We start from the raw sequence: 560826 nt of genomic DNA, 5'->3' as shown, positions 1-560826 counted from the left end.
TAGAAACCTTCATGGTTTACGAAATTTAAGAACCTTTTTAAGAAAGATAAAAGGATTGTAACGAGAGAGGGAGAAGTGCTTCCTCCACCGAAAATGGCAGCTACTTATATGGTAACAAAATATAGTTATCATACTCTTATTTGGCTGGATAATTGAGTAAAATATACTCAAAATGATGGAGTATTGGCATTTCCAGAAAATGGTTTGTTTCGCACAGCTATACTAAGCAATTTGTGAAACAAAATGATGAAACTTGAACCGAGACCTAGACCGACACTGTTTGACGCTCTAAGTGAATGGGAAGATGAGATGTATGAGGGATGGAAGTTACATTCATGGAAGAGTATGGGGTTTCAATCATGAAGACAGTATGAGACGATGGCGGTATGCTAATATGTCGGATGGAATGTTTCCTTCTAGAACAGGAGAAGAGGGGACAGGGAAAAGTGTACAGAGAAAAAGAAGCATCTAGTATCAGAAAAGTGTGGGTATGGAGCTAGTGATACAGATGATGAGTTGCTGGAGGACATAGTAAATAAAAGACCCCCTCCGTATCAACAGGTTTCTGCGGCACCGCTAATGGAAACTGTGATGAATCAAAACCCAGAACGATTTTCTGAAATAAATAGTCCATTTAATAGACAGAAAATACCACAGTCTGTAGAACCTAATATTCATAATGCGTCTGAACTAGCAAGAACAACAAAAGAATTGGCTGAAAAGATAAAAGAATTGACAAAGAATGTATAAGCTTTAACTGGGGCAGTAACTATGGGCCATATTATCAAGGAACGACGATAACATTATCGCCGCTTTAGCGGCAGGAAACTGCCACTAAAGCTGCGATAATGGGCTTGATCATATGCCCTTGTGAATTCCCATAGAAGCCCAGGTTCACACCAGAACCTGGGCTTCTATGGGAATTCACAAGGGCATATGATCAAGCCCATTATCGCCGCTTTAGCGGCAGTTTCCTGCCGCTAAAGCGGCGATAATGTTATCGCCGTTCCTTGATAATATGGCCCTATAGGTCCAGTAATACCAGTATTTGAAAATCAAAAGATAGGTGAACATTCCTTTCGATTCCCTTAAATTCCAGTATGCAAAAAGTATGAGAAAAGATTTATCCTGAAATCAGGGAGACTAAAGATTCGGTTGGATTAACTCCACCTATGGATTTGACAATGAATCAGAGTCCAATAAATAAAATTCCTATGGGAACTGAATCAGCAACCGAAACTCCAGAGAAGAGTGTGAGTAGGATAGAGTTAAATACAACCCCTGTGTGTCCAACTGCGGAAGAATTAAATGAGTGGGTCAAGAGTTTGCAAATAAAAGATACAGAACCTCAACCTTTAGATGTAGTTAGATTAAAGATTGACATGGAAGAATTGATTCTAGGGACTATTGGTACAGATCGGTTTAAAACATATCAGGATGATGAATTAATGTTTATTTGTAAAAGTATTACTTGGAGAGCTAGGAATTTGCATGAAAAAGTGGAAGAAACAGCAAATTAATTGGGAGTAGATTTTACAAAAGTTAGAGGATTACAGAAACCTTACAGAGTAGATTTTATTGAGAAAGATATATTAAATTTGAACACTTCAGGATGGTTAACACAGATAAAAGAACTAATGGTGTTACCAAGAAAATGGGGAGAAGTAGACAGATGGAGAAATAGGTGGATAAGGAGAAAAGAAAGTAAGGCTTATAAAGCAACATTAGCTTTCCCAGTTAGAGAAAAGGAACCAACAGTAGTAGAATGTCCTATGAGAGAAATTCCAGAAGGAGGTCATGTACATGTCCCATGGTCCAGACAGGATCATTGTCATTTACAAATGATTTTCCAAGACTGAGAGAAAAGCCTGCAGAATGGTACAGACAAGTGGAAAGGTTTGTAAATGTTTCAAAGGTATTGTGGGAAGATTTGAATGGATTATTTGAGATTGTTGTACCTGCTGATTTGTGGACAGAATGTAAAATCACAATTGATTGGTCTAAGGAAGAATATCCTAGAGACGCAAAAACAGGAGCCTCAGGTCCAGAAGTAATGAGAAAATATGAGCAGGCAATCACATTTCTGAAAAATAAGATTCCTCCGAAAGAAACAGATTGGGTAAACATCGATGGAACAACTCAGGAACTTAAGGAGTCTGTGCACGCTTATTATGAAAGGTTGCTTCTAGTTTTTAAACAGTACAGTGGATATAAGAATCTGAGTGAAAAAGACATGAGTCACTTTGAATATCGATTTGTGTATGGTCTGAGACCTGAGATGAGTGAAATGATTAAGCAGCATATGTTGTGTTGGCAGTCTAGTACAGTGGATGAGGTACTAAGGTATGCAAAATATTATAGTGATGACATTGAGGCCAGACAACGTAAGCTCAAAGGAAAGGCAATTTAGGCACAGGTGAAGGTTGCAGAACAGCAAGTAGCCCAGCTAATTACCAAATTAATGAAGCAGGGCAGACCAAAATGAAACCTAACATTGGTAAAGGAAAAGGTCATATAAATATAGAAGCTAAAAAGAAATGGCCATGTCATAATTGCAGAAAATTGGGGCATTGGAAAAACGAGTGTAAATTACCTACAAACGTTAACACCGATGAATAAATGGTGTAAGGGATTTCTGGGTTGGTGTCATAAGGAAAGGTTTTATAATAGCCGTGCTGTATCACCAGCTGTAACTCATTGTCAGGAACACAGCAGCAAACTGAGATGGAAGGCTGTGCTACACTCCATATTTGGAGTTTATCAGAGACAATGAAGGATATTGCATAGTTAGTGTAAGAAACTCTGGGTCAGATTTATCATTCTTTCATACAGCGCAATGCAGCATGCTACCGTGCTGCAGTGCGTAAAAGGAAAAGGACAGAAATGGTCTGTATTTACCATTATACCGCACATTTGTGTGCTTTCCTCGTGTTGACGCATTTCTGGGCACCTAGTGCCAACGCAGGCACCCTTGTGTCATTGTACAAGGATGCCTGCATTGTAGGCAGAATTGTTTTTGTGCAGCAAAGGAAACCTTACTGTACAAAAACAATCCCGGGAGGCATTTTCCGCTTTCTATGTGTGCTGCATCCTGCAGCACACATAGAAAGAGGAGAAACCGAGACGAAATAAAGATACTTCTCCTCGTTAGGCCTCGCATGGGAAGGCATAGCATTTGAACGCATTGCGAGGTGTCTTACTCATGATAAATGTGGGAATGTGGCAAAATCCATGGGTGGATGCGTGGGAACACCAATGCTCCACCCATGGCATGCCTCTCTGCCGCATAGTAACACAAGCCAGCGATTTGCACTGCTTTGCGCCACTCTAGATTTGTCAAGCCATTCAAGGCCATGCAAGGTGGCCTTGTGTGGCTTGATAAATCTCACTTAAGTTTAGTGTAGCCCCCTTGCGTGTTGAAAATCTTTGATAAATTTGGCCCTCTATCTCTGTACCATGTTCCCACCCATTTATGTTTCCTTCAGACATCTTTTATTTTGACCTCTACAGTGGGTGAAGCCTACCAATCCACCTGCTTGTAAAGCAGAACATATTCTAGATTTCATGCCTCGCTGGTCTCCTCTGTTGCAGGGCATGGATAGTGCTTTATAAAAATATGTGGATACATTTGATTTTTAAAGTTTAGAAAATGCTGCCAAAACCAAATGCACAGTATATCTGTAAAACTGGGATGAAAAGACCAGTAGTGAACTTAGATTTCAGCTACCAAAAGTATTTTAGCAATTCTGAAATATATAGTGCATTCTGCATATACCTAGCTATGGTTGATAGTGGTTCAGCACCCACAATGTTGATCAGATTACGTTCATCTCATATGCATTCATCACCTACATCATGTCACTTGTAACAATGAGATGGAAGGCTGTGCTACACTCCATATTTGGAGTTTATCAGAGACAATGAAGGATATTGCATAGTTAGTGTAAGAAACTCTGGGTCAGATTTATCATTCTTTCATACAGCGCAATGCAGCATGCTACCGTGCTGCAGTGCGTAAAAGGAAAAGGACAGAAATGGTCTGTATTTACCATTATACCGCACATTTGTGTGCTTTCCTCGTGTTGACGCATTTCTGGGCACCTAGTGCCAACGCAGGCACCCTTGTGTCATTGTACAAGGATGCCTGCATTGTAGGCAGAATTGTTTTTGTGCAGCAAAGGAAACCTTACTGTACAAAAACAATCCCGGGAGGCATTTTCCGCTTTCTATGTGTGCTGCATCCTGCAGCACACATAGAAAGAGGAGAAACCGAGACGAAATAAAGATACTTCTCCTCGTTAGGCCTCGCATGGGAAGGCATAGCATTTGAACGCATTGCGAGGTGTCTTACTCATGATAAATGTGGGAATGTGGCAAAATCCATTGGTGGATGCGTGGGAACACCAATGCTCCACCCATGGCATGCCTCCCTGCCGCATAGTAACACAAGCCAGCGATTTGCACTGCTTTGCGCCACTCTAGATTTGTCAAGCCATTCAAGGCCATGCAAGGTGGCCTTGTGTGGCTTGATAAATCTCACTTAAGTTTTGTGTAGCCCCCTTGCGTGTTGAAAATCTTTGATAAATTTGGCCCTCTATCTCTGTACCATGTTCCCACCCATTTATGTTTCCTTCAGACATCTTTTATTTTGACCTCTACAGTGGGTGAAGCCTACCAATCCACCTGCTTGTAAAGCAGAACATATTCTAGATTTCATGCCTCGCTGGTCTCCTCTGTTGCAGGGCATGGATAGTGCTTTATAAAAATATGTGGATACATTTGATTTTTAAAGTTTAGAAAATGCTGCCAAAACCAAATGCACAGTATATCTGTAAAACTGGGATGAAAAGACCAGTAGTGAACTTAGATTTCAGCTACCAAAAGTATTTTAGCAATTCTGAAATATATAGTGCATTCTGCATATACCTAGCTATGGTTGATAGTGGTTCAGCACCCACAATGTTGATCAGATTACGTTCATCTCATATGCATTCATCACCTACATCATGTCACTTGTAACAATGATTTTCATCAAAGCATAGCATATAATTGGCACATAAAGAGATGATGTCTGTGTTAATTTATTGTCTATTCATTTTCTTCTTAAAAGCATGCCCAATAATCAGTATTCATAGTAGCCAACATCCTACTCGGACTTCTTTAGGGCTCAAATATTACTGTAACAGTTCCTAAGTCATGAGAGACTAGTATCGCGTGGATGGTCCAGAATATTATCCTTCCTTTGAGGAAAAAGATTGAGTTTCTGTGCTCGATGTATGATATTGCGTGCTCGGCATCTGTTTGTAATGGGGGCTGTATTGCATTACAAATTTATGTTTGTATTCACCCCCACTTCATGTGTTGTCACTAGGAGGGAGAAGTCTCCTGTGCACTGTTAATGAGATTTATGACTTAACAAAATCTGTAGCATGTTTCCACAGTCGGAAGTGATGCCAGTGACACTCAGGGAAGTCATGCCCCCTGAGGGGATAACTAGCATGCTGACAGAATACTACTGGAGGCACAGAGGCCTAAGCTTTTGTAGATTTCTTCACTACCACACTGTGAGAAGTTGGCCTGCTATATAATGTTCACTAATTAAAGTTGGCATCTTCAGAGCTGTCAATGGCAACTGTACAGAGCAATGACAGGGTCACACCTACACAGTCATCTACGCATAGCGCGCTGGTCCCTGGTACAGAGAATACAAATAGCCAAGGTGCACTTATACTGTACTAGTTAAGTTAGGGAAACATCCTTTACCACGCAACCATTACAAGGCGGTATGGTTACATCGTGGTTTTTACAACGAAAGTCGTTACACCGACTTGCACTGGAGGGCGCTCTAGACTAAGGAATAGTGTGAATTACTATTCCAACACCTTCCCTACTGTAGACTGGAGTTGGAATAGTAATTCACACTATTCCTAAATCCAGCGCCCTCCAACGCAAGTCGATGTAACGACTTGCGTTGTCAAAACCACGATGTAACATACCGCGTTGTGATGGTACGCGTTGTACCATCATACATCCGTTAAGTTATGTCTACTAGCTTGGAAAATGTATGCTACTGCTGTTGGCCGCCACCGGGGAGAAGGTAAGGTGTTGGGGGCGGGTTAAATTCTTGGTAAAAATTTCTTATTGTTATGTAAAAACTATACAGTGCATTGCGATATACGAAATGTATTGCACCAGTATAACTGCTGTCTGATTTACATGGGAAGAACTACTGTTTGAGAATACTGGATGCCAAACAATATATATTTGACAAAATGTATATGCTATGACACAATGCAACCAATAAAAATGGGTTAAAAAAAAAAGTTGGCACCTTGCACTAGTCCAAACAACTCTTATGGTGATTTAGGAGGTCAAGGATAACCTTAGAAAGCTATCTATGTGGTAGCCGTGGAGAGCAGCCTTCAGGCTTAGTCTTGAAGGAATGTTAAGCAGCTTGTTTTACCAGAATGCACCCTTATAGTATTGGTTAAATAAAAGGAGAATTACACAGTAGTTATAAAAATATGTATTTATTATTATAACACACCTTAAATACCTCACAGTAACTGCTACACACAGATAAACACAAAGCACACAATACTGTAGCACAGAAACAATCGTAAAAAGCACTAATGCACAGTGGGCTCCTATGGAAGACCAAACCATACATTAAAATAGTGGCATAAGAACCACGACTTGAGTCAAGACAGTGTCTAGATGATGTAGAATCACTGCTACCCCAAGGAACCACCCAAAGTGAGTAAGTAGGGCCCCATGGAGGACGGGTGCAGTGTGAGAACACGACCGCATGCTAAGTACCATTCAATGGGAGAGCCATGCTTGCAGTTTGAACGTTTAAGGACCCTTCCTAGTGGATTACGAAGAAACCCTTTGGAGCTTAGAAGGTTGATGAGCCACCCCACCTGTGGAGCCTTCAAAGAAATGCCACTGCTGGAAAGAAGAAAAGTGTCCGGTAGAACCCACAAGTGGATTCTGGGAAACATCCTTTACCACGCAACCATTACAACGCGGTATGGTTACAGCGTGGTTTTTACAACGAAAGTCGTTACACCGACTTGCACTGGAGGGCGCTCTAGACTAAGGAATAGTGTGAATTACTATTCCAACACCTTCCCTACTGTATGTAGACTGGAGTTGGAATAGTAATTCACACTATTCCTAAATCCAGCGCCCTCCAACGCAAGTCGATGTAACGACTTGCGTCGTCAAAACCGCGATGTAACATACCGCGTTGTGATGGTACGCATTGTACCATCATACATCCGTGGATTCTTGATGGAAGGAACCTGAAATCAGAAGGGACAGAGTCTGAGTCACTCAGGGGTGACCAGGGGCTTGGTAGAAGAATGCCCAACGATGTCGGGTGCTTCAGGTGTGAAGATGGAGACCTTGATTCTACAGCTACAGGGACCAGGAGACGTCGAGGACAAACAGGAGGTGGATACAAGCATTCCTGGGACCGGTCCCAGGATGCTTGTATCCGGTTCAGGGAAGACCTGGCTTGGCAGTTTGGGCTGGACTGTTCTCATGGGGCACAGGTTCAAGACTGATTTGCATATAGCTGGGTCTGAACTGAGGTGGCGAAGTGAGCTAAAGAATGATGATGGATTCAACCCAGATCTGTGACTGGGGGTGAGTGTCTGAAAAGTTTTAGCGCTCCGTCCATCATCTCCTTGCGTTTGCTTTGTTCGCCCTAAGTTGGCAGGGTATGCCCAGATGTGGGTCACTTGCTCACTTTGCCACTGGATTCAAGCTAGCCTGGCTGATGAGGGCTGTTAGCCTGAAACCGGTCCCAGGATGCTTGTTTCTGGTTCGGGAAAGACCTGGCTTGGCAGTTCGGGCAGGACTGTTCCCATGAGGCACAGGGTCAAGACTGATTTGCATATAGCTGGGTCTGAACTGAGGTGGCGAAGTGAGCTAAAGAATGATGATGGACTCAACCCAGATCTGTGACTGGGGGTGAGTGTCTGAAAAGTTTCAGCGCTCCGTCCATCATCTTCTTGTGTTTGCTTTGATCCTCACCTTCTGCATTAAGTTGTGACAACACAGCCCCCAACTCAGATGCATCTGTTTGGACAATGAATTGTTTAGAATAGTCAAGACTTTGCTGAATGGGAACAGTGCACATGGCCTCCTTGAGATCATCAAATGCCTTCTGACAGCTAACTGTCCACTAAACTTTCCTGGGCATTCTTTTTGAAGTAAGATCATTCAAGGAGGTCACTAGAGACCCATATCCTTTTACAAATCTTCTGTAGTACCCAGTCAGGCCCAAGAAAGCTCTGACCTGAGTCTGGGTAGTGGGAGCAACCCAGTCCATGATGGTCTGGATTTTGCTCTGCAATGGTTGAACCTGGCCTCCACCCACAAGTTTGCCCAGGTACACAACCTTACTCTGCCCTATTTGCCACTTGGTGGCCTTGATAGACCTGCTTTCTGCAGAGCCTCTGAAACATTCTTCAGTTGGACCAGGTGATCCTCCCAGGTGGAACTAAAGACAGCTATATCATCAAGATACGCTGCACTATAGGCTTCCAGGCCTGTAAGAACTTTGTTCACCAACCTTTGGAATGTGGCAGGTGGATTCTTCAAACCAACGGTCATTACAATAAATTGATAATGCCTACTAGGAGTTGAAAAGGTTGTTTTTGGTTTGAGTTCCTCAGCTAGTCTGATTTGCCAATATCCAGCAGTGAGGTCAAATGTGCTCAAGAACTTGGCTGAGGTCAAAGTGTCAATGAGTCCATCTTCTCTAAGAATAGGGTGAGCATCAGTCCTATTGCCTGTATTGAGCCCCTTGTAGTCCACACAAAGCCTCATTTCTCTCTTACCACTCTGAGTATGAGGTTTGGGTATCAAGGCCACTGGACTAGCCCAAGGGCTATCTGAGGGTTCAATCACTCCCAAGTCCAGCATCTTTTGAACCTCAGTCCTGATGCAATCTCTGACATGGTCAGGCTGCCTGTAAATCTTATTTTTAACAGGTAAACTCTCACCTGCGTCCACTTCATAGGTACACCAAGTGGTCTGACTAGGAGTCAACGAGAACATGTGTCTGTATTGATTGAAGATCTTCCTAAAATCAATTTGCTGATTCTCAGTGAGGCTGTCTGCCAAGGCCACACCATCAACTGAGCCATCGTCAGGGTTCTGTGAGAGGAAGTCAGGGGATGGGTCACTCTCTTCCTCCTGTCCCTCATCAGTAGCCATTAACAAGCCCATGTCTGCCCTGTCCACATAGGGTTTGAGCCTGTTTATATGGAGCACTCTATGGAGGCTCCTGTCAGTTTCAAGGTCCACCAAGTAGGTGACCTCTCCCTTCTGCTCAAGAATTGCATGGGGTCCACTCCACTTGTCTTGGAGGACTGCTGGGGCCACAGGCTCCAACACCCATATTTTCTGTTCTAGCTAATAAACAGTCAGACCTGCCTTTTGGTCATTCCAAGCTTTTTTCAATTCCTGACTTGCCTCAAGGTTTTTGCTGGCCTTCTTCATGTACTCAGCCAATCTTGAGCGGAGACCAAGTCCATAGTACACTAAGGGGGATATTCTCAAGAACATGTGATAACTACCGCAAAAGTAGCTTAACGCAACTCTTCACATCGCAGTCTATCGCGGGAAAATAACTCTGTGTTACTGTGGTCTTCTCAACACGGCGGCACCATGCGATAGACCCACGACAACGCGTCAAATGAACGCTTTAAAATCAACATGATGCTGCAAAAATTCAAAACACGAATGTGAAAAAAGCGGCCGATTACACCAATCGCGATACAAAAATCAGCAAACACCAGCCACAGGCCTGCAATCCCCATGTTTTATTTCAACTTTTATAGTGCATTTTCCTGCATGTCACGACATGCAGGAAAATGCACTATAAAAGTTGAAAAAAACACATACAAAAGCCAAACAACAGCAAAGCACAATGGAGTCAGCCGGAGCAAGTGCAGAGGACAACCAGAATCCCACAAGCCCCCCGGAGGACCAGCCTGGGACTTCGGGGTCAGGGAAGGGCAAGGACAAGAAGAGTAGGAAGAAGCGGTTCAGTCCGCAGGAAAACAGAATCCTGATAACGGAGGTGATAGAACACCCTCAACTACTATTTGTCCCCTCCACTGTGTCACTGGCTACTAAAAATGGAATATGGCAGACCATCGTGGACAAGGTAAATGCAGTCTGAGTGCTGAAGAGGACAGTGGAAGAGGTCAAGAGGCGCTGGAATGATGTCAAGCGCAAAACCAAGGAGAAACTCGCAAACAACCAGAAGGCAATGCAGACTGGAGATGGGAGCCCAAGGAGGAGCTGGACGAGATTGAGGAAATGGTGTCCATAGTCATCAGTGGGGAGACGCTGGCAGGAGATGAGGGCGCGGACACCGCTCAACATGTCTGGACACAACAGAAACAGGGTGAGTAACGACTAGGGACTGGGGGGATGGGGGAAGATGGGCACAATGGCACACATGCACAAGTAAGCATAGCACATCTGTGGACAAACCAAGCCCCAGAACCCCATCTCCCACCAAGAGATCAATGCACCCAAGTATGCAACATCTCAGCACTGTGTAAGCACAGATGTCACAGGTACACTGCATGTAAGGGATAAGGGGCAGCCAAATCAGAGCTACAGGGGCAACTCCCCCAAAATACGGCACACACACATCACATTCAGAGCACATCAACATTGAAAACGATGTGGCGCAATCCGCAACACGTCCACAACAGGATAGAGGAAACAACTGGTGCCGCTTGTGTGCAGAAACTGGCTAATCACATATGGCATTGAAGGGAAAGGTGAGTTGACAATGTACAAGTACAAACACACATTTGTGATGTTGTCGAAATGTCCGCTGCCCCGCCTCATATAGGCAGCTCCCCACAAACAGTCACAATGTACATTTTCATTCAGTCTGAATGTAAACACGTACAATGCGTCAACATACATGTGAACACAATATTAAACTGCATCTCCCCTTCACATTGCAGAGGGAAATTCAACACCTCCTGCAGAGCAGTCCCAACCTCTCTGCTCTGATGATGAAGAGGACCACCGCACCTTCGACTCCAATGCCCTCAAACAGCTCGTGGAGAGTCTCTGCAGCCCACTTCCAGGAGCAGGGCAGCCCAGCTGCTACGAGGAGAACCCACCCCCTGTACAGAACACACAGCAGGCAGCACCCATCACCACAACTGCCTCCTACGACCCCAACGACGAACACATTGCCTTCCAACGCCGTGTGTTGGGGTGCCAGGAGAAGCTGGCTGAACAGGTGCAGGTGGGGTTCGACCGGTTAACAGACAAACTAGATGCCATACGTGGGTGTCTAAGTCCCATCAGGGACCACTCACAGGCCGTAACGGACACCCACAGTCTGCTCCATGGCCTCCAACTAACCATGGCTGACTGCGCCAAGAATGGCTGTCTAGTCAGAGTAGCTCCAGCGAGCTCGCCCGGGAATTGGGACTCATGCAGAGGCTCATGGAGAACATGGAGCAGACGTGTGCGGAGAGAGCAGCTGCCATGTCTGCACACCAGCCAGAGGTAGCTGGGTCCCTAAATGCCATAAAGACCCTCCTCATGGCATTGCTGCCACAAGGCCTGGTGCTGATGCATGCTGCTGCTACCACTCCATCCACATCTCCGGCCTCTGACGTGACAGTGCCACACAGTGCTGGAGACAGAACACCACCACCCACATGTGAGGCACATGAAACAGCAGAGGACGAAAATGTGGATGAATCTGCCCTTGTGGTCAGAAGGAAGCGGTAGCATTCATCTCAGCCATATGGCCTGTTTCTGCTTGGTTCTGCCCTCTGCATCATCACCTTCCACTGTCCCCCAATGCACTCTGTGACACTCACCTTGGACCTCGACATGGACTGCCATATTCTGTTTGGTCACCAATGACACAGCTATCAGACTGCGGACTGAACTCCTCCTCCACTGATGTACTTGTCATTTCCTGAAGGACTCTGGCTTGCCCTCCACGGGTTAACAATGTAAAGTGGGGTTTGCATGTCCCTGTACTGCACCAGCTGCCACACTTCACTGAATGTGTATTAAACATTTATTTTCATACCAATGTGTCATGTCTGCCTTTGTGCGCAGGGGTGGGCAAGCGATGATTGCGTGTGCTACTGTATGGACTCTGCCATTTATGTCTCTGGCAACTGTTTCAGATGAGTGTCAGGCCTCCGGAGGACAAAGAGGCGATAATGGGGGCAACGTTGGGGTCTTTCTGCCGCCCAAGACTGAATCGATGGGCAAAGAACAATTCATGGACAGAATTAAATATAAAGAGGAATTCCAAGATGGCGGCCGCGCTGGAAGCATAGCGGCAGTCTAGTCTTTCTCCCCACAGGTGTTCCGAGGTTAGGTGAGGCGCGCGCTCCAAGAGGAATGCGCACTTCACTGAGGTAATTCAGAGAGAGAGCAGTTCGAAGTTAGAGTTCCTGAGTAAAAATAAGAGAGCACCAGAAGAGTTAGTTAATAGCGTCAGAGCAACTAAATAGTTATCCAAGTCATAACCCTACACGATTCCGAGAGTATTACGGAAGAGAATTCCGATGTTTCACAGAGACAGAAAAGACAAAGAATTCACTCTTACCTTCGTGAGATTTTCCGAAGCATCTTCGGGGTCCTCGAGCAGATAGTCGGAGGTCTTTGGCGCCATCCTGTGACAGAACAAGAAGACCGAAGCTAAGTACTTTTGAGGGGCATGGGAATCAGAATGTAAAGTATATGACAGAAGAGAATGCATAGACGACGTACCTGATTATCCAAGTCATCAGTAAAACGCCCTGAGGAAATAAACAGACGTGTTAATATAGAGAGTAGAAATAAACAATATAATAAATATACTCACCCCAGTTCTCCTGAACAAGGAAACTAGAGAGAAGGAAAAGCAAGAGATATACAAGTTTAGCGCAAGAACAGTATAGAGTAAGAATGACACTACAAGAAGAATACATGGAAGAAGAGGACAGCTAGAAATAACCACTCTAGAAGTAAGCCCAAAATAATAAATTTCTAGTTAAAATAATATTCAAAAAGAGAAAAAGATAATGAGAAAGAATTAATAGAAGGTTGTTTTGTAGAGAAAAGAGTGCGAAGGAAGCATCCAGAATCGCAGAAAAAGAATGGAAAGAAATTACACTACACAACAAGACAGACATACAGAAGAGGGGCACAGAGCTTGAAACCCAGGGTAGGTGAAAACACCAAGAGAGAGAGAGAGAGAGTTTAGAAGCAGAAGGGAGCAAGGAAGTCATTGTGTCGTCTTCTTGTTTAAGGTTCTCACTAACAAGAGCTGACATCAACACTAAGAAGAAGCGGAGAAGAATAGTGAAGAGCCGGAGTTTCAGGACCAGTCTCTTCTTGGTTTATTATTTTATCCACTTCCCCCTTCCCCCTGCAGGGTAGTGCGTAGTCCAGGTGAATATTACTGGAACTCTGGTTGCCTTGTAGCGGGAGTTGGGAACTAGCATCTCTGTTCCTGTGCAAGCACTTCAGGCCAACGTTTTCTTGACCCTGACAGAGTGAAGTGCCCAAGTGGTATACTTGCACCCGGACAGAGATGGCAGAAGGAATAAACTTACAGACTTTGGGGGTAGTGTTAGAGACCATTCTAAAGGAGTTAGTGGCAGTAAGGGAGGAAAATCAAAACTTGAGGCAGGAGGTGATGAACTCGAGAAAAGAGACTGCAGAGTTAGTTCAACGAGTCAAGCAACCATTCGGCTCAGGGGGGGGACGCGTCAGGTCCATCCACTGAAGACCCAAATAGAATAACTACACAAGTAATCCATTCATTGTCCCCAGTCATACCGTTGGCTCCTCCTGAGCGTTTTAGTGGGGACCCACAAAAGGCACAGCTATTCATCACGCAGTGCTCTTTGCATTTCATGTGCCGCCCATCCATTTTCCCAGATGCGCAGTCTAGCGTGGCCTTTGTTCTATCGTACTTGAGTGGAGAAGCAGCGTCCTGGTCAATGCCTCTGGTCTACCGGGATGATCCTCTGTTACAAAACTATGAAAACTTCAAGCAAGAATTCCTTCGAATTTTCGACAGACGAAGAATATCTCAAGCAGTGGACAATGAATTATTGGACCTGAGACAGGGAAATCGAGATCTAGTAGCTTATCTGGCCCAATTCAATAAATTAGTCATGGAAACAGACTGGCCAGAAAGTAAAAGAGCTGCAGTTTTCTATAGAGGCTTAAGAGACGAACTTAAAGATGTGTTGGCACAAATACCAAATAGGCCCACAGGAATCTCAGAATTAGTGGACCTGGTCTTGGAAATAGACTTTCGTCAAGGAGAAAGAAGAGGAGAAAAAAGGAAGGACTACAGGCCAATAGCTCCAAGATTTGACCGGGTCCGGCCAGAAGGGAACAAGGCTGTGGAGGGACAAATGAATTCGGAACCCATGCAAATTGGAACGATAAGAGGTCCCTTAACCAAAGAAGAGAAAGACAAAAGAAGGGCAGGAAATCTATGTATGTATTGCGGCTCCAGTGGGCATTTTGTTAGGGGTTGTCCAAGAAAACCGAAGACCCCCTTTAAGCCGAAGGAAAACTCGCAGCACCACCTGTAGCGGGAGTTGGACCGGTGGATGCTAATCAGAAGTCAACTCCAAAAGAACATCAAGTGGCTAACACTCTACAGTCGTCAGCCCCACATCTAATTTTATCCATGGTACTTAAGTTCCCGCAGGAAACGTTGACAGAAGTTTCCGTAATGATAGATTCAGGAGCCACCGGAAACTTTTGTGATATAAAATTCGCTGCCAAGGTGGGGTTACGAGCTATCTTGAAAACCAAAAGTGAACCGGTTCGGGCAGTAGACGGGACGAATCTCTCATCTGGACCAATTGTGAGTCATACCGAACAGGTACAATTGATCCACTGTGATGGACACGAAGAAGCCATTCAATTCAATCTAATTGACGCACCACAGTTCCAACTTATCCTGGGCCTTCCATGGCTCACGGAACACAATCCAACAATAAACTGGAGCACAAGAACCATAGAGATGGATTCAGAATATTGTCGAAAAAATTGTTTTGAAAAGAAAAAGGGAACCAGAGAGTGTAATCCAGCTCAGGCCTTGGGCGCAGTGGAGATGACGGAAATGACTGTCTGTGCGATAGACTCCCAGGAGATTCCATCGGAATATGAAGATTTTGCCGACGTTTTTAACGAAACAGAAGCAGAACAATTGCCACCCCACCGGGTTTATGATTGTAAGATAGATTTGGAGCCAGGTTCTAATCTCCCCTGCAGCCGGGTATACGCCTTGACAGAAAAAGAACATCATCACTTGAAGGAATACTTGGATAAATATCTGGCGAATGAATTCATCCGTCCATCCCAGTCACCCGTATCTTCGCCTCTTTTCTTCGTGCCAAAGAAACAGGAGGGAGATCTCAGAACCTGTATAGACTATTGTGCAATCAATAAGATCACCAAAAAGAACCGATACCCACTACCACTAATTTCTGTTTTATTGGATCAGTTGAAGGATGCGCGGATCTATACAAAACTAGATCTCAGAGGAGCCTACCATCTTGTGAGGATACGCGAGGGGGATGAATGGAAGACGGCCTTCAGGACTCGATTTGGGCTGTTTGAATATCAAGTTATGCCTTACGGTCTGTGCAACGCCCCGGCTGCCTTCCAGCATTTCTTCAACGATGTTCTTAGTGAGTTTATTGATCAATGTGCAATAGTGTACATCGACGATATTTTAATCTACTCGTCAGACACTAGTCGACACCAAGAACAAGTAAGAGGAGTGCTACAGAAGCTTAGAGAAAACAAACTATTTGTAAAATTGGAGAAGTGTGCATTCGGGGTTTCCCAAGTGGAATTTTTGGGTTTTGTTCTATCTCCGGCTGGAATGAAAATGGACGAGCAGAAGGTGAAGGCCGTGGTAGATTGGAAATCCCCGGAGTGTGTCAAAGAAGTCCAGAGTTTCATCGGGTTCGCGAACTTCTATCGAAGATTTATAAGTGAATTTTCACGAAAAATATTACCCCTGACGCGTCTACTGGACGGAAGAAACAGAAAGGGCCTTTCAACTCCTAAAAAAAGACTTCACTACCGCACCGATACTCCTACACGCGGACCCTACTGAACCTTTTTACGTGGAAACGGACGCTTCAGATCTGGCAGTTGGAGGGGTATTATCCCAACGGCATAAGGTAACAGGTCAATTACATCCAGTCGCCTACAGATCACGAAAACTAACATCTGCAGAGATAAATTACACCATAACAGAGAAAGAGTTACTGGCAATCAAGGATGCGTTTAAAGAGTGGCGACACTATCTCATGGGGGCTCAGCATCAAGTGACAGTCTTCACCGACCACAGAAATTTGAAGTTTTTGAAGTCTGCCCGAACACTAACGCCAAGACAACTCCGTTGGTCATTGTACTTCGCGGACTACGATTTCGTGATTACCTATAGGCCAGGAGCCCAGAATGGGAAAGCTGACGCTCTATCCAGATTGGGAACAAATTACCAGAAGAATCAAATCAAAGATCAAACTATAATCCCGGGTGAAAAAATTATTGGAGCTACGATATCTTCTGATTTAAAGGAGCAGATCCTCAAACAAAAGAGCCCAGAGGAAATACAGGAATGGGTTGAGGAAGATGAAGGAAGAAAAGTTCAGCAACAGTTGCCTTATTTTAAGGAAGCTCTGTACTTGCCAACTCAGGAGTTACGGAATCAGGTGATGACTGAATGTCACGACAATCTTTTGGCAGGACACAAAGGAGAAACAAAGACAGAAGAGTTAATCAAGAGACATTATTGGTGGCCACATATGACCCGAGACATAGAGGAGTACGTTAGAACTTGTGAGATCTGCGCACAGGGAAAATCGGAACGGCAGGCCCCCAAGGGGTTGTTGCAACCTCTACCCACTCCACCATATCCATGGCATACGGTTACATTAGATTTAATAGTGGATTTACCTTCAAGTTTGGGTTATAACACTATTCTAGTGTTCGTAGATGCATTTTCTAAGATGGCACACTTTATGGCCCTGAAGGGAATTCCTACAGCCAAACAGTTAGCCCACCACTTTAGTACACAAATTGTAAAAATACATGGGGTCCCTAAAGTCATTATTTCTGATAGGGGAACACAATTTGTATCTCATTTTTGGAAGGCCTTTGTGGGTGGTTTGGGAATGGAAGCCAAGTACTCAACTAGCTATCATCCAGAGACAGACGGGCAAACAGAGAGAGCGAATCAGGAGTAGAGCAGTATTTGAGTTTGTTCCTTCTGAAGCAAGAAGGAGAGTGGTCAGAGTTGTTATGGGCGGCAGAGTTCGCACATAACAACGCCAAAAATGTCTCGACAGGCTATTCCCCATTTTATTTAAATTATGGAAGACACCCAAATGCAACTATTAGGCAAACGGATATTTCAGTTCCAGCAGTAAAAGATTTGGTGTCCCATCTGGATCAAGTCCATCAAACTGCTAAACAAAATTTAGAACAGGCAAAACAGAAATACAAACAACATGCAGATAAAAAGAGACAAGAGGGTCCTTCCCTAGAAAAAGGAGATAGAGTCTGGTTAAGCACAAAGAACCTTAGACTGAAAGGAAACAGGAAATTTCAGCCCAGATTCATAGGACCATATCTGATTGAAGAACAAACCTCACCAGTTAACTACCAGTTAAAATGACCTCCTAAGTTGAAGATTCATCCTGTTTTTCATGTTTCTTTGTTAAAAAAGGCATCAGCAGGCTTATGCAGTGAATTGACACCAAAACCCATTCAGTTAGAATCAGGGGTAGAGTATGAAGTGAAAGAAATTCTGGATTCCAAGGTGGTAAAGGGAAAGCTATACTACTTGATTGACTGGAGGGGCTATGGGCCTGAGGAGCGGTCTTGGGAACTAGAATCAGATGTTCATGCTCCTAGATTGGTGAAATCATTTCATCAAAGATTCCCAACCAAACCAGGAATGAGAGGACCTCCTTTGTTGGGGGGTACTGTCAGGCCTCCGGAGGACAAAGAGGCGATAATGGGGGCAACGTTGGGGTCTTTCTGCCGCCCAAGACTGAATCGATGGGCAAAGAACAATTCATGGACAGAATTAAATAGAAAGAGCAATTCCAAGATGGCGGCCGCGCTGGAAGCATAGCGGCAGTCTAGTCTTTCTCCCCACAGGTGTTCCGAGGTTAGGTGAGGCGCGCGCTCCAAGAGGAATGTGCACTACACTGAGGTAATTCAGAGAGAGAGCAGTTCGAAGTTAGAGTTCCTGAGTAAAAATAAGAGAGCACCAAAAGAGTTAGTTAATAGCGTCAGAGCAACTAAATAGTTATCCAAGTCAGAACCCTACACGATTTCGAGAGTATTACGGAAGAGAATTCCGATGTTTCACAGAGACAGAAAAGACGAAGAATTCACTCTTACCTTCGTGAGATTTTCCGAAGCATCTTCGGGGTCCTCGAGCAGATAGTCGGAGGTCTTTGGCGCCATCCTGTGACAGAACAAGAAGACCGAAGCTAAGTACTTTTGAGGGGCATGGGAGTCAGAATGTAAAGTATATGACAGAAGAGAATGCATAGACGACGTACCTGATTATCCAAGTCATCAGTAATACGCCCTGAGGAAATAAACAGACGTGTTAATATAGAGAGTAGAAATAAACAATATAATAAATATACTCACCCCAGTTCTCCTGAACAAGGAAACTAGAGAGAAGGAAAAGCAAGAGATATACAAGTTTAGCGCAAGAAGAGGACAGCTAGAAATAACCACTCTAGAAGTAAGCCCAAAATAATAAATTTCTAGTTAAAATAATATTCAAAAAGAGAAAAAGGTAATGAGAAAGAATTAATAGAAGGTTGTTTTGTAGAGAAAAGAGTGGGAAGGAAGCATCCAGAATCGCAGAAAAAGAATGGAAAGAAAGTACACTACACAACAAGACAGACATACAGAAGAGGGGCACAGAGCTTGAAACCCAGGGTAGGTGAAAACACCAAGAGAGAGAGAGAGAGAGAGAGAGTTTAGAAGCAGAAGGGAGCAAGGAAGTCATTGTGTCGTCTTCTTGTTTAAGGTTCTCACTAACAAGAGCTGACATCAACACTAAGAAGAAGCGGAGAAGAATAGTGAAGAGCCGGAGTTTCAGGACCAGTCTCTTCTTGGTTTATTATTTTATCCACTTCCCCCTTCCCCCTGCAGGGTAGTGCGGAGTCCAGCTGAATATTACTGGAACTCTGGTTGCCTTGTAGCGGGAGTTGGGAACTAGCATCTCTGTTCCTGTGCAAGCACTTAAGGCCAACGTTTTCTTGACCCTGACAATGAGGGACCTGGGAGTCTGCAGTGTGTACTGGCATGTGGTTGGAGACACACTGGTGGCAGCAGGTGAGCAGTGAGGCCTGGGTCCGCAGTGTCGGCACTCTCTCTCTCCCTCTTTCTCTCTCTCTCCCACTCTCTTTCGCTCTCCCTCACTCTCTCACTCCCTCTCTCTCCCTCTTTCTCTCTCCCTCTGTCCCCTCTCTTTCTCTCCCGCTCTCTCCCTCCCTCTCAATCGCCCTCTCTCCATCTCTCTCTCTTGCCCTCTATTTCTCTCTTCATCTCTCTCTCTTTTGCTCTCTCTCTCCGTACTTTGATGAGGGCATGACACACCTTCTTATCTAGGTTTTTGTCTTGCAGGCTGTGACTTACAGAATGTCCTGAAAAGACCCAACAGGACTCTTCCGAATTCTTGTTTTGGGTTTATTCTATAATAAACAGATTTTTGGGATATTCTGAGATGAATGTATGAATCTCCTTTTTCTGATCACACATGTATGTTAGGTGTTGTGATTGTGCGACTACAGGCGAATTGTGTGGTTCATGATTTTGTGGAGTTGATGTGCAAAATCTTTGTCCAAAGGGGCGGGGGCCTGGGTAGGGCCCCGGTGGGGGGTGGTGGCGGGCCTGGGGGTGGTGGCGGTGGGTGTTGTTGCCCTATTGGGGCTCCAGGCTGCATGTTCAGTTGCTCCGGGCCATCTCTTGTTGTTCATGTGTGGCTCTGGGCTAGGCTCCCTTGCCTGGTGCCGGTTCTCGTCCGACTTTACACCAATTCAGAGTAGGTGTTAGTTTCCTGCTGCTAACGCGCCTTATTGCCTGTTTTGTGGTCTTATCGCCGATGTGGCTGGTTGTTGAGAATGTTGCGGAGCGGTGTTGTAGTGACTTTTTGCTCGGAAACGCCTACTCTGCATCTCATTAGTGATAGTTGCCGGGGTCATCTGTGGCGATGTTTTTTGCGGCTACTATTGCAGGTAAACTGGTGATATGGGCTGTTAGCACCAGTTTGTGAATGGCTGCGCTAAAGTGCCAATAACTTGACGATATATCCTTGAGAATATGCCCCAATGTCTTGTTTGGGAGGTTAGAGAGGTAACTCCCATCCCTCCTTCACCAAACACAAGGGAACCCTAACTGGATGCCCAAACAAAAGTGCACAAGGTCTGTAACCAACCACCTTTTGTGGGACCTCTCTGTAGGCAAAGATAAGGCAGGGCAACAGGACATCCCATTTTCGCCTGAACTTTTCTGGGAGGCCCATGATCATGCCCTTTAGGGTTTTGTTGAACCTTTGAACCAACCCATTGCATTTTGGGTGATAGGGTGTGGTGAATTTGTAGTTCACTCCACACTCCTTCCACATTGCAGTAAAATAACTGGCCATGAAGTTCGTACCTCTGTCAGACAAAGACCTCCTTAGGGAAACCCACTCTGGAAAAAAAACTCCCAGGAGGGCCCTGGCCACCACAGGAGCTGTGGTGGTTCTAAGGGGTATTGCTTCTGGAGCCCTAATGTCATAGTCCACCACCACTTGTATTTAACTGTGCCCAGATGCAGTAGGAGGGTTCATGGGACCAATTATGTCAATCCCAACCCTCTTAAAGTGAACCCCCTCCACAGGTAGTGGTATGAGGGGGGCCTTTGTTGTGCCACCTGACTTACCACTGGCTTGACAGGTGGTATGGGAGCGACAACACTCCTTGGTATCCTCTGACATGTGAGGCCAGTGAAAGTAAGGGACACGCCTGTCCCAAGTCTTACTGTGGCCTAGTTGTCCTTCTATTGGAATGGCATGTGCCACAGTGACTAGGAAGCCCCTAAACTTCAAAGGTATGACCAACCTCCTCTTGGCACCAGGCTTGCGGTCTCTACCCTCTGAGTAAAGGAGTCCTTCATCCCAATATATCCTGTGGGATCCACTGACACTCCCAGCAGCCTCAGCAGCAGCTTTCTATATGAGGGGTTCAAGAGAGGGGCAGGTTTTCAGCTCCTGACTCAGTTCTGCCCTGGAAGGGCCCCTTACCCCCAAGAACTCAACCTGATCAGGTTCTAGTTCATCTGAGACAGTTCCTTCACAGGGACTGAGATCATCTCCCTCAAGAGATTGATCCTCTCTCTGAGTCTGGGGGAAAGATAGCCTTACCCCACCTGCTCCTTCTCTTGGAAGGCACCTGTTCCATTTTTTTCAGAATCCCGGGCCTGTTCAGTAGAAGTCAGTTTGGCCTGTAAACTGGTCACAGCAAACACATCTGCTGAGATGCCCAGCATTGCTGCATGAGTACTAAGTTCCACTTCAGCCCAGGCTGAAGTTTCCAGATCATTGCCCAACAGGCATTCTACTGGAATGTCTGAGCTAACCACAACATTCGTAGGGCCAGTTACCCCTCCCCAGCTGAAATTAACAACTTCCAAGGAATGATTGGTCTTGACATTGTTAGCATTGGTCAACTGGTACATCTCACCATGTATGATCTGGTCAGGGCCCGCAAGATCTTTTGCCACCATAGTGACACTTGCACCGGTGTACCTGTAGGCCTTGGCCTCCTTGCCATTAATCAAAGGCTACTGTCTGTATTTTCCCAGGTTACTGGGACTGACAAATAAGGTGACAATATCCATGCCACCATCACAGACCAGTACAGCCTAAGCTGGAGTTCTGACTAAGCCACAACCCATCTCAGAGCCCAAGGTCAACCCTACTAATCCCTTATTTCCTGTACCACCACTTGAAATTGTACTAGGCGGAGCAGTTGCGTTAGGGGCGGTGGTGGTTGGAGTTGAATCCTTGGCATTTGGACAATTGGCATATTTTGTCCAATGGGTCTTTTCTTTACATAAGTAACACCAAGGTTTCTTTTTGCCTTTCCCTTTGTTGGATTGTTGAAAACTTGTCATCTTTACACTTGTCCCCACCCTTATCTGAAGTTTTAGCATCTTGCTTCTTTTAGTCACCACCATGGTTCTGGCTTTTCTGCTTCACCATGTTTCTGACCCATTTATCTGCCTTCTTTCCCAATTCGTTGGGAGAAGTCAGATCCAAGTCAACCAGGTATTGATGCAACAACTGATTTTGCCAATTATTAAGGACGTGTTCCCTTATAATCAAATTGTACAATGCCTTGAAATAATTGACGTTGCTGTCAAGCAACCAGCTTTCCAGAGCCTTAATGGCACTATCCTCAAAGTCTACCTAGTCCTGATTCTGTGCCTTCTGTGTGTCTCTGAACATAATCCTGTATTGTTCAGTGGTTAAGCCAAACCCATCAATGAGGGCATTCTTCAGGACTGAATAATTTTCAGCATCCTCTTCTCTAACAGTGAGGAGATTATCTCTACCTTTGTCAACAAAGGAGAGCCACAAGATAGCTGGCCACTGCTCTTGAGGGACCCTCTGAACGGCTAGCTCCTCTCTAAGGCAATTATCCACTTATGGATGTCATCCCTAACATGGTAGGGAGGGACAATTTTGCTCAGGTTCCTATTGTCAAAAGAATGTTATTTAACTCTAGGGACACTGTTGCTGCCACCACTGGACCCTAGACCCAACTTTTTTCTAGCTCTCTGTACTTCTAACGACTCTTTATCAAGGGCCAATTGCTCTTGCCTGAACCCATGCCAAGCTTTCTCAAGTTCAAGAAATTGGTACTCACTTTCACAAGAGTGGTCCCTCTTGCTAGATACAGAGGTCCCTACAGACTTCTGAGTGATGAGATTCTGCAGAGACTCTGCACTCTTCCAGGAAGGGTGAAGAGGTGGCCAGTTTGGCCTTCTTCATCATCTCCCTGAAGATCTGAGTTGTCCAGGTGGGAATCATCTTGTTCCTCCTGGCCAGGGTTTGAGTCTAGGTCATAAAAGATGTCACCTCCTGACCTCTCTTCATTCCCTGCCCCACCCACTTTCTCCAGTTCAACTGACCCAGGGGTCTTCCTAAGGTCATCAAGAAGTAAGGCCTCTATGAGGCGTTGAGTGTTGGCATTTCTCCCTGTCTTCAGCTTTCTAGAGGCAAACAGGGCTTTCAATTCTTGGAATGAAAGTTCACTGTATCTAGAGGGTAGAGAGCCACTGACATCTCCTTTAAAAGACATACTAAGTGTGGTGAGGTGTTGCACCTACCTAACATAGAGGGAACTAAACTCTCTGAGGTTGGAGAAAGGGTGTGCTAGACCCTTGACTTACCCAACCCTAAGCTCAGTAGAACTTACTTATTCTAAGCTAGTATTATATGGACCTAGTGCTTAGTGGTTTTCAGTTAATCAGTACAAAGATTTATCTAGTAAAACAATGCAGGCTTGAATCCCAACCACTGCACACCAATGTAAGAAGTTGGACTGGAATATGATGTCCAGTAATTAAAGTGGGCTTCTTGCACCAGTCCAAACAATCCTTATGGTATTTTAAGAGGTCAAGGATAACCCTAGAAAGCTATCCAAGTGGTTGCTGTGGAGAGCAGCCTTTAGGTTTAGTCTTGAAGGAATGTTAAGCAGCTTGTTTTACCAGTATGCAACCTTGTAGTATTGGTTAAATGAAAGGAGAACCACACAGTAGTTATAAAAATATGTATTTATTATTATAAAACAACTTAAATACCTTACAGTATCTGCTACACGCAGAAAAACACAAAGCATACAATCCTGCAGCATAGAAACAAGCGTAAGTAGCACTAATACACAGTGGGCTCCCGGGGGAGACCAAACCATTTAGTAGAATAGTGGTAGAAGAACCACAACTCGAGTCAAGTCAGTGTCTAGAGGATGCAGAATCGCTGGGACCCCAAGGAACTACCCAAGGTGAGTAAGTAGAGACGCCACGGAGGACGGGTGCAGTGTCAGAACACGACCGCGTACTACGTACAATTCAATGGGAGAGTCACAGTTGCAGTTTTAGAATTTAAGGACGTTTCCCAGTGGATTACGAAGAAACCCTTTGGAACTGAGAAGGTTGGAGAGCCACCCCACCCGTGGATACCAAAGTACCAGAGTTACCATCCCAGAGAAGCCGAGTGTATAGGCTCGAATTGGCGTCATAAACAGCTGTCGTTCTCAATGGGAGCCTTCAAAGAAAGGCCACTACTGGAAAGAAGAAAAGTTTCCGGTGGCACCCACAGATGGATTCTTGATGGAAGGAACCTGAAAGCAGAGGGGACAGAGTGTGGGTCACTCAGGAGTGACCAGGGGCTCGGTAGACGGATGCCCACTGATGTCGGGTGCTGCAGGTGTGAAGATGGGGACCTTGGCTCTAGAGATGCAGGGACAAGGAGACCTCGAGGACAACCAGGAGCCGGATACGAGCCCGTCCCATGAAGGATGTCGAGTGCTGAGGGGTCGGTGTGCGGTGGGAGCACCATCAAGCCTTGGCAGTGGCAACCCACGAAGAAGGTCAAAGAAGGTTACGGACTGGCCCAGCAAGGACCAGGGGACTCACCACAGCAAGGGGAGTCAGGGTAGGCCTGGAGCAACCATGGGAGCCCAAGAAAAGCAGTATTGTCCCTCATGTGGACCCACAGTATGAAGGCGCAAGAGTCACAAGGGAACCTGTAGCAGTTTCACAAAGTAACAGCTTGTAGGGCACAGACTGTGAGGAGGCGGAAGTTCTTTGTATGAAATTTGTGCAGAGGTTGAGCTATTGATAGCCTAATGCAGTTAGTTGGGGAACGCCAACAAGGATATGCACTTGCAAAAATGCGTGGTGAACAGGGGTTCAGGTTATGCGGTCCCTGCAAGAGATACTGGCCTCAAACTTGGTGAGAGGGCAGCTTGACCTCAAGGAACATAGGAACCCACCTCCAGTGTTGCTGGAATTGGAGTCTACAGGAGCTCAGGTTCAGCAGACTGGTCAGTTGCATTACGATGCCTGCAAATGCAGGGGAGTGATTCCTTCACCCCAAGGGAGATACTTCAGTTGTCCTTGATGCTTCACAGGTCGTGCACGGATCCTGTATGGTGCACGGGCACAGCCGATGCTTTGGATGGAGAGGGAAACAAAGTTAGGCCCAGTCGAAGTCCAGCAAAGTCAAGACTGTCCAGACAGTCGAAGGTCAGTGGTTTCTTGTCCACATCGAATCTAGGGTCCTAAAGCCAGGTAAGCCCTTTTGTACCCATGAGAGAGGGTTGGACAGATTTGGGGGACACTCCCAGGGGAGGGTCAGGACAGTTGGGAGGTTACTCCCATGTCCTTTGTCCAGTTTCACGCCAGAGCAGGAGCCAACGGCTCCCAGGACTGGTTTGAAATGGAATATGCACAGGGACATCAAATGTGCTCCTCATGCAGACTTTCAGGCACTTTGGAAGTGCACCCACCCAGCCCCAATACACTAAATCCTGTCTGGGAGGTGGTCACACCTCCCTGTGACAGGATGCCTATTGTGCTGCCTTCCTCTGCTCGACCTTGGTTCAGCAGCAGGAGGGCAGAAATATGTCTCTGGTCGGCAGCAACCATTTTGTGCTCGCTCGAGAAGGCTGGTACCGGGAAGACCAGGGACCCCACGAAGCTCACTTCTGAAGGGTGGAATCCCACCTCCCACACCGGTTACCGGTGTGGAGGTATGATTCCAAGGTGTTTGATACCAAACATGACATGGTTTGTTGCAACCGTTTTCGAGATAGCATTTTAAGCGAGCATATAATGCACCTCAACCTATATGTCTGGATGACTCACCGACAACCCAAGTGAATGGTTTCCAAATGTTGCAGGGGTGTTCTTCTCATGCAGGTGCTCCCTCTCGCATAAAACCCAGAACACTGCCTTCAGGATTATCAAGGCCTGCTGTATAGGTGACCTATAGGTTTTAAGTGAAGTGACCTCTACATATAGTAAACCTATATCTTTTGTAAGTGGTACGTGCACTATCTTACACAGGCTGCAATGGCAGGCCTGTAGTTTCATTTTTCATGGACTCTCATAGGTGGCATAATACATGCTTCAGCCCATGGGAGGCCTCTGGGGTACCTATGCGATGGGTACATGTGTACCATATACTAGGGACTGACATGGGTGCCCCAGTATCCAATCTGGAGTGTACCTAAGTACATGGTATAACATTTTAGGGTGAAAGCAGATAAACTGGAGCCCTGATTAGCAGGATCGCAATCAGACTAGTCCAAAACAGTGTAACATCAAGAGAAAAGTAGGGGCAACCATAAGAAGCAGATCCTACTTTACTCATTTTCCTTTATACCATTATGACACATACTCCCTATGATATGTCACTGCATGCTCAGCACAATACCAAGGACAAAAGTTGTCTGAGGTGATAATATTTAGGGGAGTTTTTGCAACTAAGCTGGAAGGGGGTAATAGCTCTCCATAACTGATAATTGATCAATTAATCAATCAGTAGATTTGTAGCGCGCTACTTGTCACATGGGAGGGTATCCATGCGAATAGATTTTTCATACTAAGAACACAGGTGTAGTTTTGCTACACTAGAGCATGTACTCAGGACCTGACATGCATCACTTTGCTAATGAAACAGGTAGTGCAATGATTGGGAATTTGATTAGGATTGTCTAGGTTTCACCACAAATGACTGACTCTTTTATGTAAAACATCTTGGCTTGAAACACTCCAAGAAGAGGTTCAACTTGTAACAAAAGAAGAACTAAAACTTTCCTCATGAAAGTTGTCCACTGGTCTGCCTGAATCTCTGCAACAGCATTTTGCTTCAAACCTGTTGTTGGCTGTGACCTGCTGATCGACAGGGGTAAGGTTGGCAAATGTCCTTCCAGTGAAGACTGTATGTCACATTGGAACGTCTCTTTAGAATATTGAAGTTACAGATGACCAATTGATATGAGTAATGTGGACCTGCAATGTAAATTATGAGAATTCTCTTTCATCTGAAGAAAGTGAGCTGGTACCTAATGATCCTGGTCCTGAAGACCTGGTCCTGAAGACTTGTATTCAAGGTGGTACTGCTACCGGAATTTGATAATAACTTTCATGAGAGTGCAGAGTATGACCTGCAATCTCTCTAAAAACTTACTCAACATTTCACGGTTGCACCATTTTTCCCATTTAAAGCATTTCCATCACAATTTGTGGCTACTGTGGGACCAGCTGAATTTTGAGCCCAGCATCATGGAGCCCTTTTCTGATGCTGCCAAAGACATTACCCAAAGGCCTCCATAAAAGTCACTGGGTCAACATATCATTTGTTTTAGTAGAGCCCCTGCCTTCTCTGGTGGGCTCTTGGATTGTGTAGAGTTCCTGGCACCCTTCCAACAGCATTGTTCCAGTAACTAGCAGCACCAAACCTTTGGGGTGGGGATTTAAACTGTATACATATTGTAAAGCTCGACAGATCATCCCCTCCCCTACAAGGGGCGGTGAGCATGAGGTCAGCAGGCTGCATTGCCCCCTGGATATGAGATAGGCAGCTGCAATACATTCGGCACACCACGAACCCTACGACAGCCGAATACTCCTATTTTTCCTCCATTCACCAATTGCGCACCATAATTGATCTATTTCTCTGCAATTTGTCAATGACTCCCCACATTCAAGACACTGAGAGGCAGATTTACAAGCCCCTTGCGCCACTTTTGCGTCACCTTTAACATTGGAAAAGTGACGCAAAAGGGGCGCAAGTGGCTTGTAAATAAGCCCCTCACTATTTTTGCCCCACCCTCTCTCAGCATAGTCGATTAAAGATGCTATAGGATGCCCCATTAAGGGGCACTATAGGCACATACATAGAACACTATATCACAGGAGAATAAGTGCTCAGCGTCTGCCCGGAGGATGGGAAGGGACATATTTAAGACAGTGACCTGTGTGTCAAAACCACATACGACATGAAGGCCACACTCCATAACAAGATATGGCAACTAGAACACAAAGGGGCAGATTTACAAGCCCCTTGCGCCACTTTTGCGTCACTTATCCCATGTTAAAAGTGACGCAAGGGGCTTGTAAATCTGCCCCAAAGTGAGGGAGGTGGAGGCCCGAGCAGCAACGGCAGTGGGTGACGAACACGCCGTCATGGCTCTGAGGAAAGAAGGTGTGACCCTGGTAAACAGGCTGGGATGTTCGGACTGCAGGGAATACATTTGCTGTCAGGACGCTGAGGTGAAAAGGGCAGGGCACCTATTGGCCTGGCTCATATGAGTTACTAGAACCCAGGTGGGAGCCAGGCTGTCCCTGAAAGTGAGATGCTGAACACACAGCCGAACGTTGCATGGGTATTCTTGGATGGGTACAGAGCTTTGTACTTAGCTTCTGGCAGGACCGACGGAGCACTCTTGCAGGTCTATATGGATAGGCCACCCCATCCCACACATTGATCTGCCACCTCGGCTCACTCTAGATGTGCTGCTCACGATAGATGAGATACCCAGGGTGATAGACCAACCGGCATGTATTAAAACCCGGGGGTCGGTTGGATCATACCTATCAATCCAAGGTGCCCCGAACCTTCTACAGTTGTTTAATGATGCTAACGAGGTCGGGGTCCTCCCTGCCACTATGAGGTAGGCACTGATAGTAGTTCCCCCTCAACCAAGCCAGGACCCCCTTGATGGGTGCTCCTATAGACCCTTTTCCCTTCTAGATAAGGACTGTAAAATTCTTGGATAGGTGGTAGACAACAGATGGGCCTCAATCACAGCCACTCGGGTTGACCCAGACCAAAATGGATTAATCCCTGGCAGGAATACCTATTTGAACTTGAGGCTATAATTTTGCCTTATGGCGCAGACCCCCGAGATGGTCCTCCCCACACAGCAACGTCATTAGACAGTGCAAAAGCCACGACCCAAGCATTGCTGAACAGGCTAACACACTGCACTGCTCCCGGTGAACTGTATGCCATATTTCAGCCTGACCTCCAGGCCGAAGGATATTTCACAGCCTCTTCGGGATCACCTGTGGGACTTGGAGTCCATGGAACACGGCTCTTGACTTTAGGTGTTGTCTGTGTGTGTTTTGGCTAAGCCTTGTGATCTCTTAACTGTACACTTCAGCATTAGCCTGCTCTCTGAAGTCATTATGTTCCCTGCTGCCTGTAATTTCTTCCCATATACACAAACTTGCTGTTAGTGCTACTCCAGCTGCTGTTACCAGTGTCCTCCTCGAACCATATACTCAACCCTGTTGTAAGTATTACTCCAGCTGCTGTTACCAGTGTCCTCCTCGAACCATATACTCAAACTTGCTTTTAGTATTACTCCAGCTGCTGTTACCAGTGTCCTCCTCGAACCATATACTCAAACTTGCTGTTAGTATTGCTCCAGCTGCTGTTACCAGTGTCCTCCTCGAACCATATACTCAAACTTGCTGTTAGTATTACTCCAATCTAAGGAAAAAGTGGTAAGGAGGAAAAAATAGAACAATGTTTTTTGATCAAGGACACCTTTAATTATCCTTTCATATGTGTATATCTTCACAATTCCTTTTCATCGTGTTATCGCTGAGCATATATAAAAAAAACATGTATTTACAAAACAACACCTCTGAAATTATAACAAAACTAAGCTACTGTCCAACAGAAATAATTTCCAATCGTGGAACCACCTTTCAATAGTGTGGACTACCCAGAGGGCATATACATTGCATACGGGAATATATATCTCCACAAGTTCAAAAGCAATGCGAAACTGTTAAATCCACACGAATGTCAGTTATTTTATGGTCCCTCTGTACAACATAACTGTAGACGCGGTCGCGTTTCAGCCAATCAATTTCTTTTGGCCTCTTCAGTACAAGAAAAACAGCAGCGATCTACATAAAAAGAGACATACTCTAATAACATATAAATTACATAAACACCATTATTGTACTTGCCAGTATATACACAGGTCATTATCTCCAAACATAATCAACAGACCAAAAGTCCCACCACCGGGAGAGAAACACCGAATCTAGTGCAGAGCAAGTCCAAAATAAACTTCATTTCTTAAACTTTCCATATCGAAATGTGTGTGCATCTTAAGGCACTTCTTATCTCAGAGAAATATATAATACTTCCGGAGATTCTGCCCTCCAGTGTCATTTGAAATAGAGCTACTATTCTCAGGGGATCTATCGTTATTATCTCATTGAACCTATCCCCACTACAGGGTATGTATCTCGACTAACCTTCAATAGATCTCTCCGCTTGGCGTATTCAGCTTGAGGACACCGCGCTCGTAAGGAGTGGGGCGTATGGGGTTCCACCCCTATACCATCTATATCAAGAAATAATAATTATTTCAACTATATACCACTGTGTAGGTTAAAGGATCACAGTACCACCAAGGTTTACATACTTCATACCTTTATAGAATTTTCACTTGGCCCCTTACTCGTGTTCTCATTAAAGAACATACGTCCGCCGTGGTTTGCGCGCTAATTCATAAAGGAAACACAAACGCGGAGGTACAATGTCAGTTTAGAAATACTAGCGAAGTCCAGATATAACAAGCTAACTAACGTCTACTCGTCTCATTTACCTTGTGTCTACCTCTTCTCTTCGAAATCTGTTCCGCATATGTCGGTGCTTCCTCTCCTGCTCCGATAGTGAATTCAAAGACACAGGCTCTGTACCTTATTTCCTGGTGTCGAGAGTGACGAGGGACTAAACACCTCCACAACTAGAGGTGTAAAAAATCGGCCATATTGGAATGAAGTATTTATACAGGCCAACTGGTTTGTACGCTCCTCTCTCCCTTAGTGTGTACATCCAATACTTGTTATATGGTACTCTAGACGCCTAACGAAATATAACTAAAATAACAAAAATGTGAAAGGGAAAAAATAAAAATGATAACTAAACAGAATCAAGAAAATACAAATAAAGAAACTGAATAATATTCAAGCTGAAATCAATCAAACAAAAACCACCAAAATTATACCCGATATGTGGAAACACAGAGGAAGAGAACCTGTAGACATAAAGGCTCACAGTCTAACAACACATATTATTATGCACATATATACATATATACACAGTGTCTGTACATGCAGGGTATTTTCTGACCAAGGCTAATGTTTTTGCTCTCCCTAAACGTAAAGCTAAGTCCTCATCTCTGGGGATCTTACTGTATCAGGGCCCAAATTTCATCCTTATCGTTTAAACCGTCAATTGCTGTACGATATTTCTCAATCAACCGTGCCTCTTGGCGATTCAAGGTATTTTGCAAAATGGCTTTATTCAAAGGACGCATAACTGCCAAGACGGTCCACCTGAATTCATCCTCATCATGACCAAGTTCCAAAAAATGATGGACCAATGGGGCACCAGGAGTTTTACACCAAATACGTGATTTATGTTGCTGAATGCGTAATTTTACAGCTTGAGTTGTTTGGCCAATATAAGTTTTTTTACATGAACATTCGATTGAATAAATCACATTCTTTGATTTACAGTTTGAAAAAACCAGTTGGACATGTTTTTATCACCAATAGTTGTAAATTTGGAATCGTTTGTTTGAGGACAAACCCCACAGTTCTGACATCTGAAGTGTCCCTGCACTGGTGGCAGTCCCATCATGGTTCTTACGTCCTTTTTGGGCATTGTTGGTCTAGACGCCTTAACCAAATACTCTTTCAAATTCTTTCCTTTTTGGAAAGCAAACAGCGGTGTGCCCAACCCCAAATGCTCGACCAACCACCAATTTCTTTGGATGATCTGCCTCACTTTGTTTGCTTTAGGGTTATATGTAAGCACACAGGTAAGGTGATCATTCTTTTCTTTGCTTCTTGGTGTTAGTAGGGTTTCACGAGGTGTAAACCATGCTCGTTTAAGAGCATTCCTGACTAATTTCTTGGGGTACCCTCTGTTACATAGTTTGGTCCGCAATGTGGCCGCATTGTCAAAATAGTCGCTTTTGTTCGAACAATTGCGACGGATTCTAAGGAATTGCTCATATGGCAAATTATCCTTAAGATGCAGAGGATGTCCTGAGCTATATGCCAAAAGTGTATTTCTATCTGTGGGTTTTGTAAATAAACTCACTTCCAAAACCCCTTCGTTATTTTTGACCCAAACATCTAGAAAGTTGACTTGGATGTTACTTACACTTTTAGTAAATTTTAGGTCTTGTGTGCGTGTGTTGAGCCAATTGTGGAATGATTCTAGGTCTTCTTTGTTTCCATTCCATATCAGGAATATATCGTCGATGAATCTAACCCATCTCGCAATATGTGCAAAGAATGGGCCAGTCTCATTGAAGATAAAGAGGTTCTCAAATTGGTCCATGACCAAATTGGCTATCTCCAGGGCGAAGCTACAACCCATGGCTACGCCTTTTACTTGGAGGAACAGGTCTTCTTTGAAATTGAAAAAATTATTTTTAAGGCATATTTTGGCCAAGGAGATCAAAAAGTCAGTTGGAACTCCTCGAACCATATACTCAACCCTGCTGTTAGTATTACTCCAGCTGCTGTTACCGGTGTCCTCCTCGAACCATATACTCAACCCTGCTGTTAGTATTACTCCAGCTGCTGTTACCGGTGTCCTTCTCGAACCATATACTCAACCCTGCTGTTAGTATTACTCCAGCTGCTGTTACCAGTGTCCTCCTCGAACCATATACTCAAACTTGCTGTTAGTATTACTCCAGCTGCTGTTACCAGTGTCCTCCTCGAACCATATACTCAAACTTGCTGTTAGTATTACTCCAGCTGCTGTTACCGGTGTCCTCCTCGAACCATATACTCAACCCTGCTGTTAGTATTACTCCAGCTGCTGTTACCGGTGTCCTTCTCGAACCATATACTCAACCCTGCTGTTAGTATTACTCCAGCTGCTGTTACCAGTGTCCTCCTCGAACCATATACTCAAACTTGCTGTTAGTATTACTCCAGCTGCTGTTACCAGTGTCCTCCTCGAACCATATACTCAAACTTGCTGTTAGTATTACTCCAGCTGCTGTTACCAGTGTCCTCCTCGAACCATATACTCAAACTTGCTGTTAGTATTACTCCAGTTGCTGTTACCAGTGTCCTCCTCGAGCCATATACTCAAACTTGCTGTTAGTATTGCTCCAGCTGCTGTTACCAGTGTCCTCCTCGAACCATATACTCAAACTTGCTGTTAGTATTACACCAGCTGCTGTTACCAGTGTCCTCCCCGAACCATATACTCAAACTTGCTGTTAGTATTACTCCAGCTGCTATTACCAGTGTCCTCCTCGAACCATATACTCAAACTTGCAGTTAGTATTACTCCAGCTGCTGTTACCAGTGTCCTCCTCGAAACGTTGCTCTATTGTACACATTATGATTCTCCCCATGTTTAGGAGTACTGTTGGTTTTGAATGTGATAAAATAATAAATAGAGTCTTAAAAACTAAAACAAGGAAAAAGCCTTTCACAACTTGGGGTGGTCTTATCTACTGAAAGTGCTGGAGAAAATGGGACTGGAACGGACATTAGGTAATGGATAAGTTGACTTTATTCCAACCTGAAGGCCAAGTCTGCAAGAGACATGACATCTCGGACACATTTGATATAGGCAGAGTCACTAGACAGGGGTGTCCCCTATCTCTGCTAATGTTTTACCTCCTCATGGAGCCTCTTGTGGGCCTGTTTTGACAGAGATGCCAGAGTAGGGGATATTGAAAGGCAGCACCTGGGTGGTCATATCGCTATACGTGCAAGTCTACTTGAAGGAGGTACCGAGTGATCTGTCCCATGTGACAGAGATGTTGAATAAGTTTGGCGGGATCTCTAGGCTATCATGCTTGTTACAGGCGAATGACTGAGAGGGACAGCTGGTCATAGGCCATGAATGGTGATACTGCATCTTTAAATATTTGGGAGTCAACGTACAGTCACTGATGATGAACTCATTCAGGATAGCTTGGGCTCGATAGTGACGGGTGTGCACCACTCAGGAATACCCTCTCTCGCTCCATGATGGACAGTGCAGTGATTTCCAAGATGCTTGTTTTGCCTAGATTACTCAACCATCTTTCTGTGCTTCCAGTGGTCGTGCATAGGGTATTCTTCAAGGATAAGAATAGCATCCTATCTGACCTGATATGGGGCTCACATAGGAAGAGAGTGGCTTTGCATTAATTATGTAACCTCCTTAGACAGAGGGGGGCTAGGCGCTCCACATTATGTCCTCTATTATGTGGCGGCACGACTCTAGTGGCTTGTGAGGTGACTGTCACCCGTCCCTAATCCTGAAGGGACAAGTAAATTGTGGGAACTGGAGGGTCACTCAATTTTAGAATGGCTGCTAGATCACAAGGATTGCAACACCTCCATGAGTAAACTAACAAGGGTTGCAAAGTACTACTGACATAAGTATGTTCTTGTTAGAAATTTTACACCGGATACTCAATCACGGTAATAGCAGAAGAGCAGTCACTCTACTCTGTGGTACACTTTTGAGAGCTCATACATTGGACTACATTGGGTTTTGAAATAACCGGACTCTGAGAAACCTATTTAGGATCCCCTTGCACCGCCATAGCGTCATGTTTTGTGATGCTTCTGTGGGGCAAACCACAAAATCATATTTATGAGGCGATGCAAAGTCACATGGACAGAAGAAAAAGCCTCCAGGATTATTTTGTTCAGGAAGTTGCCCCTTTCTGCACAAAAGCAATCCTGCAAACAACACAGGCCCCCTTGCCTGTGTTGGTGCTAGTCTGCAGACAAACAGCACCAGCACAGGGGGAAAGGACAGGAATGAACTGTATCAGATAAATACCGTGCCTTCCTGCCCTTTCACTTTGACGTAGGGTAGCGCAGGAGTTGACTTGCTGCACTGCAATATGCCAAATCCCCATAAATCTGCCCCTAAGTGTGAGCCAGGAACTAACTGACATACAATGGAAGTCCTCCTTGGAATATGTTATAAAGGTATCAAGGAACCCTTGCCTCAAATATACACAATTTATCTACTTGTACCACACTTACTAACCCCCCACCCCAGCGGATCAATCGTATGTTCCCAGGGATAGTACCTAAAAGCCCTTGTTGTCTATTTTTGAAGCTGACACCCTTGGCATGGGTTTCCCCAAACTTTTGCTTTCAATCCTCCTGTTTTTGCCGGCTATTTATTTTTTTGCTGGGTTTAGGACTCTGCACACTTTACCGGTGCTAACCTGTGCTAACGTGCTTGTGCTCTCTCTATAAAATATTGTATAATTGACTTCCATGCAACTTGCACATTTAATTTACTTGTACGTCCCTAGTAACATGGGACTATATATAGCCAGGGCCTGTAAATTAAATGCCAGCAGCACCTATTGTGCCACCCACTTAAGTAGCCCTTTAAACATGTTCCGGTACGCCATTGCAGAGGCTGTGTGTGCAGTTTTAAGCTGCCATTCTGAACTGGAAAGATAAACCTTTTGCCTACATACTTGATACAAATAAGTCACTCTATGGTAGGCTCTGGACAGCCCAGAAGGTATGGTGCAGTGTATTCCAAAAGTTGGACATGTACTTTTAAGTTTTACTTGACCCTGTAGGGAAAAACTCATAAATTAATTTTCCACTATTGCGAGGCCTATCTCTTCCACATAGGATTAAATTGAGTTTCCTTATTTAACTCAATAAGTCATAACTTTCGATTGGAGCAGGTTGACAGGTTGAGCTTGGTGTCTATGGAATTGCAATTAAAAGCCCTCTTTAATTGTAAAGTCAGATTTGAAATCACACTTCTGAAAATGCCACTTTTAGAAAGTTGACCTTTTCCTGTCCCACTATTTTGTTTATGTTGCCTGTATCATTGGTCACATGACTAGGTGTAGTTGGCAGTTGGTCTTTGTGTATTGCTCTGAGACAGTGAGACAGGTGTTGGCAGGATGGTTCACTCTGAGTAAACGAGGGGGAGGAGCTATCACCTATGACACTTGCACATCAAAAGTCCCTGCCTCAGCACAAAGGGATTTGACACTTGTCTACTGTGCTGCTAAAAAAAACTGCACTCTGCTGGACTACTGTCCTGTTGGACTGCTGTACACTGGATTGCTGCCCTCATGCCCTCCTGCCTTGAGTGAGAAGGACGGGGCCTACAACTTATACCCAGGATAACCAGAGTAACTCCAAGGACTAGCCAGCCCTCTCCACACCTGGCCCCTCCCGAAGACATCTTGTCGCCAAGCAGTAGCAAGAGAGATTGACTGGGTTGAAGGAACGCTTCTGAGACAGTTCAAAAGTAGGTCAAGAGACTGCATGTTTCCATTATGTTTTGAGATATGTGGGTGAACTTCCTGAGTGGCTGCTAAACTCCCCTTGTTTAGGTCCACCTCCTAATTAAAACTTGCTAAATATCCACAACTGCTTCCCAAGGACCCAGACTAAGTGTGATTTTGGCCACGTGCTGCCTAGAATCCTGGGGGTGTATAGGACAGTCGGGGTGAACAGGAGGGTGGAGGGAGGCTGGGGCCACAGAGTTTGCAGGGGTTATCCATTGACCTGTTAGGTACCAGTAGCACCGCATTAGGATTCTGAGTGTGTATGTGTGCAAGAGCATTCCGTCAGACTGGGCTGATACCTGTCCCACTGTGTAGCAATGTGAGTGAGTGTGTATGTGTGTGAGTGGGAGTGATAGTCTGAGGACAGCCTGTGATTCACAACACTGGCTGTTGGTGCCACTGTATATGTTGATTTCATGCCAAAAGCACAATACATCCAACATTGGGTTTACCCACTTAGCTCCGGCCCACGGTGCTGCTAAAAAGCGTTCTGATTTTGTGTATATGCATATTCTTTTTATATCATTGTGACCCAGGGTGCTCCCCTATAACTGTATGGGATTGTATTATCAGAATTGTTAGGATGGCCTGGGGTGGACAGCGTGTTGCACTGCATAAGGCAGCTCTCTCTCTCTGTGGGGGGTGGGGGGGTAGATTAGGAAATGTCCACATTGTCCACAAAAGTGCCTGATGTCATGTTATAAGGATTGAATATGTGTGTTGAATGCAAATGTTATTTACATACATCCTGTGTGAAGTCTCTTTTGTTGCTCTCAGTGTATCCATTGTGGTTGACTACTGTGCGTTTTGTTTACTCATTACCACTGAGATAAGCTTGATTGTTCAATACCAAGTTACCCAAGGGTGAGCACAGGTTATACAGCAAGTGTAATCACCCACCCTTAACAGGAGCTGTAGGTTCTGCCTGACTGAAGACATCCTTCAGTCAACTATAAAATACTGGTTCCAACTGCTCCAGAATCGGTCCCTGTAGCTAGCCCGTGCTCCATTGTGGTCAGCCTCAACTTCTGGCTCTGTCACGTTCTGGCAAGACCAGATGTCCTCAGTTGGCGCTTTATGCTTTTAGGCAGTATTTTCACTTACGTTTTTAAAATTGTATATGTCTAGTTCTACTGACTAGATTTTATCATCTTGAGCTCAAATAAGAGGGTTGAGCACAGGTAATTTGGGGTTTCCTTGTGAATTTACCCAGAAAATTATAGCTGCTGCTTGAGTAGGGTTTCATCCCCCTCAACCAGTAACCCAATTTTCCACAGCCCCCCATTTAAGTAGCCCTTTAAACATGTCTCAGGCCTGTCATTGCAGCCAATATGTGTAGCTTTAAACTGCCATTTAAATCTGACAAAATAAACCTTATGCCAGGCCTAAACATTCCTTTTTAATACATACAAGTCACCCCTAGAGCAGGCCCTAAACTGCCCAGAGGACAGAATGCAGCGCATTTAAAAGCTTTGACATGTACTTTTAAATTGGTTTTTCACTACGGCAAGGCCTACCTCTCCTATAGGATAACATTGAGGTTGCCCTATTACTTTTAATAAGTGATAACCTTCAACTGTCCCAACTATTTCATGTCTGGGAGAAAGTAAAAATTGCAATTTAAACACCTATTTAATGTATAAGTCAGATTTGAAGTGACAGTTCTGAAAAGGTCATTTTTACAAAGTTGCCATTTTCTTGTTTTAACCATTTGCGCCAGGTATAATGTATGCAGGGTGGGTGCCACCCAGCAAAAAGCCTGGTAGAAGTGGTGCATGGAAATCTATAAGATTTCAGTATGCCACTTCTAGAACACTACTGCATCAACATCTAGACTGACACAGGCCTTTTCACATGGGGCTTGCCCCATGTGAAAGATCATTGCTGGAGTTGCGTCACACTTCTGACACAACTCTAGCAATGCGTCAGTTTTGGGCCAACAGATATGTCCGTAATACGGACGTATCTGTCATTCCTTGCAACATGATGAGTCATACAGTAAATATGACGCATCGATGGTGTCACAAGGAGGGCTCACTGAGAAGTGTTGCATCACTGCTTTGTTGAAGCAATGCAATAGTTCTCATAAGTAGGGTCCTTAGTGCCTGCAGCCTGTATCCTGGGTCACATGACTAGGAGTAGCTGGCAGTTGGTCTTTGTGTATTACTCCCAGACAGTGAGACAAAGGGGACAAGTGGTTGGTGAGATGGGCCATCTCTGTCAGGATGTGGAACGAGATTTCTCCATCGCAGGCGGTTGTGAAAGTTTGCAGTCAGAAAGCCGTTGCTTGAGTAGAAAATCTACTAGAGCAGCAGCAAAATCAACTCGAGAACCTGTACCTTTTGGAACTCTGTGTGGTACCGTTCATGCTGATTTTTCAGCACAGAATGAGATCTTGGTGCTAAATCACAGTGTGAGCAGCACAGCTTACCTATTTTCGCCAGTTTGCGAAGTTCTGCTGAATTTTACTGTTTTTTTTGTAACTCTGTGGAGTTCCACAAAGTGAAACTCCACGAATTCCACTCAGACCTGATCAAAATCCCCCTCTGCCCTGCTAATGCAGAACTCTCTAAGGGATCTCACCAAATGTGCAACTGCATAGGTAGGCACATGGCGTACCTTATCTATAGGGGCAGATCGGACTGCCAGATGGCACGTGGGGCTCCTATAATGATGCACTGGTGGCAAAATCAGATGAACGCCCACCTTGAACCCTAATAGTACGATAACTAGCATGCTCACTTGTGGGAGTAGGGTGGCAGTCACTCTCACCAGAATCGACAAACATGATGCTTACCAATATCTGTGGGGAAAAGGAACATTAAACAGGCATACCTAATTTGGCAGCAGGTGCCCGGAATCACAGGAGGCCGTCTGGGGCGCCACAGGGCGCGGGGGTGAGCGTGTCCTGTTAGAGGGGATAGGGTGGTCTGTGTCAACAGTCACACACCTGAGATGAGCAAAAGATGGGTTGTGTTTATTATCTCGCACCTGAGAGGAGCAGAGCGGGAGCTGAGTCACTGTAATATCCTCACACCTCAGAGCAGCAAAGGCGGGCTACATTTTATGTCTCACACCCAAGAGGAACACAACAGATCACACACGAGACGAGCACAGGCTAAGCCGACTGTGTTCAGTATGTCGCGTCTGAGAAGCGCATGCCAGACTCACTGTGAACGAGAGGGGAGGAATGGCTCAGCGAGTTAGACACTGGTCACTATCGCAAGCGGTGATCTACAGAGGCCTTCGATGCTTCCGAGGTTCTTATAAGCACAAGCTGCATTCCTCTTACGGACCTGTCCTCAAGGAGCTGCATTATCCGTACAGGTGCCCAAAGAGCGGTGCAGCCACTACAGTTCTCACAGGCGCTGGTGATGCATCTCCCTCCCAATCTCCACCCCCGCCCCGTCCCCACCAGGCACTCGAGGCGATGAATCACTCTTACAGAGAGCTTTAAGTGGGCCGCGCCTGCCGGTGCTCAGCTAAAGGTCTCCCTTGCCTTTCTACACGTACGTCTGGTGTACGAACTGCGCAGTACCGGCGTCATCCCGCGACACACCCACCATTTGCAGGCGACACAGTACCATGTCGCGACACAGAGTTTGGAAAGCTCTGCCCTAGGCCTTGTCCCTTCCCAAGTTGTTGTTCTTAAGTCTCTTTCTTAGTATATGGTCTGGTATGCCCCTAGGGCCCCAGCCATATTTGTGCTTAATTTATTGTGAAAAGTTGATTTGTGCATATGTTCTTGACTTCTAATCTCATAAAGAGATTAGTAGAGTGTGTCTAGTAATAAATACATATATATTTTATATATATACCTGTGTGGTGTCCTTTCATTTGGTAATTCAAGAGATTATAAAGTAAAACAAGCTGCTTTACATTCCTCTAAAGACTTAGTCTGAAGGCTGCTCTCCACAGCTACCACTAGGATAGCTTTCTTTAAAAGGTTGTCTTAAACCTATCTACCATAAGAGTCGAATTGTACTGGTGCAAGGTGGCCACTTTAACTAGTGACCAGCATATACCAGGCCAACTTCTCACACCGGTACCAGGAAGCTTGTTTCTGGGGGAAGACCTGGCTTGGCAGTTCGGGCTGAACTGTTTCCATTAGGTACAGGGTGAAGACTGATTTGCTGGGTCTGAACTGGGGGGGTGAAGTGAGCTAAAAAACGATGATGGATTCAACCCAGATCTGTGACTGGGGGTGAGTGTCTGAAAAGTTTCAGCTCTCTGTACTTCATCTGCTTGTGTTAGCAAAACTGCACTCAACAGCATTTCCCCTCCATGTGTATAATAAAATGCCTCTACAGACAAAACAGTAAATCACACTGACTATCCCTACGCTAACATTATAAGGCCTACTCCAGGTCAATATGTAATTCTGCAGTGTCTCCCATGCACAGCCCGCACATGTAACTGGCCAAGAGCCCCTTACCCCAGCCTCATCACAGAGGCCTTACCTTAAAAGACGGAAACTGTTAGTAAACACACACAGTCCATTTGTAATATGATTACCATGGGTGAGACACATGTAGTGAGACTCAACCACAGTAAAAAGTTCAAAGTCTCTGTGGTTTGTGTGAACTGTATAAATGTGTGTTTTAAGTAGAGTTGTTTAATTGTGCCTGTCACATCAATCTAGTGAAACTCCAGGGCCAATGATCCAGAATGTCCTTTTTTTTGTATCCATATTAAGTGTAGTTTTACAAGTAATCTATGAAAACACAACTGTGGCTTCCTAATCTGTTTCTAAAGTGTTTAATTTTTTGGCTTTTTCGAATGAACCTAGAAATGAATTTTCCTTATAATTTTGTGCATGTTTCTGCATGGAGTGAGTCATTTATCTTGGTTTATTTACATTAAAAAATACAAGTAAACATACCTCCATATTTGACAATCACTGTGGTAATGTGTGTGCTGAACATGACCTGTTGCAGGGAATGAAAAGGCCTGGTCCTGCGGGAAGGTTTTGTGCCAGTGTTTCCCAGAAGGGATGCTCACTCCCCTCGAAGCCCCACCTTCGCATCTAGTTTCTGTGAATGGATGCAAGTGACGCCCTTTCACCCAAAAGATCCGATTTCGCCTTGTGATCAGACTATTAGAGGCAAGACAAAGCCTGGCTGTTTTGTGTTCATCACGTGCTCTCCTGCTGATTTTCAGCTGCAACAAAAACAATTGCTCTTTCTGTGAGACTTTGTAAAAGAGAAAAAAAGAATGATAATCAAACATCCCATCAAAGGGAAGAAGGGAGTCTATTTCCATGCGTTAAAAGAACCCCCCAAGGTCGGCGCGCCTGTTCGGGGCGTCCACCTCTAACTCGGAATTTTTCCGATGTCATGCATGTGCTTCACACACAAGTCGAGAGCATTCGGAGGCAATCGATGCTCACCGTTCTAGACTGGCTCTGTCGAAGGTTCACGCATTAACTTGAAGAAACTCTGAGTAATATGTATGAACTTAGACGCAAAAAGAACAGGCGCTCGGATCTGGGCTGAGACATTGCACCAGATCATGATGCGGAGCCAGCACCAAACAATTTGCATCACAAAAGTGACGCAAACCAGCACAATTCTTTCGTTTACTTTCCTGTGCACAACTAGTTTTGCGCTGGAAATTTCCCTAATGTATGCAAAGTAGCGCAAAGCACGGCTTTGTGCTATTTAGTGTCAAGGGGGCGATAGATGATGCAACCACCCAGTCCTTGTGACACACAAATCACTAGGGCTCATTTATGAGCCCCTGCGTCACTTTTGCGCCGCCGGTGCGTCACTTTTTGTGACGCACCAGTGGCATAAAACATGCGCCATGTTGCGCCATATTTACAAAGTGACGCATCTAGGTAGATGCGTCACTTTGTAAACCCCTGCGCCACATTATACCTGCGCCAGGTATAATGTATGCAAGGGGGGCGTTTTGACGCAAAAAAGGGTCGTAGAAGTGACGCAGTGAAATCTACGAGATTTCACTGCGCCACTTCTAGTGTGCAAATGCGTCAATTTCTTGCGCCTGCCTCACAGCAGGCATAAGACTGACGCAGGCCCTTTCACATGGGGCTTGCCCCATGTGAAAGGACACATTTCTGGAGTTGCGTCACTTTTGTGACACACTCCAGCGATGCGTCACTTTTGCGCCTACAGATACGTCAGAAATACTGACGTATCTGTGACTCCTTGCGACATGATGCGTCATACTGTAAATATGACGCATCACTGGAGTCGCAGGGAGGGCGCAGTGAAAAGTGGCGCATCACTGTTTTCACGCAGTGATGCGTCACTTTTCATAAATGAGGCGCTATCTACCTAAAATGTGAGACAGGGTTTTGTGTAAAAAATTAACGCAATTTGATAGGAGGCATTAAAAGGAGAAGGGGCATATTGTCTACAAAAGGCGGTAATGATCGCCAGCGCAAGGTATCGGCATTTTTGTATCGCTTCTTTTCCTGGACACTTTTCGCACTCTTATTGACGTATTATGAACACATCGGTAAGATGCGATGGTGTCCGGGAAAGGAAGCGATAACTCCCGCTAACACGCGATAGGCATTCATGCGATAGCATGGGATCAGCGCGTTAGCAGGGCGTTAGCGTCAATAATATTTCAGCTAACATCATGGAGTGCCTGAAAACCCCCTGTATGACCCGATCAATGGATGAATGATGCAGCAGGAGCAACAGTGAATGTTAACATGCATGTAATGCTATGAAAGGCCGAATCAGGACACCATAGTGAGGGCCTGTGGTGTGATGCACCTTCTGGACATGAGTAGAAGCAATGGCTGTAGATGGCTAAAATGTACCTTCATACAAGCTAAGGGGCTAATAATGAAGCATGACCTGTACCTCTTTGGTGTTTGTGACTCCTCAGAAGGAGATCAGGGCTAGTCTCTCTTATGTACCTCCATGTACCACCATTTTTAGTAAGGTTTTTATCAGGTGTTAAATTCATGCGTTACTCGGGGCTTAACGCGACTTTAGTTATCGCGGGACATCTTTGGTGATAGAGCGAAGTGGTGATAGCGACTTTTACCATGTCATTTTTGTAAGGAACGCCTAACCTTGCATGTCATTAGCGATAATTATCGCTGGCATGCAAGGTGATAGGAAAACCGCCAGCTAACGCATGAAAGCTGGCGCTAATGCATGTTAGCGCAGGCCTGCTAAAAGGGCGATAATAATATAGCCGCTTTATCGGAAAAAAGCGCAGCTGAAGCGACGATAAGGCCCTTGCTAATATGCTCCTTTCTTTTTCGACTTTGCATGTGTGCTGTGCTTTACAGCTCACATACAAAGTAGGAAAATATTTAAAAGTTGTCTAGGCATAGTATTTTGTACAAACCTATGCTACACTCTCGCACATACCCTTGAGACTATCACGCAAAGGTGTGTGCGAGGCACTCAGCAGCAAAAGTTTGCGCTGGTATTAGGTGGAGGGGAGGAGTGTGCCATACTTCTGTATATATGGTACTCTCCTGCTCCCAGGCTGTCATGCAACGTAGCACAGCATTTTTGTCTGCTGCCATACATTAGGTGATGCTTTAATAAATCTGGCTAATTAGTTGTAAGAAATGCTATCTGAATTATCATGATTTTAAATATTTTATAAGGTACTGACGTAGAGTTTGGCGGAACCCAATGGACGACCGTATGGCAAATTTAGAGATGATTGTAGGTCCACCGGTCAGGTCCGTCATGGCAGTTCCTTACAAGGTACAGACATTTTGGTGGGTGGGTGCCATCTGTGTTGACAGTCATCCACCAAAAGTTTAACATTTTTTGTTTCTAAAAGCAAACTCACAAAGAGGGAGTTTGTTTTTCAAAACAAATGTTAATAACCTCCACGCCCTTGGAGTTTTCTCCGAGGCTGTGGTGGTCATCACTTTTTTTCTGTCCCTCAGTGCCATGTTTTTCCTGATGGTGATGGACATAAAAAAAAGACATCTACTACCCTAAACAGGATGGGCAGAGTAATGCCCTTCCCCACCATGAAGTGACCATTTGTAATGCAGTAGGGGCCTGTTTATTAGCGGTGTAGGTTGAAATTCCCATGTAGAATTCTGCGACACACAATTACATGTTGGCCAGTGTTCTTGCACCCAGATCTTCTGTGTGCATGCCCACAAGACCAGATTTTACCATCCATAAAATCTACCTGATTACATCACCCAGAACCATATCCTGGCACCTCTCAAGCCTCTGCTAAGGCTAAATAGAAATTTAATTTGAAGAGATATTATTGTTCTGATCCAAAACCTAAAATCTAATGAAAATATTCCAATTATTGTGAGCATCACAACTACAAAAGACCCCAAATGCATTTTTCATTATCTCACACATGACATCAAGGCATCACAAATAGTATCAGTGTTGGTATGTCATATAATTTCACCATTACCATTAAAGTAATCAATGACGTCGCATAAGTAACACAATACCTTTAGCTCATGGAATGGTGATTGGGCTCTTTCAGTCTCTGGCCTTTTGCTAAGTCTTCTGGTCAATGCTGGTGCCTCAAAAGCCTGCTGGACATAGAATACAGCCGGAATTATTCTGCACTGAGCAGAAGATGATGGCGTAAGGCGATGGCTCAAGAGCATATTTGTGATTTTTGGAGAGCTTTGTCTCTCAAGGAAGCTATCTTTAACAAGGATTTGTTCAGTTTTCCACATATGGGAGATAGTGCTGGACTATCATGTCATACAGTTCTTCTGAATTTGAACACATTGGACCCGATTATGAAATACTTTGTAATGAGCAGGTGTGACTTAACTTTGTAGTACTCCTGGCTTTTTCTAGAACTTCTGACTTACTCCTTGCTTACTTTTGGAATTCAGTAGGAAACGAAGAGTACTGTAATCAATTTAGTTTCTTAAAAGGCAGATTGACAGATAGACCATGGGATGTGTAGTGATGGAGTCTGAATATGCCAAATGGCCTCAGTTTGAGCCTGTCAGACAGGATGCTCCATCACAAATGTGTCAGATACCCCCACCCCTGGTATTACAAGTGCAGTGTATCCTATTACAAGTGCAGTATATCTTAATACAAGCAAAGTGTACACAATTACAAGTGCCATGTATACCATTGCAAGTGCAGTGCATCCTATTAAAAGTGCAGTGAATCCTATTGCAAGTGCACTTGTAATATGGTGGAGGGGATATCCACCAATGTTGATAGAGTACCCTGTCTTCTCAACTCTTAATAAGACCCAAAAGGTCTTCTATCGGAAGTAGATTGTTTTAAATGAGAATATTAAGGAGTTGCATAGTGTTAGATTTGGGGGTCTCTAGTTGGCATAGGTAGGTACCTGTGACATAGGGACCCTTGTGTCTAGTCAAGGTAAAGGGGTACACTCCTAAAATAACCCCTGCTCGCCCCCTTGGTAGCTTGGCATGAGCAGACAGGCTTATCTCAGAGGCAGTGTGTAAAGCATTTGTGAATACATACATTAATCGAGTGAGTCACAGATGTACACCACACCATCTTTATATAAAAAATAAGTATTCTTTATATAGATTTATCACAAGACCATAAACGACAAAAATCCATAATATTATTACTTTAAAATGGTAGAATTTTGCATAGTTCTCTTAAGATGGTAAATGCGACACTCAGAGTTCAATGTTCCTTAAGATGCGACACGCAGGGCAACGAAAGTGTTGCAAGGACGGTGATGCGTTGAAGATCCGGTGCAAATAAACAAAGATGGCGCTTTCTTCTTGATGCAACACACTTCCCGGTGATGCCGTGGCGCCTAATGCGACGTCGATCCTCTTCTCCGGTGATGCGAGATGATTTACACGATGCGAGCCGCGACAGGCCCTGCGACGCGCTTCCCAGTGATGCGGTGGCGTCTGCTGCGATATCAATCCTCTCCCCTGGCGATGCGAGTTGCTTCCACAATGATGCGAGCCGCGACAGGCCCTGCGACACTCTACCTGGTGATGCGGCGGCATCTGCTGCGACGTCGATCCTCTTCTCCTGCGATGAGCCGCGACAGGCCATGCAATACGCTTCCCAGAGATGCGGCAGCACTTGCTGCGACGTCGATCCTCTTCTCCTGGCGATGCGAGGCGCTTCGGTGGACCTGCATTGACTCAACAATTCTTCTGCGACGCGCTTCCAGGAGATGCGGCGGCGTCTGCTGCGACATCGATCCTCTTCTCCGGCGATGCGAGCCGCTTTATGTTGTGAAGCGGCAGCGGCAGTTCGGCGACACGCTTCTTGTTCTTGAGTCGTGCTTCCAGCTCCTTGCGCCACGCAAGTTCTTAAAAAGTCCAGCACAACTGCATGCACTTCAAAATAACTCTTGGGGAGCTGGTGGGTGAAGTGTGTTGGCCCTGAGACTTCAGCAGGAGGCAAGCTCTTTTCCAAGCCCTTGGAGATCCTTCACAAGTTGAATAAAAGTGCACACAAAGTCCTTTCTCCTTTCTTTGGCAGTCAGGCGTCCACTGCAGGCCAATCCCTCAAGCAGCACTTCAGCTTAGGGATAGTCTCTCCTCAGTTTCTTCTGGTTCCTCTCCTCAGCAATGGTTTCTTCTTGTTTCCCAAAATGATCTAAAGTTCATGGGTTTGGGTCCCAATATTTATACCGAGTTTCTCTTTGTTCTCTGAAGGCAGAGAGGCCTTTGCCTAGTCCAAACCAGTTCTGGTCAGTCCTGGAGCACTTTGTTTACATGACTCCTTCTTTCCTTTCAGAGTGCAGGGCAGAGACAACAGACGCACCACAGGAGGTGGAGCCAGCACTGTGGGGGGAAGGCACAGCCCTATTCAGGTCCCAGGCGCAACTCCTTCCAGCCATCTAGATGCAGATCTCTCTATTCAGCCCTGTGCTGACTCACCCTCCACCAGTCCCTGTCACTCAAACTCCAGACAAGGAATACACAGCCTAGCAGAGGCAGGTTTGGATGGCTAGACAAGAAAATACCTACTTTCTAAAAGAAGTATTTTCAAACACAGAATATTAAAACGAACTCCACTAAAAGATGTATTTTATCATTCTGAGTTCAGGCATACTAAATTCAAATTTCTACCATGTTCCCTGAGTCAGTTAGGATTATAAGATATAATAATCAAACTGCCGCAGTTTTCTGCCGCTAAAGCAGATATAATTTTAACACCGTGCTTGATAATATGCCCCACAATCCTTTTCAAGGTGAATTTGGTCTGGTCTCCAAGGTGACCCTATTTATTCCTTGGTGAGTTGAGTGAAGTTAACAATGATGGAGTGGACTCTATCCAAGTGACTCACGTCCCTCACCCATGACGCAAGGTATTTCCCACAGACAATGCTGCAAAGTAAGTTATAAAACTTGTTTTACTGAGCTCAGCATTAAGCATCTTTCTTTAAAAAATGCATACTTACAAAGATAGATGCCCAGAATGGCACTCCGCTAAAAACGATGATTGAACCCCATGTTACGGGAATGAGGAAGAGGAAGGATCCCAGAGAGATCTGCAGGATGCCAACCATGATCTGAATTGCCTACAGAGAAAATTAATGAAAAGAGTATAATACAAGATGGAGAAGGAAACCTGGAAGCAAGGATTCAATTCAGCAAGTACTGAGCTTTAGCATCCTCTACCTACCAACTTTAAACTTCTAATTAGCTCAGGCGCTGTTAAATCTAAACTTCAGAACTATTTATAATTGATAACTATCTTGAGTGTCAGTGCTGGTGACATCACATAGGTTATTGCTTTACCACACAAAGCATCTTGCTTTTAATATATCTCTTCTTCACAAACAATCTTTAGTCTACTCTTACTGTCACAACTTTACAAGAATTTGTAAATTATTAACCTCCCTGTATCTCTTGATTTGCACTGCTCCTCAATATTCCCCTGTTTAATGACTTTAAAGAGTTCCTTTTTTATCTATTCTGTTTATTTGTATACTTTTATTTGCTGTCAACAGTGCCACATTCATACTAACAACATTTGAAAACATCGACAATTTTGGTGCATTCTGCACTAAAATCTGCATGCCCTGGGAACTACCTGGCATTTGTCCCCAATAAATATTGGCAGATTTGACCCACTGATATATATCTGGGGATAGGGGTTAAATGGCAAAACTCATAATTTAAGTATGTGGGGTAACAGGAGTTATGCATATGTCAGAATATATTGCACCAGTCGCAATTAGAGCCAGTCAGTTGTAATGAGAAGGAGAAGGGCAGAGATAGGTACACATTTGTACTCTCAGATTCACCTTTTTAGTGCCTGATGGTTCAGTAGACTTGAACTGCTTTAAAATGTTGGATTGACTACTGAAGAGCCGGGTGATTTCAGATAATGCCCTTGGCGTTCACTTCTTTCCGGCACCAAATACTTGACTAGTACATCTGTTTGATGCCTCTACAAAGAGTGCCTTGGTGTGCACCAACCCTTCGGTCTTTGAATTTTCACACAGCACCTTTATCACTTCACTTTATCAAAATATTCATGTGACAGCATGTAGGAGAGTAGGGTATGCTATCCTATGGTCACCCCAAATTTTTGCTTTTTGCTTCACTGGTTTTTGACATATTGAGGCTGTGGGCCTGCCAATCAGACCCCCAGCCTGCTGTTCTCTCTACTAAATTTACACTATGCACCCTAGGTGCATAACCAATTGGAAGTGGATCACCCTGTGAGCCCCTGTACCAGTGTACACTAGGTACCCAGGGCATTGGTGTATCTAAGGCCTACCAGGGGCTGAAGCATGTATTGTGCCACCCCTGGCCTGGCCTAACAAATTTGACACAACTGGCTGATCACTCAGCTGGGGTAAGTTGGTGTAACCACCTCTTACTTAGGTGTAATATACCTATACCTAACCTTAAATGGAACACATGTTAACCTATAAGTCACTCCTATGGCAGGCCTTGACAATCCTGAAGGCAGAGTGCTTGGTTCCATGTGAGATGGTGCTCTGGCATGAGCTGAGCCTGTCTGCAGTGGTCAGAACCACTTCCTTCTACTGTTTCCAGATATCGTCATACCATACACTCTTAAGTGCATTATGAACCGCGCGGTTAAATGCTATCTTTGGTTTGGCTTTATCAAAACATGTCGAGTAAGGTGTCATATGAATTGGAATACTAACCCCTCGCCAATTCTGGCGACGGGGTTAGCATTCCACCCTTCTAGGGGGACACGACATGTACAGTACCTGAAACCCGGGTAAAATCAGACATAGCCTCAGCTCCACAAAATGGATGCTGCCACCACAGACACAAGTCTGCCCTCCTGCTGCTGGGAGTCCTTCCAGCTTGGGAGGTGTGGACAAAGGGTTTCCTGCCAGGGGAGGTGCGTGCACCACCCCAGACAGGATTTTGTGTATTGGTCAGGTAGGGCTTGAAAGAAACCAGACATGCCTGAGGCTCACAAGGAGCCTCGGTGCATATGCCAGTTCAATCCGGTCCTGGGGCACACCAGCCCCGGACCTGGGGCGAGCTGGACAAAGGATTGGGGGTGTAACCACCCCCCTTCCTGGTCCCACCCTTAGGGAGGGACCTAGCAGGTAGTCCGGCCCCTAGAATCCGCTTAAAGGTAGGAGCTGTGTCCTAAGACTTCAGACATCCTGGAATCAACTTAACCACAAGAAGAAGACGGGAACTTCGACGCTCTGCTGCACAGAGGACTGAAGGAAATCTCCCCTATGGTCAGGGAGTGACCATCTTGCTAACGCAAGCACCAACCAGCTATTGAACGTCTGCTTTGCCGCCGCCTCCTGCCGGAGCCCGAGCCCAGAGCCCAACAAGACCTGGACCTCCAGACCTCGCACCGCCCGATCCACAGTCCCTAAAAAGAAGGAACCCGTGGAGGCACCGAGATACGTGGAGCCAGCCATCTTGAAAGACCGATGACAAGCTGCAAGCGCAGTGACAGAGGCTCCCTCCAAGTTGTTCTTTGGGTCCTGAGAAGCCCAACCATCGAGCAGCATCTGCACCAAAGGTGAGCCCTCCAGCATCTCCACGATCTGCGTGGGGCCCCTGTGCACTTTGCATCTCGATGCGCCTGCCCGGTCCCTGGCCCGTTGGCTAGTGGCCATTTTGGTGACGAACTTTGAAATCAACGACACTGGTCTGGTTGCTCCAGACTGGCCCTAGCTGCTCTCCAAAAGAGCAGCCCCTCTGACCTTGCTGGTCAGAACAATCAGCTTTCATCTCTTTCCCCGACTCCTGCCTTTGCCAAGGCTTGTTGGCCTCTTTCGAGTCGCCGACACCGCCGACAGCGAGAGCCTGCGTGGGACAGCTCGTGAGCCGACTCCTGGACATCGTCGACCTTCAGGGACCACGTGGCTGCGGAGACAAGCTACCCTTCACCAACTGTTTGCACCCGACATCGCCTGGTACCTACCTGGTGCCACGCCGGTCACTGGCTAGTGACTGGGAACACTGTCCCCTCTGCTTTCAGGTCTTCTACAACTCCGATCCACTCTTGGATCCACCGCATCTCTTCTGGACCGACCGCCTTGTCATCAGGCTCCATTGTATCGATAGAAGAAACCCGACGCACTTCGAGACCTATGCACCCGCTTCCTGTGGGTGAGGTAAAGCTGGCACTCCGGTGCCCAAGTGTAGAGAATCATCTCTAGTGTCTGTGTTTTGAATCTTAAGATCATAGTCCATTCAGAAGACCCTTTCTGCAGTAACTTTGTAACTTTTACGCACCCATTGAAAACCTATGGGAGCCCGCGTGTAACTTTCCTCACTGCACACGCGACCCATGGACCTCCTGGTCACTAACTAAAGTTAGCTCCTTGTAGGCCCAGCGATTCTAGAGGCCCTAGGCCTTTTCACTTTCCTGTTCGTGGTACTTATACCACTATTTTAGTATATGGTTTGAGTGGCCACCAGGGCCCATCCATATAAAGTGCAACTTCTGTATATTATAACATTGTCTTGTTTAATGATTTGTGCTCCCGTGCTCATAAAGAGTCTAGGGGATACTTTGAGAAATAAATACATATTTATTTTCAATATATATCTGTGTGGTGTCCTTTCATTGGTATAAAGGGGGGTTGCATTTGGTAAAACAGCCTGCTTAACACGCTTTAACGAGTTTAGCCTCTAAGACTGCTTAGCCTACGCTACCACTAGGGCAGCTAGTCCGAAAAGGTTGACTTACAACCACACCATAAGGGTTGCTTGGCATGGTACAAGGTGGTCACTTTAACTAATGAACATCATATACCAGGCCAACTTCCCACATTGGTGAGCAGCGGTTGGATTTGAGCTTGCTGTGTTTTACCCCTGACACAGCGACCCCAGCGCTGAATCAGGAAACGCCCAAAGGCGGTAGCCACGCCCACTGCGAGGCCACGCCCACCCCCAGAGACTACAAATACGCTGAATACAAGCGGATTTGTTATTGACTTGTGTTATCCTCTGAGGCGGAAGCCGGAGGACTGTGTTTTCAACTGTTTTTAAAAACTGCACTGTTTTCACTTGTGTTAGAATTTTAAAGACCTCAGAGCTCACCTGCTTGGAAGCGCCGACTTGAACGCGCTCTCACAGCCCTCCTCGACCACCCCTGACACAGCGACCCCAGCGCTGAATCAGGAAACGCCCAAAGACGGTAGCCACGCCCACTGCGAGGCCACGCCCACCCCCAGAGACTACAAATATGCTGAATACAAGCGGATTTGTTATTGACTTGTGTTATCCTCTGAGGCGGAAGCTGGAGGACTGTGTTTTCAACTGTTTTTAAAAACTGCACTGTTTTCACTTGTGTTAGAATTTTAAAGACCTCAGAGCTCACCTGCTTGGAAGCGCCGACTTGAACGCGCTCTCACAGCCCTCCTCGACCACCCCTGACACAGCGACCCCAGCGCTGAATCAGGCAACGCCCAAAGGCGGTAGCCACGCCCACTGCGAGGCCACGCCCACCCCCAGAGACTACAAATGTGCCGGCCACACCAGCGCAGCGGACGAGCGCAGCGGGAGCGCCGTTTGCGCGCCGAAGGCGTGCCTAAGGCAAGCCCATCTGCGCCCGTCCGCGCACGGCCGGTCCTAGGGCCACAATCCCTGCCGGACACAGGTGCCCCTAAGGTAAGATACTCACGTCGGGAGTTACTAAGTCTCAGACCCCCCACCCCCTCTTGTGAATACACCCATGACCTATATGGACCTTTCATCCGCTGTACCCTCTGCAAGCCAGTCCAACGCAAATTACTTATAAAACCTCATAAGCCTGCTGCCTTGATACTGGCATCACTCAACTGCCGTTCGCTCCCTAAACATGCGACTCAGATCAACCACCTCATTGAAGACCAAAAGATCGATATCCTCTTCCTCACGGAAACATGGCTCGCCCCACATTTTGGGGCAGACATGGTGTTAGCAACCCCACCCGGCTTCCTCATTCAGTCCCTATCCCGCCCCCTGGGCCGAGGTGGCGGTGTTGCCATCATCCAACGGGACCACCTTCTTTGCAAATCTGAGGACGCGCAGATCCCTGACTCCGAAAGCTTGCAATTTACAATCAAGCTAGACCCGACCAACTCTCTGACAGGAGTCCTTGTCTACCGCCCTCCCGGGCATCCAGGCCGTTTCGCTAGCGCTCTCCTGGACACTGTAGCAACCCAGGCCCACTCCATATCAAATTTCCTGATAATAGGAGATCTAAACATCCATCTTGATGACCCCACTGACCAGACAGCAGCTGACCTGATCGCTGATCTGGCAGCACTTGACATCCACCTCCTTAATTCCGGACCCACTCACACCAAGTGTCACCTGCTGGATCCAGTGTTCACTAACACTCCATCGATGCAAGTGAAGGATACCTCCCCCTTACCCTGGACAGACCATTTCCTAATCTCCTTCCTAATACCAGGTTCTTTCAGGAAACCTCAAAAACCGCCCACCTACATCAGGGACAGGACCTGGTATACCTCTGACCTCCGACTCCTCCGTAAAAACTGTAAAAGAGCTGAACGGCTTTGGAGGAAAAACTGGCAGCACTCCAGCAAGGAAGCATATCACAAATCAGTCAGACTCTACAAAGAGGCCATCAGACACGCCAAAGCCTCCCACTATGACACGCGGATCACAGAATCTTCTAATTCAGCCAGGGAATCCTTCATAATTGTAAAGGAGCTGCTCAAAGTACCCAACTCCCCGTCCTCCAGTGTCCCCTCCGCGGACCGAAGTAATGACCTAGCCACGTACTTCAACGATAAAATCGCCCGTATTCTAATTTCCCTCCCCCCTCCCGGGTCCACCAGCCACTTGGACGATCCGACACCCCCCAGTCTAACCGAAAGTACTCCTCGTCCTCAACTTGAGACGTTCAGGCTAGTAACATGTCTTGAGGTCGAGCGAACCATGACCAAAATGAGAAGTGGTTCACCACTGGACGCGGCTCCCATCAGATTCCTCAAAACCGTGGCCCCTGTCATCGTTCCCACGGTCACGGAGCTCATTAATAGCTCACTTACCCAGGGATCTGTCCCTGCCAGCTGGAAGAGCGCGGTGGTAAAAGCCCTCCTAAAAAAACCACAGCTCGATCCAGCAGACATGGGAAACTATCGTCCAATTTCTCTCCTTCCGGCAATCAGCAAGATAGCGGAGAAACTGATTAACGGACAATTGTCCCAGTTCTTTGAAACAAACAACATCTTACGGGAATCCCAAACTGGTTTCCGCCCGGGCCATGGCACAGATACTGCCCTCCTCGCCGTCATCGAGGAGGCAAGGCGCATACTGGATTCAGGAGGGTCAGTGGCAGTGATCCTCCTGGATCTCAGTGCAGCCTTCGACACAGTCAACCACTGTGTCCTTCTCCATCGGCTCGCGGCAGCAGGGATCACCGGAACGGCACTCAGCTGGATAGAGTCCTTCCTCACCGGACGCACGTTCCAGGTATGGGACGGCAACTACCACTCAGCCACCCTCCCCCTCACAAGCGGGGTCCCTCAGGGATCTTCCCTGAGCCCAACGCTTTTTAACGCATATATGGCTCCCCTGGAAGACGTGGTGACACCATTTGACATAAAAATGGTAAGCTACGCTGATGACACTCAACTGGTCGTCTCTTTATCCCAACTAGTCGACCACCCAGAGAAACTGGCGAACTGCCTCACCCAAATACACAGCTGGATGAGTGACTCATCACTAAAATTAAATGGGTCTAAGACCGAAGTGATGCTCCTGGGAAAACAATGGGTAACCATCCCCCGAACAGTCTGGCCTGACGTATTCGGAGAAATCCCCTCCCCGAAGCGTGAAATCAAAACCCTTGGAGTATGGCTCGAACCCGAGCTCACCATGAGGACGCAAGCGGCCAAAACTGCGGGCACCTGTTTTGGGCTCATGCGCACTACCCGTAAGATTCTCCCATTACTACCACCTGCCTCAAGGAAACTCCTTATCCAGGGGCTAGTATTGTCCCGTCTAGACTACAGCAATATGGTCTACCTGGGTGCTCCAGAGGCCACCCTGACTAGACTACAGCGGACTCAGAACGCTGCGGCCCGTCTGCTCACGAACCTTCCTTCGAGAGTGTCAGCAAAACCAGCCCTCAAGGCCTTGCACTGGCTCCCTGTTCGCCAAAGGGTGGAATTCAAAGCCATGTGTACAACACACAAACTTATCAACGGATCTGGCCCTTCTATCCTCAGCAGCATGGTCACCCCCTACAAAGCATCCAGATCCCTCCGTTCAGACAGTGAGCACCTGGCCAACATCACCAAATTCAAAAGGACTCGCACCGGAGGCCGACGATTCTCGGTGCAAGCGGCCAGGAGATGGAATTCCCTCCCACGCACCCTCAGACTGGAAGCCAGCTACCTGGCCTTTCGCAAAAAACTGAAAACGCACCTATTCCCGAAATAATCGTTCCTCCTCCCTCCCTCTCCTTATAGGATAAACAATCTCCTTACAGCGCGGGGATGCCCTTGGGTCACCAGGCGCTATACAAATCGCTAAATAAATAATAAATAAATAAATTTTACCATTGTAATCTCTTGGTTACCAATTGAAAGATCACATAGGTACCCGTAGGTACATATAAAACAAGATAGATATACTTAAGTTCTACTGAACTTAGTTGTTGTAGAGCAAAGGGAGTAGCACACCCTGACTACAACTACTAGATAGGTGTAGTAGGTAAACCCAAGTGTAGGTAGATTGCAACACATACACCCACACTTAAGAGCAATGGAGGGGGCAGAGGGGTCCAAGGTACCCATCTCTGTCGAGAGTGACCCCCAGAGGGCACCAACTCTCTTTGCTACCCTAAATCAAAATGAGCTCAGGCAGTTGGCAAATATCGGGGGCCTTAAACAGCCCAAGAACCCTACTTCTGCTGAACTCAGAGAGCTTTTACAAGCTGATGAAGATCAGAAAGCTCTCAAGAAAGCCTCCCAGTTAGGCTCCTTAGGGACTGGAACAGGAGGCTCCCCTTCTGAAGATGCCACTGAGGTACCCCTTTCCAATAGTCACCCCTTAGATGAGATTCATACTACAGAGGATGAAAGTGATAGGGATACAGATGTTAGTGGGGATGAAGGGAGAACTAGCCCAGTGCCAAGTGTTATACGTGGCCCAGCTAACCTAAGGCTATTGGGGACTGACAATGGGATCATCCCATTGGATCTCCCTAGTGGACTTAACCAGGGGCTTGGGAGGCAAAGGAATCACTCAGGTGAATCTAATGCTTCTCATACCTCTAGAGGCTCTCAAGGTCACTCCAGGAGAAGGATGACCACCCCTCAGAGGAGGGAGCATGAGGCCAGAATGCAGAAAACCAGCTGAGGATAAGGAAGCAGGAGCTAGAGGTAGCCCTAATGGAAGAGAAACTGAACAAGGCTAGGCAACCTAAAGAGAGTGGGTCTATACCCACTGGTGGCAGCATTGTCCCTAAGGACAAAGATAGGGTCTTTGACAATAGGAACCTGTCCAAGGCTGTGCCCCCCTACAAAAGTGGGGATGACATCCACAAATCGATGACTGCTCCTGAGAGAGCCTGCAAAGTGCAGCAGGTTCCTGGAGACCAGTGGGCAGCAATCTTATGGCTCTCCTTTGAAGGAAGAGGCAGAGATAGACTCCTCACTGTTAGGGAGGAGGATGGCAGAAACTACAGAGCCCTGAAGAGTGTCCTAGTTGATGGGTTAACCACTGAACAGTACAGGTTAATGTTCAGAGACACCCAGAAGACACAGACTCAGGACTGGTCTGAATACATTGAATGTGCCACGAAGGCTTTGGAGGGTTGGGTGCTGGGAAGTAAGGTATCTGATTATACAGGATTGTACAATTTGATGATGAGAGAACAGATTTTAAATAACTGTCAGAACCAGCAACTGCATCAACACTTGGTTGACTCAGATCTGACCTCTCCCCAAGAATTGGGAAAGAAGGCAGACAAATGGGTCAGAACCAGGGTTAAGCAAAAGAACCAGAACCAGGGCCAAGGGGGTGATCATAAGAAAACAGACCAAAAGGGTGGAGATCAGAAATCTAAAGACCAGAAGTCTTCAACAGGGCCCCAAACTAGTACTAACGAGGGTGGGTCCCAGCCTAAAGGGAAGAAGAAAGAAGGTCCAAAGAAACCCTGGTGCAAATCTTGCAAGAATACAACTCACTGGACTAGTGATTGTAAGAAGGGTGGAGCCCCCAACACTGTTGCCCCTAAGGCACCTGCTCCCAGTACTACTGTTAGCAGTGTTGGTCCCCAAACAAAGGGTGTAGTGGGAATCACTATGGGAACTAAAGGAGATTCTGACTTAGACAGAACCCTGACACAGGCAGTCTTGATCTGTGATGGGGACATGGATTTGTCCCTGACTGTGAGCCCCAGTAACCTGGGCAAGTACAGACAGACTCCTTTGATAAATGAAAAAGTGGCTCAAGCCTACAGGGACACATGTGCCAGTGTCACTATGGTGACACCAGGCTTTGTGGACCCTGGACAGTACATACCAGGTGAGAACTACCTGGTGACCAATGCCAGCAATGCCACTACTTCACACAGTGTGGCAGTTGTTAACTTCTCATGGGGAGGGGTAACTGGCCTCAAAAGGGTTGTGGGTAGTGCAGACCTCCCAGTAGAATGTTTGTTGGGCAATGACCTAGAGAGTTCTCTATGGTCAGAAGTGGAGTACAGGACACATGCAGAGATGTTAGGTATATCACCACATGTCCTTGCTGTGACCAGGTCACAGGCCAAAAGGTGCCTTACTGAACCACAGGTCTTGGATCCTGGAACAATGGACCAAGCACCTACCAAGAAGAAGAACAGGAGGGTTAAGGCTGTGCCTTCCCCCTGCCTCAAGGTGATGATCAGCCTTCCCAGGAAGATGATCTAGAGCACCCTGAAGGAACTGTCCCTGAAGAGCTTGAACCTGATCAGGTTGAGTTTCTAGGGACAGGGGGACCTTCCAGGGCTGACTTGGGGCAGGCTCAGTTATCCTGTCCCTCTCTTGAACCCCTCAGACAGCTGGCTGCTGCTGAGGATGCTGGGAATGCCCAAGGTACCCATAAAGTGTATTGGGATGATGGGCTCCTTTATTCAGAGGCTAGAGACCCAAAACCTGGTGCAACCAGGAGGTTGGTTATACCTCTGCAATTTAGGGGCTTCCTTCTTACCTTGGCCCATGATATTCCCCTAGCAGGACACTTAGGCCAGAACAAGACTTGGGACAGACTTGTCCCTCACTTTCACTGGCCTCACATGAATGAAGATACCAAGGAGTTTTGTCGCTCCTGTGTGACCTGCCAAGCCAGTGGCAAATCAGGTGGCACAACAAAGGCCCCCCTAATACCACTACCTGTGGTGGGGGTCCCCTTTGAAAGAGTGGGAATAGATATAGTGGGTCCCATGGATCCTCCCACTGCATCTGGGCACAGATTTATACTGGTGGTAGTGGATCATGCCACCAGGTATCCAGAGGCAATTCCCCTTAGGACCACTACAGCACCTGTTGTGGCCAGGGCCCTGCTGGGAGTATTCTCCAGAGTGGGGTTTCCTAAGGAGGTGGTTTCTGACAGAGGTACCAACTTCATGTCAGGATACTTGACAGCTATGTGGAAGGAATGTGGTGTCAACTACAAGTTCACCACTCCTTATCACCCACAATGCAATGGGCTTGTTGAGAGATTCAACAAGACCCTAAAGGGTATGATCAAAGGATTACCTGAAAAGCTCAGGCGAAGATGGGATATCCTTCTACCCTGCCTTCTGTTTGCTTACAGAGAGGTCCCACAAAAGGGGGTTGGCTACAGCCCCTTTGAATTGTTGTTTGGGCACCCTGTAAGAGGCCCACTGTGTTTAGTGAAGGAAGGATGGGAGTTACCTCTCAAAAAGCCTAAACAAGACATAGTGGACTATGTACTTGGTCTCCGCTCCAGGATGGCTGAGTATATGGAGAAGGCATCCAAAAACCTTGAGGCAAGCCAGGCCTTACAGAAAGCTTGGCATGACCAAAAGGCTGTCTTGGTTGAGTTTCAGCCAGGACAGAAGGTATGGGTGTTGGAGCCAGTGGCCCCAGCATCACTCCAAGACAAATGGTCTGGACCCCATACAATCCTGGAAAAGAAGGGAGAGGTCACCTACTTGGTGGACCTAGGAACTCCCAGGAGTCCCCACAGGGTACTCCATGTTAACAGGTTAAAAGCATATGTTGACAGGGCAGACATGGGCTTGCTCATGGCTATAGATGAGGGACAGGAGGAAGAGAGTGACCCTCTCCCAGACCTGTTGTCTCAGAACCCTGAGGATGGTTCAGTTGAAGGAGTGACCCTTGGAGGCAACCTAACTGATCATCAGCAGATTGAATGTAGACAGGTTCTACAATCATTTCAACACATGTTTTCCTTGATACCTAGTCAAACTGACTGGTGTACCCATGTGGTGGACACTGGTGACAGTCTGCCTGTAAAGAACAAGCTTTACAGACAACCTGACCACGTCAGGGACTGTATAAAGGCTGAGGTACACAAAATGCTGGAATTAGGTGTCATTGAACCCTCAGAGAGCCCCTGGGCTAGCCCAGTGGTTCTCGTCCCCAAACCTCACACCAAAGATGGCAAGAGAGAGATGAGGTTCTGTGTGGATTACAGAGGACTCAATGCTGTCACCAGGACAGATGCACATCCTATTCCAAGGGCAGATGAGCTCATAGACAAACTAGCTTCTGCTAAGTTTTTGAGCACATTTGACTTGACAGCTGGCTATTGGCAAATCAGATTAGCTGAGGAGTCTAAGGCCAAAACAGCATTCTCAACCCCAGGTGGGCATTATCAATTTTTGGTGATGCCCTTTGGTCTGAAGAATGCACCTGCCACCTTCCAAAGGTTGGTGAATCAAGTCCTTACTGGGTTGGATGACTTTTGTGCAGCATATCTTGATGACATTGCTGTCTTTAGCTCCACCTGGGAGGATCACCTGATCCACCTGAAGAAGGTACTTGAGGCTCTGCAAAAGGCAGGCCTCACTATCAAGGCTACTAAGTGCCAGATAGGGCAGAGTAAGGTTGTGTATTTGGGCCACCTTGTAGGTGGAGGCCAAGTTCAACCACTGGAGAGTAAGATACAATCCATCAAGGACTGGTCTCCAACCACCCAGACTCAAGTTCGAGCTTTCTTGGGCTTGACTGGGTACTACAGGAAGTTTGTTAAGAACTATGGGTCCATTGTGACTCCTCTTAATGATCTGACATCCAAGAAGATGCCCAAAAAGGTTCAGTGGACAGTAAGCTGTCAAAAGGCATTTGATGACCTGAAGAAGGCCATGTGCTCTGCACCTATCCTGAAAAGTCCTGACTACTCCAACGAGTTTATTGTCCAAACAGATGCTTCTGAGTTGGGTGTGGGAGCTGTGCTGTCACAACTTAATGTAGATGGTCAAGACCAACCCATTGCTTTTATTAGCAGAAGGTTGACCCCCAGAGAGAAGAATTGGTCAGCTATTGAGAGGGAGGCCTTTGCTGTGGTGTGGGCCCTGAAGAAGCTGAGGCCATACTTGTTTGGCACTCACTTCAAGATTCAGACCGACCATAATCCCCTCTTGTGGCTAAATCAGATGAAGGGTGAAAACCCCAAACTGCTTAGGTGGTCCATTTCCCTACAGGGGATGGACTTTACAGTGGAGCACCGGCCAGGTACAGACCATGGGAATGCAGATGGTCTCTCCAGGTACTTCCACTTAGGACATGAAGACGAGACTGGTCAAGGCTAGTTTAATGTCCCTGCGTTTGGGGGGGGGGGTTGTGTAGGAGAGTAGGGTCTGCTATCCTATGGTCACCCCAAATTTTTGCTTTTTGCTTCACTGGTTTTTGACATATTGAGGCTGTGGGCCTGCCAATCAGACCCCCAGCCTGCTGTTCTCTCTACTAAATTTACACTATGCACCCTAGGTGCATAACCAATTGGAAGTGGATCACCCTGTGAGCCCCTGTACCAGTGTACACTAGGTACCCAGGGCATTGGTGTATCTAAGGCCTACCAGGGGCTGAAGCATGTATTGTGCCACCCCTGGCCTGGCCTAACAAATTTGACACAACTGGCTGATCACTCAGCTGGGGTAAGTTGGTGTAACCACCTCTTACTTAGGTGTAATATACCTATACCTAACCTTAAATGGGACACATGTTAACCTATAAGTCACTCCTATGGCAGGCCTTGACAATCCTGAAGGCAGAGTGCTTGGTTCCATGTGAGATGGTGCTCTGGCATGAGCTGAGCCTGTCTGCAGTGGTCGGAACCACTTCCTTCTACTGTTTCCAGATATCGTCATACCATATACTCTTAAGTGCATTATGAACCTCGCGGTTAAATGCTATCTTTGGTTTGGCTTTATCAAAACATGTCGAGTAAGGTGTCATACGAATTGGAATACTAACCCTTCGCCAATTCTGGCGACGGGGTTAGCATTCCACCCTTCTAGGGGGACACGACATGTACAGTACCTGAAACCCGGGTAAAATCAGACATAGCCTCAGCTCCACAAAATGGATGCTGCCACCACAGACACAAGTCTGCCCTCCTGCTGCTGGGACTCCTTCCAGCTTGGAAGGTGTGGACAAAGGGTTTCCTGCCAGGGGAGGTGCGTGCACCACCCCAGACAGGATTTTGTGTATTGGTCAGGTAGGGCTTGAAAGAAACCAGACATGCCTGAGGCTCACAAGGAGCCTCGGTGCATATGCCAGTTCAATCCGGTCCTGGGGCACACCAGCCCCGGACCTGGGGCGAGCTGGACAAAGGATTGGGGGTGTAACCACCCCCCTTCCTGGCCCCACCCTTAGGGAGGGACCTAGAAGGTAGTCCGGCCCCTAGAATCCGCTTAAAGGTAGGAGCTGTGTCCTAAGACTTCAGACATCCTGGAATCAACTTAACCACAAGAAGAAGACGGGAACTTCGACGCTCTGCTGCACAGAGGACTGAAGGAAATCTCCCCTATGGTCAGGGAGTGACCATCTTGCTAACGCAAGCACCAACCAGCTATTGAACGTCTGCTTTGCCGCCGCCTCCTGCCGGAGCCCGAGCCCAGAGCCCGACAAGACCTGGACCTCCAGACCTCTCACCGCCCGATATACAGTCCCTAAAAAGAAGGAACCCGTGGAGGCACCGAGATACGTGGAGCCAGCCATCTTGAAAGACCGACGACAAGCTGCAAGCGCAGCGACAAAGGCTCCCTCCAAGTTGTGCTTTGGGTCCTGAGAAGCCCAACCATCGAGCAGCATCTGCACCAAAGGTGAGCCCTCCAGCATCTCCACGATCTGCGTGGGGCCCCTCTGCACTTTGCATCTCGACGCGCCTGCCCGGTCCCTGGCCCGTTGGCTAGTGGCCATTTTGGCGACGAACTTTGAAATCAACGATGCTGGTCTGGTTGCTCCAGACTGGCCCTAGCTGCTCTCCAAAAGAGCAGCCCCTCTGACCTTGCTGGTCAGAACAATCAGCTTTCATCTCTTTCCCCGACTCCTGCCTTTGCCAAGGCTTGTTGGCCTCTTTCGAGTCGCCGACACCGCCGACAGCGAGAGCCTGCGTGGGACAGCTCGTGAGCCGACTCCTGGACGTCGTCGACCTTCAGGGACCACGTGGCTGCGGAGACAAGCTACCCTTCACCACCTGTTTGCACCCGACATCGCCTGGTACCTACCTGGTGCCACGCCGGTCACTCTTGGATCCACAGCATCCTTGTCATCAGGCTCCATCAGGCTCCATTGTATCGATAGAAGAAATCCGACGCACTTCGAGACCTATGCACCCGCTTCCTGTGGGTGAGGTAAAGCTGGCACTCCGGTGCCCAAGTGTAGAGAATCATCTCTAGTGTCTGTGTTTTGAATCTTAAGATCGTAGTCCATTCAGAAGACCCTTTCTGCAGTAACTTTGTAACTTTTACGCACCCATTGAAAACCTATGGGAGCCCGCGTGTAACTTTCCTCACTGCACACGCGACCCGTGGACCTCCTGGTCACTAACTAAAGTTAGCTCCTTGTAGGCCCAGCGATTCTAGAGGCCCTAGGCCTTTTCACTTTCCTGTTCGTGGTACTTATACCACTATTTTAGTATATGGTTTGAGTGGCCACCCGGGCCCATCCATATAAAGTGCAACTTCTGTATATTATAACAGTGTCTTGTTTAATGATTTGTGCTCCCGTGCTCATAAAGAGTCTAGGGGATACTTTGAGAAATAAATACATATATATTTTCAATATATATCTGTGTGGTGTCCTTTCATTGGTATAAAGGGGGGTTGCATTTGGTAAAACAGCCTGCTTAACACGCTTTAACGAGTTTAGCCTCTAAGACTGCTTAGCCTACGCTACCACTAGGGCAGCTAGTCCGAAAATTTTGACTTACAACCACACCATAAGGGTTGCTTGGCATGGTACAAGGTGGTCACTTTAACTAATGAACATCATATACCAGGCCAACTTCCCACACAGCACAAGACCACCAGGAAAATAGAGTCTTCACATCACTCATGTACAGATTTCTACTTTCTTCAGATGTTTTCTATTGAAAGGATCTACCTGCCCCTTTCTTTCAAAGCTCAAATTCTAGCCCTGCAGTGTCCATGTACCAAAATGTGGGGATTTGTAATGAGGGTCTTACTGTGAAAATCTCATGAGTAATAAAGTCTGAATTTCTATTACAACATTTAAGCCTGCTCTATTCCCTCCATAATGAGTTAGGGATTTGAATGATATTTTGTTTGCAATTGTTGGTGTCGGCCCTCACTAAAATCATATAGAGAATTTTCCATATATGTGTTAATAAATAGTTTTAGAACTGCCCATGGTAGATAAAGACAATCATATTTCAAGAGTGCCAGTACTTACTCCAAGTGTCTTTGGCTCTCCTCCAATGAACCTCTTTAGAAAATAAGGTCCCTGCCAAGGACTCACCCCCTGCTGAGCAGGGTTGAAGTTAGGATCAGGGATAGGTTGGGTTGCTACATACATGCTATTCCCAGCTGGTGCCGCCATAGTGAATTAGAAGCTGAGAACAAAAAGAAGATATGGTGAAATGTTATTACACTAAATATGAATAAACATGCCATTTCTCCAATGCAAGAGGTTCATACATTCCCTTTACCCATTTAAGAACTTCCCTCCGCCACAAACAATTTGTCAACAAGAATGTCGCATATTGTATTTTCTTTTTCTTCTGTTAACTTGGGGCACAACAAGTGGTGCGCGGGCCAATATTTTCTATATGCTGCAAAATCAAAAGGGCTGTGACCCCTTCTAAGCCTTGAACAGGAGTCCTGGAGTCTCCAGTTATTCAACTATCAGCTGTGCCCAGAAACAAGCTGAATTAGAAAAGAACTGGGAAGAACACAGGAATTCTGGTGTCTGCACTGAAGATTGATAGAATTCCGGCTCATAGATTATGTTATTGTCAGAAGGCCATCAGTGGCCGGGTTCTATACTGTATCCGATTTGTCAATCAGATGCCATTAAGGTGCTGAGTCTTAACTGGAAGTGCTTTGCAGAGTCTCTCAACCCCCAACAAGCTACTAAGGGGCATATTTCTGAGCCCCTTGTGCCTCTGTAGCATCACTTTTTGTGACACTCTGGTAAGGAAAACCACCAAATCATATTTATGAGTCCATGCAAAGTCACTTTATGTGGCTTTAAATGGTCCCGTAGATATGGAGTAAGGCAAGGCAGTGCAAGTTGCTGTGTTGCCCTACTCTGCTCTAGGGAGGTATTCCATGGATGTTGAGGTGTGTGTTCCCATGCAACACCCATGGATTTGGACACGTCCCTAGAGGTGAATTTTCTTCACTCCTTCTCAATTTTTCCTACTTCGATGTGTGCTGCATTTTGCAGTACACATAGAAAGAGGAAAAGTCCTCTTTCGGTCCCAGACGCTGCTTTCCTCAGCTAGTCACAGCGTACTCGCTATCACAGACACCCTTTTCGTTTTCTCCTACGTCCACGGGAGCTGGACCTCATTCCGGTGCGTTGCCGTTCCTCTGGCACCACAACACCGCGTGGCTGCTCTCAGCCTTCCCGCTGACCAGATTAGCCCCCATTACGGTTTCACCTCACAGTCCCCATCTGGACTGCTCGTGACTTAATTTTCACCCACCTCCTTTGTGTAGCCGGGACGGAAGTGCAACCGGTTAGGAGTGAAGCCCATATTCTGACTCCACCGTTCGGTCTTATAATTCAGACCCCTCTTCCATTTGAACAAATACTCATTCCCTTTACCAGCCGGGACGGAAGTACAACCGACAGAGAGATCCAAGGTCTCTTTTTCATTGCCTCTAGCCCTGAAGAAGTCTTGGGCTACTTCCCCAGACGAAATACGTGTTGGCTGGGCAACCGTTCAGGATTAAAATAAGAACACAATACTGTTTGTTCATCTTGATTTGTATTACAGTGTTGCACATGTAATGTTCTTTGAAGTTAATTCATGACACAGAGAACTTATTCTGGAATCAATATTGACGTGTGCACAGGCTTGCAGTAATTGTGTGTGACCTTTGGTCTATAGTTTAGGGGGTTCAGGGTTAACCCCATCCTAGTGGCACAGTCTCACGTACATTTCAGGAATAGAACACGCACACTCGTTGTAGGTGCCAATTCCTAACCACATACAGTCAAAACCCTGTCCTTTGTGCAGGAAGGTGCCCATTACTGTACAAAAACAATCCTTCTGACAACACAGGCACCCTTGCATCATGGTGCAAGGGTGCCTGCATTGGCTCTAGTCTACCAAAATGGCACCATCACAAAGGGAAAAGATAAATACAGTGCATTCCTGCCCTGCGCTACAATTCTTATAAATATGCCCCACAATGTTTGCAGATTGTGTAACCTGTGTGCACACAAACAGATGTTAACTGGACCGCCTCCTAGAAATCATCGGGTTCTGATGCAAAATAAAACTATGACTACCATTACCACCCTCTTTAAGTGTTCCTTTGATTCTGTCTTGCATCTATTACACATTGAAGTTCTGATATGTATCATGGACTCACTCACTCTGGTGAATATGGGAGCAAGGGTTCCCTCTGCACACTCTGATCTCACTCAAAGCTTCATGCTCTCTCAGCTGCATTAGTTTCACCCCTCTTTTGTGATAAATAGTACTCGCTACGCATATTCCTGTCTGTGAATCTGCAGTCCACTGCCATGTTGCTCCCTCATTCTGCTGTACATGTAGAAAGAGGAAAATGCCTGAAAGGATTGTTTTCATCTTGCAGAAAAGAGTTTAGCAGCCAGGAAGTGGGTAAAGACTTGTGACAATTTAACTAAAAGGGATCCCAGAATGCTTTGTCATACTTGTTGAAACAAGTGAGCAAGTGGTTTTCTCTTCTGAACAAAATGTATTCTTGAGTCCATTTGGAAATGTTGCTTAGTCCTATCCCTTGCCTTAAGTAATTGCACCTGAAGCTAAAGGGAATAACAAGAACTGCAGCTACTGTCAACCTCTTCTATCTGCACCAGCTTGAACCTGCACATGAAACTGAAGGTCCCCTGATGCTGTTGATGGCCTGAACCATGTAGGCAATCAGTAGGCAGCCACAAGCATCCCTGTTGAAATTGAATGCTGCATCAGTCTATTTAACTCTTCCATAAAAGGAGCCCAGTGGTGTTTGTTAACCACCTCCAGGTCCAAAAGATTTTTTTCTTAGTAAAAACCTTTTTATTGGGGCATGTTGATAATCATAGTAAGTCCACAATTATGAGAGAGGTACCCTTCTACCAAAAGGGACAGGATTTAACATTCATAAAAACAACAAATGAGCCCTCTTGTGATACCCACTCGTATTCTCACATCTATATACTCATCCACACAACTATCTAAACACTAAACCTTTTTTAATGCAAAAATGTCTCTATTATTCCATTAACTAGATCCTCAATACATACAATTATACTAAATTCAATGATGTGTAAAGTATCCAAAGAACTCATCAAAGAAGGTATATTAAAACATTATACACAGTGTATACAATATCTCATCACTTTAAAATACAGGCCTCTATATTTTTATAAGAACAATGTTAGTTCTTTTCAATATTTATACAATTTCAAAATACCATGATTCCCACAAAGAACATATTTCATTATTAGTTATCCCCTAATAATACAAAGCAAACAATATCACAAGTTGTCAATACAAAGCAAACAAATAATATCACAAGTTGTTGACGCAGCATTTCGGTGTTATGCAGATTGTTCACCCCACCTTCTTCAGGACAAAGTATTGAAAACCAATAAAATTGTCTAAAAAGCTAAAAACATGTTTCAGATATACGGGCCATAAAAAGCAGACAAAAGACCATCAACAGGCTCAGTGAATAACTCTCCTCCTTCCTCCTTTCTTTTCTTTGCATTCTCTCTAAATCAAATTATTATCACATCACAGATTTCTCTATATTGTACATATTATGTTGTATTGATTGATGCTGTAGACATTAAGGAAAGTATCCTTATGAAATCATATATTTAAAACTCTGGCTCTGGGTTCTCAAGATATCCATAATCACTCTACCATGAGCCCTTCTTTTTCTTATAAAAAACAATTACCTTGGCTGATGGTTGGTCAGAACACTGATTTCCCTGTATCATGTTGTTTGTTACAATACGTATCCTACCTATATCAAAGCTATTTGCAGTTTGCCTGTGAACCATAACAATTACAAGTTGACTGATAGGGTACAGGCTAGCATCAAGGAAGAAGTTTCCAAGATGTCAGCGTTAGGAGGGCTAGAGCCCACGAGCAGCCTTTGGGCTAGTCCAGTAGTCTTGTTTCTGAAAGCTGCTGCACCCAGTGCTATTCCTGAACCGCGGTTCTGTGTGGACTACCTTGGGCTCAATACCATCACTGGGTCTGACGGTGTACCCCATCCCCAGAGCTGATGAGCTCATTGATTGGTTGGGAGCTGCCAATTTTCTCAGCACGTTTGATCTAACATCTGGGTACTGGCAGATAGCGTTAACTGATGGGGCTGAAGAGAGGTCTTCAATTTCAACGCCAGTGAGGCACTACCAGTTCTGCGTCATGCAATTTGAGTTGAAGAATGCCTCTGCCACGTTTCAGAGACTGGCCAACCAGACACTGTCGCTTCATGAATGATATTACAGTGTTCAGCTCCAGCTGGGATGAACACTTGCCACTCCTCTGTGAAGTGTTGAAGGATCAGCAGAAGGCAAAACTTACAATCAAGACCAGTAAGTACCAGATAGGGCAGGGGTCTCTGGTGTACTTAGGGCACCAGGTAGGAAGCAGCCAGGTGTCACCCCTACAGCCTAAGATCGGCACCATACTGGCTTGCGAGCCCTTCAAGACCCAGACAGAGGTGAGAGCCTTCTTAGGTCTCACTGCTACTACAGAGGGTTTGTCAAGGGGAATGACACTATTGTTGCCACCTTGATAAAACTGTCTTCAAGGAAGCAGCCAAGGACGGTGATCTGGACGAATGCCTGTCAGACCACTTTTGATGCCCTAAACTCTGCCATGTGCATGGCGCCCATGCTCAAGGCAACCAATTTCTCCCAATAATTTGTTGTGCAGACAGATGCTTTAGAGCATGGTGTAGGTGCTGTTTTCTCAGATTTGAATGATGAGGACATGGACCAACTTGTAGCTTTTATCATTAGGAGGCTACTTCCCAGGGAACAGAGGTGGAATGGAATTGAGCGAGACGCTCTTGCTGTGGTCTGAGCATTGAAGAAGCTATGGCCCTACTTTTTTGGGACTAAGTTCTGGTTTCAGACAGACCACAGGCCCCTCAGATGGTGGATGCAGATGAGTGGTGAGAACCCAAAACTGTTGAGGTGGTCCATCTACCTACAGGGAATGGACTTTACAGTGGAACACTGCCCTGGTTCCGAACACACCAATGTTAATGGTCTGTCCATAATTTTCCGCCTTAGTGATGAGAACTCCAAAGAGGATGGGTAGTTCTCCCCACTTTTAAGCTGGATGGGACACGTGTTAGACTTGGCGTCCTTGGCATGGGTTCCCTTGACTTTTTTCCTCTGCCTCCTGTATTTTTGACGGTATGCTTGATTTTGTTTTTGCTGGCTTAGATGCTTTAGGCACTGTGCCACTGATGATCAGTGTCAAAGTGCAAGTGCTCCCTGTGTGATTTATTAATATGATTGGTTATGCATAACTGTGTGCACTCAGGGCCTGTAAATAAAATGCTACTAGAGGGCTTGCAGCACTGATTGTGCCACTCATATGAGTAGCCCTTTAAATGTATCTCAGACTTGCGACTGCATGGTCTGCGCATGCAGTCTTAAGCTGCCACGTCAACCTGGAAAGTGCATCCACTTGCCAGGCCCTCTCCTTCCCTTTTCTTACATGTAAGACACCCCTCAGGTAGGCCCAAGGTACCTCCATGGGCAGGGTGCAGTGTATGTGAAAGGTAGGACATGTGCTGATGTGCTTTATATGTCCTGATAGTGAAATACTGCCATTTTTGTTTATCACTAATGAAAAGCTATCTCTCCCATTGGCTAACATGGGAGTTGCTTTATAACACCTTACAAGTATAACTTTCCATTGGAACAAGATGGATATATTGAGTTTAGCCTCTCCCGAATAGGCTTTATCTCCTTTGCACAATGCTATCTTCACCCCCTGTAGTGAAGCTGGGCCAGAGAGCACAGAACTGGTTGGAACTGGGCGCAGAGAAACTTGCCACAAAGAGAACAAAGGGAGAATCGGGCATAACTATGAGACCTTAAACCTCAGAACTTTAGATCATTTCTGGACTCAAGAAGAACGTCTGACAAGTAGAAGAGTTTGAGAGCTGTAAGGAGTAGTACTGCCCCTGTACTGTGAGCTCTTTGCTGGGTTGGCCTGCAGTTGCTGCTTCTGCCAAGGAGAGGACAAATACTGGAAGTTTGCTGTGAACCTGCATGAAGAACAAACTCCAAGGGCTTGTCTGAGCTGGACTCCTGTTCTGAAGTCTCAGGGCCACAAAGACTTCACCTGCAATCCACTGACCAGCACCTGGACTCTTCTGTGGACACCTGCATTCTAAAGGGTGGTAATTCCAGTTCCTGGGCACTCATAATTGTGTGGTTGGTGCTGCAAAGCAAGAAAAGATCTCTGATGTCATCAGCAACGCTGCTAGTGACGCTGCGACCTGCACAGAGGCCGGGGTACAACTCACAAAGTTCTCAATGCACGACCCCGCCTGCACCGCAGCTCTGACGCCCTTCAATACATGTAGTTATTCAGATTTGTGAGGCCCGCGCTTGCACCGACGCCGTCACTGCCAGCGCCTGCATCCCGTTATCGCAGAGCCGATAACTGACAAGAAGGACTTCATGAACTCTTCGACTTCACACTGCCTTACCAGAACCGACAATTCCTCACCGCCGCTGTCTAACCTCAGCTGTCCTAGACTCGACACCTCGCCTCCTCACTGAATCGATGCCTCGCCTTCCCCATGGCATCTAGGAGCCAGTATCATCTCTGCAACCGACGCCTCACCTCCACGATGCCATGCACCGCCTAGCTTGTTAACAAGGTACTGCTGTTTGGGGATCACACCGTACTTTGGATTTGTGCCTGTCACAACGTTGTAATAGCACCAGGTGGAGCTATTTGTTTCTACAAGTGCTATTTTTTCAGTAACTGTTTTTAAAATGATATCTTACTTCTTAAACATTTATGTTGGGTTTTTGTCATTTTGGTCTTGTTTCAGATAAAGATTATTTATTTTTCTAAACTGCTGTGTGGCCCATTTGTGGTGTTTTCTCTGTGTTACAGTGAGTTTTGGTACAAATACTTTACACGTTGCCTTTGGGATAAGCCAAGCTACCAAGGGGGTGAGCAGAGCTTATCTAAAGTGTGTAACCCCCTTGCCCTGAATAGAAGCAAGAGTCCCTACTTGGACAAAGGTGCATACCTCTGCCAACTAGAGACCTCCACTTCTAACAATGTCAAAGATTGTCCACTATTTGCCAGGAGTTTGACATTATTTTGACAAAATGGTCATAATATGTCAAGGGAGCCATCATTATGCCAGAAAAACCCAAGAATATTGCTGAGAATGTCCACAGGATAGGCACCATTAACCAGGGTAATACCACACCATTCCTGATACCACCCAGGCCAACAAACTTCCACAACAATGTGCACACATCATAATAAGATATTGGGCCATATTTATTACCCTTGTGGCGCAGAGCAGCACAGCAAGTTACCTTGCTGCGCTAGCCTGCATCACAGGGAAAGGGCAGAATGCAGGACATATAGAAAGATTATTTGAAATAAAGATATGTTTCCTCGTTATGCCACACCTGAGGAGTCGTATCTTTTTGGCTCATTTCCAGGTTTACCGGGTTTGGTAAATCTGTGAATGCCTCAAAAACCATGGAAGTTGAATGGGAACACCCACACAATGCCCATGGAATGCCTTCCTTGCGCAGACTAATGCAACACATACAATTGCACTGTGTTGCATTATTCCATATTTTGTAAGCTATTCAAAGCCATGCAAAATGGCTTTAAAAATATGACTTTAGGTTTGCGTCACTCTTGCACCATCTTGCGTGGTACAAGAGTGACGCAAACCAGATCATAAATATGGCCCTCAGTTTCATATTCTGACACATGTGCACACACAAACGCATGCAGATGTTTACATGCTCTTCATCACCCAAGGGTTGGCTTTTACACCACTTATCATACTGGTAAAGCAGTGGTAAAAAAAGTGACACCCTGGTGGCGCAATGGGCTTGTCCATAAGCCCCAAAGACTGGAAGTAGGAACTAAAGAGAATTATAAGGAATAATGGGAGAACAAGTGTTAATGAGATATACTCTCTGAAAAGCTGTTAACTGTGGCATTATAAACCCTACATTGATCAGATACAGTGGCACCACACCACTGTGACACATGTCAACCCTAAAACCTCGAAAGTGCTACTAGTGGTAGACATGTGATTTAAAATGACCAGATACAAGCAAGAAGAAGACTCAGGGTTAAGGTAGAATATAGGAAGGGAGAATGATTTGGGGGAAAAAGAGCAGAGAGTGGTACAGTGATAAGGTGATGGAGACTAGTTGCAGAATGAAACCTGCCACAGCAATCCCAGTCAACAGGCTCTTTACTGACATCTTGAAGACACTCTGCTATGACGTTTTCTGATGTCTATTTTGTATTTGCTTCTTCTTGTAAAGGTTTTCTGCATCAGATCACTGGGTGCATTGTAAATGGCAGAGATTCATCTCTCCTGGACACACGTGGCTTCTTTCTAAGGCAGGTGAACACTGATATAAATGTATAAACTAGGCCATATTTGTATTATTAATGGTGCGATAAATGGGAAAGTGTTGACCATTGGAGCTGTAGCACATGAGGATAGAAAGTTTTGAAAAAAGTAACTGTAAGTCCTTAGAGATTGTTAAAAAGAAAACAGAGTGATGCAAACATACTAGAGATTAAAATTAGGCCAATGGATTTTCCCTCAATTTTAAGGATGTCTGAGATACTAGCCTCTTGAGAGCCCTCCCTAGCCAGGGGATGACAACGTTAGTGTCATCCAGGTCACTCCGAGGTTTATACTCTACAGAAACACATAAGCCTTAGCGAGATATAGTCCATCGACAAAGACACTAGTTATTCTCAGATGGTCTGAACTGTGAGGTAGCTAACAAATAGCTCCTACAATTCTTTACAGGATAACTTATCGCTTATTACTCTCACACACTACTGTTTTCTAGGGAATAATCACACGATTAGGAAGAACATTGTTGGCCTATTCCATTATCATTAAGCTATGTGAACATAACTCCAGTCCTGTAACCGGGTGAGTCTGTCTCAGCAGTGCTGTTCATACTGTCATTAAGTGCCTTGAAAACATGGGTCTCTTTCAAGGTGGCAGGCGACTTTTGAGACCACTCTAGGTTGAGGAGCTAATTTCACCAAAGGCGTTGTTTACTGTGCACTTATGTGCATTTTCTCAAATATAAATGTTCATGTTGAGAGGAGGAGCTTAGCGCGCATCCAAGATGGTCGCGTGAGCACAGGGCTCTCCGGACCCTCGCCACTCCTCGCCATTTATCCTGATGATATCCTGATTTCTTGGACGGGCTTTTAAAGGTGAACCTAGACTGAGTCCATAACTTCTTTCAGAATTTGAATCGGACTTGGGGGACCGAAATTACAGCATTTTGAACTTTCGAGGCCCATCTCGGGGCGGTGCCGGGGACTTGGTGAGCTGTGGATCCGGGACGTAGTTGAACAACAACGGCATTGGGACCTCACCAGTGGACGTACCCCCACTTTCAGTTTCACTTTTGGTTTCTGGCACGGTCTGCTTGAGGGTCTGTTCCGCTCTGCCGGAGACCAGTCCAGTCTGGTGTCATCACTGCTTTCTCCCTACGGAGTACTGAGTCAAGTCGTGACTTCCTCCGGACCCCGCGACCCAGCTTCTCGGCCGGCTGGTGCCCGGCCTACCGGCGGCCATTTTCACTCGGTCCTGCGGGCCCCTCCGGGGTGCATCTCCCACCATGACGGGCAGGGGTGAACCCGAGAAGCGGAAGACCAAGACGTCTCTTCGCGGGGGACAGTTCCAGACAAATGTTATGGACCGCTACACTCAAGCCAAGGGATCCCCAGGGCTCTCCAGCACTACCCCGGAGGATGTTAGAGACGGCCCATCTGTCCCTGTCGACTTGTCCCTGCAGGACATTATGGGCGCCATTACCGGTATGAAGGAGACCATCGGCCAGCAGTATGAGGCCCTGGCTCGTAAACTTGACACAGTCGCCATCGATGTCACTTTAATTAGGGCTGACCTGTCCAAAACTAACGAGAAGGTGAAGTCGTTGGATTTAGCGACCTCCAGCCTCGCGGCCGATGTGTCGGAACTTCGAACAGACCTTGGTGCACTGAAATCGGCTAACGACTTGATGTCCCATCGGTTGGATGACTTTGAGAACCTGGCAAGACGCAACAACATCCGCGTCATAGGTGTTCCGGAGAATCCCGAGACTCGGTCTGCTGACCTCCTGATCGAGGAGCTAATCCTCACCCATCTTGCCCCGTCTGGACTTAGCAAGTTTTTTGCTGTGGAGCGCGCACATCGTGTCCCGGGCGGTAAGCCTAGGCCTGGCGCTCCCCCGAGGCCTATCATCGCCAAACTTTTCCATTTTAGGGACCGTGATGCGATTTTGCAGGCCTCGAGGGTGCACGGCCCGGTGAAATTCGAGAACTCCTCAGTCAATTTTTTCCCGGACTTCACTCAACTCGTTCAGAGACAGAGGATGGGCTTTCAGGGGGTTAAGCGACATCTTCGGGACCTGGGCTTGAAGTATGCAATGCTTTTCCCTGCCAGGCTTCGAGTGGAACATGAGGAGCGGACCTTCTTCTTTGAACGACCGGACAATGTGAGTGACTGGTTGGATTCCCTGCCTGGTCGGGGCGATCGAGTGGGGCACTCTGGCGGTGCCGAGGGTGGCGAGCCTCTACAGAATTGACTTTTCGGTCCCTCACCTTGATACTCGGACATTACTCAGTTGGGTTCTACCTCTCTGGTATATTTTGTTTTATAGTAGCTCGCGCCTGGGTGGCGGGTGGTGGCTGGCCTTCCTCCTCCTCCGGGGTCTTTTTGTAGAATGGGATTGTTAGGGCGACAGGCACACTGCATTTTGGGGTGGTTTGACAGTCTGCAGGGGTGCAGGGAGGGGGGAGTTGTAATGGGTTTTGGTGGGGGTGTTTGTGTTTGGGGGTGTTCTTTTTTCTCTCAAGGCGGCATATTTGTTCTTTCTTTGTTTCCGGTGTCCTGCTTTCTGTGGGGAGACTCCTGCTACTTTTGTGGGGATGGGGGGTAGTGGGTTGAGGTTGCTAACTTGGAACGTCAATGGATTGGGGGATCGTATCAAACGGGGTGTTGTACTACAATATTTGCGTCGTCTGGCGCCTGATGTTGTACTCCTACAGGAAGCGCATTTGGTTGGCAATGTGTGTCATGCTATGAATAGGTGGGGATACCGACTGGTTGCACACTCCGGGTTCACCACCGGTTCCAGGGGGGTCGGTATTCTTCTTCGGTCTTCCCTCCCGCTAGAGATTGACAACGTCATACTTGACGACAGAGGGCGTTATGCCGCCCTCACTGGGAGGTGGGAGGGTAGGACCCTTTCTTTAGTCACGGTATATGTCCCCCCGGGCCTCCAGACCTCCACTTTCTCTGATGTTGGTCGGATGTTGCTGGAACTCCCGGATAGTCTTCTCCTCATGGGTGGTGACTTTAATTCTGTGCTATCCGGCGACCTGGATCATCATATCCCCAGGGCCCTTCCGTTTCCCAATCATGGCTTGGTGGGTTCTTGGACACTTTTGGGCTGGTGGATTGTTGGAGGTTGATGCACCCGACGCAGTGTCAGTACACCTTCCACTCCGGGGCGCATGGGAGTCTCTCCAGGCTTGATTACTTCCTTCTGCCCGCGGCCCAGGCCACCCATATTGGTGAGGTTCGACACTTGGCCCGGGGCATCTCAGATCACTCCCCTGTGTGGCTGCATTTCGATACGGGGATGCAGGCCGCGGGGCGGATCGCCCCCATTAACCCTTGGTATCTCCGTAGCCCTAAGACTCGCGATAGCCTCCTGAAGTCACTTCTTGGAGAACGAGGGGTCTGTCTCGTCCTCAGTGTCCTTGTGGGAGGCCTTTAAAACGGTCATACGGGGCCAGGCCCTCTCTTTAATAGCTGGGACCAAGAAAGCTAGGAATGGGGAGGTCGTGGGGCTTGAGGCTGAAATACTGGAGTTGGAGGCTGAACTAGACTCGGGTGTTACTCATGAGGGGCTTCATGCCCTTAGCTTGAAACAGTTTGAATACAAATCCCTTGTCACTGATGCCGCCAAGACATTGTACAGGGAACAGCAAGGTAGACTGTATGATGTCGGGGATAAGGCGGGTAAACTGATTGCTTGGCTTGATAAGAAGGAGAGAGTGAATCGCGTGGTCCCTGTGCTTCAGAACCCCGACGGGGTGCGTGTGACTGACCCTGGCAAGATTGTGGAGTGTTTTGCTGACCATTTTCGTGTGATTTACTCCCCGATGTCTGACAGAGATGTGGCTGACTCTTCTTCCCTGTTGAGGGATATTGCGCTGCCTTGCTTGTCTGAAGAGGATTGAGAATGCATGGATGTGTCGTTGTCAGCCGACGAGATTGCCGCCGCGATTCGTTCCCTTCATACTGGTAAGGCTATGGGCCCCAATGGCTTGCCCATTGAATTGTACAAATTATGCCCTGACAAAGTGGCGCCGTTTCTCCGCGATATGTTTTTGGAGTCGCGTGAGCTCGGTTCCCTCCCTGGTGACCAACGTCTGGCTACTGTAGTTGTGATTCCTAAGGAGGGCAAGCCTCGTGATCGTTGTGCCTCATACAGGCCCATTTCCTTATTAAACGCTGAACCGAAGATTCTTGCCAAGGTCCTTGCTAATCGCTTACTCGCTGTTATCTGTGACTTGATTCATCCGGATCAATCCGGTTTCATTCCCCACCGAAACACTGCTCTCAACCTGCGGCGTTTGCATGGCGTTCTCGCCAGGGCGGAGTTTCTTTCTGAGCCGGCCATCTTGGCTTCGTTGGACGCCACGATGGCCTTCGACACGATCGAATGGCCATACCTCTGGGCCACACTGGCGAAGTTCGGTTTCGGCGCGGGATTTATCAGTTGGGTGAGACTTTTATACACGGATCCGCTAGCTCAGGTTGTTGTCAATGGGAGGGTGTCCCAGCCCTTCGCTCTCGGGAGGGGCACTAGGCAGGGGTGTCCGTTGTCCCCCCTGCTCTTTGCTCTTGCTTTAGAACCGCTTGCAGCCTGGCTCCGATGGGAGCCGTCGATGAGGGGTATTCAGTGGGCCCCTGGCTTTGAGGATCGAGTCTCGTTGTACGCCGACGATATTCTTTTGTACCTCACCTCCCCGCGTGAATCCCTTAATGTCCTTTTTGACGTCCTCACTTCTTTCGGGAAAAACTCCGGGTTGACTATTAATTGGTCCAAATCTTGTGTGTATGTCATTTCCGGTGGCCTTCCCCCCCTGCCGAATAGGTTTCCCATCCAAATTTCGCGATCTGGTTTCAAGTACTTGGGGGTCTATGTATCGTTGGACCCGGCGGTCCGCCATGAGCATAATCTCCTTCCTCCTCTTCGGCGTTTGAAGTTGGATGTGGCCCGCTGGCGTAGGTTGCCGTTGTCGCCACTCGGTCGAGCTGCACTTTTCAAAATGATGTCACTGCCCCGATTTCTCTACGCACTCCAGAACTCCTTTGACATTATTCCGGCCGCTTATTTCCGGGAGGTAGAGGGTTTGCAGAGGAGACTTATTTGGGATGGTCGCGCTCGTAGAGCTCTCGCAAAACTGACTCTCCCCTGGTACGACGGGGGCATTGCGCTCCCGGATATCAGGAGGTATTATTGGGCCTCCCAGCTGTCCGCTATCAACCATGCTACTTACGCACCGGGTCCGAATCCGGCTTTCGCGATGGATAAATATCAGTTGCCTGGTGGCGACTTCAACAGAGCACTCTATTCTCGGGCGGCTGGGAGGAACCTAACGGGACCCACTAAGATTGCTGTACGTGTGTGGAGGGATGCTAATGTTGCCATGGGTTGGAATGGGCGCCTGACACGAGCGACCCCCTTGTTTGCGTCGGACGGATTGGGATGCCTCTGGACAACGAAAGGCTTTGAGAATTGGGATATGATTGGCATCAGCAGAGTGGGTGACCTCTGGGTAAAAGGTGCGGTCAAATCCTTTGCGGTGCTTCAGAGTGAGTATGAGTTGAGCGAGAGGGAGTTCTTCAGGTACGTACAGGTTCGCCACGCTCTGCTGTCGGCCTTTGGGGCAGGTACCACGATCCCCGCAGCTTCCCCACTCGAGGACCGTATACTTGATGGTCATCTGCCCGATAGTACGATTTCCTTAATTTATAAGAAGTTAATCAATAATCGGGCAGACCTCCTTGTGCGTCTTCGGGAGGCCTGGACCGGAGACGGGTTGGAGTTGGACGACGAGGACTGGCAGTCTGCACTGTCCTCCCCGAAGGAGGTCGCCATTCCGGCCCGTCTCCGTCTTGTCCAGCTAAAAATTCTTCACCGTGTGTATGTGACGGGTCCTAGGTTGGTTGTAATGGGTTTTTCTTCGGATGGGCTGTGTAAGCGCGGCTGTGGATTGAGTGCCACCTTCCTTCATATCCTCTGGGAGTGTCGCGAGGTCGCGGCTTATTGGCGTCGTGTGCATGCGGTGATGGCGGATGTCACTGGGGTCGCTCTGTTGCCTGAGGCTCGTCGATGTTTGCTGAATGTATGGGAGCCTAATGACTACAACGTTTCCCAGGCCCGGTGGGCGGCACTTGGGAACATGATTGCAAAGAGGGATATCGCGCAGCTTTGGGGTTCCCGACGGCCTCCCGCCGTGTCAGTATGGAAGGAGAATATGGATTGGTGTATGTTCAGGGAGAAGACGGTATATCTGGTTCGGGGCAAGCCTGGGGCGTGGGGTAAAATTTGGGGTCAATGGAACGCCTACCGAGGTAATATTTGCACGCCCCCTTTCGAAGCTACTTCTGACATTCCTCTGTCCCCCTGATCCTGGGGTTCCCGGAATACTGTACTTGTTATGCGGATAGTTCTGACTTCCCTGCTGCCTCCCCTCCCCCCCCGGGTTGATTTTAGTGACCTCCTGATTCTTTATCTGGTATGGTGGGGTCCCCCCGTCGGCGCTCGGCAGCATTTCGATTGTTTCTCGCCTTGAGTTTTGTTTTTTGTTTGTTTTCTTCAAAATTTTAAAATGTCTGTATCCTGTCTAACTTGTGAGTTGCCGAGAATAATTCTATATTCCTGCTGTGCCTTTGGAGACGAGTTGCTGCTCTGCGACGCTTTGTAATTGACTGGCGCAAACTAGCGGCCGGCCCTGGTGGTTGTAGGCCCATGTCTGTAATGTTGACTCTCTGCACAATAAAGTTTTTCCAAAATAAATAAATAAATAACTAAATGTTCATGTTAACTACCACCTAGGGGTATGTTTATCATTGACTGGTGTCACCATTATGCCATGCAAGGGGGTGCAAGGTTGACGACACTGCTGAGTCAAATTTATCAATCAACACAAGGCCATCTTGCATGGTCCTGCATGGCTTGATAAATCTAAAGTAACCTAACTCAGAACAAATCAATGCATTGCGTTACTCTGCCCAGGGGAGGTGTCCAGTGGTGGAGTGTGGGTGTACCCACGCATCCTCCCATGACTTTTGATGCATTCCCAGAGTTGCCAACACTGGTAAACCTGGGAATGTTTCAAAATGCTACATCTTCCCGGGGAAGGTGCAACAAGGAGAAATTTCTTTGTTTCTCAATCCTGCACCATACTTGGAAAGAGGAAAATGACTCAGAGGACTGTGGGCCAAGTGTCACTAAAAACCTAACTGCGATTGAATGTAGGGTAAAGTGAGGCAGCACATTTTTTAGCCAGAGGTCCACAAGACCCTTCCCCACGAGGCAGAGTGAAGAAAACACAGCGTTGGTACAATCCGCCAGGGGAACGGAGGACCCGCAACAACTTTTACCAATGGTAACATCAAATCACTCTCCTGAGCACTGTAGTGATGTAATTCCCATTTTCAACCTTTCCTCCCACTCCCTTACTACAGACGAATTATCCCTCCTCAAAAAAGGACTATCTTTCGTTCCCACAGTCCCACAAAACTTTATGGATCTACAGATAGAACTCCTTAGATTCTTCCACCGCATACGCCTCCAAGCCTTCTTCCAGCTACATCCCACACCAGAACACATTGCTAACACACCTTTTCGTCCCCCATCTACTTTCTTGCCATCTGCAGGCATGATACCCACCGAAATACTCACCTTTGAGAAAATGGTTTTAAAAGACCTTTCCTGCCTACAGAACAACAAAAGATTTATCCCTTTTAACATCACTCTCAAGGAAAAACAAGCAATCAGTTACCTCAAAACAAATGACACACTTGTAATCAAAAGTGCTGATAAAGGGGGCGGGATAGTGCTCCAAGAAAAAACAGCATATATAGCAGAAATTCAACGCCAACTAGAGAATAAGGAGCACTATATGAGGCTAGCTTCTAACCCCACAAAAGAGATACAGGGATTGATCCTCAAGACCACCTCAGAAGCACTCCATGCCAGCCTCCTCACAAAGAAAGAATTTAATTTTCTGAATGTAAAAACACCCCGTACTCCTGTTTTATACACACTCCCCAAAATCCATAAAAACACAACCAACCCCCCCGGCCGTCCAATTGTTTCGGCCTGTGGCTCAATCTTGGAACCACTCGGCTCCTACGTGGATTTCTTTATCAAAGATTTCATTCCCACCACCCAATGTTTTGTGAGAGACTCTATGGCAATGATCAATATAATTGAACATCATCCCTACAATCCCTTGTCAGAGACTCTGTGTACCATGGACGTGGAGTCTTTGTACAAGAATATACCACAGACGACTGCCCTCCTAGTGATACAAAAAACATTGGATTCACGCCCACGCCCACACGCTGTTCCAAGCACCTTAATCCTTCAACTCCTAGAACTATGTCTCACTCGGAATTTCTTTTTGTTCGATAGTACCTATTATCAACAAATCAAGGGCACATCTATGGGTGCTATTTTCGCTCCCAATTTGGCTGTGCTTTTCATGGACCAACTTCAAACCAATGTCATTCTGACTCCCACAAACCCCTTCTTTCAAGGCATTGTGTTTTGGCACAGATACATTGACGATATCTTCATCATTTGGAGAGAAGACGTTTGTGTTCTACGCCAATTCCTACACTGGATGAACAATAACTGCTCGGGACTATCCTTCACAATCACTACTGATAGTGAATCCATTGCGTTTCTGGATTTAACAATCTTTCATTCAGAAGGCGAGCTACTCACACGCCTATACCGTAAACCGACTGAGTGCAATACACTCCTTAACTACACCAGCAACCACCCCAGGGCCCTAAGAGACTCTCTGCCCTATTCCCAATTCTTGAGAATTAGGAGAAACTGTTCATGTAAGGCTGACTACTTCAGAGAAGCATCTGTTCTTACTTCCAAACTCAAGGACAGGGGATACCCCAAAAGACTGGTTAAAAATGCCTCTGAACGAGCCTGGTATTGCCCGAGAGGAGTCCTGTTGACTCCCAAACCCAAAAAAGAACTAAAAAGAATAGCATGTGTTACAACCTTTTCCCTTGTGTCCAACAAGTTGAGGAAAATGATACTACATCACTGGCCAATCCTGAATGCAGGTAGCCTCAATATTGACAGACCTCTATTTGCTTTCAAAAAGAGTAAAAACTTGAAAGACCAACTTGTCAGAGCTGCGCTTCCTGTTATTCCTAACGCTGCTACTCTCGATACAATCTGGGGTCTGTCCCCCATCATTGGTCACTCTAAATGCGGGGGTTGCAATGTTTGTATGTTCACTATTGAAGGAAAAAGCTTCACGATTCAAAATGTCACAGTGCATTGCCAATCATTTTCCAATTGTAATACTGCCAATGTGATCTATCTCATTCACTGTCTTTGCCGAAAAGTATACATTGGACAAACCACCCAAAGAGTCAAGACGAGAATATGTCAACACAGAAGCCGCATTCGTTGCAGGACACCCAATGCGCCCCTGGTGGACCACTTCATTGATGCAAATCACAACGAAGACGAGCTACGCTGGACAGTTCTGAAAGTCTTGAAATTGCCTCAAAGGGGGTGGGAATATGGCCCAATTGCTGAACAGAGAGGAATTAAAACTGATTATCCTCTGTGACTCGATACAAAAGGGGTTGAACAGAACCGAAGATTGGACAACTCTATTCTAAATGCCGGGTTGTTCTACCTCTCAAAGATTTTCCAAAAGCAGGCCTAGTTCTACTGACACTGCCTTAAACTGGCTGCATCTGTTACTGTAATTATTGTTTTCTTTATACTAACACTGTAAATATGTATTTAATATGAGCACACATTTATACAGTTAAATTGTCCTGTCAGTATTGAATATTTTAGCTTCACGGCACTCATAAACTGCTTTTCTCACTCGGCGCTATCACTTTAGTCTCCTCTTCACCTTTCAAAGAGACAGTTTGACAACTAGCCCAACCCAAAATGGCCCCCACACAAGCTCCAACTCTGGCGGCTTAGTCACGTTTCCATTTCCATTCTCGAGCTCCACGAGTCCCGCACAAATACAGCCGGCGCAGCTCCACTCCGTGTTACAGCCATCATGCCGTAATTCACGGAAGACCGGCCACTGCCACAACGAGACTCTCATGTGGTAAACTAGCGACAACTTAGGTCTCGCATTCGCTCGTTTTCCCTCGCATTTATAATTTCACACCCGATGTTTTCTTCCTCCCTAACAGCTCCTTTACCAATTATCAGCCATTCCTGCTGCTTGGATTAAGCTACAGCCACCGTGGGCTATACTAAAGAATACCGGTCACTTCACCCAAGGAACCTCCCTTGCGGTAAATTACCGTCCTTGCTTGGCGCGCGCATGACCCCTATTCCAGACGTAATTTAAACTAATGCCCCTTTCCGTTTTTTAGCTTTCATAGCGCAACAGCCCCTGCGGGCTTCCTTGATTCCCATTGTGTCCCAACTGACGCCGCGGACCTCCATCACGACTTCTCACCACCAGAGACTCCTGTCCAAGGTAATGGGACTCCTACGCTGAGGGTGACAACCAATTGCCTTGTCCCTTCAAGTTCCCCAGCCGCTCACTCCTTCTTTCCCTCCCTAGGCGCGTCCATACCACCACGTAACTGGGCATACCACGAGTCCTTACTCTCTTAAAGTGAGTTCATATTCTTCACATCGTCTTCCACTTTGTCACTATGCCCACACCTCCTTCGTGACCGCCACCTGTGCGCCGCCACTCCACGGTCGACACACCGCGCCACCCAGATTACTGGTTAGTTTCCCAAGCATCCGCCCCTTTGGGTTTACATCGTGCTCGTCGCGGCATGTCGTTTTAAACCACCATCACTTCAAATTTGTACTTGATATGCCTGAGTTTGAGTCAGTTTCTTATTGAATCAAATTTCCATGTTATTGAGACACTGATTCATAGCACTTGCATGAATGAAAGAAGCCTTCTCCTCAGATCCATAGACTCTCACCACAGCCACTTTTGACACTCACGCAAATCCACTGCATGACCCTGCTCAAGTATTGACTCACTTAAACCACGCAACTGGTATAGGATCCGCTCTACTTCCAATTGACTTTGACATGTTTTCGCCATCCTAATTGTTGGCCTTTATTGTTTTTTCCCCCCTTTCTTCCTTTTGTCATGATTGTACTCCACAGGCATTAAAACAGGCAACTGCTTATTGTTTAGTCCTGAAGATGATCCCACTGTATTAGGAGCTAGGGATCGAAACATCGACTTTCTAAACAGTACCGCAATGTACCCATTGTGTAAACTTCATTGTGGTCACTGTGGTTTTGAGCTTTTCGAAAATTGTATTATACTTTAAGCCACCATTTGCTCCAAAGTTTCTGCCTGATATAATATATTTTGTCTATGTATTTCTTTACCTTCTCTCTTTCAAAACTCGACACAGGATTGTGCCCTTTCCTTGTTTTCAATTTTTTTATTTCTTGTGACATTTATTCTAAATAAACGCTCCTTTGTCCGGCTGGACATTGGAAAACTATCCATAGTTCTCATTGCAGCCTATGTCGAAATTCTATTTTTATCTATCTTAAGCTAAGGACCTTTGTTCTTTGTCATTTGCATTACTCTGTGGCAGGGAGGCATTCCATGGGTGGAGCGTGGTTGTTCTAGGCATCCACCCATGGATTGTGACACATTTCCAGATTTACCAAAAGTGGTAGACCTGGGAATGCATCAGAGGCGTGTGCCTCCTCACCAGAGGAGCAAAAGGGGATATATCTTAATTATTCCTCGTTGCTTCCTCTTTCTAAGTGCGCTCCATTCTGTAGCACACATAGAAAGAGGAAATGCCTCTAAGGATTGTTAGGTGCCCCTTCCTAACCAAAAACAATCCTACCTACTATGCAGTCTCCACAGCGCAAGGGTGCCTGCGTTAGCATGAAGCAGCCAAAAGGGTGCCAGCATAAGGAAAGGACAGGAATGTGTCATATGTTGTCCTTTCACGCAGGACAGCACAGCAAGGTGCTTGCTGTGTTGTCTGAAAGTTTGATAAATGTGGCCCCTAGTACTGAGTAGCTTTGTTGGGACCCCACCACGTTTGAGCCCCTCCTTCACTGGTCACATTGCTCTCCTACTAGCAACCCATATTACACCCACACTGCACTGCTGATACTTTACAAAGCCAGTCCTAATCCTGTTTAGTGGGATACCTAGAGTAATGGTTGCAATATTTTTGTCATGAGGTACAAAAATGCATTACAGTGGGGATATACCTCAGAATTCCCGTTCTAAGTATGCACATATGAATGGCCGAAACTGCAATTGAAGTTGTACAGGTGAGTATGGTGAAATCCCAAGGGAATTAAAGGCGGGCAGAGGATCTGTTTACTACCGATCATGCTTTTGAGGGGTGCTTCTTACTCAATACTCCACAAACTTTACTGCCCACTTTACCATTATACTGCACTACCAATGCTTATGTTGAAAAAACACTGCTCTCATAGCTCATGCAGCACTCCCACTCCACTGCCTATGCTACTCTGACCACATGACATTTCTCACACTGCATTGATACTGCATGGCTCATGCAGATTAAGAAGACTGGAGTCACCTGGATTCACCACAGGCATCAAGGAGAAGTGTGGTGCAGTGGCAAGTGCAGCTGACTTGGGAGCACAGGGTTCATGGTTCGATCCCTGGCTCTGGTGGCAGCTCAGCACCCTGTGACTCTGGGCAATAGCTCACTTAATTTCCATTATGGACTCCAGTTCCTTGAGACCCGTAAGGTTGAGTAGTTCACGCTTTACAAATATGGATTTACATTTTTTTAACCTCACCCTTAAGGAACAAACTACCAAGAAACAAAGACATCCTGGTACCAGCTCTCTCTTCTAAAGAAAGTGAAACGGTTTCTGAGAGAAAGTGATTTAATAACTGCTGTTCAAGTCCTCATACTCTTGTATCTGGATGGTAACATCCTGCTCCATGGCCTCTCAGACTACATCCTACTCCTACATGCCAGCTCACACCATCTTCAAAACCAGTGCATCGTTTACAAAGCCATCACAACCAGCACCCTGCTTAAGTTGTAGGCAAACTCACAGCCAGGCCACCAGCAAACGTCAGACTAAGGGGCAGATTTATGAGGCTCTTGCGCCTCATTTACGCCGCCGTTGCGTCACTTATTATAAATGCGGCGTATCCATGATGGCGGAGCTGGGGCGCAAAATAACTGGCGCACCCCTGCTGATATGCAGGGATGCGTCAGTTATTATAAGTATGCCCCTAAGTTTCTATCTATTGTATTGTATTGATATTGCATTTACACATGCACTCAAGACTTGGAACAACATGTGTGCATGCATCAGGACCTTCTCAATTTATCCTGTACTGTGCCCTCTGCTTTTAGGGTAGATTTGCTCTACAGCGATCCCATATACATGCATACAGACACTGTGCTCACTGAGCTACCCACACTACACTGCTCACGTCACACACAGGCACAAGTGGAGACTGCACTCAGGATGTCACACTGCACAGCTCACACTGACTCCTTTAGCTGCATGCCCTCAGCCTTGCTCACAATGGACTTACACTGAACTCTCAGTGCATAAACTCCACTGCTAGCAAAGCAGTGCCCTGGCTGCAGTCACACCAAGCACCTGGGACTGTGCTCATACTACCCTCACATTGCACCACTCATGCCCACAGCTCACATTTTATTTATTTATTTAAACTTATAACGCGCAACAGCTACCCACAGTGGGTTTCCCGGCGCGAAGGGATAGACTCAAGAAGAAAGAGCAGACCTCTAAAAGCAGCATCATGAGACAGCTAAGTCAACATGCGAATCAATGAAAGAGTAATGCTTTCAGTTTTTTCCTGAAGATGAGAAAATATGTCACATTATTCTATTTCTTTGCCCCTGCTCACACTGTACTAAAGTAACTCACTCACTGCCTACTCACAATCATAATGTAATTGTCTCACTAGACACTACACTCACATTGCAGCACTCATACTACAGAGTTCACAGTGGATTCCACCACTGCACACACCACACTCGTGGTCTCATCACTCAGACACTTCACTGTCTCTATGAGCCTTCATTTGCAGCACCGCACTGGCGTTTCTATCTCTCCTCTGCTTTTATGCAGTGCACTGCTCTCCAACCCACACGCCCTTTAAAGCTCACTACGGACACTAACGATTTCACTGGCCCTGCCCGTTTCACAAAACCAGTATAAACAGCCCAACTGGCAAAATCCTGGGTTTGAAAAAGTTCGTTCAATGACACTAAAGAAAATGTCAGGAAACCAAACTTCACTGGGCAGGCGTTTAAAGAATACTGCCATGCACTAGAAGAAAACAAGCATTTACAATGCAACGGTCTCGGCATTGTTAAAGTTAGAGCTATTGGCATTGCTCATGACATTTTTGTTTATGTGGACTAACCTGCTGAACTGTTTTACAAATTATCACCAACTTGACATGAGAAGGGGAGCAAATCAGCATTTGGGGTTCGGGCACATGTATTAGTATGCTGTTCGGAGTCCACAATATAAGCTGTTTTAAGACAAACAATAGTGTGGCAGGTAATGCTGCCGGCGGTTTGTTCTAGCCGAGTCCTATAGAACGCGGAAATATTACCTCTACATCGTTATCTACTAATATTAACGAATTAATATTAAAGATTATATTAAATCGGCGTAATGCTTCTAAAGGCTCCATACACAGGCAACAGACATTAACTAGGGAACACGCCTTTTTCACTATAACCATAATTTTGTGGATTTCGTCATCAGAATGACTGGCTGTATGTGCTACTTGCTTGTAGGGCCAGAACAGGGCTCCACTGGCACAACATAATGCGCACAATAACTTGCAGCAAATGAAATAATCGAAAAACAAGGTCACTGGCAAATCTGTGAGACCTGAGCTTGATTGCTTATTCAGTATAAAATGATATGGCTCTACATTCATGTTCACAACTGCAAGCTCACTCCTGGAAGGCACATACACTTGTGTGTGAAAACCATGCGCCATTATCGGACTTCACTAAACAGCAGGTAAACTCACAATGTACCTGCGCTGATTGTGTAGAAAGGAAAATAATTTTTTCGTTACCACCACATAAGCACAAAGAATTGATGTGGAAGTGATGGCAGGTGATGTCACCAAAGGGAATGTGTTCCACAAAGAGGTTCTATGGGACATCTTTAACAATTATCGCAAAATATGAGGTTTCTATAATATCAAGAAGACCCGCCCTGTGGAAAACCTCTTCTTTTTTGACAGATACCCACGCAGAATTTATGGTTCCAATATACGGTCATTATCAACACACCGTTCTTTGCTGTTGTTACAGGTAAAAACGATGGTAAAATGTTTATCAATGGAGAAGGGTATTTTAGCTGATAAGAACACAATGTTTCCATTTGTATTTAGCTTAATTGTGTTTATGTACACCTCAAAATCGCTTTTTTCATTTGAAATATCTTGGCGTGTGTTTATTCTGTGTATTTCTCTTGATTTCATTTTTAGTGTGGAAGTCATATTTTCCATGTAGGACTGTCCCCTTTCTGTGCGTTGAGCTCTTCTTGTATTTTAGGGAGCAGAGGGAGCTCAGTGGGAATTTCTTTCGGCCGAATATCACACCAAAGCTGGGAAACTCCTGCGTTTGGTCACTGCTCTCACGCCAGAACAATAAATGTCTCTATTTTGAAAAATAGTGAGATAGCGAGTGTGTACTGGAACCATAAATAACAAAAATCAACTTCTATAAATGAGTCCATGCACAACAGCTAAGATTTCTTAACCCACTTCTTTCTGCAGAACAGGGGTGTAGCTGTCAATAGAGTACAGCACAGTGGTGCCGCCCAATGCTGTGAGGGTCCCAGTGCACCCCAACTGTGGGTGTCTTCTCTAACCATTGGAGGAATCGGACCCACTTTCTTGATGTCATACCCTCATCTAAAAGCATGGTTTAAAAAAAGGCTCAGCACACACTAGTCCACCGTTATCATGTTGAGTCCACAAAAGCAAGCTGTCTAGTATGTGTTAACCACAGGGAGCAACAAAAAAACAGTTATTCACCACAGAACAGAAACCACACCACTCCACAACAAGCATAGGCGAAGACTGAAGATGAGCACGGGAGAGTGCAGAGAAATGGAGCAGGGTGGCGTGCCCTCTTACCTGACTTTAGGACTAGTTTTAAGAAATGTACAAGGGTATTCAGGGGAGAACAGGAGAAACAGAAAGCAAACAATCAGACGGCGAAAGCAAAATGTTGCTGCATGTAACTCAAACGTTTCAAGCATTTATGTTATCCTCGAAATCACACTACTTCATTTAATTCCACACACGGTCTGTTTTTCAGTGCCCGGAATGCGGTAGGTGGGCGGATCACGAATCGTTGTGTGATGTGAGCATAACATGTGTATGTGAACTGTGCAGATGTAAAATGGACAAAGCAGCTGCAAAGTGGTATGACATTTTCGTAATCACAAGCATGGAAGCGATTAAAAGAAATCATTTCGAGCGGGAATGCAAAACCAACAAAAATGATAAACATTTCAAAACATTTCGACCAGCTCTGTATCGTTTGAGGTTCCCTTTAATGTATATCGTCTGCTTTCAGATCCCAGCTACCCAATTAGAACAGCATTTTCAAGGCACAATGCGCTTCTGGTGTACGAGCTGCTCAAATATCTATATGAGGCGCCCTCTTGCCTGGCGGAAGTTTCTACAAAGTTAAACATGCATTAAGGTACCGACGGGATCAACAAACGAAAGTGCAATACCTCGATCCTTGAAGAAAGGCACGTCCAGGCTGCCGTCTTCCTGATCTAATGCAACCTGTACAGAGGAGCCTGGCGTGTAAACCTCCCAGCTTTACCTTGTGGGAGGTGTCATTCAGAGGCAGACAATGTAAGTTTTTTTTTTAACAACTCATTAAGCCATAGGAACAAGCATTAACAAGCACACCACTGCCTAAGCACACCACTGCCTTTCTCCGAGGCGAAGCAGAAATGCCTCGGAGAAAGGCAGCGGCGGTTTCGGATTCGGGGGCGTGTTTTTCTTTTCTCTCCTCTTGCCATTGGCTGGAGGAGATAATCAGAAAAGTTGAAAAAAACACGCCCCCGAATCCGAAAAGGACGGGGCCTGTTCGGAGTGACGAAGCTCTTCTCCAATGACTGGCCAGCATTCAAGAGGCCAGCCAATGGAGAAGAGGGGAGAAGAGGGGCAGGTGCAAGCCCCTCTTCTCCAAAACATTAAATCTCCGACTTCCGGTTCTGCCTTCGGCAGACCGGATGGCCCTCGACCTAAAAAGGGCATTTTTTTGGAACAAAAAACGGAACTTAATCGGATTGTACCTTTAAAGAAAAGTGGGAAAAATTAAGCTTGATTGGACAGTCTGTGCAAAGAGGAACAACCATCTAGACCTTACAAGACTGACCCAATAAAGCAAAGGGTCTGCGACTTTCCCTGAGCCGGCCCTTCAACACGTATCACACTCAAGCACTATGTAGTAATTCACCAGGAACAGTTTGAGTTGGAGTTGATTTTATTGGAAAACTACACAGCTCTTGAACTGCCAACCACCTTCATCCTCAGCCAGTCTGCTATGACAATACACATAACATTCCACCAGTGACATCAGTAGATGACATCACATACACATCCAGCTGGCAGGAGATGAATGTTAATAAGTTTATCATTGAACATAGAATATAACATACCTCCTTTTCTCCTAAGAAAAGGAACAATAACATAACAACAAAACTCCTAAATTACAAAATTTAAACCTAAAGAACATAATGTACACAAAACCCGTAAAATGAAATATTCAATGCTTACACAAAGCATGTCGAATAATAACACATCTCCCTTTTCTCCAAAACAGATTAGAACATATTTTCTATAGTAACATGCAATGCAAAATACATTCAATCACGAAACCTGTGGGGAATAACTCGAACCCTCAAACTTTTCCTACTCTGACCCACAGAAGGCTCGACATGACTGTCCTCTTTACTTGTAAAATTTGCACTCTCTGATGTAGGACGAGATCTTGTTTTAATTAATCTGGATAAATTCCACCAATAACCCCCTTCAACCTGGGCAGCATTATTATAAATGCGAATAACTTTGACAGGATTACCGAATTTACAATGCCCCTTCTTGGTATGTAGAGGTTTCTTGATGCGTACAAAATCGCCCACAGACAGAGAAACAAATTTGACACCCCTTTTTTTGTCAAACCATGATTTTTCTTTACCCTGAGCCTTATCAGAATTGACTTTGACCTTTTCCATGATACCCTCCACATTACACAAAGATTCTACCCATTTACTCATCCAACCCGGTCTGAAACTGGTATTTGCCTTCCTACCTCTAAGTATCTCAAAAGGAGACACTTTTGTCGAGGAATGTGGAGTGGTCCTATAAAACCACAACATACTCACAAAGGACTTGTATACATCGTGATTCCCACTCACCGCCCATTTGATACACTCACCCACAACCCTGTTCATTCTCTCTACCAGACCATTCGTTTGTGGGTGGTAAAGCGAGCTCCTGAGATGTTTAATAGAACTGAGTTTTAGAAAAGACTGAAATTCATCACTCACAAATTGTGTCCCATTATCAGACACAAGATACTGTGGAAAACCTTCCCTTAAAAATATGTCTTTTAGGAACTTGACTACACTAGAAGAGGTAGCATCTCTGACCACTTTGATTTCTGGCCACTTTGATGTATAGTCCATGGCTACTAAAATGTACTTCAACCCTAATGGAAGAACCTCATAAGGACCCATAATGTCAATCCCTATTTTAACCCAAGGACCAGACGGACACTCAATCGGGTGCAAAGGAGGTGTGATTACTTTCATAGATTTCTCCGATGTTCGACACACAAGGCAGCTTTCAACCAATGTTGAAATTTCAACGTCCATACAAGGCAACCAAAAATCCTGACGGATTCGTCTTTTGGTGAGAGTGATTCCTAGATGACCCTCATGTGCCTCTTGGATAATCTTGGGCCTCAAAGAATGTGGTGGAATGAGTTTGTCACCTCTCATCAACAGACCATGTTCCACAGAGATCTCAGACTCAACCTTCCAATAAGCTTGAAGATTTTTGGGCAAAGATCTTTCCTTGGGACACCCAACTCTGGTAAGTCTGCATACCTCTTGCAGAAGAGAATCCTCTAATAATGCGCCCCTCCAATCAGATTCGGAACCAACAGCAAGAACCGGAATATCTAATGAAGCTACAAAACAATCTTCCTTATCTTCATCGTTCAAGTCTAGGAAGCTGGTTCCTTCACTATGTCCACTACTCTGAGGAAAGCGAGACAAAAAGTCTGCTCTGGTATTTTTCCCCCCAGCTATGTGGAAAACTTCAAATTGATACTGTAAGAGTTTGCTGACCATTCTGGTAATCCTAGGAGTGCAGCACTTACTCGGACCTGAAGACAAAATAGAAACTAAAGGCTTGTGATCCGTAAATAAGTAGAACTGTCTTCCCCAAACATATGGTCGATATTTGTCTATGGCCCACAAACAGGCCAACAATTCCTTCTCAATAACGGAATACTGTGTCTCAGCACTCCTGAGCACTCTAGAAGCAAACGCCACAGTATTTTCTACACTACCATCCTGTTGAGTAAGTATAGCTCCTAAACCTGCCAGACTAGCATCTACAGTTATGCAACTTGGAAGATTTGGATCAAAAGGAGTAAGAGCATCACTGTTTTTCAAAATACTCTTAACTTCCTTAAACGCCTGGTCACATCCTGTACACCACAGAAACTTTTTCGAACCCACAAGTAGACTGCTAATAGGTCTGACTATAGACGCGTAGTTTGGAATGAATCTCGAATAATACTCTAGAAGACCTAACACACTACTGCTCACCGAAGAAACAGGAGTGAGTTCACCATCCTTCCCGCATACACACCGTCTTACAAAATTCTGCATAAAATCCGTTCTACCAAATTCAATGGTTTTTTTTTGGTGTTGTTTTCTTTTCATAAAAATACCTATTGGCTTTGTCATTGCTCATTGTTTCAGGGACTTGAGCTCTTGTACTCACGTCGCCTGTTGCACCGGTTCTGCCTTGACAGGTAATTGTTTCGCCTCCTTCAGCTGCACATCTGCCCCTCCGCCTGGTGTCCCCTAGACTTGGCAGTGGGTGGCATCAGGATGTTTCAAAATAGGTGTAAGTGAGAACATGCACCGATTAACCTCCTGTAAACATTACACTAATGCCCACTGGGCAGGAAACTGATTTCATAAGCCTCGCTGGCGGCCACTCCCATTGTCATGAAGCACCACACCACTTGTACGGGGTTGGAGGCACTTGTCAGCAGCTTTATTTATACAACTGTATTGGCAGTTGTTGCCCCCTCCCCCCCATGTAGTTTATTTGGGGTCATAAATCACTCAGTCTGCTTGCAGGGCATACATCAATCACTGTCAGTGTAATTGTCATCAATGGCTAAGCGCTCACCTAAATCAAGACATAAAGCTAGTCAGGTTGTCATAAGTCACATCATTAGTGAACTAGACTGGATTACTCAAGGCTTGTTATAGTCATAAACCTTCTGGAGGGTTAGCAGGATCATTGGAGTCTTTGATCTGGAGTTTACTTCCTGTGTGTGTGTGTGGGGGGGGCTGGAGGGGGGAATCCCACAACCACTTCTTTTAGGCATTACTCCCTACCTTCTCCTGCTCGGGTGGTCCGCGTCCCGCGGGCCTGGGCTGGCAGTGCCATGGTTCTTGTGCCCCCATCTCTGACCACCTTACCTTGCAGTGAGACCTTCTACGGTAGGTAGCCTGGTCTGCCACCCCCACCCTGGTCAGGTGTGGCCTTTCAAGCCCCCCTTAAGCTCATCCCCCTTACAGCCATGCGATCCGTGGGCTTACGTCCTCGGCAGCCCCCCAGTAGGTTCGATGGCTGTCATTTGCACCCTGCCAGTGGCGTGACTGCCCGGAGGTTGGCCCAGAAAACCTCCGTCCCGGTGTCTGACAGGTGTACCCCATCGCATCTGAAGTATTCGGGGCACCTTAGGTTAATCAGGCCGTTCCTAATGGTTTCCCATTTGTTCTCCCTGCAAACCTTTGTGACTGCTTCGATGAGCTTTTTGCTAGGCTTGTCATGGGACCCGGTGGGCCAGGATCCCCTCCATCTGTTCCTGGGAATAATTGCCCACCATCTCAGAATGGAGCTGTCAAACTATCTGGCTGCTCTTAATGCGCCCCAGCAGCTGTCTCCTTCCAAGCTGGACCAGGTCACCCCCCTCCAGATGCATGACGAGCTGCTCCGGTTTGGCTGTTGATTGCACATTGTGTAGCTTCCCTAAGGTAGCCCCCAGCTGTTCTTATCGCATTCCTGACAACTCTATACATCTGATGTCTGCCCTGTCAGGCCTTGATTCCACCAAGCCTACGTCCTCCGACTGAAGACAAGGCCCAACTGCCTACACCATTGTGCGCTTGGCTCTGTAGTGTCGTGGCTCGGGGCCGTGGGTGGCCGACAACAAAGAGCCGGACGACACTTTCACAGTGGTGGCTAGTGGGTAACTAAACCACGCCCGGGGTCCCGGGCTATTTATTAACTCTGCACATGCTAGCCAGGCGTACCCCAGGCCAGTCTATTGTCTTATGCCTGAGGGGTTTCACCGGGGCCACCCCTCACTCAGTGCACAGCATGGGATGCCCAGTAGGCCACAACATTACATTCCTCCTTAACCAGGAGAACAGCAAACAAACTAAACCAAATATAGAGAAAAAGGAAACAGGGAAAACAGGGGAATCACAAACATCAGTCCTTGTCAGCAGGATACATATGGAACATTCTTACTTGATCTGCAGACATGGTGACTTCCTCTGCTTGGAGGCTGAGAGGAGGCTGTGAAGTCCCGGTACCTCTGGGATGGCTTCGGACAGGGCCGCAGGCTGTACTGACTCTGATTTCCTCTCGCAGAGGGGGTGGGCGATGACTCAGGAAAGCTGTCACTGTCTCCGGATGGCTGGTCGCTTCCAAGTTCCTTGTCTCGGGCCTCCTCCCGATCTCGGGTGCCCTGACCATCTTCTGTGGTGGAGGCAGTGGGTCGGCTGACTCCTTCCTGGGAGTCATAAGGGCTTTCCGGGTCAGCCATCCTTTGCTCGTCGGGTGGCAGAAACTCTTCGTCATCGTCATCTGGGACCCTCATGAAGAATGATACATTGCCGGTTATGCTTTTGTGTCCCCTCGAGGCCGTCACCATTGTACCTTTGACTTCGGTTACAGTCCAGGGGTCTAATTCAAAGGGCAGCTTGAACTTTCCTCCGGGGTGGATGTCCCTCATGAGCACACGGTCACCAATGGTGATCGGGCTCTCCTTCGCATGTCTCCTCTGGGATGCCTCGTGGTTAGCCTGCGTCTGCCTTGCAAATGATTGATTTGGGGGGTTCTGGGTCTCGGCCCACAATGGGTGATGTGGGATGGTGCTTGTCACCGCCCGACCGGAACACAGTCGGCTCGGTGAAATGCCAGTAGTGCAGTGAGGGGTGAGACGGTATTCTCGGAGAAACTGGTACAGCGCTTGTTCCAGGTTGTGTCCGTCGGCCAAAGCTAGTTGAATTGTCTTGTTCAGAGTCCGCATCAGGCGTTGTACTTCCCCGTTCGCTTGGGGCCTCCTTGGGGTTATCCGGCGGCGCTGGATCCGGTGGGAGGACGGGTACTCGAGTAGCTCTACACTGGTGAATGGCGGACCGTTGTCAGTATGGAGTTCTCCAACTAGGCCATGGGTGGCCATGATTATCTCCAGTTTGGGAATGACTTCTCCTGCCGACGTGTAGCGAGGAGAGCCGCCTACTGGGTCAGGCTTTCCGGTAGGGCGAGGCGCTGGCCTCTCAGGAGACAGCCGACTGCGGACACGGACAACTCTTGGTCCACTTGATGCAGGGCTTTCAAGGTGGCTTGGGCTTTCGCTGTGCGGAATTGTGTTGGGTTCTGTAACGGCTTCACGTCACCCGAGGTGAGTGCCCAGATGGCGATCTGGAGTCAGTCATCACCTCTTGTGGCCTGTATCACCTAATCCAACGAGATCGGGAGTGATCTGGACCGTTCGATGATCATCCGCACGTAGTCCTCTGTCGCTGCTGCTTCAGCAGCTTCTGGCCCGGTGACAGGCCGGGTATGCCTGGATAGGAAGTCCGCCGTGTTCTGGGTGCCTGGTGTGTACTCCACAGTGAATTGGAATTCTTGCAGCTGCAGTACCCATTTTTCAATCCGTGGTGGAGGGGGCGATGACGACCCTTGAAACAGTGGCTGTGAATGGATGCCCGTACAAGTAGATGTGGAAATGGCGGTACCCCCACAGGACCGCGATGGCTTCTGTCTTGATTTGAGAATAATGTTGTTCCATGGGCGTAAGTGTCCGGCTGGCGTAGGCGACTGGGGCCCATTCTCCACAGATCTGTTGCTGGGCTAAGACCACACCCAACCCTGTGGGGCTGGCATCCACTACCAGCTGGGACTTGTGCCTGGGGTCGAAGTACACTAGCGTAGTGTCAGCTGAGAGGGCTGCTTTCGTGTGGCGAAAGGTTTCTTCTTGTTCTGCTTCCCACACCCAGTGGCTAGTGGCTTTGGTGATGTCACAGAGGGGCCCTGTCAGGTCAGAGAGGTTCTTGATGAAGCACCCGCAGTAAGTCACCATGCCCAAGAAACTGCGGACACCGGACACTGACGTCGGAGCGGGGCATTTTGTATGTTCTTTACTTTGTATGGGTCTGGGCCAATGCCTTTGTCTGAAAACCGATAGTCAAAGAAACTAATGTCTCTCCTCAAGAACTCACATTTTTCATGGTGTAGGGTAAGCCCACTGTCCTGGAGGCAGGAGAACACAGCTTGGAGGCGCAGGAGATGTCCTTACAGCGTGGGAGCATGCACCAGAATGTCGTCGCTCACGTTGAGCACTCCTTCCAGCCTCTGGAGGGCATTCTTGTCAATGTTTTGAAACACCTCGACTGCGCTTGAGATTCTGAAGTTGAGGCGAGTGTAACGCCAAAGTCCTGCATGGGTGGGGAAGGTTGTGATTGGGAGAGAGTCTGGGTGGAGCGAAATCTGGTGGTACCCTGAGCGAAGGTCCATCTTAGAGAACCATTTGGAGCCGGCTAACTCCCCAACGATGTTGCCTACTGTTGGAGTCAGGGGGCGTTCACGTTTGATGGCGAGGTTCAGGACTCTCATATCCACAAAAATGCGGACCGCCTCCGGTCGCTTCGGTTTCTTCGCGACGACGATGGGGGACATCCACGGAGTGGGGCCTCTCACCCGTTCAATGATCACTGCCTTCTCCAGAAGGCGTAGTTCTGCTTCTACTTTAGGGCGGAGGTGGAAGGCAATCCTCTTGTGATGGAGGGCTATCAGGGCCATGGACTTATCGATGAGCAGCTGGACAGACGGGCCCTTTAGGCATCCAATTCCCTCGAACAGAGCTTTGAAACCATGCAGCAGGCAGTCCAGGTCGTGGGCGTGCACGGTCAACGCAAATTGGATCAGGTTGAGATCCTGCGCGGTGCGGCAGCTAAGCAAAAATCACGACCCTTCTTGCGACTCATAGACTTTGCCCTGCTGGCGCGTGGCATCATGAGAGAGATTGGCTTGAAATACGCAACACAGTTTGAGTGGGGAGTGGGTGCCCAAAGCGTAAACTTGCACTTTGGAATTGCGTAGCAATGGAGGGTTGGGCAGGCTCCTGTAGATGCTGGCGGCCATGAGGATGACGGTGGCTCCTGTGTCGATGAGTGCAGTCACAGCATGATCTTGCACGTTTACCTTACACATAGGCGTGGCGTGTTGGGTGGCTGAGAGAGCATTCAGCATTCTGACTACGTGGATAGCTGCAGCTTCAGCCTCATCGTCGTCCATTTCTCTGTCGAGGGCCATCGGGGGGCAGTTCAATTGCGCGAACACGCCGTGGCGGGCCATTCTGCCTCCTCCTCTGCGTCGCCAGTGTAGTGTTGTGGCTCAGGCCATGGGTGGCAGACAACAAAGAGCCGGACGACACTTTAACAGTGGTGGCTAGTGCAGGATGCGACCCTAAACATGCTTGAGCAGTCACTCGAGAACTCAGAATGGTCCCATAGAACCCCCAAGGGGTTTATCATCGACTGCGCCACTCTAGCCCTGAAACGGATTTTTTTTTAGTTCGAGGGTACCCTGTATTTACAAACGGGCGGTACTTCTATGGGTAGTACTTTCGCTCCTAGTGTGGCAGGACTCTATGTCTATGATTTTGAGAAGAAGTTCATCCTGACCACATCCAACCCCTGCTCTAGAAACATAATACTATGGCGCAGGTACATCGATGATGTACTCCTAGTATGGAATGGACCCCAGAATGTTCTAAATGAATTTTTCTTATGGATAAATACCTGCGATGACCATCTCAGATTTACTCACTGTAGTGACACCCAGTCCTTAGTCTTTCTGGACGTTGTGATCACTATAGAGAACGGGGCCCTTGAAACCCGCACACACTACAAACCGACTGCGAAAAACAATCTACTTAGGTTTGATAGCTTCCACCCTAGGCCCCTCAGGGAAAACCTCCCTTTCGGACAATATCTCAGAATTAGGAGAAACTGTAGCAAGAGCTCTGACTTCCACTCCCAAGCTAATGACCTGTCACTCAAATTGTCAGACAGAGGATATCCCGAAAAGATATTGGCAACTTGCAAAAAACGGGCTGCTAATCAGAACCGTGAGGCACTGTTGGAACCCAATCCGAAAAAAGTGACGGACACGCCTCTTACGTGTGTCACCACATACAGTACTATCTCTAACCAGGTCACAAGGACAATTAACAAACACTGGAACATCCTGAATACAGGCAATCTAAAATGGGAAAAACCCTTGTTCTCTTTCAAGAGAGCAAGGAGTATTAAAGATGCATTGGTACACACCAGACCAAAACAACCAGAAACACCAACAAGATGTACTGTCCTTAATTCATGGGGACTACCTAACATTACAGGTCATTTTCCATGCGGTGACTGTAGCGTGTGCCATCTCACCACACCACTAATGCAGTATATTTAATTACCTGCCCGTGTGAACTTCGTTACATAGGGATGACAACAAGGAAAGTGAAGCAGAGGATCTGTGAGCACAGGAGCACTATTAGATGCAAAAAACAAACCACGCGTCTAACAGAACACTTTCTTCAACACAATCATACACCCAACGGTATGCGTTGGACAATAATTGAAACTGTGACTGGTACTAACACACAGAAATATCTGTATGAAAAAGAACAACGCTGGATACACAGATTGTCCACCCACAAACATGGTATGAACGATTGCATACCTTGGAACTCTGTGCTGAACAAATAACCTCATTGTGCCATGTCATTTTAACTGAACTACTGTTTTCCTTTCTGTAGCATTCCTCCTACGTGTGGAAGGTCCTATTCCATGTAAATATATTTTTAATAATCACTCTTAACTCCTTTTATTTTCTCACCTATGACTAGCCATTCACCGGCAGAAATCGACCTGTCGCTTTAAGAATTGTCTCCTCACTCCAGGCCACGCCCACTAGTCATGTGACGTATAACCAGGAAGTGAGGAGTATTTAGTTGAAGCCTTGCTGCCCATTCAGTAACATCCGGGCGCCTGGGGGAAGCACCGCAGGTTTGTGGCAGGCAGTCGGTGAGCTGAGGTAAGAGTATGTAGGGAAGAGCTGGTGGCCACGCACACGTGAGGCACTTAGAGTTAAGTGTTCTGAGCATTGCCGCCCGTGTTTTGTGTTTCTTGTCCAACAGTAATGCAGCACCGTCTGTCTCCCTTATGAGCCCATGACACAATTCGAGTAAGAATCACGAGTGAGTCTTGAGTCGTTTCCTTTTTTCCACCGTGTTCTGTTTTTAAATAATTTCCTTAGCGCACGCATGTCACAAATAGAGTCTTTTTCACGTGCGTCTTTGTCCGCTCTATAGAATCACACATCAAGTATACTCACAATTGCTGTGTAGCTGTAAGACACCCATGATTTCCACAATGATTTAGTGTGTTGATGCTAGTTTCGCATAATATGGAACGAATGCTCGGTTCCAACAACCAAAGGTAATTACATGGGGCACATAACTCAGAATGAGGTGATTATATGCGCAAAAATGAGAGTTCACATGGAAAAGGGCACTGTTCATTCTAATTCTAAATAGATCATTTTTGAGGGGGAGGAGCCTAGCGCGCAACCAAGATGGCCGCGTAGGTGCGAGGCTCCCGAGGACCTCCGCAACCTCCTACGATTATCCTGAAATTATCCTGCCCTGGATGAGGGGACTATGTTGGTGAACCTGAGCTGAGGTGGCACCCGTTTCCCGCTTCCGAATCGGACCTCGGACACCGGAGTGAGCACCGATTGAGGTGTGCGGCCTGCCCCTCGCCGGACCCCGGATTTGCGCTGTGGGGTGATCCAGTGACAAAGTGAACAACAGCGGCAGGCAGGGCCTGGCGACTCGCGTGCCCCGCACTTTCGCTTTCGCACCACCTTGTCGTCTCTGCGAGGTTGGGTCGCGGAGCCCTTGGTGTTGGTGTGGTGTGGCCTTGCTGGGAGACCCTGCCTGCCTGCAGGCTGTGATCCACCCCGCTGCTCTGAGGGGGCCCCCCCGGAGCTCGTGCCTGCTTTCCTGCCCTACATGACGTGGCTGGTGCGACTGGGAGACTGGTGGCCATGGCCACTAAACAAGATGGAGACCGGGCAAAGACCAAATCGACCCGGCGTGGCGCCGTCCATCAGGCCAACAGTATGGACCGCTATACCCTCCAGAAGGGATCTCCCGATGGACCACGCAAGCCCCCTGAGAGACCTCCTGATGCCCCAGACCTGCCCGCAGATTTGACTCTGCGAGATGTTATGGGCGCCATTGCCGAGATGAAGGCCTCGGTGGGCCAGCGGTTTGATACACTGGCGCAGAAGATTGACTCGGTCCTCGTGGATGTTGGCCTGGTGAGGGCCGATCTTTCCAAAACCAACGACCGAGTAGAGTCTTTGGCCCACACCGCATCGGGCCTAACAACAGATGTGGCGGCCTTGCAAACAGAGGTGCGCCGGCTTAATCAGGCGACTGCGCTAATGGATCGACGCCTGGAGGACTCCGAGAGTCGGGCACGGAGGAACAACATCCGCATCATCGGGGTGCCCGAGGGACGCGAGGAGGCGGCGGCGGATCTCTTTGTGGAGGACCTGATTGCTACCCATCTCCAGCCACGGGGGCTGAGCAAATTCTTCGCTGTGGAGAGGGCCCACAGGGTTCCCGGGGGAAGGCCGAAGGTCGGAGCCCCCCCGAGACCTCTCATCGCCCGGATTTTCAATTTTCGGGATAGAGACGCTATCCTGCAAACCTCCACACTGCATGGACCGGTCAAGCTTGACAATATGGAGGTTAATTTTTATCCTGATTTCACCCCAGCGGTCCAGAAGCAGAGACTGAGCTTCCTAGGCGTCAAACGCCGTCTTCGGGACCTAAACCTCAAATACGCCATGCTTTTCCCGGCCAAGCTGCGTGTGGAGGTGGATGGTCGCACGCACTTCTTTGATTGTCCCGAGGCGGCCGGGGACTGGCTGGATACTCTGCCCGGGGATCGTGATCGGGGGGGGCGGCGGGCGGAGACGGCACGCTGGATCAGGACTGAGGGTCTAATATTGGGCCTCACTCTGGACGAAAATGATGCCACTTCTGATTCTGCGGTACAAAAGGGGGTGGTGATGGACGGAGCATCAGAACCAATCAAACACTCACACCCAGTCAACAGATCTGGGTTTGATCCATCACCGTTCTTTAGCCCACTCTGTCACCCCAGTTCAGACATGGCCATATGCAAATCAGTCTGACCCTGTGCCTCATGGGAACAGTCCAGCCCGAACTGCCAAGCCATGCCTTCCCTGGACCGGAAACAAGCTTCCTAGGACCGGTTTCTGGCATTTCAGCCGTCTTCAGCCAGGCTTGCTTGAATCCAGTGGCAAAGTGAGCAAGGGACTCACGTCTGAGCATACCCTGCCAACTTATGGCGAACAAAGCGGTACAAAAGGGGGTGGTGATGGACGGAGCATCAGAACCAATCAAACACTCACACCCAGTCAACAGATCTGGGTTTGATCCATCACCGTTCTTTAGCCCACTCTGTCACCCCAGTTCAGACATGGCCATATGCAAATCAGTCTGACCCTGTGCCTCATGGGAACAGTCCAGCCCGAACTGCCAAGCCATGCCTTCCCTGGACCGGAAACAAGCTTCCTAGGACCGGTTTCTGGCATTTCAGCCGTCTTCAGCCAGGCTTGCTTGAATCCAGTGGCAAAGTGAGCAAGGGACTCACGTCTGAGCATACCCTGCCAACTTATGGCGAACAAAGCGGTACAAAAGGGGGTGGTGATGGACGGAGCATCAGAACCAATCAAACACTCACACCCAGTCAACAGATCTGGGTTTGATCCATCACCGTTCTTTAGCCCACTCTGTCACCCCAGTTCAGACATGGCCATATGCAAATCAGTCTGACCCTGTGCCTCATGGGAACAGTCCAGCCCGAACTGCCAAGCCATGCCTTCCCTGGACCGGAAACAAGCTTCCTAGGACCGGTTTCTGGCATTTCAGCCGTCTTCAGCCAGGCTTGCTTGAATCCAGTGGCAAAGTGAGCAAGGGACTCACGTCTGAGCATACCCTGCCAACTTATGGCGAACAAAGCGGTACAAAAGGGGGTGGTGATGGACGGAGCATCAGAACCAATCAAACACTCACACCCAGTCAACAGATCTGGGTTTGATCCATCACCGTTCTTTAGCCCACTCTGTCACCCCAGTTCAGACATGGCCATATGCAAATCAGTCTGACCCTGTGCCTCATGGGAACAGTCCAGCCCGAACTGCAAAGCCATGCCTTTCCTGGACCGGAAACAAGCTTCCTAGGACCGGTTTCTGGCATTTCAGCCGTCTTCAGCCAGGCTTGCTTGAATCCAGTGGCAAAGTGAGCAAGGGACTCACGTCTGAGCATACCCTGCCAACTTATGGCGAACAAAGCGGTACAAAAGGGGGTGGTGATGGACGGAGCATCAGAACCAATCAAACACTCACACCCAGTCAACAGATCTGGGTTTGATCCATCACCGTTCTTTAGCCCACTCTGTCACCCCAGTTCAGACATGGCCATATGCAAATCAGTCTGACCCTGTGCCTCATGGGAACAGTCCAGCCCGAACTGCCAAGCCATGCCTTCCCTGGACCGGAAACAAGCTTCCTAGGACCGGTTTCTGGCATTTCAGCCGTCTTCAGCCAGGCTTGCTTGAATCCAGTGGCAAAGTGAGCAAGGGACTCACGTCTGAGCATACCCTGCCAACTTATGGTGAACAAAGCGGTACAAAACGATGGATTTAGGCCCAGATCTCTGTACTGGGGTGAATGTATGACATTGTTCTGCATTCTGTCCATCAATTGTTATTTTTGCATTTGTCACCCCGAGTGGGAAGGGTATGCTCAGACGTGAGTCCCTTGCTCTCCATGCCACTGGAATCAAGCTATCCTGGCTGACGAGGGCTGAAAGCCCGAAACCGGTCCTAGGATGCTTGTTTCCAGTCCAGGGAGGACCTGGCTTGGCAGTTCGGGCTGGACTGTTCCCATGGGGCACAGGGTCAAGACTAATTTGCATATGGCTGGGTTCAAACTGGAATGGCATGGTGAGCAAAAAAACGATGGATTTAGGCCCAGATCTCTGTACTGGGGTGAATGTATGACATTGTTCTGCATTCTGTCCATCAATTGTTATTTTTGCATTTGTCACCCCGAGTGGGAAGGGTATGCTCAGACGTGAGTCCCTTGCTCTCCATGCCACTGGAATCAAGCTATCCTGGCTGACGAGGGCTGAAAGCCCGAAACCGGTCCTAGGATGCTTGTTTCCAGTCCAGGGAGGACCTGGCTTGGCAGTTCGGGCTGGACTGTTCCCATGGGGCACAGGGTCAAGACTGATTTGCATATGGCTGGGTTCAAACTGGAATGGCATGGTGAGCAAAAAAACGATGGATCTAGGCCCAGATCTCTGTACTGGGGTGAATGTATGACATTGTTCTGCATTCTGTCCATCAATTGTTATTTTTGCATTTGTCACCCCGAGTGGGAAGGGTATGCTCAGACGTGAGTCCCTTGCTCTCCATGCCACTGGAATCAAGCTATCCTGGCTGACGAGGGCTGAAAGCCCGAAACCGGTCCTAGGATGCTTGTTTCCAGTCCAGGGAGGACCTGGCTTGGCAGTTCGGGCTGGACTGTTCCCATGGGGCACAGGGTCAAGACTGATTTGCATATGGCTGGGTTCAAACTGGAATGGCATGGTGAGCAAAAAAACGATGGATTTAGGCCCAGATCTCTGTACTGGGGTGAATGTATGACATTGTTCTGCATTCTGTCCATCAATTGTTATTTTTGCATTTGTCACCCCGAGTGGGAAGGGTATGCTCAGACGTGAGTCCCTTGCTCTCCATGCCACTGGAATCAAGCTATCCTGGCTGACGAGGGCTGAAAGCCCGAAACCGGTCCTAGGATGCTTGTTTCCAGTCCAGGGAGGACCTGGCTTGGCAGTTCGGGCTGGACTGTTCCCATGGGGCACAGGGTCAAGACTGATTTGCATATGGCTGGGTTCAAACTGGAATGGCATGGTGAGCAAAAAAACGATGGATTTAGGCCCAGATCTCTGTACTGGGGTGAATGTATGACATTGTTCTGCATTCTGTCCATCAATTGTTATTTTTACTTCTGATTCTGCGTCAGTTTTTTGTAAGTTCCCCTCCTATGGAGGTTGTGTTGGGTCTATTGGGGGTTCTCCCTCCTCCTCTAGGGGGTTTAGTTAGTCTAACTATATATGGGGCGACAGGCACACTGCACGTTGGGGGGGCTGTTTGGGCTCATGCAGGGGTGCAGGGAGGGGGGAGTTCTGTTGGGGTGGGTGGGTAGGGATGGGGTGTTGTTCGTTTTTATCACAAGGCAAACGTATTATTGTGTTAGTTCTAAAGTGCTCTCCGGGGTACGAATGATGGCTTCTGTATATGATGGGGGGTAGGGAACTAACTTTGTTGTCCTGGAATGTGAATGGACTGGGGGACAGGATCAAACGGGGTGTGGTCCTGCAGTTTTTGAAGCGAATCTCGCCTGATGTAGTCTTTCTGCAGGAGACACACCTCAACTCCTTCTGCGCCATGAATCGGCGTGGCTATCGCCTAGTCGCTCACTCGGGTTTCACGTCCGGCTCACGGGGTGTGGGCATCATGGTGAAGAACTCGCTCCCGTTGGAGATTGATGAGGTGCTCCACGATGATAGGGGACGTTATACGGTCTTGGTGGGAAGACTGGAGGGCAAAGTGGTTGTCTTTGTGTCAGTATACATCCCACCGGGGCTGCAGTCGACCACCTTTGCGGACCTTGGGCGCCTTCTCCTTGGCCTTCCGGGGGGGCTTTTAGTTGTGGGGGGGGATTTTAATGCGGTGGTATCTGGATCTTTGGATCGTCACCGCCCTAGGGACCTCCCCCGGGCACAGGCGTGGCTACCCGGCCTCTTGGATACATTTGGATTAGTGGACTGCTGGCGTTTAAAACACCCCACGCAGCTGCAGTACACTTTCCACTCGGGAGCCCATGGTAGTCTCTCACGACTAGACTATGTCCTTGTCCCGGCGGCCTATGTTGGGAGGGTGGGAGAGGTACGCCATTTGCCACGGGGTATTTCGGACCACTCCCCGCTCCTACTGCACTTTGATGTCTTTCCGAGGGGTGAGGGTAGGGTGGTCCCAATCAATCCTTGGTACCTGCGCGACCCCTCCATTCGCGCTGAATTGATTAAATCCCTTCAGCGATATTTTGATGAGAATGTGGGGTCTGTGCCTTCGGCCATACCGCTATGGGAGGCCTTCAAGACAGTACTCCGAGGGGAGGCCCTATCCCTTATTTCCCACGCCCGGAGGCGCGAGCGGGAGGAGGTGACCCGGATGGAGGCTGAAATAGCCGAGTTGGAGGGGAATTTAGAAGGTGGGGTGACGGATGCTGCATTACATGTCCTCCAACTCAAGCAAGCGGCCTACAGGGCCCTCGTCACGGAGGCGGCCAGGGGCCTCAGTAGAGAGCAACAGGGGCGACTGTATGATGTGGGTGATAAGGCTGGTAAACTTATAGCGTGGTTGGACAAAAAAGAGAGAGCGAATCGTGTGGTCCCGCTGATTGAGAAAACGGATGGTGTGTGTGTAACTGAGCCAGAAGAAATTGTCTCCTGCTTCGCGGATTATTTCCATGGGGTGTATTCCCCGGTGTCTCCCTGCTCGGAAGAGGATTCCCGTGCCCTGCTCAGTGATATCGCGCTGCCGTCCCTTTCCGGGGAGGACAGGGTGTCGTTGGACGCCGCTCCCACCTCCGACGAGATCGCCCTCGCCATACGCTCGGTCGCTTCCGGCAAGGCCATGGGTCCGAATGGTCTCCCTATCGAGTTGTACAAGTTGCGACCGGATACGCTGGCACCCCACCTCCGGGCTATGTTCCTGGTGGCACACTCGGTGGGCTCCCTCCCGCCGGACCAGCATCTGGCTACAATCGTGGTCATCCACAAGGAAGGGAGACCTCGGGACCGGGTTACATCCTATCGGCCCATTTCGCTACTGAATGCGGAGCCCAAGATTCTCGCCAAGGTACTGGCCAATCGGCTGGTCGGCGTGGTGGGCGATTTGGTTCATCAGGACCAGTCTGGCTTTATTCCCCATCGCAACACAGCCCTTAATCTGCAGCGTTTGCACGGTGTGCTCGCACGTGCCCCGTTCATACGGGAGCCGGCCATTTTGGCGTCCTTAGACGCCACCATGGCGTTTGACACGCTTGAATGGCCATATATCTGGGCGATGCTTGCGAAGTTTGGATTTGGCCCAGGGTTCATCAGTTGGGTAAAATTGCTGTATTCGGGCCCATTGGCGCAGGTGGTGGTGAACGGAAGAGTATCGGCTCCGTTCGAGCTGGGCCGGGGCACACGACAGGGCTGCCCCTTATCGCCGCTCCTCTTTGCACTTGCCTTGGAGCCCCTGGCGGAGTGGCTGCGGTGGGAGCCTTCCATCCGTGGTCTCCGCTGGACCCCTGAGTATGAGGACCGCGTATCCCTATACGCTGATGACATCCTCTTGTACCTAGCTTCCCCACGTAAATCACTCATAGTACTGGTTGATGTTCTGCATTCATTCGGTCGTAACTCCGGTCTGGTCATCAACTGGGCTAAATCGTGTGTGTATGTTCTCTCTGGGGAGGCTCCTATCCTCCCGCGGGGCTGTCCGATCCAGGTCGCCCCGCAGGGATTTAGGTACCTGGGTGTCTTCATTACTCTGGACCCGGAGGCTCGGTATGATCGGAACTTGCTTCCCCCCCTCCAGCGTCTGAAAGAGGATGTCGCGCGCTGGCGGCGTTTGCCGCTTTCGCCGCTCGGCCGGGCGGCATTGTTTAAAATGATTTCGTTGCCGCGTTTCCTATACGCGTTGCAGAACACTATGGACCTCGTCCCAGCGCGCTACTTCCGCGAAGTGGAGAGTTTGCAGCGCCGCCTGTTCTGGGACGGGAGGCCACGTATTGCCCTGGCTAAGCTGACGCTCCCCTGGTATGACGGGGGGATCGCCCTCCCGGATATTAAACAGTATTATTGGGCCTCCCAGCTAGCTGCGATTAATCAGGGCCTATATGGGCCCGCATAAAACCCGGCGTTTGAAATGGATAGGATGCTACTTCCAGGTGGTGACCATAATCGAGCGCTCTACTCTAGCGCGCCCGACGCTCGCCTAACGGGCCCCACGCGTGTCATGGTGCGAGTGTGGCACGCGGCCAATGCTGCAATGGGGTGGAAGGACCGTTTGACCCGGGCGTCACCACTATACGCATCTGAGCGGTTGGGCTCCTTGTGGACCTCGAAGGGCTTTGAGAAGTGGGATTTAATAGGCATCAGCAAAGTGGGGGATCTCTGGACGAGGGGAGGATTTAAAACGTTCGAGATGCTGCAGACGGAATTTCAGTTGCAGGGCAGCGAGTACTTTCGGTACTTGCAGGTCCGGCATGCGCTGGGCTCCGTCTTTCCGGACGTTGCCTCCATCCCGGAGTGTTCCCCCCTGGAGGATAGAGTGCTGGATGGACACGTCCCTGACAGCACGATCTCACTGATCTACAAAAAACTGATCAACGACCGCTCAGACTTGTTGACTGCCCTTCGTGAGGCTTGGGTAGCCGATGGGCTGGAGCTGGACGACGAGGACTGGATCTCCGCGGTGGCCTCCCCGAAAGAGGTGGCCATACCGGCTCGCCTTCGTTTCGTCCAGCTCAAGATACTCCACAGGGTCTACATGACGGGGCCAAAGCTCCTGCGTATGGGCTATGCTGAGGACGATTTGTGTAAGCGTGGGTGTGGTGCGCTGGGGACTTTTCTGCATATCTTGTGGGAGTGCCCGGAGGTGGAGGGGTGCTGGCGTGGTGTGCATGAGGTGCTGCGAGTGGTCACGCATGTGGCGCTGCTGCCCGAAGCGAGGAGATGCCTGTTGAATGTGTGGGAGCCTACCGATTACTCGGTGCCGCAGACGTGGTGGGTGACTCTGGGGTATATGGTTGCCAAGCGTGATATTGCCCAGCTGTGGGGATCCCAGAGGCCCCCGACTGTCTCGGCCTGGAAGGAACATATGGATTGGTGCATGTTTCGGGAAAAGGTGGTGTATGTGGCGAGAGGTAAGCCTGCGACATGGGTGAAAGTGTGGGGCCCCTGGAACGCCTACCGCGGGGGAATCTGTGCTCCACCGTTATTGCCCGATCAGTCGCCGGCCCCGTCCCCTTAGCCAACTCCTCCCCCCGGTACCTGGGCATTAGGTGTACCCAGCCCTAGTTCTGATCTCTCCCCCCCCCTCTTGAGATTCCTATGGATGGCTAGGATCCCCCCTCTAGGGGAGCACGTGTTGCTATTCCGATTGAGGATTGCCTTGTGGGTTTGTTTGTATTTGTTGTTCTTTAAGTTTAAAATGGAACCGTATAGTGGGGTCTGGATAGTGTGGCTCGCAACGATGTTACCTCTTGTGCATGCTCGGCCGCAGCACCATGTGTTTTATAAATGTATATCGTATGCTCCTTTTATTGCTAGCGGCCGGCCGGAAGGTTGTAGGCCCATATTTGTATATTTTTTTTAGTCTTGTAATAAACGGTTTCCCCAAAAATAAATAAATAAATAAATAAATAGATCATTTTCTGATTGCCCAGAACTGTATGTTCTTTTTTCAGGTTCATCTGTACACAGAGGACTCCCTGAACCCTTTTTACCACCTTCGCAAGTATATGTAGGTGGCACACAGACACTCCAGGGTTGGATGCACCTTAGTGCGTGTAGACCGCCCGGTGTGTCGATAGGTCCTGACGAAAACCTGTGATTACACTCAAAGGTTGAAAGATGTAGACCGTCAATATTTGGATAATACTTTAGGTCAAATTAACCCTACATTAGTATTACACTTCACCACTTTTTTAATCGTGACCCTGCTGCTCCACATTAAATTTGTTAGGGAGTACAGTAGGATTACTTTTAACTTTATTTCACTCACTCACACACGTCACTTACACGTACGGATATAATAACAAACCTGCTCCGCTGTAAACAGGCGTTGAAGCACACCCGAGTGGTATTCGACTGCTCGGGTGGACCCCGATGATGAAGCATGTCACCAACTAGGTTGGTGAGTGAGGGGTTTCATAAAAAAGAAATAATTTCTCTTTTTACTTCTCTGAGAACTCTCTAACAGACAGAAGGTCTTTACCTCCTCTCATCTAAGGATACCCCCTTCTTTGTTTATTTAGTGCATAACTAAACCACACCCGGGGTCCCGGGCTATTTATTAACTTTGCACACGCTGGCCGGGCGTACGCCGGGCCAGTCTATTGTCTTACGCCTGAGGGGGTTTCACCGGGGCTACGCCTCACTCAGTGCACAGCACGGGACTGCCCAGTAGGCCACAACATTAGAGGCTCCTGGTAAGACAAATATTTTGCTTTTGCTGCTTCCTGCCCCCTACACGTTTGATTCCAGGCATTGGGTAGGGGGTTGGTGTGTTAATACCTTCTATTGGACCCTGACGTAGCTCTTTAAGCCATGGAGCGCCACCTCCCTAAAACCTTGAAGCTCCCTGCTGTGACCTACAGCCACGCAGCTGTAGTCACTGCTCCTACGTGAACGAAATGTGTGCTGAAACATGCTGCTGACAACCCTGTTCCCTAACGCCTTCTACCGCCTTCAGCAGTGCCTGGAATTGGAATCTGCTCAGCCATTCCCCTCTTTGATGTCTAAAAAGGGGCCACTCCCCGGTGGAGCACATCGCCCATTGTTCATGCATCTACCACACTGGGCATAGGTTCCAGTCCGAAAGGCACTGCATCTTTATTGGTGTCGCCAATCAGATGGAAAAGGTTGCATCTGCCAATGCCCATAGCTCACTTGGAAAAGGGATCATCACTCGCTCTGCCACTGGGGCCAGCCTCCAGAATTAGTTCATCTGGAATTGAGAGACCGCATCTTCTTGAGCTTTATTGATTCCTTGCAAAAACAACAGTTGATGGACAGAATGCAGAACAATGTCTTACATTCACCTCAGTACAGAGATCTGGGCCTAAATCCATTGTTTTTTTGCTCACCATGCCGTTCCAGTTTGAACCCAGCCATATGCAAATCAGTCTTGACCCTGTGCCTCATGGGAACAGTCCAGCCCGAACTGCCAAGCCAGGTCCTCCCTGGACTGGAAACAAGCATCCTAGGACCGGTTTCGGGGTTTCACCCCTCTTCAGCCAGGATAGCTTGATTCCAGTGGTATGGAGAGCGCAGGACCCACGTCTGGGCATACCCTTCCCACTTGGGGTGACAAATGCAAAAACAACAGTTAATGTACAAAATGCAGAAAATTTCATACATTCACCCCAGTACAGAGATCTGGGCCTAAATCCATCGTTTTTTTGCTCACCATGCCATTCCAGTTTGAACCCAGCCATATGCAAATCAGTCTTGACCCTGTGCCTCATGGGAACAGTCCAGCCCGAACTGCCAAGCCAGGTCCTCCCTGGACTGGAAACAAGCATCCTAGGACCGGTTTCGGGGTTTCACCCCTCTTCAGCCAGGATAGCTTGATTCCAGTGGTATGGAGAGCGCAGGACCCACGTCTGGGCATACCCTTCCCACTTGGGGTGACAAATGCAAAAACAACAGTTGATGGACAGAATGCAGAACAATGTCATACATTCACCCCAGTACAGAGATTTGGGCCTAAATCCATCGTTTTTTGCTCACCATGTCGTTCCAGTTTGAACCCAGCCATATGCAAGTCAGTCTTGACCCTGTGCCTCATGGGAACAGTCCAGCCCGAACTGCCAAGCCAGGTCCTCCCAGGACTGGAAACAAGCATCCTAGGACCGGTTTTGGGGTTTCACCCCTCTGCAGCCAGGAGAGCTTGATTCCAGTGGCATGGAGAGCACGGGACCCACGTCTGGGCATACCCTTCCCACTTGGGGTGACAAATGCAAAAACAACAGTTGATGGACAGAATGCAGAACAATGTCATACATTCACCCCAGTACAGAGATCTGGGCCTAAATCCATCGTTTTTTTGCTCACCATGCCGTTCCAGGTTTGCATTGTCCAGCCTTCCGTCCATCAATTGTTTCTTTTGCATTTGTCACCCTAAGTGGGAAGGGTATGCCCAGACGTGGGTCCCGTGCTCACTATACCACTGGATTCAAGCTAGCCTGACTGAAGAAGGGTGATGCCCTGAATCCGGTCCCAGGATGCTTGTTTCTGGTCGAGTGAGGTCCTGGCTTGGCAGTTCGGGCTGGACTGTTCCCACAAGGAACAGGGTCAAGACTGATTTGCATATGGCTGTGTCCAAACTGGGGTGGTGTGGTGAGCAAAAGAATGATGGATTAAACCCAGATCTTTGTGACTGGGGGTGAATGTTTGCATTATCCAGCATTCCGTCCATCAATTGTTTCTTTTGCGTTTTTCACCCCAAGTGGGAAGGGTATGCCCAGACGTGGGTCCCTTGCTCACTACACCACTGGATTCAAGCTAGCCTGACTGAAAAAGGGTGATGCCCTGAAACCGATCCCAGGATGCTTGTTTCTGGTCCAGTGAGGTCCTGGCTTGGCAGTTCGGCTGGACTGTTCCCACAAGCAACAGGCTCAAGACTGATTTGCATATGGCTGTGTCCAAACTGGGGTGGTGTGGTGAGCAAAAGAATGATGGATTAAACCCAAATCTTTGTGACTGGGGGTGAATGTTTGCATTGTCCAGCATTCCGTACATCAATTGTTTCTTTTGCGGTTGTTATTGATTCCTTGAGCATACCTCACTTTTAGCTTAAGGTTGCTTGTTAGCTGTAGCTTTACCACATACCTTAGGAGCTTCGGCACCCACGGGCACCTGCCTGCACCACCTTTGATTGCATGTGCTACTGCTTAGTTGTCAGACCATAATGTTAGCTTCATGTCTTTCAGCCTTCACTGCAATACTGTCAATGCGACTATTATGGGGAATAGCTCAAAAATGTGATGTTCTTAGTCAGTCCCTCTGGGGCCCCTTCTTTGTGCACTAGCTGGCCCCTAGAATTGCCAGAAGCCCAAGCTGCCAGATGCGTCAGTGTACTTTACTATTCGCACTGTCAGACAAGCATACTTCCCTACATGTGAGCATTGCATTAAAGTCCCCTAGGAAGGACATCCAGGATTTGAGGTTCTGTTTCACCTTGAACCTAACCTTGTGTGGTGGAGCTTCTTTTTCAGCTCTCTTGTTAAGAAGTTGGGGCAACTCGCTAACACCCTCCCTGCCATGATCATTCTCACAATGAAATGTAACTTACATATGAGCTTCTGGATGGCCCTCTGCTTGCCTATCAGTTCCTTGATCCCTTTTGTTATGGTCTGCACCTTATCCTCTGGTATGCTTGACGTGCCAGTGATGGAAACTATTTATATGCAAACAGCATCCACCGTGGGACTATTTTTAGAAAAAATGATCAACCCTCTCCCATCCGTTTGGGGAAGCCACCATTCAATGTATTTACTTGTATACACGAAGTGGTATCTACACACTTTAATAGTCTTTCATACAAAAGGAAGTGTAATAAATTAACCAAAAATCACTGACAATAGTTTCTGTGGTTAGTTTTTTGTATTATTTTTTTCAAAGAATTATATATACATATCATATTATAGTTAATAACACAAGTGCAGGCAACTCCTGTGCTCCAGTGTTAGAAACAAATACAATTTATACACATAAGACACAAAAACAACATAAGGTTCACTGGTTCCCTGTATTTACAAAAGAAAAAGCAAATGTGTGTTTCACATCACAGCATGTGGACCAATTGATAAATAGAACAACCAAGTGAAGCAAATGTTGCCATTTCTACACCTGTTGAGTCATGGAATCTCCTCAGGACAATAGTCCTCTGACTTATTACCATAAATACGTAGCCACTGTTCAATGTCCAGTATGTGTTTCATTTTGGGAAAATGTGGCTAAAATCATCTGAGTTAAATACCACTAGTAAATCGTGAATTTGTCACATGGCCCATGGGGACATTGTTGTCTTCTCTAAGTTAGGATGATCACACTGCAGATTGTTCACTGCTTTGCACTCGTTACTACATGAGTTTATTTCGCAAATGCTTCTTTTGCTGTTTTCACACGAGAACCTATCACTGTGTTCACACTCTGCAGGTTTCTGGGATTTAGTCTGAACATTGTGAGCAAGGTTGAGCAACAATATCCCTTGTTATTCTGTTTTGGTCAGGCCCTAGCACCAAGACAAAACATACTGATGTAGCTGTTGTTTGGGAATATGTACTTTGGTCTTATTGGAATACACAAAGAGGTGGCAGACACTTGGAAAGGGACCTTTCCAGGGAGAAGAGCAAGACAGCACCTATGATGTAGATCTACCATCTATAGACTGAGGTACGGGATCTGCAGATAATGCCCAGAGATCTTCTGATATATAATAATTCTTCTTCTATATAAGGGGAGGGAGATTAGGCTACACTGTCGTTTTATAATGAGAGCTCCTTTCATGATTTACGGACTAATTGCTATGCTTACCATATTTGTGTTATGCATTTTCATGCTTATTGTGTCAAATAGACAGCATATTAGAGCACGTTGGTAAATAAATATTTTAAACTAGATTGTGTCTCTGTCAGATCTTATTGTGAACAAGTACAAGAGTGCGAGTGAAAGGATGTGTCTTGCAACCACGTTTCCTGAGAGAGTCGGGAGTGTTGTGTTCTGGGATGTCTAATCATTTGTCTCTCTGTGAGTGAGTAGGAGAGAAAGTGAGACACTATAGCTAGTCAGTCCGGGGCTCATGGGTACTAATGTGGTAGGATGACCAAGTCCCTATGCACTAAGGTCCCATAATCCTACGCATAGTTCTGTGTTTGTGCAGAATCCCTGCAACAATTTCAGTATCACCAACAATTCCAAAGTGCATGAGTCAATCTGCCTATCCGTGGTTCTGTACTTTTAGGTCATGGCGAATCGGACTCTGACTGGACATCTTTGAAATCGATTAGGTAGCGTAGAACATGATGTGCAACAATCCATCTCCGTTTGTTGTCCGTGATAAACGATCAGGCCGGATCTTTTTTCTCTGCCCATCTTGTGGGTTTTAACATAATTTCTGTGCAGAAAACATGGGCTTTAAACTGTTTCCATGTGGATGGATTTAAATTGTTCTATCCTCCAGCCACTTGCTCCTTGTCGGGCAGGGCTAAAAGAGGATTAGCCATTTTCATTTCTGTCATTTCATTAGCAGATATATTGTGAGCTAAGTTGGATTCCCCTCATCACCAACAGCTTATGTTCAGGGTGAAGTAAGGTTCTGATATTTTATACTCAACTATTATAATATTTGTACTGGTGCTCAGCAACTTGAAGTAGTAGATGGCATGCAGCATGATTTAGAAAGATACTTTCTGCAAAGTGATAACGAATATTTGTTAGAAATGGGGGTCTCTTGTTGGCAGAGGTAGGTACATTTGTCCAAGTTGGGACCCTTCTTCCCAGTCAGGGCAAGGGAATTACACTCCTAAAATACCACCTGCTCACCCCCATGGTAGCTTGGCACGAGCAGTCAGGCTTATCTCAGAAGGAGTGTGTAAAGCATTTGCACATAAACAACAGTAATACAGTGAATTCACTAGAAAAGACACCACACCAGTTTTAGAAAAATAAGCAATATTTTATCTGTCCAAACAAGACCAAAAATGTTAAAAATCCACCATACCGTTTTCAGAATTCTGAATAATCAAAAATAGACTTAAAATACAGTTCCTTGAATTCGATAGCTCTGTCCCGGGCTATCACGTCATCATGTACAACAAACCCAAACAGTCATGGCTGACCGTGGCATCGCGGGCCAGCTACGGTGTCGGAAAGACCTGCAAATCAGTACCTTTTAGAAATGTAGGGCGTCGGCGACCTCTTGTTGAGCCCCGAAGAGCCAGCGTCCGCAGGCGTCGGGTTCCAGAGGTTTGTGCAGGAGTCGTCGGGCCCTTGAAGTCACACGTGCTGCAGATCAAACTCCTCGCGGTTGAAGAAAGAAGCGCTGGCAGGCATCGGGACTGCGATGCAAAGTGCAGCGGTGGGGCGTGCGGTGCCCTCAGGTCACAGTGTAGGCAGCAACTTGAAGACGGTCGTCAAGTGGCATCAGTGAGATCAGCTCTGCAGTGCAAAGTGATGAGGTGCTTGTCGCGATGCTGGCAGGTCACAGTGCAAGTAGCAGCGTCGTAATTGTGGAAGTGCTGTCGTCGGCTGACGATCTGGAGTTGATGGTGCTGGCGTTGGTAGGCCAAGGCTGTGGTGCAGGATGAGGGTGGTGCGTTGTGTAGCTTATGGGCGGTGCCCCCACACCATGGTGCAAACAGCAGCATCAATGTCAGCGTGGAGCGTCGTAGTCAGTGATACAAGGTGGCTGGGATGAAGTGAGACAGTGCGGGGTGCGGTGCCCATAGGTTGCGATGCAAGCAGCAGCTCGGCAGAAGCATCAGGGGCGTTGTCGGTAAGACCAGGGTTATAGTGCGGTGGTGCCCTCTGTGGTGCCTTCAGGACACAGAGTCAGCAGCGGTGTCGTTGATGGCGTCGGGTTGCTTTTTCTTCTGTTACAGCACAAAACACACAGTCCCCAGTGTACAGCACAAAACACACAGTCCCCAGTGCTGGTAGCAGATGAACTTGAAGTCTTTGCTGTTCCTGAGACTACTTGAACAGGGGGCAAGTCCTACCTGAAGCCCATGGAGAAACTCACACAAAGAAGTTGCAGAAAGTTCAGTCCAGTCCTTTCACTGCCCACGAAAGAAGCAGCCACTGCAGGCCAACACAGCAAAGAACACAGCAAAGTGGCAGCCCCTCCTCACAGATTCTCCAGCTCTTCGTCTTGGCAGTCTTCTCAGTCCCAAAAGAGTTCTCTGAAGTCTTTTATCTCCCTGAGACTTCCAACAGATGGCAAGCTCTACTTCAAGCCCTTGGAGAAAACTCTAACAGCAGGATGATGAAATTACAATCCAGTCCTTTCCCTGCCCAAGACAGAAGCAGAAAGCAGTAGGCCAACCCAGAAGAGCACACAGCAAAGTGGCAATTGCTCCGGACAGCTTTTCCAGCTCCTCTTCCTGGCAGGTTCCTCAGTCCAGTAGTAATTTAAAGTTCTGGGGTCTGGCCCCAATATTTATACTCAGTTTCTCTTTGTTCTTCTGGGCAGAGAGTGTCTGTGCTCAGCCACAACCAGTTCTGTCCTCTCTGGTACAAATCTCCTCCCACCACTCTAAATGCAGACAAGGCCTATTCAAGTGCTAGTGAAAACCCATCCCACTACTCTGAATGCAGACCAGGTCTATTCAGCCCAGCCCTGCCTCATCCAGGAAAGACAGGACACACATCAACCCCCCAACCCAATGACATCCTGAGAGAATGTACATCCCCAGCCCCTGTGACTCCAAAGCCAGACAGTCAATCCACAAACCAGCAGAGGCACACAGGATGGCTAAGCAAGAAAATACCCACTTTCTAAAAGTGGTATTTTCAAACACACAATCTAAAAATAATCTTTACTAAAAGATGCATTTTTATATTCTGAGTTCAGAGATACTAAGCTCCATCTTTCTATTTTGTCCCATTGGGAAGTTATATTTATAAGAATGAAAAACGAAATGCACTGTATTTCACTATCAGGACATGTCACACACCTCAGTACATGTCCTATCTTTTCACATACACGGCACCCTGCCCATGGGCCTACCTTAGGGTTGTCTTACATGTAAGAAAAGGGAAGGTTAGGGTCTGGCAAGTGGGTGAACTTTCCAGGTCTACATGGTAGTACCAAACTGCATAATTGAATAAGGAGCACTCCTGTTTATGCTTAACTAAACTGCTTTTTAAAATGTTCAGAAAAGGGTGCTGAGGTACTAAATCCGCTGTCACTGTGGATGTGTAAACATGAAAAGATAAGGTGGGAGAACCCACTTTGTGCCTCGCACTGTTCACTGGTTGGGAAAATCTCCAAAAACACAGTTTCACAAATGAATGAACGAATTACTTCAAATCCTTAATAAGAAACGTAATGCAGTTATGTATTTAGTTATACAAGTGCAAGTACGGTTGTCAAATCATCATTTTAACATTGCTGTTGAGACAATTATGGGGTACATCATATTAATCATTCTTAATAGAGAGTACAGTAGTCATGAAACAATAACATTGAAAACAATAAAGCAATAATGCTGTTTTTCTCATATCGTTGGTAGAAGTGCCCAATGCATTACGGGATCTTAAATCCCTTCGTCAGGGGCAACCTAGAATAAATATGAAAAAGGTAAGTAATTCCTGCTGTATGTATAGGTGCTTATTAGATGCTGTGATGGTGTATTTTAGCATTGAGTGATGAAATTCATGCGTTGTTCAGGTTGATAACTGATGTGTATCTGTGCTGCCAGGATGGTGAATCAAATGTAGAAAAATTGTGAAAAACGCGACACCCAACGTGTTGGTGACTGTTGAAGTTAGTAACAAAAGAAGAAGTAGAGACAATGTAAGAGAACCAAGACTGACTGTGATTCGCTTGTAATGTGACTAAGATGCTGGATAAACAAGTAATACCAAAAGTGCAAATGTGAACAGGAATGGACAGCAGGGTAACTAGAAATGAAGCGAGATAACAGAAGATAATAAAATGGACCAGAACGGTCATGCGGACAATTGCTCAAAAAAGCTGTGCGGAAATATGACAATAAGTATAATAAAAATAAAGCCTAGGAGACATGATGCGTCTTGTACTGAAGGACGCTTGCCTTTAATCAAAAGGTGTGGAGATGGGACGCAACGCTTGCGGAGTAGGATTCCGTGAAAAAAAGAGACGCCGATGGTTGGTGGTCGAATGGAGATATGTAGGTCGTCGGGGAACAATAGCGTTCGCCTATGGAAGATATGCGGGTGGTTAACGCTGCACATAAAAACAAATTGTATCTACAAAAACGCGTCATTACCCTAGATGCGAGAGGCTTACCTAATGCAATAGTGCGAACGTACTCGTGGACGTGGTTGATGCCGTGGAGACCGGAACCATTCCAATAAGGAGCGCGGTGATAGGGTAAGACGCTCAGTTTAAATGCCGGAATGGATGAAAAAATCATGTGACTCACCAAGCGGAAACAAGGAAGAAATACTCTTGGCTGAAGTGGAATCGGATGGTACTATCGTGGAAAACTAAGATCGAAAAGGGTGAAGTTGAAAGTGAACATCCAGAAACTGATTAAATATAAATTGGATGAAAGAGATGAAGTATTGAAAAACCGAAGACTGAAAAAATTAGAACATGAAGATATATAAAGGGCAGAAAAAAGACTGCAGCTTTGTGGAGTAGTTCAGTGTGTATGTCCTGAATCGCCAACTGTAGTCTCAGCGATTCTGGGGGGTAATATAGAGAAAGGACGGGGTCCCGTTGTGGTAACTACCGAGAGGACCGGGGGCACTATCAATATAGCGGGGGAGGAACCGGGGAGGGCAGAGTTGGGTTCCAAGAATCTAAGGTTTAATAAAGGTCAGGAGTACTCGCCATGTTCCATTGTCAGCTGGAACATTGCTGGTTTAGCTGCTAAAGGCGATAATCCGGGTTGGGCTGAGTTTATTAGCTCTCATGACATTATATGCTTCCAAGAAACCTGGTGCTAGGAAAGTGTCAGCTATCCCGGCCATGTTTCATTTAATCTACCAGCCCTGACACCGTTATCCGGTAGACCGAAGGGAGGGCTCCTGGTTTTGGTTTCCGTTGACATCCCAATTGAAGTTAAAAGATACCTGATCGTTGGTGTCCATTCCCAGATCTTGTGGTTATCGGACAATCAGGGCTCTAATACTAATTTAATACATTTTTATAATAACGTCTTCGATAGCACGAGGCATAAATGGATGAATTAGGAGCTGCCCTAGACGATGTAATTACAGGGGACAATTTTGATTTTAATTTTATTTGGGTAGGGGATTTTAATATACCCACTTGTATTTTTTCGACCTTGGGGGTTTGTGGGGTTAAGAACCATTTTGAGGAAGATGATTTGCACTTCCCACATAATCTATACGGGGATTCCCTGAATAAACTATTGGCATCCATTGATATGGAAATTTTAGAAAACGCTAAGAGCGAACAGGGTGATACAATTCCTACATTCACGGGAAAGAACGCAAATCCAGTGATTGATCACATTTGCGTGTCATCTAATATTACTTCACTGTGCAAGCCACCTAAGGTCAGAGATTATATGTGAAGTGACCATAATTGTATCATCACTGTTATCACTTTGTGGAAGGATAGAGTTCTCCCTTCTGATCTTTTTGTGATGAACATCGAAGCCCATAGACCCAATGGTACAAGAATTAGATGGAAAGGAGAAAAAGCTGAAAGAGTTATTAAATCCATAGTTAAGGACTGTCAAGAAGAAATTCTTGCTATCCTTGAGAGCGACTGTAAGGCTGATGACATTGTGAAGGATTTTATATCTATTAATAAAGTCATTGAAAATAAATTTACTAAAACTGTCCCCGGGAAATTAGCACCCAGGAAAGGTTGGTTCGATCATGCCTGTACTGCAAAGCTATCAGAGCTTAAGCAGGGCTTGGCCGTTAGGCCAAGAGATATGAACGTTGTTAACCAACTCAGGCAGAAGTACAAGATAGAGGTTAAACGGCGCAAGAAGGAGTTACAGCAAGAGGCTTGGGACAAATTGACACAGGCAGCTGAGTCATCTAACTGTGCTCTATTTTGGGCAACAGTTAACTGCCCTTTTCTTAAAGATGATATGGTCCCAGAACTTACCTCTAATGTTAACAAGGCTACATGGGTAACTCATTTTTCCACCATTTTTAACACTAATATACCACCAGATGATAGTAGTGGACCTTGGTCCTCTATCCCGTTGGATGTTACCACCGCAGAGGTTATATTGAGTATTAATGCTAGCAAAGGGGGCAAGGCACCGGGACCGGATGGGGTCCCTATTGATGTTTATAAAGCTGTGCCTGAGATGTGGGACCTCTGCTAGCCAATGTATTTAATGCTGCTGTAAGCGATGGGGTGCCACCAACCTGGGAGGAATCTATTATAATTCCAATTTACAAAAAAGGTGATAGAGGGGATGTTAAGAACTACCGCCCTATCTCCCTACTAGATTACTCAAAATTATGAGTAGGGTTTTATTGGTAAGGCTGGAACAATGGGCAGAAGATAATGGTATTTTGGCTAGTACCCAATATGGTTTTAGGAAGGGGCGTGGAACCGTGGACCAGTGTTTAAATTTAAATCTCCTTATAGGGAAGTACACGCAGGCCAAAACGGGTTCCCTTTATCTCTGCTTTGCAGACTTAAGTAGTGCCTTCGATTTGGTTGATCATTTGATTCTTTGGGCCAAATTGTTAGAAATGGGTGCGCCAGAAGGAATTGTTTTCTTTCTTGCCCAATTATATACCAATCTCCGAACTAGTATACGATATGGTACTAATGGGGAGTGTACAACGAAGTTTAGGCTTCGCCGTGGGATCAGACAAGGATGTGTTCTTGCCCCACTTCTCTTTACACTTTTTATTAATGAGGTAGATGTTGTTTTAAAGGGGGTGAGCGCTGATGTTCCTAAAATTAATGGCCTTGACGTACCGGTACTGCTATATGCAGACGATGCCGTGTTACTGGCAAGGACCCCATTAGGGCTTCAACGTTTGATGGATAGTTTCTCTATTTTCATTGAGAATAGGAAACTACTCATCAATAAAACTAAAACTTTTATTATGGCTTGTGGGGCAGGGTCTAGGAGACTTCAATCCTATTTTTTAGACGGTCACAAGGTCCAACAAGTAGATAAATTCTGCTATTTGGGAATCATATTTGCAAAGGACAGTAGATGGTCCCATGAAACCACCAATGTGCGGACAAAAATGGCAAAAAGTGCCCATGGAGTTTTTAAATTTGCGGCTAAATTAGGGGTAAGACGTATATGAGACATGCTACAAATGTATCAAGCAAGTAGCGTGTCCACTGCCCTTTATGGAGCAGGGGTTTGGGGATATACCTCGAACAGTACTTTGCAAGTGGAGGAAAATCTTTTTCTCAAAAGGCTCCTGTGCTTGCCTAAGTCAGCCCCTAATGAATTAATCCATAGAGAGCTAGGGATCCACCATTTGTCCGATTTGATCGCCTTAAGGCCACTCATGCTGTGGCGATCTGTATGGTTGAAAGAAGAGACCTCTTTAAATAGAGCAGTTGTAACTGATTGTCTCTCCCTTGATAACTATCTCAACATCCCGTGGCTAAAATATGTTGTCTCCAGTTTCCGAGATATCTATGGTATAGATATTATTGTGGATTGGTATGCTGCCTCAGTTTTGTCAAAATCTGAGATGAAGAATATATTTATGACCTACCAGGGGGAGAAACGGAAGGAAAGCACTGGTCCACTAGTTACTCGTATATTTTATAACAAATTTGTGGATGGAGATGGCTATCAAATCTATCTCAGTAATGTAACCAGAGCATCTCACCGGTTTGTACTGACCAGATTAAGGTTGGGTATTGTACATAATCTGGTAGCCTTCCCCTCCTCTAAATTACATCCTGTTGGTCCCTGCCCCTGTGATGGCATCTCAGCACAAAGCCCTTTACACCTACTTTTGATATCTAAATTATACCATCATTTACGAACACATTTTTTAAAACCTATTTTTGTAAAATATGGTGTACGTACTGTGCACAATTCAATGAAACTGCTTTTTAATATGTATGAAGTAGACATTTGTTTTTTTACTGCTACCTACCTTCTTAAATGTATCCAAGTAAGGAAAAGCATGATGTTTTAATTATCCTGCCGGCTCAGTTGTATTATTGTAGCCTGTAATTATTCTATATGGTGATGTTATGTAGTTTACATGTACTTTTATGGTCATTTTTGCAATGTATCGAATAAAGCTTTATGACTGACTGACTGACTGCGGCTGTGTTGAGAAGAACAATTAGTTGAATGGTGAAGACAGTGGAACGAAGAGGACAATGAATAATAAAATGAGTGCTGTGTGATGCTGTGTGCAGTGCCAAGATCACAAGGAAAGAGATAAAATAAATTAAAATCTAAAGTGTGAGTGTGTACACAGTATTACCACAGAAAATACACGTGATTACCATTAAATTAGATCATTCAGTCTGGCACAAACAGTACAGTAGATTTAATTAGTGTTTCAGGCAGTACTGGAAAGGTGAATGAGTGGATCTAAAACTCACTAAGTAAGTCTACATTTTTAGGAAGATTAACATGAATCTCGTTGTATTAAAGAGGGGTTTATGGATCAGAGAGTCTGGTGGAAAGAAGTTTACAGAAAACAACTCATGTCAATCCGGTCATTAAGGCCAGATGGAATCATAGTGTTAAGAAATTTGATCCAGTAAATTTCTCTTTGAAGAAGTTTTTGTGTAGTATCTACTCCCGGTGAGGGTTTAACAGATTCGACAATCTGAAATCTGAGTTGTGATATGGCATGATGCGATTCATTCCAGTGAGTAGCTAGCGGAGAGGTGGTGCTCCAATTCCTGATTTTACTTTTATGTTCGGTGATTCTAACCTTGATTTTTCTTTCCGTTTTGCCTATGTAGGCTTTGCCGCAAGGGCATTTAATACAGTAGATGACGTTCATCGAATTGCAATCACATGAGTGTCTGATATTTATAGGTTTTCCAGAGGATGGATGAGTTAACACGTCACCACTGATGACATTGTTGCAGTGAATGCAATTGCTGCACTTCGATGTGCCTTTAAACTTCAAGGTAGACAGGATAGGGAAAGGGATTGATAGTAGTGTTTTTAAGTTTTTGCCCCGTGTGTATGCAAACAGTGGTTTGGTTGCAAATAAATTGTTGAAGTCATCTTCAGATGCTAGCATCTCCCATCTGGAGTTGATGATGTCTCGTATAGGTTTTGATGCTGTGGTGAATTTGGATACAAAAACTACGCGGTCTGATAATTGTTTGGCAGATTGTTGCAGTAACTCTTCTCTGTCAAGTTGTTGTGCTCGTGTGAGACAGTCTTGTAATACGTTGTCGGGATACCCCCCTTCTTTGAAGCGTTGTATATATTCCTGTTCTTTAGCCTTAGTGGTGTCGACTCTGAGTAGTTGAGAGTATGGGAGATTCCTTAATAGACTGTTTGGATGAAAACTGTTGTAGGATAATATGCTATTGCGATCTGTCGATTTCTGGAAGACCGAAGTCTCAAAATTGTAGTTGTCTATGGACTTAGTGATGAGAACGTCCAGAAAATGAATCTTTTGTTGTTGAATATTATAAGTGAATTCAATCCTGGGGTTGATTGTGTTGAGCTCGGTGATCATAGTCTCTAGTTGGGTACTGGTGCCTGTCCATAGTATAAAGATGTCGTCAATGTACCTGCAGTACATTAATACATGGCTCCACCACTTGGGATTGGACATGATATTTTCAGATTCGAAGAGGGCCATAAAGGTGTTCGCATATGCAGGTGCTCCTGAAAAGCCCATTGAAGTTCCAGTTAATTGCGCATAGAAATTTCCCTCCCATTCAAAGTAGCTGTGATGGAGGCAGAAATTTAAGATTTTCAAAATGAACAGTCTTTCAGCTTCGATGTCAGGTGTTTGGAGAAGTGCCCACTCTATGGCTTCAAGTTCAGCTTGATGTGGTATGGATGTGTATAGAGCCGTGACGTCAATGGTGCACATGATAATGTTGGTGAGGACCCTGTTGTTGATCGTGTTTAATTTCTGCAAGAAATGGGTGGTGTCTTTCACATATGAGGGCCACTTTTGGACAAATAGTTGCAGATAATGATCCACAAAGTTGCCTAAAGGTTCAAAGATTGATCCGCAGCCTGAGACTATGGGGCGAAAAGGTGAGTCCAGAGGATGTTTATGAATTTTTGGAATCATATAGAGTTTGGGTCGTCTGGCATTTTTGGTTGTTAAGAAAATTTTAGTTTGGTCAATAATCCAGTCTTGATCAATTGCTTCTTGGAGTATCTCAGAATGCATGTTTTCCAATTGAGTGGTGGGATCCTGGGTCAATTGCATGTAGGTGTTGGTATCTGAAACATGGTTGTTGACTTTAGTTATGTAATACTGGGTATCCATGAGTACTATTGCACCGCCTTTGTCCGCGGGTTTCATAATGATGTCTGGATTATTAGCAACATTTTTGATGAGTGCTCTATCTTGATGTGAAAGATTATTGTGTCTCAATTAATGAGTGAGACATCTTTAAGTTCCAATCGTTCAAATGAATCAAGAATTTTATGTGAAACAGGTGGGATGAACTTGCTGCGTGGTTTGAAATGGTTAGTGGGAACCGTAATTTTGTGGTCGTCAGAAGGAACAATGTTGGTGAAGAAGTGTTTCAGTCGTAATAGTCTCATAAATTTGTGAAGGTCTGCCTCAACGTTTAAAAAAGTAGTTTTGTTGGTGGGTACAAATGACATCCCTTTTGTGAGAATTGCTTTTTGTTGTTGGCTCAATTCATATGAAGAAATGTTGATAACTAGGTTACTGTCTTCCCACTCCGGAGTGATTTGCCTGTTTTTTCTTTTTCCTCACCTGGTTTGTCTGGAGGGCGATTGTGATCCATGATAAAAAAGACGCCTGAGCCAGGGTTGATGTTGATTCTCTGGATTCTGTAGGTATTCCTGAAGTTGATGCTTGTGAAGGTGCTGGTGTTCTTTTTGTTGATAGTTCTTGATCTGATACTGTACTTTCATCAGATGATGTTGTACCTTTTTTATCAAAGCGCCTTCTGGAATAAATGTCAGCCCAAACTGCACACACACACTGCAGTGGCAGGTCTGAGTTACATTTACAGGCTGCTCATGTGGGTAGCCCAATCAGTGCTGCAGGTCCACTAGCAGCATTTGATTTACAGTCCCTGGGCACACACAGAGCACTGTACAAGGGACTTACCAGTAAATCAAATATGCCAATCATGGAACCACCAATCCATAAAATAATTTATCTGGAGAGCATATGCACTTTAGCACTGAATAGCAGTGGTAAAGTGCCCAGAGCCCTAAAACCAACAAATACAGGTTCCAAACAGGAGGCCAAAAAGCAAAATGTCTGGGGGTTAACCTGCTGCAAAAAACACAAGTCTAACACTATTATGTCATATGGGCAGATGATTTTAATTACCATCCCTGCCGTCTAAGTGGGTTTGCAGCTTTGTGGATAATATGAGTGAGAGTCAACTTCATTTTGAGCACACAGTATATGGGAAAGCCCTGAGTGCTCTTTAACATGAGCCTCACTCAAGCTAACTCAATCAAATTCCCCCTCACTCCCTACTTTCACAGGCTGAGGGCTTACAAGCATAATCAACTTTATTTTAGTTTGAGATTTAATATAATTCTTTTTACATCAGATTATGAAGTGACTCTCTCATGTCTAAGTGGTTGTTGGCAATGGATATGGCCTAGGCAGCAATATGACATGTGTAGGGAATCTGGAAATGGGGAGAATTAATGGAACTTGCGTTAAATTGGCTAGCACAAATCCATCTGAATTCACAGTTGATTTAGTCATTAGTTTATCGGATTCTGGGCCTGTTTGCAGGAAGAAGGCATAGATTCTCTTGAAAGGATTTCATTCGAACGCATCTGCACCACTGCAAACAGAATGCTAACATGAGACAAACCATAGAAGTGGTGCTTGTCCAAAGGCTGGTTCAACTCAATAGGAAATGAGGCTAAAGAATAACTTACATGCTCAGCCTAGAAATAAAGGCTTGATTAGATGTTGTAGATCAAGGTTTAAGAAAGTGGTATAAGACGGGAAGAAGAAACTCAGAGAAGAAGCATACGAGAATTTTCTGCGAGCGAGTGGTACTGTAGATTCCAATTTATTTGGGGGTACCAATAATTCCCCTTTTTTAAGAGACCTGGGCACGGTACCAATGGTAGTGAGTGTGTCAGAAAACGATTGGATTGGATTTTACAAAATGCTTTTAACTTGGAATCTGATTTTTCTATTATTGTGAGATTGGACATTATTTTTAATCATGATTTAATAATAATTTTACAAATTAATTGACAAAGGAACGAGCAGTCCTTAAAGGTTTTTATTCAGGGAAATTTGCGGACTCAGATTTGGTTCCTACTAATATCTGCATGGCAAATCCTGATCTTTGGACCTCTTTATTTACTAATTTCTTTAGAGCAGTATGCAGTGGGGTACCCCCAGACTCATGTTTTAGTTCGGTTATCTTACCGATTTTAAAAAAAGAAAACAACATGGGTCCACACTGTTATTGGCCAATATCTGTACTTAATTCCTCACACAAATTATTTGGCAAAGTTATTTTGGGAAAATTGGAAGAATGGGCACAAGATAACTTAATTTTATCAGATCTATTATAGGGATTTAGGAAGGGTGTCGGCACTGCTGAACAGTGCCTGAACCTTGAACTCTTAATCAGCAAATTCACCAAGGCCATGAGTGGGCTTCTTCTTTTTGAGCTTTATGGACCTTAGCAGCGCATTCAATTGTGTCAATCGCACTAAACTGTGGTAGAAAATGAGAGTTTTTGAGGCAGAGACAGCAATCATTTCCCTGTTCAGTCACGATGATCCGAATGCTGCTTCTATGGTCCGCTTCGGGCCAAATGGGAATGCACCAAACCCTTTATGGTTGGAAGTGAGTCAGGTGGGGTGGTTTGCTGGCTCCTTTGATATTTACTTCCTGTATAAATGGTGTGGAGATGGCATTACTAAAAGAACTAGATTTGCCTAGAGTCGGTGTCCACCATCCCTATCTCACTTTTATATACAAAAAAATGCCTTTCTAATGGCAAAAATGGCTAATGTGCTACACAAATTGCTGGAGTCTTTTTCACAATATATTGGTAATTTATAACTGAATTTTAACCAAAATATAATATGGTTTGTGGTAAGGGGAGGCCAAAATAACAGAGTTTTAACTGTTTTTCTTATCTGGATATTCTTTTTGATAGCTTTGCCAATAGAGGACATCTCAAAACGTTAAAGGAACAGCAATTCATTAAACCCACAATGGCTGTGTTCCTCTTTGCCAAAAAAACGATGTATCAGCCAATTAGGGAAATTATGGCTCTATGTAGTAGGACATGTATTTCTGCAGCTGCTTATGGTGCAGGGGTCTGGTGCTATACCTCCTGCCAACAACTACAAAGAGCGGGGAATTCTTTTTTATGATGAATACTTGCAGCCCCCCACAGTATCCTCTCTAATATCTGTTATATAGAACTATGGGTGTTCTGTGCTGGAGACATAATTAACATGCGACTAGACAGACTAGATTTAACAAGGCACTTATAAATTGGATGTTTCTTGCTTTATTCTCCTTTGGAGATCCTATGGATGAATTATATTAGGGAATTGCATAGGAAAATCTGTCTATCAATTAAATATTCTGATTCAAAGTCTTCCTTAACAGTGCTGAAACTGGAAATAAAATATTGGCTAAAACAAATAAATGATAGAGAAAGTGATGGGAGAAAAATTGGTAAACCTGGAGTCATGCCCTACTTGTTATTGGGTTCAATTGAGGGGATTCAGACTTAACTAGGACAGGTACTCAACCAACAGCGTCATTTTGTCCTGATTCGCTTTAGGCTGAATGTTATCCTTTGCTTGAGGGCTTTTCGTAATAGGGGTGAATTGTTTCAGGATGGAAGAGTTTGCCACTGTGATGGGAACTCACTTCAGAGCACTACACACTTTTTAAAACTACTTGGGTATATTTCTTGAAACCTTTTTTTTTTTTTTTACAAACTTTTAATCAATTGAAGCCACCATCTTTATATTTGCAGTCTCTGGAAAAACTACCAATTTGTTTAGCTATTGTAAGCTTTTTTAATAGGGCTGTAAGGTATAAATACATGATATTGAGTGATTTTGTGGAAAGGAATCACTTTTTACTATGAACTCTGTCATGCAATTATTGTTATTCAGATTTGTAAAGCACGTGGTGTTGTGTAGTTCCCACTAATCTGTAGGATCTGCACGTTTGTAGACAACATAAACTTTGGGTGAGTTGCTGTGAGAAGTTGGCCTGGTATATGATGCTCACTAGTTAAAGTGATCACCTTGTACCATGCCAAGCAACCCTTATGGTGTGGTTGTAAGTCAACCTTTTCGGACTAGCTGCCCTAGTGGTAGCGTAGGCTAAGCAGTCTTTGAGGCTAAACTCGTGATGCGTGTTAAGCAGGCTGTTTTACCAATAGTAACCCCCTTTTATACCAATGAAAGGACACCACACAGATATATATTCAAAATATATATGTATTTATTTCTCAAAGTAACCCCTAGTCTCTTTATGAGCACAGGAGCACAAATCGTCAAACAAGATTATCACAGAATACACAGAAGTTGCACTTTATATGGATAGGCCCTGGTGGCCACTCGAACCATATACTAAAATAGTGGTATAAGTACCACGAACAGAAAAGGGAAAAGGCCTAGGGCCTCTAGAATCGCTGGGCCTACAAGGAGCTAACGTCAGTTAGTGACCAGGAGGTCCACGGGTGGCGTGTGCAGAGCAAATAGTCACACGCGTGCTCCCATAGGTTTCAATGGGTGCGTAAAAAGTACAAAGTTACTGCAAAAGGAATCTTCCGGATGACCTAGGAACTTAAGATTTGGAACACAGGCACTAGAGATGTAATACTACACTTGGGCACAGGTGTGCCAGCTTTACCTCACCCACAGGAAGCGGGTGCATAGGCCTCGAAGTGCGTCGGGTTTCTTCTATCTGTTCCGTGGGGCCTGTAGACAAAAGTGCTGCAGGCGGTCGGTCGGGAAGAGATGCAGTGGATCCAAGAGTGGATCGGAGATGTTGAAGACCTGTAAGCAGAGGGGACAGTGTTCACAGTCACTAGCCAGTGACCAGCGTGGCACCAGGTGGGTACCAGGCGATGTCGGGTGCAAACAGGTGATGAGGGGTAGCTTGTCTCCGCAGCCACGTGGTCCCTGAAGGTCGACGACGTCCAGGAGTCGGCTCACGAGCTGTCCCACGCAGGCTCTCGCTGTCGGCGGTGTCGGCGACTTGATCGAAGCAAACAAGCCTTGGCAAAAGCAATTGTAGAAGGATTCGGAAATCAGCTGTTGGTTCTGACCAGCAAGGTCAGAGGGATTGCTCCTTTGGAGGGGAGCAAGGGCCAGTCTGGAGCAACCAGACCAGCGGTGTTTGTCGTAGATTTCGTCGCCAAGATGGCCACTAGCCAGCGGGCCAGCAACCGGTTAGGCGCGTCGAGTGGCAAAATGCAGAAGAGCCCCACGCAGATCGTGGAGATGCTGGAGGGCTCACCTTTGGTGCAGATGCTGCTCGAGGGTTGGGCTTCTCAGGACCCAAAGCACAACTTGGAGGGAGCCTCGGTTGTTGCACTGGTCAGCTTGTCGTAGTCGTTCCAAGATGGCTGGCTCCACGTGTCTCGGTGCCTCCACGGGTCTCCTCTTTGCAGGGACTGTGGATCGGGCGGTGAGAGGTCTGGAGGTCCAGGTCTTGTCAGTCTCTGGGCTCGGGCTCCGGCGGGAGGCGGCGGCAAAGCAGACGTTGATTCGCTGGATGGTGCTTGCGTTAGCAAGGTGGTCACTCCCTGACCACAGGGGAGATTTTCTTCAGTCTTCTGTGCAGCAGAATGTCGAAGTTCCCGTCTTCTTCTTAGTTTCAAGTTGATTCCAGGATGTCTGAAGTCTTAGGACACAGCTCCTACCTTTATTCGGATTCTAGGGGCCGGACTACCTGCTAGGTCCCTCCCTATGGGTGGGACCAGGAAGGGGGGTGGTTACACCCCCAATCCTTTGTCCAGCTCGCCCCAGGCCCGGGACTGGTGTGCCCCAGGACCGGTTTGAACTGGCATATGCACCGAGGCTCCTTGTGAGCCACAGGCATGTCTGGTTTCTTTCAAGCCCTACCTGACCAATACACAAAATCCTGTCTGGGGTGGTGCACGCACCTCCCCTGGCAGGAAACCCTTTGTCCACACCTCCCAAGCTGGAAGGACTCCCAGCAGCAGGAGGGCAGACTTGTGTCTGTGGTGGCAGCATCCATTTTGTGGAGCTGAGGCTATGTCTGATTTTACCCGGGTTTCAGGCACTGTACATGTCGTGTCCCTCTAGAAGGGTGGAATGCTAACCCCGTCGCCAGAATTGGCGAGGGGTTAGTATTCCAATTCGTATGACACCTTACTCGACATGTTTTGATAAAGCCAAACCAAAGATAGCATTTAACCGCGAGGTTCATAATGCACTTAAGAGTATATGGTATGACGATATCTGGAAACAGTAGAAGGAAGTTGTTCCGACCACTGCAGACAGGCTCAGCTCATGCCAGAGCACCATCTCACATGGAACCAAGCACTCTGCCTTCAGGATTGTTAAGGCCTGCCATAGGAGTGACTTATAGGTTACCAGGTGTCCCATTTAAGTTTAGGTATAGGTATACTACACCTAAGTAAGAGGTGATTACACCAACTTACCCCAGCTGAGTGATCAGCCAGTTGTGTCAGATTGTTAGGCCAAGCCTGGGGTGGCATAATACATGCTTCAGCCCCTGGCAGGCCTTGGATACACCAATGCCCTGGGTACCTAGTGTACACTGGTACAGGGGCTGACAGGGTGATCCAACCAATTGGGTATGTACCTAGGGTACATGGAGTCCATTTTACAGAGAGAGCAGATAGCCTGAGAGCCTGAATGGCAGGATCTCAGGCCAACTAAGTCGAAAAACCAGCTAGACACTAGGCAAAAATTTGGGGGTAACCATAGTCAGATATCCACCTTCCTACACAACCCCCCCCCCAAACGAAGGGAGATAAGGCTGACCTTGACCAGGTAAGCCTATATTGCCCAAGTGGCCATATAAGGAGGAACCAGCACTGGCATGGTTACCCCCTGTCTCATGGTCCACTAAGCAATCCCTCACCCTAAGGGTATCAGAGGGTCTCCACCATAGGGAATCTCTACCTTTGGTGTGTCTTGGCAAAGTAAAAGGCTGGTGTTGAGATGGAGTACTGAAGTGAGTGTCCTCAAAGTGAGGCCTCAGCTTCCTCCAATCATCCTCCACCATGGATGCCTTTCTTTCCTTAACTGAGTTGCACTGTGCTCTCAGGGTCAGCCTCTGGCTACCTAAAGCTGGAGGCTGGGTCCCTTTTGTGGGCTTACTGGAGGGACAGGTCAGGTCTGGGGCCCTAAGGTCCCATGTTTGCCTGTGCCCAACAGAATCCCTCTGGGGGAGGTCCCTAACTACCTGTAAAGGAGATCCCTCAGGAATGTTTTTACCCATCACCTGACTAGGGCTACTAGCCAGGCAATCCTCATTCTTTTGATGGGGGGGTTCTTGTGGACAGGGGCCCTCTGGGGGTCCACTGGCCTCCCTGACCTCTGCAGCCCCGGGCTGACTGAGGCAGGGTAGAGAGAGGCAGGCTACCTGCACCAGACTGGGTCCCACCTTGGAAGGGGCCACTGACATCAGAGGCTCTGCCAGGCCAGGCCTGGCTACCTCTGGGGCAGTTCCTTCACAAGGGGTGAGGTCAGATCCCTGAGGAGGCTGACCTTTTCCTAATGTCTGGGGAGAGGGAGACTTTTCTTCCTCCCCACTACTCTCAGTTTGTGTGGAGTGATCCATTGTTTCAGGCTTCACTACACCTATGTCAGTCTGAGTATAGGCTGAGACCATTACAGCCTTGCCAACCTTTTCAGGGTGGCACTCAGTTTGTGTTTGAGCTGTGACTGTCACAGCTCTGCCAGTCTCTACAGGGAAGTCTGTCTGTGCCTGGGCTGTGGCTACCACTACCCTTCCAACCTTTTCAGGGAGGAAATCTATTTGGACAGGGGTTGTGAATGGCACAACCCCCCTACCCTTTTGTGACAGGCCTACCATTTTAGAATGGGTGTCTTGTTCAACTCCAGCCCAAGCTGAGAGTTCTAAGTCATTCCCCAGTAAGCAGTCTACAGGCAAGGTTGGGGACACTGCTACCCTTTTAGGGCCAGTGACCCCTCCCCAGCTGAGACATACCTCTGCCATGGGATGACTGTTCTGTTTGCCATCAATGTTAGTCACCTGGTAGGAGAAACCAGGCAAAAGCTGCTCAGAGGGAACTAGCCAATGGGCCACCATTGTGATGCTAGCTCCAGTGTCTCTGTAGGCCTCAGCTTTTGTACCATTGATGTAGGGCTCCTGTCTGTACCTACCCAAAGTGTTGGGACAGGCAGTGAAGTTGGCAAACCCCATGCCACCATCACATACAAGAGTGGTTGCTGTAGGGGAATTGGCTAAGCCAGGGTCCCCCTGTGTTCCCCAAGTAAACCCACCCAGATTTCTGGGGGCACTCCCACCACCTGGGGGATTACTGCTGACAGTAATAGGTGGTGTGACAGGAGTAATTGGAGGAACAGTTTTGTTTTTAGCCCTTGGGCAACCGCTGTCAGTTTTCCAATGCCCAGGAGTTTTACACTCATGGCAGTAGGGCTTTTTAGCTGTGGAAGAGGAGGGAGCTTGGGACCCGCCACCCTGTGTGGAGTTTTGGGGCCCTGAGGAAGGTTTCTCTTTTTCTTTATCCCCACCCTTCTCTTGAGGCTTGGTGGTATCTTTCTTTTGGTCACCACCCTGGTTTTTAGGCCTGATCCTGGTCCTGACCCATTTATCTGCCCTCTTTCCCAATTCTTGGGGAGAGGTCAAATCTGAGTCTACCAGGTGTTGATGGAGAAGCTGGTTTTGACAATTACTTAAAATCTGCTCTCTCATCATCAAATTGTACAATCCTGTATAATCAGACACCTTACTTCCCAGCAACCAACCCTCCAAAGCCTTAGTGGCACATTCCACATATTCAGACCAGTCCTGAGTCTGTGTCTTCTGGGTGTCTCTGAACATTAACCTGTACTGTTCAGTGGTTAAGCCTAACCCATCAACTAGGACACTCTTCAGGACTCTGTAATTTCTGACATCCTCTTCTCTAACAGTGAGGAGTCTATCTCTGCCTCTCCCCTCAAAGGAGAGCCATAAGATTGCTGCCCACTGGTCTTCAGGAACCTGCTGCACTTTGCAGGCTCTCTCAAGAGCAGTCATCCATTTGTGGATGTCATCCCCACTTTTGTAGGGGGGCACAATCTTGGACAGGTTCCTATTGTCAAAGACCCTATCTTTGTCCCTAGGGACATTGCTGCCACCAGTGGGTATAGACCCACTCTCTCTATGCTGTCTAGCCTTGCTCAGTTTCTCTTCCATCAGGGCTACTTCTAGCTCCTGCTTCCTGATCCTCAGCTGGGCTTCCTGCATTCTGGCCTCGTGTTCCCTCCTCTGAGGGGTGGTCATCCTTTTCCTGGAGTGACCTTGAGAGCCTCTAGAGCCATGAGAAGCATTGGAGTCACCTGAGCGATTCCTTTGCCTCCCAAGCCCGGTGTTAAGTCCACTGGGGAGATCCAATGGGGGGAACCCATTGTCAGTCCCCAATAGCCTTAGTTTAGCTGGGCCAAGTATAATACTTGGCACTGGGCTAGTTCTCCCTTCATCATCACTACTTTCTGTATCCTCACCACTTTCCTCCCCTGTAGTATGGTTCTCATCTAAGGGATGGCTATTGGAACTGGGTACCTCTGTAGTATCTTCAGAAGGGGGGCCTCCTGTTCCTGACCCTAAGGGGGCTAACTGGGAAGCTTTCTTGAGTGCTCTCTGATTCTCATCATTCTGTAAGAGCTCTCTGAGCTCAGCAGAGTTTGGGTTCTTGGGCTGTTTAAGGCCTCTAAGAGTTGCCAAATGCCTGAGCTCATTCTGATTAAGGGTAGCAAAGCTGGATGGTGCCCTCTGGGGGTCACTCTCAACAGAGATGGGTACAGTGGACCCCTCTGCCCCGGCCATTGCTCTTAAGTGTGGGTGGATGTGTTGCAATCTACCTACACTTGGGTTTACCTACTAAACCTATCTAGTAGTTGTAGTCAGGGTGTGCTACTCCCTTTGCTCTACAACAACTAAGTTCAGTAGAACTTATGTATATCTAATCTTGTTTTATATGTACCTACAGGTACCTATGTGATCTTTCAATTGGTAGCCAAGAGATTACAATGGTAAAACACAGCAAGCTCAAATCCAACCGCTGCTCACCAATGTGAGAAGTTGGCCTGGTATATGATGCTCACTAGTTAAAGTGATCACCTTGTACCATGCCAAGCAACCCTTATGGTGTGGTTGTAAGTCAACCTTTTCGGACTAGCTGCCCTAGTGGTAGCGTAGGCTAAGCAGTCTTTGAGGCTAAACTCGTGATGCGTGTTAAGCAGGCTGTTTTACCAATAGTAACCCCCTTTTATACCAATGAAAGGACACCACACAGATATATATTCAAAATATATATGTATTTATTTCTCAAAGTAACCCCTAGTCTCTTTATGAGCACAGGAGCACAAATCGTCAAACAAGATTATCACAGAATACACAGAAGTTGCACTTTATATGGATAGGCCCTGGTGGCCACTCGAACCATATACTAAAATAGTGGTATAAGTACCACGAACAGAAAAGGGAAAAGGCCTAGGGCCTCTAGAATCGCTGGGCCTACAAGGAGCTAACGTCAGTTAGTGACCAGGAGGTCCACGGGTGGCGTGTGCAGAGCAAATAGTCACACGCGTGCTCCCATAGGTTTCAATGGGTGCGTAAAAAGTACAAAGTTACTGCAAAAGGAATCTTCCGGATGACCTAGGAACTTAAGATTTGGAACACAGGCACTAGAGATGTAATACTACACTTGGGCACAGGTGTGCCAGCTTTACCTCACCCACAGGAAGCGGGTGCATAGGCCTCGAAGTGCGTCGGGTTTCTTCTATCTGTTCCGTGGGGCCTGTAGACAAAAGTGCTGCAGGCGGTCGGTCGGGAAGAGATGCAGTGGATCCAAGAGTGGATCGGAGATGTTGAAGACCTGTAAGCAGAGGGGACAGTGTTCACAGTCACTAGCCAGTGACCAGCGTGGCACCAGGTGGGTACCAGGCGATGTCGGGTGCAAACAGGTGATGAGGGGTAGCTTGTCTCCGCAGCCACGTGGTCCCTGAAGGTCGACGACGTCCAGGAGTCGGCTCACGAGCTGTCCCACGCAGGCTCTCGCTGTCGGCGGTGTCGGCGACTTGATCGAAGCAAACAAGCCTTGGCAAAAGCAATTGTAGAAGGATTCGGAAATCAGCTGTTGGTTCTGACCAGCAAGGTCAGAGGGATTGCTCCTTTGGAGGGGAGCAAGGGCCAGTCTGGAGCAACCAGACCAGCGGTGTTTGTCGTAGATTTCGTCGCCAAGATGGCCACTAGCCAGCGGGCCAGCAACCGGTTAGGCGCGTCGAGTGGCAAAATGCAGAAGGGCCCCACGCAGATCGTGGAGATGCTGGAGGGCTCACCTTTGGTGCAGATGCTGCTCGAGGGTTGGGCTTCTCAGGACCCAAAGCACAACTTGGAGGGAGCCTCGGTTGTTGCACTGGTCAGCTTGTCGTAGTCGTTCCAAGATGGCTGGCTCCACGTGTCTCGGTGCCTCCACGGGTCTCCTCTTTGCAGGGACTGTGGATCGGGCGGTGAGAGGTCTGGAGGTCCAGGTCTTGTCAGTCTCTGGGCTCGGGCTCCGGCGGGAGGCGGCGGCAAAGCAGACGTTGATTCGCTGGATGGTGCTTGCGTTAGCAAGGTGGTCACTCCCTGACCACAGGGGAGATTTTCTTCAGTCTTCTGTGCAGCAGAATGTCGAAGTTCCCGTCTTCTTCTTAGTTTCAAGTTGATTCCAGGATGTCTGAAGTCTTAGGACACAGCTCCTACCTTTATTCGGATTCTAGGGGCCGGACTACCTGCTAGGTCCCTCCCTATGGGTGGGACCAGGAAGGGGGGTGGTTACACCCCCAATCCTTTGTCCAGCTCGCCCCAGGCCCGGGACTGGTGTGCCCCAGGACCGGTTTGAACTGGCATATGCACCGAGGCTCCTTGTGAGCCACAGGCATGTCTGGTTTCTTTCAAGCCCTACCTGACCAATACACAAAATCCTGTCTGGGGTGGTGCACGCACCTCCCCTGGCAGGAAACCCTTTGTCCACACCTCCCAAGCTGGAAGGACTCCCAGCAGCAGGAGGGCAGACTTGTGTCTGTGGTGGCAGCATCCATTTTGTGGAGCTGAGGCTATGTCTGATTTTACCCGGGTTTCAGGCACTGTACATGTCGTGTCCCTCTAGAAGGGTGGAATGCTAACCCCGTCGCCAGAATTGGCGAGGGGTTAGTATTCCAATTCGTATGACACCTTACTCGACATGTTTTGATAAAGCCAAACCAAAGATAGCATTTAACCGCGAGGTTCATAATGCACTTAAGAGTATATGGTATGACGATATCTGGAAACAGTAGAAGGAAGTTGTTCCGACCACTGCAGACAGGCTCAGCTCATGCCAGAGCACCATCTCACATGGAACCAAGCACTCTGCCTTCAGGATTGTTAAGGCCTGCCATAGGAGTGACTTATAGGTTACCAGGTGTCCCATTTAAGTTTAGGTATAGGTATACTACACCTAAGTAAGAGGTGATTACACCAACTTACCCCAGCTGAGTGATCAGCCAGTTGTGTCAGATTGTTAGGCCAAGCCTGGGGTGGCATAATACATGCTTCAGCCCCTGGCAGGCCTTGGATACACCAATGCCCTGGGTACCTAGTGTACACTGGTACAGGGGCTGACAGGGTGATCCAACCAATTGGGTATGTACCTAGGGTACATGGAGTCCATTTTACAGAGAGAGCAGATAGCCTGAGAGCCTGAATGGCAGGATCTCAGGCCAACTAAGTCGAAAAACCAGCTAGACACTAGGCAAAAATTTGGGGGTAACCATAGTCAGATATCCACCTTCCTACAGTTGCCTTGACAGATTCCATGTACCCCCATAGTATATGTTAGCCTAGAGATCAGCTAGCTCACCGTGCCACTATAAGACCCCCTAATCTAAACAGGGAGCAATCACCCTGGTCATGGTTACAGATGTTGATATCAGTTGCTCAGTCACATTTGCGCTCTTGTTCTCAGAGAAGTATACAGAGAGTACATAATGGGACGTTTTTCAATATATGTACTGAACCAATGTCATTCTTGCATAGAGTACAAGTGCTGCGATGATCAATAGACAGAAGCATATGAAAGTGATTACAAGCACCAAAATAGTAAATAGAAGGTATAGTTCTACCATGGTGCTAAAACCAGTGTATATATGCAGCCATATAAAACAATATAGGAACCAGGCGTACTCCTGTTATACAGTCCCTACCCTATGTGCATCTAGGGTTTGTGTGTGTGAGTGTATAGCCAAGAATTCCCCAAAAGGGATGATCCAACTCCATTACCTGGTGGGACAGCACGTAGGATCCCGTCTTGGTCATGAACTGGACACCCCTCAGAGATGTTTGGCAGATGCTTGGTGAAGCCTCAGCATACAGGGACCTCTCAGTGTCAGCAAAAGTGTCTCCTCTCACTAACCTTCGAAAATGCCTATTTATTTATAATAAAAAGCATCCCTTCTATGTATAGACAGATTAGCATTGTTATGAGTTTGTAGATAACGCTGTTGTTCCATGGATAAAGATAAAACGACATTGTACAGCTTGTTCAAAGGACTTGTACTCGGTGTTCGAGGCATCATGATAATGTTGCGCGAAGCTCAATGTGTAAGCAAAGCAGTTTCAGAGAAACTAATCCAAAATTGTCACACACGCAAATATGTGCATACGGTTACCGTAAGATTTTATTGTGCAGAAAGAGGGCAGTGTAAGAAAATGTGCAGCGTTGCTGCATGGGCCTAAATCAAGTACTTCACAGTGGCTACCCTAAGGCTTCCCAGTGCTGGAGAGAAATTAGCAGAACACCAAGGGGGAATGAATGAAGGAAGTAATTAATTTGGGAATCTAAGCTCATTGTTTAGGCATCTTAACTTTATTGGCAACGAGTTCCAAAGTTTAGGCATGAAGTGTGAAAAATACCTTTCATCCCACCTGGATTTTTTAATTCTCTGCACTTTCTGGAGCCGTCCTGTGGCGGACCTTAGATTCCTTGAGGGCAGGTAGGGGGTCAGAAGTGTATTGTATACAAAGACCTTAGGCAGCCTAATATTTCAATTCAAATATACTTATAATATTATTACATGAGATAACCAAGCAATACAGACAAAATCGACCAATACATTTTATTATCAAAAATATAAATTACAAAATCATGACAACGATGATGAATCTATTGACCGTGTTCTATCCTGTGGGTAAACTAGATCATTATATCCCATCATAATTACTTAATATTGTCCAGGAATACATGTCAATAGTCATGAAGACTATATTTCTACGATAATAGGAAAAAAAAAACACAACACAAAGTTGGCTTAGATCGTGGCTAGTTCTTGGTGAGATCGTGTCTATGTGCATTTCATCAACTCATGCACCTTCATCAGGAAAGCTACAGATGTAACCAAATGTACTATAGGAAGAGATCAGCTCCCAACTAATGGGACAGAACCCACAAAAAGCTTTGATGAGGCTCCTGACAAAGGAACGACTGTCTATGACTAATGGAAATATGTGTCCTCAGATGATTAGATGGACTACTCAAGAGATTATTTTCCTTTTTTTCTCGCCTCTTTTTCTTTCCTTCTGGGTTATTTAGATGTCTATATTTATGCTCCACGTATTCAGATGAATTTAGAAAGAATAATTATTCTCAATATTCTGATAAAGCTCAACTCTCATAGGAAAGGCGTGCTTCGTCAAGTTAGGCAGCAATGAGTGTATCAGAAGTGTCCTGATCAAGGGGGAGCCTTTAAAGTTAAGCCCTCTATGTGCCAAGCAGAGTGTTTTGAATGTTATCCTCTCTTAAATAGGAAGCCAATGTAGCTAGATCATGGCCTCCTTAACAGAGGAGGATTTAGGGATCTTGTATAGGGTCCTCGCAGCTGCATTTTGGACCACCTGTAGCCTCTTTATGACATATTTTGGGGAACCTACATAAAGTGAGTTTCCGTAGTCCAACCGGGATAAAACCAAGGATCGGTCCACAATTCTTCTCTACGCATTCGGGATGAGATCTAATATCATACATTACATTCTGAGAGTAATGAAGCAGGTAGCTACAACCTTTTTTGCCTGTTCATCCATGGAAATGGACTTATATCGCCACATTCTTTTTATGAGGGAGATGGGGAGGAGAGTTGTTCAAACAATCTGGCCAATCAATTGCCAGTTGAGGGGCCAAATCTATCCCCAATGATCATTAGCTCCATTTGGACACTTGTTCCAGGCAGGGGGACAACTGGTATTGCAGTGGCATCCTCCCAGGTGAGAGAGATACAACCAGTTCAGTTTTATCAGAGTAAGAGACTATTAATTGTCCGAATTCCTGCACAATAGCCACCAAAGTGTGCATATACACGTTAAGAGGTGTAAGACTGAGGGCAAAGCCCTGCGGCAGCCCATACTTCAATAGCAGGAGATCAGGGAAGCAGGAGTTCTCACATATTTGAAAGGATCTATCCTTTAGAAATGAAGTAAGCGATATATGCGCAGGATTCTGAATTCCTGCTTCAAACGGTCTATTAGTGAGTATCACTAGGTCAACTGAATCATACGTTGAACTTAAATGCAATTTGTTGCATGTTTTCATGTGGAATCGTGTATGGTTTGTTATAGACTGAATAAAGATTAAAATGAATGAAAAGATAGAGACCAGCAGTGGTGACTGCCTTTACGGGGCTATTTATAACCCTGGGCTTAAAACTCCGCTCCGCTCTGCTCGCTGAGTTTGCGGATTTTTGGCGACTCTGCATTCCGCATAGAACGTGGGGTTGCCGGAAAACTCCGCACTCCGCAACGGAGCAGAGTTTTTTTTTGTGTTTGCATGCCCAAAATGCTTTTTGACACGATTGGGAGCAAATTACCGGGTGCCTGCGATCGCCGATGACATTTCCCATCCATTCGCAAGTGCCACAAGATTTGGTAGCCACCCGCACGGTCCCGCGAGTGTTTGTAATCACGCACACGTCGTTCGGGCGTGCCTTCAGACTTCCTGCGGAAGTTTTGTGAGGAACGCGATCCCGAACATGCAGAATCTGCAATCTGGAGCCGGTTCTCTCCCGAACAGCATCAAAACCTTCTAGAAATGATGATTTGGTTTAAAAAAATCTCCTCAGATTGACATTTGGCTGTACTTTTTTGTGTAATGAGTCTTTTCTTTTTTTACTTTTTTTTAAGAGGAAGGAAGTGCCCTAGAGTCTCCAACTTCCTGTTCCAGTCCAGCAGGCTCCTACCAGTGCATTTTCCATCTCCTGTTCACTTATCGTTTGGATTTGTAGCTGGAAGGATCACTCTTTATGTCTGCTGCATCATATATATAATTGGATTTGAGGACTTTCAATTTGAGATTTCACAAGCAAGTTTGACAATTGGTGTTGTTTGTTTGATTGGGGCATTGCACCTACATTTGTTTGTACTTTACATAATTTTTTTACATTCATTGTGGTGGGTGGCCTGCAGTGTCAGTAGGGGCCTAGTTGTTTCTTTGTATGTAATTTTTCTTCTTTTATAAAGGAAACATGTTGCACAGTTCACTACATTTTCTCCAACTTTTGAAATCAATTTGCAATATTTATTTAATTCAGTAGTAAGCCAATAGGCCTTTCATCCAGTAGGCACAGAGCTCCTGATGGGTGCATGAAACAACTGTTTTTGTGGGGTCTGATGAATTTAAACATCATTTAGGGCATGGATGGCACTAGATTGAAATGCAAAATGTGTTTTTTTGTTATTTCACTTTTTTCATGTGTGTTAAAGAAATGCCTTTATTGGATGTGTGTGGTTGTTGTGCAAGTTGCAAACCTCTTTTAGCCCTGTGGATTATCGTTTTGGCATTGTTGCATTAAAGCAGTGCTGTTTAGCATACCTCTTTTGTCTGGCCAGTGTGTGAGTGTGTTTGTAATAGTGGGCCAGCATTTGCCTTGGCTGAGCATCCCCATGTGGCCAGCGGCCATTTTGTAAAGTCTGTGTCCATATAGGACTGCTTGAGTTCATTGTTTTCCAGGCCTCCTGCTTGGTGTGAGTGACCATGTGGCTGGTGGCCATTTTGTGGTAGTAGTTAGTGTGCTTTTGCCATAGGCCTGCAAGTCTTTCCATTGTTCCTCTTGGCTTATTGCTTCCATCCATTGTCAGCTGCAGCTCCCTGAATGCTGCATCCCACATGATGCACAATGCCAAACCGGGTCCATTACATTTGTATTTTTGTTGTTGTGCTTCTTTCCTATCCTTCCTGAGTGTATGGTACATTACAGAACACCAACCATGTTAGCCATTGTTGTTGTCAAAGTCTCACAAATGGCTACAGTTTTATGTTCTTTTAATAACTGAGGAAATAAACGTAATATACCGCGTTTCACTGATGTTCTTCTTGCTTATTTGCTTTTAGGTGCCCCAAAGAGGAGGAAACAACATCGCCCATTGTACTGCCAGACAGAAGACCTGCTACGCATGATGTCACATGGTGTGTGACCACAGACATCTCTTCAACTTGTGCCACTGTGTGCCGCTGACATCTTCAAGATGGCCCCAAAGAAAGGTGGCAGGTCCAGTACCCAAAAAGTTGCCAGTGAGAAGAAGGCACTGCTCCTTACCAAGTCCGGTATGTCACCCAAGATCTTTTTTGGGAAACCAAAAATTGCGCCTGCACCAGCAGTGTCCGGGGAGCAAGCTGGGAGCAGCACCCCCGCATCAATGAACCCACCCCACTAACCTAGGCCCACGCCCATGTCTGTCTCAGAGGCAGCCAGTCTAATCACGAGTCTAACGCAGACAAGCAAAGATGTTGAAATTGATTTATCGTTATCTCAAAATAGTACCCGATCAATGCAGAAAGCTCAGATAAGTGGGCAATAACAGCCGCAACCACCCCCAATAGTAGTTGTTCCACCCGAAGTAGGGGCAGTTCAGGAGATCAAGCTTCCTGCAGAGGTAGAAGAAGAGCAAGCCATTTTGTCTTCCAGATCCCCAGCAAGGAAAAGAAGGGTTAGTCCATCAACTTCTTCTGAAAGCCCCCCTTAGCCATGGTCATTGGGGGGCAGGACGGAAGAGAAAATGTAGAAGTAAAAAATAAAGTCAGGAGAAGAAGTAGGGAAATAAAAAGAATAGAAAAAGCAAGTAATAGAAAAACAGTACAAAAAACACAGTAAAAGCAGAAATAAAATGCAAAATATACACTTAGGAAGAGAGAGGGATAGATAAAAAATATAAAGATCAGAAAAAAACTTTTAGAAACAAAGGATTGGCAAGATTTACGAGGATTCAAAAACAGGCCCCAGAACCATACAAAGAGTGGAAAAACAAGATAGCCGTGCACATTGGAGACCGCGTGGTGAAGTTCACGCTATATTAACCCCGAACACGCAATCCGTGTTGCCGAACATCAGAAACGTGTCTCAAGCATGTACGAGCATGCGGAACAAGCAACTCCACCCGGGCTTAGTTATTTGGACTTTGGTGGAATGGGATTACCACTACAAATCAGTGGTGGTTCTGTCCCACCAAGATAGAGGGTTCCCCGCTCCATGGAAAGATGTTGAGGAACTGCTGGGTTACTGTCTGCAAAGCCTCAGCCCTTTCTGTTGGTGGAAACCCTAAATCTGGTATCCTGTCTATTGCTGGGCCACAGGTCATAGTGACAGCTACACGCCCTATTTAGGGTGGGCCAGCGGACACTAGATTTACCTGACCAGACTGCAATTGGAAACATGCCCGTCCCAGCCAGGGAAATTGCTCAATGGCCACAACCTGTCGGGAGAAATGTACTAGCATATCAGAGCCATTCATTTTTGTTTTTCAGAAACAAACAACATACTGTGCAGTTCCAACAAACATGACACTTACTCAAGCATTGCAGAGCAGTTGCAACAAACATTGCACTCACTCAATAAATTACACAGCCTGTACTACTCCTGCTGCACCAACTGTTGCAGTGAAGGCTTTAGTGATCCCTGTCAGGCAGGTGGGTCCTCAGCAGGTCTAGTGAGCGTCATAGACTTCATTACCCTTGCGGTCGGACGGCCCTAACGCCAAGCTCTAAATGAGCCATTTACTATGCTAAATTGACACTGCCAGTTTTAGGTTACCTATAATTGTTTCTTCATTAAGAAGACCACCTGCACTTCCCAGCTAAAATGTTGGACTTTTAATAGCTTCCATATTCTGTCCTTGCTCAGTTCTTTCGAGCCCATTCTATTATTGCTGAGGAGCAAATGGTGTTTAAGTTGTGCTATTGCATTTCATTTGAATAAAGCACTTTGACATCTCTGTGACATTAACTCTTTCATTATGACACTGTTGATAATTAAACTAACTGCACCAACACCTCCTTTCGATGCCAACCCTGTGCTGCTACAGTAAGGTTGTATAGTCAGCCGAGTAGGATTCAATCTGATTTGAGGAACACCGGTAATTACTTTCAGTGCCACACTTGTTGATAAACTCATTGTGGATTTATTTGCCTCTTTTCCCCTCCTGTTCTACCCCTGCAAACAGGGAAAAGGATAGATTGTTTACAAAGAGAGAATGCTTAGAAACAAGTTTTGTCATTTCAATTTATTTTGAGCGGTGGAGTGCCTCATGTTCAATTACCTTTATTGAGTGGAAAATGCATAATTGTTGGTAATTGTATATATCCTTTGGAACAGAATGTGTTTTATTCCTCCTTACGTGTTGCACATTTTTTAGACTTTATAATTACTGCTGGTGGTGTGCCCCAAAACCCTCCCTTTCTCAATGAGACAGGGGGTTCCAATTTGCGGTTGTTGTTTTGGGTTAAGCTACCTTGATCATAGTTTATTCTAATTTTTGAAGAAAATGATCTCTAAGCAAGCAAAACATTTTATTATATAATTTTGGGAGGGGGGTATTGGAAAGTTTCCTTTAGCCACTGCAGGAGGAGGCTGGTGGAGAAACAACGGATGATTTTCATCCCACTTTCAAATGTCATAGGAACATTGTGGAGCTAGAATTGTCTTCAAAAAGTCCAGATTGTGCGAGAATGCTAGCTAAACATTAGAAAGTTTTAAATAACATAGGGGCATATTATCAAGACAGGCGATAAAATTATCGCCGCTTTAGCGGCAGAAAACTGCCACTAAAACGGCGATAATGGGCTTGATAATATGCTCTATGGAATTCGAATTGAAGCCCATGTTAGAAGTGAAGGACATCTAACATGGGCTTCAATTGGAATTCCATAGAGCATATTATCAAGCCCATTATCGCCGTTTTAGCGGCAGTTTTCTGCCGCTAAAGCACGGATAATTTTATCGCCTGGCTTGATAATATGCCCCTCAGTTGTTCTCAGAGGGCTATCCAACATGTGCTTTCAAAGCACTATGTAATTCTCTTCTTAGAACTCCAATGGTCAGATACACTAATAACCCTTGTATTCAGGAATGCCTCTAGCACACAATCCAGATTAAAAGGATGCAAGTGCAGTAGCTGATGGCATTGAACATTCAGCAGACTCTGTCATTAAACAGGTGCTCATTAAACTGCAGGTTTTATTAATCGGCGATAGTACGAAGCACGCTCCAGGGACATGCATTCAGGAAGGATCCTCAGCTGCACCTAGAATGACAGATGCTCTTTCTAAGATTAAATGTTACCACTGGAGCACCAAAGAGCACATTGCATACAGGTCTGCTGGTGATGAAAACACCTCTACAAGCAGGGAAAGAGTTAAACTAGGGCATTTTTCCTCACGTTTGCAAGACGATAAGGAAGGTGAACATGACTGAAGCCTTAGAAGACATTGTAAATAAAGGAATATGCTACTTACCAGTATGCATCTGTTCTTGGCATGTAGAGCTGCAGAGTTGTACACTTAGCATAGATCGCCATCTGGTGTTGGGCCCGGATGTTTGCAGTTTGTTTTTCTTCTTGGACAGTCTTTGGAAGTCACGAGTTCGGTGACTCCTCCTTCGGTCCGTACTGCGCATGGGCTTCGGCTCCATCCTCAGATTGTTTTTCGCCAACAGGGAAATGATGGAGCGTAGTAATAACAGTGAGAAACTCATGTGTTGTATCTAAATAAGATGTACTGGAACGGATACAGGTAGCCGGGGAGGCGGGTGGGCGTGTACAACTCTGCAGCTCTACATGCCAAGAACAGATGCATACTGGTAAGTAGCATATTCCGTTCGAGGCATATGAGCTGCAGATTGTATATAGCAGTACCCAACCTTAGCGGCGACCACCGGTATCCGTTGCAGCTGTTTGAAAAAGTGTCTTTAGTACAGCCTGGCCCACCCTAGCTTGCTGCTTGGAATGCACATCTACACAGTAGTGTTTTGTGAAGGTGTGCGGTGTAGACCATGTGGCTGCTTTGCAGATGTCATCTAAGGGTATGTTCCCTAGAAAAGCCATAGAAGCCCCTAACTTTCTTGTAGAGTGGGCTTTAGGAGGAACAGATAATGTTCTCTTTGCCTTTTGATAGCAAATTTGTATGTATTTTACAATCCACCTAGCTATCCCTGATTTAGAAATGGGGTTGCCTTTATGTGGTGGAGAGAAGGAAACGAACAATTGTTTAGTCTTCCTGAAGGGTTGCGTTCTTTGTATGTAGTATAGCAACGCCCTTTTCACATCAAGTGTGTGTAAGGCCCTTTCTGCAACAGATTGGGGTTGCGAAAAGAAAACAGGTAATTCCACTGATTGATTGAGGTGGAAGGGGGAAATGACTTTGGGCAGAAACTTCGGATTTGTGCGAAGTATGACCTTGCTGTGATGCATTTGTATGTAGGGTTCCTGTATGGTGAACGCTTGTATTTCACCAACCCTTCTAAGGGAAGTGATAGCTACAAGGAAAGCTGTTTTCCAGGTGAGAAACTGTAGCTCACATTTGTGCATTGGTTCGAAGGGCGGACCCATTAGTCGTGTAAGAACTAAATTTAGATTCCATACAGGGGAAGGTGGTGCCCTGGGAGGAATTACGCGTTTAAGGCCTTCCATGAAGGCTTTAATAGCGGGCACTCTGAAGAGTGATAAATGCTGTCTGTTTTGTAGATAAGCAGCGATCGCTGCTAGGTGTAGGCGTATGGATGAATATGCCAAGTTACACCTGTGAAGATGGAGCAGATAGCATATGATGTGCTGTATGGATGCATCTAGAGGGTTGATTGTATTGTTATGGCAGTAAATTACAAATCTTTTCCACTTTGCGGCATAGCATGCTCTAGTGGTAGGACGTCTGGCTTCCATGATGATGTTCATGCAATCAGGGGGAAGGTTAAGGTATCCGAATTCAAGGATTTCAGGAGCCAGATCGCCAGGTTGAGCTGAGCTGGGTCCGGGTGCCTGATTTCTCCATGGTTCTGGGTTAGGAGGCATGGGGATAGATGCAGTTTTTGATGTGGTACCACTGACAGTTGTAGTAGCGTGGTGTACCACGGCTGCCTGGCCCACGTCGGAGCTACCAGAATGAGTGTGAGGGAGTGCTGTTGTAGCTTCCTGACCACTAATGGAATTAGTGGGAGAGGTGGAAAGGCGTATGCAAATCTGCCTGACCAGTTCATCCATATCGCATTGCCCTTGGACAATGGGTGTGGGTATCTGGCGGCGAAGCTTGGGCATTTTTTGTTTTCGTGGGTGGCGAAGAGGTCTATCTGAGGATGCCCCCACTGTTGGAAGAATGGGTGAAGAACTTGTGGATGCAGTTCCCATTCGTGTATTTGTTGCGTTTGTCTGCTGAGCAGATCTGCCATGGTGTTTTGTACGCCTGGAACGTGCTGTGCCAGGAGAAAGATGTTTTGAGGAATTGCCCATCTCCATATGCTCTGGGCTAAGCGGGAGAGCTGGGGAGAGTGTCCCCCCCCCTGTTTTTGGATATAATACATTGCAGTCATATTGTCTGTGCGAATGAGGACTGCTTTGCCCGAAATCTGTTTTTGGAAAGATTTTAGGGCTAGAAAGATCGCCAAGAGCTCCAGATGGTTGATGTGGAGCGATTTTTGCTGTGGCGTCCATAGACCTTGCATGGTGAGGTGTAGAAGGTGCGCTCCCCAGCCGGAGAGCGATGCGTCCGCTGTTAGAGTCACCTGAGGAACCGGGTCCAGGAACGGCCGCCCTTTGGAAAGGTTTGTGGTGTTCCACCACTGCAGAGAGTGATGTGTGCGGCCGTCCACCAACACCAGATCCGTCAGCTGACCCTGGGCCTGGTTCCACTGTTGTGCTAGGCACTCTTGAAGTGGACGCATGTGGAGTCTTGCATGGGGCACTATGAAAATGCAAGACGCCATCATTCCTATGAGCTTCATAAACACTCTTGCTGGAAGAGAGTGTTGAGGAAGGAATGTTTTGCGTAAGGCTTGAATGCTTGTGATTCTGGCTGAGTTTGGATAGGCAATACCCTTGGAGGTGTCTATAGTGGCCCCGAGATATTGCTTTGTGTGAGATGGTATGAGGTGGGACTTTTGGTAGTTCACCGTGAAGCCTAGCTGGTGGAGCAGTTGGATGGTGCTGTTTGTATGCTGCACACATTGGTCGTAGGACGCGGCTTTTATCAGCCAGTCGTCTAGGTAAGGGAAGACGTGAATATGTTGACGTCTGAGGTGTGCTGCTACTACTGCTAGGCATTTGGTAAACACCCGTGGTGCGGTGGTGACCCCGAAGGGGAGAACCGTGAATTGGTAATGTTGCCCGTCCACCACGAACCTGAGGTATTTCCTGTGAGAGGGGTGTATTGGAATGTGAAAGTATGCGTCTTTCAGATCCAAGGTTGTGAGAAAGTCTCCCTGGCAGAGGAGTGGGAGGACTTGCTGTAGGGTGACCATGTGAAAATGGTCTGAATGTATGTAGGCATTTAGAGGCCGGAGGTCGAGAATGGGTCTGAGGGTCCCGTCTTTCTTTGGTATTAAGAAATATAGGGAGTAGACCCCTAGATTTCGTTGATTGACGGGGACCTGCTCTATAGCGTGTTTTTGGAGGAGTGAGAGTACCTCTTGTTTGAGCAGTGTGGAATGTTCTTGAGACATTGGACGGTGCCTTGGTGGGATATTGGGTGGGGTAGATGTTAGTTCGAGACAGTACCCTGACCGAATGATTTGGGTCACCCATTTGTCCGATGTTATGGACTCCCATGTGTGGATAAAGTTTTGCAGTCTGCCCCCGACCGGAGTGGGATGGTCTGGGGGGAGCGGAGGGGAGTCATTGTGCGGGTGAGGTGGCAGAACGGGTGTTGTTAGTTTTGCCCCTGCCCTTATTGTTGTTGCCTCTGTAACCGCCCCTTTGATTGCCCTTTGAAAAGGTATTTTGAGGAGGGGACTTGTAGGAGGTAGAGGCGTTATCGGTGGAGGAGCCTCTGCCTGTGCCACGAAAGGACGAGCGTCGAAAGGAACGTTTAGAGGCTTGTGTTTGGAGTGCCCCCATAGACTTTGCTGTGTCTGTGTCCTTTTTCATCTTTTCCAACGCTTCGTCTACCTTTGGCCCAAAGAGAGTTTGCTGGTCAAAGGGGTGGTTGAGTATGGATGCCTGGACTTCAGGCTTGAACCCTGAGATCCTGAGCCAGGCATGGCGACGAAGCAGGACACTTGTATTTATGGCTCTAGAAGCAGTGTCGGCTGCATCGAGGGCACATTTAATGGAGGTGTTTGTAATTAGTTTACCCTCCTGTATCAGGTCATGAGCCTTGCGCTTGTGTTTTTCTGGAAGGTGCTGCATAAGAGCCTCTAGTTCGTCATAGTGTGCTCTGTCATATCGCGCAAGCAGTGCTTGTGTGTTTGCAATGCGCCGCATGTTTGCAGCTTGGGAGGCGGTGCGTTTACCAGACGCGTCCAGAAGTTTAGATTCCTTGTCTGGCGGTGGGGCTTCTCCTGAGGATTGGGAGTTAGCCCGCTTTCTAGCTGTGGAGACAACTAGGGAATCTAGGGGAGCAGGGCCCTTAATGTATGCAGGGTCTGTGGGTGCCGCTTTGTACTTCTTCTCTATTCTAGGGTTCAGTACTCTGGCCCTGACAGGGTCTTTGAACACCTCTGTAGCGTGCTTGGTGACACCCTTAAGCATGGGTAAAATAGAAGTGGATTTGTCTTGTATGTCAAATGTATCCAGTAGGAAGTCTTCTTCCACTGGTTCACTGTGCATGTCCACCCCATGGTAGTGTGCTGCTCTCTGCACTAAATGATGAAACCCTAAGGAGTCCTCTGGAGGAGACGGCCTGGATGGGTATAGGTCGTCCTGAGGTATATCTGGTATATCAGGGTTATTGTAATCCTCCCATGGGTCTGGGGTCCCTGGTGGAGTGGGATCCATTGGGGCGTCCGCCGGGTAATTGTCCGGGTCCCCGTCATCCGGATCTGGGGATGGGGCCGGATCGTAGTGAGGTGGAGGTGGCGGAGACCTGGGAGGGGGAGGGGGTGGAGGTGGTGGAGGAGGTAGGGGAGGCGGTAGTGGGGAGGGCACTCTGAGGGGTGAAGTAGCAGAGTCCTTCCTTTTGGGTGGTGGAGGAGGAGCCGGAGTATCAAGGCGTCTTTTCTTGATAATTAAAGTCAATAGTCCAGTCTTTGGATCTTTGGACAGAGTCTTTTGTAGAGGGTCTGGTGTAAACAGAGCCAGTGGCGTCGAATCGTCCGTCGGCACCGGTGATTTCGGAGCCGAGGGCTTCGATGGTTTGTGTGCGCCATGCTTTTTTGGGGCCTCCTGTTTTTTCGGCGTCGAAGGAGTTTTCGGCGTCGGAGCGTCGGTGCCGACAGATTTATGTTTGTGTTTGGTCGGCACCGAGAGTCCAGGCTTCGGCACCGGTGGCTTCGGAGTCGAGCTGGATATTGCTTTCTTCGGTGCCGGATGCTGTTTTTCGGCACCGGGCGTCGGCTGGCTCGATCCCGAGCTGCCGTGAGACTTTGGGTGCTTCGACACCGAGCCCGAAGGTGGGGTGATCGAAGCTTTGGTCTTGGTTTTGCCCAGGCCGGCAGGCGAGGGAGTAACCTGAGTCTCTTTGGTTTTGGGCGCGGGGGTGGGAGGGGGCATAGTACTCACGGCCCGCTGCGCCGGTGTGATGTCCTCCACGTCGGAGTCGTCGGCTTCGGAAGCGCTGACGACATCTTCTTCCTGCTCGGTGTGTGTTTGCCCCGAAGCTTCGGCGCCGTCTCCGAAGATGTCCGGTGGAGCTGCAGACGATGAGTGCGCCATGGTGCGTCGAGCTTTTCGATCCCGGATGGTTTTCTTCGATCGAAAAGACTTACAGGCGGGGCAGTCTCTGGCCTCGTGTTCTGGAGAGAGGCAAAGATTACACACCTGATGGAGGTCGGTGTGGGGAAATTTAGACCCACATTTTGGGCACTTTTTGAACGGAGTCCTTTCCATCGGCCGGGACCGGAGTCGAGGAGGGCCCGAAGGCCGGTGCCGATGTACGGGATGGAGAAAAGTGCCGCTTCGAGAGATGAAGATGATGATGAAGAAACTCGAAGATACGAGGATTTTCCGTCGAGGCTGGAACCGTAGAAGTTCGAAGCCGGAGCACGAAGTATCACATCCGAGCCCGATGGCGGAAAAAAACAATCTGAGGATGGAGCCGAAGCCCATGCGCAGTACGGACCGAAGGAGGAGTCACCGAACTCGTGACTTCCAAAGACTGTCCAAGAAGAAAAACAAACTGCAAACATCCGGGCCCAACACCACATGGCGATCTATGCTAAGTGTACAATCTGCAGCTCATATGCCTCGAACATAATGTTTCAGTTTAGGATTGATATTTAAAATATAACCCTCTTAATGCATGAAATTACTCTGGATGGACAGGCAATATTTGCTCTTGCTGATTTTTGTTGCTGTTATGCCCTTGTATTAGTGAACTGATTAAACACACTCTAAGAAGGGGATTCTTATCTTGAAAACATGGGATTTGTGCAAAAGCCCACTCTATTAAAGGGACTTTTTGTGGTCTGTCTCTCTTTGTAAAGAAAGGGATACATTTGGCCAAGTGAATTTCACAAAGAAGGCTACAATTATCTTGGATGGAGGCACTGAAAGACGTTGGGTATAAAACTTTCTGAATATTTTTGCAATCAAGATATTGTACTTTAAATGACATTGGTCTTAGTTACCCAGCTGCGTTTGTTGAAACACTAAGGTATTTGAAGGATTTTGAACACTGTATAAAGTTGCAGAGTGGAGTTCTCCACACACTCAAGAAGCTCTTGGAGGCTAGGCTAAAAAAGTTGAGCATGGCTTTGAGGAAATATGAATTTTGTGATCAGTTATGTCCCCTATCGTAGACCCCAACGGCTCCATGTGCATGCTATAAGTACATGTATGTTCCCTCCAGTTCCAGTTATGAAGACGCAAATACATGTGCGTCCACCGTCAACATGTCCTCTTTCAGATCCGTCATGAATGGGTCAGATATTCCATTCCTAAGTATGAAAGGCCACCGACTTTATGTGGTTCACTTTCCACATTTTACAGATTCAGGCGAGTAGGCCCTGAATTCTGCCATCAAGCCTTTTCCTGCCTTCTGCCTCTGAAAGCTCCAGTCCGAGCCTGCATCTGTATCCCTGAACTTTGTCCTACTCCCTGCGCGGCTAACGGTGCCTGATCCAGCCTGTTGCCTGCCAAAAACTGTATTTCACCTTCAAGATTATCTGCTCCGCTCCTCATCCGATGCATTCCTGTCTAGTAGTTTAGGTAAACATTCTTCCAGCTACCGTGCAAAGGGCCAGGCATCACTGTCCTCATGCAAGTAATTCATAGCCCCTGTTACCATGGAAGATTCCTGCCCCCTCGCATTTCATGTAGACACTTAGACGCTTGTACACGCACTAACAGTCAGTATAGAATAGATTCCGTCCTAGAGACCTTTCCTTTTGTATAATACAGTTCTTTAAACATAAGATATTAGATATGATTTGGGATTAGGTTGACATGACCCCTCAGACTTCTGTCTCCACATGTAGAGCTAAATGTCAAGTCCCCTTCACCCTCTAGTTGCACATCACTCACACGTCATGCGGCTGCGCGCGCATCTCTGCCAAGTATTTTCTGCTGACATTACAGGATTCTCTTATGGATCCACCCACCTGTGACATCATGTTTAATGACGTATTTAGTTACGCCTATGTTTACGCCTTTTTTCATTACCTATGTGTATCATTATCTGTGTTATCAGCTGTTACGCCTCTTGCATCTGTCTTAATGTAATACTTTTCATATAAATATCATTACTTGTCAATAATGTATTGCCTGCCCTTCCTGAACCTTCGTGGTGATGGAATTTGAAGCCTACAGTTCGAACTGTAATTCCTTTGTAGAGGAATAAAGCCTTTTAGAACCTCTAATACCACGGATTCTGCCTCTTATATTTACTGAGTTATTCTTACTAGACTTTACCGCATAAAAAATAGTACCGGTAATGAAATATTTACCACAGCTTGAGAACATAGATTTGAGAGCACAGCAAGTCTGACCCTATTTGCCTTCAAAATTAAATCTGGTGGGGAAAGGTTTTGTATATGTGTGGATGTGAGAAATATGTACTGTTACATTTGCGTGGATTGCCACCCGCTGCCAACAAGAAGCAAATGTTGAGTATGATAGGTAATATATGGAGTTTCAGTGTGAATAGTTTATCTTCAACGTCTCCCCAAGTAGGGTTACATCTGGAATTAAAGCTCCTTGTCTCCTTTATCACCCTTTTGGGATCACTTAATGTTCTGTGAAAGTTGGTGTTAAAGGCAGCTGTGTTCCAGTGCATTACGCAGAAGATTGAAGCTGGTGTTAAAGGCAGCTGTCTTCCAGTGCATTACGCAGAAGGTTGAAGAAGGCCTCCGAAACTGGCTATGCTTCCAGGACAGCGTCTTCCTTTGTTGGGTTGATACAGCACAATTTTCTATACCTTTGGGCTCTGGTGTAGTTGTCAAACAGACCGCGTCATGTGTTGCGTGGACATTTAGATATCAGCTGAATGTGCATTCTTTGAGCTAACATCAGTACATCAAAGTCACATTAAAGTGAAACCCATTTGGTTCTGCAAAAACGACAGAGAGGATGGTTTCCAAACCATGAAGGTTTATTAGCAGATCATTCAAATGTACAGATCTTGGCATTCAGTTAATAAATTGTCAGTTTAAGCATATGGTAACATAAACCATTTAAAGAGTACAAAATGCAAAGCAAAGAAAATAACAGTTCCATAACGTAACTTCCCTAAATAAGGCATTTAAGGATGGCAAAAGGGAAATCCTAAGCCGAAGGTGTCAGTCTGAAGTAAATCAAATATAGGTTCAGGGCATTCAAGAGTTTAACTCAAGCACCGAGAATATGGTAACTCGTCGGAGTTAGTCAAAGGTCTTCCCTTGTCAAAGTCAGGACAGGGTCTCCTAAAACTATTCTAAGACATCTTCTTGAAACAGATAAACTCCCCTCGTACCTATCATCGAACGCAAACTGCAGCTTCGGATGTATCAGTGGTCAGGACTGCATGCACAGGAGGTACCTTCTCATCCACCCACATGGTGTAAATGACAACTAACTTTCAATTCAAATTATCCATGCTACCATTCTCTAAAAAAACAATAAGCTCCTCATTAGCTAAGCCTGTTATTTCCTTGCTCCTGCATTGAGAAGGAACATGTTTAAGCACATTTCCAATTCAACATTATGTTTAACAGTGAAAGGCCTTTGAACTGTAGGACTTACTTGCAGTAAGGCCAACGTTAAGAATACACTTTTAGCTAACATGAATATACTATAAACTGATGATTATACTTCGATTAAACAAAGTGTGGCTATTTAAATGTATTTGGCCACACATGAACATATGGATTAACATGTGATTAATAAAGATTATGAAGCATTCTATTTCCGCTGTTCCAGGGGTCATGATGAGCAGAATCAATAGTCATAAAGGGTATCCTTTTCCAAACCTATACCTTTAGCATCCTTGGGCTCCTTAATGCTTTTGGAATTTTATACCAATTGTAGATCTCTCCACATTTACCCTGCAAAGCCTCCCTTATGCCTCCGAGCATCTCACATGTCCAGGTGACCTGGAAGAAGACCACGGCAAGTCTTGCGTAATGTGTTCACTCATATGGAATTATTGCTTCTGGAGCTACCTAGAAGCGTCTCTTGCCTGATGACATCAGAGCCTACTCGGGGTATTAGCACTTCAGAGAATGATGAGTAGGAGGCCTGTGACACAACTTTATCTAAACTTCTGTGATTGTAAGTCACTACATAACAAGGAGTATTCAGTGAGATGGTGAAGCCAGTGCATGTGAACATTTGAGAAAGATGTTAGACTAGGTACTATTTCATTTTTTCCACTACTGAATTTTGTAATATCCCTTACCAATGACACAGGATTGAGGAGGCCCTCACATAGTTATTGTCTCTGGTCAGGGAGTGTTTTTTCACAAGAGAGCTTGAATTGGTGGCTATTTTGGAAGGCTTTTTGGGAGGTGGACATAGGCTGTTCTACAAGTAATTTACTCATAAATTAGGTTGTTCTGAGTGGGGTGACACTTTCTTTTTAATACAACGTTGAGGTCTGGATATACTGCTTTCGAAAAGTATAATTCGATGTATAGAGAAATGTCCTTCTATGGTGTCTTGGTAGAAGGGTTATGGCATGGGGAAGTTAAGTATTTTTCTTAGGGAGGAAATCTGAGAAGGTTATAAATTGGATTTCATTCTCAAATATATCAACCCTTATGCACACTAGGTTCATATGTCCATGCAGGTAGCAAATTGCAACTCTATGTGGTATATCATCATTTGTAAGTATATTTTTTCAAGGACAAGGTATGGAAAATAACTCCTCCTAGCGCATCCCCACCTAAACATATTCGCAAATCCTCCAGGTTGCCTCTGTCAGCATACTTTAATCAATGCTTCCTTCTCTTTATGGCTCTGTTCGGCTTGGAGTACCATCACCAGGACAGTTCATGTAGTGAGGTAGCCGTGTAGTCATTTCAGGTGCTGTTGGTAATATTTGCACTTGAGCCTCTCCAGTCGGTGATACTGTGTATGGCACTGGCATTCCTGCTGGCTGTCCCGCTGTGTTCCCAAAAGGCACTGGGTAGTTGTGCTGCACTGCAAGCATTGGCTGCCAAAACAAGACATTGTTATAAATGTGCATACATATTCTAAGTGTCATCATTATCAGCATCATACAACAAATCACCAACTTGTTACAGCCATGGACCCAACATCAAAATTCTAAGCATAACTTCCATGCACTGCAATGAATTTGCAAACGCGGCACGCCCCACGCAGGCTCGGCAAGGCCGGGCGGGACTCCAGGCATATAGAGCCTTCTGCTTCGAACATTGTGGGTTACCATTTTTCCCATTCACTGTCATGAGGTACTGCTTTCTTTCTCACCAGTTGCTGAAAGTGAGTTCTTTCCTGTACGAAGACCAGTTGGCACTTATCAAATTCTGTGTGTCTCAACATGTGTCAGAGATTTTATTGTTATGAAATGTGGTGACAGCCCTCTCAATGAATACTCTGCTACCATTATTACGGCTCTGCAGTAAGAGAGTTCTTCCCACACTAAGGGCCTCATGTAGGAAGCCAAATACCGGTCGGTAACGGCCGAAATCCGGTAAATATCCCGTTACCGACCGGTATTTAGGCATTTGCTATGTAGGGGGCTGATTTCTGGATTCGGTATTTACCGAATCGGAAATTAAGAAATCGGTAAAATACCGATTCGGTAAATACCGAATCCAGAAATCAGATGTAAGGAGCACTCTAAAGAGTGAAAATTAGTATTAGAAATTCGTTATTTACCACCAAATACAGGTTTGTGATAAATAACGAATACCTTGCAAAACGCAATATTTTGCAGATTTAAGAGTGCCATGTGGCAGACATACATGCCCTTAGGGCATGTATGTGCGCCACATGTGCACAAATGCGAGATTCAGGGGTGCAACAGGTCGTCAATGTGACACCCTGCCACCCTTGAATATGCTCCCCCCATTACCGAATCGGTATTTACCGAATCGGTAATAAGGCATACCTTCCCATTGATTCCTATGGGCCTCCAGGCCCATAGGAATCAATGGGAAGGTATGCCTCATTACCGAATCGGTAAATACCAATTCATAATTACTGATTTTTTCCGATTCGGTAAACTTTACCGAATCATTACCTACATCACATTTACCGATTCATAAATACCGAATATTTATGAATCGGTAAATGTGAGGCTACCTACATATGGCCCTAAGTGCGCAGGCATTCAACAAACTCTTTGTGTTTTTTAACATCTGTCAGTGATTTTACTGTTATGCAATTTGGTCAGATGGCATTCTCAATGAATAACTCGCTGCTACTACTCACTGCACTGCACTTTATGAGATAGTTTCCCCAACATTAAATTTGGGTTTTATTTCCCGAACCCAGTGTGTTTTTAAATTGTGTTAAATGGCCCATGTAGTAGGTATATCGGTCAGACTATACCCTTTATTCAATGAATGGATGTTTTCACCCAATTTCGCATCAGCAGCTAGGCGCGGGCCAGGTGCCCTCCTGCTGTGATCGCCCTTTAACTGATGATTGTCCTATTTGTCAGTATTTTTATTCGAACTCTTCCGCTTTACCATGTCACTGCTGCTCATCTGCATTTTTCTGCACTAGCATTTTGTCCTATTCTGTTAATACAAAACAATACCAATATGACTGTTTTTAGATTACTAAAATGTTATAATCCGCGTGTTTTTCTTTATGAATAAAAATAAAGACATTTCGGTTTCTGTGCATGTTTTTTTTTTTAATTGTCATGGTTTTAATTGACTGCACAAAACACATTTTTTTATTACGGTATTCGCAAACACTTATCTTGCACTCTTAAATCCATGCCCAATTGTACACTGTGTACAGTTCAGGTAAATTGAAATGCCTACGCATGGTTGTAATTTAGAATTCACAAACATGTTACAGTAATATTTCAGGAGTATGCTTGGTATGCTAGAATTGCATATTTGCAGGAGTACTGTGGGAATCTTTGTGAATTACTCACATTTGTATTTCTTTATCCAAGTTCAAAGATTTTAAATCAATGAATTAAGATTACAAATATCTTTTAGAATCAGACAGTATTCCCATACACCTGTCCTGTCTCTCACATTATCAAACGCAATCCTCACTCCCTGTGCTGGCTGAGAGGGAAAGAATTCTTGTAAGTAGTCAGTGGAACCAGGCAAAGAGGATAGATTGACCCAAACACCATTGACTTGAGTTTGCCATGGGATGAATCGCCAGTGGTGGAGCATAGAGAGGATTAAGTGCTCACCCATTGACTTAAAGACCTTGGCAACTAACAGTTTTAGTGGGCTGGTGGAGGCAGGAAAGTGACTCAGCTGGCAGCCTTTTCCCCCAACATTTAGGTCTAGCATTAGCCAAGACCTTTTGATGTTAGTAAAATTCAATATAACAAACACGTAGACGGGACTGTCAAACAGCACTAAACATAGCACAATACACCACAGCACCAACACAAAGAGCTCAACCTAATACTTCAGCAACACAACAAACAACAAAAAGAGCACAAACCAAATAGCACAATACAAAATGCATCAATATAATTCTTCAGCACAGCAGCACAACATGTAAACACAGTGATGCAATACACAAACGCAAGCCAACAACACAAAAAACAACAAAGGAACACAAGACATCAACACAATGATATTGTACACCAACAAATAAATAAACAGAACCCATCAACAATACAAAAAACTAAAAAACAGACTAACATTTCAACACAATGCAACAACACATCAGCACAACCACACTGCTGTATTAGTGTATTGTGTTACACTACATAAGTGTGTTGATTTTTGTTTTTGTACCTTTGTTTGTTGTTTTTGTGCATTCAAGTTGTGTTGTCACAACCAGAAAATACAAGTCACCCCTGGCTGTCATGACGCACACCATTTACTTCTGGCTTTGCTGAGGCTTTCCAAGATAGGCTTCAGTGGTAGTTTACTTAAGAGACGTTTTCAGGCATGGGCTAAGTGGACTTTTACCAAAGCCCCCGCCTTCCAAGGAACCCCTGAGAAGCTAAATTCTCTCTTCTATCTCTCTATCACAAACTCTCTCACTCTCTCTACCTTGCGTTACCTCTGATTGTGGTCTATCTCTACCCAGTGTCATTTTTGGGGCACTGGACAAGACAGATTTCAACTGTTTTAGTATGATCTGGTTTCTAAAATTTGAACATATATTCAGTTTTGTTTGTCATCATGCAAACTTAAAATAGAGGGAAATGGGCAATACAATTTAAAGTCGTTCTGAACAGGGGCCCCCAAAATATGTCTTGCCCAGGACCACCAACATCTTTAGGGTTACTGGTTCTGGGGACTGGGTTGCTTTCAGTTTTGATTTTCAGGTTCAGATGAAGGATCACTAAAGGCATTGCACATATGGGGGGATGCTCTGTGCGGACAGCAGTTGGAAGGAAACACACAGATAACACTAAGGGCGAGCTGTATCATTAGACTGCTCACAGACACTGGTCACAGTTTGCGACCAGTATTTTTTAAATCTGAATTTTGTGAACCAACCTATATTTTAATAGGTTGGTTTGTAAAATTCTAAATCATAGTGGGTTGCAATCCGACCTGACTAATTACTATTCATTAGCTAGTTTACAAATTGCGATTCACTTCAATTAGAAACAATCACAGGGCCTACAAGGATCAGTTCCGCCATATCTGTGTCTGCATTTAAATTAATAAACACTTTTCTAAAGCATACTAAATTCCTTAAAGGAAACCGGACTGCGGAAAAAAAGTTTTATTTTTATAATAGAGTTGGAACACTGCCTACTCTCCCAGAAACCTCTTCCACAAGTCATAAAGGGGAAGTGGTGTAAAGGGCACCCCGTCCCTTTTGCAAATGAGTTACCACCCCAACTTTGGAATAATAACTTTTCATTGGATTGTGACTGTAATTCTGGCCACCAAACATAGATACATCGGTCACAGAAACACACCCTTGGAAATTTCCGAATTAGTATCCAGTCACAATTCCATTATAACAGTCTATTGATGTTTGACTGGTAAAATGACATTGAAATATAGGAAACCAGATTCATAGCGGTTCAGGCAATAAAGAATGTTAATTCATATGTACCTGAATGCTAGGGGGATATTATCAAGGACGGTGTTAATCGCTGGTTTAGCGGCAGAAAACTGCCGCTAAAACGGCGATAATGGGCTTGATAATATGCCGCGGAGAATTCCCATAGAAGCCCATGTTCACAACAGAACCTGGGCTTCTATGGGAATTCTCCGCGGCATATTATCAAGCCCATTATCGCCGTTTTAGCGGCAGTTTTCTGCCGCTAAAGCGGCGATAATTTTTAAAGCCGTCCTTGATAATATGCCCCTAGATGACTTGACTAATGTAATATACTTTCCTCACATGGACTAGTCAAGGAATGGGCAACCCAACTACATGCTGTAGGATATATTCATATGTAAACAGACATGAGTGCATATGGTTGTGCTCGAGGACTTGCATCTTTCTAACTGCTAAAGCATTGAACGGGACAATTCATATGTACCACTTACTCATCATTACAAGAGGGAGAATGATAAGGATAGAAGCAGGGATCAAATATTTGATAAACAGATAGCATATGGATCCAGAGGGTAAAGTTGTACTTGCTGAGGGACATCTTCATGGTATGTGCATGCCCCAAATGTTATGCAATCAAACTCCGAGGAAACCTTACAGTGAGGCCCGCAAATCATCAGCATATAACTAAAATCAGGGGCGGCCTTAGGCATGTGCAAGCTGTGCACCTGCACAGGGCCGCCAAATACCAGGGGCCGCCACGAGGAATCGGATACAATACATATTCGTGGCGGCCCCTGGCAGGGATTTGGCGGCCTCCGGCTAAGCCGAAGGCCGCCAAATCCCTGCCAGGGCCCCCTACCTACGCTCCCTGCACAGGGCCACCATGAGCCTAGAGCCGCCCCTGCTAAAATCTTACGGATGTCTGGAGGTTATTGCCCCCACTAAACAGGAGTTATTCATTCTAATGGCAACTACTTCCTAGCATAGATTTATTCTAGTGTACGACACACCTTTGAGGTGACATTGTCACGTCGTCATCATCATGATGAAAATCTTCATTCGATTGTAAATAGAATGATAAAAGAACATAAAACCATAAATACATGCATATGTCAATTTGAAAGATTTAAAAATGATAAAAACAGAAATAAAATACAAATAAATCAGACACTGAGGCCAAAACAAAATTAATTCAGCCGAGAGCGCCTAGATCTTACAGCAGCAGCACACAAAAAACTTGAAACCGCAGAAAGAACGAGCACGTTAGGCAGCAGCTGCAGATACATACGCATCTGGCGAGCTTGGACAAAGTCCACAGCTTTCAAAGTGGGAAGAAGGAAATGCTTCCTGGGGACACACAAATATTTACACAACAATACGAAATGTGGGGTATCCTGTGGAGACTCATTTTCGCAGCCACAGGGCCCTAAGGTGCCTGAACTGGACCAGCCACTCAGGGAGGCCAGAAGCTGATGAAACAAATTGAACCTAACTAGAGCCACCACATAGCTGTCCCTTTCTTTGGGTAACAGGCAAAGGTATGGCTCCATACCCTGTACAGATTATATTAATAGATGCTCCTGGACCATAGGTTTACCAATTTCTAGCTGGTCATGTTGCATAGAGGCACATTCAATAAACAAATCCATTAGCCTTTAGTTCTCCAACGGGCACCAGAATGATGATTGTAAAACATATCCGCCCTCCCTTGGCTAGTCAAAGCCACCTTCACATACACTATCCAGTGGATTTTATACATGAGATCAAGAGTTAGACAATCCAACAAGTTCAACCTATTGAGCTGTAAGTCTTCCCCACTCCATATCTTAACCCATCAAAGCAGGGGCCTAAGAGCTATAAGATCGTTGATGTATCTAAGACCCAGCTCCTTGTGAACCATGAATGCCGGGTACTTTGTGGGACCCGCAGGATGCATCTCAGAAACATATTATCTGCCATTTGGATCTTATCCAACCATCTGAAGCCCCAAACGTTGCTGCCCTATAGCACCCTAGGAGTACAGTTAAACTGAAAAAACTTAACTAAAGTAACCGGTGACCACGAGCCCAGCCTCTGAGCGACGCTGGCCACCACCCCTGTGGTCTTGGCCATTGAGCTGGAACAGCCTCAACCAGGGTGTTCCAGCTCAAGATTACACCAAATAATACCCCCACATAGAGGAAGGCCTTGGCTAAAGTATGGTTCCCCACCCTGACAGTTTTAGAACATGTAGAGCGGGGGCCAGATACCAGGACATATGACTTGGAAAAGTTAACTGCCAAGTCCAAGCTATCCATATATCTGTCCAGCAAAGACTGCAATCCCACCGCTGTGCGAGCCATAAGTCCCGCATCGACGGCATACAACAAGACCAGCAATGAGCTTGTTCCTACCCTAGGGCAATCTAACTGTGCTACTGTGCTAACGCAAGAACTCATTCCAAACCACTAATATAAAAGGGTAAATAAAAATGGCGCAAGTATGGAGCCCTGACAAACCCCCCTACTGGTAACAAAAATCTCCAAAAGCTCCACCCCTGAGAGCACCTCACGGCAGCAGAAGTGCTGGCATGGAGATTTGAGAAGAGAGATATAATTTCTGGGTCCAACCCCATCAAAAGGAACAAATTCTACAGCTTACTATGGTTTACCCCGTGGAATGCAAATGTACGGCAGATAAATGCTAAATGAAGCGAGCCGGACTGGGCAACAGTATACTTATTTATAAGTAGATATAAATGAACACACTAGTCAACAGTCGACCTGCCCAGCCGGAAACCATATTGGGCCTCAGAAAGTCATTGTTCTTGTCTGCCCACCACAAAAGCCAATTTAACAAAGTCCTCCTAAGTACTTTTACAACGGCATCTGTAAGCCATATTGGGCGACCTTCTTTTAAAAATTGAGACAATGATGGCCGACAACCACGAAAGTGGAACTCCCTCTCTTTCCTTAGCATTTAGAACCAGGGTTAAAACTGGCCCCCAGACATCAATGCTGTCGGGAAATAGATCATGGAGTGTACCATCAGGGCCTGGGGCTTTGTTACAGGACAGGGCCAGAATACCCTGGCAAACTTCCTCAAGAGTAAAGATCACATTATCTCTCTCCAGCGTGAGGCATGTCTGACTCACCCCACCATCTAGAAACCCAACATTGTAAAAGCCCTTAAAATGTTACACCCACTACTGCTCCAACATATGACGGCACAATGCAGGACCTGAAGACTCAGTAAAACGGGGCTTGTTGATCACCCGCCAGAGGAGAGTACTGTCTTTCAATTGACAAAACTTCGCTGGATCCTCCCATGCCGTTTTAAGTAATTTGTGTGCTAATCTTGAGAGCCGTCTTGTAATCTCTCTGGCATTTAGCAGCATGCTTCTTATTTCTAGAGGAGTGTTTAAGAGTGGCTTTCAAAAGGAGAAGACACTTCGAGCGAATTTGGTCAAACCATCTAGGGTGATCAGATTTAGACTTAAACGCTGGAACCGTAACCAAGGCCGAGATCTTCTGAGCGATCCCGGGCAATGCATTTAAAATCTACGCATCCCAGACACCCACATCAGTAAAAATCTCCTGCCGACACTCAGTAGAGAGTGACAGGTTAAATGCGTTTGGGTCCAAGTGACCCTCTTAGCCGTCTGCCTTGATCAGAAATGGTAGGCCCACCCTGTATCGCTAGTGCTGGCTTAAACCCGTCCCTTGAGATGAACAAAAACAAAGGAGCTGAAACAAAACTAGAATTCTATCATTGACTCACAGCCCTCCCTTTAAATATTGCGGTGAAAAGGGGATTAATTGAGTTTGACTGCTTTTATAAAGGAGACTGTGGGTATGTAAAAAAGTGTTAAGTGCACTGCCTTTTGGTGTATATGCAGTATGGAGTCCCTCCTCAATCATGACTCTTGAGCTCACATCGCCAGGATCTAGAGGGCTAATACACAGATGAAAGTTGAAGTCACCTACTAGCACAAGCTTCTCTCGCCGCATGCCCGCTCCTCCAAAGAGTTAAAGGCCGGGCATAAGCTACGAAGATTAGATATCTCACATGACGATGACTTTGCGTTATAATAGTTAATCAGGACAATCGGTGTAGAGCCCGGAACTTGCAGTTTGAGGTCCTGAAACAGGTGTGAATCCCACTTTAAGAATTTGATATAACCATAGACCTCCAATGTCACAAAAATGACGAACCACCCTTTGCCCTCCCAGATGCAGATGCCACTGCTGGAACAAAATAGGTTTTATATCCTTCGAGGAAGAAACAATGACCTACTTCTCAAGCTTCATGTAGACAAATCACCTGGTATGTATTACCAAACTGCACCCAGTAGTTATCATTGAACTTTGTTGACAAATCCACAAGCTTCCAAGACAACAACCCCAAATCATCAGCATTACAGGAATGAATATGCTGATCAGGGGCCAAGGGCGCAGCCAATGCTAGGGATTTCTCGCCTTTAGGGAGTCTGTCACAAGACTGAAGATGGCTCAAGGGCACAAATCTGTTTAGAACGACCAGGACGCGGTAGACCACTTTTGTTGAATTACATGGGGTATTACATACAATATCTGGCTGTTAAAAAATACCCACGAGGGGGGCACCTTGATGTCCGTCGGTTTGGGTGACTTATGAATACCAACCTTGGTTACGAGGCGCACTCCTATATGGGGACTGTTAAAATTAGTCACTATGCAGTGCCCTGCCCATCTCTTGGCAACTGGTCCTAGCCATCCCACCCTCCAAACCATAATGATAGAATCATAAATTTCCATGCCTAGTTTAGCATGAGCCCTGAACCAATGTTCCTCAAAGGATTCTGGAATTGGGCTATTAAGAAGAAAGACATTCCCTAGTAATACTACATATGGTATTAGTTAATCACCACCCCAGGTCGGGAGGTAGAAGGTTGAGTGACTTTAGAGGGGCATGAGTCTCTGAGAGAGGGACTGGGGGTTCACTTTATATGAGACACAGCTGACGATAACCTAAATGATTGCAACAATAAAGCGGCAACTTGCTCCAGGCTCACTTCGGGGCATTGAAGTCTTACTGCATTGCTAGATGCGGGGCCTCCTCCAACTGGATGTTCTGGATGGAATCCTTATACAAGAAATCTAGAGCTATTAACTGAACCCCTAACTGTGCAATGCTCACTTCAATTCATTCCAATCTTGAGGAAATAGAATCTAACTGCAATATCTCTGTGCGACTGATGACCTCTAGCTCATTTCCTGCCCCAGAGGAGCCTGACCCGCAGGTTGGGGGTAAGTAAAACGCTCAGTCTGAACCCCAGCAGTAGTTAAAATAACTTGATTTGTAAACAAAACTGCGTCTTCTGCGCTTACACCTAAGACTAATGATTGGGCTAGCAACGGTGTCAGACCCCTGGGCGCCACCCTCACTAATAACACCTCCTGATATTACACAAGGCTATTCCTGAGGCACTCCCTCACTTTGACCCTGTATGTGAGCAGCCAACAAGGTACACGAGTCGAGAGATTTAGTTGGGGTCTCCACATGGCTACATGCGGCAGGGGAAAGCAAAGGAAAATCCTCCCTTGTCATGGACAACATTCTCTCCGCTAATTCTTTCTCTTTTAATACCACAAACCCCTCAATGGTTGTTGCTCGAGGAGCCGACGGGGAAAACTTAAGAGCAGAGGTACCCGCCTTCAAAAAACTTGGAGATATTTGAAGCAAATCCTGCTAGCACCTATTTAAGGTTAAAAAAAAAAAGCAGCTGTCCCTCCAACAATAATAGGATGTCATATAAGTCCAGCAAATTATCAATAGATGTCCAATAAGCAACTTCTTCTTCCGGGCCAGGCACACAGCCAAGCATAAGGGAGGCAGAGCAGGAAAACTCACAGTCCCTATTCGTGAGGACCAGATCACGTCAAACCAATATTTCCCACCGTATCAGGCCCCTCAGGAAAGCACAGGCAGCAGCTGCACCTCCTGGTGCATTGTGGGGTGGATGTTGAAGTTCACAAAGGGTCCTTGGCGGATCTGAGGGTTTGTCCCCCACACAGAATACCACAACAATATTCACATGCCTACTTTATTAATGCATCTCAAGTAGGTTAAGCACAGGACATGCATGCATTCCAAAATTTGGTGGCTACAGACAGAATGATTCTGCTGGGGTCATTTCGGGGTATACTAATGGAGAGGGTTGGACATTGTTATCTTAGAAAAGCAGGATCCACAGGGAAAGCAGTACTTGGTGTTCAGAATGTAGTTTGAGTCCATTTATAGCATGAGGAAAATTCTAAATTAGGAATTTACTTACCCAGAGAAGACTACTGCCACATTAGAAAAAAACTAAAGTATGTAAAATGGGTACGATGGATTGGACCTGGCTGAATGAAGTATGTGAAGATAGTAGAACAACTTAGGCTATTTTGCTACTGCAAGTTCATAGATAAGATAGTGAGGGTAATAGGGTTTGTTATCTCTCCCCATGTTAATACAGGCAAAGGCAATTATAGACCAGTAGTTTACTTGCAATAAATAGATAAATGACACACTATTGAGTTACTACGAACACCTATACACATTTTGATCTCAGACCCTAACCAGTTACACAGAAAGGTTATGTCCAATCAGAGAATTTAGTCAAATTAACAAGGCCACAGGTAGAGGGACTGGATGCCCCATTCACAGTACTGAAATTAGGAAATGCAATTAGAAGATTAGAATTCCCCATGCTAGGAATGAGATGGTCCTTGCAGGATCAGTGGATGCTAAAATTGCTGGAGGAGTAACAGGCAGCAGACATATGTAGAAGTTTACCTCCTACCACTAAGTAGGCGATAGTAGTAGCCTACTGCCAAATAATGGGGACATTATCAATGTAAAGGTTTATCAACATGTATCTATGTTTAGTCCATGTTCAAAATAAATAGTAAGATATTGGGCCAGGTCCTGGTTTACAGTATCTCAAAAGTAATGCCTGGTCTGGTATACCTGGGTCAAACTGGGCTTGCCCTAAATAGAATTTGCCTCCCAAACTTTAGGAGACTATTCCATGTGCTGCTCAGCTCATAAGGCCTGACCAAACCTGGCTGCGATGTGGAAAAGGCTTTTGATATATTTAGCTTGGACCGCTTGTTTACAGTTTGGCAGAAAATGGATTTTGGTACAAAATTAGTTTATTGTTTGGGGTGGGCAGTAATAATAACATTAAGTCATCAGGCTGAGACCAAAAAGTCACTAATTTATTCTGCGTTCACCCTCTTGGTAGCAATGGCACAGAAGAGATATGCATAACATCAATGTGTAAAGTATTTATGCAGTACCAAAACAGTGATAAAGTCAAAATACCAAACAATAAAAATGGCAATCTGAATTAGTAAAATAGAGTACATTTTTATTATGAGAATGTCGCCATTTTGACGAAAATACAATATGAAGAACCAGAGATGTGACTTATTAAAGATTTAAGGTAAAACAGCGCAAAAAATCTTTAAGCACTAATGATAGTCTTTTTATACAATAGACTAGGACTTAAGCATGATTTCAGGCCACCCTCGATGGAGAGGGGGGTCAGATACACCAAGCAGATTCTCGGGGTCAAACATAAGTCTCCCAGGACCTCTGGGACAGGCAAAACTCACTCCAGCAGATGCCACCAGCAGGGACCAGACCAGATTCAGTTACTACTGGTCAACTGCTAACTTCAGTAAAAAGGCCTCTTGCAGCTAGTTATGTCTTTGTAGACACACAGAAGATCTGCCAACTAACCCTTTGAGTACACCTATGTGTCCTGGGTACAAAAGAGAGCAGGTCCAGTCCTTTGCCTATGTCTATGTAACAGATTTATAAAGAGCGACTGTTACTCCAAAGAGTGTCCTGGCGCTACTGCAGAACGACCATCAGCAATAAGAAAGACGGACACAACTAGGGGCAAGAGAAAAGCCAGGTTTTAATTTTTTTCCGGAACACAGGTGTCACCTTAATGCACCTGAGAGTCAATGGCGGCTTGTTCCAGAGAGAGGGGCCGGCGAAGGAGAGCAATCTGCTCCCTGCCCTTGCCTTTCTAATATGAGGTACTATAGCTAAAAAAAGATTTGCAGAACTGAGGTTTATTTGGGAGTATAGAACTTAATTCTGTCTTGTAGATAGCATGGGCAGTTTTGTGGAGTGCTCTCTGGGTAACGAGCAGTATCTTAAAAGTGAACTTCTTCCAGATCGGGAGCCAAAGAAGGTACGTGCTGCTGCATTCTGGACTAACTGCAGCCTATCGATCAGGTATTTGGGCAATCCTATTTACAGACTGTTCCCGAAGTCAAGCCATGAGATTATCAAGGCTTGCGTCACTTGTTGTCTAGCCTTAAAAGATAGGAGATAGAAACATTTTCTAAGTACACGTAGGAGAGCAAAACCGGTGCCCACCACCGAATTAACTTGGGAACAAAATAACAGTTGCCTATCAAATTTGAAGCCCAGGTTTTTTTACCACCTGACTTTGAAATATTGGGATGGGGGCATCCTCAGGCCAGAAAGTCTCCCACGGTGTCTCGGCCCATGAGCCAAAAAAGAGGAGCTAGATCTTCCCGGCATCACATTTAAGTTGGTTACTGGATAGCCAACTAAACGTTGCAGTGAGACAGTTACAAATGTTCTCACCTGGGAAAGCCTCGCTCTTCCCCCAGGAAAAAGGAGTAGGGTGTCATCTGCATATGACACAATTTGTGCCCCAAAGTATTCTACCAAGGAGGCCAAGGGAGTGAGATAGACATCCAATAGAGTTGGACTCAGCACTGAGCCCTGTGGCAGTCCAAACCTTAGCTTACGGAAGGTGGCAGAAAAAGGGTTGCACCATACCTCTTGTCCTCATTCCTCCAAAAACTAAGCAAGTTACTGCCAAGCCAGCCCTCTAATTCCCATTGAAAGTATATGATCTGAAAGGATGGGGTGAGAGATAGTGTCGAACACTTTCGGTAGGTCGAGAAAAACCAGCAGGGCTCTGTCACCCTTGTCCAGACTGAGGCGGATGGAATCAAGCACTTCCAGTAAAGCTGACTCATTGCTATAGTTGGGCCGGAAGCCAGATTGGCCAGCATGATTCAAGTTGTTGTTTTCTAAGTACGCGGAAATCTGTTGGTTAACATGTTTCTCTCGTACTTTTGTTGGAGCTGGGAGGAGAGCGATAGGTTCGTAGTTGGTTGGGTCATTAGGGCCCGGGTGAGATTTTTTTTTAAGCGGTAGAATTTTTGCCTGTTTCCATGCTCTGGGCATCGTAGCTACTGAAAGGGAAGAATTAAATGAGTAATGTACCAGCTGGGTAATAATGACAGCCACACAGAAGATCTGCCAACTAACCCTTGGAGTACACCTCTGTGTCCTGTGTACAAGAGAGAGCAGGTCCAGTCCTTCAGTGCTCCTCTAACGTTACAGCAAGAAGGGTCCATTCCTTTTCTGCCCTTCCACAAATCCAGAAAGTTTGTGTTCCAAGGAGGGTTCCCTGGGGTTCCACATTCATGCTTTGCAAGAGCCAGTGGTTGAGGGTGACTTCTGAACCCTTTTTAACTAATGGGCTAAAAGTTCCAATGGGTAACCCTGCCCACTTTTTCAACAGTTCATACCCTACTGCAATCAACCTGACAGTCCACCTTACTCCTAAAGACCAAGATGGAGACAGCCTTCCTCTCTTGCGCGGAGCCCATGTATCCATTCCAATGTCTAGCCAGGAATATCAGCAGTCCTCTCCCCTGTGCCCACTCCAAATTGGTTCTGGTGGGAGATTCCTTCCCGCTCGTTTCGGAGACAGCATGGCTAGTGTGGGCCTGGGGAACAAAGGCTTTCCCTTCCTCTTGTCTATCTTTACACTGAACTATGAATGGGCAACTTCACCTCAGTTTCTATCAAGTTAATGAACTTCCTGGGCCCACTGCAATTGTCCTTCCTGAGCTGATAAGTCTCATATGCCCCATCCATCCTGGCCTGGCCTAAGCCACTTTCCTGTTCTGGAAGCAGTTTTCACACAGCATCATGGTCAAGTACTGGTTGGGCTGCTGCTATCAGGCTAATGCAAATTAGGCTCCAGTGGCTTAGGGTTGGAAAAGGTGACTTTTTAAAACTTGGTTTCCCTTAATATTTGTTTATTAAATATAAAAAATAGACTTTGAATGACTACTCCAGCCATATCAAAATTTTATACTCAAATAATGACATTTTGTAGGGTCCAGGTACTGCCCTGCCAGTGACAATAGCTTTTATAGCTAGTCACTAGGGAACATGGCAGCTTTAATTTCGCACATATTCAACTTTTAAATAGCAGCCACCCTATATTGTGGACAACAAGGTCAATTTATGGGTGACTAATTACTATTTAAATGCAGGATTTATGACCTGTTAATAAGGGTTATTTTGGCATGTTTGACAGCTGGATTTAAAGTTGCTGCAGTTAGGCCATACATTGTAGGCCTGAAGCGATATTCTACAAGCTAATCCTGTGGATGGTTCAATAGGTAGTGCAATCCACAAGCGGCATTTCACTTGAAGAAACAAGTGCATTTTTTACAACATATATTAGGGACTTATAGGCAAGCTAAATATGCAATCACAGGTAAGCCAACTTAACTATATTTGAAAAGGAGTACTCTTTTTTAGAATGGGTAAAGAACACAGAGTTCTAATGCCAGCAAAAATAGGGTCCAGAATATACAAAAAATTCTAAGGCGACCATAAGGAAAAGGAAGATTTACTTCAGTACAGAGAAAGTTAAAAGGATTATGCTATTATACACTGAAAAGACAATCCAATTGAGAAGTGAACAGACTCTGACTCCTTCCCAGTGAAGAGAGGAACTCACCAGGGATGCCCCCTTTTCCCTCTCTTCTTTGGTTTAAGAAATATGATACTGATAATGCACCAAAAAGGGGCCAGCTGAGACATAAGGCTTCCTGGTTTCACACTTTCAATTTATTTGTACACTTATTGCACACTTTTTAATGTTACAGATGTATTCAAAGATATAAGAGATGTACTTAAATAATTAGATTTGGTGAACAGTCAGGACTGCAGGTCAACAAGAATACATCTTTGTTAGAAATGACGCTTTTTTCAGGGTCAACTCAAAACCTTTTGCCTTCCTCCTCCTATTTTAGCTGGATTTTTTTTGTTGGGGCTTCAGGAATCTGTTCACTTGATCACTGCATGTGCTCTATCCTCTAAACATGATAATATTGACTTAGTCCTAATTGGCTTACTTAATTTACTTATATGTCCCTAGTACAATGAACTCCCTGTGCCCAGGACCTGTAAATTCAATGCCACCAGTAGGCCTGTAGCACTGATTGAGCCATCCGCTTAAGTAGCCCTTCAAACATGTCTCAGGCCTGCCATTGCATAGCCTGTGTGCTCAATTTAGCCTGTCTTTTCCACCTGACATAATAAACCTATTGCCAGGTTCAAACAGTCCTTTTTAATACATTTAAGCGACCCCTAAGGTAGGCCCTGGATAACCCAGAGTGTAATTTCCAATTAGATATGAATGGTTCAAGTTTGGTGTCTCCGGAATACTCATGCTAAAGACCACTCAGAGCTTCCCCATTTACCGCTCAAAGTGAAGTTGACTATCACTCATATTATCCACAAAGCTGCAAACCCGCTTGGATGGGAGGAGGCAGGGATGACGATTAAAATCACCTACCGATATCTTTAAAAATTATATACCCTCTTCATTTAGCATGTTTTGATTAATAAAATTAATTAATTAATAGTAATTATATTAATAGTTTGCTGTGTGTACTGATCAACATTACTAAAATAAGAAATACACGTGGGAATTGCATCTGCATGGCCTAATTAATGTCGTAAACTCATTTTCGTATGCATATTAATAATAGACAATCAGAAATTGCATGGTTATATGTTGCTTTCGTGATGTATTTGTGATGTGTGCTTTATTAATGTAAATGTAACTTGCATTAAGTGTTGCCTCTGCTAGATAAATACATACACATATGGGTATTAGTAAGGGGATAACAGAATAATAGTCATTTTATGTATTAATTACATTTTTGTGTTTCTTTGCTTAAGTTGACCATTTGGTGGCCACAAAATGGCTGACGTCCCTGTTAGACGAGAACAATTCCATTGTAAGCATCTCTGGGTGAAGTGCGCATGCGTCGCCAATCAGCTGCCGCAACCTTTCTACGACCCGACTCAACTGGGCCAGCCAAGGTCGCTCTGGGCTTTCGGCCAGCAGCACTGAAAGAAACAATGAAAAGATACTATTGCATGGATTGGAACTATATCTAAAGACACATTATATGTATGGGAAAGAAGTCGAACTTTTCCCAACGGACCAATCGGAACTGTTCAAAATATAAATTGTTACACTTTGGAATGTAAATTCACTATAAAAATGGTAGACTAGGGAGGATAGATCAGATGACGATTCGGTCAAGACCCTTCAGAAGATTTGCGATTTCCTGACGTTATGCTGACGGAGAGGACGGTGACACTGCAGGACAGCTGTTTCCAAAGACTCTGACAGTATGAACTGATGACCAAGATTCTGACTTAGAGGGCGACTTTTAGACAGAATAGGTAAATATGATGTTCTATTTGTTTGATTAAAACCCAGAGACTAAAATTTCAATTATTTAGATAAAATTTATTAATCATTACAAGAATTGTGTTGGGTCATTATTATTGAGCAAATGTATTTATGTAAATAATGTTATACATTTCGGTATTATTTCAAATCAGCAGCTAGTAGATCCATGGCCTATACATGGAAGGAGACTTAAAGGTGAAACTTAGAACTTTATGAATAGGGTTATGTGAGTATTCTCTTCCATATCAGCGAGTGGAACAATCACCTCTTTGAAACAGGTTATTAGATGAGTGTATGTTGGTGTTATGGGCCCCACCAGCGAATGTAGTGAATGAGTGTGATCTATGATCTGTGACGAAGGGAGGGATTTTGCATTCCGCGCTGCAACAGTTTTCTTGGTAGCAGAGATATGGTTTACTACTGTTTTGGTTTGGTGAAACATTGCTTGTAAATAGCTTATTGATTTTTATTGATTGGTATTGATTTATGTACTAACACTCTATGTTGAGTTGCGTCGAGTTATATGTTGTTTGCACGGCTTCTGGGATGTAGGAAGTCGGAAGTTTGCAACAGTTCCGTAGTAGAGCAGAGGTAAGCGCTGCTCTCGGGAAAGACGGAATTGTTGGTGCCCTGTAGGTACACTGGGGAAACGTGTGACAAGTGAAGTTGCACGGCGCATTGTCTGGGTTCGATTCAGTGGCATCGTCGTATGTTGCCATTAGAAAATTCTCGGTGTGAGAGAAGTGTGTATGCGAAGGTTACCTGTGAAATTTTGGTCATTAAGTACCAGGAAACCAATTGGCATACCGATAACGCTGGTCACTGAAAAGGTAGCAGGTATTCTCTGAGCTTGTTAGAAGGACAAAGTAGAGGGAAGCGCTGCTTTGTTAACGTGTGTCATAATTCTGTAGCAGGACAGACTATTCGCTGTTCTCGGGAAAGACAGGATTCTGTGCGTATGTACTACATTTTCTGTATGAACGAGTGTGAATGTAAAGGCATTCGGGTTGATTGCGAAACTCTAGACTTATTTTCTTAAATACCAGAGAAACAATTGGCTAATGCTTGCTAGAAGGGTGAAGTAGAGGGTTGTGCTACTTTATCAACGGAAGTAACGATTCCGTAGTAGGGCAGAGGTAAGTGCTGCTCTCAGGAAAGACGGAATTCTTGTGAGAAAGGTCTATTGCTATTCTTTGGTTAGCGGAGCAGACAATGGAGATGTTTTAGTGTTGTTACTAATAAATTGTAAAGTTGCAAAAAGAGTTCATTGAGCGGACTTGTAAAGGAGGGGTAGACAGGAGAAGAGCTGCCGCAGCGGCTGCTGACGTCAGAACGATCGCGCTGGGATTGGATAGTGGATCAGAAGTGTAGAACGCTCCAGATTGGTGTGTTAGTGTAAAGCCGCGCTAGGAGTGGAGAAATACAGGGTGACATAAACGCTTTTCATTGGTGCATTGGTGTGAGTCGCGCTGGGATTAGAGGACAGAGACAGTGACGTAGACTCTCCTGATTGGTGCACTAGTGTGAGTCGCGCTGTGAGTGGACAGAGTAGCGGTACAGTTGTAGAGAGAATAGCGATACACAGAAACCAAGAATATGTATTACCAACCGCCAGAGAAGAAAAAGTCGTGGTTTGGTAAAATGAAAAAGTGGTTTAAGAAAGACAAATAGGTCAAGACTAGGGAAGGACAGTTACTTCCTCCACCGAAACCCCCCGCATCTTTGATGATTGCGAAATATGGGTACCATACTTGTATTTGGTTAGACAATTGGGTAAAATATACCAAGGACGATGGAGTCTTGGCATTTCCAGAACATGGTTCCTTTAATTTAGCGGTTTTAAGGAATCTGCGTGACAAAATGACAGATTTAGAACCAAGACCTAGACCGACACAGTTTGAGGCATTGACGGAATGGGAAGACGAAATGCATGAACGAGAGAGACAAAGGAGTGGTAGGGGGTATAGACATCTATTTGGTAGACCATATGGACATGAAACGCATGAGGATCGAATGAAAAGATGGCGGAATGCAAGTATGACTGACGGTGTGTTTCCTGTAAGAACGGTAGGAGAGAATGAAGGAAGAAAATGTGTGGAAAAAAGGAATAATGTGGAATCAAGAGGTTATGGAGCGAATGAATCAGATGATGACGTGCTGGATGATGTGTTTTATAAAAATCCACCACCATACCGTCCAGACCCAGAGATATTGACACCAAGAGCCCCAATGAGAGAAACATTACGAATTATCAAGACTGAGACTATGTCACCAGATTTAGAAAAAAGAAACTCTATCAGAGAAGTAGAAAGGAAATCGGAAAATAGAATAGATAGCGAAAAATCAGCAGAATTGGCCAAAACAACTTTAGAATTGACAAAGAAAATAAGAGAATTAACTAAGAATTTAGAAGCTGTAACAGTTCCTGTGACTATAGGTCCAGTAATGCCCATTTTTTAGAAGCAAAAGGATGGCGAACATTGCTTGACGGTACCATACCGGAACAATAATGTGATTGAGAGTCCAGAACGGAGTCAAATTGAGAATCCATGGGGACCGACAGTAAATATGTTTGAACCACATGTTTCAAATAATCCCTTTATAAATCAGAATTATGCTGAAAGGAGTAGAACGACAGTGGAAACTTTGTTGGAACCCCAGAGAAATCCAGAGCAGAGTAATGTAGAAAATTCGGTAGGACCTTCTGTGGAAGAATTGAGTGAATGGTTAAGAGGGTTGCAGAGACCAGATAAAGATTCTCAGTTAATAGATGTGGCTAAATTACGGATGGTATTGGAAGAATTGATTGTAGGAACTATTCCGGTAGAAAAGTTAAAGTTTTATCAGGATGAAGAGCTGTTACTCCAAGCAAGAGTGTGACATGGAGAGCGAGGAATTTGCATGAAAGATTAGGAGAAGTTGCGAATGAAATGGCAATAGATATTGAAAAAGTAAAAGCGTTGCAGAAACCCTATCGAGTGGATTTTACTGAAAGAGACATTGAAAATCTGAACACCACAGGACAGATAGGTCAAATTAAGCACATAATCATTGTATTATGAAAATGGGGAGACGTGGATAAATGGAGAAGTAAATGGTATGGAAAACGTAATGATGCCCCAGAAAGGACAGATTCGCCATTTCCTGTTAGAGAAAAAGAAAAGGTAGTGGCTGAATTCCCAATGAGGGAGATTCCAGGAGGAGGATATGTACATGTCCCATGGACAAGACAGGACATTTTGTCATTTACGAATGATTTCCCTCGACTACGCAAAAAGCCCGTCGAGTGGTACAGGCAGGTAGACAGATTTGTAAAATTGTCCAAAGTACTGTGGATAGACTTGAATAGTCTGTTCGATATAATAGTACCGGCAGATTTATGGTCTGAGTGCAAGTTGATGATCAACTGGCCCACTCAGGAGTACCCTAGAGATCCTAAGACAGGAGCCCCAGATCCTGAAGTAATGAAAAAGTATGAACAGGTTATGGTATTTTTGAAAAACAAAGTGCCCCCTAAAGAGACAGATTGGGTAAAGATCGATCGGACGCATCAGGAAGCAAAGGAATCGGTACATGCATACTATGAGAGACTAATTCAAGCTTTTAAGCAGTTCAGTGGAGACGAGAACCTGAGTGATAAGGATTTGAGTCATTTCGTATACAGATTTGTATATGGTTTACGCCCAGAAATTGGTGACATGATAAAACAGCATACAGTTGATTGGCAGAATAAGAAAATAGATGAAGTATTGAGACATGCTAAATATTTGAGTGACGAAATTGAGGCTAAACAGCGAAAATTAAAAGAAAAGGCAATGTGGGCACAAGTAAAGGTAGCTGAAAGACAGGAAGCTCAGTTGGTTGAACAAGCAAATAACCCAGGAAATAAACCGAGATTTGGCCCAGGAAAAAGGAAAGGTAATATAGAAGAGGCTAAAAAGAAATTCCCATGCCATAATTGCGGTAGGTTAGGGCATTGGAAATCCGAGTGTAAATATCCGCCAAATACTAATAATGAAAATGCATCATTGAATCCGCAGGTGCAGAATGAGGTGAGTGGTCAACTGCAGCAACAGCAGTAGGTGGTTACTTCACAGAATCAGGTGCCAAAACCACCGGAGATAATTGAAGGGGTTACTCCAATAATTGAGAAAATGGTCCAGCAAGGTATTTTGAGAGAAGTTATGAGTAGTTCATGTAATTCACTAATAATGGGACTGAAAAAGCCTAATGGGAAATTTAGGATAGTGCAAGATTTGAGAAAAGTAAACAAAATCGTGGTATCATGCTGTCCCATTGTACCAAACCCATCAGTGATTTTGTACCAGATTCCCCATGATGCGGAATGGTATACAGTGATTGATTTATGTCATGCATTCTTTTCTATCCCTTTGCATCACGACAGTGAGCCAATTTTTGCATTTCGGTTTGGAGAGCGGATTTTGGCATGGTGCCGAATCCCACAGGGGTATACAGAGAGCCCCTCAATATTTAATCAGTTGTTGAAGAAATCTTTGGAAAGTCTGCAAATGCCTGAAAGTTCAGAACTAGTGCAATATATCGATCTGAATCATTTGGCAGACGGAGGATTGAAAGTGTCACCAGCAAAATTACAATATTGCAAGAAAGATGTACAGTATTTGGGACTTAAAATCGAGAAAGGACTGAGAAAAATAACAATAGACAGAATCAGAATTATAAAAGGAATGAGAGCCCCTATGACCCAAAGAGAGGTGAGAATGTTTCTGGGAATGGTGGGGTACTGCCGTCAGTGGATTAGTAACTTTTCCCTGATTGCAAAACCCTTGGTACGACTAACAAGGAGTGATGTAAAAGATCCCCTTGAATTGAACAAGGAAGAATTGGCAGCATTCAAACAATTGAAAGAGGGCCTATGTGAAGCACCAGCACTGGGCATGCCTGACTATGAGAAAGAATTTGAGTTGTATTGCAGTGAGAGAAATGGATGTGCACTCTCTGTGTTGATTCAGAAGCATGGAAGATTGAGGGGACCAATCGCATATTATTCCTCAATGCTTGACCCAGTGGCTGCAGCTTTACCTGGGTGTCTGAAAGCAGTGGCTGCAACATGTCGAAGTTTGGAGCAGAGTGAAGGTATTGTGATGGGGTATCCATTGAAAGTGTTTGTACCTCATGATGTGGCGATTCTTTTAACAAGGAGTCGTACTCAGTATATGACACACAGTCGGCTGACTAAGTATGAGAAGGTCATATTAGGTGCAACGAATGTGAGCCTTGCGAGATGTGTGAATGTGAATCCTGAACTCGTTGCTCTGACTAAAGCATGTAAGATTGGGAAAAGCGTGAGAGTGACTGTGATGACTGACAGCCAGTATGGCTTCGGGGTCGTCCATGATTTTAGCCAGCTTTGGCTACAAAGAGGTTTCCTGACCTCAAGTGGAACCCCTATAAAGAATGCTGAAGTGGTTGGGAAGTTGATTGAGGCGATACAGCTGCCTAAACAATTGGCTGTGGTAAAATGTGCTGCCCATAGTCAAGGTAGTGATTACATCATTACTGGAAATAGGTATGCGAATGACATGGCACAGTATTGTGCACGGAACCAGAATTCGGTTAATCGGGCCAAGGAAAGAGAAATGTTTTCTTGCTCAATAATGTTTACTAATGTTGTGGGAACTTGGGAAGAAGTGAGACAATTACAGGAAGAGTCAGGAGATGAAGAAATGAAACAGTGGATTAAAGCAGGGTGTGCACCAAGAGAAAAGGACCGTGTGTGGGTCTATAGAGATGGAAGACCAGTGATGCCTGATACCATGATGTCTACCATGGCACGGATGTATCATGGCCAGGGACATATAGGGAGAGACGCCATGATAAGGTCTTTTAAGCAGACCTGGTACAATCCAAAATTTAGACTGATAGCAGAAAGCCTATGTCAAAGATGCTTAATATGTCAGCAATACAATCCTGGAAGAAAGACAGTGGTAAGTCTAGGAACCATAGGCCGAGAAGGTGGACCTTTTACAAGAATGTAGGTTGATTTCATTGAAATGCCTCTATATAACAGACTGAGGCATGTTCTGGTTGTGGTTTGCCTATTCTCCAGGTGGGTGGAAGCATTCCCAACAAGAAGAAATGATGGGATGACAGTGCCAAAGCTACTTCTAAGAGAATTCATCCCTAGGTTTGGGTTCCCAGTGACTCTTCAATCAGACAGAGGAGGACATTTTCATAATGAGATTGTAAAATTGATTAGTGAAGCATTGAATGTACAACAGAAACTACATTGTGCCTACCGACCAGAGGCTTCTGGTGTGGTTGAACAGATGAATGGTACAATCAAAAACAGAATTGGGAAAATGTGTTTAGCCACTGGTATGAAATGGCCTGATGTCTTGCCTCTTGTTTTAATGACCATTAGAGCAACACCAGACAGAACCACAGGGTTAAGTCCTCATGAAATAGTTATGGGACGAGCGATGAGGCATGTTTACATTACAGTCAACAAGCTGATGACTATAACTGATGACATGGTGTTGGAGTACTGTAAAGGCCTGGCTGACGTAGTTCATTCTGTGTTTCATCAGGTTGGAGCGGATGCCACCACCCTTGAGAGGAAGCCAGCCCATGATCTGAGCCCAGGAGACTGGGTGAGGATAAAAGTCCACAGAAGAAGGAATTGTCTGGTTCCAAGGTGGGGAAAACAAAGACAAGTCATTCTGACCACAGCAACAGCTGTGAAGTGTGCTGGAGTGAAAAATTGGATCCATGCCAGCCATACTTTGAGGATACCAAATCCAGTTGATGGTACTATGACGAATCAGAGTCAAGTACTGAATCAGATAACGAAGAGCCAAAAACACAAGAAAATCCTGAAAGGGGGAAAAAAGAACCTGATCAAATATTGGTCCCCAGAAGTATCTCTCTGAGAAGACGATTGCAGATTTCTGATATAAGTTCAGATCCTGAAGACGAACAAAGAGGACAAGGTCCCAGAAAGGAAATTAAAAAGAAAAAAGAAGACAATGAAAAAGCAGTAAGAGAAATTTGAGAAAAAGAGGTTTCAGATGAAAGACCAAGAGAAATTCCACCTGAAACAATAGATCAAAGTGAAATAGGGACAGGTACAGAGAGAGAGGGTCAGATTGCGGAAGACCCCCGAGGAGGTGTAGGGAACTGCAACATCCAGCTAGGTGAAGGGATAAGTAGCCAGCGGGAAGATTGCGTGCCGGAGACCCGAGGAGGGACAGAAGTAGGGAAAACAGTGGTGGTAAAAGAAATTGTCGAAAAGGAAAAGCAAGTTGAGACAGAATCTGAAGAGAGTGAAAATGAGATACCAGAGGGACGAGTTCTAAGAAAAAGAGCTTGGAGAGAGGAAAAGAATAACAAAGAAAGCAAACAGAAAAGAGTCAAAAAGGACAAAGTGTGGCCAAACAAAATTAAAAGATTGAGATATCGGCTGACACGAGTGAAATTACCAAGCGTAGATCAGGTGAATGAAGTGACAAGTCAGGAAAAATCAAACGAAGAAGAAACAACTCAAGATAAGGAAGAGGGAAAAAGAACAAGGAAACCTAACCAGAAGTATAAGTCACCGGAATGGATGTACGTGGCACTGCCTGAAACAGAAGAAGAGGTAGATAGTCAAGGAAATCCAGAGGAGACTGTACTGAAAGTGGTTGAAGAAGAGGAAGAAGCAGGAATCCTGAGAGTTATCTTGCCCGACATCGGAGAAGAGGAAACGGAAGATCAGGAAATTCTGTATTTGGATGAACAGAAAGAAGTGAAAAATGATGAAATGCCAAACTGAGAAAAAGTAGAAAACAACTGATGAAGAAGTAACAATTGAATCAAACGATAGATATTGCTAGAACTAAGTTGGGCCTTAGAGGCCTAAAATTAGAGAACTAATTCCGGAATAAAAGAGGCTAAGTCAAAAGACACAGTCTAGATTAACAAGATGGCTAACAAAGACAGTAGTAAAAGTAGATGTACATTCATGAAGAGATGGTGTAAAATGTGTTGTTGTTGTTGTACAGGATTATTAATGCTTCTATGGAGTATACTTGCTCTGCTGATTTCTTTTAAGGTCACTATAGATACACTAGAAGAACATACGGAAAACATTACTAACATAAAGAAGATTCCAAAGGTAGTTCCGACTAGAATAGATAATAATTATGTACATAAGGATAGGTCTATTAATGATTTTTCGAATAATGTGTTTTCAAAGTTGTATGAATATGTAAAGACCATGGACGTAAGGGACTGCTACGTATGCATGCAGTTACCTGCATCTGTGTCAGAGGGAGTGACTTATCATCATCTTCCAGTAACGTATGGAATAGCATGTAGTATGATTGCTAGTTTATGTTATGAGACAGGTAAATTAGAATATTATTTTTCAGATGTAGATAACATTTTTGCACAAGTACCCGCTAATAACAAACTAAATAAAGTGAGACCTGCTAAGGTATTAGGTGAATTTTTCTTAGAAACTAAAGAACTATCATTAGAATATATATTTAAAAATAATTTAACTTGCAGTTTGAAGAAAGAGGAAAAGACATTCCTAGACATGGTCGAGGAAAGGAGATTGAAAATGCGAGAGAAGGCAACTGGAGAAAAAGGAAAGAAAACAGTCTGGGTTGTAGAAATGGAAAAACATATGAAAGGAGAGTCTAATCCAACATTGGCTCTAGATTAGCCTCAGAAAGGGAAATTGTGTATAAGAAGGAATCAAACGGCGTATGACAATCATTTTCTAGGGAATAGTGAGTGCCATGATACATACCGAATCATGGGAGGATGAGGATTTAAAGGTGGAAGATATCCAGTCTTTCCTGGACTTTATTTTATCTGTGGGAACAGGGCATATTATCGTTTGCCAGACCATTGGTATGGTACATGTTACGTAGGCCTGGTTTTTCCAAAAATCTTTCACATGGACAGAGGTCAAGATGGTGTACATAGTTTAGGTAATCATTTAGTGCGTAGTAGAAGAGAATCTTGGGCAGAAATTGTAGGTGACATTTTTGGAGCATTGATACCAGCAGTGGGAATATCTCTGAATGCGAACAATATTAGAAGATTATCAACAGTAGTGGATCGCTTGTCAACAAGCACCGCTGGAGGATTTTTATTGGTTAATACCGAAATGGTTGCCATGCGTGCTATGGTAATGCAAAATCGACTTGCACTTGATATCTTATTGGCAAAAGAGGGTGGAGTCTGTGGAATGCTGAAAGTTCAACATTGTTGCACTTACATTCCAGATGAAAGCAAAGATCTGAAAGTTTATATGAAAAATATTACTGAATTGCATGACGAAATTGTACCACTGGAGGTTGAAGGGGTTTGGGAAAAGATTGGGAAGAAAATAGTTGTTATTAAAAACTTCTTAATTAAAATAGGTAGTACATTTATAGGCAAAATATTATTTCCATTAACATGTGTGATTTTTGTGCTATGAATATTAAGATTAGGTTGTATGTGTTGTAAAAACAAGAAAACTAAGAATAAAATAAAAAGAGAAAAACGTAAAAGAAAAGCGAAAGATCCAGATGGAGATTTAGAAGAAATAGCTCTAGAAGAGTGGAAGGAAAGCATGTATAAAAAGGCAAAAAGAGATGAAGAAGAAACTGAATTATGAATAAGAGCAAGAATACATTTTGAATTTCTGTAAAAGGGGTAAATAAATTTAGTGTTGTTGTGGTGATAAAATCACCAAAGGGGGATTGCTGGAGTGTGGTTTTCTTTAAAAATTATATACCCTCTGCATTTTTCATGTTTTGATTAATAAAACTAATTAATTAATAGTAATTATATTAATAGTTTGCTGTGTGTACTGATCAACATTACTAAAATAAGAAATACACGTGGGAATTGCATCTGCATGGCCTAATTAATGTCGTAAACTAATTTTCGTATGCATATTAATAATAGACAATCAGAAATTGCATGATATATGTTGCTTTTGTGATGTATTTGTGATGTGTGCTTTATTAATGTGAATGTAACTTGCATTAAGTGTTGCCTCTGCTAGATAAATACATACACATGTGGGTATTAGTAAGGGGATAACAGAATAATAGTCATTTTATGTATTAATTACATTTTTGTGTTTCTTTGCTTAAGTTGACCATTTGGTGGCCACAAAATGGCTGACGTCCCTGTTAGACGAGAACAATTCCATTGTAAGCATCTCTGGGTGAAGTGCGCATGCGTCACCAATCAGCTGCCGCAACCTTTCTACGACCCCGACTCAACTGGGCCAGCCAAGGTCGCTCTGGGCTTTCGGCCAGCAGCACTGAAAGAAACAATGAAAAGATACTATTGCGTGGATTGGAACTATATCTAAAGACACATTATATGTATGGGAAAGAAGTCGAACTTTCCCCAACGGACCAATCGGAACTGTTCATAATATAAATTGTTACACTTTGGAATGTAAATTCACTATAAAAATGGTAGACTAGGGAGGATAGATCAGATGACGATTCGGTCAAGACACTTCAGAAGAATTGCGATTTCCTGACGTTATGCTGACGTTGAGGATGGTGACACTGCAGGACAGCTGTTTCCAAAGACTCTGACAGTATGAACTGATGACCAAGATTCTGACTTAGAGGGCGACTTTTAGACAGAATAGGTAAATATGATGTTCTATTTGTTTGATTAAAACCCAGAGACTAAAATTTCAATTATTTAGATAACATTTATTAATCATTACAAGAATTGTGTTGGGTCATTATTATTGAGCAAATGTGTTTATGTAAATAATGTTATAGATTTCGTTATTATTTCAAATCAGCAGCTAGTAGATCCATGGCCTATATATGGAAGGAGTACTAAAGGTGAAACGTAGAACTTTATGAATAGGGTTATGTGAGTACTCTCTTCCATTACAGTGAGTGGAACAATCACCTCTTTGAAACAGGTTATTAGATGAGTGTATATTGGTGTTATGGGCCCCACCAGCGAATGTAGTGAATGAGTGTGATCTATGATCTGTGACGAAGGGAGGGATTTTACATTCCGCGCTGCAACAATATCACATAATAGTCTTTATCACTTTGCAGAAAACATCTTTCTAAATTATGCTGCATACCATGTACTACTTCAAGTTGCTGAGCACCAGCACAATTATTGTTGCAAACGGCCCTTTCTGCAGGGTCAACCTCAAAGGTTTTGCCTTTCTCCTCCCCTTTTTGCTGAACTCCTGTTTGTTGGCTTTAGGGCTGCTGACCAGTGCTAAAGTGCTTCCGCTCACTCCCCTAAACATGGTTTGATTTGCACATACCTAACTGGCATGTTTCACACGAGTGAGGCACCATTTTTATCAGGAGACCTGGGGGAATGCTGGGTGGTGGAAAATTTGTTTCAGCGCGGTTGATGCCACAACTTTCCCACACAAACATGTGTGGAAAAAGTAATTTTTTTCAGCTAAAATTGAGGTTTGCAGGGGATTCTGGGTAAGGAAACGTTGGGGGATCCACGCAAGCCATACCTCCCTGGAATCCCCAGGGTGTCTAGTTTTCAGAAAAGTGTGGGTTTTGTAGTTTTTCCTCGATGGCCTCCGAGCACGGGGCCAAAAACCCAGGTGACCACCCCCTTGAGAAACCAGGTCGTTTTGAGAAAGGCAATGTCGCCTCAATACGTTTTGGGCCCTTGCCTGTCACGGGTACTTGGGCCTTCCACACAAGTGAGGCAAAATTTTTATCGAGAAACCCGGGGGAACGCTGGGTAGTAGGAAATTTGTGTCAGCCCGGTGATGCCACAACTTTCCCACACAAAAATGTGTGGAAAAAGTGATTTTTTCAGCTAAATTTGAGGTTTGCAGGGGATTCTGGGTAAGGATACGTTGAGGGATCCATGCAAGCCATACCTCCCTGGAATCCCCTGGGTATCTAGTTTTCAGAAATGTGTGGGTTTGGTAGGTTTCCCTAGATGGCCGCCGAGCACGGAGCCAAAAACCCAGGTGACCCCCCCTTGCGAAACCAGGTCGTTTTGAGATAGGCAATTTAGATGTCACCTCAATACGTTTTGGGCCCTTGCCTCTCTCGGGTACTTGGGCCTCACACACGAGTAAGGCACCATTTTTACCGGGAGACCCAGGGGGAACCCTGGGTGGTAGTAAATTTGTGTCAGCCCGGTGATGCCACAACTTTCCCACACAAAAATGTGCGGAAAAAGTGATTTTTACAGCTAATTTGAGGTTTGCAGGGTATTCTGGGTAAGAAAACGTTGGGGGATCCATGCAAGCCATACCTCCCTGGAATTCCCCGAGTGTCTAGTTTTCAGAAATGTGTGGGTTTGGTAGGTTTCCCTAGATGGCCGCCGAGTACGGGGCCAAAAACCCAGTTGACCCCCTTGCGAAACTAGTTCTTTTTGAGTCAGGCAATTTTGATATCGACTCAAAAAGTATTGGCCCTTGTCTGACACGTGTACTTGGGCCTCCCACACGAGTGAGGCACGATTTTTATTGGGTGATGCGGGGGAACGCTGGGCGGTAGGAAATTTGTGTCAGCCCGGTGATACCACAACTTTCCCACAGGAAAAATGTGTGGAGAAAGGGATTTTTTTTCAGTTTCGGTTTCACTGAAATGACATCAGCGCGACGTGCGCGATGATCATCATTTCAGGGAAACCAGGGGGGTTGACTCTGGAGCTGGGGAAGCTCTTCCCCAGCTCCCGAGGCTCTTAGCATGTAAAGGGAATCCCTCTGGCGCCCGCACCAGAGGGATTTCCGGGGCCATGTGTTATGACGGTCGGGAGCTGTCATGAGCACACGCCCACCGTGTCTCATGGCGGCTCCCGGTCATCATGAGCACGGAAGGGGTTAAGATAGGTTCTTCATGGTCCATGGGGTAGGGTGCTGTGTAAGGGAAAAGTTGTACATATACTTTTAGGTTGTAGATGACATGGTAGTGAAAAATTCCCAAACTCGTTTTTTCACTACTGTGAGGCCCACCCATCTCCGAGGATAACATTGGGGATTCCTAATTCCAGTAAGTAGACTGTAGTTCCTAATTGAGAGGAGGTGGATCTCTCATGTTTAGTACCTATGGAACTGCAATGATAAATCCTCTTTAATGGTAAAGTCAGATTTTTCTTTACAAGTTTAAAAATTCAACTTTTATAAAGTTGCAAAAAGAACAATTGATGGACAGAATGCTGAACACTCTAATACATTCACCCCAGTACAGAGATCTGGGTCTAAATCCATCATTTGTATACTCCCCATGCCATTTCAGTTTAGACCCAGCAATTTGCAAATCAGTCTTGACCCTGTTCCCTATGGGAACAGTCTAGCCCGAACTGCCAAGCCAGGTCGTCCCTGGACTGGAAACAAGCATCCTAGGACAGGTTTTGTGGTTTCTTTTTGCAGAAAGATGGCATTTATTTTACTGTGTGCACCTGCAGCCTGTCCCTGATACACATTTGGGGAGGGTGACAGCTGGACTTTGTGTATTACCCCTAGAGCCACACAAAATAGGATCTTAGGTGTGACTTGATCCTGGGAGGACGAGTGGGAGGAGCTGGATCCAGCCCCACTTACTCATGAATGGGCTATGTCCTGTCCCCACACAAATGTCTGCATTCCCTCTGTAGTTAGTCAGCAGCCGGGGCTTGCTGGGCAGAGCATCTGTGCACCCAAAAGGCATGCCTTTAGAAGTTTCTCCCTCACTTAGAAGGCACCACTGGGTATAAGAAATGGACCACAGAGATCACCACTTCAGTACACTTCTGCATCTATGGATACTCTTCCAGGAAAAAGAACTGCTGTGCGCTGAAGTAATGCTACTCTGCTGGACTGCACTTTGCTGCACTCCTGCTTTACTGTGCTTATCTGCTGCCTTCTGCCCTCTTGCCTGGGTGAGAAGGACTGGACCTGCATCTCTTGACTCCAGAACCCAGAGTGACGTCAAGGTCTAGTTGACTGGCCTCCAGATCTGTAGCCTCAGAGACTTAACAGGCTTCCAACTCCTGCACCTGGACTCTGTCCTCTGTGGCACTTATTTACAAGCCAATTGGGCCGCCAGTGCGTCACTTTTATTGATGCACCAGCAGCGCAATGGGCTTCCCTAGATTTACACGGCCACGTAAAGTCACCCTGCATGACTTTTCATGCCCTTGTAAATATTTTTCCCCTTCATGCATAACTCTGCATGAAAGGGGCATTCCATGGGTGTTGCTTTGGGTGTTCCAATGCAACATCCATGGAACGTGATGCATTCCCAGATTTACAACATTTTGTATACTTGGGAATGAGTCAGAATCCTAGGCCTCTCAAGGGAAGGTGTAAGGAGGAACAACGAGGAGAAATACTTTTATTTCTCCTCATTTTTTCCTCTTTCCATGCTTGCTGCCTTTTGCAGCATGCATAGAAAGAGGAAAAAACCTTTAGTGATAGGTGTCCCTTCCTGCACAAAAACAATCATCCCCAGAACAAAATGAAGCAAGGGTGTCTGTGCTGGGGTACAGCTGCTGTTTGTGCACTGGCGCAGGTGAGAAGAACAGAAATGCACCATATGTTGTAGATACAGCACACTCCTGCCCTTATATTTTGAGTCAAAATATTGTAAATGAGGCCCTGTATCCTGCCAAATGGTGTCACCCCAGTCCTGGACCCTTGCAATTGGGTCTAAGATGCTTGCCAGTGGAACCCACACATCTTTTCTGCTGAGCGTTGCATTCCCAAGCAGAACCGACACATCTTTTCGGTTCAACCCACATCTTGGGACTGACATATCCCTGTCAGAACCACCAGTGTGCAATGCTTTCCCCAGCGCAGCTCCTTGCATTTCTAGTCACCGGCCAAGTAGCTTCAATGCTCAAGGGAATCTACCCATCGCCTCAGCTGCACATTGTATCCCTGACACCGACTTCGCATCACAAGCCCCTTCAACAGGATCCCTAATATCGACACATCAGGGTCTCGCACCGCACCCTCACCACATCTTGGAACCAATGCATTACCTCGGCTGCATGCCGCATCTTCGACACAGATGCACGCAACGCTCCGCAACCAGGATTTAAGGTAGTCTGTTCAGCTGGCCTAACTGAATCCTTGTAGCTGGCCTGCTCTCCGTCGCGGTCAACCTGTACTTGTGACTTTGTCCCGGTATGGTGTGACCAGATATCCCCAATAGTGCTTTGTGCTTTTTAGCGCTATTTTTCACTATAACCTTTAAAAATCAATATCTCCTGGCCTACTTATTGGATTTTTGTCATTTTGGTCTTGATTTATTTATTAAAGTCAGATCTATTCTCTAATCTGGTATGGCATCTTCTTGTGTGGTGTTTTCAATGTTTTACAGTTTAAAGTGTTGCATAAATATATTAAACACTGCCTCTAGGTTAAGCCTGACTGATCTGTGCCAAGCTACAAGAGAATGAGCACAGGATAATTTAGGATTTGCCCGCACCTTATCCTTACTAGGATTGTGGTTGCAGCTTTACCAGGACTCAAATCCCAGTCAGCCAGTAAATCAATTTCTAACAATTTAGCTTGCTCCAAATCTGAACACCCAATGCATTACAATCCCAGTGTTCCCCTGATGCTGCATTTCAGTGAGATGGGGCAATGTTTAGGTATTTGGGCAATCAAATATATCATGATATATTAAATTCCATAAAAGTAGATTCGACTTTGCATCAAAAGCTCTGGGTAGTTGAACTGTTCCGCCCAGGTAACTACCCAGTAATGCCCTCCTGACACAAAGCAATACAATGAAATGTGCACATTTCCAGAGTCAAACATATTTTGGGCTGGAAAGTAAATAAGGGGAGCCACTTTGCATCACTGTACTTTGGTGCAGGAGCTTCATATATCTGCCAAGCAACATAACACTAATGTCACCTTTAGTAAACACATATGGAGCACCCATTTGTGAATGTGCGATACCAGCTGCAATTGATTTTGAGTGAAGAATCCAAGGAAAAACATTTGTCTGCAACAATTCTGTGGTCCCAGATAACAAGGTTGTTGGGGATACTGCCCAGCCTGATCACGAGATCTGTGATGCTCAGTACAAGATTAGCTGGTTGAGTAACACCTGACATGGGTTTACTTGGTGAGATTCCACACCCCGTAAACCCGGTTAATGCCAGGGTCGGCTGGACACCATCTTAAGGCAACAGAACTGCCCAATCCCTTCCCAATCCCTGCCCAACCCCAGCCCTGCATGTAGGAGCATACACTACTCCTCCATACACCTCAGGAGTACAGCCAGATCACCAAATCCACCACCACCCTCGCCTCCTAATTGCAACCAGTTGGGGCTCCACAGACCCAGTAATTCTAGAGCAGTGACAGTTCGATGCGGGACGTGGCACTCCTGTGCACAGTGTTTCAAATCACTGCTTAAATGGGCATGGTACTTGAAAGATGCTGCACTGGGAGTGGATTTAATAATTTTTAATTTCAATGCAGTGACATATTTGTAAACGATATTTAGGTGAAAATATTTATGCCAAACTATATTTGTATCACTCTTCTGAAATACAACCAGTCAAATGAACCACAATTTGCTTGGCGTGTCTATAGATGAGTCCTCTGACCTCTTGTCTCACATGAGTCTCTCTGCTCTCATGCTTTTCTGTGGTCTTTCTGTATCACCTCCCCACCTGGGGGATAACATCTGGGTGATAACAAATACTGACCACAAAGATACATAAAATTTGACTGGAAGCCCCGCCATCAGCAGATCCAAGAACATCAAGGCTGCTCGTAAAAGCGTGCAGACAGCATCACGTAACACCCATCCTTTCCAAACCTCATCAACTAGCAGTTCACCCGACAGTTTTTAAGTACTTGTGTCTGATCCATAGGCCCGTTGTAGGAGAGTAGGGTCTGCTATCCTATGGTCACCCCAAATCTTTGCTTTTTGCTTCACTGGTTTTTGACATATTGAGGCTGTGGGCCTGCCAATCAGACCCCCAGCCTGCTGTTCTCTCTACTAAATTAAAACTATGCACCCTAGGTGCATAACCAATTGGAAGTGGATCACCCTGTCAGCCCCTGTACCAGTGTACACTAGGTACCCAGGGCATTGGTGTATCTAAGGCCTGCCAGGGGCTGAAGCATGTATTATGCCACCCCAGGCTTGGCCTAACAAATTTGACACAACTGGCTGATCACTCAGCTGGGGTAAGTTGGTGTAACCACCTGTTACTTAGGTATAGTATACCTATACCTAACCTTAAATGGGACACATGTTAACCTATAAGTCACTCCTATGGTAGGCCTTAACAATCCTGAAGGCAGAGTGCTTGGTTCCATGTGAGATGGTGCTCTGGCATGAGCTGAGCCTGTCTACAGTGGTCGGAACAACTTCCTTCTACTGTTTCCAGATATCGTCATACCATATACTCTTAAGTGCATTATGAACCTCGCGGTTAAATGCTAACTTTGGTTTGGCTTTATCAAAACATGTCGAGTAAGGTGTCATACGAATTGGAATACTAATCCCTCGCCAATTCTGGCGACGGGGTTAGCATTCCACCCTTCTAGAGGGACACGACATGTACAGTACCTGAAACCCGGGTAAAATCAGACATAGCCTCAGCTCCACAAAATGGATGCTGCCACCACAGACACAAGTCTGCCCTCCTGCCGCTGGGAGTCCTTCCAGCTTGGGAGGTGTGGACAAAGGGTTTCCTGCCAGGGGAGGTGCGTGCACCACCCCAGACAGGATTTTGTGTATTGGTCAGGTAGGGCTTGAAAGAAACCAGACATGCCTGAGGCTCACAAGGAGCCTCGGTGCATATGCCAGTTCAATCCGGTCCTGGGGCACACCAGTCCCGGGCCTGGGGCGAGCTGGACAAAGGATTGGGGGTGTAACCACCCCCCTTCCTGGTCCCACCCTTAGGGAGGGACCTAGCAGGTAGTCCGGCCCCTAGAATCCGCTTAAAGGTAGGAGCTGTGTCCTAAGACTTCAGACATCCTGGAATCAACTTGAAACTAAGAAGAAGACGGGAACTTCGACGCTCTGCCGCACAGAGGACTGAAGCCAATCTCCCCTGTGGTCAGGGAGTGACCACCTTGCTAACGCAAGCACCATCCAGCGAATCAACGTCTGCTTTGCTGCCGCCTCCCGCCGGAGCCCGAGCCCGAGCCCAGAGACTGACAAGACCTGGACCTCCAGACCTCTCACCGCCCGATCCACAGTCCCTGAGAAGAGGAGACCCGTCGAGGCACCGAGACACGTGGAGCCAGCCATCTTGAAAAGACCACGACAAGCTGCAAGCGCAACAACCGAGGCTCCCTCCAAGTTGTGCTTTAGGATCTGAGAAGCCCAACACCCGAGCAGCATCTGCACCAAAGGTGAGCCCTCCAGCATCTCCACGATCTGCGTGGGGCCCTTCTGCATTTTGCCACTCAACGCGCCTAACCGGTTGCTGGCCCGCTGGCTAGTGGCCATCTTGGCGACGAACTTCAAAAACTACACCGCTGGTCTGGTTGCTCCAGACTGGCCCTTGCTCCCCTCCAAAGGAGCAATCCCTCTGACCTTGCTGGTCAGAGCCATCAGCTTATTTCGTTTTCCACAACAATTGCTTTTGCCAAGGCTTGTTTGCTTCGATCAAGTCGCCGACACCGCCGACAGCGAGAGCCTGCGTGGGACAGCTCGTGAACCGACTCCTGGACGTCGTCGATCTTCAGGGACCACGTGGCTGCAGAGACAAGCTACACCTTCCTTCCTGTTTGCACCCGACATCGCCTGGTACCCACCTGGTGCCACGCTGGTCACTGGCTAGTGACTGTGAACACTGTCCCCTCTGCTTACAGGTCTTCTACAACTCCGATCCACCCTTGGATCCACCGCATCCCTTCCGGACCGACCGCCTGCAGCATCTTTGTCCACAGGCTCCATTGAACAGATAGAAGAAACCCGACGCACTTCGACACCTACGCACCCGCTTCCTGTGGGTGAGGTAAAGCTGGCACTCCGGTGCCCAAGTGTAGAGTATCATCTCTAGTGTCTGTGTTTCCAATCTTGAGTTCATAGTCCATCCGGAAGATTCCTTTTGCAGTAACTTTGTACTTTTTACGCACCCATTGAAAACCTATGGGAGCTCGCGTGTGACTATTTGCTCTGCACACGCAACCCGTGGACCTCCTGGTCACTAACTGAAGTTAGCTCCTCGTAGGCCCAGCGATTCTAGATGCCCTAGGCCTTTTCCCTTTTCTGTTCGTGGTACTTATACCACTATTTTAGTATATGGTTTGAGCGGCCACCAGGGCCTATCCATATAAAGTGCAACTTCTGTGTATTCTACTGTAATCTTGTTTGACGATTTGTGCTCCTGTGCTCATAAAGAGACTAGGGGTTACTTTGAGAAATAAATACATATATATTTTGAATATATATCTGTGTGGTGTCCTTTCATTGGTATAAAAGGGGGTTGCATTTGGTAAAACAGCTTGCTTAACACGTTTCACAAGTTTAGCCTCAAAGACTGCTTAGCCTACGCTACCACTAGGGCAGCTAGTCCGAAAAGGTTGACTTACAACCACACCATAAGGGTTGCTTGGCATGGTACAAGGTGGTCACTTTAACTAGTGAACATCATATACCAGGCCAACTTCTCACATTGGTGAGCAGCGGTTGGATTTGAGCTTGCTGTGTTTTACCATTGTAATCTCTTGGTTACCAATTGAAAGATCACATAGGTACCTATAGGTACATATAAAACAAGATTAGATATACTTAAGTTCTACTGAACTTAGTTGTTGTAGAGCAAAGGGAGTAGCACACCCTGACTACAACTACTAGATAGGTTTAGTAGGTAAACCCAAGTGTAGGTAGATTGCAACACATCCACCCACACTTAAGAGCAATGGCTGGGGCAGAGGGGTCCAATGCACCCATCTCTGTTGAGAGTGACCCCCAGAGGGCACCATCCATCTTTGCTACCCTTAATCAAAATGAGCTCAGGCAGTTGGCAAATATCAGGGGCCTTAAACAGCCCAAGAATCCTACTTCTGCTGAACTCAGGGAGCTTTTACAGGCTGATGAAGATCAGAAAGCTCTCAGGAAAGCCTCCCAGTTAGGCCCCTTAGGGACAGGAACAGGAGGCCCCCCTTCTGAAGATGCTACTGAGGTACCCCTTTCCAATGGTCCTCCCTTAGAGGAGAATCATACTACAGAGGAAGAAAGTGGTGGGGATACAGAAGGTAGTGTGGATGAAGGGAGAACTAGCCCAGTGCCAAGTGTTATACGTGGCCCAGCTAACTTAAGGCTATTAGGGACTGACAATGGGATCATCCCATTGGATCCCCCCAGTGGACGTAACCAGGGGTCTGGGAGGCAAAGGAATCACTCAGGTGAATCTAATGCTTCTCATACCTCTAGAGGCTCTCAAGGTCACTCCAGGAGAAGGAGGACCACCCCTCAGAGGAGGGAGCATGAGGCCAGAATGCAGGAAGCCCAGCTGAGGATCAGGAAGCAGGAGCTAGAAGTAGCCCTGATGGAAGAGAAACTGAACAAGGCTAGGCAACCTAGAGAGAGTCGGTCTATACCCACTGGTGGCAGCATTGTCCCTAAGAAACAGCTTTTGTATGGGGAGAGCACTCCTTTGTTATGGTAAGATAATCAGTAATTATCAATTTTGAGAAGACAGTGGTGCATCAGTTCTGTAGGAGTTTGTCCTCTCCTACTGTAATCAAGACGGGGTATTGACAGGTTGAGAACCTGTATATAACTGAGCACTGTTCACAAAGTGTCCTTCCTGACACTGGTTAGTATGAAACTTTTGTTTTTAATTTTCAGCGTAAATCATAGTTTACTTTGAACTTTTATACATGGTTATCAGATGTGACAGTTTTCAAAAAATATAACAGTTTGTCCCAATACAAATTAATATCATTTGTACAAGAATAACATTGATACAATCAATTATCCACATGTTACCAAATTGTATATGCTGGACATGTTGCAATAACATAAAAATTTATACACAGCAGAAAGATTTTGTAAATGCCCAATGCATTTCGGAACCAGCCGGTTCCTTCGTCAGGGGCCAATCTGAAAAATAAACCGAACCATATTTCTAGTTAGGATCATGTGGTGGGGGCTCAGTCTCAATAACTCTGATACAAGACAGACGTGTTTAGCAACAAGTTACCTGTTTGACTGTGTGATTGGATGTTCACTGGGTGTAAAAAAAGTATATGTCTAAAAGAATGAGAGAGTAGACCGGATTGTATTAATGCCAGTAATCAGAACTAAGGTCCTAATACAATAGAGCGGAAATCGGTGTCAAGTTACAAAAGGTCTATTCATACCTTGTGTAAGGTCATTGACTGTGAAGCTGTGGAGAGAATGACAGTACCGTATGTAAACTGATAGCGAGTCAAATGAATACAAGTGAATACAACTCTAAGTGAACACTCTTTAAAATAACACGCGAAGGAAACTTGCCGTTACGGGGATGATGGTTTGTTCATACCTTAATAACAGTATTCGACTGAGAAACTGTGGAAAAAATAATAGTACCGCGTATAAGCTTTCAATAGGGCTTAGCGTGCTTAGTATTCAGATGTACACGCACAAAGACGTTGCCGTTAAGGTTAGAGCTTAAATCTTACCTTCGCAGATTCGATAGTAGGCTGCGTGAAGACAAAAGAGAAAAAAGAAACCGAATTTTGTGAATAAGAGAGCGGAAATGTTAGCACGCTGCAACAATGGTCTAAGATTTCAGAAAGTGCGTCGTAGAAGTCTCACCTTAGAATGTTTCGTAAACGGAATAGCAGACGTCTCGGAAATACCAGTGAACGGGTTGAAAACGCCTGGATGGCATACATTTATATAGGTGGAGCTTAATCAGAACTAACACCGGAAGTCACCGGTACTGACAACGGACTCGGTGTGCTCAAATAAGATCTAAGAAGCTGGTGTGCTGAAGGTTTGTGCAGGGGCCATGTTGGAACGGAGGCATAACGCGATATGTAAGGAGAAAGAAACAAAGTGCAGGGAAAATCGTGAAGAACGCAGACTCTCAAGGCTAAAATAAGTCCCCAAATAATAAAAGAAATGAATGGTAAATACAACCAAGGTGATAGCTAGAGGTTTTAAAAAACGTGTGAGATGAAATCTGCATAGATGCGCTCGAATCCGAAGGGATAGATCTTTCGAACTCATAGACTCATAGAAAAATGTAAACAGGAGAGTAGTGTACAATCGAGTTCGCGCACGGAAGTTTAGGTGTGCATCAGACTGCGTTTGTAGAATGTTATCAGTTTCTAAAACTACTACGTGGTGCTTGATGGCCTTAGTTGATCTGTGCGGTGATATGACACAAAATTGAAAGAAATGCAGTTGCAGGGTTTAAGGACGAATCTAGCAAATATAATGTTCAACCTTAAGGAATGTTAATTGGTTAAGGAAATGTTTATAATCAGAGAAAACATGACATATCCATCCGGTCATTAAGACCGGTCGGGGCCAGAGTGTCCAGATTTTTGATCCAGAAGACTTCCCTTTGGAGAAGTCTGAGGTGATTATTAGTGCCTTGTTGTAACTCCACATGTTCAATGATCTGGAATCTTAATTGAGATATGGAGTGGTGAGCTTCACGCCAGTGGGTTGCCAGAGGAGAATTTTTACTTTGAGTTCTAATACGGCTTTTGTGTTCTGTTAGGCGTATTTTCATTTTGCGTTCGGTTTTTCCAATATATAATTTGCCGCAGGGGCATTTGATCCCATAAATGATATTGGAAGTATTGCAATCACTTGTGTGTCGTAATGCAATGTCCTTACCGGTGGTGGGATGTTTTAGGATGTTACCTGCAATGATGTTGTTGCAGTGTTGGCAGTTATGGCATTTCATGGTGCCTTTCTGGATGCGGGCAGATTGAGATTGTGGCTTAGTAGACGATAGTATTTCACGGAGGTTTTGACCTCTAGTGTATGCATGCATTGGTGGCTCGCTGAAGATATTGTTAAATTCAGCTTCATTTGTTAGTAGTTCCCAACGTTTATTAATGATCTTCTTGATAGTTGTGGAACAAGTAGAGTATCTGGATATGAAGACCAACTTCGTTTTGTTGTCGCTACTTGTTGGTGTCAATAAGTCTTCCCGTGTTTTGGTCAATGCTCGTTGTGCACAAGAGTCAATGATGGTTGAAGGGTACCCACGCTCATGGTATTTTTCTTTCTGTTCATCAATCTTCGTCATACTATCGCCCGTGTTAGAGCAGATCCGTTTAATACGGATGAACTGGGAGTAAGGTAAGTTGTGGATAAGGTTGCTGGGATGAAAACTTGAGAAATGTAGGGCATTGTTGCGGTCAGTAGGTTTAGTATAAATCGTGGTCGAGAGCCCTGGACCATCGAGGTTTTTGTTGATAGTGACATCAAGGAATTGGATAGTTTGTGTTTCAATCCTGTGAGTAAATTGTATCCTAGGATTATGAGAATTCAAAGTCGATATCATTTCTTCCAAGAGTTGTTGGGAGTTAGTCCAAACCAAAAAGATGTCATCAATGTATCGGCTGTAGGTGTAGATATTTGTCCACCATTGTGGTGTGTCCATGATGTGTTCTTGTTCAAACATCGCCATGAAAATATTGGCATAGGAAGGAGCTCCTGGAAAGCCCATAGAAGTTCCCGAGAGTTGGGCATAAAATTGTTCATTCCATTTGAAATAACTGTGGTGAAGGCAAAAGTGTAACAGTTGCAAGATGAACACCTTCTCTGTATTAATGTCTTCACGTTGGAGTAAGGCCCATTCTACTGCCTCCAAACCCAAGGAGTGGGAGATAGAGGTGTAGAGAGCCACCACATCAATGGTGCACAGTAACCATGTTGGTTGAATATTGAGTTGAATTTGCTGGAGTTTCTTGAGAAACTCCGTAGTGTCCTTGGTGTATGACCACCAGTTTTGCACAAATCTCTGTAAGTAATGATCCAAGTATTTACCTACGGCATCAAAAATTGAACCGCATCCAGAGACAATGGGTCTGAAAGGAGGTTGGTGAAGGTTTTTGTGTATCTTCGGTAACATATAAAGATGTGGTCTGCGTGGATTTGGTGTGGTAAGGTACTGTCTGATTTGTTCATCGATTCATCCAAGATCGTAGGCTTTTTGCAATATTCCTTGCAAAATGATTTCCAATTGTGATGTAGGGTCAGTTTGTAGGAGTAAGTATGTGGATTGATCATTCACATGGATGTTAACCTGTGTTGAGTAGAATTCAGTGTCCATAATGACAATTGCTCCCCCTTTGTCAGCGGGTTGAATGGTGATGTCCGGATTTCTAGCAAGGGTTCTCAATGTAATCCTTTCATTGTTTGTTAGGTTCCAGTGTGTTTTGGGACGTAATCTTAGGTTTTTAATGTCTTTCTTAATGAGAATCTCAAATGTATCCAACATCTTGTGTGACACAGGCGCTTGAAAAGTGCTTCGTGGTTTGAATTTCGTAATCTGATTAGTAGGTGGAATTGAATCTGAGATTGCTACATTCGAGAAGTAATGGCGTAGACGTAGCGTCCGCATAAATTTGTATAGTGCGACGTCAATGTCCAGTTGGTTAGCATGAGAGGTTGGAACAAAGGACAAGCCTTTGTTTAGAACGGCTTTTTGGTGAGGTGAAATGTCAACAGAAGAGATGTTTATAATCAGGGAATGTTCTTCCCGCTGCGTAGCGATTTGCCTCCCCTTTCCTCGCCTGATCTTATGGCTGCGCTTTGGGTTTCTGGTTGTAATACTGGAGGTATTCCCTGGTCCGGGACCTGGGATAAAAAAGACACCGTGTTGGTTCTAACAACTTGTTCCATGGTATCCTTGGTTGATGTGGATAAATTCGATGAGGTCGCGGACTGTACAGGTACTCTGGATGTAGAGATGTCTTTATCAGAGACCAAGCTTTCCTCAGATGAATGGGTTGTTTGCTTGCGAGGTTCAAATCTCTTTCGTGCGTATATTTCGGCCCAGGTGTAAACCTCATTTAACTTGTAATCAATGGTGTCTCTTTTATACTTCCTGAGTTTACCTTCTTGTAGTTCTCTACTGTACTTGTCTAATTTGATGTTGAGCCCTTCAAGATTTATTTTCCAAGTGTCTTGTTCTAACCTATTTTGGAGTTCGTTTTTCAATGTATAAATTTCTTGTTCCAGATCCTTTATGGTTTTGGAAAGTTCCTCAATGATTAGCAGAATCAAATCCAGAGAGCACTTATTCAGGATTGAGAACCATTTGTCCATGAAAGTGGGATTTAGGTGAAAGCGGAATAACATTGGTCTGATGGAGAGCCTTAATCCTCTGGGAATCCGTTTGGCCTTATGATATTGTACGAGTGTGGAAGCGTGAAGTTGTTGGTTTAGCTGACGTCTGGTTAGATATTCGAGCTGTTTGAGTTGTTGCGAGATTGAGCCACTGTGTGTGTCCATGTTTCTTACTTCCTGTATTAAAGAATAAATTTCCGATGCTTGGTCTGTGGTGTAAACCAACGTAGTGGCTCTGTTTTCTGTTATGTTCGTGATCGAATCAAACGACATTTTCAGATTAGGTTGGGTGCTTTCTCCTCGGTGGACAAATAGGTCTGGTGAAACAGCTTTTGTATGGGGAGAGCACTCCTTTGTTATGGTAAGATAATCAGTAATTATCAATTTTGAGAAGACAGTGGTGCATCAGTTCTGTAGGAGTTTGTCCTCTCCTACTGTAATCAAGACGGGGTATTGACAGGTTGAGAACCTGTATATAACTGAGCACTGTTCACAAAGTGTCCTTCCTGACACTGGTTAGTATGAAACTTTTGTTTTTAATTTTCAGCGTAAATCATAGTTTACTTTGAACTTTTATACATGGTTATCAGATGTGACAGTTTTAAAAAAATATAACAGTTTGTCCCAATACAAATTAATATCATTTGTACAAGAATAACATTGATACAATCAATTATCCACATGTTACCAAATTGTATATGCTGGACATGTTGCAATAACATAAAAATGTATACACAGCAGAAAGATTTTGTAAATGCCCAATGCATTTCGGAACCAGCCGGTTCCTTCGTCAGGGGCCAATCTGAAAAATAAACCGAACCATATTTCTAGTTAGGATCATGTGGTGGGGGCTCAGTCTCAATAACTCTGATACAAGACAGACGTGTTTAGCAACAAGTTACCTGTTTGACTGTGTGATTGGATGTTCACTGGGTGTAAAAAAAGTATATGTCTAAAAGAATGAGAGAGTAGACCGGATTGTATTAATGCCAGTAATCAGAACTAAGGTCCTAATACAATAGAGCGGAAATCGGTGTCAAGTTACAAAAGGTCTATTCATACCTTGTGTAAGGTCATCGACTGTGAAGCTGTGGAGAGAATGACAGTACCGTATGTAAACTGATAGCGAGTCAAATGAATACAAGTGAATACAACTCTAAGTGAACACTCTTTAAAATAACACGCGAAGGAAACTTGCCGTTACGGGGATGATGGTTTGTTCATACCTTAATAACAGTATTCGACTGAGAAACTGTGGAAAAAATAATAGTACCGCGTATAAGCTTTCAATAGGGCTTAGCGTGCTTAGTATTCAGATGTACACGCACAAAGACGTTGCCGTTAAGGTTAGAGCTTAAATCTTACCTTCGCAGATTCGATAGTAGGCTGCGTGAAGACAAAAGAGAAAAAAGAAACCGAATTTTGTGAATAAGAGAGCGGAAATGTTAGCACGCTGCAACAATGGTCTAAGATTTCAGAAAGTGCGTCGTAGAAGTCTCACCTTAGAATGTTTCGTAAACGGAATAGCAGACGTCTCGGAAATACCAGTGAACGGGTTGAAAACGCCTGGATGGCATACATTTATATAGGTGGAGCTTAATCAGAACTAACACCGGAAGTCACCGGTACTGACAACGGACTCGGTGTGCTCAAATAAGATCTAAGAAGCTGGTGTGCTGAAGGTTTGTGCAGGGGCCATGTTGGAACGGAGGCATAACGCGATATGTAAGGAGAAAGAAACAAAGTGCAGGGAAAATCGTGAAGAACGCAGACTCTCAAGGCTAAAATAAGTCCCCAAATAATAAAAGAAATGAATGGTAAATACAACCAAGGTGATAGCTAGAGGTTTTAAAAAACGTGTGAGATGAAATCTGCATAGATGCGCTCGAATCCGAAGGGATAGATCTTTCGAACTCATAGACTCATAGAAAAATGTAAACAGGAGAGTAGTGTACAATCGAGTTCGCGCACGGAAGTTTAGGTGTGCATCAGACTGCGTTTGTAGAATGTTATCAGTTTCTAAAACTACTACGTGGTGCTTGATGGCCTTAGTTGAAATACTATCGTCTACTAAGCCACAATCTCAATCTGCCCGCATCCAGAAAGGCACCATGAAATGCCATAACTGCCAACACTGCAACAACATCATTGCAGGTAACATCCTAAAACATCCCACCACCGGTAAGGACATTGCATTACGACACACAAGTGATTGCAATACTTCCAATATCATTTATGGGATCAAATGCCCCTGCGGCAAATTATATATTGGAAAAACCGAACGCAAAATGAAAATACGCCTAACAGAACACAAAAGCCGTATTAGAACTCAAAGTAAAAATTCTCCTCTGGCAACCCACTGGCGTGAAGCTCACCACTCCATATCTCAATTAAGATTCCAGATCATTGAACATGTGGAGTTACAACAAGGCACTAATAATCACCTCAGACTTCTCCAAAGGGAAGTCTTCTGGATCAAAAATCTGGACACTCTGGCCCCGACCGGTCTTAATGACCGGATGGATATGTCATGTTTTCTCTGATTATAAACATTTCCTTAACCAATTAACATTCCTTAAGGTTGAACATTATATTTGCTAGATTCGTCCTTAAACCCTGCAACTGCATTTCTTTCAATTTTGTGTCATATCACCGCACAGATCAACTAAGGCCATCAAGCACCACGTAGTAGTTTTAGAAACTGATAACATTCTACAAACGCAGTCTGATGCACACCTAAACTTCCGTGCGCGAACTCGATTGTACACTACTCTCCTGTTTACATTTTTCTATGAGTCTATGAGTTCGAAAGATCTATCCCTTCGGATTCGAGCGCATCTATGCAGATTTCATCTCACACGTTTTTTAAAACCTCTAGCTATCACCTTGGTTGTATTTACCATTCATTTCTTTTATTATTTGGGGACTTATTTTAGCCTTGAGAGTCTGCGTTCTTCACGATTTTCCCTGCACTTTGTTTCTTTCTCCTTACATATCGCGTTATGCCTCCGTTCCAACATGGCCCCTGCACAAACCTTCAGCACACCAGCTTCTTAGATCTTATTTGAGCACACCGAGTCCGTTGTCAGTACCGGTGACTTCCGGTGTTAGTTCTGATTAAGCTCCACCTATATAAATGTATGCCATCCAGGCGTTTTCAACCCGTTCACTGGTATTTCCGAGACGTCTGCTATTCCGTTTACGAAACATTCTAAGGTGAGACTTCTACGACGCACTTTCTGAAATCTTAGACCATTGTTGCAGCGTGCTAACATTTCCGCTCTCTTATTCACAAAATTCGGTTTCTTTTTTCTCTTTTGTCTTCACGCAGCCTACTATCGAATCTGCGAAGGTAAGATTTAAGCTCTAACCTTAACGGCAACGTCTTTGTGCGTGTACATCTGAATACTAAGCACGCTAAGCCCTATTGAAAGCTTATACGCGGTACTATTATTTTTTCCACAGTTTCTCAGTCGAATACTGTTATTAAGGTATGAACAAACCATCATCCCCGTAACGGCAAGTTTCCTTCGCGTGTTATTTCAAAGAGTGTTCACTTAGAGTTGTATTCACTTGTATTCATTTGACTCGCTATCAGTTTACATACGGTACTGTCATTCTCTCCACAGCTTCACAGTCGATGACCTTACACAAGGTATGAATAGACCTTTTGTAACTTGACACCGATTTCCGCTCTATTGTATTAGGACCTTAGTTCTGATTACTGGCATTAATACAATCCGGTCTACTCTCTCATTCTTTTAGACATATACTTTTTTTACACCCAGTGAACATCCAATCACACAGTCAAACAGGTAACTTGTTGCTAAACACGTCTGTCTTGTATCAGAGTTATTGAGACTGAGCCCCCACCACATGATCCTAACTAGAAATATGGTTCGGTTTATTTTTCAGATTGGCCCCTGACGAAGGAACCGGCTGGTTCCGAAATGCATTGGGCATTTACAAAATCTTTCTGCTGTGTATAAATTTTTATGTTATTGCAACATGTCCAGTATATACAATTTGGTAACATGTGGATAATTGATTGTATCAATGTTATTCTTGTACAAATGATATTAATTTGTATTGGGACAAACTGTTATATTTTTTGAAAACTGTCACATCTGATAACCATGTATAAAAGTTCAAAGTAAACTATGATTTACGCTGAAAATTAAAAACAAAAGTTTCATACTAACCAGTGTCAGGAAGGACACTTTGTGAACAGTGCTCAGTTATATACAGGTTCTCAACCTGTCAATACCCCGTCTTGATTACAGTAGGAGAGGACAAACTCCTACAGAACTGATGCACCACTGTCTTCTCAAAATTGATAATTACTGATTATCTTACCATAACAAAGGAGTGCTCTCCCCATACAAAAGCTGTTTCACCAGACCTATTTGTCCACCGAGGAGAAAGCACCCAACCTAATCTGAAAATGTCGTTTGATTCGATCACGAACATAACAGAAAACAGAGCCACTACGTTGGTTTACACCACAGACCAAGCATCGGAAATTTATTCTTTAATACAGGAAGTAAGAAACATGGACACACACAGTGGCTCAATCTCGCAACAACTCAAACAGCTCGAATATCTAACCAGACGTCAGCTAAACCAACAACTTCACGCTTCCACACTCGTACAATATCATAAGGCCAAACGGATTCCCAGAGGATTAAGGCTCTCCATCAGACCAATGTTATTCCGCTTTCACCTAAATCCCACTTTCATGGACAAATGGTTCTCAATCCTGAATAAGTGCTCTCTGGATTTGATTCTGCTAATCATTGAGGAACTTTCCAAAACCATAAAGGATCTGGAACAAGAAATTTATACATTGAAAAACGAACTCCAAAATAGGTTAGAACAAGACACTTGGAAAATAAATCTTGAAGGGCTCAACATCAAATTAGACAAGTACAGTAGAGAACTACAAGAAGGTAAACTCAGGAAGTATAAAAGAGACACCATTGATTACAAGTTAAATGAGGTTTACACCTGGGCCGAAATATACGCACGAAAGAGATTTGAACCTCGCAAGCAAACAACCCATTCATCTGAGGAAAGCTTGGTCTCTGATAAAGACATCTCTACATCCAGAGTACCTGTACAGTCCGCGACCTCATCGAATTTATCCACATCAACCAAGGATACCATGGAACAAGTTGTTAGAACCAACACGGTGTCTTTTTTATCCCAGGTCCCGGACCAGGGAATACCTCCAGTATTACAACCAGAAACCCAAAGCGCAGCCATAAGATCAGGCGAGGAAAGGGGAGGCAAATCGCTACGCAGCGGGAAGAACATTCCCTGATTATAAACATCTCTTCTGTTGACATTTCACCTCACCAAAAAGCCGTTCTAAACAAAGGCTTGTCCTTTGTTCCAACCTCTCATGCTAACCAACTGGACATTGACGTCGCACTATACAAATTTATGCGGACGCTACGTCTACGCCATTACTTCTCGAATGTAGCAATCTCAGATTCAATTCCACCTACTAATCAGATTACGAAATTCAAACCACGAAGCACTTTTCAAGCGCCTGTGTCACACAAGATGTTGGATACATTTGAGATTCTCATTAAGAAAGACATTAAAAACCTAAGATTACGTCCCAAAACACACTGGAACCTAACAAACAATGAAAGGATTACATTGAGAACCCTTGCTAGAAATCCGGACATCACCATTCAACCCGCTGACAAAGGGGGAGCAATTGTCATTATGGACACTGAATTCTACTCAACACAGGTTAACATCCATGTGAATGATCAATCCACATACTTACTCCTACAAACTGACCCTACATCACAATTGGAAATCATTTTGCAAGGAATATTGCAAAAAGCCTACGATCTTGGATGGATCGATGAACAAATCAGACAGTACCTTACCACACCAAATCCACGCAGACCACATCTTTATATGTTACCGAAGATACACAAAAACCTTCACCAACCTCCTTTCAGACCCATTGTCTCTGGATGCGGTTCAATTTTTGATGCCGTAGGTAAATACTTGGATCATTACTTACAGAGATTTGTGCAAAACTGGTGGTCATACACCAAGGACACTACGGAGTTTCTCAAGAAACTCCAGCAAATTCAACTCAATATTCAACCAACATGGTTACTGTGCACCATTGATGTGGTGGCTCTCTACACCTCTATCCCCCACTCCTTGGGTTTGGAGGCAGTAGAATGGGCCTTACTCCAACGTGAAGACATTAATACAGAGAAGGTGTTCATCTTGCAACTGTTACACTTTTGCCTTCACCACAGTTATTTCAAATGGAATGAACAATTTTATGCCCAACTCTCGGGAACTTCTATGGGCTTTCCAGGAGCTCCTTCCTATGCCAATATTTTCATGGCGATGTTTGAACAAGAACACATCATGGACACACCACAATGGTGGACAAATATCTACACCTACAGCCGATACATTGATGACATCTTTTTGGTTTGGACTAACTCCCAACAACTCTTGGAAGAAATGATATCGACTTTGAATTCTCATAATCCTAGGATACAATTTACTCACAGGATTGAAACACAAACTATCCAATTCCTTGATGTCACTATCAACAAAAACCTCGATGGTCCAGGGCTCTCGACCACGATTTATACTAAACCTACTGACCGCAACAATGCCCTACATTTCTCAAGTTTTCATCCCAGCAACCTTATCCACAACTTACCTTACTCCCAGTTCATCCGTATTAAACGGATCTGCTCTAACACGGACGATAGTATGACGAAGATTGATGAACAGAAAGAAAAATACCATGAGCGTGGGTACCCTTCAACCATCATTGACTCTTGTGCACAACGAGCATTGACCAAAACACGGGAAGACTTATTGACACCAACAAGTAGCGACAACAAAACGAAGTTGGTCTTCATATCCAGATACTCTACTTGTTCCACAACTATCAAGAAGATCATTAATAAACGTTGGGAACTACTAACAAATGAAGCTGAATTTAACAATATCTTCAGCGAGCCACCAATGCATGCATACACTAGAGGTCAAAACCTCCGTGAAATACTATCGTCTACTAAGCCACAATCTCAATCTGCCCGCATCCAGAAAGGCACCATGAAATGCCATAACTGCCAACACTGCAACAACATCATTGCAGGTAACATCCTAAAACATCCCACCACCGGTAAGGACATTGCATTACGACACACAAGTGATTGCAATACTTCCAATATCATTTATGGGATCAAATGCCCCTGCGGCAAATTATATATTGGAAAAACCGAACGCAAAATGAAAATACGCCTAACAGAACACAAAAGCCGTATTAGAACTCAAAGTAAAAATTCTCCTCTGGCAACCCACTGGCGTGAAGCTCACCACTCCATATCTCAATTAAGATTCCAGATCATTGAACATGTGGAGTTACAACAAGGCACTAATAATCACCTCAGACTTCTCCAAAGGGAAGTCTTCTGGATCAAAAATCTGGACACTCTGGCCCCGACCGGTCGTAATGACCGGATGGATATGTCATGTTTTCTCTGATTATAAACATTTCCTTAACCAATTAACATTCCTTAAGGTTGAACATTATATTTGCTAGATTCGTCCTTAAACCCTGCAACTGCATTTCTTTCAATTTTGTGTCATATCACCGCACAGATAAACTAAGGCCATCAAGCACCACGTAGTAGTTTTAGAAACTGATAACATTCTACAAACGCAGTCTGATGCACACCTAAACTTCCGTGCGCGAACTCGATTGTACACTACTCTCCTGTTTACATTTTTCTATGAGTCTATGAGTTCGAAAGATCTATCCCTTCGGATTCGAGCGCATCTATGCAGATTTCATCTCACACGTTTTTTAAAACCTCTAGCTATCACCTTGGTTGTATTTACCATTCATTTCTTTTATTATTTGGGGACTTATTTTAGCCTTGAGAGTCTGCGTTCTTCACGATTTTCCCTGCACTTTGTTTCTTTCTCCTTACATATCGCGTTATGCCTCCGTTCCAACATGGCCCCTGCACAAACCTTCAGCACACCAGCTTCTTAGATCTTATTTGAGCACACCGAGTCCGTTGTCAGTACCGGTGACTTCCGGTGTTAGTTCTGATTAAGCTCCACCTATATAAATGTATGCCATCCAGGCGTTTTCAACCCGTTCACTGGTATTTCCGAGACGTCTGCTATTCCGTTTACGAAACATTCTAAGGTGAGACTTCTACGACGCACTTTCTGAAATCTTAGACCATTGTTGCAGCGTGCTAACATTTCCGCTCTCTTATTCACAAAATTCGGTTTCTTTTTTCTCTTTTGTCTTCACGCAGCCTACTATCGAATCTGCGAAGGTAAGATTTAAGCTCTAACCTTAACGGCAACGTCTTTGTGCGTGTACATCTGAATACTAAGCACGCTAAGCCCTATTGAAAGCTTATACGCGGTACTATTATTTTTTCCACAGTTTCTCAGTCGAATACTGTTATTAAGGTATGAACAAACCATCATCCCCGTAACGGCAAGTTTCCTTCGCGTGTTATTTTAAAGAGTGTTCACTTAGAGTTGTATTCACTTGTATTCATTTGACTCGCTATCAGTTTACATACGGTACTGTCATTCTCTCCACAGCTTCACAGTCGATGACCTTACACAAGGTATGAATAGACCTTTTGTAACTTGACACCGATTTCCGCTCTATTGTATTAGGACCTTAGTTCTGATTACTGGCATTAATACAATCCGGTCTACTCTCTCATTCTTTTAGACATATACTTTTTTTACACCCAGTGAACATCCAATCACACAGTCAAACAGGTAACTTGTTGCTAAACACGTCTGTCTTGTATCAGAGTTATTGAGACTGAGCCCCCACCACATGATCCTAACTAGAAATATGGTTCGGTTTATTTTTCAGATTGGCCCCTGACGAAGGAACCGGCTGGTTCCGAAATGCATTGGGCATTTACAAAATCTTTCTGCTGTGTATAAATTTTTATGTTATTGCAACATGTCCAGCATATACAATTTGGTAACATGTGGATAATTGATTGTATCAATGTTATTCTTGTACAAATGATATTAATTTGTATTGGGACAAACTGTTATATTTTTTGAAAACTGTCACATCTGATAACCATGTATAAAAGTTCAAAGTAAACTATGATTTACGCTGAAAATTAAAAACAAAAGTTTCATACTAACCAGTGTCAGGAAGGACACTTTGTGAACAGTGCTCAGTTATATACAGGTTCTCAACCTGTCAATACCCCAGCATTGTCCCTAAGGACAAAGATAGGGTCTTTGATAATAGGAACCTGTCCAAGGTTGTGCCCCCCTACAAAAGTGGGGATGACATCCACAAATGGATGACTGCTCTTGAGAGAGCCTGCAAAGTGCAGCAGGTCCCTGAAGACCAGTGGGCAGCAATCTTATGGCTCTCCTTTGAGGGGAGAGGCAGAGATAGACTCCTCACTGTTAGAGAAGAGGATGTCAGAAATTACAGAGTCCTGAAGAGTGTCCTGGTTGATGGGTTAGGCTTAACCACTGAACAGTACAGGTTAATGTTCAGAGACACCCAAAAGACACAGACTCAGGACTGGTCTGAATATGTTGAATGTGCCACTAAGGCTTTGGAGGGTTGGTTGCTGGGAAGTAAGGTATCTGATTTTACAGGATTGTATAATTTGATGATGAGAGAACAGATTTTAAATAACTGTCAAAACCAGCAACTGCATCAACACTTGGTTGACTCTGATCTGACCTCTCCCCAAGAATTGGGAAAGAAGGCAGACAAATGGGTCAGAACCAGGGTTAAGCAAAAGAACCAGAACCAGGGCCAAGGGGGTGATCAGAAGAAAACAGACCAAAAGGGTGGAGATCAGAAACCTAAAGACCAGAAGTCTTCAACAGGGCCCCAAAGTACTGCTAAGGAGGGTGGGTCCCAACAGTCCAAAAAGAAGAAAGAAGGTCAAAAGAAACCCTGGTGCAATCATTGCAAGAATACAACTCACTGGACTAGTGATTGCAAAAAGGGTGGAGCCCCCAACACTGTTGCCCCTAAGGCACCTGCTCCCAGTACTACCGTTAGCAGTGTTGGTCCCCAGACAAAGGGTGTAGTGGGAATCACTATGGGAACTGAAGGAGATTCTGACTTAGACATAACCCTGACACAGGCAGTCCTGATCTGTGATGGGGACATTGATTTGTCCCTGACTGTGAGCCCCAGTAACCTGGGCAAGTACAGACAGACTCCTTTAATTAATGAAAAAGTGGCTCAAGCCTACAGGGACACATGTGCCAGTGTCACTATGGTGACACCAGGCTTTGTGGATCCTGGACAGTACATACCAGGTGAGAATTACCTGGTGACCAATGCCAGCAATGCCACTACTTCACATAGTGTGGCAGTTGTTAACTTCTCATGGGGAGGGGTAACTGGCCTCAAAAGGGTTGTGGTTAGTGCAGACCTCCCAGTAGAATGTTTGTTGGGCAATGACCTAGAGAGTTCTCTATGGTCTGAAGTGGAGTACAGGACACATGCAGAGATGTTAGGTATATCACCACATGTCCTTGCTGTGACCAGGTCACAGGCCAAAAAGTGCCTTACTGAACCACAGGTCTTGGATCCTGGAACAATGGACCAAGCACCTACCAAGAAGAAGAACAGGAGGGTAAAGGCTGTGCCTTCCCCCCTGCCTCAGAGTGATGATCAACCTTCCCAGGAAGCTGATCTAGAGAACCCTGAAGGAACTGTCCCTGAAGAGCTTGAACCTGATCAGGTTGAGTTTCTGGGGACAGGGGGACCTTCCAGGGCTGACTTGAGGCAGGCTCAGTTATCCTGTCCCTCTCTTGAACCCCTCAGACAGCTGGCTGCTGCTGAGGCTGCTGGGAATGCTCAAGGTACCCATAAAGTGTATTGGGATGATGGGCTCCTTTATTCAGAGGCTAGAGACCCCAAGCCTGGTGCAACCAGGAGGTTGGTTATACCTCTGCAATTTAGGGGCATCCTTCTTACCTTGGCCCATGATATTCCTTTAGCAGGACACTTAGGCCAGAACAAGACTTGGGACAGGCTTGTCCCTCACTTTCACTGGCCTCACATGAATGACGATACCAAGGAGTTTTGTCGCTCCTGTGTGACCTGCCAAGCCAGTGGCAAATCAGTTGGCACAACAAAGGCCCCCCTAATACCACTACCTGTGGTGGGGGTCCCCTTTGAAAGAGTGGGAATAGACATAGTGGGTCCCATGGATCCTCCCACTGCATCTGGGCACAGATTTATACTGGTGGTAGTGGATCATGCCACCAGGTATCCAGAGGCAATTCCCCTTAGGACCACTACAGCACCTGTTGTGGCCAGGGCCCTGCTGGAAGTATTCTCCAGAGTGGGGTTTCCTAAGGAGGTAGTATCTGACAGAGGTACCAACTTCATGTCAGGATACTTGACAGCTATGTGGAAGGAATGTGGTGTCAACTACAAGTTCACCACTCCTTATCACCCACAATGCAATGGGCTTGTTGAGAGATTCAACAAGACCCTAAAGGGTATGATCAAAGGATTACCTGAAAAGCTCAGGCGAAGATGGGACATCCTTCTACCCTGCCTTCTGTTTGCTTACAGAGAGGTCCCACAAAAAGGAGTTGGCTACAGCCCCTTTGAATTGTTGTTTGGGCACCCTGTGAGAGGCCCACTGTGTTTAGTGAAGGAAGGATGGGAGTTACCTCTCAAAAAGCCTAAGCAAGACATAGTGGACTATGTACTTGGTCTCCGCTCCAGGATGGCTGAGTATATGGAGAAGGCATCCAAAAACCTTGAGGCAAGCCAGGCCTTACAGAAAGCTTGGCATGCCCAAAAGGCTGTCTTGGTTGAGTTTCAGCCAGGACAGAAGGTATGGGTGTTGGAGCCAGTGGCCCCAGCAGCACTCCAAGACAAACGGTCTGGACCCCATACAATCCTGGAAAAGAAGGGAGAGGTCACTTACTTGGTAGACCTAGGAACTCCCAGGAGTCCCCACAGGGTACTCCATGTTAACAGGTTAAAAGCATATGTTGACAGGGCAGACATGGGCTTGCTCATGGCTACAGATGAGGGACAGGAAGAAGAGAGTGACCCTCTCCCAGACCTGTTGTCTCAGAACCCTGAAGATGGCTCAGTTGAAGGAGTGACCCTTGGAGGCAACCTCACTGCCCATCAGCAGACTGAATGTAGACAAGTTCTACAATCATTCCAACATCTGTTTTCCCTAATACCTAGCCAAACTGACTGGTGTACCCATGTGGTGGACACTGGTGACAGTCTGCCTGTAAAGAACAAACTTTACAGACAACCTGACCACGTCAGGGACTGTATAAAGGCTGAGGTACATAAAATGCTGGAATTAGGTGTCATTGAACCCTCAGAGAGCCCCTGGGCTAGCCCAGTGGTTCTGGTCCCCAAACCTCACACCAAAGATGGCAAGAGAGAGATGAGGTTCTGTGTGGACTACAGGGGTCTCAATGCTGTCACCAGGACAGATGCACACCCTATTCCAAGGGCAGATGAGCTCATAGACAAACTAGCTTCTGCTAAGTTTTTGAGCACATTTGACTTGACAGCTGGCTATTGGCAAATCAGATTAGCTGAGGAGTCCAAGGCCAAAACAGCATTCTCAACCCCAGGTGGGCATTATCAATTTGTGGTGATGCCCTTTGGTCTGAAGAATGCACCTGCCACCTTCCAAAGGCTGGTGAACCAAGTCCTTACTGGGTTGGATGACTTTTGTGCAGCTTATCTTGATGACATTGCTGTCTTTAGCTCCACCTGGGAGGATCACCTGATCCACCTGAAGAAGGCTCTTGAGGCTCTGCAAAGGGCAGGCCTCACTATCAAGGCTACTAAGTGCCAGATAGGGCAGAGTAAGGTTGTGTATTTGGGCCACCTTGTAGGTGGAGGCCAAGTTCAACCACTGGAGAGTAAGATACAATCCATCAAGGACTGGTCCCCTCCAACCACCCAGACTCAAGTTCGAGCTTTCTTGGGCTTGACTGGGTACTACAGGAAGTTTGTTAAGAACTATGGGTCCATTGTGACTCCTCTTAATGATCTGACATCCAAGAAGATGCCCAAAAAGGTTCAGTGGACAGTAAGCTGTCAAAAGGCATTTGATGACCTGAAGGAGGCCATGTGCTCTGCACCTATCCTGAAAAGTCCTGACTACTCCAAAGAGTTTATTGTCCAAACAGATGCTTCTGAGTTGGGTGTGGGAGCTGTGCTGTCACAACTTAATGTAGATGGTCAAGACCAACCCATTGCTTTTATTAGCAGAAGGTTGACCCCCAGAGAGAAGAATTGGTCAGCTATTGAGAGGGAGGCCTTTGCTGTGGTGTGGGCCCTGAAGAAGCTGAGGCCATACTTGTTTGGCACTCACTTCAAGATTCAGACCGACCATAAGCCCCTCTTGTGGCTAAATCAGATGAAGGGTGAGAACCCCAAACTGCTTAGGTGGTCCATTTCCCTACAGGGTATGGACTTTACAGTGGACGGTGCCAGGTACTGACCATGGGAATGCAGATGGTCTCTCCAGGTACTTCCACTTAGGACATGAAGACGAGACTGGTCAAGGCTAGTTTAATGTCCCTGCGTTTGGGGGGGGGGGGGGTTGTGTAGGAGAGTAGGGTCTGCTATCCTATGGTCACCCCAAATTTTTGCTTTTTGCTTCACTGGTTTTTGACATATTGAGGCTGTGGGCCTGCCAATCAGACCCCCAGCCTGCTGTTCTCTCTACTAAATTAAAACTATGCACCCTAGGTGCATAACCAATTGGAAGTGTACACCCTGTCAGCCCCTGTACCAGTGTACACTAGGTACCCAGGGCATTGGTGTATCTAAGGCCTGGCAGGGGCTGAAGCATGTATTATGCCACCCCAGGCTTGGCCTAACAAATTTGACACAACTGGCTGATCACTCAGCTGGGGTAAGTTGGTGTAACCACCTCTTACTTAGGTATAGTATACCTATACCTAACCTTAAATGGGACACATGTTAACCTATAAGTCACTCCTATGGCAGGCCTTAACAATCCTGAAGGCAGAGTGCTTGGTTCCATGTGAGATGGTGCTCTGGCATGAGCTGAGCCTGTCTACAGAGGTCGGAACAACTTCCTTCTACTGTTTCCAGATATCGTCATACCATATACTCTTAAGTGCATTATGAACCTCGCGGTTAAATGCTAACTTTGGTTTGGCTTTATCAAAACATGTCAAGTAAGGTGTCATACGAATTGGAATACTAACCCCTCGCCAATTCTGGCGACGGGGTTAGCATTCCACCCTTCTAGAGGGACACGACATGTACAGTACCTGAAACCCGGGTAAAATCAGACATAGCCTCAGCTCCACAAAATGGATGCTGCCACCACAGACACAAGTCTGCCCTCCTGCCGCTGGGAGTCCTTCCAGCTTGGGAGGTGTGGACAAAGGGTTTCCTGCCAGGGGAGGTGCGTGCACCACCCCAGACATTGGTCAGGTAGGGCTTGAAAGAAACCAGACATGCCTGAGGCTCACAAGGAGCCTCGGTGCATATGCCAGTTCAATCCGGTCCTGGGGCACACCAGTCCCGGGCCTGGGGCGAGCTGGACAAAGGATTGGGGGTGTAACCACCCCCCTTCCTGGTCCCACCCTTAGGGAGGGACCTAGCAGGTAGTCCGGCCCCTAGAATCCGCTTAAAGGTAGGAGCTGTGTCCTAAGACTTCAGACATCCTGGAATCAACTTGAAACTAAGAAGAAGACGGGAACTTCGACGCTCTGCCGCACAGAGGACTGAAGCCAATCTCCCCTGTGGTCAGGGAGGGACCACCTTGCTAACGCAAGCACCATCCAGCGAATCAACGTCTGCTTTGCCGCCGCCTCCCGCCGGAGCCCGAGCCCAGAGACTGACAAGACCTGGACCTCCAGACCTCTCACCGCCCGATCCACAGTCCCTGAGAAGAGGAGACCCGTGGAGGCACCGAAACACGTGGAGCCAGCCATCTTGAAAAGACCACGACAAGCTGCAAGCGCAACAACCGAGGCTCCCTCCAAGTTGTGCTTTGGGATCTGAGAAGCCCAACACCCGAGCAGCATCTGCACCAAAGGTGAGCCCTCCAGCATCTCCACGATCTGCGTGGGGCCCTTCTGCATTTTGCCACTCGACGCGCCTAACCGGTTGCTGGCCCGCTGGCTAGTGGCCATCTTGGCGACGAACTTCAAAAACTACACCGCTGGTCTGGTTGCTCCAGACTGGCCCTTGCTCCCCTCCAAAGGAGCAATCCCTCTGACCTTGCTGGTCAGAGCCATCAGCTTATTTCGTTTTCCACAACAATTGCTTTTGCCAAGGCTTGTTTGCTTCGATCAAGTCGCCGACACCGCCGACAGCGAGAGCCTGCATGGGACAGCTCGTGAACCGACTCCTGGACGTCGTCGACCTTCAGGGACCATGTGGCTGCAGAGACAAGCTACACCTTCCTTCCTGTTTGCACCCGACATCGCCTGGTACCCACCTGGTGCCACGCTGGTCACTGGCTAGTGACTGTGAACACTGTCCCCTCTGCTTACAGGTCTTCTACAACTCCGATCCACCCTTGGATCCACCGCATCCCTTCCGGACCGACCGCCTGCAGCATCTTTGTCCACAGGCTCCATTGAACAGATAGAAGAAACCCGACGCACTTCGACACCTACGCACCCGCTTCCTGTGGGTGAGGTGAAGCTGGCACTCCGGTGCCCAAGTGTAGAGTATCATCTCTAGTGTCTGTGTTTCCAATCTTGAGTTCATAGTCCATCCGGAAGATTCCTTTTGCAGTAACTTTGTACTTTTTACGCACCCATTGAAAACCTATGGGAGCTCGCGTGTGACTATTTGCTCTGCACACGCAACCCGTGGACCTCCTGGTCACTAACTGAAGTTAGCTCCTCGTAGGCCCAGCGATTCTAGAGGCCCTAGGCCTTTTCCCTTTTCTGTTCGTGGTACTTATACCACTATTTTAGTATATGGTTTGAGCGGCCACCAGGGCCTATCCATATAAAGTGCAACTTCTGTGTATTCTACTGTAATCTTGTTTGACGATTTTTGCTCCTGTGCTCATAAAGAGACTAGGGGTTACTTTGAGAAATAAATACATATATATTTTGAATATATATCTGTGTGGTGTCCTTTCATTGGTATAAAAGGGGGTTGCATTTGGTAAAACAGCTTGCTTAACACGTTTCACGAGTTTAGCCTCAAAGACTGCTTAGCCTACGCTACCACTAGGGCAGCTAGTCCGAAAAGGTTGACTTACAACCACACCATAAGGGTTGCTTGGCATGGTACAAGGTGGTCACTTTAACTAGTGAACATCATATACCAGGCCAACTTCTCACATCCGTCTTTTCTTGCTCCAAACTTAGGGGCATATCATCAAGAGCTTTATCTCCGCTTTTCTGGCTTTAAAAGCCAGAAAAGCGGAGATAAAACCAACGCCCTATCAGCAAGATGGTGTTAACATGCGTACGCCTACCTTTGTATCTCTAATGAGATGCAAAGTGGGCATTCCTGACATACACTACATGTCAGGAGAGCAATAACGCGTCTTTGCGCTATCAGCAAAGATGCCCTTGCATTTTAGCAGACGTTAGTTTTTGGAGAAAACTGCTGTTTACTCCAAAAACTAACATCTGCTAAAATCCTGACTAAGCCACCCCTAACATTGGGGGTGGATTATGCTGATACGACCACAGGGTCGTCTCAGCAAGGTTATTGCCCTTTTGCAGGGAACATCGCTGGGAAACCAGCGATGTTCCCTGCAAAACAGTGATAACATCGCTATATCCGGAATTTTTATCGCCCTGGAGCAGCACGTTGATGATAACGCACTACCAGGGCGATAAAAAGCAGAGATAGCCAGAGATAAATAAATTATCGCTAAGCACGGCCAGCGATATTTATCGCTGGCCGTTGCTGATATGGCCCTACGTGCCCTAATTTCCTTATTCTTGTGATATCATCATAAGAACAACTTTTAAGTACTACAAACTTCTGCTATTTTAGAATGAGTAGTAGAGGACTCTTAGACCAGAAACCTAAACTAATACTACCCAAAAACCATAGAAATGTCTTCCACCTTTAACCCTTCAACCAAAACTGAAAACCTGGGGGCATATTAACAAGGAACAGGGAAAATGAACGCTAAGTGCGCTTAGTGTTAACTTTTTTTAACGCCCGCTTTCGCTGGATAATATTGCCTGGTTATCGCGTTATTAATAACGCTAACCGCCTAGGCGATAAAAAATCCAGCGATAGCGGCATTTTGGGAGGTTATCGCTGGTAATGCAGCAATAAAACCACAAGGATAGGGATATCCTTGTTGATAGCCCATGGTGGATTTAGCCATGTAATCCACCTCCCATTGGATTACATGGCTAACTCTGAAAATTAGCAGACGTAAAAAAGCAGCGTTAACCGTGGTTAGCGCTGCTTTTTTTGTCTCTAACAGGGTTAGCGTGAAGCTTGATAATAGAAATGTCGCTTAGCGACATTTCTCCTATTATTTTGCTCTGGAACGCCACTTTGCACTCATTAGAGATGCAAAGGGAAGCATAGTGAAAAAGGGTGCTAACATGCGATTTTGCATGTTAGCACCCTGTTGTCGATAGGGAGATATTTTTATCTCCGCTTCTTTGGCTTTTAAAGCCAAAAAAGCGGAGATAAAGCCCTTGTTAATATGCCCCCTGGATATTTAATGGACTCTCCGTCCCATACATATCATGCTTTCACGTAACCATGAAAGGACGCCGCATATAGCAATAGTGAGTTATTCAAATCTTTTTAACATTTAACAGAAGTTACTTTAGAGACAATAGTGTTCTTCTAGAAAAAGATCTACTTTTCTTTTGGACATTTTTATATGGGAAAATGACAAAACATTCATGGATATTTAGAAAGCAAAGATTGTGTCCTCAGAGGATACATGTTACCTGAGCTTCCATTGTGTTGCCAGTGCAACAGATCAACTTGCAGCCATAGACAGAGGTGGAAAGGGTCAGGCAGAACTCCAGTAGTGAGAGAATGAGCAGTACGGCAACAATGGGTTGTCTGGCACTCTAAAATGTAATAAAAAATTCGAATTATGACATACAAACCACAAAGGAACTCACATCACTTTTGACTATCATGGCCCATGGTAGTGACCTGTGAATTTTTTTAACATGAAATACATTAGGGCTCGTGTGTATGAAGCCTGTCATTGTCCTTGTGTCATGCAAGGCGAAGCAAGGACAACGCAAAGGCTTCAGTATTATGTACAAAGCCACACAAAGTCTGATTTGTGTGGCCATGCGTGGCTTTGTAAAGAAATGTAATGCAAGGCAGCTGCTTGCGCTCCGTTGAGTTACATTTCAACCAGGGAGGAGTTTCATGGGTGGAGCGTGGGCATTCCCCCATGAATGTTGTAAACCTAGGAATGCGTGAAAATGCTGTGCCTTCCCAGGTGAGGCTTAAAGAGGAGAAAAAAGCTTATTTCTCCTCGTTATTTCCTCTTTCCCCATGTGCTGCATTCTGCAGTACACATAGAAAGAGGAAAACCTTCCTGCACAAAACAATCCTGTCTATATGCAGGCACACTTGCACCATGTCGCAAAGGTCCTTACATTAGCACTAGGCTGCATACAGTGTGCCAGCTCTAGGAGGCAAAAGAACTGCACCATATCATAGCAAACACGGCACATTTCTGCTGCCTCCTTATCACGCAACAACGCACAGCAATTTTCCTTGCTGCCCTGCGTTGCATTAAAAATGAGTAAATCTGTCCCAGGACTTCAGCGACATTTATTCATGATCAGCAATGTTCTCATTTGTTTCAAGGTGGCTTTGAAGCATTATGTGATTTCATATTGTATTGAATATGAAAGGGACAGAACGAGATAGGCTTCATTAGGTGCAGCTGATGCAGCAGAATGAACAGGGTTCTAAAAGCTTTCCTTACTCCCTTTTGGAGCTTCCCCTTGGCATCTGGCTGTCTCAGTTTGAACTTTCAAGCTTTATAGAACTTTTTATTAAAATGTAATAGTCTTCCTAGATTGCTTCTTGAAGTGGAAGGCCCGCTGCATCTCTTACTGATGAAATGTCTAGGTCATAAGTCCTGCCTGAGACATCAAACAAGGTTCTTGTTTATGGTAATATTAGCCATTAAATGTTTCACAACAATGGACATATGTTTCTCTGGGATTAGCCTGCTATGGCCAAAATAAAGGCCCCACCTTCATGTGGTCAGGGTATATTTAGTAAATACCCCAGCCGTCCTTTTCCAGCAGCAACCCCTTCAAGGGCCTTCCTACAGTGGGGACCTTGTCTATAGTTTGCAGTCACATATGTTATGTAGAACTGCAGCATCTTATACTCTTATACCCTTAATACGTACATACATTGTTAAGTTAGCATAACCACGTTAGATGTTAGAAAGCCATCTTGCTGCTTTTGCGCACAACACTGCATCTACATGTTATTGTTTAAACAAACTGCTGACTCGCGCTTTGCCTCACATGAGAGCAATCCGTTGTTACCATCCCGAGCTCTGCGCAGCGACCTTGGTCTGTACATGGTGTAACAAACAGTTTGGGTCGTTAGACAATGCATGTTTTCCACTCCAGGTTGATCGACCCACTATTTAGCCATAACACACAGGCAGCTGCGAATACCTGAAAGTTGGTGCTTTTAATATTGCAGACATCATGTTTAATATTCAGACCGAAGACGAGCCTTCCTGCGAGAAGACTTCTGATGCTCCTGTGATGTGATTTCACTAAGCTGATCTTTGAGGTATGGGGTCCCCTGTTCAAGCCTTAGAGACCTTTTATTAGCATAATAATAATATTAGCTTCTTAGTTAAGGGAAGGTGGTAGTATCCACTGTCATTTATAACATGATCACTCCCTTTATATTCTATGGTATTGTAACGATGCTGATGGTTTTGATTATAATCATTTGTCTGCTTGTATTAGCCAAAGTACTGCATCTTAGGACACGTGGTCTATAAAAATAAACTCTTTTTATTTTCACCGTGTCTCTGTTTATTCTTGTTGTGGACTGATGTGAGAATAATATACGAACAGGTATTTCTGATTCCCACCATTCCTGAGAGTACACTGAGTCACTTGTTCTGGGTTGTCTTTTCATTGGGACTGCCGAGCTAAATCTCGGATAACGAATGGGACACTTATGCTAGCCGGATACTGGGTTCTGGGGTGAGTTTCTGGTACACCACAATTCACTGAGGTCCTGGGGTTCTACGCATAGTTCTGTGTATAAGCAGAATCCCTGCAACAATACAGTTTCAATGAACTTGTTGCTGATTCAGTGCTAGGGGGCGAGGGCAATCCCAGGTAGTGTAATCACGTGGAATTACCAAAAAAGTCTGGGAGGTTATGCAGAATTATGCAAGAATAGTAATTCTGCATTTATCACTACCTACTCCGCACAAATCCGCTCTCTTGCCTCCAAAATGGATGTGGGTATGCGTTTTGCTCTAAGAAAATAGTGCTAAATGCAACAGAACATAAACAGAAGCGCAAGCACTCGTGCATGCTTAATGTGCTCTTGTGGTAGGTTTCCCCCCCCCCAAATTACTCTCAATTACGTGAGCAGGTGTAATCATGTTATCTTTAAAAATTATGCATCAAAGAATAACGCAAAATTAACGAAATTACAATGCTGAAGGCCTATTCAGTGCATGTATCGGGGCAATTTAAATTTTCTGTATGGAGTAATTCTTAAGAATAAATAGCATTTCTAGCCCTCGGCATTGAAAACAAAGTATTCATTGTGAGCCTTCACACAATATATACAAAATATAAAAAAAAAGAAAAAGAAATCAGTAGAAGACCTAAATTGCATTTTTGCTGCTTAAGAATACATGATTTTTGTATATTTATAGTTCAAAGTGGACCAACTTAAAGTAGAGGACAATCTGTAAGTGGCCCCAATTGTCTTTTTTCATAATAAAGGCCTCTGAATTAGATGGGATTCTGAAGACCTGAAGAATTTCTTGGCATCTGTTGTTTCTGAAAACATATGCACACTTAATAAGTGGCTACCTTGTTTCTGATAACATATGCACACTTAATAAGCGTCTATCTGTTGATATCCCCCCTGTTCTATAATAGAGGGTTTTGGTACTGTCTGACTTTCAGTCTCCAAGCTGTTAACTTCAAAACACAGTCCATCCAGCCCTTCACCACAGTGATATTTTAATGCTGCCTGCTTTAAAGCACACAAACAGCTCAAAGTAGCCTCAAAGGGGGCCTCCAAAGATGTGGGAAATATTAGAATATTTCGCAAGGCCTACAAAGTTTCTCTGAGAGATAGGAAAGCTATATTAGGAGCTTTTGCCTGGCCCAATTTGACAGCTGTAGGGACCTCTAGAGATGCAAGACTTTTTGGTAGGTCGTTAATCGTCCATTTTTTACAAAAGGTCCTCCCCCTAAGACAGATTGTCTAATTACGGCTAGGTACTGGGTTAAGTACTTAATTCTTCCACATACGTTGTAGGCAACAGGACAATAAGGTTCTCCCTGCTAAAGACATGGAATTGGCCTTCTAGTTTAGCCACACCATCAGTGTTAAGGATGTTATCAAAGTCCCTATCATCAGCCATGTGAAAAAGCATCAGGCCCAGAGGAAGTCCCTCCGGACCTGTTTAAAACAAATATTGATTTATGGGCCTCTCTGCCCTCTGATCACTTATGTTTTTAGAGCTGCGATTACTGGTCTTTTACCCTCCACATGGAAAGAAGGTATAATGGTCCCCATTTTGGAAAAGGGAGACAGGAACAACCCAGCCAGTGTTTGCCCAATATCATTACTGGATTCCACAGTGAAGATTCAGTGCAGGGTTCTCTTAGCAGGATTGGAGGAGTGCGCCAGCTCAAATAATATTCCTTCTGAGGTGCAAAATAGTTTAAGACAAGGCTCAGCTCAGGCACTGTTGAACAATGTTTGAATCTCTCCCAATTAACTGCAAGTACACCAGACACAAAAGATGCTCTACATTTAGCATTTATGGACTTGTCATGTGCAATCAACACAGTTAATCATTCCAAATTATGGGTGAATCTTGAGAATACTGAGGTGAAAGCTGCTTTAATTATCCTATTACCCCACCTTTATTGGTATACCTTGGCTAAGATTCACTTTGGACCGAGGGGAGAATGCACACAATCCATCTGTTGTGATCAGGGAGTTTGCCAGGGCTGTATTCTAGCCCCCCCCCTTTTTTTTAACTATATAAATAGCCAGGAAGATCATCTGTTACAGAAGAAACTAGATTTCCTGAAGATGGGTGATCAGTTTATTCCAACCCTCTTATATGTGGATGAGGCCGTCCTTATGGCCAGGACGGCAAGCAGCTTGTGGAGAGCAGTTGCTGCCTTTTTAGGTCGAGCCTGAGCCAGCGCGCAAGTGCTGCTCTGGCGATGATCTGTTGTAGAGCAGTACGGGAGAGAAGCTCCGCCCACTCCCCCGCCCATATTTTTCATTGGCTTGTGTCTTTGTCCTTTGTAAATGCTTGCTTCGGATTCCTAAATAAGCTTGTTAGTCCCTCCTTAGTACGGCCATGTCTTCATTTGTAACCTTTGTTTTAACAAAGAAGGGGAGTGTGAGGATTTTTACTGAGGTCCAGCATACATGTCCTGTCAGATCTTATGCAATAAAGGTATGAAGTTCCTCAAGAAGGTGGTGCCATCAGTGATGGTAGGGAGGGCGGAAACTGACATTGGAGAAGGAAAGGAGGGGATCCCGCTGTCAGAACTGGGGTCCTCACACACCCAGCAAGCTAGGTGTCATGCTTCATTAGTTGGACCTGCTCCTCATTGAGTCGGCAATGCAATACCCAACGGGCACCCTTAAAGGTGCTCTTTATTGGAGATCTTTTGTTCCTTGCCGTATAATGAAGTGGGGGTGTGTGGCCCGTGAAGTGTAGATACAGTGAAGTGTGGTAGTTGAAAACAAGTAGGATAATCCAAATGACAATTTTATTCAGGTCGGTTATCCCCTTGACTAAAAATGTGGGCAGTGGCAGCTTTCCTGGCAGCTAGGTTCAGTACAAGCTATGCTCATCTCCTAAGGTCAACATGTTTCTTGCCCAATGGCTCTAATAATCTGTGGCAATTCTTCAGGACCTACTCTATGTGAAGTGAATCTATCTACACTCAGTGGTGGGGCTTGATTGGCTACCTACCACATATGGACACTATGATAAATATTCAATAGTGTGGTTCAGTAACCTCCCATAGCTAGGAATAGCACCTCAATCGGTGTGCGGCAATTCAATTGGACACCTAGTGGCATGGTGCCCCTTTTGTCTGGGATACGCGGTCGATTTACCTACCCTCCTCGCCCATTCTTTTTTATGTCCTCATGAAGGGTTGCCCAGAGTTGTTCCTCTAAGGTTCTGTTTGCTTCCCACTTAAGTTTTTTTAATGAGGCTTTTAGTTCAGAGAGTTGATACAGCCTCCTTTTGTTGTTATGGTCTTGCTGTACTGTTCTCCTTAACCTGGAGATTAAATGTTTTGTTTCTTTAATTTTCACTCTATATAATTGAGGAAGGGTGCCCAGCTTGTTTGTCCTTGTGCGCAGTTTAGATTTTGTTGCGTATTGCCCCAAGGTGGTAGTGAACTGCACCCATTTCGCTGCTTCATTAGGGCCTATGCGCTCCATGTTGTGTTGTTTTGCCAGACCGGTCAAAAGTTCGCCCATTGCGGTCGAATACTTGATCTTTTTGACATTTTTGGTATAAATGGACCCTTTAGGAGCTGTCGAACGCTCGTAAGTTGGCTTAGCAAGGTCCATAATGATTTCCTGAGGGCAGTGATCGCTATCTGCTTGGGTCCCAATCTGGTAGGATATTACGGATTGGAAGAGTGGAAGTGTGTAGAAGAGTAGGATCTGCACTTATGTTGCCCCACTTTTTTTCTGATGTATACACTGGTTTCTGGCTATAGTCTGGCAGGGATCCTGCTAATCAGGGCCCCAGCCTCTCTGTTCTCTCTAAACAACTTGGAGTGCATTTTAGATGCACTAGTGATTGGATACTGTGGTACCTTATGAGCCCCTAGTATATGGTACCTTAGGTACCAAGGGCATAGATACTTCACAGGCCTACCAGGGGCTGAAGCATGTATTATGCCACTCCTGGGAAGCAGACTAAATCTGACACGACAGATCTGCTACTGCAGCCTGGATGAGGTAGTGTTAGCACTCCTCACTGAGGTATAGCTTCCCTATATCTCACCTTACACACATATATAAGCCTATGAGTCACCCCTAAGGCAGGCCCTATCAATCCTGAGGGCAGGGTGCTTGATTTCCATGTGAGGGGGTGCCTCTGCCTGAGCAGGGCCCCTCTGCAGCTGGCAGAGTCTATTCTCTGTGGCTGTTTGTGGATGCGGTTAAACCATATACTCTTAAGTGCATTATAACCTCACGGTTAATGCTAACTCTGGGATGGCTGCATCAAAATATGTCGTGTTTGGTGTCAAACGCTTTGGAATCATACCCCCACACCAGTAACTGGTGTGGGAGTATGATCCCACCCTTCTAGAGGGATAGCCATGTACCTATAGTGGAAACACGGTAGAATCCTGAAAGAGCCCTGGCATCACAAAATGGATGCCACCAGCACAGACACTGGGCTGCCCTCCTGCTGCTGACCGAAACTCGCAGCGGAGGAGGCCCAACAATAGGCATCCTGTCACAGGGAGGTGTCACCACCTTCCAGACAGGATTTAGTTTATTGGGGCTGGGTGGGTGCACTCCTAGAGTGCTTTGAAGTCCTGCACTGGGGGAGCAGTAGGCTCCTCTGTGCATATGCCAGCTCAAACCGGTTCAGGGGCTACCTGCCCCTGCTCTGGCGCGAAACTGGACAAAGGGAAATGGGTGTAACCACCCACCCCCCTGACCCTACCATAGGAGTGGTCATAGGAGCTAGTCCCTCCCTTTCTTTTAGTATAAGATAGGGAACCCTTGCCATTGCAAACTAGATATCCCTGGACGACGCTCTGAAGAAGAATCCTGGACCTTCGACGTTCCACTACCTTTGGAAGACTGAAGAATCTCACTTGGAGTCAAGGAGTGACTCACCTGCCTGGCAGGTACCAAAAACTTTGAATCTACGGTCGCAAACATTCCCGTTCCTGCCGGAGTCCGAAGTCCCTGCAGCCCCAGAAATGGCTTTCCTGACTTCTCAATGGTCATCGTGAATCCCCAACAAAGCTGAGGCAAGTGGACCCCACGAGTGATGAGGAACAGCAATACCCGGGTAACGTGCACTAGTGTCGAGTGCAACCCCTTCACGACGTTCTACGAACTTGTGCATTGGACTGCCTCCAGCAGGATTTCCACCAAAAATCAGAGGCCTACCTAGTCCCTAGTGGCCGTCGGCTCCTGTGAAGTGAATCCTCCCGAGGGGTCTTCGCGATCCCTTGCGGCTGGCTTGTGGGTACAGAACCAAAGGGCTCCCCTGGTTGCTCCAGGCCTGCCCTGACTTACCCTTGCTGGGTGAGTCCCTCAGACTTGCTCGTCTGCACCGCTGGCTTTCTTCACTTTCCACAAGACTTGCTGTTGCCAAGGCTTGTTGGCTCCAATCCGGTTGCAGACACCTCAGTAAGCTGCAGACTTTGTGGGACATGCCGAATCCAGCTCCTGGTTGTCGTTGACGCCTCCTGGACCTCGTGGCTGAAGAGTCAAGACACCCGTGATCACCTGAAATCACCCGATGACTGTGGGCATCCATCTTCCTGGACCCGGGTCACTGGCAAGTGTGGCTACCTACCACATATGGACACTATGATAAATATTCAATAGTGTGGTTCAGTAACCTCCCATAGCTAGGAATAGCACCTCAATCAGTGGGCGGCAATTCTATTGGACACCTAGTGGCATGGTGTCCCTTTTGTCTGGGATACGCGGTCGATTTACCTATCCTCCTCGTCGTCACTGGAACTTCTCCAATGTCAGTTTCCACCTTCCCTACCATCACTGATGATGGTGGACTGGTCACCTGACTCTCCCCTTTTTACTAGGCACCTCCTTCTTGAGGAACTGCATACCTTTATTGCGTAGGTTCACTTGTAACCTTCCATGGCTACTAGCTCCTTCACTTGTTTATTACACAGTAAGTGTACTATTTTCTTTATTGAGATTCTCCTACATTAAGCATGACAACGTGCTTTGCTTACATTCAGCGGGCCATGCCCGCTTTCACTTTTGAAGCAGCCAGGACAATGGTGGCGTTTGTTTGTAATGCCATAGGTTTCACATTTAAATACAAGACCTATAGCATTGCAAATATGTGTTTAACGCTGTGTGCCCTCCAGTTAGTTTTCAAGGCATTCCCACCGGCGCAGCACAACATAAAAAATTTTCTCATCAAATAGCAATCAGCAATTTTCCCAGAGCACAAATTGTTTTTTCCTTGCATCTTTTTATCAATTGCTTTTCACAGCTTGAAATCGCATTACAACTTCATAAACCCCCTTGTGTAGAAGAGTAGGATCTGCACTTATGTTGTCCCCTCTTTTTTTCTGATGCATACACTGGTTTCTGGCTATAGTCTGGCGGGGATCCTGCTAATCAGGGCCCCAGCCTCTCTGTTCTCTCTAAACAACTTGGAGTGCATATTAGATGCACTAGAGATTGGATACTGTGGTACCTTATGAGCCCCTAGTATATGGTACCTTAGTTACCAAGGGCATAGACACTTCACTGGCCTACCAAGGGCTGAAGCATGAATAATGCATCCTGGGAAGCAGACTAAATCTGACATGACAGGCCTGCTACTGCAGCCTGGGTGAGGTAGTGTTAGCACTCCTCACTGAGGTATAGCTTCCCTATATCTCACCTTACACACACATATAAACCTATCAGTCACCCCTAAGGCAGGCCCTATCAATCCTGAGGGCAGGGTGCTTGGTTTCCATGTGAGGGGGTGCCTCTGCCTGAGCAGGGCCCCTCTGCAGCTGGCAGAGTCTATTCTCTGTGGCTGTTTGTGGATGCGGTTAAACCATATACTCTTAAGTGCATTATACCCTCGCGGTTAATGCTAACTCTGGGATGGCTGCATCAAAACATGTCGTGTTTGGTGCCAAACGCTTTGGAATCATACCCCCACACCAGTAACTGGTATGGGAGTATGATCCCACCCTTCTAGAGGGATAGCCATGTACCTACTGTGGAAATACGGTAGAATCCTGAAAGAGCCCTGGCATCACAAAATGGATGCCACCAGCACAGACACTGGGCTGCCCTCCTGCTGCTGACCGAAACTCGCAGTGGAGGAGGCCCAACAATAGGCATCCTGTCACAGGGAGGTGTCACCACCTTCCAGACAGGATTTAGTGTATTGGGGCTGGGTGGGTGCACTCCTAGAGTGCTTTGAAGTCCTGCACTGGGGGAGCAGTAGGCTCCTCTGTGCATATGCCAGCTCAAACCGGTTCAGGGGCTACCTGCCGCTGCTCTGGTGCGAAACTGGACAAAGGGAAGTGGGTGTAACCACCCACTTCCCTGACCCTCCCATAGGAGTGGTCATAGAGCTTGTCCCTCCCTTTCTTTTAGTATAAGATAGGGAACCCTTGCCATTGCAAACTAGATATCCCTGGACGACGCTCTGAAGAAGAATCCTGGACCTTCGACATTCCACTACCTTTGGAAGACTGAATAATCCCCCTTGGAGTCAAGGAGTGACTCCCCTGCTTGGCAGGTACCAAAAACTTTGAATCTATGGTCGCAAACTTTCCCATTCCTGCCGAAGTCCGAAGTCCCTGCAGCCCCAGAAGTGGATTTTCTGACTTCTCAATGGTCATCGTGAGTCCCCAGCAAAGCTGAGGCAAGTGTACCCCGAGAGTGATGAGGAACAGCAATACCCGGGTACCGTGCACTAGTGTCAAGTGCAACCCCTTCACGACATTCTGCGAACTTGTGCATTGGACCACGTGTGGTCCAAGCCTCCAGCAGGATTTCCTCCAAAAATCAGAGGCCTACCTTGTCTCGAGTGGCCGTGGGCTCCTGTGAAGTGAATCCTCCCGAGACGTCTTCGCGATCCCTTGCGGCTGGCTTGTGGGTCCCTTGAAGACTTTTCTACAGAACCAAAGGGCTCCCCTGGTTGCTACAGGCCTGCCCTGACTTACCCTTGCTGGGTGAGTCCCTCAGACCTTGCTGATCTGCACCGCTGACTTTCTTCACTTTCCACGAGACTTGCTGTTGCCAAGGCTTGTTGGCTCCAATCCGGTTGCCTACACCTCAGCAAGCTGCAGACTTTGTGGGACACACCGAATCCAGCTCCTGGTTGTTGTTGACGCCTCCTAGACCTCGTGGCTGAAGAGTCAAGACACCTGTGATCACCTAAAATCACCCGACGACTGTGGGCATCCACTTCCTGGGCCCGGGTCACTGACAAGTGACTTTGAACACTGTCTCCTCTGCTTTCAGGTCTTCTTTCTTCTGAATCCAGCCTTGGATTCCACCGGACACTTCTTCTGTCTTCACAAGCAGCAAGTCTTCTTTGGCTCCCATTAAAAATGACGCCGCGACCCGACACCAATAGACACCTATCCACCAGGCTTCCCTGGGTGAGGTAACTCGTGCACTCCGGTGCTCCTGTGTGTGTTGGCACTAGAACTACTTTCCCTGTAAGTGACTTGCTTGTAGACTCTCCCGAAGTATCCTAAAACTTTAAAATTCCAACCGCCACTTGCTCCATTGAAGTCTATTGGGATCCGCGGCTGTGTTCTCACACTGCATGCGTCTCCCGTGGGTCCTTTACTTACCTGCCTTGGGTGGATTAGTGAGGCCCCAGCGCTTCTGAAGGCCCCAGGCCTTCTCCCTTCCCAAGTCGTTCTTCTTATACCTCTTTTTTAGTATATGGTCTGGTACGCCCCTAGGGCCCCAGCCATATAAGTGCTCAATTTGTTGTGAAACATTGATTTGTGCATATGTTCCTGACTTCTAATGTCATAAAAGATTAGTAGAGTGTGTCTAGAAATAAATACATATATATTTTATATATATACCTGTGTGGTGTCTTTTCATTTGGTAATTCAAGAGATTATAAGGTAAAACAAGCTGCTTTACATTCCTCAGAGACTTAGCCTGAAGGCTGCTCTCCACAGCTACTACTAGGATAAGTGGCCATTTTAACTAGTGACCAGCATATACCAGGCCAACTTCTCACACCTTGTTTGTCTGAAATAACCACACACGCTGCTGCCCAGTGACAGCCTCACTCGAGGGATTCTACCAGCTGGGTGCGGTGGCTCAATTGCGCAAACACTTGCGTGGCTGAAGAAGGTAGCTGAAACATGCCATTATAATCACAGCAAAAGCAGAAAATTCTGATTTTACAACTGCCTCATGCAGCGTAAACGTTATTTCTGTGATAAAACTAGTCCTGGGCTAAAATTCCTTTCCGCTTGCGAAATATTGCGATAATTTGACTTTTTCGCGTTCCGCAGAGAGCGTGAAAATGTCAAAATTTCCGCAATCCGCATTTTACCGAAAATGTTTTGCGCTATAAAATAATACATTCTCGCGTGCGCGCGATCGCCTTACCTGAATTCCCGCGTTCGCTGACAAGTTTTCCCGATCCGGTCGCGTTCTCCACAAGATGTTGGATTGTTGGTAGCCATTTGCGCTGTCTAGCGACAGTTCGCGCCCGCAGTAACGTCATTCGTCGCGCGATCACGTCTTTCTTCTCGCGATCATGCACCGCAAGACAAGTGAAAACAAGATGGCCGCGTCCATGAGCAACCGCATGGGTAAGTTGGCGAGCCACGACCACGCAGAAAATACCGTGAACGGGCGGGAAAAAAACTTCTGCATCTTCGCGATATTTCCGCGTGTTTGCGGAGATTTTTAAAATGTTCGTGATAATTTGCCAAAGTGAATTTCGCAAATTCCGCCCACCCCTAGATAAAACTAGCTTGACTGCGCATTGAGGGGCCCCATTGGGAAGAAGGCGCTGTGTCGCGATAATTTGGGTCAAGCGCTCCTTTGCTGGCAAGATGAGCTTACCCAGCTATCTCCTGGCACTAGCAGCCCTCACAGCAGGCGATGGAGAGCACTGTGGCCCGTTTACCAGTGGGTTGATAACACGGCAGGTAATGATGCAGGCAATACGCGGAATATTACGAACAGCAGGCGGTAATTCTGCCCCTCCTCCTGGCCACTGTCAATTTTCAAGTCTACCATGGGGAATGACATGGAAAAGTTGCATTGATCTTCCATTTTGAATTCTAGCCAAATTTTATGGACATCATTATACCAACTTTTTTTCAATTGGATATATCGCCAGATATATTGTTCGATTATCGCCCTATTTGGAACTAATGTTAATCCACAGACTCTTGAGTGGCAGGGACCTCTATGGCCACTTTGATTATTACCTTTTGGGGGGCGGGGTTCAAATTCTTCTTACCTTTAGCTCTAGAGGTCACTGCACCTCAGTGACTGAAAGTGATCAAGGGTAAATACGTGTGAAAGAATGGTGGCTACCTACACGGGATGCGCATTCCTCCACAGGCCGCAGAGGTTTTAGGAGCACAGGACAGACTGGCACTGCAGATGCAGGGCCACTTCTTCTTCTTAATGCACATTTCTTTCTTCTCTGGTCAGGATCACAGATTACCGCAGACATTTGATCTAGAACTGAGTTGAACAGGAAGTGGGATTGTTTGCGGGTGTGAGCCGAGAAGCAAGATTCGTACTTACTAGTTGCAAGAAGTTTACCGCTTTATGTTACTGGAAACGCAGAGTGACATCCTGTTCTCCGGCCCTCACTTCCAGTGACATTTAGACTTATCTCCAGGTGCGCATTATTTCCGCGTGATGCTTACTTGCACTGGAGAGCAATTCTACACCACTATGTATGTGTGTGTGGCTCTGTGTGGGTGGCTTTTTTTGTAGGTGGCTCTATGCGTGGTGGCTCTGTCTGTGTGTGGGTAACTGTGTGTGTGTGTGTGTAGGTGGCTATGTGAGTGGCTGTGTGTGTGTGGGTGGCTTTGTGTGTGTGGCTCTGTGTGTGGGTGCAAATGCAATATGTCTCTAAGCTATTGACATTGTAAATAACAATGCCGTTTCTTTAAATGTTTTAAAAACAAAAACATAAACAAAAATAATGTCATGAGCAATGCCAATAGCTCTAACTTTAACAATGCCGAGACCATTGCATTGTAAATGCTTGTTCCACCTGGAGACTGAGCTGCCTCATTGACTGCTGGGTTTATCGCATCTGTGCTCCCTCAGCCGACTTGTGAGTGTATTGTAGCCGGAGACTGCTGGCGCCCTTCGCTGTTGCACTGATGGAGGCCTCAGATGCTGCGTTAGCCTCGAGTCGGCACAATGTTGTCTCTGGACGACTGCGAGGGAAACCCTAGACGCTACAATGTGCTGCCGGGGAATTAAATCTTTTCACTCCGACGCGCTATATAAAGGTCTCATGTGGAAAGACTTTACATCAAGGGTGACTATGTCAACAAAGGCCCACTGTCCGTGGACTCTGTGCTTCCCATTCCCAACTTACAAACATATCACTGCACCAGCTGGAGCACAATTAAACAGAATAAACCAGCCCAAAAAAAAAGTAGCAATTGCACACCATGGCATTATGGGTATGCAAATCAGCACAGGAACGGCTGTTTCGTTCTCCACATTGCAGTATGCGACCTGTAGGAAGTGAAGCCAACATTACAAGTGTAGTGGGAAAAAAAGGACAATTTTGCAGTGAATCTCGCGTTTATTCAGACAGTTAAATAAGTCTCGGCACACTTTCTTTGAGATTTTCAGGGCAGGCGCAAAGTACAATTAAGTGTCAAAGTTACATTCTGTTCGTTTTTCACAAGTAGACGTCCTCCACTGGTATTCATTCACCTTGACCCATCCCCGAGATGACTGAGCTGCCTTCAGTGACTGCTGGGTTCCAGCAGCTGCCAGGATTGCTGTGGGAATTTAACCCAGTTACCCGCCAGCAACTGGAAACCCTAGATTGAAATGCTTCTACTGACTTCTGGGTTCTAGCGGCTACTAGCAGCGATGGAAATGTCACCCATTTTCCCCGGGTAACTCGAGAATGAGCTGCCTCCACCCACTGCAGGATTGTAGCAGCTACCAGCAGCTGTGGAGGTATCACCCAGTTACACGTGGGTACCCGGTAATGAGCTGTCTCCACCGAATGCTGAGTTCCAGCAGCTCTCAGCAGCTGTGGACATATCACCCAGTTACCCCAATGAGCTGCTCCTCAGACTTTACTCACCCCGAGACTAGCGGCTACTGGGGCTGAATGGCTTCAATGCACTGCAGGCAGAATGGAAACAACAGGAGATCACAGCACCGCCGTGCATAAATGCCTCATCTGGAAAGCCGCGGTATATGAACCCCTCATCTAGAAAGACCTGAAAGTCAGAGTGACCTTGAGAATAAAGGCCCACTGCCCACCACTCTCTACTTGTCCACTCTCAGCTCACAAACATATAACTGCTGCAGCAAACAGACGCTTAAAAAGAAGAAAGCAAACCAAAGCGGTAATTGTTGCCCATGGCATTATGGCTATGCAAATGAGGCAAGGACCAGGCTGCGTTCTCCACACGGCAGTCTCCCACCAGCAAGAAATGAAGCCGATTATAAGACGGCAGTCAAACTATTTAGAAATATTGCAATCATTCCAGCTTTCAGGAAAGCAGTACATTTCACAATTGAAAATAAAGTGCCGTTTTTTGAGAGAATGTACAAGTGCTCTTTGAGTGTAAAGGTCGATCCATCTGGGAGACAGAAGTTCTCCTGAAGGTGCTCGCCCGTCACCAAAGAGGTCGGCGTGATCTGTTCTGTGTTGCCGACCAGCAGACCCCTCAGAAGCTCATTGTCGCCCACATCTGTAGATTTCAAAGAGTTGCCTGCCAACAGAGTCTGTGACAGAGCACAAGGTCTGCAGGGCTTGCGCCACATCTCTTATGACTTTAATCACAGAGCACAACATCTCCAGTTCCTGCAAGATGGTCTCCAGTGCACTCTGGGGGGCGCTGGGCATTATTTGGGTGTGGGGTTCATTTTCCCTCCTGAAAGGGGCGGGCTCTTTGTGAGGGCGGCTGCGCACCCTCCTGCCCTGTCTCTTCCGCATGGTTAGAAGTGTAGCTCCTCACAGGTTACACCGTACAACGCAGCTCTAGGCGCTGCTTGGGCGGGGGGAGTTCTCTGCAGACTGCTGTTCCGATGACAGCCAGTTGAGGCCGGTGATTCACTCGGAGGCAGTTCTCGGTACTTCCCACAGCTACAACAGTAGTTGTGTGATTGTGTTAATAGCTGTTCTTTTCCTTCAGCAGGTCTAAGTGAGGTGCTTGGGACTCACTGGGCGCCTTCCTCAATCATATGAGGTGCGGCCATTTTAAACGCCAAGTGTGGTGAGATTAATCTCATAGGGGGTCAATCCTGTGTAGGTTTGCGCTTGGGTGGCAAGGGAAGTGTCCTTACAGCTCTCTGGGGAGCTGTGAGGTACCTTCCCCCGGTGTGCCCTCACCGTTCAAAAGCTGCCCCCCCCAAATCCAAGCAGGTGTGAATGCTGACTCTGCCCGGAGCGCTCACGTGCTCTTCATTGCTCTTTAAAAGGAGTTCTCTCCTGGAGTGAGACTGAAGCTCTTGCTTTTGAGACTGATCAATGCCGATTTTTATCGGAATGACCTTCCGCGACTGAGCGGCCTCCGGCGGCTGCTGGGTTTGTTGTGTTATTACCATCTGAGACAGAGCTGCCTCGGGGAGCTTCTGCGTTTATTGTAGCAGGAGACTGAGTTAGGGGGCGGAGGGACGGAAAGGCTCTCTCATGGATGGGCTTCACCAGACGGCGAGCCATCCGCGGAAAGGCGGGACCGTCCAAGTTGGAGGGACCGTGTTTAGACCGAGAAGCACCGAGGGAGCCGAGAACAGGGGGAGTGGTGGACGGGGATGACGCCATGAACACCACCGCCTTTCTCCGAGGTCAAGCAGAAATGCCTCGGAGAAACGCAGCGGCATTTTCGGATTCGGGGGCGTGTTTTTCTTTCCCTCCTCTTGCCATTGGCTGGAATGTTTACATTCCAGAGGAGAGAAAGAAAGTAAAAAACACGCCCCCGAATCCGAAAAAGACGGGGCTTAAATGGACAGACGCCCCTCTCCTCCAATGGCTGGCCTCCGTTTAGGAAGCCAGCCAATGGAGAAGAGGGACGGGTTCAAGCCCCATAGCTAAAAACGTTAAATCTCACGAGCGAGACTGCGCAAGCGCAGCCTTCGCTAGCCGAGACCTAAAAAGCGCTAAATAGCATTGTGCGATACGCAAGTGGTGATTAACAAGGCGGCAGAAGTGTGTGTCACCTGGCCTCAGGCCGGGCGGAATATCAGTGAATAATAGAGGAACTTCAAAAGTGCAGCGCTATCAGCTTACCACCTTGGCAATGCCGAAGGACATAACAAAGCGCTTGTGAGTGATGGCTCCATGTTTTTTTTGGGTGGGGACCTGTGAGGTGTCTCATGCAAGGTCAAGGACACTGGTGCAGTCACGTGGGGCACAGGAATCTTCCTTGTGATCGAGGACTGCGGCTGTTGAGCCAGAGCTCGATTTTCCGTTGTGAGGCTCTGGCGATTGTAATACTTGAAAGCCCGTGATCTCCATCAAACCCTGCATACAGTCTCCTTTTTACAGCCAACTGCTGCCATCACTTCTCATACAGCGAGAACATATTATGGATGGTTTCCATCGGACGTCTTAGCCATCAGTAGTGGATATGTAATCCAGTTGTTCACCATTCTTAGATCACAACAGTAAAAAAGTTATTGTCTCCTTTGTGTTGTTACCAAGAAAAGCACTTTCTTTCTTGACCGCCGCCACCCGCACCTAGGGGCGTGGCACCCTTAGTGGCATCTCGGGCGGGAGCTGGTCTGTTTTCTCTTTCCTGTAGGTGGACGAAAGTAAGGGGGCTGGGCCCTGCTGATGTCATACAAGGGTCCAGTAGTCCCTCACACGCCACGGCAGCTATAAAAGCAGCGGGAGAGGCCGGGAAACCCTCTTTGTCCCTACCAACAGCTCCAGAGGTGGCAGACCAGAAGCAAATTAGCAGGGATTCAGGGTTCCAGTTTCTATGTGTGCTAACGCTAGTTAGTGGTCTGGCCGCAGTTTTGGGGGTTAGGGAGGGGGCCTCATAGCGTAGTCAGATTTTGATGGCTTAGGAAGGAGAGGGCAGACCGGCTGTCTCCCAAGATGTAACTGGGGGCGCTGCGCCACTGGGTGCAGTTGGCGCCGGTCAGAAACTATGCAGTATAAACAGCCATGGGAGTGCACTGGTCTTATTTCAAGATGAAAGTATATGTATCGATACTCGTTGCGTCAACCCGGTATTTCGCAAAGCCATACAAGAATTAATAATATGAAAAATATTTATTCTTACAAGGTGTGCTTGACTATTCACTCTGTTATCAACAGGCATCATTTACACTTCTAGTCCTATAGAGAAGGGTAGGAACACTACAGAGGCTGGAATATATTGTTCTAGACAAAAATATCACGAAAGAAGGCAAGAAGTGTATACAGACTTTCAAATGTGTCAGCTACTTCTTTCCGAAGCTGGGTAATGTTTTACATTCCGGTGGCGTGTGATCACCTGTGATTTACCAAAAATGAGCTGGTCTCTTTAAGATCTATTTCTCCCATTGACAGGCCTGACCATCACCTCATACTGTTTAATATTGACTCACATGTCAGGAACCAACAAATACGACGGCCGTTGACCTGTGGAAATATGGATTTTTATGATCAGTTATGTCCCCTATCTTGGACCCCAACGGTTTCATGTATAAATCACAAGTACATGTATGTTCCCTCCAGTTCCAGTTTTGAAGACGCAAACACATGTGCGTCCACCGTCAACATGTCCTCTTTCAGATCCGCCATGAATGGGCCGGATATTCTATTCCTAAGTATGAAAGGCCACCGGCTTTATATGGTTCATTTATCCCATTTTACAGTCCAGGCGAGTAGGCCCTGATTCTGCCATTAAGCCTTTTCCTGCCTTCTGCCTCTGAAAGCTCCAGTCTGAGCTCGCATCTGTATCCATGAACTTTGTCCTACTCCCTGCGCGGCTAACGGTGCCTGACTCGGCCTGTCGGCCTATCTGCCTGCCAAAAACTATATTTCACCTTCAAGATTATCTGCTCTGCTCCGCTCCTCATCCAATGCATTCCTGTCTAGCAGTTTAAGTAAACATTCCTCTAGCTACCGTGCAAAAGGGCCCGGCTTCTCTGTCTTTATGCAAGTAATTCATAGCCCTGTTACTATGGAAGATTTCTGCCCTCGCATCTAGTGTAGACACTTAGACGCTTGTACACGCACTAACAGTCAGTATAGTCAGTATAGAATAAGATTCTATCCTAAGAGACCTCTCTTTTTGGATAACACAGTTCTTTAAACATAGGATGTAAGATATGATTTAGGATTAGGTTGACATAACCCCAGACTTCTGTCTCCACATGTAGAGCTAAATGTCAAGTCCCATTCACCCCCTAGTTGCACGTCAATCGCACGTCATGCTGCTGCGCGCGCATCTCTGCCAAGTATTTTGCTGACATTGCGAAATTCTTTCATGAAACCACCCATTTGTGACATCATACCTAATGACGTTCTTTAGTTACGCCTAGTTACACCCATTTTAGTTACGCATGTATGCCTTTATCTCTGTTATCAACTGTTACGCCTCCTGCATCTGTTTCACTGTAATGCCTCTTCTATAAAAATGATTACCTGTCAATAAAGTATTGTCCTTCACTTCCTGAACCTTCGTGGTGATGGAATATGAAGCCCACAAATTCGAATTGTGTTTTGGAATAAAGCCCGTTCCGAACCTCTAATACCACGGATTCTGCCTCTTATTTTATTGAGCTATTCTTATTAATTTTCCGCATCAAATTAAGTACCGGTAATTAAATTATTTACCACATATATGGCGCCCGAATAGGGACACTTTCTCATCTCACGCGCCGGAGGTGCGTTGCAGGCCCGGTCTCCTGCCACAGCTGGACGGACAACAACGCGTACCCACAGGATTTCCTGTATCTCCCTCCTGCCGAGCGGGGGTAACTGAGGCTGCGATCAACACCCAGACGAGGCGGTGAGAAGTGCGAAGTATCCCGACCAGAGCCTAGCTGAGAGAGCAAGATCCGAGGTATACAGAGGCCAACCAGGTTCCGAAGTTCCGAAGTTTCGAGTCGAGTCCAGTCTGGTCCAAGTCCAGTTCAGTTCAGTGGCCTTCCGTTCCGAGCTACCCGGTGAGTACCATTGCCGGGGAGGCGTTCTGACGTGCACATAGGTTGTGCCGGTCAAGACGGGTTTGGGTACACAAATCCGGTCTGCACTGTTTCAGCAGTGTATCTGTACTGTTTAGCAGTATATCAAGTATGTCTAGTATATAATTCAGAATTACCTAGTTAGTGCCGAGTATTATGCTTAGTGACTAGTTCCCTAAATGGCCATCATTGTTGTTCATTAAATGTTAAATGTTAAAATGTTTTAAATACGTTCTGCATATTGTGGTGTGAATGACTGTTCATTATTGTGTTTTGTTGTATTAAACGTGTTCAAAATTAGGTATCAGATTAGTTCTCAATATGCCGCTCTTTTCGAGATTAAGACAGATCAAAACTAGAAAAGGGGTACTCGAAGAAGCTGTTCCCATTCCTCCTAGGGACACTCCAGGGTACTTCATGTATCATAAACATGGCCTAGACGCCATATTATTTCTTGATTTATGGGTAGACTACACCAAGGAATTACCAGAAAGTCAGAGGTGGCCCGCAGCTGGGACCTGGGATGCAGATTGCATCATGAAAGTAGAGGAAGAATTATGGAAAAAGAAAGCTAGACAATCACAGAAAGATGCCATTGAATTATGGCGTAAAGAATCATATAGACGTACAGAAAAAGCACTCAGACAGGAAGAGAAAAGTAAGGAGAATTCAAATAAAGTCCGAGAAAATCTATTAATTGAAGAAGGTACCCGAGCAAAATCAGAACAAGCAGACAGACAAAGAAATGCCCTTATGAATGGTATGTATCCTCTTCTGGCCGAAGGGTTACCTAAGGCTACTCCGGAGATACCAAAAGACTTGCCACCTCCATTGTTTCCGATAAAAGCACATCCCAAAGGGCATCCCAGAACCGCAGAAGATGTTTTCCTTTCCTCTTATTTAGACGACGCAGCTCCCGAGTATGCTAATACTGCACCACATAGACCGCCTGCCGAGGGGGTTCAACGCCAAGACCCTCCGTCTGTACCTCCGCAACAACAAACTCCGACACAAGTTCCGGCAAGCACATCTGTTTCTACAGCTGTACCCACACCTATGGTTGCTATATCACGTTCAACGAATCCTTTCACATCCAGCACCCCAGGCGGTGCTGCAGGAGGTACAGCAAACATTTTTTCCACGCCACCCAGAGTAAATAAACTTTCCTTTCAAGAGTTAGCCCACCAACGTACGCCCAAACTAGTAACTCCCGACATGCTTAAGGAACTTCTAGTAGATTGTAGATATGATCCTGTGCCCGGCAAAGAGGACGAAATGCTGCTGGCATCATTACGTATCCGACGAGCTGCAATATATTTAGGGAGGCTACCAGGAATGACTACACATTTAGAAAATATATATCACTTTGTCCAGTCAGGGCGAGATTCTGAGAGTATTAATAGAGCCATGGAGTACCAGAAAGTGGAGATACAGGGGGAACTGTTACGTTTCCTCATAAATTGTGTGATCAGAGATCAAGACCGACCAGGGGTAAACCCAGAAGAAATGCGAATTCTTACCACATGGAGTCGGAATATATCAGAGGGGAGACATAATAAACTATTAAGTATAGTAGCTATGTGCCGAAAGATCCGCAAAGAAGTAGAACGAATACACGAAGAAAGATTAGCGGTAGACCAGCCTGAACAAAACGAGGAGGAGGAAGAATTAGAACTGCCCACAGGACAGTTAGAAACCATGGCCTATGTAGGTAGAGGGAGATCTTGTAATAATACTAGATGCTTTACTGATCCAATACGTCCAGATAATAATAGAAATTTCCAAACACCTATAATAAATATAAGGTCCCCCGAACATTCGTTCCAAGCCGCTGACAAATTACTCCGAGAACGGAGGGGTTATCATATACTCGATTCTATGGACGAACAAGAATTAGCCAGGTCAGCCGTTCACTGGGTTGACAGTCCCGGAAAATATAGTGATGATACACTAGCACATACGTTTTTGAACCTCACCCCAGATGAACAGCGTTTAGCTGGTATCTACATGATTCAACAACTCCTTATATTATATAAAAGCCAACACTCCGATCCTGGTCCCCTACCTGATATATTGACTGAATTACTCACGAATAAATGGAGAGGTTCAGGTACTGAGTTAATTAGAGAAATACTGGAATCCAGAAAGCAGTACATTCTTTTTGTATGCCCCGAACATGTCTCACTGCCCATCAAGGAAAGAACGACGTATTATATGGATAGACAGAATCCCTTACGCGAAGTCCACCCGATAAAAGGTGATGACAATCAGTTTAAACGTGTGTTTGTATACACACCCATATCTAAAATGGAACTATTAGAAATGAAGAAAGTGGTACCCAGTCATGACAAAGACCCAGCGGGTTTCCACCGTGAAATTAAAGACATGTTGCTCATGGGAGAGTATACCTATCCCGACATTATGAAAATATTAAAGGTATTAATGCCTGCGGGCATTTACGAAAAACTCAAAGAAAAGGATTGGGAGGTGGGAGACCAAAAGATAGATTGGACAGCATTAGAAAACGAAGAAACAGCTCGAGGTCCAGGTTTAGGGCTCGGGGAAAAGACCAGAATACTACCAGGTTTATTAGTACAGGTACTGCCACGTTTATTAACTACGAAAAAGGAAGACTGGGGTACAATCTCAGCCTGTAAACAAAAGCAAGATGAAGACACTAGTGATTTTTATGCCCGATTCGAAAAATGTTTTGGTATAAATAGTGGAATAAAAGCAAGTAGCGAATCGTATCCACATCTGTTTGTGACAAAATTAGTTGAAAATGCCTTGCCCCAAGTTAAGAATAGAGTATTGAAATTCGAGAGTACCTGGCAAGGTAACACTCCGTCACAAATGTTACAAATGCTACAGTACCATCACAATAGAATTAGAGAGGAACAAGAACATGAACAAAGACGCATGAAAGACACGAAAATGAAAATGCTAGTTTCCCAGACAGTTCCAGCTGACGGTCATAAAAAGGGTATGACACAGTCCAGTGTTTCAGCAGGTCCTGTAAAAGGGACATGCAACTATTGTAAACAGCCAGGTCATTATGTACACGATTGTCCAGTTTTAAAACATAATATCGCCATAGGTAATACAAAAGAAAGACCACGGCCACTTAGACAGGATCAGAACCAACAAGGAGCCCCGCAGCATGCACAGTCCATGCCGGCTCCGCAACAATCTATGCCAGCTCCACCAAACCAGCCTATTGCTGCCACACAAACAACGACACAACAGATGTACCAGACCGCACAGTATGACTATCCTGATTATCAACGATACTCATGAAACAGCCTAGGGAGGGAAGTTGGCTTACCCCTTATCGAGGTCCCTGTAGATCAAGAAGGACCTTATGTACACAGTGAATTATTAGGCCAAGATAGAAAATTTTTACTTGATACAGGGGCAAGCCGAACAACCATAAAACGTAGTGAAGTTCCAGGGGCACCCCTCTCAGGCTCACAGAATATTTCCCTTGGTTTTTCAGGAAAACCTATCATTAACGAAGTATCACAGCCTCTTCCCCTTACGATTGGTCCTTTGACACGAACTACAGATTTATTGCTTACTAAATCATGTCCAGAAAACCTGTTAGGTATAAAAACATTGAAAGCTCTAGGAGCTATAATATGTTGTTCTCCGGAAGGAGTAAGATTGTTTTTACGTGATTTCAAAGGGCACTACGTGTCCCGAGACATGGATCACCGACTGCAGACTTTACCCACACATTTATGGGCACAAGGCCCTACAGATGTTGGTTGCATGAACATTACACCATATCGAGTCACACTAAAGACAGGAGTGGTACTACCACGAATGCGACAATACAAGTTACCCCCAGATGCTGTAGTGGCTTTACTGCAAATCATTGACGAGCTTATTACCCAAGGAGTGGTTGTGGAAACCGACTCCAATGTATGTAATTCCCCGATAATTCCGATTCTTAAACGAACTGATCCAAAGGCCCCGCCAGTATATCGATTGGTTATTGATCTGCGCGAAGTAAATAAATGTATTGTACCACAATACCCCGTAGTCCCAGACATTTCTTCATTACTGACAGCCATTGATTCCGAAGCAACATTCTTTACTGTAATTGATCTCAAGAATGCCTTTTTCAGCGTCCCTATAGATCCGGAAAGCCAATACTTGTTCGGATTTAGTTTAAATGGACGAAGCTTTAAATTCACACGCGCACCTCAAGGATTCACAGAAAGCCCCAGCATCTATAGCCAAGCACTGAAACGAGAACTTGACAGTATCCACATGCCAGTCAACACTGCCCTGCTTCAATATGTCGATGATCTGCTGATCACCGCTAGAAGCGAACCTGAATGTGAAAAAGCCTCACTGACGGTTTTACAATTTTTGGCCGAAAAGGGGCGCAAGGTGTCCCCTTCTAAGCTGCAATTCTGTGTTCAGCGAGTTGTTTACCTTGGTCACTCGCTGTCCAAGGAGGGAAGGCAGCTTACACCCGATCGCATCCAGTTAATTGCTAACATGCCAATACCCAAGACACAAAAGGAGGTGCGGGCTTTTATAGGCCTCACTTCATATTGTAGGCAGTGGATCCCTCAGTATGCATTTCTAGCAAAACCACTCATTCAGTTGACAACACAGGAGGCAGCCACATCGAATGTCCTCCCTTGGACTCAGGAACATACACAAGCTTTTGAAAGCCTAAAGAAAGCTTTATGTCAAGCACCTGTTTTAGCAACACCATGTTACAATAAACAGTTTACACTCTTTGTTACAGAACGCGAAGGTACTGCCTTGTCAGTACTCACTCAGGAACAAGCAGGATCACACAAACCATGTGCTTATTTTTCTAGTACATTAGATCCCGTAGCTCAGGCTCTGCCTGCGTGCCTGAAATCAGTGGCAGCGACAGCTTTAGCAATCGGACAAAGCGATGCCATAGTGTTATTTATTTATTTAAGTAGCTTATAAAGCGCGCAGCTACCCCCGGAGGGGTGTCCCGGCGCTAATACAGAAACTCAGAAAGAAGGGAGTAGTCAAGCCGATTGCAAGACGGGAATCATAAACTGGAGAACAGCCATGTTTTTAGTTTACTACGGAAGATGGATTCAGACGGGCAGAGCCTGAGGTCGAGTGGGAGACAGTTCCATAGCTTAGCAGTAATTACGCTGAACCTTCTACCACCCATTCTGGAACGTCGAAAGCGAGGTGCAGTCAGAAGGCGTAAGTGGTTAGATCTCAGAGATCTAACAGATTGAGATATTGCTACTCGCTTTTTCAGGTATCCAGGTCCAAGGCCGTTGATAGCTCGAAAGGCGAGGGTGAGGATCTTAAATTGAATGCGGCTTGCAATGGGGAGCCAGTGAAGCTCTTTGCAATAGGAGGCAACCGATTGACGGTAGGGGATGTTTCCGATCAGTCTGGCTGCCGCATTCTGAACGATCTGAAGACGAGCGATCAGATATTGAGGGGCACCCGCGTATAAGCTGTTGGCGTAGTCTAGATGAGAAGTGATGAGGGCCTGAGTGATCGTTCAACGGGCATCCAGGGGAAGGTAGGGAAGGATCTTTTTAATCATGCGAAGCTTCATGAAGCAGGCAGAGGTGACCTTATTGATTTGCGCTTTGCAAGAAAGTGTATCGTCGAATTGAAAGCCCAGGTTGCGTGCAGATTGAACAGGGGTAGGCGCAGGGTTAAGTGCTGTAGGCCACCACAGGCTAGAGGATATTGGAGTTTTCTGGTTGAAAAACAAGACTTCCGTCTTGTCAGCATTAAGTCTAAGGTGGTTGATGGTCATCCAGGCACAGATGTTATCCAGACAATGGCGGAAGTTGACAAAGGTGGAGTCCGAGTGGTCTCTAAAGGAGAATATCAACTGAGTATCATCAGCATAAGAGACCACTCTGACTCCACAAGACTCCACCACTGCGGCCAAGGGTGCGAGGTAAACGTTAAAAAACAGAGGGCTCAGGGCAGAGCCCTGCGGGACACCACACAACAGGGGTTTACCCTCTGATTTGAAAGGCCTGAGCACCACCTTCTGAGTTCTGCCAGTGAGGAAAGACTCAATCCAGGCGAGAGCGGAGCCACCGATTCCGACCTGCTTTAAACGGTTTAATAGGATGGTATGTGAAACCGTATCAAAAGCGGCGGATAGGTCGAGGAGGACCAGCATGGCCTCCTCGCCCCTATCCACACACTCACGGATAGTCTCAGCCACTTCCAAGAGAGCAGTCTCAGTACTGAAACCTGCTCTGAAGCCAGATTGGGAGTCGTGTAGTAAAGAGTTTTTTTCTAGATATTCTGTTAGTTGCAGCTGCACAGCCTTTTCCAAAATTTTAGCGGGTTTGGGGAGGAGGGAGATGGGGCGAAAGTTAGAAAATTTTGTAGGATCGGCATCAGGCTTTTTCAGAATGGGGACCAGCAGAGCTTCCTTCCACGTAGTTGGAAAGATGCCATGGTGGAGGGAGGCATTCCAGATAGAGAGAAACGGATAAACCAATGAAGGGGCCAGGTCACTCATGGTCTTAGCGGGAATAATGTCGGAAGGAGAACCAGATCTGCACTGGGTAAGTAACCTAAGTGCGGTCTCAGGAGTCAGCTCATTGTAAGACTGTAAGGAGGCAGAGTCCGGGGCCATCACAGGGGGGACCAGGGGGGATTCCTCAATAGGAAACGAAGTTCTAATTTTATCAATTTTCTCAAGGAAATAGTCAGACAGTCCATCACATAGTGCCTGGCTAGAAGGGTTCTGTGCGGCCCTAGCGGGGGGATTTACAAATTCTTTGACGATATTAAAAAGGGTTTTAGAAGAGTTCTTAGCGTTGGAAATTTGTAGTGAGAAATAGTCTCTCATGGTAACTTTTTTTAATTTGAGAAATTTTTTCAAAGCAATTTTGTAGATTGTTTTAGATTCAGGGTCATATTTCTGCCGCCACTTGCGTTCAAGTAGTTTGCAGCGGCTTTTTTCCTCACGGAGAGTTAGAGAGAACCAAGGAGCAGAGGGGCGTGTTCTGGCAGAAGTGATGGGTTTGAGAGGGGCAATGGAATCGATGGCGAGGAGCAGTGCGGAATTGAGTCTGGACACATTTTCATCAATGTCACTAGGCAGAAGGTCCGGCTGATAGTTGAATAAAGGGTCAAAGGTTGCACAGGAAACTTTATGCCACTTTCTTCCCAGCACTTTCCTGACGACAGTAGGAGTGGGTCTCAGATTTAGCTCTAGGTCAAAAGGGACAAGATGGTGATCAGACCAGGTGAGAGGAAGGGAGGGAAGGACTGTGATATTCGAGAAATTAGCGAAGATAAGGTCAAGTGTATGCCCAGCTATGTGTGTGGGGCCCTTGACTAACTGAAGCAAGTTCAGGCTCTGCATCGATTCCAGCAGGTTGTTAGCTTTCGAGCAGAGAGAGTTGTCCACGTGGAGGTTGAAGTCTCCAAGCACCAGAAACCGTTGGTGCTTAAGGGAGAGATCAGCCACCAGGTGGATAAATGCCGTTAAAGAGAGAGACGAGGCAGTAGGAGGGTTATAGACTAGAGTACCCGCCAAAACTACTGCCGCGGTATCCGAGATAGTGAAGTACATAGCTTCAATCATCCCAATATTCGTCATTTTGGTAATAGACAGATTGAAGTGGGATTTAAGGATAATGGCAAGACCACCTCCTGGTTTGTCCCCTTCACGATTAATGCCCTTTAAGAGATAGCCCGGCGGGGTAGCCAGGTGAATATCGGGGGTAGAGGTATCTCTAAGCCAGGACTCGGTAAGAAACAAAATATCCCAGGCGTCCGAGACTATTGATGTCCAGATCTCGTTGGAATGGCGGGGCAAGGAACGGCAGTTGATCAAACCTGCTTTCAGCGTCAAAGGGTGGAACAGGCGTTTCGGCAGGCTGAGGCAGGGAGAGGGACGAAGGCTCCAAGGCGGGAGAGTGTAATTACATTGAGGGCAGTGGAAAGGGGCATCCTCCAGGTGACCAGGACTACAGCGTGAGGTGGACAGACAAGTAGCGGGTTTTAAAAGGAGGAGCTGGGGTCTGGTCCAGCAAGTGCGACCAGACACTGCCTGACAACCAGGGGGACTGGCCCTAGGCACGGGCCAGGCGCGGACGGGCGCAGACGGGCTTGCCTTAGGCGCGCCTTCGGCGCGCAAACGGCGCTCCCGCTGCGCTCGTCCGCTGCGCTTGCGTGGGAAGCACATTTAAGGAAAGAGGAGGTGGGCGTGGCCTCGCGTTTGAGCAGCGATGGCGGCCGTGAGTTATTTCACCCGGTAAACAGCGCTGAGATCCGCTGTTTGTGGGGAGCCTGCTTGGCGGGGATAGCAGGGAAAAGCTCTGGGTGAGTGCACAGTTAAAAATAAAGTTTAAAAAAACACAAGTCGCACAATTTAAAACACGAGCGAAAATACCTCCGGCTTCCGCCTCAGAGGTCTAAAGTTTCCCTAAAGTGTTAGGACATCCATTGACAGTACAAGTACCACACGCAGTAGAGGTTCTCTTGAACCGAACGCAAACACAACACTTGACTATAGCAAGACTCACCGGTTACGAATTAACATTGTTTCAGCCACACATAGAAATCAGACGTTGTAGTACATTAAATCCTGCCACACTGTTACCAGTAAACGGAACAGACCCACTAGCTCATGATTGTATTGAAGTTATTACTATCACGACGAAACCCAGACAAGACTTGACAGACGTCCCATTGTCAGACCCAGACCTGACGTTGTATGTAGATGGTTCATGTATGAGAACAAGTACAGGAGAGTTAGTGGCCGCGTATGCAGTCACAACAGATACTGAAGTCATTGAAACAAATTGCATAAATACCTTGTCAGCTCAAGCAGCAGAGCTCATCGCTCTGACACAAGCCTGTATTCAAGCTACGAATAAGAAAGTCAACATATACACTGATTCACGTTATGCATTCGGAGTTGTACATGACTTCGGCGTGCTGTGGCGAGAGAGAGGTTATTTAACTTCTCACGGTGCTCACATTCAGCACGGACCCCTCATTCATGCCTTATTAGATGCAATACATCTACCCACTGCAATATCAATTATGAAATGTAAAGCTCATACGAAAGTTACTGATATCATTTCCCAAGGCAATGATCTAGCTGACAGAACAGCTAAACAGACTGCTCAAACTCACACATCTGACATGACAAAGACAATAGTTCCGACACCAACACATTGCATGATGGTTAAGGATCCCGCTCTTGACGTAATTGACATACAGACACATGCTACACCAGATGAAATAAAGAAATGGACTGAATTAGGAGGGATCCAAACGGATCAAGGATGGATGACGAAGGAAAAATCTGTATGGTTCCTTCCTGATTCTATGGTTCAAGTTATCATTAATACAATACATAGTCCAGCGCACCTAGGAGAAAAAGCTATGCTAGACAGCATTCAACACATTTGGTTCAACAAACATTTACGAGCAGCAGCTAAACAAAAAGTTCGTACCTGTATGATCTGTTGTCAGTTCAACCCAGGTAAAAGCATTCCCGTAGAACAGGGTGGATTTCAGCCTCCTGAGCACCCTTTTGAAGTCCTCCAGATGGATTATATCCAGATGGAACGATGTCGAGGATTCAAATATGTTCTTGTAGTTGTCTGTGCTCTTTCCCGTTGGACAGAAGCATACCCGGTCTCAGATTACACTGCCCCGACTACTGCCAAACAGTTGGTTCGAGAATTCTTCCCACGGTACGGTTTACCACGTGTTGTCTACTCAGATAACGGCCAGCCGTTCTCATCCGAACTAATGAAACACGTTTCACTTTTGTTAGGCTATCAATGGAGATTTCACTGTGTCCGACACCCCGAGGCAGCAGGTCTCGTGGAACGACATAATCAAACTCTGAAAATTAGATTGTCCAAAATATGTAGGGAGAAAGGTGTCGATTGGGTAGTAGCCTTACCAGTTGCACTCTTTTATATGAGAATGGTAGCACACTCTCGAACAGGGCTATCCCCTTATGAGGTGATCTTCGGTAGACCACCAAATATGTGGGGGACGCCTATACCACGCAAAATAACTGATGTTGACTGTAATATGCTGACAGATTACCTGGCTTCCTTGATGTCTGCACTACAATCTTGTCGTTCACAGGTAGCTGCAGCCTTTCCCGACAACACCGAGGTGAAAACCCATGACGTAGTTCCCGGGGACCTGGTGTTAGTGCGGAATTTTGACCGGAAGACTCAGCTGGATCCTAGGTGGAAATCGCCTCAACTTGTACTGCTCACCACGAGGACAGCCGTGAAGATCGAAGGTCGCAAAGGTTGGATACATTCAAGTCATATCAAGAAATTTCATGGACTACCGTCTGATGTAAACGATACACCTCGCGTGTCTTCACCGATTGACTCAAAGCTTCCTTTGGTTGAACTAAGCGATAAGGAACTATACAAACTAAAATTACGGTCTAAAAAGTCAGACAATTTGATTGTTTAAGTCCTCTCCAAGGTGAATCGGTCGAATTTGTCTCTGACATGTATCCCCTAGACCTGAATAGAGAAAGAAACGGAAAAATGCAGATGAAAAAACATGCGTACTGTAAATCACTGCGTAGTCATTGCACAGTGACGTTATTAATTTTGTTTTTCTTAAGTCTTTTAATAATAGCTGCAAGTATATTGTTGCACATATATTATCCTATTTCTAAACATGTTTACAATGTTACTGCTGAACATTCTTTTAGTGAATTACCCCCGCATGAGTTGTCCTATAGATTTGCGCTGCGCAATAACACTTTTATTAGTATGTTACATCATTCCCATCAGACTAGCAATGCTACAAATTGTTGGATATGTGGCCGACTCCCTCCCTATCAGAACTATAAGGGAATTCTGCCTCTCTTTCCATATCCGTTCACACACAATGGTTCCTGTGGGGCATGGTTTAGTTTAATTAATTCCCTAGATTCGAATTCTGCAGTTTATCAAGATAACTGGGTTTGGGGAAATCTGAACTTAGTTTTGCTTAAATTCTGCTACCCTAACAAGGAGGGACTTCCCAAAAGAACAGGAACTGATCTAGAAAATGAAGTATACGGATTAGGTAATTTCACGCTTAATCTCATGATCCTGAATGTTGAATCCGAAGCTGCACCAATTTTGCCTGCTATGTCAGTATTTCCAGTTAAAGGTGAATTGTGTGTAAGAAAGAATGGTTCCATACATATGGGCCATAGTAAGTGCACCACTGTAATAGAATTCAGTGATCAAGGCAAGTCTACATTTAGAGCTTCTCGCCATTCCTACTTTATATGTGGTCAGACTGCATATATACGTTTGCCTCTAGATTGGGATGGTACCTGTTACATCGGATTCCTTTTGCCACCTGTTTTCCTAGCTCCTCCTGATTATCATAGAAATACTCATTTAGTACACAATAGACAGCAGAGAGATCTCCCAATCGTCGATTACACTGAAACAGCATGGGAAAAATACACAGATTTCAATAAAGGTTTCTTTCCTTATATAGGTACAGTCACTAATAGTAAGCTGATACGTAGATTAACCAGAACCCTTGAAGCAGTAGTGAACGAAACTATTTCCGCCTTAGGCAATTTAACAGAAGAGCAGTCTGCTATGCGGATTGTTGTGCTTCAAAATCGTCTTGTCCTTGACGTCATCCTGGCCGATAGGGGCGGAGCTTGTAGGGTCATCGGATCAAGTTGTTGCATTTTCATACCAGAAAATTTGCCGTCTGTATATAAAGCCATAACTCGCCTTCATAAGATTGTAAGCCAGATACACCAGAATCCAGGCACCTGGACTTGGTCCGGTTGGTTTTGGAGTGTACTGTCAGCCTGGGGATGGAGGGTCCTATCCTTCCTAGGTATTGGCTTTCTCATATTATTCAGTTGCTGCTTATGCCTACAATGTGGACCAGCGATTTGTGGTCTGTGTGCCACATCGTGTATTCCACCACCAAGTTTTTATTCATCCCGGAAGAAGAAAGAAGAACAAATGATGTTATATGAACAGATCAACGGATTGATGAAGATTGATATCTCTTAAGGGCAAGTAGGGGACAAGGAGGGAATGTGGAAATATGGATTTTTATGATCAGTTATGTCCCCTATCTTGGACCCCAACGGTTTCATGTATAAATCACAAGTACATGTATGTTCCCTCCAGTTCCAGTTTTGAAGACGCAAACACATGTGCGTCCACCGTCAACATGTCCTCTTTCAGATCCGCCATGAATGGGCCGGATATTCTATTCCTAAGTATGAAAGGCCACCGGCTTTATATGGTTCATTTATCCCATTTTACAGTCCAGGCGAGTAGGCCCTGATTCTGCCATTAAGCCTTTTCCTGCCTTCTGCCTCTGAAAGCTCCAGTCTGAGCTCGCATCTGTATCCATGAACTTTGTCCTACTCCCTGCGCGGCTAACGGTGCCTGACTCGGCCTGTCGGCCTATCTGCCTGCCAAAAACTATATTTCACCTTCAAGATTATCTGCTCTGCTCCGCTCCTCATCCAATGCATTCCTGTCTAGCAGTTTAAGTAAACATTCCTCTAGCTACCGTGCAAAAGGGCCCGGCTTCTCTGTCTTTATGCAAGTAATTCATAGCCCTGTTACTATGGAAGATTTCTGCCCTCGCATCTAGTGTAGACACTTAGACGCTTGTACACGCACTAACAGTCAGTATAGTCAGTATAGAATAAGATTCTATCCTAAGAGACCTCTCTTTTTGGATAACACAGTTCTTTAAACATAGGATGTAAGATATGATTTAGGATTAGGTTGACATAACCCCAGACTTCTGTCTCCACATGTAGAGCTAAATGTCAAGTCCCATTCACCCCCTAGTTGCACGTCAATCGCACGTCATGCTGCTGCGCGCGCATCTCTGCCAAGTATTTTGCTGACATTGCGAAATTCTTTCATGAAACCACCCATTTGTGACATCATACCTAATGACGTTCTTTAGTTACGCCTAGTTACACCCATTTTAGTTACGCATGTATGCCTTTATCTCTGTTATCAACTGTTACGCCTCCTGCATCTGTTTCACTGTAATGCCTCTTCTATAAAAATGATTACCTGTCAATAAAGTATTGTCCTTCACTTCCTGAACCTTCGTGGTGATGGAATATGAAGCCCACAAATTCGAATTGTGTTTTGGAATAAAGCCCGTTCCGAACCTCTAATACCACGGATTCTGCCTCTTATTTTATTGAGCTATTCTTATTAATTTTCCGCATCAAATTAAGTACCGGTAATTAAATTATTTACCACAGACCTCACAGCCCACTTTAATTCCACAATGAGAGAGGTGTTAGATCAAGTAGCACCATTCAAAGTCAAACATTTGAGATCTACCAAATCTAAATCTTGATTCAATGTGGATCTTAATAACGAAAGAAGGCAACTCAGACAAGCAGAACGGACTTAGAGACTAAACCCTTCGACTCTTCACCTAGCACAACTTCGATCAAACCGATCAGCATATAAAAACCAGATTTTTAGAGAAAAGAGCACTTTCTTAAGTAGCCAACTAGACCAGGCGAAGAAAAGACGTAGAGAACTCTTCAACATTGTCAAAAGTCAAACAAACAGCACACCCCCACAAGAAATAACAGCCATCAGTGATCGATGCGAAGAAATCGCCAGCTTCTTCACAGATAAAGTCACACAAATTGAGCAATCCTTCATCCAAACCTCAAATCCTCCCTCCCTTGCAACCTGCCCCCTTTTAACCACCCCTGACCAAACAGATCGAAATCTTACCACGGACAACCAGACCCGCTTCAAACTGAAAAATGACGCGAAATGGTCGAACTTCGAACCCATGTCGGAAATCGAAGTCTTCAATATAATTGCAAGCTTAAAGCCTTCTTCCCACACTATGGACCCCCTCCCATCCACAATAGTAAAAAAACTCAACCACATGATTGCCCCTTTCTGGACAAAAATCATCAACTCCTCTCTCACATCAGGTTGTGTCCCAGACTTCCTTCAGCTAGGACAAATCACACCTATACTCAAGAAACCTGGGGCTGACTCCAACGAGCTCAACAACCTCAGAACTATCTCCAACCTTCCGTTCCTAGCTAAAACATTGGAGAAGTGCATTCTCCAACAACTTAACAAACAAACATATTGACGACTTCTACTTCCTCAACACCTTTCAGTCGGGTTTCAGGAAAGGTTGTAGCACCGAAACAGCAATGCTCACTATTGCAGATGATATCCACAGAGCCTTAGATGAAGGTGAAGCCTGCCTCCTCATCCTTATTGACTTATCAGCGGCATTTGACACATTAAACCATCGAGCTTTACTTGAGATCCCGAAGAGCCGATGTGGCATTAATGGCACAGTACTAGAATGGTTCTCTTCCTTCCTTCAGCACCGTTCGCAACAGATTAAAATCAACTCCTGCCTCTCTGTACCAACACGAGTCAAACTTAGAGTCCCGCAAGGATCGATCCTCTCACCATCCCTCTTCAATCTCTTCATGGACCCCCTTGCAATTATTTTAAAACAAGCAGGGGTTCATTACCACCTATATGCTGATGACACACAAATATACCACAAAATCAAATCGCCCAGTGACGTTCGACACCTCAATGTCACGCTAACCAAGATCCAAACCTGGTTTAATGCAAACCACTTAAAACTGAACCCTGACAAAACTAAATTAATACTGTTCTCTCCGAAAAGTAACCACCAACCAATTCATGTCTGGCTCAAGGAGCCTGATACTCTAAACTGCTCCCTCATCCTATCCGACTCAGTAAAGTCACCAGGCATTACCCTGGACAAGAACTTGTCAATGAAGGACCACATCAAGAACTATGCAAAAAGTGCGCTTTACTCTCTAAAACACCTCAAGAAAATTAAACCTTTCATTCCTCAAGATGATCTCAATACAATTGTACAATCCCTGCTCCTTTCTAAACTGGACTATGGAACGCTATCCTAACAGGGTCACCAAAAGCTCACCTAGCCCCACTAAGCTCAGTCCTTAACATGGCAGCGCGATTCATAACACACTCAACTGCCTTCCCATGGAAGGTAGATGTATTTACAAACTGGCCTGCATCACACACAAGGCCCTTCACACCCAATCCCCAAACTACCTAAACAACAAACTAGTAAAAGCAAGAAAATCCAGAACTCTGAGAAGCGCCAACTCTTTTCTTCTCATCCCTCCGAAACGGAAAAATGAAAACAACCCAGTGTCGGTCCTTCTCTGGACACGTACCCAGGATGTGGAACGCACTCCCTATTGCCCTAAGATGCAACCCCTCCTTCTCTTGCTTCAAGAAGGACCTGAAACCCTTTCTCCTCAACCAATACTTTACTGACCAAGGCAACCTTCCTAGGCATCAATAACCTAATGGACTCCCCACTCACTTTGACTTTCAAGGATGGTTGTTTTCTAACTTTGTCAGCCACCTGCGTCCTTCTCCCCTCACTGGATACATAAGTATTATGTTTTTGCTTTTATCTTTATGCATCTCATGTCCTGCGATGTTATGCAATCTTTTCTTTTCCTTTGTGTATGTAAAGTGCTCTGATTCTCACAATTCTAGCTAGCGCTATATAACACTTTATAAATAAATACAAATACAAATAAATACCCACTAGGGGGCACCAAAAGACCGATTGCACTGTGGTTGCAAATGTTTGCAATCTGGAAGTGGAGGTTTGCTTTTAGAAGACGAGAAATGCCTGCACTTGTTCAAAAATGCACTTTTACCGAGGGCCAACTCGGATTCAGAACTTAGTGAATAGGCATGTGAGGGGATGGACCGGAGGATGGAGGGCTGCCGCTGTGGTCCTGGATGGGGTGCTTATACCTTCAGTAGAGATACTGTACCTGACACTGATGATTGTGCTGTTTTTGATGTGGACTGATATTATGTATACTGATATAATGATTCTCACGCTATGCTATGTCACAGATTGTTCTTTCTGCTCCAAGAAAACCAAGAAAAAGTTTATTAAAAAAAATGCACTTTTAAGGAAAAGTAGCATATATAACTCTCAAATACGGATTTCATCATAGAAAGGGAAGCGCCTTCTTATAATTTTACAAGAGGGTATAGTAGGGGTCGCTCACTTCTTAAAGTGGGTAGACATCTGCAAGTTTGATGCATTCATTTTGAAGGCTGAAGGGGTGAGGAGCATGTATTCTATATTTGCTAACGATAGTTTAGCAGATTACAATTACAAATAGGCAACACTTGTGAATGGGGCTCTTTAAACTCTGGTGCCATTATGGACGGTTTAGAGGCCTCAGATGGAAAAGGACATTCTGACTAACACTAAACGTGCCCATTATCTAGGCAATTCAAATTTTCCATTAAAATGTCAACAGAAATTCATGTAAAATATTCTATTGAAAACCCCCAGAGCCCACGGTGAGTCAGTGATAAAGACGTTTGACCACAAACAGCATTTTCTGTCTGAAACCACAAAACTTTCTCTTGGAGTTACCGAGCAGGAACCTCCATTAGAATAGCAATGACACGGTCACATCCCGCTGGGACAGGCTGATTTTATTTTCAGGAGGAAAGCCGTTCCTGCACACATGGCCTGTTAGGCAGGGCCGGACTGGGAACCAAAACCGCTTTCCGAGGGGTTGGGGGTGCAGCCGAGGGACGATTTTCGTCCGATTCTGTTACAGGCAGTGGTCGAAGTGGGGGAAAAAAAGTAGGGGAACTGTGGGCGGAGAATCAGAGGGTGGGAGTAACCCTAGAATTGGATCAGTGGGCGGAGTCAGAGGTGTAGCCAGAATGCGCAACCATCCCCATTTTTTGTATTTTTTGGGCAGTTCACTGCCCAGTTTGATTCAACCAATGGATCCACATGATTATTTAAGGTTTAATATGAGTTACTGACATTAAAATACATTCACAAAGTGGGATATGCTTCTAATCACAGAATGTCTCAAATACGATTAAATGTGGAAGCACAAGCCATATGTCTCCGAGCCATGGAGTTTCTCTCATCAGCACTTCCCCCTTTTTCCACAAGAGCAGTTCAAACATGAATGGCAAAATATCCTAGTTTGCAAATATTTTCTATATAATTATGGCTCTGCCATTTTGGCCACATAATACAAGATCTGCTGAATAATCTGACAATTTTAACTAATAAATTGTTTGTAGCTCAAACGTATCAAAAGTTAATAAAAAATGTGACTTGTGTTGCTGTGGAGTGGACGACCCATCGCAAGGGTTGACTGATCACCTTACTCACTGCTGCATTTGTATGTTACACTGGTACTAATAAGGCAAAATCTTTCCAGAGACTGTTAGCATTTCTACACATGTCAAAATAATAAAATATCAGAAAATATACTGAATTACACGGCAGCCTTTTTTTATGCATAATTTAGTCAACACTGTGGCATAACTTTGTTGCATAATTAATTCCAGTGGCCCCACAGCAGACATCACATGTTAAAAGTGCTTGTGAATGAAGCAGAGAGACTGTGAAGTTTGCAAACTTAGGGCCCCATTAGGATGGCGGGCGGACACTCTAGCGGTGCTGGGACCGTCCACCAGCGGTGTGGCGGTCCGGCACCAATGGTTAGGATGCAACCGCCAACCTGGCTGTCGCATTCCGCATCTTTTACATTGCGGCAGGTGCTGCTGTAGGCAGCACCCGCTGCAATGCCAAAGAGGCGTGTTGTGCATTGTCATGCACAACGTGCCTGCCACCTTGTGCATGGCAATGGAGGGAGGTACCATGGGTACCCCAGTGCACCGTCGAACCCCTCACCCTCGGAGTCCCGCAACGGGCCCCCAAAGCCAGTCTCCGCCTGCCTTTTTGAGGTGGAGAATCTGCCGCAAAAAGGAAGATGGAGAGGCCCATGGTAATCACTACAGCGGTGCCTGTACGGCACCGCCGCAATGATTGCCTGGTTCCGGGTTTCGTAAGGCGGGTGGAAAAGTAACGCCTTGCGGAACCGTGGCAGTCGGTCTTTCCAGACGGCGTTGGGTAAATCACCTGTTGATGGCGTGCGGATCGCCACCGCCAGGCCGGTGGTGGCGATCCGCATGCCATCATAATCACCCCCTTAGTTTGGTGTGCGCGAAAATCCTGCATTGCCAATCTCTAGTGAGTTGCAGCTACTACTGCTGAAACAAGGCCAACGGAGGTACCTATGGGTGAGGCGGACTGACCTCAAGGGAAAGGCCGGCCTTAGCACTGGTGGCACCCTGTGCATTAATGTTTGTTAGTGCCCCCCAATGACCACCTCCGCCATGGATTCCCGCACTACCACCCTTCAACAGTGCCTCTCAAGTCTCCATGACCACACTCTCTCTCAGAAGCATTTGATTTGATTTACAGCACCACTCATACCAGTGTAGGGTGTCAAAGCACTTTACATCACACACATTATACAGAGACAATCAATATGTGTGTATATCACTCTATAGAAAATGTTACATAAGACTAAAGATACAAGGTGTAGGAGTCACATGACAACCATACTAGTAGGCCGTATAGTTTAATAGTGATTGGTCTGGAGAAACACAAACTCAGAATTTAAAATGTATTACCGTGGTTGGGTGTTCTCTTCAGGGGCGTAACACAGACCCCCGCGGTGCGGGGGGCCCCTAAGCTCCAAGGGGCCCCCTCGGCACTGCACTCTGGCCGGAGAGCTCCAGATTAAGCCCGGAGGGGGTCCCTCTACGTACCGTGCAGGGAGGCCCCCTCACATTTCGTTACGCCAGTGGTTCTCTTTAATAATTAGAATTGATTTCTATCCAAAAGAACACTTTTTGCAACATTAGGATAATCAAAGGCTGGGGGAAAAATATAACGCTCTAATTTATACCTTGCAGTTTGTATGCAGCTCTAAGATGACAGTTAATAGCTCACTGTTCTATGTTAGGATATGAACTTATAAACTGCAAGTAACAAAAGGATCTCTCTGACAAAAGCAGCAACCCACTGACCTACTTACATTATGTGCACTTTGTCATCTGCATGGGACATGTTCTTTGCAGCAAGCACATTATCCCTCGTGCTGCCTTTTCTTGAGTCAAAACTTACACTAGACAAAACTCTGATCTCTCTCTAGGAAGAACATTAATCACCAAAGTCATCATGACATTTTTATTGTTGCCGAAAAATGCTTGAGGCCGGGAAGGAGGCAGCAAGCGCTTTCAAAACCATAATATACTTGCAAACATGATGCCTCCACCCAAAGTCAGCACCATGTGCGGTCACAACGGTCGCACCGCCCTAGAGCTGTTGCTCTAGGGTTTGCTGCTTCATAGGCCTGCCCGCAAGACTGGAGGTGAACTTCAGTATGGATTGTGGTGGACAAGCCTGGAAGGTTAACCTACACTCACCACACTAGGATCCACCAGCTGGTGCTAAGAAACGAGGGCTTGTAAGGCCTTGCGGGTCCTTCTAATGTCTAGCATGGGAATGTGTTCCCTCAAGAGAGTGGTCTGATGGACTGGTTATGAAGGCTGAACCTGGTTCGCCAGTTCTAAATTCAGCAGCTCGGGCTATAGTGCCACATCATCTTCCTCACTGAACACCATACTGACCCACTGAGTAAGACTCACACTGCCTTCAACTATAACCCAATTGTGCCCCGCTATAAACACCTGACTGCAGCTCAATTTAATTTACGCACTAGAGAAGAGCAATATGCTGCTTCCTACAAAAAGAAGTAACAACATCCTGGAAAAAGCAAACACTCGTAGGGAATGCAAAATTTAGCAAACCATGTGAAATGTAAGCAGGAGGCAACATGGTTACCTTAACGCTTTTACACTCACTATTCAGAAATCAGTGAGTGCTTTTGCCTGAAAAGTTAAGGACAGGACTACAGGGCCCAAAATGGACCCATTTCAATGTCCATTGCTTATATCCTTACAAAACGTTAGCAGTATGGTAAAAAGACCACATCCCTGGACGCAGAGTCACAGTACACATGTTTTCTAATCCACGCAATTACAGTACCTCCAGGATTGGTGCACTAGTTCCAAGCCTGGGAAAAACTGACAAGAAAACAAAAGTAGCGCTTCACTGGCAAACTCTGTAAAAGTGGCGCTAATGTGTTTGGGTGTGAATAAAATCAATCTGACCATTTTGCTGTCTTACTTTATTTAGGTAGTTATTTATTTTTCATATTTTTAACCTTTTATTCCTGATGCTGCACTTTTGAATTAAAATGTCAGAAAATTACCGCATTTCTTTTTTGGATCCATTTCACAGGGGAGCAAATAAACGAAAGGAGAGGAAAGGGAGTGAGAACCGCTTCTTGAAGTCACTGTTTTCAGTAAGAGAGGAACTGCGAAACTGTAAGAGAGGGAAGAAGAAAAGAGTGGGGGAAGGGAGCAGCTGAAGCGGCAGAGCAGAAGTGGACACTGTCCTTGTCTTCTCTGGGCAAGAATGGGAAAGACAGAATCCTGTTACTTTCATGCCGCCCCACCCATCCCATACGCGAGGAATGCCGGGCTTTATTTATTTATTTTTATTTATTTAGTGCATTTTTATAAAGCGCGGACATTACCCAAAGGTGTCAGAGCGCTGTACAATAGAGCTAGTTACGTTACAAGAGAAAAGTGGTACAGAATATAACATTACACAGACTAAAAATGAAGGGTACACAAACACAAAATCCAACACAGCACACAGGGGTGAGGGATGTACAGGAAAAAATACAAATTTCCACGACGAGCGAACTTCCAAGAGGGGCCTGAGAATAAAGGGTACACAAACACAAAATCCAACACAGCACGCAGGGGTGAGGGATGCACAGGAAAAAATACAAATTTACAATGAAGAGCGAATTTCCAAGAGGGGCCGGAGTATGAAAGTATTAGTTCTCAAAGTGTCTTTGGAAGAGAAGAGTTTTGAGTTCAGCTTTGAAGATCCGGGTAGAGGAGGTGGCACGGAGCAATGGGGGAAGTGAGTTCCATATTCTCACCGCATTGCCTGAGAAGGATTGCACCATCGATCTTTCCCTTTTGAAAACGGGGGGCTCAAGCAGAAGCTTTTCCGCTTTACGAGAGGGATGAGAGTCTCCGGACTATTTCAATTTATTTGCCAGGTAACGAGGGGAGGACATGTGCAAGGCTTTGTGTGTAATGCAGGCAGTTTTGTAAATAGATCTTGCCTCAATCGGAAGCCCTCGAAGAGAGGACAGGATAAGAGTGATGTGGTCGCTTCGTTTAGACCCTGAAATGAAGCGAGCTGCTGAATGGAGGATGGATTTGAGAGGGGAGAGGTGGGATTTGGGTAGGCCCGTCAGAAGAGAATTGCAATAATCCAATCTTGAGTGAACCAGCGATTGTACCAAGGTTTTTAAGTCATTCTCCGGGAAGAACCGACGGACCCTCATAGAAGGCGCAACTGGTACCGTGCGTTCTTGGCAATAGAGCTGATGTGGGAGATTAAGTTGAGTCTTTTGTCAAGAATGACACCTAGAGATTTAGCGCTGTCGACAATGATGGGTTTGTTGTTGAGCAGGTTCAGCTGATCCATCCACGATTGAACAGGAGGAGGTGAGAGAGGTCAAAAGGAGGAGGAATTCAGTTTTGGCGGGATTTAGAATGAGTAGGTGAGCTAACATCCAGTTGTGGATGGAGTTGAGAGTAGAGTCGAGTAAAGAGAGATAGTGTGCGGAAGACACCTTGAGGTAGATTTGAGTGTCATCTGCATAAAGATGGTAATGGATCCCAGATTTGCTTAGGAGGTTCCCTAATGGATCCAGGTAGAGATTAAACAGAGTGGGTGCCAGGATAGAGCCTTGAGGGACACCTTGACCTACAGCCAATGGAGATGAAAGACTGTTCGCTATCTTAATCATTTGGGATCTGTCTGAGAGGAAAGAGGCAAACCATTTAAGCACTGTGCCATCCAATCCCATTCTCTGTTGTAGAGTGTTGAGGAGGGTGCTGTGATTACCAGTGTCAAAGGCTGCAGAGAGGTCAAGAAGAATCAGAAGACAGGATTCCCCGGAGTCGAGTATATGCAACGCATCATCAATCACTTGCAGCAGGGCTGTTTCAGTGCTGCAATTTTGGATGAAGCCAGATTGGAAAACATCGAGGAGATTATTGTCCATAATATGTAGGGAAAGTTGTTTCGCAACACATTTTTCAGTGATTTTCGAAAGAAAAGGGAGGTTGGTGATAGGGCAGAAGTTGTTGAGGTCGGTTGCATCAGCGGAGGTTTTTTTTAGAAGAGGGGTAACCTGTCCTGATTTAAGGGCAACAGGGAGGGAGCCTTGACTGAGGAAGAGATTAACTAGCCCGTTCCAGTAAGAGAGAGTATGGGTGTAGAAATCAATGGCGATGATGCTAGGGATGGGGTCAGAGGACTGGTTGGATGGTTTGGTTTCAAGGATGCATTTGAGGAGGTCATCTTCCGAGATGACGTCAAAGTATTGCCAGGTGACTAAGGATTTCTGCTCCTCGAAGGGGGTGGGGTGGGCGACTTGATCCACCAGTGCTTTGACCTTTTCATCAAAGAAAATGGCGAAGTCGGCTGTTTTCTTTGTGGAGTCCTCGGGCTTAGTAGTTAGGGGAGAACAGTTTGGTTTTTGATGAGGTCAAAGAGTTTTTTGGGTCTGTTTTTGGCTGAGTCAAAGAGGGATCTGAAATGGGATGCTTTTCATGGAAGATGTGGTTGTGGTATTTGGATCTTTCTGAACGTAGCTGAGAGAGATTGAAGGTAGAAGATTTTCTCCAATGTTTCTCCAGGATTCTAAGGTTTTTCCTTTCATTGTAGAGAGCTTTATTGAACCAAGGTGCTGAGGGGGTGTGTCTTTTCCTTTTGCTTTGGAGTGGAGCGACATTGTCGATTACAACTGCTAGGACTGAGAGGCACTGAGTGGTGAGAGCATTGACATCCACGTTAGGGTCAAGTCTAGGAAGTGACCGCATAGCAGAGTCACAAAAAGTGTCAACATCAATGTTTTTCAGTGTTGCGGAACCAGGTAGTAGTTCTTTTAGGTTGGCCGAGAGTTATAACATGCGAAAGATGAAAATGGAAGGGAACGAGGAAGTGGTCAGACCAGCCTACATGGATGGGGGGAGCAGTAGTCAGCAGGTCTGCTTTGGATATTACAAGATCCAGAATTGAGCCCTTGGAATGAGTGGTTTCAGAGCAATGTTGGAAGAGATCATTGGCTGAGACAAAGGTGGCAAGCTTGTTGGCAGCCAAGTCTTCAAAAGAGCCCCAATGGAGATTAAAGTCACTCAGGAAGATCTGTCTGTCACTTTGAGAAAATTGGTCACTGATGAAGTCAGTGAGTTCCTCCACAAAGGAAGAGCAGTTACCGGGCGGGTGGTAGATGGCATGGAATCTAAAAGGTGAGCCATGATGTATTTGAAGTTCTAGGGATAGGCATTCGAATGTACGGAAAAGGGTGGTAGTGAGGGCTTTCATTTGAAGAGAATTCCTGAAGATGATGGCGACACCGCCCCCAATTTTGTCTGATCTGTCATTTCTGAGGATAGAGTAGTCAGTGGGTATCAGAAGATCAAATAAAGTATGAGAGGAGTCATTAAACCAGGTCTCAGTGAGGAAGAACATGTCAAGATTCTGGAGGGTGATAATGTCAGAAATTTCCAATTTGTGTTTGATTGCAGATCTGCAGTTGTGTAGCAAGCAGTGCAGCTCTGACACAACTGTTTTAGTGATGGGGGTGTTAGGGCTGTTAAGGGAGATAGGGATAAGATTCTTGAATGAGGGTGCCCGGTAAGAGGGAGGCTGGTAGGTTCTGACAGAGGAGATGGTCTGAATAGTGCACTGCGTAGAGTTAATGGGAGATGAAGGTAGAGGGGGAGTGACGCTGGTGGTCTTGTAGCTGGCTAGTTAGTTGGAGATGTCTGTGGAGGACAGACTGTGGTTTGTTTTTTTGGGGCGCGGGAGCACGGAACTCCCGGGAAGGGGGACATCTTAGCGCTTAAAAGTGAGATGGCCACTACAAGCTGGGAAATGGAAGAGATGAGATAATCAAGTTTATTTTATCTGTACTTTATCTGTTGGCCATGGAGATTTCTTGTGTCCTGTGACGCATTTTCAAAATAAAGTAGGGGAACGGGATCTTTGGAATTAAAGAAGTAGAGGCACGCCGTGCCCTGCCGATCCCGCCAACTTCGACCACTGGTTACAGGGACGATTTTGCAGCTATGCTGCAAAAACGGCCCTGTAACAAAAACGGACCCAGGGGCACAAAACCGGCCCCCACCCATGCGGCGCACCAGGGGATTGCCCGGTGCCCGCTACGGCCAGTTGGCCCTGCTGTTAGGTGGGGAATAAAGCACGTTTGGTTTTGGGCGGTATCCGTAGTGCTATCAAACCTTCACTAGGGGGAGGGAATTTCCGTCTCTGCATTTTTCTGTATCAAACCAGGCGCACCAATTGTTCCATCTCTCTTGTGTTTAATGGGGGTGCATTCTTTTGTCTGGTAGAACTTGACCATATTCAGAGGAAAGCATCAATTATGTGTGGAGATTAACACAAGCTAATTAATGTATTTTTCACTTTTCTGTTGCACCAAACACAGGTGTTTTTTTCAAGTTTCCGGCTACTGTCCTTATCAAACAGATTAATGCAGATTGTTCTTACTTCTGGTCTATGTTTGCTGGTGGCTGATGGATGGAAGCGGGGTGATGGGGCGAGGGCCGGATCCCCCTCGGGCAATCGGGCGTTCGCAGCACGGGTTCTTAGGCTGGCTGCACCAACTCCAAGCACGAAAAGGATATGGTACAAATGGCCCACGAGGCTGATGGTGAAATTGCGGATCCCGTGCCAAGTCCTGGCGTCGACTCAACGCCAAGTGGTTAGCATGTGACATGCAGACGGGCAGAGGTTTCGCATTCATTTTATGAATATGGGGGTCAATAATTTTGGGACCGGATCATTTCCTTTACCTACAGATGCTAGGAAAATCACACAGACGAAAGCAAGAGGGCATGTGGTAATGGAAAGGTTTGGTTGTTAAATTATAATGACGTAGCAAAAAGGAGCTAAAGGGGAAAAGTACAAGACTGGGTCATCCCCCACTCAAAACAGTTTTCCAACAAAAAAGACCCAATCTATTAAGTACAGAAATAATTTGAACACTGTGTAACAGAAGGAATCAAGAGGTATCAAATTAACCTCTTCAAAACCACCCCCAACTATCTAGATTTGTGGGGTGGATTCCCAATTTACCAGGATCTGTACTGGTTTATAAAAAATTTTGCAAGAACCCTAGACCAATATAGCAGTCTCTATGTTCAAAAAAATCAATATGTGAAAAAAACAGTTCAGTCACAGGGATATAACACCCCACACCGTGAATATCAGTGAGAAAAAATATGTGTAGAACAAGGAAGCACCTCACGTGCGCAACACCTTAGCGGGCTGACACTGGTTAGATCATCACCAGTACTGCCACGTTTCTCATCATAGGTTGCCACCTTGTTCAAAGGAAACTGGGTAACTCAACCAAAAAAAATTCAAGAAAATCAAAAAAGGTGAAAATATGTGAACATCACACACCATAGTCCTGAATTAAAATTGAAATTGATAAAGAGCCATGGCCACCATAATTTTTATTCTTTGCTCATGGGTCTATTCAAAGATAAAAAGTGCTGTATTTTAACAGACAAGAAGCCAGTAAGCCGACATGTTTCATTGCCTTACTTTTACGGCAATTTCTTCAGGGCAATAGGACTTCATTCACCTTATCAGCACACTTGCAATGAACTATTAGTGACCGTTGTCAGCTAAGGTTTTTCATACCAGCTCGACAGCGTGTCAAACAGGTACTGTACATTTTGCAGTGATCCTGTATTTCGCAAGCCCTCTTAAACTTTGGGCATTCGCACAATAATCACATCCCGAGCTTCGTCTCAGCCGCCTGAGACGAAGCTCGGGACGTGATTATTGTGCGAAGGATATCAGGGTCAACATTCTCAGCTGCGAACCTTTGCAGCATTATAAGGTATTTGCAAATCTGGGGGATTAGGTTCTTACTTTAATCAGTGTAACATGAAAGTCACATATTGGGGTCCCGGGGGCCAAAGTTTTATCCTAAAACAAAAGGGGTGATTTAAACTCAATTTTCTGTTGTGCAATTATAGAAGTGTATTCCGCACAGTAAGTGGGGTTTTCATTCACAATGTAATATAAATGCCTCTAGTAGATGGCAGCACATAAGTAGTAATTTTATGGGTGATTAAGGTTCTACATCCCTTGAAGGGGCAGTGCAGGCTGTGCTCACAAATTTAGGGGAGCTCCACGACATGAGGCGATATACCTGGTCTTCACCAGCGGGGCGGTTGCCTTTCGGTTGGATCCTAGGTAAACTGGGCCTGCCACTCGTCTTTTAGTGCTCTCTAAATGGGCAAACAGATTAACTGGCAAGGTGCTCTGCTGTAATCAGCGGGTGAATTGAAATGCATATTCGGCAAGAGATATACATGGCACCACTAGGTGCGGCACCACAAGATGGAATACCACCCTTTCATGGCTGTGGGGTAGCCTCCTTTTAATAGATAGGGGCTGAGGCGGTGAGTCACATGCTATAGGGGGGCGTATGGTCCAGCGCAGCAAACAAATAAATTGGATACCGCGGCGATCTGCGCTGCAATCAGGACAGGCACTGAACATCTTCCTTCTTTATTCTCTATGATGTCGATGGGAATTTACGCTTAGCAGGAAGGGATTTATCAGGCCTCCAGGCACATGGATATATTATGGTTAAGAGATGCCTGTTGTTTCAGAGACCCCTAGGGCACGAATCGTGGTTGGGGTTGGCTACGCTGAGGTAGGTGTTGGGCACTAGCAACCGTTATTACCAGGCCAGAGGCTGTACCTGAGGCCATAGCCTGTTCAACCTGTGATAGCCAGGCCTCAACCACAAATGGCGGATGGGGCACACAGTTTGCCGTAAGTGGCTTTACCTGCATAGCATATTGCGTGACACTCCTCGTTGGGTCCCTATCATTTCTTGTAATGTTGACCTGTATGGGCAGGGCTATAATCAAACGGCTGTGGACCTCATACAGAGCGTGATGTATGCCAACAATACTCAGGTGCCACCCAGCGACGGGCAGGATCACAGGGGCTGGATCCTCATTCCACACTGTCAGGCATAATCTGATCCGGATAACCAATAGGGAGTTATAGTAGCCAGATGGAGTGCATCTGTCCAACGAAGGGCTCGAGCTGTTTATGAAAACCATTCCAGGGCCCATTGAAGTACGGTTGGGTGGTCAAGCGGTAGGAGGGGGAGGGCGAGAGCACCAGTGACCTCCTCGCCCTGTGGCCGTGTCCCGGGCAAGAAAATGGAGTGGACTCCTTTTTTGGCATGGACTGTGTGACCCTGGAACAGGGAGAGCATTCAATGGAGGCTCTGGGCTGGCGGGAGGGGGGACTGACCTGCTGATGGTCCTGGACTCTCCTGCCCTACCTGAGATGCCTGTGTATGTAGTAAGACCTTGGGGGGTGTCCGGTGTTCAGGAACCCCGGTGGTGGCAAGGCGTTAAGCGGTGCCCTGGTGGTAAGTGCCTCAGGGATGGAGGACTGGAAAGTTACTGCTGATAAAACAGTGCAAGTTGAGGCCTGCTGGCACAGCAAGCACAGAGGGATTGATTCATGACCGGAGTGCGTGTCTTGATATCCTGATGACTAAGGCCATGTCTGGAATGTAAACACAAATCTGTTGCTAGAATAAGTCTACCTATTCGGGGCTACAATATCTGTGATTTGGTTTAGCTATGCCTGAATAAAATGACCCAGTGTTTTGACAATGAACACATTAAAGAATAATACTTTAAGGTGCAATAAAAGACTACGCTATGATGACCAACTACATGCCTGATGTCTCTATGTGGTGCCAGATGATGGGGAGGGTAAAGTTGTTGTCTCACTGGGGCGATTCGCACGATGTATGCACACTATGACTCTGGTCTCCAGGGGCGCGAGCCAAGTTGGGGAATGGTAAATGACAGCTGCATATCGCTTGCCACTTTCTGCCTTTTTTGTGTCACCACAGACCCAAGGAAGGAGAAGGAATGTGGGTGCCACTGTGGCCCCACGCCATATCCCCCCTCAGGCCTAGGTCTAGCTGGGAAATGCAACCAGCTCTGCAAAGCATTTTCTCACTTTGAGAGCAGCTTCAGTAGAGCGGAAGAGGTGTTGCAGAGGATGGGGGGTTTGGGTGGCTGGATACCAGGTACTTTATACACAGTTGGCATGCAGGAAAGCATCACATGTTAGTGGAGGATGAAGAGAGTATGCCGGGAAAGTTGTTTTCTTTTAGTGAGAAACACTCTTGAGGGCAATGTGGGCGGATGACAGTGAGACAGGGATTTTTAGGTTGAGCCTGGACAGCAGCTCCCCCCCTCCCTGCTCACCCCTCCCCTCCCATAGTGAAATGTCACGGGAGCGGACCCATAAATCCCCTGTGGATTAAGAGTCAAAGATATGTGGGAGCAGCAGGGCTCCAACGAGGTGTCACTTATCAGCTTGTGTTTCCGAAGGAATATATTAATGTGGAAAGAAAAACAAGTAGTATATAGGGGGAAATGGGGTGCAAAGTATCAAAGTCCGACAATGCCCATGAGTGGGAGGCTCTGTACTGGATATGTAGAGTGCATCTCCGGGCCGCGTGCACCAAGCATTAGTGTGCACCGAGAAGCGCTTGTTCCAACGAGGCGCTGTTGTGACAAAAGGTAAAAACAAAGTCAGGATATATTGTGTTCTGTTTCCGGCACTGCATGACATGTGAGGTGATAATACACACATATGACATGGAAAGCAGCCGAGAAATGATACCTTGTTGCACGCTGTTGTTTCACACCTCCCCTCAGACAGCATGAGCAGAGAGACATTGCTGCCAAGGTTTCAGATTGCTTGTGTGTGACATTTTCATAACTTCACTTTAATTCTGAGTGACATTTAGCAATTATGAGTGACACTTTGTCGCAAGCAAAATGAAGACGAGCGAAACATAAACATCAGAAATTACATGTATTTTTCGAAAATAAATTGATTGCTTCAGGTGACATTCGCCATCTTGAAACGGTAAATATAAACAAGCATTTGCAATGCAATAGGTCTTGCATTTATGCATGTTTAAGCTGTTGGCATTGTAAATGACAATGTCTTTTATTTATGTTATGGGTTTTGAAACATAAATAAAACGCTTTGTCATTTACACTGCCAATAGGTTAAACTCGTGTAAATGCGAGACCTATTGCATTGCAAATGCTTGTTTCATCTAGTGTTGAGTTGCAATTTTAAGTTACTCATGTAAAAATCACCCAATACAGATTTTACCTGAATAGGTTACGACTGGCTTCCTTCCATTTTCTCCTAGCCTTACTGCAGCAAGGTCAATGGTTTGACAATCTTCCTGCCCGCCTCTGTGATAAACAATCCCGCCAAAGCGCTTTGCACTTTATGCTTTTTTGTTCCCTCTATAAATCAGTGCAAAGTGTTTTTTAATTCCTCTTTTAAAACCACTCTGTTTTACTTCACCTAAAAAGGGCTTTATATATTTACAACAATTAGGTGTTCCCGATGTATGCTGCGCTTTGATCACTTATATTAGATAGTAGCTAATTATCAGTAAGAGATATTCCTAATTAGATTTTGTTCAGTACTATTTACAGTTTTTAACTCCTGTATTAGAAAATATCAAGACAAATTGTACATCTAGTTCTAGCAAGTATATCAATTAGGTATAGTGAGAATTTTACTCTTTTTATGTCAATGATTTTACTAATTGCAATTGACTGTAATGATCGTGTGGTATTGTTATTAAAATGTTGATCTTCTATGGCTGAAATCGCGGAATAAAATATATATGACTGACTGACTGAGATAGTCTCAGATAACATTATTGTTATATCGAGTTAATAACTTTATTCCATGTCTGCAAAATTATTATGAAGCTTGGAATGTTCTTATTGGTGAGCTTTCCGTTACTATCGGGGAGTTGTATTTGGTGCTCATTGTATTGCTATATCATGCACTTATCTCACAAATCTCAAAATTAAGCAGATCTTCCTTAGGGAATGCATCACTCATAGAAATAGGAAGTAACAAGGAGAAATAAACAGAGTTCTTCTTGTTATGCCATTATCAGGTTGGTGTACCATTTTGGTGCAATGCAAGGCTTAATGATTTCTGTAAATTTGGGATTGCATCAAATTCCATGGGTGGATGCATTGCAATGCCCATGCTACATCCATGTAAGGCCTATCATTACGAAATGTAATACAACACAGCGCAAGTCAATGAGTTGCGTCTCATTTCTTCACAGAGTCATGCATGGCCCAAATGTCACCTTGAACGGTTTTGTAAATCTTGCTTTAGCCTTCACATTGCCTTGCGTGTCTAGAATGAAACAAAACTGGATCATGGTGGAGTGGGATGGGAAACTCTAGAGAGGTTTTTGTGGCTCGAGGTCCGTTGTCCTAATTTAGTTTGTGTTTAGGAAATTCAATTATTTGTGTGTCTTTTTAGGGGCGGAGCTTGCCTGGTCTCAAGATGGCCTAGCGATATGCAAGCTCCGCTAAGCCATCAAATTTATCTGCCAGGAATCCTGTCATCGGAGCAGCTAAGCGCATATCTGCTATTACCCTAAAGAGCACTTGGGGTGTGATATCCATCGGTGTGCCCGTCATGCTCCTCCGATAAGCTGGAAGACTTGGAGGTGGAGCAGACGCACGGGGCCTGTCGAGGCCCAGCTGGGAGGCCTAACACTGACAACGACGATGCGGGACAGCCTGCCATGGCCTGGTGACCTGAGACCTTGCTTTCCCTTTGTGAGGTGAGCCACTTGGGCCCCTCGCCAGACTGCAGATTGGGCACCGTCCGCCCCGCAGCGACTGCATTGAGCGCGGGCTTGAGGCCCGAGTAACACAGTGAGGCCTTGCATACCTGTTGGGCGGCGGCCTGGAGCCCTGAAGTCGAAGCCTTATACCCATGGTGATGTGGAGCAGGTCTGACGCCCTGACAGTGATCAGTAGAGTCGCACTCCTGGATAGCTGGTGGCAAAGTGGGACACCTGTAAACAGCCTGGAGGGTGTGACGAGGCCTGATCCAGACTTAGATCCCCACTGGGAGTCCCCTGCAAGTTGACTGGGTGCTTATGAATGCTGAGACCTGACTGTCATAGCAGCCACTCTTATGAAGATAGCGATTTGGACCCTGCAGCGCTGGTTCTCCTGGCTGTGTACGGGGCCGTGAGGTGGGGGCCTGGCGAGATCGGAGGTGACCGGTGAGTGTGCGCACTAATTGCAGTGTTGCGGCAAGGAGACACAAATGGACTGTGTATTGGCATAGGGGGGGATCATTATACGACGCCCTGACACTAGAAGGGAGTCTGGAACGCACCTATTCTCCAATTGGCCACTATAGACTGCTGTACGATGCTGGTGGCCTATTAGTTGCCCTTCCCCCCTTTGCTAGATCAGGTAGAGGGCCTGCACCCTTCGATTTTGGCCCAATAAAGGACTCCCATCCGGGCTTGGAGCTTGTCCTGAGGAGCAGGGAGAATCGATCTGTGGCACCCTAACTTACGAGGCTTGAAGATGACAAGGCCGGTGGCACTGTGGCATCTGCGGAGGGGCTTTGCCTATATAGTACCTGGGTAAAGTCGAAAAATTGCAATTCAGCTGCAGTTCGATCAGCGCAAGTCACAGCAGAAGGAGACATGCGCTGACCAGACTCTTGAAAAAACAAATGATACTGCTGAGGACACTGCAGGTGACATTCACCAAATCCCAACAGCAGTGCAGAAAAGCCTGACCACCACAGATGGCAAAATTGACTCACTAGCCAATCATATGGATCCCATGACTGAGCGAATTGAAAAACAAGCAGAGCGCCTGGATTTGGCAGAGAGAAGGGTGTGGGAGGTATGAGAGGCTCAGTCGAAGACAGATAATGGCCAGAAGCAGGTGGGGCTGCTCATTAGCATCCTACAGGATGAGGCAGAGGACCTGGAGGCTAGATCAAGGAGATGCAATATCCGCATCATGGGCCTACTGGAATCCAATACTATGGGCAACATGGAGGTGTTTGTGGAGAAGCTTCTGGTATCACTACTTGGCCGTGATATGTGTTCTGCTATGTTTGTGGTGGAGCGTGTCCATCGTTCCATCGGTCTCTTGGCCCGAAGCCCCCGCCTTATGCTCCGCCGCTTCCCATAATTGCTAAAATATTGAATTATAGGGATAAGGACGCAATGCTGAGGCAGGCCTGAGAGAAATGGAATCTTCAGCTTGAAGGCTCCTCGATATCGCTTTTCCCAGACTTCTCCATGAGGGTGTAGGAGGCGCAACGGCAGTTTGCTCCTCTGAAAAGGCGGCTACGAGAGCACAAATTGGATTATGAAATGCTGTACCCTTCAAGATTAAGAGTCATCGTGGATGGTAAATCAAAGATCGTTACGGATCCTGAGACCCTACAGAAGGCACTCAAGAAGTACACTAAAACTGAAGTGTGGCGCAAGGACTCGGAGAGGCTGGCCGTGGCGACTCCCGGCTACCTGGAAGAGCAAGACTAACATGGTGACTCTCTGGTACTTTATCATTTCTCTGAAGGGCTATGTTGAAAAGGGATTGGACTCTGTAGCTCACTGATTGGGACATACATTTGCCTGTTATCGGGGACTCATGGAGATATAGCTGCTTCCATGCTAGGGGCACTGTCGGAGCTTAGTGGAACTGATATAGAGTCATTAGGTTCGCCGTTGTCTGTCGCTGTGGCACCCTGGTCTGGCTGGTAAATAAGGTAGATGGTGGCAGAAGGCTACCACTAGTTCTTATGTGTCCAGTTAAGTGTTTTTTGATGGATGTACATATTATGAACAGATGGCAATGTCTTAATTCTATCTCTGTGGGGTTCTTAGCAGCGAGCTGGTAACATCCGCCCCGGTGTGTTACCCACTGTATGGCGCCATGCCAGAAAAGTTCTTTAATTGAATCTATCACTTTGTTAAATTATTTTCCATTTCGGGGGCAGGGAGGAATTTTGTCCATGCCAAGTTGGGGATAGCATAGGGGGGAGAGCTATAATGTTTTGTTTTGTGATCACAATGTGTATATGGTACTTTCACATTTCTCGAGCGATACACCAGTGAAGCAGAGGGTTTTGGGGCAACGTGGTTGATAAATACAGAGCAATCTTAGCGAAGGTAACTTACTATGGCGCAAAGATAGGGCAGGAGAGTACGGTTCCTAACATGAAACATCAGGGGTCTAAATGATTTTAGGAAAATGCGAAAAGTGATTGCTTATCTTACCAGACATGACATTGATATTGCACTCCTGCAGAAACCCCATTTGCCCTCCGACAGTAAAATGCTGACGTGCAGACGGTTACATTGTCCTTTCTGTGCGGCATGGTTCACAACACATGCCGGGGGGTGCTCACTTGGGTCCACCCTAGATCAGGGATAACGTTGGAAGCGAATGAGACAGAACCTGGGCCAGATGTGTCATTTCTAGATGTTGAGGGCAGGGAATGGATCTGCTTTTCCCTAATATTTATGGACCTAACTACGATAATCCACAATTTTATCATGATATGCTGGAGCGGCTGCGAGGGGACAACACACTGCCACAAATTTGGTGGGGTTTCCTTAACTGTGTGCTAGACACGGCATTGGACTGTTCCGGGGGCCCTGCTCAGTGCCCCTCGGCTGCTGCCAGAGCTATCTTTGATTCGGCTGTTCAGCTTGACATGCTGGACTTATGGCGGATGCGTTCTCCAGGGGCAGGAGGTTTCACACGCTACTCAGTGCATGATCTCCACACCCGAATCCACTGATGGTTTATCTCTATATCCTCAGATATGCACTTGCGTGATTCACCCCTGCTCTTACTCTGACCATTCCCCTATTGTGTTGGACATTGCAAGTCCACAGATGAGGCCTGCCCCTCTCACATGGTGCTTTCCGCCATATTCGCTGCTGGATAGCGTCTTTAGGTCCAAGATGTCTGAGGCCATAGAACATGTTTTGGAAACAAATATATGTTATCTACGTCAGTTCTCCATGGTGTGGGAGACTTTCAAGGTCTACATACCTGGGAAAGCCATGTCCAAACACTCTGGGGTCCTCCGATCTCTTAGAAGGAGACTTACTGGCCTTGAGGAGCGATTGACTGAACTAGAGTGAGAAGTCTGGTCAGGGGAGGATGACCAGGTTGAGGATGAATTAAAAGAAACTCTGGAGGAATATCGCAAAACCACGGATGAAGAGGTTAAACATATGGGGAAATATGCAGTCACCCGAACATACGGGGGCGGGTGAGCGGCCTGGTTCTGTCTTAGCGGCCCTGTTGAGAGATCGAAGGGAGTCGGCTGGTGTGACTGAATTGCGTGTAGCGAGTGGTGAGCTACTGAGGGATCCAACTGATATCGCTAACAGGTTCAACCAGTATAACTCAGACCTCTACAGCTCTAGAGCAGCAGCTGATAAGGCAGCGATTCAAGAATACTTTGAGCATATCATGTTGCCGTGGTTGACTGTCGAGCACAAAGAATACTTAATGAGGAGTTAGATGCTAATGACGTACTTGCGGCACTAAATGCAATGCCGGCGGGCAGAAAATGTGGGGCAAGACACCCTGACGGTCACCTTTTGTAAGCTGTTTAAGGAGTTACTCATCCCCCACTTAATTACACTGTTCCGAGGAGATGGGGGAGGAGGGGAAGATGGTCCCCTCTATGAAAGAAGCCTTAATAGTTACACTATTAAAGCCAGGAAAACCCCCTAGTGAATGCTCATCTTTTAGGCCTTTGTCTCTTCTAAATATAGACACCAAACTGTTTGCTAAAATTTTAGCTAACTGTGTAGCTCCTCTGGTGCCGCTGTTGGTGGGGCCTAAACAGGCAGGGTTTGTGCCAGGGCGTAACTTGACTTACAATCTTCTAACTGTGTTTGGAGCAATACAGCACATAAAGGAAGAGTTCAAAGCTGCTGAGGTCTTTCTGGATGCTGAAAAGGCCTTTGATTCTGTCGAGTGAGCCTTCATGTGGCTTGTACTGATGTGGCTGGGTGTGGGGGACGTCTTCCTACAGCTAGTGGGTGTCCTATACCATTCCCCGACTGCCAGGATCGGAGTTTGGGATACTGTCACTGCCCCAATCAAGATCTCAAGAGGTACTTGCCAGGGCTGCCACTTATAACCTTTGCTATACGTACTAGTGGCGGTGACTTTGGCATGTGCGCTCAGAGAGTACCATAGACACAGAGGGGTACGCTTTCCGGGATACAACCTCATAGTATCAACCTATGCCAACGATATGCTCTTGTACATCAGGGAACCAGAGTCCAATTTGTCCCCTGTGCTGTGGGAGGTAGTAAGATATGGTGAACTATCTGGGCTTAAAAGCAATTGGACTAAGTCAACTATTTTCCCATTGACCCCGGCCATGGAACCCATCGAGTTAGAATACCCGCTATTGTGGACCTCTGAGCCGGTGCGCTATTTGGGCGTGAAAGTTCACACGAGTTGGTCTTCAGCAAGAATTATGGGAAAGCAGTTGTTAAATTAGAAGAAGAGGTGGAACGCTGGATCCGATCGCCCTTGTCCCTATTGAGTCGTATTTCGCTGATGAAAATGGTAGTGTTACCAAGGTTTCCATTCCTGATTCTAAACGCACCGATGGTGCTCCCTGCGCACTTCTTTAGAGTCATTAGATCATTACGGGGAAAGTTAGCCTGGGCCGGGAAACACACACATGCTAAGTGGGGCACACTCACACTACCCTCCTCTATGGGGGGCCCCAGATTTAGAATTGTATTATCGGGCTCCACAAAGTTCACACACTTACCGCTGGGTTCACAGGCAAGCTGGTTTATCACACTTGCAGATAGAGAAGGTAGTGGCAGCACCCACTCCCCTCCCGACGCTGTTGTTTCGGGCTCAATTTAGGCAGGCTGGTATTTTAGATTCTGTCAATGCTAACACTCATGCATGGCAGTGCCTGTTGAAGAGGTAGCCAGGCATTATCCTGTATTCACCCTTGACCCCGGTTGAGTGGTGCAATTGGTTTCCGGTGTGCAAGGAAAGGGAAGTAACCCACGCACTAGCAACAATTAATATTACAAAAATTGGGAATCTGTTCTCGGAAGGCAAGGATCATGGATGGACTGAGATTGAGGCTGAGGGACACGATTTCACACCACTCGCCCAATTTCATTACTACAGGGTGAGACATGCACTTCGGGGTGTTCTTTTGGATGATGTATTAGAGCCCCCGAAGGTAGCCTCCTTCTCTTACCTACTGCGCACTGACTCCCCCACTAAGATTGTCTCCAGCATCTACAACATAACACAGGTCTAACATACGAATTATCACAATAAGGCTAGGCTGGAATGGCAAAATGAGATTGGGGAGGCTCTTGATGACACCACTTGGCGCTATTGCCTTATTCATTTTAAGTCCCTCAGTAGAATTTATTATACGCCTGTCAGGTTGCATCAATATGGTCTTCGTGACACTGTGAACTGTGAGCGATATAGTACCAATTCATCAGGATTTCTGCATATTGCCTGGTTGTGCCCTGTGATCACTAACTACTGGAGATTAATATTTTATACGCTGAGTGAAATCACTGGTCTGTCGCTGTCACCGGACCCACTACTGGTGCTACTGGGCAATTCAAAGCAAGTGCCAAAAGATGCTCGTCGATTAGTAGATATGGGGCTGCTGCTTGCAAATCGCAGAGTTGCGATGCAATGGGCCCGAGGGCCAGCCCCCACTGTTACTCACTGGTCTAGGGACATGGTGTATTGTAATACGCAGTCGGAACTGTACAGTGAATTACTTCCTCCCCAGGGCCGTAAATGCTTTTGGGGTCTGTATTGGAGCTACTTGGCCAGAAGAGAGGCGAACAAGTCCAGACAAGAGGACCCGGCTTGTGGTGGTGGGCTGAGGCAGGGTCTTGCTCAGTTGATTGAATTTTATATTACAATGTTATTCGATGCACGCGTTGATGCTCTGCTACAGCCAGGCCCCACGGGTGGTGGATTAAGCATCATTAGCTGTAAAAAAGTATCGGTATAAGTTTCTGTAGGTGTATATACAACCCCTCTATCTGTACTGATTATATGCCTCACTCTCACTTTAAGATTGTTAACATTGCCCAATAGTGATGTACCACTGTGATCGATTATGTTTTCTTTTTCTACTTTTTTGTTTTCCTTCTTATTATTTTATTTTACTGTTTATATTAAACTTTCAATTTAAAGAAAAAAAATGTCTGTCTTTCTTCCAATGTCCTGGGAGATAGTCTGAAGGTTTTAGCGGAGGATTGAAAATTGCTGTTGGCCCTCTGCCTTCTGATAATTACCCTTCTCCAAATGCATGTGTGTGATGGCACTCCTGGTCTTTCTCATCATACCCTTATGAAAGTTGAGGAAATACCAGTCTGTCAGTTTGAACGTCATCGATGTCCGCACACCCATTGGGTTTTGCAACAAAGCCTCTTCAATTGGCAGGATTTCCTCATCTTTTTATTGCTGCATACAATTGAGAAATCTTCTTCACATTCATTCGTACACTTTGTATATTTCCATGCATTATGAAACTGCAAGCCAGGTCAATGTCACCAGAGACAGACTAGACATATTGTATAGCCAAGAATAAATTATATTCTGTGCCGCATGTTTTACAAATAAATAGGAAACAATATAAAGCCTGTGACTGGAAAAGATTTAGCTCAGTGGTGAATAGTACAGGAGAGGAAATCCAAGGCAGATGGCCAGGATATCGAAACAAGATAAAATGACATATAATAAAATTTAAAATCATTCACATAGTCAGTGGATATCCTGAAATTCCTGCCTGAATCCAGCCTCCCTGGAACCTCTTCGGACAATTCTGGTTTAGAGAACTACACGCCACATGTTTCTAAAATGTAGAGTTACCGTTGAATGTTCCTGAGAGAGCTGATATATAGCACTCTTGTAAACTGAGTAAAACTGTATCTGTAGAATATCTGCATTGCTTGTCTTTTTATATAAATGCTGGCTAGCATTTCAGTCTCCCTTACAGTTGTGAAATTCACCTATTATTTGTAAAGGTTCCAAATAGGCGGTCCCAATGTATATCTAGCACCAAAAATCCTTAAAATATCCCTGTTTTTTAGGTTGAGCTAGACAGTGCATGAACTGTCTCTTCGAGACCTGCTGTAATCTGTCTGTGTACTTCTAGTCGATCCCCCTTCTTGGTAATGTTTTTCATTTGTCTAAGTCAGTGTCCTTTAAAAATACTTGCTCGCCAGTTGTCAGTCTGGCCTCTTTGTCCCTCCTTTCTCTCTTCTGTTCCTCCCACAGAGCCGGGACTTAGTACTGTCTCATTCCACTATGGTTCATTATTTGTTCTTTGGGGGACTATTCTTTAGTGGTTTCCTGCTCCATTACTGTTTGCCTGTGTTTAGCTTCAGCACCCGAGCTGCTTACATTCAAATATATCATTCTTCCTCCAACCTCCTTTTAATGCCACAGTTGTATTACTGCTGCCTTTTTTACTGTTGTCTCCCCCACCGTGGCTCCTGCTCAGTTCCTTGTATTTTTTTATTAGGCGTTTTACACTTTTCGATCTCCACCATTACTTGGGCTTTTTCAGGAGGATATTTGCTTGGTTTGGGCATCCTTTTTTTGGGAATTGGGCTTGTTTTTCTGGTTTGGCCTGCAAAGGGTTTACATCCGCCCCCCCCCCCCCTTACCTGCCTTTTCATTGGTTCTTGTGCGGCCACGTACTTTTCCTCCAGTGCTATTGGCAGCAGCATATTTTCCTGCATTTACCAAAGCCTGTTTAATTTACCTTTAATTTACATTACCCTGTCTCCCTGTTTTTTTATGTACATTTATAGAATTATATAGTAATTATATAGCGTGGGCATGGGGGTGATTACATGATTTGCCCAGATTCACAAAATGTTGAGCTGCCGCTGATGCTCGAACACTGACCCCCTGTTCCCGAGTCAGCTTTGAGGCAGCCCTCATTGGAGGAGGGGCTGGGGTAGAGGCGGGGCTGCTTTTGAGGGCTTGTTCTGGTCAGTGTTGGTCTCCTTTGCTCTCGGAGATCCCATGCGCTTTCCTTCAAGGATCGGAGCCATAACTGCTCCATTTTATTTTTTGTTTTAGAACAACGAAGGCACCAGCCTCACTGAGAGCTTTCCCAAGGGGAGCAGAAAAATTCAGGTCCAAATGTAGCCTTCATTCCCAAAGGCTGCTCTGCATGCCTTTTGCTCCGTTGTTGCCCCTCCGGCTCTGCGGGGGCACCCAACGGAGGAGGGGGTAGGGTAGAGCCGTGCCTGCTCTGCAGGCTTGTTTTTTGTCCTCCCTGATTAAGACGAAACAGACAGTGTATTCAAAGATGCCCCAGAGGTGCTCAGATTACAGACAAGAAAGGGATGCAGAGATGAGTACATTCCTTTATTTGGTAGTGAAAAGTACTTTTTAGGTCTCGCCTCAGCCAGTGCATGCGCTGATCTGGCGAGTCATTTAGTGAGTGGGCTTTAGAAATGCCACCATGCTTTTGCTGGCCTAGAACGTGCGGCTACGTGCATTCACGCGCATTCCTCGCATCGCTCGATCTGGCTTTCCTTTCGCTTAAGCGCGCGCTTCAACCCTCCTCCCCCTCCCCCACCACAGAGCGCGTCTCGCGACCGGACCCTTTCACCTTACCGAGCTGTCCCCAGTGCACCTTGGCTTTGCTTGCAGTCCTGTTGCTCAATCTGTGCTAGGTGCCCCGTGGGTCGTGTCGCCCTACTTGGGTTTCTCCCATGTGTTCTCTGAGGCAGGTCTTTATTGTAAGGGGCTTGGTCACGTCACTATGCCCAGCTGTCCCCGTCCATCTCCTCTACTTCCTTTGATGCCCCTGTTTGACTTGGACTCTGCTAGCAGTATTGTGAGGGCTGCAAATTCTTAACTCTGCAGCAGTTTACTATTTCGCTGTAAATTGGTTCTATATTGTGCACACTCACAAAGGTATTGGTGTGCTTTACAAGCGGATTAAACAACCGCCGCGGGCCGGGAGACGCAAGAGCACTTTAATTGCCTTCACCGGGCCCAGAGTCCGTCGACGTCACCACCAAGCCGCGATGGGATTGGCGCCACCTTTGAGGGTTACCCCGGCAATGAGGGGGCTTGTTTTTCATGGCCACAGATCCAGGAAGAGCCACGTACCCTGTGAGCAGCTGAAAAAAGCAGAAATGAAACCGAAACCACCAGCCGGGGCTGTAAAATCACACGACAGCCAGTCATCGGCAAGCAGTCCGGAGCTTCCTTCTTCGCGGTGAGTCTATCAGAATCCGTGTGTGTCTGCCCCGTATACACCGAAGATTTTAGAATCAAATCGACACACACACACACCATTAAATATACAAAATACACAAGCGCGCTCACACATACACTAAAAAACCAAGAGTGCACATACTTTTCATGACAGTGCGTTACAATAGTTTACAGTGGGCTAACAGGAACACACCACACAGGCCGAGCAATATATGTCACCACAGCAAACATTTTCCACCCCCAGTGACACTGTGAAACACGAGCACAAAATAGCATACACACATCTAACCCACCATACAAGTACGACTGTCTGCACAATTTTCATGGCAAGTACCTGCAAACAATAACAGATTGGATCCAAGCAACATACATACCACATTATAGCGTTGCTATGTGTGCGTGCACACACAACCACCTGACATAGTGCTTAAATAGATTTTTTGTGTTCAAGTGGGTATGAAGCGCTGGAACTAAGATTTGTCTGAAGGGGGCACTGTGACGGGACACCTCCAATGTAGCAGGTGGGTGTTGGACAGGATCTTTTCTAAGGGAGAGGGGCATAACATTTGAGTTTATTTTTGGAAGTAAGGGCAGTATATTGTCACCGAGTTTATTAGAAAAGTGAGCACGACACTCGGCTGTGTCTGTGTGAAAAAAGGGACACTACACATTAATTGTATGTTTGTCATTGAAGAAGCAAAGTTTTTAATTTTTTAAATAATGACAGGCATCTCTCCTAAACAAGCATTGGCATAGCCAATAGGTCTCGCCTTTGGTACCTTATAAGTGTTTACCCATGCAACAGTTCATGTTGTTGCACCAAGGATATTGTGCTGCATAACTAAATACTTATAAGGTCCCAAAAGCGAGACCTATTGACTATGCCAATGCTTGTTAAGCAGATGTGTTACCTTTCTCTTTTCTGAGCGAAGTCTTACGCCATCACTACACTTTTCCAGTTGGCGAGCCTCAGAGTAATCCAGGATGGGTGCCTACAAATATATGCAGGCGCTATGGAGGAAGAAGCAGTCATGTGGTTCCTCCTTCATGTTCGCTGCTGGCAGCATTGCCAGCTGTCCGCTCTCCACCGGGTACCCCGTACCAACCGCCCAGACATGGCTCACAGGGCAGGTTACAAGGACACACAGGGTACGTGATTCTATGTTTGTTCCCATGTTCATGGAAAATATACTCTTTCTAGCCACCTTTCACTTTGTGTTAGAGCATTGAAGAGATTTCATGTCGCTGTACTTGGGATAGGTTAAAGCAAGGTTAAACTGAATGACCAACAAAAGGTTTTTACTGCAAGCAGTTTTCAGCTGCATAATCCAGGCCGAGGTTTGTTGTCAAAGTAATGAACGTAGGTACTGGGTTCACAAGGACTCATTGTTATAATTTTAGTTCAACAGAAATTATATAGGACAGTAAGAATGACTTTTTAAACCCGGTGCTATTAGCGTGGAACTAGACGTATGAGTTTGTGCAGAGTTATTAAACAGTAACATTCCCAATCTTCCTCACATGTATAGGAACAATTGAATAAAATGCAAATATCAGCGCTCAGACTGTCACTCCTGTTGGATACTTAGACTGAAATATAAAACTGAGCCGCCAAAAGCTGAGCCACCAAAAACTGAGCCACCAAAAACTGAGCCGCCAAAGCACCCAAAGAATTTGGGCCCCTTGTATGCCAAGTGATGGAGAGGTTAGGGGCAGAGTCACTGGATTCATGTACAATATCAATGTTTACAGTGACATTAGTTTTAGAAATACTTTGCAATTAAGGTACAGTAAAAATTAAGATCAGGGTACAGTGAATTATTTGATGTTAATCGTAAATGAAATGTTCCTCAACATAGCTTCAACGTTGGGGCTTTCTTTTGTCATCGAGCTCTCCACTTTGGAATTTAGACCAGCGTTAATTTAACAATTAAGCCGCTCGCATAACTGTCTAGAGTGCTGAACACTTAACACTGTGGTAAGTGTGGGACCTGAGGGGGATTGATGTACCCTACCTACTCGGAGTACATATTTTGATGTCCGATTGTTTTTTTTATGAATGGATACCTCTCCGTTCACACTATTGCCTGAGTCGCGTACAATGATGGTGACAATAGGTTGGTTGTCAAGCTCAGCAGTGTGTTCTTGTCGGGGCTTACATGGAACCCCTGCTGTGTGTCTAGTTCTTCATCGTTGAACGGTTGTCTATTACCTGGCTGGTTGTGCAGACACTCCATTGTCCACTACTTTTCTCTATGCGTAGATCTGATTGACGTTCTGTCAACTGTACTTGCATGCTTATGAGGCTCCTGTTCTCATATTGGGGGCATCCCTTGGTGACCTTTTAATATTAAGTCACATATTTATTTTAGGCCAGTTTGCCTTAAGGGGGTGTGAGTTTTTCCCTCCAGTGTGAACTTGTTTATTGTTAACCAGATCATTCGTGGATGGCTCTTGTCTTTGTGGGGCCCAATTTGTTCGGACGTATTGCAGCAGTGCTGCGTGTAAGAGATATAGGTGGTCCGGAGCTCCGGTTTCTCGCACAAAATTATCGTGGTCCATTAATAACCCGTCTCCGAAAAGGTCCGCCACCGTGCTGACCACCACATCCAGCCAAGGCGCCAACCTGCGCGACGTCAAGCATCCACCTTGTAAAGGTATACCGAGCAGAGGTATGTTCCCGGCGTACGCAGGAGATGCTCCAGTGTACTGCAGGGCTGCCCTCCAACAGCGCAACGCCGTGCGCAAAAGGGGGGGGAGATCCCGCGGGATCCTACTGTGCGGCAGCAAGAGGGTGTGAAGAGCCCCTCGCTCAACATACTGTTCAGTCATCTCTATTTCCTGTAGGTTATGCCCTGCTATCCAGAAGGCCAGCCACTGCAATTGACTGGCATAGAAATAAGCTCTGAGATCAGGCACGATCAGGCACTCCCAGGCCGCCTCCAGAGGTGCTGCGTTGTAACTTCTTAAGGCTAATTCTCCGTCTACCTGTCCCCCAAATAAGGTCAATTAGTAGTGTATTCATCAATTTAAAATTGGTGCCCGGGAGCATAAGTGGTATGTTTGTAAAATAATAAAGCAGCCTCGGGAGGACCACCACTTTTGCTATTGCCGCCCTGCCTGCAACTGACAGTGGCAGAGCAGTCCAAAAGGTAATGCTAGATCGTAAGGCTCTAAGGGCTCTGTTCAGGTTGCCCTCTATCATGTCTGCCTGGGACCGATAAACTTGGATGCCTAGATACTTAAACGTGTGAGTTGCCACCTTGAACCGTAGCGTACCAAACAAGAAGTCCCGTAAGGGCGCCTGTTCCTTAAAGTAAAATACCTTTGATTTCGTTGGGTTGATAGCTAGCCCCGACAACTGCTCAAAGCGTAGAAACATCACTGCCATGGCATCCACAGGGGTACGGAGGTCGCGCAAGTATAATACAATGTCATCTGCATACGCCGATATCAAGTGCGTGGTACGTCCCACCCTGATCCCCATATCCCCTAATTCCGCCCTAATCTTCAATGCCATAGGCTCTAGTGCTAATATAAAAATAAGCGGCGACAGCGGGCACCCCTGTCTCGTTCCCCTACGTATCTGGTATTCTGCCGATATGTGCCCTCTTCGCGCTCTAGCCGTAGGGGCGTTGTAAAGGAGGCGGATCCACCGGACGTACTCTTCTGGCAATCCGAATCTTCCTAGGGCCTTGAATATGTAGTCCCATTTAATGGAGTCGAACGCTTGTCGCATATCAAGTGAAGGGGGGTCGTCCCTTAACAATTTTGCTAGCAGGGTCCCTGCCTTGTCCGCCTCTGCATGGCACAATTGCGTGTACCTTTGATGGTCTGTGACCTGGAGTGATTCCCGTAGTTCAGCATGTCTAATTCTAGCCTCCTGCAGGGGTGCCCGCTTGTCGGCGCTCTGCACAGCTTCCTGCTCCAACTTATTGAGCCTTTCTTCTACCTCTGTAAGGGATTTATGAACCTCTTGCCACGCACCCACCGTCACCCCCAATTACCTTCCCGCGGATCCCCGTTTTAAAGGCGTCCCACTCGATTAATCTAGTAGATGCCGTGTTACTATTTTCAGTAAAATAATGCTAGATAGTGTCTAATATAGCAGAGCGAAGAGTCTTCTAGCATTTGAGGCCACAACCGCCATGTTGGCACTGGGGTGGGTATCCTCCCCCACTCGATCGCCACTTCCAGTGGATTATGATCAGAAAAAGATTTCGCCAATTAAGTAGTATCCGACACCTGCATCGCAATGTTATTTGAACAGTACATCCTATCAATTCTCGTGTGTAGCATGTGCACTGGGGAATTGAAGGAGTATTCCCTATGGGTTGGGTGTCTCATCCTCCAAACATCGCACAACCCCTATCCCTCCGCCCATCCACACAGTGCACTCGCCTGTTTGCAGACCCCTGTCCCATGTAGGGGTGGATGCGACCTATCAAGTGCCACATTCATCACAGCGTTGCTGTCCCCACCGATTATCCATGGGTGACCCTCCCATCCAGCTAATGCAACCGACAGCGCACCCAGGAACCTCTCCTGCTGTGAGTTTGGCGTATATATAGAGCCCAGAACTACTGGTCTGCCATCCAGGGTACCCCGCACCAAGATGTACCTCCCCTGCTGGTCCACTCTTTGCTCCACCGGCGTAAAGGGCACTCCATGCCTGACCCATATTGTGGCGCCTCTCGCAAATCCTGAACATGTGGTAGAAAAAACCTGCCCTTCCATTTTTTACGAAGTTTCCCAACCTCCAGCTCAACCATATGAGACTCCTGTAGGTAGACTATCTGCGCCTTGCACCTCAACAGCTGTGCGTGTATTCTATGGCGTTTCTGAACTGAGCTCAGTGCCCGGACATTCCACGTTATTATGGTGTATTTATTCTGCATGTGTATCGCTTATCCAAGTTTGGCCACCTCATGGTCGCCCTAACTTGCATACTGCCGTGCCAACCAAAGAGAATGCACAACCCAGGACCAGTTCCCACCCCAGTAATACCCAATACTCGGTCCGATTGGAAAACTAAACCGAACCACCCAACTAAACAAAAAACATAGAAACCAAAATACCATTCAAACGAGGCTTTTGCATATTGGGGTACGTGGCCAAACCTACCCATCCAACGCATACGCCGACTCTGGGGTGCCACAGTAGTAACGCATCCCCCGGGCCGTGTATACAACAAATACAATGCCGTTAAAACAACTATGATAATAAGGATCTAGCAACCATGTACGTTACTGTTCTGTTTGGGTCCGGGTTCACAGCACAGTCCAACCCACTAAGGGATCAGTCCGTCCGCCGTCTGCGGAGTCACCGAAGGAAACAGGGCCACACTCCCATCAGAGTCCGATCTCTGAGTGTCTACCTCCGAGGCAGTCAGATCCCCAATCCCTGTCGTGCCTCGGAAGGAGGAAACCGCAAGTATCGCCGTCTCCTTGTCCTTCTGCATCTGTTGGGACGTTGGGCGAAGCTGCATATCTCTTCTGCGCAGCCTGTGCGAGTTGTGTTGTCCTGTCGACCAACCATCCCGTGTTGTGGAAGTCGAGGTCTGTGAGGCTGTCCTTACGGCTCCATCACCTCCAGCCACTCCCCCGCGTCACCAGGGCTTTCAAAGAAATAAGTCTTTCGTTCGTGAATGATCCGTAACCGCACCGGGAAGAGAAGGGCGTACTGTAAATCCAATTCCCGCAGCTTCTTTTTAACTGCCTGGAAGGAGCGCTGCTTCATTACCATCTTTGTGTAGTCTGGGTACAACGAGACCATAGTGTTCTCAAATCTAATTTGGGGCATGTCTCTCGATTTCTGCAACAACGCATCCCGATCCCTGTAATTGAGCAATTTAATTATGAGTGGTCTTGGCGGAGCCCCCGGTTTCGGACGGCCCGAAGGAATCCTGTGTGCTCGCTCAATGCAGAAATGATCGGAAATACCCTCAAAGGTGAGGTGTTCCTTTAGCCATCCCTCCATGTATCGGACAGCGTCGGCCCCCTCGCTTCTCTCCGGCATACCAATGACGCGGATATTATTCCTTCGCGCCCTCCCTTCCGCATCCTCCACGCGCTCCATCAAGGTGGCGACCTGGGTCTGTAGCTGTTTGATATGGGTGTTGTTTTGGGTCTGCTGGGGGGAGAGGACACCCAGCTCCACAACATGGTCCATCACCTTGTCGGCGAGCTTAGTGTGATCAGCTCGGAGTAGCGACAGGCCGGTTGTGAGGGCGCCAATTTGAGTTTCTATAGCTTTCCTCGAGTCTCTCACTTCCTGTAAGATTAAGTTCAGTTTGTCCACCGTATCCACTGCGTTGGTAGGTGGTATACAGCTGGCCTGCGGGGAAGCGCCCATGGATGCTGCTGTGTCTGGGACACGGTCAGTGCCCGCCTCACTTTCCTGTTGTTTGCCCTTCACTCGCCCCATCACGAAACTACCAGGGGCCGTGTCCCTGGCCACCGTGGGGAATCCGCGCCCACTGTCGCCGTTGGGCTATTCTCATGTGCTGCCTGCTGTGTTCACCAGGCCCCTTACTATGCAGCTGCCCCAGCCAGCCCCGCCGTCGGTCTCCAGAGTAATTATTAGCGCTGGCTCAAGCTTGTTGACCCCTGGTCCTCTGTTCGATGCCCAATGCCGGGCACCCCGACGGCAGCCGCGTGACATGGTGTAGGTGTGCAGGTCTATGCCCTCCCAGGGAGGCTGGGGGCGAAGTCGTCCAGGCTTCCTGTATGGCCTTCTCTCTATGGCCTCACCCAGTGTGCTATGCCCCCATCAGCTCTGTAGCGCAGTACACTCTCTCCACATTCTCTGTGCAGGCCTTTACCTGCCGCTGGCATCAGTGCTGCCCCATTGACTCGTCCATACAGCGTGTCAGGATCTCCTCTCCTGCTGACCCTTGGCAGTGTCACTCTGCCGCTATCCGCCTTTGTTCTCCGGGTTATTTACTCCTCCGGACTGTGCCGGATACAGCAACACCTGTAGGCCGCGCCGCATCCCCGGCACTCGCGTTGTCGATATCCCACGTCGCGCTTCTCCAGACCTCCGGCGCTCGCTCCCCAGGTCGCGCCGCACCACCCGTTTCATTCCGGGTCCTTGTGCATGACCCCAACGGGGCCCCACCGATCCACTCCGGACTCTCCCCTGTTCCGATGGTCTCGGGGCCACCTGCGCTCTTTCGCAGCCCCGCGATCTCACCGGCTCGGCTCGCTCTGACTCTCCACCGCTCCGTAGGCCCCTCAGCATCCGATCGCTCCACTCCACAGCGGGGGCCTCGCGGGAGCCCTAAGACGGCTCCGATGATCGGCACTAGTGCTGTATCGTGGCGCCCGGTCCCTGGTTGCAGGTAGCACCTCGGGGAACGGCTATTACCAGGATAATAGCTGCCCAGTGTAACGCCCTGAACGTCTCAGGATCGTTTAACAGACACGATAATGAGGACGCAACCACTTGTGAAGGGTTAGTTATTTTAATGAAGGCAAAAATAATACAAAGAATAAACAAAAGTTATAGTCACTGGAATCCTCCAGGCTAAGTACGTTACCAGCCCACCGCACGGATGATCCTAACCGTCCTCTGCATATACGCCGATCCCGGCGTATGCCAACAGAGGGCAGAAATGAAATGGCCGACAATGCCAATCGGTAGGCTGTGAGGGGCACGAAGAGTGTTGGGGAGAATCGAGGAGTCAGGGAAACACCCAGCCGGGGTCTCTACCTGAAGGGAGCAGCCGCTCAACCTCTTCCTCAGACTGCACCGGGACGCGGAGTCACCTCCTGGTGATGCGTCACCGATACCCCAATCAAAAGCAAGAAGCTTGAACCGAGAGCAGCCGCTCGATCGATCCTGTGGACTTCCGAGTCTGTAACGCGGCAAACACCTCCTGGTGTGCGTTACAGCTGGCAGTCCCTGTATCTCTGGTCGGGCTGGGAGTTACGACTCCAACCAGCAAAAGCGCCACTGCGCTTTGACTCAGCCGAGTCAAAAAGCGAAGCTCAATGGTTGACCGGTAGAGCTTCCGGGTCCTTCACAGGTGATGATGGGGCAAGACACGGCCCAGGGAGTAACGACTCGACCTACCTCCGTTCTTGCCTTACTGGAGCACCACTCCGGAACACTGCTCTTCACGAAGCAGGTACGTCGGTGTAAACACAATATCCGACAGCGTTGTACCTCCCGGTTCCTCCCTTTATAGGGCGTGTTTTCCTTGAGTTATGTAACAGCTCTCCTGTTTACATAAGGGCGTGTTTTCCTTGAGGTATGTAACAGCTCTCCTGTTTACATAAGGGCGTGTTTTCCTTGAGTTATGTAACAGCTCTCCTGTTTACATAAGGGCGTGTTTTCCTTGAGTTATGTAACAGCTCTCCTGTTTACATAACCTCTCAACCGCTAAGCATCCTGGGGGATGTAGTCCGTTTTCGCTGGTTACCGTTTTCTTCCCCTCGAAAGACAGGAATTCTTGACACCCAGGTCCGGAGCTTCCCTAAGAGTCGACCGCCATGTTTGGCAGTTGGCCACGCCCCCCCAGATTGCTGCATTCATTTGCATAGAAAAATGCATTTTGATATGTTTGAATGCTTTTTTTTCCCAGTCATGGCTGTTTTCCTTTGAAAGAACCCTACTTTTTCCCTGAATAGTTTGAGGTGTCACCACAATGCCCAGTTAATTACTCCTGTACATAGACTCTGCTACTTAGGCCCTCGTTGCATTGCATGAGGCCAATAATTTGTCACTGGCTCCATCAGTAGTTGAGCTCTGCTCAGTTACCCTGGATTCCTCATGTTTCCTCTGGAGAGTTGAGAGTTCAGTGACAAAAAACAACTGAAATTTCCTAGATGAAACTGCGGGAGAGGGTCAGGAATTGCCAGGGAGATTCGAACCCTACATTACTTTTTTTTATAACAGCCTCCCCATAATTCTCAAGGGGTGCGACCTGGACTAACAGGAACCCTTGTATTGTTACCTCTGGGGGTGCTAAATTAACATTCCTACATCCATGGACCTCTTGATGAGGCCTTTAGTGATTTTCTTGTTCACCAGTGGTTGGTGCATCAGCCATACCCCACCAGCTGTATAACCTTTGAAAGGTTTTAGCAAGAACCATAGCAGGCCTGAAATGGCTTTCATTTATGTTAATTGACATTCATCCTCTTCATCGCTTTTGCAAGACTTGCCTACACACTTAGGATTTATATCCATCCAATAAATAAACATAATTCACTAAATGAAGCATTACGTTGAGTTCACATCTTGTTTGTCAAGTATCCATGCTGCATTCCTAGCGCTGTCTATCCTTTTGAACATCATTTGTGTGTTTTCTGACAATGCCAATATTCTTAAACGTGTTGTGTTAATGCACAGGGGTAAATACAAATGTCAATCTATCTGTATTCTTTTACTGTATGACCATCCATTTACCGTTTGTGTTGCTCTTTTAGGTGCATATAGAGGATTCATTTTCAACACGGTAGGTCATTTGTAAATGAGCAGCACCACCTAAGCATCAGCGCAGCATTACCTCAGCATCACTCAGCATCAGAGCAGCACCACCACCTGAGCATCACTCAGCACCACCACAGCATCACTCAGCACCACCTAAGTACCACCTCAGCATCAGAGCAGCACCATCTCAGCATCAGCACAGCACCAACTCAGCATCACTCATCACCACCTGAGTACCAGCTCAGCACCACCACCTCTGCATCACTCAGCACCATAACAGATTCACTCAGCAGCAGCACAGCATCACTCAGTGCCACCTCAGCACCAGCGCAGCATCTCCTCAACATCACTCAACACCACCACATCACCACCTCATTATAAGTACAGTGCACCACCACCAGTGCAAAACCAGCTCAGCACTAGCACAGCACCACCTCAACATCAGCACATCACCGTCTCAGCATCAGCACAGCGCCACCTCCGTATCATTGCACCACCACCTGCACAGCCCCACCTCAGTACCACTCAGTATCACCTGAGCACTACCTCAGCATCAGCACAGCACCATCTCACCCTCAGCACAACACCACCACCAGTGCAGCACCAGCACAGCACCACCATAACATTAGCACAGCACCATATCCGCATCAGCACAGCACCATCTCAACATCAGCGCTGCAGCACGTGCTCATCAGTGCACCAATTCCAGCGCAACCCATTCTCAGTCCCATCACAGTCCCATCTCTGAACCAGCAAAGCCCCACCTCAGCAGCAATTCAGCACCAACGCAGCACCACCTCAGCACAATACCAATTCAGCACCACCTGAACACCAGTGCAGTACCACCACCTCAGCATCACTCAGCTTCATTAATCATCACCTGAGCCATCACCTCTGCACCAGCACACCACCACCTCAGCATTGTTCTGAACCTCCTCAGTCTGCCCTCAAAATCTGGTATCTGTTGATTCTCCCCTAGTGTCTGTCTGCTGCTCGTGTTGTGCTTCAGGTACTATTTCTCAACCTCCACCTTTCCGTTGCTTATGCCTCTCCAGCCCCCATAACAAAAAAAAATGATAGCAGACAATCATTATAGCAGGCAGGAAAAAGTTGCCAGCATCCAAGGACAAAAAAACTAGAAGAAATGTTTTATGTTAATTCCTTTTTAATTGGATCTTTCAGTTGTACATAATGTCTTCTTGGTTATATATAAGGTAACAAAAAAGCTTATAGCACTTTTTAAATTCTAACCTTTCAACATGCTGCACGGCAGTCACAATGCTCTACAACATAGCTTAAAGACATTGGCAAAGACTCCTGACACTTTCAGTGTAACTTCATATTACTTTGTGCCTACAAGACCCAAAATAGTTAAGCAGCCATGACTACCTGTAAAGCACACCAGACATGTAACTATTGCAGGCCATGTATCTTACTATGTGGGGGTTACCAGCCGACTGAATTTCACTGCACAAGTTCTTCAGTTGCTGACTTTCGTTTTATGTTTTGCTTTCAGGTGTACAATAAATTGGTTCAATTAAAATGAACCAGTGTTAGAGTTCCAACAATACACTAATCTTTTAACTGAAAGTATTAATTACTCAGATGACATCACCCACCATCACATTTTTCTAAAACACCAGACGATTTTGTAGAAAACCTTTTTTTCTCTTACCGTCCAAACTCAAAATCAACACTCAGAATAAATATTTGGTAAAATGCCTAAATAATGTAATAATACTGAAATAGATGTTGCCAAATTGTCCAGAATTACTTTTTATTTCTTACCATATTTTTCAAACCTGCAGCATACTTTGGCCCTCCATGGACCGTATAATTCCAAAGGCCCCGACTATAAACAAACCTTACATATGCAACCAACAGACCTCCAGTAATCTATATATGGACTTTCTTCAGCCATCCAACAGAAGTACGTACCCAACTAGAACACCAAACACTATTGTTTACAAACTCGCAAACTAAAAGGTCACAGCAGACAACATGCTCTAGACAGAACCCCTTCACCATACAACAACATCAACGCCATATAGTTAGAAACGTGTTTCCAAATAAATAGCTCCTCATGAACCTCACCAACACACACCTTCAAAACACACATTTAAGCATAACTTTACACACACATCTTACTCTAGCACTTAGCAAAGTACCTGTTATAGCACTATATTCACATACATTTTTTTTTCTGCAGCCCTGCATTGTAATTCGAAAAGGAATATGCTACTTACCAGTATGCATCTGTTCTTGGCATGTAGAGCTGCAGAGCCACACATTTAGGATAAGATCGCCATCTGGTGTTGGGCTCGGATGATTGCAGGTTGTTGTCTTCGGAAGAAGCCTTTTGGTCACGAGATAGGTGACTCCTCCCCTGGACAACAGTGCGCATGGGCATCCACTCCATCCTCAGATTGTTTTTCGCCATGATGGGAAATGATGGAGTGTATAAGAATAAAGAAAAGGATGTCCATGTGTAATGTCTAATTAAGACAATGCTGGAACAGATACAGGTCCCGGGGAGGTGGGTGGGCGTGTGTGGCTCTGCAGCTCTACATGCCAAGAACAGATGCATACTGGTAAGTAGCATATTCCGTTCGAGGCATATGAGCTGCAGATTACACACTTAGGATAGACTATACAGCAGTGTCTCCCCTAGCGGTGGTCACCTGTATCTGTTGCAGCAGTTTGGAATAAAGTTTTTAGGACAGCTTGACCTACAGAAGCTTGTTGTTTGGATTGCACATCCACACAGTAATGTTTAGTGAAGGTGTGTGTTGTAGACCATGTGGCTGCCTTACAAATATCTTCTAAGGGAATGTTTCCTAAGAATGCCATGGAAGCCCCTATTTTGCGTGTGGAGTGCGCTCTAGGGGGAACTGTAAGAGTGCGTTTAGCTTTTTGGTAACATACTTGGATACATTTAACTATCCACCTGGCTATCCCTGATTTTGAAATGGGGTTGCCTTTATGTGGTGGAGAGAAAGCAACAAACAGTTGTTTGGTTTTGCGAAAAGGTTTGGGTCTGTCGATGTAATAAAGTAAGGCTCTTTTAACATCTAAGGTATGAAGAGCTCTTTCAGCTACTGAGTCTGTATTTGGGAAGAAGACTGGTAGCTCGACTGATTGGTTAAGATGGAATGGAGAAATGACTTTTGGTAGGAATTTTGGGTTTGTTCTAAGAACCACTTTGTTACGATGTAGTTGTAAGAATGGTTCTTGTATAGTTAAAGCCTGGATCTCACTTACCCTTCGCAGGGATGTGATTGCAATAAGGAAAGCCACTTTCCATGTAAGGAACTGTAGTTCGCATTTATGCATAGGTTCAAATGGGGGACCCATGAGCCTAGTTAGAACAATATTTAGATTCCACACTGGAGAAGGTGGTAATCTGGGAGGAATAATCCTTTTAAGACCTTCCATGAAGGCGTTGATCTCTGGCACTTTAAATAGTGACAAGTGTTGTCGATTTTGTAAGTAGGCTGCTAGCGCTGCTAGGTGTAGACGTATGGATGAATACGCTAAATTGCATCTTTGCAAGTGTAGTAAATAGCAAATTATGTTTTGGATGGAAGCATCCAGTGGGCGTATATGATTGTTAGTGCAGTGAATAGCAAATCTTTTCCATTTTGCAGCATAACATGCTCTAGTAGTAGGTCTTCTGAATTCTTTTATAATATTCATGCAGTCTGGTGGTAGGTTGAGGTAACCGAACTCTAAGACTTCAGGAGCCAGATCGCCAAGTTCAGTTGTTGTGGATCTGGGTGTCTGATTTCTCCATGGTTCTGCGTTAATAAGGCCGGGGAGAGGCGCAGTTTTTGATGTGGAACTAGAGAGAGTTCCAGAAGTGTTGTGAACCAGGGTTGACGTGCCCAAGTGGGAGCTACTAGTATCAGTTTGAGAGACTGTTATTTGAGCTTGCGTACCACAAAAGGAATGAGTGGGAGAGGCGGAAAAGCGTACGCAAATCTGCCTGACCAGTTCATCCCTATCGCATTGCCCTTGGACTGTGGGTGGGGAAACCTGGCAGCGAAGGTTGGGCATTTTGCGTTTTGGTGTGTGGCGAACAGGTCTATGTCTGGTTGGCCCCATTTTTGGAAGAATGGGAGTAGGACTTGTGGGTGTAATTCCCATTCGTGGATTTGTTGGGTCTGTCGACTTAGCAAATCGGCAATCTGGTTCTGAACCCCTGGAAGGTGTTCCGCTAACAGGTAGATGTTTTGGGGAATTGCCCATCTCCAAATGTTCTGTGCGAGTTGGGATAGTTGGAGAGAGTGTGTCCCCCCCTGTTTTTGTACGTAATACATGGTTGTGATGTTGTCTGTCCGAATGAGGACAGTTTTGTTCCTTAGATGTAATTGAAAAGATTTCAATGCTAGGAACACTGCCAGAAGCTCTAGGTGATTGATATGGAGCAGTTTTTGTTGAGTGGACCATTTGCCCTGAGTGGTGTGTTGTAGGAGATGGGCTCCCCACCCTGTGAGAGATGCATCTGTTGTCAGCACTACTTGTGGAAGAGGCTCTAAGAACGGTCGTCCTTTGGACAGGTTGATGGTGTTCCACCATTTCAGTGAGCGAAGTGAGCGACTGTCCACCAATACCAGATCGGTAAGTTGTCCGTGAGCCTGGTTCCACTGTCGTTACTAGACATTCTTGCAAGGGACGCATTTGAAGTCGTGCATGGAAGAGAGTGTTGGGATTGAAATTTTAAGATGAGATTTTGTATGTTGGCTATCCTGGCTGTGCTGGGATAAGCTATGGCCTTGGAGGTATTTATGGTGGCTCCTAGGTATTGATGTGTGTGGGAGGGTTGTAGTTGAGATTTGGGATAGTTGATGGTGAATCCCAAGTTGTGTAAGGTTTGAATAGTTTGGTGAGTGCGGAGAACGCATTTGTCGAAAGTATTCGCTTTTATGAGCCAATCGTCGAGATATGGGAAGACATGGATTTGTTACCTCCTGAGATGCGCTGCTACTACTGCTAGGCATTTGGTGAATACCCTGGGAGCAGTTGTTACTCCGAATGGGAGGACAGTAAACTGATAGTGTTGTCCAAAAAAAAAGAGAACAGGACGACCGACCAGGGTCCAGCTCAACCAGAACACATGTATTGTTAACAATCAAAAAAAATGTTGGTGCAAAGCCACTTCCTGCATCCGTCATCCGAAGGTGCAAAGCGAGTCAAAATGTAAATCCAAAGATGGAAGGTGCACTCATTAGAATTAGACACAGTCAGTCAAATAGTCCAAATAGTATAAGGTTTCTTTCTTTTTATTCTGAAGATTTTAGCACGAACAGTGCACAGCCAACGCGTTTCGTTCCATGCAGGAACTTCATCAGGGCTGCAATATTCACAAACAAGGAGACAACATTTACAAACATATATATACGACAATCATAAAAACAAACATATAGTATATGACTACTCAGTCTTGAGAGGCAGATGGCACATAAAAACCACACAAATATAAAAACTTTTTGACACATAAATATATGTACATACAGGAAATTTCACAAAGACATTCATTGTTGGAGCACATAATTTAAAACACAATCCAGCCATATTTGTACTCAGTTTTTGTAAAGATAGGGCAATATTCATATGGTTTGTTCAATAAACAGAAGAAAGAAAAAATGATGGGGAAAAAGTAGTGATAGGGAAGAGAGAGGAGAAAATAAAGAGGTAAAAAACTAAGTTGAGACAGATATCAGGGAGAAGTACAGTAAACGAAGAAATATGTAGAGTATTCAGATCTAGTACATCATCTGATGGAAAGACAATTTGTTTAGTCCAATTCAGTCTCATACCAAATTAATATTATAGTTCTAGTCTAATGATGAATAAGAAAAGACATCCTCTAAGTTGGCCCATTGTTACAGTCAAGAAAGGTTGAGTGAACACTCCATGAGCCGCGTAGCATGCAACATAGTCAAAAAGAGATGACCAGAAAAAACGATAGTGATTGCGATTATTATCTCACCTATTTAAGAAGCAAAACTAATATCCAAACACAGTGTGTGTAATCCTTTAAAACTCGTTTCATCTCAAAGAAGAAAAGGCCATAAGAAAAGTTTTATATTCCTATGCTAAGACAAGACAAAAAGGATTATAAATCAGAAACCAAATTTTAAAACAAACAGAAATTCGTGAATCAGAGACACAAAGGGTAAAAAACTTTAGATACATTGCTATACTCATGATGGCAAATTTTTTGACCAGAGAAAATGTTCTTATAACTCAAACAATCTTACTCAACTGTGTGTCTTAGCTTGAACAACATAAACTGATCAATGTAATCAAACCTTTAACAATGACAAATCTTAGGTACTTCCTGTGAGCAGGGTGCATGGGGATGTGAAAATATGCATCCTTGAGGTCTAATGTGGCAAGGAAATCGTCTTGTTGAAGTAGTTGGAGCACTTGTTGAAGAGTGATCATATGGAAGTGATCTGAGTGTATGTACTGATTTAGGAGTCTGAGGTCGAGTATGGGCCTTAACGTCCCGTCCTTTTTGGGGATTAGGAAGTATAGAGAGCATACTCCTGTGCCCTGATGTTGGAGTGGAACTGGTTCTATTGCATGTTTTTGAAGCAAGGACAGAATTTCTTGCTTGAGTAGTGTAAGATGGTGTGGCGACATTGGACTGTGTTTGGGTGGTATGTGTGTGGGGGGGTATTTGTGAGTTCTAGGCAGTAACCAAACTGGATAATTTGTCTTACCCACTTGTCTGTTGTAATGGAATTCCAGACAGGTAGGAACTGTTTGAGTCTTCCCCCGACTGGAGTGGAATGGTCTGGGGGGAGTGGAGGCAAGTCACTGTTTAGTGGCTGGAGAGGTACGGGTGTTGGTATTGCCCCGACCTCGTCCCTTGGTGTTGTTTCCCCCATATCCTCCTCTAAAATATCCTCTGTTGGGAGATATTTGCGTGGAGGTTTTGAAAGTGGAGGAGGTGTCTGTTCCAGTATTTCTGGAGGCTCCTCTATAGAAGGAGCGTCGAAAGGAGCCACATGGTTGTGGAGATTGTAATGTAATGCTCCCATTGATTTAGCAGTCTCGGTGTATCCACTGCTGGTCCAAATAGTTGCTCTTGGTTGAATGGTTGGCCAAGTATTGTTGTTTGTACTTCTGGCTTAAAGCCTGAAATACGTAGCCATGCATGGCGTCTAAGAAGTATGCTTGTGTTGATTGCCCTAGAAGCAGTGTCCGCGGCGTCTAGTGCACATTTAATTGATGCATTAGATATAAGTTTTCCCTCCTGTATGAGGTCATTGGCCTGGGCTTTGTATTGATCTGGTAGGTGTTGTAAAAGATCTTCTAACTGATCATAATGAGCCCTATCATAGCGGGCTAATAGGGCTTGTGTGTTGGCAATACGCCAATGGTTAGCTGCTTGTGCTGCAAATCTTTTGCCCGAGGATTCTAATAGCTTGGACTCTTTGTCTGGGGGCGGTGTGTCTCCTGTTGTTTGGGAGTTAGCCCGCTTTCTTGCGTTTGAAACTACTAAAGAGTCTAGAGGGAGCTGTGCTTTAATGTAAGCGGGATCTTGCGGGGCAGGTCTATATTTCTTTTCAATTCGAGGGTTAAATACCCTAGCTCTTACGGGCTCTTTAAAAACCTCTATGGCGTGTTTTATGACTCCCTTAATCATGGGCAAGATTTGAACTGATTTTTGAGACTGTTCAAATGTGTCTAAAAGAAAGTCTTCTTCGGGTACATCTGAATGCATGGGGACGTCATGGTAAAGTGCTGCCCTGTTTACCAGCTTCCCAAACCCCAGGTGGTCATCTGGAGGTGAGGGTTTTTTAGGGGTATGCAGTAGGATCAGGAAAATCAGGTAGAGGGTAAGCCCAGTCGTCTAAGGGTACCGTATCCGGATTTGTGAAAGGATCATTAGGATCATTAAGGTCATCCGGATCACCTCCTCCCCCTAAGACATCATCATCATCCTGTGGAGGTGGTGTATGTGAAGGAGATGGTAGAGGAAAAGGAGGTGGGGACAGGGGGGGTGGGGTGACAGGTGGTATAGGAGAGGAAGGACGAATGGGTGAGGAGGCTGACTCCTTCTTCTTTACGGGAGCTGGAGAAGGTGTTGTGTCCAGCTTTCTTTTCTTGTATGGCACAGCGGTGACATGTCCAGTTTTCCAGTTTTTGGATTGATATAAATCCTTTTCTGCGTTGGATCAGGGTGAAAAAGTTCTTCATCGTCCGCAAGTGGCCTTGGCGTCGATTTTTTCGGTTCCGATCCATGTTTTGGATGATCGGTAGAGTTTTTTTGGACTTTAGACAGTTGTTTTGGTACCGATGATGGTTTCGGTGCCGATGATGGTTTCGGTGCCGGTGGAGATTTTGGTGCCGAAGAACGCTTGAGAGCTTTGGATGCCGGCTTATCAATAGGCCTCGATGGTTTCGGTATCGAGGGTATCGGAGCCTGCTTCGGTGCCGAGAGGTCTTGTGTCTTCGGTGCTGAAGGTACTGTGGGTACAATAACATGTGGTTTGCTCGAGCCTGAGCCACCTGTAGGCTTATATTTCTTCGGAGCCGAGCCCGAGGGCGGGGCTTCTGAAGTTTGTTTACGGTCGCAACTGGGGCCAGCTGGCGAAGTCTTGACCAATGCCTTTTGCCTTTTTTGGGGGGGTTGGGGTAGGGGCATTGGTACTCACGCGTTGCACCGGAGTAATGGGGTCATCGGAGTCGTCTGCTTCGGATATAATTTGGAGTTCCTCGGAATCTTCTTCCGGGACATCGGGCCCTGATCAAAGATGTCCTCTGGTTCTGGAGCCGGTCTGGCCATGATATGGCGTCGAGCTCTTCGATCCCGGATAGTTTTCTTGGATCGGAATGCGGCGCAGGCTGGACAGCTGGATTTGTTGTGTTCTGGTGAGAGGCACAGGTTGCAGACCTCGTGGTGGTCACTGTGGGGGAACTTTGCTCCACATTGGGGGCATTTTTCAGGTGTCCTTTCCATGAGCCGTATCCGGACAAATGCACTACACACTACACAATTCCACAACTAACAATTCCGATACATCCCACATAATTCCACTACACAACACATACATCCACTACACTCCAAACCAAAGTACAGAAGTAAAAGACATTCAGGCACATGCATCAACGTCAAAACCGGTCGCAAACGGGCAGATTCTCAGAATCTGCCCCTTTGCAACCGGTATTTTTGCATGTGGGATACATCATCCCAAATGCAAAAATCGCAATTTAAGGAATCTCAAAATAGCGATTCCTTAAATTGCGATTGCATTTAAGGAATCTCAAATTGTGATTCCTTAAATGCAATGCATTAAAGTGTAAAAAATAGCGATTTCGCTATTAGCGGGAGCAACTTACCATGAAGCTGGACTTCATGGTAATTTGCTAAAACTTAGAAAAATGCCATTTGTTGCATTGTTCAAAGTTTAATGTTGCGCACACACATGCCCTTAGAACATGTGTGTGAGCAACATATGTGCACAGTTAAATTTCAGGGGTGCAATAGGGTGTCATTTTGATACCCTAGCACCCTTGAAATTGCGTGAGCAAGTTGCGAGTACCTATTGGTACTCGCAAATTGCTCACGCAATCTCCAATTCATTCCTATGGGCCTGGAGGCCCATAGGAATGAATGGGAAGCCATTCATTAATTGCGACTCGCAATTTGTTAGTCGCAATTAATGAATGTTAAGGAATCGCTATTTTAATAGCAAATCCTACATGCATAGCCTTTTTCGAGTCCTTAATTGCGATTCCTTAATATTCGCAATTAAGGACTCGCAAAAGCTTTTCTTGATGCATGTGCCAGATTGTCATTTACAATGCCAATAGCTCTAACTCTAAAATTGCAAGACCTATTGCATTGCAAATGCTTGTTTTTTCGATGTAGGCTCACAACATTGTGGTTTTCTCAGGTGCTTGATCGAACAGCTGCGATGCACACATTGTGGAATACGGCTTCATGTGCCATTTGATGACCGTCTTCATCAATTACCACTGTCTTTGCCACAGTCTACATAGTGATGTGTCTCCATTCAGGATAAATGCTTGCTAATGCTGCGTGTGCACACTGTGAGAAGTTGGCCTGATATGTAGTGCTCACTATTCTAGTGATCACTGTGTATCATTCCAAACAACCCTTATTGATGATTGGTTGTAAGTCAACCTTATAGACCAGCTATCCTAGTAGCGTGGATACGAGCAGTCTTAGGCTAAACTCTAGAGGGCGTGTTAAGCCAGCTGTTTACCATCACATATACCCCTTGAACACCAAGTGAAAGGACACCACACAAGTTGTTATGAAAATAAAGGGTATTTATTTATAACAAGACTACCCTGGCTCTTTATGAGTCAGGGAGCTAAGCACAATACAAAACTCTTAGGAAAATACTTCTGGTTGCACAATTTACACAAATGCCCGAGGGCACGAAACCATTACACTGCAAGTGGAAGGGGAGAGGTTAGAAAGTCTAAAGTTACTGATTCCGGAGTGATCCGGTCAGTGGGACTAAACGAAAAAGGAACTGAACACTTGTAAAGCGAACCTGCGGTGGAGCACCGAGATGCTCGAGTTACCTAGCCCAGAGGCTGCGGCTGTGGAAGGTTCGGCAAGATGTCGGAAGTCCTCGTTGTAGTCTCAGGAGCCTGAAAGAAGAGTTGCTGGCAGGCGACCAGTGTCGATGTTCAGCGAGATCCAAGCCTGGATCGGTGATGAAGGAAACCTGAAAGCAGAGGGGACTCAGTTCTCAACCGCTAGCCAGCGATCGTGTGGGCACCAGGAGGGTACCGGCTGAAGTCACCTCGACCAGGTGAGTGGATGACGTCGGACTCGGCTGTTCCTCGGACCAGGAGGCGCGGCGGCGACCAAGATGGAGGGCGAGCTGTCCCACGAAGGTGTCTGCTGTCGATGATGCTAGGCCCAGGAATGGGGCAGCGGATCTTGGCAGTGGCAAACCCACGCGGTGGAGTCAAGCTGGCGTCGGGAGTGGACCAGGAGGGTCCGTGGTACTCCTCTGTTAAAGGGGAGCAAGAGCCAGTCTGGAGCAACCAGACTAGTGATGAAAACAATCGTGGTGCGTCGTGAAGAGGGCCACAAGCCGGTCGGCAAGTGGTCGAACAACGCTGTGAACAGCAAGGAGCGGAAGGACCCCCACGCAGATCTCGTGGATGCTGGGGAGGCAGACTTTGGTGCTGGAGCTGCTCAAGGTTAGGGCTTCTCAAACCCTAGGTGCACTCACTCGAGGGTCCCTCGGTGGGCGTGCTAGATAAGCGTCGTGCAGGTTCTGAAGATGGCCGGTCCCGCAAGTCTCGTCACACCTACGACTCTCAGCTGGGCTGATGAGGTAGGTAAAAGGTCGGAGATGGCAGGGAACTCGGTTCTCGTCGAGCTGGGCAGTCTTGATCCGTAGGAGAGACTTACAGCAAACCGCAAGCGCTTAGGTGGTGCCTGCTGGTGCAGGGTGGCTACTCCTTAGCCACAAGGGAGAGTCTTCAGAAATAGTCAAGAGTTCCTTTCGTGGAAAGTAGTTCAAGATTCAGAATTATCCAATTTGGGAAGGGGACTCGCTCCTACCTTTATTCTAAGAAAAGGGGCTGGCCCGTGACTAGGTTCTACCTATGGGTGGAGCCAGGAGTGGGGTGGTTACACCCCTATCCTTTGTCCGGCTTCGCCCCAGCTCAGGGGCTGGTGTGGCCCCGAAACTGGTTTGAGCCGGGCTATGCACAGTGAGCACCGGGGTGCCACTTGCAATCACCTTCCTTTCAGCCCTGCCTACCTGGGATACACAAACCCTGTCTGGGATGGTGCTAACACCGCCCTCGACAGGAAACCCTTTGTCCAAGCTCCCCTCGCTGGAAGGTCTCCCAGCAGCAGGAGGTCAGACTTGTGTCTGGTGGCAGCATCCATTTTGTGATGCTGAGGCTTGAGTCAACTTTAACCGGGGTTCAAGGTTACTTCCATGTCGTGCCCCTCTAAAAGGGGGGAATGCTAACCCCGTCGCCAGAACTGGTGAGGGGTTCGTATTCCAAATCGTATGACACCTTACTCGACATGTGTAGGTGATGCGATGCCAAAGTTAGCAAATAACCGCGAGGGTTATAATGCATTTAAAAGTGGTTGGCCCGCGTCACCGTGGAACGGCTATTAGGACTTGGTTCCGCAAGCCGTCGACAGGCTCAGCTCGCGCCAGAGCACTGTCCCACATGATTCCCTGCACTCTGCCTTCAGGATTGATAAGGCCTGCCATAGGAGTGACTGATAGGAATCCATGTGTCCATTTTAGGGTTAGGTGTAGGTATACTACACCTACAGCAACGGGTGATTACACCACGTTGCCCCAGCTGTCGTGCAGCCAGTTGTGTCAGATTTGGGCGGCCATTCCAGGGGTGGCATAACACATGCTGCAGCCCCTGGTAGGCCCTGGGTACACCGATGCCCTGGATACCTGTGGTATGCTGAGACAGGGACTGACAAGGCGGCCCAGTTCCAATTGGTGGATGCACCTAGTGTACATGTGTGTTAATTTCGAGAGAGAACAGCTAGGCTGTGGGTCTGATTGGCAGGCCCACAGCCGGGGAAAGTCGTAAACCAATGAAGCAAAAGCAAAAAATCTGGGTGATCATAGGATTGCAGACCCTACTCTCCTACACACACAATTCAATATTCAACATTCCTTGGTGCTTAATCATCATTGAGATATACATGGGTTGTAAGAAAAGATGTTCATACTTTCAAATTGATGGAACTCATTTGTTTATATCTGCTGAAAGACTAAGCATGCCATTTACTTTGTGTTTTACTGATTACTGATAACACACAATTTTGGCATTTATAGTGTTAATAACTAGAGTTATATTCCCAGCTATTTGTGATGTTAAATTTGATCCATGTGTCAAGTTGGGGTTCTATAATGGTGAATCTTTGTATGAAGTGTCCTAAACCCGAAAACATTTCTACAAGTGAAAGTCTCTGATGGGTAAACACATAGGGACTCATTTTAGTTGTGCAGACAGTCAGCCAGCCCACTACCTCAGTGGAGGCTATAGCCTCTGCTTCCCTGGTAGCAGATTGCCCACCCAATTTAGGGATCTTCGGAATCCTGATTTAGATTTTGAAGCCTACAGTGGAACACACAGTGCAGTGTCTGAACTGTAGGAGATGGAATTTCCAAACAGGCAACCCTGTTGTTGTGATCCTGAAGAGTGTTTCTGTGTTGGGGTTGGTTTTTAAAACACGCAATCTTTGACCCCCTGTGGCGAGAGCCTTCTCACTACACGTTGAGGTCGCTGGTTTATGTCCTCAGCCCGGGACCGCGTCACATGGCAGTCCCAGGCATAAACACTTAGGATAGTTATCCTGCCCATAATACGTCCAGCTGCATGTCACTATGCCCTGCAGCCCAGTGCCAGACAGGGGGAACAACCTTTGCAACGCAACTTTTACACCGCACTACCATTACAACGAAACGTTTACAACGCATGCGATGTTACAACGCATGCTTTTACAACGCAAGTCTTTACATCGACTTGCACTAGATGGCGTGCTAACATTAGAAATAGTGTCGTTTACTATCCAAACACCTTCCCTACTGTAACGTGGACTGGAGTTAGAATAGTAAATTACACATTTCTAATGTCAGCACGCCATCTAGTGTATGTCGATGTAAAGACTTGCGTTGTAAAAGCATGCGTTGTAACATCGCATGCGTTGTAAAACTTTCGTTGTAACAGCATGCGTTGTAAAAGCATGCGTTGTAACGTCATACATCCGCCAGACAAGCCATCAGGTCAAGGCTTTGCACCAGCAGGCTCAACTGAGCTAGTTGGTGCAAACTCTCCTCTTCCCTCAATTCTAAATGGGGTAGAAGAACTGCAAGTTTTTTTCTGATACTCCACACCCGTCTAGCTCTGAATGAACCAGCATATCATTAATTTACTATGTTGAATTTGGAAACAATCAATAATAAAACACGATGATGTACGAACAAACAAGCTTAAGGAAGCCACAGTCATTATAGGAATATCTGACTTTGAGATGGTTTACTTACACAAAATCCATATGGGCAGTAAATGGGTGAATCAATGCCTAGGTCGATTGAAGCAATAATTATTTCGATGCCAGCGAAGATGGTGCTGACAATATTCATCCCCAAACAGGCTCTTATCTGTAATGAAAGGATGATGATTAGAATGGAAAGAATTGAGGTATCTCTAATAGGGAAGCTTGTTGCACTGAGAAACCGAACATGCAACTTCTGAAAGACTTCAAGCCCCCCCTGGAGCCATGTCTCACCATGGTCTTTGGACCAGTTGACCCGATTGAATTTATTTTAATACTAGCTTAACGTGGGCTTCGAGGTAGAATTGCAGATTGGTTTGCCACTTTTCTGTTTGGTTGTACATTAGAATCTCATGTTCAGAACTGTAGTCTGAGATAAATATAATGGCTTAAGTATTGCTTATGAGAGAGCAGTTTAGAAAATAATAAGACAATAATATAGTATATAATAAAAGTGCAGAATTAACATATAAGCGTTAATGAAAATAATGTGTGTACATGTATGAAAATGCAGTGAACAGTCATACTTACTCGTAATGCGCCTCAAATGGCTTAAGTACCCCTGCTTGAACAACTGACTTGTCTAAAGATGCTAAAGCACGCATACATTGTTTAATTCTTGACCTCTCTGGGAACATGCTTTTTTAATAAATATTAGTTGCGCAAATGTTTTTATATATTTCTGCAGGATGTTTCTATTTGATTTGTACAAAGATCACCGGTTTATTGTAAAACGCATTATACCCGAGGGTGTCAAACCAGAGGCTAATGAAGAGCCAGTACCAGAGAGACGACCACAACTAGCATCACAGAGAGGGGGAAAGCCAGGGTGTCACCTGCTTGCGGAAGGCGGCGTGGGAGGAAAGACTAACAGTATGGGTGCAAAGAATACTCCATAACTTGGCAGCAGATCGCCCCCCAAGCCTGGCTGTGCTACATCTTGGTATCTCCACCTTCCCGAGAGAGGCAGACCTTAGCTGTCTCTGAGGGGTGTACCAGAGGAAAGCTGTTTGCAGGAGCATTGGCCCTGATGCAGTATGAACTAGACAAAGAGCTTTGAAAATCACCCGCTTCCTGTCCAGCAGCCAGTGCAGGGAGTGAATGCCCTCTCTGAATGCCAAGCGTTTGGGAATATCCAGGGCAAGCCAAGGAGCCCCATTCTGGATAGTCTGAAGTTTATTAAGCATGGATATGTTAATATTAAAGTACAGAGAATTGCAGCAGTCAATGCGAGAAGTAATAACTGCAACTCTGAGCTCAGTTAGAATGGAAGAACAGACCTTTCTAAGAGTTTTGAGAATGTAAAATCAAGAGCTCACAGTCCCTTGAGCCATAATGTTAAAGGAAAGAGAGCTGTAAAAAACCCCTCACATTTTATGCCTCTGTAACAGGTAGAGGTAATGGGCGGCAAGACTCTGGCCACCACAATTCAGGCCTTACCAACAATTGCTCTCTCAAAAGCAAGATTTCTGTCTTATCGGCATTCAGTTTAAGCCAATTCTCTTTCATCCAGTTATTAATTTTGATCATACAGTGTTTAAACCTCGCAGCCACCTCCAGAATATCATTGGATATGGATACAATAATTAGTGTGTCATCCAGATATGAAAGTACACTGAAGCCGAAAGACCTAATCAACATCTCCAATGGGGCCAAATACAAGTTGAACAGTGTCGGTCTGAGAGAGGCACCCCAGAGGGTAGCTGGAAAGAGCTTGCCCTAAATTGACCACAAATCACAATATGAGATCTGTTAGTGAGAACGGACTCCAACAGGGTCAGAGCGGTGTCCCTCAACCCTGCCTGGCGAAGTCTGTAAACAAAGGGGGAGGGGGCACTGTGTCAAGCGCACAATAAAGATCCAGGAGCACCAAGATGGCAGCTCCTCCCTGATCAACTCAGCAACAAAAGAGATCCGTTGCTGCCAACAGTGCAGATTTTGTTCTATGGCCACCGCAAAACCCGTTCTGTGAAGGACCCAAGAGGTCCTGGAATGCCATAAATACTACCAGTTTCTGATTTGGAAGTTTTTCCAATATCTTGGCTAGTTCAGGTCGAATAGAGATAGGGCGTAGATTACTGAGATCTTCAGGATTACTGTAGCATTGATTTTTAAGAAGGACCACTATATGCTCTTTCCAGGATTGATGGAAAATGCCTGTTGAAATAATTTGATTGTAGACTTTCTCAAGAGAGAAAGCGATCTAGGAGGGCACGGATCCTCCGGAGAGCCAGATCTTAAATGTAGAAGAAGCTCCTGATTTGAGTAATGAAGAGTGCATAAATAAAGGTACAGCATTGAAAATCTTTTATCTTACTTGTTTTTCCAATGAATGCTGGATATGAAATGGGTTTTTTTCTTTTTGTCAATTCAAATGTTTCGATTTCTACATAGATCATTGTGAGCTAACGTACAAACCTCATATTTTAGAAGGCCAAAAGTATTGTTTAATACATTGGATAGTCGACCAGAAAAAGAGCCACATGAACTCAGAATCGCTACAATTTAGTTGCAAACTTAACATTGCTGCCTGTGAACTATTATATTCCAGTGAGAAGACGAGGAGTATCGTGTTCATAGGAGAGCATCAAACACTGGTTGGCTGATGGGGGATAGAAGGAGCAACATGGTGCAAAGCTTCAGAAGGTGGTGTATATATTAGTCCGTGTTCCTAGAGTAGGTTGTTACATATTTTCCAGACCCTTTTTTTCCAGATCCATCTTTACCCAGACCTAATGACACTTTGAGACTTTACTGAGTTTCTTGAACCTCTCTTCATGGGAAGTTCTGCTTTGCTATATTTCTGTTCTATATGAACTGAGTTAAATGTTGAAGGGTTTTGCTTTTCTCGTACTCTCTCAAACTAGAACTCTATATGGATTCTGACTGACTCCTTTCTCCCATATTCTTAGACTATAATAGGGATATTTTGCTATATAAAACAGGCTTAATGCATTTTTATTCAATTGTTAATATTGAAAAATACAATGTTGATGTACACCATGATATATGTAAGTATAAAAACGAATTTGCATCTCTGTCGTTGAATTCACCTGATATGACCTTCTCCTCAATCCAGAGTCAGAAATACATGGTCAGGCAGGCCCTGCGACTGAGGCCCCACGCAACTGATTGACAGATCAAGCATGACCTGGAAAACCCATATACATTCCACAGATAGGCAGCAACACTGCAATGGTCTCAGGAGATTAGCCCCAATAAAATATGTTTGGCCATAGGGGCATGAGTTTCCAAATATACCATAAAGTCACGTGTCACACTAAGCTTCGAACACACAGCCAGTCAGAGCACAACATGTACATTTCAGGCAGTGATCACGTGCTCCCCATGCAGGACATCTGGGCACCTACCCACTGGCCCTGCATTGTGTCCACGCAAGGTTGAGGCCCACCTGCGCTACTTATCAAGCCACAAGATTTATCGCCCTCTGACTAGGCCCGGATTTCTTCCTCCCAAGGAATGTATAAATCGTTTTATTACACTTCATGTAATGTATTTTGAGTTTATTTTATTTTAAAGGTTTTATAGAGTGCTCGCTAGACCCGGAGGCCTCAGAGCACTTTACATGAGTATTAAGACAGTCACGGCAAAAGACAATATTTCAAAAGCATGAATTAACAGGTTAACATAGGAGATATAGCTTGTGTTTACACAGATCTGATTAACAGATAGATAGAGATACATACCTATAAAAAGATGGATATGGGAGGACATATGTTTTATGAGATGGAGATAGGCATAAAGGGCTACAGGAAGTAAGTAGTTGGACATGATTAGGCAGGTGGGAGACAGGTGGGGGAAGGGGGTAATTTAGATGGGGAGGGAGTATGGGAGGGGGTGGGAAGGACTGAAAGAAGGAGCAGAGGAGAGCAGTGGGGGAGGGAGCAAATAGAGCAAGTGGAATTTAGAGGAAGGGGATGGGGAGACAGTAGTAGGGAGCCTAGATGGTGGAGGGGGAATACGGGGCGTAGGATTATGACCCCCAATATTTGTTGAGGAGGTGTGTTTGAGGTCTTTTTTAAATCTGATGTAGGAAGGGTTACATCGCAGGTCTTTGGAGAGGGCATTCTAGATGTTTGGGGCATTTCCAGAGAAGGAGCGAGATTGTGTGTTTTTCTTTTTTAGCAGGGGTGGGACGAGGAGGAGAGCGTTGGTGCTTCTTATAAGCCGAGAGCAGCCCGCTTTGCTGAGTTTATTGGAGAGGTACAGCGGGGTGTTTTGATCGAGGGCTTTGTGTGTAATGCAAGCAGTCTTGTAGGCGGATCTGCCTTCGATGTGAAGCCGTTTAACAGATTTAAGGACTGGCGAGATGTGGTCGAAACGTTTGCCGTCGGTGATGAGCCTGGCTGCAAGGTTAAGCACAGATTTGAGTGGAGCTAGGTGGATTTTAGGGATTTCAGTGACGATGGCGTTTCCGTAATCAATTTGCGAAATGACCATTGATTGGACTACTAGTTTAAAGTCATCGGTTGTAATAAAGGGTTTAATTTTCTTAAAATTATGGAGAGTGAAGAGGGCTCCTTTACCCGAATTGTTTATATGGAAGGTGAGGGTAAGATTATTATAGATGGAGATACCAAGAGATTTTACTGAATTGGACAGGGAGATTGAACAGTTGAGGGCATTGAGGTAAGGGATCCAAGTTTGGATTTTCTTAAGATAACGGAGAGTGAAGAGGGCTCCTTTAGCCGAAATTTCTATTTGGACGTTGAGGGTAAGATTATTATCGATGGAGATACCAAGAGATTTTATTGAGTTGGACAAGGAGATTGAACACTTGAGGGCATTGAGGTCAGGGATCCAAGTTTGGATGGGGAGAAGTTTGTTTTTAGGGGAGAAGAGAATGATTTCAGTTTGTTTATGATTGAGTTTGAGATGATTTGAATGGAACCAGGATTGGATCTTAGTCAGGTTGTTGTTAAGGTGTAGGACATCCTAGTGGGATTTAATCTTTTAGTAGAGTTGGGTGTTATCGGTATTGAGGTGGTAGTTGATTCCAGATTGTTTTAGAATGAGGGTGAGGGGTTCCATTAAGAGGTTGAAGGGAGAGAGAATAGATCCCTGGGGGACCCCAAGGGAGACCGGAGTGGGGTTAGATTGAATATGCTACTTACCAGTATGCATCTGTTCTTGGCATGTAGGGCTGCTGACATTCATATCTGTGCATAGATCGCCGCCTAGTGTTGGGTCCGGATGTTTGCACGTTGTTGTCCTGGAAGAGTCTTCGAAGTATCCTGGGATAGGTGACTCCTCCCCTGGACTACAGTGCGCATGGGCATCCTCTCCATCCTCAGATTGTTTTTCGCCATTGTGGCAGTGATGGAGTAGATACAGAAAGTGATGACCATGCTTACAGTAATTCTGAGAGCTGCAGCTGCTACAGGCGCCGGGGAGGAGGGAGGGTGATATGAATGTCAGCAGCCCTACATGCCAAGAACAGATGCATACTGGTAAGTAGCATATTCAGTTCGAGGCATGTGGGCTGCTGAATTCATATCTGTGCATAGAATGTATAGCAGTGCCCTCTATTAGCGGCGGCTACCAGTGCCAGCTGCAGCGGTCTGAAAAAGAGTTTTGAGAACAGCCTGTCCTACAGCTGCCAGCTGTTTTGATTGCACATCTACACAATAGTGTTTGGTAAATGTGTGTGTAGTGGACCAGGTGGCTGCTCTACATATGTCATGCAGGGGAATGTTTCCTAGAAAAGCCATGGAGGCCCCTAACTTACGTGTTGAGTGGGCTCGTGGGGAATAGTTAATGTGCGTTTTGCCTTTTGATAACAAATTTGAATACACTTAACTATCCATCTGGCTATCCCTGCTTTGGAGATGGCGTTACCTTTGTGGTGTGGGGCAAAGGCAACGAACAGTTGTTTTGTCTTCCTAAAGGGTTTAGTCCTGTCGATGTAGTACATGAGGGCCCTCCTTACATCTAGTGTATGGAGTGCTCTTTCCGCGACAGTTTGTGGGTTTTGGAAGAAAACGGGCAGTTCAATAGTTTGATTCATGTGGAACTGCGATATTACCTTGGGCATGAATTTGGGGTTGGTACGTAGTACGACCCTGTTGGCGTGAACCTGTATAAATGGCTCTTGAACTGTTAGTGCCTGGAGTTCACTAACTCTTCTTAAAGAAGTGATCGCTACCAGGAAAGCTACTTTCCAGGTGAGGAATTGAATCTCGCATGAGTGGAGAGGTTCAAAGGGTGGACCCATCAGGCGTGTGAGGACCAGGTTGAGGTTCCACATTGGAGCCGGTGGGTGGCTTGGTGGAATGACTCGTTTGAGTCCTTCCAAGAATGCTTTGATGGCAGGCACTCTGAATAGTGAGAGGTGCTGCCTGGTTTGCAGATAGGCTGATATTGCGGTCAAATGGACACGTATAGAGGTGTACGCCAGATTGCATCGGTATAGGTGTAAGAGGTAACAAATGATGTTTTGGATGGATGCGTCCAGCGGGTTAATGTCATTATTACTGCAATAAATGACAAACCTTTTCCATTTGGCTGCATAGCAAGCTCTTGTAGTGGGTCTCCTGGCCTCCTTGATGATGTCCATACAGTCAGGTGGCAGGTTGAGGTAGCCAAACTCTAGGACTTCAGGAGCCAGATTGCCAGGTTCAGCTGTTGCGGATCTGGGTGCTGAATCTCTCCATGGTTCTGCGTCAAATGCGCGGGTTTGATCCGCAGCCTTTGATGCGGCACCACGGAAAGTTCGAGGAAGGTGGTGTACCATGGCTGGCGTGCCCACGTAGGAGCAACTAGGACGAGTGTCAGGGAGTGTTGTCTGAGTTTGCGAGCCACCAGCGGTATCAACGGCGCTGGGGGAAAAGCGTACGCAAATCTGCCGGACCAGTTCATCCATATCGCATTGCCCTGCGACTGCGGATGTGGGAACCTGGCGGCAAAGCTTTGGCATTTTGCGTTTTCGCTTGTGGCGAAGAGGTCTATCTCTGGATGACCCCACTGCTGGAAGTACGGTTGGAGTACTGAAGGGTGTAGCTCCCACTCGTGCATCTGGTGGCTGTGTCTGCTGAGCAGATCCGCCATCTGGTTGTCCTTGCCCGGGAGGTGCTCTGCCATGAGGAACATGTTCCTCTGAATGGCCCACTTCCACATGCTCTGAGCCAGATGAGACAACTGTGGAGAGTGTGTTCCTCCCTGCTTCTGTATGTAGTACATGGCAGTCATGTTGTCCGTTCGGATCAACATGACTTTGTTGCACAGATGTACTTTGAATGCCTTCATGGCCAGGAAGATTGCCATCAGTTCCAGAAGGTTGATGTGCATCTTCTTCTGTTGTGTCGTCCATAGTCCCTGCACTGTGTAGTGGAGTAGATGAGCTCCCCATCCCTGGAGAGACGCGTCCGCTGTCAGTACTATTTGGGGAACAGGCTCTTGGAACGGTCGGCCCTTGCAAAGGTTTTGTGGATTCCACCAATGCAGAGAGTTGTATGCCCGACCGCTCACCAACACTAGGTCTTTCAACTGTCCTTGAGCTTGATTCCACTGACGTGCTAAGCACTCCTGAAGCGGGCGCATATGTAATCTCGCGTGGGGGACTATGAAGATGCAGGAGGCCATCATGCCTATCAACTGCATGAACACTCGCGCTGGAAGTAAGTGTTGGGGTTTGAACCTGGAGATCAGCATTTGCATGCTGTTGATCCTCACTAAATTTGGCTGAGCTGTGGCCGCCAGAGTGTCTATAGTCGCACCTAGGTACTGTTGTACGTGTGCGGGCTGGAGATGGGATTTCGGGTAATTTAGTGAGAATCCCAGACTGTGAAGGAGGTGAATGGTGCGGGACATGTGTTTGGCACATTGCTGGGCTGATTGTGCTTGAACGAGCCAGTCGTCCAGGTAGGGGTAGACGTGTACATGCTGCCTCCGTAGATGTGCCGACACAGTAGCTAGGCACTTCGTGAAAACCCTGGGTGCTGTCGTCACGCCGAAGGGAAGGACTTTGAATTGGTAGTGCTGCCCCTGAACAGTGAACCTGAGGTATTTTTTGTGTGAGGGGTGAATGGGTATGTGGAAATACGCATCCTTGAGGTCCAGCGTGGCTAGGAAGTCTCCCTGCTTGAAAAGCGGAAGGACTTGCTGGAGAGTGAGCATGTGAAAGTGCTCGGAAAGAATGTACCGGTTCAGGGGTCTTAGGTCTAATATAGGTCTGAGTGACCCGTCCTTTTTCGGTATTAAAAAGTAGAGGGAGTACACTCCCGTACCCTGCTCGTGGACGGGTACGACCTCTATAGCGCCTTTTAGAAGCATACTTTGCACCTCCTGCTGTAAGAGCGTTAAGTGCTCTGAGGACATAGGACGGTTTCTTGGAGGTATTGTGGGTGGAGTGGAGGTTAGCTCTAGACAGTAACCGTATTTGACAATATCTTTGACCCACCTGTCCGTGGTGATGGAGTTCCACGTGGACAGGTGTTATGTGGTCGGGAGGAAGGGAGAGGGCGTCACTGCTTGTTCTTGGGGGAGGATCTGGTGTTGCCGTAGCCGCGTCCTCTTCCCTTTGTACTGGAGCCACGATATCCACCCCGGGTGTTTTTATCGTAGGTGGTTTGTGTATTGCCCTTGTTGTATGTCTGCTGTGACCCCTGTCCTCTACCTGCTCCTCTATTTCCGGGGCGACGAAAGGAGCTACTCCGAAAGGACTGAGTCTGGAGAGCCCCCATGGACTTTGCGGTGTCCGTGTCCTTTTTTATTTTCTCAAGGGTGGTGTCAACCTCCGGTCCGAATAAATAGTCGGGGTTGACAGGCTGGTTGAGTATATTATTTTGCACCTCAGGTTTGAATCCGGAGATTCGCAACCAGGCATGTCGTCGCAGCATGACGCTTGTGTTTATGGCCCTGGCAGCCGTGTCTGCGGCATCTAGTGCACACTTGATGGAAGCATTTGTGAGTAGCTGTCCCTCTCTGATAAGAATTTCTGCACCTTCTTTGAACGGGTCAGGGAGATGTTGGAGTCAGGGAGATGTTGGAGATGTTGGAGTAGTTGCTCCAATGTGTCATAGTGCGCTCTATCGTAGCGAGCGAGGAGCGCTTGAGTGTTGGCTATGCGCCATATGTTGGCAGCCTGGGCGGCAACTCGCTTGCCAGAGGTCTCTAACACCTTGGACTCTTTGTCCGGGGGAGGAGCGCCACCTGTCGTTTGCGAGTGTGCCCTCTTGCGAGCATTCGCTACGACAATGGAGTCTAGTGGTAATTGGCCTCTGATGTAAGTAGGGTCCCCAGGCGCCGATCTGTATTTCTTATCGATCCTGGGGTTTATCACCCGTGCCCTGGTGGGTTCTTTGAAGATGTCCTTGGCTGGTTTGAGGACCCCTTTCAACATGGGCAGAGTTTTTACATGCCTTTCTGAGGATGCGAAGGTGTCTATAAGAAAGTCGTCCTCGACGGTGTCAGAGTGAAGCTGCACTCCATGATTATTCGCAGCACGTTCAATAAGAGCGTTGAACGCTGCAGTGTCCTCTGTGGGAGATGTTTTCGCCCCATAGAGTTGTGGGTCCTGTGCATCTAGAGGTGCACCTGGGTCTACAGGGTCGCCCCAAGTTTGATCAGGGTCCTGTTGGTCATCAGGGTCTATGTCTCCGTGGTAGGGGACTTGGTCACCCATGTAGTCCTCCCACGCATCCGTGTTGGAGTGTGTGGGAGAGAATGAGTGTGGATCCTGGTAGGGCGAGTTGAAAGATTCGCAAAGGACAGGTTCTGAGTCCACAGGCAGCTTTCTTTTTAATGGGATCCGGAAAGGGTCCAAAGGTGGCTCCGAAGTTATCCTCCGTAAATGGATAACCATCCTGCCGGTGTTGGCGTCGATGAGATGTGACGGAGACGTCTCAGCAGGTGTAATCGTGGTGTGGGTGACCCGTGTCCTGAGTTGGAACATTTTCGGGACCGTGGATGGAGGCAGGCCAAAAGTAATGTTGGCCGGCGCCGAAGAGGCTGCTGGAGCTTTTATTGGGCCGGAGCCCGACGCCTGGAGGACCGATTTTGTTTTGCTGCTTTGTGCTGCAACAGGTCGCACTTGGAGCGCCTTTGAGGCTTTAGCGCCGACCAGGTCTGTAGAGGCGGCCGTGGACTTTTTCGGCGCCGGTGGGTCATCGAGTCGAGGGGCCGTCGACGTCTTCGATGCATGAGGCTTTGGTGTTGCCGTGGAAGCGATGTGAGACGCAGCAGGCAGTGTGACCTTTGGTGTCGGAGTCGATGGCGTCGGCGCCGGGAGCCGAGCAGGTTTGGTGGCACCGAAGGCCTTTTTCTGTATGCCGACTCCGACGTCGGCCGCTTCAAGTTCGGCACCGAAGTCTCGCTTGGTGCGCTCGGTGCCGACGCGTTTCGCTGGCGTCGAAGGTGTGGAAGGCCTCGATCCGACCAGCGCCACTTTTGGTTTCGGTTTCAATTGAACCAGTGCAGCTTTCGGTTTCGAAGAAGGGAAACCAGCCGGTTTAGGTAATAATGCCTGCCGCTGACTGTCCGAGGCCGGGCCGGAGGGCGGGGCCGAAGAACTGCGGGATAGGTCTCGGGTAAGGCCCGAAGGCGATCCCTCGACCGGAGCCATAGACTGTGGCACTGGGCTCTCTTCAGTCTGAACGGGTAGGCCTTGCTCGTCATTGGAGCTACTCTCTTCGGCCCCTAAGGCCTCATCGTAGTCTCCTACCTCGGTGTCGTCTTCATCTCTGCGAAAGAGTGATTAGTCGACGTCGTCCGATCCGGAGTCGTGTTCGGAAACGGGACTGGAGGGTAGGATCTCCAATTCTTCGACATCTTCGGTCTCTGCGTCGAAGATGTCTGCCGGGGCCGGTGCCGCGTGCTGCGCTTCGAGTCTCGCCGCTCGTCGATTCCGTAGAGTCTTCTTGGAACGGAACCGGGCACAGGCCATGCATGTAGATTCGTCGTGATCCGGCGAAAGGCATTTGTTGCACACCGGATGGACGTCGATGTGGGGATATTTCGCATTGCATACCGGACACCTCTTGAATGGTGTCCTCGATTCCATCGTCGATGGGTAGGCAAGATGCGAAAAGTCGGTTCTGAAAGTTAGTAAACTAACAAAGGTAGTATCGAAACCGATCGAAAAAACAGTACCGACGCGAACTAAAGGCCTTTTGGCCTCGACAAAGTTTTTCCTAACTTGAGTTAAGATAGCACATCCGAACCCAATGGCGGAAAAAAACAATCTGAGGATGCCCATGCGCACTGTAGTCCTGGGGAGGAGTCACCTATCCCAGGATACTTCGAAGACTCTTTCAGGACAACAACGTGCAAACATCCGGACCAAACACTAGGCGGCGATCTATGCACAGATATGAATTCAGCAGCCCACATGCCTCGAACAGACAGTTGTGGATTTTGATTTGCTGTGTTCGGTTTTGGAGATAGGAGACAAACTATTTATGGACATGCCCACTGAGACCAAAGCGATCCCGGAGTACATTAAGTAGGGCAGAGTGGATAACTGTGTCAAATGCTGCAGAGAGATCAAGGAGGATAAGTAGGCAGGTCTTGCCATTATCAAGGGAGAGGTGAATGTCAACAACTATGTTTAGCATGGCAGTTTCGGTACTGCAGCCTTTCCTGAAGCCTGATTGTAAGGGGTCCAGTAATTTAACATTTTCGATGTGTTTGTCTAATTGGAGCAGGGCACATTTTTCAAGGGCTTTGGAAAGATGGGAGAGGTTAGAGATGGGGCCGAGATTCTTTAGGTCATTAGGGTCGGCATTAGGGTTTTTAATGGTGGGAGTGATTTGTCCAAGTTGAAGGGAGATAGGGACACACCCCATGGTAAGGGAGGTGTTAATGATGGTAGTCCAAGATGGGGCAATGATGTGCTTTAGGTCTTGGACAAGGTTAGAAGGGAGGGGGTCTTTAGTTTGGTGATGATGTTAAAGACATCAAGTTCAGTTACAGGGTGGAAATTATGCCATGAGGCATTGTTTTTTGTTTGTGAGTTAGAGTGGTAGGTTTCGAGAGCTGTAGTTGTGGGTAAGTGTGGGGAGTAGTCAAGGGGGGATATAGTAGTGGGTAAGGATGCGGAGTAGTTAGGGGAAGGTGTAGTAGCAGGCAAATGTGAGGCCTAATCAGGGGAGGTGGAGAGTAAGGTATGAGCTTTTGGTTTGATGTCAGTAGTATGCTGGGAGTTAGTTGGGATCTGAGTTAAAAGGAAGGATTGATCTATATTGGCTATTTTTTCCGTGAAAAAGTTGGCCATTTCTATGCATCTAGCAGTTGAGGCCGTTGGGATGGGAGGGGCGGTAGAAGTTTGGTTAGGAACAATGTTGAACAGTTCTCTGGGTCTATTTTTGGCCCGATCAAGTTCTGTACGGAAAAGGATGCCTTTTCATTAAAGATATGTTTCTTGAATGTAGATCTAGCTAATCTGAGGAGTGCCAGATGTGAGGGAGAAGGATGCTGTCTCCATGTTCTTTCCATCAGTCTTAGTGAGCGTATTTCTTTGTTGAGCTTTGTGTTAAACCATGATTTGGATGGGATATTTCTTTGATTTTTTTAGTTTAACCGGAGCCATTTGGTCTAAGTCCACAGTGACATTTTTATTAAAGTGTTCGGTAAGCTCATTTACGTTTTGGGAGAGAGGAGTGAGAAGAAGTTGAGCTTGGAGTTTAGACTCCAGTTCTCCAGGGGGGATAAGATTCAGATTTCTGGTCCATTTCATAGGTTTAATGTTTTTAGTGGGGGGGTGGGGCTCAGGTAGCGATGGTGAACAGTATGAGGTGGTGGTCAGACCAGTCGATGGGGATGATGTTGGACAGGAGGGCCAAATCAGTATTGGTAATAATGGCGTCAAGAATGGCTCCTTTGGTGTGAGTTGGGGACTAGCACAGTTGTTCGAGGTCATTAATCTCAAGAAGATTGGTAAGGAGGGTGATAGTGGGATCATCTATATCGTTCCAGTGGAGGTTAAGCTTTCCAAGGAAGAGATTTTTAGAGTTAGATATTGAGGATTGTGTCAGAAGGTCAGAAAGCTCCTCAGCGACAAATTGGGTGGGAAACCTGAACTTTTAGTTCAGCTTCAAGGTATTCGAAGGTAGAGGGAGCAGAGTTTTTAACAAGGGAGAGCTGAAGTTCAATTTTGAAAATTATGGCTAAACCACCCCCTATTCTGTTGAGTCCGTATTTTCTGATGATAGAGTATCCGGGAGGGGAGAGTAAGTCAAGAATGCTCGTTAAGTGGTCATTGAGCCAGGTTTCCATGAGGAAGGCGATGTCAATGGCTTCACTTAGTATGCTGTCAGAAATTTCAGTCGCATGTCCGACAGCAGAACGACAGTTAACAAGCATGCAGGTGAGGGGTTTAGGGTTGCTTTTGGGGGGTGGGCAGGAGTGGATAGTGGTGAGTTTAGGTGGGGGTCTAGGGGAGACGGGAGAGGAGGGAATTCTACTAGTCCCAAGAATAATGGGGATGTTAAAGTAGGGGAGGGGAGGATTGTTAATTAAAGAACTAGGGTGGTAAGAGTTGCATAGTTCAATAAGGTCGGTATGGGAGAGATGGCTCGAGGTACGGCGAGGCCTATGAATACGACATCGGAGAAAAGTAGTTTTCCAATGTTTGTAGGTAGTGAGGTTTTTGAGGCCACTGTATGGGGAAATTGACCGATTGAGGAGAGTTCTTGAGCTGAGGGAATTAAAATCCTCTCTATGTCGAGTGAGTTCCAACGTCAATGTGGAGAGTGGAGAGATTGTGTTCAATGTTGCGTAGAGTCTGGGTTATTAAAGTAAGGGGAACACAGTTGGGGGGGCAGAGGGGGATAGGGAATGTTCTGCGTTTATCTCGAAGGAAGTCTGTCTTGTGGAGGGTGTGAGAAGTCAGTAGGGGGGTATGAGTAGTGCTAAGGCTGTCGGGCGTGAGAAGTGGCATGGTGGGGGAAGGAGATTTATTGCCTCAGGTGATGTTGTTTGAGATGGTAAACAGGAGTGAGGAGTGTGAAGAGAGATCCCATCAAGGTTCAGGGGTGGAGTGTAATTTATAGAGGGAGATAAGGGGTTCAGATAATGGGGCCAGCAGGGACATAGTGGGGGATTAAGGGTGGGGGGTAGGGATTTGAGGTGGAGGGGCAGGGAGGAAAGAAGGGGATTATAAGTAGTATTAAGATTTGGAGGGGACTGGTCGTAAGAGTGCGTGTGGGTTTGGAGGAGGGGGTGTGCAGTTGAGATGTCAGGAAGAGGGAGGGTTATGGGGGAGAGAATGATTGGATGTCGGTGTTTGGAAGATGGCATTAGCTATTGGGATGTCTGGGGAGAGAATGGGGTAGGAGGTAAGGGAGAGAATGAAAGGACGTTGTGTGGTTGGGTAGATGGTGGGTTAGGAATAGTTTTGCATAGTTGGAGAGACAAGGTGTTGAAATGGTGTTCCAAGATGTATCAAATGACGGCCGAAACCAATGTGCTTTGAGATAGTCTTCAGACCCCTACCCTCTTGCCTGATCTCCTGGCTGCTGTGTTAAATTAAACCAACTGTTCTTGTTTTGCCAAACCCCTCTTCTGTTTAATTTTTTCAAGGTAAATTCATATTCGAGCAACACAATTTATTGCTTATTGATTGATTATTGACTTCTAATTAGATTCTAATGACTAAACCGGATGTATTTTTCTTGTGATCTAATAAAGATGATTTACTAAAACATTTTGATTAATAAAACACTCCTACCAGAGTCTCTTTCTTGACTGAAAATAAATTAATGATTGTGATTATGATTTATGTGATGTTCAGCTCTCCTCTTCTCTAAAACGTTGGCAAAGATCCATAGCATTGAAAGGAAACAGCGGAGTGGTTAGACCTGATGCTGGTGAACCATGACTTTTATTGCCTCTACTTCCTTGCTACAACACTAACTGAAATATTTTCCTATTGGGTGTTTTTTATTTTTAACTCCAATGCGGCAATATTTTTGTAAATAATATTTAGAGTACTATTGGGGTCCTCACTCATGCTGGGAGGGGAGCAATGGCTCACATGGAAGAAATGGTTCAGTTGTGCACTTGAGTTGAGGCTGCCCCAGCAAGTTTGTGAAAATCTGGGGGTGCTGGTAAGATCTTTATGGACTGGACATCAACAACACCAACACCTTCATGCAATGATTAATAGGTTGGAGGATACTATGTCTGGATTACTGCACCCACAATGATACTGTTACAAAGTATGTTGCATTGCACTTATGCAGGGACTGTGCCTCATGTGTGTTGAGATCCTAAGCGACATCATTTTCAAGATATGACCACTGCCCCCAGACTTAGGAGATATGTTCTGCGTGGATCTTCTAACTGTCCGTTGTTCAAAGGTGGTTCTAGAACTTGTCCTGTAATGTGCTCACTGTTTGATACAAAATTAAATAAATACAGTAAAAAACATTGCTTGGGGCGTGGTCTCGCCAGGAATGGAGTGAGACGTGCATTGCTTCGTCTCCGGGCCGCCGCCGCGTCAATTTGCCTTCTTAAAGCGGCTCCGCGGCAGCGACGGAGCTCTGATCGACGCCCGAGTGGGGCTGAAGGCGAGGGGCACCCGGTGAGGGGCTCAGAGGTGTTGGCGGTACCAGAGGGCGCGGGACTCGGAGGTGGAGAAGGCCCGGAGATCGCTGTCCTGCCCGCCATTTTGCCCGCCGAACACCAACAGCCTATGGCGCCCGATATCTGAGGAGGGGGAGAGGTCGGAGGCCCGGAGGGCCGGGCGAATTGCAGTGAGCGGCCCTATTCTAGCCTCGGAACTACCTTGTGGTGCAGCGGGCTCCAGACCGCCTGGGATACAGGTCTCGGGGTCTCCGGGGGCGGAGCCGCGGAGTGGCGGTCGCCATCTTCCTCCGGACTGGCCTTCCTTCCCGACTGACAGCCGGCTTGTGGCGCGGATTGGAGAGGCGGCGGACAGTGGCGCGACGGCCGGGCCCGCAGAGACAGCACACGCAGGGGTGAGACGGGGGCAGGGGCCCGCGAGGAGAGCCGAGCCGTGGACTCCGGAGGGGAGCTGCTCACCCGGAATAGCCAACCGCTGCTGAGGAGGGCTGCCACTTTTTGAGGCGGGAGCGGAGGACGGGGTAGGCCCCTAGGAGAGTCCGGTGAGGTGACGGGCCCGTATCTCCGGGAGCCCCCTGCTGGATCGCTGGTGATTCCTGGGACCCTTGAGGTCTCTGGGGCCTCGCACGAAGGTCGGCCGCCTGGCCTGCGCCGCCTCCGGGGATTGATGGTTCGAGGCAAGAACCGGAGCCGGGCCCTGGGAGCGTCCTCGGGGGCGTGAGTAGAGGCCCTGAGTCTCGCTGGGAGCCTGCATCTGCCCCGAGCTGGCTGGGAGCCGTGTCCTGGAGCTCCCGCCTGTGCCCCTGTGATCGCTGGGGGCCTGCTGCGCTCCCGCCGGAGCCCTGGGTCGGCGCTGGGGACCCGAGGAGTGACCGGCAGCTGCTGATCTGTCCGCGCTGGGCCTCGTGGCTGGCTCGAAGGGGGCAGGAGCCCGTGGACGACCGACGACGGAGCCCTGCAACGACGGCTAGCGCACAGTGAGTTGTTCCGGGGGGTGACCTACAGACCCCTAGACTGTTGACCGCCTTGCCGATACCGGGGTGTCCCGCGGGGGGTCTCCGCGCCCACTGGGGAGGGGCCTGGACGGCCGGAGGAATCTGTGGGTCCCCTGATTAGACTTAAACGGGAGCCGAGACACTGGTGCTGACCTCGGGGCTTGGGGACTGCCCACACGCGGCTCACTGCGGGGACCCCACCGCCTAGGAAGTGTGTAGACGGGGCCTGTGGAGGGGCCCCTGGGAGCGAGAGGTTGCCGATCCGGGGTTTCTGACCTACTGCCCGCTTCGGCGCGCTCGGCGGTGTTTGCCTGGGGGCGGCCTGCCAGCCGGGGGAACTGGCCTGCCTGGCGCGGTCTGACACAGGCCGGTGTACAGCATGACTCGCACGAAGCCTGGGAAGGAACCCCCGGCGACCAAGGACACCTCAGTCGCCGACCTATGGGGGAAGTCGGGCACTAACTCGTCAGGAGGGGGAACCCCGGTGGAACCGGTCACGCAGTCCTTCATGGCAACATTCATGCAGGAACTCAAGACTGAGATTGGGTCCCTTCGCACGGAAGTCCAGGCCTGCGTCAAGGACCTTCGGAAGGAGGTAGGAGATCTGGGAGATCGCGTAGATGATATGGAAAAAACTCTGGACGCCCGCACGGAGGATCAGGAACACCTTTGGCAGCGATTGGCGACCCTGGAGGAGCAGCATGTCGAGCTCCAGATCAAACAGGAAGATTTGGAAAATAGGGGGCGCCGAAACAACATTCGCATCAGGGGTGTTCCGATTGGGGCCAAAGGGGAGGATATAATGACATTTGTGGCGGACTTGCTTCAGGAGATCCGCGGGGATGACGATGCTTCGCCGCCAGCTCTAGACCGAGCGCATAGGGTAGCAGGACCGCCTGGGAGACCTGGACTCATCCCTGACATTCTGACGAGGGTCCACTTCTTTGTGGAGAAGGAAGCGATACTCAAAGCAGCCAGAGACAAGCCTGAAATTCGCTATAAAGGCGCGCCGGTTCAACTGTTCCAGGACCTGGCCTCTACGACCCTCAGACGTCGCAGGGACTTTCGGCCCATTACGGATAAGCTGCGAGAGCTTAATATACGCTACCAGTGGGGCCACCCCTTCGCCCTCATCTTCCAGTGGGAATCCAAGCGCCGAGTGCTCCGCTCCTACCGGGAGGCGGCCCAGCTGCTCCAGATCCCGGACTCCCCTTCGGCCAGTCCGGCGCGGCGCAGTGCTGCTGATCGTGGGGCTCCTCGGGGACCGCAGTGGTCCACGGTGCGTCGATCCCGGCGCCCCTCCTCTCCAGCTGGCAGCAGATCATCAAGGGACAAGCAGGACATTATCAAGCACATCAAATCCTTGGAGGGCGGCTCGCCGCTTATGGGCTCACAGGTCTCGCCCCTCAAATGAGACTCCCTGGGGTGCTCAACTCCTGATTTGGCCTGCTCTCCGGCATGACACGACGTCCCTACAGGAGAGGCGGTGGCCCGGAGCGGGCTTTTGGTTCTGTGATCTATTGGCCGGGCGATGACAAACCCCCACGCCTATCCATGGGAGAGTAACATCTCTGGGACAGCTTGTGCCGCGAGGCCTGGCTACTCCTTAGACTGGATTAGGACATGTTGGCCAGGTTGGCCGGTTAAGACTGGATGTGGTTTTCTTTGGTTTTCCCCTTCCCTCCTTTCTCTCCTTCCTTGGTACCCCTGTGGCGGGGGGGGGGCGGCCAGGCGGGGGTATGAGAGGGATGCGGCATGCCGGGGGGTTCTGGGACTATGAATACTGAGCCGTGCTGGAAGGTCCTCTCCCTTAATGTGAAGGGGCTTAACTCGCCCAATAAGCGTCGCCAAGTGTGGCGTTACCTCTTGCTCCAGAAACCTGACCTCATTTTCTTACAGGAGACCCACCTTCTTAAGGCTGACAAGGCCCGTATGGCTCACCCTCGATACCCCCGACAGTTCTGGGCCTCGGCTACTACCAAGACGGCGGGGGTGGCCATCCTCTGCAGGGCGGGAATTACCCCGGGGGGTTCTAAGGTGCTACGGGACAGCGAAGGTAGATTCTTGAGGGTCGAGGTCATGAGGGGACATCGCACTCTCACCCTATGTAACCTCTATGCTCCCAACCAGGGCCAAGATTCTTTTCTACGCAGGCTGATCAGGGATCATTTAGAGCAGATTGACACTGATCTCATAGTTGGGGGGACTTCAACTTGGTGTGGGATGCGGGGCTGGATCGCTGCGGGGGCACCTTTCATGGGGTGGGGGCCATGTCTGCGGCAGTGAAGAGTTCCCTCAGTGCCCTCAATTTAGTGGATGTTTGGCGCTACCATTCCCCAGGCCTGCGAGACTACACGTATTATTCGCATGCGCATCGCTCCTACTCTCGTATAGACCTGCTGTTGGTCTCGCACTCCCTGCTTAAAGACACCATAACGGCAACACACTCCAGCATCTCTATCTCTGACCACGCCCACGTGGAACTGAGTCTCCGCGAGCGCTGCACTGGTCCCCCGCGTCCGAATCGGTGGAGGTTTCCAGACCACGTACTCCGGGACCCGGTAGACAGGGAGGAAGTACAGGCCGCTATCCTAGCTTACTTTGCGGACAACGACCTACCAGGGACTCCCCTTCCCCTTTTGTGGGATGCCTTTAAAGCCACCATAAGGGGCACCCTCACCGCTATTGCGGCCGCGAGAGCACGGGAGTCTCGCCTGTACGAGCACAAGCTCGAGAGGGAGGTCAAACTGCTGGAGAAGATGGATCAAGAAAGTCCGACGATGACACGCAAACGCCGCCTGGCTATCCTTCGCGGCCAGCTCTGCGCACACAGGACGAACAAGGCGGAGCGCGCCTTATTGGCGCTCAAGCAGCGTTACTATGCGGGCGGGGACAAGGTGGGAGCCGTGCTGGCACGACGCCTACGTACGCGGGCGGCCAAGGCTCACATCGCTAAGTTGCAACGGGTGGACGGCTCCTGGGCCACCACAGAGTCGGCCAAGCTCCAAATGTTCCACGACTTCTACGCGGCACTCTACACCGCTGACACCCCAGCACCGGATTTGATAGCCTCTGCCATGGGGGACTGTGTCTGGGACTCGTTAAGTGAGCACCAGTCGGGCCTCCTCGAGGCTCCCATCACGTCGGAGGAAATGGCTGGCGCCTTGCGGGATCTTCCACTGGGTAAAGCGCCAGGCCCGGATGGGTTACCGGTATCCTTCTACTGTGCCTACTGGCCGCAACTCCAACCGTATCTTCTTCGCCTTTTCAACTCGTTTGATGAGGCAACGGGCCCGTCGACAGATATGGCTATGGCCGAAATCGCTCTTATCCCGAAACCCGGGAAAGATCATACTCTCTGCTCCTCCTATCGGCCTATTGCACTGTTAAACACTGACCTCAAGTTGTACACTAAACTGTTGGCAAAACGGCTCAGTGTCCACATGCCCAATCTCATCGAGCCGGACCAGGTGGGGTTCATCCAACACCGCCAGGGGGCCGACAATGTGCGCCGCATAGCGCACATCGTCGGAAAAGCCAAATACTGGGGGATACCGGCGTGCTTGCTCTCGCTTGATGCGGAGAAAGCGTTCGACCGGGTTGACTGGCTGTTCCTCCGGGAGGTTCTACGGCGAGTGGGTCTGGGCCCGAAGATGGTGGCGCGCATTATGGCCCCCTACATCTCGCCAGTGGCTAGGGTACGAGTGAACGGTCAGCTTACGCAGGCCTTTCCCATCTGTAGGGGTACCCGGCAGGGCTGCCCCCTGTCCCCCCTACTGTTCGCCCTGGTGGTGGAACCCCTGGCCATCATGATACGCCGGTCCCCCGATATCCATGGTATCTCCCTTCGAGGGATGGAGCATAAGATTGCCCTCTTCGCAGACGACCTCCTTCTCACCCTATCAGATCCGCTGCATTCCCTGCCGGCGGTCCACTTGCTGCTTCAAGAGTTTGAACGGGCGTCCGGGCTCAAAATCAACCATGCGAAATCTTGGGCCCTCAATTTAACGATCCCAGATGGGGATCTCGTGGCGCTCCGGTCCTGTGTTCCCTATCAATGGGCGACCGAGTCGGTGCGCTACCTCGGCCTGAATCTGACCCCGGACCTGGCCACTTGGACGCAGGCCAATTGGCAGGAGTATAAATGTTCGGTCCAGACGGACCTGCGTGCGTGGAAAGCCCTGCCGCTATCTTGGCTGGGTAGACTCAACACGGTGAAGATGTCCATCCTCCCAAAGATCTTGTACCTCTTCCAAACGCTACCGACGCCGATCCCAGAACACCAGATTCAAGGGCTCCAACGCGAGCTGGTAGCGTTTATATGGGGTGGGAAGAAACCGCGTTTCTCTAACACGCTCCTGATGCTCCCCCGTGACAGGGGTGGCCTCGCGTGCCCGAATCTTCTTGAATACTATTGGGCATCGCATCTTCGTTACGTCTTGGAATGGGGGGCGTGGGAGAGCGAAAAGGTGTGGTTCCACATGGATCGGACAGTCACCTGCCGCCCTTTGTGGGACCATGCCTGGCTGCCTCGGGAGATGCGCCATCGCAGCGCTTATCTGGCTGTCCCCACTCGAACGGTCCTGGAGATATGGGACAAGGTGGCGGTTCGCAGGGGTCTCACCTCCTTCCCATCTCCGCACACCCCAATTGCTCGCAATCCGCAGTTCCCCCCTGCATGTCGTCCGCCCTTCTTTGCCAATTGGACGGAGACTGGCTGTAGAACGATCGGGGACCTCTTCACAGGGGGGGGCTTTAAGTCTTTCGCGCAATGCCAGCACGAATTTGGGCTCTCGGAGAACGACAAGTTCCAGTACATCCAGCTCCGACACTGGATCCAGGGCTCATCCCTGTCGCAGGCGGCTACATGGTCCTACACACCGTTCGAACAACTAGCACGGACATTCGGCACATATAAGGGGCTGATCTCGCGTATCTACCAAATGTTGCAACACGCACAGCGGCCGGCTCCCCATCTATACCAGTTGAGGTGGCAGACCGTCTCTGGCTCGGGTGCCACCCCCTCTCAATGGGTGAGGCTGTGGAGGGACATCCCTAAAATTCTACGCAGCATCCCTCAGCAGGAGTCAGCCTATAAGGTGATGACTCAATGGTATTATACCCCGGTTCGGCTCCAGAAGATGTTCCCTAAGACGTCTCCTCTCTGTTGGCGATGCACGCAGGCGCCGGGAGATTTTATACACATTTGGTGGACCTGTCCCCTCCTAGCGATCTTTTGGAAGGAGATACTCAGTCATATCAAACGGGTGTTGGGGTACCCCCTACCTGCGGATCCGCTGGTGGTTGTTCTGGGCCTCAGGCCAGTGGCTGTGAGAGCTATGACGGGGCGGGATCGGCACCTTAGCCTCCACATGTTGGGCGCCGCCAGGCAGACGGTGGCGCTATACTGGAAAAAGGCTGAGACGCCCTCCATAAACGTTTGGTTTACCCGCTTGTGGCAGGTGGTGGCAATGGAGCTGCTCACAGCCCGTCTTCAATCCCGTGAGACTCAATATGGGAAACTCTGGAAGCCCCTGGTAGATCATTTAGGGCGGTTGGAGCATGCTCGGATGCAACCGCCGCGGCTGCGAGCCTTGAGGTTTTTTGAGGACGCTGTTTGCCCGGCGGATCCAGGAAGTTTTTGGGGGTTGTCTGAGGACGGAATGGGGGGCCTGATGCTGCCCCCCACCCCCATGGAGAGGGGGCCCCGAACCTGCAAACCCGGGATCTAGCGGCCTCAGCCGATTAGCCTAGTGGTAGCGTTACTGACTCTTTCGCCTTCCGTCCTCCCTCGCCCCCCCCCTCCGCCTAGTCGGTGCCCTCCCTACCCTCCCACTGTTGTCTCACTTTCCCCCTCAGTTAGTTGACCACCTTATGGACACTCCTGGCATCAGGGACTGCCCCCGGGGCCCCGTGCATCACCTCATTACTGCCGCATCTGAAATGCCTGGGGGCTGGCTTTACGTAGACGTGGCTTGCCTGATAGCGGCTCTGCTTCCCCGTACCTTTTAGGTCCCTAGGGTTTGATGCAGGGCATTCAGGGACCAACGCCCCGGTCTTTGCATACCGGCTGTGTGAGCATGGGTTGTTTGCTGCGAGGCGGGAATGGTGGGGCACTCGCCCGGGGTTGGACAGCTTGGACAAAACTTTGCTTCACAGGCCGGGGCCTCGGCGCATTTAATGCCATTATATATGAAACTTAGAAACCAAGAGGGAGTTCCAGATTTCAACACTCTGCAGGAACCTGCCCCCCCTGTAAGGGTTGCTACTGCTGTCGGGTTTTGAATGGCGGGAGCGGGGGTCCCTTTACATGATGGAACTGCATGTGTGCTTGTGCTTAAGACATGGCATGTAATCTTGATCTTCCGGGCCTTCGCCCTTGGTTGTTTGAAGAAGGTTGCTGCCGGCCCTTGTGGTTGTAGGCGAACAAGCTGTGTATTGAAGCCGGAGTGTTCCATTCCATTTAATAAAACAAAAAGTTGTTTAAAAAAAAAAAAAAAAAAAAACATTGCTTGTTCCAGACAATATTCTGGCAAGGATATTTGAGTACATATCTTTATATCTGGTTATATTAAATTCCTTGGTGGTGTAATATATCAACAGCAGTTTTTAATGGCAACATGGCATCCCCAGGGCAACATGGCACACCGGGGCACGAGTGCCAAGGTAATGACCCCTCCAACCACTGATACCTAGAAAACGTATCTGAGTGTCTCATCCTTCGTGGATGCCCAATGTCACTGTTCCCTTGAATACTGACTGTAAGAGCGCTCCAACAAGTAAGATCTTTTAAAGGTGAGCTCTTTTCTTCCTAGATGGAGTAAACTCATCATTGTTCTCTTTTTCCAGAGATGAGATGTAATTCATAAAATATTCCTTCCAGTCTGGACATTTTAGCAAAGGATCACCAGGTCATGGAAGCAAGGGAACAGATGGGGTAAGACTACTATTTTGGGCACACATAGACAAAGTAGTGCACAGTGCAAGCAAAAAAATATATAATGCACTAGTTCTCCTCAATGTATACCCTCTTACAACTAGAGTACACTGAGATACCACATCAGCCTATGGAACGTGCAAGTTAACTTGTGAATAGCTCTCTGTCTGCCACTTCACAACCACTACTTACCTCACAGTTGCTATGCAATGGAATATATTGTTGAGGAAATTCTGCACCTACACAGAACTATGCACAGGAAAACGGGACCTCGGTTTATAGGGGTGTACCAACTTACTACCTTAGTGCCCAAAATCCCAAAAGCAAGACATACTCTTTCACTCGCTCACTTGTACTTGTCCACAACAAGATTAGGCAGAGTCACTGTAGTAGTTCTAAAAGTTTTTTTTAACTATCATGCTCTACAATACAGATTACGAGCCACTACCAGAAGCAAAATGCATAAACTCAAAACAATTAGCATTGTTACAATTCCATATAGCACAAAGAGTGAAGTCATTATATAAAGACAGTGGAGTGGAAAAAAGGGCTAAAAGGCCTAACCACCCTCCCCCTGACTGGAAGATGTTTATTAGAAAAAGGAATATCTCTCTGCTTTGACAGCAGACCCCATACCTTAAAGCCTAGCTGCAAGCTTTACATCATAGGAACATCCCCATAATATCAAAGCACGAGTCTCCAGCATTGCAGCTGTGTTTAGCGTGTTATGTCTAGGTGCTAGGGACTGACCAGAACAGAATAACAAGGGGCATTGTTTATCGACCTTGCACATCATGTTCAGACTAAACTCCAGGAACTTCAGCAAAGAACGCAAAAAGCAGACAGTTTTCATGTTAATGGCGCAAACAGCGTCTTGCAAAAATTAAGTCATTTAGTAACGTGCGCAAAAGCAGCATCATGGGAGCCAAGCTCATGCTAACTTAGCAATGTCGACAATGACCCAAAGGGCCACATAACACCCTCCCCCTGGTAAGTCTATAAGACATAGAGAAAGGATGGAAACAGAGTTCAAAAAGCCAAGCAGACCAAAAACGTATAAAAAAACCAAATTGGAAAAAATTGAAGTGTGGCGTCTCCGGGAAAATGCTATGATGAAGAAGTTGGTAAGTCTATCAACGTACATGAACTGAAGAATGCAATTGCCTCCAGAAGAGCATCTCTATCGTTAGTATAAAAATGGGTTGCCATCCACTGAAGCAGACTGAAGGAACAAACGTGCTCCTTGTTATCCGATGCTTCCAAAAGCATCATCAGACAACTTGAGTGATATTCTATGAAACTCTGATGTAAGAGTTTCTGCGCAGTCGCACAGATATCCCATTTAGCCAACACTCCAAGTGCTGCTGCACGTGCCATAAAGCCATCCGCAGATCAACTGGACAAAATCCAGGACTGGACATGACGCATTGGAGAGACATAAATCCATAGACCAATAAAAGGGGCATTGTCGGCAGTAGAACACTGGTTGCACGCAAGTAAAGTAGGCAAAGTGAAAAGTTAATCCATAACTCAAGCTAAGCGTCACTAACGGCAGGCATCCAAAAACGTGTTGAATCCAATCACGGTACAGTTGCAATTGGCCTGGTCTGTGCAGGACCACAAGAGGAGCGGCCATTGCACAGCAGGAGCAGAAGAAGCAGGATTCAACGAGCTAAAGCTAGTGATAAAGGGAATCCACTGACGACGCTGGAAAAAATGGAATGATTAAAACCCGGTATTACTCAAAAAATCGTCTAAAAATGAAGTCACAAGGCCAGCTCCCACTTGCTTAAAAAAATGTGCAAGGTCTTCAGTGTCAGACGCATCAAATATCTGATGTACAAGCTCCCCAAAGTGGAGTGGGAGGTTAGTATTCAGAAGTGACTGAATCTCACTAGATGTTCAAGCCACCTGTAATTTGAAGGTCTCCCGGGCCGAAGTGAGAGACACTTCTTGTTGGAACAAACCTGCTTAATTTGTTGAAATCTGTTTTCAAAGTAGGAATGGAAGGCCAAATAGAACTATCTAGACTCCCATGTGGGGGCGGAAAAAGCACATTGCTACAACAAGTAACGCGCTGTGAAACAGTTACCAAATACGGGACACCTGCCCATAAACCACAGCAATCCTGGTTGTTCAAAATAAGATAGCTACCATTAGTAAGCAGGGTAACTGATGGCACTGGAGTCCCTTTCAAACAACAAGCAAGATTAGGTGCTGATACATTATACACGCCGTGCAATTTAACATGTTTACAAACTAGGGAATGTCCTACTGTGGAATCGCAGTCCTCCCCTGTTAGGAAGACCTCCTTATCATCCCGTTGGCATTTGTAAGTAAAAGGTAGGGACCATAATTCATGCAAAAAGTCACTCCCCAAGGGTTCGAAGCGGCCAACTGGAAAATGTTGCATGCAAGATTTAAATTGAAACAGTGAGAATGGCAGGGAGATAACTTCATGAATTAACCAAACAGCAGAATCCGTTTCCGCCACAGAGAATGGCAAGGGTTCCAATTGTTCAATGTGTAATAGCATGTATGTAGCATCCTTCATTGACATAAAACGCTGTTTATCAGTCAAATTCAATGGTAAAAATAAAGCAGAAGCATTCGAATAATCCCAAGGGACTTTTTTCCCATTTTAAGGGTCTGTAATGTCCATGCAAACTGCATAACTGGTCGTAATTTTATTTGACCATGATATAACACGGACACATAATTCTGAACAATATCAATAACAGAAGAAACAATGTTGTCTAATGTATAGATGCGTGATTAAAGCGTACTGATGCTATTGTTGACCATGTCTAGAACCTTTTCTAAGTTTTAGAAACAAAAGGTTGCTTCTACCTGCGAAAGTTTCCAAATTTCATTGTAAGCTGCATATAGAAATCTCTTAGCTCTGGGAACCCAGGGTCCCAAGAGAAAATCTGCCAAATTAATGTCACTCGACAAGAGTGACAGGTATTGCTTTACTGATGATAGGGTAGAATGCTCCAACCACTGCTGGCATAATTTACCCACCGAGTAAGTGGTAACCAAATGTGAACATGCATGACATGGGTCCGGTCTAGTTTTGGTGAAACCAGGTGTTAGATTATAAAAACGCAATTGACATGAGATGGACTAGGGATCTGATAAGAGTGGGCTAATGCAGAATTAGTCTGAATGAAAAAAGTCAGGAGGGATGACAAACTTGAGGAAGACGCAAGGGGTTGGTGCCTCATGATTATAGATCTAACCAAAGAAAAAGACCCTCCAGAGAGGGAGGTGGTCTCATTACACTCTACTCAGGAAAGGAATGCTACATCGACTATAACCGAGGTCCCCTTTGAGCCAGATAACAGCTTAGATGAGTGAGGTATGCGATAGGACAGATGACTTTCCAGCCCCCAGATGAACATAGCATCCCATGACCGGGTTAAGTTCTTAGTCACTGTTATTCACGGTTGAAAATGTGACAATGACATATGCGATTTGTGTGATACTGATCAGAGTTAAGAAAAGAAATGACCAATAGTCTATGTTAAGTGATCATAGATCCTGGTTGATTGTAAACAAGAACACTGTACCTGTTGTAATATGCTTGTTTCGAAATGTACTGTTATCACGCAAATGACAATAAAAACATTATTAAAAAAAAAAAAACGAAATTGAAATGCATTTGAATTAGTTTGCCACACCAACCAACCGGATGAATCAATCCCTGAGATGTTAAATGTGTCATTCTGGAACAAAGCTCGCAATGCATCAATGGTATAATTTGTGCTAGCACGCCAATTGTCATTTTTCGCTAAAGACAGAATGGAAGGGATATATATATTTTTTTTACTGTAGCCATACCCAAGCATGTGGTTTGAAAAACAGTATTGTTTAAAAATAATCTTTGAACATGGAGTATACAGGCACAATGTAGTGCCTCAGTTCCCTGAACCTGCCGGTGTTTTGTACCCCAGATTGATTTTAAATCAATGGTCTCTTTCCAGTGATCATAACCCTGTGTGGCTAATTTAGTGTTGAATGAATTGGAATAAATCAATTTAGTATGGGTTAGTATAAATTTGGATTGCGAAGACAATTGTAATTTAAAGAAATATGAGTGTAATTATAAACCGGCCTCAAAGTGTTTGTTTTATATAGAAAATGATGCCCATAGTGTTGATAACAAAAGAGATAGGCATAATTGGCATAATTTAAGTACAAATCTTCAGCATCAAAAGCATCATAATACTTCAAATCAGAAAATAATGAATTTACTGCTTGCACATCCCAATCATCAGAATGTATGTTCCATGTTACCACCTCTCCTAATGAGACGCAAAACACGTATGGCACCCTGAGCACTTTCGTCGGGCCGTGGACTTCGAAGGCTACTTTATCCCAAATGATGCCATCTGCAACCGGGAATGTTCACATGAGTCTAATCACGTTTCATGATGTGGGGTGATGTTTGTGGGGCCAGAGTTCCATCGACCAAGTTCACAGCAGAGCGTTCTGGCAAATAATGACCATTGATGAGTAAGAAGAACACTGTTACAGATCCAATCGACATGAAGAGGAAAATTAGAATAAGCACCAAGCAGGTGTAGGTCCATGGAGGGACCAAGTACGTCTTCTTGAACCAAGAGATGAAAATACTTAATTTAGACGGTGGTGCTGCCAAAGTAGAAGACGAGGAGGATGAGTCATAAGAGAAGCTGGCGTTGTCTCCAAAATACCCGTTGTCACCTCCGGTATCAAAGGCGGGTGAGAGGTACCAGCATCATGTTGTCGATGATCGCTCGGCACTTCCCTGTTAGATTCGTCAGTGGGATACGTATACTCGACATCTGTGTTGGAAGAGGTAGGAAGCAAAACAGGAGAAAAGTCAACAGCAGTTTCTATCTCAGCCTCACTGACACTCTTTGTATTCATAGGGGTGGAGGGGACCGAATTCAAAGAAATAGCTTTGCACGAAACTGCAGGTGTGACACTATTCAGAATCTGCCAGACGGTGTAGCTTGACATTGTCCACTGAGATGTATCTGTTGTCTTTGGGACCAGGTAAAGGTGGTAAAATGACTGTACAAGTGCCCTTCAATCCAAGTACCGGAATCAGTGCACGATAAGAGGGACCAAATTATTTCTTGTTCTCCAACTTTTCTCATACCAGATCTCCAATTTTCAGAAGCCAGCCGGCAACTGGAATCAGCAGTGCTGGATTGTCGGATGAGGGTGAATGTTCAGTTGCGTAGCTGTCATGGTCTTTTGTAAATCCTGTAACACAGTATAATGATTATCTACGTAAAATGTTGCGGCAGCCACAACAAGGTCTAGACCATCAAAGTCTGGCATAAACATTTTGATGCCAAAGAGCATTTTGTATGGGGTCCGCCCACCCAGAGATCTTCTAGGGAGATTATTGAGTGCACGTTGAACACCATACAAAGGAGCCAGCCAGTTTCTGCCAGTACCTAAGACTCTAGCTGTCAAGGATTGCTTTAAGCCACGGTTCATTTGTCCCACAATTGAATTGCCCTCAGGCATGTATGGAGACGAAAACTGCACAAGCACCCCCATTGACTTCAACGCGTCCTTGTATGCCTTAGAGGCGAACGCTGGACCTTTGTCCAAATGGAAGGTGCCACAGGCAAACATCCCGACAAAGACACGCAAATCCTTGATGATATTTCGAGTGTCAGCACTGCATTGTGGCCAAAACCAAAGTTATCTTGGACACAAATCAACTGCAACTAAAATGTATTTAGTTGCAGTATCAGAAGAGAACGGACCACAGTGATCAAGATATACACAGGTTGATTAGAAATACATAGCTGTGTTTGTGGTGGGCGTGACACCATGGATGGTTTGATTTGTTGACAAATTTCGCAAGAAAGCACGTAAGCACGGGTCTGTTTATATAAACCACACCACCAATAACGTTGCTGTAAAATCGAGACTCACGCAGACACCTCGGCATGTGCAGAAGCAATGCCCTCATGTGCGGCCCTGATCAAAGGAGGTCAGCAGTCCATTATGGGAATCAGCCGATCCCCAACAGAAGGAATAGAAGTGTAAGGAACCTGTTCAGGAGATACATGATGAGAGTATTTCAAAGGGAAACCCTGAGGATAAGCGGTTCCCTCCCTCGTAGCAGCCACTGCTGCCAGAATATCATTATCTATTTTAGTCATGGACCTTGTAACTGCTGGTATGGAACACATGGCTACTGCAGATTTTGTCGCTTCATCAGCCAAAGAATTACCAAGAGCATGTGCTCCCATACGCTGATGGCCAAGAGTATGGATAACCTGTGTGAGGGGCAGATGCTGTTTAAGCTCTGCCACTCGAACCCAAAGCGTTTTATGCTTAATTGTGCTGCCTTTAGAGTCTCAATAGTCATTTTGAGTTTGAAAGAATAAGTTGTCATTAAAAGATTGAACACATTAGTAAGAATCGCATGCAATAAGAGTATTCACATCAGGATCAGCAAACTCGAGAGCAAGAATAAGAGCGCGCTGCTCCACCAATTGTGCCGTACAGTCCCCAAGCTCTTGAGTATGCACGATGGAAGACTTAAACTCTCCATCGAAAATGGAGCCAGACACAATTGTGCAAGCTGCTGAATAAGCATGCTTGGAACCGTTGGCCAGTTGAGCTGAGCCATGCAAGGACAACGGAGGAGGATGAACATGTTCATACTGTAAAAACTCCTGTGTCTGAAGTGCCGGGTCAAAGATAAATCTGACATCAGATGATGTCAAAGACGTAGCCCATTGTATTCAACAGGGATGTAATGCTTTAGAGTTAGGTACACTTGCCTTACTCATGGCCTCCAAAGCAGGGAAGGGCATGACCAAAACAATGCGTTTACCTTGCGCCTATGAGCGTTCCTTCAGAATTAATTATGGTTCGGTAAGAACTGGTTTAGCTACCTCAAAGCAGTCCATTTCCAGATGGATTGTTTCCTGTATTCAGCTTTGTTACCAAAAAGCTAATAAAACATTAGGGGGTAAGCCTACGGCACATTCGACTAGAGGCAAGGCGGCTACTACCGCTTTGCTTAAGAATGTTCCCATTGCGGACATTTGTAAGGCTGCCACCTGGAAGTCAGTCCATACGTTTACAAAGCATTACTGCCTGGATTCTGATGCTAGGGCAGATGCGCAGGTTGGACAGGCTTCGCTGAGGAATTTGTTTGCACAGTGATTTGTTGGTGGTTGGTCTTACTCCACCGCTTCTTGTTGGTTGGGATGGGCTTGCCATTCTATTCATAGATTATGACTATACACAGAGATCCCCTACTACAGAAGGAGTAGTTTCTTACCTGTAACTCCAGTTCTGTAGTAGGGGTATCTCTGTTATAGTCATAAGCGACCCTCCCTCCTCCCCGGTGGAGTAACCTGACAGTATCAGGCCTGTTGTTAGACACCTTCAAAAAGAACTGAAAGTAACTTGTGTTGGCTGTGCATCCTGGGATACCGGGGGTCTCTGGAGAGTTTCTTAAAGGCACGGTATCCCTTTAGCAGACACATAATGACAGCCTATAGGGCTTGTCTGTCCACCCCTTCCTCTCTATTGTTTAAAGGGATTTTGGTGAAGGGAGTGTGTGATAATAAAGGAACATGTCAAATGTGAATAAAAATGACATTTCAACTTTATTTTGGCTTTTGTGTTCACTTCAGAGGAAGTGCTGGCCAGTGCAGCCTTGTTGTGATTAGGCTGTATTATTTTGTCTGTCTCTTAAGTGTCTTTGCAGGTTTGCAAATGCGGGACAGCTTAAGAGATATTTTTGATTGCTCCGGGGTCCCCGCACATGGGCGGGGATTATTCATAGATTATGACTATACACAGAGATCCCCTACTACAGAACCCTCCATCCATCCAACGTTAATCCATTCAACTATCCATACATCTATTTATCTATCCGTCCTTCCCTCCATCCATTCATCAGTCATCTGTCCGTCCCTCCATCCATCTATACATCCATCCATTCATCGATACGTCCATTCATCCATCCTTCCTTCCCTCCATCTCTCTCCCTTCCCTCTCTACCTCCTGCCTCTCTCATCTCTCTCTACCACCCCCTCCTCATACTCTCTCTTTCCACCATCTCTCTCTCCCCTTCTCTCCTCCCTATCCCCCCTATACCCCCTGAAGCCCCCTGCCTGCTTCAGTTACCCCCCAGGAGCTGGAAGAGACAGCCTCCTAGGGCTCTGGCCGGGGCCCCTCGGGGACCTGCCCTGCATGTTGGATGTGTGCTGTACAGTTCAGCAGACATGCAATGAGAGAAAAAAAAAATTCAAACATCTCTTCTTGCTGTACAGTTCAGCAGACATGCAATGAGAGAAAAAAAAATTCAAACATCTCTTCTTGTTATGCCTGATTTAAGGAGTCATTATTTTGTTTGGTGCCAAGCCATGCCTACTAATGTTCGTAGATAAGGCTTTGCATTAAGAATCATAAGCGGTAGTAGAGTGGGGACACCATGTGGGGTGCCCCCTTAGCGCAAAGTAGTAATAAGAGCTATTTGTGTTACTTTACAGGCTAGTTTCCGGGTCAAATAAAGTTTTGTGAACAGTTTATCAACACTGTGCTTCTGTTTGTGTCACTATTTGTGGCTCTGAACTGGGGTAAAGTGTTTATTAATCTGTCCTGCGTCACCGTTTACAGAGCGAACACAAGTCGCTGAAACCAGCACCGCCAGCAGGATACTATGCCCGCCGACCCCCCGAGGAAGCCCGCAAATAGGGAACTGAAGTTATAGGTGCCACCTGACCCATAACTAATAGAGAAGATTGGCAAGTCAATATCCTACCTTTTTAGACTGCTAAAGTTAACAACCTCAAAATACGGTAGGTCCATAAGAAAGCCCCCTATATATATACCCCCTGGGTATATATATGGGGCTGAAACATGTCGACCACTCACATGGACGAATGAGTGCGTTAGACCAGTAATTTGTCTTCATACGCACCACACTGTTTTTAATTCCCTACATTCCAAACTGAATAGATTATTTGAATTTGGCTATGCAGGTGATTTTAATTCACCTCACTTGTGCACCATTTATCACTGATCACTACAGTTTTACCAGTGGGTCTACCTTCAGGTGGAGGATAGCATGCCAAAAAAATCCAATGATGATGCTGTCAGGTTTATAATTTCGCAGACAACCAAGATATACCACCCTACCACCTATGTACATGAATGAGGGTTTTTAAGACGGCCAGAATACCTGACCCTGGTTACACAGGTACAAGTGATCCATTCTCCATTGATTATTGATTAATCTGTCACCACATATGAAAGCAGCAGCCGTAGAATGCACCGCGCCATCGTGCTGTTTGTCGTTTCATGGAAATCAAACTAGGCCTGTGGTGTTATTCAACAACCAATAACAAAACAAAACAATGTGTCCACTATGTTCATGCAAAACAGGACAAGGATAAGGAAGGATGAGAGAGGGCAGGAGCGAGGCTCCCAGGCACATGTTCATGTTTACCTTTGTTCCTACGTAGAAGTCATCCACGGATTGGGTGCCCATGAACTCCAGCTGGAAGTGTGTTTGTGTGTCAATTCCTGCTGGCATTACCAGCTTGCCAGTGGCATCAATCACCCTCACCCCCTCAGGGGTACCAGGCAGCAGGCTGGGTCCGACCTCCTTCACCAGGCCTTCCTCAATGTAGACATCCACAAACTGTGAGCTGTCATCGTTCACTACTCTCCCGCCTCGGATTAAAATCCTGTCCTGGGCAGCCACTGCTGGGCCTCCTGTGGCTTCTGGTTGGTGCAATAATCCAGCTGCAGAGGGAAAGTCTCGGAAGACCCACGCGCAAGCCCACTAAGCGTCTCGCACACGCAGCAGGTGCGGGGCTGGAACGCGGCAACAAAAGAGACACTACTCAGTTTGCAGATCGGGTGCCGACTGACTACCTCGCGGTCATGCTCCCTTTTATTAACTGCGTAAGTACAACATATCCGGCGTAAGCCACGACAGTCAGCTAGACCGCTGATTCATTACATTACATCTCAACTTAGTCCTTTTCTCTTTGGCTGGGGACCCATTGTCCCCTTACCTGGCATGCAAAGTCTTTCAGGCGGGAGCTCGGCCTTGGATTCTCTCTCAGTCCATACCGGGGGTGACAGCCTCGGGTTGTGGACTGGGACCCCAGCACCCAGGATGTTGATGATGCTTCAGGGGTTCCTCCAGTCAAAGTTCAAAAAGTACTTTATTCGGTTAAAAAACAGTAACCATAAAAGCATCAATAATACATATACAATTAAGAAGAAGAAATAGTTCAATACATAGTTATTATTACAAGTGAAAATGTCAGGATTTCTATATCGAATTTTTTAAAAATTATCTGTCCATTGATTTACGTAGTTTAAAAACATTTTTAAAAAATTCTATCAATGAAATAACTATAAATACAGTGTCCATTCTTTGCAATACTAAAAATGCTGGGCGACATCTGTTTACCTTCAACTCTTTAAGAAGTGGGACTATAAATTTCCTGCGGGGCAGGGTATAGAATCTACAAAAGAACAGTACATGAATATCAGATTGCGTGGATAATTCGTCACATGGGCATAAACACAATTCATTAGACCAAGAGTTCATTACTGGGAATGTTAGTAATCTAAAAACAATATTAAACCTAAAACGTGTAAGGCAGAACCTGTCATAGGATGGCATGGAAAGGCGTAAGTATGGTTGTAGACTAGCGCCATTTAATATCAACTGGTGGGAACACACTGTCTTTTTGTTTTTTTCCACACACAGTCTTTTTTCCCTAAGATGTTCCATACAGGCTTTTTTCAATGATTTTCTTGTGATGTGTACCATGGATAGTGGATCCTCAAAATATTGTTGAAAGCACATTTCTATTAAGGAGGTCTTCACATAATTTAACCATTTAAATGTATTTACATTTTCAAGTGATAACACATCCCGAAGTGTGGCACGATTTATAACACACTCAATAGCAGTCCAGACCCTATGCCATAGTAATATGGGCTGAATTCTTATTATGTCTGAAATGTACGGCTGCCCCAATTCCTCATGGCAATTAACGGTTGAAGTGCTATCGGGCACAGACAGCATGTACCGCATAAATTTATTTTCAATTATTTGGATAGCATCAATATTTGCATACCCCCAGAGTCCTGCTCCATAGACAGCCACCGATATACATGTTGCGTTATAAACAGTTAAAATTTCCCTAAAAGGCTTTTTTCCCAGTTTCTGTATGAAACTCTTTAAGGCCATTATTGTCTTTGAGAACAAAAGAGTTCTTGCCTTGATCGCGTTTGTCCATGAACCAGTCTCATGAAATAGGATGCCTAAATAAGAGAAGGCAGGCGTATTTTCTAAACTAACGTTATTTATTAAAATAGTTTTCATCTTGTTTTTAGATCGTGTTCCACAGTTCATGGTGAAAGTTTTACTACAGTTGATTTTTAAATCCAGAGTGTTCATGAACTTATTGAAGGATGTTAATAGGTTTTGGAGGGCATTCGGTGTTCGCGCCATTAAAACAGCGTCGTCCGCATAAAGGAGCGTAGGGATACGCCTATTACCAACAACCGGGACATCCCTGCCCTCCTGCAGTAGACGGTCTTCCAGCCCATTTATGTAAATCAGGAATAGGAAGGGGGCCAGGACACATCCCTGGCGTACTCCACGCCCTATCCCAAAAGGTCTACTGCATTCCCCCCCTTTTCCATAACGAACAGTTGCTGTAGCCCCTGAATACAACTCCTTCAAAAAACAAAGAATCGAATCGTCCACGCCCAACCTTTGCATCAATTTCCATAATTTGCTATGAGACACGCAATCAAAAGCAGAAGTTAGATCGACAAATACAAGGTATAAGCGCTCTTTTTTTATCGTTATATACTTCTGCTGAATTAAAAATAGGTTTAGGCATTGCTCTATAGTTCCTAAACCCCTTTGAAAACCAAACTGAAGGTCACTTATTACCCCGTTGTCCTCCGCCCAGTTTTGCAGTTTAACTAAAATAACTCTACCCAGGATTTTTATAGTTGAATCAAGTAGGGATATTGGCCTGTAACATGCGCAATTTTGTCTGTCTCCCTTTTTATAGATGGGAACAATAATGGATGTAAACCATGACGGGCTTAGGCCCTTGGCCAATGCTGCGTTAAAAAGCTGAACCAGAATGGGGCCCCAGAGGTCAGTGTTAGCTTTATACAGGTCGGCTGGGATCCCATCCGGTCCTGGTGCTTTTCCACCCTTTGTGGCTTTTAAGCTCAATAAAACTTCAGGCAGCGTAACCACTATTTTTTCACGGACCCCCCCTTTCTCACTAGAATCCTCCGATGGTATAACCGATACATTTTGTATATTTATCTCGTTCTCGCATAAAGACTGGGAAACCTTTTGTGGGGACTGTTCTAGGCACATATATAGGGTGGAAAAATGTGTAACCCAGTCATCCTCATTTATAGCAATTTCTATGCGAGCCTTAGTATTATCAAAAAGAAGGGGGGCATTAACCACCCTCCAAAATGCCGATAAATCTTTAGCCTGTGAGGCATCGCATAGTTGTTCCCAGGCCAAATTCTTTATGTTTTTCTTTCTTTCTTGGAGTGCAAGATTATAACGGTTCCTTAAATCTCTTATTTGGGTGGGGTTCCGTGGTTCCCGGTGTATAGCGTGTTTAAGCTCAGTCAGGGCTTTAGTACATGCATTATCGAACCATCTTCTACCATTTTTGAGTCTTTTTCTAGAAGCCACCCTCAAGTTTTCTTTAATGGTGGCTGCTATGATATAAAAATGTTCAATTATATTATCACTCTTTGAGTTTTCATCTAAACAGACTCTAAAACTATCTGTGCATATATCAACTAGTTTAGCTAAGAATTCATTCGGGACCACCTTGCTCCACTTGAGGGAATACCCATTTTGTCTCCCCATCAGCACATCCGGGGCTACCTGTCTCTGCAAGCTATTTTGTTGGCATGCTGAGAATGGGATATCGATTTCAAGGACTTGTGGGTAATGATCGCTCAGTGGTAATTCAAGAATCTTATAGTTAGAGTCCCTAAAACCAGAGGTATTTGAACAGATAATAAAATCAATGGTGGTCGATGCACCCCTCCCAATAAAGGTTGGGACAAAAGGTGTTGGGCGCGTGGCCAGTTCGTTAGCATATCCCAAATCGCAGTTGAACAGTATTTCGTTCAGCGAATCACCTGTTAGAGTATGGTCAAAATGCGTAAGGTTAATGTCTTGCTCTAACATCAAACCACAGAAACCTTTTTGACCCTTTTTGCAAAGATGACAATTAAAATCCCCCCCCCATAAAACCATTACTTCTCTTGTCTTACTGACTATCTCCCCTTGTAGATCCTCATTTAGGCTTTTCATAATCTTCTGAACAGCAGTGCATGGGATATTATTATAAAAATTAATAATGACCAAGCTGATCCCCGATTTGGTATCTATAACTACTTTATGATAGAAACTACAGTTTTGATAAAAACGGACCCTCTCATATGTTAAGGTGTTTGAAAGGTAGGTGATTATACCACCTTTCGGTCTCCCATATGTCCCTCCTACTGCAGGAGTACAGTAAGTTTTATAGCCAGTTAGATGTATTGGGTCTATGGTCCAAGTTTCTTGCACGGCCATAATATCCATGCTATCCGTGGCCGTTTTCCATGATGGGTTAGAAATTCTATTCTTTAAACCTGCCACGTTCCAGAACATCACAGAACAATTTTTGTTTTGGCTAAATATTATTGCGTCGTCTATGGGTGCATAACCTCTATCCGTCTTAGCTATTTCAACTATGGGTTCGCCCATAAGTTCTTTTCTATCATTAGTTAAGTTTTGATTACTATAATAGGGTAATCCCTTTTTACATTTTATGTCCCCATGCACCATAGGTTTAATCAGACTATTCGATTCTTGGTTTAGTGGTATAATCTTATCAGACTCATTACCATTAATCAGGTCAAAATTTTCCTTGGAAATACTGAACGCTAATAGGTTTGAAGTAGTATTTACAGATGACGACAAGTCGGGAAATTCTTCAATCCCTAGGCGTCAGTCAACCATATCCAGTGGACTGAATCTATTATAGCATGGGAGGGAGGAAGGAGCAAACTGTGTCATTTGCCAATTTCCCCAGTGTTGCAAGCCTCCCTTTTGATTTCTCCCAGCTCTTCGCTGTACTAATGTCCAGTGGTCTTCTTCCCTCCATCCTTGCCTTTTATAGGTTGGATCTCCGTAATATGTCCTCCCTTCCCTAGCACAGTTTTCATTCCTAATCCCACTCCATCTATCCTCTAGTTGTTCAATTGGAGTATAAAAATAAGATAAGGATCTTGCTGTGATCGACAAATCCTGATTCCTGGGGGACCCCTGACAGATATAGTCTACTGTTTGCGGGTCTTCAAAAGTTATAACCACACAATCGCCCTTTAGTTTCTTTCTATTATAGCCTACCCATGGAACCCTCTGGACCATTAAGATTCTACTGGCCAGACTTGAAGGTATAGGGTAATTAAAGTTTAACCAGTGAATCACCTTATTTCTGAGTGCTTCAAAGGGTTCCATGATATGGGGAGCCAATTCAGGGACCCCAGTTAATACTATCACGTAGGGACTTGCATCTGGGGGCAAATTTATAATTCTGCGCTTTCCAATTTTCTCCTGTTGTATTTTAACTGAATTAGGAGTGAGTGCAGGAGGCGGAATTGTAATAGGTGTGGTTACTTCAGGAACAGGGATTAGTGTGGGAGTATTTATGCACACTGCGGTGCCATTTGTATTTAATATAGGTTGAGATGAGGGATTCATAGGAGTGCCTTTCTTCCCTTCCAGCCGGGTATCTTTTAAAATCGTCAATTTATCCACCAATATGGTCTCATTATTGGCCTTTTTTTCCAGGGTAGGAGGATGAGTCTTTATATCCTTCTGCAATGTTTGAAGTAGCCTTTCTATACCAAATAGCCTATCTTGTATAGGGGCGAGTAAAGATTTTATTAATGTTGTCAAGGTATATATCATAGAATCCTCCCTATCTGCATGTCCATCTATACCATTAGTTATCATGCTCTCATGAAGGATATCAACTAATGATTCATCTGATATAGTAACATCCATCATGGGCAGGGAGACTTTCTTTTGGTTAACTGCTTCATTTTCAAGACTATTCCCAATTTCTCTTATCATAGGATCTTTCCTACCACCCTTCTCAGACACTTTTACTTTCATCTTAGCTTTTTTGCAGGTTGAGTTTTTATTTTTAGTACACTTTTTTGGGATTGCTCCCTGCTTTTTTCCCGTATGAGTTGGGTTTGCGATCTCAATCGCAGTATCCGAGTGAGCCGCTGGTATAGATTCTCCCGGGGGATTAGATGGATCAAGACCCATAATGGTAGAGTTTTGAGAAGGAGAATCAGTATCAACACTGTTATGTAATTGCGGATGTACTTGTAGTACAGAAGAAACAAGCAGAGTATTTTCAGGGCTACGTGCCATAGCTATGTTACCCATCGATGATCTCCTGGCAAGGGCTAGGTCTTGGGATACCCTTCTCTCCATTAGTACTATCCCTTGATCTATTAGGGTATTAGTACGTACAATGAAATCATCTAATGTTCCCGTCAGCTTGTTTCCCCCCGTCACGATTTTACTTCTGGTCTCCCTCATACTCATGCTGTACAGGCTATATGTAAGACAGGATTATCCTGACTAATACGAAATACAATACCCAAAATGTCTAGTACGCATATATCAGGATCAAAATCAATTATGTAGAACTTATGTATTGAATATAACAATTAAAAAAAAAAGAAATCATATGGGGAATACATCAGCAAAATTCCACCACAACTAACCAAGGTGCACAATATATATTGTGTGCCAAACTGTCAATTGCCGGTCCTTACTCTATGGCCCGTCCCGTCCTCTTCCGTCCACTGAGGGCCACAGAGGGCCCACCCTTTGCCCGGGCTTAGCCCGGCGTGTCCCGCGCGCGTCCCGCGACGCGGGGGAAGACCTCTCAACTTTAAACGCCTCCTGGCGCGAAAAGGGATCCCCCGATGACGGCTTCCTGCCGCAAAGGTTTGTGGGTAGTGTAGTTTAGATCTCCCTCCCTCCCTCACTGCGGCCGCGCTGCTGGAAATGGACGCGGCAGCGGGGAGAGACCTTCGGCGGGACCAGAGCGGGACCCGAGCTATCAGCAATCAGGTATGATTCCTCAGAACAATGTCAAACAAGCGCCCACTCCACCGGGGAAGACCTCTCAACTTTAAACGCCTCCTGGCGCGAAAAGGGATCCCCCGATGACGGCTTCCTGCCGCAAAGGTTTGTGGGTAGTGTAGTTTAGATCTCCCTCCCTCCCTCACTGCGGCCGCGCTGCTGGAAATGGACGCGGCAGCGGGGAGAGACCTTCGGCGGGACCAGAGCGGGACCCGAGCTATCAGCAATCAGGTATGATTCCTCAGAACAATGTCAAACAAGGTTCCTCCAGTCATCACTTCACCCGGTGTCACAAGCGGTGGTTGTGCCGGCATGCCCTCGTGGAGTTCCTCATGCTCTGCTCCGCTGTTCTCCCACACATTCGGGACGCTGCTTGCTTTCTCACCAGATGGAGGCTCTGGTACCTTCTTGAACCAATGAGATGTTCCGTGTCACTTTTTCTCCTCCTTTTTCAGCAGTTATCATGGTTCCCTTGACACTGACTACTGACCAGTGGCCCGGCTCATATCAGGTTCAAAATGTACCTCCGGGTCTCCTGTCTTTCATTATGACTGTGTCCCCCCTGTTCACCCTCTGGGGTGTCGCTCTTCTTGTCCAGCTGGCTGCAAGGTTCTGTCTTTCTCTTTGCCCGAGAGCATCTTCCTCACTGTAGGGTGTTGGGGCCCAGCCAGGACATGTACGCAGGATATCGCAACAAATTCCATTGAACATAAGTGCCCATGGTGTTTGGCGCATGGTGCTGTGGGGGGAGCTTCAGTATTCTCGGAGGAACAGCTGTAGGTGCCGCTCAGGGTCTGCTTTCTTGGCCACAGCAATTGAGAGTCCTCATTAATCTTTCGATCTCCCGGTTGGCCTTTGGCCACTGTGGGGTGATACGGCGATACCTTATTCCACGATGCTGCATGAACATTGCAAAGATCTTTTCAAGTACTGGGGCAATCTGGGAGAAGGCGGTGGAACTGACGACTTCAACAAAGGGATTATTTGGATTAGCTGTCGATCATGGCTATGGTCGTCCAACCATCGGGAAAACTCCTAAAGTCTAGGCTCACCTTCTCCCACGGGGCCTTTCCGTGTTCTTCCATCTGGATGGGTGCCGGTCTTTCTGAAGCACTGGTCAATTGACAGGCGGGCATTTTTTTACCGCTTCCTCAACTCTGGCCTCCAGCCCTGGGAATCAGACTTTCTCTCTCATCCGGGCTTTCATACTTTTGATCCCCTGGTGTCCTCCATGGGCCACCTGAGTTGCCTGTTGTTATAGGGCTGCCGGGATGACAATATGGGACCCTCTGAGCAGGATTTCCCCTTGGATCACACTTAACTCGTTCCGGATCTTCCACATCTTCATTAAGTACTCTTTCTCGGGACTGGCCCAGCTGTTGGCAGACTGCAGGAAGTGGTGCCAGTGTCCCCCCTGGACAGAAGTGTGGACCTTGGTGATCACAGGATCTCTCTCCGCTGCAACGGCTAAATCTTCTAGCGTTAGGCTTTTGGGCACGTGATGGTAGAAATCATGTTTAGGTGGGCTTCCAGTGCTTTTACCTCTGTTTCTTCTCCTTGTTCGTCTTGTGGAGCTGGGTGTCTTGAGAGAAAATCAGCTGGATCATTGGTGCCTGGCCGGTAGGCCACTTCCATCTCATATTGTTGGAGCCCTATGGCCCACTGCTCAATACTCAGGGGTGGGTGTGGTGCTGACCCCCTGAACAGTGGCACCAGCAGCTGGTGATCTGTGCTGACCCTGAATGGTTAGCCGCAGATGTATAAATGAAAATGGCAGCACGCCCACCGGATGGCTAGGGCCTCTCTCAATCTGCGCGTAACACCTCTCCGTGGGTAAAAGCGCCTTGCTGGCGAAGGCTAAGGCCGCCCACCTTCCTGGCTCTTGTTCCTGAGTGAGAACTGCCCTGAAGCCTACAGGGCTGGCGTCGTCCAGTATCTCCGTCTGTTTGGTGAGGTCGAAGTACACTAACGTGGTATGGTCGAGGAGGGTGTTCTTGATCGTTTGGAACGCCGTTTCTTCCAAAGTCCCCCACTTCCACATGGAATCTGCTTGTGTGAGGTTACGGAGTGGCTCCGCAATGATGGCCAGGTCAGGGATGAACCGGCACAGTATGTGGCCATCCCAAGGAAGCTTTGTACCTGCGACACGGTCAGCGGGGCTGGTGCGTCTTTAACTGCCTGGGATTTACGCGGGTCCACTTGGATTCCCTCTTGGTTGAACAGGTATCCAAAAAACTCTATCTGCTTTTGGAAAAACAGGCATTTTTCTCTGTGTAAGGTGACGCAATGTTCTTGGAGTCATTTCAGCGTAGCTCTCAGGTGTCTGTAATGCTCGTCCGCGGTTTCTGAGTGGATAAGGATATCATCACTCATGTTCAGGACTCCTGGCAGGCCTGTCAGGATCTCCCTTACAGCATCTTGGAACACCTCGGCAGCTGATGATATTCCAAAGTTGAAGCGTTTGTATCTTCGCAGCCCTAAGTGGGAACTGAACATGGTTATGTTATGACTCTCTTTCGCTAGTACTAGCTGATGATATCCTCCATTCAGGTCCAACTTGGAAAACCAACGGGACCCGTTGAGGTCAGCCACGATGTCCTCCATTGTCGGCGTGATGTGGCGTTCGCATCGGATGGCCTTGTTAGGGAGGCGCATATCGATACACAGCCTGATTTTCCCTGGCTATCGAGGTTTTTCGGAGATCACCATGGGGGACACCCATTGTGTGGGCCCAGAAACCTTCTCAATGACCCCTTGGTCTTCCAGCATTTGTAGTTCTTGCTCCACGAGTGGTCTGAGGTGGAAACAGATCCGCCTGTGGCATAGTGCTGTCGGGGTGACAGACGGGTCAATGTGCAGCTTAATTGGGGCCTTTTTGATCCGTCTCAGGCCTTCGAACAAGTCTGTGAATTAACTTAACAATTCTTTGGTCTGGTTCACCCAACTCTAGATCTTCTGCAGCGTGACTGCTAAGTAGGGTGTCAGCCTCCTGGTTGATGACATGGATGTCGGTGGTGATTTCGTAGTCTTCTGTAGGCATGGGCGTTGAAGTCCGCTCCGTTCGCCGAGTTTGCGGACTTTTCTGCACTCGGCACTCCGCGGAGCTCGCGAAGTACAAGAAAACCCCAATTCCCGTAGTGCAGCACAGTTTTTTCCTTGCTCGCGAACGGTAAGTTCGCGAGCACGAGCTGCTGCTCAGGTAGAATTTCCAACTGAGCGGCAGAAAGACCAGTGCGAACAGCAGTTTGCACTACACTCCGCCACTTGTGGAACTTCTCCGAGTTTTTTTTGTAACTTCGCGAAGTTCCGCGTAGCAAAACTCCGCGAACTGTGCCTAGGCTTAGTCTTCTGACCGTATTGGCACGGTCATCTTGCTTCAAAGTGACAAGGGTGAGTCACTGCTGTATGCAAAGATCTTCGAAATGGAAGGCTTGAGTTCTGGTTTGGTTCTTAATCGATTATACTGTTGAATGCCCATGACTTTGACTGATGCGCCAGTGTCATTCATCGTGCTTACTTCGGACCCAGCGATTCTCACTGTGAATGAGGGCTGTGGCCTCCTTCTTTTCTTGAGCGCTTGTGTGAAAGAGACTAGGTACATCTCTCCTTCTTTATCCTCTGTGGATGAGTCTTCTGCTTGGTAGGCAGCTCGCTCATTCTGTCTTCCTCCTTGGGAGGATGCAAGGGAAGCACTGGATAGTTGTCGCACAAGTTTTGGCAGGGGCTTTGCTCCTCTGCTGTCCTTACGCGGGGTCTTCCTTCTTCACAGGGATGCGAAATGATTTGAGATGCTGCGATTAGTGCATGTCTTTCCCTGGGCAGGGCATGCGTGGGGTGGGTGCTCCTCATCCCCGCAGTACCTGCACTGGCCTCTTGGGGTCTTGGTCTGGCGGTCTCTTGGCCTGCTTTCCCTGCCTTGTGTCTTGATGGATTCGGCCCGCTTCATTTTGATGGTCGCTCTATTCTCGGTTGTGTGCGTCAGTGCCAAGTCCATCTCGTCTGCGCGGGCAGCTGAGAGGTTGTGTGTCTGAGCCATGACTAGTATGTCATTTAGGGGTATGTTTGGCTGCTGCAGTATAATACCACGTAGCACCTTGCTGCGTATTCCTTGGATGAGCTGAGCCCTGATTTCTTCTGCCGCTCTGTCATCAACCAGGTGTGTGCTAGCCAGCTTCCTCAGTCTCGCGTGAAAAGCATTGCTGGATTTGCCTTCTCTTTGCCTGGCTTGCCGTAATTTGAACTGCTTAAAATCGGGGTTCAAAATGTACGTTTAGTGCAGCCACTGCCGCGTTGTAGTCAATTGGGGTTCCAGTGTTTGGGAGATGGTTAAAAAGCAACTATACTTCTTCCCCTGCATAGTGGAGCAGGAGTGATCGTCTCGCTGCCCCATCTGTTTCCCTGGTGGCTATGAAGTAGTTCTCAAGACGTCCGCGCCACGTCTTAAACCTTGGGGATGCCATGGTGGGGTCAGCCGCTTCGCTGAATGGGGGTACCACGCCTGTGGAAGCATGCTGTGTGACAATCTGCACTGGGGCTCGGTTTTCGTCTGGGTTTTCCGCCATTGTGTCTTGGGGTCGTGTCTTGGCACTATGTGGTGTGGGGTCTGCAGAGTTTGAACCGCGCCATTCGTGTTCTTATCCTACAGAGTTGACCGCTGTGGCCCTGGTGGGCTATGCAGGAACACTTCGTCGTCAGTGCTGTCGCCTGCCATGTGTCTATGGCCTTTTCCTATCTTTTCCCCCTTTTCCTCTCTCAGGCACCTTGGTTCGCCACGTCTCTGTGGTCTCCTTTTATTAACTGCGCTCCGCCCGCCGATCTGAGCGCGTAAGTTCAACATATCCGGCGTAGGCTGGGACAGTCAGCTAGACCACTGACTCATTACACCCAAGATGTACTTGATATTAAGAAGCAGGGTAGACAAATAGCAGAACACAGGTTATACTGTCTGTTTTTTTGTTCCAGGTCACTGAAGTGTCACTCTGCAGATAAACTAAGTTTGTGCCAGGCTAGCAGGTCCATAGTAATGGAGAGTGTCCCTGTCCACACTGGTGCAGCTCCTCTATGACAGAGGTGGCCGTCTCTGGACCTTGCTCCTGCCCTTCACCAAGAATGTTTATGTGATACACTTAACAGCGCGGCCCTCTTTAATGATTAGCAAGAGACGCACATGCTAGGTGCGTCATGCCATATGCCCCCCTTGCTCATTCTACAGAACACGCCGTGTCTCACAGCCGTGAATAGAGCTGGGACTCTCCGAATAGCGGCCGTTCCTCTCGCCACATAAATCAAACTAAAAGATGGCTTGCAGCCCTGTGCATGCTTCACAAGCACTAGCGCAGCAGACGTTTTGTCAGGCTATCTACTTTTGATGGGACAGTAAAGTACTCATAGCAAATGTTTGAGATAGCCCTGTTAGTATCCCCATTTCCGACTGTCTCACCAAGAGTAAGATTACCAAATGACTCCATGGAATCAGGGGCACGATTTTACAGTCTTGGCTGTCCACTGCTGACCGACAGCATCATGGGATTTGTATTTCTTGTTCAAGTCAACTAAAACAACGGGACGAACAGCAAACCTAAAACAAGCATTTGCAATGCAATAGGACTCGCATTTACGCGAGACCTATTGCATATTGCATTACGGACAATGAACGGGAAGGTGGGGGCACGGGCACGGACAACGGGAGTGCTGGCGAGGGGAGAAGGGGGCACAAAGGAGAGCTCACAGTCCATGTATGATGTAACACTCGAAGAAAAGGGGCCAGTAGCCATGGGAGGGGACAAATGACGACATAGCCGTCATAAGGAGGGACTAACAAGCCTCAAAATGAATCAGAAGACAGCATTTACTGAGGACAAAGCCACAAGCCAACGGGCAGAGAGTGGGCGGAGCTTCCATGAAGTTTCCACTCCGTACTCAATACTGCATGGCTTGTAAAGCGAGCAGCACATGCGCGCTGCCGCTATAGGCTCGCCCTAAATAGCACCGTCCCGAGGGTCAGTATTAGATTAGGATATTGCACTTCAAATGCATAAAAGGTGTGACTAATAGGGAGAGTCCAAAGGATTCAGGTATTTGAGCAGCTTCTTGTGAGCTAGCTTTGACAAGGTCATTGTGGTGGAGATTAAAGTTTGAACATGTCTGATGCTCAGAGGCCAGAGCCATTTGTTCAATTAAATTAATTACCTGGTTAAATATGGTAGTGCTGGGAGATGGTGAGTGGGAGTTCACTCCAAAAATCATGGTAGATGAAAAAAGTGGTTGGACCCTTACCCGAGACCCTTATCTGAATAACCTTAGCCTTTTAACAGCCCAGTTCCATTAGCTGAAGTCCAGAGTCACTGAAGGGCCAGATAACGTTACCTAGAATTTAAGCATCTTGTCATACCAGATGAACAGATTTGGCAAGAACAAGAACAGACAGGATTTCAACACATTTGGCATATCAGCGGCACAGATTTGTAGCAAAAACCCTAATATATGGATTGGTGGGGTATGGCCAATCAAAATGGCCAACAGGACGTGCTGTTAGGAAGCTCCGTCTCCCCGCTACAGAAACCTGTAACATCCTGCTGCAATAAGCCTACTTTCTAGATTCCTGTCTGTGCTGCGTCTCCCCTACACTCACTGACTCCATGGGGGGAGCCCTCGATGACCTACCTCTGCAATTGATGGGCCAAAGCTGCCCGCGAGGACGGTGACCGGCGTTGTCTGGGGCCTATCTCGGGTCTGGAGATTCTGTGCTGCCTTGACGTACTGGGCCCACCGAGGGGGAGCCAGAGATCTTGAGAGGTGGGTCTGCCCAGAGACTGCGTGTCTCTGTAGGCACACTCTGCTGGTGACTGTGGGAGCCTGGGCTGGGCCAGTGGCCCCTGGCCCACCCAAAGACTTCCTAACCCAGGGCATGCCCAGAGGCCCCAGAACTGTGTCTTTCCCGGTCTCTCCCTGTGGGCTCTCCCGCCAATGTGCCTTTTCCACCTATGCAGTTACAGGGTGACCTGAAAGGCCAGACCTTAAGAAGCGTTCGGAGGCCTTGAGAGCACGGTGCCCAAACAACGCTTCAGCCCACTCTATGCCACGGGATAAAAAGATTAACCCAGCGGCAAGATTAGGAGCGTGGCCAACTCATCTGCTGGTGGGTGTGGGGGGCCCTGATTGCGACGAGCCAATTGTTGAGCCCTGGTGGCCCTGATTGTGGTGGATTGGTACCTGTAAGGGGGCTCTAAAGACGAAAGCTTGGAGGGCCACTGCAGGAGGGGCCCACACACTCTAAGGCAGTGGGAGTTTGCTTGGTAGGGCCACACAACAGTCGGCTGCAGGAGGCAGTGGAGGCAGCACCTGCACGTGGCACACGTTCAGTCCTGGTAGGTCTTCCCCTCAGGATGACAGGTGCGGGGTGCCCTGTGGTGTGCAGGCCACTGGCCAGCTGGGGGGCATAGACAGTGGGTAAAGGCCTTGGACTATTGACCACTGGGAAACTGCTGGAACAGTAGGGCCACTGACATGGCCAGGATGTATGGCAACAGGGCCCTAGGTGGACCTTTGACACCTAATCTCCTTTCTTCTGCTGACATTAATCTGAGGCGGCAGGTGGGGACTGCTGCACTACTGCTGTACCAGTGGGCTGGTGCTCTGGTTCGTAGCTGTTGTGTAGTCTCTGGTGTAGCTTCCCGGTGGTCACTGTTCATGGGGACTATGGTGCTTCAATTGATATGACCTTGGGGCATAATCGACTGCTTCCACTCCTTGACCTACCTATGATTCTGATCAATTGTGGTGCCCAGTTGGGTAGGCCCAGGGGGACTTTCATCCTGGACTGCGGTAGGGGCACGGTGCTGGGCACCTACAATATGGGGAAAAACAGACCACAGAGTCAGTAACAGGGGAATACTATTACTCAATATACTTCTCCTCACCATGCCACCCACAGACTCCCTCGTCAGGAATGCCCTTGCACCCCAGAGCGCTCACCGGAGCTTCAGGAGGAACCCTCATGTGCTGCCCTTCTGGAGGTGATACAAGGCTCGAGAGCAGCTCTTGATATATAAAATTGCCGCGGGTGTCTATTGAAGTGAATTTACTATAGGCAGATCTCTGCAAGGTGGCGGACGTGGTGGAGAGCGGAGAACCTAATATCACTACTCTGCAGGCAGAGGTGTGTCAGCTCAAACAGCAGGTCTCCCAGCTGACGGTTGTTTCCAGTACCTTGGCGAGCCTGGTCGAGGATGCATAGGGACAATCACGATGCAACATGGCGCGCCTGTTGCGCTTCCCAGAGAGGGTTGAGGGATAGATGGTGAAGCGATTTCTGGACCAATGGGTGAGGCACACTTTATGCCCCAAAGATTTGTCTGATTTCTTTGTTATAGAAACAGCACACAGGGCGCAGGTGCATTTTTCCCCCCTGGCACCCACCTGGGTTCATTCATCGCTAGCATCTTGAACTACAGGGACAGAGACAATACCTTGAGGGCTCCCAGAGAGGAGCCTGTTCCACAGTCTGGAAATTGTAACACTGCAATTTACCCTGACTATACACAAAGGGTCCAGGATCTATGCCTTTCCTTGAGGTGAAAAGGTTGCATGTCATGGAACTCAGGTACATGGTTCTTTACATGGCTAAACTTTGTGTCATTGCAGAAGGGAGGTCACATTTCTTTGAGCAGTCAGAAGAAAGCTGGTCCTGGCAGGATATGTCGGATGGACTTTGCGTGCGCATCCTGAGCAAAGCGGATCTCTTCTACATCCATGGTGGATGACGTGGACACAGGCGCCTCCGCTCCTGTGGCAGCAAACAGATGATGGCGGGGCCATCAAAGGCATCATGGTCTGGGATGATGGCAGCATTGATGCTGCTGAACCAGAGACCCAACAGGTGCCAGAGAAACTGCTGAGACCAGAGACCCTTATAGGTACCAGAGAAACTGCTGAGTGGGGCCACATCAGATGGTGTAGTTTCGGATGCTCATTCTCAATCAGGTGATATATTTCATGATACAGTGCCTCCCTGATGGAACTTTGCTGTTCTTCGGGTCGCAGGGGGGATGTCTTGCCAGCTGCTCTTCCATGTACCAGGGGCGGAGTCTTGATGGCTACTGCTAACAAGGTTTAAGTGCGGGGCCTATGTGTGAATGTAAACCTAATGCTGCAGGGGATGATTCAGCCCCAGCATCTTACCGTCCCCCTTGTGGGGCCTGGGAGCTGCATATGCGTAGCTGTTGGTCTAAGGTGACTGTTCTCTGCTCGTATTGTTTGTCTCCTTACATGTGCATGGGGAAGTGTGACTGCAGCTTTAGCAGGAAGGGGAGGGGTGGGTCCTTTATATGTTGTATTGATCCTGGAGTGGTTGGCTAGCGATGCTGTACGTCCTGACATATCAATCTCTTTGGGCTTGTATGAAGTTGTGGTTTATTCCTACTTGTGTGGAGTGGGGGAGAGGGGTTCATTGACTGCATGTTCTGTTTTGTTGTCCAATCAGTTTGTTGCCATCGTGTTAAGGGAAGGGGGTACTGTTATAATCCGTTTTAGGAGACCGTATATAAGGTTCCCTGAAACATACCCTTATTTAGGCACAATTCGCATTGCCCATATATAGCCATAGAATCCCAGTCCTTATTTAGGCATTAGCCATGCTACCCAAATACAGGCTTAGTCAAATATATCCGTCCACCCTAATGTCACAACGAGATCTTAGAATTCAGACCCTTAAGCTGTTGGGAGTTTCCCTAGCCCAGGATTATTGATTTCTCCAAGAACTCATTTATTATGCATGAACCGCTATTTCCTTAGGGTTCATTCCTGACGTCTTCCCTGTCCGACCTTACGTCAATGCTAACATTCCAAAGCACCCTCCAGGTATAAATATACCTTCCCTTGCTCAAACAAGTACGGAGATGGTAGCTGAGATCCGGTAACGGAGGAGACGTAAGGAACTCATATCCCGGCCTGACAAACTGACCAAGACGCTGTCATCCCTGCTCGCATTGAATCCAGCTTCCAGTGTTCTGACTCCCTTCGTGGGGAGTTAAAGTTTGAGGGACCAGGAAAGAGATTCCCACCTCTCTCATTCTAAGGTATGGAGCTGACTAGAACCTAGAGAGACTCTTGGCATACTAGACTCTTGGCATACTAGACCGCCTATAGAATACAGCACCTACGTCTTACCTTGCACTACACTTAGGTCAGGTACACTGGGGTAGAACTAGATAGAGAAGCTTCTTATGAGTATCCATATTTTAGCTTGTGTTATTTATGTATATGAATATGTGTCATAGCTAAAAGACAATGCTATTGCAGTATTATTTCTTTCTACTGCTTACACTGTACATAATATACCTCGCATACTGTCTTATGATTGTAACAGCACTATCTCTTACACGAGAAACAAGACTGTTCAATAATGAATATGCTACTTACCAGTATGCATCTGTTCTTGGCATGTAGGGCTGCTGACATTCATATCTGTGCATAGATCGCCGCCTAGTGTTGGGTCCGGATGTTTGCACGTTGTTGTCCTGGAAGAGTCTTCGAAGTATCCTTGGATAGGTGACTCCTCCCCTGGACTACAGTGCGCATGGGCATCCTCTCCATCCTCAGATTGTTTTTCGCCATTGTGGCAGTGATGGAGTAGATACAGAAAGTGATGACCATGCTTGCAGTAATTCTGAGAGCTGCAGCTGCGACAGGCGCCGGGGAGGAGGGAGGGCGATATGAATGTCAGCAGCCCTACATGCCAAGAACAGATGCATACTGGTAAGTAGCATATTCAGTTCGAGGCATGTGGGCTGCTGAATTCATATCTGTGCATAGAATACATAGCAGTGCCCTCTATTAGCGGCGGCTACCCGTGCCAGCTGCAGCGGTCTGAAAAAGTGTTTTGAGAACAGCCTGTCCTACAGCTGCCTGCTGTTTTGACTGCACATCTACGCAATAGTGTTTTGTAAATGTGTGTGTAGTGGACCATGTGGCTGCTCTGCATATATCATGCAGGGGAATATTTCCTAGGAAGGCCATGGAAGCCCCCAACTTACGTGTTGAGTGGGCTCGTGGTGGAATAGTTAATGTGCGTTTTGCCTTTTGATAACAGATTTGAATACACTTAACTATCCATCTGGCTATCCCTGCTTTGGAGATGGCGTTACCTTTGTGGTGTGGGGCAAAGGCAACGAACAGTTGTTTTGTCTTCCTGAATGGTTTAGTCCTGTCGATGTAGTACATGAGGGCCCTCCGTACATCTAGTGTATGTAGTGCCCTTTCTGCAACAGTTTGTGGGTTTTGGAAGAAAACGGGCAGTTCAATAGTCTGGTTCATGTGGAACTGCGATATTACCTTGGGCATGAACTTGGGGTTGGTACGTAGTACGACCCTGTTAGCGTGAACCTCAATAAATGGCTCTTGAACGGTTAGTGCCTGGAGTTCACTAACTCTTCTGAGGGAAGTGATCGCTACTAGGAAGGCCACTTTCCAGGTAAGGAATTGAATCTCGCATGAGTGTAGAGGTTCAAAGGGTGGACCCATCCGGCGTGTGAGGACCAAGTTGAGGTTCCACATTGGAGCCGGTGGGTGACTAGGTGGAATGACTCGTTTGAGCCCTTCCAAGAATGCTTTGATGGCAGGCACTCTGAATAGAGAGAGGTGCTGCCTGGTTTGCAGATAGGCTGATATTGCGGTCAAATGGACACGTATAGAGGTGTACGCCAGATTGCATCGATATAGGTGTAAGAGATAACAGATGATGTTTTGGATGGATGCGTCCAGCGGGTTGATGTCATTATTTCCGCAATAAATGACGAACCTTTTCCATTTGGCTGCATAGCAAGCTCTGGTAGTGGGTCTCCTGGCCTCCTTGATGATGTCCATACAGTCAGGTGGCAGGTTGAGATAGCCAAACTCTAGGACTTCAGGAGCCAGATCGCCAGATTCAGCTGTTGCGGATCTGGGTGCTGAACCTCTCCATGGTTCTGCGTCAAATGCGCGGGTTTGATCCGCAGCCTTTGATGCGGCACCACGGAAAGTTCGAGGAAGGTGGTGTACCACGGCTGGCGTGCCCACGTGGGAGCAACTAGGACGAGTGTCAGGGAGTGTTGTCGGAGTTTGCGGGCCACTAGCGGTATCAATGGCGCTGGGGGAAAAGCGTACGCAAATCTGCCGGACCAGTTCATCCATATCGCATTGCCCTGCGACTGCGGATGTGGGAATCTGGCGGCGAAGCTTGGGCATTTTGCGTTTTCGCTTGTCGCGAATAGGTCTATCTCCGGATGACCCCACTGCTGAAAGTACGGTTGGAGTACTGATGGGTGTAACTCCCACTCGTGCATTTGGTGGCTGTGTCTGCTGAGCAGATCCGCCATCTGGTTGTCCTTGCCAGGGAGGTGTTCCGCCATGAGGAACATGTTCCTTTGAATGGCCCACTTCCACATGCTCTGAGCCAGATGAGACAACTGTGGAGAGTGTGTGCCTCCCTGTTTCTGTATGTAGTACATTGCGGTCATGTTGTCCGTCCGGATCAACACGACCTTGTTGCATAGATGTACTTTGAACGCCTTCATGGCTAGGAAGATTGCCATCAATTCCAGAAGGTTGATGTGCAACTTCTTTTGTTGTGTTGTCCATAGTCCTTGCACTGTGTAGTGGAGTACATGAGCTCCCCATCCCTGGAGAGACGCGTCCGCTGTCAGTACTATTTGTGGGACAGGCTCTTGGAACGGTCGGCCCTTGCAAAGGTTTTGTGGATTCCACCAATGCAGAGAGTTGTATGCCCGACCGCTCACCAACACTAGGTCCTTTAACTGTCCTTGAGCCTGATTCCACTGACGTGCTAGGCACTCCTGAAGTGGGCGCATATGTAATCTCGCGTGCGGGACTATGAAGATGCAGGAGGCCATCATGCCTATCAACTGCATGAACACTCGCGCTGGAAGTGAGTGATTGGGTTTGAATTTGGAGATCAGCAGTTGTATGCTGTCGATCCTCACTAAATTTGGCTGAGCTGTGGCCGCCAGAGTGTCTATAGTCGCACCTAGGTACTGTTGTACGTGTGCGGGCTGGAGATGGGACTTTGGATAATTCAGTGAGAATCCCAGACTGTGAAGAAGGTGAATGGTGCGGGACATGTGGCTTGCACATTGCTGGGCTGACTTCGCTTGAACGAGCCAGTCGTCTAGGTAGGGGTAGACGTGTATATGCTGCCTCCGTAGATGTGCTGCCACCGTAGCTAGGCACTTCGTGAAAACCCTGGGCGCTGTTGTCACGCCGAAGGGAAGGACTTTGAACTGATAGTGCTGCCCCTGAACAGTGAACCTGAGGTATTTTTTGTGTGAGGGGTGGATGGGTATGTGAAAGTACGCATCCTTGAGGTCCAGTGTGGCTAGGAAGTCTCCCTGCTTGAGAAGCGGAAGGACTTGCTGTAGAGTGAGCATATGAAAGTGCTCTGAAAGAATGTACTGGTTCAGGGGTCTCAGGTCCAATATAGGTCTGAGCGACCCGTCCTTTTTTGGAATTAAGAAGTAGAGGGAGTACACTCCCGCACCCTGCTCGTGGATGGGTACGACCTCTATAGCGCCTTTTAGAAGCATACTTTGCACTTCTTGCTGTAAGAGCGTTAAGTGCTCTGAGGACATAGGACGGCTTCTTGGTGGTATTGTGGGTGGAGTGGAGGTTAACTCCAGACAGTAACCGTATTTTATAATATCTTTGACCCACCTGTCCGTGGTGATGGAATTCCACGTGGACAGGAACCTTTGTAGCCTTCCCCCGACAGGTGTTATGTGGTCGGGAGGAAGGGAGAGGGCGTCACTGCTTGTTCTTGGGGGAGGACCTGGTGTTGCCGTAGCCGCGTCCTCTGCCCTTTGTGCTGGAGCCACGATATCCACCTCGGGTGTTTTTATCATAGGTGGTCTGTGTATTGCCTTTGTTATATGTTTGTTGTGACCCCTGTCCTCTACCTGCTCCCTTGTTTCCGGGGCGACGAAAGGAGCCGCTCCGAAAGGACTGAGTTTGTAGTGCGCCCATGGACTTTGCAGTGTCCGTATCCTTTTTTATCTTTTCGAGGGTGGTGTCAACCTCTGGCCCGAATAAATAGTCGGGGTTGACGGGCTGGTTCAGTATATTGTTTTGTACCTCAGGCTTGAATCCTGAGATCCGTAGCCAGGCATGTCGTCGCAACATGACGCTTGTGTTTATGGCTCTGGCAGCCGTGTCTGCAACATCTAGTGCGCATTTGATGGAAGCGTTCGTTAGTAGCTGTCCTTCTCTGATGAGCATTTCTGCGCCTTCCTTGAACTGGTCAGGGAGATGTTGGAATATTTGCTCAAGTGTGTCATAGTGCGCTCTATCATAGCGAGCAAGGAGCGCCTGAGTGTTGGCTATGCGCCATATGTTGGCAGCTTGGGCGGCAACTCGCTTGCCAGAGGTTTCTAACACCTTGGACTCTTTGTCCGGGGGAGGAGCGTCACCTGTTGTTTGCGAGTGTGCCCTCTTGCGTGCATTCGCTACGACGATGGAGTCGAGTGGTAATTGTCCTCTGATGTAAGTAGGATCCCCAGGTGCTGATCTGTATTTTTTATCAATCCTGGGGTTTATCACTCGTGCCCTGGTGGGTTCTTTGAAAATGTCCTTGGCTGGTTTGAGGACCCCCTTCAACATTGGCAGAGTCTTTACATGTCTTTCTGAGGATGCAAAGGTGTCCATTAGAAAGTCATCTTCGACGGTATCAGAGTGAAGCTGCACCCCATGGTTATTGGCAGCACGTTCGATAAGAGCATTGAACGCTGCAGTATCCTCCGTAGATGTCTTTGCCCCATAGAGTTGTGGATCCTGTGCATCGAGAGGTGCACTGGGGTCTGCAGGGTCGCCCCAAGTTTGATCAGGGTCCTGCTGGTCATCAGGGTCCGTGTCTACATGGTAGGGGACTTGGTCAGCCATGTAGTCCTCCAATGCGTCTGTATCGGAGCGTGTGGGGGAGAACCGGTGTGGATCCTGGTAGGATGAATGGAAGGGTTCATAAAGGAGAGGTTCCGATTCTGCAGGCAACTTCCTTTTTAGTGGGATCCTGAAAGGGTCCAATGGCGGCTCCGAAGTTATCCTTCGGTCCTGGAGAATCATTCTGCCAGTGCCGGCGTCGATGATACGTGCTGGAGACGTCTCAGCAGGTGTGACCGTAGGTTGGGTGACCCGTGTCCTGAGTTGGAACATTTTTGGGATTGTTGACGGAGGCAAGCCGAAGGTAATGTTGGTCGGCACCGAAGAGGCTGCGGGAGCTCCGACCGAACCGGAGCCCGACGTGTCCTGGAGGACAGGTGTGGTTTTGCTGCCTTGCGTCACACCAGGTCGTACTTGGGGCGCCTTCGAGGCTTTGGCACCGGCCAGGCTCGTAGAGGCGGCCGTAGATTTTTTTCGGTGCCGGCGGGTCATCGAGTCGGGGTGAAGAGATCACCGCCGAAGTCTTCGATACCTGAGGCTTAGGTGTCGTCGAGGGAGCGATGTGAGACACAGCAGGCGGTACGGCCCTTGGTGTCGTCGGTGCCGGTAGCCGAGCAGGTTTGTCGGTGCCGATGGCTTTTTTCCGTTTGTCGACTCCAACGTCGCCCGCCTCAAGTTCGGCACCGAAGTCCCTCTTGGTGCGGTCGGTGCAGACGCGGTGCGCTGGCGTCGAAGGCCTCGATCCGACCAGCGCTACTTTCAGTTTCGGTTTCGGTGGAACCTGAGCAGCTTTCGGTTTCGGTTTTGTGATAGGGAAACCAGCCTGTTTATGTAGTAATGGCTGCCGCTGAACGTCCGAGGCCGGGCCCGAGGGCGGGGCCGAAGAACTGCGGGATGGGTCTCGGGTAAGGCCCGAAGGCGATCCCTCGACCGGAGCCATAGGCTGTGGCACTGGTGTTTGAACGGTTTGAACAGGTAGGCCTTGTTCATCATTGGAGCTACTTTCTTCGGCCCCGAAGGCCTCCTCGTCGTCTCCTACCTCGGTGTCGTCTTCACCTCTGTGGAAGAGTGACTCGTCTTCCTCGTCCGATCCGGGTTCGTGTTCGGAAACGGGACTGGAGGGCAAGACTTCCAATTCCTCGACGTCCTCGGCCTCGCCGAAGATGTCTGTCGGGGCCGGTGCCGCGTGCTGCGCCTCGAGTCTCGCCGCTCGTCGATTCCGCAGAGTCTTCTTCGAGCGGAACCGGGCACAGGCCATGCATGTTGATTCGTCGTGGTCCGGCGAAAGGCATTTGTTGCACACCGGATGGACGTCGATGTGTGGGTACTTCGCATTGCATACCGGACACCTTTTGAATGGCGTCCTGGATTCCATCGTCGAAGTCGTCGATGGACAGGTAAATGCGAAAGCAGTCGGTGCTGAAAGTTAGTAAACTAACAAATTCTATCGAAACCCGATCGATAAACAGTACCGACGCGAACTAAAGGCCTTTTGGCCTCGAAAAAATATTTTCCTAACTTGAGCTAAGATAGCACATCCGAACCCAATGGCGGAAAAAAACAATCTGAGGATGGAGAGGATGCCCATGCGCACTGTAGTCCAGGGGAGGAGTCACCTATCCAAGGATACTTCGAAGACTCTTCCAGGACAACAACGTGCAAACATCCGGACCCAACACTAGGCGGCGATCTATGCACAGATATGAATTCAGCAGCCCACATGCCTCGAACATCCTTTTATTGAAACGCCCCTCTACTATTTCTGTGTAACTCTGAAGAAACTAAGCAGGCACGATTGACTGAGTGAAACTGTTATCTATTGTTTCCACAATTCTGAGAACTGTTCCGATTCTAAAGGGAAACAAAGTTGTCATGTTTATGCGGTTCCCATAAACTACTCCCTTCTTGCTTGCAAGGAGTTTCTAGTGGCCTCTGAGTTAGCTGGTACAAGTATATTAAGTTTAATATACTCGATAGCGGCATACTGACCTCAGTCCTATGCCAAACCTATAGTGTATATTATTCCAATGCTCAGAGCCTATTAGGGAAATAGGAACTACACTACAGTACCATTTGGCCTGTGGGCTTTGTGCAATAATGATTGAGCCCAAATCTTTTAAGCTCCTATCATGAAATGTACAGGGGCTGGGGTCTTATCAGAAAAGGTGTAGGGTTCTTTGCTTTTTTAAGAGACGCAAGGTGGACATTGCTTGCTTGCAGGAGACCCATCTCTCGGATGGGGAGGCCACTAAGTGAAATTCATTTTTCCATATTAAAGAATGCTGAATACTCAACTTTTGAATAACTCGGTATCGAACCTAAAGGCAAAGGCCCCTCCTATGAAATTTCACATCATCTACCACCCTCCTGATGACCGCACCCCCTTTGCTGAAGAGTTATCTGACTGACTAACTCGGTTCTCCTTAACTTACACAAAAGACTTGTTTTTTGGAGACTTCTACATACACTGGAACAATGCAGAAGACTCCACAGTCAGCCGCCTCATGAACCTCCTGGAACGACCTAAAACAACTCTGCAATAAACCAACACACATCAAAGGTGCTACGCTGGGCGCGATTATCACCAACAATAAATTGGTCTCCCTCAATGCCATCTTACATTCATCCAATTGAAAAATAACGCCAATTGGTTGGTCTTCAAACCCATGACAGAACTTGAAGTTTTCAATATTATTGCGAAATTAAAGCCCACTTCTCACACTAAAGATCCCCTCCCTGCAAAAATAGTACATAACCTAAACCACGTCATCACCCCGTGTTGGAATAAAATCATCAATACTTCTCTTGCCTCGGGTTGTGTACCGGATTCCTTACAACTAGGTCAAATCACACCCATTCTCAAAAATCCTAGGGCAGACCCAAATGATCTCAACAATCTTAGACCTATCTCCAACCTCCCGTTCCTAGCCAAAATGATGGAAAAATGATTCATACAACAACTCAACCGGTATATCCAGGATTTCAGCCTACTTGACTCCTTCCAATCAGGTTTCAGGAAAGGCTAAAGCACAGAAAATTGCCATGCTCAATATCGCAGATGACAGATCCCTAGATGAAGGCGATGCATGCATACTCATCCTACTTTACTTATCAGCGGCATTTGACACTGAATCACCCAGCCTTACTGGAATCACTGAAGATACGATCCGGTTTCAAAGGCACAGTTTTAAAATGGTTCACTTCTTACCTTCAACACCGATCACAACAAATCAGAATCAAGTCTTGCCTCTCTAAACCCTCACCTGTCTCTCTTAGCTTCCCCTAGGGTTCACTCCTCTCCCCTTCACTTTTCAATCTCTTCATGGAACCCCTCACTATCATTCTGAAGAAAGCAGGTAACAAATTTCACCTCTATGCTGAAAACATCCAACTCTACTACAAAATCAAAATACCCAGTGGCATCCTACATCTCAACATCACACTGAGTAATATACAATATTTAACTCCAACCATCTAAAATTAAACCCCACTAAAATAGAAATAATTCTGTTCTCCCCCCAAAGTAACCACTTTCCAATCTATGACTGGATCAGTGCCCTGAAGGCTCTAAATTGTTCTCTCACTCTTACCAACTCGGCTAAATCCTTAGGCTTCACCCTGGACAATAACTTGTCGAAGATGGATCACATCAAAAGCTCAGCCAAAGGAGCGATTTACACACTAAGGGCCTTATGTAGGTGGCCTAACATTTACCACTGCATAAATACCGAATTTTACCGATTCGGTATTTATGAAGTGGTAAATGCTATGTAGGTAATCAGTCGGTAAAAATTACCGAATCGGAATTGGTCGGTAATTTAGAATCGGTATTTACCGATTCGGTAATAGTAACTGGCTTCCCATTGATTCCTATGGGCCAGGAGGCCCATAGGAATCAATGGGAAGCCAATTACCATTACCGAATCGGTAAATACCGATTCGGTAATGGGGGGAGCACAATCAAGGGTGGCAGGGTGTCACAGTGACACCCTGTTGCACCCCTGATTCCTGCATGTGTGCACATGTGGCACACATACATGCCCTAAGGGCATGTATGTCTGCCACATTGCACACTTCTAAGTGCCAAAAAATGCTTTTTCTAAGCCATTCGTCATTTACCACCAACTTTTAGTTGGTGGTAAATAACGAATCCAAACAACACCCACACACTCCCCCTACATCTCATTTCAGGATTCGGTATTTACCGAATCGGTAAAATTACCGATTCGGTAATTTTACCGATTCGGTAAATTACCGAATCCTGAAATGTTCCCCCTACAAACCAAAAGCCTGAATACCGGTCAGTAACGGGATTTTTACCGAAAATCGGCCGTTACCGACCGGTATTAGGCTACCTACATATGGCCCTAAAACACCTAAACAAAAAATCAAACCATTCATTCCCTCAAAGGATTTCAAATGGGTCGTTCAATCTCTGGTCCTGTCTAAAGTTAACTACAGGAATGCTATCCTCACAGGGACCATGAAAACACACCTCGCTCCCCTGAGATCAGTATCAAACATGGCTGCACGGCTCATAACAGATATTAAACGTTATGAACAGATCACTCCTGCACTTAAAACCCTCCACTGGCTTCACATCGAAGGAAGATGTAATTACAAGACTGCCTGTATCACCTACAAAGCCATCCTTTCACACACCCCTAACTATTTAGATAACAAACTCACAAAAGCAGGAAGAACCAGATCACTGAGAAGCTCCAACACACTTCTTTTCATTCCTCCCAAACTAAAAAAGAAATCAATCCAGGCTTGCTGTTTCTTGGGTAACGCTTCCAGCAAATGGAACTCTCTCCCGAGGGACGTACGATGCAACCCCTCCTCTACTGGCTTCAAAAGAGACCTGAAACGCCATCTCAACAAATACTAGAACACATGAGCAAATCTTGAACTCGGTTCTATCAGTCTCTCTCATTCAAAATATGCGATTTGTCTACAATCAGTAACCGCCCCGAACTTCTGTCAGTGTACATATTGTGTTTTTTTGTATTCCATCCTCATTTCCTAATATTTTTTTCTCATGTGTATATATTGTTATTTGTACTTGAACCTAAGATTGCCACACATCATACACTCAGTGACTGGCCTATTGACTCTCGATTCTTTAAAGCGCTCTGATACCTTCGGGTCTAGCTATCGCTATATAAAACCTATATAGATAAAAAGGTGTCAGGTCTATCATGCCAATTATTTGAATTTCTCATGAGATGTTCTTATATTGGTTGGCAACAGGGGTTCCCTTTGCCCTTTCATACATGGAGGCAGGCATGAAGGGTCGTTATCTGCTGATACAGGGGAGACTCTATGGAGTGGGCGTTGCCATTGTCAATAAGTATGGGCCCAACTTTGAAGAGGAGACCATTATCTGAAGGTGCCAACCGTAGACTCTCAGGTTCTGTGGGCAGGGGACTTTAACTGCATATTGGATATTACCCTTGACAGGCATACCCCACGTCATAATACTAAACCTAGGATGACTTCCGCTCTCCGGGAGGTCACTGATCACTTAGGACTCTGCAATATCTGTAGGGTTTTCCATCTCGCATCCAGGGAATTTACTTGTTACTGCCCGACAGACAGTATCCGCAGCAGACTTGATCGTATTCTGCTAACCGCTTTACTGGGCTGTAGCATCCTTGCAGTGTCCCACCTATCCCAGTTCTTGTCTGATCATGCCCGTGTTTGTTGTGATATTGAATTGGGGGAGGGCAGTGCTCGATCACCATTGGCCTGGAGGTTGCCTCTGGGGGCCCTACAGGATCCAGAAGGCAAGCAGGTTCTGGCAGCCTTTCTGGTGGATTTCTTCAAGATTGACTGGTCTACGATGCATCTTTGATCAATTCCGGGGCCCTACAGGATCCAGAAGGCAAGCAGGTTCGGGCTGCCTTTCTGGTGGATTTCCTCAAGATTAACTGGTCTACGATGCATCTTTGATCAACTGAGTTGGAAGCAATGAAAGCTGTGATCCGGGAGTGTTGTATAGGCTTCTGTGAGGTCAGATATACTCTGCAGGCCGAACTCATTCAAAGAGAGGATGAGCTGGCGCTTGTTCAACGCCTACCACCGGCAGGGATGGCTGGGCTGTGAGAGTACTTACTGGCTCAGCAGCAGGTCACTGTTGTGAAGGATAGGCTGGGTAATTCCACCCTAAAATTATATTGCCAGATTATCTATAGGGAGGGGAACAGTTGGGGTTGGTTGTTGGTCTGGATTCTTTGGCGGGAGGCTCCTCGCTTCCCCATACTTCACCTTAAGTCACCATGTGGCAGAGACATTTATGCACAAGGAGGCATAGTAGATGTCCTTAAATCTCTTTTAGAGCAGGTGTATCATTATCTGCTTCTACCTGAACTGGACCTCATTGATGCTTTCCTGGCCTTCTTTCAGCTTCTGCGGCTGGGGGCCCGCAGGTCACGATTTGGACGTAAATCTCACCATGGAAGAAATCCGGAGGGCCAATGAGCAACTGCCTAGAGGGAAGGGGCCGGGCAGTGATGGTTTCTCCTCCAAGTTTTATCAGACTTTTATCCTCATTTTTACTCAACGATTATTGGAGGTATACTTGGAGGCTAGGGACTCTGAGGTGCTCCCTCTGTCTGTGCGGGAAGTCTGCATCTCTATGATGCTGAAGCCCAGTTCAGAGGCGTCAGCCCCATCCGCCTAATGGCTGCTTACAATGAATAATACACATAACAAGGTGCTTTGCAAAGCACTTGCCCTTTTATTGCCTCAGGTGATTATGCAATTAATTCACGACGACCAATGCTATTTCATACCCGGTTGTAGTACCACCATGAACTTACAGTGGCTAATGCATGTACTACATGAGGTGAAGGGTAGAGAGGAGTAATTGGCTGTTGTCTCCATTGACATTGTCAAAGTTTTTGACACAGGTGATTGGCACTACCTTATAAGGGTGTTAGGCAATGGGGTTAGGTGTGCACTTTGGTGTGTGGGTGCGTCTCTTGTATATGGGTCCCATGAGTAGGGTACAAGTGAGTAAGTTATGCTCTGATCCATGGGAAGTTGGCAGGGGCACATGACAGGAATGTCCATTGTCACCCCCTCCATTTTGCTATAGCACTGTTGCCACTGGCCATTCAGATTCAACAGGTCATATCTGAGTGGGGGATTAACCACCTGGTGTCCCTGTACGCTTACGACATGCTTTCCTATCTCTCTGGCACGCTTTTGTATCTCTTGGAGCCTTGGCAATAACTTCTTATTCTGTTGACCCATCTGGATGTGTTTGGGGAGCTATCGGATCTTACTATTAATCATAGGAAAACACTGGTGTTTCCTCTAGGACCCTGGTCGCTCGTCAACCGGCCACGTTGTCGGTCCTCCCCCTCCGTTGGGAGACTGATAAATTCCGGTACCTAGGAGTGATGGAGGCCCATACGCTACAGATACTCTTTTAATATAATTTTGGGAGGGTTACAGAGGGCCTTCATTCATCCGTGCAGGTTTGGAACTCCCTCCCTCCTTTCATCATGGGTCAGGTGGCTGTATCCAAGATGGTGTTTTTCACCATGATATCTATACTGCAAGCACACATTTGTTTGATACACTAACTCACGTGGTGTTTCAGAGGCAGCATTCCCTCCTAACCTTGCTGATGTAGGCATGGGGACGGGGTAGAGTAGCAAAGGACTTTTTGTTCCAGCTGCTGAAGTGGGGAGAGGAAAGGGGGGGGGGGGGCATTTGGCGATTCGCATTCTGGAACAATAATATCTGGCCTCCCCGATCCAACAAGCTGCACACCGGCTTGTGGAGGAGGGAAACTGAGCAAAATCTCCATTTAAGGACACGTCGAGGGGCTCCTTCCAGATCCTACTTCTGATGACAGGGTCAGAATGTGACACCAGTGCCGTACCTCATTAGGCCAACAGCCTGACTGTATGGGTAGTCCTGGGGAGGAACCCTCTTGCTACGGAGTTTGTTTGGGGGATTTGATGGCTCTGAAGTACTGATGGGTCTGTGGATGTCTCTGCCTGGTGGGAGGATGGTTGCAAGACACTGGCGAACTTCTTCCCCAATTAAGAATTCATCACGTTTGAGGTGGCACAGGATAGTTTCTATCTATGCTAATATTGTGCCCATTATCAGGGAAATATAGCCTACATTCCCTGCAGCCCCTAGCACGTCACTCAGTTTTTAGGGCCTGTTAGAATTGGGCGGGGGTCGACACCTGGTCTCTCCTATATGAAGCTATGACAGCTGTTCAGTTACGAGTTGCGTGTCCTGCCCTGGCGGCCCGAGAGAGTGACCTAGAGATACCACTCAAGGATGACCAATGGGCAAGAATGTGTGCATTAGTGAAATCTGGATCAAGCAATCCCAGATTTAGGCTTATACATTTTCATTTCTTACACCGCACGTATGTCATGCCAGTGCTTCTACATAAAATGGACATCCGTAAGCCGGTAAGCTGTGTTAGATGTCAGGCCCCCAAGGCCTCATTATTGCATTTAACATGGGCCTGCCCAGAGGTGTATTCCTTTTGGTTGAAAGTACTGGCTCGGTTGAGGACATTGATGCAGATACCTGTTCCTACAGACCCTGCTGTTTGCCTGTTGAGTGACATCTTTCGTCAGAAGGGCCAGAAAGATAAGGCTGAGAAAGACCTAGGAGTGTGGGTGGAACTCCTGGGCAGCTACATGGATTCTGAGGGCTCTTGACTGTAATCCTTAATGGACAATCAGGGGTCTACCACCACAGATGAGGACTGATTGTTTCAATGAGATGTGATGATTTATGATTAAGCCTCTGGGGCCACTCAGGTATTTTATACTCTGTACATAAAAGTATGTTATTTGGGCATGATACTACTATGGTTTTGTTTCATATATTTGTAGTAACTGACTCCAGGCTTGTTGTAGTATTTCAGGAGTAGTTATTGTACAAGTTACATGTCCAGATGTTCAGTTGTGGACTAGCCCCACCCGGAGCAGCCAGCATGCTGCTTAGCCCTTCTCCAACTGTAGTCTCTGACACCCAGCATTCCATATTACATTATTCTATGAGGAACTCACAGGCAGAGCATGAACACATTGAAACCAGGATACAACAATATGTTGTACAGGCCAACCCTATCTGTGACATGGTGGAAGATGGCTGTTATTTCCATAACTGTTGTTTTTCTCTTCAGTGAAAACAATAAAAAATATAATTAAAAAATATGCCAATTGGTCGGTCAACAGATGCCATAAGTGGACAGAAGCTGGGCGTTGTATGTCCTTGTCTAGTCAAGATGCCTACCCAACCATCTCCAGGAAGTTGGAGAATCAATTATATAAATGTCCATAAGAAAATGTTATGTTTATTCTCAGGTCAGTTTACCAGGATGGAGATCATATTATTCGGCCGTCTATCCCCCACTAAAAGGAGCCCCTGGTCTGCAAATTATTGGGGGTTTTCCATGTGTCTCAAATGCAAGTCCGGCCACTAGCACCCCATTATTGAATAACAAGCTGTTGCTTCTCAGCTAGGTTCATGATATATAAAAACATTGCATACATAAACAGAGATAATGCTGATAGGAAGTTAAGAATGACAGTGAATTGTATTCTAATTCTTAGTTTGATAGTCGTCTTTCAAGGTAACATTCTGGAGGGATTTGTGATGATCTAATTTGTGAGGAAGACTAGAATGAGAAAATGAACAGTATTTTTATGGCTAGAAGGCACAGTTGAAATGTGATGTGTTGTAGATCTTCTGTCAGACAAAAAAAGATCCGAGATCGTGGATCAGGGAACCTAGCTAGTAGGGAAAAGGAGGGGTCTACTTGACGAGTAAGATGCACCTCAAATGAAGAAAAGAAAATACTTTTCTTGAGTCCCCTCACTCACCAAAGGTTTCCCCTAGGTGACATGCTTCATCATTGGGGCCATCCCAAGCATCTACTGCTTGGGGCGTGCTGCGACAGTTACGTAGGAGCACTGAATTGTAAAGACTATGTGTAGTGCAGTGAAGGGGGAGTGCTGTGGGTGGGTTGATTTAAAAATTACCTAGCTAGTGAGCGTAAATGAGTTTATTCTTGCTCCTAGTTGGTAACGGATAAAAAGGGGTTTAATAAAAGGGAAGAATTAGGTAATAATGTGCTAATAGTCCCTGATATTGGAAGTCAACACGTTTCGAGGTTATCCCCTAAACCTCTTCTTCAGGACCACATGGGGACCAGCCCCATGTGTACCACTCTGTGCACAACCTGTAATAAAGTGAAAAAATAAGAAAGGGAAAATAATAAACGCGCACCTCAGTGTCAGCGTAAATGAATTACATACGGTTAAACTGAACACGTAGTATCTAGAAGAATACAAAAAACATACATGTTAATATGCTGCCTGCCCATCATTGTCGTGGGCAGGTCAAATGTTGTTCATCTTGGATCAAAATAAACCGTAGGTGATGGCGCTCTTGACTGTAACTTAGAATAGGTGTTAAAATCCAGTGCAGTCTGGTAAACGTGTGTCTCTAAAGGATGAAACCACATATGTAAAAGCAGAAACATAAAACACTTCTGATGGGACATCCGACATAACAAACATGACATAAAACATATATTAAGGCGTATAGACCTACTTAGTAGTTAATCAAAATTAGCCTCATGGTCTGCCTGGGTGGAGGAGCCTGAATAACCCTCGGGGAGAGTAAGGGTTAAGACAACCGGAGTCGGAATGGCGTTTAAACACCCTGCAAAATGGAGAAAGTCTGGAAAATAGTGAAAAAACAGCCTGGTCGAGCTCCCGGTAGCAGGGGAGTCAGGACGCGGGAGAAAAGAACTTACTTGACTCGGCTTCCCTCGGTCTAATTGACCTACTGATTCCCATCGGCGGACCGCATCTTAGCGTGTCTTGGGATCCAGTGGTCTAAATAGTGTGTGAGGCGGCTGGAAAAAGCATTGTCGTGAGAAAAAAGGCTATGCCGCGTATAACGTTAGGTTTGCGGCGGCCATCTTGAGTGTCCTTATTGACGAGTAGGGTCTGAAAACTTCGGGACGGGAGTGAAAGAAAAGAAAAGAAAATACTTTTGAAGCGTACATGTGTGCTATGAGGATATTATTTAAGAGGTATATCGAAAAAATGTCGAAAGAAAAAGAAAGGAAATATAAAGAAATATTTAAGAGAAAAACGCGGGTCTCGAACCCTGCAGTTGGGGGATATGTCTCTCTTGTCAAGCGATCACAATAATACGGAGGCCATTTTAGGCTAGTCAAAGGTGAAAAATAGTCCACGAAATGGCCCAATCTTCTGTGAGCATTGGCATATTATAAAAATTTTGCTGGAAGGAAAACAAGTTACTAATTAAAGAAAAGAGTTAAGATTAGGGGAAACAAATATATTAAAAAATATTAATAAAGGAGAAAAATACAGAAGAAAAATACAGGAGAAAAATAGGCAAAAATGGGTAAAATTTTGTAAAAATTATTGGGAAGAAAACCAAAGGAAAAACAGGTTGATTCCAAGATATATTCATGAGATAGAACCAGTTTATCTGACAAATTGACCCCACGGGATGTTGTCATTTAGTCCTTTGGTATCAGTGCGTAGTTTAAAGACCCAACGTTGTTCTTTTTCCAGCAGTTTATGTTCAAGGTTGTCACATGGTTTTATATGCTCCAGGACCACCCACCTCACATCGTTAGCTGTGTGTTGCATGTCGTTAAAATGTGCTGTCATTCTGGTACTTGCTCTGTGGCATCTGATGTTACTGCGGTGTTCACAAATCCTTGTGCTCACCTTCCTAGTTGTCATTCATTTCATAGACTAGACCCACCGTGTTACATGTCATGAAATTTCTTAGTTCCCATGTCGTGCCCATATTAAATTGGACCGTTTTAGTGGTGGTGGTCAGATGACATACACTGCAGTTTCGACATGGGTGATGGCCTATAGGTAGATTGCTTATGTCTCAGGTTAGACCTTCGGTGTATATGTAGTAGAAGGTCACGTAGATTCTTGCCTCTCCTATGAGAAAACATGGGTGTTGGGATATCCAGGTTGCCGCTGTTAAGGATCTTCCAATGTTTCTTCACCATTTTAGGGACTTTGTCCGACGCTGTGCTAAAGGTGGTGATGCAGATGGGTCTCCTTTCTCTTTCCGTTTCCTGTTTCTCATAAGTCTCTAGGAGAGCATCTCTGTTGTTATTTTTTGCTCTTTTCCTTGCTTTATTGATGATGTGGGAGGGATATTTTCTGTCTTTCCATTTCCTTGCCAGCTCTCTAGCCTGTTCCTCATAGTCATTAGTTTCCGTACAGTTTCTTCTTAATCTCAGGAATTGGTCAAATGGTAGGTTTTCTTTGAGGTGTCTCGGATGGAAACTGTCGTAGAGTAGAAGACAGTTCTTCACAGTAGGTTTGAAATGAGTTGTAGTTTTTAGGTGTCCCTCCGCGGCATAGATGTTGAGGTCTAGGAAGGTAAGGTCAGACCTACTCATTGTGTGTGTGAATTTTAATAAGGGTCTTGTGTGTTCAACATTTCTAAAAACAGGTTGGCCTCGCTTTCATTGCCATTCCATATCACTAAGATATCATCTATGTACCTCTTCCATTCGACGATCTTGGGCCGCAAAGTAATGTTGTCCGAAAGGATCTTGTGTTCTTCCATGTGGTAGACATACAAACCCGCTACACTAGGAGCGAAGGTGCTGCCCATACTGATCCCGTGTTGTTGTTGGAAGATAGTATCTTCGAAACAGAAAAAGTTTTCTGTGAGGGCCCATTTGCAGCACTCTAAAACCATATGTCGAGGTGTGTAGTAAGGCCAGGATGCTCCATACAGAATGTCTTCTAGGATGTCCAAAGTTGCTTTAAGTGGCAGGCTTGTGTAGAGGCTCTCTACATCAAGGCCAATGAGAATGTTGTTAGTAGGGTCAAAAGGTAAGTCTTTTAGGAGGGACAGTACTGCTTTCGTGTCTTTGAGGTAGGTGTTGGTATTTTGAATGAGCGGCCGTAGGAACGCATCCGCAAATTTAGACAGTGGTTACAGGATGGAACCAATACCTGAGACGATGGGACGTCCGGGGGGTTTTCTAATCGCTTATAGATCTTTGGTAGTGTGTAGTCTGAGGCATTCAGAACGGTATGCATCTGTGCTTTGTATAACGATGCCCCCACCTTTATCTGCTGGTATAATGATGATTTCTCCATTGTCAGCCAAAGATTTTAGCGCCTCTTGTTCTGTTTTAGTAGTGTTGTGGAAAACTTTAGGTGTTCTTGGATCCAAATCTCCTGCTTCTCTTAGAACCGCTTTTTCAAAAGCCAGTAGTTCTACTAGTAAAGCGGTGGAGGGTGGTGTGAAGGTTGACTTCGGGTGTAGGTTCGTGTCACCTCTAGGAGTATCTATTGGTGGTTTATTTTCAAAGTAAACTTCTAGTTTAAGTTTTCTTATGAACTCGCTTAGTTCGCAGCTGAGTAGGAACTTGTCCAGGGATGGGGTGGGTACAAAACCCAACCCTTTCTCTAGGACGTCGAGTTGGTATTTAGACATGGTGGTCCCTGATAGGTTAACCACTAGACTTGATTGTTGCTGGTGCTCAGTAGATTCGGAGGGCCCATGCTCCTCGTGTGACTTCGAGTGGGCTCCAAAGGTTGAGCCCAATGAACTTGTTGTCCTCTCCTTGTTTTTCCCCTCTGTGGTCCCTGGCCTCGTCCTAAAAAAGGACCCTGAGGTCCTGGGTATTCCGCCGATGGGAATCAGTAGGTCAATTAGACGGAGGGAAGCCGAGTCAAGTAAGTTCTTTTCTCCCGCGTCCTGACTGCCCCGCTACTGGGAGCTCGACCATTCCGTTTTTTCACTATTTTCCAGACTTTCTCCATTTTACAGGGTGTTTAAACGCCATTCCGACTCCGGTTTACTTAACCCTTACTCTCTCCGAAGGTTATTCAGGCTCCTCCACCCAGGCAGACCATGAGGCTAATTTTGATTAACTACTAAGTAGGTCTATACGCCTTAATATATGTTTTATGTCATGTTTGTTATGTCGGATGTCCCATCACAAGTGTTTTATGTTTCTGCTTTTACATATGTGGTTTCTTCCTTTAGAGACACACGTTTACCAGACTGCACTGGATTTTAACACCTATTCTAAGTTACAGTCAAGAGCACCATCACCTACGGTTTATTTTGATCCAAGATGAACAACATTTGACCTGCCCACGACAATGATGGGCAGGCAGCATATTAACATGTATGTTTTTTGTATTCTTCTAGATACTACGTGTTCAGTTTAACCGTATGTAATTCATTTACGCTGACACTGAGGTGTGCGTTTATTATTTTCCCTTTCTTATTTTTTCACTTTATTACAGTGGTACACATGGGGCTGGTCCCCATGTGGTCCTGATGAAGAGGTTTAGGGTATAACCTCGAAACATGTTGACTTCCAATTTCAGGGACTATTAGCCCATTATTACCTAATTATTCCCTTTTATTAAACCCCTTTTTATCCTTTACCAACTAGGAGCAAGAATAAACTCATTTACGCTCACTAGCTAGGTAATTTTTAAATCAACCCACCCAAACCACTCCCACTTCACTGCACTACACATAGTCTTTACAATTCAGTTCTCCTACGTAACTGTCGCAAGTCGCAGCACGCCCCAAGCAGTAGATGCTTGGGATGGCCCCAATGATGAAGCATGTCACCTAGGGGAAACCTTTGGTGAGTGAGGAGACTCAAGATAAGTATTTTCTTTTCTTCATTTGAGGTGCGTCTTACTCATCAAGTAGACCCCTCCCTCTCCCTACCAGCTAGGTTCCCTGATTCACGACCATGGATCTTTTTTTGTCTTAAGTATACCAAGGAGGACGAACCTAGCTATATCCTCCTCTCCCCCCTCTTTGTTTTGATGTAGTTCTTCTGTCTTCATGGGCGAATTTGTGATTTAGTGCAGTGCTTTGTCTCATAGGGAATCAATTGTTTTGGGGAGAAAGAGTTAAAATATCAAGTCATACCATTTCTGTGAAATTGGACACAATGGACCTGATTCCCAAAGATACTGGAACAAGCAGGTGTGACTTAGCGGTGTAGCACTCCTGGCTTCACTTCACCTTCAGGGTTGTGTACACAAGCAGGCATGCCTGTGTTGTGCTCCTGCTCATCTGCGTACTGTGTTATGTTATTTGAGGTAGATACGAGCATGAACCGCGTTTCACGCTCGTGTCCGCTTTCAGATAATGCGGTCAGGGGTTAGTCTTGCGGGGGTGCATGGATGTATCTTTTGGATAGAAGCAGTGGTTATATATTTATGGTGGTGAATGACAGTTGTCTTGCGGAAACTGGACTTACCCCGGTTAACATGTTCTGCTGCATAAAATTGACTTTTACTATTACTGGAGCCGTCCTTCACTGAAGTTCTTAAGCTTTGCTACACTGGCGAAGACTACTTTTATTATTTTCTTGTCGTTTTTGCTTTTGCTTATCTTTACAAATAACAATGACCGTGGCAATTGGCATATGGCATAGCGGTGACCACTTTATTTGTTTTCTGAGATTGTTTTTTTGTTTCTTCTTTTTGATTATTTTTAAAGTGAAATTGAACGTTTGGTAGGATCTAGTAACATAATGGCAGTTATTTTGCCACCTCCGTCTTTTTTGACAGCACTGGAGGGCCACCAATGGATGGGGAGACTTGGGAAGGGGTATTTTTAGCTTATGTGAAGGGCTTTAGAAGGGGAAGACTGTAAACCGGAGAGAAAATATCCCCATTAAAGTATTGTTTCGGGGGGATTGGGATAACCTACGTTGGAAAATCCTTGAAATATTGGTGTGTATCAATATGCATCCAAAAAGAACAATTGATGGACAGAATGCAGAACAATGTCATACTTTCACCCCAGTACAGAGATCTGGGCCTAAATCCATCGTTTTTTTGCTCACCATGCCATTCCAGTTTGAACCCAGCCATATGCAAATCAGTCTTGACCCTGCGCCCAATGGGAGCAGTCCAGCCCGAACTGCCAGGCCGGGTCCTCCCTGGACTGAAATCAAGCATCCTAGGACTGGTTTTGGGGTTTCACCCCTCATTAGCAAGGATAGCTTGACTCCAGTGGCATGGAGAGCACGGGACCCACGTCTGAGCATACCCGTCCCACTCGGAGTGACAAATGCAAAAAGAACAATTGATGGACAGAATGTAGAACAATGTCATACATTCACCCCAGGACAGAGATAGGGGCCGAAATCCTTCGTTTTTTTGCTCACCATGCCATTCCAGTTTGAACCCAGCCATATGCAAATCAGTCTTGACCCTGTGCCGCATGGGAACAGTCCAGCCGGAACTGGGGTATTTTTAGCTTATGTGGTGTATTTAGAAATGAAAGACTGTAAACCAGAGAGAAAATATCCCTATTAAAGTATTGTTTTGGGGGGATTGGGTTAACCTACGTTGGAAAATCCTGGAAATATTGATTTTTATCAATATGCATCCAAAAAGAACAATTGATGGACAGAATGCAGAACAATGTCATACTTTCCCCCCCAGTACAGAGATCTGGGCCTAAATCCATCGTTTGTTTGCTCACCATGCCATTCCAGTTTGAACCCAGCCATATGCAAATCAGTCTTGACCCTGCGCCCAATGGGAGCAGTCCAGCCCGAACTGCCAGGCCGGGTCATCCCTGGACTGAAATCAAGCATCCTAGGACCAGTTTTGGGGTTTCACCCCTCATTAGCAAAGATAGCTTGACTCCAGTGGCATGGAGAGTACGGGACCAACGTCTGAGCATACCCGTCCCACTCGGAGTGACAAATGCAAAAAGAACAATTGATGGACAGAATGTAGAACAATGTCATACATTCACCCCAGTACAGAGATCGGGGTCTAAATCCATCGTTTATTTGCTCACCATGCCATTCCAGTTTGAACCCAGCCATATGCAAATCAGTCTTGACCCTGTGCCGCATGGGAACAGTCCAGCCTGAACTGGGGTATTTTTAGCTTATGTGGTGTATTTAGAAATGGAAGACTGTAAACCAGAGAGAAAATATCCCTATTTAAGTATTGTTTTGGGGGGATTGGGCTAAAAGAATTCAGGAATCTGACTACGTTGGAAAATCCTGGGAAAATTGATGTGTATCAATATGCATTCAAACAGTTATCGTTAAGATATAGTAAGAAAAGAAATGTGGTAATGGAAAGATTCATATTTTATTCTAGATAACAGCAGCCTGAAGACTCAATTGACAGTTATGTGCCCACACTCAGGTCTTTGGCTGTAACTTGTGATTTTGAGCATTTTACATATGAAAGAAGTCTTAAGAGACCAAATACTCATTACAAATATGTCATTATGTCATTATACACTGCCTTTGAAATAGCTTAGGCCATCTAACGTTCTGAAAAGTTTGTACATGAGATAAAAAGGAGTGAGAAGAGTGAAGTACACTTTGTAGCAGAAGAGGGAGATAAAGTCAAGAACACTTTTAATCAGAAGAATGAGGTAACAAAAAAGCCTATGTGGCAGACTAAGCTGCAAAGAAATGAGGGGAAAGAAATTTTGCTTCATGTCTTAGATGTGGTTGTGGTTTCAATTTGGGAAATTCGAAATTTGTGCCCGGCTTTAAAAAGAAATTGTTCCAGATGCAACAAAGGGGTCATTTGGCAAACGTGTGCAGATCAGCTCACCGGAGAGTGAAAGTTATACAAAGCCAGGCTGAATGGCAGTCGGTTTTGGAATACAGTGATCAGGAGGTAAACACTGTTTTGAACATTCATGGTGAGAGGGGTGTAACAAAATGTCCCTTTTGCACTTTTAGCATTTATGGTGCAAGTACGAGTGTGCTGGTGGATTCTTTCACCTGGTATACTATAACTGCACATAATACTGTCAAGGTGAAATGGCCCATTAAAATCTTGTTGGGCCTGATGTTTCTCCAGAAGGATATACAGGTCTCAAGATTTAACAAATTGATTATTTTTGGGAAAATATAGAATTTACAGGAAGCCAAATGTTTGGGAAGGTTTATGTTGCAAAAGATTGTCAGTCTTTATTGGGGTGGCCACATCAGAAAGATCTTGACATCAAACTGGACCCAAAGGCGGATCCTCCTGACTACACTTGAGGGATTTCTTCGGAAGTTACATGTAATGGCAAACATAGTAATGAGGTGGAATTCATACAGAAATTGAAATACAAGTTTCCTGAGCTTTTTGCCAATGAACTGGGAATGTATAAGGGGTTTACACTTCATATTAGGCCACAGGACAGAGTTGAACCTGGTCGCCATAGAGAAAGAAATGCCTCATTGTCGTACATAAGTAAACTGTTACAGGATAAGTGTAAGACGAAAATTATTGAGCCTGTTGAACCTACTCCATGACTTACTCAGGTTGTTATTTTGGTCAAATCCAATGGTGAACTCCGCCTCTGAATTGATCTGCACAGTCTCAATAATGCTTTTTGGTTTGATGCTCATCCTCTTCCTAATCTACAAGAGATGGTATCTACGTTGGCTGTGGTACAGGTGTTTTCATGTATTGATTTAGCCAGTGCATATCATCAGGTGTTGTTGCATGAAGAATCCAAAAACTTGACTGCGTTCATCACTCTTAAGGGTTTGTTTCGGTTCTGCAGAATGCCTTTTGATTTAGCAAGTGCTGCTTCGGTATTCGAAAGTTTAATGAAAGAACCCCGGATGATCCTACTGGAGCAGTGGCTTTCCAGGATGATATATTGATATATTGGTATTTGGGAAAGATGTAGAAGAACATGACAGTGACTTAAAGAATATTTTGTCTGCTTTAACATCCAAGAGGTTGACTTTACGCTCAGATAAATGTAGATTTAGGACATTGCATCAGCAGAACTGGTATTAAACCAAAAAAAGTAAAGTAGAAACATTAGCAAGGATCCAGAACCTACATGTAAGGAACAGTTGGTGGCTTTTCTGGGATTAACGGAGTTTTATGCATAATTGATCCAAAATGATGCTGCTATTGTGGATCCTTTAAGAAGTTTACTAAAAAAATGCTAAACTTGAATGAACCAAGGTTATGTCTACTGTTTTTGACACCTTGAAAACCCTTATTGTGAATGCATCTTGCTTAAAATCCTTTTCATTTGGAAGCATTGCAGTATAATGGTTGATGCTAGCAATAGTGGCTTAGGTGGAGTGCTGATGGAGGAGGACATGGACATGAATGCATTGTGGCATATGCGTCTAGAGTGTTCCGTGAAGCACAGAAAAAGTATTTGGTGATTGAAAGATAGCTATTAGCTTGTGTGTGGGGTGCTAAACATTTTAGGTTTTATTGTGTGGTACAAGGTTCACTATTAAAACTGTTCATAAACCTCTTGTGCACATATTAGCACCTGTGGCGGTCATATCATGTCTGCTGGGTTAGCCAGATTAGCTTCAAAATTAAAAAAAATTCAGTACAAGATAGAATACGTCCCTGGTAAAAAACAATGAACATGCTGATAGCATGTCCAGATTACCTTCACCTGTTGAAGGCCATGATAAGTATGAGGTAGATGAATTTGAAGTGGCGTTCACATCGGAGGATATTCATTTACTTTGTTCTGAATTTCCAGTTGTGGAGGAGAACAGGTGATATGACAAAATGGGGAAAAGATAGTGAACTTACCAAGGTGAAACAATTTATTTTGGAGGATTGGCCTAAGGAGAGGAAAATTGCCTGTGAATTAATGAATTCTTTTCAAGGTACGTGAGGAACTGGCAGTGGGAAATAATATAATTGCACAGGTTGACAAGTGTGTTCCTCCTTTTAGCCTAAGGAGAGCTATTGTTGATATTTCTCATGACAGGCATTTTGGTATTTCAGCTACGAGAAGTCATATTAAAGTAAATTTTTGGTGGCCGAGCATTGACTCTTTTGTGGAGCATCAAGTGAGATTATGTGATGAATGTGCTAATAGTGACAAATCAGCCAAAGCCTTAATATCTGTTCCTCAACCTGTAGAGTTGCCCATAGCACCTTGACGCAATATAGGGTTAGATATCATTGGTCCATTTGCTGTCTTACCTGGACAGGAGTCTTATGGTATTGTTCTGATAGATTACTTCTCTAAATGGCCAGATATCAAGATGTGAGGGATGTTACTTATGAAGTGGTCATAGCGTTTTTGGATGAGATATTTTGTAGAGAGGGCATTCCCCAGGAACTCATGTCTGACAATGGGTCCCTGTTTGTCAGTTAACAGATGGAGAACAGATGGAGAAGTACTTCCAAGAGTGTGGTGTGGTTCACAAGAAAATTGCTGTTTTCCACCCAGAGGAAAATGGGCAAGTGGAAAGGTTCAATCATTTAGTTAAAGAAGCCATCCAATTGGCTGTAAAAGGTGGTTTGAACTGGAAGAATTCTTTGCAGTCTATGTTGTTGACTTACAGAACCTCGCCCTATCCTGTTACTTTTCTGTTGGCGACTCCTTTTGAATTGTTAAGGGGATGTAAACCTAGCACTAATTTGGTCCCATGGTGATTAAGAGACAAGAAATCGTGTTGTGATCTTGCTGAAGTAGATTTCAAAGAAATTTGTGAGAAAATGGAAGTGTATGAAAGGAAAATGAAAGAGGATCTCAAGGAAAAAAGGGTGTGCCTGGGAAACAAGTTGTGTATGTGGGTGACATGGTGCGGTTAAGGAAAGGTATAATGATGGGTAAGGGATTTGCTGAATGGTCGGATCCTGTGCGTGTCATTCAGGTCTTTAGGAATGCCGTACGTGTTGAGGGTGGTACCGTGTGGAATCTCAGAAGTGTGTTGCTATTTATAGTTGAAATCACATGATCTGATGACTGTGCTACAAATGTGTTTCTTGATGTACCAGAAAATTATGGTTTTGGGAATTCACGCTGTGATCTGGTATTTCATGGTCATTTGGTAGTGACCAGTGGCAGTACCAGGGGTTCAAGGTGAAGACGTCCTCCTGTAAAATGTAAAGACTTTGTACTTATGTATAAAAAAAAAAGGAAAACAAATGTAAAGGGAGAAGATGGGTTGTATACAAGCTTGCGGAATTCCTATGTCATGCTCGTGCTCAGCATATTAGTATTTGAGGTAGACACCAGTGTGAACCACGTTTTACGCTCGTGCCACTTTGAGATAATGCGGTGGGTGGGTTGGTATTGTAGGGGAGGTTTGGAGACATATTTTGGATATAAGCAGGGCTATATATTTATGGTGATCAATGACAGCTGTGATTCATAAACTGGACTTACTCCTGCTAATATGTCCTGCTGCATAATGATGGACTTTTACTATTACAGGAGCCGTCCTTCACTGAAGTTATTAAGCTATGCTACATTCTGACTTACTCCTGGCTTACTCTTGGAATTCAGTAGGAAGTAAAGAGTACTGTAATCAATTTTGTTTCCAAAAAGGCAGATTGACAGATAGACCCTGGGATGTGCAGTGATGGAGTCGGAATATGACAAATGCCCTTAGTGCCATTTTGGCAGACATAATGCTCCATCACAAATGTGGCAGATATCCTGTCCTTCCGTAGTGCAGTGTATCCTTTGGCACTTTCAATATGGCTCTGGGAAATCCACCAGTTTTGATGGAGTATCCTGTCTGCTGAACTCTAAATATTGCCCAAAATGTAATCTGCGGGAAAGTAGATTTTTTAAATGAGAATATTGAAGTGTTGCTTACGGATCGCGGTTGCATTCTCTTGCAAAATGCAACAACGTTACTCTGCTGTTGAATGAAAGCCTTATATGTGCATTTGCAACAGTGCACAATAGTACATGCACACAAAGTACCTGAAGCGGGGAATCTCCAGCCACAGATTTTACTCATCCATTACTGAGCAAAGGAGGGAATAAACTTTGTTGACTGTAGTGCTGCATCCAGTCTCTTCCTAAATCTGTACCTAAGACACTTGCAAATGACTAGGGGAAACCATTTACATTTCTGCAAAATGTCCATGTGTATCCAGGAAACCCACATCTTTACTGAGGGCAAGGTCTAGTACATAATTTAACTCACCAGGCTCAGGGTGCCATTTCTCTCTGTGGCAACAGACAATGCTCCAGAGATGATATACTATAAAGAAGAGAAAATAATTTGCATTCATTATCAACAATCGCGTGTCATTGATTGAATTGCAACAAAGCATTTATAAGAAATAGGAACAAATACACACCACTCTACAACTAGATTTTACTTATTTGTACTCTGGCTAGGAGTTGCAGCAGAAGAGCCCAAAATAAGAGCCTCTCAGAATGATGAATAAGGTCTTCAGAAAATTGACAACATGTTTGTATGCTCTGACTGAATTCACTGTGATCACTAATAATACAGTATTATTATATTAAAGTAAAATATGAAAAAGATTTAATTCTTCACCCTCCCTCTATATAATGACTAACATGAACATGTGTTATTTCAGCTCCATTGCGCCAATCATAATGAATGAATTAATTAATTGAGTTTGTAAAGTGCGCAATACCCAAGGGTGTCTTAGGCTAGGCTGAACAAGACAAAAGGAAAGAAACAGCAACCGGGAAGGTGAGTCATCGGGCGTTAGGACTAAGTCGGGGGAACAGCCAGGTCTTCAGCTGCTTTCTGAACAGCTGCAGGCTTTGTTGGGAGCGGAGGGCCAGCGGGAGGGAATTCCATAACCCTGAAATGTCAATGTCCTCCCGCCCCATTTTAATTGCTTAATTCTCGGAATCTGACCCTTGTGTTCTGTGCTGGATCTCAACATTCTACTGGGACAATACCATGTAAATAGCTCCTGAAAATAAAGGGGGCCATTGCCGTGAAGTGCCTTATGCATTAGGCACAAGTTTTTTGAACGAAATTCTCCTCTCCACAGGGAGTCAGTGCAGGCCATGTAGTAGATGCGCCACAGATTTGAACTTAGGGATGTTCAAAAGTGTTGTAGCCACCGCATTTTGGAGAGACTGCAGTTTTTTTATCAAATATTTTGGAATGCCTAGATAGAGTGTATTACAATAATCTAACTTCGACCCTCATAGGGCCAACATTACGATCTTCTGTCTATTTTTTTCAGAACCCTAAGCAAATAGTAGCCCCCGGAGGTCACTGCATTGATCTGAGCACTGAAGCATAGCTTGGTATCAAAGATGACTCCAAGATTTTTTAGCCTTCAGAACTGGCTTCAGTAGATCTCCCAACTCCTGGGGCCACCACGCCCCATTCCAGAAGGAGGTTTCATTCCCGAATAGCAATACCTATGTCTACCCAGAATTAAGCTTTAGACAATTTTCCTCCATCCAGCCTGCCACTGCGGTCATGCAGCTGCAGAAGTTGTAAGCGTCATTCTCAACCTGGGATGTTACCGACACCACAATCTGTGTGTCGTCAGCGTAAGACAGTATGGACAAGCCAAAGCTCACGATAAACTGAACTCGAGGGGTAACGTAAACATTAAAAAGCATTGGACTGAGTGCTGATCCCTGTGGGACCCCACATGGGAGAGAGAAGGGGCAAGATTTAACCCCACACAACTCAACCCACTGTTGGCTGTTTTCTAGAAAGGAGGTCAACAGCGACAGTGCTGTACCCCTAAAGCCCAGCGCATGCAAGCATTTACTCAGGAGCACATTGTGGACCGTGTCAAAGGCGGCAGAGAGATCGAGCAGAATTCATGCCGCTCTGCCGCCCTTATCCACTCTCCCTCTAATTTCCTCCGCCGCCGCCGCCACCAGTGCCGACTCGGTGCAATGTTGGACTCGGAACCCATGCTGGGCAGGGTCCAACAATCGATGGCATCCAGAAAGGTCTGCAGTTCTGCGTTCATGGCCTTCTCCAGGACCTTAGCTGGCAACGGGAGATAGGTCTGTAACTGTCCACTGACCTAGGGTCCAGAGAGGGCTTTTTCACAAGAGGGAGAATTGAGGCCTTCTTCCAGATGTCAGGATAAATCCCATTACTTAGAACGTGATTCAGAAGGTCATTAATTGGTCCCACCACCTGACTAGACAACTTATTAATTATCCCCGTGGGGCACAGATCGGTGGGAGCACCCGACTTAATAGAGCTCATCAGGCTGATGGTTTTCTCCTGCATAAGTGGAGAGAATTCCGCGAAAATGGGGGAGACTTCCTAATCGCTGACTAATTCAGAGACCCAGGACCCTTCCGAGTTCCAAATGAGGCTGGCACTGGGAGGCTGCTGCGAAAAAGCTTGAAAGATGGATTTGACCTTAGATTGAAAGTGAACCGCCAGCTTATCGCAGAAGGCTTCGTCCATCTCAAAAACCTTATTGTTACTCCAGTGTGATAGATCATTAACTGTTTTAAACGGTTCCCTGGAGGAATTCCCAGCTGTTCTAATGTTCCCTGAGACAAATTTGGTCTTTTCCGCTTTGATAAGCTCTTTGTACCCTGCAAGGATCTTTTTTCTACCTAGCTTTTTTCCCGGGAAGTAATCTATTCTCCAAAGACGCTCTTCCTGTCTACAGCTCAGTTGTGCCTACTTCAGTTTAGGGGAAAACCATGGCGCCGAGGGACGGTTCCTGTGGGTTTTTATTGTTCTCATAGGTACTATTTTGCTGCATGCAGTCTCCAGCCATTGAGCAAGGCTGATGGCAGCTTTGTTATTATCCTTGACAAGGTCTAGTGTGGAATTAGAGAGAGCCTCCTGTAGTGCCTCTATGTTCGCACTTTTCCAAGGCCGGAACTTAATCGCTTTGGCTGAGTTGCCCCGTTCCCCTCCCTTCCACTGGGTCAAGATGGAAAAGAAAAGAGCTGAATGATCCGTCCAGGGAAGTGGAAGGGTCTTACATAAAAGTTTTAATCTCCAGTTAACTAAATACTTGAAAGAATGACTGACCAGAAATGCACAACACTGTATAAACTGTCAAGAAGTCAATAACCAAGGTCCTTAGCAGCATCAACAAGAGTGAGGTGCTTTTCAACACTGAAATACATGTTATGTTATATGTTATGTTATGTTATATATTAAAAAGCAGTATAATAAATTCATAATTTGTCTAGCAGAAATCTAACTCATTGACTGTAATAAAATATCTTTAAAAATAATATCCATACCTGTGATAATTTTGCTCATACCATAGGCTTGTTAGGTTGCCATTTGGAGAAATAGCAGTCTAGAGAATGAGAGCTGAGCATATGGCTTTAGTTTTCCAGTCATAAATTAGTGTTTCATAGTTCCAGTGTTTTCAAACACAGAGTCTGGAATTACATATGCTTAGTCCTTCCATATGGGATTTTGTCCACTACCCAGAATTATGTACTAGCATGTCCACATTCATGAATGAGGTTCATCCCCACTCATGATTTTGTCACCTTGTGTGCAAGAACATACCCAATGTGGAGAGACAGTAATACCCTTGAGGTTTGTCTTGCCTCCTTAGAGAATGTGATAAACTGGGTTACTTGTTGACTGGGGTGTGAGCCCTGGTGAAGCAGCAACCACAACTCTAGTCAGGGTGAGGCACAAGCAAGCCACTAATTAACCTGAGCTCAACTCCCTGGTAGTTTGGCACCGAGCAGACAGACCTAACTTAGAGGCAATGTGCAAAGTATTTGTGCAACACTTCAAACAGTGGAACAGTGAAAACACCACACAAAAAGATCCTACACCAGGTTAAAAAAAATAGAGCCAAATTTAATAAATAAAACAAGACCAAAATTTCAAACATCCAATAAGTACACTGGAGTTATGAATTGTTAAAGAATAAAGTGTAAAATAGCACCTAAAAGCACAAAGCGCCAAATGCAGTTATCTGGTCGTGCTGGACTGGGTCAACGTCCGGCCAGGTCCAAACGTGAATGTCATTCTGGTCCTAAGAAATCAGGTCCTAAGAAATCAGAGCTTTGAAACAAACAACACAATCCTTATCTAAGTGAATTTGGTCTGGTCCCCAAGGTGCCCATATTTATCCCTAGGTGGTTGGGTGAAGTTACCAATGTTATCAATTCTGACTTCGGGTGGACACTATCCATGTGACTCATGACCCTCACCCATGACGCAAGGTATTTCCCACAGACACTGCTGCAAAAAAAGTTATAAAACTGCCCAGAGTTATGTGCCTTTCTTTAAAAAAATCATACTTACAAAGATAGATGTCCAGAATGGCATTCCGATAAGAGTGGAGACTGCACCAAATGTTAGGGGAAGGGCGCAGAGGAAGGCTCCCAGAAAGATCTGCAGGATACCAATCACGATCTGAATTGCCTACAGTGAAGATGAATGAAGTGCGTAAGTTATAAGCATGAGAAGGAAAGTCGAAAAGGAAGCAAAGATTCAATTCAGCATCTATAGCATTTCTACCAACTCAATGACCTAATTAGCCCAGCCACTACTGATTCTACACTCCAAAACTATTATCGTAGAGAATTCCCATAGAAGCCCATGTTCTGGTGTGTACATGGACTTCTATTGGAATTCTCCAGGGCATATTATCAAGCCCATTGCCCATGTTCTGGTGTGTACATGGACTTCTATTGGAATTCTCCAGGGCATATTATCAAGCCCATTAACGCTGCTTTAGCGGCAGTTTTCTGCCGATAAAGTGGCGATAATTTTAACGCCGGACCTTGATAATGTGCCCCAAAGTAGCTTGCTTTTAATACATCTGTCCTTCACAAGCACTCTTTCATCTACTCTTACTGGCAAAAACTTTACAAGAATTTGTAAACTATTAACCTCCCTGTATCTCTTAATTTGTGCTGCTCTTAAATATTTTCACTGTGTAATGACTAAAGATTTCCTATTTCTTTTCAATCTATTCTGTTTGTTATTTTACTTTTCTCTGCTTTCATCAATGTCACATTCATCTTGAAATACATAAAAAATCATGAGAGTTTTGGTGCTTGCTGCCCAAAAATCCAAATGTCCTGGGATCTACCTGCCATTTTCCCCCATTAAATATTGGCAGATTTGGCCTACTGACATTTATCTAGGAATGTGGTTTGAATGGCAAAACTCATAATTTCAGTATGTGCAGTAACAGGAGTGACACATACATCAGAACATATTACACCAGTCATAATTAGGACCTTAATCAGTTGTAGTGATAGAGATGGTGAGGCTGGCTGAGAAATTTGTATTATCAGATTCACTTTTTAGTGCCAGAAGTTTCAGTAGGCTTGAACTGCTGTAAGTGGTGGATTGACTACTGAAGAGCAGGATGGGTGACCTATTTTAGGTAATGCCCTTTGCGTTCACTTCCTTCGGCCACCAAATTCTTGCCTAACATGACTGTTTGATGCCTCTACATTGGTTACCTTGTTATGCGCCAACCCTTGTTGCTCCAATTTTTGAGTGACTTTGGCCTTTGCATTTCTACACATCAACTATATCACTTCTTTTAAGCAAAGTTTCCATGTAAGAATAACAAGACCACCTAGACTATAGAGTCATCACTTCACTTATCTACCGACTTATACTTTCTTCTGATGTTTTCTTTTCAAAGGGCTTTCCTACCCTCATTCTTTCAATGCTCACCTTCTATCGGCATCTATGCTTGGTCCTTTATGCTAGCATTTTAACCTCAATGCAATACACTCAGGAGCATATTTACGAGAGAAGTGGCGGAGCGTAGCATTAGCCTCCTTGGCTTAACCCCTTCAGTGCCCGCCCCTTTCCCCGCCCTGTGCCGGCCGTTGCATTAGCGGGTGGGGTCTATGACGAGCTGGACTCGTCATGGGCACAGCGCAACCGCGGCCCATGACGAGTCCAGCTCGTCATGGGCACTGAAGGGGTTAATGCCACACTCCAGCACATCTGAAACACAGAGCTGCATGATATTCACAAGAATATGGTGCAGCCCTGAGTTTTCCCCTGCACTGGTGCTAATTTAGCTGCCTATCGCCAACGCAGGCACCCTTGCACCATTTTGCAAGGGTGTCTGCATTGCAGGGGAATGACTGTTTATGTGCAGGAAGGTGTACCTTCCCTCACATAAACTTTCAGTAATGGCGCTTTGTAACTTCTGTGTGTGCTGCTTAATGCCGCACACATAGAAGCTGCAAAACTTATTTTTTTTTCCAATTATTGTTTATGTGCAGGAAGGGACACCCTCCTCACATAAACAATCAATGGTGTTTTGCTTTTTCCATGTGTGCTGCACCACACAGCACACATGGAAACAGAAAAACTAGGAGAAATAAAGCATTGCTCCTCATTTCGCCTGTTTAAGGCCAGGTTTTCCCTGGTCTTCAGTTTGGCGCTGCCTCCTATTAACGCCACCCTTGTAAATAGGGAGCAGCATCAAAATCAATGGGTGTTGCGGTGAAACGCCCAAGACAACAACCATTGTCCTTCCCTTTCATGCTAAGTGTAGTGTGGAAGGGTGCCTTGTTTACAAGGCAGTGTTAAGCCACGTTAACTGACATAATGCTGCCTTGTAAATAAGGCAAACCCCATATCGCCACCGCAACGTCTGAAAAAGTGGGATTGTGGTGGCACTAGAGGCTTGTAAATATGCCCCTCAGTTTCATCCTTTGCTTCACTTACATTCGAAACTCCTTTGCTCCATTGTGCAACAAACTATAGGCTTTACATTCACCACCTTGTTCCACCAACATCCTTCCCTGATTATGGATAAACATTTCTCCAGAAAGGAGGGAAAACATACAGGATTGGGCCTGACATTCCCAGGTCCAGATGTTTTACACATTCTGGGGTAAACAACTTACAAGGATAGGACCAAGAATCTGAGATTCCAGCCCTGCAGTATGCCTGTACCTAAATGAGGGGATTTGTAATGAGGGTCTTACCATGAACATCACATCAACCTGTGTCCCTGGATTTCTACTTAAAAATTTCCTTTCCATCCTTCTCTATCCCCTCCTTAATGAGTTAAGGATTTCAATGATATTTTCTGTGAAATGCTTGATGTCTGTCTGGGCTAAAATCATACAGAGCATTTTTCATATATGTGTTATTAAATATTTCTAGAACTGGCCATGCTAGATGAAGACAATCATATTTGAAGAGCCCCAGTACTTACTCCAAGTGTCTTCGGTTCTCCTTCATTGAACCTCTTTAGAATGTGACTCGCCGCCGGCTGAGCAGGGTTGAAGTTAGCATAGGGGATATACTGGGTCACCACATACATGCCATTCCCAGCTGGCGCCGCCATCGCGATTAAGAAGCTGTCAACAAAAGGCTAAGATATGGTGAAATGTTAATATACTAAATACACATAAACATGCCATTTACCCAATCACAAGAGGTTCATATATTCACTTTACCCTTTGAGGATCTCACTCCAGTCAATTTGTGAACAAGATTACCCTATATTGCATTTTCTTTTTTTTTTTTTTGTGTTGGCTAGGAGCCCAGTAAGTGGAGCGAGGTACAATATTTTCTAGATGCTGCAAAATTCAAAGGACGGTCACCCCTTCAAAGCGCAGGAGTCCCCAGTTATTGAACTAACAGCTGTGCCAAGAAAGAAGCTGTGTTAGAGAAGGACTGGAGGGAACGCATGGATTCTGGAGTCTACACTGAAGACTCATCGATCATGTGATTGTGAGTGGGCCATTAGTTGCCGGGGACTATACTGTGTCCAGTTTGTCAATCCAGATGCTATTAGTCTGCTAAACCATATCACCACCTACTAACCAGCACACGGTGTAACCTGTATGCCACAAACAGATGTTACCTGATTGCCTCCTAGAAACCGTGGGGTTCTGGTGCAAAATAAAACCATAACTAACATTACCAACCTCTTGAAGTGTTTCTTTGATTCTGTCCTGCATCTATTACTAACTGAGGATCTGAAACCCATCATTGACTCATTCTGGTAAATAGAGAGCACATAAGGATCTCACTCAGAGACTTTGTTCAGGAGACCTCAGCTTTCCTGCTCTCGTCTCCTGTGGTCGCCAGCTCTGCTTTGACACCCTCTGGTTTCACTTGCTTCGGGGGCACATCTGTCACTGAACCTGGTGACCGCAGGCTCTACAGTGGGTGAAAACAGGATGTTTCGACATAGATGTAAGCGAGACAATAATGTGGCAGTGTGGCAATATTTACCGCTACTGTGATGCCGACATCTTGAAAATAAACATTGGCAAACTCAATAGTTATATCTAGTAACTGAAAACATCTGCATGCTTTAGTCCGTGGTGTCACACATTCATGCATGCGCTGTTCTTCATGCTGGCATTCATCCTTGTACTCTTTCATCAATTAATTTACCCATTAACTCATTCTTGCATTCATTCACTTGCCCATCAACAATACAACACCCACAAACTCACAAGTCATTGAAGAGACACGTTTAGCTTTCAGACAGACCTACTGACTTTTCTGCTAGTGTGTGAGGATCGTGAGAAAGCTTCCCGTAGTGTATGGCTGCTAGTCTGAGGGATGGCAGAGAGCGTCAAGTAGTGTGTGACTGCTAGTATATGAGGGTTGTGATACAGCTTCCAGTAGTGTGTGACTGCTAGTGTGCGAGGGTTGTGAGAGTGTTTCCAGTAGTGTAACTGCTATTCTTGGGGGGAACGAGTGCTTCCAGTAGTGTGTGACTGCTAGTCTGAGGTGGCGGGAGGCAGCTTTAGTGTGTGACTGCTCGTCTGGGGTGGGAGACAACTTCCAGTAGTGTGTGACTACTAGTGTATGAGGGTTGTGAGAGAGCTTCCAGTAGAGTGCGACTGCTAGTGTGTGAGGGTTGTGAGAGAGCTTCCAGGGGTGTGTGACTGCTAGTCTGGGGGTGGGAGACAGTGTATGACTGCTAGTGTGTGAGGGTTGTGAGAGAGCATCCAGTACTGTGCGACTGCTAGTGTGTGAGGGTTGTGAGAGAGCTCCCAGTAGTGTGCGGCTGCTGTGTGTGCAGGTTGTGAGAGAGCTTCCAGTAGTGTGCGACTGCTAGTCTGTGAGGGTTGTGAGAGAGCTTCCAGTAGTGTGCGACTGCTAGTGTGTGAGGGTTGTGAGAGAGCTTCCAGTAGTGTGCGACTGCTAGTGTGTGAGGGTTGTGAGAGCTTCCAGTAATGTGCGACTGCTAGTCTGTGAGGGTTGTGAGAGAGTTTCCAGCAGTGTGCGACTGCTAGTGTGTGAGGGTTGTGAGAGAGCTTCCAGTAGTGTGCGACTGCTAGTCTGTGAGAGTTGTGAGAGAGCTTCCAGTAATGTGCGACTGCTAGTATGTGAGGGTTGTGAGAGAGCTTCCAGTACTGTGCGACTGCTAGTGTGTGAAGGTTGAGAGAGAGCTTCCAGTACTGTGCGACTGCTAGTGTGTGCGTGTTGTGGGAGAGCTTCAAGTACTGTGCGACTGCTAGTGTGTGAGGGTTGTGAGAGAGCTACCGTTACTGTCATGCCGACATCTTGAAAATAAACAACTCATTCTTGCATTCATTCACTTGCCCATCAACAATGCAACACCCACAAACTCACAAGTCATTGAAGAGACACTTTTAGCTTTCAGACAGACCTACTGACTTTTCTGCTACTGTGTGAGGATCGTGAGAAAGCTTCCCGTAGTGTATGGCTGCTAGTCTGAGGGATGGCAGAGAGCTTCAAGTAGTGTGTGACTGCTAGTATATGAGGGTTGTGATACAGCTTACAGAAGTGTCTGACTGCTAGTGTGCGAGGGTTGTGAGAGAGCTTCCAGTAGTGTGCGACTGCTAGTGTGTGAGGGTTGTGAGAGAGCTTCCAGTAGTGTGCGACTGCTAGTGTGTGAGGGTTGTGAGAGAGCTTCCAGTAGTGTGTGACTGCTAGTCTGGGGGTGGGAGACAGTGTGTGACTGCTAGTGTGTGAGAGAGCTTCCAGTACTGTGCGACTGCTAGTGTGTGAGGGTTGTGAGAGAGCTTCCAGTAGTGTGCGACTGCTAGTCTGTGAGGGTTGTGAGAGAGCTTCCAGTAGTGTGCGACTGCTAGTGTGTGAGGGTTGAGAGAGAGCTTCCAGTACTGTGCGACTGCTGTGTGTGCAGGTTGTGAGAGAGCTTCCAGTACTGTGTGACTGCTAGTGTGTGAGGGTTGTGAGAGAGCTTCCAGTACTGTGTGACTGCTAGTCTGGCAGATACGAGTGCTTCTGGTAATGTATGGCCATACGCCTGTGAGGAGTGTCAGCGTGCTTTCAGTATTTTGCTACAAAAGTTATACTTGAACAGTTCTCCTAGTCTTTCTATTGAGACCAGGGTTGAATGCATGCCGTGACTCACTCTTGAAATAACACTGCAGCAAGTCTTCTGAAGCCGAGTGCTCGTCCTCTGATTGTGAGCCTTGATGGTCGACTCCATCATAAGATTGAACGGGTACTGATGTCCCAGATTGTCCAATTATTCCCTTTTGAGAACCCTTACACCGTGACAACAGGCTGGTCACTTCGATCCACATCACCTCAGCATGGATGACTGACTCCCATAACATGTGCTCAACCAGCTGTGTTTACTAGTCTCACCAAGCACTGGTTCCATCAGTGACCAGGTTCTCGGCTCCGTCCCAATGGCCCCTTAGTGATCGCGGACACTTGTCTACTATTCCAGGGATCTGGCTCCAGCCTCATTTGAACACCTTCCCAGAGGATCAAGCAGCTGCCACTGCTCTCCCTGAGTGCACATGTCCATATGCACCAAGGCTGAAGCCCATATGGCTCCAGTGCACCGGTGCAGCTAGGTGGCCTCATGCATGCAGTGAAGAGCATTGTTCTGATGCATTACACAAACCAGCATAGTGTACATAAAATAGAGGGCCGGTGGCTTTGGGGGAAACCCAGAATTCTTAGTGTGATCACCAGCAGAGGAGAGACAGAGAGAACGCTGCAGAGGCTCATCTGTTTGTTTACTGCAGCAGGCCCCACCCACCAGACCACTACCTTTCCTGACACAATGGCCATCTGCCGCCCACCAAGAGCCCGTAAAGAAGATCAAGAATGAGGGAGGGCAAAAGCCTCTCTCTTTATACGTCTTTTTATAAATGGTAACTGACTGACCGTGCCCTGGGCTCTGCTAACCAGGCCCAGGGCCAGTGCTCTGGTGAAAAAGGGTATATGGTAATTTAGTATAATTACAATTGGCAATTATAGACCCTGTAAGTCCCTAGTAGTTAATAAGGCAAGGTGGATTCAAACTGCCTATAAGTCCCTCGTATATAATGGAGCCGAGCTGTTTAGAAGGTCAGCAGATTTCCTTCTTGAAGTGTACACTGTGTTGCCTGCTGATATTTTAAAATGCAGCCTTGCTTTGCAGACTGTCTTTAAAAAGTTAATTGTATGCATATTCAATTTTGCTGGTATAAGTACTTACCAAGTGGTAATCTACCTTATTTTTACTTATAAGTAACCACTAATGTCTCTGCTAGGTGCCCCAGAGATGGAGTTGCCTTGTGACTATAAGTAGGGGCATTATAAAAGATTATTTAAATGCCCTGGTGAGAAAATAACTTGCAATTCCGTTTTCCCCATTGTAGATTATTAGCTCCATAGGGTAACATTGGAAAAAATTGTTGTTCGAAAGGGACTAAACATGTTATTCAAAAAATTGAAAGATTGGTAATAATAAATCCAACAACTTCCCACTGTTGAATTTATCATAACTAGTACAGAAAAGAAGTTATAGAACTTTCCTTTCTGTGATCCAAAAACCAGCCTTCATGTAGTCTTCTCTGATTGATCAGCCTTAACAGGCTTAGCTAGAGTGATTTGATGAGGTGATAAGTGGCCACATAGGGCGGAGGTTATCTGATGGAGAGAGCTCTGCAGCTGGAAAGAAAAGGCCAGGCCAGGGCTGAATAAATCAAACAAGGCTTCAAAGAGAAAGCAAGATAGTAAGGAATGCCAGGCCTACCACCCCCTTCCTGTAACCCAATCCAGAAGGCAGGCCTGGAAATGGACTTTGCAGAAGAGGAAGTGTTAATTGAAATGAGTTTCCCCAGTGGGTTAGCTTAGCCAGATCTTACTCCAAAGGAGAGAAAATCTCCATCATGAATTTTAAAGTGGAATACTTTTATGGGACAAGCATATGCCCCACTTTGGAGAGAGCAGTCATGCTTTTGGGTGGCACCGTGCACCTCATTGAACAGGGGTGCCCCCCCTGCTTGTTGCGCAGATCATTGAATAAATATGTGAGAGCTGTATAGCAACTCAGTTTTGATTTTGCTGCCTGAAACTATAAGAAGGAGTGCCCTGCTGGAACCCTTGTCTGCACAACACAGGATTGCTCCCTGAAGGACTGCTTCTGTTGCACACTTGGAACTACAGCCCTGAGTACTTTGCCTTGCTTCAAAAAGGATTAGGGAGTGGACTCCCTGAAAGCAACAGGTTAACAGATCTTGCCTGCACCTTTTCCTCCAAGACATCCCCAGCCTGGAGTGAATCCAGTGACTTTGAAAGGTTTGGCCAGGTGCATTGTGGGAATTGTGGTCCAAGGATCATCTCAGAGTTTCTAGACTCTTGGATTTGTGTTTTGGACACTTTGAACCCTCAAGGGGAACTGTAGGAAGAGGTTCCGGATGTTTCGAGAAGTTAGCCACAACTTTTGAAAAAAGTCCTGAAGAGGAGCCTCACAAGATGTCGAGAGAAAATTATCCTGAAAAGTTTCTAAGTCCTAACGTTACATTTTGACCAGGGCCTCCCACTTAGTGTATCTGACCATGGCTCTATGGACGTTGGCCTCAAACCTTGAGGTTGTCCCGGTGCAGTATGACCAGATGTCCCAGTTTGGCCTATATTTTATTAGGCACTGTAAAGTGGTAAAAAAAATTCAATTCCTTATCTCCGCTTCCCTACATTGGATTGTTGTCATTTTAGTGTCCTGTTAAAGATATACATATTTCCTATTATTATAAGTTGGTATGGGATTTTTATTGTGTTTTGTGTCTTGTTTATTTAATGCATTTGTGAATTTAAATACTTTACATAGCCTGCCTGCTTGCAGCCAGCTACTAAGGTCTGAGCCAGGGGCTAATGTAGTGGGACCTTATCTGGACCTTTTATTGCGTGGGAATCCTTATTGCTAGTGGTAGGTGCATACTAACCCCTGCCAATAACACACCTTCCAACATAGTTTATTTTACTTAGGACATTTATTCCTTGCTTTTAAAACTGCCTGGCCCACATACCCCCACCTCTGCCATCTTAGCTTGCACCCTAATTGGTCAACTCACCGCTCTTTGCGGGTCCTTCGCCCTCTCTCGAGGTGGCCATCTTTGTTGAGGGGAAGCAGCGCGCAGTCAGTCCTTTCTCTACCTTGCTGGTTCAGCATATAGGTAGCCATGCCAACGCGCCGCGGTTACGCGCTGCGGGGACGCCGAACTGACGCCGGAGTTACGCCAGAGTTGAGCCCGTCTGTGCCCGTCCGGGCCCGGACGGGCCTAGGGCCTGCCATCATGCCCGACTCTGTGGCGCCATTTACTACTAGGCTTCGATATGGGAGGGACGCCCTATTGACTTTGCGTCCGCCCCACCCTATTAGTTGTAGCTTTGCACAGATGGGAACTATTCCGTTTCTACCGTGTAGAGCCTGCCCCTCCGGCCACAATTCAGTGGCTGTGAAATCTGTTCTTTCCATGGCTTTATTAAATTGCCGGTCCTTGCCGAGCCATGCCACTGAAATTAACTCACTTCTCCTAGACCACGAGTTGGATGTGTTGTATCTTACTGAGACCTGGCTCTCCCCCAGCTCTGGTCCTGACATGGTCAGAGCACTCCCCCCGGGCTTTCACATGGTCCATCTTGATAGACCTAAAGGGAGGGGAGGAGGAATCGCAGTTCTCTACAGAGACACGCTTGTTTGTAAGATTCAGAATGGAGGGGTGTCTGATTGTGAGAGCTTACAGTTCTCCCTTCGGTTGTCACCTACAGTGTCTTTGGTAGGTTTGCTGATTTACCGTCCTCCTGGACCCTTGGGTAGCTTCCCTAACTCCCTTCTTGAAACTACTGCACTCCTTGCCTCTTCAACTACCAACTTTGTTGTCCTCGGGGATTTTAATATCCATCTAGAGGACCCCACCAATGCCGCGGGAGTTGATTTGCTCGATGATTTTAAATCTTTCGGAATTAATCTGGCCAACTCGGGCATGACCCATGAGAAGGGCCACCTGCTTGATCCCATACTTTCCAACTTGGACCATCTTATTCCATCTCCGGCCCTTGCCCTGCCTTGGACAGACCACTTTTTGGTGTCCGCGACATGGCAATTTGATAGCCCAACTGCGGTGGTCCCACGGGTTCACACCCTGGAGAGAGCCTGGTCGAGGCTCCCAGTTGACACCTGGGTGGCACACCTGGAGGCTACGCAGCCCCCTCTGGGAGCTAACCCAATAGTTGCTGATGCGAATCTTCATTCCTGGCTCGTGGATTCTTTGGACACTCTCCTACCCAAAAAGAAACAACTTACGAGGGGGAAGAGAATGGGCTCTGCACCTTGGTATTCGCCAGAACTGAGAACCTTGAGGAAGGGTTGCAAGAGGCTAGAGCGGTCCTGGAGGAGAGACTGGAGTGAGGCGAGTCGTAAAGAATATCGTGCGGCCCTGAGCAGGTATAAATCCGCTATTCGGGTGGCAAAATCAGGATTCTTTGAAGAGCGTATAGGCTCGGCGGCCAACTCTTCTAAAGAGTCATTCAGGGTTATTAAGGAGCTACTGAATGCCCCCGATCCTCAGGTTTTCCACGAGGACCCTCGCAAAAAATGTATAGAACTGGCCTCGTTTTTTAAAAGCAAAATTGACAATATATTGGCTTCCCTTCCCCGGCTAGGTGAGGTATCTTCCTTGGAGGATAATGTCACCTCCCAACTTAAGTTGCAATCGGTGGAGCTGGCCTCCTTTGGTCCGGTTACTAAGGAGGAAGTTTTGGCGGTTCTGAGGTCTATGAAGAGCGGCTCCCCGAAAGACCCAGTACCTATTAAATATCTTAAACAGGTGTCATCTACAATCGGTGGCCCTGTGACGGACCTGATAAACCTGTCTCTCGTCCAGGGGGTAGTGCCCCCCAGTTGGAAAGGGGCGGTGGTTAAGGCCCTTTTGAAAAAACCTAACCTTGACCCCGCCGATCTCGCTAACTTTCGGCCTATTTCCTTGCTGCCGGGTATCAGTAAGGTGGCTGAGAAGCTGGTGAACAGCCGCCTTTCGGACTTCTTGGAAACCAATTCCCTCCTGGGCGACTCCCAAACGGGTTTTCGCCCCGGTCAGGGGACTGACACCGCCTTGCTGGCGGTCGTGGAGAATGCGAGGAGCATGCTGGATTCGGGGGGTTCAGTGGCAGTGATCCTCCTGGATCTCAGCGCTGCTTTTGACACCGTGGACCATCAGGTGCTTCTCCAACGGCTGTCGGGGGTGGGGATTACGGGTCTGGCCCTCAAATGGTTCGCTTCCTTCCTGGAAGGTCGCTCATTTGAGGTATGGGAAGGCCAGGAAAAATCATCTTCATCCCCTCTCCAGTGTGGTGTGCCACAGGGCTCTTCATTGAGCCCTACTTTATTTAACGTTTACATGGCCCCCCTGGAGAGTGTGGTACTGCCGCTGGGTATTAAAATCATCAGTTATGCTGATGATACTCAGCTGGTGGTAGGCCTTTCCCAGTCGGCGCACCATCCCGACCGGCTGCACACGTGTCTTGAAAAGATCTACACGTGGATGTGCAGCTCAGCCCTAAAGTTAAATGGCTCCAAGACGGAATTGATGCTGCTGGGGAACTCCTCTCCATCTCTGTCCCCCAGCAGCTGGCCAGACTGTCTGGGACCGGTACCCCCCCCCAAGTTGGAGATCAAGAGCCTGGGGGTATGGCTGGAGCAGGACCTATCTTTTAAAACCCATGCCAAAAAGACTGCTGGCGTGTGCTTTGGCCTGCTCCGCTCAGCCCAGAAGATTCTGCCTCTGCTCCCAGTGGCCACTCGTAGGCTTCTCATCCAGGGACTTATCATCTCGCGGCTGGATTTCAGCAATGCGCTTTTCCTGGGTGCTCCCGATTATACCCTGAATAAACTGCAGCAAGTGCAGAACGCGGCTGCTAGGCTTCTGACGGGTCTCCCTAGGCGTCAATCCGCTCGTCCGGCATTGAGGGCACTGCACTGGCTCCCGGTGAGGGACAGGGTGAAATTCAAGTCACTTTGCATCGCCCACAAAGTTTTGCATGGGGTAGGTCCTCCTATTTTGGAGGAGATGGTCCAGCCTTACAAGGCCCCTCGTTCTCTCCGCTCTGACTATCAACATCTCCTTCAGGTCGGCAGGGTGAAAAAGGCAAGAACCGGTGGCAGAAGGTTTTCAATAAATGTGGCCTCTTTGTGGAATTCATTGCCCCTACAACTGCGCTCGGAAGCTAGTCTTCTTCGGTTTCGTAAACTTTTAAAAACTTTTCTGTTTCTCGTGTAATCCCTGCATTCTTGTAGTAGTGCTATGTGCCGGTAAGCGCTGGGATGCCTATTGGTAACCAGGCGCTATATAAAACTCAGAATAATAATAATAATAATAGTGGCACAAACAAAGCAGTCTCCAGCCAGACTTAATAAGGGCGAGCTCATCTCTCTGATCAAACAATGATTATTGCACCAGCTCTTATACAATGTGAGTGGCTTACAAAAGTGACTAAGAAAATGGAATTAGTTGAGCCTTTCGAAATATGCTTGGGTTCAAACAGTAGTGTGGAAGATTATAGTAATGTTATAGCAGTTGAGATCATCTTGCAGAGAAGATAAAAAATGCCCTACTTTATCTTTAATTTACTAATCAGGAAGTGTAAAATGAGCAGTGGTAATATGGCTACAGTGGTTTCCACAATGCTTTGTCATACTTGTGGAAAGTAAACATCCTTTACCACGCAGTCAAAACAAAGACCAGCATTTACAACGAAGTCAATACCCCAACCTTGGCCGTTACCATGTATTACTTTACCATGCAAGTCGTTACAATGACTTGCTATAAGGGGCGCATTGTTGGGCTGGTGTTAGAAGTCCAAGACCTTCCATATTGTTGCGCAGACTGGAGTTGGAAAAGTAATGCATACTATTCCAAAGTACAGCGCCCCCTTAAGCAAGTTGTTGAAACGACTAGCGTGGTCAAGTAACGCATGGTAATGTCGCAGTCGGGGTAATGACTGCGGTGAAAAGGCATGCTGGATAAATGCATTTGGGGTTCCGTCATACAACCTTGTGGAAAGAATGGAGCATGTGGTTTGCTTGTCTGAACAAAATGTTTCCTTGGATAATGTTGCTTTACACTATCACCCTGTATCACTATTTTAACACCAATTTGTCTCATCAAAAAATGTGTTTTTAGTAAATCATTTTTAAAGACAGAATAAGTTAGAGAAAGGTTTAGAAAAGTACATAAAAACAGTGAGAGGGACGGACAAAGTGTAGTGACGTATGAGAAGGTGTAAAGCTATATCCAATCAGAATAATAAATCATGAAGGTATACAACTATATCTGTGCTGGAATTTGTTCTAAATGTAATAGCACATGAATACATAGGTCGAGAACATGTGGACATGACAAAAATAGCTCCTTTTTTTGATGATTCATAGAAAGAACTGAGCTGCTTGTAGCACAAGATGTGGAATTGACTCTATTTCACTATTTTGGACTGCACTAGAATGAGAAAAAAGTTTTTTTGAATTTTAAAATATCTTGCTTCTTCCTAGAGAGAGGTTTTACTTCATCAGTGGTGAAATGGGGTACCCTCCATGGACACCTGAACTGAGGATTGTGTTTCAATAACTCACTTGGAGAAGGAGTCTTAGGTAGCAAAACAGAACACCATAAACTCCAACATTTCTTAGACTATTCTGGAGATTATGTCTCAACAAAGAGCAAAAAATACAATAAAAGGGCAGAAATGCACCGTATCTAAAAGATAAGGTGCATGTCCATCCTTTTCCCCTGTAGTGGTGAACAATGGGCTGCCATGTTCTAATTCATGCACCCTTGCGCCATGGTGCAAGGGTGTCTGCGTTGCAGGCCGGATTGTTTTTGTAAACACCTTCCTGTACAAAAACAATCATGTGAGGTGTTTTTCTCTTTCTATGTCTTCTGTTGAATTCAGCACACAAAGGGAAAAAAATGAGGAGAAATAAAGGTATTTCTCCTCGTTGCACATCCCGTAATCCTCCCCTCGGGAGGTTTAGGAATCTAATGCATTCCCAGGATTACAAAACCTTGTAAATCTGGGACTGCGTAATGTTTGATGGATGTTGCATGGGAACACCCACAGCAACACCCATGGAATGCCCCTTTCATGAAGAGTAATGCATGAAAGCAGAGGCATAATTGCAAGGCCATGAAAAGCCACGCCAGGTGGCTATAAGCAGCCTTTTAAATATGGGCAGGCACACTGAGGTGCTGGTGTGTCCAAAAAAGTGACCGACCGGCGGCACCATGGGCTTATAAATAAGCCCCTTTTTTATAGTTATGACCTGGGCTAACCTGGACCTGTCCCTCTTTGTCATCTCCAAAATCTGCAGGAAAATCAGTGACGAATTAAAAGTAAATGGAAAATAAATAAGCAAATTGGTGCAAAACCGAAAAAAACTAGCTTAACCGCCCCACCTAAAGAAAAACAAAAACAATCGCACATGCATCGATGTAAATCACATTTCTTATGCTAATTAAATTGTTCTTTAGATCAGTACCCAGTAAAAAAGATAAATGTACAACTAGTTGGCAGAAAACCGAAGTGGCATAGATAGCCCATTGATACCAATGGAAATGCACCAAAGTATATTACACATCCAAAGATCTCAAATATTAATAAAAGTCTATCTGTCAAAGAGGAAACAAGTGATTCACAGATGATGCTTTTGCCTGTAACAATCTCTGCTGACATTTGCCAGGCAAGTGCGTCAAAGTTGAATTTGCATTATCATATTGACTTGTCTCATGGCTGCTTGCGTGTATCTCGTGGTGCTATACAATGTATGCAGTGGTTCTTACCCTGGGGTCAGCGGATTCCTTGAAATTTGCAATACATTCTAGAGAACGTGACTGTTTAGGAAATTAAAAACTATTAGCAGACAAGTAAACTATGGGCCTCATTTACAATATTTTGATATACGGCAGCGCAGCAAGCCTTCCTCCTACACTGCCGTGTGTCGAAAGAAAAGGGCAGGAATGCACGATATGTACAAGATACAGTGCATTCTTGTCCTTTTCCCCTGCGCTGGCCACAATGGGCTGTAAGGCGCCAATGCAGGCACCCTTTTGCCATGGTGGAGGGGTATCTGCATTCTAGGGGTGATTGCTTTGTGCAGGGACATCTTCCAGCCCAAAAACAAACACAAGATGTGTTTTCCTCTTTCCACGTGAGCTGTAAAATGCTGCACACACAGAAAAAGGAAAAGTGAGGAGAAATAAAGGTATTTCTGCTCATTGTGCCTCCCTCACGTCTCCTGTGCGGGGGCGTAGGAATCTGACACATTCCCAGGTTTACAAAACCATGTAAATCTGGGAAGGCGTCAGATTCCATGGAGGTTGCGTGGCAACACTCACAGTAACAACCATGGAACACCCCATTCACACAGAGTAATGCATGAAAGGGGGCCATAATTACAAGGCCTGAAAAAAGGGTGGCTTTACGTAGCTTTGTAAATATGGGCAGGCACACTGCGCCGCTAGTGTGTCAAAAAAGGTGAGACTTGTAAATAAGCCCCTATGCACAAAAAAGCAGAATTGAATATTGAAAGTTAGAGGCTGAAAAAAGACTTAGTAGCCTTAGCTTGATTCATGTGAGCAGCATAAGTAAGACAAACAGAATCTAGAGTGATGGATTGGCATGGCTGAAGCACTGGTGTGCACTGAGAAAAACATAGCACGAAAAAGAGGCAAAAAAGGCAAAGAGACATGCATATAGTTTAATCTTTAAGAAATAAAACCATTTTGAATAGTTCTAACATTCCATGGAAATTAAAATTCCAATTGTAAAAAATGTCTTTAGGAGTAATATGAAATAAATTCACATTTGGCGTTTTCTTTATGTATACTACTTTTTATATTCTTATGGATTGTTTTGAGATTACACATTGTAGAAATTGCTAAAGCCGAAGTACTCCGAGGTCAAAAGTTTGATGTACAGTGTTGCTGAATTTCATCATTCTGAAATTACTTTTTTGTCATTTTGAAAATATGTTTCAATAAGTTACTAATTCTTGCTACTGCTGGATTTCACCTGATGTGCATCAGAGCGATTTATGAAAAATGGACTGATGTTCTCGAGTTGATGTTTAGGAACCGTTTCCTGTACCCACCCCATTAGTACTGTTAAATCCGTTTATTCTCCAAGCCATGTATCTATTGGAAGTGCAGAGCACAGGACCTTCAAACAGCTTCACCTCAACCAAATTGAGCAAGCCAATCAGAGTGTTTTTTTCATAAACCAGTTTGCATGATACACAAATAAAACAAAAAGTTATTTAACAATCCATAACTTGAACATGTGGCCAATAGGGGCTCTGTACGCCCTGAATTTTGTGAGTGCTGACTTGTGTGTACCCGTTCACGATCATTTTCATTTCCATAATTGAGGCAATACCACCGCATACAGAACTATAAGTACCACTTGTGTACTGTAACCACTGACAGTGGTAATATCACCACTTTACCTTTCTTTAAAGGTAGCTTATGATTAGGGCTCCCTGTTTTATGGTATTTATTTTTTTAACATTTCCATCTGTATTTATCCATATTTATTTTTGGGCCATCTTATTGGTATTTATCCATATTTATTTTGTGTTTTACGAATATATGGAGTCTTACAATTGTATATTTCCACATGTATTTAACTGATAAACATGCACTCATACTTTGCTGCCTGTCGTGTTTTAGTAAATTAAGCCGCCAAGTATAGCAAAACACTACACCTACAGGTAAATATCAGCATTATAATACAAATATATGTTAACATACGCCTGCATTTATGGAAATCTCAATCTGTTTTTGATTTCCCATGCCATCTATCTTCTCAGCTGTTGTCCTGGAAATTACGAAGAACAGTATGGAGAGTCACGAAGAAGAAGCACAATTTTCCATATTTTTCCGCTTTTAAAAATAAATACAGACAGGAAACACATTGGTTTCTGTCTGTATTTATCTGTAAAAATCAGTAAAAACGGAAAACTGGGAGCCTTACTTATGATACAACATTGCCCGTTACAGCATCCACAACCTCCCCCAACAGAAGCAGGAGACTCCATCCCCCGTCACACTGTGCGGCTGTCGCCGCCGATGTTGCTGTCTGTGCCAGGAGGCACTTATAATCAACGAGGGACTCCCGCAGCATGGGTGCCCATTACAGCCGCCACAACCTTCCCCAACAGGAGCAGGGGACTCCATCGCCCATCACGCTTTGCGGCCATCGCTGCAGACGTCGCTGTCCGCACCAGGAGGCACTTATAATCAACGAGGGACTCCCGCAGCGCGGGTGCCCATTACAGCCACCAAAACCTTCCCCGACAGGAGCAGGGGACTCCATCCCCTGTCACGCTTTGCGGCCATCGCTGCCGACGTTGCTGTCCGTGCCAGGAGGTGCTTATAATCAGCGAGGGGCTCCTGCAGCACTAGTGCCCGTTACAGCCACCACAACCTCCCCCAACAGGAGGGCAGGCCTGTTAGCGCCCATCAGAGCCCGGAGGAGGCTGAGCCATCCCTCTGAGACCTGCCACTGGAGTCATTTGGGCTTGACTTTGAGTCATTGTTTGAGCCGAGGTTAGTGCTTCTTTTCCCTGCGAGCGCATACATTGCTATCAAGCTTCCGTCGCCTTCTTTTACTATCTTCTTTCCCTTTGTGGCCAATTCAAGCCCTGTTTAGTTTTGGCTCCTGCTGATATTCTCTCCTCCTTAATGGGCTGTTATCTATACTTGCAGTAAGCAGAGGGGCAGAACAAGAGCACCAGACCTAAAGGAGATCCGATATACCCTAATGTGCTATACATAAACTGTTAGAAATGGGGGTCTCTAGTTGGCAATGGCTGGCCACTGTCCAAGTAGGGACCCTTCTTCCTAAGTCAGAGTAAGCGGGCTACACCCTTTGATAACTCCTGCTCAACCCTGTGGTAACGTAACACGAGCAGCTAGGCCTATCTCAGAGGCAGTGTGTGAAGCATTTATGACCATACACAGTAACACAGTGAAGAACACTACAAAGGGACACCACACAAGTAGTTATAAAAAATAAGTATCTTTATATATAGACTTAACACAAGACCAATAACAGTAAAAAGCCACAGTACTAGAAAATAGGGTTACTCTTAAAATGCTGCAAAAATAGTTCAAAGTGTGCAAAGAGGAGTTCAGTTCAAGGCAGTGGTCTCTGCGACCCTTTTACTCACAAACTACCTGGATTCTGTGGCAAAGCAACCAAAATGTCGCTAAGGAGTTGTAGCGATGATTTTCCTCACGCGTGACCAGCGATGCGTTGAATCCTTGCCGCAAGGGAGGATGATGCGCTGATCTGTGTGCAGGACAGAGCGACAAACTTCTACACGCTAAGCCAGCGATGCGTTGAAATCCTTGCCGCGAAGGGAGGATGATGCATCGAGCCTGTTGCATGTGCGATCTTGTTACGATGAAAAGAAATGGTGCCCCGCGAGGGAGTGACGATCCTGATCCGATGCGATGAAAATGGCGAACGCTCGGCATCTGAGCTGCGATGTCGTGAAGCGAAGAACTCGATGCGATGATCTTTGGTTAGCGAGCGCTTGGAGGCCCGCAAACATGTGATGCGATGATCTCCGGTAGCAAGCACTCAGCGTCAGCAGCGCGATGATTTTCCTTACGCTCTTCAGATGCGGTGGCTCGCTAACGGGCGTTAGCGATGATTTTCATGACTCTCTTCTCCACAGTAGAACTAGAGGCCCTGGAACTCACAGGAGCCTCACCTGCAGATAGAAATCCTCGCTGAGAGGAAACAGGAGGCTGGTGGTGGAGTCTGATGTGCCTGAGACTCCATCAGGAGGCTAGCTCTCTTCTAGCCCTTGGGTGATTGCTGTAGCAAGATAAAATAAAAGTTCCTTCAAAGTCCTTTTCCTCTTCTTCCCAGTCCAGTAGTAACCACTACAGGCCAGTCCAAGAGACAGCACACAAGCACAAGGACAGTCCTCTCCTGCAGATTCCATCAGTTACACGGATAGAGGTTCTTCTTGTAGACCAGGAGCATCAAAAATTGTAGGGGTTTCAGCATAGATATTTATACCCCAAAAGTCTTTGTTCTCAGAAGCAACAAGTCACTGAACCCAGCCAGAACCAGTTCTGCCCAGCCCTGGAGCACTTTGTTTACCAGGCTGCATCCTTCCTTTCAGAAAGAGGGACTCTGCCATCAGACGCACAGTGGGAGGTGGAGCCAGCATTCACCTTGCCAGGCACAGCCCTATTCAGGACCAGGAGCTACCCCTCCCCATACTCCAATGCAGATCTCTCTATTCAACCTAGGTCTGACTCAGCCTGCCCTGTCCCTCCAAAACCAGACAGCCAATACACATAACAGCAGAGCACACTGGAAGGCTTAGGAAAGAAAATACCTACTTTTTAAAAGTGGTATCTTCAAACACAGAATATAAAAATAAACTTCACTAAAAGATGTATTTTAATATTCTGAGCTCAGGCATACTAAATTCGATTTTCTACCATGTTCGGTGGGTCAGTTAGGACTATAGAATGTAATAGCCAAACCTTCCATTCTGGCCTATGGAGAACAGGTTGCCTTACAGTAGTGAAAAACGAAATTGGGTGTAATTCACTACCAGGACATGCTACACACATCAGAACATGTCCTACCTTACACATAGAATGCACCCTACAATAGGGGTGGCTTACATGATGCCAAGAGAAGGTTCAGGGACTGGGAAGTGGGTGCACTTCACAGCCACAATGGCAGTTCTGGACTGCACGCAGACTCTGCAGTGGCAGGTCTGAGACACACTTTACAAGCTGCTTCTGTGGGTGGCGCAAACCAGCGCTGCAGGCCCACCAGCAGCATTTGGTTTACCAGCCCTGGGCACACACAGGCCACACTACTAGGGACTAACAGGCAAACCAAATAAGCCAATCATAGATCTACCACTTCACATGTCATCTTTACACAGGGAGCATTCGCGCTGTGGCACTGAATGGCAGTGGCACAGCGCCCAGAGCATCTATTACCAGCAAAAACAGAGGAGACAACAGCGAAAAATGGAAGGGAGACCCAAGCCAATGGTGCCAGGTCTAACACACGTCCCCTCCAGCTGAAATGTGGGGAGAATTACCCATCCCCTTGTAAGTTCTCATCACTAAGGCGGAAAAATCTGGACAGACCATCAGCATTAGCGTGTTCTGTACCAGGGTGATGTTCCACCGTGAAGTCTATACCCTGTAGGAAAATGGACCACCTCAACAACTTGGGATTCTCACCCCTCATCTGCATCAACCATCTGAGGGGCCTGTGGTCTGTCTGAACCCGGAAGTGAGTCCCAAACAGGTATGGTCTCAGCTTCTTCAGTGCCCAGACCACAGCAAATGCCTCACGCTCAATTGCACTCCACCTCTGTTCCCGTGGAAGTAGCCTCCTACTGATGAAGGCTACAGGTTGGTCTAGTCCCTCCTCATTCATCTGTGACAGAACAGCCCCCACCGCATGCTCTGAAGCGTCTGTCTGGACAATAAATTCCTTAGCAAAATTGGGTGCCTGGAGTATGGGTGCTGTACACATGGCAGTCTTGAGGGCATCAAAAGCTTTCTGACAGGTGTCAATCCAGTTCACAATCTTTGGCAGCTTCTTGGAAGTCAGCTCAGTCAAGGGTGCAACAATGTTGCCATACCCCTTAACAAACCTCCTGTAGTAACCCGTGAGTCCTAAGAAGGCCCTCACCTGGGTCTGGGTCCTTGGGGGCTCCCCAGCAGGATGGTTTCAATCTTGGGCTGCAGGGGTGCCACCTGGCCACTCCCCACCTGGTGTCCCAAGTACACCACAGAACCCTGCACAATCTGGCACTTACTGGCCTTGATTGTGAGGCCTGCTCTGCGCAGCGCCATCAACACTTCCCAGAGGTGGTGCAAGTGGTCCTCCCAGGAGGAACTAAACACTGCAATGTCATCCAGGTAGGCGGCACTGAAATCCTCCAGCCCAGCCAACATCTGGTTGACCAACCTCTGAAAGGTGGCTGGGGAATTCTTCATCCCAAAGAGCATCACACGGAACTGGTAGTGCCCATCTGGTGTGGAGAATGCTGACCTCTACTTTGCCCCATCAGTTAAGGCGATCTGCCAGTACCCAGACGTTAGATCAAACGTGCTGAGGTACCGGGCAGCCCCTAACCGATCTATGAGCTCATCAGCTCTGGGGATGGGGTGCGCGTCGGTCCTCGTGAATGAATTGAGACCTCGGTAGTCCACACAGAACCTAAGTTCCGGAGTGTCACCAGGCGCTGCAGCTTTTGGTACCAAGACCACAGGGCTGGACCAAGGGCTGCTAGAGGACTCAATCATCCCTAGGGCAAACATTTTGGAGACCTCCTCCTTAATATAGGCCCTGACCCTGTTAGTCACCCTGTAAGCCTTGTGCTTGACAGGAGGACTGTCCCCGGTGTCTACCTCATGGATGCACCAATCAGTGACACCAGGCACCAGGGAAAACAATTCAGAAAATTGCCCCAGCAGCTGGTGACAATCTCTCTGCTGCCCAGGGGTCAGTGTGGTGGAGAGGACCACACCTTCCACTGACCCATCCTTCTCTCCTGCACACAGGTCAGGAAGAGGCTCACTCTCCTCCTCCATTCCAGCATCTGTGGCAAGAAGCATGTCCACTTCAGACCTCTCAAAGTGGGGCTTCAGGCGGTTCACATGCAGGACCAGCTGGGGGTTCCTGGGAGACTTACAGTCCACCAAGTAGGTAACTGGACTTTTGCGCTCCACCAACTCAAATGGACCAGTTCACTTATCTTGGAGTGCACAAGGCTCCACTGGGGCCAGTACGCAAACCTTCTGACCAGGTTGAAACTCGACCAGAGAGGCATTCTGGTCGTGCCATTTTTCCTTCCCTTCCTGGCTGGCTTGCAGATTTGTCTCAGCAATTTTTCTGAAACGCCGAGTCTTGTTCCTGAAGGCCAACATGTAGCTAAATACATCTTGGGGAGGTTTCCTGGGAGATTGCTCCCAGCCTTCCTTGACCAGACTAAGAGGCCCTCTTACCGGATGGCCATAGAGCAGTTCAAAGGGACTGAACCCTAAGGACTTCTGTGGCACCTCACGGTATGCAAACAACAGGCATGGCAAGAGGACGTCCCACTTACACCTCAGGGGCTCTTCTAGGCCCATGATCATGCCCTTCAAGGTCCGGTTGAACCTTTCAACCAGACCGTTACCTTGGGGGTGGTAAGGAGTGGTGAACTTGTAAGGTACCCCACACTCCTTCCACAGAGACTTCATATACTGGGAGATGAAGTTGGTCCCCCTGTCGCTCACCACCTCTCTGGGGAACCCCACACAGGAGAAGATCCCCATCAGTGCACGTCCCACCACGGGGGCCGTCACTGTCCTGAGCGGGATGGCTTCAGGATACCGGGTGGCATGGTCCACCAAGACCAGAATGTACTTGTTGCCCATAGCTGTCTTGGGGTCCAGAGGCCCCAAAATTTCAATGCCCACTCGCTCGAATGGGGTACTAACAACTGGAAAGGGCTGGAGTGGGGCCTTGATCTTCCCCCCACTCTTCCCACTTGTCTGGCAAGTCTCACAGGTTCTGCAATAAGTATCTGAGCCCTTGCGCATCTGGCGCCAATAAAATTGGGTTGCCAGCCTCTCAAAGGTCTTGGTCTGCCCCAGATGTCCTGCCAATGGAATGTCATGAGCCAACCCCAGTAGGAAGGCTCTGAAGCACTCGGGTACCACCAGCACACGGCTCGCTATACAAGAGACTGTTCTCCCAATAAATCAGATGTGAACCAGACATGTCTCCTGCTGCCTGGGCTGCAGCCTGTCGCTGCATACCCTCAAGAGAAGGGCAAACTCTTTGCTGCTCACAAAACTCCTCCCTGGTGGGCCCTCCTTCTTGCTGCCACTGGGTCAGCTCAGGCAGGTCCCCCAGGTTGGCACTCTGCTCCCCAGTAGGCTCCAGGGCATCCCCCTCAGGGTCTGCTCCCTCCTGGGCCGTGGGAACCAAGGGGGCTGGCTTCCCGCGCCCCCTGCCTCTTCTCTCTAAGGCAGGGACCTGGGCCATTCTCTCAGGCTCCAGGTCTTTCTCAACACCCTCTTTGGCTGCCATGGACCGAGTGGTAGCACACGCCCACTCAGGCAGACCCAACATTTCCAAGTGAGATTTCCTCTCCACCGTAGCCCACGGGGAGTTCTCTAAATCATTGCCCAACAGACAGTCTACAGGCATGGCGGGCCTCACAGCCACCTGAAGAGTTCCTGAGATCCCCCCCCCCAACTCAAAGGGAACCTGAGACACCTCACATTGGCTCTCTGAGTTGTCTGCGGACACTACTGGGTAGAATGCATGGGGAACAACCTGCTCTTTGGACACCAACCGGGAGCTGACAGCAGTTACACTGGCTCCCGTGTCCCTTAGAGCCCCCACTCTATGGCCATTGATGGTCATGCACTGCCTGTACTTTTTAGTGTTATCAGGCAGTGCAGGCTTAGGGACCATCTCAAAGTCTCCTAGTGAGACAAGGGTCAATTCTACGGGTTCCCACCCACCTTGGGCACCCATCTCCTCCCCTCCCAGGGCTACACTAGCAAGCTGGTGGGGTGGTGCACGGGGTGGTGCAGGAGCATCCCTTTGGGGACACTGTGGATCAAAGTATCTGTGGCCCACTTGACCACACTTAAAACAAGTAAGGGGCCCCCTCTGAACAGGCCTACCTGTCGGGGGGCAATGGCTTCTTATCTTGGGGAGGCTGGGACACCACTGCTTGGTTCCCTTGGGAATTACTTTGGGGCCCTCTGTGGAACTTCTTTTGATTTATCCCTGTCCCCCCCACCTCTCTGCTGGGGACCCTGCCCACCTTTGGCGAAGTCTCCCACTGGACCCTTGCGAACCCGGGTGCTCACCCAGCGGTCCGTCTCCTCAGCAAGCTTCCTAGGGTTAGTTAGCTTCCAATCTATCAGATGATGACGTAGCTCAGGAAAACAATTACTAGAGAAATGCTCCCATGCAATCAAATCATACAGTTGCTCAAAAGTTGCTACTTTACTACCTTTTACCCAGCGCTCCATTGCTCTGCCAAAAAAAGACACATATTCAACCCACGTCGTACCCTCTAAATTCTTGCAGGTTCTAAATCTCTGCCTATACATCTCAGGGGTCAAACCATAGCGAGTACTCAAAGCTTCTTTCATGTGGGCATAAACCATCTTACTTTCTGGGGGCAGGTCCAACAAGGTATCCCTCCCCTCACTCACAAAGCGTCCCCACATCCCCACTCCCCAATCCTTCTCAGGGACCCAGTGGGACACCATAGCTAATTCATAAGCGGCAAACCATTGTCCAATATCTTCACTCTTATGGAAATCCTTAATAACCTCTTTGGGTATATACACTCTACTCTCAGTATGCACTACTGGTATGCTGCCACCAGAGGGGGAGATCTCTATACTCTTTGCTTTAATCTCCAACTCCCTCAAAATTCTCTCATGCTCAAGTTTCACTTTCATCATTTCAAATTCTAGCTTCTTATTCTCTAGGTCCCTCTGACCATCCATTTTAAGCTTAGCCATCTCCATATTATGCCGCCTATCTCACTCTCTGTCCTCCATCTCTTCTGGAGTCAGACCCCTTGTGGACACACTAGTGCCCGGGCTGGAAACTGCTTTATCTCCTACCAAATCTACCACTTCATCCTGCTGCTCTCCGGCATTCTCTCCCCCCTCCACATGCTCTTCCATATTCCTAGGGGCATCCCTGGCTTCTAACCAGGCCTTCAGCGCCTTGTAATACTTTTCCCTTCTAGTGAGACCTGTGAAAGGGACTGTGAAGCGTTTGCAAAAATATTTGAGCTGCTTGGCACTGTAGGTTTCTAATTTCTCTTCTTCCCAGGAGAGATCCTCAGAGGCATTGGATCTGGGCTTGCCCATTGTAGCAATAACTGGCAATAATAATCAAAAATAGAATCAAAACCTCAAAACACGTACGTGGTTATGTTAAGCTCTGCACTCACTAGTAGTGTACACTATAATTACTGTATGCGAAAATAAATGCAAGTCCAGATCCTTACCGCTGACCACCAATGTTAGAAATGGGGGTCTCTAGTTGGCAATGGCTGGCCACTGTCTAAGTAGGGACCCTGCTTCCTAAGTCAGAGTAAGCGGGCTACACCCTTTGTTAACCCCTGCTCAACCCTGTGGTAACGTATCACGAACAGCTAGGCCTATCTCAGAGGCAGTGTGTGAAGCATTTATGACCATACACAGTAACACAGTGAAGAACACTACAAAGGGACACCACACAAGTTGTTATAAAAAATAAGTATCTTTATATATAGACTTAACACAAGACCAATAACAGTAAAAAGCCACAGTACTAGAAAATAGGGTTACTCTTAAAATGCAGCAAAAATAGTTCAAAGTGTGCAAAGAGGAGTTCAGTCCAAGGCAGTGGTCTCTGCGACCCTTTTACTCACAAACTACCTGGATTCTGTAGCAAAGCAACCAAAATGTCTCTAAGGAGTTGTAGCAATGATTTTCCTCCTGCGTGACCAGCGATGAGTTGAATCCTTGCCGCAAGGGAGGATGATGCGCTGATCTGTGTGCAGGACAAAGCGACAAACTTCTACACACTAAGCCGGCGATGCGTTGAAATCCTTGCCGCGAAGGGAGGATGATGCGCCGAGCCTGTTGCGTGTGCGAACTTGTTGCGATGAAACGAAATGGCGCCCCGCGAGGGAACGACGATCCTGATCCGATGAAAATGGCGAACGCTCGGCGTCTGAGCTGCGATGTCGTGAAGCGATGAACTTGATGCGATCATCTTTGGTTAGCGAGCGAGGCCCGCAAACATGCGATGCGATAATCTTTGGGTTAGCGAGCGTTTGGCAGCCCGCAAACGTGTGATGCGAGGATCTCCGGTAGCCAGCACTCAGCGGCAGCAGCGCAATGATTTTCCTTACGCTCTTCAGCTGCGGCGGCTTGCTAACGGGCGTTAGCGACGATTTTCAGCACTCTCTTCTCCACAGTAGAACTACAGGCCCTGGAACTCACAGGAGCCTCACCTGCAGATAGAAATCCTCACTGGGAGGAAACAGGAGGCTGGTGGTGGAGTTTGATGTGCCTGAGACTCCAGCAGGAGGCTAGCTCTCTAGCCCTTGGGCGATTGCTGTAGCAAGATAAAATAAAAGTTCCTTCAAAGTCCTATTCCGTCCAGTAGTAACCACTACCAATTCACATGTCATCTTTACACAGGGAGCATTCACGCTGTGGCAGTGAATGGCAGTGGCACAGCGCCCAGAGCATCTATTACTAGCAAAAACAGAGGAGACAAAAACGAAAAATGGAAGGGAGACCCACGCCAATGGTGCCAGGTCTAACATAAACATAATAATGGTGAAGCGAACCTGTGTTGAAAAAAGTAAATGCCACTTCCGCAAACCTCATCAACATTGCAACCAACTTCTATTGATGGGATGCTTCAGAGGGCTATAGGTGTAGTGGCCACCAAAATTGAACTGACCGAAAGGTGGTTATTGTTAACCCCAGACATAGACTTTCCCTTCATAGATCTTGATGCCTCACATACCTCACCAGCCCCGGCCATCAACTCTTTTAAAGCTCTGCCAAGGGGTCATGCAACAGCCTGTAAAACATCTAACATTGAGCCGCGTTCGGGGGTTGTTCCCCCAGGCCCTGCTAAAAAAGGTAAATCTAAACCAGCTGTAAGATCTGGGGTAAAAAGCAAGAAGCGTGTAGAAGAGACATCGGACACTGGAGACATTGGGGAGGGTAGGATAGCTGGTTGGTCACCGATAGCCATAGAGCACCCGGCATGGGTGACAAACCTGGTGGTGGATTTACAGGTCCAAGTTAGGGCTATTGTGAAGGATGAGCTCAGTTCTTTGATAGCACGGGAGGACAAGCTGGCAACATTGTTTGAGGCCTGGGTAGGCAATCCAGAAGCAACAACAAGGGGGACAGAGAATGCCAGTTGCCAGGTAATGCAAGCTGCTTCGCCCAGTATTGGATTGTACCCCGCACCCACTAACAAATTGATTCCCATTATAGCCCCAAATCATTTTAATCAAGGGGCCATAAACAGAAGTAGGGCTAATCCGACAGTGCCGATAGCACATGACAAAACGTGCAGATAGCACATGACAAATGTCCCAGTCACTGGGTGGGGGAGGGGCTCTTCCCATGTACAGAAGCCAGCAAAGAGTCCAGCCCTGCCATCTATCAATCTTCCACCTGCCTCAACCCTGTACCTCATTGTTCTAACAGGAGTACCGGAGCTCAAAAGGGGGCAAAGGGAAGCACATCATGAGCTGAATAATAAATATATTTTTTGGCTGGCCAAGCAGAGTCAATTTTCTAATAAAGATGCAGGCGAGATTCTCTTGACACGCAGGGTTGGTTGGGTTGGTTGTAAACTGAAAGATGTGCAAGGGAATTGCATTGTGATCAACTTTAGAAGCCCATTGGTCACCCAAGTTCTCCTAGACAGGAACCATCACAGGCAGGTTGGGGGTATAAGGTCTCTTCCGCTGGGTTATTTTTATCCTTTAGGGTGAGCCCAGCAAACTAGAAAGCGGAATGGACAGGAGGTAGGGATGTGGAACCAGAACCATCAATCTATTTGCTTGTGTCAGGATCAGCCCAGACCGTTATGTTTTTACCTTATCACTAGCAAACAGATTTGGGGCACTAGAGTCAGTTGATGGAATTGAACCTGCGTGGCACCAGATTGAGAAATTCCACCTTCAGAGGGCGCCCCAGGGAAGAGTTATACAACAAGGGGAGTTCCTTCAACAGAGTGTGACACTCAGGCGGGTCGTGGACCATGGGAAGGTGTGCACTGACGAAATTAAAGGAGTTGATAGGGATAATTACCATAGGGCTACCATAAGTCGAGATTCACCAAAACCACCCCATGAGATAGTGCAGGCCTTTAACCCATCCATATTGGCAGCTCCACAATCCCCATTCCCCGCACCTGACAAAAGTGTTGCTAGTATTGGTTTGAGGATAATGGGGATGAAGATGACCAGTCTTTTCCAGTAAGCATCTGCTTCACTAGTGACAGCTAGCCAGCTCATAAACCTAGACAACTGTTCGGGCCCACCCAGGTTGCGGGTATTATCTTGGAACGTTGCTGGACTCATCACCAAACTGGATAACCCAGAGTTGGGGTTTTTTATAGATCAACATGAGCTCTGCATGTTCCAGGAAACTTTAGCTAGGGAGGACCTGCATAGATTAGGTTATGCATCATTTAGTGCAGCCGCCACCTTTGGGGGCGAGGGAAGCCCTTCAGGGGAACTCTGTGTAGCAAAACAGATGGAGCCATCCTCAAGTGATATCCTAAATATTTTTTTGACTTTTCCCTCAAGGGTCAGAATTGCCCTGGTTAATGTTTATTCCAGACCGGTTGGCTACAGTCAAGAGTCAATGACTCTGGAGATCAGTGAGCCACTTTTCTATCCACAATCCCCAACAACATTTTTATGATTCTTGGTGGTGATTTTAATTGCAAGTTCGAGCCCTTGGATGGCTTGAACAGAGGTAACCCCAGTGAAAAAGATCTACACTGGGCCATCCCAGAGGCCAATAGTCCGTCAACCAGGGCTTGGACTCCACTGGTGCTTCAGATGAATTCCCTTACATTGAAACACACACTAAGGGTATGTAATGGTCTAACAAAATCTGACTCACCGGAGAACTCACCAGAGAACTACACCTTTAATAGAATAGGACATGCCTCCATCCTAGATTATATCCAGGTAGATACAAAATCATGTAATAGGTTGATAGATTTTAAGATTATGCCCCGCCACAATAGTGACGACAATGCTCTGATTTTAGAGATACAAAAGGGAGTGGTGAGAAACAAAAGGGGGTGGTGATGGACAGAGCATCAGAACCAATCAAACACTCACACCCAGTCAACAGATCTAGGTTTGATCCATCACCGTTCTTTAGCCCACTCTGCCACCCCAGTTCAGACATGGCCATATGCAAATCAGTCTGACCCTGTGCCTCATGGGAACAGTCCAGCCCGAACTGCCAAGCCATGCCTTCCCTGGACCGGAAACAAGCTTCCTAGGACCGGTTTCTGGCATTTCAGCCGTCTTCAGCCAGGCTTGCTTGAATCCAGTGGCAAAGTGAGCAAGAGACTCAACGTCTGAGCATACCCTGCCAACTTATGGCAAACAAAGCGGTACAAAAGGGGGTGGTGATGGACGGAGCATCAGAACCAATCAAACACTCACACCCAGTCAACAGATCTGGGTTTGATCCATCACCGTTCTTTAGCCCACTCTGCCACCCCAGTTCAGACATGGCTATATGCAAATCAGTCTGACCCTGTGCCTCATGGGAACAATCCAGCCCGAACTGCCAAGCCATGCCTTCCCTGGACCGGAAACAAGCTTCCTAGACCGGTTTCTGGCATTTCAGCCGTCTTCAGCCAGGCTTGCTTGAATCCAGTGGCAAAGTGAGCAAGGGACTCACGTCTGAGCATACCCTGCCACCTTATGGCGAACAAAGCGGTACAAAAGGGGGTGGTGATGGACAGAGCATCAGAACCAATCAAACACTCACACTGTCCTCTCTATATCAAACCATCATTCAGTTCCTTGTGGATGCAAATCAATCTATTCTGGCTAATGGTACCTTTATCTCTCTTTCAAAAGAGAATTGAAAAGTTGCTGAGAAATATAAAGTATTAACAACTACTATGGCCAATATTTTTTACCCCAATAAAAGAATAAGGGAACACAAACAACCCTGACACCCCTGGTACAGCAATAGCTGCCGCATGGCTAAGTCAGTTCTTATCCCTGCCATTAAAGCTAAGGATAGGCTGCTAATTAGAGTAAAAAGGACGGCCTACAAAAGCACCACGGATGAGGCAAAAAAAAGGTGGGAATGGGATATCCTGAGAAGTGCCCTATGTACCCATGATATGAGGACCTTTTGGAATGAGGTAAACACGGGCTACTCCAAAGGCAAACAGGCAATATCACCCAATATAGGGTCGGATGTGTGGAAGGTTCATTATGAGTCCCTTTATTCAAGGGTGGAGGAAGAGGATAGTGTAATAAGAAATGCATTTTCCACACGACAGATAAATTGCACTGAGGCCCCCATGATAACCATCAAGGAGGTAACTGAAACCCTGACCAAATCAGCACCATCTAAAGCACCAGGGCTAGATAGTGAACCTACTATCTGGCCCCCTATTTGTGAAGCTTGTTTAACGCCATCCTACAAGGAATGGCAACTCCCGCTACCTGGGCTGGTGTGGAAATTTTACCAATCTATAAACAGGGTTTACCACTCCTTCCTTTCACCCCTTCCATGCTCATGACGGCCGGGAGCCGTCATGAGACACGGTGGGCATGTGCTCATGACGGCTCCCAGCCGTCGTGACACATGGCCCCGGGAATCCTTCTGGTGCGGGCACCAGAGGGATTCCCTTTACACCCTAAGAGCCTCGGGAGCTGGGGAAGAGCTTCCCCAGCTCTCGAGGCCCCCCCCTGGTTTCGCTAAAATGATGATCGGCGCGCACGTCGTGCTGACATCAATTCAGTGAAACCAAAACTGAGACCCGGGAGAATGCTGGGTGGTAGGAAATTTGTGTCAACCCGGTGATGCCACAACTTTCCCACACAAAAATGTATGAAAAAAGTGATTTTTTCAGCTAAATTGTTAGGTTTGCAGGGGATTCTGGGTAAGGAAACGTTGGGGGATCCACGCCAGCCATACCACCCTGGAATCCCCTGGGTGTCTAGTTTACATTTTTTTATAGGTTTGCTAGGTTTCCCTAGGTGCTGGCAGAGCAAGGGTTAAAAAACTACAGCTAGGCTAATTTTTCACTGTGAAATTTTGGAGTGTCCACATTGCGTTTTGCACCGTTTCCTGTCGCGGGAACTAGGCCTACCCACACAAGTGAGGTACCATTTTTCTCAGAAGACTTTGGGTATCGCAGGGTGGGTGGAATTTTGTGGATCCACGCAGATTCCAGAACTTTCCACCACAGAAACATGAGGAAAATGTTTTTTTTAAAATTTGTTTTAGGTTTGCAAGGGATTCCGGGTAACAGAACCTGGAGGGAGCCAGTCAAGTCACCCCATCCTGGATTCCCCTGGGTGTCCAGTTTTCCAAAATGTATAGGTTTGCTAGGTTTCCCTAGGTGCCGGCAGAGCAAGGGTTCAAAAACTACAGCTAGGCACTTTTCCAAAAAAGGGCAATTTTTCACTGTGAAATTGTGTTGTGTCCACGTTGCGTTTTGTGCCGTTTCATGTCGCAGGCACTAGGCCTACCCACGCAAGTGAGGTACCATTTCCCTCGTAAGACTTTGGGGAACGCGGGTGGGTGGAAATTTGTGGATCCACGCAGATTCCAGAACTTTCCACCACAGAAATGTGAGGAAAATTTGTTTTTTTGGACAATTTTTTAGGTTTGCAAGGGATTCTGGGTAACAGAACCTGGTGGAACCAGTCAAGTCACCCTATCCTGGATTGCCCTTGGTGTCTAGTTTTTAAAAATGTATAGGTTTGCTAGGTTTCCCTAGGTGCCGGCAGAGCAAGGGTTAAAAAACTACAGCTAGGCACTTTTCCAAAAAAGGGTCATTTTTCACTGTTAAATTGTGGTATGTCCACGTTGCATTTTGCGCCGTTTCCTGTCGCAGGCACTATGCCGACCCACACAAGTAAGGTACCATTTTTCTCGGAAGACTTTGGGGAACGCGGGGTGGGTGGAAGTTTGTGGATCCACGCAAATTCCAGAAGTTTCCACCACAGAAATGTGATAAAATGTGTTTTTTTGACTTTTGTTTAGGTTTGCAAGGGATTCAGGGTAACAGAACCTGATGAGAGCCCGTCAAGTCACCCCATCCTGAATTGCCCTGGGCGTCTAGTTTTAAAAAATGTATAGGTTTTCTAGGTTTCCATAGGTGCCGGCAGAGCTAGGGTTAATAAACTACAACTAGGCACTTTGCAAAAAAAGGTAATTTTTCATTGTGAAAATATGGTGTGTTCACGTTGCTTTTTGAGCCGTTTCCTGTCGTGGGCACCTTGCCTACCCACACAAGTGAGGTACCATTTTTATCGGGAGACTTAGGGTAATTCAGTTTTGTAAAGCAACTGCTATTACCTATTGACTTTCGATGCATTTCTGCCTTTCAAATGAAAGCCAATGTGTAAAAAAAGTTATTTTGAAAAATGATCGATAATTCTCATGCTAGTATGAGTATTCCAAATTTTGAAAACGTGCAAATATCTACTGTTTCTAAACTCTATATTTTGTTCCCATTTCAGAAATACATTTGTGTCTTTCATACCGATTTTTCCATGTATACATTTTCCCAGAATAATTGCTATATACCCGGTACATAATAAAAAAACATTGCTAGTTGATGCACAGTTTTTGGCTCTGGGTTCGTCGGGTTCTTGGTGAACCTACAAGTCCTATATATCCCCACAACCAGTAAGGTCCAGCGGATGTAACGGTATATTGCTTTCAAAGAGCTGTCATAATTAAAAGAAGTTACAGGTAAAAACGTTGACACAAAAGGCTGTTTTTTTCAACTAATTTTCAATTTTTCCTATATTTAACTGTTAGTTTCTATAAAGAAACCTTGAAGGATCTACACAAATGACCCCTTGCTGAATTCAGAAGTTTGTCTACTCTTCAAAAATGTATAGCTTTCCAGGATCCATTATTGCTTTCATACCCATATCTACCATTAACTGGAAGGAGGATGAAAGCACAAAAAATAGCAAAAATAGGCTATGTCCCAGAAAAATGCCAAACCTGTGTACAAAATTTTGGTTTTCTGACAAAAGTCTATCATTCCCTAAAAGCTGGGAAAATTGTGATTTTAGCCCCACAACCCCTTTTTTGATACCATTTGTAGGGAAAAACTCAGACGCTTTCATTTGCAGCACTTGTTTCCCATTTTTCCCAAAGAAAACAAAATGTAGCTGTATTTTGGCTAATTTCTGGGTCCCCTCTAGGGGAATACACAAACCCTGGGTACCTTTAGATTCCCCAGGATGTTTGACGAAAAGGACGCAAATTTAGCGTGGATACCTTATGTGGTCAAAAAGTTACAGGGGCCTAAGAGCAAACTACCCCAAATAGCCAAAAAAAAGCCTTAGCACAGGGGGGGAAAGGCCTAGCAGTGAAGGGGTTAAACTATAGACCTATAAGCATAATCAATGTTAGCCAAAAAATATTTGCCCGCGTGCTGTTGGAACGACTCCAGAGCTGGATGGAGGAGCACAATGTCCTTAGCCCATTTCAAGACAGGTTTAGAGAGAAGATGTCCACAACAGAACACATTTTTAGGCTCCAACTTTTACACTGGACAGCGGTGTGTATAGAGGGTGGCAGTCTCTATTTAATATTTGTGCACTTAAAATCCACGTTTGATCTGGTGCCGAGAGACAAACTTTTGGCAACTTTAATGGCTCTGGGGGCCCCAGCCTATCTTTGCCACCTGTTGAAACGACTTCATGAAGGCAATTTCGCCCAAATCAGGTTTGGTAAACATGGAGAACTCACTGCCCCATACCCATAGGCAGAGGTGTTCGACAAGGCTGTTTTCTTTTCCTGACCCTTTTCTGTCTTTTTATAAATGGATTGGTTGAGGCTTTGATTGCAGGGCAGGACATAGATGCCCCTAAGTTGGGGAGTCGAAAAGTACCGACCACGATGTTCGCCGATGACACTCTCTTTCTTTTAAAAACCCCTATGGGCATACAGAGGGCCCTTGACAATTTTGACACTTTTTGTAAGAATAGGGGGCTTGAGATTAATATACAGAAAACTAAATATATGGTGTTTAATGCAGGTAATAGCACTCGGCAAAATCCTTGTTTAGAAGGCAGACCCCTGGAGAGGGTGTCCGTATTTGAGTACCTTGGAATTACGCTTACGGAAAAAATGGACTAGGGTGCCCAAATTAACCCAGTTTAAAATTAGCCCAGACAACAGGGGGCCTGACAAAGGTATTTAGGAATTCCACCCACAAACCCATCGGCTCGGTGGTTGAAATATACAAAGTACAAACTCGGGGTGCTGCCCTGTATGGGGCTGAAATCTGGGGCCATCGTCCATCTGGCAATATAGTAAATATTGAGAACACCTTTGCCAGGCAGCTTTTTGGTCTTCCCCTTAGCTCCCCCTTATACCACTTTGTTTGGACCTTGGGGTCAGACCAATTGCAGACGATCTCACCCTCAGACCCCTCTTATTCTGGCGGCGTCTGTGGATTACCCCACAACTGGTGGAATACAGGGAAGAGCTGAGAGAGGTGTTGAGCTTACAGGTTGCGGGTAAACTACAGTGGTTGGCTTTTATCAGGGACACATTTGTGGCTATGGAAAGGGGAAATCTGTGCTATAATGCAGGAGTAGCCTGCCCTATGATTTCTAGAAAGGATTTGATAGGGAGCTATAGGGAGTACAAACTTGCACGTCTTCAGGGGAGCTCTACAACTGGCACAGTGACCAAAAGGTTTTTAGAAATTAAGGATCAGTACAGACTGCAGCCCGTACTGGATGATATCCAACCAGCCCTTGCAAAGAAGTTAGGCCTGCAGTTTAGGTATAGGGTACTCCCGCAGTGTGTTTTTACAAACAAATTGGCAGGTTCACCCATTTTTGGTTGTCCAGCTTGTAGCAACACAGCAGAGACGGAATATCACGTAATGTTTTTCTGTCCAGGCTATAAGAAAGCGAGACACCGATGGCTGATACAGTTATGTAGAAACCTGGGAACTAAGCACTGCACAGAGGTTTTTAGGATACTGAAATAAGACACTTACTTGCCCTAAGATATTTTCAGTATCACGCTTTTTATTTTCTATGTGGTGTGTACGTAGAGCGCTCCTGAAGCATAGCCCATACATTCTGGTTGATCACCCTATAATATTTTTAATTGGATCTGGAATATGTTTAACCTGTACATAATTTTTATGATTTTTAACAAGTATTTTCTAATATAACATGATGTATCCTTGGTCTCATGAATATTTTATATCTGTGAAAACGTTTTAATCTGTCCAGGAAATAATGGCCCTGATGTCAGCAATTTGAACTCTGATTTCTGGATAAGTGCGCATGCTCATGCAGTTAGCTCACATGATGTAACATGTACATAATGCACATGCACTTTTTGTAAGCAATCACAATGGAGTGCTATGGTGCTCGAGCTTGTACCTATGTGGATTGCTTTGTGAATTTCTCTTCTTGTTATTGCTATTGTTTTACACATGTATTGCATACGCACTTTAATGAGTCTTGTATTGGCAGGTCAATCCCAGGTCATTGGACTTGGGCATGTGTCATTATAGATTGTTTTTATGGAATATTAATGTGATGCACATGCACTTTTGTGAGCAACTTTGGCCCTCTTTTAGATGGCCAGACTCCCTTTCTATTACTCTCTCTTTTAATGAAATGTATTGTATTTGCAGATGTACTTTTATGGTTAAAACGACCAAAATAAAGTTTTCTTGATGATGATGATAACAACATTTCCCAAAATACTCTTTGCTAAAATTTCTTTCCAAAATAACCTTGACCCCAAAACACTCTTGACCAGTTTTACCAATCGATTTCATGGCAGACATAAGCCTGAAGTTTGAAATAAAATGTTTTTAATGTGATATACCGGTTTCATAAATTAGATTTACTAAAAGGAAGCTTGTGTAAGGGCTTGTGGTATTCTGGTGGTATTCAAGATACTAGAGGGCATATATATGGAGAGTTTGTGTCACGTTTGCACCATCAATGTGGTGCATGCACAACTCAAACCCTAAAATACGATTTATCAAGCCATACAAGGCCACTTAGCATGGCCTTGAGTGGCTTGATAAATCAGGAGCAATGCAATGCAACACAAATGGCTGTGTTGCGTTATCCTGCGCTGGGAAGGTATTCCATGGATTTTGATGCATTCACAGATTTACCATTGCTGGTAAGACCTGGGAATGCGCCAAATTGCTATGCCTTCCCAGGTGAGGCCTAACGAGGAGAAATGTCTCCATTTCTCCTTGTTACTTCCTTGTTCTATGTGTGCTGCAATTTGCAGCACACATAGAGGAATATGCCTCATGGGATTGTTTTTGTGCCAGAATGTGCCCCTCTCTGCACATAAACAAGCCTGCATGCAAAGTAGGAACCCTTGTACCATGGTGCTAGGGTGCCTGCTTTGGCGCTAGGCAACCCATTGTGAGCTAGCGCTGGGAAAGGACAGGAATGAGCTGTATTGTAACAAATACAACGACCCCTGCCCATTTTGTTTAATGCAGCTGTGTTGCACGACAACTCCACCAAGAGTCCCCTGCCTGGAGTGCATCCAATGGACTTTTAAGGGCTTGGGCCATGTGCATTGTGGGAATTGTGGTCCCAAATTTTCAAGGACCATCTTGGAGCTTCTAGACTCTTGGATTTTGTTTTTTGGACCCTCGAGAGGAACTTCGTGATGAAGTTCCAAATGTATGGAGAAGTTTAGAGCAAATGCAAAGAAAAAAAACTCCATAAGGTGACTAAGTGCCAGAAAGTGTTTATTCTTTAAAAATTCATATCTCCTGTTCACTGCTTAGGATTTTTGTCGTTTTGGTGTCATTTTAAGGATAAAATTATTTCCTATTGTTATAAATTGGTGTGGGATTTTTATTGTGTGTTGTATCTTATTTAGTTACTAAATTGGTGTTTTTAAATGCTTTACATACCTGTCTCCTAAGTTAAGTCTGCCTGCTCGCACCCAAGCTACCCTGGGCTGAGCATGGGAATAATTTATTGAGACCTGTACTGAACCCTAGACTGTGTTAGTGTCCTTATTGGCAGGTATATGTGACGTTACAATGCATGTAAACAAAACTTCCCTTTTCCTTTAACTCTAGAGGGAAAAGATCAGTATCTTCAACCCCAATTATCTGTCCAGTTATATCTGGATCACCCTGGAACCTTTAAGAACAAGCTTTTACAAGGTGTAATCTTACCAAGTTACCAAATTTATATTTTGATTTGTACACAATGCCCCGTAGTTAAAAACAAAAAAGGATAAGAAGAAATTGCACAAATATGCGAGATTTTGAACAACATGCTAAAGTTATAACTAGGAAATTCACGGACAGAGGCTACCCCAGACAAATGGTAAAAAAGCATACAAACAGGCCAAATATTATAATAGGGATAGTCTCTTCGAGCCCAAATCGCGAAATGATAAAGCCAAGCAACAACTTGTTTGTGTCACGAACTTTACAAACATAAGTAATAAAATTAAAAATCTTATAAATAGAAATTGGAATTTACTTAATAACTCAAGCTCAATTCCCCTGTCCAAACCTATCTTTGCATTCAGAAGAAACAAAACAATAATAAATCATTTAGTACACACATATTCACAAACCAGAAATAGTAATCAACTCAGCACCATTGATGGTTCATCACCAACAGGAAACTTCCCATGTGGTTCCTGCAAAAACTGTACTTCCATCATAAAGGGAACCCTAATCACATATAATGGAATATTCCATCATCAGAAGAAGATGGTAAACTGTAGAACAAAAAACGTCATTTACTTAATAATATGCCCTTGTGAGAAAGGATATATTGGAGAAACCTCAAGAGAAATACGAGTGAGGCTTAATGAACATAAATCTGCCATTCGACCAAAGCGGCAAAATGCACCCTTGGTAGAACATTGACAAGATAAAAAACACCATATAGATGATCTAAAATGGTGTAACATTGAGGCAGTAACATTAAACATCAGAGGAGGTGACTTAACAGCAAAACGTAAAAAGAGAGGGCAGTATTATATGTCGAAATTTGATACATACAAATGTGGGTTGAACAGTAGGGAAGAATGGGAGAGAATCCTTTAAACATCTATCAGATTCTCTGCTCAGCTGTTAATTTGGTAAAATGGTTACTTTGGACAATAATTATGTAGTCTCAAAGTTTTAAGAAATATAACTAAATAAGTGAAATCAACAATAACGGGTAATCAGAGACGAATTATTGTTGAATGATAAACTTTACTTGTCATATTTATTAATTATAAATAGCGACGGTCTGGGATATTACCGCATTGATATATGGTTCGTGTTTTTTGAACATCGTATAACATAGTGCAAGAGTTATAACAGCATAAATGAATCAGATGTTTTTTGACAAATAATCCATGACTGTGATAACATTTGTATGACACATACACCAGGCAAACCTACTAAAAGATAGCCGCAGAAGTGAGTAATTTGTTAATATGACGCAACGGTAATTGAAAAGAGGTTGGGACATATGGCTCAAGCTCTTGTAGTTTTTAGAGCAATAAATTAGACACATCTAAAGATGGCCACCGCGTTAAGGTAATAACTCAAGCGTGGTATAGGGAGGACTAGATTCTGACATACACATTAAAAGATGTCCGCTGATGTAAAGAACACGGTACATAGAAGTACACACATGCGCCCTGAGTTCTTCAAATTTATGAAATTAGACCCGTTCGAAGATGTCAGCCACGTAGAAAGGTAAAGCGCAACATGAAAAGTTTGTTTAAAGAAAAAAACTGGAATTGCTCACAATAAAAACAGAAAATTGGAAGTCACTTACAGAAAAGAGACTAATCCCCGAATGAACCCGATAATTTAGACATCTTATAACAAGACACGAGGGACAACGGAAACCAAAGCGGTAAAAATAGGGATGAAACTCTTGATTTGTATTTAAATAAATAATCAATATCGAGAAGATCAAAATTAAAAGAATGTTGAGTTTATAAATGAAAGCGTATGAATCAAGAAACTAAATGTAATAAGCGAATTAGAGTACTCCTTTGAACTAAAGGACACTACAAGATGGCTGCCAAATTGACAGCAAGATCATAGAGGTCTGCTTGGTGGCTCAGGAACATGTGATTCCAATTAGGCAGTTAGGAACCAATTACCCTGGGGATAAAAGAGAACAGCAAGGAAGCTAACATTCAGATCCAGTCTGGAAAGGGAGCAAGACGGATGCATGCTCCAACCACCTCTTGTCCAAAGGAAAGGGACTGCAGTTTAGGAACAGTAGGAGGTGGTCTCTCTTTAGCACATTCTTAACTAAATCATGTCCTAACTTGTAACTAATGGTCTAGAGTAACATTAAATAAGGACAAAACAGCACAACTTAGAAGCAGTGACAAGAGAAAGGTACTTTATTTAATTTTTGCTAAGATCTGGCTACAATAGGATGATGAACAAAAGTAGCAATTGAACATATATTAAGAATGTATTTCTTTAAAAAAAAATCTTTAAGGCATCATAATTAACTACTGGTGCAAGAGGAACAGAAAAAGTGTCCAGAAATAACATCGAATCAAGAAACCCTTTCCCCCGAAAAATGTTTTGCAAAGGTAAGGGTGGAAATCATTAAGAATATACATAAAAAAAGGGGTTTTGATAAAGAAACACAATTGTCAAGCTCTACATTTATACTGATTTAACTTCCTCACAGTATATTTGAAGAGATTGATGATGTAAGCAAGACAGTGAGAAGTAAATGAAATTGGATGAGAAAGACATACTTATCACTAAGGTACATTCCACTAAAAATATCAAATCAGTGTTGAGAATGAGTAAATAAATTATAAATACCCTTGGAAAAAGACTTTCTATAAAGGGTTATCAATAAATTGACGAGCCATAAGCTGGAATTAGATATAAAGGAGGGGTATGGTTTCCCCCACATTTTTTATTTAAAATCAAAAAAAATGTATACATCAGAGGCCAAGAACGCAAATAGGAATATTCAAGTAAAATAAAAGAAATTTCCTCTTTCTTGCAGTATTGACCTGTATCTTTCTATCGAGTGATTCTGAAGAATTAATTCTTCTATTGAAGCCAATTAAGAAAGGCCTATATAGAATTCATTAAGGTATGTCATGATATTTACTGATATTCGTTGTGTTCTCACACTATAGTTAAAGAAGGGAAAGGATTACTATATTCCAGCCTAAGGACTTATCTGCAAGTTACCAAATACAATAAGGATAAATGTAATGCAAATAAAGCATTGCTAATGTTATTTTTGTTGAATAATGTAGAGGCTTTCAGCCTAAAAAGAAATTAGGCCTTATGTATATATGTTTGATGAATAAAGTGACGAATGCATGACAGGATCCCAGGACTAGTAACATGTAGAAATGTCCCTTTCTCTCTTGCAATTATACAGCCTAAGATGTCATAAATACAACAAGACTATTTTTATTAAAACAATTGGAAAGATTTTATAAATGTATAAAAGCATAGAAATAGACGTTGAATAAGAAAGGTGTAAGCAATTACATCAGATAGAGCACACTGCCCTGAGAATAATGCTTAAGTTGTTAAATTTAAAGAAAATGTAAGAAAATAAAGGAATGTATCTATAGATTGGTTATTGATACAATGTTTATATTTTTATATAGACTGTTTTTTAATCTTGAAAAATTATGGTCCTGAAGAAGGTGACGATGTTTTCTAACACCGAAACGCCACGTCGACAGTTTCTTCTTAATTTTCTTAATTTTATTATGTACAATGTATGTTTTTAATAAAAAGCGATGAATAATGTTTTTAATAACTTGTGCTAAAATATTTTGGTGAAATATTATGCTGATTAATAAAATAGATAAATAGAACATTCCTTTTGAACTTGTTTTGTTTTTAACTACGGGGCATTGTAAACAACTAGGATAATTAACATTACATCAGGAATACCTGCAACAAGCCCATGAGCCAGAACCACCATAATGCAATGAATAGCCATAATTATGTCAAGATCAACCACACTATGTCAATTATAGAGACACAAGATGCCAACAATGGGTCTTTATTATGCCAGGCATAGACAAATATTTGACAAGCAAGGCCTCAATACAGCATGAATGGGTCACTAATAATTGTATGTACTTAATACTTTATTCGACTCTTATTGAATCATAAAAGTTTGCATCACAAAGAAAATGCAATACAGTGCACAGTGAAATGTTGATTCTAGGAGTGAATCCATTAAATACAGGAAACATGTATTACTTACTACGAATTTTTCGAGCACTTAAAATGTAATTCAACACGGCATACATTACTTCTGGACTTCCCAAGTCATATAGATGGACTAAAGGCTGCTCATGGGAACCAAGAATTGAAACAAAGGACGAAGAAACTGCCTTCTCAGTGTAATATACAATGTGCAGAGTAGGACAAAGTTCTTTGTGTATTGGCCTGCAAAACCATCACATGGACAGGGAGGGAGTGATAGCAATCAGGAGCCCTGTACTGGAAAAGCTGCCAAAAAGAGTACAATTTGGTCATCAGAAAATGTTGTCTTTCATTTGAGATTATCTGAAAAAAAAGTGCTGTTTTTGCACTTATATGCAAATAAAGTGCTGATTTTACACTTATCTGCAAATAAAGTGATGGTTTTGCACTTATCTGCAAATAAAGTGCTGATGTTGCACTATTAAACAAGGGAGAGACAGAATGTTGCAAGAATGCTCAGAACTTTCCAAGTATAGCCCATTATTATGGAGAGCTCATAATATGCCAAAGATGGGCCACCATTTGCCAGAAATAGACATAATGTTGAAAACATGGTCATAATATGTCAATGATGAGCCATCATTATGCCAGAGATCGCCAGACTTTAGTTGAGAAGGCCCACAACATGGAACAGGTAGCCAGGGTAATAAGCCTACCGTAACTGATGCCACCCAGACCAACAAACGTCCGCAACCATACACACACTTCATAAGAGTGTGCTCGCTATTCATTCACTAAGAACTACTTTCTTATACTAACTCATGTACACACACATAAACGCATGCAGACATATACATGCTCTTCATCACACAAGAGTTGGTTGGTGTTTACACCACCCTTCATTGTGGCAAAGCTCTGGCTGTTTTGTTCGAGCCTAGCAGCGCAGCGCACATGCGCTGCACGCTCTGCGAGGCATGCAGTAGTAGAGTATGCTGTGTAAGCCTCGCCCACTCTCCGTCCATACTTTTTATTGGCTTGGGTCGTTGTCCTTGGTAAATGCTGGCTTCCCATTCATTGTGTGGCTTGTTAGTCCCTCCTTGTTACCGCAGTGTCTCCATTTGTTACCGCCCATGAGGACTCGATCTTTTACTATGTCCTACCTCGGGAGCTTTCATTACCAGTTCCAAGAACGATTTACTTCATTAAGGGACACAGCAGACACGGGGTGCCAGTTTTGTTAATGGCGGCTGCTTCCTAAACTAATTTGCATTTCGTTTTGAGTTTTTTTTGTTTATTTCAAACTTTAATACGGAGCGGGGGGCCTGCTTCAGAGACACCGCGCTCAGTTTATTATCTTTTTTTCTCCCCCCGCCCGCACTCCGTTGTCTGTGCCTTCTCGCCCCTCCTTTCCCCGCCCGCACTCCGCTGTCCGAGACATTACTGCCGTATTTTGTTTGTAATGTGACACGCATTTTGCCTGTTTTTAAAGATGACTGATCTAGTCATAACGCCATGCCACCTTCTATCATAGAGCGAGAAATCAAAAGACACACAATTGATGGAAGTAATGCAGAACAAATCAAAACATTCACCACCAGTCTAGAGATCTGGGTTAAATCCATCATTCGTTTGCTCACCATGCCACCCCAGTTTAGACCTGGCCATATGCAAATCAGTCTTGACCCTGTGCCTCATGGGAACAGTCCAGCCCAACTGCTAAGCCAGGTCCTCCCTGGACTGGAAACAAGCATCCTAGGACCGGTTTCAGGGTCTCACCCCTCTTCAGCCAGGATAGCTTGACTCCAGTGGAGTAATGAGCACGGGACCCACGTCTAGGCATACCCTTCAAACATAGGGCGAACAGCTTGGTATATTCTCCGGATTTAGTAATACATTTTCTTGGAGAAAATAATATCTCAAAATTGTCTGACCAACAAATTTCGTCTTTGGAAGCAGATATTACATGGGAGGAAATAGAAGCAGCACTGCTCTCTCTGGCTATGGGAAAAGCTATGGGACCTGATGGCCTGCCTCTCGAGTTTTTTAGGACTTTTAGAAATATCCTGCAGGAAGATTTGTTGACCACATTTCAGGAAGCTCAGAGGGGGCATCCACCATCTTCTTGGAACCAATCTATCCTGATGACATTTCTTAAAAAGGATAAACCACCCCTGAACCCAGCGTCATTCAGACCAATATCCCTGATAAATGCCGACAGTAAAGTTTTTTCTAAAATATTGGCCACTCGCATATCAACAGTGATATCATCTATTGTGTCACGATGGCAACATGGGTTTATCCCCAATAGGGATACGGCGGACCATGTCCGAAGAGTCATCGCTATGATGGACTGGGCACAAGCAACTAACACGCCACTGGGAGTCACCCTGTTGGATGCTGAAAAGGCATTCGACAGGGTGGCCTGGCCGTATCTTTGGGATATTCTGGCTTTGAAAGGCTTTGGGCCAAAAATGATTGTTGCATTAAAAGCTTTATATCAATCACCAACATCATCTGTAAAACTTGGATCTAACATCTCTAGGCCGTTTGGTATTTTTCGGGGCACCCGTCAAGGTTGCCCATCATCTCCATTACTGTTTTCTATGTATATTGATATTTATCTCAATAAGTTAAATCAAGAGAGGGCAATAAAACCAGTGGATGTAGCAGGTATCTCATATAGGGCATTGGCTTATGCCGATGATGTAGTTGTCCTTACTACAGATATTATAAGCGCATTGCCTAAAGTTGAAGAGATAGCAGTCGAGTTCGGAACTTTCTCGGGCTATAGGCTAAATTCCTCAAAGACTCAGGTTTTATTTGTTGGCCAGAACCCACCTACACATCTCAACATAGTCTCCATTGCAACCTATTTTGGAATTAAAATTACTACCCCGATTTCTGATATTCCTAAACTTAATTTTAGCCCTATCGTTAAAAAAGCTAATACAACACTGGAACATATTGATCATTTACATCTTTCTTTGCATGGCAGAAACAATGTTTTAAAAATGTTAATCCTTCCTCGGTTTTTGTATCTTTTTCGAACAATACCTTTGGAGTTTCCTATAGAATTTTTCAAACAAATGGAAAGCATGGCTGGGAGATTTTTATGGGGATATAGACGTCATCGAAGAGCCTTTAAAAAACTAATTCTCCCAAAGGCCAGAGGAGGTTGGAATACTCCACATTTTTTATTTTATTATCTAGCTTCTATACTCCAATTTATTAATCCCCTAATTATTGGCTCTAAAGCTCCACTTAATGATGCACATTCCCCTTCCATATATGAATTTTTTTGGGGGGTCGAAGCTCGTGGCTGTCTTCTGAAGAATATTGAACCCAGTTACTTTAAGAAAATTAAATTTAAGACTGTAACTGCTGCATATCGGGCATGGAGAATTATAAAAAGATATGTGGAGATCCCAAAAATTACGATATATACTCCTCTTATATCCAAACATATCTTTCCATTTATCTTTAGGGATCGTATCATGAAAAAAGGAGTAACTTAGGAATTAACTATCTAGGTGATCTATGGGATAATCATGATATGATTTCTTTTCAAACTCTTCAAATTAAATTTAATGTTCCAAAATCTGATTATTTTAAATATTTTCAGTTGCATAGTTATCTTAAAACTCTATCACCTGGTGAGTGTTCAGGGTTAAAGAAAATATCCTTGATTGAATCTCTATATATTAAAAGAAGGATTGGCTTTTTTATAATCAATTAATTGAACTCTGTAAGGATGATATCCCTATTGGATCGTTGGGCACATAAATTGGGTATGACAAATGTGTTGGTGGAAGACTCCATTTATATGGCCAATGCTATCCTATTGACAGGCAGATCACGCACCCAGCATTATATGGTTATATTCGATCTATATCATACTCCGGAAAAACTTTTTAAATGGGGTGCAACATCTGGGACGGCCTGTAAGAGAGGCTTACTTGAAGCAGCTGACGCATGTCATATGTTTTTTCATTGTCCATGTCTTTCGTTGATAATTACTGAAATACAAACATTTATGTCTAAAATCTTTGATAGCAATATTATATTAACTGCAGAATTGGTACTTATAGGGATCTCATCTGACAATATGGATGTTGACAGGAAAAAGTTGATCTTTATTTGCATGTCTCTTTTTCGTGCCTGTATTACTCAGGATTGGATAAACCCAGATCCTCCGCTATTTTATACATGGAGGGCACGTCTTTTGGCAAAATACAATTTGGAACATGCTATCTATGCGGTGAAAAGTTGTAAAAAAAGACTCCAGGGTGAAAAAATATGGGCCCCGGTATTGCAATGGATTCAGGGAGAATTGGCTGTTTAAAAAAAAAAAAAAAATTCTGGTGATTGATATGATTTTTTTCTATGCTCCTCTGGACAATGCATTATATTGATATATGTTCTGATTATTTTTTTATATTCATAATAATTTTATTCTGTTTCTGATTTGCTTGCAATAAAACTTATAAAATCCTTAAAAAAAAAAAAAAAGAAAAGGAAACAAGCATCCTAGGACCGGTTTCGGGGTTTCACCCCTCTTCAGCCAGGATAGCTTGATTCCAGTGGCACAGTGAGCCCAGGACCCACGATGGATTTAGGCCCAGATCTCTGTACTGGGGTGAATGTATGACATTGTGCTGCATTCTGTCCATCAACTGTTGTTTTTGCATTTGTCACCCCGAATGGGGTGGGTATGCTCAGACGTGAGTCCCGTGCTCTCCATGCCACTGGAATCAAGCTATCCTGGCTGAAGAGGGGTGAAACCCCGAAACCGGTCCTAGGATGCTTGGTTCCAGTCCCGGGAGGACCTGGCTTGGCAGTTCGGGCTGGACTGATCCCATGAGGCACAGGGTCAAGACTGATTTGCATATGGCTGGGTTCAAACTGGAATGGCATGGTGAGCAAAAAAACGATGGATTTAGGCCCATATCTCTGTACTGGGGTGAATGTATGACATTTTTTTGCATTCTGTCCATCAACTGTTGTTTTTGCATTTGTCACCCCGAGTGGGGCGGGTATGCTCAGACGTGAGTCCCGTGCTTTCCATGCCACTGGAATCAAGCTATCCTGGCTGAAGAGGAGTGAAACCCTGAAACCGGTCCTAGGATGCTTGGTTCCAGGCCAGGGAGGACCTGGCTTGGCAGTTCGGGCTGGACTGTTCCCATGAGGTACAGGGTCAAGACTGATTTGCATATGGTTGGGTTCAAACTGTAATGGCATGGTGAGCAAAAAAACGATGGATTTAGGCCCAGATCTCTGTACTGGGGTGAATGTATGACATTGTTCTGCATTCTGTCCATCAACTGTTGTTTTTACCTTCTATTATAGACAAAATTCCAGTCCTCCAAAACTGGGCCGAGCCACCACTTGCACAAGCGCACAGTTTGATGAGGTAAGCACTCCAGTGCACTTAGCACTCTAATTTGCACTTGCACATCTTTGACTAATCAGCTGATTCCTTTTAACTTCACCTCCTGGAATGGTGCTAGAGCAGGCGCCAGCGAGTCGAACTGCAGAACGGTCCACTACGGCAATTTACAGTAAGCAGACACGTCACTGGCTTCAAGTGAGTAATTGCACCATTTTTTCCCCATTATTGATTTCCCCATGCTCATAGTTCCATTTACATTTCATTTGCATGTAGTTTATTGGATTGCGGCATATGCATATTAAAAAAATGTGATGACTTATTTTGTTTGATATGTTTTCAGTGGTTTGAAGGTATGTGTGTCCTTTTTGCTCCACCCAAAAGGCAAAACAAATGTAATTTTACACAAATCTCACAATATCAGTAGTGCAAACCACATAACCAGTGCAAACAAGCATTGCATTTGGAATGCAATAGGTCTCGCATTTACGCGAGTTTGAGCTATTGGCATTCTAAATGACAATGACTTATTTATATTTAAAAAACCAAAACATAAATAAAACACATTGTCATTTACAATGCCAATAGCTCCAACTCGTGTAAATGCGAGACCTATTGCATTGCAAATGCTTGTTTTTAGGAGGCACACTGCACCTAGAAGGATGGCTGAGGCGGTGCTGTTTCAGAGGCAGATATTAGCTAATCCAAGCTCTGAGGTTACCTAATGCCGTGTAATATCTGGTATCCCCCTCGTAGCGTGTATCCCCCGCTCTTCGGCACCTCTGGGAATCGAAACTCATCTCTGGCAGGTTCAGACAGAAGCAGCAGATCACTGCTCTGGCGGAGCTAGGGGATACACGATTCAACAGGATGCCAAACTCAGCTCTGGCAATAAATCGCCTGGAACTTGCCTATTATTGCAGCTGGTCTTTGCTGAACGAGTAGGGACAGCCAGAAAGCGCAATAATTACAAAGAATGAAACAATTTAATTAAAATACATTGTGAAAGCAAGAAAAATATTTGCTGGAGCGAATGATTCATAAGAAATAAACAGGAGGGGAGAGATGAAAGAGAAGGGGTAAAATAATTGGAAAACCAGAATCAAAACGTTTAAAAGATTAAAGGCTGAAGGTAAAAATAGGCAATGAAAAAAAAAAGTATAAAAATGGGGAAATAAAGGGGCAGATTTACAAGCCCCTTGCGCCATTTTTGCATCACTTTTAACATGGAAAAAGTGACGTAAAAGTGTTTGAGACCCGGATAGAGATTCTCACCTCGCTCATTCTAAAGGTATGGAGCCGACTAGAACCTAGAGGGACTCTTGGCATACTAAACTTAGTATATACCATACTATAGAAAACAGCACCTACTTCTTGCCGCGCACCACACTTAGGTTAGGTACACGAGGGTAGGACTATTTAGAAGCATCAGACGAGTATTCACTTTTTAGCCTGTGTTATTTATGTATGTATATATGAATACATGTCATAGCTAAAAGACAATGCTATTGCAGTATTATATCTTCTTACTGCTTACGCTGTGCGTATTATATCTTGATTTCTGTCTAATGATTGTAACAGCTCATATCTCTTACACGAGAAACAAGACTGTTCAGTAAAACCTTTTATTGAAACGCCCGTCTATCTATTTCTGTGTAACTCTGGAGAAACTAAGCACGCATGATTGACTAAGTGAAACTGATTCTATTGTTTACACGATTCTGAGATGCATTCCTGATTCTAAGGGAAACAAAGTTGTCATGTTTATGCGGTTGTCAGAAACGAATCCCTTCTTAGTCATTTGAGAAGTTTCTAGTGACCTCTGATTTAGCTGGCACACAAAGTAATTCAGTTTAATGTACTTGATAGGAGCATACTGACCTGAGTCCTATGCGAAAACTATAGTGTATATTATTCCAATGCGCAGAGCCTATAAGGGAAATAGGAACTACACTACATGGCTCCCAACGTTTGGTAAGGCACTAATTTAATGCTAGGTACTGAAGTAACTCAGTCATGCTTTTCTCAGAGACCCCTACTCATAATACTCCATAAGACGTCTGGAGTGGGTAGGGATAATATCTGCCATAGCTGAGTAGGATGAGAATCCTATGTATTAGCTGTTTGGTTTATTCAATGTTGAAGGATACAGTGTTCCAAAATATTGTGCATCTTATCTTTGTTTCCTTGAAACTTGTTCTGCATTTTTCAAAAATCAATGTCCCAAAACGGGGATAATACAGAAGCTGCGGCTGACCAAGTCGTATCAGCTTTTAATACTACAGGTTTCAATGAAACCAATGAGGGTATTATAAACATCCATCCAAATTCAAGGAGAGCCATCACTCTAAAATTTATAAAACATGGCCTAACACCAAGAGGTCGTAGAGCAGTTTTTGTGATAGAGGCCCATGAGTCTTTTCAAACAGAGGTATTCTATTCATGGATTACATTCCCAGAATCAAATCCAGTAACAAAAATGTTTCTTTTCTTCAAAGAAGATGAACCACCTGAGGAAAACATTCCCTTCGAGGATATTGGAATTCCACTCACATACCAGGAGCATCAACTCTGGTTTAAAGGCACCCTAAAACATTACAATCACATAACCAGGCTCGGTCCACTAGGTAGACCAGGAGCAACATGGCTGATTTTAGCCGGCTACATACCTCATCCTGACATTGAGGCAATGTCAGATGAGGAGATTACTTAATCAAATATAAAAAATGATAGAATTACACAATTAAACAACAACTGTCTGAGGGTCATGAAAAAGGCTCAGTTAAAAACAATCCTACATCTTCTAAAAAGTAGTGGGAAAACAAAAAACAATTTTAGAAAGAGAAACGTTCTCAATTCCGAGGTAGGTCTCCTCAAAAGGAGCCCTCTGAAAGGAGGTATAACCTCAGGAATAGGGATAATTTAAAAAAACCTGATAGGTATCGAGATACTGATACACGTTCCTCTCGTACCTTTCAGGCATCTTCACAGACATCCGAAAGAAGAGGACGGTCAGATCACAAAGAAGAACGTGTGAAGTCCAGAGACGATCAACACATTCAGAAAAACAAACCAAAACCTCAATTCACTAAGAAAAAGGTAGCAGTTATGAAGATCAGACATGCCGAAAATCCTGAGGACACAACTCAAGAACGGAGAATGGGCTCAGACAATGCTGGACAGTGCAGCAGAAGTAACAATAGCTCGCCAGAACCTGAAGGAACTTCTGGAGACAGTGGACTTGAATGAGTACATAACAGTTGAAACTGTAGACACCAGGGTAAATTATCCACAAAAGTTATATGAAATAACACTCTGGATGGAGGGAGACATACCAAGAAAAGTGAGAGCACTCTTTTGGGAGAAACTTTCAAGGGGTTATGATATACTTCTAGTAGAAAAAGACTGGCCACCGGAATTTGTCAGGGAGTGCCCACGTGGCGAAGACATCATCATGCCAGCCTTCTTCAACCATGTTCCTATACATTTAAAATATACTTGCCAGGAAATGGGCAGTAGCCCAGGCCCCTGCGTTATACAAAAATCATGTAGGATGGGATGATGACTCACCTCACCATAAAATCCAATTAAAATGTCAACCTAATGTGCAAAGGCAGTACCCAATTAAGCAAGAAGCTAAAAACAGGTCAGGGTGATCTTAGACCAACTTGAATACCAAGGGGTGATTGAAACATGCACCTCATCAATGAACAATCCTTTGTTTCCTGTTTCCAAACCTGACAACACATATCGTCTAGTTTTGGATTACAGACACCTGAACACTTGTTCTAAGACATTTGCAGTGCAAAATGCACACAGCACAGCATTAATGAACAACATTGTGCGTAAAAAATATAAAACCACATTGGATATTTCAAATGGTTTCTTTTGTCAAAACATAGCACCTAAAAGTAGGTACTTGACAGCTTTCTCAATAATGGGGACCCAGCGTCACTTCTGTCGACTCCCACAAGGGTTCAAGAACAGCCAGGGGTTATTCTCAGCAAGAGTAACAGAGTTACTACAACTTTATGATGACGAGGCATTGTCATATGGCGATGATATCTATCTGACAGACGATGACCTGGATAGGGACTTGAACAGGGTGATTACCATTATACTGGGCTTCGCCTCTGAGGGCTACAAATTTAATTACAAGAAATCAAGAATTGCCCATCTAAATGTCCTTTTCCTAGGATATGAAATTTCAAGTGAAGGCAAAAGCCTGGCAGCGATTTTTTAGAAAAATGTGCACTGCTCCAACCTCCAAAAACGCTGTAAGATTTACAGTAGATTCTAGGTTTTCCTGAATTTTGGAAGAACTTACATTCTAAATTACGCAGAAAGGGTTAAACCTTTCTACGAACGAATCAAACCTGATTTCAAAATCAAAGATTGGACACAGGAAACAAAGAAATCCTACGTTCACTACAAGCTGACTTGTTAGCAACAAACCACTTACAAACACGCGTAAATACATGCAATTTAGTGATCCGAATAATTTCGTGTCAATGCGGACTCACCTACTTAACTTTCAATGAAGGTGAAAAAGTAGCAAATGCATACAAATCACATTTGTACACACAAGCGGAAATGCGATTCACTTCGACAGAGAAAATTCTGACAGCAGTTAAAACAGCTGTAGCAAAAGAAAGAGCTCTAGCTCAGGGAAAACGCATTATTGTCGTGACTCCAGTACCAGCCTTAGAGGCAGTAACAAAAGCGAGCATTCCGAATGCACAAGCTTTACATCCAAGATGGATACAATGGGTTAATTCTCTTGCTGCAACAGATGTTGAATATGTTTTTGATCCTTATTTAAAAACACAAGCATTCCTACAATACGAAAAAGAATGTCCTCTGCCTATTGAGATTCTCCCTCTGGAACAGTATGAATTCATAATTTATACTGACGGATCAGCACAACCCGCTACGGAGAGTAAACAAGCTTACAGTGCAGCCTGCCTGATCGTTAAAGGTCGTATGCACAATGGTCAATTCCGACCGATGGTCACTAAAACACTATCTCTAGAAGATTGTACAGCTCAGCGAGATGAACTACAAGCATTCAATTTGGCACTTGAAAATACGGATCGTGAATTCCCCACACTATATTATAGTGTGCGATTCTTTTTACTGTGTTCAATCATATAATGAATATTTACAGAATTGGCTTCAAAATGGTTTCAAAGATGCAAAAGGTGGCACAATCAAGCATAAAACGCTTTGGAAACAAGTACTTCAGTTGCGAAACGGACTACAAAACATGCAGGTGTTTCCACCACAGTATCGTTATTAAAACAGAGATATTGGTGGCCTGGCATTAGGAAACGGACCAAAAACTATGTTTTGGAATGTGAAATATGCCAGAAGATGAAAGTCTCAACAGTGAAACATCCTGCGCAGACAACCCCTGTTAATCTCGGATAAACCATTAGAGTGTGTTTACCTGGATCACTGCGGTCCATTGCATAGGGATGGTAACTATAAATATATCATGGTCGCAGTGGATTCGTGTTCAAGGTTTCTATGGATGTGGCCTCAGTGCTCGGCTGACGCTCGAACTGTTATAAAAGATTTGCGAGTCTTTATCGGTACATACGCAATTGGCACACTACATTCTGACCAGGGCCCTGCATTTAGCTCTCGGGCTCATGGGCGATGCATTGCAGTACTCCTCTCCATTCCATCCTGAGGTAAATTCGGTTGTGGAAAGGAAAAATTGGTACATAAAGCGGTCTATAACAGCTAGGGTATTAGGTTTGGGTGATGGGTGGGTCAAACATCTTTATGGGGTCCAACGCTCATTAAACAATTTGCCAAGAAGTTCTCTAGGGGGGTCACTCCATATGAGGTCCTATTTGGGACAAGAATGTGGGTTCCTGATCTCAAATGTAAAGGCACAGTGGTGGAAAATAAACCATTTGATATCAAAGATCGTTTGACTGTTTACAGGACTTGAATGAACTAAGATCGAAACAAAGCAACGTTTTCCAGAAGTCAACCACCTCTGGGTATAATCCAGCCATCCCAACAAGGCCTGTCTGGATCCCTAAGCTTGGGCATCTAGTTAGAGAAAAGATCGCGGACAAGAAGGAATTTGGGCCTTCTTACAGACAACCGGTACCTGTCCTAGCAATCCACAGATCAAGAACAGTACTTCTGCCGCCCCTTGCTGGTAAAAAGGAGAAAAGATTTGAGTCCATCGACCTCATCAAACCACACTATGTGGCCGATACTAAACAGTAGGCCATGTGGACTCCGACCACGTAGCAGACGCACTCCTCTAGCTATTATCCAAGAGGTTCAAACTGAAAGACTCATCACCATTGAGAATCCAACAGTAAAAAATGAAGGACTAACCAACAATGCCATAAACTACATGCAAATGAAATGTAAATGGAACTATGAGCATGGGGAAATCAATAAGGGGGAAAAATGGTGCACGTCACTTGAAGCCAGTGACGTGTCTACCTACTGTAGATTGCGTATTATATCTTGCTTTCTGTCTAATGATTGTAACAGCTCATATCTCTTACACGAGAAACAAGACTGTTCAATAAAACCTTTTATTGAAATGCCCGTCTATCTATTTCTGTGTAACTCTGGAGAAACAAAGCATGCACGATTGACTGAGTGAAACTGTTATCTATTGTTTCCACGATTCTGAGACGCCTTCCGATTCTAAGGGAAACAAAGTTGTCATGTTTATGCGGTTGTCAGAAACTAATTCCTTCTTGTTTATTCGAGAAGTTTCTAGTGACCTCTGAGTTAGCTGGCACACAAAGTAATTAAGTTTAATGTACTCGATAGGAGCATACTGACCTTAGTCCTATGCGAAAACTATAGTGTATATTATTCTAATGCACAGAGCCTATAAGGAAAATAGGAACTACACTACAGGGCAGCATTACCATCTTTTTGTTCTGAGTACTGCAACATTTCTGAGTGAGACTTCTCAGCAGTAGCTTCCCAGTATCTCTCTAGTTCTTACTCGATTGCAAGAACAAACAAATGATATCACATTCTGAATGTTTAATGTATTGCTGTAGTTAATGGGCTAGGTGAAACTCCTTATGCTTTCACCAAACAACCCGACCCATACATTCACTGAAGGGCTGAAGGGAATGGAAAATTAGCCTCAGAAATCAGAAGTATAACTATACCCAAAGCATGCTCCAGAAACAGACTTTTATGTCTTACACAGATGCAGCATATAGTTTCAGGTGTTCAGTATGTATTGCATCAAAAAGCACTTCTGCCAAACTTGTGATGCTGTACCTTCCTGGTCCGACCACCGCCCCTGCTGATCCTGAACAAATGGTGCTTCGAGGCCATGCACGTTGCCTGCTCCAGCTTCGTCAGGCCCAGTTTCACCTGCTGCTGCAGCGGCCTAGACCCCGTGGACTTGTTTCTGCTTTCAATGGCCTCTAGCAGCCGCCAGCCCGAATTCAGCAGCTCGACCAGCCTCAGGGACAGAAGGAAGGCGAAAATTGGATTATTTGGACCAGCGCAGCACCCGTACAGTGTAACCCTAAGGGTGCCATATTATTTAAGGTCCTATCAACACTGAAGGTCATCAGCGTAGGATGAGCAATTTTGGTTAAGGGCTCATAAACTGCGTTCTCGTGGTTAAGGGCTCGCAAACGTAATACTTGAGCAGCAACACAAAACACTCAATAGTGAAAGAAACGAGATGCCTCTTAGCAGAGGCACCATCATATGGAGGACAGACTTTGAGCATTTACATTCACAGCATCCAGGCGAGCCCCCACTTCTTTATTCTCACCACTGACTGATGAGAGAAGCGGGAATGGGAGAGACTGTGAGTGAGAAGGATACAGGGGTTGGAGGCACTAAGTACGAGCTGCAGTTTACATTTGTTGTGCACATGCACAGTGATAAAGCGCGGCATGCCGTACTGCAACAACTAGAAACAAGCATTTGCAATGCAACAGGTCCCGCATTTGTTAAAGTTAGAGCTCTTGTCATTGATATGGACCGTGTTTTTTACTTTTAGTTTTTTTATTTCCATGCTCTGTTCTGTTCCTTGCATATAGTCAGATGGCCATGGAGGCACTGTGAGGAAGAGCAAAGGAGGGGGCAGGATAGAAGAGATCCTAGGATGTGAGAGCAGAACTTTGAGAGATGAGAAACGCTTGGGTGGGCGTTTAGGGAGGTGGCTTGGTGAAGGGTTAATCTGCAAAGCGGGCGGTTGTTGGGGGACAGAACAGGAGCCCTCGGAAAACAGCGCTGTGCCTACAGAAATGCTCACCCAGTATTGTCTAAAGCTGCACTGGCGTAATATGACTCACAACACCTGACTGGCTGTTGGCTCAACAGAGTTGACATGTTACAGTAGACTGTGCCGTAGACTAGAGGGTGGTCCTTATGCATCGATAAAAAATTAAATATAAAAACACACAAATTATTTAGCATAAATATATCAATGTTGAACGTTAGCAGAGCTACAACAGTAGGTAATTATCTCAAGCAGCAGTACGGGCACCGACCACAAGACCTCGAATTCCCTGCCCATCCCCCAATGAGTGGTCTTTCTGAAAACCTCGGGGCTGTGGAAATTCTGACTTTCACATTTAGAAGCTCAAGATGTCAAGTGACGTATTTGAGAGTGACACAAATGAAGCGGAAGCTAGTTTCAGAAGTTATTTCAGCCACATAAAATGAAGAGTATTAGCAAGACCGAAGGAACCGGACAGATTGAGAAGGTACATCAAAAGACTAGTTAGGTGGGGAGGAGTCTGAGATTTCAGGATGAATCCTCTTGCATGATTGTGATGGTGGTGTGTGGGCAGTCATGAGTCTATTCCTATGCAGTTTACACAGTGTTACTGGTTTATTGTTTGGGGAGAGGATGTAGCCTTACTGCCAGAGCAGTTGATCTTGAAGCTGGGAAACTGGGTTCTAGTTTTGGCAATGACGCTCGGCATCCAGTGAGTCTGGACGAATCACTTACTCTCCCCGTGGCTAACAAAAACTGAATGTATCCTTGTGCAACGAAACAGGTGCTTATGTAACGCGCTTTGATATATTCGGGTCTAGTTTGCGCTATATAAAATGCTTAACACAAAATGTTAAAAAAAAAAAAATCTTTAAAACAGACTGCGTACAACAAGGGTGCAGGTTTTTTTTGGGGGGGGGGGGTAGGTGTGCCTGTGTTTTGGCCCAGTCCAACCCTAACAGGGTGCTGCCACGTCTAGAGTCAGCAGAAAGCAGGACAGGCACAGAAGCCAGTGCAATGAAACAGCCAATAAAAATCAGTAATGCACCCCAGGAGATGCAGCTTCGGTTACAGTCACCTCGTCTCATGGCCCAGAAATGGCCAAAAGCCCAGTCTGTGGGTGAAATTAAGCAGAGTGTGCGCTGGAAGCCATGGATGGGGTAGGGAGGGGGGAACAATGGCACACAGAGGAAGTGTCTGCGGATTTATTTTATTGACACGGTGCCCGCTTCATGAACCATAAAATGCGGCCTCCAGGGGGGAAGGTGTGGGTGCAGGGGTGGGGAGCATATTTAAAAGCTATTGCGCGACGTTCATAAAGCGGGTGCCGTGCTCAGTAAAACAAGACAGCAAAGCATTTGGCAAGCTGCGTATACCTGTGCAGCCACCATTGTTACTGCTTAAAGAAAAGTAAAGAAATGGGGAGAAAAACATGTGGCCTAGTTTGGCGGGCTGCAAATAGTAAAAAGGCGCCGCTGCTATTATTACATCTGAGGCGCGCCGCGCTGGTTGAAAAAAAAACTAAAGCTTTGGGGGAGAGCGTGTCAGAAAGCTGTTTAGGAAAATAGTGCTCGGAGGCTATAATTAAAACATGCCGAGTGACGCCACACTTCAAGTTCATAGCTGCTAAAGAATGATCCATTTCAGTTGTACTTCATTGAAGTTATTTTCATAAATCTACATATCAATCATTGAGGGGAGCTTTAAGGTGCATGGTATATATGGAGTGGGGCTATGATTCCAACATGTTTGATACCAAACACGGCAGGGTTTGTTACAGCCAGTTTAGAGATGGTCATCGCGTAATGTCTCATGGCCACCCTATATATCATAATGGCTGACACACTTACAACCCGGGAGAATAGACTCCGAAGGTTGTAGGGGTGTGCTGCTCATGCAGGGGCACCCTCACACTTAGAACCGAGTACCCTGCCTTCAGGATTGAAAGGCATTCTTAGTGGTGACTTATAGGTTTTAAGTGCAGTGACCTCAGATAAAGGGAAACCTATATCTGTCGTAAGTAGTGCTAGCACCAGCTTACCCAGGCTGCAGTGACAGGCCTGTAGTCATATTTTGATTTTGAGTGGTCTCCCATGGGTGGCATAATACATGCTTGAGTCCATGGGGACCCCTGGTGTACCTATGCACTGAGATCCTCAGTACCATATACCATATACCAGGACTTATGAGGGTACTCTAGTAGCCAATCTGGGATGTACCTAAGTACTCACCATAACCAATTTAGGAGAGAAAGCACGGATACTGGAGTCCTGTCAGACTAGTCAGAAACAGCATAACACCAGGCAAAAAGTGGGGGTAACCATGAGAGCAGATCCAACTTTCCTACAGATACCAACTAATATAGGCCATACGGGCCATTATATTTGGTATACACCAAAGGAACCAGGTATGAAAGCTTCTTGAATTATATCAAAAGTGCAAAACAAGGGTGTAAACACCTAACAAATAAAAGGCCGTTTAAACTGGTCAGTGGCTAAAAGGTAACCTTTAAAAAGTGGGGACTAAGATATTTCAATGCATGAGCAATTTTGTTTGAAATACCCGTACAAAAAGATGTTGGGAAACACAAAGGGGCTGATTACTAGTTTGGCTGTGCTGACCAGGCTATCCTCCAACACAGCACTATCTAAGCCGCACAAGGACCCCCCGCCTGATTGATTACAAGTTGAAATTGTGTAAGGCGGACGGTCGTTTGCCTTTCCCATGGCGGTGTCTGTAAAACAGGAACCACAAAAAAATTTTCAGCAAGACATGGGTGATGATGTCCATGACGTGCTGGAACTTTGGGGGAATACAGACAGAGGGACATATGTCGTGCCACCTTGATTGTCTCCCCACGGTGGGGAGACATGGGCCCCCTTTGTATCTGTACCCCCAAACGTTTCCATTATATGGCTGGCGGTGCAGGAACTCGTAATATGCTCAGCGGGACTGCACCAGTCCCGCTGAGAATATTACATTGTGGCAGAGCTCCGCCACCACCAGGGAACAACTGTTCCCTGGCTCAGCCGATGGTCCCCTGCCGCAACAACTTTTGAAGTCGTTATGCGGTGGACAAACCACCGCCAATGCGAGTGCGGCTGCCTCACGATCGCAGCATTCGTAATCAGGCCCAAAGATTGGTACACATTGTTAGTAAAAAAATGTTGTGTTCACTTAACCAATATGGACATGTCATGTTACTAGCCCATTTTGATTTTTTTTCAAAATATGAAAAACAAAATGCTATAGAACAAGGGGAGAATGTTATGTAACCAGTAGCACACTAGATTGGTGGTTGGTACCCGGCACGCTAACCAAACCCAGTAAAGGGAGAACCCACTACCAAAACTGAATAACATATTTAGGCTAAGAATATTTTTCCGTTTTTTTAATTTGAAAGTTTTACCCTTGAATTTGGCCCTTCACTCGGCACCTGAAGCAACTGCCTAGTACACTGATGTCTATGGCTATAAACCTGGACAGTCACTTTTTTGTGTTAAAGTGAAGTTTACACTGCATCTGTTCGAATGTCTGGATTCTCTGTGTGTTGTTGACCATTGAACTACACACAGCACTTTTAGTATTCCCAAGCCAGCTAGTTTTAACTACAAGAGCGCTTTGCTGCAATATACTGTCAATCTTAAAAGAGAAACTGACAACTCTCATAATATAGAACGACTTGACACTAAGGTTACTATTCTGAAACAGCCAAGTGTTAGCACGTGAAAAGCTATTAGTGTATATTGTCCTAAATTCATTTGTAACAATTATGCTTCTTTTTAATAATCATTGTAGGAAATTATGATTTTTTGTGTGGCGTCCCTCCAGATTTTTTCCATATCTGCTTTGCTGGCTTTTCAACTTTATGCAATGTACCACTGCTAGTTGAGTTCCTTATTTGAACATTTACCTTGCATGGATGTCTCAACTATATGGTGTAGAAAGTTAACACAGGGTCCGGAAATTTAATGGCAGTAGAGGAGTGCAGTACCTATAGTCTCATCAACTACAACAGCAGGGCAAACATGGTTTCAGGCCCACCTTGTGTATCCTGACTACTTGACTGCAAAACCTACTGTGCATTCATTCAACATAACTTTTATTGATAGGTAGAAACATTTCCTTCAAATATCAAAAAGTCACCCCTAAGTAGGCCTTGTAGCCCACAAGGCAGCGTGCATGCTATATAAAAGTTGGACAGTAGAAATATAAAGTTAACAATAATGTACGTAAAATGTTGGGTATAGGTAGGTTATGCTTTTATACGCAGATAGTTAACAATCCCAACCTCCCGGAAATCTTCGGAGATTCATGCAAGGACAGATGGGTACGGGCGGGGATTTTGCAGCTTGGCTGTTTTTATTCAGCTACAGGGTTTAACTCTTTTGATGAATTAAAAAATGACTATATATTAGACCAAAGAGATTTTCTCAAATCCCTCCAGGTCAGGGATTTTCTGGGGAAAAAGGGAGGATCTAAATTTCAAAGAGTCAAAACCATGGAAATCTTAATTAAAAACAGAACAGGATCTAAAGAGACTTTATGCCCACAATGCGCATTGTACGAAGCAGACATAGTGCATGTTTGCATCATGTAGCATGTTACAAAAGTTAATCACTGATATATCAGACTTTTTATCGGAGATCCTAAGTACAAGAATAGAAATTTCAGTTGAAGAGATAATCTAATATACGGCCGGAATAAGCCAATCAGGAAACATGCAGGGATTGATTTTTCTGTCTATGGCCGTCCTAAGGATCTGTATCGCATAAGCATGGATGGATCCAAACCCTCCGGCGTTTCAACAATGGCAGACCCGATTATTGGCGACATGTAGTTTAGAAATAGCGATATATAAAAGAAAAGGGCGTAGTAAACGCAAAAGGGGGTTGAAAATATGGGATCCTTTGATCAAGTGGATGAAAAAGTACAACGGGACAGGATAGGAACTTGCTTGTTTTTTTAGATCCAATGATGAAAACAACGGTGATGCTACTACACAAGCTTGCTATCTGTTACTATTGTATTAGATTAATTTTGCATTTTTTGTACTATTACACCAATGAAGTTTGTATTGCTATCCCATCTTCACAAATTGTCTGAGAGGGGCGGGGGGGGGGGGAGCGGGAAGGGGATAGATATTGTATGGCAAAAAAGCTAATAAAGAGTATTTAAAAAAGAAAGAAATATAAAGTTAACATGCCCTTATAGTTACTAGCATCCAAAAACTATTTTCACTGTTCGAAAACTCTTGCTATCCCAAAGAAAAACACTGGAAAGCAATAGTAAAAATAAATGTTGGGATCTCCGGTTAGGGTCCAGCTACAAAAATAATGAAACAACTATTTTTTATTAGTTATTAAAATCCCAACTCAATGGTGTGATGTCATATTTTTTATGAATATTAGGGGAAGGTATATTTTAGAAAGTTACATTTTCCCTGGTTTAAGCTGTTTGGGGCTAATTTGCATTCACTTGTAAGCAGTGGCACAGCCAGGAATCATTTGTGATGAATGGTAAGAAAACTGATCATAGGGCAGGTACAATGGCTTGGGAGTTGGAAAGTGGTTATTTCCTCCCCTGGCATGAAGACCAGTGGGGCGGGCCCAGGAACTTAGTATACTTCGAAGGGGTGTCTCCTGCAAAAGGCAAATGTTTGGTGATACCTTGAAAGGCCCCGGCTTTTGTACTCCTAATCAGGCTGGGCCCAAACGCAGTGGCAGGAAAGCTACCTCCAGAAATGGTGTAGGGTGACCTCAGAGAAGGTTAGTGTTTATTTCCCTTGTCATACATCTTGGTGGGCACACAGGCTCTGCATAAAGAGAAAAAGATTTCCCTCATCTTGGATTTTGAGAGTGAGGGGGCACTGAGGGATTGTTTACAGAAGGCCAAACAGGAAAAGTTTCAAAAGCAGACAGGGTTACCCCTAGGAACTTTACCCGTTCACTTTGAGAGTAATCAGGAGCAATATACTAGTTTTATGCCAGGCATAAATATGGCACCTCCAGACACCCTTTTATCACACTTTATGGACCTGTGGAAGAAGAGAAGAGGATTGGACCTGCTCTCGGTAACCAGAGGGGACTTTTGAAGGATTGGGCCTGCTTCCCCTTGTAACCAGGACAAAAAAGTAGACGCCAAGTGTCAGTTTGCTGACCTGTGTAGCTACAGGGCCACAAAAAGCTGCAAGATGACTTTTCCTTGAAGTGTCCAGCTGCCCAGTAACAACTGGACCTGACTTGGAACCTGCTGATGGCCTCTCTTGGAGTGATTCTTGACTCCCAAGTACTGTTCCTCAGGTCCTTTAAACCTGGGCTGTGTCTTACTGCACTGCCCGTTCTATCCACCCAAGGCAGGGTCTCGCTTGTTTGAAGAAAGAGGATTCGCCCACTTGGAGCTTCTCCACAGCAGCATATCAGTCGACCCTGTGCAATAAAGTACCCGGCCTCATGGAACACATTGTCGGATACAACCTGGTGGCTTGACCCACTGAAGGATTTTGACTTCGATTTCACAGAGTCCCAAGGTAAAACTCTACTGTGACCATTGACTATCATTGGTGCGTAATCGTTCTCAGTGCTATTATCACTTTAACCTTTAAACATTATTATCTTTGGTACCCCTTAATTTGGTTTGGGATTTTTATTGCTTGGTGTTTTGACTGTATTAGTGTTCTGGCAGTGGAGAAATATGCCACACTTTGCCCTAAGTTAAGCCTGTCTGCTCTATACCATTGCTATCAGGGAGTGGAGCTTAGGTTAATTAGTGACTTTGAAGGCTCATGCTGTCTCAAGTTGTGATTATTCCTTGGGTTGGGTAGTCGTCCACCCCAAATAATAATCCTATTTCTTGCAATCATGGAAGAAATGCATATTTTTGAAGGATTTCTTTGTGTGCTTCTTGTTTTAGGTGTATAAACCTAAATACCTCGATAGAAATAAATAATCAATTGTATTGCTCTGTAGGTCGAGCCTAGGCAATGTGCATGTGCTTTCTGGAAGGCCTGTTGTATTGGAAAAGGAGTTTTCTTCCACCTGCTGCTTACCATTGGTTCAGTCCTGTGTTGCTTATCTTTGTTGCCTCCTCAGTAGTAAACGCAATGATACCCCTCTTCAGTTTTTCACAGAGCAGCACCGCTTAACTACAGTTTCCTTCTACGTGCATTCTTCATCTGTTGTTGGCAAGACTTCTTTTTTCTAATTGTTGCAGCACGGCACACCGCGCTTTATCACTGTGCATGTGTGCAACAAATGTATACTGCAGCTCATATGTAGTGCCTCCGACACCTGCATCTTTCTTACTCCCAGTCTCTCCCATTACCACTGCTTCTCTCATCAGTCAATGGTGAGAATAAAGGAGTGGGGGCCCACCTGGACGCTGTGAATGTAAATGCAAGAAGTCTGCCTTCCATATGATGGTGCCTCTGCTGAGGTATCTCGTTTCTTTTGCCATTGAGTGTTTTATGTTGCTGCCGCAGTATTACGTTTGCGAGACCTTAACCACGATAACACAGTTTGCGAGCCCTTAACCAAGATGGCTCATCCTACGCTGATCACCTTCAGTGTTGATATTACCTTAACCAATATGGCGCTTTTAGGGTGACACTGTGCGGGTGCTGCACTGGTCCAAATAATCCAGTTTTCGCCTTCCTTCTGTCTTCGAGGCAGGCCGAGCTGCTGAAGTCGGGCTGGCGGCTGCTGGATGCTGCGGAACGGTACAAAAGGGGGTGGTGATGGACGGAGCATCGGAACCAATCAAACACTCACACCCAGTCAACAGATCTGGGTTTGATCCATCACCGTTCTTTAGCCCACTCTGCCACCCCAGTTCAGACATGGCCATATGCAAATCAGTCTGACCCTGTGCCTCATGGGAACAGTCCAGCCCGAACCGCCAAGCCATGCCTTCCCTGGACCGGAAACAAGCTTCCTAGGACCGGTTTCTGGCATTTCAGCCGTCTTCAGCCAGGCTTGCTTGAATCCAGTGGCAAAGTGAGCAAGGGACTCACGTCTGAGCATACCCTGCCAACTTATGGCGAACAAAGCGGTACAAAAGGGGGTGGTGATGGACGGAGCATCAGAACCAATCAAACACTCACACCCAGTCAACAGATCTGGGTTTGATCCATCACCGTTCTTTAGCCCACTCTGCCACCCCAGTTCAGACATGGCCATATGCAAATCAGTCTGACCCTGTGCCTCATGGGAACAGTCCAGCCCGAACTGCCAAGCCATGCCTTCCCTGGACCGGAAACAAGCTTCCTAGGACCGGTTTCTGGCATTTCAGCCGTCTTCAGCCAGGCTTGCTTGAATCCAGTGGCAAAGTGAGCAAGGGACTCACGTCTGAGCATACCCTGCCAACTTATGGCGAACAAAGCGGTACAAAAGGGGGTGGTGATGGACGGAGCATCAGAACCAATCAAACACTCACACCCAGTCAACAGATCTGGGTTTGATCCATCACCGTTCTTTAGCCCACTCTGCCACCCCAGTTCAGACATGGCCATATGCAAATCAGTCTGACCCTGTGCCTCATGGGAACAGTCCAGCCCGAACTGCCAAGCCATGCCTTCCCTGGACCGGAAACAAGCTTCCTAGGACCGGTTTCTGGCATTTCAGCCGTCTTCAGCCAGGCTTGCTTGAATCCAGTGGCAAAGTGAGCAAGGAAAGCAGCAACGAGCCCACGAGTTCCAGGCCACTGCAGCAGCAGGTGAAACTGGGCCTGGTGAAGCTAGAGCAGGCGACGCACATGGCCTCGGAGCTCCATTTGTTCAGGTAGGGCAGGTACAGCATCACAAGTTTGACAGAAGTGCTTTTTAATGCAATAGATACTAAACACCTGAAAATATATGCTGCATCTTTGTAAGGCATAAAAGGCTGTTTCTGGAGCATGCTTTGGGTATAGTTATACTTCTGAGGTCGGAGGATAGACTACTGTTTTATCAGTACGCAGTGTAGACTTATTTTTTCTCCGTAGCGGTTCAGTGTATTGGTTGGTCGTTTGTTGAAAGCATACGGAGTTTCACCAAGCCCATCAACTAAAGCAGTACATTAAACATTCAGAGAGTGATATCATTTGTTTGTTCCTGCATTCGAGTAAGCACTAGAGAGATACTGGGAAGCTGCTGCTATGAAGGCTCACTCAGTAATGTTGCAGTACTCAGAACAAAAAGACGGTAATGTTGCCCCTGTTGTACCAGTCTTGCCATCCCTTCCTTGCCCTCACATGGTTACAAGTTGCAAGGCTTCAGAATCATGTAGCAAGCCTTTCGTGTGCATCACATGCATCAGAGAGTTTACAAAAATACCTAGATTTGATAGTCTCAATGCCACAGAGTGACAAATTAAGGTTCATCAACAGAACAGGACGTTGTCAATGTGTCCTTGCAACTCTCAGAACACCACATGAAAGTGCTATAAATGGGACCAGTCATCACACTTTTCCTTCATCAGTCATAATTAATAACTGTCTCCTGTAAGGTTTAACCCCTTGAGTGCCCATGACGAGATGGTCTCGTCATGGGCCGCGGTTGCGCTGTGCCCATGACGAGACTATCTCGTCATGAACCCCGCCCGCTAATTCAACGCCCGGCACAGGGCGGGGAAAGGGCGGGGCACACAAGGGGTTAATGGGACACAGCATTTAAGATTTGAATTGGTTAAGCCTGCGTCCAAATGTAATAGTGTGTTGGAAGTCTACAGATTAGGCAGGCATCCAAGCATCTGACAAGGAAGCATAGTTTCAGGGTAAGGGCATAAAACCACCATCAACTCCTGACTTGTAAATGGGATTTAATGTTTGCTGCGATCTGGACCATCATGTAACCTGATATATCGTCCAGTCTTGATCAAACATCCAATAAAGTGCTAACGTTTCCTTTTTAGGAATATTTTTCCTATGTATCCATCTTGTTGTTTCCATACCAACTATCTGTAACTATTCAACCAATGCATCACCTACCATCTTTTCAGTCATCCGACCACACAGACATCCACCCATGTACTAGCTATCCATCCATTCAAGCATTCATACAAACAGTTATCATTCCACCAACCCATCCAACTCAACTGCACCTCTGCTTCTAAAATGCTCACATTAGCTGGATGGTAACCACATAATTCACCAACACGCCACATAAACCCACTCCACTCCATAAAACATAAATATATTCATTTACAACGCCAATAGCTCTAGCTCTCATATTCTAAATTTTCACGCCACTGTAAACAAAAATAAGTTTTAAAAAATTGTCATTTACAACGCCAATAGCTTTAACATTAACAAATGCGAGGCTGAATGCATTGAAAATGCTTGGTTAATTAGCATGGACACAAAAATATAGGGCAGACTGGCAAAATGCCAACTATGATGTATGAGTCTAACAAAACATGCACTGTTATTCAACTTACTATGCAAGTTACATGTTTGTCATTAACACCTTGTAACATTTTCATTATACCAAAATCAAAACACTTTATTTCCCCGTTTTTAATCTTTGCTTTTTTTCATTGCTTTTTTTTTACCTTCACCCTTTATTCTTTTGTCCAATTTGATTTTGGTTTTAACATTATTTTACCCCTGCCTTTGTTTCTATTCTCTTTCATTCTCTCACCTTGTACTTATTTCTTATTAATTATTCGCTCCAGCTAATAATTTTCTTGCTTTCACAATGTCTTTCATCTTTTTAAATATTGCGCTTTATGTCTCTCTCAACTCTTGCAGCAATGACTGGCTGCAATGTTAGACAAGTTCCAGGCGATTTATTGCCAGAGCTGAGTTTGGAATCCTGATGAATCGTGTATCCCCTAACTCAGCCCTAGCAGTGATCAGCTGCTTCTGTCTGAACCTGCCCAGGCGGTGTTTCGATTCCCAGAGGTGCCAAGAGCAGGGGATACAGGCTATGATAGTTTCGATTCCGAGAGCTGACGAAGAGCAGGGAATACACAATAAGATGGGGATACCAGGTATTACACAGCAGGGCATCAGAAGCTGCTGAAACTGTGGTGAGACTCCTCCAGTCACCCCTCTGCCTGGGGAACCGGGTTCAAGTCTCAGCAACGACGCTCAGTATCCTGTGTTTCTAGGCAAATCAACTAGGGGCCCATTAGGATGGCAGGCGGACTTCAGTCTGCCCGCCATCCTTGCGGTGCTGGGACTGTCCGCCAGACGTGTGGCGGTCCTGCACCGCTGATTAGGATGCGACCGCCACCCTGGCAGTCGCATTCCGCATATATGACATTGCGGCGGGTGCTGCCTAGAGCAGCACCAGACGCAATGCCAAATTTACATGTGGTGCATGGGAAAGCATCCCCCATCCTCCCTGGGGGCTCGCAATGAGCCGCCAAAGCACATCCCTGCCAGCCTTTCCATGGCAGCATCGCCGCCATGGAAAGGCCTTTTAAACCATGCATCATAATATGGATGGTGGTGCCTTCTAGGCACCGCTACCATGTTATGCCCCAGCTCCGCCCGGCCAGCAATCGGAACGATTGCCGACCGGCGGAAAAGCGGCAGACGCACTTTGCATCCTCCACGATAACCCCGCCATAATAGTATGGCGGGGGTAAATTAAGTTGAGATGGCGGCGATCCGCCCGCCATCCTAATGACACCCCTAATCTCCCCGTGCCTAACAAAAAATGGATGTGTCCTTCTGTAACAAAACTGGTGCTCATGTAAAGCGCTCTGATACCTGATATCTTCGGGTCTAGTTTGCGCTATATAAAACACACACAAAAAATGAGGTGCAAATAAAGTCACGTTGGGAAAATGGATCCAGTATGTAAGAGTATTCAGGGGTGAGATATAGGCCGCGGCAAGGAGAGGGCCCACCATTTGGCAGTGCCGAAGGCCAGGGCCTTCATATATCCATGAGATGGTTTTACTGGCTGCTCATTGCAGCACTTACCTCACAGACAGACACAATCTCAGGGATCTTGCACCACATTGTGCACGCGGAGCAAAGCTGTGTTGGATTACAACACTGGGTGTGCTGTAGCAGGCAGGTGGGAAGGTCTGTTCCAGGGGAAAGTGACTGGTCCTGACCCAACTCTACCTGTTTTTCATTGGTTGGAGACTTCTGGAAATCTGCTGGCTTGGCTGTATCCCAGTCACCTGCTGCTAGTGCCCTCCAGCAATCTGCTGAGAAACCACTGCATATCCAGCCGTTGCAAAGCATACTTGTATTGCTAAGACCACTCTGTTGTGAAACACCATTGAAAATATGTCTGTGTCATCGGAATGTCACGACTACCAAACAAAAACAAAATACATGTTCGATTGAGAAACCGACACAGAATTATTTTGGTGTTATATTTGAAAAGAATAATAGAAAAAGAGAAGGAAACAAAGACTGGAAGCAGTATATAAGGAGATTTTCTGGTATAATGGGAGAGAAAACGGTAATGGAGTGTACTCACTTAAAAGTGAAAACCATTGTGTTACTAAGCACTACATTGATGAGACATAGTGGATCCATACCACTGTGGCACATGTCACTGGGAAAAACTAAAACCTCAAAAGTGCTACTAAACATAGGCACCGTTTCGTCATCGATGTTTTTGTGCAGGAAGGCGCGGCTATCGAGGCGGAGTGACTGGTACAGCCCTGCGGGCGTCCACGAGCTCCGGCACTTCATGGTGGGAGGGGGGACTGGCCTGGGAGACCCCTGGGAGTGGAGGGAGGAGGTCGGGCAGGGCAGCAAAGGCTGCCAAGGAGGAGTAAGAATCGATGAGGCATTGCCGCCTTATTAAGGGCGAGGTTGCGTTTGTACCTTGTGGGGGGTGGCGGGGAGCTCAATGCGAAGCGGGAGGGGTGGAAGCAAAAGGAGCTTCAAGGAGCACGCCACAGCAGACAAAACAAAAGAAAGGCGCCTCTGCTTCATGCTAGGGTGATACTGCCACACACATAACGCACACCCAAGAGCCATCTCTTATAAGCACACAATTGACACTGAACTGGACAGGTTCTTTCAATGCAAACGCAAAAACTGCGATTTCACTGGCCGTGCCTGTTACAGAAAACTAGTAAAAGCAGCTCTTCTATTGGCAAAATCCTTTGTTCAAAAAAGTTCAGCCAATGACACTGAAGAAAATGTCAGAGAACCAAACTTCACTGGGCAGGCTTTTAAAGAATATTGGGGCATATTATCAAAAGCAGCGTTAACATTATCGCCGGTTTAGTGGCAGAAAACTGCAGCTAAAGCGGCGATAATGGGCTTGATATATGCCCTGGAGAATTCCCATAGAAGCCCATGTTCTGGTGTCAACATGGGCTTCTATGGGAATTCTCCAGGGCATATTATCAAGCCCATTATCGCCGCTTTAGCGGCAGTTTCTTGCCACTAAACCGGTGATAATGTTAACGCTGTTCTTGATAATATGCCCCATTGTCATGTACTAGAAGAAAAAGTGCATTTCATGGGATGTGCCCCTTATGGGAGAACAATTCACAAAGAAACAGTAGTGAGGGTGTTCTCCCCCTTTCTGTCTCTCTCTATTTCTCTTTCTCTATCTCACACACACACACACACTATCTTACATGTTTTTGTTTGTTTATTTACAAAAATACCTACTGGCTTTGTCATTGCTCATTGTTTAAGAGACGTCAACTCTTGTACTCACATCTCCTGTGGCCACCGGCTCTGCCTTGACACCCTCTTGTTTCACCTCCTTCAGCTGCACATCTGTCTGCTCCACTGAGCCTGGTTTCCGCACACTCTGCAGTGGGTGAAAACAGGATGCTTCAACATAGGTGTAGGCAAGAGCATGTACTGCTCAACCTCCTGTAACCGTATTAATTTTTGATGTGGCAGGAAGCTGATTTTATCGTGGCAGCTAACGACATTTGAAAGTGATGGGGCGTAAAAGTTGGGTATGACTGTTATGTAGCGAGCCCAGCGACCAAGCTTAATGGGCAAACATGGGCACCATGGGGATCTTCCTCCAGAGTAAAAATTCAAAAAAAGTTTGGCAAATGGTGTCTTTTAAAGCAAATTAATTTAGTGAGAAAGTATGGTTTATGAAGCAGTGGGAACGTATAGCCTTGAAATATTAAACACATTAAAAACTGTCTCATGTATTACTGCATTAATATGTTCAACAGTTACTGTATAATGTGCAAATTGAATAGCACAGCAACTTCATGCCCTTTAAAGTGTGTGCTTGCCCAGTGTCCTGCACTGCATGTGGCATCGACCTTGGAAGAAAATGCTCTAACAAGGCTGTGGGAAGCACCCACAGCTGCTGGCTGCAATCAGTCATATAGAAAAATGTGCAGACAGGTCTTTACGTGGGATAAAAATAGTGGGGGCTCGCTAAAAGGCAACATGTTAAATACATTTCTCTGATTTCCATAGTGTGCCACACAGTATTTTGGCCTCTTTCTGAGATGTTATAACATTCAGACATATAACATACCGTTGGCTTTGTCAATGGGTGTATAAGATAAATGAGTAACAACAAAGATTCGTTAGAAATAATTAACATTGGAAATGCTTCAACTCTGAAATTGTGAGACTGTGAATTAAATTATTGAGGACTGTGGAAGGAGTATTGGCCTTCAGCTATCTGCGCTTTATGTTAGATATGTATGCCCTTTTCCTCTGCACATCACGTTGATCTGCACATGTTCAACCTCGTCTCTTACCTAACCAGCACCTTCTTTTCCTTCTCTCCCAAATGCACTTCCTTGCATCTCCCTCACTCTACCACCCACCAACATAGACTGCACTCACTCACTCACTCACTCACTCACTCACTCACATGTAAGCACTTTATTTTCTCTTACCTTTGCCTTGTAAATATTTTGACATCTGTGTACCCACTTCAAACACATTTACACAGAATTTCAATGGCAACTGGAATACATGACCATTGTTCTGTGTGTTCTGCAGAGAGCCCAACACACCGACCGGCACTTTACTTTGTCTTCAGCATCAGCATCAGTACTCTCAATCAAATATGGAGCGCTGGGCCTCAAGCAGGGATGCACTCTCTGATGCCCGAAACCATGATGCTGACAGAATCACTGGCCTGCAGTGGATGTCATCATAGATTACAATGGCAATGAAGGGCTTTAGAAAGGTAAGCCCTGCATTGTGTGCCATAGTGCATAAAGTTGATTTACTGCCTGGCTTCCATTTACTGTTGTAAAGAGAGGTGGGGCAGGCTGCCTGGGACAGACATCCCAGGCTTAAATACATCGATTTGTTTGGAGATATGATTGTGTTTGAGCACATATGAAGGGCCCTTGAGCACTGACCCCTGAGCTGCATCATGAGTTTGTATTCTTTAGCCCTTGCTAAAATGATTCTGATATTTTTATCTGTCCCTAATGTTTGTTACTTCACATATCTTGTTCTTTTCCTTTAGCCTAGGCGTACTTATCCAAACTCAAATTGCTGCAAAGTTCTTGCAGAATAAGTAAATACCAAAGAAGAACCTGGTTAGTGCATTAACCTGAGGTCCATGTAAAGGGCCGTAATCACTGGAGTATTGAACAATGGGGAGAGAATGAAGGTCATAGTCAATGTGATGGGGGCACGGCAGTGGCTGTTGAATAACCAGGTTCCACGGTTCAAGATTGTTGGACGCTATCAAGAATGGATGGAAATCTAAGAGAGTTTGCTGGTTCCCAATGTTGAGTGAAGGTGTCCCCTGTGGCAGTTGGAGGGGCTTGGAACCCAAAAATGGTGCTGATGGGTGACACTCTCTTCAGACAGATCAGCAAAACCAAGTAGGGGATGTGTTTGATTGTAGCATTTATATCATGCAAGTGTTAAACTGGTGACTTCTAGAAGATTACAGAGCATTTCCTGTCAATTGGAAGGCTTTCTCTGTAGGCGACAGGTGCAAGAAAGGTTAAGCAAGCAAACACGTTAGGCACTGGAACATTGTTAATAGCAGGTTGTCTTTGGCAGAAAACTGGGGCAAGAAATGGAAGCTTCCAATTAGATGTCAGGGCAGTTTAATAAATAGGCAACACGCCTGTACATCAGGCAACCTTGAGATCAGCAGGAAACAGACTTTTAACTAATCACATCATATGTTTGGGCAGTTGAACAAATAAACAACAAACAAGCATATTAGGCAGCCTTGAGGTAAGCAGGAAACAGAGGTAATCATAATTTTGCCACTCATTGTTTTGTCATTTTGATGAAATTTTAATAAGATAATGAAATGTAATAAGGATCAATTAATGTCTTCAATTTGATCTTCTTGTTTTAGATTATTAATGTTTTTATGATTAAAATTAATTTTTTGACATATATAAATTGTTCTTTAACTCATTTTTGTATGTTATTTGGTTTATTGTGTTTTCACATATTGTCCTAGGAATTATATTCTCTATTGTTGCCTTGCCCTGTCCTAGGAATTATAGGGGGTCCTTGATATTCACATGAAAAGGGACTTTTGAAACATAAAACATATAGTAATTTTGAAAAGAGAATGAAACCACATATCTGAGCATATTGAAAATAGTTACCCATTGATATACAATTATTAGTCATCTACAGCGCAAGCAGGTTCTATTAAAGACACCAATACTAGTGATTGGCCTTTACATTGCTTGGCACAAGTGAAAAATGAGAGGGCAAATGGCAAAATAGTACAATCATAAAAATTCTATTTGTGGCATTGGTTTGAAACCTAATATAAATATATTGGCAAGTGGGTCAGTCATTTTGGTCACTTAGGAGTCCAGGAAAGTCTGCTACTTTATCAAAATAGCCAACTAGTTTATTGTAATATGAAACAAACAGTTCTGGTTCAATTCCAGAAAAATTATTATGGGCAAAGGTGGTGTCACAGTTTTCCCTAGAATCCCATTGGCTGCTAAGTTTCAGACCTGGTGTTTTTTATTGGAAGAATTGATGCCCTACAAGGAAGTCAACATAGAAATCATTCTCAGACATCAGAGAATCAATCACCATCTCTAAACCAAACAAGTGAACCATATGTTTAGTACTACACAGTAGTGAGCATACTGTGAACCAATCTTATGTACACTAGTCCCCATTAACTGATAGTATGAAAACTGGTAGGGCTGATCACAAAGTTAACTTCCCTAACATATAATGGTTTGAAATTAAAAAATATTGAAAAACAAAATAATATTTTTTGCACGTTTCAAACATTAAAATGCATTTATTTATATGTTAACTAACATAAGTAATTTAATTTGATCAAACATAATTTACTATGGGGTTTTATTTTAAGACCTTATTTTCTATGTGAGGGGGCTTCGTGGTAGCATTGGTTGTCCATGTGTGGTGCTGGATTTTTTTCAGCTCTGAACTGGAGAACCATTGCTGATCTGTCGGGTCCTTTATGGCTGCAGTAACTTTAGAAGTGCAGGGCCTGATTCACAAAGGGCCTCCGCTGTCACGAATGCTATCACAGTAAGTGGGTTCCTCAGGAGCAGTACCCTCAAGAGGCCCACCTTCCAGCAGCTTAGACTCGGGCTTAGTTACACACAGAGGGGCCGATTCCGATTCCCTCCGCAAAACGAACCGACGGACCCGGACCGAATACCGACCGACACGGACCAGTGCCGTACGACCCGTGCAGTACGATGCAACGCGAGTGAATTACAACCGACACGTACGGAATACAAGCCGTACGACCAAGCCGGAGGGAAAATAGTGATCCGGCCGGAAAACCGACGTGATTTTCACCGACCGACACGAACCCGGAATCAACCCGACCGACCCGTACCCACGATGTACGATTAGCGCAGTACGATGCAATGCGTGTAAAACCAGACCGACTCGCACGGAAACCAAGCCGCACGACCGACACGCACAGACAACCCGGCACACAAGCAATGGAGACCGCCGCAAACGACGCCTACCAAACACAGAAGACAGGCAGCGTGAACGAGGCGGAGAAGGCCGCACGAGACAACAGCAGCGTCCGTTTCCGTCACATGAACGTCTCCTTCATGCCTACAAAACACAAAGGAAAAAAGACAAAAAAAGGACCAAACAAGCAATGACTAAGCCAATAAATACCAAAAAATAAAAATGGGACAAAGACACACCCACAACTCCAACTATATAAAGGACTACAATCACTACCATCATCCCTTGCAAACAGGAGACACAGCCAGCAGCAAACACCAGTACACAGCAACCACAGACACACTCACAACTCACCCATCACACAACTCAAACACCATCAGTACCTCATACAAAAGCAGACACACATGCACACAGCAAAACCAACACCAACCCAACATCACTTGCACCATCACACACACATCCCCCACCACCACCACCCATCACCATGCCTCCAAAGAAAAATCCAAAGTTCACAGATAGTGAGTTAGAAGTGCTGGTAGACGAGATCATCAGAGTAGAGCCACATTTGTTTGGTACATTGGTTCAAAGGACCCCCATCTCACAGAAAACCAAGATTTGGGTGAGGATTGTGGACAAGGTGAACGCACAAGCACCAACGTTGCGCACAAAGGACGATATCCAGAACCGGTGGTATGACGTGCGCAGGAGGGTCAAGAAACTCATCGAGAAAGATAACGCCTAGAGTCAGCGCACCGGCGGTGGCCCTCCTGCCAAACCTGTCTACTTCAGGACCTGGGAGGAGGTGCGGGACATCCTACCACCAGAGAGCGTCCATGGCCTAACACACATCCAGAGCCTGGTGAGTACACAAACAATATACCCAAGATTGTGTGGCAAGGGGACAGTGAAACCATGCACCGCAAGCAAAGCTACACTAACCAATAGATAATCAACCCAAGATGTGTATGCCAGTCACACAAACACAATACCTGCCATCTCATAGTGACTGGGGACTGTGTCATTACATGCACCAACCGACAAACAAATAGAGCAAGCCAGTGGCACTAAGCCAAATACACCCTGCCAGACAGTTTGACACCACAAACACACCACCTCACAGTGCAGCTGACTGTCAGGAAGGAATAGTGGGGATGCAGGTGAAGTGAGTGTAGCCAAACGCATGATGGGGCCTGTAGTCACAGATAATGCCCCCCCCCTCCTGATTGGCCCATCAAGACCTCTCAGAAACATGCCCACATCACAGGGAGTGGAAAATGACTGACAAGATGGCTGACACTGGGTCCTGCTGTGGGGAGCACAAGGCCCTGCTAGGGCTTGTGTGCAAATCAGAAGCAGGACACCACTGACTGACATCCTGAAAGACAACTTGCACACCCTACAATGGAAGCACGTTTCATGATGGGAAGGAGGACTGACAACCCCCCAACACAAACTCCACACAACTCACCGGGTACAATGCTTTGACACACACCTCACTGAAATATCAGCAAAAGATACCCCGTACTGGGTGCTGCCGTGTGAAGCACAGGGGCTCACTTGGTACTTGTAGCCAAACAAACACCAGGATTTCACAATCAGCCATCTTGCCATTGCTGTCACACCCCCTCACAGGGAAGCAGAGTCAAGAGGGAGGAAGCATGGGCATGCTGGGAAGGGGGGTGTAGCCAAGAGTATGATGGGAGTCGCAGTCACAGACAACCTACACCCACCCATATGGCCCAGCAAGATCAAACTGAAACATACTCGCCTCACAGGGAGTGGGAAGGGACTGACAAGATGTCTGACACTGGGCTCTGTTGTGGGGAGCACAAGGCCATGCTGGGAACTGGGCACCAACAAACACAAGGACTTCACAGTCAGCCATCTTGCCATTGCTGTCACACCCCCTCACAGGGAAGCAGAGTCAAGAGGGAGGAAGCATGGGCATGCTGGGAAGGGGTGTGTAGCCAAGAGTATGATGGGAGTCGCAGTCACAGACAACCCACACCCACCCACATAGCCCAGCAAGATCAAACTGAAACATACTCGCCTCACAGGGAGTGGGAAGGGACTGACAAGATGTCTGACACTGGGCTCTGTTGTGGGGAGCACAAGGCCATGCTGGGAAATGGCCAACAACAATATCAAACTCTGTCTCTGACAAGCTGGGAAAAAGCAGTGTACAGGCAGGCATCTGTTTGAAAAGTAGAAAATGTCATGTTTGTGAACCAACAATGCATGTAGAAACATAAATCACATTGTGTGTCTCTTCCAAACACAGGTCGTGCTGTGCACCCAGCACCAAATGACGAGTATACCCAGTACCAGACTCTGGTGGACACTGAGCTCTCTGGTCTGACTCTCTCACAGTCCTCTTCGGATGACGACGACCAACCTGGCCCCTCTGGTGTGAGCCATCATGCAGCACCAGCAGCACCAGCAGCATCAACATCTGTCCCCCCTGTACCCACGCCTTCAGCATCTAGACACCGACAAGGCACCCCCGCCAACACGGACAGACCAAGGACAATCAACACCCACAGCACAGGGACACAGGACCCCCCGGAAGCTACAGCCAACACCACCAGCAACACCACCCAAGGGGTCCCAGTGTCACCTGTGCGTACCGCCGCTGGTCCTGCCTGTGTGGAGAGGGGTGCTGGGAGGGGTGGGAGGCACAGGGCACGCCTTACAGAGGGGTCTGGACTGCATGATGACCCCCAACTGGCACGCATCTTAGATGCGTACCAGGATAGCACCAGAGGATTTGGCCAGGTAGTGGGGATCCTCAAGGACATGCAAAGCGAGCAGGTCGCCCACCATGCCCACATAGAGGCCAAGTGGGATGACATCACTGCGGTGCATCGGGACATACTACAATGCCTCCGCCAGATCAACACCAACCTGTCCACACCCCCCGGTGTGCCCACAACATCTGTCGCAACACCATCTGCAAGCGCCACAGGGAGGGAGGAGGACTCTGGCGGAGAGTCCCCTCCACCGCAGAGGCCTGCACATGAGGATCCCCCCCCCCCCCGGAAGAAGAGGGGTCATCTGAAGAAGGACATGTGAGAGGCAGATGTCCCAGCACATCTGCCTCTCACAAACCTCTCCAAACCTGTTCTGGACAATGTTCTTTGTGCGCAAACCGTTCACCTTGTCCAATCGCACACAACTCGCCCACATGACATGGAGGGTTCATGTTGGGACAATGTAGCAGACGACTGTGGACTTTACTCTGGACATTTCATCTACCAGCATTTCCAACTACAATGTGAACTTTGGATTCCCAAACCACTGTACAGCACCCACCATCCTGTGCACTTCCCTCACACATGTTTGTAAATAAACTCACCAGTACACCATACTTGCCTCTGTTGTGATTCCAACTTGTCATGTTCATGGAGATGTCGATCTGCCACACAACACAGTGCATGCCAAATACAGCAACAATGTGACCAACATAAGGTGAGTCATGGGGATGTGACACATGTGAGGGAGACACACCACTATGGCAACAAAAAACATACTCACCATGGTCATGTTACTCATCACACACAATGATGTTGACTTGAAACACATTGGCATGCATAGACACAACACCAAGCCCAGTCAGTGGTAACAAGTCCACAGGTGAGGTAAGCAGATGTCAGTCAGATGTGGGAAGACAGACAACGCACATAACAAAGCGTAGCACAGGTTCATTACACATCAGCAACATGTTTATTCCACACTAGTTGCACGGTAATTCAACGTAACAGTGGACACACGCTCCCAATGTGTTGGAGAATGAAAGTCCAGGGATGTGTGGTACATCAGTTGATGGGAATTGTCAACTTCCACACTGGTGTTGGCTTCTGGGTGTTGAGGGTAATTGTTGACCACACAAAGGACCCTGGGAAGGACAGACAAGATACAGTCAAAAGCACAGAAGAACAGGAGAGAAATGCCATACACATGCACAAAACATGTTGCAAAACGTCTACACAAACACTAGTTAGCAGTACCACCCTATTGTGGAGTACACACCACCTGAATGGACACATCACAGCACGCATCAAGTCCAGTGGCACACAGACACACTCAGACAGCAACAGAGCTGGCACATCACATTCCAGGCTACCTCCATACATCCACATAACAACCCTGGAAACTCACATTCAGGTGAAGACGTTGTTGATGAGCTGTGAGCAGACGTCACCATCATCTTCATCATCACTGGCATGGATCCTCCACAGGTGCCGGACGTTGGTCGTCGTCATCGTCATCCTGGATGAGAGGCACCTCCTTCCGCACCGCCATGTTGTGTAGCATGCAGCAGACCAGTATTATTTTGCACACCTTTGCAGGCTCATATGGGAGGGCCCCTCCGGTCTTGTCCAGGCAGCGAAAGCGGCTTTTCAGGAGGCCGAATGTCCGCTCAATCACCCTCCTGCTCCGACCATGTGGCTCATTGTAGCGCAGCTCGGCTGGTGTCACAGGGTTCCTGAGGGGTGTCAGCAACCAAGGCATGTTGGGGTATCCAGAGTCACCTACACACAATGAACAAGTAGCTGAGTTTTGTAGGAGTGCGGAATACAACACTGACAAACACACACAAAGAGAAACAGTCAGTACACACCGACAAGCCAGGCACGCTGAGCTGGCATCTGTGACATCAGCGTTGCAATGCAACTACTCCTCATAATGTAGGCATCATGTGCCGAACCAGGGAACCGTGCACACACATGTGTGATCAACATGTCAGCAAGACAGACCACCAGAGCATTGATCGAATGGTAGTGCATCCTGTTCCGGTATGCCTGCTCATGTGCCTGTGGTGGTATCAGGGCAACATGTGTCCCATCAATGGAGCCAAAGATGTTTGGCATCCTCCCCAGTGTATAAAAGGCATCCTTAATTTCAGGGAGTTCATCTTGGCTCTGGAACTTGATATACAGGTCGAGAAATTGCAACATCCCCTCCAAGACATCGCGTACAACCCGACTAAACATCGTTTGTGACATACCACCAGCAGTAGCCACAATGTACTGGAAGGTACCGGAAGCAAAGAAGAGCAGGGCTGCCATCACCTTCACCTCTGGGGTCAGTGCTGTAGGGTATGTCCTGCCAGGTAGCAGATGTGGCGCCAACTGCTCCGCCAACTCCTCAATCAATGGCATGGTGAAGCGGTACCGTCTGATGCGGTCGCGTTCCTGCATGGTTGCAAGGTCTGGGAGTGGACGATGGACAGCTGGTGCCCTGCAGTACAGAGATGCACAAAGGAAGATTGTCAGTACATCCACCCATGTGGCCATGACCACGATCACTATCACATGCTAGTTCATGACAATACACAATGTACTGAGGTGTGTGCTGTTGGTCATGGACACATATGTCACCTACAAGACCACCACTTCACATCTCAATTCCACATGTTCACATGAGTGCCATGCAGTGCAATGGGCCAATCATCTGGCTGTGTCACCCAACCTATGTGCTGCTGCAACGTTAAAAAAAACACACCCCAGTGACAATTGAGGACACATGTCTCCCAGGCATCACAGATCTTTGCCATGCAGAAACCCATGCTCCCTGTATTGCCACATCAACACAGCAATGGGCATGGCGTAGCACGTACACACCACAAGGCAAGCGTAAGTCCCACAGGTAGTGGCCACTGTTGTTCCTGCCGGCCCTACATGTACGTCTCTTAGACACACACCCCATCAAGGTTGATGCATATACCACATGGATGTGGAGACTGTCACCCATTGGTAACATGTGATCAGACACATCTGAGACACAACATGCACACAGACTGTGGTTTCACATCAGTATTTGGGCTACAGGTCTCACTGTGACGTACATGCCATCACCCCCAGGACTCAGGGTGTATGTGACATGTCTGAAACATATCCAACCTAACACTGTGCCCTTCACTCATGCCCATTACTGTCCAATTGCACATCACAGTGGTAATGTGCACAACACACAAAGGATTCTGCCCCCATGTACAAGATAACAGCCTGGCAGTGGCTGCACAAAGTGCCAGCCAAAAAAACAGCTGTGGCCCCCGCAAACACCCAGGAAATGCAGCCTTACATGCCATGGGACACTGTGTGGCCAATGCTATAGTGTGGCAGGTGTGCGCAGGTGTCCATGGCCAGTATATATGTCTTTCATCCGTATAATAGTCACACTAATGAGGTCCGACGCGGGTGACAATGCGTACTCATTGCACGGTTCATGACCAAGCCGTGCGTACGATTTGTCATTGAATCCAATGAGGTCCGATGCGGCTGACAATGCGTACGCATTGCACGGTTCATGACCAAGCCGTGCATACGCTTTGTCATTGAATCCAACGAGGTCCGACGCGGCTGACTATCATGCATACGCGTCGGACAGGCATGGTCCTAGCCAGGCGTACGCCTTGGCCATTGAATCGTATGGAGACGGGTGCATGTGTATATTCAAAATACGCGTTTTACAGTCAGTTGAACGAGCTGGGTGCACCCACTGGCTCAGGACTGTCATGGAGACGGATGCGGATTCAAAACTTGTACGAGTTGTGCACTGGTAATTCAGTTGGATGCCTACAACAATGTTGCAATTTCAAGTGTTCCATGAAGGTGAAGATTTGAACGATGCGGAAGGCGTGTACGAGTTGTACTTTTGAATGGATTGGCCAGATTCATAGAATGCAACCGTGTTGGACCTATCACTTGGGACACATGGCACAGATTCTGCCTCTGCAGCACAGATATAAGGCTGGCTGGCCCCCAGGGAGCTCACTTGCCTGCACTACATGCTACTGGACCACATCCCTGCTACCACTGCTGCTGTCTATGCATCCTCTGTCTCCTGCAATGGCACGTACTCTGGAGAGGGCCCCAGCCTTCACTGAGGAGGAGAACAAGGCCCTGCTGGACGGGCTCTTTCCAGAGTACAGAAAGCTCTATGGGACACCAGGGGGGCAGGTGAGTGTGCTGTCCACTGCCTTCCCAATTATGCATGCTGTCTGACTAGCAGTACTAGCAGTGTGTACACCAGTGGAAAGCATTCTCACGGACTACTTTCTTCCACCAAAGTCTGTAGGTACATGTAATGAATAGTTTTCCTGCTGCTAAAGTGCATTATTTTAAGCTTCAACTATCCAGGCATTGTTAACATGTCAGACATGCATGTGAGTCTTCATTCCCCATGGTTGCACTACCTGTGTAATTTATTTCCCTTTGTGATGATGACATGTCTATCCAATTGTGTGCTGCACAAATCTGGGGCATGTGTGTTAATGTACTTTTCACTTTGTCATCCTGACAGGTTGATGCCTACCAGAAGCAGGAGATCAGGCTGACCATCGCCCGGGCTGTTCGTTCTGTGGGGGTCTACAAGCCCTGCATCCGCAACTGCCAGAAGAGGTGGCAGGGCCTTCGGGGCTAGACCCAGAGGATAGCTAGAGTCCAGCTGAAGCTGTCACCTCCACGCAGGAGGGGCGGACACCGGATCCCGGCTCCCCACATGCTCCGGATACTGGCGGTGGTCTTCCCGGACCTGGATAGGCAGCTGAAGGCCAGACAGAAGCAGGAAGGGGGTAAGTCCATGCCTGATCTGTTTACTATGTCTGACATGCAAATAGCAGACTTTTGTCCTGGTCACACTTCCACATTACGTAGGTCTTGTAGTCCCAAACTCAGGTCCCTCATTTGTGTGATGCACCCTCCTCATCTGTTCCACAGGTGTGGCCCCTACAGTCTGTTGCTTGTGTCACTAGGGCACTGTGTCCCTGCAGTCAGCTATGCTTCAGGTACCGGTCAGCATCAGTTCCCATGACTCAGTTGTGTGTTTCATGGGTGGGTCAATTGTTTACACAATGCCTGAGATCTGACATGTGAACTGTGTGTGCCCTTGAGATGTGTACCAATTGCTGGGCTGACTCGTGACATGTGTCTGGGGTATTCCAAACAAACCCATGCCGCAAGGGACTCCAAATTTTGGGCATCAGGAGTATGTATATCAGGTATGTCACACTTGCTTAGCCACCTGACTACCGTCCGATGCAAAACACTGTTTCACTTAGTCCTGCCCAGTCATGCCCCCCCAAGGGCATTCAGAAACACTCTGTAATCCCAATCCCGTGCATGACATTGCAGGTTGTGCTTAGTGACATGTGCCCTCAGGTGTCTGCCTCTGTGTCATTAGGGTGTGGCTTGTTGCTACGTACAACTGGGGTGTCCATAATTCAGAGGGCAGCATGACATCTGCAATGTGACTGTGGGAGACAAGACCTGTGTGACATAAAGGTGTGTGATCATCTGACAGTGCACAATGGTGTATGCAACTGTGTCCTTCATGCAGCTGGGTTACATGCATGGCAGACTGTGATGTGTTAATGTACTGGGAGTTGTGTTTGCTGAGACTCATATGAATGATTTGCATGATGTGGGGTCTTCTGGGTCCTGGATATGTTGTTTTCATGGGATGGGCAAGTGCGCCGGTCATCTGCAGAGTCAGCTTTACCCCTGAGCTAGGATTGTGAGTTAGTGCATATTGTTGTTGTCTGGATGCCCTGCCCTTGTGACAAAAGACAGTGTTGACTGACTTTCAGGGCATCCCAGTGCCATGGCATTTAACTTGCTATGAGTGATCCTGCGTTGTGTTCAAGTGTGCACCATGTACCCCATTGTGGCCTTGCCCATCAGGACATGTGTACATCATAGTGTGTGTTGCTGGCATGCATCCCAAGCATGTGAAATGAGTCTCTGCCCATCCCTTCATCCGGACACCTGTACTGAGTCAGTCGCAAGAGATGTGCTGTGTGTATAGTGACATACTCCTACATGTTCACTTGCATGTCTAAATAATGTGTGGGTGGTGCATGTTGGGACATTGGTGTGTTAGCATCCAACATGCAACGGACATATGTGTGAAAGTCAAGGAGGGATATGTGTGCCATGGTTGATGTTGAGAATGACAATTGTCTTATCCTAAACAGTGTTGGCACTTTGAGCTGTGTTCAGCTGATGATGCCAGGGCTTGCCCTGTGATGTGATGTACTCACTGTGATGTGTGCAGTCGGTGCAGGTGACTGATGTAGTTCTGTTACTTCCTATTCCTATCCAGATACATCCACGGCCACAGGAGGGGACAGCTCCACGGACCAGGAGGAGCCATAGAGCCTTACAGGGACAGAAGGAGAGGAGTCAGGTGGATCCAGTGGCACGGAGGGTGAGTTGAGCCACACAGAGGAGTCGTCAGCACCAACCCCCCAGCGGAAGGCCACAGCAGCTCTGAGGATGACTCCCTTGTGGAGGCGGGTGTCAGCAGCCACCAAACCCCAGCTAGTGAGGCTGTCTCCGCCACCGCCACCACCACCACCAGCCCCCTCCCATCGGCTTCCATCCCAGAGGTCCCTGTGGGCTCCTGTGTTCGTGAGCATGTCTCCTTTGTGCCAGGCACCGCACCCCCTGCCCCTGTGTCCCCTGCTGCCCTGAGTGAGGAGTCTGTGGACTTACTTCAACAGATCCATGTAGGGCAGACGTCGATGCTGAAGGTCCTCCATGCACACACAGGTCTGTTGACACAACTGGTGTCATTCATGGAGGGCATTTCCTCTGGCATGTCTGCCCTACAGAGGACCAACCAGTCCGTGGCCTCCTCCCTGACGGCAGCAGTGTTCATCCTCCAACAGTCCCGCACCCACCCACCCCTGCACCACCCACGATTCCTAGCACCATACCTGTCCCAAGCACAAAAACCCCCAAACCAAGGGCTAGACGTGCACACAAGCAAGCGCAGAGGACTGATTTCACACTCACAGGGGCTGGTTTGCTGCCACACACACAGTCATCCACAACCACTCCACAGTCCTCCGAGACCTCTCCCTCCCAGACCCCTTCCCTTGCCTCACCTGCAACCCCATCCCCCCCAGAAGCTCTTCCTCTGTGACCTTGGCCTCTTCCCCACCGACCCAGCAGATCCTGATTACAAGGGGAAGAGGAAGTCCCCACACACAGAAGGGAGTGCCCCTCACACCTGGACACCCTCCCCCAGGTGCAGTCAGACCGAGACGCCCACCCGCAAGTTCCCACGGCGCAAAAAGAGCAAGAGCCCCCCGCCACCACGCAGCTCCAGGGCAGAGTCTCCACCCTCCATCCCCCAGGCCACCACTCCAGAGGATCCCCCGCCACTCCCTGCCCCGGGTTCCCCCACACACAGATACACCATCCCCAAAATGCTAAGGCCATCCCCCCTAGCACTTGCTCCTCCTCACCTGGTCAGACAGTTGGTGCCACTGATGTGGGGACCGTGACAACCCCCCCCCCCCCCCCCCGCCCTGCCGACCTCACCTGTCCCCCATTCCGCTCCCATGGATGTAGGCACTGCTTTGGAGTCCACGACCAACCCGTCTGACTTGGGCACTGCAGTGGTGAGCCAATCCACTCCATCTGACCTGCCCACTGGAGCTGTGCCGGCACCCACCCCATCTGACTTGTGCCCCACACTTGAGACAGCACCCACCACTTCAGTCGGAGATGACTGAAGTGGGATGGGTATGGGATTCCGACAGTGTAGCTCCTGCGGATTTGAAAAGACAGGGTCAAGAAGGTGTCCTTTCACATGAGTGGCGTAAGGAACCCTTTGTGAGAGTTGGAGAGCTGTGAGATCGTCAGAAAATTCTACCACACTTGTAGATGCCAAGTTATCAAAGTGAATGTTCAAATCCCCTAAGGAGGCTGTGGAAACTAGATTAGTGATTGCTTCGGGTAAGGAAGAAAGGAAGAAAGGAATTGGGCCGAGGGACCAGGAGGCCGGTATATAAGAATACCTGAAAGAGAGAGCAGAGGGGTGAAACCTACAGAGAAATGGAGGTTTTCACACATAGTCAAGGGACTTCCAAAGGTGCGGCAGGTCAGATTGTTTTATAAATAATAGCTAATCCACCTCCTACCCCAATAGGCCTATCCACTCTTTGTATTAGATAGTCCTGCGGGAGAGTCTGAATAATATCAGGACCAGAGTTGGAGTTAGTCCAAATTTCAGTGAGAAATAACAGGTCTGGACTTTCAGTGGATAGTAGAATATTCAGTTCGGTGGAATGCTTGGGTAGGGATCTGCAGTTGAGTAAAAATATCTTAAATGTTTTTACAACAGATTCCGCGATATTTAAGGAGGGGAGTAATTCCTGTGTCCCAAATGGGCAGTGCTGGCAGGTTAGAACGGAGGTATGGGGGGTCAAGTGAGTGAAGGCAATTCATCTCCGGAATAATATTGAGAGTGGATAGCTGATCAGAACTGTAACAATACCTTACTGGAGCGGAGGGACGAGCGCTCGTGGCCCCTAGCCCCGGACGAGCGCAGATGGGCTTGCCTAAGGCGCGCCTTCGGCGCGTCAGCAGCGCGCCTGCTCTGCGCGTCCGCTGCACGGGCGCTTCATCAGTCAATTTATCCCCTGCTTCGGGTTTCAGCAATTAGACCGCTGACCCGAAAATGGCTGCCAAAACGGAGCCAAGTGGAGCTGAAGCCCCTCCACGAGCATTGAACACAGCTCGCTACAGGCACAGGAGGTTAAGTGCAAAAAAACTATATATCAATTTGGCAACAGATATCACAAGTAAAAATTTTAAGCAACGTTGTCTTTAGAGCGGCGTGAGGCAGCTAGCACACAGATGAATATTAAAAAGCAGCGTTGGATTAAACACATGAAACAGCAGACAGTGTTAAAAACGAAATCACAATATTCGTAAAGAAGAGTCCGAAGTTACTCTAAGGCCGCTAAGCGATTTCTGAACCCGCTGTGCGGGTCCATGTCATCCTTTGCAGCTACCTGGGTGTCTCAGGATCAACTATTTGTGTACATCTCTCTGTGAGCATTTCATTGGCATGGTCACATCTGTGGCTTGCACCCCTGCACATATGATGTGCTTGCCATTGTCCAAATTGTCACTTCCACATACTTCGTGCTCATCAAGACTGGACCTACAGGTGTGGGCATAATTGTAATAGGAGCAACTGGGGCCTCTCTGCAACTTGCTAGATATATGTTTTGGGTATGTGCAGATGACTTAGGGGAGACTCACATAGCCAGGCTGTTGTGACCAGAGCCTTCATTGTGTGTTAACTGTTGGCTGACTGACCAAGTGTCCTGCAGACATGAGTGGGACTTGCAGTGAATATGTTTGGCATAGCTGGGCTCCCACAGGAGTTGTGTCCCCTCAAGTTAGTGTGTTGTCCAGTGACATGGCCTGGGCCCATGGTGTGTGTTGTATGTGCATGTGTGTGTGTCCACATCCCTGTTCATACACAGACAGTGTTCCCTTGATATGTTCCTGTTGTTGATGCTTGCTGAGTGGTACTGGGTTCATCCCACTACTTTGCCAATGGGCTACCAGATGTGTGGGTGCAGGACACACTACTGTTAATTGGTGTATCATCATTTGGATTTGTCAGTTCTGAGTGGTGATGATGTTGTCAGGCACAGATGGGACACAGTCAGGGTTCCTCAAGGCACTTGTTTGTTCGCAATATCATGTAGTTGTCCCTAGGTGGTAGTTTTCAGTGATTGAGACATTTGTATGTGTGTGTGAATGCTCCCACACGGCTGCGATGCTGGGAGGTGTCAGCATGGGTGCCTTGTGTTTCTCCTTGGCATCTGCATAGCCCTGGGACTGTGGCAGGGATTCTGAAGGTTACATGAGCTTTGAGGTCATGGCCATGTACCGCATGCTGTGCAGTATGTCTGTCATTCCCCAGGGTTGTAAACAGTCCTTGTGTGATGTGTGTGTGCACCTTAGTTCCTGCCAACATTCTTGTGTTTGTCATGGGTGCGTGTGCAATGTCACCTGTCCATGTGGACTTCACAGATACACATTGTTGCAGTTCAGGTGTGTGGTGTTGAGGGTGGACTGATGTGAATGTTTGCATGGATGGTCCCCTAGCTCCCGTTTGTCCATGGATGAGGGGCCATGCTGAGTGATTTGTGTTTGTGTATGTGTGATGTACGTTTGCGGCACAGGACACATGTCTGGGTTTCCCAGTTTGTACGACATCTGCCTTTGTCATCACAGGGGAGGTGTCATGCATGCTTGTGTCCCCCCACTGGCAGGTCCCTGGGGGTAGGAGTGTTGTGTGTCAGTCTCTAGTTGTGTTAGTTGGTGTTCATTCCAGCTTGTGTCACATGTGTCTGTTGTGCTTCCTCTCATCTCCCAACGCCTGATTGCCCACTGAGGGTGTCCCAATGATGGTTTACTTTTGTATGGCACTGTGTCCACATCTGTGTCACTGTGGGTCAGCCCCCCTCCTGTGTTGTGTAGTTGCCTGGGGATACTGTGACACACACACACACATGTTGTGTCCGATGTGCAGTGTGAGTTTGCCTGTTTGTGCATCTGCACCAGTGCATTGGTATTGCTGTTGTGGGCCTGTGTCTGGATGCTGTTTCTGTGTTTTTTCCTATGAGTCAGTTCACATCATTGTGCACATTCATCCTGGTTGTTGGGTGCCATTGCTGGCATGGAATGTGAGTTTGTGAGCTGACACCTACAGTCTACACATGTTGTTTTGATTGGTGTGTCTATTTTCGAGATGTGTGCATGCTTGGTGATGGTCACGTCTGCTGTTGTGTCATTGTACGCCGTATGCATTGTCAGCCCCCATGTGTGGTGCTTGTCTGCACATGGCCGAGAGTGTTATGTTTTCACAGCACTGTTAGCCTTACCACATCTCTGTGTGTATGGGACACAACCACTAGTTTACCCCAGAATTGTTTGATGTGTTGGGAGCAGGGATCATACATGCTGTTTGTTATTTGCAGCTTTGACCATGATGAGTTACCTTTTGGTCACTGTGATGAGGGGGGTTTGGTCCCCATCACCACAATGCTCCACATCTGCTGCATTTTGTGAGCCCCCACTTAACTTCTGCTCTACATAGTGAGGGGGTGTTCTTGTTACATTGCCACAGTGCTATGGTGATGCTTGCCTTGTGTATGTCACACTCATGTGTTGTTCACACATGTGCTGTTACTTACATTGTATGCTCGTAGCCATAATCACTGTTTTGGGCATTTGTCACTGACTACACACTGTTGTCATGATGTCATGGGGGATGTATTTTGCAGACATACCTGATGTTTGCGTATGCTGGATGTGTTGCGCATCATCCATCCTATGGCTGGGGGTGGCAGGGGTGATGGGCAACATAAGCCCTGTGAGTGGGGGTGGCAGGGGTGATGGGCAACAGGTCCCCTGTGAGTGGGGGTGGCAGGGGTGATGGGCAACATAAACCCTGTGAGTGGGGGTGGCAGGGTGATGGGCAACAGGTCCCCTGTGAGTGGGGGTGGCAGGGGTGATGGGCAACATTAAGCCCTATGGCTGGGGGTGGCAGGGGTGATGGGCAACAGGTCCCCTTTGAGTGGGGGTGGCAGGGGTGATGGGCAACATAAGCCCTAGGGGTGGAGGTGGCAGTAGTGCTGGGCAACAGGACCCCTATGGGTGGGGATGGCAGGGGTGATGGGCAACAGGTCCCCTGTGAATGGGGGTGGCAGGGGTGATGGGCAACATAAGCCCTTTGAGTGGGGGTGGCAGGGGTGATGGGCAACAGGTCCCCTGTGAGTGGGGGTGGCGGGGGTGATGGGCAACAGGTCCCCTGTGAGTGGGGGTGGCAGGGGTGATGGGCAACATAAGCCCTTTGAGTGGGGGTGGCAGGGGTGATGGGCAACATTAAGCCCTATGGCTGTGGGTGGCAGGGGTGATGGGCAACAGGTCCCCTGTGAGTGGGGGTGGCAGGGGTGATGGGCAACAGGTCCCCTGTGAGTGGGGGTGGCAGGGGTGATGGACAACATAAGCCCTGTGAGTGGGGGTGGCAGGGGTGATGGGCAACAGGTCCCCTGTGAGTGGGGGTGGCAGGGGTGATGGGCAACATAAGCCCTATGGCTGGGATTGGCAGGGGTGATGGGCAACATAAGCCCTGTGAGTGGGGGTGGCAGAGGTGATGGGCAACAGGTCCCGTGGGGGTGGCAGGGGTGATGGGCAACAGGTCCCCTGTGAGTGGGGGTGGCAGGGGTGATGGGCAACATTAAGCCCTATGGCTGGGGGTGGCAGGGGTGATGGGCAACATAAGCCCTGTGAATGGGGGTGGCAGGGATGATGGGCAACAGGTCCCCTGTGAGTGGGGGTGGCAGGGGTGATGGGCAACATAAGCCCTATGGCTGGGGGTGGCAGGGGTGATGGGCAACATAAGCCCTGTGAGTGGGGGTGGCAGGGGTGATGGGCAACAGGTACCCTGTGGGTGGGGGTGGCAGGGGTGATGGGCAACAGGTCCCCTGTGAGTGGGGGTGGCAGGGGTGATGGGCAACAGGTCCCCTGTGAGTGGGGTGGCAGGGGTGATGGGCAACAGGTCCCCTTTGAGTGGGGGTGGCAGGGGTGATGGGCAACATAAGCCCTAGGGGTGGAGGTGGCAGTAGTGCTGGGCAACAGGACCCCTATGGGTGGGGATGGCAGGGGTGATGGGCAACAGGTCCCCTGTGAGTGGGGGTGGCAGGGGTGACAGGGCAACATAAGCCCTTTGAGTGGGGGTGGCAGGGGTGATGGGCAACAGGTCCCCTGTGAGTGGGGGTGGCGGGGGTGATGGGCAACAGGTCCCCTGTGAGTGGGGGTGGCAGGGGTGATGGGCAACATAAGCCCTTTGAGTGGGGGTGGCAGGGGTGATGGGCAACATTAAGCCCTATGGCTGTGGGTGGCAGGGGTGATGGGCAACAGGTCCCCTGTGAGTGGGGGTGGCAGGGGTGATGGGCAACAGGTCCCCTGTGAGTGGGGGTGGCAGGGGTGATGGACAACATAAGCCCTGTGAGTGGGGGTGGCAGGGGTGATGGGCAACAGGTCCCCTGTGAGTGGGGGTGGCAGGGGTGATGGGCAACATAAGCCCTATGGCTGGGATTGGCAGGGGTGATGGGCAACATAAGCCCTGTGAGTGGGGGTGGCAGAGGTGATGGGCAACAGGTCCCGTGGGGGTGGCAGGGGTGATGGGCAACAGGTCCCCTGTGAGTGGGGGTGGCAGGGGTGATGGGCAACAGGCCCCCTATGGGTGGGGGTGGCAGGGGTGCTGGCCATGCAACCCCTATGGTGGGCTGTTGTTAGTGGCCAGGATGAGGATCCCCTGTGTGTGTGTGCCATTTTGCGGGTACGTGTCGTTTGTTTGTGTTGTAGGTGTCTGACTTACCGCCTGAGCCGTCGGTTCCTGATCCGGTCATAGATGTAGAGCAGTGGTTCCTGAGGACCCCCATTGACTCACTACTGGAAGCCGGGGACCCCCCAGAAATTTGTACAATTTAAATTTCAAACATTAAAATAATAATTCGAAAAAAATAAACACACATGTGCACACAAAACAAATACTCAAATTACTAAGGATTTTAGTATTTTATATTGAAAGAGTTTGCAAAAATGGAAAATTTTAATGAGAAGGTTGGTGCTGCATCTCTGTGATCACCTTTTAAATGGTTACTTTTATTTCGCAGTACAAGGCTCCTGCTCCTGTCAGGGCCAGAGTGGAAACCCAAATCAGCCCTGGCAAATGTTTTCAGACCAGTCCCCATACAGTGCACACCAAGTGCAGTGAGTGAGGCTGACCACTACAAAGGGGGCTTTGGGGGGCTCTCCCCCCCCCCCAAGAAAATTTAGGATACAATGGTGCATTCTACAACACATTTATCATTATATATTGAATTGTATTCGCTTTTAACGAATAGTAAATGATGACCTTACTATGCACCAGGATACAACAATCTTTGTTGGGGTTCTTCAATGATTCCCTTATTATCACCCTTCAACAGTGTCTCTCATTTCTCCATAGCACATCTGTCACATGTATTTCATTTGATTTATAGCATCTCTCATACCATTGTAGGATGTCAGAGCACTTTACATCACACACATAGAGGCAATGAATCATACTTGTAAAACAGCGTAGAGAAAATGTTACATAAGGCAAAGGGGGCAAAGGGGACTATAAGGTGTAGGATTCACATGTCATTCATACTGGTAGGCATTTTTAAAGAGTGCTTGGTCTGGAAAAGCACAAACCCAGGATTCAGAACCTAACACAGTGGTTAGCATTGACTTCAACAATAAAAATGTATTTCCACCCAAATAAACCCCTTTGGCAGCATCAGGATAAAGAAAGACTGGGAAAAAACATAAGTTACTAACTTGTACCATGCGGTGTGAAGCAGCTCTTTGATGACAGTTTATAGGTCACTGTGCTAGATTATGATTTTCTCTTATGAGCTGAAGAGTAATAAAAGAATCTCTGTGACAAAAGTAGTAATCCACTGACCTATGCACATAAAATACTGCTTTTTAAAATGCATGGTATGCGTTCTTTGCAGCAGGCATATTAACCCTCTGTGCTACATTAGATAAGTCAAACCTGCCACTGGACAAAACTCTCATCTCTCTACAGCAGGTACACTAATCACTGGTGTTATCTTGACACTTTTATTGTTGTGCGCAAACTGCTAATTCTACAAGGAATTTTGGAGTGCTTTTAAAACTGATGCCTAAGGACCCCCTGGGAATGTGTCACGGACCCCAGTTTGGGAAACACTGATGTAGAGTACTGGTATGACCTGCGCGATGAGATTCATGATGTGTTCGTGTCGTACACGCTGCTTGTTGCTCCGGCTCGTACCCGCTGCAAGCTGTTCCGTCTCGTAGCCGTGTATTGAGTTGTGGCGCGAATCGTAGCCGATATGCTTGTTTTCCGGATGCTGTGATGTGCTGTACGTGGCGACCCGTTCGGCGCGTAGGAAGTACGCATCGTACTTGTCATGCCGGAAACTGCTATGGATACTGCTTCCGGGCGACTCGGTTCCTCTTTAGGAGTTATGGCTCGGACGGAGAATGGGGCAGGATTCACAGCCTACGTGTCGGTCGTGTTTTTGGCAGTTATGCGCATCGTACTTCCTCTACAGGACGGACCGGCTCCGGGTACGTGTCGGTCGAACGGTAAGGCTACGGACAGCTGTCCGACCGGCCATCGGAATCGGCCCCAGAGTATCAAAGTGGCTAGATAGGGGGGAAGGAAATTAGGGAGGGTACTGCGGGAAGGGAGATCTGGAACAAGACGTTATCTCTGATTAGTACTCAGGAAGATTTATTACTTAAGACACTTAATGTGCATACATTGATAAATATAAGGAACTTATTAACATAGCATATCTGTAAAAGAAAAGATTCAACATATGAAGTAGTTATTTGTAGTTAGTTACATCACTGTTCCATCAATGTCGTGAAACATCTTGACTATGTTGCCTATTTCTTGATTTTGTGATTCATTTGTAAGCAATATCTATAAACATTCAAGTCTATTGCAAATCCTGATTTATTCAGTAACACAATACCAAATGTCCCTTAGTTCTGTGAATTAAAAGTCCATTCACCATAACAAGTTCCACTTCTGTATAGTCTAGATTGTATCAATGCTACTCTTTTTGGTCTTTTCCTATCAAAGCTGTCAAATATATTGTAACTCTGATAAATGCCCAGGGGCCGCTCCACGGAGTGGCGACATGAAGTGTTGAAATGCCCAGAGTCCGCTTCCACTAAGCGGTGATCAGGAAATGGGACAATGCTCCCACAGAGCAGTAATTTAAGTCTAGCAATGCCCTGAAGGCCGCTCCCACGAAGCGGTAACACAGATACGAGACTGGCGGTAGAAAATGCTCCGGTGTTTCGTTTCAATGGAAAGGGGCTGATCGGTAAAATCTTCTACAAGCAGGATCCTACCTGCATCCTAGTCAGAAGAGGAGGACTTCAAGAGGGGTCACCTGCCAAGCGCCGATGAAGAAACCTGCTCAGAGGCAACCGGAATCACTGCTGCGTCCCAAAACTCAGTGTTCTCAATAATCCACACTGAGAATGGGGTGTGACAGGTATTTATACCTTTCTGAAAGATTCAAGATGGCGGAGCTGCGAGAGACCAAAAAGTATTTGTAATCCGTGGCAAGTTCTAAAGCAAACAAGCATTGGCAAAAGCAAAGTTACTGGCATGTTCCCAACAAAGCATTGGCAAAATCAACAGAGCATGTAATAAAAAACTTAGTGAAACTAAAAAATATGATAGAAATAAAAAATAAAGAATAATGTCTTAGTTACATACAAGTTAAAGGAATACTCGTCTATCAACACAGTCTTTCTTTGTCTTTATTATTAATGTAATAACACAGTAAGGTGAGTCTCTGGAAGATCATGACAGTCCTCCGTATCAAAAGTTTTAACACTCCCATTCACACAGGAGCTTCTAGGTGATGTGTATGAAATGTTCGTATTTGACGTGGAGCATGGATAGCATCACTTGGTTCCCATGAATCTTCTTCTGATCCATATCCTTTCCAGGAAACCAAGTACCACAATGTTCATTTAATATGTTTGCTATCTTTGATGCTTTCTACTTCATATTCCTCTTGATCTCCAATAAGGACAGGTGGTGGGCGTGCTCTCTGTTTATTCCATGCAGGTTTCAATAACAAAGCATGGAATACTGGGTATATTTTCATTGACTTCGGCAACTGTAATTTAAATGCTACTGGGTTAATGCATTGCACTATCTCAAAAGGTCCAATGAATCACTGATGGAATGTATATCTTTTCCTAAATTGAAAATGCTTTGTAGAGAGTCATACAACATCTCCGGGCTTATAAAGAGGCCACGCTTTTCTTTTTTATCAGCAAATCTTTTGTACGTTGTTAAGTTTTGTTTTTTCATGATAATGATCATTTCTTGCAAATGGGAATCCAAAGATGGTATGTCTGTTTTATTGCTGTGATAACATCAGTGGTGAACAGTGTGAGTGACATCCATGATTAGCAAAAAATGGAGACGTTTATGGAAACATAATTTAGATTATTATATGCAAATTCCGCTTTCCAGAGGAGTTTTACCCAAGAACCCTGTGTTTTGAATAGATATCTTCATAGATATTGTTTGAGTACCTGATTCACTCGCTCTGTTTGGCCATCAGATTGTGGATGAAAACTTGTGGACATATTCCTTTTGATTTTCAATGTAATGCACCATGCTTTCCATACTTTGGATGTGAATTGCGCTCCTTGATCAGCGGTTATAGTTTGGGGCAAACCATGTAACCTTACCACGTGCTGTAACAATAAGGTTACTAACTGAGTTGCTGTAGGCATTTTATCACAAGCAATAAAATGTGCCATCTTGGACAATCTGTCCACTACTACTAAGATGGTGGTTTTACCTTGATCTTTCGGCAAATCCGTAATGAAGTCCATGGATATATACTCCCAAAGGCGTATTGGAGTTGGAAGTGGTTGAAGTAACCCTTTTTTTGAAACATGTTCTATTTTTGCTTGGGCACAGGTGTCACATTGTTGCACATATCTCATTGTATCTGTCCTCCAAGTGAGCCACCAAAAATTTGTTTAAATAAGGAGTCTTAGAAATCCCTGGATGTCCTGCTAGAGGTTTTGTACGTCACCAATGTAGTACTTGTTTTTGTAAAGGTTTCGATGGGATTTATAACAAATTTTGTTGAAATGGTAATCCTTGCATAATGGATCTACTTTTGTCTCTTTGTTGCTACATTAATACCTTGTCAAAGGGAATTTTTTGCCTTTTGGCCTGAAAAAACTTGTCTCACATAGTAACCCCTATGATCTTGAGGAATCATGGATGGAGGTGTTATTGGTTTCCTTATTTCTTCTAACAGAGTTTCCTATTGAGATAAAGCATCTGCTTTATTGTTGCTTGTTCCAGGTTTGAATGTGATGATAAAATCAAACTCTGCAAAAAAGAATGTCCAACGTAACTGCCTAGGTATTAGTGCTCTAGCACAACGTAGAAATTGGAGGTTACGATGGTCTGTGTAGACAGTTATTGTATGCTTTGCCCTCACTACGTAATGGCACCATTCTTTGAAAGCAAGGCGAATTGCCAACAGCTCTTTCTCTGCCACTGTGTAATTTATTTCAGCTGGTAAGAACTTTTTTGACAGGAATGTAATAGGATGTAATTGTTTGTTCTGCTCATCCCGTTGAGAGAGAATGGCACCTATCGCAGAAACATCATCTTCAATACTGAAAGTTTGGTTAGTATCAGGGTGACAAAGGACAGGAGCTGTTGTAATCGCTGTTTTCAATGTCTGGAAGGCAGATCTTGCTTCTGGAGTCCATCAGAACTCTACATTTTTCTTGAATAATTGAGTCAAAGGACTCACTTTGGTGGAAAACTGCTTAATAAAGTGTCAGTAAAAATGTTCAAATCCTAAAAATCATTGGATGTCTTTTACTGAATTTGGTTCTGGCCAGTCAAACATTGCTTGTACCTTTCTGGGCTCCATAGTAATTCCTTGTGGTGAAATTATAAAGCCTAGTAATTCTACCCTATACATTTGGAACTCGCATTTTGATAATTTGCAGTAGAGACAGGGGTGGGGGAATCATATCGCCCGACGCCCAAACCATGTTGTTTTTATTGACGGGCAAGAAGATTTGTCTATTATGTCCGACGGACAAGTAGACATTAATCACGTTAAAACAACAGGCTGTGGGCACTCTGGGGCTCACAGCCAATCCGAAGCTTGCAGAGAGCCTTTAGCGGCATCTGATTGGTTAGCAGCCCATGACTAGGCTCTAGCCAGTGATTGGCTGGGGGAGTAAAACGTCACTCAGCCTCTGCAAGCAGTAGTCCGTGGCCGCCATGAGGCTTGCATTCTGGTAAAATAAGCAGTTTTGCCCGCTTGAATTGTGTGATATTGCGACAGAGGTGCTGCGATTTTCTTTCATTTATTTTTTTAGCAACCGTGCGTGGGTAAAAAGATTAATTAGTACAAAAGCCTAGGCCTGGCCCGCCTTGGCGCCTCAGAAGAGGACGTCAAAAAAGCGTATCGCAAGCAGGCGCGCTGGGCTACCACCGCTTCATGGTGATTGCAGAGGCTTCAGACGTGATTAGTGACCCCAAAAAATGAGAGTTCTTCGACAAGTACGGTGAAGATAATTATGAAGGGCGTGGATGCCGGGCTCGGTGGACCCAATGGCCGTCATTCAGTTACACTTTCCACTGTGATCCTCATGCTATGTTTTAGGCCGCAATCCTTTTGATACGTTCTTCAGTGCACGGAACGCAACGACCCATTTGTCAGCTTTGGGATGGGCCGTCGGTGGATTCGGTAACAGGTTTTCGCCAGGCGCGGCTAATCTTCCAGCCATAGGCAGCAGAGAGTGGCGATGCAGGGGCTCTATGAAGGGGTGAAAACGAAATAAAAGCCTAGTTAAAAAGTGAATCAATGGTCTTTGAAAGACGTGTGAAGTACTCAGGTGCGACTGTGTGCAGGCCCGGGAAGCTGTCTCAGCTTTGGGATGGGGGCCGGTGGATTCGGTAACGGGTTTTCGCCGGGTTCGGCGAGGACGTGATCACTTAATGTATTAAAACGGGTTTCATGTTACTAGAGCCACATTTCGGGGGGGGGGGAGGGCGGCTAATCAGCCAGCCTTAGGCAGCAGAGAGTGGCAATGCAGGGGCTCTAAGAAGGGGTGAAAACGCAATAAAGCCTCGTAAAAAAGTGAATCAATGGTCTTTGAAAGACGTGTGACGTACTTAGGTGCGACTGTGTGCAGGCCCGGGAAGCTGTCTCAGCTTTGGGATGGGGGCCGGTGGATTCGGTAACGGGTTTTCGCCGGGTTCGGCGAGGACGTGATCACTTAATGTATTAAAACGGGTTTCATGTTACGTTTTTATCTACTGGGCCTGACCAAAGTTAGCCTCAGTGTGTGTGAAACTTGGGGTTGCATTTTGGAAAGATGTTTTTCACTGATATACAGCGGGGTTACAGACACTGTGCACCGAGGGTTAGGTACTTGTAAAATATATTTTAAAAAATTAAATCCGTATTCTTATAGTGCACTTCTGCATAGTGGATAAATGTTTGTTAAACGCAAAAAGCCAGACAGTTTGTAGTCTTTATACGATATTTCATGAGGAAAATGTCAAAGCTGGTATGTTGTATCTTGCTATGGTTGAAGTATCTGGGCCACAGAACTTCGCTGAATGTGTCTTTGACGAATAAAATTTGTTTACAAAAAAAAAAAAGCCAGACAGCAGAGGTGCCACTAGAGCCACATTTCTGGGGGCGGGGGGCGGCTAATCTTCCAGCCATAGGCAGCAGAGAGTGGCGATGCAGGGGCTCTAAGAAGGGGTGAAAACGCAATAAAAGACTCGTTAAAAAGTGAATCAATGGTCTTTGAAAGACGTGTGAAGTACTCAGGTGCGGCTGTGTGCCCTGGAAGCTGTCTCAGCCCGGGCTGACACACACAAGGGGAAGGGAGTGGGGGCTGAAGCCCTATGACCCCAATGGGCATTGCGCGCCTGCCATATAGGGATACTATTTCTCCTAACTCACTGGATGCAGCTGAGTGAGGGGTGTTCTCAATGAGGTGGGAAAGCACTTATTTGTGAAGTGTCAAAGTCGCTATCAGATGTTACTGGAAGGGGAGAGGTTTTAACTTTCCCATCCTGTGCATGGTCTTTTAAGAGGGTTGGAATGCTTTCATTTTTTAAATCCTTTAATCTCTGGTAATGTCCATTTTCAGGGCCTTTGTTTCTGTGGAGCTTCTGAGAATCCTGGACAGTGGCTCTGTAAATCTAGCCTCTTGTAAGTAATCTTCTTAACAGTGATTAAAATATTTTTTTAAAGCATTGCTAGAGTGTTCAAAATGTTATTTTTTCTAGCAGATCGCTCTGAATAGAATAGAACTGCTGTGACGGACCGTGTGTACTGAGATACACCCTTGTGGCTGTAGGAAGCGCGGGCTCCCATCGACCTCATCGCTGCTATTGGAGCAGTGCCTACTGCGCACCTTTCCATTGGTGGGAAGAGCAGATTCAAACTCCCTTTCACCCAAGACGTGTGACAGAGATGCCAGATTGGGCAATTTCCCTCACAAATGGGTGATATTGTTCCCATTTGTGCGAGAAAATACTCAATTGGCCAGTGCTTTCTATTTTTCAAGCTTAATTTGGCCCATTGTGCACATTTTTTTAAGCTGCGACGGCGCCTCAGCGTCAGCACTGCAAGTTATCATTCTTGAGCTGCCAGGCTTGCAATAAATTGTAAAAGGACACTGGCATTACTGGATAATGGGTAAGAAGGTACCCTGGAGGGAGGCGCAAAGGTGGCATTGCATTTGCGGGACTCACTATGATGATTAGGTCTTGAAGAGGGTCCGGTCAGTCTGGAACAGAGGCACGATGCGTAAACTGCACCATTCTCATTGTTTGCTCAGACCCAAAACGCCATGGCAGGACTTCAGACCCAGATCTGAATGTGGGTGAAAAATATATTTATTTCGAAAAGTGAACGTTGTTTTCTATAGAACACAGTAGCTACCTCAATATACTAATAATATCAAATTCTGCTATTTGTGATGTTGCAGAATTCTTCATGACACAGACAGTCTGGAACTATGTAAGTACTCTTTGTGAAAGAGAACCTGGCTGGATAAAAAAATGGCTTCCATGCTTAATTTGTGTGATCTTAGGTAAATTAACTTTATCTTCATACTCAAGAATGGAAGCACTTTCAAATGCATGCGTTCAGAATACCAGCCGTACAAAAACCTGTTGTTTTTTAATTAATAGACTACAATGTTCTATAATATTCTGTCCACATACAGTGTTCATTAATGGCATGCACTCAGTGTGGTTACTTACATCATAGAATGTCAAGACTGATGGCGCGGGCAAATCGAGCATGAGGGTTCCGTTTTCTACTTATACATTTCTGTCAAACACAATCAGTGAGATTCTAGCTCTGTGGCAGGGCATGAAACAGGCTTCTGTGTCTGTAGGGAAGCCAAAGGGGGTCCATTTTTGATCAGTAAATAAATATTTTCAAAACATGATGTGCACCTTTATTCCATAGGCGCATGCATTTATGATGATGCCCGCGCTTGCACACATCCTCATAAATCTGTGAGCCTAGGAAATAGTCCAGTCATCATCATGGCTGTTAATTTTACCTCTTATATTCACAATGATGCACAGCATCAGCCAAAAGCTTTTTGCTAATGATGCACAGCATGGGCAAAAAGCACTGGCAAAACCAATAGGTCAGAAAAGCAAGATCCTTCTCTGATCAGGCAGTAAATAAAAAGAAAATAGCACTGAAGTCATTCTGCTCGTGCAGCTTTCTGATAAATGTACATGATCATCAAGCATGCATGTGTAAGTGGTGTGACATGCGATTGCGTCATCACTTTTAGGTCTGGCTTTAGCCAAGACCTTTTGATTATACTAAAATAATATGTATAATATTACTTCGGTTCGGTTCAAAATCTTTATTCGATTCATACAATGAATCATAAAAGCACAAAGTTAAAAAACATAATACACAATTAAGGTGATCCATCTGTAAAACAAAGATTACAATTCGAAAAATCCATCATACAGCATAAATACAAATCCAATGGCAAAGCACAGTTCTACAGCTAAATTATCCATAGCGTTTCCTAATCTGAAGTGAAACTCGTATAAAATTTAACATGGCACAACAAGTATCAACAGAAGATAATGACAGCAAATAATCGTAGCCTTCTTTATAGGTACATGGTTGCCGCCCCTTCAGGATAGGCTTAATGAATCTAATCCTTGGTTCTTGATATAAGGAGCAAAACAGGACAACATGTATAGTACTTTGGCTAACTCTGTCATTACAAGGACAAGGGGGTAGCCGCTCACACCAACCCCCTTGTTTAGGAAAGGCAAAAAGAAAATGAAGGATATTTAGCCTAAACCTCGTGAGGTAAAACCGCCATTGGACATTAGTTGTAAAAGTTAGATAAAATTGGTGCTGTAACTTAGGTACATAGCTAGTCGGGCCTCCCAGACAAGGTGAACCTAAAAATTTCCAGTAATTTGACTTAATTTGGGTTTTTATGTTTCCCTGGATATTTGCAGGATTTTCATAAACATGACCCATGCCTATCTTGTTCAACATGTCACTGACGTATGACAACCAGGGGATCTTTTTTGCGTTATCCAGGCTCATGCAGTCTGAGAGAATTTCTCTCGAGAGCTGCAGATCGTCAGATAACCATATTTTGCCCCATAATAATAGGGGCGACAGACGAATAATGTCAGTCACTTTGGTCATTCCCATTTCATTATGACAGAAGCTATTTGATGAACCCGATGGGATCAGTAATTCCCGTTTTAGGAATTTATTTTCCATCACTTGTATCACTGAGGGGTATTACTTAATGGGGCTTTCCGCCACCTCTATTCACCCATTGGTCTGTTGTAGTGTCATTCCCATTTTGCTTCCACCCACTACAGCTTACAGCAATGGGGAAGTGGGGCAGCATCATTACTTATAATCCTCTAGTTAAAGTCACTTTGAGTAGCTGCAGTGCATTTTTCTCTTTCACAAGGTGCACATACACACTCAAGGAGTTTTCTTTAGTACCAGTGTTGCCAGATGTGATCGTAGGACACATTTGAAGTGAGCCCCTAGCATATTTCAGCTTTATCAGTTCCTATCTCCTTCCAATGCTGTTGTAAATTCTGTTTGAAGTGGACAGACTGCTGCTATTTCATGGCATTTCTGGACACTTTCACCAGTGGTAATTTGATCAACTTTGTCCAGGGAAAAACCACATTTTATGGTGTTTAATTTGCTGCAGTTTTTTTGAAATATCGGTGGGGTGTGTAACTTGGTTTTTAATATTCAATATTTCTTTATACTAAGTACCCTCTTTCCTTCCATTTTCTTTCTTTCCTTTTTGTCTTCCTTCTTTTTTCCTTCTTTCTTTTCTGCCTTTCCTGTTTATCTTCCCTTTTTCCTTTCCTTTATTACCTTCCTTCATTCTTCATTTTTCTTTCCTTTCTTTTTGCCTTATTTTCTATTACCTTTCATTTTTTTCTTTGTTCATTCTTTCCTTTACTTTATCCATCAATCATCTTTCTCGAGCAGTCAGTTACACATAATTTCTAATGTTTTTCATTTATTTCTTTATTGGTAACATGGATGGTAGTTTTGCATTACCTTTATGTAAGCTTGTACATTTCCAAAGCTCAAATCCTTGTTCTTAGTGTACATCTTTTCTTGGCTTCTAGGTCTAGAGTGCCAGCCAGTGTAGCACCAGCTGTGCGTTCACAACTTTGCATGAAACAGAATCACTACGAAGCGTAGAGGCAGCATAGAGGTTCATTGCAGCAGGCAGCCGCAACCCTTGATTCTCGAAGAGTTTGGAAAAGTGTAGGAGGAAACCTGTATCATTCAAGATTTAGCGTAATTCCTATCTGTGAAAAGACAAGTCTGTTGCTATAAATAACTTAACATTTGTGGACAGTGAGTTTTAAACTGAATTAAGTACAGTCTCATACTTGATCACTTTTTGTCCAGTTGACAGGCAAATATGTCTTAACAAAGTCTATTTAGCTTTGGATTCAAAAAAAGTAAAGACAGTGATAAAGATAGCCCAGGAGAAGGAAACCAAAATAAAAACAACTGAGGTTGGGCCGTGTAGCACTGCACAGAATCCTAACATAACTAAGAACAAAAAGTATGACGCTGAAAAAAGAAAACAAGTTTTTCAGTCACACTGGGTGGAATCCTGGCCATGGCTAGCCCTGAAGGAAAGTCCGGAGGGGGAAGGACCAAAAATGTACTGCACTATTTGCCAAAAATATCCTACTATAGCACTCAGCTATTCGGGTTCCGGTAGGAATGCATTCTCAAGTGGATGTGACCAGTTGCGCATTGAACCAATCAGAGCTCATGAAACTAGTAAGGCACATATGACATGTGTTTCATGGCACCGCCAGGAAATGAAAGAAACCGCTTTGCTACAGTGAGTATCTCAAATTCCAGTGTCCCTACAGAGCAGCCCCTCATCATGCAAGCACTGCAAAAACTGAAGGAAACAGAAAGAAAGAAACTGACCATCTTGTTTAACAATGCTTACCTAATTGCAAAACAAGGTAAGCCACTCTCAGACATGGGCACCCTATGTAGGGCTATGAAGAAAGCAGGTGTGGATATAGGAGAAAATTATGCAAACCGCGAAAAAGCCTCAGAGTTCATTAGATGTGAGGCGGATATACTTCGACAGGACATCAAAAAAATAGTTTCAAATTCTCGCTTCATCTGCATTATTGCTGACGGAAGCACAGATAGTGCCATCACTGAACAGGAAACTGTGCTGGTCAGAGTAGTCAATGGTGGGAAACCCTACACTATTTGCAGATCTTGTTCCACTTGAACATGCACATGCTCAAGGAGTTCTGGACGGTATAGTTAAAGGAATCAAAAGGTTATCTTTGGATTTAGTAGATATGAGGTCTGCAGAACATCCAGGTCCATCACTAATAGCTGTCAATTTTGATGGTGCTGCAGTTATGATGGGATCTAACGGAGGGGTTGCAGCACTCCTAAAGAAAGACATTCCTTTACTTCTTCCGTTCCATTGTGTAGCTCACAAGCTTCAGCTTGGGATTCTAGATGCTGTAAAATCCCATCCCTCTGTCAGTTTCAGCAAACTTTGAAATGGATGTTCAAATTCTATTGGTGTAGTCCTAAGAGGCGAAGAGATGCCAAAGAAATTTCAAGAATAATTGATGAAAACTTTGCTCATTTCACTGATATTAAACAGGTTAGATGGGTATCCAGCAAAACCAGGGCTTTGGCAGCCATGCAAAAAGACCTGCAGACAGTGGTTCTACACTTGGGACAGGCCGCAGCTGGTAGTGATGATTCTGCTGCGAAGGCAAAAAAGTACCTCTCAGTTGTTACTAGTTTTACATTTATAAAAAACCTTTACAGTCTGAGAGATGTTCTGAAGCCAGTGTCTCAGATTTCAGAATTCTTTCAGTCTAATGAACTGCTTTTATTGCATGTTCCACCTGCTGTAGAGAGGTGTGCGTTGACCCTAGTAGGCCTAAAGAGTGAGCTGGGTGAATATATGCAGCAGTTTAAAAAACTGTACCACCCTGAAGAAAAGAAGTTTGGACACATTTCTACTGATGGCTGGGAAATAAATTTATCAGGACACTGCCCACCAGCAGCAACAGTCCAAAGTGACAAAGAACTCATTGACAGTATGATTAAGTACATTGATAAGAGGTTTGAAAATTTTAATAGCATGCCAGTTCAAGGTTTTCAGGCATTTGATTATACACTGTGGCCAGAAAGTAGAGCGGAGCTCTATACATATGGGCTCTCTGATATTGAGGCAATTGTACAACATTTTGAGGTACTTTTCACCACAGACGAGAGGTTAGCAATTGTAGAGGAGTTTTGTGGACTTAAAACCCATATGAAAAGCTTTCAGACCAAAGGTATTCCTGTATTGCCTGCATATTCCACCCTGCTAGCAACAAAACCTTACTCGTTGACTAATATATTAAAGCTTGTGGAGATGATGTTCACATTCAATGTATCTACAGCAGAAGTTGAACGTGTGTTTTCTGCCATGAATATCATTAAGAATCCACTAAGAACACGGTTAAATCAAGATGTTCTCCAAGACCTAATGCTTCTTAATGTAGAAGGACCCAACTTTGAGGATTATGACCCCAGCAGAGCTATTGATCTCTGGCTTACAACAGGAGGCACAAAGCATGTGTGCGGACATAAAAGCCCACATCTATCATAACTGTTGAAGTACTGCTAATATGAGTTTTAGAGAATCCTGCCATGCAAGATCGTTTATTGTTGTATTTCTATACAATTTCTATATGTTTGGATAGAAGGGATTATAATTTCGTTTGACAAGTTTTCCTTTAGCATTATTATTGCACAGCATTCAATGGTTTACTGATTTTAATAAACCAAAAATATATTAATGTTTCTCTGTCAGCCGGAGCCCTTATGTTTGATGTGGAACGGGGGTAGGTGGGACAAGTGGATTTTACAGGACATGTAGATCTCAGTGGCATTTTGTCCCTTGGACAACTAGATTATTTGGAAAATTCCACACCCCTGAGAGACCATGTTGACGTAAGGTGGTTATAATGAGTTTCACACATTTTTCATGTTCTATGACGAAGGTAGAGTAAATCAATAAATCATCAATATAGGGGATGACAAACCTACCCAAATACTCTCGAAGGACATCATTTATAAAAAACTGAAAAGCTGCTGGGGCGTTGCATATGCCAAAGGGCATTACTCAATATTCGAACAAGCCAAATTGAGTTCGAAAAGCAGTTATCCACTTGTCTCCGGCTCGAACGTGCACCAGGTGATATGCCCCTCTCAAGTCTAATTTAGTGTAGATGGTTGCTGTTCTTACTTGGTCAAAGAGAATGGGAATCAATGGTAAAGGACAGCATTTTTTTATCGGGATGTTGTTTAGCACACGATAATCAATGCATGGGTGCAACCCTCCATAACTCTTGGGCATGAAGAACAGAGGGGAAGCGGCTGGAGACTTGGATGGACTGATTAACCCATGTTTTAGGTAATTATACAAGTATTCTCGTAAATGTTGGTTTTCTTGTTCTGCGAGTGCGTAAATTTGGCTACAAAGCAAAAAGTGCACGAAGGGATCCCTACAGAAAGCCACAACAGGTCCAAAGGAAGGTCAGTGGACCTTGACAAACGTGTAACTGCAGGCACTGTCCCCTTTTGGGATCCATGTCGTAAAATTGTAAAATTACCTTAATTTCAACAGCACTACCAAATACAAGAAGTAGTAGGAGGAAACAACTAGTTTCTCTCCAATTTTCCGCACCTTAGTGCATGCGCCCCTTGTTTCACCACCTGGTTCTGGAGACCTCACCTCGACTGGTTCACACACTTTTTGCTCTGGTCCTGACGAAAAACAGCATATGACACAGCCTGGCTGAAACATGTAGACCTACTTTTTAGGATACTTGAGTCCAAACATAAAACTCTACACGTATCCACCCAACCCAATTTTTCACCCTGTCACAGGGCACCGTCATTAAAATTATTTCTACTTCTAAAGGGGACCCTATAGAAAAATTTAACATCACTATTACTGCACCACACACTAAAAAAAAACACTCCGCTCTATTTCAGGCATCGTAGCACACCCAGGGTGCTCTTGGCGCCCTGGGTGGGACCCGATGATGAAGCATGCCACCAACTAGGTTGGTGGGTGAGGGTTTTCTTAAGAAACCTACCAGTTTCCCAAACATAAACTAAAGGCTTCAACTACGAGTCAGTTCTTCTTGATTATACATACTATTCTGAAACAGCCAAGTGTTGGCACATGAAAAGGTATTTCTGTAAAATGCCCTATACTCATTTGTAATAATCATTGTAGGGAATGGCCATATTTTGTATGGCATCCTTCCAGATTTTTCCCAAATCTGCCTTGCTGTCTTTACAACTCTGTGCAATTTAACCCTGTTAGTAGAGTGCCTGTGCGCCCTTTCAGATATGGTGAATTTGGCTTATTTATCATTGGAACATTTAACATGCTTGGATGTCCCTACTATATGGTGTAGAAGGTGAACACAGGGTCCGGAAATGTAATGGCACTAGAGGGCTGCAGTGCCTATAGTGCCATCAACTACAGCAGCAGGGCAAACACGGCATCACGCCTATCCTGCATATCCTGACTGCTGGACTTTAAAACCTACTGTGCATTTATTCAACATAAGTTTTATTGACAGGTAGAAACATTTCTTTAAAATATCAAAAACTCACCCCTATGTAGGCCTTGTAGCCCACAAGGCAGCATGGATGCTATATAAAAGTAGAATAGTAGAAATATAAAGTTAACATGCCCTTATAGTGACTAGCTCTCAAAAACTATTTTCACAGTTCGAAGGCTCTTGCTTTCCCAAAGAAAAACACTGGGAAGCAATAGCAAAAATAAATGTTAGTATCTCCAGTTAGGATCCAACTACAAAAATGATGAAACAACTGTTTTTTATTAGTTATTAAAACCCCCCCTCAATGGTATGATGTTGTATTTTAATGATATTTTTGAAAGATTTCTTTGTGTACTTCTTGTTTTAGGTGAATATGTCAATAGAAATAAATAATTAATTGAATTGCTTTTTAGGTCGAGCCTAGGCAGCATGCATGTGCTTTTTTCAAATTGTTGCAGCATGGCACACTGCGCTTTATTACTGTGCATGTGCGCAACAAATGTAAACCGCAGCTCATATGTAGTGCCTCCCACCCCCGCATCTTTCTCACTCCCAGTCTCTCCCATTACCCTCCGCTTCTCTCATCAGTCAGTGGTGAGAATAAAGGAGTGGGGGCTTACCTGGATTCTGTGAATGTAAATGCACGAAGTCTGCCCTACATATGATGGTGCCTCTTCTAAGAGGCATCTCGTTTGTTTTGCCACTGAGTATTTTGTGTTGCTGCCGCAGTATTACGTTTGCAAGCCTTAACCACGATAACACAGTTCACAAGCCCTTAACCAAGATGGCTCTTCCTACGCTGATCACCTTCAGTGTTGATAGTACCTTAACCAATATGGCGCCTTTAGTGTGACACTGTTCGGGTGCTGCACTGGTCCAAATAATCCAGTTATCGCCTTCCTTCTGTCCCCGAGGCTGGCCAAGCTGCTGAAGTCGGGCTGGCGGCTGCTGGACGTCGTGGAAAGCCGCAACAAGCCCACGAGTTCCAGGCCACTGCACCAGCAGGTGAAACTGTTTCTGGCGAAGCTGGAGCAGGCGACGCGCATGACCTCGAAGCTCCATTTGTTCAGGTAGGGAAGGGGCAGTGGTCTGTCCAGGCAGGTACAGCATCATGAGTTTGGCAGAAGTGCTTTTTAATGCAATACATGCTGAACACCTGAAAATATTCTGCATCTTTGTAAGGCGTAAAAGGTTGTTTCTGGAGCATGCTTTGGGTATAGTTATACTTCTGAGTTTTGAGGATAGGCTACTGTTTCATCAGTACGCAGTGTAGACTTATTTCTTCTCCGTAGCGCTTCAGTGAATGTATTGGTTGGTCGTTTGGTGACAGCATAAGGAGTTTCACCAAGCCCATCAACTAAAGCAGTACATTAAACATTCAGAGAGTGATGTCAATTGTTTGATCTTTCAATCGAGTAAGCACTAGAGAGATACTGGGAAGCTGCTGCTGTGAAGGCTGACTCGGGAATGTTGCAGTACTCAGAACAAAAAGACGGTAATGCTGCCCCTGCTGTGCCAGTCATGCCATCCCTTCCTTGCCCTCACATGGTTACAAGTCGTCAGAAACGTGTAGCAAGCCTTTCGTGTGCATCACATGCATCAGAGAGTTTACAAAAATACCTAGATTTGGCAGTCTTAATGCCACAGAGTGACAAATTAAGGTTCATCAACAGGACGTTGTCAATGTGTCCTTGCAACTCTCAGAACACCACATGAAAGTGCTATAAATGGGACCAGTCATCACACTTTTCTTTCGTCAGCCATAATTAGTAACTGTCTCCTGTAAGGTTTAATAAGACACAGCATTTAAGATTTGGATTGGTTAAGCCTGCATCCAAGTGTAATAGTGTGTTGGAAGTCTGCAGATTAGGCAGGCATCCAAGCATCTGACAAGGAAGCATAGTTTCAGGGTAAGGCCATAAAACCATCATCAACTCCTGAATTGTAAAAGGGATTTAATGTTTTCTGCGATCTGGACCACTATGTAACCTGATATATCATCCAGTCTTCTTCCAACTCAGTCTCCCGACCAGTCCTAATCGAATTGCAAAGGCTGGTGAAGATATTGTTGACTTTAGTTTGGAAAAATAACGCAATCTGTTCACAGAGCTCTATGCTAGACTGGACGGGGGCGGATCTAACAGAGAACAGATTGGTAATTGTGTGAGAGAGCTTTTTGGCAGAGTTTGTAGCCGCCTGTATTTGAGCTGCATAAAACTTCTGTTTTGCCGCACGTAACAATTGTTTGTATGTAACCATGCTTGCTTGATATATCTTATTTTCCTTATCCAGATAGCCCTTCCTCCAGTTCCGCTCCATTCTCTTGCATATGCATTTTTGCAGTTTTAAATCTTTCGAATACCAAGGGGCAGAGGGAACCATTCTTTTGGGTACGACCAATTTAGGAGGTGCAAGGTCTTTGCATGCCTGCGTAAGCCATCTAGTATACGAGGAGGCAGCCTCCTCCATATCACTGGAAGTGGGAGTGAGAGAAGCTGTTAGTACCAAAGACCGGGTCTCACCATCCACCCTATTCCACGCTCTAATTTCCTTCTGAACACGTTGGTCCTTCCCATTGAGCTTGTGGGGTCTAACAGCGAGATTGAACAATACTCCCGCATGGTCTGACCAAGCCAGAGGTAGAAGGCCCAAGAAGGATAACTCCGGAAGTTTTGAAAAAACCCCATCCAGGGCATGTCCCGCCAAGTGCGAGGGACCCACTACTTGCTGGGAGAGCTCTGCGGCTTCCATAAGATCTAGTAGGCGAGACGTTTCCTGGTCGTCTACACGCTCCAAATGGAAGCTAAAATCCCATGCGCTGCTGAAACTGTGGTGGGACTCCTCCAATCACCCTTCCGCCTGGGGAACAGGGTTCGAGTCTTGGCAACGACACTCAGCTTCCTGTGATTCTGGGCAAATCACTTAATCTCCCCGTGCCTTACAAAAAACAGGCATTTGCAATGCAACAGATCTCGCATTTACGCAAGTTTGAGCTATTGGAATTGTAAATGACAATTCCTTTTATTTAGGTTTTGTTTTTTGAAACGTAAATAAAACACATTGTCATTTACAATGCTAATAGCTTAAACTCGCGTAAATGCAAGACCTATTGCCAACAGGAAGCTCCTGAGCCAACCCAACCCCGAGGCTTGCCAACTCTTACAAAGAGCAGAGGAAGTACATGGACTTTGGACCTTTTACCAAGGTCTTGTACACTTCATTCAAATAAGTAAGTCCATTTACGACACTACTTTAAGTCTGATGCACATCTCTGGGCCTCATGTATCAAAAATCACCACTCTTAGCCGGACACCACAATCTACATCTCCATTCAACTATACACAGCAAGCTGTGCATGCTGACCCAGCCACCTGTAAAGCGCTTGGGGATCTCAGCCAGGGCTAGGAAAGCACCATAGAATTGCTGCAGTAAAACACAATATTACGCTTATAGATATGTTTATTTGCACAATTAATTAAAATCACTGCAAGTCATACAAAAAACATAAAAAAGCACTTTCTACTCTCGATTAAAAAGGCCTGTTGTATTGTAAGCATCTAGAAGTTGGGGAGTCAGCTGTTGGTATGGGGTATCCACAGCAGCAGAGTTTGGTACGTTGCGCCCTGGTTTATGCCTGGTTTTGAGGATTCGATCTCAGACAGTAGTCTGGTGGGGTTACTGAGTTGTGGTCTGTAGCAGGAAATGTGGTGATGTCTGATATTTTGTTGTTGACAGGTGTATTGTGCCTTTGGTGTTTGTGGCCGGAGGTCTACCCTAATTACTTAAAGTGCTAACTGGGTCATTTGGCTTGCTCGTAGCTGTTGGTTGATGCCGCAGGGTCCTGCTATCCATCTGCTGGCTTCTCTGCACTGCCTTGGGTGGGTGTTAGGATGGTCTGATTGGATGCTGTCATGGGCATGCTGGGACCAATCTAAGAGAAGCGTGTATAACCTGTCATTCGTTGCATTTGAAGCTCAGTTTATTATCGATTAGTGTAAAGTGAAGTTGAGAGCAGGCGGATGCTAACCTTAATTTATGCGCACGGGATGCTATAACAGGGTAGGCATTAATCATTATTATTTTAGCAATTTTAAGGCTTCTCGCCTGGCTACTGATTTACTAGAGATCACACACAGGGCCGGACTGGGAACTGAAAGCAGCCCTGGCAAATTTTGCCAGACCAGCCCCCGACCGCTACTAGGAGGGCTTTTTTGGGGGGGAAGGGGGGAAATTTTGGAAAAAGACAGACCAAAATAGTGAATTTTACAACACATTTTTCATTACATATACAGTTGTATCAACTTTTCAAAGTAAATAGTAGATGATGACCTTAAAGAGCACCACGTTACCTACCCAGTCATATATACCCATAGGCATTCTTTCAGAGAGCACCAAAAATAGACACAAGTAGTGAATCAGAGAGAACAGAGTAAAAGTGAGACCAGCCCCCACATGGTGTGTAGCGAGCAAGCGCATTGAGCAACCACTACTAGGGGGAGTCTGGAGGGGGTTGTCCCCCCCCCCCGCAAGAAAATTTTGGCGACAGAAAGGCCAAAAGAAAGCATTTTTCAACACATTTTTCATTGCATATTAGATTGTATTAACTTTTAAAGCATAGTAAATGATCACCTCATGGAGCACCAGGATACCCAGTCATAAATCACAGATATTCCTACAGAGAACACTAAAAAATGAAATGTCGAGTACGAAACATGAATTTAAATATAACCATTTTATTCTTCATATAAAATAACAAAGACATTTAAAACAATTGTGCAAAGGTTCAGAGTAAAAAGTGTACAAGACAATGTGCAAACATTAAATGATTTTTATATCCTGGGGTTTGTAAACTGGCGCTGGTGGTGACACCCTGCTGAGATATGTAGTAAAAGGGAATATTTTTAGGCCTGGAAAAAGATTCCCTTTGCCAGGTCAAAATGGCAGTTTTGCAACTGCACAGGCAGACTGCAATGACAGGCCCTGGCCTTGACACATGTTTAAATAGGCTACTTACGTGGGTGGCACAGTAAGTGTTGCAGGCCCACTAGCAGCATTTAATTTACAGTCCCTGGGTACATGCAGAACCACATTTCTAGGGACTTACAAGTAAATTAAATTTGCCAATTCGGTGTAAGCTAATTTTACCATGTTTAAAGGAAAGACCGCGAGTACTTTAGCACTGGTTAGTGGTGGTAAAGTGTCCTGAGCCCCAAGACCCAACAAAAATGGCTTTTAATGTCATAAAGCAGATCAAACCTGAATTTAATTTGGAGGAATCTGAGCCCGACAAGGACTTATCTAACCATGTCTCAGCAGTCAGTATGAACAATATGTATCTAAAAACACACTTCACAAGGGAGGCCTGTGGCAGACTAGTGCTACAGCTCACCATCCTTGAAGAGCATCTCCCCATGAAGTCCCAGTATAATTTTGAATGTTTAACACAGGAGAGAGTTTACGGATGCATATTCTTTAAACTTCCTTTAAAGAATTCTGAGTGTTATGTGAAGCAGATTAGCAGATACATATGTCCATTTACTTTGAGGAGTTAATAATTGGCATATCCCACTGCCATTGTATCAGCAGCAAATAGTTACAGACCCCACCAACCATTTAGCCCAACCGTGAACATGAAGCATAGGTTGTCCTCAAGGGCACTTATGTGACAATTTACTTGTGTGACAACTTGTAGGACACTTTATGACAGGCATGTGCTTTACATGTGCATCGCATGTGTGCAGCCTTTTGATTCTCAAAAGAACCTGGAGGGGTCTAGGGAGAGTAATCCCATTTAAAAGGATGGATGGATGGATGGATGGATGGATGGATAGATGGATGAATGGATGAGCTTTGATGAGAGGACAAAGATGTATGTGAAGGACATTGTAAGAGTTTGGCCCAACAGCTTTATCACCGTATATCTAAGCTAAAGCCCTCGCAGGTTCAAAATACAAACAGTGCGCCATTATATATTATAATCGCACGGCTTATGCACACATTGTGTTAATGCATTCAATTAAAAACTCTGGGTTTACAATCTCACCCGTACAAAGCCAAATAAAGTGTAGTAGCCATGTCCACTTCTTGTTAGGGCCTGCGCGTAAACATTTTTAATTATGATGTTGTCACATTGCCTGGGTATTTAAAATGATCATTTGCCCTTAGGGGGGTGGACACTTCCTCTACGTCTATATGGTCACCTGCTATGAGCATATACATCGTTTTCTCCCATTTAACTAAGAATTCAGACATGTCCCCACATATATCCCATATATGCATATCTGGGCAAAGGTCGTTCAGGGTCTTCCATGCATATTAAAATGTGATCCGCATTTATCAAAATCCTGTCTTCCTTGGATGACCCGTCACCAAAACAACTGCTCTACACAATAGCACCGGACCCATGCGACTGATTGTTTAATATTAATAACCTGTGTAAACAGAAGGAGCAGGAGGGGGCACCAGTGGCAACTCCAGAGTTTACAGATACACGTCATATTGCATGTACATCATTCTTCTTCTGCTGAGACGTCATTCACACCATGCACTGCACTCCGACACTAGCAGCAATGAAAGTCCCGAATGTGCGCTGCTTTACAAGTGTTTTGTGGCAAAGTTTAGTGCTGTTGTCACTCAAGGGTGCGGGTGTCTCAGTGTTCACTGTGGAAATCCGAATGTGAAGCAAACATCTGGCTGCACCCCCCTGAATAGCAGCTTTCAGCAGAGCTACTAAAAGGAGGGAGACTTCATGCTCGGAGGGATAGTACATGTGCAGGTTACACACGACTGATGCACCAAAGATGCTCGGCTCCCAGATAAATGGGAGGCCACGAATGATTTACAGTTGACATGAAAGAAGACAGAGATGAAAAACTGTCTGGCTTTGAACAAGGATCTGATGACAAGCAGAGCAATGTGTGGAGAAGAGAAGACAGACTGTCTATTAAAATTGTTTCTCAATAGAATCAAGGCCTTTCTTGAGCTGAGTGAGAGTGGTGAGTAAAGTATGTGTAGGACGTGTCTGTTCCGATCACTTTGCATATGTAACGGGTCCCTGAGCCCAGAGCCCGCCCCACCGGGGACAGCAGGTATACAAGGCACAGAGGGGGTGGGGGCTATTGTGGAATCTAGGATATACATATTTACATAATCTGGAATATACAGATATGGGTGACATATGCTGTATGTAGACAGACTGGCTGGATTTAGATTACACAATTTATCATAGGATAGAGAATGACACAAAATGTAGAATATACAAAGGTGAATAATCTGGAATGTACAGATTATTAGAAGTCATAATAGTTATTATTATTATGTGTTCTTATATAGCGCTCAACTTACCCTTGGGCATCTCGGCGCTTGCATTGGGAACCCGTCCTGGTTTTTCCCTGTGAGATAACCCGTACTGGGCATCCCCAAGGTGAAAGCCAGGCATCCCGCCGCGGGGGGCCGTTGTGGAGATTAAGCAAGCTTGTTGCCCAGAGCTGCATAGTGTGAACTCGTGCTTAGAGTGGGCACCGAAGCGAGAATTATCGAGTCCGTGGACAATTGGGCTCCGGACCCTGCCACGTCGGGAATTGAACCCTGGTCCCGGGTCTGACCTCTGCTTCAGGGTATGTCTCCTCTAACCAGTGAGCTACACTTCTCCACCTAGAGACGCAGAGAATTTCTGTGGGTTGAAGAAAGTACAAAAAAGAATGCACAGACTTGACTGATATCCAGCATCAACAGTGTTAGGGAATACAGGGAGTCAGAACAAACCCAGTATCACAGAATGCACTTAAGTAGACTTACTTTCATCACAGTGTGGCAGCATCTTGAGGAAGTCCTCTTGGGCAGAAGACTCTGCCTTAGTTCTGCAGTCCAAAGCAAACAAGCATTGGCATAGCCAATAGGTCTCGCTTTTGGGACCTTATAAGTATTTAGTTATGCAGCACAATATCCTTGGTGCAACAACATCATCTGTTGCATGGGTAAACACTTATAAGGTCCCAAAAGCGAGACCTATTGGCTATGCCAATGCTTGTTAGAAGTAGCAGTAGATTTTAGGGGCCAAGGTTGTTTTAAGGGCAGGAGGCGAGGTTTCAGGGCTCAGGGATGGGTTGAGGAAGTTTTCAGGCATAGGGGTCAGTCTTTAGGGATCAGGGTGGGGGGTTGGGGTCAGGGTAGTTTTTAGAACATGGAGCTCAGATTTAGGGCTCGACTGAGGGAACGGGCAGTTTTAGGGCTCAGGGCAGGGGACTGGGTTAGGGAAGTTTTTAGGACGTGGAGGCCAGTTTTAGGGGTTGGTGCTGGGGGAACAGTTTTCGGGGCTGGGGCAGTAGCAGAGATCAAGGTCTGGGAACGGGCAAGTTTTAAATACGTGGGGTTGAGTTTTAGGGCTCAGTGCAGGAAGGCTGGGGTGTGAGTTTTACCACGCATATCCTTTACCAATTACGTCTTAATCACGAAATTGCATGGTAAAGATATGCATGGTAAAGGAATGCGTTGTTAAGACACATTCGTTGTTGGAGCAGCGCTGCAGAGGCAAGTGTGGTTTAGCCATGCGTGCTTCTGTCATACAACCTATTTCACACAATGGTTCACACTGGTACCACCCTCATGCCCACTGTTTTCCACCAGCTTTTAATGTTGCTGCTTCATGTTTCAACCTTTTTTTGTGCTCAACTGATGCCTGTTCATTCCTCAAATCACAAACCTCAGGTCCTTCAATTGTGTCTTCTGAGTAACTCTGCGTCTTTGCCTTACTCCCATCACCAACCCGCCTGCTCCAACCATACTTTACAAAAAAGCCCTGTCTTGTTTTATTTGTTTGGTCAGGTGTTTCAACTTTTTCCATTCCACACCCAATAATGAACACCATGGTAAAGAGAACCTTTTGTAAGAGTCTGTCAGTGGAATCAGCATAGTGAAACATGTGCGCTTGACCCGCTGCTTCAAAATAGTCAGTGTTCCATAAGCCCAGTGACTAATGCCATAGTAGTATATTATTATTATTCTTTGTATCTCTCTTACTTTACAGAGTGCTTCAGAAGGCCAAGGGATGGCGTTCCTCTGCAGTATCATATGAGCACGGAGTCAAGGAAAACAAATACTATCAAAGCCAAAATGTCTGGGTTTATTGTGCATTTAGCGAGGAGGAGACACACATGTAGGAAAGGACAGAGAGGCTATATCTGTAAATTAGCCACACATGCAGGTCAATGCAAGCATTCAAGGAGAGGACGACAGACAACCAATAGCTTCACGTAACAGAAGAATACTCAACTGGACTGAGCTAAGGCATAATTGACAATGGCTGGTCAAAGAAAGCCAATGGTTGAAAGGATTAGATCCAAAGACCAATCCATGTAAATTGTTAGCAATAGGTTTATTTAACAGCTGTACTGTCAAAACCCAAACCTAAAAACTTCGGAGTTTGCTATCCTGCTTGGTATGGAAATCCGAATACACTTTATTGATAAACATGCAAATTTGTCCAAAGAACCAAGTTGTGTTTGCGAAAAAATGAGAAACGCTTAACACAATTTTACAGCAGCTTACTCGTCTACCAAGCTTAAGGCTACTTGTACCTAATAAAAAAATGTTTTCCAAGTCCCAGCAGAGTCATTTCACTGGTACTCCCTGCTTGCACAGAGGGTTTAGACATTTTAAACCCACTGCTCACGAGCAGCATTCACAGAAGTAAACTTGTTAGTTAGGCCCTCAGAAGGGTGTCTGCGTCATTGGATATTTACTGGTGAGTATGTCTTGGAACCATTCCTATCCAAATAACCTACATAAGATCAACCTGGAAATTCACCCTTACCTAAGGGCATATTAAAGAATTCATGTCATTAAAGAGAAACTGGTGAGCAGGTACATGCAATGTCGGCCAAACTGTATTAATTATGGCAAATCATCCACTTATTTACAAGAACACTTCCCGATAAACATATCATGGGGATTTTTTTCCCTAATGTGAGTTAGGTCAGCTGCACCGAGATTTATAAGTAGTTTCTGATTTTGGGAGCAAATCTTTACAATGATTGCTGCTGTTTTATAGCTTTTGAAGTTTCTAGTTTCAACATAAAGGGTATGTTAAATGCGCAACATGTGTACGCCAACAGACCTTATGATGTTTTTGCCAGTTAACTTGCGGAGTTGTGACTTGTGGACATGTTGACTAGATGAGCTATCTTGAAGAAGCGGACTTCCTGACGCTACATTTTGACCTGGTAGTCACATGCGGATATGTGCATGAAACTTAGGAATTTGGGGAAGTATAACAGAACATCAGGAATGATAAAAACAAAACTGTTTACATTTCTCACATACAGCTACTTATTGCAAATAGTCCATATGAAATAATGCACACTCACATTGTTGTGATGTAGAACCTGAAGTACCCTGTTTACATTATTTAGGATGTGTACTCTCGTCGAAACACGTTCTCTGGGCTACAAAAAAAGAAGTAAAAGTAAGCTTTGCATAAACATTTTTTAAAACAATTAATCCGCATATTACGGAATTAATTAGGAAAAGAATGCGCGAGAGTAAAACAGTTTGGGAAAAATGAAAGAAGCTAACGTGGGCTGCGCAGGATGATTAACCTCTGAAGAGACAAGAAGGCAGGCTCAAGAGAAGAACATTAGATTTTCTCTGCACAATAATAAGTAATGTACGTACAATTCACAAAGAAATATACAGAGCGATAATGAGAACAACAATAACAAAAACCTTTCCATTATCAAAGAGAAGTTAATAAAATGTTACTCCAAATATCAATTAATCTTTTTTCGTGGAAAGAAAACTTTACGATTTTAATGCACGTTTTCCAAGTCTGATTCTTCAGCAACAAAATTCTTTCTTAATGATTTGTTTCCATTTGACTAGGTCTTTCTCCATCCATACATGTCTACCTAGACCTCCTGCTGTTCAGAAATAATATTCCGCTTTGGCTATGAGTGAACTTATCATCCAGAGATATGTTGCTAAAAGCGTAACCCTGAAACGCGTTGAACATTATCTCTTAATATTTTTTTACGTACATTTTAGCACCCCACACATGGGTAGCAGGGCGTAGCTTCCATTGGTGCGGCAGGTGCAGTGACACCAGGGCGTGGAAATCTTCAGACCACTGATCCCTGATTATTGATGTATTTTGTCATTGAAACAGCAGCCAGGGGGGAAATGTCCTTCCTTGCACAAGGGAACCTGAAACACTGGCTATGAACCTATGACACTGAGACGTACTAAGCGCTATACACATATTAAAATAGTACACAATATACTACAGCATTCTTTGCCACCCTAAGGCTGCCTTGAAATACAGACAAAGCAGAAGAGATAAGGTTAAGGAAAAGAAGGGACAAGAAAGAAGAGAAAAGAGCGACGGGATGAGGAGATAATGATCTTCGCCGGGGTGTTTGGATCCGCCATATGGCATTCAGACTTAAGGCACCCGGGTGGCTGGTTGTTAAGGATTCAACGAGAGAGCAATTGAGGCAAAGCAGGAACAACAAGCGGCCGCGAAAGTGATCGCGATCAAAGCGGCCGTGGCGCCGCGAAAGTGAAAGTAATGCGGTGAAGCGCGGCGCGCGCGCCCGCTCACATGCACTGTAGCTCTAGGCTGGCCTGGTAGCACTTTTTGGAGCCCTCTCAAAAAGTCTCGCCAGACGAGCGCATGCGCTGGGTCAGGCGAGACCTAAAAACTCTTTGTATGTTCAAAACTGGCCGAAGCACTTTGAGCTCAGTGCAGTACTGACATAGACCCATTCAAGGGAGCAGAGGGCACATTCCAGAGCTAAGACAACAGTGCCCTCTGCAGGCTCTGCTTCTTGTTCTGATTGAAAATAATTTCATAATATACACCATAATTGCACCTATTTGCTCAGAATGCCCAACTCTCCCGCCTTCTAGGCGCATTGGGCTTTATTTTGGAGGTTCTTTCACAAAACCTGGGCGTGGTTTCTCAAATAATGAGACAAAAAGTCCCAAGGTTTTGCACAAACTCGTTAATTTATTTATTTTTGTTAAATCTAAGTGTTGTACCGGGCCAGGTGTTTGCGTGGCCACGGCGCAGTGATTGGTGTCAGTAGCAAAAGATGATGGGGAACCCCTGCAGGATGTGGTGAAGGGTCTTTGACTCTCCCGCACTTCACAGATATTTATAGACCTGAGGGCTGAATGGGAGCCCTGTGATGGGTGGGCCCCACCTGAACTGCGCAGGCCTGTGCTGCACCCTGGTATGGTGGCACAACAGAGTGCTGTTGCATGCCTGGCTGTGTGAGGTGCCCAGTCGCGGGCCAATCTGCACTGCTCCATTTTCGAGTCTCCTGAAACAAACACAGTTTAGTTGAGCCCAGGGATGTGTGAGCCCTGAACCACCAATGATCGGCATTTGTATCATTGTCTTTTGAAGGATTTCTGATAGATCGGGTGAGAGAAGCTGGATCCGTGGCCTGTCTTCACTGTGATCTGAAATGTCTTGGCACACATCTTGAGCGAGGATTTCTTTCCGACTCATGTAGTTCTGAAGAGGGACTCCTGTCCTCCGGGCAGTTCTAGTACTTCTCAGCTACAGTTACTAAAGTATTTATTCATATTATCATTTCTTTTATTTATTCTTGATTTTCACGCTTCAACCCTTGTGGTACCAACACCTTTGCAAAGAGTTGATACTCTTCAGTGCGACCGGAAGTAACGCTTCTAAAGAGGACTGATTTCCTTTCTTGGTGCAGCACGTCACTGTCAGGGTGTAACTGTGATAGGTCAGTGACTGCACTTCTGAGGAGAACGCAGCAAATAAGGGACAGTGAGCAGAGCACCCACTTTATTTATTTTAAACGTTTGCTAACCCATCTGCAGCCACGCTGTGTGGGGGCTGAGGCATTTTCTATCAGCCAGGCTGAGCCCGAGGCCAGCCGCCTCCTCTCTCGCTCTGCCCCTGTTCACAACGAACAAAAGCCACTGCGCGGCGGAACCGGGCCGTGGCCCAGCCCTGCTGCCCCTTGCCCCCGGTCTGCCGGACGTTCTGGAGAGATGCCCTCTCACACACACGGCAGAACACGTGCCTCTGGAATCCTAAATGCATTGCAAATAGTGTATCGCAAACAAACAAATGCTTCTGTAGACACATAAATGAAAATGAAGACGGGAAGCATTGTATTGCGCATTGTCTGGTGAGGCAAATAAAGAGAGACATACACACGTTCTAAAAAAATGTCTATTTCCACTTTGCCTTGCATATCCGAATGTGAGCATCTGTGGACTATGGTTCACAATTTGCTAACTTCAGGGCTTTTTGCAGCGAGGCACTTGACGACTCGAGGAAGAGAAATGTAATTTAGGCCGCTTTTAATTCTGGCCCGGGTGGTCGCGACGGCCCAAACAGTGCCACTGCCACCACCCATGATGAATCGGATCAGGCCAGGAGGATCGGATTGCATGCAGGCAATTTAAACGACTGGCGTCCAGTCGTAAATATAAATAGACTCACCTCACCTGTGGGCCGCAGAGAGACAGAGGAATTAAATTATGGGGTGCCTCTTTCCCATTCCCAGTCCTGTCTCTGGCCTCTGAGATGCCTGCTCCTCGACCGTCCTCGCCTCAGAGTCACGTGCACTTTTTAATGCGCGAGCTCCAATGGGCATGTCATTAGCAGCACCAGGCAGCAGACGCAGACCCCACCCTAAGGTAAAACTAAACTGTAAAACCCCGGCGCGCAGACGCGGAGGCGGAGACATCTGCGCGCTGCGCTGGTCTGCGACTCTACGTCATTGTTGTGTCCTGCTGGACACAGTCTAGTGTTCCTGCCAGCCACTCCCCCGAGGGCTGGCTCACACACACCCCCCACCCATCCAACACGGGTGTCACCGGTCAGGTGACCCCGCTAATAAAAGAGCCCGAGTGCACGTGCTCGCGGCTAGTCATCCGTACCACCTATCCATGTGTCTGTGTGGTCTATCATGCATTATGTGGGCCTAGGGCCCAGAACATAACACTGGCGACGAGCGGGTCTTTCCCGCGTGTGCGGCCGCCGTTTGTGAAGGTGGCGTGCTGCCTGTGTATCGGGCGGCCCCTGCAGCTGGCACAGCTCAGCTGAAGATCCACTGGGGTGTGCACAGAGCCCTGGTGTGCGAGTGCGGCGATCGGGAGCCCGCCGCGTGCCTGCTGTGGCCGTCAATGCATGGCGGCACCTGCACCGCACGATTGCTGAGCCTCCGGTGCGGCGAGAGAGGAGCCGGTGGCGAGCCCTGCCGCCAAGTTGCTGAGCCCCCAACAGAGGCACGAGCTGAGCGGAGCCCACCCGCATCGGCCGGGATGACCCAGCGGCCGCAAGGTGAGCCTCCTGTGTCACGAGGGAGAAGGGAGTAGCCGCCCGCCTCAGCGAGGACAAGACATTGTGCCCGCAAGGGGTCAGCCGTCTGCGGTGCCTACTCAAGCCCCAGCGTAGCGCATGCACGAGTGAGGCTGCTGGGCGGGGAGAGACAGGAGGAGACAGCGGCCGGCAGATAATGAGAAGAGGCCCCGTCGGAGTACACCGACATCGGAGGTAGGGCTGCGTGAGCGGCCGTAATGCCGGAAGGGCGCGGCCGGTCCGTGGTGGGGTACGGACCCCGCTCATCAGGAATACATGAAGGATCCAATTAAAACAAAAAAAAAAAACATTAATGACAGAAAGAGATTGCTAAACCTTACCGCGCTGTGCACAATGCCTGTGGAGCCATAGAAACTGCCGGTGCGGTACACTGGGACCCGAGGACGTCCGGGGGTGTCTGCACCTCGAGGGACATCGGCCGGTGTAGAGGGGAACACTCCGTGCGAATTGCCTGTTAGTTCGTGCCTGCAGAGACGCGACGTGCTGCAGAACCAAGTAACTGATCAAGCTTCCGGGGTGAAAGTCGACTGCCGGGGACAGCGTTAATAAGCCAGCAGCACCGCCTAGTGGCCTGAAGTGGTACCACACCGAAAGGACCGACCTGGAAGTTGACAGCAGACAGGGTTAAAAGCAGTCACTGCGGTGAGAAAGAGAAGGCTGCTGTCTGCCCCATAGCATTTTGACTGTTTTGGCCTCTACACTGGCATCCCCAGCCCGCGCAGCTCAGTCATAGGGAAATAGCTGCAGCGAAAACTAAAGGAGCGCCACCTAGCACCTACTGGTGGCACCGCACCCACACACACACCGGTGCAGAAAAGAAACTAAACTTCTGAAAACTCAGGCCCGTCCAAACAAGTCCCCAACACAAACTCCAGCGAGGCCCGTATGTATGCCCCCCTTTTTCAGAGCGGATGTCACTGACAGAACTACGCCAGTCCCGCACCCTCAATCGCCTGTTATGCAGCTTGTATGAAGGAGATGTGGTAAGCGCTGCTGTCCAAAGCCTCTGAATATCCGTAGCAGCACCCCCCTGGCAGGGGAGAAGGCCACAGCTATACCTGCTCCCAGTGCCACCCCTCCTGCACATCTCTTCTCTGTGAGGCCCACAATCTTCAAGGAAACTTGCCATGGCTGGAAGGAGTGGTGGCTGCGGCGCCGCCTGGCGGTCAGTGGATGCACTGCAATCGGCCCGAGTACTGAGGACGTGGCCCGGCCGTAAGTGTCACAACGATGCAACAAAATCAAACGGACACCCACTTCTGCCCTAGTGTGGTACGCATCCACCGTGCCACCTATCAGCTACCTAGCACACGGCATCCTGGCCTGCCCTGCGTGACGGCCCGTAGTGCACCGTCACTCAAGCAGAATCCCAGGGGAATTGGGAGAAATGCTGCAAGCCATAAGCCCATCCTGTAAGGAGGAGGGGAAAAGTCCTTCGTCTCAGTTCTCATAGCATGGACAAGAATGTCTGCATTGCTACCTACAGTTTGCCTGAGCTATTTGCACCAGAGTACAGCATACTGCAAACAAACAGCCCCAATTACACATTGATGCTGTGCTCAAAGATTCCCTGTTGCCCTGATCACCAAACAGCCTGCCGTGTCCTGGGACTTCGCCAAGGGCAGCCAAAATAACAGCTACTGCTGCATGCAGAGACCAACTCAAAGAGATGTTTGCACTGTTCTCCCTATCAGACCCAGGTACCTGCAGGCCAACAGCAGTGCAGAGTGCGTTGTACGCCCCCATCCCCTGGGGATGCCCGTCTGCCACCGCATGCAGCCCAGGCAAAGACGGAAAGTACTGCATGGCCCCTAGTGGCAAACCACAGCAAGGGTGATGATACAGGCAGACAAGGTGTCCCGGAAGGAGTTCAGTGCTCCACAGAGGCGATACAGCACTTTTTCTGATTATCAGTGGCAGGAAATACAAGAGAGGAGCGGCAACCGTGCACAAGGTACAAGACAGACTGAGTGTCCACCCGCATGGGCGCGCAGACAATGATGGGCTGTACAAGGTAGTCTGTGCCAGCCAGCTGCCAGGCACCGAAAGGCCACCACTGGCTCATCAAGGAGAGTTTCACAAGGAGTTACCAACCCTGCCAAGCATGAAGAAACCAAGGCAGGATGCAATGGCATTACGGCGCATTCTCAAGGTGCAAGAGCAAGGCCCTCAAGCGAAGAGTCGGCGGAAGGAACATTACCCGCCATCTGAAAATACAGAGGAGAGAGGTGCCCCGGGTGACCTGAACGCAGGAAGGAGAGAGATCGTAGTCAACCTGCCTGCACCAACATCATCCAGCAGTGGGCCAGAAACTATTCAGAGAGTACCTCTTATACTGCCTTAAGACTGTGGTGTGCAGCAGTTCTCTACAGGCATGAGGAGACTCCTGCACTCCAAGTGGCGCGCCGCCACAACTGACGCAAGAGAAGGGAGATACATACCTCCCAAGCGATCCGAAATTACAGCTGGGACTGCCGTCCCTGAAATGGCTGACGCACCTGAGAAGCACAGGTGTAGCAACACGAAGCCTTTGCAGCATGATGCTACTGCAACACGATGCCATTGCAGCATGACGCTACTGCAACACGATGCCACTGCAACACGATGTCCTTGCAGCACAATGCCACTGCAACACGATGCCATTGCAGCACGATGCCACTGCAACACGACGTCATTGCAGCAAGATGCCACTGCAACACGATGCCATTGCAGCATGACGCTACTGCAACACGATGCCACTGCAACACGATGTCCTTGCAGCAAGATGCCACTGCAACACGATGCCATTGCAGCACGATGCCACTGCAACACAACGTCATTGCAGCTAGATGCCACTGCAGCACGAAGCGACCTGCATTACGTGGTCTGTTGACACATTCTAGAGAAGATAAGGAGTGGCGAGATATAGGACAGTGAAAGTCCTATTCCAGGAAAACGGACGACAACAAGTGCACAGTGGGAATCAACAAAAGGGGACTAGAACAAGTACTCGCACGATCACCTGAGTGCACCTTCTAAGATACGACAGCCACTGGGGTGGGGTGGCATCATTCCTCATAGTGACCGTCATCCACCTGTCGCCGGCTGCTTTAAGGAAAGGGCATCCCTGTTCTACTTACACAAATGCCAAATCAGAAGAACTGCACCAAGTGTCCGACGAGTACCATGACTGCCTAGATTCGCCAGTCATCCCTACTCACTGCTAGTTATCACCAGATGTGGTGCGAGTCGTCTCATGGCATCCACTCCATAGCTGTCATGTGCATCACTACCATCCTTGGAGCTTCAAGTACAACAACTGGAGTCCCACACCACTTGCCAGAACAATTGACGATCCGAAAATGCAGTGACCATCTGTTTAACCGGCGCATGTTCTGATCCTGGTAGTGAGAGCATGTTTCTGACCAAGACACCTCCACCCCTGAAGTTTGCACGAGTGACGAGGCAGTGGCTCCAGAGTCAGAGCCCATATGCAGTCCCAGGGCAACTCATCCAAGGGGCCTCCCAGAGCGTGAGAGATGGACCTTACTGTGCCCCACCAATGGATTCCAGGAAGTGGCCAGGTCATCTAACCGAGAATTTCAACAGGTCACGGAATGCCAAGTCTGTCGTCAAGGGATCAAGCGACGCAATCGTCCGGTGTGGCGGTGGACTCACCTATACGCTCCTGATGCACCCATTTGAACAATAAACACTAATTGCCTCGCAGCAAGAGTATGCTGGACCGATGAACATCACGTAGGTGGACCGTTCCTCAACTGAAGTGAAGCTGAAAGGTCCGGATATCATCAGCACTGTGTTCGTCCCCAGATATGCCTGGTTAAAGTATGGACATGTGCCTAGATGTCTTGATGCTCACAGCTGCACCTGTCCACCGCTGTCCCGCGAACTATATCTCTGAACCGTGAGGTTTTTTTTTTCCATTTTCTTTTAGTTGGTTTTTCCTCATTCTCTTTCCATAGGTTGGACGCTTTTGTTTGTTGTTTTTCGTTTTATTAAAATTTGGGAGGAATGTTGTGTCCTGCTGGACACAGTCTAGTGTTCCTGCCAGCCACTCCCCCGAGGGCTGGCTCACACACACCCCCCACCCATCCAACACGGGTGTCACCGGTCAGGTGACCCCGCTAATAAAAGAGCCCGAGTGCACGTGCTCGCGGCTAGTCATCCGTACCACCTATCCATGTGTCTGTGTGGTCTATCATGCATTATGTGGGCCTAGGGCCCAGAACATAACAGTCATCATGGTCAGGACGTTTAAATTACAATGAGTCACTCAGGCCCTGCCTGCTGCCTAAATGAAATTGATATTGGCGGCGGGTCACTGCCTGGCACTGCTCACGTCACGGACACCGCACCAGCATGCAAAGAGATAGAGATCTTATCGTTGTGCAAGTAATGTGTGTTTGGCGAGGTCACTGTCTCCGAGTCTGACGGTCAGTCCGACACGGCGAAATCGGCCCCAACACAACAGAACCGGCCCCCTGTCCCAAAACCGGCCCCCACCCCATCCAGTTTACCGGGGAGGATTGCCCGGTGCCCGGATTTACCAGTCCAGCCCTGATCACACAAGACACAATTGATGGACGGAATGCAGAGCAAATCAAAACATTTACCCCCAGGCAAGAGATCCGGGTTAAATCCATCCATCTTTTGCTCACCATGCCAACCTAGTTTAGATCCAGCCATATGCAAATCAGTCTTGACCCTGCTGCAGATTACTAGAGATCACACCAGAGTCTAGAGTGGTGGGTGTGGTGTTGCGGTTTAGTCGACGGCACGCTAGGCGTGACGTCACCGGACTTCCGGCGGCGGCCATCTTAGGGGCGCATTAGCGCGCCGATTCAAATAGGGTAAGGAGCTCCGTGCCGGCGCTCCTGCTGGAGTGTGTAATACTTGAATAAACCCCTTAAACCTTGCCTGCTGTCCTAGTCATCTGTGGAGGGGCATTGTACAGGGAAGAAAGGGGCAACATTACAATGGCGACGAGGAGGTGAAACGGCCCAGCGCTGCCTCCAGGGTGAGTGTCTTGTGGTCTACCAGCCATCGACGCCCACAGGCACCACCCCTGACCAGCAGGAGCGCGGCAGTGTCGCGGAGAGGGAAGGCGAGAGCGCTACATTCCTGACGGGCCCTCCTGAGCCGATTCCGGACCGCGACAACCCCACAGGTACCGCCCCAGGTAGAGTCCACGTGGAGAGGCGGTTGCACGCATCGTGGCGGGGGTCACAGGACGCACCGCGAGCGGCGGCGCCACAGACCGCGACGACGAACCGGACGCAGGGAGCCCCGACAGCACCCGGGGGTCGAGAAGCTCGAGTCCACGACCGCGGCGAACGGAGGCAAGGAGGAGGATGAGTGCCACTTCGACGGGACTGCCGAACCCGATACCCTTCCTCACGAAAGCTGGGGTTCCAGATATGCCATGGGAAGATTGGAAGCCGTACTTCTTGAATTTCCTGTTCGCCTTGGAAGAGGAAAGTGGCGCTGAGTTCTCGAGCTCGCGCAGGAAGAGGATGCTGCTACACCATTTGGGCCCTGCAGGTCAGAGGGTTTACGACGATCTAGTGAAGGTGGTCCGGCCCGCGGCGGATGACGATGTGTTTCAACACGCGATCGACGACATGGATGCTCATTACCGCCCGACAGTGTGTGTAGCCGTCGACAGGTACAACTTCTACCACAGGGCGCAACAGAAAGGAGAGACGATTGACCAGTACGTAGCGGCGTTACAGAAGCTGGCCCTAACGTGCAAGTTCGGAGCCTTCCAGGAAGAGTTGATTAGGGACCAAATAGTGATGCACGCAGCGAATGCGTCCATTCAAGATAAGCTGTGGGCCAACGGTGACGAACCCCTCAATACGGTGATAGCCATGGTGAAGAAGGCAGAAATGTCCAAGAGATGCGCAGAGACAGCGAAGAAGGACCGCTACCCTGAACAAACTGTGTGCAGGATAGAAGACCGCAAAGGCCACGAGAGACAGACACCGACGGAGCAGCACAGCACGCGACAACACAGGAAGCCCATGACCCGGGGCGTGAAACAGCAGACGCAGGGACAAGGGAGCACCAACGGGTGCTACAGATGCGGCAGCGAAAGGCACGCCGCCAACGACAAAGGGTGCCCAGCGTTCCGGGCCAAATGCACGTACTGCGGGCTGATGGGGCACTATGAGAGAGTATGCCGGAGGAAGACGTCAAGGCAGCAGGTGAAGTACGTGGCGCAGGAGATGACCAAGGAGGAAGAGCAAGAAGGGCAGGAGGACGAAGAAGAGATCCTGATGATAGATGACCAGGTCTTGGGGATCGACGGCGCGGTCGACAAGAAACCGAGGTGCGCCATGACCATAGGGGGTGTAGGAGTCACCATGGTCGCAGATTCAGGGTCCCCCTACACGATCATAAAGAGGAAGATATGGGAGGATGACTTTGCACCTGTCACAACACACCGACTGCGCCCCACGGACATCCACCCGGTGACGTTCACAGGGGAACCCATACCCATGGTAGGGTATTGCCCTCTCACGTTCGAGTTCCAGGGCAGGACGTGCGAAGGAAAACTGTACGTGGCAGAAAAGGGACCATCAGTGTTGGGATGGAAAGATCAAGGGAAGCTGAAAATAAAGCTGAACCCAGGAGGCCGCATACAAGTACTCATGATGGAGGACGACCCCAAAGTGGGAGCAAGGCAGTGGAAGGAAGAGTTCCCCGAAGTCTTCAGAGACGACATAGGGAAGCTAACAAAGTTCACGCACAAAATAAATCTCAAAGAAGGAGCCCGACCAGTGTCCCACAAAGTGCGAAACATCCCGTTCCGCACCAGGGAGGCAGTACAAGAGGAACTGCAGAGGTTGGAGGACAACGGGATCATCGAAGCCATCGATAATGCGGAATGGTTGGCCCCCTTAGTCGTGGCGCAGAAGCCGAACGGGAAGGTGAGACTATGTGTGGACCTCAGGGAACTCAACAAGAACATTGTAGTGGACAAGTTCCCCCTTCCCCGCATCAATGAGATGTTAGCTAAGACCAAGGGTGCCAAGTGGTTCTCCACTGTGGATTTAACATCTGCGTATCACCAGATCGCACTCCACAAATCGTGCAACCACCTCACATCATTCATTACACCTTTCGGGTGCTACAAGTTCCTACGGATGCCGTTCGGGCTCGCCTCGGCAGCGGCGGTCTTCCAAAAATTGATGTACCGTCTGTTCCACAAGATGGAAGGCATTCAGTTCTTCCAGGACGATATCTTGGTGATGGGCGCCTCCACGGAAGAACATGACCGGAGGCTAGCGAACGTCTTGAATGTGCTGGAACGAAACGGGCTCACGGCCCAGTGGGACAAGTGCAAGTTCGGACTGGGGAAAGTCACATACCTGGGGCACGAAATCAGTCAGGAAGGCATAAAACCCAAGGCATCCAACGTAGCTGCCATCAGAGATGCACCCACGCCCACTAGCAAGGAGGAGGTACGGACATTCTTAGGGATGGCTGAGTTCTACAGCAAGTTCGTCTCCCACTTCGCATCAAAGACGCACCACCTGAGATCGATCCTGAAGGAGAAAACGGCGTTCTCGTGGAAGGAGGAACAAGAGAGAGAGTTCGGGGAAGTGAAGAGAGAAATCTGTGGAGCCATACCCATCCAAGGGTTTGACCCGACGGCTCCCACGACCCTGACTACAGACGCTAGCGACCGAGGCCTTGGAGCAGTGCTCACGCAACAGTCGGCGCGAGGAGCGACCGCGACAATCAGCTTTGCGTCCCGCACGCTGGCTGACAATGAACGCAAATTCAGCGTGATTGAAAAGGAAATGCTGGCGGTCGTGTGGGCAGTGGAAAGATTCCGGCAGTTCCTGTGGGGAGGTCGGTTCCTCTTACGAACGGACCACAAACCCCTGATTAAAGTGCTCACGTCCAACGGCCACGAGCACGCTACCCCAAGAATTGCGAAGATGACACTGCGACTCCTCGACTACGTGTACGACGTAGAGTACATCCCAGGCACCAAGAACCGCGAGGCGGACTACCTGAGCAGGGCGGCGGCAAAGGAACCGGCAGAGGCGCAAGACACAGAGACTTGGGCCGAGTACGCAGTGGCGTTCATGAGCGATCATGAAAGAGCAATCAGCAAGCAGGAGTGGGAAGAAGAGTATGGGTCCGATGAGAAGGTGAAGGCGGTCAAAACGTACGTGACGCAAGGGTGGCCGGAGAAGAGGTTGCTGGGAGAAGAACTAAAACAGTACTGGGAAGTCAGGGAAGAATTGTCGCTGGGGGACAACCCGTGTTTTCTGTTCCGGGGCAACAAGGTAGTACCCCCGACGGCGCTGAGGCCCAGAGTGGTAGCTCTTGCTCACGAAGGACATTTGGGCATCGTGAAAACGAAGGGAAGAGTGAAGGAGGACTATTGGTGGCCAGGGTTGGACCTCGCGGTGGAAAGACACGTCAGAACGTGTGAGCAATGCAACAATGCAGACAAGACGCAAAAAGTGCTGCGCCCACCGCTGGGACGCTTCGACTTCCCGGAAAATCCGTGGGAAGAGATCTCCATTGATGTTCTAGGTCCCATACAAGACGCCAGCGGCAACCAGAAGTACCTCACCGTGGTCGTGGACAGGTACTCGAAGTGGCCAGAAGTCCACGTGGATGACAACGCAGAGACAGATACCATCCTGGGATTCCTCACGGAGGTGTTCATCAGAGAAGGGATCCCCAAGGGAATCCTCAGTGACAACGGCCCACAGTTCACATCCACGAAGTGGGAGGCCTTCATGGACAGGAACGGGATAACTGTCAGGCGCACGCCGGTCTACCACCCTGCTGGGAACGGAGCAGTGGAGAGATTCAACAGGGTGATAATGGGGTCAGTGCAAGCGGCAATCGGCCAGGGAGCAAGCTGGGAGAAAGAACTCAAGCGTATGCTATGGGCGTACCGGATAACTCCCTCGTCCACAGGCTACAGCCCATTCCGCATTCTGAGAGGAAGAGAACCGTTCACCAGAGACAATGTAGCTTGGAAGAGGCTCACGGTGCAGAGTCATTGGTCACCGGCGGTGGTGCGCAGAAACTTGGAGAAAGCACAAGCCGTATACACGAACTACTACGACGCAAGGCACAACACCAAGGAAGCCGCCTTGGAGAGAGGAGAGTGGGTGAGGGTGAAACTGCCTACACAGGGAAGGAAAGGGGACAGCAAGTTCACGCCCCCCTTCCAAGTGGTAGAGCCCTATTCCACATCAGCCTTACTAAGTGACGGGAAGATTTGGGCACAAGATCGGATGGCAAGATGCACCGGAACCAATGAGACTGAACAGAACGTGGAGCTGGATGGCGAGGCAGGAGCTGGGGCCACACCGGCGGGGAAGGGCGAGTGTAGGAGACCAGAGGGGGAAGCAGGAAGCGTTCCCAAGGGACCCTGGAGTCCAAGAGGAGGAGAAGTCGAGACCCCGGGGCTTGGTGACCGAGGGACTGAGTTAGGTGGGGCTGAGCCCCAAGACGCGTGTGGGGAAGCGGATCCGAAGGGTGGGGGCAATACCCCGACCGCAGGCGCAGGAAGCAGGAGGACACGCTGCGGAAGAAGAATACTGCTCCCACGAAGGTTCGAGGAGTTCAACCTGGACCACAAGTAAGACTGTTCTATGGTGGAGAGGGACATTGCTTATTGGGTTGTAAAAGGGGGAGATGTGGTGTTGCGGTCTAGTCGACGGCACGCTAGGCGTGACGTCACCGGACTTCCGGCGGCGGCCATCTTAGGGGCGCATTAGCGCGCCGATTCAAATAGGGTAAGGAGCTCCGTGCCGGCGCTCCTGCTGGAGTGTGTAATACTTGAATAAACCCCTTAAACCTTGCCTGCTGTCCTAGTCATCTGTGGAGGGGCATTGTACAGGGAAGAAAGGGGCAACATTACAGTGGGTGTGAAGTTCTGGGGCCGGGCCTACGGCGGGGACACTGGGCGCGCAGGCTGACGCAGCGCCGGGCACAAATACCAGCCCACACCACCGATCTGGTCGGAGACCTCGCCCCCGAGCGGGCCGGCTCCCTTTATTGGTTTCCGCAGGCCACGCCTGGCCTGCGGATGACGTGTGGTCACCGTAGCATGAAACACTAGAACTGTCAACTATTACATCCCTATCCAACTTCATCCAAAACAAACTTTTTTTTCTCTTATTATACATGACAATAACATTACGCTCAAATATGCACAGTCATATATGTGGTGCTACTTGCGTGCCCCTCGTCCGCCGCTCCTGGATACTCCTCAGCAGGCAAAGTCTCTTAGTCTTTGGCTAGGCCCTGGATTGGGTCTCAGGTTGTATCTTCTGGGAGAGCTTCTCAGGCATGGGCTTGCCGGGGGCCGGCTGGGGTGGGACTTGCCGGGGGACTCGTGGGGTTCTCGCCCCCCCCCGGTGTGACGGGGGGTGGGGTGGCTGCCTGTCCTTCCGTGGCCGTCCCCGGGTGGTCCTGGGGTATCTCTTTGAACCACGAGATGTTGCGGGACACTTCTTCGCCTCCCCTTCGGGCAGAGACCATGGTTCCTTGATTGGCGGTGACTGTCCAGCTCCCTGGTTCGTAATTGGTCCTGAATTTCCCTCCTGGGCGGCGGTCCCATAGGAGAACGGTGGCCCCCGGGCGGATTGTTCTCTCAGCGGCGCAGCGCCGGTGGCTCGCGTGGTTGTTGCGGCGGGTCCGTTGGTCTTGTGTTTCCGCTTCCCTCAGTGGGGGCAGCGCCCAGCCGGGACACGAGGGAAGTAAATCTCGTCGGGGGCCATGGAGCATCAGTGCCCACGGGCTTCTCTGAGTGGTGCAGTGGGGAGAACTTCTGTACTCCCGCAGGAATTCGTGGAGGCGCTTTTCTGGATCTGCCTGTTCCACCTCGGCAATTCGGAACACCTTGTTCAGTGTGCGCATGAAGCGCTCTACGTCTCCGTTGGCCTGCGGCCATTGGGGTGTTAGGCGTCGATGGCGTATCCCTCTCTGCGTAAGAAAAGTGGCGAACTCAGCCCCCTGAAATGGTGGTCCGTTATCGCTGCGGATTTCCTCTGGGAACCCAAACATGGCAAATGTCTTTTCGAGAATGGGTGCCACGTGTACAAAGGCTGTGGACGCCACTAACTCTACTATGGGGCATTTTGAGAACCCATCTACTAAGACCAGGGTGTGTCTCCCCTCCGGGAAACTTCCGAAGTCGATGCTGACCCGTGACCACGGGGCCGGGCATGCGTCTTCCGTGATCACTGGCGCCGGCCGTTCTGCGCCTCCCGTCAATTGACACAGCGGGCATCGCCTCACGTACTCCTCGACCATTTTCTCCAGTTCCGGGAACCAGATCTTCTCTCTCATCCGGGATTTCATTTTCGTGATTCCTTGATGTCCTCCGTGGGCTATTTGCGTGGCTTTTTGTCGTAGTCCTTGGGGTATTACCAGCCGAAGCCCTAGTAGCAGGATCCCGTCCGGAGTGGCGCTGAGTTCGTGCCGGATCAGCCACATCTTCGTCGTCTGTTCCCTTTCTACTGGGCCCCAGGAGTTGGCTTGCCTCAGGAAGTGTGCCCATGACCCTTCTTGCACTGCCTTCAGCGTTCGGGTGTATACCCCATCGGTCAGGGCTGCTACTTTGATGTCTTCCAGGGTCATGTTCCGCGGGCAGGCTGCTTCCGACACTAGCTGCACGTACTGGTCGGTGTCGTCTTCGTCTTCTGACATGACCGTCTAGTCCGGATGGCGAGATAGGAAGTCGGCTGGGTTCTTGGCGCCGGGTCGGTATACCGCTTCCATCTCGTAGGGCTGCAGTTGGACCGCCCATCTCTCGATGCGAGGTGGGGGACTTGGTGAGGTTCCTTTAAAGAGTGGCATGAGTGGCTGGTGATCGGTCACCATCGTGAACGGCTGTCCTTTGAGATATAAGTGGAAATGGTGTGGAAATATGGATTTTTCTGGTCAGTTATGTCCCCTATCTTGGACCCCAACGGTTCTATGTGCGTGTCACAAGTACATGTATGTTCCCTCCAGTTCCAGTTATGAAGACGCAAATACATATGCGTCCACCGTCAACATGTCCTCTGTCAGATCCGCCATGAACAGGCCGGATATTCCATTCCTAAATATGAAAGGCCACCGGCTTTGTATGGCTCACTTATGCCATTTTACAGTCCAGGCAAGTAGGCCCTGATTCTGTCATCAAAACTCCTTTTGCCTTCTGCCTCTGAAAGCTCCAGTCTGAGCCTGCATCTGTGACCATGAACTTTGTCTCATTCTCTGCGCGGCTCACGAAGCCTGACATCAGCCTATTCTCTGCCAAGTACTGTATTTCACCTTCGAATTATCTGCTTCCCCCTCAGCCGATGCATTCCTGCCTAGTAGCTTAAGTAAACATTCTTCCAGTTACCAAGCAAAAGGCCCGGCTTCTCTGTCCTCATGCAAGTAATTCATAGCCCTGTTACCATGGAATATTCCTACCCCCTCGCATTCAGTGTAGACACTTAGACGCTTGTACATGCACGCACAGTCAGTATAGAATAGATTCTGTCCGAGAGTCCTTCTTTTGTGGATAACATAGTTCTTTAAACATAGGATGTTAGATATGATTTGGGATTAGGTTGACTTGACCCCCCAGACTTTTCGTCTCCACATGTAGAGCTAAATGTCAAGTCCCCTTCACCCCCTAGTTACACGTCAATTACACGTCATACTACTGCGCGCGCATCTAGGACAAGTATTATCTTATAGATCCACCTATGTATGACATCATAACCAATTATGTTCCTTTTTACTCCTTGTTCCACCCATTTTCGGTTACGCAGACAAATTGTCATTTTCCTTATCAATTGTTACGCCTACTGCATTCGCTTCATTGTAATGTATGTCCTATAAACGTTACTTCTTGTCAATAAAGTATGTACTTCACTTCCTGAACCCCCGTGGTGATGGAACTTGGAGCATCCGATTATAATCGAGCACTGGAATAAAGCCCATTCCGAAACTCTAATATCACGGATTCTGCCTCTCATTTTACTGAGCTATTTTATAATGTTTCTGTATCAAATTCAGTCCCGGTAAAGGAATTTTATTTACCACATGATGGCGCCCGAACAGGGACACTTTCTCATCTCACGCGCCGGCGGTGAGTTGCAGGCCCGGTCTCCTGCCACAGCTGGACGGACAATAACGCGTACCAGCAGGATTTCCTGTATCTCCCTCCGGTCAAGCGGGGGCGACTGAGACTGCGATCAACACCCAGACGAGGCGGTGAGAAGTGCGAAGTATCCCGACCAGAGCCTAGCTGAGAGAGCAAGATCCGAGGTACACAGAGACCCACCAGTCCGAAGTCAAGCCCAGTGTCCGACGAGTCGAGTCGAGTCCAGTCCGGTTCAAGTTCAAGTTACTGAGGCCTTCCGTTTCCGAAGCTACCCGGTGAGTACCATTACCGGGGAGGCATTTCTGACGTGCACATAGGTTGTGCCGGTCAAGACGGGTTTGGGTACACAAATCCGGTCTGCACTGTTTTAGCAGTGTATCTGTACTGTTTAGCAGTATATCAAGTATTCCGAAGTATCTAGTTATTGTCAAAACTTAAGCTTGGTGATTAGTTATGCAGACGATCATCATTGTTGTTTCAGTTAAAGGTTAAATGTTTAATGTTTAATGTGTTTAAAAACGTCCTGCATATTGTGGTATGAATGACTGTTCATTATCGTGTGTTGTATTAAGTCTGTTCAAATTCAAGTATCAGGTCGGTTGGTCAAAATCAAGTATATGGTCAGTTCTCAATATGCCGCTCTTTTCGAAATTAAGACAGATCACTACGAGAAAAGGGGTTCTCGAAGAAGCCGTCCCTATTCCCCCTAGGGATACTCCAGGGCACTTCATGTATCACAAACATGGTTTAGACGCTATATTATTTCTTGATTTATGGGTAGACTACACCAAGGGATTACCAGAAAGTCAGAGGTGGCCCGCAGCGGGGACCTGGGATGCAGAGTGCATCATGAAAGTAGAGGAAGAGTTATGGAAAAGGAAAGTCAGACAGTCACAGAAGGACGCCGTTGAGTTATGGCGTAAAGAATCTCATAGACGCACAGAAAAAGCACGTAGACAGGAAGAGAAGAGTAAAGAGAGTTCAAACAAAGTTCGAGAAAATCTATTAATTGAGGAAGGTATCAGAGTGAAATCAGAACAAGTAGACAGACAGAGAAATGCCCTTATGAATGGTATGTATCCCCTTCTGGCCGAAGGATTACCTAAGGCTACTCCAGAGATACCGAAAGACTTGCCACCCCCATTATTCCCAATCAAGGTACATCCTAAGGGGCATCCTAGAACCGCAGAAGATGTTTTTCTTTCCTCATATTTAGATGACGCAGCTCCCGAGTATGCTAATTCCGCCCCACATAGACCGCATACCAGGGAGGTTCAACGCCAAGATCCAGTACCCGTATCCCTACAGCAACAAATCGAGTCACAAGTTCCGGCAAGCACATCTGTTTCCGCATCTGTTCCTACAGCTACTTCTATAGCTGTGTCCACACCTATAGTTGCTGTGTCACGTTCGACGAATCCTTTCACACCCGACGCCCCAGATGGGGCCACGGGAGGTGCTACCAATATCTTTTCTACGCCACCTAGAATAAATAAACGTACTTTTCAAGAGTCAGCGCATTCACGTACACCCAAATTCGTAAGTGCTCGTGCGCTTAAAGAACTTCTCGTAGATTGTAGATATGACCCGGTGCCCGGTATAGAGGACGAAATGACCCTGGCCTCATTGCGTATCAGACGAGCCGCAGTGTATTTAGCGAAGTTACCAGGAATGACTGCGCATCTAGACGAAATATATCGTTTTGTCCAAACAGGGCGAGATCCAGAATGTATTTACAGAGCTATGGAATACCAGAAAGTAGAGATACAGGGGGAACTGTTACGTTTCCTCATAAACTGTGTGATCAGAAATGTAGACCGACCGGGGGTAGACCCGGAAGCAATGCAAATTCTTACCAGATGGAGTCAGAATATATCAGAAGGGAGACATGACAAGCAAAATTGTATAATAGCCATGTGCCGAAAGATCCGTAAAGAAATAGAACGCCTACACGAAGAGAGATTAGAGGCAGACGTATTCAAACAAAGCGAGGAAGAAGGGTCAGGACTGCCCGCAGGACAGTCGGACACCATAGCCTATGTAGGTAGAGGAAGATCTTGTAATAGGAATCAGACTAGATGTCATACTGACTCAATACGTCCGATATGTCCAGATAATAACAGGAATTTCCAAATACCTATAATCAATATAAGGTCTAACGAGCATTCGTTCCAAACCGCCGACAAGCTACTCCGAGAACGAAGGGGTTATCATTTTCTCGACTCCATGGATGAACAAGATTTAGCCAGGGCAGCTGTCCATTGGGTGGACAGTCCCGGAAAATATAGTGATGATACAGTAGTACGCACATTTTTGAATCTCACCCCAGATGAACAGAGGTTAGCTGGGATTTATATGATTCAACAACTCATTATACTATATCGGAGTCAGCATTCGGACCCTGGTCCCTTACCTGACATATTGACTGAATTGCTTATGAATAAATGGAGAGGTCCAGGTACTAAATTAATTAAAGAAATTCTAGAATCAAGAAAGCAGTATATTCTTTTTGTATGCTCAGAGCATGTTTCATTGCCCGTCAAGGAAAGAACGACGTATCACATGGATAGACAGAATCCGTTACGAGAAGTGCACCCAATAAAAGGCGAGGACAACGAGTTTAAGCGCGTATTTGTATATACGCCCATATCAAAAATAGAATTGTTACAAATGAAGAAAGTGGTACCCAGTCATGACAAAGATCCAGCGGGTTTTCACCGAGAAATTAAAGACATGTTACTCATGGGAGAGTATACCTATCCCGACATTATGACTATATTAAAGGTGTTGATGCCTGCTGGCATTTATGAGAAACTCAAGGAAAAAGAGTGGGAGGTAGGAGACCAAAAGATAGAATGGTCAGTGTTAGAAGCGGAAGAAAAGGCCCGAACTGCAGGAGCAGGACTTGGGGATAAAACTAAAGCATTACCAGGTTTATTAGTACAGGTACTGCCACGTTTATTAACTACGAAAAAGGAAGATTGGGGAACGATTTCAGCCTGTAAGCAGAAGCAAGATGAAGACACTAGTGATTACTATGCCCGATTTGAAAAATGTTTTGGTATAAATAGTGGCATAAAAGCAAGTAGCGAATCATACCCACATCTGTTTGTAACAAAGTTAGTGGAAAATGCCCTGCCCCCAGTAAAGAATAGAGTATTAAAATTCGAGAGTACCTGGCAAGGTAACACTCCATCACAAATGTTACAAATGTTACAGTACCATCACAATAGAATTAGAGAAGAACAAGAACATGAACACAGACGCATGAAAGACACGAAAATGAAAATGCTAGTTTCCCAGACTGTTCCAGCTGAAGGACATAAAAAGGGTATGACACATTCCGATTCAGCAGGACCTGTAAAAGGGACATGCAATTATTGTAAAAAGCCAGGTCATTACGTACACGATTGTCCAGTTTTAAAACATAATATCGCCATAGGTAAAACACAAGAAAGATCACGGCCACTCAGACAAGATCAGAATGAACAAGGAGCTATGCAGCATGCCCAGGCCATGCCAGCCGCACAACAGCCAATACAGTTTGTGCCAGCTGCACCACCGTTGCCTGCTGCTGCCACACAGACAACAACACGACAAATGTATCAGACCGCACAGTATGAATATCCTGAGTATCAGCGTTACGCATGAACTAGCCTAGAGAGGGAAGTTGACTTACCCCTTATCGAGATTCCTGTAGATCAAGAAGGACCTTATGTACATAGTGAATTATTAGGTCAAGATAGAAAATTTTTACTCGATACAGGGGCAAGTCGAACAACTATAAAACGTAGTGAAGTCCCAGGGGCACCCCTCTCAGGCTCTCAGAATATTTCCCTTGGTTTTTCAGGAAAACCTATTGTTAATGAAGTATCACAGCCTCTTCCACTTACGATAGGACCTCTGACCCGAACTACAGATTTATTGCTTACTAAATCATGTCCAGAAAATCTGTTAGGAATTAAAACCCTGAAAGCTCTAGGAGCCATAATATGTTGTTCTCCGGAAGGTGTAAGGTTGTTTTTACGTGATTTTAAAGGTCACTATGTGTCTAGAGACATGGATCCCCGACTACAGACTTTACCTACACGTCTATGGGCACAAGGCCCTACTGATGTTGGATGCATGAATATTACACCATATCGAGTCACATTAAAGGCAGGAGTGGTGCTACCACGAATGCGACGATACAAGTTACCACCAGATGCTGTAGTGGCTTTACTACAAATCATTGACGAGCTCATTGCCCAAGGAGTAGTTGTGGAAACAGACTCCAATGTATGTAATTCACCGATAATTCCGATTCTTAAACGAACAGATCCAAAGGCCCCGCCAGTATATCGATTGGTTATTGATCTGCGCGAATTAAACAAGTGCATTGTGCCACAATTTCCTGTGGTCCCAGATATCTCATCATTACTGACAGCTATTGATTCCGAAGCAACATTCTTTACTGTAATTGATCTCAAGAATGCCTTTTTCAGCGTCCCAATAGATCCGGAAAGCCAATATTTGTTCGGATTTAGTTTAAATGGACGTAGCTTTAAATTCTCACGCGCACCTCAAGGATTTACAGAAAGCCCCAGCATCTATAGCCAAGCACTGCAAAGAGAACTAGACAGTATCCACATGCCAGTTAACACTGCTCTGCTTCAATATGTCGATGATCTGCTGATCACCGCGAGAAGCGAACCAGAATGTGAAAAAGCATCACTGACAGTTTTACAATTTCTAGCCGAAAAGGGGCACAAGGTGTCCCCTTCTAAGCTGCAATTCTGTGTCCAGCGAGTTGTTTATCTTGGACACTCGCTGTCCAAGGAGGGAAGGCAGCTTACACCCGACCGCATTCAGTTAATAGCTAACATGCCAATACCCAAGACACAAAAGGAGGTACGAGCTTTCATAGGCCTCACTTCATACTGTAGACAGTGGATCCCTCAGTACGCATTTCTAGCAAAACCACTCATTCAGTTAACCACACAGGAGGCAGCCACATCGACTGTTCTCCCTTGGACTCAAGAACATACACAAGCTTTTGAAAGCCTAAAGAAAGCTTTATGTCAAGCACCTGTTTTAGCAACGCCATGTTACAGAAAACAGTTTACACTCTTTATTACAGAACGAGAAGGTACTGCCTTGTCAGTACTCACACAGGATCAAGCAGGAGCACACAAACCATGTGCTTATTTTTCTAGTACATTAGATCCCGTAGCTCAGGCTTTGCCTGCATGCCTGAAATCAGTAGCAGCGACAGCTTTAGCAATCAGACAAAGCGATGCCATAGTGTTAGGACATCCATTGACAGTTCAAGTACCACACGCAGTAGAGGTTCTTGTAAATAGAACGCAAACACAACACTTGACTATAGCGCGACTTACAGGATACGAACTTACATTGTTTCAGCCACACATAGAAATCAGACGCTGTAACACATTGAATCCTGCCACACTTTTGCCAGTAACCGGAACAGACCCACTAGCCCATGACTGTATTGAAGTTATTACTGTAACGACAAAACCCAGACAGAACTTAACCGATGTTCCATTGTCCGATCCAGACCTGACGTTGTATGTAGATGGTTCATGTATGAGAACAAGTGCAGGAGAATTAGTGGCCGCTTACGCAGTCACAACAGATACTGAAGTCATTGAAACTAATCGTATAAATACTTTGTCAGCTCAAGCCGCAGAGCTCATCGCTCTGACACAAGCCTGTATTCAAGCTACAAATAAAAAAGTCAACATATACACTGATTCACGTTATGCATTCGGAGTTGTACATGACTTCGGCGTGCTGTGGCGAGAGAGAGGTTATTTAACTTCCCACGGTGCCCACATTCAGCACGGACCCCTCATTCATGCCTTATTAGATGCAATACATCTACCCACTGCAATATCAATTATGAAATGTAAGGCTCATACGAAGGTTACTGATATCATTTCCCAAGGCAATGATCTAGCCGACAGAACAGCTAAACAGACTGCTCAAAGTCAAATCCCCGACATGACAAAGACAATAGTCCCGACACCGACACATTGTATGACAGTTAAAGATCCTACTCTTGACGTGATTGACATACAGACACATGCTACACCAGACGAAATAAAGAAATTGACTGAATTAGGAGGGATTCAAACGGACCAAGGATGGATGATGAAGGAAAAGTCTGTATGGTTCCTTCCTGATTCAATGGTCCAAGTTATAATTAACACAATACATAGTCCAGCACATCTAGGAGAAAAAGCTATGCTAGACAGCATTCAACACATTTGGTTTAATAAACATTTACGAGCAGCAGCCAAACAAAAGGTCCGTACCTGTATGATCTGTTGCCAGTTTAACCCAGGAAAAAGCGTTCCCGTAGAACAGGGTGGATTTCATCCTCCTAATCACCCTTTTGAAGTACTCCAGATGGACTATATCCAGATGGAACGATGTCGAGGATTCAAATATGTTCTCGTAGTTGTCTGCGCTCTGTCCCGTTGGACAGAGGCGTACCCGGTTTCAGATTACACTGCCCCGACTACTGCCAAACAGCTGGTTCGAGAATTTTTCCCACGATACGGGTTACCACGTGTTGTTCACTCAGATAACGGCCAGCCGTTCTCATCCGAATTAATGAAACACGTTTCACTTCTGTTAGGATATCAGTGGAAATTCCACTGTGTCCGACACCCCGAGGCAGCAGGTCTCGTAGAAAGACATAACCAGATACTGAAAATCAGAATGTCCAAAATATGCAGAGAAAAAGGTGTCGACTGGGTAGTAGCGTTACCCGTTGCACTCTTTTACATGAGAATGGTAGCACACTCACGAACAGGGCTATCCCCGTATGAGGTGATCTTCGGTAGACCACCAAATATGTGGGGGACGCCTATACCACGAAAAATAACTGATGTTGACTGTAATATGCTGACAGATTACTTGGCTTCCTTGATGTCTGCACTACAATCTTGTCGTTCACAGGTAGCTGCAGCCTTTCCTGACAACACTGAGGTGAAACCCCATGACGTAGTTCCGGGGGATCTCGTCTGTGTGAGGAATTTCGACCGAAAGACTCAGCTGGAGCCCAGGTGGAAAGCACCCAAGTTGGTCCTGCTGACCACAAGGACAGCCGTGAAGATCGAGGGCCGCAAGGGCTGGATTCATTCAAGTCATATCAAGAAATTTCATGGACTATCCTCGGATATAGACATTGTGCCCTGCACTCCCTCACAGACTGATTCAAAACTTCCTTTGGTTGAAAAGACTGAAACAGAACTTTACAAAGTTAAGTTGAGGCCTAGAACGTCAGACGGTTTGATTGTTTAAGTCCTCTCCTAGGTGAAGCGGTTGAATCTGTCTCTGACATGTACCCTCTAGACCTGAATCATGGACAGTCGCGAAAAATGATGAAACGACAGGCGTATTGTAAATCACTGCGTAGCCACTGCATAGTGACATTATTAATTTTGTTTTTATTGAGTCTCTTAATAATTATTACAAGTATGTTGTTGCACATATATTACCCTATTTCTAGACATGTTTATAATGTTGCTGCTGAACATTCTTTTAGTGACTTACCTCCGCATGAATTGTCTTATAGACTTGCGCTGCGCAATAACACTTTCATTAGTATGTTACATCATTCCCATCAGACTAGTAATGCCACCAATTGTTGGGTGTGTGGCCGACTCCCTCCCTATCAGAATTATGAAGGAGTCCTGCCTTTCTTTCCACATCCATTTACACGTAATGGCTCCTGTGGAGCATGGTTCAGTTTAATCAATTCCATAGACTCAGACACAGCAGTTTACCAAGATCATTGGGTATGGGGAAACCTGAACCTAGTTTTACTCAAGGTCTGCTACCCTGACAAGGAGGGTCGCCCCAAAAGAACAGGAACTGATCTAGAAAATGAAGTATATGGATTAGGTAATTTTACACCTAATCTCATGATTCTAAATGTCGTATCCGAAATTGAACTAGTCTTGCCCACCATGTCAGTATTCCCAGCGAAGGGTGAATTATGTGTAAGAAAAGTTGGTTCCATACATATGGGCCATAGTAAATGCACCACTACAGTAGAATTCAGTGATCAAGGCAAATCTTCATTTAGAGCTTCTCGCCATTCCTACTTTGTATGTGGTCAGACTGCATATATGCGTTTACCTCTAGATTGGGATGGTACCTGCTACATTGCATTCCTTTTGCCACCTGTTTTCCTAGCTCCTCCTGATTATTACAGAAATATTCATTTAGTACACACCAGAGAGCGGAGAGATCTCCCCATTGTCGATTACACTGAAACAGCATGGGACAAGTATGTAGATTTTAATAAAGGCATCTTTCCCTACATAGGTACCGTTACTAATAGTAAGCTGATACGTAGATTAACTAGAACCCTTGAAGCAGTAGTGAATGAGACTATTTCCGCCCTAGGCAATTTAACAGAAGAGCAGTCTGCTATGCGGATTGTTGTGCTTCAAAATCGTCTTGTCCTTGACGTCATCCTGGCTGATAGGGGCGGAGCTTGTAGGGTCATCGGATCAAGCTGCTGCGTATTCATACCAGAAAATTCGCCATCTGTATATAAAGCCATCACTCGCCTTCATAAGATTGTAAGCCAGATACACCAGAACCCAGGCACTTGGACTTGGTCCAGTTGGTTTTGGAATGTGATATCAGCCTGGGGATGGAGAGTTTTATCCTTCCTAGGTATTGGCCTTCTCATACTATTCAGTTGCTGTCTATGTCTACAATGTGGACCAGCGATCTGTGGTCTGTGTGCCACATCGTGTATTCCACCACCAAGATTTCATTCGTCACGGAAGAAGAAAGAACAAATGATGCTATATGAACAGATCAATGGATTAATGAAGATTGATATCTCCTGAAGGGCAAGTAGGGGACAAGGAGGGAATGTGGAAATATGGATTTTTCTGGTCAGTTATGTCCCCTATCTTGGACCCCAACGGTTCTATGTGCGTGTCACAAGTACATGTATGTTCCCTCCAGTTCCAGTTATGAAGACGCAAATACATATGCGTCCACCGTCAACATGTCCTCTGTCAGATCCGCCATGAACAGGCCGGATATTCCATTCCTAAATATGAAAGGCCACCGGCTTTGTATGGCTCACTTATGCCATTTTACAGTCCAGGTAAGTAGGCCCTGATTCTGTCATCAAAACTCCTTTTGCCTTCTGCCTCTGAAAGCTCCAGTCTGAGCCTGCATCTGTGACCATGAACTTTGTCTCATTCTCTGCGCGGCTCACGAAGCCTGACATCAGCCTATTCTCTGCCAAGTACTGTATTTCACCTTCGAATTATCTGCTTCCCCCTCAGCCGATGCATTCCTGCCTAGTAGCTTAAGTAAACATTCTTCCAGTTACCAAGCAAAAGGCCCGGCTTCTCTGTCCTCATGCAAGTAATTCATAGCCCTGTTACCATGGAATATTCCTACCCCCTCGCATTCAGTGTAGACACTTAGACGCTTGTACATGCACGCACAGTCAGTATAGAATAGATTCTGTCCGAGAGTCCTTCTTTTGTGGATAACATAGTTCTTTAAACATAGGATGTTAGATATGATTTGGGATTAGGTTGACTTGACCCCCCAGACTTTTCGTATCCACATGTAGAGCTAAATGTCAAGTCCCCTTCACCCCCTAGTTACACGTCAATTACACGTCATACTACTGCGCGCGCATCTAGGACAAGTATTATCTTATAGATCCACCTATGTATGACATCATAACCAATTATGTTCCTTTTTACTCCTTGTTCCACCCATTTTCGGTTACGCAGACAAATTGTCATTTTCCTTATCAATTGTTACGCCTACTGCATTCGCTTCATTGTAATGTATGTCCTATAAACGTTACTTCTTGTCAATAAAGTATGTACTTCACTTCCTGAACCCCCGTGGTGATGGAACTTGGAGCATCCGATTATAATCGAGCACTGGAATAAAGCCCATTCCGAAACTCTAATATCACGGATTCTGCCTCTCATTTTACTGAGCTATTTTATAATGTTTCTGTATCAAATTCAGTCCCGGTAAAGGAATTTTATTTACCACAATGGTGACAGGCCCACTTGATGGCGAGGGCCTCCCATTCTATCTGGGCATACCGTGTTTCGGTGGGCGTGAGGGACTTGCTGGCAAGCGACAGAGCGACCCACCGGCCTGGTTCATGCTCTTGCGTCAACACGGCACCAAGCCCAACGGGGCTGGCATCGCCAAACACCTCTGTCCGCTTTGTGGGGTCGAAATACGCTAGCGTCGCTTCTCCCAGGAGGGCGTCTTTGATACCTCGGAACACCTCTTCTTCCTTCGGTCCCCACTGCCACTGGGCAGCCGACTTGGTAAGGGCTCTGAGGGGCTCCGCCCGCGTGGCCAGACCAGGAATGAACCTCCCGCAGTACGTCGCAATGCCCAGGAAGCTGCGCACCTCTGTGGGCGAGGTGGGGGCGGGTGCGCCTTTGATGGATTGCGACTTCCGAGGGTCTACCTGGATGCCTTCCTGATTGAAGACGTACCCGAAGAATTCCAGGGACGGTTGGAAGAATTGGCACTTCTCTCTGTGAAGTGTGGCCCCGTGCTCCTGGAGCCGCGCCAGAGTCCTGCGGAGGTGTCGGTAGTGGTCGGCCGCTGTCGCCGAATGGATGAGGATGTCGTCACTTACATTCAACACTCCTGGGAGCCCCGACAGCATCTCTCGTATTGTGTTCTGGAATACCTCCGCCGCCGAAGATATCCCGAAGTTTAGTCTTTTGTACCTTCGGAGTCCCAGATGGGTGCTGAAAGTCGTAATGTAGCGGCTCTCCTTGGCCAGCGGGAGCTGGTGGTATCCCGCGTTTAGGTCAATCTTCGAGAACCACTTGGATCCATTTACATCGGCTATATTATCATCCATTGTCGGCGTAAGGTGCCGCTCCCTTTTTATGGCCTTGTTGGGAAGCCTCATGTCAATACACAGCCGTATCGCTCCAGGCTGTTTCGGTTTCTCTGCTATGACCATCGGGGATACCCACGGTGTCGGGCCCGATACTTTCTCGATAACGCCGAGTCTCTCGAGGTTTTCTAGTTCTTTCTCCACTAGTGGTCGCAAATGAAACAGGGCTCTTCTATGTCTCAACGCGACCGGGACGACTGTCTTGTCGATATGTAGCTTCACGGGGTCGCACTTGATGCGGCCAAGGCCTCGAAACAGCTCCGGAAACTGGTTGAGCAGCTCATCCACTTGGTGTGTTTGCACCCTCCGTGCGAACGATATTAATCCTAGGTCTCCCGCCGTGTGACTGCTTATGAGGGTATTGGCTTCCCTGTCGATGACATGGATTGTCGTCATCACTTCGTGGTCATCGGCCTTGACGGGGACGGTCATCTTTCCCTTGAGAGGCAAAGGGGTGTCGGCTCCGTAGGCATAAATTTTCGTCTTGGACAGCTGCACCGGCGGGCGAGGCTTTAGGCGTCTGTACTGCTGGAGGCCCATTACATTCACCGTGGCTCCCGTGTCGATCACAGCGTGCACCTCTGTCCCGGCCACGTGTACCACACACGTCGGTTGGGGCCTGCGACATAACTTGAGTTCCCTCGCAAACGAGATCAGGTGTACTGATGAATACAGGCCCCAGCTAGGCCCGCAAGACACAAGGGTTCGCTCTCCTGTAACGGAATCTATAAGGAAGTTGGCACGGAAACTGCAAAGTACAAAAACAACGTTTATTAACCCTTAAGGGTGGTCCTACAATCCACACAACACTCTTCAGTATTGTAAGGAGTAGCACAAAGAACTTGCGTACACAGTCCCCTTTTATACACAACAGAGGGGCTCATAGTGGGTGGATACAACATGAGGTCGAAGAACATTACCGTTTATGGTCATTCTCGATACTGAATCAATACATGGGCGGAGCTAACACACTCTTTGAGCCCGCAAAAACACATGGTCAAGCAAAGCTAATTATAACAGATGTGGTCAAGTCTGGGCATGCGCCAGACGGACAAGAGGGAGCTATTTATAAACTGTTGCTAGGCAGATTACAAGAGCAACTAACACAGAGGTCGGACTCTCCTCGTGGTGAACACATGGCAGCATGCCAGTACAAAATGGAGTCCGGACTTCTGTCAACATAACGAGGAAAACATGATCGCAAGGGAAAGCATTAATGTCTTCAGTAAATGCTTAATCACATTCTGCCTTAATTTACAACAGACGACCCTTTCAGCATTTACTGAAGACATCCGGCTTCCAAGAATAATCATCATATATGTCAATTATCATCATTCCTTTAACCTCTTTAGCTAGACCCTTTTGGTGAGCAACATTGGCAATAGCTTTCTTATCTGGAATGCAGAATGAAATGCATACAGAACAGCACAATGGTCCACATTGAATACACATACAGAAAAGGAACAGAACTGCTATAATAATGCAGAGACCAGTTAAGACCTTCCATCCCCAGGCAGTAACCAACGCCCAAAACCATCCAGAAAAGGACCAAGTGCCGTTTTCTGTGTGGATTTCAGCTGCTATTTTATGCAGCTTGTTAATGGCATTATAAACGGATGGCGTATGATCAGGAATGAACACACAACAGCTACTTCCAATAATTTTACAGGCTCCACCTCGATCAGCTAGCATTACATCCAATACCATACGATTCTGTAATGCAACAATCCTAGTTATTTGTAATTCTTCCGTAAGATTCCCAAGAGCGGCAGCAGTCTGATTTGTCACAGCTTCTACCACTCTTGTCAATCTTCGGATCTTCCTACTATTCAAAGCAGCTCCAACAAAGAAAAACAGTCCTAAGTTAAAATCAATATACTGTTGCAAGCTGGTATCGGTTTGATCCACATCATCAATTGATAGAGTACGTTTGTATCTATTTACAGTCACATTATTCAAAAGTTTCAAATCCTTATGATATGACGCGGGTGCTAGGAATACAGGAGGTAATAGGAATGATACATAGCATACCCCAGACCACCCAGCCGGCAAACGGTAATAACCTTTATTTCCACATACAAAATAAGTATTATGGGACGCTAGGAAGGTACTGTTGTTCAACCCGTCAATGTTCAATACGGTTATGCAATCACTGACACCAACAGGGATAAAACCCACACTCTGGACACACAGGTCCGCTTGGGCTTGGGCCACTTGGATCACAAATTTGTCCTTCCCCCCAGTGTCTCTGGTGTTCGTGAAGATATAGGGAATGGATTCATTGTCTGGTCGGTACTCTTCCCATTCCCAAATTGTCCCATTTGCTTGTGGATATCCATTTTTGTCCTGATGACATTCTTTATTGAGTCTGAAAAGCAATCGTCCCACTGTCGGTTTCCGAGTGGCAAACAGCAAAGTGTACCATGCTCTACAAGAGCCATTATGAGAGAAAGGAAGTGGTATGAATGGCGTACCTCCTTTCTTCTGATGGGCTGGCATCATCCCACATATCCAACAGTTCGTAGAGTTCGTAGCAACGTGGGTGTGATGCAGCATCTGAATGAAAGTGTTATTCAAATAGGATTGTCGATGCTTCAACTCTTGATATGGCAATGTATAAAAGTAGTGCTCCGCAGGCACTGGAGTCGTCAACACAAGCGTCTTTCGAGCAGGAGTTGCCTCCTCCACAAACCATGTAGTTATACCAACGATAGCTACGGTTAGCATGAACCCCAACGCACAAAGAATTTTCTTCTTCTCCATGTCAAAGGAAACAATACCCTGATATCTTCCTGAAACTAAAAAGGTCTGTCAGAACTCTTCCCCTTGGGCAGCGGTTGATTTCTTCACCAGCGGGCCAAGACGGGTGTCACTACACTAATGCAGGGCTGATCCCCCCCCCTTGCCTCATCGGCTCTCCGTTTCACTAACCCAAGGGCCGTTCTGACAGTATGTCCCGGTACTGGAAACCTTACTTCCTCGGTCGAAGATGATATCGCCTTCCTCCAGAAGTCGTGTGGTCCGGAAAGAGCTCCTCAGTGTCTCGTGGCTCAGCAGCACGGCCTGTCTCTGCTGCTAGGATTTCTCGTTGATCGGTCAGCACGGCAGACTCCACCAATCCGGGCGGTACCTTTCGACAGTGTAAGGAATGGATCCAATTCTTCCTGTTCGAGACTCGCACTGCCGTCCTCGTTGCAAGGAGGACTTGCTCAGGTCCGACCCATCTCGGCTCCAAACTGTTCGTTCTGTCGAAGACCTTCACCATGACATGATCCCCAGGCCGGAGACCATGTCCTTCGCCGGTAGACCGATCAGGGAGCGCCTCTCGGACCTGTTGATGAATAGAAACCAAATTATCCGTTAACTGTGCCAAATAATCGCTCATCATTACACAAGGTACATCATACACCGCCTTAGGCCTTGGTGGACCCCAAATATTCATTGGGCGTCCAAATACGATTTCATATGGCGTAAGGCCAGTTCGAGAGTGTGGCACCGACCTAATTGACAATAACGCCAGTGGCAGGGCGTCTGGCCAAGTCAAAGATGTTGAAGCTTGGATTTTGGCGATCTTAAGCTTCAGTGTACCATTATACTTCTCGACTAGTCCTGCAGACTGGGGGTGGAATACGGCGTGGAACTTCTGGGTGATGCCTAGGCCCTTCAAGACATATTTTATAACATCCGCTACAAAGTGAGGGCCATTATCACTCCACAGAAGTCTACAGACGCCGTATCGAGGAAAAAACTCTTTCAGCAATAGCTTCGCTGTAGTCATTGCAGTATTGTCTTTCGTAGGGTACGCCTCAACCCATTTACTGAAGGCGCAGACCACTACTAGAACATACTTCAAATTGTTACAGCGCTCAAGCTGGATATAGTCCATCTGCAGAACCTCAAAGGGTGCAGTGGGCGTCGCAAATCCTCCTGCTGGAGTTCGAGTGCCTTTCCCTGGGTTATACTTCAGACAGATCATACAGGTCTGCACCACCCTCTTTGCTGTGCTAGCAATCTCTGGATGCTCCCAGACTTGGGTAAGCAATTTCACAATTGCGGAAGCTCCAACATGTGCTAGCCCATGTGCCATTTGAACCATAGGTTGTACGAAAGCCGTGGGTAACTTCCATCTATCCATCTGCTTATTTCTCCAACAGCCCTCATCATCCAACTCTCCCTCGCTAGCCCATTGCTCCCGCTCTTTATCAGAAGCGGTCCTTTGCATTTCTCGCACTTCCTCCTTCGCATCACGCCATCTTTCCACCTGTGACTTCACTACATACATGGCAGTAGCGCCGGGCTGCATCGCAGTCTCCCGTGCTACTCGATCCGCTAACGCATTCCCTTCTCCAACCTTGTCAACCACTTTCCTATGGGCGCTACACTTAACGATAGCAATTTTCTTTGGGTATGTCAATGCAGTTAAAAGATTATGAACTAACTCTCCATGCATTATCTGTACTCCATGTGACGTTAAAAACCCTCTCTCCTTCCAGAGTAGGCCGAAGTCATGCGCTACTCCGAAGGCATAGCGGCTATCTGTATAAACATTCACACATAATCCTGTACTGAGCTCACATGCTCGTGTTAATGCTATCAGTTCCGCTGCTTGAGCTGATTTCTGTGGTATGCGTGCTGTCTCCACTATCGTGTGTAATGTGGTAATTGCATACGCTGCTGAAGTCGTACCATCTGGTAGCTTCAGGCATGATCCGTCTACCCACAACTCTCCATCTACATCTGAAAAGGGCGTATCCTGGAGATCAATACGACCCTTTGTTTGTTCCTCAGTCACAAGAATACAATCATGCGCTTTCTGCGCCTCAGGCTGGGTCTCGGGGTATGGCAACAATGTGGCCGGGTTTAATGTCACGCACCTTTTTAACGTAATATGAGGAGCCAAAAGCGTCAACTCATATCCTGTTAAACGGGCACTGGTCAAATGCTGCGTCTTTGTTTGATTAAGCAGGGCATCAACAGCGTGGGGGACTAACACCAACAATTTATGGGACAACACAATTCCTTCACTTTGGCGTATTGACACAGCTGTCGCCGCTACCGAGCGAAAACACCCTGGTAATGCTCGGGCGACAGGATCAAGCACAGCCGAAAAATATGCACAAGGGCGCTGCTTATCGCCGTGCATCTGCACTAAAACTGACAATGCACATCCATCTTTCTCATGCACATACAACGAAAAGGGTTTTGCATAATCAGGGGTCCCTAACACTGGTGCTGAACAAAGGGCCTGTCGCAGTTGCTGAAAAGCAGCATCACACTCATCTGACCAAGGGATTGGGATAGGCGTGTCTTTCGTCAAAAGAGCTAGTAATGGCTTGGCTATGTGTGAAAACCCCAATATCCACTGTCTACAAAAAGAAACAAGACCCAAAAATGCACGCACATCCTTCTGCGTGGATGGTCTCGGTGTGTCCAAAATTACTTGAATACGATCTGGCGTGAGTGCACGCCCCTCCTTAGACAAAAGGTGACCCAAATAAGTCACCTTTGGTCTACAGAATTGCAATTTCTTCCTAGAGACCTTGTGATTGTGGGATGCTAAAAAGGAAAGTAAGGCTAGCGTGCTTTTCTCGCACAACTCCAGGGTGTCAGCCGCCAACAGGATGTCATCGACATATTGAATGAGGGCGACCCCCTCGAGTAAGGCAAAGGAGTCCAACTGTCGTTTCAAAGCCTGACTATAAATACTAGGGCTTTCTGTGTAGCCCTGGGGAATTCTACAAAAACGATAAGATCTATTGTTTAATGTGAACCCAAAAAGAAATCGGCTATCAGGGTGAATGGGAATGGAAAAGAAGGCATTCTTCAAATCAATCACTGAAAACATGGTCGCCGTAGGCGGGACCAAGGTAAGCAACGTCGTGATATCGGAAACCACCGGGTACTGAGGTATCACGATCTTGTTTACCTCCCTCAAATCAATTATGAACCGATAGACCTTTGCATCCGTGTCCTTTTTCAAAATTGGGAGAATCGGACTGTTACAGATATTATAGGGAACTTCTTCCACTACCCCTACTGCGATCAAGTCTTGCACAATCTGTATGAGAGCCTCCTCGCCCTCCTGGGAAATACGATACTGCGGGAGGCGTGGTAACACCGCCCCCTCCTGGACGCTAATGTGGACCGGAGGAATCACCATTTGTCCCACATCTGTGTCCGAAGTCGCCCATAAAGCTCGGGGGAGGGTAGCCAACAATGCATCCTCTGATATCGTACACATCTGCCCAGACCTGGGATAGTTGTCATTTAAGATCACCCTCACACCCTCAGGGGAGCAGCGGATTGTAGCCCTAAAGTACTTTAACATATCAAGGCCCATAATGTTATCCGGTGTATACGGAGCAAGCAGAAACGGACAGGGCGCAGAAAAACAATCAACTTTAAATGCAAGGGGCTGTGAAAGAGGGCTTCGGGAGAGTGTACCGTCAAACCCTACCGATGTAACTATTGAGCCGGATGGGGGAGCCCCCGGAACCAAGTACCTAGACAATGCACTACGTGTCGCTCCTGTATCCACTAGGAACTGATCAGTAGAACCTAAAACCTCAGCCGATACATAAGGACCCGTCTGATCGACCGGCACCTCAACTGATTCGGACCCCCATCCAACGCATTCCTATGCATGCTGAGAATCATGATATCCCGATTGATCGATGTCCGATACATGATACTGGTGCTGGCGATCAAAAACATTTGAGCTATCTCGGTGCTGCCCAGCAGTATCGAAACGGGCATTGTCATTAGAATTCCCTCTAAAGTTCGAGGAACCCCCTCTACCTCTCGGGCCACCCGGAGTGTGCCCCTGACGTGAAGCACGCAACACTGGGCAATCCCTGGCCCAATGGCCCAATTGCTTGCAATATGCACACTGGTTTCTATTCAAATCAGATCGGCCCGGAGGGGGACCATAAGATCCGCCCCGTCCTCTATTATTACCCCGTCGGGGCGGGCCATATACTTGTGCTAACATCACCTTAGTCTTGAGGTCTTTCGATTTCTTCTCTTCCTGGCCCTTCGCCTCGTGCTCCTGACGCTCATAATACTGAGCGATAGTCAGAAGGGCCGTCGGCGTCGCGGAGGACCAGGAACTCTCGCTCGCTTTTAACCGGGCTGCAACTGCCGGTAGCAGATTAGCCACTATTTGTCCGCAAAAAGGTGGCGGCCCGTGTCGTCAGTAAGCGACTGGCCACTAAAATCATGAAACGTTTCTTCAAAGCGCGTGAAGAAATCTGCAACAGACTCGTCAACTTTCTGTTTACATGCAGCTAACATATTCCAGTCAATCTTTTTAGGGGGGATAATCGTCTTCAACTTAGCCACAATCGCCGCAGGGAGATCTAAAATATTCTGGGGTGGTTTCTGTGCGGGCTTCCGTTCCCTATCCTCATCCTCAAGGTCAGACCACCGGGCCTTGAAGGCAACCGCATCATCTACCTTTCGGACAGAGCGCCACGTATCCGGCGGTAGGATAAGGCCAAAGAACAGGTCTATATCCGCTAAGGTCATAATGCAAGAATTCAAGGCCCCCTCGACTTCTTCATAGAAGGCCGCTGGATTCTTGCGGGGGTCAGGCAGCGCATTCTTTAATGCCATAACATCGGCCCTATGCCATGGAGTGTAAACCCAATTATATACAAAATATCCCCTTGCATCGGCGGAGTTAATATCCGAGCTAGTCCCTGCTCCCTTAGGAGGAACATACAAAGGCGCCGCCTCTCGCATTGGTTTAGCATGCACTATGTCATCCTTATCTGACTGGGAGGCGGATGGGTGGCCCCCTGCTGCAGACGAATCCGACTGCTTCTCCTCCTCCGTTTGTTGGCGTGCTTTCTCTCTAAGGGCCAGCACCTCGTCCCGCAAAGCGAACAACCGCCGAGCCGCCTCAGGAGCCTTAGGGGGAGAAAAAACACCATTACGTAATGCTCCGGCATCCGAAGACACTTCATCAGGCTCAAGGACACTAGAATATTTTCGGAAAGCAGCAATTACTTCATCTGCGAAATGAGACAGAAAATACACCCTCTCTCTATCTTGCCACGACCCCCAAGTATGGAACAACTCCTCCTTAGACATCTTGCCCTTAAGTGCACGGAGGGAAAGTTTCCGAAGCTCAGCCATATGCTCGGCCGATAACATGGACCGTGTGTCGACCTTACCCGGAGCCGGGCCAGAATCTTGCGGCCGCGGAGCAGATGCGCCAACATAAGGGGGCGGAGAACGATCTAGTAAATAAAAATCATCATCAGGATTATTAAGGACAGGATAAAGTGGCTGGCGAACAACATATTGACCCGAGACCTGTAGCCTACGCTCTTTCTCTTGTCTGTCCGTGTGCTCTTTGTCCTCCCGACGCTTCGCTTCCTGCGCTCGCACATGATCATTCTTCCGTTGCTCTTTATCAAACAGCGCTTTCTCACGTTTCTCTCGCTCACGCACTTCCTTCACCCATAATCGCACACACTCAAACATATCCTGACGAGCACGTCGCTTACACATACACTGTTCCACATACTCAATCTTACGTATATCAAACGATCCATACAAAGGCCATCGCAACTCAGGATCCTTCCTCGTGTATTTCCTCCATAGCGTGCTGTACATTATGGAAGAAAGACCATGCTTCACATACATATCCCTATTAGGAGTCCCCTCTGGGGGAGCTGGAGCAGATTCCTCGAGGTTCAACCGGTTTCCAAAACAGCAGCACCACTTACGGAGTGCGCTAAAAGCAGGCATGCTAGGAATAATGCAAAATGTGCAATATTATAAAGAAAATGGCACTTAATCGTTGCGCCGTTCAAAGTTTACACAGCTCCGGAGAAATCTCTCCACATTGCCTGCCTATATGTGTTGCAACGCATATATTTTCAAAAAGACAAATTCAAAATATGACTAGTCATCATCAATCAAACTCAAATAGCCAGACCCAGGCTTCAAAAACTCGGAGCAAGTACCGTACAACGGTTCTTACCAATCAAGAGTCCAGGTTCCAACTGCCAAGCTCCACAATCGCCCAAACGGCTCTCACGGCAGGACCGACAGAAGAGGTCTCAGTCGATGACCGGCGCCACCCAGACGGTCAGCTCGGAAGGGAAGGAAGAAAAACCTCGGGATGCCAGGGCTAAGACGCCGCTGGCAGTGATCACATCCCCGGCCAAACTCCTCACCTTCGTCGCGACCAGTCCTTCGAGCATCCGAGTCGCCGATGAGCCCCACGTGACGGGCGCCAATTGATGAATACAGGCCCCAGCTAGGCCCGCAAGACACAAGGGTTCGCTCTCCTGTAACGGAATCTATAAGGAAGTTGGCACGGAAACTGCAAAGTACAAAAACAACGTTTATTAACCCTTAAGGGTGGTCCTACAATCCACACAACACTCTTCAGTATTGTAAGGAGTAGCACAAAGAACTTGCGTACACAGTCGCCTTTTATACACAACAGAGGGGCTCATAGTGGGTGGATACAACATGAGGTCGAAGAACATTACCGTTTATGGTCATTCTCGATACTGAATCAATACATGGGCGGAGCTAACACACTCTTTGAGCCCGCGAAAACACATGGTCAAGCAAAGCTAATTATAACAGATGTGGTCAAGTCTGGGCATGCGCCAGACGGACAAGAGGGAGCTATTTATAAACTGTTGCTAGGCAGATTACAAGAGCAACTAACACAGAGGTCGGACTCTCCTCGTGGTGAACACATGGCAGCATGCCAGTACAAAATGGAGTCCGGACTTCTGTCAACATAACGAGGAAAACATGATCGCAAGGGAAAGCATTAATGTCTTCAGTAAATGCTTAATCACATTCTGCCTTAATTTACAACAGTACCTCCTCCTCACCATCACTTGACGACTCTTCACTCACCTCCTGGTATCTCAACCCTCTCATCTGCTCCACTGGCAGCCTCCTTTCCGTTACAGACAGCTGTCGCACCGCCTTAGTTGGTGGCTTCCGGCTTCGGAACTCCCGGCCTCTCGTGCGTCTCCGGCATACTGACGCGAAAGGATTGGGGATTCCACAGTTTGTGCACGTTTTCCCTTGCGCAGGGCAGTCCTTCGCTGCGTGCGGTTCGTACCCGCAATATCCACACTTTTGCTTCGATCCTTCTTGATGTGATGCCTTGTGGTGGTCTCCTCGCGGCCTGGTACGGAGGGCGTCCGCCCGCTCCGTCTTGATGGTCACCGTCTTCACTGGGACCTTGACCAGAGCTTGCTCATTTTCGTTGGCCCGGGCTGCCGACAAGTCGTGCGACCTTGCCAGAACCAGCATATCCTCCAGCGCGATCTTCGGCTGGCGCAGGATGAGGCCTCTTAGTGTCTTGTCTCTGCACCCTTGTATGAGCTGGGCGCGTATTTCCTTCAGTTGATCGTCCTCCGTACAGGTGCTCGCCAGCTCGCGCAGCCGCGCGTAGAAAACGTCCATCGACTCCCCTTCCCGTTGCCGGGCCTGGCGCAACTTGAAACGCTCGAAATCTGGGTTGAGTTGTGGATCGAAATGGGTATCGAGAGAAGGCCACTGCCGCGTCGAAGTCTGCGGCTGTACCCGTGCTGGGTAGATGCTTAAATAACTTGAATATTTCATCCCCTGCATAATGTAGTAGCAACGACCTTTTTATTGCGGTGTCGGTCTCTCTTGTGACAATGAAGTAGTTGTTGAGGCGCTCTATCCATATTTTCCAACGATGCGCCGCGGTCGCCGGGTCTTCCAGCTCGCTGAAAGGGGGTAAGACCCCCGACGCGGCATGTTGAAAAGGGGCAGGGGCTGGCACAGCCGCTTGCCCGGGTGCCGCTCCAGTGCCTGGTGCGGCCGCCTGGCCATCATTGCTCATTGTGTCTGCTTGTGCAGGTGAGGTGGAGCCGTGAATCAGGAGGTATCACACCCCCCTGTGTCTCTGTAGGACTGTCCCTCCTTTCCTCCCTCGGGGCTCAGAGTGTGTGAGCCCGCTTCACCGTAGGGCGAATCTCCCCTGGGTGTTTCCCTAGGCACCGTGCCTGGCCCCTACACTGCTTGTGGGCAATAGATCCACTCCACGTGGCACCAGATAAAAAGTCACAGTTTATGGTTTTGTTTTTCCTTACTTGGAGCTACCAAGGCTTGATGGGACACAGTGATCGCCTCCTCACTGGTGGCAGCAGCAGCTCAGCAGAAAACACCGTAGCTTCGGTTCCCGCATGAACCACGGTGTGACTGGAAGAAACGGCACTCGGCCGGCGGGTGCTCCCACGTGTTCTAAGGCCTCAGCCTCTTCTCCGCGCCCGCGCGCGGGGCACCGTCGCGTGGCCGGGGAAGACCGGTCGACGGATGCTGCCAGGTGATGTTGCAGGGGCACGCAGTGAATTCTGCCCCCACCCTCGTCGCCAGTGTGAAGTTCTGGGGCCGGGCCTACGGCGGGGACACTGGGCGCGCAGGCTGACGCAGCGCCGGGCAGAAATACCAGCCCACACCACCGATCTGGTCGGAGACCTCGCCCCCGAGCGGGCCGGCTCCCTTTATTGGTTTCCGCAGACCACGCCTGGCCTGCGGATGACGTGTGGTCACCGTAGCATGAAACACTAGAACTGTCAACTATTACATCGGGGAATGGGAGCTATTTTTTGGGGGTCAGGTCGGAGACACGGGAAAGGGGGGGCGGGGTTAGGCCGGATGTTAGTCTATAAACCATAAGTGTTAATAAACAGCTGGATTCCGACTTCTGACATTGCTACTAAACTGTATCTTGTGCGATCAGTTTATAGTCATTAGCTTGTGTGTAAAGTGACGTATCCATAAATCTACTAAGGAAAAAGTAATTTGGCTATTCCTTCGAGTCTCTCGGCCCCTGCATCCTAGACACCTGCCTACATGAACATTTACTAGCAGATGGATCTTGTAAGGATGAAGGCTAAGTCTGCCCTGCCAGGTTTGAAACTTGTGACCTTCAAATCACTGTAGGTGTTAGGGGTGAAGTTTAACTCACTGTCCCATTTTGCTGTCTTATCTGCTCCAGTATTCGTTATTATTCCTAAAGACAGTCCTCAGGCCACGGTCATTAGGAGATTCATGTTTCCAGTACTCGACTTTCATTCATCAACCTGATGCATTTTGGGAGATGTGGCCTTGACTCTTCTTCTGTTGAATCAGTTAAGCTACCCTCACCCGGACATTAACAGGGTTTAAGTGAAAAGCCATAGAAACAGGCTTTCCTGAGGGCCTGGCGCAATGTGACAATCCTAATTATTATCAAACTGAACGCTGATTGTATATCGATGTCTGTTGGACTTGGCCCTTCTGGCAGGTTCACCCCTGAACTTTTTTGCTTTTTATTGGTGACTTGGTGTGGTGATTTTTGGTTTCTTGGCACTTTCCCTGTGTCCCAGGGTAAAGTGCGTGCGCACTCTGAGTGCATGTGGTGAGATAGGCCTGCCCTCCCATAGGAATGCATGGGGAATGTATGTGTCCCTAGTAGTTCCTGATGCGTGGGGTGTGCAGGCCCGAGTTTGGTATGTGCGGACTCGTGTGATTGAATGCTGCGCGATGATGTGTGCGGCGTGCATGTACCTAGTGTGGAAGTGCCACTTCTAGAAGTGGGCACTTTGGTGTGCAGTGTGAAATGTGTGCCTTGTCGCGTGATTGGCTGGTTGAGGTCATGTGACGGGCTAGGGATTCCCCAGAGTCAGGATGAGTCACCCAGTGGTGAATGGGGAGATCAGCAGCTAGATGGGTGGGAGGAGTACACCTGGGTCCTGAATAGGGCAGGGTTTTCCCCACACAATGCTGGCTCCGCCCCCTGTGGTGCGACTGACGACCCTAGCCCTGCCAGTGAATAGAGTGAGGGGCTGAGCACATCAAGGGTGCTCCCCAACCAGCTGCGACTGGTTTTCCCCCTCACCCTGAACCCAGAACAAAGGGTTTTACTGTATAAAAATGGGGCTGTGTCCCCACAGAAACTGTTCTCTGCCAGGATCTTACCTGAGGGGGGCTGCTGCTGCTGCTGGACCAGAGGACCGCCACTTGGACTACCTCCCTGCCTGGAGGCCCAGTGAGCTGGCTCTGGTTCCAGCCTTGCCCCCCACCCCTGCCCTGCTGCATGCAGGGAAGAACTTTGCTGGATTCTACGGGGATCCTCCTTTAAAGCGCTGGGAGCGCTTCATTTGTGTCCTCAAGCGCCTGGAAGCGCTTTTGTTCACCCTTAGCGCTCAGGAGCGCTTTATTGCCGCCAGCCGGTGCCCACCCGGCATTTGCCCCGTTTTTGCCGACCGAGCGGGAGCCACCCCGCGTATTTAATTATTTAATTGGCGGGTGCCCACCCCGCATTGTGGTGTGCTTGTTGGTAAATTAATATCCCTAGCGGGTGCTCACCCCGCCAGGGACTTTGCCGTATTGAATTTCATCCCCCCCTCGCGGGTGCCCACCCCGCGTCACCGCGATCGCAACTCACCGCCGCAGCCCAGGAAGTCAGGCAACGCTGACTGGGACGTGGGCGGGACTTTGAAGCAGGAAGCGACGAGAGCCCACCTCGCGCTCCTGCACTGGCCGGAGGAGAGAGGAATCCGGAAGCTCGGAGCCCGGCAGGCTCCGCTCCCCAAGTCCCGGGTCCCAGGAGGGGGCCCGGGCGAAAGGAAGAGCAGCGCCGCCGAGACCGGAGCAGCAGTCCCGGTGAGTGGGGGCCGAGTGGAGACCGAGCGCCTAACGCTCCAAGTACGGGGCGCCTCGTTGGAATGGGGCAGCAGGGTGAAAGAGTCCCCCGTGTGGGACTCCAACGAACGGGGGCATTTTGTGAAAGAGTTCCCCGTGTGGGACTCCAACGAACGGGGGCATTTTGTGAAAGAGTCCCCCGTGTGGGACTCCAACGTACGGGGGCATTGTGTGCTCGAGAGCGCTGGTGCGTTGCAACGCCTGGCCCCATCATTTGTCTTGAGCCCACGAGGCTCCAACGCAGAGGGCATATTTATGTTCAGAGTCCAGAGGGACTCCAACGGCAGCGCATTGTTTGTGTAGAGCGCAGTGCACGCTCCAACGCATACGGGGGCATTTCTTTGGCGATTGAGTGGCCCCAGATGGCAGCGTGCCACTCCCATCTTGCCCCACAATATTGATCAGAGCCTGCGAGGCTCAGGGGGCCACAAGTGTTTGTTTAGAGTCCAGGAGAGGCTCCAACCCCTGCCATATTTATTTAGGAAGGCACAGTGGTGCCCCAGCGTCTCTCCAGTTGCCCAGCACTTAGTGGGCAACTGCTACGTGTAGGTTGTGCTTTGTGCGCCTTGGTTTGCGCAGGCGCACCCTGACTCTGCTGGACACAGGGCGCCCTTGCCCATTCAAGGCCAGTTGGCCTAGGGACTGCCACAGATAGTGGCTAATGTGAGTTTTTGCGCCATTGTTCCTTTCCTGCACCTCTGAATGTGTATTTATGCGTCATGTGCCTTGTTCTACACCTCTTAATGTGATGCATCATGTGTAATGTGCGTTTACCCCTACAGGTATTGTGATACTTAGGTGGTTGTTTCTCTCCTAGTACAGGTGGTGCTAGGGAGGTCCTGATTCCCTGCGCAAAATTTTCCTAAGGTGGTTAGGGTTGCGTAGGTGGTACTTACCTGATACCAGTAGTTACTGGTTGTGTGCTATATATGTTATTTTGTGCAATAGTAATTCTATGTTCTAAGTGCCAAGTTCTAAGAGTGCTAATTTCGGACAGTGGTCCATGTGGCCCTGTCCCCTGTACATATAATCCCTTGTAAATTCTGCCCGTGCCTGTTGGCACATTGTAAAGTGTGTGTTTTTATCTAATGTGTTTTGGTATAATACAAAGGTTATTTTTATATAATACCTTGTGTGGAGTTTCTTTTGTGGTGGGCCTTGGGTGTTGTTGCTGGGTGCGCGCGCAAACGCTTTACACATTGCCTCAGAGATAAGCCTGGCTGCTCGTGCCAAGCTACCAAGGGGGTGAGCAGGGGTTATCTTTGGCGTGTAACTTCCTTGCCCTGACTAGAGTGGTGGTTTCTGCCTGACTTTGGCGCAAGCCTTAGCCAACCAGAAATCCCATTTCTAACATTGGTGATCAGCGGTGGGATTTGGACTTGCGTTTGTGCTGTACCACAGCGGCAACTGGCTGCACTACAAAACTCTGCCTTTAGATAAATCACATGGTATAGGGATTATTGTTTTAAGTTTGTTTTTAAATGTCATTTCTTTGGAAATGTGTTTCTTGTGCACTGTGAGTTAGGTGTCCCTAGCTCGGGAGGGTAGATCATCCCCCTAAGTGCATTGTGTTTTCTGGATTCACCAGAGGGTGGGATCCAGTGGTCGCAGCGTAATAGTGTCCAGTACATTTGTCCCCCACCCTGCGCCCAGAGTTGGTACCTGTGTCACGTGGTGGTCAGGTTGAGGAATCAGGGGTGGTAGAAACTGCCTTACCAGTCCGAGGGGAGGGTTGTGTGTGGATAAATGGTGTGTGGCACAAGGCAAGTGAGTGTGAGTTCTCTGGGATAGAGAGCTTGCTGAATCCTTTGTGAATTGTGTACTCCTGTGTTAAACGCAGACCCCGAGGTTCCCTGTGTGATCTTCTCTCTAGAACGTCTGCCAGAATGGAGCCTGCTTTTGATCCCAGTGATCTAGTTTATTACAGTATGCAGGAGTTGGAAAGGTTCTGTAGAGAGAGAAACATAGGAGTGAGAGAGTCAGACACTGTGTACGAACTGAGGAACCACATGATTGGTTGGCAAGCAGGTGAATGGAAACGGGAGCGCAGTGAGGAAGACAGGGCCCGGGCCTCTCACCTGGAGGGTGGTGGGTCTGTGGGGAGCCCTGAAGATTCAGAAGAAGATGACAGTACCTGGACGCCAGTAGAGAGTGAAGACCCCGTGGGTAGGGAGTCCCTTGCTGGGTCCAGCGTAGGAGATAGCGCCTCATCCCTTTCCCTGTCCCCTGAGCACAGTGGTAGTTTTCTGGATTCCCCAGTGAGGGTGGAGTCCAGTGGTGGCAGCGATATAGAGTGCAGTACAGAGAGTCCCATTCCCAGTTCCCCGAGTATGGTACCTGTTTCCCAAGAGGAGGAGTATAGGTTGAAATTCAGGGGCAGTAGGAAACTGTCTCACCAGTCTTGGGAGGAGTTTTTGGAGGGATGTAATGAGGCACTGTCCGATTGGGTGGATCAGAACTCGGAATGTACTTATGACGACCTGTATGATCTGGTTCTCAAAGAACACCTGCTCAGTTGTTGTGTGCCGGGGTTGCGCCAACACCTGTTGGGGTGTGGATTGTCTGAGCCATTTGAGCTTGCAGAAAAAGCAGACCATTGGGAAAGTGCTAGAGGTCCTCTAGTGTCATTAGTGAGTGATTCCAACAATAGTGGGTCAGAGATCCTCCAGCCCAGCGTGGTGGAGGAGGCTCAGTGTAGCCCAGCTAGGTCCCAGGATAGCGAGGAGGGTGTAGGGGCTCACTGCCTGGCTCAGTGGAGCAGGAGTGAGGGGGTGACCGAGGGTCCCCAGACGCCCGAAACCCTGCCTCAGGACTTGGATGGTTTCATGAGGGAACACCAAGTTGGGGACCTAGGCTGTCCTGTTAGTCCACTTGAGGAAGATCTCTTAGTGAGTGGAGGACCTGGAGCGCCTGCAAACAGGGCTCCTGTGGTTCTGGAGTCTGGCAGTACCGCTCCGGTAGGGAGGGTACAGGAGTCCAGCGTGAGTGATTGGGGGATGAGTTCCCCAGTGGAAGAGCCGGTGGGTCAGTTGGGCTAGGATCCCGTGTAGTGACCAGGGTGACACCACTTCTGTTCTGGGGGATCTCCGCGCACTGTCAGGTGGACAGGGGACGGGAGATCAGCGCCAGACAGACAGTCGCTCGACATATGTGTCATTTGATAGCCTTAGGGGGATGGAGTGTAAATCCCCCAAAGTCCTGGAGTGCCAGGCGATTATTCCACCAAAGGTTCTAGGCCGGAGGTTGGAAGGCAAGGTTCGGGATCAGCCTGACCTGAAGGGTGGGACGTCTGTAATCAGCGTCCCGACCGGTTCTTCTTCCAGAGGTACCGCCCCAGTTGGTAGGGAGCAGGGTTCTGGAAGGGGGTGCAGAGGGTGGGAGAGCCCACCTCTGGCCCCGGTACAACCTGAGGGGTTAAACCCTGGGTTGGAATGGCGTTCTAGGTGTACCCCTCGCCAGAGGAGGAGGAACCCTAGGAGAAGAGGTAGGGGGAGGAGAGCCTTCCCTGAGACTCCTGGTCCGCCTGAGGGTGTAGACCCTAGGCTGGAGAACCAGTGGCAGTCTAGTCCTGTCTTGCAGAGAGGAAGAGTGGAGAATGGCCGCTATGTGCCAGGGGTTACTACCCCCCACTCTGTGGTTAGGCAAGGACCGGTGGCACCTGGGTGGCCGAGGGCCTGGTCTTGGCCGCGGACAGCTTGGGAGTACCAGTGGGGTAGCCCAGTTGGTCCAGACAGTGGTGTTAGAAAGAATTCCATGGGTTCACCGTGGCGTAGAACCGGAGGGTGTCCCTGCAGTTGCGGGCCCGCGTCCGTGTTCTATCGCCCCAAGTAGGGAAGTCCATCACGGTGGTGATTGGGCTGCCCTGCGTTTTGGCTGGAAGGGGGTTGTGTTGGACTTGGCCCTTCTGGCAGGTTCACCCCTGAACTTTTTTGCTTTTTATTGGTGACTTGGTGTGGTGATTTTTGGTTTCTGCGCACTTTCCCTGTGTCCCAGGTTAAAGTGCGTGCGCACTCTGAGTGCATGTGGTGAGATAGGCCTGCCCTCCTATAGGAATGCATGGGGAATGTATGTGTCCCTAGTAGTTCCTGATGCGTGGGGTGTGCAGGCCCGAGTTTGGTATGTGCGGACTCGTGTGATTGAATGCTGCGCGATGATGTGTGCGGCGTGCATGTACCTAGTGTGGAAGTGCCACTTCTAGAAGTGGGCACTTCGGTGTGCAGTGTGAAATGTGTGCCTTGTCGCGTGATTGGCTGGTTGAGGTCATGTGACGGGCTAGGGATTCCCCAGAGTCAGGATGAGTCACCCAGTGGTGAATGGGGAGATCAGCAGCTAGATGGGTGGGAGGAGTACACCTGGGTCCTGAATAGGGCAGGGTTTTCCCCACACAATGCTGGCTCCGCCCCCTGTGGTGCGACTGACGGCCCTAGCCCTGCCAGTGAATAGAGTGAGGGGCTGAGCACATCAAGGGTGCTCCCCAACCAGCTGCGACTGGTTTTCCCCCTCACCCTGAACCCAGAACAAAGGGTTTTACTGTATAAAAATGGGGCTGTGTCCCCACAGAAACTGTTCTCTGCCAGGATCTTACCTGAGGGGGGCTGCTGCTGCTGCTGGACCAGAGGACCGCCACTTGGACTACCTCCCTGCCTGGAGGCCCAGTGAGCTGGCTCTGGGTCCAGCCTTGACCCCCACCCCTGCCCTGCTGCATGCAGGGAAGAACTTTGCTGGATTCTACGGGGATCCTCCTTTAAAGCGCTGGGAGCGCTTCATTTGTGTCCTCAAGCGCCTGGAAGTGCTTTTGTTCACCCTTAGCGCTCAGGAGCGCTTTATTGCCGCCAGCCGGTGCCCACCCGGCATTTGCCCCGTTTTTGCCGACCGAGCGGGAGCCACCCTGCGTATTTAATTATTTAATTGGCGGGTGCCCACCCCGCATTGTGGTGTGCTTGTTGGTAAATTAATATCCCTAGCGGGTGCCCACCCCGCCAGGGACTTTGCCGTATTGAATTTCATCCCCCCCTCGCGGGTGCCCACCCCGCGTCATCGCGATCGCAACTCACCGCCGCAGCCCAGGAAGTCAGGCAACGCTGACTGGGACGTGGGCGGGACTTTGAAGCAGGAAGCGACGAGAGCCCACCTCACGCTCCTGCACTGGCCGGAGACGAGAGAAATCCGGAAGCTCGAAGCCCGGCAGGCTCCGCTCCCCAAGTCCCGGGTCCCAGGAGGGGGCCTGGGCGAAAGGAAGAGCAGCGCCGCCGAGACCGGAGCAGCAGTCCCGGTGAGTGGGGGCCGAGTGGAGACCGAGCGCCTAACGCTCCAAGTACGGGGCGCCTCGTTGGAAGGGGGCAGCAGGGTGAAAGAGTCACCCGTGTGGGACTCCAACGAACGGGGGCATTTTGTGAAAGAGTCCCCCGTGTGGGACTCCAACGAACGGGGGCATTTTGTGAAAGAGTCCCCCGTGTGGGACTCCAACGTACGGGGGCATTGTGTGCTCGAGAGCGCTGGTGCGTTGCAACGCCTGGCCCCATCATTTGTCTCGAGCCCACGAGGCTCCAACGCAGAGGGCATATTTATGTTCAGAGTCCAGAGGGACTCCAACGGCAGCGCATTGTTTGTGTAGAGCGCAGTGCACGCTCCAACGCATACGGGGGCATTTCTTTGGCGATTGAGTGGCCCCAGATGGCAGCGTGCCACTCCCATCTTGCCCCACAATATTGATCAGAGCCTGCGAGGCTCAGGGGGCCACAAGTGTTTGTTTAGAGTCCAGGAGAGGCTCCAACCCCTGCCATATTTATATAGGAAGGCACAGTGGTGCCCCAGCGTCTCTCCAGTTGCCCAGCACTTAGTGGGCAACTGCTACGTGCTTTGTGCGCCTTGGTTTGCGCAGCCTGCGCAGACGCACCCTGACTCTGCTGGACACAGGGCGCTCTTGCCCATTCAAGGCCAGTTGGCCTAGGGACTGCCACAGATAGTGGCTAATGTGAGTTTTTGCGCCATTGTTCCTTTCCTGCACCTCTGAATGTGTATTTATGCGTCATGTGCCTTGTTCTACACCTCTGAATGTGATGCATCATGTGTAATGTGCGTTTACCCCTACAGGTATTGTGATACTTAGGTGGTTTTTTCTCTCCTAGTACAGGTGGTGCTAGGGAGGTCCTGATTCCCTGCGCAAAATTTTCCTAAGGTGGTTAGGGTTGCGTAGGTGGTACTTACCTGATACCAGTAGTTACTGGTTGTGTGCTATATATGTTATTTTGTGCAATAGTAATTCTATGTTCTAAGTGCCAAGTTCTAAGAGTGCTAATTTCGGACAGTGGTCCATGTGGCCCTGTCCCCTGTACATATAATCCCTTGTAAATTCTGCCCGTGCCTGTTGGCACATTGTAAAGTGTGTGTTTTTATCTAATGTGTTTTGGTATAATACAAAGGTTATTGTTATATAATACCTTGTGTGGAGTTTCTTTTGTGGTGGGCCTTGGGTGTTGTTGCTGGGTGCGCGCGCAAACGCTTTACACATTGCCTCAGAGATAAGCCTGGCTGCTCGTGCCAAGCTACCAAGGGGGTGAGCAGGGGTTATCTTTGGCGTGTAACTTCCTTGCCCTGGCTAGAGTGGTGGTTTCTGCCTGACTTTGGCGCAAGCCTTAGCCAACCAGAAATCCCATTTCTAACAATGTCCTATGCATAAAAGGCAAGGATGGCCCTGCCAGGACTTGGCATTTTACACACTGATTGATCCCTACAGCAGGCGCTCAACCCTCTGGTAGACTTTGGCATCTGATGTGACACAGCCTGCGCCGTCCTTCTGCCGCTGTGTGTACGGGAATCAGATGTTTGCAGAGAGTGAGCGCTTAATCGAAGGAATCCATATTTTATTGGACTTGATGAATGAGCGGTTCTGTCTTTTTTGCCAGACCCCTTTCACGTCCTGGCATATCAAAGGGAAATAGATGGCTAATGTTCTCTGCGTCCACCGCAAAAGTTTGTAAATGCACATTCTGCTCCAAGGCAGCCATTTCTGTTTTTGTGACTTTGACGTTGCGTCTGATATTGTAATTAAAGATAATGCAGTAGAGTATAGAGATCAGAAAGCTGAACTATTTCATCCTGAGCAATGCCTTGGTGTTATACTAGTTCTCATTTGTATTTATCCACGTTTTTTTATTTCTTGTTTTATTTTTGGTCAGTGAAAAGGAAATATTTTCACATCCCTTAAACTTATGCATTTCTACTCACACCTCATTCTGCAGTGCACTAAGTAGTAAATTACAATAGATGCGCGTTAGGAATAATGGTACTAGCACATGTGCCCATCTGCATCTACTTAAGGGGCATATTATCAAGAAACGGCGTTAACATTATCGGCGATAATGGGCTTGATAATATGCTGCATAGAATTCCAATAGAAGCCCATGTTGACACCAGAACCTGGGCTTCTATTGGAATTCTCCAGGGCATATTATCAAGCCCATTATCGCCGCTCTAGCGGCAGTTTTCTGCCGCTAAAGCGGCGGTAATGTTAATGCTATTTCTTGATAATATGCCCCTAAACTCCTTAAAAATCGTATTTCTTGTTTCCCGCATGCCGGTAAAATCACAGCTGTTGACCTACGTGTCATAGAGACCCTAAAAAGAATAAAGCATTTCTTATTTTTTTATTTTTTTTAAATAAACCAAGACCGGGAAACAAATTAGTTGAAGTCTGTATATATAAAAATCCATAAACTTGAAAAACTGGTCGTGATGATTGTAGACAAGCAGCTATTGTATTCTGCCACTGGAATACAGCGTCTCTGTCAGCGTGCGCTCAACTAGGCCCAAATTAAACGTCATTTATGTCAACGTAATCTAGTGTAACTTTCAGGCATTTTAAATTGTTACGCGAAATGTCTGGGATTACGCCAGTATGTTGTGTAATGGGTTAAACTCCTATCGCAGGAGCACAGGAAGAACAAGAGTGACTATTCTATTTTGCGCTTGAATTTTTTTTTTTACTTCGAAATATGTCCTCACGCCAAAAATTGACACGGTGATGCACTTTGCACTAACAAACAGTGCAAAATGCCAAAACTGCCATTTTGAATAACATTGAGAAATTTGCAGTACATTTTTGGGCGTTTCGCATAATTTTCATACATTAAATTACGTAATGTTCACCCAGGCCTATCCCAAACCAAAGAGGCCTTTGGCCTAGACAACAAAATAGGAAGTTGGAGAGAAGCAGTCATAAGCTTAGTTGTACTGTTGTGAGGCCTGAGCAGAACAAAAGAATCCAGATCTGTTGGTTATCCCCTGCATGTAAACGTACAAGATCTAAGGGGCATATTATCAAGACAGGCGATAAAATTATCTCCGCTATAGCGGCAGGAAACTGCTGTTAACACAGCGATAATGGGCTTGATAATACGCTCTATGGAATTCCAATTGAAGCTCAGGTTAGATGTCCTTCACATCTAACATGGGCTTCTATGGGAATTCTCAAGGGCATATTATCAAGCCCATTAGCGCCGTTTTAGCAGCAGTTTCCTGCCGCTAAAGCGGGGATAATTTTATCACCTGTCTTGATAATATGCCCCTAAGTTAGCAGGGTTAGGGCTTATATTGGATGAGATGCAGTGTTATTTCGAAGCCCTTAGAAAGATATTCAGGTCTCAACAGAGTCTTTTTGTTGATCTACAGCAGAGTTTGGATTCTGTTGGGGAACTGCTGTAGTGTGCTAGATACCGCTAAAAGACCCAGGGCTGAAGAGAGCACATTGACTGGTGTGTGGACGCGGTGGTGCATGTATAACCCAGCTCTATCTGGGATATTTAGGTTAATATGGGCACCAGTATTGTGTGGGCATTGGCTGGCTTCTGCAGTAGTCTATGGCCTGTAGCTTCTGGGATAGTTTATGGACTGTTTGTGGGTGTCTGGACCTGTTTGAGGACTGAAGAAAGTTCCTGTAATGACCTGAAGTGAGGTAGGCACCCTATTTTGCCTGCTGGAGTGTTCACTATACATGTCAGCTTGGCCATTTTTTGGCCTGTTGCGGTAAGGTGACAAGACCACTATTTGGTACCCCCAGGCTGCCTTAACTTGACTTATGGAGGTCCATACTTTTATCGCTGGGAGCCATGAGGCAGTTTGCAGGCAACGGTGATGACCAATCAGTGGCATGAACATGGGCATTGGATTCGAGAGCCTGTTTGATTGGTGGTGCAAACTAGGGCTGTGCAGTGAGTACCGGTTCTAGGGCTCTGCAGTGTGTACACTGGTTCTAAGGCTCTGTGGTGTATACACTGGTGAACTGGTATTGACAGCTCATTTACAATGTCAGGCGCTTGCTTGTATCTAGAGGAGGGGTCAGCAGCCACTCTGGGCATTAGCGAGCTTTACTAACCGGCACTAGATACATTCAAGTGCCAAGAAGTGATTGAATCAGTGGAAGCGCCTAGGTCCTCGTATTCCTAATTGGAGGGTGAAAGATCATCCCTTTAGACAGTTTACATGATGTCACTGGCTTGGAGCCTGTGAGACTGATGGTCTGAGAACAAACAACCCCCACTTCCAGACCAGCTCCAAATAAGTCTGTAGATTACAACAGCTCAGAGAGTGGCACCGAAGCACCCTCCCCAGAGGCGCTTTACATTCCTGCCCTCTGTTTGTCTGGACAGGAGACAGGAAGGGCGCATTGTGTTTGCTCTCCTGTGTCTTTTACAAAGAAACAAGACCAGTGCCGTGGAAAAAGTGTAAAGATTCAAACACAGTTAACAACTGAATACCTGATTTCAATGGGACTGAAGCATCTAAAGCAAAATGTAGACATCTCTGTAACCTAAAAAGCAAGTGCCAAGTAATCATTGAAATACTCTCAAAATATCTTAGCATGCTCAGCAAACAAAAATGGAGAACGTGGATTTAAAAACAGAATACATGGCAAGGAAATTGGGTCAAATAGATTATTCATCTGGTAGCATTTATTTCTGGGAAATGCAGTTGCAACTTCAGCCAAATAGAACAAGCGCGTGCACGCCTCGCGCAAGTAGGGGGGGTAGTGCGGCCAAGAGCAGGCAGCGTTTCCTTTGCAGGAGCGAGCGAAATAATTGCTAACACATGGCGCCGCTCGCTCCCGCAAGGAAATCACCAAATGTGCATGTTTTGCCATTCAAGGCAATGAAACGTGTGCACGTTTTTGCCTTCAAAACCGGACCGATTTCAAAAGGTCTTTTTCCTACGCAGTGCATCTGCGCTGCGTAGGCGAGACCTAATGAATGTGTCTTTGTGCAACGAAACTGGTGCTCATGTAAAGCGCTCTGATACCTGATATCTTTGGGTCTAGTTTGCACTATATAAAACAAAAAAAAACAAAAAATAGAGGTGCAAATAAAGTCACGTTGGGAAAATGGATCCAGTATGCGAGCGTATTCAGGGGTGAGATATAGGCCGCGGCAAGGAGAGGACCCACCATTTGGCAGTACCGAAGGCCAGGGCCTTCATATATCCATGAGATGGTTTTACTGGCTGCTCATTGCAGCAATTACCTCACAGACAGACACAATCTCAGGGATCTTGCACCACATTTTGCACGCGGAGCAAAGCTGTGTTGGATTACAACGCTGGCAGGTGGGAAGGTCTGTTCCAGGGAAAAGTGACTGGTACTGACCCAACTCTACCTGTTTTTCATTGGGTGAAGACTTCTGGAAATCTGCTGGCTTGGCAGTATCCCAGTCACCCACTGCTAGTACCCTACAGCAATCTGCTGAGAAATCATTGAATATCCAGCCGTTTCAAAGCATACTTTTATTGCTAAGAACACTGTGTTGTGAAACACCATTGAAAATATGTCTGTGTCATCGGAATGTCACGATTACCAAACTAAAACTAAATACATTTTCGATTTAGAAACCGACACAGAATTATTTTGGTGTTATATTTGAAAAGCATAATAAAAAAGAGAAGGAAACAAAGACTGGAAGCAGTATATAAGGAGATTTTCTTGTATAATGGGAGAGAAAACGTTAATGGAGTGTACTCACTTAAAAGTGAAAACCATTGTGTTACTAAGCACTACATTGATGAGACATAGTGGATCCATACCACTGTGGCACATGTCACTGGGAAAACCTAAAACCTCGAAAGTGCTACTAAACATAGGCACCGTTTCGTCATCGATGTACTTCTCTCACTACGCTCACATTGCACTACTCACAACAGAGCACTCAATGGATTCCCACTACTGAGCACACCATAATCACTCTCTCATCACTCAGTCCCTTCACGGTCACTATAAGCCTTCATTTGCAGCACCACACTGGCCATTTTAGCCCTCTTCTGCGTTAGCGCAGTACACTGGTCTCTAACCCACATGCCCTTTAAAGCGCACAACTGACACTGAGCTAGACAGATTCTTTCAATTCTAACACAAAAACTGCCAATCGATTATTCTATTATTATGAGAGTGGAAATTATTTTTAATCATGATTTAATAACCAATTACCAATTTCATTGATGGAGGAATAAGAACTACTTAAAAGTGTTTATTCAGGGAAAGCTGCAGACTCAGATAAGGTTCCTACTAATATCTGCATGGCAAATCCTGATCTTTGGACCTCTTTATTTACTAATGTCTTTAGAGCAGTATGGAGTGGGGTACCCCAGACTCATGTTTTAGTTTGGTTATTTTACCTATTTTTAAAAAAGACAACAATATGGGCCCACAGTGTTACTGGCCCATATCTTTACTTGATTCCTCACACAAGTTATTTGGCAAAGTTATTTTGGGAAAATTGGAAGAATGGCCAGAAGATAACTTAATTTTATCAGATATACAGTAGGGGTTTAGGAAGAGTGTCACCTTGAACTTTTAGTCAGCTGATTCACCAGGGCCAAGAATGGCTTCCTCTTTTTGGACTTTATGGGCCTTAGCAGCGCATTCAATCGTGTCAATCTCACTAAACTGTAGCAGATAATGAGAATTTTAGGGCTCACTTGCATTTATCCGAATGCTGCTTCTAGGGTCCTGTGAGAAATTGTCCGGGTATATGCTGTCCACTAATTAAAGTGGGCACCTTGTACCAGTCCAAGCAACCCCTTATGGTGATCGGTTAAAGACAACCTTTATTGAAATCTATCCTAGTGGTAGCTATGGAGAGCAGCCTTCAGGCTAAGTCTTGAAGGAATGTAAAGCAGCTTGTTTTACCAGTCTATAATCTCTTGAATGACGAAATGAAAGGACAACCACACCAGGTATATATTTAAAATATATGTATTTAAGATAAAACACACCCCTCTAGTCTCTTTATGAGGCTGGAGTTCAAAGTACGTAAGTTATAAGTCAGTATTCAACAATAAAAGCATAAATACACGTTTGGGCCCTAGGGGCATACCAAACCATATACCAATAAAATGGTATAAGAACCACGACTGAACTAGACACAAGGCCTAGAGCCTTTAGAAGCGTTTGGGTCCCAAGGAACCACCCAAAGTAGTGACGTGGGGGACCAACGGGGGACGTGTGCAGTGTTAGAACACAGGCGCGAATCGCCGTTAACTTTTATGGGGAAAGTCGCGGTTGGAAAATTACAAGTTGAGGACACTTAGAGGATGACTACAAGCAAACCCTTTTGGACTTAGAGGTGTCTAGGGCCAACACCCATGGGAGCACCGGAATACTCAAGTTACCTCACCCAGGGAAGCCGGGTGCATAGGTGTCTTTTGGTGTCAGGTCGCGGTGTTGTTGTCAATGGAAGCTGGCAAAGAAGTGCTGCTGCCGTGAAGAGGAGAAGTGTCTGAAGAGATCCAAGCCTGGAAGGAACCTGAAAGCAGAGGGGACAGAGTCTGGGTCACTTACCAGTGACCAGGGGTGTAGGAGAGTAGGGTCTGCAATCCTATGATCACCCAGATTTTTTTGCTTTTGCTTCATTGGTTTATGACTTTCCCCGGCTGTGGGCCTGCCAATCAGACCCACAGCCTAGCTGTTCTCTCTCGAAATTAAACACATGTACATTAGGTGCATCCACCAATTGGAACTGGGCCGCCTTGTCAGTCCCTGTCTCAGCATACCACAGGTATCCAGGGCATCGGTGTACCCAGGGCCTACCAGGGGCTGCAGCATGTATTATGCCACCCCTGGAATGGCCGCCCAAATCGGACACAACTGGCTGCACGACAGCTGGGGCAACGTGGTGTAATCACCCGTTGCTGTAGGTGTAGTATTCCTACACCTAACCCTAAAATGGACACATGGATTCCTATCAGTCACTCCTATGGCAGGCCTTATCAATCCTGAAGGCAGAGTGCAGGGAATCATGTGGGACGGTGCTCTGGCGCGAGCTGAGCCCGTTGACGGCTTGCGGAACCAAGTCCTAATAGCCGTTCCATGGTGACGCGGGCCAACTACTTTTAAATGCATTATAATCCTCGCGGTTATTTGCTAACTTTGGCATCGCATCACCTACACATGTCGAGTAAGGTGTCATACGAATTGGAATACGAACCCCTCGCCAGTTCTGGCGACGGGGTTAGCATTCCCCCCTTTTAGAGGGGCACGACATGGAAGTAACCTTGAACCCCGGTTAAAGTTGACTCAAGCCTCAGCATCACAAAATGGATGCTGCCACCAGACACAAGTCTGACCTCCTGCTGCTGGGAGACCTTCCAGCGAGGGGAGCTTGGACAAAGGGTTTCCTGTCGAGGGCGGTGTTAGCACCATCCCAGACAGGGTTTGTGTATCCCAGGTAGGCAGGGCTGAAAGGAAGGTGATTGCCAGTGGCACCCCGGTGCTCACTGTGCATAGCCCGGCTCAAACCAGTTTCGGGGGCACACCAGCCCCTGAGCTGGGGCGAAGCCGGACAAAGGATAGGGGTGTAACCACCCCCCTCCTGGCTCCACCCATAGGTAGAACCTAGTCACGGGCCAGCCCCTTTTCTTAGAATAAAGGTATGAGCGAGTCCCCTTCCCAAATTGGATAATTCTGAATCTTGAACTACTTTCCACGAAAGGAACTCTTGACTATTTCTGAAGACTCTCCCTTGTGGCTAAGGAGTAGCCACCCTGCACCAGCAGGCACCACCTAAGCGCTTGCGGTTTGCTGTAAGTCTCTCCCACGGATCAAGACTGCCCAGCTCGAGTTCCCTGCCATCTCTGACCTTTTACCTACCTCATCAGCCCAGCTGAGAGTCGTAGGTGTGACGAGACCTGCGGGACCGGCCATCTTCAGAACCTGCACGACGCTTATCTAGCACGCCCACCGAGGGACCCTCGAGTGAGTGCACCTAGGGTTTGAGAAGCCCTAACCCTGAGCAGCTCCAGCACCGAAGTCTGCCTCCCCAGCATCCCCGAGATCTGCGTGGGGGCCCTTCCGCTCCTTGCTGTTCACCGCGTTGTTCGACCACTTGCTGACCGTCTTGTGGCCCTCTTCACGACGCACCACGTTTGTTTCATCACTAGTCTGGTTGCTCCAGACTGGCTCTTGCTCCCCTTCAACAGAGGAGTACCACGGACCCTCCTGGTCCACTCCAGACGCCATCTTGACTCCACCGCGTGGGCTTGCCACTGCCAAGATCCGCTGCCCCATTCCTGGGCCCAGCATCATCGACAGCAGACACCTGCGTGGGACAGCTCGCCCTCCATCCTGGTCGCCGCCGCACCTCCTGGTCCGAGGAACAGCCGAGTCCGACGTCATCCACTCACCTGGTCGAGGTGACTTCAGCCGGTACCCCCCTGGTGCCCACACGATCGCTGGCTACCGGTTGAGAACTGAGTCCCCTCTGCTTTCAGGTTTCCTTCATCACTGACCCAGGTTTGGATCTCGCTGAACATCGACACTGGTCGCCTGCCAGCAACTCTTCTTTCAGGCTCCTGAGACTACAACGAGGACTTCCGACATCTTGCCGAACCTTCCACAGCCGCAGCCTCTGGGCTAGGTAACTCGAGCATTTCGGTGCTCCATCGCAGGTTCGCTTTACAAGTGTCCCGTTCCTTTTTCGTTTAGTCCCACTGATCGGATCACTCCGGAATCAGTAACTTTAGACTTTCTAACTTCTCCCCTTCCACTTGCAGTGTAATGGTTTCGTGCCCTCGGGCATTTGTGTAAATTGTGCAACCAGAAGTATTTTCCTAAGAGTTTTGTATTGTGCTTAGCTCCCTGACTCATAAAGAGCCAGGGTAGTCTTGTTATAAATAAATATCCTTTATTTTCATAACAACTTGTGTGGTGTCCTTTCACTTGGTGTTCAAGGGGTATATGTGATGGTAAACAGCTGGCTTAACACGCCCTCTAGAGTTTAGCCTAAGACTGCTCGTATCCACGCTACTAGGATAGCTGGTCTATAAGGTTGACTTACAACCAATCATCAATAAGGGTTGTTTGGAATGATACACAGTGATCACTAGAATAGTGAGCACTACATATCAGGCCAACTTCTCACAAGGGGCACGATAGTCCAATGCCCACAGATATCGGGTGCTTCAGGTGAGTTGACAGGTGTTTTGACTCTTCAGCCATGAGGTCCAGGAGGCGTCAACGATGACTAGGAGCTGTCCCACAAAGTCTGTTGTGACCAAAATGGACCCAACAAGCCTTGGCAACGGCAAGTCAAGTGGAAATAGAAGAAAAACGCCGGTGCAGACCAGCAAGGTCTGGGGGACTCACCCAGCGAGGGTAAGTCAGGGCACATCTGAAGCAACCAGGAAAGCCCAAGCAGAAAAGTAGTTGCCTTCGTGGGGACGCACTAGCCAACGGGCTAGCGATCGCGAAGGAGCCTCAAGCAATAGCACTGGAAACTGGCCCACGGGTCACTCATGAAGTGCAGTCAGTGCTCAAGGATGGGGCTACTCGGAGCCCAAAGCACAACTTCGAGGAAGACTAGGAAGATGATGTACCAGTAAAAGTTCACAGTGTCCAGGGGTCACGGTTCCACGTCACCCACAATAGCCACGGGCCTCAGCTTTACTGTGGACTCAGGGTAGCCTCGGGGAAGTCTGGAAATCCATCTCTGGTGATGCAAAGACTTCGGCGTCCGGCGGGAGCATCAGAGTTGCAGACCGGACAGTTGCTTCTTTGGTGCCTGCCAAGCAGGGGAGTCACTCCTTGACCCCATGGAAGATTTCTTCAGTCTTCTAGTCGAAATGGAAAGTCGAAGGTCCAGGATATATGTTGCAGAGTTTCGTCCAGGGTAATCTAAAGTCTGAAGGACTGGGTTCCTATACTTATACTAAGATAGGGGGTTGGACATACTCTGGGGACCCACCTATGGGAGGGTTTGGAAAGAGGGGTGGTTATACCCATTTCCTTTGTCCAGTGTCGCGCCAGAGCAGGGGCAGGCAGCCCCTGCAACCGGTTTGAACTGGACTATGCACAGGGACACCAAGTGTGCCCCCAGTGCAGGACTTCAAAGCACCAGATAGTGCTCCCGCCCAGCCCCAATACACATCTGCCTGTTTGGGGAGGTGGTTACACCTCCCTGTGACAGGAAACCTATTGTCCAGGCCTCCCCTGCCGGAGTTTCGGTCAGCAGCAGGAGGCCAGACCCGTGTCTCTGGCAGTGGCATCCATTTTGTGATGCCAGGGCTCTAGAAAGTCTTTACCGGTTAGACCATTGGGCACATGTCTCTCCCTCTAGAAGGGTGGAATGCTACCCCCGCCGCCAGAACTGGCGGGGGGGGGGGTAGTATTCCAAAGTGTTTGACACCAAACACAACATGTTTCTGTGCAGCCAGTCCAAAGTTAGCATTTACCGCGAGGTTATAATGCACTTAAGAGTATATGGTCAGGCTGCATCAAAACAGCATCAGAGGAGGTACTCTGAATGCTGCAGAGGAGCTCTGCTCATGCAGGGGCACCCTCTCACATAAAAACCAAGCACTCTGCCTTCGGGATTGTTAAGGCCTGCCATAGGAGTGACTTATAGCTTTTATATGTGTGCAATGGTAGTGATATAGGTAGCCTATGTCACAGTAAGGGGTGCATGCACCACCTTACCCAGGCTGCAGTAGCAGACCTATGGTGTCTGTTAGAACCGGCGGTCTCTAGTTGGCAGAGGTATACACTTCTGACAAATAGGGACCAACCAACTCTAGTCAGGGCAAGGGGATTACACACTCAGATAACCCCTGCTACCCCCTTGGTAGCTTGGCAGAGCAGACAGGCTTATCTCAGAGGCAGTGTGTTAAGCATTTATGACCACATACAGTAATAAAGTGAATACACTACAGATGGACACGACACAGAAGTTATTATAAAAATAGTATTTTTATATAAGGCTTAGCACAAGACCAAATAACGACAAAAATATACCACAGTCTTAATAAATACTCTTTGGAAGGAAAAATAGTAGTTCAAGTAAGGTTTCTTCTTGGCAAATAGTTCTTTAGCAAAGTATTCTTCTGAGCACAGTTCTTTGGCAACAATGTAACCCCCACAGGAGTCACACGACGTCGAGTCTACAAGATTCCCAAGGTTCGGCGTCGACCGCGAGGAGCGCTACGTCGAGCCTGGAGTCGCAACAGACCCCACAAGTACAGTACCTTGAGAAACGAAGAAAAACGACGATCCACGGCGTCGAGATGTCGGCGTCGGGGTCGGCGTCGATCGTGCCTCGGAGTCGGGTCAATCCGCAGCGGCGTCGAGGGATGTCGGGCCGGAGCAGCGCTCACGGCGTCGAGAAGGGCGTCGAGTCGATGCGATCAGCAGCGGCGTCGGGACGGGGTCGCTTGGAGGTAGAGCCGATACTCACTCCTCACTGGCGTCGATACCGGCGTCGAGACGGGGTCACTTGGAGCCGGGGCCGATACCCACTGCTCACTGGCGTTGCTGCTGGCGTCGATTGCAGATTTTCCCTCGTGTACTGGAAACAACACTTCCCAGCAATTCAGCAAATGGTGAAGTCCTTTGGCCCTGTGACTTCAGCAGGAGACTGGCACTCTTCCAGCCCTTGGAGATTTCCTAGCAAGTGTTCAGAGAGTACACACCAAGTTCCTCTCTCCTTGTTCCTTGGCAAAAATAAAGAAGCAGCTTTCAGGTTCCTCCACAGCAAAACAGCACTCTGGCAGAAAGGGGAGGCAAGTCCTTAGATCAGCAGGCTTCTTGTCCTTGGTACAGGTTTCCTTGTCAGAAGTGATCTGAGTTCTTGGTTCAGGGGTCCTTCTCTTATACCCCTTTTTCCCTTTGTTCCCTTTGTCCAAGCAGGGCGATTCCCACCATCTCAGGTTTGTTGTGGGTGTTGCCAGGCAGAGGCACCTGGCCTATTCACTGGGCAGGGCAGAGTCCTCAGCCGCCCAGCAGGAGGCGGAGCCAGTATTGTCACTGGTAGGAGCAGGGCTATCAGTCGCCCAGCAGGAGGCGGGGCCAGTATTGTGTCAGGCAGGGCAGGCTACTCTTCCCTCACTCTACGTGTAAACGCCCCATTCACCCCACACTGACTCACTCAGACCTCTGGAGCCACCCAGCCCCTGACACACACACCAAACCAGCAGAGACCGGTAGATAGTTGGACAAGAAAATAGCCACTTTCTAAAAGTGCTATTTTCAAACATAGAATTTAAAAACCATCCATCCTAAAGGGTGTGTTATTAAATTCTGAGTTCAGGGATACTAAACTCGACTTGCTACCATGCTCCCTGAGTCAGATAGATTATAATGGAGTTAATAATCAGTCTGCCCAGTCTGGCCTATTGGAGGCAGGTAGCCCTTCAATAGTGAAAAACGAAAATGGCTGTAATTCACTATTAGGTCATGCCACACACATCAGGGCATGACCTACCTTTTACCAACAATGCACCCTGCCCTAGGGCCTACCATAGAGGTGTCTGAAATGTGGCAAAGTGAAGGTTTAGAGACTGGTAAGTAGGTTTCCTTACCAAGTCGACATGGCAGTCAGGGACTGCACGCAGGCGCCGCGGTGGCAGGCCTGAGACACATTTTGCACGCTGCTTCTGTGGGTGGCACAACCAGTGCTGCAAGCCCACCAGCAGCAGTTAACTTACACGCCCTTGGCACACGCAGTGCACTAGACTAGGGTCTGAACAGTAAGTCAACCAAGCCAATCATGGTAACACCAATCAATGTACAATTTAACATAGGGAGCACTTGCACTGTGGCACTGATCAGCAGTGGCACAGTGCCCAAAGCAATAATCCAGCAAAACATCGTAAACAGAGGAGGCAAACAGAAAAAATGGAGGAGAGACTCATGCCAATGATGCCAGGTCTAACACGTGTCCCCTCCAGCTGAAATGTGGGGAGAACTACCCTTCACCCAGGGAGTCCTCATCACTAAGGCGGAAAAATCTGGACAGACCATCAGCATTGGCGTGATCTGTACCAGGGCGGTGTTCCACCGTAAAGTCCATCCCCTGTAGGGAAATGGACCACCTCAACAGCTTTGGGTTCTCACCCCTCATCTGCATTAACCATCTGAGGGGCCTGTGGTCTGTCTGAACCCGGAAGTGAGTCCCAAACAGGTAGGGTCTTAGCTTCTTCAGCGCCCAGACCACAGCAAATGCCTCACGCTCTATCGCACTCCACCTTTGTTCCCTGGGAAGTAACCTCCGGCTGATGAAGGCTACAGGTAAGTCTCGGCCCTCCTCATTCATCTGTGCTAGAACAGCCCCCACACCATGCTCTGAAGCGTCCGTCTGGACAATGAATTCTTTTGAAAAGTCGGGTGCCTGGAGGACCGGTGCTGTACACATTGCAGTTTTCAGGGTGTCAAAGGCTTTCTGACAGGCGTCAGTCCAGATCACAAGTCTCGGCTGCTTCCTGGAAGTCAGCGAGGTCAAGGGGTGCACAATGTTGCCATACCCCTTGACAAACCTCCTGTAGTAACCCGTGAGACCCAAGAAGGCTCTCACCTGAGTCTGGGTTTTGGGCGGTTCCCAAGCCAGGATGGTATCTATCTTGGGTTGCAGGGGGGCCACCTTGCCGCTCCCTACTTGGTGCCCCAAGTACACCACTGAACCCTGCCCAATCTGGCACTTACTAGCCTTGATTGTGAGGCCTGCTCTGCGCAGGGCCAACAACACTTCCTGGAGGTGGCGCAAGTGTTCCTCCCAGCTGGCGCTGAACACTGCTATATCGTCCAGGTAGGCGGCGCTGAAATCTTCCAGCCCGGCCAATACCTGGTTAACCAACCTCTGGAATGTGGCAGGGGCATTCTTCATCCCAAAGGGCATCACCCGGAACTGGTAGTGCCCATCTGGTGTGGAGAATGCAGACCTCTCTTTTGCCCCATCAGTCAAGGCGATCTGCCAGTACCCAGACGTTAGATCAAACGTACTAAGGTACCGGGCAGCCCCCAACCGATCGATGAGCTCATCAGCTCTGGGGATGGGGTGCGCGTCAGTCTTGGTGACCGAATTGAGTCCTCGGTAATCCACACAGAACCGAAGTTCTGGTGAAGCACCAGGCGCTGCAGCCTTTGGGACCAAGACCACTGGGCTGGCCCAAGGACTGCTAGAGGACTCAACCACCCCTAAGGCAAACATCTTGGAGACCTCCTCCTTGATGTATGCTCTGACCTTGTCAGTCACCCTGTAGGCCTTGTGCCTCACAGGAGGGCTGTCCCCAGTGTCCACATCATGGACACACCACTGAGTGACACCAGGGATCAAGGAGAACAGATCAGGGAATTGTACCAACAAATGGCGACAATCTTGCTGCTGCTCAGGGGTCAGTGTGTCAGAGAGGACAACACCATCCACTGACCCATCTTTTTCTTTCGCACACAGGAGGTCAGGAAGAGGCTCACTCTCCTCCTCCATCCCAGCATCTGTGGCAAGGAGCATGCCCACTTCGGACCTGTCTAAGTGGGGCTTTAACCGGTTGACATGCAGGACCCTTAAGGGGTTCCTGGGAGACTTCAAGTCCACCAAGTAGGTGACATCGCTCTTTTTCTCCACAACCTCAAATGGTCCGGTCCACCTGTCCTTGAGCGCACAAGGTTCCACAGGGGCCATGACCCAAACTTTCTGACCAGGTTGAAGCTCAACCAGAGTGGCATTCTGATCGTACCACCGCTTCATCTCTTCCTGGCTGGCCTCCAGATTTGCCTGAGCAAGATCTCTGAAGCGCCGAGTCTGGTTCCTAAAGGCCAGCATGTAACTATATACATCCTGGGGAGGTTTCCTGGGAGATTGCTCCCAGCCTTCTTTAACCAGACTCAAAGGTCCTCTTACCGGGTGACCATACAAAAGCTCAAAGGGGCTGAACCCTAGAGACTTCTGTGGCACCTCACGGTAAGCAAACAGCAGGCATGGCAAGAGGACGTCCCATTTACGCCTCATTGGTTCTTCAAGACCCATGATCATGCCTTTTAGGGTCCGGTTGAATCTCTCAACCAGCCCATTACCTTGAGGGTGGTAAGGAGTGGTAAACTTGTAGGTTACCCCACACTCCTTCCACAGAGACTTCATATAATTCGAAATGAAGTTGGTGCCCCGGTCTGACACCACCTCTCTGGGGAACCCCATGCGGGAGAAAACACCCATCAGTGCCCGTCCCACCACGGGGGCCGTCACTGTTCGGAGAGGGATGGCTTCCGGGTACCGGGTGGCATGGTCCACCAAGACCAGGATAAACCTGTTGCCCATGGCTGTCTTGGGGTCCAGTGGCCCCACAATGTCAATTCCCACTCGCTCAAAGGGGGTACTGACGACGGGAAAAGGTTGGAGGGGAGCCTTCTGCTTCCGCCCGCTTTTCCCACTTGCCTGGCAAGTTTGACAGGTCCTACAATGGATATCTGAATCCCTTCTCATCTGAGGCCAATAAAAATGGGTGACAAGCCTGTCATAGGTCTTGTCCTGCCCCAGATGTCCAGCTAACGGAACGTCATGAGCCAACCCCAGTAGGAAGGCTCTGAAGCGCTGGGGTACCACCAGCACACGGGCTGACCCAGGTTCAGCAGCCTTAGGCTCGCTATACAGGAGGTCGTTCTCCCAGTAGACCCAATGTGATCCTGACTGATCACCTGTCGTTTGGGCTGAGGCCTGCTGCCTCATACCCACAAGAGAAGGGCACACTTTCTGTTCAGCACAAAATTCCTCCCTGGAGGGACCACCATCCTGCTGCCAATGGGTCAGCTCGGGCAGGTCTCCCAGTTCGGCCACTTGTTCTCCTGTCGGTTCCAGGGCATCCCCCTCAGGGTCTGCTCCCTCCTGGACCGCGGGAACGATGGGGGACGGTTTCCCGCGCCCCCTGCCTCTTCTCTTCACGGTTGGGACCTGGGCCATACTTTCAGGCTCCGGGCCCCCATCAACACCCTTACTGACTGACATGGACCGGGTGGTCGCACACACCCACTCAGGCAGACCCAACATTTCCAGATGCGCTTTTCTCTCCACCTTAGCCCAAGGGGAGTCCTCCAAATCATTGCCCAAGAGACAATCAACAGGCATGGCGGGCCTCACAGCAACCTGAAGAGTACCTGAGACCCCCCCCCACTCAAAAGGAACTTGAGCTACCTCACACTTACTCTGTGAGTTGTCAGCAGCTACAACGGGGTAGAATGCATGAGGGACCACCTGCTCTCTGGACACCAAGTGACACTTGACAGCTGTCACACTCGCTCCGGTGTCTCTGAGAGCTTCCACCCTATGGCCATTAATGGTCACCCACTGCCTATATTTCTTAGTGTTACTAGGCAGAGGGGTTGGAGGGACCATTTCCACGTCTCCTAAAGAGACCAGGGACATTTCTGCGGGACCCCACCCACCGGGGGCACCCATCTCCTCCCCTCCCAGGGCTACACTCGCTACCTGACGAGGGGGTGCACGCGGCGGTGCATTCGAATCCTTCATGGGACACTGGGGATCATAATAACGGTGTCCCACCTGCTTACAGGCATAGCAGGTCATGGGGCCCCTGTGAACAGGTTTACCTGTCGGGGCCTCTGGCTTCTTTACAGGGGGAGGCTGGGAACCCTTCCCTTGGTTCCCTTGGGGACTACTTTGGGGCCCTTTCTGAAACTCCCTCTGTTTACCCCTGTCCCCCCCACTCTTCTGCTGGGGACCCTGCCCACCTTTGGCTGAGTCTCCCACTGGACCCTTGTGGACCCTGGTACTGACCCAGCGGTCCGCCTCCTCAGCAAGTTTTCTAGGGTTAGTTAGCTTGCTGTCAACAAGGTGCTGGCGTAGCTCTGGAAAACAGTTATTAGACAAGTGCTCCCAAGCAAACAAATCATAAAGAGCATCATAACTATCAACCTTGCTACCCTTTATCCAACCATCCATGGTTCTGCAGAAAAAAGACACATATTCAACCCACGTAGTACCAGGCAACTTCTTACATTCTCTAAAGGTTTGTCTGTACTTTTCTGGAGTTAAGCCATATCTCAGCATTAAAGCATCTTTCATATGAGTATAAGACATCCTATCCTCAGCAGGAAGGCTCAACAAGGTATCTCTCCCCTCGTTTGTAAAGCGGCTCCACAACCCCGTTCCCCAATCCTTCTCAGGGACCCGGTGGGCCAACAATGCTAACTCATACGCTTTAAACCATTGGCTAATATCTTCATTCTTACTGTAATCCTTGATCACATCTTTAGGAAAATAAAACCTACTTTCTGCAGGCACAGATGGAGTGCTGCCACCAGAGGGATTCAACTCTAAACTCTTAGTTTTAAGCTCCATCTCCCTCACCATCTTCTCACGTTCAAACGCTAATTTCTCTCTCTCAAAATCTAATCTTTTGCTCTCCATTTCAGCTTCTCTCTTGCTTCTCGCATTCTCTAATTCCAACTGCCCTCCTAATTTAAGTTTTGCCATTTCTAACTTGTACCCCCTCTCCTTCTCCCTGTCTTCTAATTCTTCGGGGGAAAGGCTCCTAGAGGACGCACTACTGCCTGGAGATGACACTGGCCCACCTGTGGGCTCTTCCTCTTCTTCTTCCTCTTCCGGTACCACCACCGGATCAGAGGGATTTCTGGCCTCTAACCAGGCCTTCAGCGCTTTGAGGAAGCCCTCTTTCTTTGAGACACCTGTGGTAGGAACTTTAAACTGCTTGCAAAATCCTTTTAGATCTTTTAGCGTGTAGGAATCTATCTTCTCCTTATCGAATTCCCCCACAACATTCTCCACAGGTGTAGCAGCTCCGGCACTCTCCATGGTCAAAACTGGCAGTGTTTAAGAAAATAAGCTCCAGGAAAGCGGAGAACAAAAATAGGCAATCCTACCAAACAGACTGTGGCTGCGCTATGGTCTGCTTTCACTATGTAGCGTACACTAATCACTGCACATGAGTCATAAATGCAAAGTTCAAATCCTCACCGCTGACCACCAATGTTAGAACCGGTGGTCTCTAGTTGGCAGAGGTATACACTTCTGACAAATAGGGACCAACCAACTCTAGTCAGGGCAAGGGGATTACACACTCAGATAACCCCTGCTACCCCCTTGGTAGCTTGGCAGAGCAGACAGGCTTATCTCAGAGGCAGTGTGTTAAGCATTTATGACCACATACAGTAATAAAGTGAATACACTACAGATGGACACGACACAGAAGTTATTATAAAAATAGTATTTTTATATAAGGCTTAGCACAAGACCAAATAACGACAAAAATATACCACAGTCTTAATAAATACTCTTTGGAAGGAAAAATAGTAGTTCAAGTAAGGTTTCTTCTTGGCAAATAGTTCTTTAGCAAAGTATTCTTCTGAGCACAGTTCTTTGGCAACAATGTAACCCCCACAGGAGTCACACGACGTCGAGTCTACAAGATTCCCAAGGTTCGGCGTCGACCGCGAGGAGCGCTACGTCGAGCCTGGAGTCGCAACAGACCCCACAAGTACAGTACCTTGAGAAACGAAGAAAAACGACGATCCACGGCGTCGAGATGTCGGCGTCGGGGTCGGCGTCGATCGTGCCTCGGAGTCGGGTCAATCCGCAGCGGCGTCGAGGGATGTCGGGCCGGAGCAGCGCTCACGGCGTCGAGAAGGGCGTCGAGTCGATGCGATCAGCAGCGGCGTCGGGACGGGGTCGCTTGGAGGTAGAGCCGATACTCACTCCTCACTGGCGTCGATACCGGCGTCGAGACGGGGTCACTTGGAGCCGGGGCCGATACCCACTGCTCACTGGCGTTGCTGCTGGCGTCGATTGCAGATTTTCCCTCGTGTACTGGAAACAACACTTCCCAGCAATTCAGCAAATGGTGAAGTCCTTTGGCCCTGTGACTTCAGCAGGAGACTGGCACTCTTCCAGCCCTTGGAGATTTCCTAGCAAGTGTTCAGAGAGTACACACCAAGTTCCTCTCTCCTTGTTCCTTGGCAAAAATAAAGAAGCAGCTTTCAGGTTCCTCCACAGCAAAACAGCACTCTGGCAGAAAGGGGAGGCAAGTCCTTAGATCAGCAGGCTTCTTGTCCTTGGTACAGGTTTCCTTGTCAGAAGTGATCTGAGTTCTTGGTTCAGGGGTCCTTCTCTTATACCCCTTTTTCCCTTTGTTCCCTTTGTCCAAGCAGGGCGATTCCCACCATCTCAGGTTTGTTGTGGGTGTTGCCAGGCAGAGGCACCTGGCCTATTCACTGGGCAGGGCAGAGTCCTCAGCCGCCCAGCAGGAGGCGGAGCCAGTATTGTCACTGGTAGGAGCAGGGCTATCAGTCGCCCAGCAGGAGGCGGGGCCAGTATTGTGTCAGGCAGGGCAGGCTACTCTTCCCTCACTCTACGTGTAAACGCCCCATTCACCCCACACTGACTCACTCAGACCTCTGGAGCCACCCAGCCCCTGACACACACACCAAACCAGCAGAGACCGGTAGATAGTTGGACAAGAAAATAGCCACTTTCTAAAAGTGCTATTTTCAAACATAGAATTTAAAAACCATCCATCCTAAAGGGTGTGTTATTAAATTCTGAGTTCAGGGATACTAAACTCGACTTGCTACCATGCTCCCTGAGTCAGATAGATTATAATGGAGTTAATAATCAGTCTGCCCAGTCTGGCCTATTGGAGGCAGGTAGCCCTTCAATAGTGAAAAACGAAAATGGCTGTAATTCACTATTAGGTCATGCCACACACATCAGGGCATGACCTACCTTTTACCAACAATGCACCCTGCCCTAGGGCCTACCATAGAGGTGTCTGAAATGTGGCAAAGTGAAGGTTTAGAGACTGGTAAGTAGGTTTCCTTACCAAGTCGACATGGCAGTCAGGGACTGCACGCAGGCGCCGCGGTGGCAGGCCTGAGACACATTTTGCACGCTGCTTCTGTGGGTGGCACAACCAGTGCTGCAAGCCCACCAGCAGCAGTTAACTTACACGCCCTTGGCACACGCAGTGCACTAGACTAGGGTCTGAACAGTAAGTCAACCAAGCCAATCATGGTAACACCAATCAATGTACAATTTAACATAGGGAGCACTTGCACTGTGGCACTGATCAGCAGTGGCACAGTGCCCAAAGCAA

The 560826-nt window shown here is 46.5% G+C and overlaps 2 protein-coding genes across 6 annotated transcripts; one reads left to right on the top strand and one right to left on the bottom strand.

Annotated features, from left to right (window-relative positions):
• Nucleotides 1-152723: 152723 nt before the first annotated feature.
• On the bottom strand, nt 152724-446692 carry LOC146853835 (membrane-spanning 4-domains subfamily A member 4A-like). Of its 5 annotated transcripts, XM_085651831.1 has the most exons (8): nt 446519-446675; nt 382036-382165; nt 381213-381357; nt 378314-378433; nt 374252-374308; nt 297649-297765; nt 214532-214657; nt 152724-154781 (listed from the first exon to the last, which is right to left on the bottom strand). In XM_085651831.1, the coding sequence occupies exons 3-8, from the start codon at nt 381342-381344 to the stop codon at nt 154578-154580; spliced, it is 756 nt and encodes a 251-aa protein (XP_085507957.1). In that variant the 5' UTR covers nt 381345-381357; nt 382036-382165; nt 446519-446675; the 3' UTR covers nt 152724-154577. The 5 variants fall into 5 exon arrangements, with proteins under 5 accessions (XP_085507957.1, XP_085507956.1, XP_085507958.1 ...); XM_085651830.1 differs by lacking the exon at nt 382036-382165 and having other exon boundaries at nt 446519-446692; XM_085651832.1 differs by lacking the exon at nt 382036-382165 and having other exon boundaries at nt 381213-381371.
• Nucleotides 273529-491719, top strand: LOC146853834 (uncharacterized). Its single transcript, XM_085651835.1, has 3 exons — nt 273529-274166; nt 424613-424676; nt 491354-491719. Exons 1-3 carry the CDS (start codon nt 273973-273975, stop codon nt 491399-491401), a joined length of 306 nt encoding a protein of 101 aa, XP_085507961.1. The 5' UTR covers nt 273529-273972; the 3' UTR covers nt 491402-491719.
• The last annotated feature ends 69107 nt before the right edge of the window (nt 491720-560826 follow it).

The sequence above is a fragment of the Triturus cristatus genome, chromosome 4_1 (assembly GCF_964204655.1).
Source record: "Triturus cristatus chromosome 4_1, aTriCri1.1, whole genome shotgun sequence".
NCBI lineage: Eukaryota > Metazoa > Chordata > Amphibia > Caudata > Salamandridae > Triturus > Triturus cristatus.
Note: the sequence above shows the minus strand (reverse complement) of the source record. Positions and strands in the feature narration are given on the sequence as shown.

Excerpts from the sequence above, each read along its gene's own strand:
- LOC146853835 (XM_085651830.1), bottom strand. The coding sequence starts at position 381,344 with ATGGCGGCGCCAGCTGGGAATGGCATGTATGTGGTGACCCAGTATATC. Across the intron at positions 378,434-381,212 it reads GAGAACCGAAGACACTTGGA|GCAATTCAGATCGTGATTGG; the intron begins GTAAGTACTGGG and ends TCTTCACTGTAG. Across the intron at positions 154,782-214,531 it reads GCAACACAATGGAAGCTCAG|CCAATGCTTGCAGTGCAGCA; the intron begins GTAACATGTATC and ends TTGTTTTGGCAG.
- LOC146853834 (XM_085651835.1), top strand. The coding sequence starts at position 273,973 with ATGGGATTGGCGCCACCTTTGAGGGTTACCCCGGCAATGAGGGGGCTT. Across the intron at positions 274,167-424,612 it reads CCGGAGCTTCCTTCTTCGCG|ACAAAATTCCAGTCCTCCAA; the intron begins GTGAGTCTATCA and ends CTTCTATTATAG. Across the intron at positions 424,677-491,353 it reads CAAGCGCACAGTTTGATGAG|AGTGCTTCAGAAGGCCAAGG; the intron begins GTAAGCACTCCA and ends CTTACTTTACAG.